Below are 576,716 nucleotides of genomic sequence, written 5' to 3' on the forward strand. Positions count from 1 at the left end.
ATTAAAATATTTGATTATGCATAGAATTTTTGAAGTGCAAGAAATAAGATGAAATTTGAGAGACATACAATAAAATAAAAATAAAAGCAGCGCACATTAAAATATTTGATTATGCATAGAATTTTTGAAGTGCAAGAAATAAGATGAAATTTGAAATACAATAAAATAAAAAATAAAAACAGAAATACAATAAAATAAAATAAAAATAAAAACCGCACATTCCTGGTTCCTGAATTGTGACCCCATTTTTATCTCCTTTCAAAGGCTGATGAGAATAAAAATGTTTTTAATTTGGTTTTAAATATATTCAGTGAACTGGCTTCTCTAATGTCTTTTGGAATTGTATTCCATAACTTTGGTGCATAGTTAGTAAAGGCTGCGTCCCCCATTTTCTTTGTAATATTTCTGGGAGTCGCTAGTAAACCTGCGTTTGATGACCTCAGTGTTCTAGTTTGTACATAATCGATCAGTGAGTTTGCAATGTAACTTGGTCCGGTTCCATTTAGAGCTTTATACGTGAGGAGTAGTATCTTAAAATCAATTCTGTAGGTTACCGGTAGCCAGTGCAGGGAAACCAACACTGGAGTAATGTGCTCTCTCTTCTTGGTTTTGGTTAATAACCTAGCTGCAGAGTTCTGAATCAGCTGAAGTCTGTCTGTGGTGCTTTTTGGGAGACCTGTAAGGAGTGCATTACAGTAGTCCAGTCTGCTGGAGATAAAAGCATGGACCAGTTTTTCAGCATCCTTTCGATTTATAACCAGCATTACTTTGGCTATGTTTCTGAGGTGGAAGAATGACGTTTTAGTGACTTTCTTTATGTGGGACTTAAAGTTTAAGTCTGAGTCTATAATGACTCCCAGACTTGTCACTTCTGGTTTGATCCAGGAAGTGAGTTTGCCCATCCTACTCATCAGCATTTCCCTTTTTGCTTTTGGGCCAACAAGCAGGATTTCAGTTTTTTCCTCATTCAGTTTCAGAAAGTTTCATTTCAGTTTCATTAGCCCGTATAAATCTATACTCGAGCTGCATCGCTGTATAAGCCGCAGGGTTCAAAACGAAAAAAAAGTAGCGGCTTATAGTCCGGAAAGTACAGTAGTTAGAATCACCTCTGAAGTTGGAGGTGGAAGTGCAGTGTGATGCGCCATGAACAAGGTAGTCTCCACGGCAAGATCTATGATTGCATCGTAGGACAAGTTGCTGGCGACAGACAGACCGAGCTGAGGTAGTGAACTGCTGAATGAAAGAGTGGCTGAGTAGGGTCGAGTTGCTGAATCGCTAAATCGTTCATGAATTGCTGACTCACTAGATCGTGAACGAATTGATGACTCGCTGAATTGTTCACGAATCGATGAATTGTTCACAATTTTTTTTTTTTTTTCTTCAATCCGTCCCCAAATGTTTTTGCAGGTTACCTATCGGGTATCCGGTGCAGGACTTGGGTGTTTTCTTCCCAGAAATGCCAGTTTTCAGGACACCTGTTACACACGAACATACTTCCTGATTACCTCTGCCAGGAGGTATTGTGATCACTTTGCTTTGTGCGTTTGTGTGCATGCGTGTTTGTTTGTTGTTAGCAAGATAACTCAAAAAGTTATGGACGGATTTTCAGGAAATGTTGATACTGGCACAAGGAAGAAGTGATAAAATTTTGGTGGTGATCGGGGGTGGGGGGGCAGATCTGTCTTGGCGGAGGTCTGCGCTCTCCAAGTGCTTTTCTTGTTAGATTCTAAAGTTTGGCCCCTCACCTCGATGAATTGTGACCACCCATTTCTTCTTTTCAACTAAATCTGAAGGAAAACCATGAAAACTTAAATATAGTTTCCTTTGTTTATTCGATGTACATTGGGACACACAGCAGAGACACTTCGATACGGCCTCAGCCACTGTTGACAAGTAAACCTGGAGGAAACAATACACAAAACAAGAAAACCGCCCCCTTACCCGATCACCACCAAAATTTAATCATTTCTTCCTTGTGCCAGTATCAACATTTTCTGAAAATTTAATGAAAATCCATCCATAACTTTTTGAGTTATCTTGCTAACAAACAAACAAAAACAAACACACAAAGTGATCACAATACCTCCTGGTGAAGGTAGTAAGTCATTTCAATCTGTTTCTGGGTCATGCGTGAAAAACCCCTATTAATTCAACTTTACTATCCTGTAAACATGGTACCTCAGAAATACCTTCAGGGTTTGTTTTTTTTTCTGTAATTTGGCACAAAGGTCAAGATTGCTGTGACTACAAAAAAAGAAAAAAAAAACAAACAAACATGTTTTTGACCATAAATGATGGGAACTGAGAGAACTACTACACAACTACAAACCTATTTTGATGGAAGGAGAATGAGTCTATAAGTCCATCTGGTATCACTGCGTGCTCTTGTTCATCTCAGACAAGCTGAAACCTAAACCCTGCCTGTATGTGCTTTATTTATTTTCTTGTTTTTTTTCTTTTCTTTTTTTTTCTTTTTACAGATCTACATATTTGAAAATAACATCTACTACCAATCTGATGTGAAGAGTAACTCCCTCAGACTAACGTCCTCGGGGAAGGATGGAGTCATCTTCAATGGTATTGCTGACTGGGTCTATGAAGGTACATCATCCTCCTCTCTCATCCTTTCTTCATTCCTTTCAGGCAGTTGTGGATGTATTCTGCTCTGTCACTTCAGCCATGCTACACTGCATAAGTATAGTGTCTGTAAAAACCCTCCCTTTAAAAATTTACTATATGAAAAAGTACAGACTGCAACCATGTAAGAATACAGGTACTCAAGTAGTCAGTTTACAAGCCCACTGCTTTTGAACTATGACTGCACTTATATTTGGATACCCTTTAAAACCAGCATAATCTCACTTTGTATGTCATAAATCAAATAAAAACAATAAAAGAAAGTGGGGTTTTTAAATAATGTAGTTTAATGTAAGATATTGCCTGATATTTTGTTAAATCTGGCTATAAAATGTAGAACTGCACACATATATTTTCATTAATCTTCTAACTTTGTCTTCATTGCTTAGAAAGCTGTTTATTCAGGATGTGAAAAAGGCTCAATATGCTAAGAACATTCCAAAAGTCTGTCTTCGAATCCCTTTTTAATAAATGATTCAAAACCACAAACCAAATGTTTTTGTTCATTAAAAAAGTAGTAAGGCTTTGTTCAAAGTGCCAAGCTAAATCTATGTTTTTTTATTTCCACATTGTATGCAAATAAAAAAAAAGAAAAGAAAAAGGAAAATGTCAAAAAACAGACTTTTTTCTTTTTTTTTTTTTTTTTTTTCCAAGTCCATATTTTGTGGTAGTTTGGATCCACTCTGTCCACTCAAATTACTTTTCAAAGTATTTTGTGTTATATGGTCTGTGTTTAATGATTTCAATCACATTTAATTTCCTAAATGTTTTTAACCCATGCAGAGGTTAACAATGTCTGGACACAAAAATCCAACCTGATCATTTATAAATAACAGTGTGGACAGTCAGCCTTAAAGATCTGGTTGGAGAAACCAGTCTGAATAAAGCCTATGTGCCTTATATTATACTTAAGTATTGTAGTTAAGTACATGTATCAGTGTTTTTAAGGATACATTTAGACTACGTTCAGACTGCAGGCAAATGTGGCCCAAGTCAGATTTTTTTGCCCATATGTGACCTGGATCTGATCTGTTAAAGACAGTTTGAACAGCACAAATCTGATTTTTTTTTTCAAATCTGACTGAGGCCACTTTGGCTACGTTCAGACAGCAGGTCTTAATGCACAATTCAGATTTTTTGGTGATATCTGGATTTTTTGTGTATGCTCATTCATATTCCACATTAAATGCGACTTCTATCACTTTTGAGTATGAACTGAATGCAAACCTGAAGTGACCCATATGCATAAAATAGGTCCTGACGTAATACATGACCACACCGTCATGCCCTGTGTTTACGGAAAGAAATGTTTTTTCTCACAGCTCCTCCTCCTGGGACGCAGAATTGTGACATTTGTTGCATTTCAATGACGTAAAGGTCAGATAAATGCGACCTGGCCATTCAGTCGCATTACAAAATATCAGATTCTTATCAGATTTAGGACCATACATGAAAATGGCCTGGGTCGGATTAGAAAAAATCGGATTTGTGCTGTTCAAACTGTCTTTAACAGATTGGATACAGGTCACATATAGGCAAAAAAATCGGATTTGGGACACATTTGACTGCAGTCTGTATGTAACCTTTCATATGTGGTCCTAAATCTGATACGTATGTGATAATTTGCAATGCAAGTTCAGTCTGTACGCCCAGCTTGCATTTATCCGTCCTTTACATCATTGAAATGCGACAAACGTCACAATTATGCATCCCACCATATTTACTTCCATAAACACAGTGCGTGCCTGCATGGTCATGTATCAGAACGTCTTTTGCGCATATGGGTCACTTCAGGGTCACATTCAGTTCATACTCAAAACTGGTAGAAATCGCATTTAATGTGTAATATGAACGAGCACACCAAAAAATTGGATTTCACCAAAAAAAATCAAGATTGTGCATTAAGACCTGCCATCTGAACATAGCCTTATATCATACTGAAGTATTGCAGTTATGTACATGTACCAGTTTTTTTAAGGGTACATTTAGGCTACGTTCAGACTGCAGGTAAATGTGGTCCAAATCCCATTTTTTTCCCCATATGTGACCTGGATCTGATCTGTTAAAGACAGTTTGAACAGCACAAATCTGATTTTTTCAAATGCAACCCAGGCCACTTTCATATATGGTCCTATATCCGATACATATCTGATATTTTGCAATGCGACTTCAGTCTGAATGGCCAGGTCGCATTTATTCGATATTTACGCCATTGAAATGCGACAAACATCACAATTCTGGGTCCTTCCATATTTCCTTCCGTAAACACAGTGCTTGCCTGCGTGGTCACTTATTATGTCAGGGCCACTTTTGCACATTTGGGTCACTTCAGGGTCGCATTCAGTTCATACTCAAAACTGACAGAAGTCGCATTTAATGTGTAATATGAACAAGCACAGGAAAAACATCAGATTTCACCAAAAAATCTCAATTGTGTGTTAAAACCTGCCATCTAAACATAGCTTTATATTATACTTAAGTATTGCAGTTATGTACATGTATCAGTTTTTTTAAGGGTACATTTAAACTACATTCAGACTGCAGGTAAATGTGGCCCAAATCTGATTTTTTTGCCCATATGTGACCTGGATCTGATCTGTTAAAGACAGTTTGTACAGCACAAATCTGATTTTTTCAAATCCAACCCAGGCCACTTTCATATATGGTCCTATATCCGTTACATATCTGATATTTTGCAATGCGACTTCAGTCTGAATGGCCAGGTCGCATTCATTCGATATTTACGCCATTGAAATGCGACAAACATCACAATTCTGGGTCCTTCCATATTTCCTTCTGTAAACACAGTGCTTGCCTGCGTGGTCACTTATTATGTCAGGGCCACTTTTGCACATTCGGGGACATTTCAGGGTCGTATTCAGTTCATACTCAAAACTGATAGAAGTCGCATTTAATGTGTAATATGAACGAGCACAGGAAAAAAATCAGATTTCACCAAAAAATCTCAATTGTGTGTTAAAACCTGCCATCTAAACATAGCTTTATATTATACTTAAGTATTGCAGTTATGTACATGTACCAGTTTTTTTTAAGGGTACATTTAGGCTACGTTCAGACTGCAGGTAAATGTGGTCCAAATCCCATTTTTTTCCCCATATGTGACCTGGATCTGATCTGTTAAAGACAGTTTGTACAGCACAAATCTGATTTTTTCAAATCTGACCCAGGCCACTTTCATATGTGGTCCTAAATCCGATACGTGTCTGATATTTTGCAATGCAACTTCAGTCTGAATGGCCAGGTCGCATTTATTCGATATTTACGTTATTGAAATGCGACAAACATCACAATTCTGCGTCCCTCCATATTTTCTTCCGTAAACACAGTGCATGCCTGTGTGGTCACTTATTATGTCAGGGTCACTTTTGCACATTCGGGTCACTTCAGGGTCGCATTCAGTTCATACTCAAAACCGATAGAGGTTGCATTTAATGTGTAATATGAACGAGCACACACAAAAAAATCAGATTTCACAAAAAAAAAAAAAAAAAATCCGAATTGTGCATTAAGACCTGCTGTCTGAACAAAGCCTTATATCATACTGAAGTATTGCAGTTATGTACATGTACCAGATTTTTTAAGGGTACATTTAGGCTACGTTCAGACTGCAGGTAAATGTGGTCCAAATCCCATTTTTTTCCCCATATGTGACCTGGATCTGATCTGTTAAAGACAGTTTGAACAGCACAAATCTGATTTTTTCAAATCCAACCAAGGCCACTTTCATATATGGTCCTAAATCCGATACGTATCTGATATTTTGCAATGCGACTTCAGTCTGAATGGCCAGGTCGCATTTATTCGATATTTACGTTATTGAAATATGACAAACATCACAATTCTGCATCCTTACATTTTTACTTCCGAAAAAACACAGTGCGTGTCTGCGTGGTCACGTATTACGTCAGGACCTCTTTTGCTCATGTGGGTCACTTCAGGGTCGCATTCAATTCATACTCAAAACAGATAGAAGTCACATTTAATGTGTAATATGAAGAAGCACAGGAAAAAATCGGATTTCACCCAAAAATCCGAATTGTGCATTAAGACCTGCTGTCTGAACGTAGTGTTGGTCATTTTGTGCAGTTTATGCCACCGCCTGTTAACTGTTCAAATGAATAATATTCAGCAAACACAGCGACCGAGAAGAACCTGAGGTGGATATTGAACCCAGCAGAGCTGATACACTTTCCTAATGCTCGTGTTCAGCAACACTGCTTAATAAAAGACAGTCTTTAAATATTCATAATGTTTGTTCTGCTACAGTTGTCTCCCTGCTGGGTTTCAACAGTCGTTTTATGCGCTTTAAGTAAACACTGCATTCACTTAGCAACTTTTGTTGACCTCTCAAGGGAAAAGAAAATTATGTAAATCTTCTGTATAATCAAGTATGTGTTGTAAATGCTCTTTGGATTTCATCCCATCTTAGCCTTAATTATCTTTGTAATGCACAGTAATGTTGACCCTTCAGTTACCCTGAAATGTATTTGCAACATTGACTTGTTTTGCCCACTTTTCTGACAAAAACAAAATGAAAACTTCTCTTTTTTTTTTTTTTTTTTTTTTAATTTAGACGTGTTTTACTTCCAAAAAATCTTGCCATTTTCTTTGGTAGTGTGGTAGGTCCAATGCTTCTTCCAGTGAGCAGGATGCAAAAGAATCAGCCATAATCTGGATTCACTTTTCCCATTTTTGTGAACAGACTCGAGGCCTGACGCTGGTCTTGTAAAAGGGCAGAGTGGCAACAAAGTCCACCACATACATTCAGAATATGACGACGACGTGTCTTGTATCAAATGACAGTGGACTTTTAAAGCCTAATCTGATCATGATAGATATATGCAAAATGTGAATGACTGTATCCTATATCTTGTAGTGATGAGTAAACCTGAAAACCAACTGGTGTCCAACCAACTGGAAGAATAGAAATCAGATATGAAATAATGAATAAAAGTTTAGAAAAACAAATACAACAAAAGACACAATAACAAGATAAAGGAGTAAAATAAATGCTTTCAATACTACCACCAGCAGCAACAGTTGATAAATAAAGCAATACAAGCACAAAAAAAACAATCTGACAAACAGACATTGGTTTTAGAAATAGAATAACTGTTGAGAGGAAAACTTAAATCAAATCTAAATCGAACAGGAAATATTTCTGATTCCAGTCACATATTAGCTCATGGTCATAAGTATCACCAGTACAACTACCAAATGTAAAATGTTGGGTAACACTTTATAATAAGTACACACAATGAAGTATTAGTTAAGCATTAACAAATACTGAATTCATCATTTATAAAGCATATTTCTGACATGAATACTCATTAATATATGGTTTATAAGCACAGTTATAAATGTTTTACTCATCATTCATAAGCTCATCTACAATGTGCTTAATGATTGTATTTTCATACTTTATAAATTATGGATTCAGCGTTTACAAATTTCGTATTGCATTACTTACAAACTAGTTATGATGTGTATTTATGCTCGCACACACACTATTCAGACATGTACTAATTGTTACTGAATATGTTAGTAGGTATTTTATACTAACTCGCACATTTATTTTCCAATAGATGTCTTATAAACAGTTATTAATACAGAAATGCATTATTTCAGGTAGTTATAAAGCACTTACTACTTAATTATTAAGTATATGGTGTGAGCTCATCTAAAGTGTGCACTATTTATGCCATCTAAAGCATTTACAAATGAGATTTTCTGAATCTGATTCTGAATCCATAATTTATAAAGTATGAAAATACACTCATTAAGCATTTTGCAGATGAGCTTATTAACCCTTTCATGCACGATTTATGAGAACCTTAATCAAGATTTTTTTTTTTTTCCTGAGTGTTTTTATTCCTCTTTAGGCATGGAAAAAAAACAAAAAAAAACAAACAGAAAACAATGTAATATAATCTTTTTCAGCAACCTATTTTTCATGGAGTTACAAAAATGTCCACTCAGCTGGACACCATGTGTTAAATTTTAAAGGCAAAGAAACATGCATTTACTGATATACTGTGTGAAAACTATTAAATAAAAACATTTTAATGCTGCTAATTTGATGCTTTCTCACATTTTATCATACTCTAATACTAGTTATTACTTACTTTACTGAAATAATATGCAAAAAAAAAAAAAACTTCTTGTTTAAAAATGAAAAAAAAAAAAAAATCCTGTTAACTGCATTCTAATGACAATTTGCATTTTTTTTTAACTCAGACATGTTACTGCAGATCAGGATTATCTAGAACAGTCAAATTACAGTAATGGTATGAATGTCAGTGAATGGGATGATGCATAAGTGGCCATTGTGTTGGCTGATATGGAACTAAAACAGCAAAACCCATGAATATACAAGAAAACAGCTGGAGAAGAACTGTCCACTGGAGTGACCACTGTGCATGAAAGGTTTAATGATAAGTAAAACCTTTATAACTGTGCTTATAAACCATATACTAATGAGTATTCATGTCACAAATATGCTTTATAAATGATGAATTCAGTACTTGTTAATCCATAACTAATGAGCTTATTAATGAGGAGTAAAACCTTTTATAACTGTGCTTATTAACCACATATTAATGAGTATTCATGTCAGAAATATGCTTTATAAATGATGAATTCAGTATTTTTTAATGCTTAAGTAATGCTTCATAGTGTGTACTCGTTATAAAGTGTTACCAAATGTACCAATTCCAAATAACTGGTTGATGTTTTGAAATGAGAATATTTAGTCTCTCATTTTGCTTGTTTTTCTATCCAGAGGAGATCCTCCAGACCCATGTGGCTCACTGGTGGTCCCCTGACGGAGAGCGGTTGGCCTTTCTGGTGCTTAATGACAGCCTGGTTCCCAACATGGCTGTACCACGCTTCACAGGCATGACATACCCCAAAGGCAAGCAGTACCCCTACCCCAAGGTAAAGGACATTTACATACAAGCACTGTAATATCACTGGACTGTTGATTCATGGGATACCTGTAGGGCTGCACAGATAATTGAATTTTAATCATGATCACGATTTTTGGCTGCCACCATTAAATTAAGCTGATCGTCGGTGATATTTACATTTAAAATGATAGACAGACAGACAGACGGACGGACAGACAGACAGACAGACAGACAGACAGACAGACAGACAGACAGACAGACAGACAGACAGACAGACAGACAGACAGACAGACAGACAGACAGACAGACAGATAGATAGATAGATAGATAGATAGATAGATAGATAGATAGATAGATAGATAGATAGACAAACTATACATAATAAATTAAAAGTAAATAGAGAGAGGGATAGATAGAGAGAGGGATAGATAGAGGGATGGAGGGATGGAATGGATAGATAAGAGAGAGAAGGAGGGAGGGAGGAAGGGATAGATAGATAGATAGATAGATAGATAGATAGATAGATAGATAGATAGATAGATAGATAGATAGATAGATAGATAGAAAGATAGATAGATAGATAGATAGATAGATAGATAGATAGATAGATAGATAGATAGATAGATAGATAGATAGATAGATAGATAGATAGATAGATAGATGTTTTCCCTAACATGATGAATAATTGTGATTACAATATTGATCCAAATAATCATGATTATCATTTTGGCAATAATTGTGCAGCCCTAGATACCTGAGCCATGTTTTCTGGAAAATATGAAGTTGAAGCGAACATCAAACAGTTAAACCAGTTTGGAGTTTCACATTATTCTCTGCTGGTGCATCTTTAAAACAGTCTTCACTTAATATTTTATTGTGAATAGAAAAAAAAATTGATGTCTGCAAGGCTTTGATTGACAGCTTATTCACCTGCTAAAAATTATTTTCACTGCTTTTTCATTTTGAATAAAACATTTTTCCCCTGACATCGCAGCTGTTGAATACCCTGCTAACCTTTGTACTTTGATTCCAGCTGCTGTTGTTTGTATTTGATAGACTTCTCCACGATCACTCAATATAGCCTCACTGTTGATTACTGTATACCTGATTTTCTTAATTTCTTCTATTCATGTATTTAAAATGCCACTTTATTCTTGTAATCTTCTGACTCTTTATTCGTGATTTTTTTTTTTTTTTTTTTCTGTCAGCATGGCTGTAATTCTCTGTCTGTATTGGGACTAACACAAAAGAATATTATGTAACAACCAAACAAGAAGGACTGATTGAACATTTTATATTGTAGCACTGATGCAGAACCTTTGTACGTCGAATACACTAAAACAAGTGCATTGACAGAATGCATGTGCTTGGCCTTAACAAAATAACTGATTTAGAAAAGTGCACGCATCATGCATAGATTTTGCATGACAACACATGCGTGGATGTGCACTTTAAAGGGGCTTTTAAAATTGCAGCGCCCAATAAATTATTCATTCTAATTCACTACATCAAGGTGTAGCACGTTATTAGTCACACTTGCCATTTTGGAGAGTGTTGTATAATGCATTTCCAGTGTTTGTGCGTCTAAAGTGTGGGCTGTTGTTGTGAATGCAGGCTGGTCAACCCAACCCGGCAGTGAAGCTTTATGTCGTCAATCTTTACGGGCCGACGCACACGCTGGAGCTGATGCCTCCTGAGAGTCTGAAGCTGCGGTGAGTAGTGCCGCTTTTGCACTTGTCAAACTTTTGCATCAGCCGACATGCCATTTAAACAGCTGCTTTGGATATTTTAAATTTTAGATGATAATTTCTTTTCCCTCACCTCACCAGACGCTTAGTACCTTTAAATTGGAAAGTCATGTATGCCACAGTTTACCGCTGCAGCTTTTAGCTTCAGCGCAGATAGTTCACAGGGACAGAGCCCGACCTGGTTCTGTTAAGGTGAAACATTATTCCATTATTGTTTTACGTTGAACACACATACACGTTTCACTCCTACATATTTTAGTGAATTATCCCAGTATATCCCAATATACCTGAAAAATTCATTATGTTTATGCATTTGGCAGACGCTTTCTTCCAAAGCGACTTACAGGGGAAAACCAATTAAATCACTCAATCAATCAAATTTTATTCATATAGCGCCAGATCACAAAAAAAAGTTCTCTCATGACACTTTATATATAGAGTTGGTCAAAACCAGACTCTAAGCCAATTTACAGAAACCCAACAGAATCCTCCAGGAGCAAACACTTGTGACTGGTGACAGTGGCGAGATAAAACTTCCCTTTAACAGCAGAAACCTCGAGCAGACCCAGACTCCTGGAGGATGGCTGTCTGCCTTGACCAGTTGGGGTTAAAGAGAGAGGGTAAAGAAAGAGAAAAAGAGAGAGCGATAGAGATAGAGACTGGGGGAGAAGGGGGGAGTAGGGGGAGACACATGGAGGCAGTTGAGGATAAGTGAGTGGTGATGATGAGGGCAGGAGAGAGGCAGGACCACCGCAGCAGGTCCAGAAATAATCCTGGAAGATTATGAAAAACTAGAAGCACTCGGAGAGCGCAGACCTCCGCCAAGGCTGATCAGTGCCCCCCCCCCCCGTGGGCCCCCCCACGCCAAGGAGGTTATGTTTTTGCCAGGGTTTGTTTGTCTGTCTGTCTGTTTGTCTGTCCGTTAGTGTGCAACATAACTCAAAAAGTTATGGACAGATTTTGATGAAATTTTCAGGGTTTGTTGGAAATGGGATAAGGAAGAAATGATTACATTTTGGTGGTGATCGGGGGTCACTGATCAGCCTTGGTCTGCGCCCCCCCCGTGGGCCCCCCCACCCCCGATCACCACCAAAATTTAATCATTTCTTCCTTATCCCATTTCCAACAAACCCTGAAAATTTCATCAAAATCTGTCCATAACTTTTTGAGTTATGTTGCACACTAACAGACAGACAAACAGACAAACAAACAAACCCTGGCAAAAACATAACCTCCTTGGCGGAGGTAACAAAAAGTATTCTGCAAGTTACAGTAATGATTTATTGACTCATAATAATAATAATGATATATTCCAGTGAATGAAACTTTCTTAAAGGTGCTGGAGACTTTTGTCACCAATTTTTCATCAGATCTGTAAAACCTCAGTCATATCCTCAGTATCGCTAATCTGTAAGTCTTTCTGTGATCACTCACTGGAATCTCTTGCATTACGGTGAACAATTTCGAAGTGCCATCCACTATAAACAGTCCATGTGTTTACAAACGAGCCGGGAGGAAACTCGACATCTTCAGAATTTTGTCGTGACATGCTTTGCAGGAAGTGAAGGCTTGTGCAGCCACCTTACAGCAGCAGCTGGAACAGACACGATCCTAAACGGCAGGAACTCCCTTCCTTCTATGCATATTCCTCCAGCCGTTTCCGCATTTCTGCATGTTTGTTCCATCCATATAATACCATATGGTTGTGCTGCCGCTGTCAGGTGGCTGTGTGAACCTCCGTTTCCCACAATGCACATCGCAACAAAATTCCCGTCCCGGGTTGGTTTGTAAACACACGGTTTGTTTATGGTGAATGGCACTAAGAAATTGTTCATTGTAATGCAAGAGATTTAAGTGAGTAATCACAGAAAGACTTACAGATTCGTGATACTTAGGCTATGACTGAGGTTTTACAGATTTGATAAAAAATTGGTCACAAAAGTCTCCAGCACCTTTAAACTAATGCCTTTGCATCTTGGATTAATTAGAAACTATATCAAAAGTACATAAATTATCAAAATGTTTCTTATCTCATCTAGCTCTCATTTTTGAGCAAGTATCTAATCATTATGAGAAATGAAGCCATTGTTATCAGATACTAAGTCATATCTAGCTCGGCATCAGCAGTGATCTGCCAGCCTCCTTCTAAAACCTCCCCTCTATCATGAACAAGACCCTGTGATACTTAAACTCCTCCACTAGGGGCAGCAGCTCATTGCTAATGTCATTGTTGGTTTCACAAAGACAGCGTGAAACAGTGGATCGTCTCAAAGAGGAAGGATTTATTTGGCATACGCAGGGTAAACAGGCACACTGACAGAGTATCGGCATCTGAATACAAGTTGCATATGGCGACAGGTGTTTTTATGGTTTCTTCAGAGTTGTTCCACGTATATGCTACGTAAGTTGCAGATAAGTCCATGGCTTAGTTGGCGCATCTGTATTCCAGAAGGGCCTCCACACAATATGCTCAGTACATGGTGTTATGTAGATGAGATGTGTGCAGAACCGAAGATTATTTCTCACAGCTTGTATGAACTTTATACACAGTATGAGTGTGTACAAAGGTCACATGTAGTATAACATGATTAAGTACAACATAATAAAAGTATCGATCTACACTAACATGAAACATGGGAAGTCTACTGTTTTCCAGCTCAGAGCCATGGCTTCAGACTTGGAGGTGTTGATCCTCATCCAAGCCTTTTCGCACTTTGTGGTAAACTGCCTAAGACGTTCATAGCTTGATGAAGCCAACAGGACCATATCATCTGCAAAAAGCAGAAGTGCAATCCTGAGGTCATTGAACCAGACACCCTCCATTCCCTGGATGCATCTAGAAATTTTGCCCATAAAAATAATGAACAGTGACAAAAACAGAGTTGAGCCCACATTGAAAATGCACCTGACTAACTGGCAGTAAAAAAATGTTAAAGAAGCTCTGTCTCACCATCCATACAGGCCCTGAGCAGCCCACAACATAAAACCAAAGCACCCCCCACATGAAATGTCCAGCAGGTTTCAGTAGGGCTGCTCGATTATAGAAAAAAAAATAATCACAATTATTTTAGCAATAATTGAAATCACGATTATTAAAAATGATTATTTGTTAACCTTAAAGTTGTTTATTTTTTTCTTGCAAAACAATGTAAAATATACTCTTTAAACATTAATAAAGCTTTTAACCACTAAAACAAAGTATGTTCACTTTTTTACGAAACAAAAAAATCTTTTAATGCAAATAAGTGTACTGTAAATTCAAGTATGTTTCCTTTTGTAAACAAATAGTGCACTGTAATTAAACTGCTATAGACTTGCCATAGAACTGTAGCAATAAAAAAAAAAAAAAAAAAAAAAACTCACGTAAAGTGCAAATTATAAATTTAAGTATGTTCAATGTAGTATGAAACAGTAAATTCAGTGGCGTGCCGTGAGGTTTCAGTTCAGACCTTCTGTATACATCAGCCATCTAGAAGACGCACGTTAGGGTTATATGGGTTAGGTTAGGTTAATACGGGAGTTGCAGCGTAAAGAGATTCGGAGACTGAAGATTGCATTGCGGACGAAGTTGTAGACGGAGTTGTTTTTATGTGTTTTAGTTTTTCATAAGATTATGATAAAGGTGGCGGTGGTTAAACTTTAGATGGTTAAAAAGGTTTGTTGTGTTACCGGTCGGTGTGGACACAACTACGAAACACTTTTTGCACGTGATGTGTTTTTGCTCTTCGTCTTCTTCATCAAACCCAAAGTGATTCCATACAATTGAATTTGACTTGCCTTTTTTGTTTACCAAGCACTTCTGCTGTGATTCTCTTGCCGTTTTTCCAGACCGCTAGGTACAACTTTCCTCTTGGGGTGGACCTGCCGGCTAGCAGGCAGCAGTAGCTTAGAGGGGGGCGGGGCAGAGCAGCTCATGGTAGCTTGCGTGCGCGTGAATTAAAAGGACTCAAAATTAATAATCGTTTTTTTCTCGATTACATAATTTTTGTAATCGTTGCGTGTAATAATCGAAATCGTAATTGAATTTCGATTAATTGCACAGCCCTAGGTCTCAGTCAAATTTCTTGTCAACCAGTTTGGCAAACTCCTGTGCAGCCTTAAGCTCACTGATATGGGTAAAGAGTTGGTCAAATATTGCATAACTAGGATGAAAACCACATTGTTTTGGGGTTAGACGGTTAGACGTTCAGCCAGACTCTGCTTCTACCACAGCAAAAGCCTTCCCTCGGAGACAAGGGGCGATTTCAGACTGACTATCTGGATCCGTGCTATACCTGGATACAACCATACCTTTCCTGCAGATGTTATGTTCACGAGCACATAGCTTGTGCCCAAGAACGAGTGGGGGTTACAGGGCTGAAACATTGGGTGACGGTGTGGAAGGAATTCTGTAGCTGTCTAACAAACACGGAAGTGACAAACCTTTACGTCATCAACTGAGCAACCGTTCTGTTCATTTGTTTACAATGGCGGCAAGACAGGCAATATTATTACCTCCGCCAAGGAGGTTATGTTTTTGCCAGGGTTTGTTTGTTTGTTTGTTTGTCTGTTTGTTTGTCTGTCCGTTAGTGTGCAACATAACTCAAAAAGTTATGGACAGATTTGGATGAAATTTTCAGGGTTTGTTGGAAATGGGATAAGGAAGAAATGATTAAATTTTGGAGGTGATCGGGGGTGGGGGGGCCCACTGATCAGCCTTGGCGGAGGTCTGCGCTCTCCGAGTGCTTCTAGTTCTATCTGTTAGCCTGTCTGAGGCAAAGAGAAGAAGAACTACCGTAGTTGTCCCTGATATATCACTGGGCGGTTCGGTTGATAAGGCGAGCCCGTGCCACATGAATCCGAGGCTGGTATGGTGGTTCGGTCACTTCTGGTCTTGGGTACAGATTGCTTTCACACAAGCAACATTCCGTACTGGAATCCACGCAGTCCGTACCCAGGATTACCTTCTCAGGTGGACTTGGGTACGGTACTCACACATGGAACATTTGCATTCACATTGATAACATTAAGTGGCCTTTGGGGTCCAGTGGACTCGGATACAGACTCGGATACCCAGTCTGAAAAGTGGGAGCCCCCTTTAGATGGAACACACCCATTGGCTTTTTTTCCTAAAAAAGGAAACATCTACCACAGTCTTGTGATGTATTTGTTTATTTCATTGTGTAGGACAGAGCTGCTGACCAAGGTTATAATAGTTTTGGATTTTTCATTCTAGTTTAGTTTTATTTAGTTTTGACTTTTTTTTTCTCTAATTCAGGTAGTTTTAATTCATTTTTAGAGCAGGTTTGCTAGTTTTTATTAGTTTTCATTTTCTTCTAAATGCTTAGTTTTAGTATAGTTTTAGGATTTTTTTTTTTTTTTATATATCTTTTGTCTTTTTCTCCATCGTATTCCAATAAATCCCATACAGGATTTTGCTGCTTTCTCCTTTACTTTAGTCTCCATGTTTCCAGGTAGAGTGGGGATGAGAAGATGACTCTAAATGACAAGTGATGACAAGTGACGGACCGTGAAGTGTCATATGGTGCCAGCAGCTAAAATTGCTAGAACGAAATAAATCGATTTCGAATCAATCCGACGTTGACAAAGACAAAAATGAAAGAAATTTTATCTGCAATTTTTATACGTTTTAGCTTTTGTAAGCACACAATACAGTTTCAGTTACGTTTTTTTTTTTTTTTTAATTATAGTTTTTATTTATTTCAGTTAATGAAAATGTTTCTTCAGTTCTGGTTTTCGTCATTTCGTTAGTTTTCGTTAACGATAATAACCTTGCTGCTGTCTTTAACAAAGCTTTGTAAAATAAGAGAGTCTGAACACAGAACCTCATTTCAGTGTTAAAAGACTGGAAACTTCTTCAACTCACTGACAGGACTTTGAGGGGGCAGCAGCTTGACACTGAAGTTATTCTAAACAGTTGTAAAACTTGAGGAAGTTGGCAACTTTAAGATGCATCCTTCACCCAAGTTCAGTTCCCAGCTCCAAAAATGTTTTGTACTCTGATTTCAGTAACAATATCCTTAAGTCATATCAAATATTTATATCATCAAATATATAACTACTGCTCACAAGGACTTGCTCTTAACCCTTCATATTTCACTCATAGAAATACTGTGAAATTCAAAATTTCAACCTCAATGTGTTATTGGACGACATAACAAAAACTTTATTACTTTTGTGAAATTTTTCAGTCTTTTTTATTGTCATGTAGAAAATCAAGGTCAATGAAATTACTATGTTTGGTTCTTTGCCCATAAAAAAAAATACAAGTATACATAATTGATTCTGTTGGGTTTCTGTAGAATTGACTTAGAGTCTGGTTTTGACCAACTCTATATATAAAATGTCAAGAGATAACTTTTTGTGATCTGGCACTATATAAATAAAATTTGATTGATTGAGTGATTTAATTGGTTTTCCCCTGTAAGTCGCTTTGGAAAAAAGCGTCTGCCAAATGCGTAAACATAAACATAAACACATAAACATAAAAAATACAAGAAAAACACATGTATTTTAGAACATTAGAACATTTTTAAAACATTAGACCAACATAAGTGCTGATCCAGACACCTGTCAACATCCACATTATCCCTTTGAACATTATTCCTTACATTAGTACCATTACTTCATGGTACCTCACAAAGCAGGTACACTCACTGTTAGGGATGGGAATCGTGAACCGGTTCTTTTTGAGAACCGGGTCCCAGTAGCTCGATTCCTAGGAATCATTTGCCTGCCTGCTTAACAATTCTGCTTATCGATTCCGCCTTTGTTGCGCATGTGCGATGACGTCACGCGTACGCTGCATTGTTTTGGTCAGAACGTAGCCAACATGGTGTTAAGGTAGAAACGGTCTAAAAAGACGACATCAGGTCCACTTGTAACACTTGAAAAGCTTCCACTTCTTCAAAAGGGTGGAATCCCTCCTATCTGCTAAAGCATTTGTCCACAGCATGTGATTCATTTACAGGAATGTCATGTATTCAATGCACTACTTAGTGGCAATTGTGAATGTAGTGGCAGAGTGAACGCTGGGCCCAGTTCCAGTCCCAGTGCGGGCAACAAACGTCGTACCCCCTCAAATACAAGTTTCCGAAGGTAGGGGAAAGGAAATGAGGTGCACAACAACGGGAGACGAGTCGAGCCGAGTTGAACTGGTTCCACCTTAAGTTGCACGCCCCCACCAACCAGGCTTGGTGTCATCTCTTATTATTATTTGTACATACTGTATATGGTATATTTTCTGTGCAGAGATGGAAATATAAAATAAAAGACACACCCGTTTGTACTCTTTTATTCCCTCACTCAATGAGAATCGATAAGAGAACACCCATTTATTGAAAGAAATTGAAATTTCGCACTATAGCGCCCCCTACAAATGTACATTTACAAAAATGACATCAGTTCGGACATACGAACACCGATTTGGCTTAAATTTGACTCAGACGTCTATCTCTCAGGCCTACACCCATTTATCAGAAAAATTTGAAATTCGGTGCTATAGCGTCCCCTACAATTTTACCTTTACGAAAATTACTTCACGTTAGACATACAAACACCAATTTTGCTCAAATTTGAATCAGTTGTCAATCTCCCAGGCCTACACCTATTTATCAAAAGAAAATGACATTTCACTAAATAGCGCCCCCTACAAATTTACCTTCACAAAAACTGCATTAATTCAAACATACGAACACCGATTTGGCTCAAACTTGACTCAGTGGTAAATCTCGCAGGTCTACACCCATTCAAAGGAAGAAATTCAATTTTAGCTGCATAGCACCCCCTACAGATTTATTTATACTAAAATTTCTTTAGTTTGGACATAAAACCAAAGATCTGCCTCAAATTTGAATCAGTTGTCAATCTCCCAGGCCTACACCCATTCGTCAGAAGACATTGAAATTTAGTGCTAGAGCGCCACCTGCTGAACGATGGACATACTTCTACTGGACGTGCCCGTGGTGAGGGCCTTCAGATGCCGCTTGCAGCTTTAATTCTCTTTCTTCTGTTATATAATTATACACAGAGTAACAACTGAACAGAATTTGTATCCCAGATAATTCACACATAAATGCAGAATGTGAAATAACCCGTGTAACTGTGATGTTTCCATAGAGAACATTATGTGACCATGGTCAAGTGGATCAGCAAGACAAAGACATCAGTTCGATGGTTGAACCGGGCGCAGAATATCTCCATTCTGACTGTGTGCGACACCACCACTGGAGCCTGTGTCACGGTGAGTGTTGACCCTCCTCCATCCACTGAATGATCCGAAAAGTACAGCAAAATCACACAGAAGCTGAGAGTAAAGACAGGTGGAATTCAGTGACATCTGCAGAGGACGATTAGGAGACACATCCAGATAAGGTCTGGTCTGTTTTCCCTTTGTACTGCATTATCACTAGTGTTGTGCAAGTTACTTGCAAACTGGAATCCATTACAGATTACTTGTTACTGTTATTTAAAAGCAGTTCCTTACCTTATGATTTTACTGTCTCAGAATTGTAATGCGTTACGTGACTCCTGTATTACTTTGAGTTACATAGAGACTCTTGTCATAACTAGAGTGTGCGCAGTAGAATCCCCCCCACCCCCCAAAGTCAAATAATAACACCCCCCCCCCCCAGTACAAGAAATAGGTGAGCTGCATAATATTTATTGCTAGTATGTTTCTTTTAACTATCTATGAGAGTCTTCTGCAGTATGTGTAGGTTATGTGATTGCATCTTTGTTCTAGTCCAGGGGTGTCAAACTCATTTGAGTTCAGGGGCCACATACAGACTAATATGTTATAAAGTGGGCTGGACCTGTAAAATAATATAAATAATAGGATAAGAACTGATAAATAATGTCAACACCAAAGTTTTCTCTATGTTTTTGAGTGAAAAAAAGTCAAATTCCATAATGAAAATGTTTACATCTACAAACTGTACTTGAACATAACATGAACAAATATGAACAACTCGAAAATTCTTAAGAAAAATTAGTGTAATTTTAGCAGTATTACACTGTAGTTTATCATTTATACATGTGCATCATAACTTATAGATCACAGTGGATCTACAAATACACAAAACATGTAGTAACAGGCAGAATATTGGTAAAATTCTACATACTTCTCTTACAACATTTCAGGATATTAAAATTTTTTGTAAAAGGCTAGTCTGTAAATGTAAACATTTTTGTGTAATTTTACCTTTTTTATATTAAAACAAAGACAGAAATTTGTAGTTTTCTTTATTTATAGGTTATTATGATAGTGTTTTGCTGGTCTGACCCATTTTAGATCGAAATGACCTAAAATGATTTTAACACCATTGATTGTTGATATCTTCAGTGTACTTTTTGCATTTCACAAATTCATCTCACGGGCCAGATTGGACCCTTTGATGGGCCGGATTTGGCCACATGTTTGACACCTGTGTTCTAGTCTAATACTTCTTTAAATATATTTTTATTTCACACAGGAGAATCCTCCAAATACCGTACAAACATAATCATACTGGGTCTCACTTTTTACAATTCTCCTCTGTGCATTCTTCCCACCTCCCATCCCTTAAGAAATAAATCAACTAAACACACACAAAAGTAACAAGCCAAAAATATACATATCTAAAGAAAGATAAATAAACAAATACATAATAATAATAATAATAATAATAATAATAATAATAAAAATCATAATAAAATAAAAATAATAATAATTAAAAAAAATAAATTCTCATCATCCTCACAAAAACATTAATAAGGGTAACAACATAAGCATGAACATAATTATGCATACTGTAACATAAATAGCAATAATAGGGCAGTATTTGTTATCTACAAACTCAAACTTTCTCCATACCAGAAAGTAGAGGCAACCAAAATTCATTAAAGAGATGGCCCCGATTGTATTTATCCAAAGTCAGTTTCTCTAAAGGTAAAAGAGAAGACAGTTGTTCATGGAAGATCTTAAAGGATGGAGGGGAGTCATTCTTCCAAAATAGAAGTAGGCATTTCTTTGCGAAGTAAGTGATCAGAATTAGTATCCTGCATTTTTTATGATCTAACTGTAACTTATATGTGTCATTTAACAAATACAGACTGCTGCTTAGTCTAATACTTCTGTTATTAACTGGCAGCTTCACCTGTGCAGCTTCTGGGGTCCAACAGAAATTTCCCTAAGGGGACAAAAAAGTGTATCATATTGTATCATATCGTTAAACACGCAGAAGTACATGTGGATGGATAGCTCAGTAAGTAATGCTATGGTCTGTGACTGTTTGTGAACCATGGGGTCGCCTGAAATTTCTAGTAATTGATAAAAATTTTAAAAAGGCTGCAGCAACGTGTCTAGACTCAGCTGTCCCATTAAATATGGTGAGTTGACAAAGACAATCCCAGTACATAAAGACATGACAAACTGTGAGTCTGAAACTGAAGCGCTGTGGTTCTGTTTATCTGTCAAATGTTCATTGTGGTCAGTTTCAGATGCTGCAGCTCTTTCATAATTCATAGTTTCAGTTCTTGTTTGTTCAGTATTAATCGTCAGCCTTGTAAATCCAAGCTGGACTGACTGTACATATCCTGACCAAGGAAAATAAAATTCTCACTTTGTGCAGTAATCTACACCTGGATTTTCTGCCTCCGTCCATTATAATATACATTATATAGACTAAATGTCGTCTAAAATTAACGATTATTTACAACATACACTGAACAAAAATATAAATGCTCCACTTTTGTTTTTGCTCCCATTTTTCAAGAGCTGAACTCAAAGATCTAAAACTTTTTCTGTGTACACACAAGGTTTATTTCTCTCAAATATTGTTCACAAATCTGTTTAAATTTGTGTTAGTGAACACTTCTCCTTTGCTGAGATAATCCATCCACCTCACAGGTGTGGCATATCAAGATGCTGATTAGACAGCAGGATTTTTGCACAGGTGTGCCTTAGGCTGGCCACAATAAAAAGCCACTCTAAAATGTGCAGTTTTATCACACAGCACAATACCACAGATGTCACAAGTTTTGAGGGAATATGAAATTGGCATGCTGACTTCAGGAATCTCCACCAGAGCTTTTGCCTGTGAATTGAATGTTCATTTCTCTACCATAAGCCATCTCCAAAGCTGTTTCAGAGAATTCATGAAGAAGACTGTGCGAGGAAAATGGTGGTCACACCAAATACTGACTGGTTTTCTGACCCCCCTGGACCACCCAATACAGTAAAAGTGCACATTTTAGAGTGGCCTTTTATTGTGGCCAGCCTAAGTCACACCTGTGCAATAATCCTGCTTTCTAATCAGCATCTTGATCTGCCACACCTGTGAGGTGGATGGATTATCTCAGCAAAGGACAAAGGAGAAGTGCTCACTAACACAGATTTAGACAAATTTATGAACAATATTTGAGAGAAATTGGCCTTTTGTGTACATAGAAAAAGTTTTAGATCTTTGAGTTCAGCTCATGAAAAATGGGAGCAAAAACAAAAGTGTGGCATTTATATTTTTGTTCAGTGTAGTATAGCAAACCATTACATGATCAAAAACAAATTAATTTTAGCAAAAAACAGTCTCCGTTTTGAATGTCTGGGGTCGCCAGAAATTTGTGATGTTGAAAAGGTTGGGAAGCAGTGGTCTATGATGTTTGAATCCCAGCAGGAACACTTGCATTTTTTCAACGTTTGACATGTTCTAACAGGGGGTGCTGAGGTCACCGGTAGATAAATCCGCAATCAATAAAGAATTCTAACTAGTCATAGAAACGTTATCTTACCTTGTCATTGCTGATCACAGGGATCATGCTAACTAGCTTCTGTAAAGCAGGGTTAGGGTTAGTAATGAGCATACGTACATGTGGACAATGGACTGTCTTCTGCTGTGTTCACCCATTGGCTGAACACCAACAGGAAATAGAACTTTACTGATGCATTTTTGATTCCTTAAGGCAGGGGTGTCAAACTCATTTTAGTTCAGTTCCACATTCAGCTAAATTTGATCTGAAGTGGGCCAAACCAGTAAAATAATAATATTATAATAACCCTAACAATGTCAATTCCAAACTTTTCTCTATGTTTTAGAGCGAAAAAAGTTGATTTACATTATGAAAAGTTTTACATCTACAAACTATCCTTTCAAAACATGGGAATAACATGAAAAAAACTGAAAAAATAAGTGTAATTATAACAATATTATGCCTCAGTTGTGCAGTACACATGTACATTATAACTTACAGATCACAGTGGATCTACAAATACACAAAACATTTAATAACAGACAGAATATTGTTAAAATAAAAATTAAAAAAAAAAAAAAAACAACTCTGAAGACATTTCAGGTTGTTTATATTTGTTCAGGTTATTCACATTTTTGCGAAATTATACTTTGTTTTAGTGTAAATACATGAAAATATTTACATTTACAAAGAGAAAAATTTGGAGTTTTCATTATTTATATGTTGTTATGATTGTATTTTACTGAATCCTGCCCACTTGAGATTGAATTTGTCTGAATGTGGAACCTGAACTAAAAGGATTGTTAATATCTTAGTGTAATTTTTGCATTTCACAAATTCATCCCATGGGCCAGACTGGACCCTTCAGCAGGCCGGATTTGACCCCCAGGCCGCATGTTTGACACCTGTGACTTAAGGTCTCATAGTCTTGCTTTTTTTTTTTCTTTTCCATTTGAGCAATTAAATTATAGGTGAAAAGTGTGTTGTAACGCAAGCGCTATTGAACATGTACCGAGTAAAATATTACTGAAAATTGATTAGTAATGCCTACAGTACTGCGTTACAGCTAAAAGTAATCTATTAGTGTAATGCATTGCTTTTGTAACATATTACTCGTAACACTGATTATCACCTTAAAGCTCAGTTTACACATATGCAGTATATGTATTTTCACCACATTACCTTTCCATAATACAGTCCTTTCTGACTGAAGACCTGAACTGCTCTGAAAACTGTTTAGATTCAGTCAACAGTAACAGTATTTTTACATCTGCCTCAATCATTCAGCCTTGTCTCACCTTGGGACTTTGCTGTTTTAACACATTAGACTATCACACATCCAGCCATGGTGGGTGTAAAACATTTATATCAGTTTTTTTTTTTTTTTTTTTTTTTTATTGATTGCATCCAAACAGCAACATAACAGCTCCAGATCATTGTCAGAAAACAAATGAGATTTTTTAAGACAAGTTTGACCATTTATATTGTGTTTATGTATTAAAACCACCATTAACCTTCTCAATATGTCATATAATTCAGTTTAAAGCTCATAATGTAGTAAGTATAATGTAAAATTAACAATGTTTTTTGTATTTTCTCATTGAAATTGAACTGACTTCTTGAGCAGCTTCACATTAAACCATCTCAGTCCATCTTATTTTTACACATCCATACAATTTGGAAACTTGGAACTACATTTAATGAGCTATGACACAATGTTCACTAGGTTACAAACAAGTTCTCGCCAGGCCCCACCATGTAATTTATCATTTTATTTGTCTATTGATGGTTAAATAAAGGGAGAAGAAATGGAAATGTAATTACCTGTTCAATGCTGCATAATGTTCCCAATTTTCTTCACTTAAGGCTAAAGTGTTTATCAAATTTCAGTCTGCCGCTTCTGCAAGATTTATATTTCATTAAGTCTTGTTACGGCTCATGAGTTGTTATATCTGATTAGATTTTCAAGGTAACATTTTTTTTTGTGTTTGCTGTCTCTTGTTTTTTTTTCCTAAACTTTTCTGTAAGCCTTTGTTATTTCGAAGCATCTTTATCTTTTAAAGTAATAAGTGCTTGTTGTGACCTGAGCTGATATTGGAGGTATGTTGAGTATTTTGTATGACACTCATGAAGCTTTTAACTGTTAAGCACAGGCAGGCAGACAGGCAGGCAGTAACAAAACATGTTAAATGGCTTTATTTTCAGAGTAGCTGCGATCTTAGAATCACAGGAAAATGTGAAGTTAGATGGATGAAAACTGGTGTAGAGAGGCCGAGTTTGTAGATTTATTTTCTTAAACTACCACCAGTAAAGTAGTGTTTCATAATGTGGACAATGTAGCTGAAACACTCATTTACACTTTTATCACTTCCAGACTCGACTATTGCAATAGCCTTCTCTATGGTTTACCCTCAAAACTCAAAACTCTGCCGCCCATCTCCTCACCCACACCCGATTACGTGAACACATCACCCTCGTCCTCCAACACCTCCACTGGCTCCCTGTCAAATATAGAATAACATTCAAGATCCTCCTCCTCACCCACAAAGCCCTCCAACACCAGCCCCCCCACCCCACCTCATCGACCTACTTCAGCCTCATGCCCCCTCCCGCACCCTCCGATTCTCTTCTGCTCACCTCCTCGCCCCAGCATTAAAAATAGGACCAATGGCCCTGTAGCTTACCGGCCAAATTAAAAGCTTTGGGAAATGTATCCAGATGCCATTTATTATCACCCAGTTCTGTGTATTTATTATATTACAGAAATAGCCCATGTTTTGGTCGTATTCTAATCAGATCTGTAAAAAATTCAAATTCCAACTTGATGTCATTTATATTTACTGAGTTATTGCATCAATCCACTTCGTATCGCTTATAATGGGGACATTTTTCAAAGTCACACCAAATCCAGAATCAGGGCCGGATCTAAATAATTTCACTAACTTTTGTTGACATCATCATAAAGAAGCTGTATACCAAGTTTGAAGTCAATCGGAATTGTAGTTTCAGAGAAGAATACGATTGAAATTTTTGTAACAGACGACAGACAACAACAGACGACGACAGACGCTGCATGATGACAATAGCTTACAGCCTGTCGGCTGGTAAGGTAACTAGCAAACCTGCTCTAAAACCTAATTAAAACTGACTGAATTAGAGAAAAAAAACAGTCAAAACTAAATAAAACTAAACTATAATGAAAAATCCAAAACTACTATGACCTCGCTGCATGAAAACAAATGGGCAGCCACAGAAAGTATGGAATGTATTATTATACAGTAGGAACTGCAGAACTGTACGGACTGAATATTAAATATGTTTTTAGCTGCTGTGGAACAAAGGTGTCAAACATAGACCTAAACCTCTACTGTATCCTTGTGAGTCTAATTTTAAATTATTTGGAATTCAATCCCATAACTGAGGCCAACCTTATTAAAGCCAACTCTGCTTTAGTTCCAGCAGTGGTCACATTAGTGAGGTTAAGCTGTATTCATTTTATTAGTGTATGATAATGACAATAATAATAATAATAATAATAATAATAACAATAGAAATAGTTTTATGTGATTTGAAGCATTTATAATGTTAATTTTGCTTCGCTTCACCCCCTTAAACCCCCACTGAGACTCCGACCCTGGACCCCACCATTCTCCTGGGGCCCCTAACATTTTTTTTCTGGATCCCTCACTGATTATATCTCTATTGCATTCAGGTTGTGACCAAGGTTATTATCGTTAACGAAAATTAACAAAATGACAAAAACTAGAATCGAAAAAAACATGTTTGTTAACTGAAATAAATAAAAACTATAATTAAAAGAAAAAATGATAACTAACTGAAACTGTATTGTTTGTTTACAAAACTAACTAAAATATATTTTAAAAAAATTATGGATAAAATTCCCTTTGTTTTAGTCTTTGTCAGCGTTGGATTGAAATGAAATTGATTTATTTCACTTGAGCAATTTTAGCTAGTGGCACCATACAGTACGTCACTTCTCATCACTTGTGGTTTAGAGTCGTCTTTTCTTCCCCAGTCTACCTGGAAACATGGAGACTAAAGTTGGGAGAAAGCAGCAGAGTCCTGTCTGGGATTTATTTGAACACGACAGCGAGGAAGATAAAAGTTATAAAAAAAAATAAATTAAAACTAATACTAGAACTAAACTAAAACTAAGCATTTAGGAAAAAATGAAAACCAATTAAAACTAGCAAACCTGCTCTAAAAACTAATTAAAACTAACTGAATTAGAGGGAAAAAAGGTCAAAACTAAATAAAACTAAACTATAATGAAAAATCCAAAACTATTATAACCTTGGTTGTGACCATGCTGAGGTTTGGTTCGGTTTTGTCACAAAGTCTTAGTTAGAGCTTTGAAAAGGCTGTTGTTAGGGTAAAAACAGACAGGTGTTTAATCCACAGGTGTCTTCATTCCATCCAACATCACTACTGAGCGAGTTCCTCATGTCACTTTACGTGGATCATAATGAGCAGGTTCTTCAAGTAACATGTCTTTTCAGTAGGAGAAAGCTTAAAAGATCTAATCACATCTGCTGGGATCAAATCCTTTCACTGCCCCTCCATTTTTGGATAATCCAGAGCAGCTAAGCTGTGCAGCTCAACAGGCCATTCTCTAGTTAAGCATGTGCTGATTTGGTGTGATTAGCACAAACAAACACATCAGCCCCAGCCAAAAGGTGGATCAGTTCAAGCCTGGAAACATGATCCAGTCTCCTCTGCCATATCTCCAGCTTCCAATTCTGTTCATGCGAATAAAAAGGGTTCAGATTGGGGATGGTGTATCTAGCGGCATGTTGAAGCCAAAAGCAAAATACTGTAATAAAGGGGTTCATAATAATCTCTCTGCAGAGTTAAAACAACCCTACCAAAGAGAGAGCAACATTTATTAAATATAACCATATTTTTTTGTATCATATCTTGTATAGGAAAGACCACATTATGATTTGTTTAACTTGAAATATTTTACAAAATATCCCAAATACCGCCACATTACATAGTAGTATAGGTGTGTGTATACCAAAGTATACCAATGCACACCATTAGGGATGGGAATCGAGAACCAGTTCTTTTTGAGAATCGGATCTCAGTCGTTCGATTCCTTGGAATCGTTTGCATACCTGATTAATGACTCTGCTTATCGATTCCACCTTTGTTGCACATACGTGATGACGTCACGCGAACGCTGCATTTTTTTGGTCAGAACGTAGCCAACATAGCATTGAGACAGAAACGGTCTAAAACGACGACACCAGGTCCACTGGAACAATTGCAAAAATTCCATTTCTTCAAAAGAGTGGAATCCCTCCAATCTACTCAAACATTTGTCCACAGCATGTGATTCATTTGATTCGCTACTTAGTGACACTTGTGAATCTACAGCAGAGTGAACACCATGCCCTCATCTGGGCCCAGTTCTGGTTCCAGTGTGGGCAACAAACATTGTACCCCCTCAAATACAAGTTTCTGAAGGTAGGGGAAAGGAAATGGGGTGCACAACAACGGGAAATGAGCCGAGTCAAACTGTCAAGCATTTTTTGTTTCACTTTCACTGTACCCCCCCCCACCACCACCACCAAACCGGGCCCAGCATCATCTGTTCTTATTATTTGTACATGCTGTATATGTAATATTTTCTGTGCATAGATGGAAATACAAAAGACAGTTAATGCAAACACCCGTTTGTACTCTTTTATTCCCTCACCCAATGAGAATCAATAAGAGGAATAAGGATAAGGAATTGGATCAATAACCAAAATCGATAATGGAATCAGAATAGTTAAATTCTTATCGATTCCCACTCTATACACCATATACCACAGGTCATACACCAATGTATGCACTTATATGACCTATATTTAACATTTCAGATGCATGGTCATTACACAAAGTAACAGCAGACGTGTGAATTGGGTGTGATGCAGGTTTTTAAACACATTGACTTGAGAAGGTGATATTTTCCTTAAATTGTATTGCAATTCCAGCGAAAAATATTTAAGACATGGTTTAATTTTTTTTAAAATAGAATGAGACCAACAGTTCTTTTATTACTTGAAATGAGGGATGTGCCAATCCTGATATTCAGGACCAATACCGATAGCTAAAATAACAATTGGACCGATAGCGGATGTTGGTACCATGGTGTTTTTATTCGTTGTATTGCATCAGTTTTCATTATAGACTGTATTTAACAATGGACACTATGATAGCCATCCAGAATCTAAGCCAAAACATCTCAGTCTCCTTCTGTGGCTGGCTTGGATCCTGGTCTCCTGTGTGTAGATTTATGGTTTTGATACTTAACTATGTCATCAGGCCCATGTTGACAATTTCCAGCATGTCAGGATTTACACCGATGCCATCTGACACCCTATTGAGATCCCCAGACATTGGAAATTGATGCCAAGGGGTCAAGCAGCAGTATGGGATGAATGGAGATTCAGGAAAGACGCTTTAATAAGTACTTGGTGGCATATTGAACTGGTCTTGGCATTACTGATACAGATCGGATTGGACTGTAGCTGCAGTCACACAGTGTGTCTGTAGCTGTAACCAGCAGACGACAGATGAACACTGGCCACCAGAATCAACGAGTGTCATCACTGCAAAAAAAGGTGTCTAAAAACAAGATAAAAACACTAAATCAGAGGAAAAAGGAACTCAAAACAAGTGAAATATCTGTCCATGCAGCAAGATAATTTCACTGGGCAAGATTTCCGAGTTAAGATAGTTAAATCGAGAAATAAGCATGTCTGCAGATGTATGAACACTTAAATAAGAAATTAACACTTAAAACAAGATAAGTTATCTAACACTTCTAAATCTAAGTTTTGTTTTGTTTTTTGTTTTTTTTTTATCTTAGTGAGAACCAAATCAGTGGAATCCTCTCTGAAATGTCTTTGCAATGTGAAGTGTTTTTAGCAACAATTACAAAATACAGTTTAGTAAATAGTCATACTTGGATTATATTAAGAAGATTCATTTTGGGAAAAAAAAAGAACTTGTTAAACTGGTTTACTGAGAACCTACCTGATTATTGGCTTTCTTATCTTTTTCAGAGACATGAAGAAAGCTCAGAACTGTGGCTTTCCAAGCAGGTAAGTCTCCTCTGTTTTTTAGTCTGGAGCTCTTTTCCTAACCCTAACCCTAACCCACAGGAAGTTTTCCAGGGATTTTGACTTTACCATTAACTTAGAAAAACCTCAGTTTGTTTCCACTAAAAATCCCCAGGCAAAAACCATTGTCTTGACCCCAAACTTTCCTTGAAAAAAGTTCCCGGTGGGATTTTTCAGATTGGCCAGAATTCTTGGGGGCGGGGCTGTGTGCTAAAGAACACTGATTGGTGGAACTTGTAGTGGTCATTATGTACGGCTGCAAACTTGTTCGTTCCATTTCTTCACTTTCCATATCAGCCAACACAGCGGACACTTATGCACCATCCCAAACACTGCAATTCATATCATAACTGTAACTTTGCTGTTCTTGATAAACCTGACTAAAACTTGATGATTGTTATAGATTGTTAACAGTTTTGTTTTGTTTTTTAACAAAGTGTTTTGGTTTTTTTTTGGCATATTATCTCCATGAAGTGAGTAATAACTAGTTTTAGAGTATGTTAAAATATGAGAAAACATCAGATTAGCCGCATTAAAAATGTTTTTATTTCATAGTTTTCACACAGTATATCAGTAAATACATGTTTCTTTGCTTCAAAAATTAAACTCATTGGTATCGACCTGAGTGGACACTTTTGCACCTCACAAATCTTGATTAATGTTCTCATAATTCATGCATGAAAGGGTTAATTGTGTTTTGATTATTTGGAAAATGGAGCAAACAAGAGAAGTTCTTATAAGTGGACGGATGACGAGGTCCATTTGCTGAATTCACTATTTGGCTCAAGCCCAGCTGAGTGTATTCATCTTGCTCCTATGAGTGCATTGCAATAATCAGTCTGTCCACCTCAGTATGCTCTGGATAATAAGCCTGGACCTCATCATATATTTGAATAGCCTATTCCATGTGCCTGTTAACCGGAAGCAGGGCCGGCCCTATTCATGTGGCGGTCCTAAGCAAGACAAGTTGGCGGGGGGGGGGGGGGGGTACCTTACATCTGTAAACACAAAATAATTTCACTCTGAATTACAACTCTAATTCATGTCAAAAGCTCACCGGCTATACAAACAGATGATTTATATTTTAACATAGTGACAATTAATACATTCAAAGTCATTTTAAGTCAGTGGGAAAAGGACAAATGTGGATGTAGATGTTTTTTTCTAACTGATTGAATTGGGTTCAGCTTTGAGATCCTTTTAAGAAACATTGTTCTTATACTTTTTGTACCTTTTAAAGTAATGGTGATGTTTTATATGTGTGTTCTTATCAGTTTTAAGTTTGTTTTTAGTACTGACTTTCATTGTGGTTATGTACAGTAGTGTGGAAGTATGGCTGTGATTTCCATTTTGTGTAACTTCTGCTGCTGCTGTCTTGGCCAGGACACCCCCCCCCCCCAACAAAAATGCGTTTGGCATAGCATAGTTTTTTAGTTGAAAGCGGTAGTGACAATGACTCAGGATGTCATGGGAACCGCATTAGATTGTCGCCGAACACTAAAAAGACAGCGCTCAAACACTCCGCCGAGTGTTACCATGAAGCATTTGTTGTCATTATGTGTTCATGGAAAAATGTATTTCACATTACCTTGAGAGACGTCTTTCTTTTTTTCTGCAACTTTTTTCTTCTTATGTTTATCGGCCTCTAGCTCCAACAAACTGACTAATCGCTTCATCCTGGGTTGCCAGGTTTTCATTGCTGTTTGGCGTTGCCAGATCATCAACAAATCAAATGACATGATATATAAGTTTGGGGCCCCCTGGTGGTTGTGGGGCCCTAAGCAGTCACTGGGTTCACTTATAGAGGGGGCCAGCTCTGACCGGAAGTCCTCTATGTACTGTATGTTTGTAAAACCAATTTAATCTTCCAAGTAATGTGGGTTTCTGTGTTTGACCTTCCACTGGTATCTTTACAGTGGGCTGTAATCTTTTCTGACATCCTGTATCTAATGATGCAAATACAGGCACAGCAGTAAGAGGGGGTTTGTTTGGGCCCATGTGGTTCACTGTAAACACAAATTAATAAAATGTACTGACCGTAAGATGGTGAAAAGTCAATTAATGACACAAATAAAATAGGCTCATTAACATCTTCTTGCAGCCTGTGAAAGTACAGAATGCTTTGGGCAGATTTTCACCATATACCCAGCCAGCATGTCCATGTGGGCCCAGAAGGGTTACATTTGGGCTGCATATAAGGGTTCCATTTGGATTTGTCTGCAGTTTCCATGGTGGCCCCACATGTGTTTGCCCAAATCAGAATCAGAGTCAGAGATCTGAATATATCTTTTTTTTTTTTTAATTCTTCACACTATTTATCCCACAATATTTATCTTTCATGTCATATGCACAACTTCACAGGCCATTTGCACTACCTAAATTCTATATTTTACAAATATCTTAGTTTGCAATACTTTTTATTTTTTAATGTAAATAACTGTGCCTTTTACTGATATTTGTTGTTGTTTTACTGATATTTGTTGTCTGTCTGTAAATTCTTGCACTGAACCTGAGAGCTTTACCTCAGTTTTGTTGTACTTGGTACAATGACAAGCAGAAAAGCACTCGGAGAGCGCAGACCTCCGCCAAGACAGATCTGCCCCCCCCCCCCCCCAATCACCACCAAAATTTAATTATTTGTTCCTTGTGCCAGTATCAACATTTTCTGAAACTTTCATGAAAATCCATCCATAACTTTTTGAATTATCTTGCTAACTAACCAACCAACCAACCAACCAACAAACAAACAAACAAACAAACAAACCCTGGCAAAAACATAACCTCCTTGGCAGAGGTAACCACATAGAAACATATATAAACCAGATAGAAACATATGTAAATGAAAAATGTGTCGTAAATGGGATTTTCAGTGTTAAATTGAAATGTCCACAGAGTTCACATTCCACAGTGGATGTGGACAATTTTGTGCCAGATTCAAGATATTGTTATAAGCTACGGGTGTATCAAATTGGAGGCTAATTGAAGTCGTTTTGAATTTTTTTATGAATTTTTGAAAATTGCTCAATGATTAGAGATAGGAAAATTTGAGATTTTGTGACCTTGCTGTGACCTTGAACTTTGGCCTACTTGGCCCAAAATTTAATGGGTTCATCTCAGGGCCTAGGCCTATCTGTGGGTAAAATTTGGTAAAGATGGTTGTAATAGTTTTCCCATAAAGTTGCTAACAAACAAACAAACAAACAAAGCAAAGTGATCACAACACCTCCTGGCGGAGGTAGTAAAGAGATTCTGATTCTGATATGGGCAAACACATGTGGGGTCACCATGGAAACTGCGGACAAACCCACATGAGACCCTTATATGCAATCCATTTGTAACCCTTCTGGGGCCCACATGAACATGCTGGCTAGGGGAAATGTACTTTTAAACATTGACGACAAGGTTGACACCTGCCGTTCATAACCATAAAATCTCCTGTTTCATTTACTGACCTTGTTTCTGTACTGACTTCTATATTTGCTTGATAATTGCAGGACTTTCATGAACATACTTGCATAAAAAAAATAAATAAATAAATCTGGTAACCTGATTTAAATGAAAGTGACCCAGTCCAAACCCAGACACTGCACCTGTGGTTAAAAAAAGAGGCATATGAACTGAAAAATGCTCCTTTTTGGCTCCATTTATTTTGTTTTTCAAAATTCCACTCAGCTTTTAGAGGTGTTATTTGCCCAGAGAGTTGGAAAGCACAAGGAGAAAAAGTTCTGGCAGGATTTGATCGTATAGCCCTGCAGCTGTACATGTTTGGCTGTACTGTTGGGTAATTAAACCATTTTGATAATCTTGGCATGCTCCATCACCGGTCTTTGTTAACTGTCTAATCTGCAAGATGCTCATTTACTGAGTGTGACGTTGTGTGAGTGCAGACAGAGGGCTTTCGCTAACAGAGTTTTATGTAAGAGTATCACATATGGGCATCAAAGATCTACTGCGCTTTATTGGAAACACCAAAAGCTTTCTGGGTAAATTCTCTCCATCTGAGGCAGAGTTAGTGTTGATGGGAGATATTTACTCTGCGTTCGTACTTTAAACTAATATACAGTACTGGCTGGAAAAAATATTTACAGTGTGTGAGTGTGTAGAGTGTTGGACAATTTGATGTACGTTTTTTTCTTTAAAACAGTTAAATGAAATTACTCTTTTAATTAATTTCATGTATTTACAGTCACAGAAAAAAGTATTAGACCACCCTTGTTTTCTTCAATTTCTTGTTCATTTTAATGCCTGGTACAACGAAAGGTACATTTGTTTGGATAAATATAATGATAACAACAAAAATAGCTCATAAGAATTTAATTTCAGAGCTGATATCTATCCATTTTCCATGTTTTCTTGATAATAACCAAAATCACTTCAGTTCTTCCATCAATATCTATGGCATTGTACTGACAAAAACAGTGTTTTTAGGCATTCCATGTTTTCTTTTCTGTCTGTTTTAGTCACATGATACACACAGGAGTTAGTACTTGATTGCATAACCATTGTTTTTGATGATTTTTGATGGTCTAATAAGAGAGAGAGTAGAGGCTGAGAAAAGACCGAGACCAAAGACAGTCGAGACCAAGACAACGAGAGTTGAGACTGAGACAAAACCGAGACCCAAGAGAGTCAAGACCAAGACAAGACTGAGACAAGACCAAGACAAGACCGAGACCAAAGAGAGTCGATACCAAGACAAGACCGCGACCAAAGAGAGTCGAGACCGAGACAAGACTGAGACCAAAGAGAGTGGAGACCGAGACCAAAGACAGTCAAGACTGAGACAAGACCGAGACCAAAGACAGTCAAGACCGAGACAAGACCAAGACAAGACCGAGACCAAAGACAGTCAAGACCAAGACAAGGCCGAGACCAAAGAGAGTCAAGACTGAGACAAGACCGAGACCAAAGACAGTCAAGACCGAGACAAGACCAAGACAAGACCGAGACCAAAGACAGTCAAGACTGAGACAAGACCGAGACCAAAGACAGTCAAGACCGAGACAAGACCAAGACAAGACCGAGACCAAAGACAGTCAAGACCAAGACAAGGCCGAGACCAAAGAGAGTCCAGACCGAGACAAAAGACAGTCAAGACTGAGACAAGACCAAGACCAAAGAGAGTCCAGACCAAGACAAGACCGAGACCAAACATAGTCCAACCTGAGACAAAAGACAGTCAAGACTGAGACAAGACCAAGACCAAAGACAGTCAAGACCAAGACAAGGCCGAGACCAAAGAGAGTCCAGACCGAGACAAAAGACAGTCAAGACTGAGACAAGACCAAGACCAAAGAGAGTCCAGACCAAGACAAGACCGAGACCAAACATAGTCCAACCTGAGACAAAAGACAGTCAAGACTGAGACAAGACCAAGACCAAAGAGAGTCGAGACCAAGACAAGACCAAGACCAAAGAGAGTTGAGACTGACACCAAAGAGAGTCGAGACTGAGACCAATGACAGTAGAGACCGAGACAAGACTGAGACCACAGAGAGTCGAGACTGAGACCAAAGAGAGTTGAGGCCGATATGAGACTGAGAAAAAAGAGAGTCGAGACTGAGACAAGACCGAGACCGAGACAAAGAGAGTCAAGACCGAGACAAGACCAAGACAAGACCGAGACCAAAGAGAGTCGATACCAAGACAAGACCGAGACCAAAGAAAGTCGAGACCGAGACAAGACCGAGACCAAAGAGAAGCAAGGCTGAGACCAGACTGAGACCACATGAGTTGAGTTCGTGACAAGACTGAGACCACAAAAAATTGAGACCACAACCAGTCTTGGGAACTACATCACTAAATAACAGTATGTATATCTATGAATATGAGCAATATTAACAGTGTGTGTATCTATGAGAGTCTATAAAAAAGCTCTCTAAAACGTTTACAGTGGTTGTTTCAGACCATGTGTCCGGTGTGTTCCCATCCAGCCTGGTTGATAGAACTTTGTGTCTGTTCTGCAGAACCAGGAACCTGTGTTCTCCAAGGACAGCAGCAGATTCTTCCTGACTGTACCGGTCAAACAAGGAGGACGTGGAGAGTTTCATCACATCGCCATGTTTACCACACAGGTGACGATAAAACTGAACAGTGAACTGTGTTTCTGTTTCTGTTAATCCAGTTTCCAGACCCATGGGATCGGTTTGAGCTCTCTGGCTCTGACAGGACAGATGCTGGGATGGTGTGTATTGCCACCACTTTAATAGAGTGGTTTTATTTATGATGCAGCCTTGTGTGCTCAAAGAGTTGAACAGAAAATTAAGGGAATTATTCACAGCTCCTCTTTGTCATGCTGCTGTTGAACTGTTAAATGAAGTGCTGTCATTGATTTTTTTTTTTTTTTTATTACTTATTTCAGCTTCCAGTGAGATTCACAAAGTACCTGAAAAATTATTTGTGTCTAGTAATAATTCAAGAACCTCACATGTATATGAAACCATACACTGAAATAAACCCAGAAAGACCCAGCAGCACTTTTATGGCAGTTCCTAAATTAATTTTTCTCTAGATTTAACCTTTCTTAAGTGGTTTATCTCCATTTATTATACTACTATCCTCTGTATTTTGTGTTTTTTCAGCCAAAACCATTTATTTTCCTGTACTTAATTGACTGATGATATAGCTGTTCATTAGGGGTGCAACAGTACAGGTATCACATGATTCAGTTCGTACCTCGGTTCTTGGCCATGGTTTCGGTTTGTGTTTTGGGCGTAAACAGAATAGAAGAAGAGACGAGAGGTTTTTTTCTCCCAAAATTCTATTTTTATTTTGGTTGTCAGCAAACTGAATTTCACACTAGGAATAAATAATAGCACTGCACTGAATTAAATAACACTTTCTGTTAGGGATGCACCGATACCAGTATCTGATATCGGGTCTGTTGAGCCGCATTATGTAATAAATTCCCATTATGTAATAAAAGTCCAAAATGTAATAAGAATGTCACGTCATCATGTAATAAAGCCACATTATGTAATAAACTGACACATTTTGTAATAAACTACCTCAATGCATTATGTAGTAAATTTTTTCGCATTATGTAGTAAGTTATTACAATATGAGAAGTTTATTACAAAATGCACTTGACACATTTTTATTTTCAGGAAAATGTAATGTGCTAAATTCATCTTTAAACTGTGCGGTTATAGTTCTGATTATATTACCTGTAGCTCCTGTGACTAATTTCTTCTAAATTGCTCTGAAATTATATTAATTTGGATTGTTATTACAAAATGAACCATGTTATTACTTTTTTTTTTTTTTTATATAAAAATGTGTCAAGTGCATTTTGTAATAAATTTCTCAAATTGTAATAACTGACTACATAATGTGAAAAAATGTACTACATAATGCGTTAGACGTAGTTTATTACACAATGCATCAGTTTAATACATAATGCGGCTTTATTACAAGATAACGTGACATTCTTATTACATTTTGAACTTTTATTACATAATGGGAATTTATTACAGAATGCGGCTCAACAGGGTCTGATACTCAGCGTGTGTACTTGTACTCATACTTGTAAAAGTACTGCAATACAACCGCAAAGATTTCATCAAAGATTTCATTAACTGAACATGAAAGCAAGTGTGATCCAACTCCATGGGTTTTACTGGTGAATCAATGTTTGAGAAGATTACGGTGTTTCCACAGTAACTACGGATGGGTCATGTCTTATGACCATGAAAAAACAATCAATTGTATTTTACACTAGTTATTTACATGTATTGATAGGATTAGTGGATCAACAGGTATTAAACAGTTTAGATCAGTAGATGGTTTTAATTGACTGTGGCTGTTTGGGTCTTTGTGGGTTAAGTGAAAGCACTACTGAACATGTTTATCTCTTACACCTTACTGATTTATGTCTTTATACACATTTCTGCCTTCATTCCCAATCTACAAGCATTTAGATCTAAACGTTGTTTTCCTTCCAGCTCGAACGTTTCCTAAAGATCGGCTGCTTTATTCCACAATGTTACAGGCCTCCAGCTGTGCCTCTGAACACATACACACACAGATACATAAAAGGAAGGACAAAAATACATCAAATAAATGAGCTTTTCTTTCTCCCTCTCTTTGGTTCATCTCAGTTCAGAGCAGATCAAAACGAAGTCCGACATCTAACGTCAGGAAACTGGGAGGTGACCAAGATCATAGCCTATGACGAGAACACTGACAACCTGTAAGTCTGACCTGCTTTTATTCAAACAGCATCTTAGAAAAAGTAAAACTAAACCCAAAATAAGGAGCTTTGCATGAGTCATTAAATAGCCCTATGAGGTGAAAAAAAAAAGCAGTGATATTAAAAATAACAAGTGTTTCAGGAGAAATTTAGCTCCATTCTTGCTGCAAACAAGTCTTCTGGTTTCCAACAGTTCAAGGTTTTTGCTGTTGTATTTTGTGTTTTTAGATGCTCCACACATTCTCTAGTGCAGGGCTCTCGAACTCATTTTCTCCCAGGGGCCACATTCAGCCCAATTTGATCTGCAGTGGGCCGGACCAATAAAATAATAGCATAATAACCTATAATTAATGACAACTCCAAATTTTTGTCTTTGTTTTAGTGCAAAAACCCCCCATTAAATTATGAAAATACTTACTTTTATAAACCATCCTAACAAAAAAGATGTGAATAACCTGAAAAAACTGACATTTGTTACGAAAAATAAGTGCAATTTTAACAATATTATGCCTCAACTTATTATTTCTACATGTGCGTTATGGATCGGATCTACAAAGACACTAAACACTTAGTAACAGGCAAAAAACTGTTAACATTGTGCTTAATTTTCTTTAGACATTTCAGGTTGTTCATATTTGTTCAGGTTATTCACATTTAATTGTTACAGGATAGTTTGAAATAGTAAATATTTTCATAATTTAATGTTATTTTTTGCACTAAAATAATGATAAAAATTTGAAGTTTTCATTATTTATATAATTATAATGTAGTTTTTTTTTTTTTTTTTTCACATCAAACCCAGAAGAAAATATGGAGTCATTATTTTTTGAGGTTAATATGCTGTTATTTTACTGTAGATCATATTGGTCTGTATGTGGAACCTGAACTAAAATGAGTTCCACAGCCTTGACTGTGGAATTTTTGCACTTTGCAAATTCATCCCATGGGCCAGATTGGAACCTTTGGCGGGCCGTATTTGGCATGTTTGAGTCCCCTGCTCTAGTGGGTCAAGTGGGAACACCATCAGGCCAGTCCAGAGCCTACACCTTCTTCTTCCTCAGTCAGTTGTTTTCTTGAAGGCAGCAGTGCAGCGGTGTTGCTGTAAAACAGGGGCGTTGAATGCATTTTCTTTCAGGGGCCACATTCAGTCCAGCCTCCAGTGGACCGGACCAGTAACATATTATCATAATACCTGATAAATAATGACCACTCCATAATTTTTCTTTTTGTTTTAGTGCAAAAAAAAATAACATGAAATTATGAAAATATTTTCAAATAATGCTTATAACGGTCTGGTACCAAAGTGTGTTCCAACACTACTTTTATGCAGACAGAGGGGGTTGGAAGGAATTTCAGAAACGCTGGGACAACTGTAGGAATTGGTAGCACCAACTTTGGAGGCTTGATCAACCTCCATTGCTTCAGAACTGCTTTAAGTTGTTAACCCATTTCTTGTTCACCTTTTTGTATAATTCTGAAATGTACATTATTTTTCAGTTTTGTTTAACCTTACCTTTTTTTTTTTTTTTTTTAACCTCTAGCAGTTCACCTTTTACCTTTGTACCATTTCAAGCTGTTCATTGAACTTGAACTTCTTGAATTTCAATACAAACTGGAAAACCTGGGGTGTTCTAAAACTTTTAACCGGTAGTGTATATACCAAATACCCTCTATTAAGACACAAAATTAGAACAGCAGTTTGTACAATATATACTAGACAATTTATTATCAATACGATAATTAAAGTACCCAGAATTAAAGCAGCCTAGGCCACAAGGATCCATCTTATGATGCCATATATTGATCTCCAACTCTCTAAACCTCCAGATGCTACAGCCGCAGCTGAACTCACTAGTTGCGTAAATCATGTCACTATTAATACAAACATGTGTTACACTGGTCTACAATTTTTTAGAAATGATTTGCTTCAGAGATTAAATGAGCTAAATGTTATGTATTTTAATAAGATTAATTGGAAAATAAATGATAAAAGTGCCGGTTTGCTGATGTTTTCAAGGTATATGATTAAGTGTTATTACACATATATATTGGTTTATGTACATTTATATCATAGTTTTATAAATCTTCCACCAAATAGAACCTGTAAAGTGAATGTATTCTCATGCAGACAGTGTTTTGAAGTAGATCTTGTAGCTCTGAGACAAATATTCCTTTTGAGTCAAACCCATTCTCTCGTTAATTCTTGAATTTCACATTTTGACCCAAGGCTGTATCTTGGAAAGTTCAGCCAACCAGCATTTTTTACTTGATTTTTCTTTATCAGTGACTCTCATGTGGTAAAATTTCATTACTTTTATTCTGGAAGCATTTTCCTTGTAGACCAGTGTTATCAGATGGATAAGCATTATCGATAAGTAGTAGTATTGTTAACATTTGGTTTCATTTTGGGTCAGTGAAGTTTAAAGTGTCATTTCAGCTGTGTTGGGCAAATTACTTGAAAAAACTAATTAGTTATAAGTACTAATGACTTTTCCCAAAAAGTAATTGAATTAGTAACAGAATTACTCCTTCATAAATGTGATTAGTTACCAGGGAAAGTAATTATTGCATTACTTTTTTGAAAAACCTTCAAATATGTAAAAGGAAACTAATTTTTGAGCGTGTTTCACAGCCCGTTGCATAGAGTAGAACAGCAGACAGGTACTGAATACCATAACTGTGGTGAGGCTGGGGTCCACCAGGGCCTGGCTTTTCCACCACATAAGTGCATATCTGCATTTATAGGAAGAAGATGCTCCTCCAGTTAATCCCACATCTCCACTTTTTTCAGTCACTCCTCCCTGATACAGCAGTAAATATCTTCAGTCCAGTCAGTCAGACTCTCATTGATAACTCCTCCTCTAAATTAGCTGCGTACGTAGCTGCATTCAAGTGCATGGGGTGTGCTGGGACAACTCAAACTCTGACATGTCATTAGTCGTTCAGGTGAAGGCAGCGTGGACAACTCAGAATCATGGACACACAGGTGAAGCATGAAGGCAGTGTGGGCAATTTGAATATAAGAACGGTATGTAAATGAACGGCTCGCAATGAATCGGTTCTTATCATTCACTGAAAAGAGCCATTCAGAAGACTCGACTCGTCCATGAACGTCACATCTGTCGTGCTTGGCTGAGCAAACCAGGATGGATAACAGCTGTTAGATATCAGTGCATAATAACGCACCACATTTCAGTGCCGGTAACAGTAACGGGGATGTAACGTTTGAAATAGTAATGAATTAGATTAGCCATTACTGGAAAACAATAACAGTGTTTGTGATGGCGCTAGTACAGGCACAGAATCCAAATGCAGAACTCAGACACGGATAATAAAGTTCAAGGGATTTATTAGCCACTGATTTCACAAACAAATGGATAATGAAAATGAGTGACAAAATCTTGAGGATAATAGATGGAGATCTCCTCTTTGGATACGTCCTCCGGGCCGAGGACGTTAATCCCTTTCTCCGTTCGGTTACCGGAGCCTTTTTGCCGACTAGGGAAAAGCAGAGGGAGGTCAGGGGCGGAAACAGGTCATACACAGGTAAGCTATCAAACAGGCGACAGGACATAAGGGTTAGACAAACTCATGTACCAAAAGTCAGGCTAGGCGATCAGAACCAGGGTAGCAGATGAGGCAGACAAAACCGACAGGGAGCAGGCAGTAGGCAAAAAACCGGGTAGGCAAAAACAGGTCAAAAACAGGGAATCAAACAGACAGACAAGATCAGAACGCTGGTAAGTACTACGAGAGATACAAACTGGCATCTGACCAGGGGAAGAGACTGGACTTAAATACACAAAAGGGAGGGAAGACAACGATACACAGGTGGCACAAATCAGGGCGGAGACAGGTAATCAGGGGAAAGGTGAACACGATCAAGGAAGGGAAGTAAAGACGACAGACAAGACACATGAGGGAAAAATTAACAAAATAAAACAGGAAGTGACAAACAAACATGAAAGACAGACAAAACCAGACTAGCGTCTGGCTGCAGGCATGACAGTGTTAGTAACGCCATTATTTTTAACGCCGTTATTCCCAACACTGCATTTCGGTCTCCATAACGTAGAGTTTGACCAAAGCTCTCTCAGTAATCCTGACCCATGTGGTTCTATCAGCAGTAGGCCACTTGAACCCTTGCCCTTTACACACTGAAGTACATCCAGACTCTTTGAATCTTTTCATTCTGCTCTGCACCATAAAGGTTGACATGTCTAAAACCCTTCCTTGAATATTTCAACAGTTTTTTCCACACATTTGTTGACAAACTGACAGTCCTGAGCCTCTCTTTGCTCCCAAAGCTCTAGGCCTTTCCTGGCTGCTGCCTCACCTGCAGCACCTGTTTTTGAATGACGTTGGTATTTCATTAGTTTAAACCAGTATTGGTCCTAAATGTTTCCTGTTTCTTGAATGTACTACAGCTGAATATAAGGAATGGATATAAATGTACACATGATGTGAAGTCGACCAGACAAAACTGGAAATATATGCCGTTGAAACTGTCTACAGTGTAATGCATGTCACAGTACATTTTTACATCACTTCATTCTTTAATTTGAATGATATGTACTGTTCCAAGTATTTATCATTTGGGGTTGTAGCGCAGAAAACAAGAACATGTAGCTGAAATTTTACCAAAACGAGATCAGTTTAAACATAGTAAAGTTCAGTCTGTAATTAAAGAATGCCATCTGCTTGTCTGTTTTTTTTTTTTTTGTCTTGACAGTTACTTCTTGAGTACAGAGGGTTCACCACGAAGACGGCAACTTTTCAGGTTTGTTTTGCATAAAAAAATACTCCTGTTGTTCAGTCACACAAAAGATTATTTTTACTGTCTCATTGAACCACCTCTCATGTGACAATATGTATTAACCTGACTCACATTGTACTGGCTCTTCTTTCTGACAACAACTATTATATTAATTGAGAATATGAGCACAATATATTTTTTAAACTGCAGTTACGTCAGTTATGACCAAAGACACATTAATGTGAGTATCTGCACTGGTATTCACTGTTGAAAATATGTTCAAATCACATGACACTTTTTACTCCATAACATATTACTATATACTAGGGTTGTACTGATCCGATATCAGGATTAGATATCGGCCCCAGTAGCTGGATTGGGGATCTGATCTGTAATAGCAACCGATCTGTAAGACCGATCTTTCCCCTTTAAATGTTTGCGACATGGGCTATGTAATGCATGCCAAATGTAATTCTAAAAGTAATGCGATGGATCTGTATGTGGAAGAAGTGGTCGGTTATGTAGCTCTGTAGATAAAGCTGTGAGAAAGTGAAAGTGAGCTTCCCTCACCTTAAAATTGACTACACTGCAAAAATCAAAATTTTACCAAGTGTATTTTTCTCATTTCTAGTCAAAATATCTCATCACACTTAAAATAAGACATAATCACCTGAAGAGTAACTTTTCAGTGAAATATAAGAACTTATTTTTAGTAGATCTGGAAAATCTTATTTCAAGAAAGATTACCAAGATAATTTTCACTGGTTCCATGGGCAATTTTTTTTTTAGCTTGAATTAAGCAAAATCTTGAAATAAGCAAAAAAAAAAAAAAAAATCTGGCAATGGAACAAGTGAAAATTATCCTGGTAAGATTTCTTGAAATAAGATTTTCAAGATCTACTGTCTAAAAATAATTTCTTATATCTCGCTGAAAACTTACTCTTTAGGTGATTTTGTCTTATTTTACATGTGATGAGATATTTGGACTCGAAATGAGAAAAATACACTTGGTAAGATTTTGATTTTTGCAGTGTACCTGTTGCCCCCCCCCCCCCCCCCCACCCCAAAAAAAAAAAAAAAAAAAAAATTTGCGAGCAGGGGGTGGCGGGGCATGATGTGCTGAACAATATGCCCCCCCCATGCTCACAAACCTGGGGGGGGGGGTATGTGCAGAGTGATTTATCCTGTTGTGATGAACAACAGTAGTCGCTAACGCACCATGTAGAAGCCAATAATGTAATAACAGCCGATAACGTAATAACGGCTGATAACGTAATAAATTTGCCATTTTTAAAATGTAATAAGCCAATAACGTAATATCTGGCCAATAACGTAATAAAAGTCCTGAACTGATAACGTAATAACTTTTGGCCAATAATGTTATAACTTATTTGCTGGTTATTACATTATTGGCCTCGTAAAAAAAAAAAAAAATAATTTGCAAATGTAATAACTGAGCCAATAACGTAATAAGTTATAACGTTATAACTTATTGGCTGGTTATTACATTATTGGCCTCGTAAAAAAAAAAAAAAAAAATTTGCAAATGTAATAACTAAGCCAATAACGTAATAAGTTATAACGTTATTGGCCAAAAGCTATTACGTTATCGGTTCAGGACTTTTATTACGTTATTGGCCAGATATTACGTTATTGGCCTATTACATTTTAAAAGTAGCAAATTATCGGCCGTTATTACATTATGGGTTGTTATTACCTTATTGGCTTCTACACACCACAACGTGAATGCACGATATTACTCGCAGCCCCCCATGTGCTCTTGCCCCCCCAGAGAGTGTCCCCACCAGTTGAAAACCTCTGCTCTAGATCAACAATGATATCGGATCAGTATCGACCGATACGCAAGGCCCCAGTATCTGCATCAGAACTGAAAAAGTCAGATTGGTGCATCCCTACTATACTATTACTATTACTATTACTATTACTGTCAGTATCAGTGCTGTGAAACCAGATAATCAGCCTGTGTAATTTCATATCAGACATCACTGAGCATGCTCAATAACATAGCCTCTGTTTACGCTGCTCTGAAGGGAATGAAGTGTTTATTTGTTTTACATGTTTGTGTTGTTTTAATAGCTTCTGAACATTTGGGCCACGGTGGTTTAGGCACAGAGGTTTTCCCTTAAACCACCCAGTCTGTATTTGTTAGCAGGATAAATTAATTGTTGGTTTTATGAAGCTTTGGGGGTGTCTTGACAGCTAAAACAGGGTTAGTTTCATCTTTTAAGTTTTTTTTTTGTTTTTTTTTTACTCAGAAAGCTTTGTACACTTTGTCTCACCTTCCCAATGCGCTGTGCTCTGTGTCTCCAGTGTTAAAACAGTGGGTCTGTTCCCCCGGCGATGTTTAACCTGTGAGTTAAATAAGGCTCACTGTCTATACTTCGATGCCGACATCAGTCCGACAAACCAGCACATCATCCTTCACTGTAAAGGTAGGCCATCACATATTCTCACTAGAATGTGAGTGTCAGAAAAGACATACTTTGCCTCAAGGCATGGTTCTAAAATACATGGGACCTAGAAACTATATTTAACTGTATTTAAATTTTAAAAGAAGTCATCCGTTCACATGACTTTCTTGCACACTGACCTGCCAAGACATTACAACACATTAAACTGACTGTCTATTAAAATGTAGACATAAAAACTGTCACATACAGAAGAATATTTTGAAGCCTTAACTTTGGCAGGTTGGTTGTCACCAGGATCTGTTGTTAGAGGCAGATGTTCCATATTTGGAAATAGAGAAGTCCATAAACTGTGTACAGTGGACAAAGGAACAATGATGTCACCCATTGGTTTCTGAACTGTCACTCTAAAGTTAGTAGTTTGTGATTTGGTTGTCACCTTGTTAGCTGTTTGGAGCTGGAAGTGACTATATTTGAACAAAAGGGGAGGAGTTTGCTCATGGTGAGTTTATGCTCAGTGCTAGCTTGTTGACTCTGTAAATCAGTTAATTTCATCAATCACTGTGCAGTGAAGTCATTTTACAGTCTTGTAAGTGGAACCTATTAATCATGAGTCACAGTTGAAAAGTCTGTGATGAAAATGTATTTTATTTAAAAAAAAAACTGTGGAAATCTAACTTAACAGGCGAGCAAGCTACCCTGTTGCGACAGACATCCAAGCCCTTATTTCACTTGAGATAGGATTTATCAGGGAAAAAGTTAAAAGATGGACCATTAAAGTTATTCTCCCTTGTTAATGAGCTGTCTGATATATATAAAAAAAAAGGTTTTATTCAATAAACAGAAGTTGCAAATGTGCAACTCAGTAAGCTCTGTTGATAAAAGTGTGTCATGGCAAAGTAGTATATAAAATGCGTGATGCCACATAGCAACATCTAAGCTATGTCACTTAATGTAACATAATGTAATCATTTGTAGTTTGTGAAAATTTGGTAGTTAAATAGTCTATAGTAACTAAGACTGCAGAGTCCCATCTGTTCTAAATGTGAATTCTTTAAGTAGAGGTGGGCGTATTGATTCTGTGGTATTGATATATTGATACTCACACACTACTCATTTGAGGATCGTTTACACTAATAAAGTACCAATATTAATTAATAAATGTGAAAATAAAAGCGCCTGTGTCACATCTGAATCTCATTGGGTAACTTACTTCAAGGTTTTGTACCGTCACCCCCCCCACACACACACAAATTCATTCAAATACATTCATATTTATTTGTTGCGTTTTATTTGTATATTTTAATTAACATTTATGTCAATTATCCTGTATTATAAAAGTGGACTCTGTGTCTCGGCCATCACACAAAATCCGGAAAGTGCTGACTAGAGCAGTTTGGCATAATTATGTATTTTTGGCCACGGAAGAGACTAGCAAAAACAGCAAGTTGATGGGACCCATATTTTGGGAGATATTAGTCATTTTGGAATACTATGGCCTCCCAATGGCCGGTCATGTTGCTATGCCTAGAATCATAGAATCATTGAAGTGGGTTACCTAGCAACAGATAAACAAAAAGGCCACCTTGCCATGGTGTCAAATTTCATGTGCAGAAACAGACATGCCAGCTGAGAGGTTATTCAACTGAAAATACCAGGGGAGTTTACCAAGAAAGTAAAGAAAGTAACGGAATGAACTGGATCAGAGGATCTAGAACCCCACAGGTCAACATGCTAGTTTATTATTTATGTGTTTTTCAAAATTTATTTCATTGCGTGAAAACATGGCCATCAAAGGTTATGCACATTAAAGCTGTTAAATGGACAGTATTTGTCATGTGAGGTGTCTTTTAAGTGTAAAAATCACTGAAAGTGTCGGTATCAGGTATCGTATATGTGCCAAAAAAGTAGTCGGAATCGTATCAGATTATAAAAGTGTAGTATCGCCCAGCACTATCTTTAAGATCTATGATGATAATTTTCGAAACAAAGTATTTCAACAGACTCTACTTTACCTTTATGTTCCAAATAAAGACAGCACATGTGCAGATTATTCCAGATAAAACTCTGCGATTACACTGCGTATCGTGATGCTAATATATTCAGTCATTTCAAAGTGAGCTGAGATCATTTGGCAGATGTCAGGATTTGTAATCTGTCACCCTCCAGCTATTCAATATTAAATTCATCAGGTCCAAATGAGAGGCATAAAATTAAAACAATTAGCCACTCTATTGTGTATAATTACTTTTAGGTAGCGCTATTGGGCGATGAGCAGCTTATTTAATAGAGGGGAACTCTGTATACTGTTTGTGGTGTCAGTTTATTTTGAACGTATGAGAGCACTCTGTGATCTGAAGCATTTGGGCTTTGGCTTTACTGATTTATTGAACAATAACACTGTTACCTTTCCCAAAAGCAATAAAAATAATGAGGAAAGCTTGTTTGTCTTCAGCTGGAAGGGTTCACATGACCCAGACACGTTTGTCCTGACACCTGTTTCCATCAAGAGCGATACAGCCTTTTAATTCTACTCAATACAGCCTTCTGATTGGTTTAGCTCATATAATGAACCTTTCCTCTGCGTGAAACAGTGAGTGAAGGTCAAAGCGAATGCACACTATCGGTAGATAAGTGTACAATGAGAAACAGCAGGATGAGAGATTTATGTTTTAGTGCAGAATGAGAAAAGTAAGCAGAGCAAGAATAATGTGATTGGTCCAATTTTACTACCGCTGAGTTATTGAGGAAACCTGCCATCCTATTAACCTCTTACCAGGCATTTTGCAAAACGCCACTGAAGAAGACCACATTTGACAGTCCCAGGCTATTAGAGAGACAGTGTGAATAACCTCTAACCCCTAACTGATGCAGGTGATCCAATACAAGCCTGCTGTCTGCATCCTCATTTGACGTTTTTTTTAGTAGCTTGAACTGGTCATAAATAAACACTATCATTTGTGTTTGGAATAGATTTGGGCTGAAGAACGTCACACTGAAGTTATCCTTCAGCAGTTATGCACAGCACACATAAGGATTACAGATTAACACACAAAGAAATGTGACTGAAGCAAGGTTATAGTAGTTTTGGATTTTTCATTATAGTTTAGTTTTATTTAGTTTTGTCTTTTTTTTTTTCTCTAATTCAGTTTTAATTAGTTTTTAGAGCAGGTTTGCTAGTTTTTGATTAGTTTTTTTTTTATTTTCTAAATGCTTAGTTACCTCCGCCAAGGAGGTTATGTTTTTGCCAGGGTTTGTTTGTTTGTCTGTTTGTTTGTTTGTTTGTTTGTTTGTCTGTCCGTTAGTGTGCAACATAACTCAAAAAGTTATGGACAGATTTGGATGAAATTTTCAGGGTTTGTTGGAAATGGGATAAGGAAGAAATTATTAAATTTTGGTGGTGATCGGGGGTGGGGGGGCCCACGGGGGGGGGGGGCCACTGATCAGCCTTGGCGGAGGTCTGCGCTCTCCGAGTGCTTCTAGTTTTAGTTTAGTTTTAGTTTTTTTATTATCTTTTATCTTCTTCGCTGTCGAATTCATATAAATCCCAGACAGGACTCTGCTGCGTTTTCCCAACTTTAGTCTCCATGTTTCCAGGTAGAGTGGGGACGAGAAGACGACTCTAAACCACAAAGTGACGAGAAGTGACAGACCGTTAAATATCATATGGTGCCAGCAGCTAAAATGGCTTGAGGGAAATAAATCGATTTCATATCAATCCGATGTTGACAAAGACAAAAACAAAGGGAACTTTATCTATAATTTTCATCCGTTTTAGTTAGTTTTGTAAGCACACAATACAGTTTCAGTTAGTTATCTTTTTTTTTCTTTTAATTATAGTTTTTTATTTATTTCAGTTAACGAAAATGTTTTTACAATTGTAGTTTTCATCATTTCGTTTGTTTTCATTAACGATAATAACCTTGGACTGAAGATGAGAACAAAGTTACACTCAGCTCTTCTCGGTTCAACTGGGCTGGTTTAGCTCTTTTGAAAATGTTTTGTTTCTCTTCCATGAGACTTCTTCAGTTCTAATAACTGGTGGGGGGAACTGCTCTTATAAACCTGTGGGAGGGGTGGTCTGTGTAGGTGTTAATCCATAATCACTGGTGAGTGTTGTGTGTGAGTTCAGGGTTGTTGATAGGGATGGGAATCAATAAGAATTTAACGATTCCGATTCCATTATCGATTTTGCTTATCGATCCGATTCCTTATTGATTCCCTTATCGAATCTCATTGGGTGAGGGAATAAAAGAGTACAAATGTTTCCATTAACTGTCTTTTATATTTCCATGTCTGTACAGAAAATATAACGCTGAGCCCAGTTCAGAAGGGGGGGTTGGGGGGGGCACCATATAGTAGAACCGAAACTTAAGATCCTTTACTAGTTCCTCTATGTCTCCCGTTGTTGTGCACCTCACTTCCTTTTCCCTACCTTCAGAAACTGTTATCTGAGGGGTCAGGATGTTTGTTGCCCCCACCAGAACCGGGCCCGGGTGATGCCCTGGTATTCGATTTGCCCCTAGATTCACAAGCGTCGCTAAGTAGAGTGTCAAACACGTGACATTCCTGCAAATTAATCACATGCAGTGTGGACAGATGTTTGAGTATATTGGAGGAATTTCCCCCCTTTGAAGAAGCTTTGCAAGTGTTACAAGTGGACCTGGTATCGTCTTTTTAGACCATTTCTGCCTCAGCGCCATGTTGGCTACGTTCTGACCCAAAACAATGCAGCGTGTGTGTGATGTCATCATGCATGTGCAACGAAGGCGAAATCGAAAAGCAGAATCGTTAAGCAGTTAGGCAAATGATTCCAAGTATTCTGTCCTTGCTACTTCCCCAGTGCAGCTGGACAGATAGCTAACTCCTCAATGATGACACCTGTTGATGATTTGTTCACATTTATTTGTGGAGATGACTCACAGGGGTGTAAAACTGAAATAAGAAACACATAGAAAATAATTCACATGCCTGCCAAGCACGAATAAAACCACCTTGTCCCTCTAAGATGACAAGCAACCATGACTAGTTAGCGCTAGCATGCTAATATTCGCGGCTAACGCGCTAATCACTAGCTTAAATGCTAATTAGAAACAAACGTCTTTTTAGCGTCTTTCATTACACAAATGCACAAATACAAACCCCACTAACTTTAACAAGACTACACATAACACAGAGAACGTGTACACACAGGTACAGGATGTGCTTGGCCCAGAACACAGAGCTGCAGTCATTTTTAGTTGGCACTTGGTCAAGACATTAAAACAGGAAGCGCCTTGTGCAACATCCGGTTTGCCTTTCACATTAAGAACATAAAACTTAAAACTCTTACACAGTAAAACACACAACTCTGAAAATATATAAGAACACAAAAATAAATCTTGGATGGCTCTTAAGGAGCCAGAACACCAAGGAATCAAGCTACTGGGAACTGGTTCTCGATTCCCATCCCTACTCGTTGACAACAGGGGCGGGTCACTGTCCAAATCCTTCAGGGAGGGTTGTTTGCTTTCAAGTGAGTCCAGAGCCCCTTTTACACAGCACTATTGTTCCGGGAATATTTCACCTTTATTCCGGAAGGATGTCCGTGTAAATAAAATGGTGGATCATTTGGTCCCACCTCCGTCACAGCTCTGTAACACCTCTGGAGGTAGTGACAGAGCCACAATAAAGGTGGAATCATGCTTCCGGACCGCTATGGAAAAGGAACACCTCTAGTTCCACAACCCAGGGGTGATGTTTTGATGATGTATTGCACGTGCGACCCCTGCACTGGGGGGATTTAAAAATGAATGCAGGCCGTGTACAGTAAACAAACATATCAACGCAACCAGAAAGATGTCGAACTGAGGAGATGCCGAGATCCACAAGCTGTTGTCACTTCGGACAGAGGCCTCTATCCATGCTAACATTTGTGGAACAGTGAAAGACAGGCCGATTCTGCTATCCTCAGGGTATTTCCAACACGCAAGTTACACGTCACACCATACGCTGCGCTGCGTCACCGCCCCTTTGATTCCAGAACACAGGTCCGCTGTGTAAAAGTCCAGCCTGTCTCACCTCTGTTACTCCTTTGGCTGTGGAAATCAGTCAATGGTGGCAAAAAGGTGGGATCACCATCTCACCTTTTTTCCAGGATCTCTGTATAAAAGTGGCTCAGGTGTTGAAGGTCGTTAGTCGAAAATTGTTTGAGAACGTTATTTAAAATGGTTTAATAGGTGTTGGATAAGTAGTGTCTCAGTCCACCACCTCTGTACAGGAAAGGATTTTCCACTTTCACAAAAATGGCTTCTCAACAGGTCCATAATTCCAATTTCACCCACCAGTTAATAGAACTGAAGAAGTCTGTTGGATAAGAGACAAAACCTTTTCAAAAGAGCTAAACCAGTCCAGTTGAACTGAGAAGAACTACCAAGAAGAATGATGACCTGTGCAAATGAGAACCTACATGGACAAAGTTACACTCAGCATCTTTTTTTCTCCTTTCAGGTCCCGGAGCACCGACTGTGATCCTGCACAGCCTTAATAATTCAAGTAAGTACTCCTTATAGTCTTACACGAATGCAAGGTGTGTGATGACCCTCTTTATCATTGTCAGCGGGGATGGCCTAGTTGTGAAGAATGGACCGAAGAGACAAGATACTGCAGCTCATCAGGAGCAAAATATCTGAAACTGTGAAGCCTCGAATTGCAAGTGCAACACTGGTCGTTTTTATCCCGTGTGGAAGATTTTATGGAGGTCTATTCACAGAAATATAATACTTAAAAGTATATTTTCATGATTTGATGTCTAGAAGACCCATCATTACCCAGTGGTACTTTTATGGCAGCTCCCAAATGAAATTTTCTCTCTATTTAACCTTTCTTAAGTGATTTATCATTATTTAATATAGAATCATCTTCTGTATTTTGCATTTTTTTCAGTGGAAATCTGGTATTTTCCTATATTTGATACACTGGTCATGTAGATGTTCATCAAAGCTCAGATTAAAGTTGAGGGTTATTAAATCTGAAACAGAGGAAATCTATCATTAACTGAACATAAACCCAGTGTGTCCATCCACTATCATTGATCCAACTCCATGGGTTTTACTGGTGAATCAATGTTATAGAAGATGATGGTGTTTCCACGGTAACTATGGAGCCTCGGAACATCCAAATGGGTCATATCTGATGACCATGAAAAGATGACAAACTGCATTTTACACCAATTATTTACATGTATTAATAGTATTAGTGGATCAACAGGTATTAAACCTTTTAGATCAGTAGATGGTTTTGGTTGATGATGGATGTTTGAGTCTTTATGGGTTAAACCATGTTTTTACTATTTCACAACTTACCATATAACTCCATTTTCATTATGTAATCGTAGTGTTTCAGTCATGTTGGTACCAGGTGACTGGAGTCATTTTGAGTACAGTTCAGTTTTATTGCCTGTTGGGAAACTCAGCCACTGCATTTAACCTATTCTACTACACAAACCAGGAGCAAAGGGCTACCACCTAAAGTCACCAAAGGCACCCAGGGAACATTCCCAGATTTACCACAATACCTACATCAAGATACTGACAGCAGAGTTGACCCAGCATACATGGTTATGAGAGAAAAACAGTTGTTTGTGCTTCAAATATTACTTTTAATGGACCAGAAATGTAAAGACCAACCAATGTAATAGTCAGAAGTTCATTCATTCACTTGTAACTAAATAACAATTGGAAATAGATTGGGTTATCAACATAATTCCATCTGCATTAGGATTCATTGCAACACAATAATTAACCATTCAACAAGTAATTGTAGGTTTGACATTAACATTTCAGCTCAAAATACCACACAGATCTTTCATTCTGCCAGTATGCCTGTAGGTATACTTAGTACTAACTCAGTATACTGGCATTTAATCCTGCACCAAACAGGTTATTTCAGTATCTGCTGGTGCTATGAATTCTATATTGTAGAAAGTCTGGTAAACACCAAGATGTCATGATGGTTCTGGTGTTTCTGAAAGGTTAACTGGGGTCTGTGACTGTGTAATTGGGACTTCATATTTATTAAAAAAAAAAAAAAAAAAACTCAAAATGCTTTGTATGCATTGTACTGTATTTCTCCATCATCTGTTCTAATAGTAACATTATTCTAGATCTGACTGTAAAAATTAGAATTGTGGAAAAACATAATTTAAAACTTTATCTTTGGCCACATGTTCCCTTAACCCTTTCATGCACTGTCCACTCCAGTGGACAGTTCTTCTCCAGCTGTTCTCTTATATATTAATGGGTTTTGTTGTTTTAGTTCCATATCAGCCAACACAGTGGACGCTTATGCACCATCCCATACACTGTAATTCAGATCATTACTGTAACTTTGCTGTTCTTGATAAACCTGATCTGCAGTAACATGATTGAGTCTAAATCAATTTTTATTTGTTAGACAAGAAGGTTTTTTTTTTTTTTTGCATATTATCTCCATGAAGTGAGTCATTACTAGCATTAGAATATGTTAAAATGTGAGAAGACATCAGATTAGCAGCATTAAAAATTTTTTTATTTCATTGTTTTCATATCCCTCTCTGATATTGGGTTTTAAACATGTTTCTTTACTTCAAAAATTAAATGCATGGATATTTTTGTAACTCCATAGAAAAAAAAAAACTTGATCGCATTGTGTTTTTCATGGCTAAACACTGAAGAAAAAAATCTTGACTAAGGTTCTCATAATTTGTGCATGAAAGGGTTAAAGGCAGATGCTACATGCAGTCCATACTCTACTTAACTTACTTTTGTGCACCTGAATATAAATCAAAAAGGCATTGTAACGTATACTTAATACTGTGATAATGTCTGTTTCGTATAAACCGTGACCTTTTCCTAAACCTAACCAAGTAGCTTTCTTGTTTAAACTTTTACTGTTTTGGTGCCAGTTTTATTGAATTATCATTTTAATACCCAGGATGCAGGGCGACATGGTTGTGCAGTGGTTAGCACTCGTGCCTCACAGCAAGAAGGTCCTGGGTTTGATTCTAACACCAGTCGACAGGGGGTGGGATTTTTCTTTGTGGAGTTTGCATGTTCTCCCCGTGTCTGCGTGGGTTCTCTCCGGGTACTCTGGCTTCCTCCCACCATCCAAAGACATGCACGGATAGGTTAATTGGTTAATCTAAATTGCCCATAGGTGTGAATGTGAGAGTGATTGTTTGTCTCTATATGTTCAGCCCCACGATGAACTGGTGACTTGTCCAGGGTGTACCCCACCTTTGCCCCTATGTAGCTGGGATAGGCTCCAAGCGACCCCCGTGACCCTGGTGAGGATAAAGCGGGTTCAGAAAATGAATGAATGAATACCCATGATGCAATGTTAACCCCTGTAATGGGTTCATTCACCATCCTTCGACCATAATGTCAACTTTCATCACACCAAATGAAGACAAGGGATATTTGCTCGCAAAATATAATGAAAGCTGCATCATATTTATGTCTTCTATTATGTGATAAAAACTTTGAGGTTTGAGCTGAGTTTTCTCTACTGCTCTGTAGAGAAAAGAATGTATGAAAACTCAGTAAACTTGAAGTGCAGTTTGTCTATTATTTATTAAACTGAAATTGTGTGCATACAGTATTAACAATCTATTTTCATTCATGTTTCTATGAACTGTTTCCTATAAATACTAATCAGAATGCTTTATGAATCCCAGGAGGAAATTATTGGGTGTTACAGTCACTTCATCCAAGTAGAATAAAAAACTAGCAGGAAAGAACTTATCAAAACAACAGAAAAATAACCAAATAAGCAATATTGAAAAAAATAAAAATAGAATTAAAAATAAATATCTATATATAGATATAGATATATATTCATTCATTATCTGAACCCCCTTTATCCTCACTAGGGTGACGGGGGTCGCTGGAGCCTATCCCAGCTACTTATTGGCAAAGGCGGGGTACACCCTGGACATGTAACCAGTTCATCACAGGGCTGAACATATAGAGACAAACAATCACTCTCACATTCACACCTATGGGCAATTTAGACTAACCAATAAACCTATCAGTGCATGTGTTTGGATGGTGGGAGGAAGCTGGAGTACCCGGAGAGAACCCACGTAGACACGAGGAGAACATGCAAACTCCCCACAGAAAGGTCCCGCCCCCATCGACTGATAAATATATATAATTTACCAAATGTTCATACACTGTAAATAAAATCTGTAATTTAACAGAATTTTGACTGTTTATTTTACAAGATTTTTCCTCTATTTTTAAGATACAGAAAAATATCAATGAAATGACAAAAATAGACTGTGATTTTACATGTCAAATGTAAAATAACATGAAAAAAAACTGTAACTGTGAGTAACCATGAAATTTCAATTTCTTAAAAGATTTTTTTTTCTTTTTTCACAGAAAAAATACAGTTAAAATACATTTGCAAATGTATCATAATTTCACCAATATTTATTTTCTATTCATGAGATAAAACTGTTAATTTAAAGTTTAATACTGTGAAAAAAAAATAAATAAATAAATAAATAAAATTAATGACAATTAACCATAAAAGAAGTATTTGTTCTGTAAGTCTGACAAGACTTGTTTGTTCATTGACAAATATCTTGTGTAATTACAGGAGGTTTCACAACAAAAATGTTGAATAAATGTATTTTTGTGAATGTATAACATGTATAAGCACTGATAAACTGTCCAAATACAGTTTTTATCAGTGGACTGGACAACTGAGTCTCACTGAAAATTATTTCTATATATATTTATAGGTAATTTGATTGTTTTAATACATGTAAATATTCTTTATTAAGCATTAAAAAGTCAAAAAAATATGCCAAATCTCATGTAAATTTTGGGCAAAAAACTGTATTTTAGTTATGGAAAATTACCATATTTTTATGAGATGGTTATTTTCTGTTATTTTACAGTATTTTTTTGGCACCCCTGCTGCCGGACTAATACTGTTTTTTTACTTTTTTTTTTTTTTTTTTTTTTTTTTTTTAGTGTATGAAAACACTATTTAAACACAAAACAGCAATTTGTACAATATGTACTAGAGAATATATCATCAATATGATGATTAAAGAACTAAATATATTGACACAAAGTGATGCAAAAAGGTAGAGTTTTTGTCAAATGGGTAAGTAGGAAAAACCCTGACAATGTAATTTGATTACCAGTTCAGTTATGTAGGAAGGTAACTTGCTAGAGGTTGAAATGGGAAGGCTTGACCATATACTGTACCCCCATCTGAAGGTAAAAGCATTCATTTGTGTTTCTCTAGAGCTCATCTGGGCTTGGAAACTCTGCTGTGTGATCCTTGTTAGTCTTAGATGGTAAAATTTTGATTGATGTGCTAGCTAAAGGCATGAGTCTGTTGAAATGTATTCAGTGTAACACCTGAATGGACTTGATGAGGTTTTCCTTTTGAGACTCCTTTTGAGTAATCTGGTTTACACATTACTCTCACTTTCTTTCCTACAGGCATGATTATAACTTTACAGGCTGCACACACATCCACAGTCCGCACATGCTTCCTCTTGTTATCTATTCCTCTATGCCTATCACTAGGTTTTTTTTTTTTTTTCCAGAGCAAAAAGTTAACAGCTGTGCTGCAGAAAAGCAAGCAATTTGCCTGGGGTTATTTGGATAGGCCCTCCATCCACAGCTGGGAACTCAAGGCCCCTGGCGGTTTCATAATGAGACGTCTATTGATTTTGGGTTTTCCATTAGAAATGCTGGACAAATTCCATTTCATTTAGCGGCTTCTCAGATGGGTTGAATGGAAAAAAATGACCAAATAAGAGAGTCATTGTTTGTTACATGTGGAGAAAATAGCAGGGATTCAAATTTGGAACACGGAACATGTAAGCTGGGGGTGTAAAAAATATATAATGCCTCTGGACTGTTTTTCTTATTATCCAAGTAAAGTTTTCACAATTGACCACATTGCGGTTTATGCAGTTTCCCCAGTGCTTAATTTGTAAAGTGGGAGGTGCCTGAATGCAGAGGGGGGGTGGAGGTAATGGGGACAGTCTAAAACGCTTAATGTAAAAAAAGTTTAATGTAGCTTAATGTCTGAAAACTGCGATCAGTCATCACCAAATTTATTTTATAAATTGTCTGTCTCTTTTTCTCTCCAGTTGTCAAGACTTAGTGAATGACTGGACTCAAACATGCAAGTGTTTTATTAACCGAAAAATAAGGCGTAACGCGAACTGTATCCATAATATTGGGGTTTTCATTTTGATTTTTGCAGAGGTGAAAGTGGACATGATTAGGGATGTCCATGCACTGATTTCAGACATTAAGCTACATTAAGCTTTTTTACATTAAGTGTTTTAGACTGTCCCTGTTACGTCCGAGTTTTCCTCAAAATTTCCCTTATTTTTATTTATTCATTTATTCATTTATTTATTTATTTCGTTTTTTTCTTTTTCTTTTTAATGGGCTCAGCTGGCTGACAGGCAGCTGTCTGTACCAATAAGGCAGCAGCCAACACCAATTGTAAAATTTCCCTTAAAATGCATCTAAACACAAGATGTTTGTGTAACTTCGATGGGGAATAAAGATTAACCAGACAGACAACAATACACTTTTTTTTTTTTTTTTTTTCATTTAGGCTATTTATTTTTTCATAGAGGTCCCAGATCCAATGAAATTGGCTCCTGATCCGCCTGGATCCAGCTCAAATTAAGCCCTGGGTTTCCTATTTAAGCTGCAAACTGTATTACAACAAGCTTTTTGTTAGCAAGGTGATTTTTCCTGGTAAAAAAAAAAAAAAGACAAATATACCTTTCCTTAAAAATAAACATTAATATGCATTATTCATCAGATGTTTGATTTATTTCCTGATTCATTAACTTAAAATAGAACCACAGTGGTGTATCATCTCTTATTTGTATGTACATTTAATTATATTCATATCCATTTAAATCCACCACTAAATCTGCCAAATAAAGAATAATGTTTACTCTAATCTCATTATATCACAGGATCAAAAAATAAATCCACAGGTTATTACAGGTTAGTTGTATGCAGCAGCTCTTAAATCATTTGTAGCAATTTTTGGATTTTTTGTTTTTTTTTACTTTTACAGATTATTACATCCTTGAGAACAACTCTCTCCTGAAGGCAGCCTTGAGGTACAAAAGGATCCAACTTTCTGACTTCAGGACTGTTCCAATTGAACATTTTGGTGAGAAATGATGATTGGTTTCTAAATTGTTACAACAGATATCAATTATAATGCATTTTGACTTTAAATTCACTTTCTTTCATGCTTATAGATTTACCTCTGAAGATCTCTTACCCACCGGACTTCTCAGATTCACGTCACTATGGACTACTGCTGGTGGTGTAAGTACCATATCACAATCAGAATCAGGTTTATTGCCATGTAAGTAAATAGGGTTCACATTAGTAGGAATTTCCCTCAGTGGTTTGGTGCATACATAGAATATGGAGTACGTAAGAAGCATGCAGTAAAAAATAAAATTTAATTAAAACCACAAGCGGTGTTAAGGCCCTCACCCTCCCGTTCGACAGTAAGACACCATATTGTGCCCTCGATCCGACATTCTGCGAGATACACACACTTTTATACGTCTGAAAATGGCCACTTCATTGCAAGCTGGTCACGGCCACGCCCAACATTTGGTCAAAAATGTAATTGATCACTTTTGCGTGTAGGTGATTTTCACCAAGTTTGGTCCAAATTGGATGTAAACTCTAGGAGGAGATGAAGAAAGTATGAGGGGTGGGACTGTATAGGTCCACACTTCCACCCAATATGGCCGACTTCCTGTTGGGTTTAGGACGGGGCTATAATGTCATTTTTTTCCTTTCCTACCATGGGATATGTGTATACCAAGTTTAATTTTTGTATGTGGAAAAAAAATTGGGAGGGTTTCCTTCCACATAATGTATTTTGATTTTTGAGGGGGTGTGGCCAAGTCATTTTGCGGAAATTTTTTTTTTAGCAACTTCAAATAAACTTAATTTTCACTGGGCTTGATTTTTTGGTCAAATAAAAATGATATTTTGTTAGGGTTCAGGGGGTCAAATTTGCATGCAAGGCAGTGACAGAATAATAATAATAATAAAAACTGAACTATGTGATTTGAATAGGCCCTCGCCAGCATGTGTGCCTGGGCTTGGACCTAATAAATAAACAGGTAAAACAGAGAATAAACAAGTAAGATAGAGTATAGTGGGCTATTACATTTTTAAAAATATACAATATACAATGCGGACAAAACCATTAGTTGTGAGTGAGGTAAAACACTTTTGTTTCACCAGTGGAAGCTGATTTTCAAAAGATACAATTCTGTTCAAAACAGGAGCAGGGAATGGGACAGGGGACTAGTGTATATGTACAATAACAAAATGTGGTTTGGCATTAAACATTAGAATAGATGGGAGAGGGGTATACTCAAATTTGGGATGTGCTTAAAATGCCAGTTAAAAGAGCATATGACAGTGTCTAGGGTTCACAGAGGTCTGGTTAGCTAATTTTTTAGCCATACTCAAAATGTGAGCTAAGTAAAACTCATATTACCCCCTGAAGAGTACTGGGCTGTGGAGGCGTAAATCACTAACACCAGACAAAATTATGCAACAACTGTAACAGTAAAATAATATTTACTTTCCCAATCAAAGAATTTTGAACCACCCTTTGACCCTTTATAGACATTACCTGGGATTTGCAGTACCCCTAATGGAACCTGTAATGGATTTAATAGCACTCTGAGACAAAAAAAAAAAAAACAAACAAAAAAAACACCACACTCTGATTTCAGGGATCACAAAAAATACTTTATTCTTGCAAGAATCAGAGTGAGACAATTCACAAGCACGCAGAGCAACCTTGTTAATCGTTTAAACTGGGCTGGCTGAAGTCCAACTTAAATACATTCTACAAAGGTTATGTGATGGTTACATGATGGTAGTAAATCTAGTTTGACCTTTAAAATGAGCACGGACAGATGCATTCTTCAGCATTCTTTTTCAGTCTTCAGCAGTACAGTGATTGACAGCCAGCAGCTGAAGGTTTAAAAATGATAACTACATCACCAGAGTGGTGTTTTACTTTTGAGTGACAGCACACGTTTGCTAGTGAACTGATTTTCCTTCACAAACCATATGTTGGAGATCATTTCAATCCCTCGTTGGAGGGTTTTGTCACTTATATTGAACTTTACATTGGTAGCACGTGGAGACCTGTGACGAAACACATGACAACTAAAGCCACAATGTAGAAATTCACAACCATCAATAAAAGCTCTTTTCATCTTAACTGCATGATATTCATGTATTAATAGTTCATAAAATGTCCATATTTTTACCTCCACCAAGGAGGTTATGTTTTTTGCTAGGGTTTGTTTGTCTGTTTGTTTGTCTGTCCGTTAGTGTGCAACAGAACTCAAAAAGTTATAGACAGATTTTGATGAAATTTTCAGGGTTTGTTGGAAATGGGATAAGGAAGAAATGATTAACTTTTGGGGGTGATCGGGGGTGGGGGGGCCCACGGGGGGGCCCACTGATCAGCCTTGGCGGAGGTCTGTGCTCTCCGAGTGCCTCTAGTTATTGATAAAACATTAACGGGTCTACAGCTAACTACTATTACAGGCCTTTAATGGTACCAATAAAGTAAATAATCCAACATTAAAATAACTTCCAAAGAGCCCATTCCTGCTAAACAGGGTTGCAACGGAATACAATATTCAAACAAGAACTTTGAAGGCCGAAGTGGAGATGGGTTCCATGTGAACAGCACTTGATCAATAATATCTAATTTCAAGAAATAGAAATAGAAAAATAATTGAATTAAGCCAAAATATCTTGAATTAAGCAGAAAAATAAAATCTGCCAATGGAGCAAGTGAAAATTATCTTGGTAAGATTTCTTGAAATAAGGTTTTCAAGATCTATTGTCTAAAAATAAGTTCTTCTATCTTACTGAACAGTTACTCTTTAGGTGATTATGTCTTATTTTAAGTGTGATGAGATATTTTGACTAGAAATGAGAAAAATACACTTGGTAAGATATTTGCAGTGTGGTGGTGTTGTTTTTACCTTCTTTTAAAATCTACAGTTGAAGTGTACAAAAGACAGTTGAAACAAAAGCTCCCAAGTCTGTTTTTCCAATATTCATTTTGTAGCATTTTTACCGTCATTAACACCAACTGTTTTTACATAATAAAAGCTCCCTGTAGTTTCTTAAATTTATTGGCGAGAGTGATTTTAAGCAACTCAAACCAGAGGCATTTTGACAGTGGAGAAGATGACTCCATGTACCGTTATACACCCGCATAAATATATTGAACTACCACTGCTTATAAAACAGACACTGTGTAAACAAACACTATATGGAAAATAAAATGCAAGTTACAATAAATATGTCGAAAAAGAGATACAATCCATACATGGGAAAAACCACCATCTTTTGAATAACTCTCCATTAATTCCTAGGGAAGATGAGCCAAAGTCTATTCACTTGTGGATATTCACTCAGTCAATTCAGCAACCAAGTTTTAGAAAGATCAATACATTCATTTTTGAGTTACCGTACACACATTTGTGGCGAAAACCAATACTCTGCTCGCCACTGAACAGGGTGATTCATCACTGGTACTGCACTTTGGGGCACTTCAATTTTTCAGACATTTTAATTAGAAGTACAGCTGAAAAGATGAAGTGGGATAAATGGGATAAGACTGAAACTGTATTCAAAGCCCCTGGAAATCTGACATGGTCTGATACTGTCACCATTTTGTGTGTTTTTTGTTTTTTTGGGAGGGGGGGACAAATTGTCTGTATTTGGATAAGTGGGTGGAACATCTTCCAAGCTAATGCTAAGTTGAAAAAGATATTGGACGATTCTCATTACGCGTTCTTGTCTGTTCTTCTGTTCTCGCGTTCTAGTGAAACGTCATCAGTCGCAGCCCAAGTACTGTCCCGATTGCAAGTTTGCATAGACTACTGCCGCGTTTTCACTACGTGGAACCGGCTCGGCTCGACTCGGGTACCAGGTCCTATTCCTGGAGACCGATTCCATTACAGGATACTATCAACTTAACAGTGCCTGGACGTCATAGCGATGCGGCACATTACTCCCGTGTAACCTCCTCAGGGAGTTGCTGATAAACTCGCTCGTTGTGTGTTGTCTCGTCAAGCTCACGCTGAATTTTTTTGTCGGAACCTCCTCGACAAACCATGGTGTAGTTTTACGGGCTGTCATCATATAAAATATAGCTGAAGAGTATGCATGGTTAGCAATAGTTATGGAAAAATAATGCTCTACTAATTCATCTTCAATAAAGAAGGATAAGTTCAAGCGATCAGTGTCAAAGAAATCACTTTATTTAGAGCTCCATAGAAAGAGATATCACTCAGACAAAAGACTGAGACGGTCTGAACCCAAAAACACAAATCACAATGAAGTCTTCTGTCTCCCATGAGAAAATTATGATGTGTTGAAAGTGTTTTGGTTAGTGTCAGGAACTTAGAGATAAGACCCCTGTGAGAAATATTGGTTTGGCCTTCTACTGTGGACACAACACAAAAGAGGTCAAAACTGCTCTATTATACACAATGACATGAATATATCTGAAATAGAGTTAGAAGCCTATATGATATATGAAATGTATGAAAATATATATGAATATAAATGGATATAAGTAATTTTGCCATTACACAATTTACATAATTCATAATTAATTATTCTGTATTCTTTGGCCAATGGGACCATGTAGTATGTGAAAGAGAGGATGAACAAACTACAGTGTCAATGAAGAATGAATTGTATTTGCAAGAACAAAACAGAAACAGAGAAATAATATATTATTTTCTGTTTGTTTCATTGTTGATATGTGTAGAAACAGGCATTGTGGGATAAAGAAAAGGCAAGGCAAGGCAAGGCAAGGCAACGCAAGTTTATTTGTATAGCACATTTCAGCAACAAGGCAATTCAAGGTGCTTCACACAGGACATTGAAATAAAAGAAACAAAAAGAAACACATTTAAAACATTATAAAAGAAACATATAAAAGGTGATTAAAAACAGCAAGTAAGAAAACAACACAAAATCAAAAAAATAAAATAAAATAAAATAGAATAAAATAAAATAAAAATAAACATAAAAACACGCACATATTAAAGTAAAAGTTGCAGTGCAGAGTTTCAAAGAGAATGTAAAATTTAAAAAGTCAAAAGCCTTTTAGTCAAAGGCAGCAGTGAACAGGTGAATCTTTAACCTGGACTTAAAAGAACTCAGACTCTCAGCAGACCTGATATTTTCTGGTAGTTTGTTCCAGATATATGGAGCATAGAAACTGAACGCTGATTCTCCATGTTTAGTTCTGACTTTGGGAACACAGAGAAAAGAAGGTTAGCTAATCTTATATAGCTATCCAGTAGCTAATGGGAGCTAATTTGGGTGGGATAACTAAGATTCTGTGTATACTGTTCTACACAAAGCATAAATTACACATTTAGAATGCTGGGTTATTGTATATTCAGCTTTCCAGAGGCTTCAGTTCACTAAAGGAAAACATCCGTGTATTGTGGCAGGGGAAAAAAAAAAAAAGAGGAAAAGCATCTGGACTTATGCAATATGTATTTAAAGTTCTTGTTCCGAAGCACAAAATGCTGAAGCGGGACTAGAAGTACCCTGAGCACCTGATTTACCACTGCAGCAGAGAAAAGTGCAGCTGATATTTAACGTCTGGGAAAAAGCAGGTCTGAAACTGCTGGTGACGCTGTCAGCACAGTGCCTTTAGTGAAACATAAACAAAAATAAGTACATTTACACAAACAGAACGGCTGTACTGTTGCATAGTTGGAGTCGGTTCACACATATATCCTTGTGTAGCTTTAGCTCTAAACAGTGGAAGCTGAAAACACTCTGCAGGAAATTCTGACACTACCCAGGACGACTACGGCCTTAACCCTTATGGGTCTGAGCCTATTTTGGCCGTTTTTGAGCAATTTTGATTTTGCCTTTATATACTCTATAAAGAAATGTTTATTATACCCATGTTTGGTATCTTTTTTTTTCATCAGCACAACTTCATCTATCTCATCTGTCTGTTATTTTTTCACTTTAACCTACTATATCAACACAAAAGGACAAAAAAAACACACAAAAAATATAAAATCAGATTTGAAAAATACATATAATTTGTTGCATAAATAACACTGGTCTGCAAGGAAAATGCTTCCAGAATAAAAGTAATGAAATTTTACCACATGAGAGTCACTGATAAAGAAAAATCAAGTAAAAAATGCTGGTTGGCTGAACTTTCCAAGATACAGCCTTGGGTCAAAATGTGAAATTCAAGAATTAACGAGAGAATGGGTTTGACTCAAAAGGAATATTTGTCTCAGAGCTACAAGATCTACTTCAAAACACTGTCTGCACATTAGAATACATTCACTTTACAGGTTCTATTTAGTGGAAGATTTATAAAACTATTATATAAATGTACATAAACCAATATATATGTGTAATAACACTTAATCATATACCTTGAAAACATCAGCAACTTTTGTCAATTTTGTCATTTATTTTCCAATTAATCTTATTAAAATACGTAACATTTAGCTCATTTAATCTCTGAAGCAAATCATTTAAAAAAAAAATTGCAGACCAGTGTAACACAAAGATGCTGAACGAACCTTTTCAAAGACTTTAAAAGTGAATATTGGTTTCACATGTTAGGTATATAAAATCAAAATTGCAATAAATTAAAACTATACTCAAATATTTCACATAAAAGCATATCTTTACATAGGTGCCCCCTACCCCCGCCCCACCCCTGGTCCTCTCTTTTTCTGCATGCGGTTCAGGTGGGGGTCATCCTCAGTATTACCTGTAATGCTAATGCAGTCTGTGGATTAGAATCAGCAGATTCGGCCATTTTTTCCATTTTGAAAAAGGACAAAAATGACAAAGATATGGTCAGAAATCTAACCCCCCACCCCTCCCACCTACCTCGTTTTCTTACTTTTACTCATGTTTGTTTGCACCGAGTTCAAAATGTCATATCTCTGGTTGTATTTGCTCTATCAACATCAAATAAAAAGTGGGAGAGTGTTTCAAGTACGCACTTTTGAATGCAATTGTCCCCAGTGGTCTACGTGACCGACTTCCAATACCATGACGTGTTGAAAATGTCATATGATTTAGTAATGGGGTGACCGTGGACCCCTAAGGGTTAAAAATACTCATTTCTTTTTATCCTCCTGAGACCCAAAAATGCATTTTTGTCCTCTGTAGTGGACAAGAGTTTCACAGCTTTAGTTTAACCCTTTCATGCATATTGGTCACTACAGTGGACAGTTATTCTACATCTGTTCTCTTATATTTTCATGGGTTTTGTTGTTTTAGTTCCATATCAGCCAACACAGTGGACGCTTATGCACCACCCCATAATATACACTGACATTCATACCATTACTATAATTTTGCTGTTCTTGAAAAACCTGATCTGCAGTGACATGTTTGAGTGTAAATCAATTGCTAATAAAAATTGGGAATATGACAAAATGCAAAAAAAAAAAAAAAAATCCATCAGATTAGCGGCATTAAAATGTTTTGACATTGTATATCACTTTCTGATATTCAAAAATTAAACACATGGTGTCCAGCGGAGTGGACAATTTTTGGAACTTCACAAAAAATTATGAAGGTAGATTTGTTTCTTATTTGCTTTAACCAAAAAAAAAAGAGAAAAAGAATCACCTCAATCAAGGAAAAAAAAGTGTTCAAATGCAATTTTTTGGATCGTAATTTTTTTTTCATTCAAACATTTTTTTTAATTGAATTTTTTTTGTTTAGTTAAAGCAATAAAGAAACAAATCTACCTTCATTAAAAAAAACAGGTTTATTAAAAAAAATCAATTGCATTGTTTTTTTCATACGTAAAGAGGCATAAAAACACTCAAGAAAAAAATCTCGACCTAGGTTCTCATAATTCATGCATGAAAGGGTTAAAATAAAAAAAAAATACATAATGTCCCCTGAAAAGGACATTATATTAAAAAGAAAAATAAAAAATGTATCTGAAAAAATTGTTGCATCATGCTGTTTCCAATTAAGGTAATTATTTAACCCTTTCATGCGCGAATTATGAGAACCTTTATCAAAATGTTTTCCTGAGTGTTTTTATTCCTCTTTAGGCATGAAAAAAAACAAGGCGATTGAAAATTTTCTTCTGAAAAATAAATACATTAAAGAATTAAAAAAACAAAACAAAAAAAACATTAAAAAAAAATAATAATGAAAAAAAAAAATTCTTATGAAGCTATTTTTCATGAAGTTGCAAAAATGTCCACTCAGCTGCACACCACACGTTTAATTTTTGATGCACAGAAACATGTATTTACTGATAAATTGTGTGAAAACTATGGGGAGGGCTTGTGATTCTGGGGGTTTATGCTCAGGAGAGATCTGCATAATGTTACCAATTCATGTCAGAAAAGATATGTAGTGTCTTAAAACTTTAATAAAGATATGTGTAAAACAAAAAAAAAAAAAAAAAAAAAAGAAATAAAAAAAACAACGAAAAGAACAACAAAATCCATGAATATACAAGAGAACAGCTGTAGAATAGCTGTCTACTGTGGTGACCAGTATGCATGAAAGGGTTAATTTTTGAAGCAAATAAACATGTATTTACTGATACACTATGTGAAAACCATGAAATAATTTCTTAAATGTTGTTAATCTGATTTTTTGTCACATTTTAACATACTCACTTTATGGAGATTATATGCAAAAAAAAAAAAAAAAAATTACAAAAAAAAAATAATAATAATATTAACCCTTTCATGCATACTGGTCACTACAGTGGACAGCTGTTCTACAGCTGTCATCTTCTATATTCATGGATTTTGTTGTTTTCGTTGTTTTGTTTGTTTGTTTGTTTTTCACACATATCTTTATTAAAGTGTTAAGACACTACATATCTTTTCTGACATGAATTGGTAACATTATGTAGATCTCTCCTGAGCATAAACCCCCAGAATCACAAGCCTTCCCCATAGTTTTCGCACAGTTTATCAGTAAATACATGTTTCTGTGCGTCAAAAATTAAACAGGTGGTGTCCAGCTGAATGAACATTTTTGCAACTTCATGAAAAATAGATTCATAAGAATTTTTTTTTCTTTCTTTTTTTTTTAATGTATTTTTTTTAATTATTTTTATTTTATTTTTTTAAATTTATTTTTCAGAAGAAAAATTTCAATCGCTTTGTTTTTTTCATGCCTAAAGAAGAATAAAAACACTCAGGAAAAAATTTTGATTAAGGTTCTCATAATTCGTGCATGAAAGGGTTAATGACAGTCTAACAACAATAACAGCCGCCTGATTTCCACTCAAACATGTTACTGCAGGTCAGGTTTATCAAGAACAGCAAACTTACTGTAATGGGATGAATTGGAGTGTATGAGATGATGCATAAGCTTCCACTGTGTTGGCGGATATGGAACTAAAACAACTAAATCCTTGAAAATACGATAAGAGAACAGCTGTACGATAGCTGTCCACTGTAGTGACCACTATGCATGAAAGGGTTAATGTAAAATGGTGAAAATGTTTACGTACTGGGTGTCAGGAGAATATGGTGGATTTCCAGAGCCTGTTTTTAAAGGTCTTCAGAAGCAGATTGCCAAGGAAAGGGAGAGAAAAGTGTCAAATCAAACGCACAACATTCCCCCTGATCTGGTTTGGTATTCTGAGTCTGACTCTGTTGTACTCTTCCTCTGTGTTCAGTGACGGCTTCCCCGGTGGTCAGGCTGTGAGTGACCGTTTTACTCTCAGCTGGGACTCTGTGCTGGTCAGCTCCGACAATGTCATCGTGGCTCGTCTGGACGGTCGGGGCAGCGGCTTCCAAGGCCAGAGGATCCTCCATGAGGTTCATCAGAGACTGGGGACGGTTGATGTTCAGGACCAGATCGCTGCAGTCGAGTAAGCTGCCGCAATTTTCCACCACATCAAACCTGTGAAATCCTTCCTTAACCCATAAAGACCCAGTGTGACTTCAGTGGCAGTTCCCAAATTAATTTTTCTCTCTATTTAACCTTTCCTAAAGTATTTTATCACCATTTATTATCATATTATCCTTGGTATTTTGCATTTTTTCAGTGAAAATCAAGCATTTTTCTGTATTTAATTTACTCATCATGTAGATGTTCATAAAAACTCAGAATAAATTTAAGAGTTATTAAAGTGACTTTTTCAGCAAAGATATTATTAACTGAACATAAACCCAGTGTCTCCATCCACTGTCATTGATCCAACTCCATGGGTTTTACTGGTGGATCAATGTTATAGAACACAGGTGTCAAACATGCGGCCCGGGGACCAAATCCGGCCCACTAAAGGGACCAATCTGGCCCCTGGGATGAATTTGTGAAATGCAAAAATTACACTGAAGATATTAACAATCAAGGATGTAAAATCATTTTAGGTCAATTCAGTCTAAAGTGGATCAGACCAGTAAAAGACTATCATGATAACCTATACAGGATGGGGAAGCAAAATTTACAATATTTTGAGGCAGGGATTGAAAGACAGTGTATGACCAATTAGTTTATTGAAAGTCATGAGAATTTATTTGCCACAAGAAAATGTACATAATAGAAAATGTTTTTATTCTATGTGTCCTCCTTCTTTCTCAATAACTGCCTTCACACGCTTCCTGAAACTTGCGCAAGTGTTCCTCAAATATTCGGGTGACAACTTCTCCCATTCTTCTTTAATAGTATCTTCCAGACTTTCTGGTAATAGTTTTGCTCATAGTCATTCTCTTCTTTCCATTATAAACAGTCTTTATGGACACTCCAACTATTTTTGAAATCTCCTTTGGTGTGACGAGCGCATTCAGCAAATCACACACTCTTTGACGTTTGCTTTCCTGATTACTCATATGGGCAAAAGTTTCTGAAAAAGTATGGATAATAGTGTTAGGTATGATTATGACATCAATATATGTTTGGTTTCAAAACAACTGACGTAGTGCCTGCTGAGAAAAAACAACTAAATGTTCATTGTAAATTTTGCTTCCCCACCCTGTAAATAATGAAAACTGTAAATGTGTCTCTTTGTTTTAGTGTAAAAAAAAAAAAGTAAAATTCCATAAAAATGTTCACATTTACAGACTACACTGTAACAAATTTTACCATTAAATAACAGTAAAATACTGGCAGCTAGAGTTGCCAGCATGCTCCTGTTATTCTACAGTATCTCTACTGTAATCTGCAACTACAGTTTCTTACTGTAAAAAGTATTACGGTACTGGGCTGTACATAATGTACCTTTTACAGTAAAATACTGTTAGCCACAATTGCTGCATTTTAATTAAATAATTGTTAACTACCGTATTCCAAGAAACAACATATTACTGTAAAACATATTTAATGTAATATTTACAGTATAACACAGCAAAAAGCTAGGATTTTAACATTTCAAGTTACATTTTAAAATATAAAATCATGAACATTGTTCGAAAAAGCTCAAACAAGAGATGACATTATTATATATAACCAGGTAAATTGACACGCTGTTTAGTTTAACGGCGTCCACTTCGCAGCTAGCAAGTATGCTTCAACTTAAATTAGCTGCATGTTTGCTACATACGGTTAGCACCCCGAAATATGAAGCAGTATTATCCAACGCAAGTTGCATCAGATTTGAACGCAGTTTATGGAGGCAATTTAATGTTTAATGAACCCAAAATGCCACAGTTACGTTGATAAAATCACAATTACCTTGATAAATGAACAACTGGAGCAGATGGAGTTATGACAGTGTTGGTAGAAGCATCAGGTGACCTCCGTTCCCGTTCTGTATGGGGTTAAGTCCAGGTGAAAACAGCCATCCTCAGTTGTTTTCTCTTTTTATTTTATCATTCTGCTTCAAAAAAGAACCACTTACCTTTGATGCAGCAAGTCTATAGTTAACATTCGTTGAATTGAATCTTTTCTAAATGAGCTGGTGGGATATGATGCCAGATGATTTTGTTCAGACCAGTTCTGGGCGGACAGCAGTGGAGGAACTGAAGAAAATACTGTAGAATACTGTACAATTTTGCAGTAGCTTACAGTTTTAAATTTGCACCTTAAAGACCTCATTATTTACAGCATTATATTGTATTTACAAATAACAGCATGATGCTGTACAAAATTTACTGTTTTTTTACAGTAATTTGTTACAGTGTAGTCTTTAAAAAAAATGTGAATATCTAAAATGTCTTAAGAGAAGTATGTGGAATTTTTTATAATATTCTCCCTGTTATTTAATGTTTTGTGTATTTGCAGATCCACTGTGATCTCTAAGTTGTGATTCACATGTATAAATGATAAACTAAGGCGTAATATTGTTAACACTGCACTTGTTTTACTAAAGAATTTTCAGGTCGTTCATATTTGTTCATGTTATGTTCAAGTACAATTCGTAGATGTAAACATTTTCATTATGGAATTTACTTTTTTCACTCAAAATTTCTTATCCTATTATTTATATTATTTTACTGCTCCGGCCCACTTCAGGCTGGATGTGGCCCCTGAACTAAAATGAGTTTGACACCCCTGTTGTAGAAGATGACAGTGTTTCCACGTTCACTATGGCTCCTCTAAACGTCCAAATGGCTCATATCAGATGACCATGAAAAGACAAGAAAATGCATTTTACACCAATTATTTACATGTATTGATAGTATTAGTGAGTCAGAAGTTATTAAGCATTTTATATTAGTCGATGATTTTGGTTGCCAGTAACTGTTTGGGTCTTTGTGGGTTAAAAACAAAGCTCTTACCCTTTTACATAAATGTTTTCAGCAGCGTATGACCTTCATATTAACATGAATGTGTTCTACTTCATATACAGGTACCAGTAAATATAATGTACATTTTCTGCACTGTGCTAACTTGGACAGAAGCAAAACTTTTAAACCTTCTTAGTTTGTCTTCAAATTGAACATCTTGCCCTCCTCATAGATTCTAAAGGTAGATATTTCTTAATATTAACAAACTTAATATTTTACGTATTTCAAGCAATAGAATCTACAAGGTGAAAACATGTTTGGTGATGTATTTTGGATGTATTATTGGTAATAATGTAAGAAAAAATGATAGATATTTGTTTAAAATACTATTAGCAGTAGGGCTGTGTATTGGCAAGAATCTGGCGACACGATACAAATCACAATACTGGGATCATGATACGATATATCACGATATATCATGATATTGTTAAAAAGGGAAATTTTTGTTTGTTTCTTTTTTTTAAATGATTATTTCCTGGAAGAACTGATTTACACCAGAAACCTGCACAAATACTAAACACATTTTTATTTGATCACAACAGGATCTAATGCTATATCACAAAATGTTCCTGTGTTAAAACTTAAATTATGTTTTACAGACATTACAGATTAAGATCCTGTTCAAATGTTCATATTCTATTAGTTCATAACTAACATCAGAACATTATTTTTCTGCAATCCCGACAAAGGATTATTTAATAAAAGAGGGTTAAATAATAATAAATAAGATATAAACAATAAAGAAAAATAAAAAAACAAATATGAACCGTCACAATATCTGCATTTGAATAAATACCTAAAAATATCGATACAGTACTTTTTAATATTGATACAGTATTGTGAAATGAAATATCACGATATATTGCAGAACTGATATTTTCTAACACCCCTAATTAGCAGCCTGTAAAAAGGCTATTACCAAAAAAATGGTGCAGATTAGAACCACCTACAACTAACGACTGGATACAAACTGTGATCGGAATATTTGAGATGGAGATTCTGACCCATAGACTGAGGACTGAAGAAGAACAGTGTCATGATAAATGGAAGAAATGGACAATTCTCATTTCAACGTTACACTACTAAAAACAATTGTTAGTCACAAGGTTTATTGTAGTCAGTGTATCCCATATGTCCCCTATATTTGTTTTGTTTGGTAATGTACATGAAATAAACAATAAAAATAAAAAAAAATAAAAAAAAAATAATCTACAAGGTGAGCAAGAATGTTATTTTAGGTTTTAAAAGTCGAACCTGATAATTTTGGTTTATTTTCCAACATGATATTCAAATGAGTTCAGGTCAAAGGTCATGTTTGGTCATTATATGGAACTGGATATGTATTAAAGGCACTATTTAAGTATCATATCATAATCTCTTTATTCAGTCAAAAACTATTAAAAATCCATGATCTTGTAAAATATTATACAGCAGTAATCTTATTTAAAGCGTTCAACAAATTACTACCAAATAAGATAAAAAAAAAAAAAAAACAAAAAAAAACTTCACAATTCGGGAGAGTACTCATAATTTGAGAGGCTTTGGAGATTTCGCATTACCCAAATTTCGAACCACTCGTGAACGTTTTTGTGTGTCTGTATGTGGAGTGAAACTTTGGAACAGTCTGGACATCCATCACAAGCAATGCCAAAATATCCACCGATTTAAACTGGTATACAAAACTATGGTCTGGTCCCAGTATAAAGATGGAGGGTCTTAATACTGATGTTACATCAGTATTCTGTCTTATATGTTCATGTGTGCTTGTTGTTCGTCATCTAGTTGGTCTGTGTTGTCCATTACCGTCTGCTATTGTTCTTACCATCACTGGTATGTGCTGCCCTTTACCCTTAGTGCTATTGTAGTTTTTTTGTTTTTTTTCTTACCATTGTTGGTATGTAATTATTGCTGTTCTTTACCACTTGTAGTTTTTTGAATTATGAATTATTTTATGAATTATTATCATGTAAACTGACTGTTAACTGTTACCCGTGGTAACACCACCAGGAATGTACTTTGTTTCTATATATATATTTTTTCTTTTTTTTTTGCACACATTTAGGTTCTATAATGTAAATGCTGTCAAATCAGTTCATTCTAATTTGGTTTAGGCCTATTTTGTTCATTGTTCTGGCTTGAATTCAAAGGACAGGAGTGAGTATTTAAAATGTTATTTATGTTTATGTTTATGCATTTGGCATTCGCTTTTTTCCAAAGCGACTTACAGGGGAAAACCAATTAAATCATTCAATCAATCAAATTTTATTTATATAGCGCCAGATCACAACAAAAAAGTTCTCTCATGACACTTTATATGTAGAGTTGGTCAAAAACCAGACTCTAAGCCAATTTACAGAAACCCAACAGAATCCTTATTATGATAAGTTATTTGATGATGAGAATGGGGGTGGGATTAAATAATTTTTTCTTCTTCCCAATCCTTTTCGAGTATAGATGAATGATTTTTTTTGGAATTTTAAATTTGCATATATTCTGCAAATGCTCAAAATAAGCAAACGAAATATGCATGAATGATGTAGAAGTTCTTCAGATTGCATACGAGCTTTGATGTGATTTTTGTGAAATGTAGCTGGTGCAAGTTGATGGCAGATGGGGGTGAGTTCAGCTGCTGCTGCTGTAGCATCTGGAGGTTTAGATAGTTGGAGAAGATCAATATATGGCATCATAACATGGATCCTTCTTGGATTCAAAAATTCAACTATTTCTGAGTAAGTCTATGAAAGTGGGTCAGGTATGGACAAAAAGGAGACAAAGCCTTACATTAAGTAGAAGTGAATGGTTCAATTCAACTATATTTTCATCTTGTCTATGAACACTTCATAGATAACTATAACTGTACTCATCCCATGTGTTTAACACTGCAGCTCTAAAACTACATGCTTTTTATTCCAGATACATGATGAAATTTCCATATATTGATCGGACGCGGATAGCAGTGTTTGGAAAGGTGAGTGTGTGGTCTTGGCTGTAATTAGGTGTCGATAAATTCAGTATCCAGGTTGATTTACTAACACACATACATGTTACATGGTACTGCTGGTGCTAGTGTATGCATTAATGATTGTGTTTACATGTGTACAAGTATCCCTGTTTTTTATCATATTCAATATATGGTGTTTACATGGAATGCAAATGTGTTTATGTATATTCTCGTATATACAGTATCCCAGTAGCTGACTATTTTGTACTGTTTGTTCAGGTGCCGGTGATGTTTACAGCATAATGCAGTCATTTAATCATTTCAGTGACATTCCTTTAATTATGAGCATCAGCTTGAATTAATTTGCAGAAACTCAATGAAAATTCAATGAAAGCCTGTCCCAGAAACCTGCTGATCATTTTAATCATGTCCAATTCAGCTTTATTTGTAAAGTACTTTAAAACAACCACTGTGGACCAAAGTACTGTACAGAAAAATAAATAAAAACCAAAATAACAGAGTAAAATACAGGAATAGATTAAAAGACATAGAACAACTGTAAAAAATAAATAATAATAATAAAATAAACAAATAAATAAAAATACAGAAGAATAGATAATACCTAAATAAAATAAAAAACAAAACCAATCACTGACCAAAGCTGCTCATTTCGGACCATTAACTAACCATGAATTTAAGATCAGTACAAGGGCATACAGTATGTGGTCTAAAATAAACATAAGTAAATAGCTGTGAGATTCATTTACAGCAGAAGCATACGTGTAGGAAGTAATGTCTGCTGACGATTACATTTACCTGTGGAATAATATACTGTAAGTTTGGTACACGATCAAGTTTGTGCATCTGCATAATAGTGCACGTTGGAATGGGTGGAAGATAAACTCCAGTGCACATGTTCATCATAATAAAGAAACATGTCAGTCAGTGCAAAAGCGAGGCTCACTGATATATCTGTAAAGTTTCAGTAAAACAAAGGAGTTTCGTTGCACAGCAGAATGGTAGGGTCCAGGGTCAGAGCCCCAGTGGGGGTTCAAAGTTACAAAACAAAACAACATGAATATTATAAATGCTTCGAATCACATAAAACTGTATTTTTTATTTGCATACACTAATAAAATGAGTACAATTGAACCTCACTAATATGACCAGTTCATGAACCACAGCAAATAGTTGACTTTAATAAGTTTGTCCTCAGTTATGGCATTGAATTCCATTAAAGTCCAAATAATATAAAATTAGAAACAACAGGATACAGTAGAGGTATAGGCCTATGTTTAACAACTGTGTGTGATTCAGTCAATTGCTGGCTGTGTTCCACGGCAACTCAAACATATTTAATATTCAGTCCATGCAGTTCTATAGTTCCACTGTATAATATACATTTCATACCTTCTGTGGCTGTTTTTCATACAGACCCAAATGCTGCTTGAATAGACAATTTCATGATTATACTTTAGTCTAGTTTAGATTTAACTCCCTTTAACCCTTTGATGCATGAATTATGAGAACCTTAGTCAAGATTTTTGTCCTGAGGGTTTTTATCCCTCTTTAGGCCTGAAAAAAAAACAAAAAAACAATGTGATTGAATTTTTTTTTTAATGAACCTATTTTTTATGGAGTTACAAAAATGTCCACTCAGCTGGACGCCTTGCATTTAATTTTTGAAGCAAAGAAACTAATTAAAACACAATATCAGAAAGTGATATACCGTGTGAAAACTATGAAATTAAAACATTTTTAATGCAGCTAATGTGATGTTTTCTCACATTTTAATATACTCTAATACTAGTTATTACTCACTTCATGGAGATAATATGCAAAAAATAAATAAATAAATAAATAAAAAAAATCTTTTAATTACAGTCTAATAACAACTAACAATTGATTTACACTCAAACATGTTACTGCAGATCAGGTTTATCAATAACAGCAAAGTTACAGAAATGGCATGAATTACAGTGTATGAGATGGTACATAAGTGTTCACTGTGTCGGCTGATATGGAACTAAAACAACAAAACCCATGAATATACAAGAGAACAGCTGGAGAATAACTGTCCACTGTAGTGACCAGTATGCATGAAAGGGTTAATTTACATTTAACTCCCTCCAATACAAAATATAGGAGAGGCTCGGCACGCATGATTAGCACCCAGAAGTACATGTGAACCAAGAGTAAGTAATGCTATAGTCTACGATGTGGGACCAGGGTTCGAATCCCTGCAAGAGCACTTATATTATTTTCAACATTTTACATGTTCAGACGGAAGGGGGGGGGGGTTAAGATATAATACCGCTGTTTTTTAGCCATGATCAAAGATATCCCTATGTTTTTTCATCCTTTATCTTTTTTTTTTTTTTTTGCCTCTTTATTTGGAATGAACTGGTAAATTCACCAGCAGATTGACGCTGGTAAAAAGAGACAAATGTCATTCCAGTTTTTGTTTTGAGTTCAGAAGATGCTCTTCACCAGCCCTTAAGGCAGTGGTATATAACCTTTGGGTTGGGACCCCACATAGAGTCGTCTGGAATTCAAATGGGGTCGCCTGAAATTTCTAGTAATTGATTATAAAAAAAAAAAAAAAAAAAAAAAAAAAAAAAAAAAAAAACTTTACTAATAAAAAAATATATGGTGAGTTGACAGAGACAATCCCAAAACTTAAAAGATATGAGAAACTGAAGCTGAAACTGAAGCACTGTGGTACTGTTTATCTGTCAAATGTTCATTGTGGTCGGTTTCAGATGCTGCAGCTCTTTCATAATCCATAGTTTGAGTTCTTGTTTGTTCAGTATTAATTATCAGCCTTGTAAATCCAAGCTGGACTGACTGTACATATTCTGACCAAGGAAAATAAAAGTTTCCCTTTGTGCAGTAATCTACACCTGGCTTTTCTGCCTCCGTCCATAATAATATACATTATATAGACTAAATGTCATCTAAAATTAATGTTTATTTGTAACATAGTACAGAAAACTATTACGTGATCAAAAACTAAATTAATTTTAGCTAAAAAATTTCTGGGGTCGCCAGAAATTTGTGATGTTAAAAGGGGGTTACGAGCCAAAAAAGGTTGGGAACCACTGCCTAAAGGCAAATGAGTCCCAAAAGTGAAAAGCCTCAGATCGTGGAACAAAGTTTGTTCGTCCTTGTAGTGACCATTCTCCTTCTCATCCTTTATCTTTCATCTGGTTTTCCACTCTATAAAGCTTTCCTCAGACTTTCCAATAGTTGCCATTGTCTTGCCGAGGCCAAACTAACTTTGACGTTTCTGTTTTGAGGATACAATGTGTACAAATACAAAAATGAAGCAAGGATACTTGAGTCCATGTAAACATTCAAAGTTGAGTTTTTCAGTGAAAAAGTGTCATCATTTAATGGTCAAATTTATGACACTGAATTTTTTTGTTACCTGTAAGACTAATGAAAGGCATATTTTAAAGTGTCAGGTGTGTCATGTGTTCCATTAATACAAGTGGTCTGTTAATACAATAACCACATGACAGATTTAGTAATTAACCTGTTGTGTAATTGCCTGTTTGCTCCTCAGGGTTACGGAGCGTACATAACGTTAATGATGCTGAAGTCTACGGACAGCCTCTTCAAATGTGCGTGTGCAATGTCACCCGTGACGGACTGGAAACTCTACGGTGAGAACAAAATCCCCCAACAAATCCTACTTTGTGCTGAATTTACATTTAGATCATTTATTACATCCATCTGTTTGTGTCTGCTTTCTACGATGTCAAAACAAAACTAGAGTGATGCATTTGACGACTACAGATGCTGTTTTTGTGTGTTTAGTCTTTGTGTAGGTGGTAAAGACATTACCTTTACTGCAGAATGTGAGATGAGTCTTTTACAGGGTGTATCAAAAAAAAAAAAAAACTATGCATTTTGAAACATTACCCCCAGCTCCGCATTTGATAATTTTTGGAATTTTCTTTTATGGACGTCAGTAGGTAGGGGATTGGTGGATATTTGTCCAAATTTACAGACCCAGGTTTTCATGCATGAGTGAGCAGCCGGGGCAAATTGTGCAATCCAAGTTAAAACTCGTTTATGCAAAGTAGCGGTGGGATTAATTCCAATCAAAGGTCATGGGAGGGGACAATGGGCATCCATCTTGTTTTCCATAAAATTGCCAGGTTACAGCATTAACACTAGGGATGGGTGTCACAAGGGGGGAAAAGAAAGGACTCAAATGCTCGGTACTGAAGGGAAAAAAAAAAAAAGTTTATTCAACAAAATCTGAAAACAGCACAACAAAACCTAACACAAAAACTAAATCAGAAAACAGAGTCCAAAAAAAAAACATACAAGACCTGGGTCAGAGTCCGTGGATGAATATGGGTAATTGTCCGGGCTATGAAAAGGAATGAGGAGAAATGGACCAGCGCTGCATGGCTGCAAACCTAATCCTTAAATAGGCCAATGGTAATTGGCTGCAGCCACGCAGCGCCAGCAGGTGAGTCTGATGATGATAATTATTATGACAAGGGAGGAGCTGAGGGTCACACAGGGACAGACCATGACCACAAGGGAGGAGCAAAGAGTCACACAGGCACAGATCCTGACAATGGGAATCGATAAGAATTTAACGATTCCGGACAGGGAGTACAGTGAAATTGAAACTAAAGACGCTTTACTAATTCCTCTATTGCTACATTTCCACTACGTGGAACCGGTTCAACTCGGCCCATCTCCTGTTGTTGTGCACCTCATTTCCGTTCCCTTATCTTCGGAAAGTTGTATTTGAGGGGTTACGATGTTTGTTGCCTGCACCAGAACTGGAACTGGGCCCGGATGACGTCCTACCACTAGATTCACAAGCGCCACTAAGTAGTGTATCAAATGAATCACATGCTGTGGACAAATGTTTGAGCATATTGGAGAGATTCCACCCTTTTGAAGAAATGGAAGCTTTGGAAGTGTTACAAGTGGACCTGGTGTCGTCTTTTTAGACCGTTTCTGCCTCAACGCCATGTTGGCTCCGTTCTGACCAAAACATATGTGTGACGTCATCACGCATGCGCAATGAAGGTGGAATCAATAAGCAGAATCATTAAGCAGGCAGGAAAACGATTCGAAGGAATTGAGCTACTGGGATCTGGTTCTCAAAAAGAACCGGTTCTCGATTCCCATCCCTAATTACCACTTTGGCCACCATGTCAATTTTATTTCTTTACCCATGGCAGCTGTTCCTGCCTTTCAAAGTTAATTCAAGGGTTAACCCTAACCCTAACCCCAACTTGGCCTGTCCTCAGTGACATTTTCAGGCCTAAACAAGTTGAATTAATTCTGAAAGGCAGGAACAGCTGCCATGGGTAAACAAATGAAACTGACATGGTGGCCAAAGTGTTAATGCTGTAACATGGCAATTTTGTGGAAAATAAGATGAATCTCCCTTGTCAATCAAATCAATCAATCAAATTTTATCTATATAGTGCCAAATCATAAGAAAAGTTATCTCATGACGCTTTACATATCGAGTTGGTCGAAACCAGACTCTAAGCCAATTTACAGAAACCCAACAGAATCCTTCAGGAGCAAAGACTTCTGACTGGTGACAGTGGAAGGAAAAAACTTCCCTTTAACAGCAGAAACCTCGAGCAGACCCAGACTCCTGGAGGACGGAAGTCTGCCTAATTGTCCCCTCCCTTGACCTTTGAGTGGATTTAAATCCCACCGCTACTTTGCACAAACCACTTTTAACTTGGATTGCACAATCTGCCCAGGCTTCTCACTCATGCATGAAAACCTGGGTCTGTAAATTTGGACAAATATCCACCAATCCCCTACCTACCGACGTCCATAAAAGAAAATTCCAAATATTATCAAATGCAGAACTGGGGGTAATTTTTCAAAATGTATAGTTTTTTTTTTGATACACCCTGCAATGTAAACCACGGTTCTCAAACTCATTTTCTTTCAGGGGCCACATTCCACCCGATTTGATCTCCAGTGGGCCTGACCAGTAAAATAATAACAGAAAAACCTATAAATAATGACGACTCCAAATTTTTGTCTTTGAGTGAAAAAAAAAAAAAAAAACATTAAATGACGAAAATACTTACTTTTATAAACTATCCAAACAAAAAAGATGTGAATAACCTGAAAAAAACTGAAGTTTCTTAAGAAAAATAAGTGCAATTTTAAAAATATTATACTTCAACTTATCATTTCTACATGTGCATTATGGATCGGATCTACAAAGACACTAAACACTGAGTAACAGGCAGAAAATTGTTAAAAATGTGCTTAATTTTCTTCAGACATTTCAGGTTGTTCATATTTGTTCAGGTTATTCACATTTTATTGCTACAGGATAGTTACCTCTGCCAAGGAGGTTATGTTTTTGTCAGCATTGGTTTGTCTGTTTGTCTGTGTGTGTGCAAGATAACTCAAAAAGTTATGGACAGATTTGGATGAAAATTTCAGGAAATGTTGATACTGGCACAAGGAACAAATGATTAAATTTTGGTGGTGATCGGGGGTGGGGGGGTGGGGGGGGTGGGGGGCACTGATCTGCCTTGGTGGAGGTCTGCGCTCTACGAGTGCTTTTCTAGAAAAGACAGCACACCTCTGCCAAGGCAGATCAGTAGCCCCCCACAACCCCGATCACCACCACAATTTAATCATTTGTTCCTTGTGCCAGTATCAACATTTCCTGAAAATGTCATCCAAATCCAGGGCACTGATATGCCTTGGCAGAGGTCTGCGCTCTCCAAGTGCTTCTAGTTTGTTGTAAACATTTTCATAATTTAATGTTATTTGTTGCCCTAAAACCAAGAAAAAATTGAAGTTGTTGTTATTTATAGACATAGTGTAATAATGTTTTTTTCACATTAAACCAAGGAGAAAATATAGTCATTCTTTTTTGTCGGTTATTGTGCTGTTATTATTTTATTGTAGATCATATTGGTCTGTACGTGGAACCTAAACTAAAATGAGTTCCACAGCCTTGACTGTGGAATTTTTGCACTTTGCAAATTCATCCCACGGGCCAGATTGGAACGTTTGGTGGGCTGCATTTGACCCCCGGGGCACATGTTTGAGACCCCTGGTGTAAACAAACCAGAATAAGTATCATATTTAGGAGCCTTTGAAGACAGTAAAAACCCACTGACATCTACAAAGTGCTGTTTCATTTTCACTGAAACCATTGTACTCGGGCTCAGGATGACAGGAATCCTGTGTTGTTTCAGTACTTAGCAGCTGAGGCACGGTCTGCCACATGCACTGCTCTCAATGTATCACTTCTCATTTGCACAGCATCAGCGTTCTCTGAGCGGTACCTTGGCATGCCATTACGGGATGACAGCAGATATCAGGTGCGTGTTTTCTACTTCCCCTCACTTGTTTGCTGTTGATCTTTGAAAGCGGCTTGCAGCAGCGTAACATCACCGACACACCTACAGTTAAGCTCCCACAGACGCCGAATGTCGTCGCTATCAAGGACAGAGGCAGCGACGCTTTACCTTTTTCTTGTGTTTTGTCATGCTCCATAGGATTTTGTCACTCATCTGTCTGTGTTTGGTAACTGTGAGCGACAGTGTGTCAGATCACATGCCAGAGTTTTTCTCCTCTTTTTTTTTTTTTAAGAGCTAGTGAAAAAGCATTTGCCCAGCTTTCTCAGGCCTCCCACACAGAGATGTTTAGCTATCTGTTTTGGGTTTTTTTTTCCTAGCAATTGGGAAGGAGCAGTGAGGGAGAACAAAACAGTTTTTTTTTATTTTTTTTTTATTTTTTATCAAGCACATTGTAAACAGCAAATCTGTCCTGAACAAGTATTTGCAGCTTACAGCACACTGGAGCTTTATATTACATCCTCAATATTTATGTACAAACAACAGTATTCCAAGGAGGGAGAGAAGAGTCTGAGCCTCTGTGTCCTCTTTGTTTGTCTATATGTGTTTGTGATAGTACATAACAGCAGAGTCTCTCATTAGAAACCTTATAGCGTTCACCGATTAGGGTGTTAGCATTAGAGTTGGTGGGGCCCGTACATAATTTTTATCCAATATTTTTTATTGAAGAAAAATAGAACACTTCCAATCACAGAGTTAGAATTTTTTCATTTCTTTCATTCATGGTTGTGCATTTCATCAGCAGACCTTCAACAAGAAAAGCACTCGGAGAGCGCAGACCTCCGCCAAGGCAGATCAGTGGGCCCCTGTGCCCCCCCCGATCACCACCAAAATTTAATTATTTCTTCCTTGTGCCAGTATCAACATTTCCTGAAAATTTCATGAAAATCTGTCCATAACTTTTTGAGTTATCTTGCTAACAAACAAAAAAACAAACAAACACATGCACACACTTAAAGCAAAGCGATCACAATACCTCCTGGCAGAGGTAATAATCATCAGGTGAACAAACATGTACACACCCATGCTCGAAAAGGAGCAGGATGAAGAAAATCTTATATTTCCTGCCCCCTTCTAAATAAGAATAGCCTTAATGGTTAGTGATACACAACTAGCTATAAAATCATACTGTATAAAGTCAGAAAAACCAAACAAAACACATCCAAAGATAATACAAAATGAATACAAAACCAAGTGCAAAAGTACATATCTAGGAAGTACAAAACAAACAAAACATAAGTAAATATACACCTGACGAAATGATGCAAAACAATTACAAGACCAGACCAAAATAAGTAAATAAATATGTCACAAGATGCATAAGAAATACAAAGCAAAATCTAAAAACTTGCACCTGTTCATATAAGCTCTTTGTTCTATCTTTATACACTTTTTTTCAGTTGGAATATATTTTTACAGTCCTTCAGCTCTTTATAAAGAGAATTCCAGAGTTTAACACCCACCACATCTGCTTTAAAGTTGTCCGTGCACACTGGTGCTTGAAATGACCTTTCCTTCAATGCTCTTCATTCTCTGAAGTGAATACAATTTTTTTTTTTTTTTTTTTTTTTTTAACTTTTGGCCTTAAACATAACAAGTAATGCCTGTAGCTTAACTAGCTCCTGCCATTTCAACAATCCAGAATTAATAAATGTTAGTGTGTTCCTGATAATCTGCTTTATGGATAATCCTGATAGCTCTCTATTTACCCTCCCTTTTTTTCCTCATGTATAAACATATACATTTCTGTGTGGAGTTTGCATGTTCTCCCCGTGTCTGCGTGGGTTCTCTCCGGGTACTCCGGCTTCCTCCCACAATCCAAACACATGCACTAATAGGTTAATTGGTTAATCTAAATTGCCCATAGGTGTGAATGTGAGAGTGATTGTTTGTCTCTATATGTTCAGCCCTGCGATGAACTGGCGAAATGTCCAGGGTGTACCCCGCCTTCGCCCCTATGTAGCTGGGATAGGCTCCAAGTGACCCCTGTGACCCTAGTGAGGATAAAGCGGGTTCAGATAATGAATGAATAAACATATATGTATATAGAAACACTATTACATTTATACGTATACATATACATATACACATGCATACAAAAACAACAAATTAAAGAGCACTCTTGTTAGAGTGTAGCAAAATTAATTAATTAATTAATTCAATATATAATAGAATAAACCAATTGCACCCCCCTCCCCCCACCCACCCACACACACACACACACACACACACACACTCCAAACCCTGACACACTCCAGCTCATCCTGACCGGTACAAAGTAATGGTTATTTATGTATTATAAAGTACAACAACAGGCACACATTCAGTACAGCAGTAAGATTGTAAAATAAGAAATAAAGAGTTGCCATTTGCGGAAAAATTTGTCAGTACATACTCTCAGTGTGAATTTCATTTTGGGTCAATATAAAATTGAGGGACTTTTGGGATATATCTTGCATACATCTTTATTAAAAGTAACAAAAAAATGTTTTTTATGTTAATTATGATCATGTCTTTAAAACTCCATAATTATTTAATTACGGAAACAATCACTTTATTAATAAATAATTAAAAAATGGCTAGATATACTAAAATGTAATCTAAATAACTGTCCGAATGTATTAACAACCACCGTCTAGTTAGCTAAACAATAATAAAATGAGCTTATTCAAAAATGGGTTTGATTGTGTTCTTCTTATTAAGTTGAAATAATCATGACATATATTTATTTTTTTGGCAGTATATCAAATTTTAAATGGAAAATAACAAATGGCCTCTGTGTCTGAGAAATCACTTTCAACTAAGTTACCCAGTACAAAAACACCTCTGAAGGAAGTGTGTTAATTCCAAATCACATGACCTGCTCCACATGATGTCATTTCCTCCTGAAGAAAACACTGGCAAGACTCCAACATATGTTCTTTCTCTTCTTTCTTAGTTATTTAGTATAAAGTAGTGTGTAGTGTGTGTTTATCGCACTCTTCTGTCAACAGTGTTACTACAATATCTTTAGAAATAACAATTTTAATTTTACTCTCTTGTATATATGATATTTAGAAGAATTTTTCTTCAAAACTGCCATGTGGTGTTCTGGTTATGTTGACTTTAGGCCTGAAAACAGCAAAAATCTAAACTACATCTGTCAACTCATAAAGTAACTCAATTATATATTGACCCAGAGGTTGTTTGCCTACATTTTTTTTATAAGCCGAACCCCAAAAACACCAACAATGTACAAAAAATCCATGAACCCCATAGGATTAAAGTTAGGCTTAGTCTTACATTTGTACCATTTCTGAAGTGATTTCCTCTGAAAATAGTCGTCTTCTGTTATAAGCCAATACTTTAACTCAATGAACTATAACTTAGTGTTAGAGCTGAGGTTAACTTTGCATCAAATATGAACTAATATCATTTAGACTGTGTTTTATGTACATACTAAACACATGAACTAGATGACGTTCACTTTTAGATGAAGTGCATTACTTCTATCCTGGGTGTTTCTGTGGGTTCTCCCCAGGTACTTCCTCCACCAAAACTTTTTCTCCACCAAAATTTAATCATTTGTTCCTTGTGCCAGTATCAACATTTCCTGAAAATTTCATCAAAATCTGTCCATATCTTTTTGAGTTATCTTGCCAACAGACAAACAAACAGACAAACCCCAATGAAAACACAAGTGTTCAGAGAACGCGAACCTCTGCCAAGCACCCGAACGGTATTTATGTGTGGATCGACTATTTCTTTTAAAATTAAACAGTTTCAAGGTTGTTCCATACAGCAGAAAAATTGTGGTCAAACATGGTAATACATTTTTATAGGTTTTAATTTTTTTATAATTATAGTTTGACTGAATTAAAAGATTTGAACTATAGGTCTTCAGTACAGGGGGTATGTAGTTTTTATTTATTTATTTAAATTTATGGAATTTTAATTTTAAGAGAAGACAAGATATTGTTATAAGCTACGGGTGTTTCAAATTGGAGGCTAATCAGAGTTGTTTTGAATTTTTTACAAATTTTTGAAAATTGCTCAATGATGAGAAATAGGAAAATTTGAGGTTTTGTGACCTTGCTGTGACCTTGAAGTTTGGCCTACTTGGCCCAAAATTTAATGGGTTGGTCCCAGGGCCTAAGCCTATCTGTGGGTAAAATTAGGTAAAGATGATAGGAATAGTTTTCCCGTAAAGTTGCTAACAAACAAACAAACAAACACACAAAGCAAAGTGATCACAATACCTCCTGGCAGAGGTAATAAAAAAAGAGTATGAGTACTTGACAGAAGAATCTGTTTAACGATAGGTGTCTTGGTGATTGTCATGTTGGTAGCGGGGATTGGCTTCAGCCTCCCTGCAATCCTCGAGAGGATTAAGTGGTTCAGAAAATGAATGAATAAATGAATGATTGAATAAATTTCTTCTGTTACAACCCTAACTCTAAGTGAAAATGTGTAAAAATGGTAGGGTGAAGAAAAGCATACAGGTTTAAAGGTTATTTGTATTTTAGTATTTGTTGGGGATAAGCATAAAAAGCTGTCTGTTTTATCAGTCATTTACCTGTCTTTGTGTTTTCTTTGCAGTTTTCCAGTGTGCTGCAGAATGTTCAAGCACTTAGAGAGCAGACACTAATGCTGGTGCATGGAACGGCAGATGGTAAGAAAAAAAATAAATCGTTATGGAAATGAAAACTATTTATCTGTATCTGCATCACTGCTGAGCACAAAAGACACATGCAATCCTGAAAGGTAACGAGCCAAATGGATTTTTAGCTAAAGATTAAAAAAAAAAAAAAAAAATACAAAGTGTCTTATCTGAAGTGATGCAGGGATTTGCTGATGAAGAGGGTTGAGTTTTGTAGAGGTGTTTCCACGCTGCCAAAATCTGATTGTCCCCTTTTCAGTTAGGATTCAGCCTGGATTGTGCTGACTTGTTTCATTTTGTTTTCGCAGCCAACATCCACTTCCAGCATACTGCTGAGCTGGTCAAGAACCTTGTGAAAGTTGGAGCAAACTACTCAATGCAGGTGTGTATCGCAGAGACGACAACACCGAGCCAAGCTGCTTAAAATGCATGTGTCATGTTTTTGGACTAGTGGTGCTAAATGTACATTCTGTAAACAGTACATTTGTAGTCATTCTACCCGGGGCCCCGATAAGGTAGGGGAAGGTAAACATGACAAATTCATGGGGCCCAGTATGTGTGTGGGGGGGCATAGAGCAGTGGAGGGGGACCAGTGGATATAGAAGTTGTGAAAATGTCGTGTAAGAGAGGTGTAGAAGTCGGGAGGCCAACACTGAAAGCATGTTAAGTTTCGTTTTAGTTTTCATGGTATCATAAGTGACATTGTTTATGGACCCCCCCCCACACATACACACACACACCCCCGGTCTGACAGATTAAGAAGATAGATAGAAGATAGGTCCACAATGATTATGCTTTCATGGGGCCCATAATTGGTAGCGGCACCACTGCATTCCACTACTATGCCTGTGATATTATGTGAATATTATCTAGATTTGATTTGGTTTAAGGCAGTGTTTTTCAACCTTAGGGTCAGGAATTCAAATGGGTTTGCCTGAAATTTGTAGTAATTGCTAAAAACTAAAATTAAAAACTTAGTAATAAAAAATATATGGTGAGTTGAGAGAGACAATCCCAATACATAAAAGACATGACAAACTGTGAAGCTGAAACTGAAGCACTGTGGTTCTGTTTATCTGTCAAATGTTCATTGTGGTCGGTTTAAGATGCTGCAGCTCTTTCATAATTCATAGTTTTTAGCTTACCGGCCGACAGGCCGTGAGCTATTGTCGTCATGCGGCCTCCGTCGTCTGTCGTCTTGTCCATTACAAAACTTTCAATCGTCTTCTTCTCCGAAACTACAATTCCGATTGACTTCAAACTTGGTATACAGCTTCTTTATGATGATGTCAACAAAAGTTAGTGAAATTATTTGGATCCAGATCTGATTCTGGATTTGGTGCAACTTTGAAAAATTTCCCCATTATAACAGATAGGAAGTGGATTGATGCAATAACTCAGTAAATATAAATGATATCAAGTTGAAATTTTTACAGTACAGCCCTGATGGGGAGATGACCAAAACATAATGGCCACATGCTGATCAGGATCTTCATCTGGATCCTGGAACTTATGGAAAATTTCACATGAGCTCTTATGGGGAAGAAATTTCAATCATCTTCTTCTCCGAAACTACAGTTCTGATTGACTTCAAACTTGGTATACAGCTTCTTTATGATGATGTCAACACAAGGTATTGAAATTATTTCAATCCGGATCTGATTCTAGATTTGGTGCAACTTTGAATAATTTTTCCCATTATAAGAGATAGGAAGTGGATTGATACAATAATTTGGCCGGTAAGCTACAGGGCCATTGGTCCTATTTTTTTTTTTTTTTTTTTTTTTTATTATTAGTGATAGTTAACAAGACATTGTGGACAGAGAAACAACAACAACACATAAACAAAGGGAAAATCAAACAAATAAACAAACCAAAAACAACAGCAATGACAGAGTAATGACAGACAACAGCAACGACAACATCATATTACAATGAAAAAGATCATAAATGTAAAGAGCAACTAAACAATATAGCTTGGTTAAGGGTGATAGGGAAAAGGGGAAGAGGGGAGTGTGGATGAAAGTGAGAAAGAGAGAGGGGGGAGTGAGGGGGAAAATAATAATTGCTGTAATAATACAAAAATATAATAATAATAATAATAATAATAATACCAGTAGCCTAATTTGCCAGTATTATTGTGGCGGCGATAGCAGCAGAGGCAGCCACAATACAACAGTGAGTTAAATAATTTACTTATACACTTGGGGGCGGCCATGGCTCAGGTGGTAGAGTGGGTTGTCCAATAACCGAAGGGGTTGGCGGTTCGAATCCCGATCTATCCTAGTCAGTTGGGACCTTGGGCAAGACACTTCACCCTCCTTGCCACTCACACTGGTGTATGAATGCGTATGAATGTTTGGTGGTGGTCGGAGGGGCCGAAGGCACAAATTGGCAGCCACGCTTCTGTCAGTCTGCCCCAGGGCAGCTACAGATGTAGTTTACCACCACTAGAGGGAGAATGTGAGAGTGAATGAATAATGGATCAATAATGTAAAGCGCTTTGGGTGTCTAGAAAAATGCTATATAAATTCTAAACTATTATTATAAACTTTACTTTATAAACTGTGAAGCTGAAACTGAAGCACTGTGGTTCTGTTTATCTTTCAAATGTTCATTGTGGTCGGTTTCAGATGCTGCAGCTCTTTCACAAATCATAATTTGAGTTCTTGTTTGTTCAGTATTAACTGTCAGCCTTGTAAATCCAAGCTGGACTGACTGTACATATCCTGACCAAGAAAAATCAAATTCTCCCTTTGTGCAGTAATCTACACCTGGCTTTTTTGCCTCCATCCACAATAATATGCATTATATAGACTAAATGTCATCTAAAATTAACATTTATTTGCAACATAGTATAGCAAACTATTACATGATCAAAACCAAATAAATTTTAGCAAAAAATGTCTATGTTTTGAATGTCTGGAGTCACTAGAAATTTGTTGGTCATGAGCCAAAAAAGGTTTGGGAACCGCTGGGTTAAGGACTAAACAACAGGTATTACTGATAATAACAGTGAAGTTTACTGAAAAGTTGAAGGATGGAAACCTGCTCCATTTCACTAGAGAATAAATCGATTAAATTAAATACATTGCAGTTTGTCCAAACAGTAAATCCATCATTTTTGCTCGCTGGCCTGACAAAAGAGATAAATGGATCATTATACTGAACACTTTCCTCAAATGTGCCCTTGCTTTACTAATTAGTTCCCTGGATGGCTGCTGGGAGCCTCTATGACAACTTGCCAACTTTTGCTGTCACTTTCTCTGAGCTCATGCATTTCCACAGTATAAATGTGTGCTGTGATGGTTCTACTGCTTATAGATCAATGGCGGTTTTTAATGCAGTGGTATATGATCGTAAATATTCAGCTCAGGCTTCCACCTTTGCCCTTTACACACAGACATACCTCCAGTTTATTTTATGTTCTATACTGTAGAGGCTCAAGTATCCAAATCCTGTTTTATCTGGCCTCGAAGAACACAGTTTTTAGCCTCTTAACCTCCACCGGCTCACTGGTGAATGAAGCAGGATCTATTACCGCCATGAGGCCTGAGCCTCAGTAGAACCTCCACAAATGTTTTCCTTATGGAGGGTTGGTTCCACGAATACAGAAGATGTTAACCCTTCAAACCTTAAGTCTAAAATGGTCCACTTGGACTTTTTTTTCTTATTTTGACTAACTCAAAGGTTAGGAAATATGCTGTGAGTTAGTTTGTGAGTTAGTCTAGTAATCATTTACAATTCACTGCAGGTTATAAAACTGCGAAAACGACTTCTTCTCCAGCGTCTTGTACAGGCACAAGTGAAATTGCAGTACAGTTTCTATCAATGACCCAATAAAACCTATAAAGCAACGCAGCGTTTCCGCTAGGAAGGTTGGCGCAACACCACGGCAAAATCCATGCCACCACACCAAACATTTCAAACAAAAAAAAATCATCCCCGTCGCATTAGACTTATTATACATATGTAAAATATGATAGTCCAGGACAAATGTCCTGCCAGCTTAAATGAAAGTTTGTGAAGGTTCAGGAGGTAGGGCAAAGATAAATGAGTATAAAGTCTCACTTTCACTTCTGCGGGGAAGGGGGGGGAGGCATGGACTGCATCGCCCCATACCCCCATAGTATTACAAATAGGATGGAATCCGACGTGCGCACGGTTACCAACCAAAATGCACATGCGTGCACCCCCCCAGCCAAAGTGCATGCTTGCAGCCAAGCCCACCCCCAGCGGAAATGCATGTGTGCACCCCCCCCAACCGAAATGTAAATGTGCAGCTGAGCCCCCCCCGACCCAACCCAAACCGTGCGCGTTACAGTCCGCCACACCAACAAATCAATTCCACAGGAAACACTGCAACATCTCAGGTTTCAGAAACCTGTTAGCGTGTTCTTTTCTTGGAAGCTCCAAGAATAAGTCCAAATTTGTCTCGGTCTCATTTTTATTAATTTAATTTGATTTGATCTGATCACTAACTAAGCAGTAGTTAGTACTAAGGATCCACACCAAGGAGGAAATGGATCCAGACATTCCAACGCACATCACTTTTATAATCCTTGTAATCTGATCTTCAAAGAATGGGCTGATCCTACAGGCTAGGTGGGTTGGGTCACCAAAAATGGGCTGAGTCTAAAGTCAAACAGATGTGATACCTCAACTCTACTTACTCCTATACTGACAGTGTGTTTACATCTTATCTAACTGTGATTTACAATCCTATGAGGAAATGTGTATTTAAAAGTGTGCCTAAGGTAAAACCTAAGTCCTGTGTTGACCAAGATGTGAACCATACCATCCTAAGAACTTTACCACTAACTAGTGAAACAAAGGAATCCTATCTTAAAACATTAACCACTAACTAATATGTGATTAAACTTAAGACTTCAATTGTCTAAATTAAAATGATATTTCAAACTGTTGGAATTTTTCCAATTGCACAAACAGTGAAAGAGTTATAACCATACAAACTGCATATGCACAGGGTGTGTCAGCGATGCAATGCGATGATATTGTAGCAAGCAGGTGTAATATCAGACATCAAGGATTTTAATCATTCTACTTACTAACCACTACAGAGTGTGATAAAACAAAGGAGCAACTTAGCTCTTGGTGCAAAAAAATGAACTCAATAAAAATAATCATTCCACAAGAAAACAACTAACAAAAAGGGTAAAACACCATAACTCTGCTATCTAAGAAGAACAACACTTTGTTTAAACCCAAAACACTGTAAACACATAAAACTATCCCAAACTACTTTGCCCCAATGCATGCTGGGAAATTTCCCCCAGCTGCTCCTCCAACACACCACAATATGTTTTGCACAGGAGGGGTTAAAGTATCTACATCCTGGCCAATCTTTGTAGAATATTGTTTTTAAATATTTAAATGATTTTCTCTCACATTCAAACATCTTTACTTCACTATAGCCATGAATTGAGCCCATGCTAACTTTTCTGGAATACAGTTAGGAGTTGTTCAAGGAAAACATGAAATATCTTGTCTTCACAGTATCTTCACTGAAATACAATTAGAAAGCCAACCTTTTTTTTTATTGGGGCATTTTTCATTCTGTCCCCAAATTTTTCTTACTTGGGGTTTAGAAAAAGTACCCTATAGTGTATTGTTTCTGCAGTTACAACTCCTATAATTATAATCCCTCGAGAGGCCTTGGAATTCATCATCACACCACTCTGTTTTGTCTACTTCTGAACACACTTCATATTGACGAATTTAGTATTTACCATAAAGACGATTTTCTGGCGAGTGAGATCGATGGCAGATAAATGTTCATTCTCTTGACCAATCATAAGTCGTGTTATTTAGGTCCAACCTATAAACTTCACTGTGGAGGTTGAGGTTCTGGTCTGTGCTTGAACAGACCTTGTGCGGCACCACGACGCCCTTGAGAGAGGAAACTATGCGTAAAGGTTCTAATCTGACATTTATCAAGGTCCATAAGTTTTGGAGGTTGTCTGTGTGGCACTACTAAAACAAGGAGACATGAAAGAGGGTTAATAAGCCATGTTTCCACTGGTGGGGCTTCCCTCTGAACAACAAACCTATGGAGGAGCTCAGTGAATTTCCTCCACAGGGACCACGGACTGTCTAACTTGTGCTCAAGGCTGCCGTGTCCTCATATCGGTCCTTTTTTGTCAACATTATGTCTGAGGAACACTTTGAGGGAACTTGTTACGATTTGTCCATGATTCAACTCTATACCTCTGAGAAGAAACCTTTGGAAATAATTCACTGGAGTCATATAAACCAAGAGAGGGAGAACCTGCTTTCCATACCTTCCATTTTAATAAAAAATCGAAGTGGCTATTGACACAGTACTGTGGCACGAAATATCGGTTTGTCTATTTCCACAGAGCCAATCTGCGCCCTCGTTATATCATGTCTAGACTGGTAACTCACGTCCCAAAAAGTACCAAGGCAATCATATAGCGAATAGGTCAACTTGAGACCTAGTGGGTGGTTAGCTCACTTGGTAAAGTATTGAACTCCAACATGAAAGACAGAGATTCAATTCCTAGTTAGAGTGACACTTGTTTTGTATTTTTTTTGGTAAAGATTTTCAAATGTGTGTGTGTGTGTGGGGGGGGTCACACTGCACATTACCACATCTATCTAACATGTAGCTCCGCCCACCTTATCCAGCCTCCAGAGCAAAGAACACCATAAAACAACATATAGAGTATTTACAACAATAATTCCTACTCTATACTATATATTATCACTAATTTGTTGTTTCTTCCATCAATTGCCACAGTACTGCGGTAGTAAAATGCACAAAAGAATGAACTGAAGTGCATGCCATATATGACCACAGTACTGTGACAACAAGAGGATAATGAGTTCATGGAACAGTATCCATGATTGGCTCTTCAGTTAAACAGAGAAAAAACTGAGGTAGTAATTTTTGGACCCAAGGAGGAATGTCTTAAAATCAGCATGCAGCTCCAGTCACTTCAGTTAAAAACTTCAGACCAGGCCAGGAATTTGGGTGTTGTCATGGATTCAGACCTGAATTTTAAAAACCACATACAAACAATTACAAAGTCAGCTTACTATCACCTCAAGAACATTTCTAGGATTAAAGGACTGATGTCGCAGCAAGACCTTGAAAAACTTGTCCATGCATTCATCTTTAGTCGAGTTGACTACTGTAACAGTATCTTCTCTGGTCTGCCTAAAAAGTCTATTCGATGACTGCAACTGATCCAGAATGCTGCTGCTCGAGTCCTCACTAAGACCAAGAGAGTGGACCACATCAGCCCGGTTCTGAGGTCTCTACACTGGCTCCCTGTCTCTCAGAGAATAGACTTCAAAATTCTCTTACTAGCATATAAAGCACTGAATGGTTTAGGCCCAAAATACATTAGAGACCTTCTAGTCCAGTCTGAACCATCCAGACCACTCAGGTCATCTGGTACAGGTCTGCTCTGTGTTCCCAAAGTCAGAACTAAACATGGAGAATCAGCGTTCAGTTTCTATGCTCCGTATATCTGGAACAAACTACCAGAAAATATCAGGTCTGCTGAGAGTCTGAGTTCTTTTAAGTCCAGGTTAAAGACTCACCTGTTCACTGCTGCCTTTGACTAAAAGGCTTTTGACTTTTTAAATTTTATATTCTCTTTGAAACTCTGCACTGCAACTTTTACTTTAATATGTGTGTGTTTTTATTTTTATTTTATTTCATTCTATTTTATTTTATTACCTCCGCCAAGGAGGTTATGTTTTTGCCAGGGTTTGTTTGTTTGTTTGTCTGTTTGTTTGTTTGTTTGTTTGTCTGTCCGTTAGTGTGCAACATAACTCAAAAAGTTATGGACAGATTTGGATGAAATTTTCAGGGTTTGTTGGAAATGGGATGAGGAAGAAATGATTAAATTGGTGGTGATCAGGGGTGGGGGGGCCCACGGGGGGGGCCACTGATCAGCCTTGGCGGAGGTCTGCACTCTCCGAGTGCTTCTAGTTTTATCTTATTTTATTTTGATTTTATGTGTTGTTTTCTTACTCGCTGTTTTTAATCACCTTTTATATGTTTCTTTTATAATGTTTTAAATGTGTTTCTTTTTGTTTCTTTTATTTCAATGTCCTGTGTGAAGCACCTTGAATTGCCTTGTTGCTGAAATGTGCTATACAAATAAACTTGCCTTGCCTTGCCTTGCCTTGTACAAATGCTAACATTTGATTGGTCTGTGGCAATAGACAAACCCCTATTTTGTGCCACAGTACTCCAGCAGTAGCCATTGCCATAAAAAAAAAACAAAAAAAAAAAACACTTAAGCTCCTGAGTCTGAATCACTGGGAAAAGTTCCATAATTACCTTTCAGTTTATTGAATGTCAAGCATTCTGACAGAAAATAAGACCTCTGCATCTCCTGCTCCTCTACCTTTACAGCCTGTAGAAAATATACACCATGATGGAGCCTTTTGGCCAATTGAAGGTGTTTTCAGATGGACAGGGGGTTAAATATGTCATAGACAGATTTAGAATGAGGGAGATGCAGAGGGAAGATATCTACAGTCAAATTCTGGTGTTTTCCACTGGAATTAGGTTTCCTGTGTCTTTAACCCATAAACACCCAGTGCTACATCTGAGGCAGTTTCCAAATGAATTTATCAGTCTATTTAATCATTCCTAGGTGATTTTTACCATTTCCTACAATATTATCCTCTGTATTTGGTGGTTTTCAGTGAAAATCAGGTATTTTTCAATATTTAATTGACTGATCATGTAGATGTTCATAAAAAGTCAGGTTAAATTTGAGGCTTATTAAGTCAGAAATAGAGAAAACTGAAGAAAAAGTGACTCTTTCAGCAAATATATCAATAACTCAGCATAAAAATAAGTGTGTCCATCCGCTGTCATTGATCCAACTCCATGGTTTTTACTGGTGAATCAGTGTTGTAGAAGATGACATTGTTTCCACGTTCTCTATGGAGACTCTGAACGTCCAAATGGGTCATATCTGATGACCATGAAAACATGACAAACTGTATTTTACATCAATTATTTACACATATCAATTAGGGATGTAAACAATTAATCGACTAATGAATAATTGTCGATAAGAATTTGCTCAATTAAATTATTAATTGTCGGTTAATTGGCCTTGTCTACCTGTCCGAAGGCTGCCGGTTTGCGACGCCGCGGCTGGAATAACCAGTCATCGAACCGGGTCATGGTGTTGATAACTTAGAATGTCTTTAGGGACATGGTGGAGCCAAACACAGACCAGCTGTCTGTTTGAGCACCCCCGACTAAATACACGCACAAATGCGGGATCGGTATTAGAGCGTTTTCCCTGGAGGTTGGTCTAGTCCACGGTCAGTGAGACACAAGTTGAAAACATCCTCTAGGCTTCTAATTTGGGCCACAGGTATGTCGAGCATCTGCGAAGCTTCAGGAGGTGGGGAAAAGATAAATGACCGAAAAGTTTCACTTTCACTTCTGCGGGGGCACGGACTGCACCACCCATAGCATTATAAGTAGGACGGAAAGTGACACGCGCGCTTGTTGGTTGGTAGCCGCATGCATGCGTGTGTGGCTGAGTATACCCCCCCCACTGACGAAACACATGTGCGTGCACCCCCCCATCACACACACCACAACAACAGATGAAATCCACAGCAAACACTGACTGTATCCAGTGGTTCAATAAATCAATCATTAAGGAATATGACATGCTTTTTTCATGAAGTATATAAACAGTATTTAGCTTTTCCTCTTATAGACTGTATTGAAAAAGAAATTCAGGTTCTCAGGAGAATCGCTGCTTATCAATTGATCATTAATCGATTGATAAGGTTAACCAACTAACGATTAATGAATTAATCGATAATTTGCATCCCTAATATCGATAGATTTAGTGGTTCAGATGTTATCACACATTTTACATCAGTAGATGATTTTGATTGCCAGTGGCTGTTTGGGTCCTTCAATGGCTTTATTATATACAGAGTGTGATTTGTCAAAAAACCAGAGGGAGGGATGTTTTTTTTTTTTTGGGGGGGGGGGGGGCAGTTATATACATGGGGTGCGGTCCATAACTAACATAACTAACACTGGTGTGAAACGAAAGTGAAACTTTACATACTTTCAATGTCCAACTCCCGGGTTCTATTCCTCTGCGAATCTTACACGAAATTTTCATAACTACTAGCCTGTATCCACTGGACAAACAAATGCTGGGCCCCATGAATTTGTCATGTTTACCCAACCCTTTATGGCATCCCAGTGCATGGGGACATCTGCGAATTCTGAGACTGCCGACAGTTCGGTTCAGGTGAACGTTCGTGCCAGTAATGTAGGATATAGGTGGAAGAAAACTGTCACAACCTGCCTGTTATTGTTGTCGTCGTCCCCCCCCCCCCCCCCCCCCCCCCCCCCCAAGGATAAAATTCATTGAGCAGAAGTAGGGATGTAAAAGCGGGGTGGGGGGTGATTCCCCCCATCAAATTGCACACACACATTTTACAACTCTGAACAGACAGATATAAAATGCAACTTGACTGGTTCATGGAATCATCCACTCACTGGGGCAGTTTAGACAACTAACAGTCTTAGGTGATGTATGCATGCTGTGATTCCTTCCTACCATTGAATATCACATGCCGACGCTGTGGTTCTTCTTTCAGTTTAACTTGTATATTTACAAGTGTCTGTCTTCTGATTTATGGCCTTTTCCCTCGCCAGATCTACCCAGACGAGGGCCACTTCCTGTCCAAACAAAGTCGCCAGCACCTCTACGCCACGCTGACCAGCTTCTACAGGGATTGTCTGAAGGAGGAGTTACTACCGTTGCCCGATGATGAGGAAGAGGAGGAAGAGTAGGAGGAAGGTTTAGGAGAGTCAGACCTTTGGCAGAGATTGAAGAATTTTGCTAAACTCCGTCAAAGCCTTTCGCATTTGGACCAAGTGTTTAGCCAGACATGGACAGTGGGTTAGAGCTGCTGATGCTCTACAGCGTGTGGATGTGTGTGTGTGTGTGTGTGTGTGTGTGTGTGTGTGTGTGTGTGAATATGTGTGTGACTGTGTATGCCAGTGTATAAATACCTAAAGGACACGTGTTGAATACAGTGTCACTAGCTAGGTCTTGAGGCGGGAGCTGCCCTTTAGCGTGAAGTCTTATCAGTTTCAGTGCTCCAGTTTTTGGCGAAGCACCCCCAAAAGGCTGCCTCCGTCTCCTGCAGGCTCTTTGGGCTGTAGTGACCCACACTTAACCAAGCGCATGGTTACTTTTTCCTCCCCCTCCTCTTTTGATTTGGTTTCACCCATTTTTGCCATGTTAGCCTCTTTCCTCGTAGCACTTGGGATGAAAAGATCACAGATGTAAACCCTTCTCACCTCTCCTTTAGTTGTTGTATTGTCGCACAAGGAAATGCTGTCATGCAGTCATCTACGAACACGTTGAGTCACATAAGCTCATCACGGCGACCAAGCTGACCCTGAACAAGTGCAATTCCTGCTGAAAACCCTCTGCCATCGCCCGCCCTAAATGAAACGGTCTTGATAAGTCACACTTCTATTGTACAGGGGTCTTGTGTAGACATGTACAATGCCTTATGAGCTTGGACATACTGTAGTATTACTTGCTAGCAGTGGTATAGTCATTCAGTAGCGGTGTCATGTTAACCTATGTCAACTCAGGTCCTCGAGACACAGCATTGGCGTTTGTCTAATATCTGAAACAGCTCCAACATAAAGTCAGCTGTACACTCATGGTTACATTTGGAATTCTGTATGAAGATAATGAGTATTGACCATTTATTCAATTTTTGGTCACACTGCAGAAGTTCTCCATCTTAATACGTCATTTTAATGTTTGGTTTTTTATAAGAACTTTTCAGTGCGGATCAGCCTGATTCCAGTGAGTCAGCTCGTCTCGGCGTATTCGATAAATTAATTTCTAGTGATAGAGGTTCACAGAAGATCACAGTGCTTTTCTATAACAACCATATTAAAAAAAGCAGAGGGGTGGAAACTACTGAAGCCCGTTTCTGTTACTGTGATGAACAAAGACAAGATCCTGTAAGTCGAAATAATGAGAAAAATCATTATGGTCATACCTTACCTCAGAGTAAAGACTTAGCATCTCAAAAAAACAAGATGCTTCCTGGAATGATGGTGTCAATTTGGTTCATTATTTTACCTTACAGGATTTTTTACTCTGATTCAAGACCTTTCTTGAACTTAGGAGAAAATCTATTTTAGATTCTCTCTTATTTCAAGAAACTATTATTTAATTTCAGTGTAAATTCACAAAAAGTGGCATACTAAGATGGACAATTGTACAGTGTACGTAAGGTGTTTGCATGTCTACAGGGAATGTGTCAAGTGTTGCCACATTTTGTACAGTACAATACAGCAGAGTGTGTATATAAATATATTTTTGAGATCTCAGATCTCATAGGAAGTTTAGTCTATGGGGATGGATTTATTTGAACTGGATGTCTTGTATTATTATTATTAATATTATTAATAATATTATAATTATTATTATTCATATTATTTTTCTGTTTTCCTTTCAGCTGTTGATTTTCTTCTTAGGATGGATTTTGTAATGCTTGTTCTTGTTCTTTTTTGCTGTTTTAAAGGGGAAAGGGCAAGGGTAAGGTTTTGGGGTTATTGTGATTGTCCTCTAGTGATGATTATAAAATAAAAACCATGGAAAACAAAGAGAATCCTGTGTAATCTCTTGTGCAGAGAACATGTACAGTTCCCGCATCTGTTCAGGACTGAGACTGACGGAGACGGAGACTGAGTCATTGGCTTCTCCAAAGGGTAACAATAAAACCTTGAAAATGAAGTCATAGCATAAGTATCTTAAATTATAATACTGCTCACAGCCACCAGGCACTCTTTCCAAAAGTGTTCAAAAAACTTACCTTGAACTTCTCTCTAAAGGTACTGAGTCAATAAGTTCTTCCCAAGAGTTACTCTGATCCCATCATTTTATTTAGACCCTTCAGTAAAGGATCTGGTGGTCCACACTGCTCCATTTATATCATTTGAGCGCAAATGAATGGCAGTGATTGACAGCTGTGACCATTGGAGCTTCTGAGTATTAAGTAAAATGGGTTTATTTACAGTAAGGAAACTTGTAAATTGTATCACCGTTTTGTAATCCATTACAAAACGGTGATAAAGTTTACAACTGTATCATGTCATTCAGTCTCCATAAACATCTGCATAAGAACAAACAAGGTAAAAAAAACATTAACTTTAGGTTTAAATATAGCAGGTTAATGATGCCATGATGGCTTTTGTGCCACATTTTGATCATTTGCTGGTGAGAAACTGGTCTAAATCAGTCATTTACTCCATGAAATGAATATTTTATTCCATTCTACACCTGAAGTGCAGAGAAGCCCTGGGTATACCTATACTAATGATTTATAGGGGAAACTCTGCTAGTTTTGAGTGATTAATGATTGAAAACCTTTGTATTAATCACTGTGTATTACTTCCTGGCCTGAATGAGCCATGGAAACATCAACTCTGAAAGACAGAAAAAGACTTTAATCAAAAGAACCACAAGTGCCACCGATAATTTGGGTTATTTTCTTTCAGTGCAGCTCATGTTCTAGACCAGGGGTCTGCAACCTTTATTATCAAAAGAGCCATTTTACCCCCTCATCCACTAAAAAAAAATAGTCTGGAGCCACAAAAAATAACAGCGCTTATAAACTTTTAAAAATGTTAACCTTTTTTTACCTTTTATCTGTTACAACCACTGAATACAACAAACAGAAGTGCAGTGTGGAATGGATTCTGGAGTATCATTACTCTAAAAGTACACAGTAAAAGTAGTTCATAGTATTTGTGCTAATAGTATGTGAAATACTAATACCAAAAATGCCAAATTCATGAGGTAGTTATTGGAAAAATTAATTTTATTCATCGAATTTAGTCTTAAAGCCTATTTCAGACGAAAAAACAAACACTTTTGGAGCTTGGAAGGGATTTTTGAGTATGATTACTCCAAAAGTACACAGTAAAAGTAGTTCATAGCATTTGTGCTAATATGAAGTACTAATACCAAAAATGCCAAATTCATGAGGTACTTATTGGAAAAAATAATTTTATTCTTCATTGAATTTAGTCTTAAAGCCGATTTCAGACGAAAAAAACACACTTTTGGAGCTTGGAAGGGAATCTGTTGTAGGATTACCCCAAAAGTACACAGTACTCATACTCATACAGGCGCTCTATGAAAAGTATTGCTATTTATGGAAATGATTCTCTTCAAAACTCAACACTTCCTCCACAGTTCCCAGTTGTGCTGCTCCATATTCTCCATCAGGGTTCACATCTGCAAGCTCCCGGAAAACGGACAGAATTCTGTGAGTTATATGCAAAGGACGGACAGAACCCTGTGTCCGTCTGCGTCTGAATCTTTAACGTAGAGCATAAATGAGCCCTTACTTTTGTTGTCCGGAAGGCACATTCGCTCCATGCAGCTCATCTACTGTAATTGTCGAATGAGTAGCGCACAAGAAAAACACTAGCGGCTGGCTTGACCGTGCAGAGGAGAATTGCAGCTGGCTTGACCGCAGTAATGTGAGGAGCCACTACAAGGAGGATGAAGAGACACATGAGGCTCTGGAGCCGCAGGTTGACCACCCCTGATCTAGACAAATCAGTGTTATATTTATGCATTCATGAGGTTCATGCTTTGGGTTGCATGTAGTGAAACACAGAATGGTCTACTCCAACTGTATCACTCTGGCACACAAACATATGGTGAAGATAGTGTCCCAGTTTGCTCCACTGCTGTCTCCTCCCTCACGTTGCCATACCTCATCGTCCATAATCAGTTGCACCTGTTGCTCCCTATTGTCAGAAGGCCCTTAAGTCAGAAAATGGTTAGGTTTAAATCAGGGGTCAGCTACCTTAAATACTCACAGAGCCATTTGGAGCTGTTTCCCACAGAAAAGAAAACCCCAGGAACCACAAAACCCTTTTGACAACTAAAATGAGCACAATTCTGCTATTTATTTATTTATTTATTTTTAATCCATAAAGCTATACTGTATGATGTGGCATTTTTACACTTTTCTTTTGTCATCTTAAAATGCTCCTAACAAGCATGTGTCAAACTAAAATGTAAAAGAAATCTACCAGGTATTAAAACTAAAAAAATGTTTAATTCTCATATATTTCTGATAAAAGTCTGACCAACCATTTTATTTGATCTGAATGGAATAATTGGCTGAGCCTGGCTGAGCCTCCTGTCAATCATCCATTACTGCGGTCCCGCAACCAATATGTGTACACTCTCAAAAATAGAGGTACCAGCTTGTACTTAAAAGGGTACAAATGCTTGTCACTGGGGGTGTACTTTTTTGAGACATTTCTGTACCCTTTCGAAATGGTTCATTTTTGTTGCTTAAGTACTTTACATAGAAAGAAAACTCTCATATAGTTGATAATGCCATGATGTTTAAAGTTTGAACCGGTGGCCTAATTGAAAAAAAAAAAAAAGAAAAAAATGGCATAGGCAAGCTACGACATCAAGACATGGAGGTGTGAATGAAAACTTGATAAAACAGAGATTATGGCAATAATCAGAGGTTCTAATAAGCTAAATAAATTATTAGGCTATTATCATTGAGCTAATTGGGCTATTAAATTAATACACAAATTATTATTAAATATAATGTAGAGTAATTACAGTACGATATATAATAAATAGTGCTGGGCAGCGATTAAAATTTTTAATCTAAATGAGTGTCGCGTGGATTTCTACGATTAATCACGATTAATCACATAGTTATATTTGGGGGGGGGGGGGGGGGGGGGTTGCTGGCATCAACAGCGTGTATTGCCTTTAAGTGATATTTCAGACTTGAAGTACTCCGGTGATAAAAATAATTCCACATTGCAGTGCTTCTAAACAACTTTGTCCTTCTCAACCCCACCACCTGAAGACATTTAAAATGAAAATGTCCATGGAAAAGATTGGTACTTTTCTCCATGTTTATGTCCCCACCAGTTTATTTCCGCTTGTGAGTGATTGACAGGAGTCTTAAGCCCACACATAAGTACTAATACTAATAAGCCCAATAATATGTGATGTTCAGTTGTTAAAAGTAAGCAAAGGGGGCCCTCTAGTGGTCGGAATAAGTTGCACTAACGTATGTTTTGTCCTTGCGGTGTTACCGTAGTCAGTTCAGATATAAGAAGGAACTAACAGACATGTTTCTTTCACTCTGTTTGTATGGCCCCAAAAACGTTTGCCTGTGAGTATTTTATGTTCAGTTGTTGTCAGAATGAATAGTATAAAATATCTCTGATGTGAACCTTTGTTGCTGGATAAACAGATGTTGTAAATCTTAAATTAATCTGTAAATGCTAATCGTTAGCGTGTCTATGGATTTTCCCATTCAAGTTAGCATCGAGCTAATTACATCGTAAATAAGTAAAGGTTAGTTCAGAGGCTGGCATATTATAACTAAACATAACCAATTAATTTACATAAACTTAACATGAGCCTGCATAAAGAATTAGACACCCATCTTCGACTGCTAGCTTAAACGAATTAGCTTAAACATGTTAATAACACATTGTAATAAACTCATCCGAAATAACGTCATAAACATGTTTCTAACGGCACGTTTGCATGTGAAATTATTTAGCAAACAACAGAATGATTGATACATACAGGCGTTGCTTCTGCAGGAGTTACACAAAGTTTGATTCAGCATTAATCGGAAAGTTCACTCACTTTTCTCCTCTCAGACACCGGCGCTTGGTTCTACAGTGCATGTGGAGTGCCAAAATAAAAGCATGAGTTTCAAAATAAGAGTCTGTATGGATAAATGAACTAAGACTTTCTTGAAAGGCAGAATGGCATTAATGGGAGATAAAAAAAAAAAAATGTTGGCGTTATTTAATGAATGCGTTAACGCAGTAATAATGCATTAACTTGCCCAGTCCTAATAATAAATAATGTGCTAAGCCTAATGTTTGAACTATAATTAGGCCTACTGTTCAGTTATCCTAGCCTGTAGCCTATTCTCATGGTCTACACACATTTTTTAATGCTGCAGGGTGCCTTATAGTACAAATTTGTACTTTACATAACTTTGGACCCTTTTTCATAGTCTAAAGGTGCAATTCTGGCCTTCTAAAGACCAATATTGTACTTTTGAGAGAACATTCTTAAAAAAATGTCCTTACAGGTACATAAATGTTCTGATCTCGTACCTCTATTTTTGAGAGTGTACCTCTGAATGTGACCACAGTCTCCTGTCTAGGGACGTGAATGGATAGGACTGAAATGCATGAGTGGAAGGAAAAAAAACAGAAATATTAACAGAAACAACAACTAGGGGAACAAACAGAAGAACCCAACTGCAGCAGTCAGAGTCTGATGAATGACGGATGGAGATAAAAGTCCAGTAGTCTGGTGGACTGGACTCCACAGACAGGTCTGCACAAAGGTCAGCTTTTATGACCACGGGACTCATACACGTACATGTACTTGGTGTCACACAATGTAGGATTATGTAGGATGATAAATGTATGGACTATGAAACCTCAAATGTCCACGGAAAATTTGCGAATTCTGCACGCTCACTGTCCGTGCACCCATCACCTGGATACCTCATCTCCCAGCTGATGGTACAATGTTGGCTACAGGCAATGAACCCCAAAAACTTCCAAAAATAAAAATAAAATTTCTTCAGATTATGTTTATTTAGTCCAGGGGTCACTACCCTTTTACACAATGTCGTTGCCATTGGGCTACTCTAATTGAGCAACATTTATTTACATAGCTTATTTTCATACATACACATATTTTTTATAATACGTTTGTAACATTGTGTTCTTTATTTAGTATTTTACTTTATCTATTTCTATTTCTTTGTTTTAACATTTACAATACTTAAAAAGATTTAATATCAAACTATTATTTTACTTTTATCAAGAAAATCAAAAGTAGAAATAAAACAAATACAAGAATTAGCATGCTGTATTCCTAAATATTTTAATACTATATCAAAAATGATGAAATGGAACAATCCTGCATATTTTTATAGAATTATTATAAACAAATAACACTGGTCTACAAGGAAAATGCTTCCAGAATAAAAGTAATGAAATTTTACCACATGAGAGTCACTGATAAAGAAAAATCAAGTAAAAAATGCTGGTTGGCTGAACTTTCCAAGATACAGCCGTGGGTCAAAATGTGAAATTCAAGAATTAACGAGAGAATGGGTTTGACTCAAAAGGAATGTTTGTCTCAGAGCTACAAGATCTACTTCAAAACACTGTCTGCACATTAGAATACATTCACTTTACAGGTTCTATCTAGTGGAAGATTTATAAAACTATTATATAAATGTACGTAAACCAATATATATGTGTAATAACACTTAATCATATACCTTGAAAACATCAGCAAACCGGCACTTTTGTCATTTATTTTCCAATTAATCTTATTAAAATATGTAACATTTAGCACATTTAATCTCAGAAGCAAATCATTTCTAAAAAATTGTAGACCAGTGTAATACACACCTGTCTGTGCATTTTTAATACTTTGAAATTGTGAAAAGGAACATTGTCACTCACACAATAAAACTTCACCAACATCTGCTGCTGTATTTCTGAAGGATTTGACCTTTTCTAAATTCACATATGCTGTCAACATATCCATAAAAAACAGAACTTTGTGCACATAAATCCACCATCATTTAGTCCGTGTCTGTTAGTGTTCGTAACGCCGGAGCACATGATGTTTGGGATACTTGGTTTTTCCTCTTTTTCTGTCATTTCTACAGAGTCATCACACTGGAGTCAAACGCAGAGGCACCTGTTCAGGTCTGACTGCAGCTGTCTGAGCGCATGCGCACATAGAACACATAGGTTTGCTTTTGTCCAGGATGTGAACCACTTTAAAGGTGGGGTCTGAGATGTCTTCCTGGAGCATTTTTTATTATATTCCGTAAAATCCCCTTCACACCCTGATTACAACTAATTAATTAAATGCTCTAACACAAAAATTTAAAAAATTGAGTGACCTGTGGAACGGGCAGGACTGAAAAAACCCCATCCAATCATTTTGAGCGCCCACTCGAAATGATTGAACGGTGATATGTCTATCAAACTCAACTGCCATTTACCCCTCCCACCTTCCCCCCTCTTCGCATTCCAAGAGGCTGGAGCCTCGTACAGGAAGCGTAGCCAGAACTTGGCTATATTAGTTATAATAGGATAGAAAGTTCACCTGCAAACGGATTAGTCACTAACATAAATCTCTAGGAAATGTAACGTTAGTCACATAGGTCTGAACTGGGGCTGTTCTGTAAGAGCGGGGGTGTTAGGGGAAACTGAATGAGGTATGCATGGATATGCGAGCCGGAGCCTCAGCTGGGGCCGTAGTCGGGGTAGGAGCCCGAGGCGTACGGGACCGGTGCAGGGGACGGAGCCTCAGCCGGTGTCGGAGACGGTTTGGCCCGACCGGACCGGACTGTAGACGGCGTCGGAGCCCAACCCGGGTATGGAGCAGAGCAGAGCCAGCAAATTGTTGCTGTGCAGTGCTCGTGAACCCTCAGGAACAGGCATTGCATGTGCCGCCACTCTGGAGGCGTGGCTTCAGAGGGACTTCTGAAGAAAGGGGTTTGGACTTTCGAATTGAGTATTTTCAAAATGTAGCTGCTCGAACCATTTTTCCAAGATCTCAGACCCCACCTTTAATGATGTCTCTGTTGAAGCGCTGGTCTTGGTCAGTTCAGTGAACATGGACTGTTGTTTTTGGACTTTAGTTTTCAGCTCTTTTACCTTCTCTTTAGAAAGGCTGATTCCTACCGGTACACCTCCAGAAAAGTTGCTGTGAACTTTGGTGAAATTCCACTCCACATTGCATCTTTTACCAACTGCCAGGCTCTGCCCACAGATCACACACACACACACACACACACACACACACACACACACACACACACACACACACACACTTGTCTTTCACATTTGTCAAACAGAAGTCCGTGTCTCATTGTTGGTGAAAATAACTCCTGACTAAACTCGGCCCACATTGTTGCGGGGCTAAACCCTCTTCCTGCCTGGCATCTGGCTCATCCTGCTCCTCCTGGGCCCCGCCCCTCTCCAATGACAGACAGCAAACCCAGCGCTAAAGTTTGATTGACAGCTAGTTGACCGTTTCATCTCTGGAGGGGGGCAGGACACTGGTAATTTTGATTGGGTGGAAATTTAGACCTGTTCAACCAAATGAAGAATCAGCTTTGTGTTCTTACATTAGTGACCCTTGGTGACCCACCGGCAGATCACGAGCAACGTGTTGGAGACACTTGGACTAGTTCTATTTTCAGAACAGGCCTGCGTGCGACTCACGTGGTCCTTTCGGGCGACCTGGTGCCTGCGAACACTGTGTTGGTGACCCCTGATTCACTGAGCTCTTCTCTGCTCCTCCTCCTCTCTGACCTCCTCTCTCTCCTCTCTCTCCCTGACCTTTTCTCTCCTAATTTTCTCTTCTATTTTTGCCCCAGTGAATACATGTTACTGACTTGACTTCTTCCCTGGAGTCTCTGTGCTTTATTGCCTCACAGGTTTTCCCTGGATCATCACAGGTTTTCCCTGGATCATCTCTGGACCTGCTGCTGTGGTCCTGCCTCTCTCCTGCCTTCATCGTCATCACTCACTTATCCATATAGTTATGATAGTGTTTATTACATAGTTCCACAGATGTTCTAGTGCAGTTATCTGTGCATCCATGTGTCTCCCCCTACTTCCCCCCCTCTCCCCCAATCTCTCTCTATCCCTATCGCTCTCTTTTCTCCTCCTTTACTCTCTCTCTTTAACCCCAACTGGTCCTGGCAGACATCCATCCTGCAGGAGTCTGGGTCTGCTCCAGGTTTCTGCTGTTAAAGGGAAGTTTTTCCTTCCACTGTCACCAGTCACAAGTGTTTGCTCCTGGAGGATTCTGTTGGGTTTCTGTAAATTGGCTTAGAGTCTGGTTTTGACCAACTCTATATGTAAAGTGTCATGAGATAACTTTTGTTATGATTTGGTGCTATATAAAGAAAATATGATTGATTGATTGATTGATTGATTGATTGATTGATTGACTGATTGATTTAGTCTATTTTGAGACATAAAAACACTCCAAACATTTCTTTTCTGTCACTGGGATCATAATGCGGACCATAGAGGGTTGAATGAAATACCCATTCATGTTCCAAAGCCACAGAACGCCGTAGCAGAGGGATGACAGAGGCACAGGTTGCCGACCCCTGGTTTAAACACAGGGCTTATTGAACATGAAATGTGTCCCCCTGTCACTGCTGGATCTGGTCCTTTAATGGTACTTTTAGGTAAATGCTGAATCATTTAAAGTACTCATATATACTGTAGCTTCTTTAAATGTTCACATTCATAAACAACTGAACAATCAACAGTCATGTTGGAGACTATCTAATCACATGGATCCAGATCACACACATGTTTTGGAAATGCTCAAATATCTAACCCTTCTGGGGGAAGGTTCACTCAGCTCTCTGTGATGTGTTGGGCTATGCAATCCCAAATTCTTGTCTTGTTCTGTACCTCAGACATTTGGAAGAATCAGTGCATAAAGAAGACAGATAACTTGTCAAGATTCTCCTGGTGGCCGGGAAGAAGGCTATAACAAACAACTGGCTTAAGACTGATGCTCCGTCTTATCAACAATGGATTTCAATCATAGATGATATACTTGTCATGGAACATCTGACATATAAACTGGAGTTAAAAGAAAATCTCTTTATGAAAAACTGGGGAAAATGGTTGACATTCAGAGACAAATATATCTGTTAAGGGACCTTAATATTCTGACACCAACACAGACTGTTCTTTTCATCTGTTTGTTTTTCTGTTTTTATTTATTTTTTATTTATTTATTTTTTCTCTTTTCCTGCTCCTCAACCCGAGGAGATTGTATTGTACTGTTAAAAATTGAGAAATAAAATTGTTAAAAAAAAAAAAAAAGTTCACATTCATGTTTTCGTGAAAATCCTTGGCCTGAACTCTGGGGTATAGTTGAAGTGATAGGGACAAAGTGGTTTGTTCTCAAAGGCAAAACTCTGTTCATAAAAATCAGTACTGTATTCATAAGGAGCTGCTTAATCATTTTTGGCCTTCAGTGCACTGTTAATTACAGAAAGAATGACTTTAGGATTCATTTATTTGAACAAACTGTGACAGTTTGAGTTTGAAGCTTTAATTTATTTATTTTATATTATTTTATTATATTGATTTTTTTGGGATGCCAGTCAGGTCTGTCTCCTGACATGATGTTATGTTAGTCAGTTTAAGTCAGTCTTTTGCTCGAGTCTCAAACCACACAAAGGATGTGAGTTTTAATTAAACCCACACCCCGCACATTAAATGACAAAACAAGAAAGCACACTTTCAAACCATTTAAAATTCAAAATCATGTATTAAACAATGATTATATAGAAAAAACACAAATTCAAGCCCACAGTTGCCCCCCCAAAGTCCAAACTCAACAAAATCCACCAACCAAGCAAAAATTCCACAGTTCATTTAAACAAAAAATTCCACTCTGGGTTTTCGATGTCAGTTGATCAAAAAGGAAAAAAATAATTCAGTTTGTTTCAGTTCGTTAGTAAAAAAAAAAACAAGAGCACAGTTCCATTCAAGTTTTTTTTCAAAAAAACAAGAGGGCAGAAAAAAAAAACAACTTAATTTACTCACACCGCTCCAATGTCCGGTGGCAGTAAGTCGTCTGTCTTTCAGTCCAGTCCAGTCAGTCGGTATTCCGGTCCAGGGTTTGCTGCTGGATTGCTGGTAAGTGAGGGAGACTGTCTTTGCTGCAGTGGGATGGAGGTGACGAGCCAAAAGGTGAACGGATGAAGATGACTGGAGTTGGTAAGAGGTATGGCGGACTCAGCGGACGTTGTGACGGGATTAACTACCGTACTGTTATTTTAGTTCTTTGAGCTGTAGCTCCGACGCTTCCAACTACATGCCAACTCGTCCACACGGAATGCGGATATGAGGGGGGTATTTAAAAACTGCCGCCAACTTCGGGTGAATGAGGTGACGGTGCGGATGTGACAATTTCCAGGGTGGATCCGGAAGCTAACAGGCATGTTATGGGGTGTGTGTGTGTGTTTGGGGCAACTTCCAGGTTGTCACAAAACAGCACATAGGACTTGAACCAAGGTAGTTTTCTAGTTCTTACACATTTGAATTGGCTGCTGGTCTGGTTAAGTGTGCTCCACTGTTTGCATGAGGAATGCTGTATTACCACTTAAAGGTTGCAGTCTCATCTTTAAAGGCCTTGTTTATGCACAAGTGACTCACTTATAATGGTTTGCAGACTCTCCTGACTTCGTAGCCTTTGGTTACGTCTGTAAATCTGCAGCATGTGGATGTGCAGGGCCTCGTAAGCTTTATCGGATAATCCATCCCATAACGGGACTCCTATTTTTGGAGGCATTCTGCATCAGGGGCGGGGTTACGTCCTGCATCACTGATGTGTTTGATGTGGGTTCTTGTGTCGGTGCGGTGTCATAATCCAGTATTCTCCTAACTCTAACTCTAACCCTAAACCATGTCCCTGGGTGAAGCACGTACAGTGAAATGCACAAGCAACAAGGCAACATTAGTCACTTTTCCATTGGACATATGCACAAAACTTTACCGATATTTACTAATGCCACGTTTCCACTATGTGGTATCAGCTCGACTCGACTCGACTTTTTTGCGTTTCCACTTCGAAAAAGGACCTGGAATCTTGTACCCGGTACTACTTTTTTGGTTTCACCTCCACCGAGGTTCCAGGACTGGGGACCAGACACTAAAACGTGACGTATAACACTGCAGACCACTGATTGGTCAGAGTCGTCTGTTTTACAAAAAACAGATGCGGAAGTTTACAGTAAATATAGCGGTAGGTTAATCTACATGATGACAGCCCAAAAACTACACCATGGCTTGTCGAGGAGGTTCCGACGTAAAATTTCAGCATAAGCTTGACGAGACAACACGACATAAGTAAGTTTATCAGCAACTCTGAGCAGATGACAAGGAAGTAATGTGCCGCATCACTACGACGTCCAGGTACGGTAAAGTTGGTAGTATCCTGTAATGGAAACGGTCTCCAGGAATAGCACCTGGTACCTGAGTTGAGCCCAGCCGAGCCAAGTCGAGCCGGTTCCACGTAGTGGAAACGCGGCATTAATGTAAAAAAAAACAGAAGTGTGTAAAGTTGTTTTTTCCATTAAGTCACAAATGCAATGATTTGTTAATTTATTATCTCGGGAAGTCATTCTATAAACATGGAAATGAACATAACTCAGTTGTTTTGAATCTAGAATGCTCATTACCTCTCTATCTCGTAATAAATTCAAAAATAATTCGGTTTCCTCATGTGTCCACGCAAAGCACACCATGTTTGTTTTAAAACTCTTGTAACATCCATCAACATCTGTTTTTTTGGGGGTTTTTTTGTTCACGTGACTCAAGTTGGGGCAAAAGGGTTTTTCCATTGCAATTTTGTGCAATATTCCAATTTCGCTAATTTAAAAAAAAAAAAAAAAACACCTCTTGCAACCACAAAAACTTCTCACTCAAAAACGAGAGTTTGGGTGAAATTGTCATTTTTCCATGTGGCAAATTTTTATGTGCAAGTTATATTTGTGCAATTTGAGAGTCAATGGAAAAGCGAATAGTGTGGTCATCAGTGCAAACACAGACACAATCCACCTGAGGCTTCCTGTTAATGTACACATACTCTAAGGTCCAGTGTGTTTACGTCTGGTGTTTTTCTGGTGAAATGCCAGATCGGTAGGTATAGCTTTAATGCTATGTATATAACATAACATGCTCGCACTTAAAAACCCTCTGCCTGATCATGAAAATCTTCAAAATATTGACTGTCACTGGTATGTTGATTTGTAATCACCTATACCCAGAGCCAGGCTGGACTCGAACATTGCATTATGAACATTTGCCTTAACATTAGGGTCATTTTCAAAGGCTTGAGCTAAATACTGGTGATACTTATTCTTGTTTAGTTCCATTACTCTCACCCATTCCTCCGCTCTATCGCATCTCCGATAGTCACTTTCCACTGGACAAATGCACAAAACTTTACCAATATTTTCTAAATGTCAAAAAAAAAGAAGTGCACAAGGTCAGTTTTTCCATTAAATCACAAATGTGATGATTTATTTATTATCGTGAGATGACACAAAAAGTCCTTCCATAAACATGCCGATGAACGTAAATGTCATGTTGATTTACAGATATAATCAATATTATTATATATTAGTCCTCTATCTCATACTAAATTAAAAAATATTTGGTTTCCTGGTGTGTCCACACATACCGTGCCATGTTTCTTTTAAAACTCTTCTTTACTCGTTGTAACGCCCGTCAACATCCTTTTTTATTTTTATTTTTTTAATATTCACCTGACTCTAGTTGCAAAAAAAGGTCTTTCCCTTGCAGTTTTGCATGATATACCAATTTCGCTAAGCTTGAAAAAAACACCTCTTGGAAGCACAAAAATTTCTTACTGAAAAACAAGAGTTTGGGTGAAATTGTCATTTTTCCATTAGGCAAATTTTTATGCACAAGTAATATTAGCACAATTTGAGAGTCAATGGAAAAGCGAATAGTGTGGTCATCAGTGCAAACACAGACACAACACACCTGATGCTTCCTGTTAATGTACACATACTCTAAGGTCCAGTGTGTTTTCTTCTGCTGTTTTTCTATTTCTTTAGAAATAAATAAACAGTGCAGCACATATGAGAGACAACACTATTCTGAAAACGCTGTCTCATTGCTTCTCGAAGCCGTCATTGGTGCAACATCAGCACTTTGAAATTAGATCTGGCTCGGACTGAGTTCCTCCTGTTATTGCTCTGTCTGGGAAGGCAAACAGGAAAAAACACAACACACACACACACACGTACGTTTGTCTACAGTATTTTAACACTTTATTTTGGCATACAAATTTGAACAAATATACAACTGTCATGTATTGAAGACATTAACCGATCATATACAGCTTATATGTGTCAAGGAAATGGTTGTATGTTGACAGAATCAAGCAAGTGCAGGAAGGTAGAAGCAGCAAAGGATCATGGTCAGGATAGTATGATTTGCTACATGTGATAATGAAGTTAGTTTATATGGGCAAAGCAAAATCAGCCATTTTAGTCCAAAGTTTGCTCATTAGAAACACTTCTAACCTTGTTCCGATACTTGGGCTGAATATATGGGAACATTTAAATGTAGATAACACTTTAATGTAAATTGCTCAGTTTAATGTATTCATCCTCATGCGGATAAGAGGTAATCGCTGTAAAGGATTCGGACAGATGAAAAATAGTTTCTGAGTTTAACATTTAAATGTGAAGTAACTGATAAGAAAACGACCATGTCTTTCTTCAAATACACACTGGCCCTCATTTATCAATTCATCCTGGAAACCAGAGTAGAATCATCCAATGACAGGGTCACGCGTAATTCATGAAGTGTTCAACAGCCAATCACAGCCTTCAAATGACCTGGTGCTGATAATGGGGTGGGTGAAAATAATCTGGATTTAAATGTCAGATCTGTATTATTTCACAGGTCTAAAGTTCTACACATGAAGTTTACACCAAGAAGATTCAGAAGACATAAAGAGAACCTCCAACCCTGAAATAGAAAAACAGTATAACGTCCATGTGAACCAATGAGTTCTGTTCGACAGCTTTAAAAGTGACACTGAAGAAATGAGAAAACAGCATGATAGAAAGAAACCACTGCACAGTTGAATGAACTCTAGGTGAGTTTGGAATAATCTATCTATCCAGGATACACAGCCATGACACTGGAAAGACTGACAGATGAAGTGGTAATGATACTGATGCAGTGGCGGCTGCTCGTCTTTCAGACAGGGGAAGCTCATTGTCGGCTTACATAAAAAAAAAAAAAAAGTTATTTAAACATAAATTCGGCCCTCCGTTCCTTTTTAAGAAAATGGTCAGTGACCTTATCGTACCAAGTAAACAAGAAAACGCTGAAATTATGTTCAATTGAAACAAGGAAGTACGAGTGTGTTTTATTTACAATGCAAGAAATGAACGAGTAATTTCGTAGTGGTTTCTCTCTCCATTTCACAGCAGAATGTGCAAATCGGTCTTAACCCTTTCATGCACAGTGGTCACTCCAGTGGACAGTTCTTCTCCAGCTGTTCTCTTGTTTATTCAGGGTTTTGGCTGTTTTAGTTCCATATCAGCCGACACAGTGGACACTTATAATACACAGACATTCAGACCATTACTGTAACTTTGCTGTTCTTGATAAACCTGATCTGCAGTGACATGTTTTAGTGTAAATCAATTGCTAATTATTATTAGACTGTAATAGACACATTTTTTTTTTTTTTTTTGCATATTATCTCCATGCAGTGAATAATAACTAGTATTAGAGTATGTTCAAATGTGACAAAACATCTGATTAGCAGCATTAAAAATGTTTTTATTGCATAGTTTAATATCATTTTTTGATATTAGATTTTAAATACATGTTTCTTTGCTTCAAAAATTAAATACATGGTGTCCAGCTGAGTGGAAATTTTTGTAACTTTTTTTTTTTAATTGATCGCATTGTTTTTTGTTTTTTTTTTATGTCTAAAGAGGAATAAAAACACTGCAGAAAAATATCTTGACTAAATTTCACATAATTAGTGCATGAAAGGGTTAAACTGAACTCTGTCAGTGAAGGAGTAGATCTCAAAACAGCTGTCAGTCAAACGGGATTCAGCCTTTCGACCGATACTCCAATCAGCATGTGAAAACCCAGCGTCCAGCCAGGCCGAGCTCCACCCACAGCTCCATTCACCCCTAGAGAAGCTGAGCGTCCGGGGGCGGGACAACATCATGGCATTTATCCAATTACCGTCCAGTTTTGAGGCAATGAAAAAAACTGTTCCACTCAGTCCCATTGAAGTGCATGGACGCCGAGCGTCTACGGGCAAATGCACTGAGCAGAGATCGAATGAGGAAACAGCGCAACGGGAATGTATGAGAAGTGAACAACATCGAGTCTGTTGATTTGTGATAAAGCTGATTCTGAACGAACTCGTCTGTGAGATGAACGTGTTCTAACACATTTGTAGTCAATGAAATGTCAACACAACCGTACATATTTAACCATTTAAGTTTCGTATGAGAAATCGCCTCTGTACTGATGGTCCGGTTCCAGTGGCCTTTTTTATGATGGTCGACAAGGGCCAAACACATTGCAACGGCCCAATGCATCTCATTTTGAGAAAACAGCTGCAAGTACAGAAAAGATGCAAATTCACAAACTCAAACACAAGTCTAAACGAGGTACAAAAAGAGGAAAGTGGTGCAAATGAAAAAATGCGCCACAAGAAATAAAAACACATGCATAATCATCAAATGCTCTGCAAATAAAGAAACGATGCAAACCAAGAAAACATCTGCAAACAAAAAACGCTGCAGAACCAGTCACTACAGCAGAAGTGCTCCAAACCTGTAGGGGGCAGCATTTATAGACAACAGACTAGTGTCAAATAGAAGTCACATGACCGCGTTAAGCCGTAACTTCAATTTGTTCTCACTGTAGTTTGAAACGCTGTCAGTCAGCTGCTCTCCGTCTCTCTCTCTCCATCCTGTGTGTCTGTGCATTGAGCTGTTCTGCTGACAGCGCCCCCTACAGGTTTGGAGCATGTCTGTTGTAGTGAATGGTTCTGCAGCGTTTTTCATTTGCAGATGTTTTCTTGATTTGCATCATTTCTTTATTTGCAGAGCATTTGATGATTATGCATTTGTTTTTGTTTCTTGCAGCGTATTTTTTCATTTGCACCACGTTCTTCTTTTTGTACCTCCTTTAAACTAAACTCTGCTTACTTTTTCATTTGTTTAGTTAATTGTTTTTCCAGGTTGCTCCCACATCCTCACTAGTTTCTTTGGCCATTGATTTAACTGGTTCACTGGAGTCCTGGGATGCTTTTGAAATATCACACCAAAATATGTTCTACTGAGGGAGTCACAAACTACAGATATTATTTCATAGCTGTGGTTTTCACGTGTGTGTGTGTGTGTGTGTGTGTGTGTGTGTGTGTACACTCACACACACTCATACACACACACACACACACACACACTGGGTGAGGCTGACAACCATCCACCCTGAACCTGGTTCCGTTGAAGGTTTTTTCCTTTAAATGGAGTTTTTCGTTTCCACTGTTGCCAAATTTTTTCTCACAGGGGGTTTGTTGGGGTTTTTCCATTAAATTCCTAGAAGCTTCCAGGGTTTTTAAGGACACCATGATCCTGGTGTATGCAAACCTTTGGGCCATCTGTGAAATTCCAAAATGGTAAAATTTCACACCATTTCAGCCTCATGACTAAAAATGAAATTGCCTCTACAAGTGAAATCTCAAAAAAGCTTTTCAGTGAGAAATGACTGATACCATCTCATAGACTCCCATTATGAACTCAAAAAAAGTAAAAAGAGAAAAAAAAAGTATAAAACTCAAACTGGTAGCCTGAAAAGTATAAAAATGGTTGAATAGAAGTTTAATAGTTTTATGTTTTGTGACTTCAAAGTTGACATGAAGTTAAAAGATGTCATTTAGTGTAAAGTATTCCAGACTTCCCTCTCCCCAGATACCTCCTCTAGTTCTTCTGGGGGGACCCCCAAGGCGTTCTCAGGCCAGCCGAGAGACATATGCCCTGTTTCCACTGTGTGGTATTGGCTCGGCTCGACTCACTTTTTTGTGTTTCCATTACGAAAAAGGACCTGGAATCTGGTACCCAGTACTACTTTTTTGGTATCGCCCCCGCCGAGGTTCCAGGCCTGGGGACCAGATCCTAAAACATGACGTATAACACTGCAGACCACTGACTGGTCAGAGAGTTTTCTCTGTGACCTGTCGTTTTACAAAAAACAGATGTGGAAGTGGACAGTTAATATAGCGGTACGTTAACCCACATGACAACAGCCCAAAACTACACCATGGTTGGTCGAGGAGATTCAGTCTTTCAGATGAGACAACACGCAATGAGCGAGTTTATCAGCAACTCTCAGAGCAGACGACACGGAAGTAACGCGCCGCATCGCTATGACGTCCAGGTACTGTACAGTCAGTAGTATCTTGTAATGGAAACGGTCTCCAGGAACACCGAGTCGAGCCGAGCCGAGCCGAGTCAAGCTGGTCCCACGTAATGGAAATGCGGCAAAAGTCTCTCTAGGGGGTCCTAGGTCTTCCCCAAGGTCTCCTCCCGGCGGGACATGCCCAGAACACCTCACCAGGGAGGCGCCCAGGAGGCAGATGCATGAGCCACCTCAGCTGGCCCTTCTCGATGTGGAGGAGCAGCGGCTCTACTCCGAGCTCCTCCTTGGTGACTGAGCTCCTCACCCTATCCCTAAGGGTGCACTCAGCCACCCTACGGAGGAAACTCATTTCGACCGCTTGTATCCAGGATCTTGTCCTTTCGGTCACGACCCAAAGCTCATGACCGTAGGTGAGGGTAGGAACGTAGATTGACCGGTAAATCAAGAGCTTTGCCTTTCAGCTCACTTCTTACCTTGTGTCTCCATTGTCTGTTGGGATGGGTCAGTGTGTTGTTACTGCTGTCGTAACCAAATAATTTCCTGCAAAGGATCAATAAAGTATCTATCTGTCTAAAAGGTGGGCCACCACCAGCAGAGTTTCCATACAGGACAGGTTTAGAGCGCTTTATGAGAAACCAAGAAGAATTAAGTGCATGGACAAAACCTGTGCACTATGTCATTGAGTGGATCATAACCCAATAATTAATACTATTTTTGTGATTAAATGTTCTTATTAAATTGTTAAATGCTAAATATATGGCTACATATCCTTAGATTCCAGTCAGAATAGTGACTGTAATAACAATCCTCCAACTCTGTCACTGCTGTACTATCTGCACCGACTTGAAAAAAATGGGAACATTGACACGTCGGTTGGACAGTTGGTTCCACCTTCTGCTCTTGTTCATATTGAATGAAATGCTTTGTCCAGAAATGATCATTCAGCTGGTTTTCCATTGTGCATTCATGTCATAAATGATGGCCAGTGTGTTTTATTTGAGAAGCCTTGCTCTGTCATCAGACCGGGTTCACAAAATAGAAAAATGAAAGCTGTTTGTTAAATGTGAGCATAATTCTCAGTAGAATACAGTTAAGTATCATGTGAATCATGTAAAGACTATTTTGTAGATGCTATAAACACTGTATTTGACTCAATGTTCGTGTCAATAAATAGAATTAGATAAAGGCACCTGCAAAACAGTTCTATGATATGATCTAATAAATGGAGGAACATCACTAAATACAAATATTCACAGTAGAGTAGAGCAGTCCAGGAAAAAAAAGCTATACTAAATTGTAAAAATACAAATTTCTTTGATTCCCTGACATTTGTATTTAGTAGTTTATACAAACGTAACAACCATGAATTCGAATCTGAAGTAATAGATTACACTCACAATTACAGAGGAGCATTAGGGCCACAGTGAGGATGAAAAAGGTCTGATATTTAAGAATATAGTCATAATATGAAGTAGAAAAAATGTCAAACTATGTCATGTCAAAATAAAGCTGTAATATTTCATGTAAAATGTCATAAAATTATATATTTAATTAATATTATATGTCACAGAATTAAAGTTGCAATATTCTGTGAGAGAAATCCTAGAACTATAAGAATAAATTAATATTTCAAGAAAAAAAAGTCCTTGTGTCATAATATTACAAGAATAAAGTTATAATATTACAATGAATGCATCTTATTGTTAGGAGTATAAAGTGTTATTTTGAGAAAAAAAAAAAAAGTTCGGGAGGAACTGCAATTTTGACCATTTTTGAGGTGTAATATTAGATGAAAAAAAGTTGGAATATTATGGAAAAATTAAAATAAAATAAAAATAAAAAAAATCCAGGGTGGGAAAACGGTTTGATATTATTAAAGTTGGCAATATTCCAAGCTGCCCTGAACGCAGCATTCTGACTCCAGCAGCTGCTTTTTTACATGTGATAAATTCTGTATTTGTTACTGATCTTAGTATTTCATTCATTAAACTTCATAATTTCTTAATTTCCTTTAAGAAACACTCATATAGAGTCTATGTTATGACTTTATTCTAGTAACATTATTTAATTCTTGTAATATTCTCACTGAAATAGCAGCTCCTCTTCCCTCAGTGTTTCCTTAATACCCTGTCATACATAATAACACTCCGTCACGTTCTAAACACTCTGACTGGATGGTGCTGCCTGTTCTCCCATGATGCTTATCTTACACATTTGTAGATCTGGAGGCGTTCTGAACTGATGCTCTTCCTGTTGCTTTCAGCCCCTTCACTCCGACACATTCAGCCTCTGTCTGTTGGCTCATAGATGCAGGGGGTTCGGGGGGGGGGGGGGCTCTCCACTCTACTCTTCTTCTTTAGAGGTCTGGGGGATGTCGGTGGGGTCCTCCTCAAAGCAGTGCTTGAAGAAGGTCAGCACTGAATTCAGCATGTAGTGTTGACTCTTAACTGCGACGATGTTGTGGCCTTCATCTGGGAATATCTAGGCAACAGGAAGTACAAGACAGTTTATATATTTAACCCTTTAACATGAACATAAAAGTCTAATTCATTCAAATAAGCCATCAGAATAAAATGTAGCGGTGGCTGATGGAATTATTTGTATGCTAGTCAGTTTTGTGCAGTGCATCCTGTGCAACATTACTGTCTGTAACCACATATCACCACTAGGGTAGGGATGGGAATCAATAAGAATTTAACGATTCTGATTCCATTATCAATTTTGCTTATCAATCCGATTCCTTATCGATTCTCTTATTGATTCTCATTCGGTGAGGGAATAAAAGAGTACAAAGGGGTGTTTGCATTAACTGTCTTTTATATTTCCATCTCTGCACAGAAAATATAACATATACATTGTGTACAAATAATAATAACAGATGATGCCGAGCACGGTTCGGGGGTGGGGGTGGGGGGGTGCATGCAGTGAAAGAGAAACTAAAGATGCTTTACTAATTCCTCTATTGCCACATTTCTACTACGTGGAACCGGTTCGACTCGATTCGTCCGCCGTTGTTGTGCACCTCATTTCCTTTTCCCTACCTTCGGAAACTTGTATTTGAGGGGGTACAATGTTTGTTGCCCGCACCGGAACCGGAACTGGGCCTGGTGTTCACTCTGCCGCTACATTCAAAAGCGTCGCTAAGTAGCGAATCAAATACGTGACATTCCTGTAAATGAATCATATGTTGTGGACAAATGTTTGAGTACACTGGAGGGATTCCATCCTTTTGAAGAAATGGAAGCTTTGACAGTGTTCCAGTGGACCTGGTGTCGTCTGTTTAGACAGTTTCTGCCTCAACACCATGTTGGCTACGTTCTGACCAAAACAGTGCAGCATATGCATGACGTCATCGGCATGTACGATGAAGGCGGAATCGATAAGCAGAATCGTTAAGCAGGCAGGCAAACGATTCCAAGGAATCGAGCTACTGGGATTCAGTTCTCAAAAAGAACTGGTTCTCGATTCCCATCCCTACACTGGGGTACACCAACACACATGCACTACAACTTCAACCCATAAAGACCCAGTGCTACTTTTGTGGCAGTTCCCAAATTAAGCCTTTAAAACCTGAACCATTAAATCACTGATAGAAAATTCCAGTTCTTTGAAACTGGAGCCTTTATTGGTCCATCTGAGCAACCCCCAAATTGTTTTTTTTTCAAATATTATTTCCCATGTATGAGTTTCAATTTTGCATCGTATCTGACACATCAGGTCTCAATGCTCAAATACTATTATTTTTGAACAAACAAAAACATAATACTAGAAAAGCACTCTGAGAGCGCAGACCTCCGCCAAGGCAGATCAGTCCCCACCCCCGATCACTACCAAAATGTAACAATTTGTTCCTTGTGCCAGTATCAACATTTCCTGAAAATTTCATCCGAATCTGTCCATAACTTTTTGAGTTATCTTGCTAACAGACAAACAAACAAACAGACAAACCCTAATGAAAACATAACCTCCGTCGTTCCTTGACGGAGGTAGTAACACAAACATGTCTAACAAATTGGTAATTCCTTTTCAAAACTGGCAAAGTTCTTCTTCCTTTGTCATTAATAACAGTCTTTTAGTGTCACTGGAAAGGCCCCTGGTGAATGAATTCTTCCCCCCTGGTGGATTATTTATGTATTGCATGTATCTAATTGTATACATCAGATTTTTGAAGGAAAAAAAAATCACACTGATCATGTAGAGGGCTTCAAAACCCATGTATCAAATATGATACATTTGGCTGATCTGCCTTGGTGGAGGTCTGCGCTCTCTGAGCGCTTTTCTAGTTTGTTTGTTTGTCTGTTAGCAAGATAACTAAAAAAACTAGAAAAGCACTCGGAGAACGCAGACCTCTGCAAAGGCAGATCATCCCCCCCCCCCATCACCACCAAAATGTAATCATTTGTTCCTTGTGCCAGTATCAACATTTCCTGAAAATTTAATGAAAATCCATCGATAACTTTTTTGAGTTATCGTGCTAACAGACAAACAGACAGACAAACCCAGATGAAAACATAACCTCCGCTGTTCCTTGGCGGAGGTAATTATGGATAGATTTTGATGAAATTTTCAGGAAATGTTGATACTGGCACAAGTAACAAATGATTACATTTTGGTGGTGATCGGGGGCTTTTCTCGTTTTTGATGACTTTTGATGATCTAATAATATTTTTCTGTGACTGTATTTCCTTCAGCGTTCCTACAGAGATGGAGTTGTCAGAGTTTAGCAGGTCTCCCAGTCTGACCTATTGTGTATGAAGCTGCTGCATCCTCAGCAGTAATTTAGATGCTCTCACCTCCGTTAGGATTGAACACATGAGAATAAAGATGAAGGGTGCCCGTTTAAGCCATAGACACAACATCAACGTCTCCTTATGCTGTAAAGGTTAAATGAATTGCCACTCAGAGCAGAAATGGAAGCAGTCACCTGGAGAGTGTAGTTAACATTTAAAGCAGACAGCAGCTTGACCAGCTCAGCAGAATGCTGGAAATGAACAGTGGCTGAAAGAGAGCACATAACTGTCAGTCACACTTTATCTGTACAGCACCTTTGACTGGTCTAATTCATAGGACTTTACAGAACGCTGCACACTGACAGGCAATCTGGACACGAAGGAAACTAATGCACACAAGAAACTAATGAAGACCGGAATTAAACACATAAAAGATATTAACCCATAAAGACCCAGAGCTACTTTTACGGCTGTTCCAAATATTTGTTTCTCTATATTAGGGGTGTGTATTGCCAAGAATCTGTCGATACGATACAAATCACAATACTAGGATCGCGATACGATATATCACGATATATCATGACACAGTTAAAAAGGCAATTTTTTTGTTTGTTTCTTTTTCTTTTAACTATTATTTCCTTGAAGAATTGAATTACACCAGAAATCTGCACAAATACTAAACACATTTTATTTGATCACAACAGGATCTAATGCTATATCATAAAATTTTCCTGTGTTAAAACTTAAATGATGTTTTATAGACATTACAGTTTAAGATCCTGTTCAAATGTTCATATTCTATGTGTTCATAATTAACACCAGAACATTTTTTTGTGCAATCCCAACAAAGAAACCAACATTATTTGATAAAAAGTGTTAAATAATAATAAATAAAATATAAAAAATAAAAAAAAACTAAAAAAAAAATTAAATAAAATGAACCTCTACATTATCTGCATTTCAATAAATACCTAAAAATATCGACACAGTACTTTTTAATATCGCTACAGTATTGTGAAATTAAATATCACGATATATTACAGAACTGATATTTTCTTACACCCCTACTCTGTATTGAACTTTTCTTAAGTGATTTATCACCATTTATTATCATATTATCCTCTGTATTTTGTGTTTTTTCAGTGAAGGTTAGGTGTTTTCCTATATTTAATTTACTGACCCTGTAGATGTTCATAAAAGCTCAGATTAAAGTTGAGGGTTATTGTATCAAAAACAGAGAAAACTGAAGAAAAGTGACTTTTCAGCAAAAATATCATTAACTGAACATACACCCAGTGTGTCCATCCACTGTCACTGATCCAACTCCATGGGTTTTACTGGTGAATCAATGTTGTAGAAGATGATAGTGTTTCCATGGTAACTACAGAGCCTCTGAACATCCAAATGTGTCATATCCAATGATTATGAAAAGATAACAAACTGCATTTTACACCAATTATTTCAATTATTTACATGTATTGGATCAACAAGTATTAAACATTTTAGATCAGTAGATGGTTTTGGTCATCGGTGGCTGTTCGGGTCTTTATGGGTTAAAACTAAAAGATAGGAAGAAGTGGAATATAGAAGAATATACAAGTACAAATACAGGCAATACTGGCAGAGTTACCTGATTAGAAATGTTTAAGCATCATCTTCATTGTGTTTTTTTTTTTTTTTTAAACAATTCAACAATTTCTGTAAAGCCCTGTGACATGACTTTGTTGTGATATTGGGCTCTATAAATAAAATTGAGTTGAATCTAAAAGCTTCAAAAGATCATGTTTAGATGATAATTATAATATGCAAACCATAACCAAGAGAACAAATTAGAAATATTATATTTTCTGTATTTTTTTTTTTTTTTTTTTAAATTTGCTGTATTTATTAATGTATGCATATATGTTTGTGTATATATGTATAAATTAATATTAATGTATATGATCAATCATTTATCAGGGTTTCTGCAGGTATCAGCAAATCTAATTTAATGCTTTTTAATGCCCTTTTTAATACCACTTTAAACAAATTTAAGGCCCATGTCCGACTGCAGATACAGTTTAATATATAGTTTTATTACAGTTTTCTGTTGACAGGCTTTAACCAGGTTTTAAATAGTTCAGCCTCCAATCACTCATGCTGAAACTTGCATTTTCCCATTTTTCCAACATTTGTTTGTTTGTTTATTTCAAATATAATAAGACCAAACCACAAAAAGAGTTATAGATAAACAAAAGAAAACATTTAAAAAGCGGCGGGATGAAGTTTAATTTATAATCTCCCACCCTCTTACCCGATCCTACTACCCACTAGGCCTGTAACGGTACACAAAATTTTTGGTTCGGTACGTTTTCGGTTTTGAAAGCCACAGTTCGGGTTTTTTTTTTTGTTTTTTTTTTCCGGTTCGGTACAGGAAGAAAGAAAACCCCTCAAAATGTCTTTTATACATTTATGAATTTTTGAAAATTTTACCCCCAATTTTTGGACACAGTAGAATATAGGAAAACAGGAATATAATTCTGCTGCTATAAATCAAATAGAAAATAAAATAAATTATTAATATTACTAAATGTATTTTAAACATTAGTATTGCACTTTTCCCAGAAAGGTAGTTTTGAACAAACAACAAAAATCTAATCACAGTTCTGTCAGTTCACATTCTGCATAAAAATACCAAAAAAAATTCCACATGAAGTGCAACATTAACAAGAGGACAAACTGGTATTCTGTTTAAACAAACTGAAGAGCAACACTGACGACAAAAAATTAACCAGATTATTTATTTTAGGACAGAGAACAAACTGTTTAGGACACTTTTTGTATGTGCGCACGCAATTTGGCGGGGGGGATGGTTTTTTTTTTTTTTTTTGTCGGAGCCGGGGGGGTGGGGTGGGTCCATAACTAACGTAACTAATGCTGGCGTGAAATGAAAGTGAAAGTTTATATACTGTCAAGATCCAACTCCGGGTTCTATTCCTCTATTATACAGCGTGCGTGACAGAGAGAGAGACAGACAGACAGACAGACCTAGTGTAAGTGTTTCAGAACTACCGCAGTTCCTAGGGGCCAAACAACATCTGTCTTATTAACGTCTCTTTCCTCATTGTTGTCTTTCACCGGGACCTGAACTGATCCAAACTGGACTGTACTGATGGTGGAGGGTCTTCAGTCTCTTCCTTCCAGGTTGACATCATATTTGTTTTTGTTTTTTTACCTTATATCAGCTGCTCTTTCATATTTTGGGTCAATATGTCCATGTGGAACTTGCGCGGATTTAAAGTTCCACATCAAACAACATCTTTCGTTCCTTTTTCTTTTTCTCAACATACTGTGCTTTTTCGGTACAGCTGTGTACCGAACTGAACAGGTGTGTACCGAAACAGTTTGGTTAGGTACATGTACCATTACAGGCCTACTACCTACCCTAAATTCCTATGTCACATCCCATAAGTAAGTCAAAAATCCTACACATATCAGACTAAATTCTGCTAATATTCCCTCCGCTCTTTCGCCACAGCATGAGCACGCTCACAGCACGTTGCATTCCAAGCATTCAGCGTTGATGACTTTGTGCAGCAGTCATAAACAAAAGCCAGTTAAAGGGTTCCACCTGTCAATCATCACACTATACTTCCAATCAAAATAATTAAATGTTTATATAATCAAAATAAATCATGAATAACAATGCCTTTTTTCCCATCAAGTCTATTTCATTTTTTAATGCCTCTGGACATTGAATGTAATGCTTTTTAATGCCATTTAAGGCCTTAAATTTCACAAAATATATTTAATGACTTTTAATGTTTTTTAATGACCCGCAGAAGCCCTGTTCATTTAAGTGAGAGTGAATGAATAATGGATCAATAATGTAAAGCGCTTGGGGTGCTTTGAAAAGTGCCATACCAATCCATTATTATTATTATTATTAGTAGTAGTAGTAGTAGTAGTAGTAGTAGTAGTAGTAGTGTTATTATCATTATTATTATTGTCGTTATTATTATTATTATTATTATTATTATTATTATTATTATTATTATTATTATTATTATTATCAGTATTATTACTATTATTATTATTATCAGTGGTAGTAGTAGTAGTAGTAGTAGTAGTAGTAGTAGTAGTAGTGGTGTAATTAGTATTAGTACTATTATTATTATTATTATTATTATTATTATTATTATTATTATTATTATTATTATCATCAGTACAGTATTATTATTATTATTATTATTATCAGTAGTAGTAGTAGTAGTAGTAGTAGTGGTATTATTATTATTATTATTATTATTATTATTATTATTATTATTATTATCAAAACAAATCTGGCTGAAAAGTCATCAACTTAAAAAGAGATGCTTACTATCTTGATCATGAGATGAAATAAATCAAAATAAGATGAGCTACGGTGATTGCAATTACTGATGACAACTATCAAATTACTGCATATTATGGGAATGTTGGCAGTGCGGATTATACATTGAAAAAAATGGAAATTAAAGAACAAATATGATCATTATACATCTGGAAACAATTAACACTATACACATTCTTATTATAACAAACAGATATACATTGTCACAAAATGTCTTCAGACCAATATATGCAAAGAATGGGAGTACTGGAAAATGTTTAAAAATAAACAAATCCATCCAATAATCAGTCTGTACATCTCTAAACAGTGTGTGCTTCCTCACCGTCTGCTGTGCTGTGGAGAATGAGAAAGCTGAGTGGACTGGGCTTTGTGATGTTACTGAGCAGACTGGAAATCTGTAATCACAAACACAACACGTTAACATACGATTAATATTTAAGGGTAAAATAAGGTTAATTCTGCACCTGTAACCAAAGTAAACACAGGTAAGTACAGCGGTAGAGTGATATTAAAGGTGATATTAAAGGTGATATTAAAGGTGATTAAAGGTGATCTGTGGACTTTGGACTTTTCTCTTTTTTTTCTTATAGTGGAAAACTTTTTGGTCTGTTCTCTTTTTTTTCTTATAGTGGATCATTTTTTGGACTGTTCTCTTTTTTTCTTATAGTGGAAAATTTTTTGGGCTGTTCTTTTTTTTTTTCTTGTAGTGGAAAATTTTTGGGGCTGTTCTCTTTTTTCTTATAGTGGATAACTTTTTGGGCTGTTCTCTTTTTTTCTTATAGTGGATAATTTTTGGGGCTGTTCTCTTTTTTTTCTTATAGTGGATAATTTTTGGGGCTGTTCTCTTTTTTTTCTTACAGTGGATAACTTTTTGGGCTGTTCTCTTTTCTTATAGTGGATCATTTTTGGGGCTGTTCTCTTTTTTTCTTATAGTGGATCATTTTTTGGGGCTGTTCTCTTTTTTTTCTTACAGTAGATAACTTTTTGGGCTGTTCCCTTTTTTTCTTATAGTGGATAATTTTTGGGGCTGTTCTCTTTTCTTCTTATAGTGGATAACTTTTTGGGCTGTTCTCTTTTTTTCTTATAGTGGATAATTTTTTGGGCTGTTCTCTTTTTTTCTTATAGTGGATAATTTTTTGGGCATTTCTCTTTTTTTCTTATAGTGGATAATTTTTTGGGCATTCCTCTTTTTTTCTTATAGTGGATAATTTTTTGGGCTGTTCTCTTTTTATTCTTATAGCGGAAAATTTTGGGGGCTGTTCTCTTTTTTTTCTTATAGTGGATAATTTTTTGGGCTGTTCTCTTTTATTCTTATTGTGGATAATGTTTTGGGCTGTTCTCTTTTTTTCTTATAGTGGATAATTTTTTGGGCTGTTCTCTTTTTTTTCTTGTATGGATAATTTTTTGGTCTGTTTCACCTCCGGGCCACCACACTTTCTGGACACCCTGTAAAATCAAACACTTTTGACAGATCGAAATATAATAGCTGTAGTCGCCATTTCTTTATCAAGTTTTATATCAACTCTTGTCTAAAAACTAAACCTGAGAAATTCCTGTATGTAAACATAAAGTCCTCAGATTTTACAAACAGAAGCTAAAAACAAACTGAAGCTAACAAGCTACCCAAGGTAAACACAGAAAAGAACCAAACCCTAGCGCATTCATGCCTTTAAAAGCCACTTAAACCAGACCTATCACATGGTTAAATGTACTGCTCTTTTTTTAACCTTCCACTCATTTTTCAGTCTTCTGTTGCTGTAAATAGATCCAACAGTGGCCCTGTGTAGTAAACATCCACATATACTGAAAAAAAAACAAAAAAACCCCAACATAAATAGAAAAAAAAAACAAAAACAAAACCCTGCTGGCCTTTCAATATCAATATGGACTGGATATAAAAAGCGATCTGCGTTCAATTCCACACTTGACTGACATTTGGAGAAGTTGTCTCCAGGCTTGAGTCATTTTTATGCGCTTGGTTGTGTTTCAGGGGTAGAAGGGTCAAAGAGGGCAGAAGAAATAGGAGTAGTTTAGGAAAATATGGTTGTAGCTCTCTTCATTTTCTACACTCCACTTCACCCAGTCCACATTGCACTGTAAAAAAAAAAAAATCTGTAATTTAACAGAATTTTCACTGTTTATTTTACAGATTTTTCCTGCATTTTTAAGATACAGGAACGTATTGATGAAATTACAAAAATAGACTGTGATTTTTTTTTTAGGGCGACACGGTGGTGCAGTGGTTAGCACTCGTGCCTCACAGCAAGAAGGTCCTGGGTTCGATTCCAACACCGGGGGGGTGGGACCTTTCTGTGTGGAGTTTGCATGTTCTCCCTGTGTCTGCGTGGGTTCTCTCCGGGTACTCCGGCTTCCTCCCACAATCCAAAAACATGCACTAATAGGTTAATTGGTTAATCTAAATTGCCCATAGGTGTGAATGTGAGAGTGATTGTTTGTCTCTATATGTCAGCCCTGCGATGAACTGGCGACTTGTCCAGGGTGTACCCCGCCTTCGCCCCTATGTAGCTGGGATAGGCTCCAAGCGACCCCCGTGACCCTAGTGAGGATAAAGCGGGTTCAGAAAATGAATGAAAAGACTGTGATTTTACAGGTCAAATGTAAAATAACATGAAAAAACTGTAACTGGGAATAACCATGAAATTTCCATTTTTTTAAAATAATTTTTTTCTTTTTTCACAAAAAAAATATAGTTAAAATACATTTGCAAATGTATCGTAATTTCACAAATATTTCTTTTGTATTTATGAGATTAAACTGCTAATTTAAAGTTTAATTCCGCAAAAAAAAAAAATTAAAACCAGATAAAATTACTGACAATTAACCGTAAAAGAAGTATTTGTTCTGTGAGTTTAACAAGACTTGTTTGTTCATTGACAAATATCTTGTGTAATTACGGGAGGTTTCACAACAAAAACATTGAATAAAGGTATTTTTGTGAATGTATAACATGTATAAGCACTGATAAACTGTCCAAATACAGTTTTTTCAGTGGATTGTACAACTTAGTCTCAATGAAAATTATTTATATATATATATATATATATATATATATATATATATATATATATATATATATATATAGGTAATTTGATTGTTTTAATACATGTAAATATTCTTTATTAAACATTAAAAAGTAAAAAAAAAAAGAAGCAAAATCTCATGTAAAGTTTGGGCAAAAAACTATATTTTAATTATGGAATATTTTTATGAGCTGGTTATTTTCTGTGATTTAACAGTATTTTTTTGGCACCCCAGCTGCCGGAATATTACCATTTATTTATTTATTTTTTAACAGTGTGTCTAACATCAGCCTCATACCATAACTGCCTAAGTCATCCACTATATAGGCTTGTGGAATCAGTGACATCTTTTAAATCACTTCTTAAAACACATTTTTATAGACTTACCTTTATGTGATGTTTGTCCCTTTTGTATTTTTTATTTTGTCCTGTTTGGTTACAGTCTACTCTCGTTATACCGCCAACTTCCGTTCACGGCCAAATTGGCGGTATAGCGAAAATGGCGTTACAACGGGTTGCGTCCATAATGTGCATGTCTTTACTATATGATGTCTATGCTGCCTCCGTTAACCCGTTCTAATTGCGTTTCTAAATAAATCTTGATTCTGTTATGTTGTAAGGGATCATTTAAAGTGGGGAAACATTTTAAGCATTATTATACCGTGTCGGGAAATGACACCCCATCATCTTCAGGCTTTGGCTTAATCCCACGTCCTCTTCCCGACATCCTGACCTACTGAGTGTTCTGCGATAAATGAACGGTGGCCATTCCGTAGACCTACTCGTAGCTTGTCGCGATCAGCGTCTGGCGCGTTTGTTTCAGTGCATTGTTAAAATTTATGTGTACTCGATGGCAATCACGCTGGCGGTATAACGGTCGGGAAATCAATGGTATAAGTGTTGTTTGTGCATGGAACTGGGCTGGCGGATGGCGGAAATGGCGGTAGCTAATGGAATAATGCATTGGGGATTTTTGTGCAATGGTTTTGGTCGGCGGTGAGAGAAAATGGTGGTATAACGGCGGGCGGTTTAACGAGAGTAGACTGTATTAATTTATATTCTCGTACATGATGTTGTTTTATCTCACTCCTTCATTTTTGCTTTAATTTGACAGCATCATGTTACGTTATCCCTGCCCTCTTTACTTCGATTCACTCAATTTATTCGAAGTGTCATGTTTTCGCATTTGCTGTACTAGGGATGTAACGATTACCGGTATAACAATGAATGTAAAATTGCAAAGGGTTAGTATTACCGTTTAAATTCTAATTATCGTGATAACCGTGTTTGATTACCACACTTTTCCAGAGAAAACACCTATGTAAAGATATGCTTTTATGTCAAATATTTGAGTATAGTTTTAATTTATTACAATTTTAATTTTAATGTTATATACCTAATGTTTGGAACCAATATTTATACTTTTAAGGTCTATGAAAAGGTTTGTTAAGCATCTTTGTGTTATTTATACAATAAATTATATACATTTACACTTTGTAAACTTTGTTTTTAAAGGTGCTATATAAATAAAGTTATTATTATTGTTATTATTATTATTATTATTATTATTATTATTATCGGCATTGTACCCGTGGTGCCATTGTACGATAGCGCCCTCCTGTGCTGCAACATCGGGACATCAATTGGACGGACACCGGGCAGATGCCAGACACAGAAACGTCCATTATATTATTATTGTTATTATTATTATTATTATTATTATTATTATTATTATTATTATTATTATTATTATTATTATTATTATTATATGCACAAAAGTATTGGGACATGTTGAATTCAGGTGTTTCTTTTCTAACAGGTCTGGGATACAAAACAATAATGACAAACAACATTTATATTGGTATAAATATCAGTGCTTTGAGTAGTTTGGTTTAAATGATCTTAGCTTCTAAAGTGCCACTTAATTTCTCTCAACATTGATTTTGCTTTTTTTTTTTAATCCATGACTATGATTTTAAATATTCTACATCTAAATTCTAAAAATATTTTTTTGCTCTGACTGTAAATAATAATTTTCTACCCCAACTAACCATCTACTTTCTTCACATCTAACTCAGAAAGAAAAATCTCGCATCAAATTATAAGGAAATATTGATGTGTAAAAACTGTATAGACAGGGGGCGTGAAGCTTTGTCTACATTCAGGTTACAAGTTGTGAAAAATATATTTGTGCATGTTAAAGAACAAATACCAATAAACCCAGTAAGATAATCAAAAGTGTGTATGGACCCACGCAAAACATGATTGGTCCACATTTAATAATATCAATATCAAGCTATGCAAGGCCAAGGTGACTGTTAGTTTATGTATGAACCGACTGACAGCGTAAATACCGCAAGGGAGAACTTGTTTATTGTTGTTACTGTTATTATTGTAATTACACATGCACATGAGTGAACATGCATCAGAACCTGTGTCACATGACCTGCATGTTAATATGCAACAGACTGTCCCTGTTTCAATAAACTATCTGAAGGAGATCACTAGTCGCTTTCCATTGGAAATCTGTGCAAAAGTTTACTGATATTTACTAAATGTTGAAAAAAACGAAGTGCGTAATGTCGGTTTTTCCATTAAATAACAAATGTGATGATTTGTTTATTTATTATCGCGAGATGACCAAGAAGTCATTCCATAAACATGGCAACAAACGTAAATATGGTGTTGATTTACAGATATATTCATTATTATTATATATTACCCCTCTATCCCGTACTAAATGAACCCTTTCATACATGGATTATGAGAACCTTAGTCAAGATATTTTTCCTGAGTGTTTTTCTTCCTCTTTAGGCATAAAAAAAAACAATGTGATCAAGTTTTTTTTTTTTTTTTTTTTTTTTAAGGAGTTGCAAAAAGGTCAACTCAGCCGGACACCATGCATTTAATTTTTAAAGCAAAGAAACATGTATTTAAAACCTAATATCAGTAAGTGATAAGGAAAACTATGCAAAAAAACAAAACAAAACAAAAAAAAAACATTTTTAATGCTGCTAATCAGATGTTCTCCCACATTTTAACAATCTCTAACACTAGATATTATTCACTTCATGGAGATACTATGCAAAAAAAACAAAAAAAAAAACAAAAAAAAAACTGTTTTGTTTGTTGATTTACACTAAAATATGTCAGTGCAGATCAGGTTTATCAAGAACAGCATAGTTACAGTAATGACATGAATTGCACTGTATGGGATGATGCATCAGTGTCCACTGTGTTGGCTGATATGGAACTAAAACAACAAAACCCATGAATATTCCAGACGCTTTAAATAGCTGTCCACCGTAGTGACCACTATGCATGAAAGGGTTAAAAATGATTGGGTTTCCTGGTGTGTCCGCACATACTGTGACATGTTTCTACTTCTTCTTCGCTTGTTGTAATGTACGTCAACATCCGTTTTTTTAATTCACCCGACTCTAGTTGCACAAAAAGGTCTTTCTTTTGCAGTTTTGCGTGATATACCATTTACGCTATGCCCAAAAAACCACCTCTTGCCAGTGCACAAACTTTTAATCGAAAAATGAGACTTTTGGTGAAATTGTCGTTTTTCCATAAGGTAAATTTTTATGCACAAGTTATATTTGCGCAATGTGAGGGTCAATGGAAAAGCGACTTATGACAGAGCTGTAAACTGCAATTTATGTTTATTTTGCAAGTAAAGATTTCAAAGGAATCACTTTATTCTTTTGGTGCATCCTGTACACAGGATTGGAGGGATCTAAGGAAAAAAGCTCAGAAACAAGGTTATTATCGTTAACAAAAACTAATGAAATGAAAAAAACTAGAATTGTAAAAACATTTTTGTTAACTGAAATAAATAAAAACCAGAATTAAAAGAAAAAAAACGATAACTAACTGAAACGGTATTGTGTGCTTACAAAACTAACTAAAATGTATAAAGATTATGGATAAAATTCCCTTCGTTTTTGTCTTTTTCAATGTCGGATTGATATAAAATCGATTTATTTGCCTCAAGCAATTTTAGCTAGCGGCACCATGTGATATTTAACGATCTGTCACTTCTTGTCACTTGTCGTTTACAGTCGTCTTCTCGTCCCCACTCTACCTGGAAACATGGAGACTAAAGTTGGGAGAAAGCAGCAGAGTCCTGTCTGGGATTTATTTGAATACGACAGCGAAGAAGAGAAAAGATATAAAGAAACTAAAACTAAACTAAAACTAAGCATTCATAAAATAACCAAAACTAATAAAAACTAGCAAACCTGCTCTAAAAACTAATTAAAACTAACTGAATTAGAGAAATAAAAGGTCAAAACTAAATAAAACTGAACTATAATGAAAAATCCAAAATTATTATAACCTTGGTCAGGAACCACTGACATAGGCACTTATGCTACGAGGCTAACAATATAGAGAAAAATCCAAGGTTTGCTAAGAGTCCATACTTCCTCTACTTCCCACTGGTCATTTTGCACTCACACATAAAAAAGGCATTCATCATGTTGAAAACCTCACAAGCTGCTGGACACGAGGTAAGATTGGACTGACACAGGTGTGCAAATTTCAAATTTCGTGGTAAATAAATTCTTTGGGAGCTCACAGGTTGTGCGGACCTTATTTCATTTTTTCATCAATTTTTTTTGGGATCCCGCACACCTTTCATTTTCTGGATGTGCGTGTCGATCACCTCTCTTCATGCAAATTTCAATCCAGGACCAGGAAACACATGTAGTTTCACAGTTTGACTTCAACAATCTTGTGCTTTATGTCGATTCTGCCAAACAGTAAGTGTTTCTTGTATGAACTAAGAAACCTTGAACACGTTAGTCATACTTGGTATTTGTGATCGTCGTTCACTGGAGGTCCAAAGTATTTCTCTGTGACGGCTGACCCTGTGTGAGGAAGAAAAAGAACACAGTGAATAGGAAAGAATGCATCCTTTCTTCTAATTTTCACTCCACTGCAGACTGTCGATAAAAGCTTCACAGTCTTAAAATTCATGTCTCGACTTCACATTGGTTTTGGAATGTAGAAAAGCGTGAACAGTTATTTCAACAATAACAGAAAATATGAAATAAAATTCAACAAGAAGAGACATGTGACCATTTTACCGTAGAGTCTCCAGTTCGTTATAGGAGCAACAGCAACGCCACACTTGAACATCGAGCTGTAGGAGAGGAGTAGAACGGAGCAGAGGAAGCCTCCGTAGGCCTGACGACAAGGAACAGGACAGGCTCACAGTGACGGGGGCAAAAAAATATACTTCTAAGGAAGTTATTATCGTATTAAGTACAGATTATAAGGTACCTTTCCATATACGCCAACTCTGTTGCCATCAATATACGGTAGTCTGATCAAGTGTCTGAAAAACATCAAATATTTCATTAGAAAAGTAAAAAATGGATGGGTGATCCTCAGTAATATAATGACTAATGACAATAGTGTTTGTATACTTTTAGTCCATTCAGATAAAATACACCCATGTCACATGTCCTACAGGACGAGGAGAAAAGACATAAAGGGGATTTTTTGTACGCACTTTGAGTTTGCATTCATAGAAAAGCGCTATATAAATCTGATCCATTACACTGGTCAACAACAAATTTATTCTTTAAGTTTTTTGAGCTGATTTAGGATAATTTTGGTGTGCTGAATCCAAAAATCACATTAATTTTGCTCAGTCAGGTCAACTTTCTGAACTATGCTACATATTGGCTTTTTAACTTTTTTGCTTAAATTTATGGGCGTTTTCACATCATATGATACAAAATTCTTCCATATTTCTTGCAATAAACGAGTTCTGAAGATTTTACTTTTGCCAATTTATGATTGTTTTTTTTAATATTACAGGTGAATGAAATGGCTTCGACTAGAAGATCTTGCAAAATAAGCCTGACGTATTCTGCTACATCTGTGGTGAATACACCATTGTACCAAACAGGAATCAAGTCACAAGTTTCATAAAGTGTGCTTACCAATCTTATTTTGGTATTAATTATTATATTGTGTGAGAAGATCAAATTTTTCAAAATCAAATTTGCAAAAAAACCTGACCTGATTTAGAATAACAGATGTCATTTTTGGATTTAGCGGTGCAAAATGGTCCTAATTCAGTTGAAAAAACCTTGACAACTTGCAAAAAACATTTTTTGTAACCCAGTGTTGTTGTTGTTATTATTATTATTATTATTATTATTATTATTATTATTATTATTATTATTATTATTATTATTATTTTCACAGTGCATATATTCATATTCAGATTTATTAACTGTCATTCAATAAAAACATCCCAGATGCTGTTACAGAATGAAATAGCAAAATGCACAGCACAAAATAAAAACACAGAAAAAAAATCCTAAAAACACCAACTAAAAACAACCCATATATATGATAAAATATTAAAAACTGCACTAAAATAAATAAATAAATAAGTTAGTAAAGGTAAAAAAAAAAAAAATCGCACGATGGAGGGGTCCCCATTGCACCTATTATTGCACGATTCTGTATAACCATATATAACCACATAATTTTAATAGCACAATATATTTATAACAATATTTTTTCACATTTATGTATATTTCTTTAATTATCACATGTATATATATTTTTTTGTTTGTTTGTTTTGTTGAATTGAGCATTTCTTTCCTGTTACTTTTTTATATACTTGAATGGACCAACTGTAACACACAATAATTTCCCCCTGGGATTGATAAAGTATTCTGATTGTGATATTTCTTACATCAAACTAACAAATCCAAAACCAAAACTGGATTTTTCCATTTAGCTCCAGGTCATAGTAAAAGAAAAGCAAACTCTTCAAAGCATCAAACTACTTGTTGCAGTAACACTAATGTCAGTTAAGTTACACACTGTACTGCTTAAAAAGAAATAATAATGATTAATTCATTCATTTTCTGAACCCACTTTATCCTTACTAGGGTCACTGGAGCCTATCCCAGCTACTTATGGGCGATGGCGGGGTACACCCTGGACATGTGACCAGTTGATCACAGGGCGGACATATAGAGACAAACAATCACTGTCACATTCACACCTATGGGCAATTTAGACCAACCCATTAACCTGTCACTGCATGTGTTTGGATGGTGGGAGGAAGCCAGAGTACCCACAGAAAACCCATAATAATAATAATAATAATAATAATAATAATAATAATAATAATAATAACAATAATAATAATAATAACTGACTCCAGAACTTTGATCTGGTCCTGAACATCAACCGTCCCCAGTCTCTGATGAACCTCATGGAGGATCCTCTGGCCCTGGAAGCCGCTGCCCCGCCCATCCAGACGAGCCACGATGACATTGTCGGAGCTGACCAGCACAGAGTCCCAGCTGAGAGTAAAACGGTCACTCACAGCCTGACCACCGGGGGCGCTATCGCTGCAGTAAGATCACAAAAGCAGAACCATGAGGAAGACGGATAGAACCATTTTACGTTCCAAAACATCCAAAACAATACATGAATGAATTAATATAACTGTACTTTAACCCATAAAGACCCAAACATCCACCGCTGACTAAAACCATCTACTGATCTAAACTGTTTAATACCTGTTGATCCACTAATCCCATCAATACATGTAAATAATTGGCTTAAAATGCAGTTTGTCATCTTTTCATGGTCATCAGATATCACCCATTTGGACGTTGGATCAATGACAGTGGATGGAGACACTTGTTTTTATGCTGAGTTATTTATATCGTAGATGTAAAAGTAACCTTTTCTTCACTTTTCTCTGTTTCGTCATAATAACCTTTGAATTTACTCAAGAACGTCTACATGATCTGTGAATTAAATATAGAAAAAGACAAGGCTTACACTGAAAAATGCAAAACATAGATTCACATATTATAAGAAATAGTGGTAAATCACGTATAAATAGTGAGAAAAATTCATTTGGGAACTGCCACCAAAGCGGCACTGGGTCTTTATGGGTTAATTATGTGCCAAAAAATACTGTTAAATAACGGAAAATAACCATCTCATAAACATACGGTAATTTTCCATAATTAAAATACAGTTCCTTGCCCAAACTTTACATAAGATTTGGCTTTTTTTTTTTTTTTTTTTTTTAAACTTTTGAATGTTTAATAAAGAATATTTACATGTATTAAAACAATCAAATTAAGTAAGTTAGTAAGTAAACTTTATTTATAGAGCACTTTTCACCGACAGAGTCACAAAGTGCTATAAAATTGCCTATAAATAAATAAATAAATAAAATGTTCAATGAGACTAAGTTGTACAATCCACTGATAAAAACTGTATTTGGACAGTTTATCAGTGCTTATACATGTTATACATTCACAAAAATACATTTATTTCAACATTTTTGTTGTGAAACCTCCTGTAATTACACAAGATATTTGTCAATTAACAAACAAGTCTTGTTAAACTGACAGAACAAATACTTCTTTTACGGTTAATTGTCAGTAATTTTATCTCATTTTATCATTATTATTATTTTTTACAGTATTAAACTTTAAATTAACAGTTTAATCTCATAAATAAAAAAGAAATATTTGTGAAATTATGATACATTTGCAAATGTATTTTAATTGTATTTTTCTGTGAAAAAAGAAAAAAATTCTTTTAAGAAATGGAAATTTTATGGTCATTCACAGTTACAGTTTTTTCGTGTTATTTTACATTTGACATGTAAAAATCAGTCTATTTTTGGAATGTCATTGATATTTTCCTGTATCTTAAAAATACAGGAAAAATCTGTAAAATAAACGGTAAAAATTCTGTTAAATTACAGATTTTTTTTTTTTTTTTACAGTGTACAATGTGTCCATATTTTGAAGGTTTGACTAAAATGTGCTTTTACAAATAGAAAATCTACTTAAATGGAACTTCATACAGGATCAGTAGAAGGGGATGCGCCTTTGTTTCATCCATATCCACTGGGACCGTTAATTCCAGTCGAAAAGCTGTAAAACAAGACAAATCACATCATGGATGACTTTTCTTGCAGTTGACCTGATCCAAAGGTGATCTGAGGGTAAGTCACAGAAGGATTTCTACAAATGATTTATATTCACATGGTCTATTCCATGGATTAACCAGCCCTGGTAAAGAAGAGACATGTTTATACAGATCAGGTAACAGACTTTAATCAGACAGCAAGTGGGTTCACTGTAAATGTACCCACAGACAGTTAAGATTAGAATATGAAAGGTAGTGGCAGCTGGAGAAAGGACTTTTAATGGGGTGCAGTATGTAAGTCAGTTTCCAGATGCACTATAACAACAGATGATTAAAACATGTGTTCTGTGTGGACAGTGCCTTCCACCTGTCGCCACAATGAGAGGAAACACAACTAATTTGTTTGACCATTTACGTCGACACCACAGCTATTGTATCCTCCTGAGTATTTTTTTCATATCGCAATATATATCACAGGGTTTAAAAAAATTGCAATATCATTTTTTTTTTTCCAATATCGTACAGCCCTACACAGTACTCACAGCTTTATCATGTACAGCTCATTTATTTAAATATTCATGGTTCTGTAAAATTATTTGAGGTGATTCCTAATGTTCCAAGTTCTCCAGTGGGTACAACTTTATTCTCGTAAATTATGATATTTTTCCCGCCTGTTTTTCAATTACGACTTTATTCTCGTAATATTATGGCTGTATTCTCAAAGTATGACAGCATTATTTTCATAATATTACCACTTCATTTTTGTAAAATTATGACTCTTTTTGTATTTGTCTTTATTTTCATAAAATGACGGGTTTTATCTCGATATTTTTTTGCTTTTTTCTCATAGTTACAAATGTTTTTATCTTCTTATGTAGTCCTAATACGCCATCGTAGATCGAAAATGTTTAATTAAAAAGCTGAAAGGCAAATATCTGAGATTTAAAATTTGTATCTCCAGTATGTGATATCGTCCCTTTAGAATCAGCTGGTTCTATGTCCACTTTTCCTCATTTTGAGAAAACAGTTTGAAAATGTCACCTGTCTTATCTCTGATATTTGGAGAGTTATCAATCATCTTTTGTGTGGAATAGTGTTGACTGAGGAAGATCCCCTAAACATATTATTAACATGTTCTAAATCTCCATAGGCTTAGAGACATAAGCAGTTAAAAATGGACATAGAACTTTCTGATTCCAAGGTCTGGAAGTTGGCCCTGGTCAACATGTTCTATGTCCAACAGAGGACCTGGTGCCTTTACAGGTTTCACTTATGATCCAAATCAGGAAGTTCTATGTCCACCAGAGTTGTTTTTTAAAAAGTTATGAACAAACTAAGAACGTTTTAGTCAGAGATTACATGTATTTCATACTGATGTCACTAAATGCAACATAAAAAAAATATCCTTTGCTAATGTTTTCTAATCCACATGTATTTAAGGTTGACAACTAAAATGAGCACATCCATTCTTTTTCATTAAAGGTAGAATGGTGAATAAACGTGTTAGGACACCTGGAGGACCTGAGTAAATTGTGTTAACTCAGTTTTCATGGCAAACAACCATTTTCCAGCCATATGTCAGTCCTCAAAGACAGGATAATTAGTTGTGGAATGTAAGCAAATGATGTGTAACACCATGAACCACCTTTTCAAGACTGAGGATTGTTGAAGATTGAAAATTCTTCGTACACTCATAGATAAAAGTTGATGAATGAGCCACATTCTCATTTGAACCTGACACCAGACAACATTGCCCACTTGACCAGAATCAAGAGCATAAAAAATAAAAATTAGAAAAAAAGTGTATAAAATACAAAAATTGCATCAAAATTAAATATACATTCACAGATAAAATGATTATATCAAATCAATGACAGGTCTGTAAATGACACAAATTCTCATTTGAACCTGAGGCTGGGACAATATTGGCCACTTGACCAAAATCTAGTATGAAAGAATGAAAGTATGAAAAATAAAACTTATCCAGAAATGACAAATTTTGCGTCAGAATGCCTCATACACTGAAATATAAAATGACTATCAAATACACATAATAAACAAAAGGGGGTTAAATTACTAGGACAAGATAAAGGTTTCACATAGATACACTTATGGAGAAAAAACGGGTATTACCATTGAATTTTTTGAGATACAATATTGCGTGCCTACAATGCACATGTTGGGCATTATTGAGCACTTAGACAACCTATGTGTTCAAAGTAATGTGCCTTTGCTGTTGTATACTATGACCTAAAAATCTAATTTTACACAACCCAAAGCAAAAAAAAAAAAAAAAAAAATTAAACAAAAGCCTAAAAGCCTATGATTTTTTTTAAATGACAGTGTTTTCCCAGCCGCCTGTCAAGTGTTTATCCACCGGCTTTAAGTATGTATCACTTTGTTGCTAATGACAAACACAGATTAGAGAGCAGAAGCCATATTGGGAGCCGCCTCCTCTAATTGAAGCTATATACCGCAGCGTTTCTGACTCCGACGCCGTTTCATAATTACCTCCAAAAGCTCTGCACCTGTTCGCTCAGACTTGTTTATCATGAATTCCTAATTCATTTAAATCACTGTCAGCCTGGCTCTCCTCACATACACACACTTACGTCTACATACAGGACGGTTCCATGTACTTCACTAAATGGCTTAGATCATGTTTGTCAACCTGTTTTAATTAACGCCACAGTCATTTGACTTTTTCTGTGTGTTTGTGTGTGTCATCTGTTGCTGTCATTACATCCTGTTTAGCAGATAATTACAGACTATTTTGCTAAAATCTGAATAAGTCTGGTAGGTACAAAACCACCTGCTCCTTATGAGGTGTTTAGTTTTGTGTAGTTCTTATCCTCCATTGTGTTGGTGTGTTACTGTATAACCATTAGCTGACTGAACCAGTTACTGGGCAGTGATGCCTTTTTTTTTTTCTTGCATTCAATGTGGAAAGTGTTTATAGTTATAGATGCAGTGATCAACCACATGTTTGAATCAAATAAATAAAACTGAAACAGAACGATTCCTAGATACTATTTCAACAATAGTAAGTAGTCCAGTTACGATAATCATTTTAGGTCTTTTTGTACACTTTTTTTTTTTTTTTTTACAAAAATGACTGTAAATGGAAAACTGGCTTATCAACACTGCCTATTAATGTAGTACACTAAGGGCCAGATCTACTATGGTCCCAGTTTGCATGTACTAATTTGCATGTACAATCTAGAATTTAGCATGTGGGGTTGAACCGCGGTTTGCAGGTGATTTACTAAGATTGCTTATACAAATGTCAACAGGTGCAAAGTCTTGGAGACCCCCCGATTTAAATGAAGATTTTGCGTGTGCTACTGGAGACAATGCGCTGTAAAAACTGCTGTGGGATACACCAGCACTAAAGGGAACACTGACTGTAATGATCCAGACACGAGGAAATGTAAAGTTGGAGGAGTTCTGCCATAGATGGTATTGCATGACCCATTCATTCATTCATTTATTTTTCATTTTGGGGAGGGGCTGTTGGATTGACCGTCAGGCGCACATAATTTTGTCACACTGTAGCCTAATGTCGGTGTGTGTTTTTTTTTTTTTTTTTTTCAAATCACAATCTTCAGATCAAGTCGAAAAGATGTGTGTGTGTGTGTGTGTGTGTGTGTGTGTGGGGGGGGGGGGGGGGGGGGGGCATATGTCTCAGTTATTTTTTTCTTCCATTATTCCAAAAATGTTCACACAAGGGTAGGGATGGGAATCGTTAAGAATTTAACGATTCCAATTCCATTATTGATATTGCTTATCGATCCGATTCCTTATCGATTCTCACTGGGTGAGGGAATAAAAGCGTACAAATGGATGTGTTTGCATTAACTGTCTTTTATATTTCCATCTCTGCACAGAAAATACAACATATACAGTTTGTACAAATAATAATAACAGATGACGCCAGGTCCGGTTTGGGGGGGGGGGGGGGTGTACAGTGAAAGTGAAACTACAGACACTTTACTAATTCCTCTATTACCGCATTTCTACTACGTGGAACCAGTTCGACTCGGCCCGGCTTCTCTCTCGTTGTTGTGCACCTCATTTCCTTTCCCTTCTTACCTTCGGAAACTTGTATTTGAGGAGTTACGACGTTTGTTGCCCGCACCGGAACCAGTCCAGCGTTCACTGTGCTGCTACATTCTCAAGCGCCGCTAAGTAGCGTATCAAATACATGACATTCCTGTAAAAGAGTCACATGCTGTGGACAAATGTTTGAGGATATTGGAGGGATTCCACCCTTTTGAAGACATGGAAGCTTTGCAAGTGTTCCAAGTAAGTGGACCTGGTGTCGTCTTTTTAGACCGTTTCTGCCTCAACGCCATGTTGGCTATGTTCTGACCAAAACAGTGCAGCGTACGTATGACGTCATCGCGCATGCACAACAAAGGCAGAATCGATAAACAGAATCATTAAGTAGGCAGGCAAACGATTTCAAGGAATCGAGCTACTGGGAACCGGTTCTCAAAAAGAGCCGGTTCTCGATTCCCATCCCTACACAAGGGTGAAAAATGTGTTCTCTGCATCTCGTTTCAACAGTTCAACTGCAGCCATGTATGTGCAATTACATATCCAACCCGTTTACACTTCCCTTTGAGACGTGGTAAATACAGATGCAGTTTGTATGAGCAAAATTGCTTTTGGGTTTGATAAATCACTTTGTGCTGAATTAATATATTTACATTTTCTCCTCCCAGCACATGCACAACTGTGTGTAAACACCCCATATTGCATAATTATTGCAGCAAAGGCACTAACTGGATGCGGACACTATTTTGCACCTTTGAAAGATGCAACCCTTAGTGCGCACTGTTAGTAAAACAGTTTGAGTGAGTTTGCACATGTTTTTATACACACAGACATTTAGTAGATCTGGCCCTAACTGTATTCTTATTGGTTATTTTGTAGGATTACAGTACAAAAACTGTTAACTTAAGAATTAAGAATTACTTTCTTTATTTTCTCATTTGTAGTGAAGGCCTTTTATACTCATATACTTCATATTCTTTGTTAAAGTGCAACAGCAGTGTTTTATACTAATCGCTATTACAGACTCGGATTTCCTCGTCATAGTAGTTTTAAACAGATGACATAAATGACCATTGGCTGCAGAAGAAACTGGACCCTTTGGTGGGCCAGTTTTGCCCCATGGGCCACATGTTTGACACATGTGGTTTAATGGGTGGGCCGGTCCTTTATTTCAGTCTGGAAACAGCTGTGTGCAAGAGAGAAAGAGGGAACTAGAAATAAATTGGCTGAGCCCCATAAGCTCTAACAGAGAGAAGAGCCAGCCCCGACAGACCAGTACAGACCTGGTCATGGTGAGTGGTTTCCACTATATTCTCAAAATGATGCTGCGTGACATTGAAACAGAAGGTAAATCCTGGTTCCTGTCTTTTGGAAAACCCTTTTTTCACTACAATAATTTGTTCTTAGGCTACATTTACACATAGCTGGGTATCTGGCAAAACAGAGTTTTTTCTGCGTTTGTGCCTATCATTTACATGACAACAATGGCCACGCACAATGAAAACAATAGTTTCTAAAAAAGTCCAAAGTGGAGATTTCAGCAATTCTCTGATTTTGTGTTTGTGTGTAAACAGAGGTAAATGGAGATCTCAGACTGACGTCACAGTTTTTGACGGAAATACATTTGTGTCAAATGTGCGAAGTAACATTTTGTTGTGATTCCTTTCAGGATTCTGATTGGTTAATTGGACTTGATCGTCTCACCACACTGCCATCTACAGGCCTGGCATACTTTTGATGGTGTAGATTTTTCTGAAAATGATCACATGTGCATGAGTTTTTTTTTTTGTTTTTTTTTTTTTGTAACGGAGAGGGGGAAATGTACGTTTTCCAAAATACCCAACTACATGTAAACACAGCCTTAACTTGCTATTATTTCATATTAATAATAATACAGTACTTACATCAAAATTCTTATCTTAAAATTAAACAGGTAATGATGAATGGCTAACTTAAGTACTAACAAATTATCAGTCAATCAAATTTTATTTATGTAGCGCCAAATCATAACAAAAGTTATCTCATGAAACTTTACATATAGAGTTGATCGAAACCAGACTCTGAAGCCAATTTACAGAAACCTAACAGAATCCTCCAAGAGCAAACACTTGTGACTGGTGACAGTGGAAGGAAAAACTTCCTTTTAACCGGAAGAAACCTGGAGCAAACCCAAAATCCTGGGGGATGGCCGTCTGCCTTGACCAGTTGGGGTTAGAGACAGAGGGTAAAGGAGGAGAAAAAGAGAGAGAGATAGAGAGAGACTGGGGGAGAGGGGGAGAAAGGGGGAAGTAGGGGGAGACACATGGATGCAGTTGATGCACAAATAACTGAACTAGAACTGTCTAAAGTAGATCAGCTGGTGTTACTATAAGTACTAGAAATCAGAACAAAAGTCCATGACTGTTAATACTACTACTATAAATATAAGTACTAACAGTGGACATACTATTACAACAGTTAGTACAAATAATAGAAACCTCTACCATCTATGGAACTATATAATAAACACTATCAAACACTATTAACGATACACTATCATAACTATATCGATAAGTGACTGATGTAATTTCTTTAACTCTTTCGGTGCCAGACAGTTAAGGGGCTAATAAGCCTTAAAAGTGCCACAGATTTTGGCCGTTTTTCAGTATTTCGCGTCGTTTTTATATTTGAAGAATCCTGCAGGAAACCGCTCGGTAACATCCGACCGATTGCTAATTAGATTCAAAACACACCGGACGCAGCCGATTCATTATTGATCGTAATTTGCATAATTCATAATAATAATAATCTTTATTTATATAGCACTTTTCATACATTAAAAACTGTAGCACAAAGTGCTTTACATATCAGTTTAAAAATCAGTACAGCCCCACACCCACCCACTCACCCGCACACACACACACACACACACACACACACACACACACACACACACACACATATACATGCAAACCCACAAGCTCACACATACTTAAGAAGACTGACTGAGCACGGGTAGACCAGAACAAAAATGTACAAGTAAAGTAAAACATCAATTTAGGAGGCGCTGTCTCAGGGAGCCTTCCACACCAGGAGGCAGCCGCCGACCCCGGCGACCAGGCACCAGCAACACAGCCCCGCATCCCAACTAGTGCGAGAGGTCCAACTGGGACCCCCACCCACCAGAAAGGAGCGGACCCCAGTGAGAGAAGGCGCCACAGCCCCCGGAGTCCACAGCCGCCCCCCGGCATGGAGGGCTCCCTCTGATGAAACACCGGAGAATAAGAAACATTAAAAAGATATAAAAATATTATTCGGTCGCGTGACCTCAAATTCCCGTCTGATTGGTCTCAAAAGAGGGACACAGAAAGAACGTCATCGAAATGTGAGAAAGAAATGGGGGTGGATGGTTCGTTTGTACACAAATGTGGCGTGTTCTCCAAAGCCGATCTGATCGGCCCGTGGCACTGAAAGAGTTAAGTCATGAGATGCTTCTCCTCCAACTGTCCAGCTGGTCCATATATCTTGACCAACTATTTGGGGAGACCCAATTAGTAGATCAAGTAGCTTTGTTTGTCATAATTTTTATTTCATTTTTTCAACCTTTATTCAACCAGGTTGGTCCCATCGAGATGGAGAATCTGTTTTAAGGGAGACCTGGCCAAGATGGCAGCGATACAGTCACATAATTACAGTTTTACAAAAATAAAAGCATGTACACAGAACACAGAAAACATATAAAATCAAAACATTCAATCAGTTGAAACATCAATGCAGTGTCTTACCAAAATTGTTGATCTGTATGGTTCTTCTTTCACTCTTGGGTACTGTCCTGTTAATGAGTGAATGTTTTAATTCTGCATTCTGGTCCAAAGTCTTGAGCTCTGTTTGTGCAAAGGGCAAGAAAAAGAGAAAAGAATCGTTCAGTTAGAGATCAATAAACAAACCCATCCTACTGCTACAGTTTAACTGCCAAAATAACTGTTTTATGAGCATATGTTCACTTACATAAGTAGAACAATTCAAATTGCAGTCATTAAAAACTGTGATGTAACAGTGGGTGAATCATGCCTCCATTTGTCAACTCTAAAATCTCCTTCCGTCCCCCGAGTTCTGCCCTGAGTGCTTCTGCTTTCCACATCATGCCACATCTAGTACTTAACACCTCAACCTTAACAGCATCCTAGTGTCCAGTGTGGAGGTCTCCTGAGTATAAATTTTGCCTAACGATGCTAAATCTTAGTGACTTAATCTCCACATAATCGATTAATGCACTTTCCATTTACTGTTCAGGCACTGCTGCTGTATTCATGCTCCAAAAAAAAAAAAAAAAAAAAGAAGAAAAAAGAAAAAGAAAAGAAGTTGACATAATGAATCCACATTTACCTGATGCAATTGAGTGAAAGAGTCTAAAGAGTAAATTGGTTCAAGATAATGAGTGCCAGTGTACTTACTGTTCATGTTATGAAGTTTGTGAAGAGTAGTTTGAGGTATTCCAGGACCTAAAACAAAGTTTAGGTAAAGATACTTTATATCACATACTGGAGATAGAAATGTTAAATCTCAGAAATTTGCCTTTCAGCTTTTTAATTGAACAGGACTTAAACATTTTTGATCTACAGCGGCGTATTAGGACTACATAAAAATACAAACATTTGTCACTACAGGAACAAAGTCACAAAATATCGAGATAAAACCCGTCATTTTATGAGAATAAAGTCAAAAATAGAGTCATAACTTTACAAGAATGAAGTCATAATATGAGAATAATGTCATCATACTTTGAAAATCAAGCCATAATATTACAAGAATAATGTATTTTAAAAATAGCATAATTTACGAGAATAAAGTCGTACCCACTCGTTGCACAATGGAGAACTTGGAACATTTTTGTGAGGTCATATTTTTATTTGCGATGTACACACAGCGAAATACGGAACCTATTAGCCCCGCCTACCATCAATACATTAGCGTTAGTCAAAGGACTTTGAAGCCACTTTCGTCATAAGAACCGAACAGATTTGGAGCAAATGTGGAGGAGGAACTAACTGGAAAAGGTCAGCTGCAGGGTTAACGGTGGAGACTTATAACCAGAAACTCTGTCATCAACAAGGCTTAAGGAGTATACAATTTCTAAATTAGGACTTTTTATCGCACTATTGCAAATTTATTTTCAAAATATTATGACTTCAGTCTCACAATAGTATTATTTTTGTATTATTTTCATTTTCATATAATTTTCATTACATTATGAGTTGTTTTTTTTTGTTTTCTTTTTAAACTGTAACTTTATTCTCATAATATTATGGCTTTATTCTAAAAATATCACGACTTTATTCTCATAGTGACAAGTCTTTTTATTTGTGTCCCTAATATGCTATCATACTGATCCTTTCAGAACTAGGAAGTAATTATCTCAAGAAAGTTATGACATGATTGTATTTGAAGGCTAATTTAAATGCATTTAGACCTGGTCTTCTGGTCCTAGTGTCATCACGTACCTCTGCAGTTGAGCAGGACATGGTCATAGTTTGGGCTGAGGAGAGCATCGTAGAAGGTACACTTGGATCTGAGTAGTGAACAGGTCAGGCATTCTTTATGAAATGGATCCACGGTGGAGACCCTGTTGGAGGAAGCAAAGTTATTATTGTTAATGAAAACTAACTAAATGACAAAAACTAGAATAGAAAAAACATTTTCGTTAACTGAAAACAATAAAAACTATAATTAAAAGAAAAAAACTATAAGTAACCAAAACTGTATTGTGTGCTTACAAAACTAACTAAAACGTATAAAAACGATGGATAAAATTCCCTTTGTTTTCATTTTTGTCAATGTCAGATCAATATGAAATCAATTTATTTCACTCCGGCAATTTTAGCTAGCGGCACCATATGGTACTTCATGGTCCATCACTTGTCGTCACTTGTTGTTTAGAGTCGTCTTCTCGTCCCCACTCTACCAGGAAACATGGAGACCAAAGTTGGGAGAAAGCAGCAGAGTCCTGTCTGGGATTTATTTGAATACGACGGCAAGGAAGATAAAAGATATTAAAAACTACGATTAAACTAAAACTAAGCATTTAGAAAAAAACGAAAACTAATAAAACGGTCGGTAGCTCAAACCCACTTCAAATAATCTTAACTAATGTGTCATAGAATAGAATAGAATAGAATAGAATAGAATAGAATAGAGTTGAATAGAATAAAGTGCAATAGAATAGAGTACAATGAACTACAATAGAATAGAATAGAGTTGAATAGAATAGAATAGAGTACAATGAACTAGAATAGAATAGAATAGAATAGAATAAAGTGAAATAGAATAGAATAGAATAGAATAGAATAGAATAGAATAGAATAGAATAGAGTTGAATAGAATAGAGTTGAATAGAATAGAGTTGAATAGAATAAAACAGAATAAAGTAGAATAGAATAGAGTACAATGAACTAGAATAGAATAGAATAGAATAGAATAGAATAGAATAGAATAGAATAGAATAGAATAGAATAGAATAAAGTGGAATAGAATAGAATAGAATAAAGTGGGATAGAATAGAATAGAATAGAATAGAATAGAATAGAATAGAATAGAATAGAATAAAGTGGAATAGAATAGAATAGAATAAAGTGGAATAGAATAGAATAGAATAGAATAGAATAGAATAGAATAGAATAGAATAGAATAGAATAGAATAGCCTTTATTGTCATTGTGCTGCTCCAGTCAGTGCAACATTAACAAAACAGCAGTAGTACAAACATAAGAATAGAGCAAATTTTCATTTCTATATATAGTAATTATTCTTTTATCTGTTTTTTTTTCTTTGTATTTTATGGATTGTGTTTTATCTTGTTGTACAGTGTCCTTGGGTGTCTTGAAAGGCGCTTATAAATAAAATTTACTACTACTACTACTACTACAAATATAAAATTACCAAAAAATAAAAATAAGATAAGAAAATAGAAAATCGATTTTACAATTTTACAAAGTAACATGTAACTAAAGATAAGCAATATGAATAGATGCAAATTTACATTAACAATATGTGACCATATGTATATTTATGAATGACATTAACAATATTCACAGTATGTATTAACCATGAAAACAGTATGTATACCTATAACCAGGGCCAGATTAACACTTCATTGTACCCTGGGCAACAATATTCAAGGGCCCCATCATCACAACCCCAGGATCCCTATAATCTGGCAAAAATACAGAATAAATTCCAGGAATATATGTAAATATACCCCATACTTCAATATCTAACTATCATCAAATGCATTTTGATGTACAAATGTGTAAATGCTCGTAGAACTACAAGTGCACCACTATAGCTTCTTGTCAAGGCCACTCACTTGTATATGATGATATGAAAACAAAACACATTAGCATCAGTATAATCTAAAATTGATCCACTACATTAGAAAGAGAGGGAAGTGTCCTCCATTTTCACAAAAAATAAATAAGAAACCATTTCCAAAGTATCCAGTATTTATTTAAGAACACTTTTTGCAGACAGTTTCGTTTATAAGCAAAAGAAAACCAGATATTTTCGTTATGCCCGAGCTACCCAGGGCCCTTCAGAGGTCGCGGGCCCCTGGGCAATTGCCCAGTTGCCCATATGGTTAATCCGGGCTTGCCTATAACAGTGTGTATACCTATGAACCAAGTCTATATAGAGATAGTACATTTATATTTAGATAAATATTGAAAAAAATATTGCATTGTTATTGCAGGATAGAAGATTACTGCACGACTTATTGCACATAATTTTACATTTGTAGGATTAATGCACATCATAGGAAGTGATTTTGAGAATACATTGGTTACCAGTGTGTTTTAGAGTTGATTTTAAAATTCTTCTATTTGTTTTTAAATGTTTGAATGGCCTGGCCCCCTCCTACCTGTCTGACCTGATCCAACCCTATGCCCCCCCCCTTGTGCTCTCAGGTCAGCAGATCATCTGCAGCTTGTGGTTCCAAAAACTAAAAAGAAGCTTTGTGGGGACCGTGCCTTTTCTGTTGTCGCCCCAAAGTTGTGGAGCCAGTTGCTCTTAGTTGTTAGACAGGCTCAGTCTGTACCTGTCTTTAAATCATGTCTAAAAACGCACTTATACTCATTGGCTTTTAATCATTGAGTGACATGTCTGGTTTTACCTCCGCCAAGGAGGTTATGTTTTTGCCAGGGTTTGTTTGTCTGTTTGTTTGTCTGTCCGTTAGTGTGCAACATAACTCAAAAAGTTAGGGACAGATTTGGATGAAATTTTCAGAGTTTGTTGGAAATGGGATAAGGAAGAAATTATTAACTTTTGGGGGTGATCTGGAAGACATCCTGGATTCTGGATCACTTTGAAATTTCCGTTAACATTGTGGTAAATGGGGCCAAAATTTTCGTTTCCCAATATCTCGCTTAATTATTGACCAAAACTCATGAAATTTAACTCAGGAATTGACAATGGGGTCCTCTATCACATTTCAAAGGCTGATCCAGATCTGATCCAGAAGGCGGATTTTATTTTAAAAAATAAATGTAGAATTTGTATCACCGATTATGTGGGGAATTTTTGCGCTTGGCGGAGGTCTGCGCTCTCTGAGTGCTTTTCTAGTTTTATGCTGTTTTTATCAGATTTTAATTTGTCTTTGTTTTTATGATGGTTGTATATTGTTGTTCTTAACCTGCTTTACACCCTGTGTTATCACTAGTTTTACTTACTTATTTACTTATTTAATCCCTTGTTTTATGTTTGGTGTACGGCACTTTGGCGAGCTGCAAAGTTCTTAAAGTGCATTATAAACTAGAAAAGCACTCGGAGAGCGCAGACCTCCGCCAAGGCTGATCAGTGGCCCCCCCTGTGGGCCCCCCCCACGCCAAGGAGGTTATGTTTTTGCCAGGGTTTGTTTGTTTGTTTGTCTGTCTGTTTGTCTGTCCGTTAGTGTGCAACATAACTCAAAAAATTACGGACAGATTTTGATGAAATTTTCAGGGTTTGTTGGATATGGGCCCCCCCGTGGGCCCCCCCCACCCCCGATCACCACCAAAATTTAATCATTTCTTCCTTATCCCATTTCCAACAAACCCTGAAAATTTCATCCAAATCTGTCCATAACTTTTTGAGTTATGTTGCACACTAACGGACAGACAAACAGACAGACAAACAAACAAACAGACAGACAAACAAACAAACCCTGGCAAAAACATAACCTCCTTGGCGGAGGCAATAAAGTTGGTATAGTATGGTATGGTATGGTATGGAAGTGGTTTAACAATGAATACTGAGTATTCAGATGGGTTTTTTTGTTTGTTTGTTTGCCGATATTTAATTAATGTTGTGAAGTAAGAGTAAAACACAATATTCAACACAATATCTAGAACTCCACATATTTAAATTGAAACAACAGGAAAATACATTAATAACTGTGCATTGCAGATCTGTCACTTCTATTAATACCTTTCAAAATAAAAATCCTAAACATAAGTATATATACACATATGCAAAATGATTGCTATCATTAATCCTGTTGGAAGTGAAATCCGTGGTTTACCTGTACAGCTGTCGTTGAGTCGAGCCGCTCTCTGTGCTCAGGAAATAACTAGAAAACAAAATTAACCAGTGAATTCAGAGTTATTATTTTACTTTGCCATCAGAGTGACGGTTGTTTATGCTCTTTTCTTACAGTGAGTGTGTGCTCTCATCGTAGGCTAGGATTTGAGTGACCTCCCAGCTCCCTGAGGTCAAATGGCGAAGGTTGACCTCTTCACCCTCTGACTGGAGAGACAACAAAACACAACAAAGTACAGAAGTGAGGTCAGTTTTAATTTAACCTAGAGCCTCTAATGCATTTAACCCATAAAGACCCAAACATCCACCAGCGACCAAAACCATCTACTGTTTAATCCCTGTTAATCCACTAATCCTATCAATACATGTAAATAACTGGTGTAAAATGCAGTTTGTCATCTTTTCATGGTCATCGGATATGACCCATTTGGATGTTCAGAGGCTCCGTAGTTAGAATTAAACATTTTTGAGTTTCAATACCTGGTGGATTTCTTTTACATTTAGTTTGACACACGCTTATTAGGAGCCTTTTAAGATGACAAAGTGTAAAAATGCCACATCATACGGTATAGCTTTAAGAAAACAAACAATTCAATGTGAACACCAAAAACACTAAAGGTTTAGAACAGGTTTACTTTGTTGGAGATCATAGTGATGTGGCTGAACGTCCCACGGTCTCCGTGTTTCAGGGGCATCGTGATGAAGAAAACTGTGCAGTCCTTGGAAAATACTGGCTCCTCATTCTAGAAACAAATGTAGAGGTCTTTAATTGGTATTCAAGAGCTGCTGCAGAAAACACAACCAAGTACAGGAGGTCCTCGGGTTACGAACGAGTTCCATTCCTACGCTGGTGGCGTAACCCGAATTTCCGCCTAAGTCAGAATTAACCCTTTAATACCCCCTAAATACCTAATACTAGGTGGCTGGAGAAGAAGGAGGGGAGGCTGTGAGAGCTGCTGCTGGGGAATCCGGATTATCTGGAGATGTAGCAGGTGCAGGATCTTCTGTAGACGTTGAAGGTTCGGGTTCTACTGGCCTCTCCACCTTGGTGAAGTACTTGGAGATGTCCGTCTGGAAGGAAATCTTCCTCTTTTCCTCCCAGATCTCACGGTAGCACCGTACACTGTCCATCATTCCCCTTGAAGCTTTCGAAAATCGTTCCATATTGGGATCCTCTGTGGACGAGACTCAGGCGTCGTAAAGTCGAAACAGCGTAGGTCAAGTACCGCGTAACCCGAGGACCTCCTGTAAGTTCTTAGAAAGTGTGTGTTGATGCAAAAAGAACTGAATGGAAGCATCGTTTGTAGATATCGGCATGGCTGCATTAAAGTCATTCACACTTCTTATGATTCCAGGTCTGGATTTTCATTTTTGACAATGTTTCAAGGGAAACAAATGTGGCTACAAACTGCAAACAATTTCTGAGCTTTTTCTACTGTTGGCAAATACTTATTGACTTACTGAGAAGCACAGAATGTCCCCCTTTATTTATTTTTTTTATTTTTTTTTAATCACTGAGCTACTGTAGTAGGATTGATTAACCCTTTCATGCACAGTGGTCACTACAGTGGACTGCTGTTCTGCAGCTGTTCTATTGTATATTTATGGGTTTTGTTGTTTTAGTTCCATATCAGCCAGTATAGTGGATGCTTATGTATCATCCCAAACACTGCAGTTCAGCCCATTACTCTAACGTTGCTGTTCTTGATAAACCTGATCTGCACTAACACATTTTAGTGTAAGTCAGTTGTTAATTGTTTTTAGACTCTGACAATTTTCTTAAGCAAAAGTTGTTGTTTTTTTGTTTTGTTTTTTTTTTTCCTCCATGAAGTGAGTAACAACTAGTATTAGAGTACGCTAAAATGTGAGAAAATGGAATTAGCGGCATTAAAAATGTTTTTATTTCATAGTTTTCATACAGTGTATCACTTTCTTTAAATAAATGTTTCTTTGCTTCAAAAAATAAATGTATGCTGTCCAGCTGAGGGGACCTTTTTATAACTTCATGAAAAATAGGTTCATAAAAAAATTCAGTTGCACTGTTTTTTTTCCACACCTAAAGAGGAATAAAATCACTCAAGAAAAAATATTGACTAAGGTTCTCATAATTCATGCATGAAAGGGTTAATTGTGTTCTAACTGAAATTCCCACAATAATTATTAAACAGCTACATTTCATCCAGAAAATCACTACTAACATTTTAACCAGGACAAAAAAAGAACCTAATGCTGCGTTTCCACTACATGGAACCGACTCGACTCGACTTGACTCGGCTCGACTCGACTCGGGTACCAGGTCCTATTCCTGGAGACCGTTTCCATTATAGCAGCATATTTTAGTTCAGGGGCCACGTACAGCCTAATATGATAGAAAGTGGGAAAAATAACCAGTAAAATAATATAAATCATTGGATAAGCACTTTTGAGTAAAAAAAGTAAATTCCCTAATGAAAATGTGAACATAACATGAACGACTATGAACAACCTGAAAATTCTTTAGTAAAATAAGTGCAATATTAACATTATTATGCTTTAATTTATCATTTATACATGCGAATCACAACTTAGAGATCACAGTGGATCTACAAATATACACAACATTAAATAACAGGGAGAATATTATTAACATTCTACATACTTCTCTTAAGACATTTCAAATATTCACATTTTTTGTAAAAGGCTAGTCTGTAAATGTAAACATTTTTGTGTAATTTTATTATTTTTTACACTAAAACAAAGAGACAAATTTACAGTTTTCATTATTTATAGGTTATTATGATAGTATTTACTGGTCTGATCCACTTTAGACTGAAATGACCTAAAATGATTTGAACATCCTTGATTTTTAATATCTTCAGTGTAATTTTTGCATTTCACAAATTCATCCCAGGGGCCGAATTGAACCCTTTGGCGGGCCGGATTTGGCTCCTGGGCCGCATGTTTGACACCTGTGCATTACAGGATACTACCGACTTTACAGTACCTGGACGTCACAGCGAGGCGGCGCGTTACTTCCATGTCGTCTGCTCAGAGAGTCGCTGATAAACTCTGTCGTTGCGTGTTGTCTCGTCAAACTCATGCTGAATTTTACGTCGGCCACCAAAGACTGAATCTCCTGACTGAATGGTGTAGTTTTTCAGGCTGTCATCATGTGGATTAACCTACCGTTATATTTACTGTAAACTTCCGCATCTGTTTTTTGTAAAACGGCGGGTCACAGAGAAAACTCTGACCAATCAGTGTTCTGCAGTGTTTACACGTCACGTTGTAGTATCTTTTCCCCAGTCTTGGAACCTCGGCGTAGGTGATACCAAAAAAGTCGTATCGGGTACCAGATTCCAGGTCCTTTTTCGTAATGGAAATGCAAAAAGGCCGAGTCAAGTCGAGTTGAGCTGAGTCGAGCCGAGCCGGTACCATGCAGTGGAAACGCAGCAATAGACTTGATCTAAAATCTTCCCACTGGCTTCCAGTCAGCTAAAACACCTGACTGTTCCACAAATCACTAAATGGTTGAGGGCCAGAATCCATCCCTGATACATTTCCAGTATATAAACTGAGTAGAGCCTTCCATTTGAGATCTATTGACCCAGGTCCGCTTGTACAGCCCAGAGTCCAGACTAAACACGGTGAAACTGTGAGTAAAGCAAAAAGTCCCCAAAGGCAGGGATCTTTTTCAAATCCAGGTTTAAAAGTTTCTCTTCTCATGTGTCAGTGTTTGAACTCTGTAACCCACACCCGATTCTTCTTGCTCTTTTTGTCTCAAAAGGTCAAACGTGTATAGATTTAGTTGGAATTAGGATCATTTAAATACTGAAATAGCCTATAGTATTCATAGTAGTCATATTCAGAGGAATGTTGGCTTATAATGTTTCTGGAGTGACTTAGAACAAACATCCTGGTACTTTTTGGTTTTTTGTTTTGCTTCCAAAAGAATGTCAAATAAAAACCAATTACCCACTTTACTTATTTATTGCTATTTTATTTTATTTTAATACCCTTTCTCTCAGTATTCCTGTCCAGTTGGCCTTAGATAACTCTCTCAATTTAAAACACTCACCTGACGATCAAGCCACTTCTCTGAAGTCATCACATGTTTCTAAATGAAAAAGATCAGGACAAGTTCACAAAATACCTGCGTATTTCCTATGGATGTCTATCGGCTAAAATTTGCTTAGAGGTCTTATTTCTGTCTTTGTGCATAAGAAATCAATATAAGTGAATCCCCAAAAGAACTTTGTGTTGGTAAATGTGTGTTATGCAAATTTACAGGATTTCAGTTCTGTTCAACATGTTGATGGTCATATGAACTATGTTTTCAGGTCAAAAATGTCCAATTTCATCACAATTAATGCTATATTTTCATGCCACAAATGGCCAAGTTATATTTGAACTGAATTTACCTGAAAAACAAATATTCTATTCTTTTAGATTCCCCAATTTTTCTTCCCAGATTCTCTCCTACATATCACATGTTTTATTTTTACAGGTTGCAATATGGAGTATGGTGCTGATCCATCCTGCTTATGTTACACCAATACATACATTAAGAATGTCACACGTCACTTTTTAAATCGACGGTTTTCTAATAATAAGCATTTTTATAAAGAAATAACAATTCTATATTGTTATTTCCTCTTCAGTATGATGATAAACTATACAATAAATAATTCTGATCCTAGTTTTTGCACAGGGATCATTAGTGTAAACGGTGACATGGCTGCCGAGCATCAGTATGATGGGATCCATAACGACCATGTCACATCCGTCCACTGCCACATTTTGTGTTTTTGTGTCAGCTGTTATTGTTTTAGATCCACAATACTAACATTTATGAATAAGAGGAGAATTAGCAATTGTAAGTCTATAAGTTTATTCCTAATAAAGTACTGGTACTGACCAGAGCATCATGGGTAATGTCACGTCCGTCCACCAGCAAAAGTTTTCACATGCATGTGCTATTCCAAATCCAATATTTCTGAAAATATAGCTTCCACTGTCAAATAATATCAGTTGTCTGTGCACAAATGTATTAGCATTATTTCAACACAGTTCTATGCATTTCTTACAACTTTTTTTTTTTGACAAAAATGGCCACTCATTTGACCCCCTAAGTAAATTTTAGCCGCTATGAAAATAGATGTTTCTGACCTTTATGCAATCCCCTGTGGTGGCATCACATAATGAAAGAATTGACATATTCTGAGCTCGGTTCACCCAACGCGCCGCCAGTTTCTCGTCTGTCACCCATTTCACCATGGTGATATAGAACTCACTGGGGGGAAAAGAGGTGGGAGGCAGTGTCAACAATAAAATCAGGCTGCTTTAATAGTCTGTTTCCTCCTGTTATTGAACATGTTTAAAACGTACTTCCTTTCAAAACTATCAGGCGGTCCCAGTTCAGTCGTCCGGAAGCTGCCGTCTAAAGTGACAACAGAGAGGGTGATGGTAGGATTCGCTTGTCCCATCTGGAGGGGCGAAAAAAAAAAAAAAAAATCACATGCTAAATGAAATTGGGTGTAATATCAGTGATGCAACATGAAACCTTGTATCATTCATTCATTGGTTTTTCAATTTAAAACCAAAAATCAAAAACAAAAAAAAAAGACTGATTTTTTGTTTTTCATTTTCAAAACCAGAATGAAAAATGGATAACTGTTTGTTTTTCTATTTCCCAATTTTGTGCTCAAATGAAAAGTGGAAAAAACGGATAACAACCGTTTCATCTGATTTTGCTATTTTCAGTATAGTTAAGTTGTCTGACTGGAAGTAGTCGTTACTAGGGAAAATATAAACAAACAGAATCATGGCCGGACTGGAAGAATATTAGAATAATAGAAAAATGAACCATTTTATACTGGTTTTTAAAATGAAAAACAAAAAAAAAATCCATGTATCATTCGTTCATTCGTTTTTCAATTTAAAACCAAAAATGAAAAACCAAAAAAAAAACGCCTTTTTTTTTTTGCTTTGTTTTTCATTTTCAAAACCGGAATGAAAAATGGATAACGGTTTGTTTTTCCATTTGCTGATTTTGTGCTCAAATGAAACATGGAAAAAACGGATAATGACCGTTTCATCCGATTTTGCTATTTTCAATATAGTTCAGTTGTCTGATCCGGAAGTAGTCGTAACTATGGAAAAAATAAATAAACGGAATCATGGCCAGACTGGAGGAATATTTTGCTATAATTAAGCAGCTGTTTATCTCGTTAATTCAGAAAAATAGAGCCGAATTAATTTTTTAGTATGAATGCAATACGCTTCCGAATCAAACAGCTGCTTAAGTATAGCAAAATATTCCTCCAGTCCGGCCATGATTCTGCTTGTGTATTTTTTCCCTAGTTACGACAACTTCCGGGTCAGACAACTTAACTATACTGAAAATAGCAAAATTGGATGAAACAGTCGTTATCCGTTTTTTCCATTTTTCATTTGAGCACAAAATCAGGAAATGTAAAAACGAACCGTTATCCATTTTTCATTCTGGTTTTGAAAATGAAAAAAAAAACAAATCTTTTTTTTTGTTTTTTGATTTTTGGTTTCAAATTGAAAAACAAATGAACGAATGACACATGGATCAACATGCCTTACTTGTTTTCTATTTTTATGTGCTGTCATATGAAGCTAAACCAGAAGGACTAAGGACAGAGAATATACTGAGAATATGTAGCAGTAAAGAACAAACAGTGTTGCTGTGCATCCTTCAGCCCCTGGGGCAAGTTAGCTGTTTTCCTAGACTTAGACCTCTTCCAAAAATAGATACTCATTAATCTATATGACAAGAGGAGCATAAAAAATCCAGCTTAACCTCTCACAGAGATGACAGCCTCCATTTGGCGTATAAGCCCTCTTATTTTACTTATCATTCCCATCTCCTTGAGGCCTTTGCCCTCTACTCTTGGATGTATAACGCTCATTCTGAATCAATATTTGCTCCTGCTTTTTTTTTTTTTTTTTTTTTTTTACTTATTTGTCTTCATTTAGTGCAGTGTTTCTCAACCTTTTTAGACCAAACACCCGCCCCCTCACACCATCCTGAGCCTTGTGCTGTCCCCCCACCCCCAGGGTTATATATTATGAGACTCCTGCCAGCAAATTAAGTGTGTGTGGGGGGGGTGACGCGACAGAACCTTAATGCAGAAGACTGGGGGGTTCACACATAAATTTGCCATTGAGATTACATGCAAGAACGGTACTGCTTGTTCTGATAAACATTGTGATGACTAACCGTGACTAACGCCCCCCCATTTCTGTCTAAGCGCCCCCCACTAAACTTTCTCGTTCCAAACGCCCCCTGACGTTGGCTCAACTCCCCCATTGAGAAACACTGAATGTAATGTTCGTATACACTATTGCTATTCTGGGTACTCTGAGATTAGCGTCATGTTTCTGACTTTGACCACTGTTTTGTGGTCAGAGGTGACTGAGGTTACATTTTTAAAGCACTTGATAAAAACATTTGTTTCGTATTCCATTGCTAATGAGTATACGACTGGTAAGAAAACAGATTTAACCTCCTAAGACTCAGGAAATGTCAGCAAAGTACAAGCTTTTTTTGTTTTTTATCAAATAAGTGCCTATTGGAAACATCATGAAGCAACTGTTTTTTCAGATGCAGTTTCTAAAATTTTTATGGAATGTCCTTTGTGGTGGACAGTTTTCTTTTTTTTGTATAATGTTATGAAACTCTTATCCACAAATGTGGACAGAAAACCCATAGCTGGGTCTTAGGAGGTTAAAAAAGCTGCAACTGTCGACTGATATGCAAGGACAGAGATTGTTTCTGTAATAACAAACTGGAAGTAAAAGTATTGCTGCAAGTAAATTCTCAGTTTCAATAAATAATTTAAAAAAACAGTATTTGTTTTACAGTGGTGGAAAGGAAAAACAAGTAATTTATAAAATGTCCATTTGTTACAGGTCCTGTTTGTTTTTCAAAATCCAATCAATCAATCAATCAATCAATCAATCAATCAATGAAATGTTATTTAAATAGCTCCAAATTTTAACAAATATTATCTCATGACACCTTACATATAGAACTGGTCAAAACCAGACTCTCAATCATGATACTGTTTTTAATTCTTTTCCAGAAAGAAAAACTTAAAAAAAAAAAACAACAACAATTATTGATTACACTTTTATTTGTCATCATTCATATAGTGAAAATGACTATCATCTGTAATGGCAGAGTATGAAATAATAATAATAATAATAATAATAATAATAATAATAATAATAATAATAATAATAATAATAATAATAATAATAAACAAAAATAATCACTATCAAAAATAGGTCACTATCACGACCATGGCCTACAGTTAAAAGGACCCTTTCTACATTTAGGCTACGTTCAGACTACAGGCAAATATGGCCCAAATCTGATTGTTTTTTGCCCAAATGTGACCTGTATCTGATCTGTTAAAGACATTTTGAACAGCACAAATCTGATTGCTATAGAGGACCAGAACAGAGGACTGAATTACTTTGGACTGTCTTCTACAGCCAAATCTGTGCACAGGTTGTAAGTGGGCGACTGAGACAAATTTTTGAAGCTAATGTCTTGGATAATCGGGTCTCCAGCGCAAAACAGACTCCAACACAAACTACATGAATGCAAACACAAATCTTAAAATGTCAACATTTAAACAGTAAAGCATTTCCCTGGTGAATGCACCACGAGGAGGATTCTCAGATTGCTCTGCCATTTGATAATTTCAGTTTAATTTGTAGAGTTCAATATCACAACAAGGTTGCCTCACTGGGCTTCACTGACTCAGACCTGAATTTTAACAACCATTTAAAGCTATTACTAAAGCTGCCTGTTACCACCTGAAGAACATCGCTAGAATCAAGGGTTTTCTGTCCAAACAAGACACAGAAAAACTGAATGGCCTTGGACCCACATTTGTTAGTTCCCTATGAAGCATCCAGACCCCTGAGGTCATCAGGGACAGGTTTACTGTGTGTTCCCAAAATCAGAACCAAACAAAGTGAAGCAGCATTCAATTCTTCTGCTCCTCACCTGTGGAACAAACTTCCTGAATACCTGAGGTCTGCTCCAACTGTCAGCTCATTTAAATCAGGCCTGAAAACATTATTATTTACTGCAGCTTCAAGGAAAAAACAGAAGCCTGTAGCCTAGCTTCCTGCAGGGCACGACGTGGTGATGTGGGAGTTGGAGTTGGCATTAATGAAGTCAAATAAAATGACATTTGCCAGCATTAAAGAAAATATAAACAGCAGAGGAATGTAAATGTGTATTCATTTATTTGTTGGACCTGATTACACAGAACTAGATCTGTGGAGGAGTGGCTTGGTCTGCCGGTTCACTGCGGTTTAGAACCCCTCCAAGCCCCACAAGAGCCGGGGCTTTGAGGGCGCTAAGTGGGGCTTGGAGGTCGGAGCACAGCTTGGTTCTGAGTTCTGTAAACCAAACTGGTTCCATGATCCTTAAACGGAACCGGTTACGAGAATGGAACCAACTTCATGCTCTCCTGAAGGGTTTTCAGCAGCACAGGTGGAAGGAGCTCCTGCCTGGATCAGCCACTACTGGCCCATTGACTGAGAAAGTCAGAGCCAATTTTTATTTTTTCATAAAACAGTATAAAATATGTTTTTAAAAAATTGGCTCTATTTTTCTGAATTAATGAGATACTGTATTCTGGAAAAAATTAAATTCGGCTGTTTTTCTGACATAATTTTCTCGTTAATTGAGAAAAACTGAGCCGAATTTATTTTTTTGTGTGAATGCAAAACGCTTCTGTACGTATCAAACAGCTGCTTAATTTTAGCAAAATATTCCTCCAGTTCGACCATGATTCCGTTTGTTTATTTTTTCTTTATTAACGACTACTTCCAGGTCAGACAACTTAACTATATTGAAAATAGCAAAATCGGATGAAACGGTCGTTATCCGTTTTTTCCATTTTTCATTTGAGCACAAAATCGGGAAATGGAAAAACAAAACATCTGTTTTTCATTCTGGTTTTGAAAATGAAAAAAAAAAAAAAAAAGAGTCATTTTTTTTTGTTTTTTGATTTTAAATTGAAAAATGAATGAATGAATGATACACGGATTGGAATACACGGTGCGAACTGGCAGCTATGCTTCTGTCAGCAGGGCAGCTGCTGGCTACAGATGTAGTTTACCATCACCAGAGGGGGAATGTGAGAGTGAATAAATTATGGGTTAACAATATAAAGCACTTTGGGTGTCTAGAAACGCACTATAGAAATTCAATCCATTATTATTAAACTCTTAAATAATGTGTCATAAATTAACTTTAAAATCACATTTTATTTCTGATGACTTTAATGTCTATTTTAATTTTAATGTTTTGTGTATTTTAACTTTCTCTCATCTTAAACGTATTTTTACGCCTCTCCTGTGATGCTTTTATGTTGTATGTAAAGCACTTTGAATTATCCTATACATGAAATGTGCTATACTAATGAACTTGCCTTGCCTTGCCTTACAGAATTTGTTGACTATAAAAATAAGCAACAGTCTAATAATTATATTGGTCAACAACAAATTTATTGTTTAAGTTTTTTGAGCTGATTTAGGATAATTTTGGTGTGCTGAATCCAAAAATCACATTAATTTTGCTCAATCAGGTCAACTTCCTGAACTATGCTACATATTGGCTTTTTAACATTTTTGCTTACATTTATGGGCATTTTGACATCATATGATACAAAATTCTTTCATATTTCTTGCAATAAACGAGTTCTGAAGATTTTACTTTTGCCAATTTATGATTAATGTTTTTTTTTTAATATTACAGGTGAATGAAATGGCTTCGACTAGAAGATCTTGCAAAAATAAGCCTGACGTATTCTGCTACATCTGCGGTGAATACACCATTGTACCTAACAGGAATCAAGTCACAAGTTTCATAAAGTGTGCTTACCAATCTTATTTTGATATTAATTATTATATTTTGTGAGAAGATCAAATTTCTCAAAATCAAATTAGCAAAAAAACCTGACCTGATTGAGAAAAACAGATGTCATTTTTTGATTTAGCGGTGCAAAATGGTCCTAATTCAGTTGAAAAAACCTAGACAACTTGCAAAAAATATTTTTTTTGTAACCCAGTGTTAGTTAGGTAAACAGTTGATGAAGCAAATGGATTACTGTCCTGGGCATCCCCTATCTTCAGACCCTCCTTCTCGGCAAGGAACCCAGTGGGAAAAGAGAAACCTCGAGGAGAACCACAATGAAGGTGATAGTAAAGGTAACAATGTGCATTTTATTGCTTTTATTCCACTTCTTCAGTTCTATGTGATTGTGAACTGGAGGAAACTTAACCCAAGCCCAACACTTAAAGTTCATCATTTAAGTGAAGAGGCAACATCATAGACCCATTCAGAAACATTACAGTCTACATCAAAAGGATTCAATGCAGTGTGTCATTAATTAGGTCCCTTCCTGGGAGTCCACCCACCCTTGTGTGTGGGTCTGAACTAACTAATGAGGTTGCCCTCTGTGTTGACCCTCATTCCACCAGTTCTCCACAACCCATCTTTCATCTATGAAGGATTGGATACGCTAAAATGTCCCATCAAGGGCTGAGAGGTGCGCTAACCTGCCTTACCAAAACATATTATGGCTCTTTCTCCTCTTTGCAGCTGCCCGTCTTCAAATGGAACAAGTCGACATTAACATGAATTAAACAAGAAACAGAATCGTTGAGATGCTTTAAAGAGCCGGATGCTGTATTATTTAAATTTATTTCATATGATAAAGCTTCAGATAAGACGCATATGTCCTTTAGAGCTTTCAGTTGACGTGCTTTGATGTTTTAAGCTCAGAATTATTGAACCTCGATGTAAGATATTACGAGTGGGCAGCTTTGTACTAGATTTATACTGGAGCTGATTATATGAGTGTTTAGCTCTTTAGGAGAGCAGAAAAGGTGATGACAAATGTTTTATCTTTTGTAGAACTCCAATAATCATGTCTGAGTTCTGATCATGCATGGGATTTAAGCTGTAATATTAAAATAGATGAAGTTAATGAAGTTTTAATGTTAAATTGTGATCTGAACATGTGTTTTATAACATTCTGAATTCAGAATTATTACTATTTTAATTCTGTATAGATGCTTCTATGAAACTGGGTACATTTTGGTACTTGTCAGCTTTTTTAGACCCAATAATAAAAGAGAAATTTAGACATATTTCCCCCCAGCATGGACCTAATGATCACCTCAGAAAAATGCAAAAAAAATATATATATATACTCTTGCTCTGAGCCATCTCAAAATTAATGAATTTTTAATACAATATTGGGACCAAAAATAGGACGAAAACTGGGACATGAAAAGCTACTATAGGTGTCAGTGTGTTTTATCTTGAAAACATGGCTGTAAATGGTCTTATATACCACTAAAAATAAAGACACTGTGTTAAATTTGATGATCCTAGTGTTTTTTTCTAATCCAGACATGTGGGTTTTTCATGACTCTCAGCCTTATTACAGGTTTTGATTGTAACCCATCGTGTCCACTTGTGTTACATACAGAACCTGCCCAGTTAAACACATATAAATCACGAATGATTTTACAATAGTAGTCATTTTTGTGAAACACTCTGTCTTGAATAATTAGTTCAATTCCCACAATGTACCTGTAAGAGAAAAAAGAGATATTTCAAAAAATAGTAGTGTGTAATTTTCATGTCGTTTTGACCGTGTTACAAACAGATTTTTGTATTAAATATAATGTAAAATAATATAAAAATGTGTTGTGTCTGAAAAATAGTTTCTCTCTTTTATTTCAGTATTTGTTTTTAAAATAGATCCAAAGTGATTCCAAACTTGCTTCATAACATTAGTCTGCATCTGGTTTGAATTTTTAGCCCCTCTGTCCTGTTTTTTAGACTAGTTTCATAGAAGCACCCATAGTTAAAATCTGTGAAGCATGTTTTATTATTGTTAAACAAGGATGGAATAAATTGTCTGTGCAGGCACTGCAGAGATGCTGGGAGTCTCACCTTTGGGTAAGGGTACTCCTTCCCCCGGGGGTAGAGAGAGCCTGTGAAGCGAGGCAGGAACATGTTGGGGACCTCTGAGCTGTTGATGGTCAGGTAGGCCAGTCTGGAGCCATCAGGTGACCACCAATGAGCCACCTGTGTGTGCAGCACCTCCTCTGTAAAACCAAGAGCACAGAGTGAGAAAAAAAGAAGCCCAGTTAAATATAATGTTCCTACTTATTTCACTTGTCTATATATCTAAAGCAGTGTTTTTCAACCTTGGGGTCAGGATCCCAAGTGGGGTCACCTGGAATTCAAATGGGGTCGCCTGAAATTTCTAGTAATTGATAAAAAAAAAAAAAAAAAATCTACAAAATATGTGGTGAGTTGACAGAGACAATCCCAATACATAAAAGACATGACAAACTGTGAAGCTGAAACTGAAGTTCTGTGGTGCTGTTTATCTGTCAAATGTTCATTGTGGTCAGTTTCAGATGCTGCAGCTCTTTCATAATTCATAGTTTGTTCATAGTTCTTGTTTGTTCAGTATTAATTGTCAGCCTTGTAAATCCAAGCTGGACTGACTGTACATATCCTGACCAAGGAAAATCAAATTCTCCTTTGTGCAGTAATCTACGCCTGGATTTTCTGCCTCTGTTCATAATAATGTACATTATATAGACTAAATGTCAACTAAAATTGACTTTTACTTGCGACATAGTATAGCAAATTATTACATGATCAAAAACAAATTAATTTTGGCAAAAAAAAAATGTCTGGGGTCGCCAGACATTTGTGATGTTAAAATGGGGTCAGGAGTGAAAAAAAGGTTGGGAACCACTGGTCTAAATGCAGGATCTAAAGTGTACCTGTACTGGTCATGCTTACAACATTAATTGTGCTTTGTGTATTAGGTGCAAATTCAGTAAAAAATGGCCATAAATGCACCACACTGGACCTTTTTATTTTGCAAATTATATCATAAGTGACCTACCATCACTGATTCTGGGTGATCGAGTACGAGTAAACAAGCAGCAGTCAGTGAGCAAGATCGAGTGGAAAGCACATGTTCTTCTTTTTTTTTTTTTTTTTTTTTTTTATTATTATTATTATTTTTTATTATTATTACTTTATTTAACCAGGGAGTCCCATTGAGATTAGGAATCTCTTTTGCAAGGGAGATCTGGCCAAGGTGGCAGCCATACAAAGTCCAAACAACAAAAAACACATACATGATACACATTGAAAAATAAAACACAATAACAACTATTCAACCATAAGGACATGAAGAAAAACAGTGACATTCCTCCTTTACAGAATTCTACATGATACTTTTAAAATATTGAACAGAAATTAATGTATGTAGTTTTACAGTTTTCGAAGATTATTCCATGACCATGGTGCATGCTAGGTAAATGCTGTTTTTCCAAAGTCTGTCAGAACTCGGGGAACTATTTATGTATGTATGTATGTACGTATGTATGTATGTATGTATGTATGTATGTATGTATGTATGTATGTATGTATGTATGTATGTACAGGGTGGGGAAGCAAAATTTACAATATTTTGAGGCAGGGATTGAAAGAGTGTATGACCAATTAGTTTATTGAAAGTCATGAGAATTTATTTGCCACAAGAAAATTGACATAATAGAAAATGTTTTTATTCTATGTGTCCTCCTTCTTTCTCAATAACTGCCTTCACACGCTTCCTGAAACTTGCGCAAGTGTTCCTCAAATATTCGGGTGACAACTTCTCCCATTCTTCTTTAATAGTATCTTCCAGACTTTCTCATAATAGTTTTGCTCATAGTCATTCTCTTCTTTCCATTATAAACAGTCTTTATGGACACTCCAACTATTGTTGAAATCTCCTTTGGTGTGACGAGTGCATTCAGCAAATCACACACTCTTTGACGTTTGCTTTCCTGATTACTCATATGGGCAAAAGTTTCTGAAAAGGTATGGATAATAGTGTTAGGTATGATTATGACATCAATATATGTTTGGTTTCAAAACAATTGACGTAGTGCCTGTGGAGAAAAAACAACTAAATGTTCATTGTAAATTTTGCTTCCCCACCCTGTATGTATGTATTTATTTATTTCAAACATTCAAAGAAACAAAATAAAAGAAAAAACAAAGCAAATTAAGACAAAAACAAAATAACAGTTGAATGAACAGAATCTATGTTCAAGTACAAGTCTGAGTTTTGCATGGTCGAAAAGGAGTAGGAAGAAGTACAAACTTATTTAATCCAACCCCTCAAGTGCTTTTACACCTTTATCACTAACTTAATACAACAATCAAATAATACATTTTTCCTAATTTTAGCATTGAACCACAACAAATACATAATGAAGTAACTGAATTATACACAACAATATGTTCATGGCAGTACACTCATACAAACAATCAAAAGCAACCACTTACAGGAACGTAGATGGAAACTACTGGAGCTAACAGGAAGAAAAGTACTGAGGTCTTCTGTTTTTTTTTTTTTGTTTTTTTTTATTGATTTATTTTGAATATGGATATGATACAAGCTTCCTGATTACTACTGTTTGACTTCTTTGCACAACATAATATAGAAATGAAAATTTAAGGAAGCATAAAATACACGAAAAAGAAAAGAAAAAAAGGTCATATTCGAAAAGGAGTGAGAAGAAGCATAGCTTATTAGCTCTCACCCTTTTGTCTAAACCAACAATATGTACATATATACATACATACATATACACCCATATACGTACACATCTATACACACACACACACACACACACACACACACATATATATATATATATATATATATATATATATATATATATATATATATATATATACATATATATATACAGGGGTTGGAAAAAATAATGGAAACACCTTAAAAAAATCAACAAAATATAATTTAATATGGTGTAGGTCCGCCTTTTGCGACAATTACAGCCTCAATTCTCCGAGGTATTGATTCATACAACTTGTGAATTGTTTCCAAAGGAATTTTAAGCCATTCTTCAGTTAGAAAACCCTCCAACTCTTTTAGAGACGATGGCGGTGGAAATCAACGTCTTACTTGAATCTCTAAAACTGACCATAAATGCTCAATAATGTTGAGGTCTGGGGACTGTGCCGGCCATACGAGATGCTCAACTGCATTAGAATGTTCCTCATGCCATTCTTTAACAGTTCTAGCTGTATGGATTGGGGCATTATCATCTTGAGGTGAAGGTGTTTCCATTATTTTGTCCAACCCCTGTATACACACACACACACACACACACACACATACATACACATATACATATTTATATATACATACATATACACATACACCTACATATACATACATACACATACAGGGTGGGGAAGCAAAATTTACAATGAACATTTAGTTGTTTTTTCTCAGCAGGCACTATGTCAATTGTTTTGAAACCAAACATATATTGATGTCATAATCATACCTAACACTATTATCCATACCTTTTCAGAAACTTTTGCCCATATGAGTAATCAGGAAAGCAAACGTCAAAGAGTGTGTGATTTGCTGAATGCACTCGTCACACCAAAGGAGATTTCAAAAATAGTTGGAGTGTCCATAAAGACTGTTTATAATGGAAAGAAGAGAATGACTATGAGTAAAACTATTGTGAGAAAGTCTGGAAGATACTATTAAAGAAAAATGGGAGAAGTTGTCACCCCAATATTTGAGGAACACTTGCGCAAGTTTCAGGAAGCGTGTGAAGGCAGTTATTGAGAAAGAAGGAGGACACATAGAATAAAAACATTTTCTATTATGTCAATTTTCTTGTGGCAAATAAATTCTCATGACTTTCAATAAACTAATTGGTCATACACTGTCTTTCAATCCCTGCCTCAAAATATTGTAAATTTTGCTTCCCCACCCTGTATATGCATATACACACATATACATACCCATGCTCATACACTTACATATACAAATTAATATATACACTGTTACATACATACACATATACATTCCCATAGGCTTGTCTGCCTCTAATCCCTATGCCATATCAATAGGTAAAGGAAAATAGTCAGAAATGATAATTATCAATTATAACTGCTAAACAAAATATTTTTGTACATTTTGTTAAACTGGATAATATTTGGACTTTGCTTGAATTCTTCACTTAGACTGTTCCACAGCTTAACACCACAAATTCATAAACAAAAGCTTTTTAAGATTGTTGTCCTGTTTTTGATGTTGAAGTTATGTTCCCATCTTAATTGATAACCTCCCTCCCAATTTCTAAAAATGTTTTGGATACATTTTTTGGATATTTTTGGGTAACTGTCTGTTTTTTGCCTTGTACATGATTATTGCTGTTCGGTAAGATACAATGTTTACCCAGTAGAGCTTTATAGATGAACATAAACCAGTGTTTTTGTCCATGGATGGTTAATGATGTCTAACCCACTAAAGACAGCCATACACTGTGCGAGTTTAGAGACGATTTCTCACTCGTGCGACTCTTCCTGGGATCGGGCCAGATGTGCCTCTAATCGTGTGTCGTGCTTCATGCAGTGTACATGGGGTAAGGAGAAGCGATTAGCACCTCACGACCAGCAATCGTGTGTTCGCAAGGAAAACGGAGCTGTTTGAAATCCTGCTCGCTCCTCATGAGTGTATCGCATTGTCAAAGCAGTGCCACGAACCGATGTGCCTCAAATTCTCACACTGTGCATGCGCAAACACAGACGCGTACAGTAGCGTACAAGCTAACAGTAGCTGGCTATTGTCCTAGTGCAGTTTGGCTGTTGCAGCTTACCTCTAGTTCCCTTTGCTGTAGGATTGACAGCCCATACTGTCCACGTCTGGACAACCAATTCCTGCACCAAACACGTCGTTGTCTTTTCTTCTTTTTTGATTCCTCACAGATAATGGCACATATTACCAAAGCAGCTTGTTGGTTTTTGTTTAGCACTACCATTTCGTGGCTCACGCCAATACACAATCGTCTATGCACTTTTACGGATTCCTTGGCATTTTAACGTTGTATTTCCGGATACAACACTCGAATGTGTCGTGCATCCTCTGGTGTATGGTCCTACAGTGTGAGCAGTCAGGTCGCATACGAGCGTCAGTCCGTGCAGTGTGAGAACATGAATCGTGAGCCTGACTGTACGACTGATTCGCACAGTTTGAGATGGAGCTGCGTGCAACGATCGAAATAATCGCACAGTGTATGGCCGCCTTAAGTCATAGAGAATGCAGTGGTGAGTGCTTGTTCTTTGTGCCACCATAAACTTTGTGCTCCTCTAGATGGGACCCAGCGCTGGATGATAATGTCATCTTACACTGGTGTCTTTTTTTCCAGCTTTGCTATCATTGTAGGTACTTTTGCAGTTCAAGAGCTTCAACCTTGACCAATCTAAGTGTACATTGAATGCAGAAGCAAAAAAAAAGTGGCCTTAACAGTAGACGTAAAGAATTGAACAAAACAACATGGATGAATGGACTGACAGTGAAGTCTAAAGTGAGGTATACACATAAGGATTTTCGAAATCTGAAGAAATGTTTTTATCTGTTACAGACCCCACACATGAAGACACAAAATCAGGCACTGACCAGTTTTGATCCTACTGTGTGTGGTGTGCTCCAATAATCTTAACACACCAGACACATAACGACTCTGTCCCACCACCGATCTAGAATCTAGTCCAAGCCAGAAATCTCGCGTGATCAAACGTGATCTAACAAAAACGAAGAAGAAGAAACATATCATGACTTGGTAAGCCCCCCCCCTCCCAAAATTTGGTAACAATGTGGCAAATGAATGTTTATGTCGAACCGCATGTTTTCAAAATTCAACCAAAATTCATGTAGTGTCCGTACACCAATATACTTCCATCAATAATATTGCGTATATGCCTTATAGATATATTGTTATAACTTGTTCACAAATGTTTATTTACTCCTGTTCCAGGAAGACTTAGTTACAGATCTAACAGAGATGCCACCATGTGGTAAGCCAGATTTCCATTCCAATCCTGTAGAGTCTGTACACCAAGTAGTGTCCGTTCACCATATTCAAAATATGTGGGTCTAATTTTATTGTTTCTGTCAATATATGGAATTTTTGGACACGACATCTATGCAATAAACAATGTGTGATTATCCTGAGTGCTGAAACATTTGTATATCTTTGTAGGCATTAAATATGGAGGCTATTAAGCTGGAGTGTCTGTACACCCAATAATTTCTGATTTGACAGGGGCAAGCCTGTGAAATTTTTAGTAGACACCATAATACAAAAATATTTTGGACTTTAAAAGAGAAATATCAGACAAATAAAATGGCCTGTCTGATTTTTTGACAGAGCATTATTATTTTTTATCTATATGTGCACCCTGTCTGGTACCCTTGAATGTGATCAGGCCGATAAGATAATCTGGGGTTTGCCATCCTTGGTCAGGGAGGGGGAAATCGGGACAAAAACAGTCCGATTATCTTTAAGTGTGTACCCCGCTTAAGGTGCATTACACCCATATGTAACAGTGGCATCCACCGCACAACAAATAACTATAGAGGGAAAATGTAGAAGCTGAAACAGAGTTACAAGAAAAGAAAAGATGACAACATTCATCACAGATTTTGTCCTATATCTAATCTCCCGTTCATAGGCAAAGTACTGGAAAAGATAGTCTCTGCTCAAATAAATGCCTTTGAAAGGAGATAAAAATGGGGTCACAATTCAGGAACCAGGAATGTGCGGGGTTTTTTTTTTTTTTTTTTTTTTTTATTTTATTTTATTGTATTTCTGTTTTTATTTTTTATTTTATTGTATTTCAAATTTCATCTTATTTCTTGCACTTCAAAAATTCTATGCATAATCAAATATTTTAATGTGCGCTGTTTTTATATTTATTTTTATTTTATTGTATTTCTAATCAAATCTTAATGTATTTTAATATTGTATTTTTTTCAATCAATGTGAAGCACTTTGGGCTACAATTTCTGTATGAAAGGTGCTATACAAATAAAGTTTATTTTTATTATTATTATCATCATCATCATCATCATCATCATTATTATTATTATTATTATTATTATTATTATTATTATTATTATCATTATTATTATTATTATTATTATTATTATTATTATCTGACCAACACTACAACATCTATAGGTGGGTTTGAATGTTAACGGGACAAAACAAAACAAAACAGAACAAAAACAACCCTTGATGGTGTAATTGTGAAGGGAGCTGCCCAGTGGGTAGACCCCCACAGTGTCTGAACCCTTTAGTGGGAACAGGCCTGTAGTCAGTATGTGAAGTGAGAGCTGGGTGACTAATAAAACAGTTTGGTGACAGCCCTGGGATTGGAAACGTCTACACCTTTTGTTGCCTTTGTGTTGTTGCCCTCGGTTTCACAAGGCTGATGAGTAGAGCTGAGACTTCAGTGATGAAACATGCCTGATCAAACTGGGCTCAGGAGGTTGTAAATTCAGCCGGCATCATTACTTGTGCCCTCTTTTCCCATGGCTGTCTGGTTGGTAGTACTACTTATTCACCTCCACACACTAACTCATGCACTCACCATGCACTAAAACACTGCACGTGTCCTTGTGTCACGTACATGAGCCAGGTCATAGCAGCAAAGGGGGATCCTGGACCAAGGTTATAATAGTTTTGTTTTCATTATAGTTTAGTTTTATTTCGTTTTTACTTTTTTTCTCTAATTCAGTTAGTTTTAATTAGTTTTTAGAGCAGGTTTGCTAGTTTTTATTAGTTTTTGTTATTTTCTAAATGCTTAGTTTTAGTTTAGTTTTTTTATGTCTTTTATCTTCTTCGCCGTCAAATTCAAATAAATCCCAGACAGGACTCTGCTGCTTTCTCCCAACTTTAGTCTCCATGTTTCCAGGTAGAGTGGGGATGAGAAGACGACGCTAAACGACAAGTGACGAGAAGTGATGGACCGTTAAATATCATATGGTGCCAGCAGCTAAAATTGCTTGAGGGAAATAAATTGATTTCATATCAATCTGACATTGACAAAGATGAAAACGAAGGGAATTTTATCCATAATTTTTAAACGTTTTAGTTAGTTTTTTAAGTACACAATACAGTTTCAGTTAGTTATCATTTTTTTTCTTTTAATCATAGTTTTTATTTATTTCAGTTAATGAAAATGTTTTTACAAGTCTAGTTTTCATAATGTCGTGAGTTTTTGTTAACAATAATAACCTGTCCCGGACGAGCCCCCACTACTTTATATTTATTCACTTGTTTATTAAATGAGGACAATGCGTAATGATGAATACTCAGTACAGATAAAAACTAGAAGCACTCGGAGAGCGCAGACCTCCGCCAAGGCTGATCAGTGGCCCCCCCTGTGGGCCCCCCCCACCCCCGATCACCACCAAAATTTAATAATTTCTTCCTTATCCCATTTCCAACAAACCCTGAAAATTTCATCCAAATCTGTCCATAACTTTTTGAGTTATGTTGCACACTAACGGACAGACAAACAAACACAGACAAACAAACAAACCCTGGCAAAAACACAACCTCCTTGGCGGAGGTAAACATTACTTTGTGTAAATATGCCGGATTTAGCTGGAAGCTATTGGTTGTTGGCTTAGTTAGCGGGCATTTAATTTAAGGAAATTAATTTAGGCTGAAATGTGAAATGTTCAGTTAAGATCTAAAAGTAACTCTGACTTCTGAATGTGTCAATAAAGGACAGAAATCAGAATTCCTTTCACTCTTTTCAGTAAACTCTGAGTTGTCATCACCTTACCTTCATAAAGCCAGTCTGTGATGCCATTAAAGACGACCCCCTCCTGTCCAGAAGATGTGAGCCTCCACGAACTGCTATGGACATCTGTTTGGTAATAAATGTTGTTCTCAAATATGTATAACTGTGGAGTAGAAAGAAAACGAAGGCTTAGATTTTCAGAAAAGTCAAAAAACTAACTGTACGTTACTTACTGTAAGTTGAAAGTAACTCTAAGTCACTTTTACATACTCTGATGTTGAACAAACATATTTCCACCTTTCACCTTATTGCATCATGTACAAAAAAATTTAAAACTAAAACTAAAACTTCCCATCTGGTTTCTTCAACTTTGAAGAAGTAATGCCATGATAATTATCATTAACGACTAATGCATTTTTTATGATTGCAAAATTTCTGGCCATGTCACCCAGTGCTACATTAAACTGTGATTTAACAAAAAAAAAAAATAAAAAAAAAATATATATATATATAAATATAAATATATATATATATATATATATATATATATATATATATATATATATATATATATATATATATATATTATATATATATATATGTATGTATACAGGGTGGGGAAGCAAAATTCAAAATTTACAATATTTTGAGGCAGGGATTGAAAGACAGTGTATGACCAATTAGTTTATTGAAAGTCATGAGAATTTACAGTATTTGCCACAAGAAAATTGACATAATAGAAAATGTTTTTATTCTATGTGTCCTCCTTCTTTCTCAATAACTGCCTTCACACACTTCCTGAAACTTGCACAAGTGTTCCTCAAATATTCGGGTGACAACTTCTCCCATTCTTCTTTAATAGTATCTTCCAGACTTTCTCGTAATAGTTTTGCTCATAGTCATTCTCTTCTTTCCATTATAAACAGTCTTTATGGACACTCCAACTAGTTTTGAGATCTCCTTTGGTGTGACGAGTGCATTCAGCAAATCACACACTCTGACGTTTGCTTTCCTGATTACTCATATGGGCAAAAGTTTCTGAAAAGGTATGGATAATAGTGTTAGGTATGATTATGACATCAATATATGTTTGGTTTCAAAACAATTGACGTAGTGCCTGCTGAGATAAAACAACTAAATGTTCATTGTAAATTTTGCTTCCCCACCCTGTATATATATATATATATATATATATATATATATATATATATATATATATATATATATATATATATATATAACTATATATATATATAACTTGTACATTGACCCGTGAGGAACCACAGGTTCTAGATGTGGTAGTTTTATGCTGGGGAGAACTGACTTTTGGGAAAAGATGTTAGTCTATATTTTATAAGAATATATGACTGTATAAATTATTTAATTAGTGAAGTTTGTTTTATAAATTTTTATTTCATGGAGTGATTTGTTGGATCTATGGACTTGATGGATCTGTGGATTGTGTTTGTTCTTCAGACTGAAATAAATAAATAAAAAAAAAAACCTAAAAATTTATTTAAAAAAAAAAGTACTGAAATAAAAATTGTTTGGTAAGTCATTCTTTAAAATTTAAATGACAATTAATATATTAATACCAATATCTAGGGACTGAAGTCAGTAAATGCTGTTTTTAACTTCATTTCCCATCATGCAGCGTGGAACTGCACTTCCCGCCAACTGCCATGGCCATAGCAATGAGATTGGAAGGCTAATGTATTTCATAATTACTAATATCTCCCAAAATACTGGTTCTATCAACTTGCTCTTTTCGTTAGTCTCTTTCTTGACCAAAAATACTTAAGTTTACCAAACTGCACCAGTCAGCTTTTTCCAGATTTTATGTGATGCCCGAGACACACACACACACACACAAACACATACATACAAACAGAGTCCATTTCCCTTTTATAAAATAAGATGATTTAATATTTATCATGATCATTATATATATCAGCCACTTTATCATGAAATGTTTTCAAAATATTTTGGCCATATCCCCCAGTCCAAATACACTACATGATAAAAAAAAAAACACACAAGTAAGTGGAATATGTAGAAATTTTATGCAGGGGATAGACTAAAGAAATCAACATTTTATTTGATGGTTTATACATATCTCTGTACTTTATGATAGTACATACCTTAACATTTTCAAATAGCTTCATTCCTATAAAAGTTACATTTAAAAATTGTATTTTGCCTCCAAGGATTGAGATTATAGAAGTTTTCTGAGCAAATTGGGTGAACTGACTCATGGCATGGGGGGAAAACTTTCACTGGTGCAAAAAAAAAAAAAAACAACCCAGATCCACTGCGGGGCTCCTCTGTAGTGATAACACAGACAAATGTTCTAGTTGCGCTCATGAGTAATGAAAACTACTTTGTCATTAGTGGTGTGACACAGTGCCGTAGGGCTTACAGAGAACAGGTATAAATGCTGTGGAAACTAGATAAATATGTTATCAAATGGTTAATTACTTTCCCTGTCTGCTCTGACGAAAAGAATGGACTGATTATTCAGCACATACGTAATCCTCAGCAGCAGTATTACTCACACCTGGAGCTTTGGAAGTGCACCAGGATGTCTTAAAGCAACAGCTTGATTAGTATGACTGTCACAGGTTTCTTCTTTTTGGAATAATTGTTTAGTTTAAGGAGCGTTTGTTTGTTCTCTTTCATTAAATGCAATGTTTCCTTAGAGGAGAGGGCCCTCGACATACAATGAACTGTACAAACGATATTACACACAATGTCTGATTAACTCATACGGACCCAAACATCCACCAAAACCGTCTACTGATCTAAACTGTTTAACCCTATAACGCCAAACATATCATATTTGATACATGAGTTTTGAAGCCCTCTACATGATCAGTGTGAATTTTTTTTTTCTTGAAAAACCTGATGTATACAATTAGATACATACAATACACAGATAAGCCACCAAGGGGGAGGAATTTGTTCACCAGAGGCCTTTCCAGTGACACTACAAGACTGTCATTAATGAGTAGGGATGGGAATCGTTAAGAATTTAACCATTCCGATTCCATTATCGATATTGCTTATTGATCTGATTCCTTATCAGTTCTCTTATTGGTTCTCATTGGGTGAGGGAATAAAAGAGTACAAACGGGTGTGTTTGCATTAACTGTCTTTTATATTTCCATCTCTGCACAGAAAATATAACATAAACAGTATGTACAAACAATAAGAACAGATGACGCTGGGCCGGTTCGGGGGGTGAAACTAAAGACGCTTTACTAATTCCTCTATTGCCGCATTTCTACTACGTCGAACCGGTTCGACTCAGCTCGGCTTGTCTCCTGTTGTTGTGCACCTCATTTCCTTTCCCTTCTTACCTTTGGAAACTTCTATTTGAGGAGTTACGATGTTTGTTGCCCACACCGGAACCGACCCGGTGTTCACTCTGTTGCTATGTTCACAAGCTAACATGCTAAGTAGCGTATCAAATATCTGACATTCCTGTAAATGATTCACATGCTGTGGACAAATGTTTGAGGATATTGGAGGGATTCCACCCTTTTGAAGACATGGAAGCTTTGACAGTGTTCCAGTAGACCTGGTGTCATCTTTTTAGACCATTTCTGCCTCAACGCCATGTTGGCTACGTTCTGACCAAAACAATGCAGCGTACGTGTGGCATCATCGCGCATGTACAACGAAGACGGAATCGATAAGCAGAATCGTTAAGCAGGCAGGCAAACGATTCCAAGGAATCGAGCTACTGGGAACTGGTTCTCAAAAAGAACCGGTTCTCGATTCCTATCCCTATTAATGAGGAAGGAGGCAGAACTTTGGCAGTTTTGAAAAGGAATTAACAATTTGTTAGACATATTTGTGTCATATTATGTTTGTTCAAAAATAATAATTTGAGCACTGAGACCCAATGTATCAAATATGATACAAAATTGAAATTCATACATGAAAACTGATATTTGAAAAAAAATAAATAAATAAAAAAAAATGTGTGTGTGTGTGGGGGGGGGGGGGTCAGAAGGACCAATACAGGTTCCAGTTTCAAAGAACTGGAATTTTCTGTCAGTGATTTAATGGTTCAGGCTTTACAGGGTTAATACCTCTTAATCCACTAATCCTATCAATACATGTAAATAATTGGTGTAAAATGCAGTTTATCATCTTTTTATGGTCATCAGATATGACCCATTTGGACGTTCAGAGGCTCCATAGTTACCATGGAAACACCATCATCTTCTACAACATTGATTCACCAGTAAACCTATGGAGTGCATGTTTTTATGTTCAGTTGTTATTATCTTTGCTGAAAAACTTGTTTTTTCTTCAGTTTTCTCTGTTTCAGATATACTAACCCTCAACTGTAATCTGAGCTTTTATGAACATCTACCTGATCAGTGAATTAAATATAAGAAAATACTTGATTTTCATTAAAAATTCACAAATTACAAAATACCATTTATTACAATAAATGGTGATAAACCCACTTTTATTGGTCTTTGGTTCATTTATTTTTGTATTTGGACCCTAATAGTTCATAAAATTAGAATTTGAACCCTCCAGGTGCTGCAAAACTATCTTTATATTCATTTTGGCAAAAATTGAGTGGATTTCTACAATCTGTTCCTTCTTAATTTGTTATGTCTATAACTACTTATGTCACGACGTTTGCACAAGACTTCCGACAAAAATTTCTCATAATTGTTTGTCAGCAGCAGCAGTTGTAGTCCATACTGAAAATATGCCCAAACTTCAAGTTGGTTGAAGGGGACAGAGCAGCACAGCCAACAACCTGGAGGGGGTGGGGCCTAAAGTGGCTCTATGCATTTAAAGGGCCAGCACTCAAAACCACCTTTCTGGTGTCATTACTCAGAAATAGGGTTGAAGATGGACCTGTGGAGTTGAATTAATGAAAAATTCAGACCCAAGCAGAGCATTTACAGTTTATGTAGACCACAGGGAAATGTTTTAAAAGGCATAATTCCATTGAAAAAAAAAAAAAAAAAGCCAAATTTACAAAATGTTAAATAGAACTACCATAAAGGTCACACTGGGTCTTTCTGGGTTACACATGAATGGACCGAGACAAAATAGGACTGAAAGGTTTATAAAGATTCTGTGAGTAACGCTAGATCCATTACTATTCAGCTGTTTTTATTTGCATTTTCAATCTGCACATGAAGAACCTGAGTGAAAATGCTGAAAATTCAAAAAACCTTGAAATATATTCAGAGAGGTGGAAAAGCTGCCGTATCAATGAAAGACAAATGCAAATACATGAGACAGGAAAACTTTAGCAGTCACTTGTAATGGAAATACCATATTTGATGCAAAACAGCAATGAAACAGCACCATGTAAGAGGAGCTGCAGATAAAAACAACACTGCTTTAGAATCATACGACCATGATGAACAGATAGAAAACAGGCTCTGGAAAACTTTGTAATAGTGGACATAGTCTACAGGAGACGTTTAAGAGGAGGCAAAGTAATTCTAATTTAAGGGGAACTGAAAAAAAAAAGTCAGTGTAAATCTGTTGGAGGGGTACATCTGTGGAATCATCTGGAGCAAAACTTATAAATGTCTTCTTCAATTTGTGTATATAAAAGGATGTACAAATCCAGTTTAAATAACAAAATATACACTGTAAAAAAAGTATGTAATTTAACAGAATTTTCACTGTTTATTTTACAGATTTTCCTTTATTTTCAAGAGACAGGAAAATATCAATGAAATGACAATAATAGAATGTGATTTTACATGTCAAATGTATAACAACATAAAAAACTGAAACTGTGAATAACCATAAAATTTCCATTTTTTAAAAGATTTTTTTTCTTTTTTCACAGAAAAATGCAGTTAAAATACATTTGCAAGTGTATCACAATTTCACAAATATTTCTTTTCTATTATGAGATTAAACTGTTAATTTAAAGTTTAATATTGTAAATAATAATAATAATAATAATAATAATAATAATAATAATAATAATAATAATAAAACGAGATAAAAAAAAATTACTGACAATTAAAGAAGAATTTGTTCTTTAAGTTTAACAAGACTTGTTTGTTAATTAACAAATATCTTGTGTAATTACAGGAGGTTTCACAACAAAAATGTTGAATAAATGTATTTTTATGGATGTATAACATGTAGAAGCACTGATAAACTGTCCAAATACAGTTTTTATCAGTGGATTGTACAACTGAGTCTCATCGAAAATCATATATATATATATATATATATATATATATATATATATATATATATATATATATATATATATTTTTTTTTTTTTTTTTTTTTTTTTATAGGTAATTTGATGGTTTTAATACGTGAAAATAGTCTTTATTAAGCATTAAAATGTCAAAAAATCTGTAAAATCTCATGTAAAGTTAGGGCAAAAAACTATATTTTAATTATGGAAAATTACCATATTTTTAAGAGATGGTTATTTTCCATTATTTAACAGTATTTTTTCGACACCCCGCTGCTGGAATAATACCTTTTTTTTTTTTCTTTTCTTTTTTTTTTTTTTTTTTTTACAGTGTAGTACATTACCTGAATAAGTAAATATGTAGTTATAATATAGAAGAATGCATAAAATAAGATGTTATTGCATATTACCAATTTACAATTAACCCAGTGTGACTTTTGTGGCAGTTCACTATTGAATTTTTTCTCTCTATTTAACCTTTCCTAAGTGATTTATCATAATTTATTATAAAAGTATCCTCTGAATTTTGCATTTTTTCCAGTGAAAATAATATATTTCCTATGTTTAACTGACTGATCATGAAGAGGTTCCTAAAAGCTCAGAGTAAAAACAAAGGTTATTTTATCAAAACAGAATAAAATGACGAAAAGGTGACGTTTTCAGCAAAATATAGCATTAACTGAACATAAACCCAGTGTCTCCATCCACTGTCATTGATCCAACTCCATGGGTTTTACTGGTGAATCAATGTTGTAGAAGATGACGGTGTTTCCACGTTCACTACAAAGCCTCTGAACGTCCAAATGGGTCATATCTGATGACCACGAAAAGACGATAAACTGTATTTTACAGTAATTATTTACATGTATTGATAGAATTAGTGGATCAACAGTTTAGATCAGTAGATACTTTTGGTTGACAGTGGATGTTTGGGTCTTTATGGGTTAATTAACACAGACTGTCATGATTAGGAGATATTCTCACATTCATTACTTCCGCCAAGGAGGTTATGTTTTTGCTGGCATTGGTTTGTCTGTCTGTCTGTCTGTGTGCAAGATAACTCAAAAAGTTATGGATGGATTTGGATGAAAATTTCAGGAAATGTTGATACTGGCACAAGGAACAAATGATTAATTTTTGGTGGGGATCGAGGTGGGGGGCACTCAGCCTTGGCAGAAGTCTGCACTCTCCAAGTGCTTTTCTAGTTAATAAATGTATTTGTAGTAAATAATTAAAGTGCATATAAATATTATAAGTTATATTAAAAATGTTGAATATGCAAATATGATTGTGTGTGAGGTGAGTAAAAAATGTATAATGAATGGTTTGCATGGATGTTTTGTGTTGTAAAAATGTAGAAAAAGTAATTTAAACTAGAACAGCACTCGGAGAGCACGGACCTCTGCCAAGGCAGATCAGTGCCCCCCCCCCCGACCCCCCCCCCCCCCCCCCCCCCCCCCCCGATCACCACCAAAATTTAATCATTTCTTCCTTGTGCCAGTAGCAACATTTCCTGAATTTTTTATCCAAATCCATCCATAACTTTTTGAATTATCTTGCACATGGACAGACAGACAGACAAAGCAAACAAAATAAAGCAAGCAGAATCAATTTAATTATTAGTTTGTAAAAAGGGAGTAGGAGAGAGACTATAAGTTATACTTCTTCCCACTCCTTTTCAAGCGCCAAATTTTTTTTGTTTGTTCGTGTCAAATAATAAAAAAACATTTGTTGCACTTTTGTTAGTTGAATTTTCAATGTATTTTACAAAATGTCCAAACATTTCTTAAAAGGGTTTGTAGTAGTACAGATACTTATGCATAAAAACTCTACCATGAATAAGAGAAACTGACTCAACATCTTTATTGCAGTAAAAATAAAAAGTACAGGCTCTGGAGTGTGCTTCTAGTAAAAGGTAGCAGTCAGAACCAGACGCCTCTGCCTGACAGTAAAGGGACCAGACTGGCACTGGTTCAGTTCAAACTGGTTTTGTGTCAGATGACTGGATCAAACAGTCCCAGTGGTTGTTCTGGTAAATGGATGGTTTTCAGTTCATTTGTGTGGGACCACCCACCAGGAGCTCCTTCCCCAGTAGTTAATGAGCTGAGGCTGTTTGAACAATGCCAATGCTAAAAAGAGGTTTATTGAGGAACATTTTAAACAGATGTCTTTGTGGAAACCTAAAAGTCTCAATATGTGAATATGTGAACCACCTACTTCGAAAAATAAAATAACATCTACTGAAAAAAAAAAAAAGTACCAAGGTTCCACTATATCAGGTTCATGGTCATTATAATCTATCACAATAATAAAAAATAACCCAACACAACATCAGTAAGTCACAATAACACTGATGTTCACTGCAGTTAACCTCATTATATCCTATAACATGTGCAGTATCTGTTAAATGTTCACAGTCTCCCAAATTATTTTATCTTTCACACTATTTATCCCATAAGATTTATTTCTCATGTCATTTGCACTACTCATGTTATTTGCACTATTTAATTCTATTTTTTTTTACAAATATACCTAGTTTTTATTTTTATTTTTCTATGTAAATAAGTGTGCCTTTTTACTGTTATTTGTTGTTGCCTTGTAATTCTTGCACTAAACCCAAGAGCTCTACCTGCTCTACCTCCCAGTACTTTTAATCCTTTCATGCATACTGGTCACTACAGTGGACAGGTATTCTACAGCTGTTCTCTTGTATGTTCATGCACTGTAAAAAATGACTGTAGAATTAACACCAAAAAGTTGTAAAATTGCAACATAAAAAAACTGTAAGTGACAATATAATGCAAAGTTGTTTATTTGAAAAGATTTTTGTGTTAATGATTGAAACAGATATAGCTGTAGTTTTTGCAGGAAGAGTATGTGAACAAAACCAGATTCGTAAGTAGAAATTATGTATTTCTATTGTTTTTAGAAAATAAAACTGTAAATTGAAAAACAATGTGGTGCCGTTTAAATTGCAAAGATCATAATGTTGAAATAACGGCATTTTAAACTTGTAAATTAATGGTTTGGTAGAGTTGGTAGAGTGGCTCATTCAGTAACCAAAGGGTTGGTGGTTTGAATCCTGGCTCCAACTGTCCATATGTCAAAGTGTCAATGGAAGACACTGAACCCTCAATTGCTTCCAGTTGGACCTGGTGGTTTTGGAAAGTGCTTTGGACACCATGAAGGTGGAGAAAATGTACTAAATAAGTGCAGTCCATTTACCATTTAAATCCAATGTTAAATCTACATGGTTAAAATGTTAAATCTACATGTTGAAAATGTTAAATCTACATGTTACTCCATAAATATATTTACAGTTGGATGTGTTTTTTATAGTATCATTCTGGAAATCACAGCTGCCAGTTTTTGTTTTTTTTTCCGTAAAAAAACAGGATTTTTTTTACAGTGTGGATTTTGTTGTTTTAGTTCCATATCAACCAACACAGTGGACGCTAATGCAGGATCCCATAAACTGCAATTCATACCATTACTGTAACTTTGCTGTTCTTAATAAACCTAAGCTGCAGTAACATGTTTTAGTGTAAATCCATTGCTAATTGTTATTAAACTGTAACAGTTTTCTTATTCAAAACTTTTTTTGTTGTACATTATCTCCATGAAGTGAGTAATAACTAGTATTAGAGAATGTTAAAACGTTACAAAACATCAGATTAGCTGAATGAAATATATTTTTATTTCATAGTTTTCACACAGTATATCACTTTTGATAAATAATTAAAAACATGCATGTCACTACATTTAAAAGGATGTTTTAAACTAAGGTATTCAATGAATATAAAATATTAGGATAAACTAAGCCAATTATTCGTATGAATCTAAAATTTAGCTTAGATTATATTATTTGTTTTATTTTATTATTGTTTAAAATGGTGCCATCTTGTTATCTTTTTTTTTTTGTTTCTGCAGCTCTCTTTCTTGTAAATAGGCAAAAATAAGCTGTTGTTTCAGCCTACGCCTTTTTACCCATGTTTAATATAGACATCCAAACTGTATGTATGTATATATCATGTTTTGTTAAATGGATGAATAAATTACTACTACTACTACTACTACTACTTTCTGATGATGGTTTCTTTACTTCAAAAATTTAAAGCATGGCGTCCAGCTGAGTGGACATTTTTGTAACTCCCTACAAATAGGGTCATAAAATAATTGAAATTGCATTGTTTTTTTTCATGCATAAAGAGGAATAAAAACATTCAGGAAAAAAATCTCGACTAAGGTTCTGATAATTCATCCATGAAAGGGTTAATTCAAACGTGCAATAACTTGTTTTTACCTTTCAGTACTATTATTATTATTATTATTATTATTATTATTATTATTATTATTATTATTATTATTATTATTCCTTTTTTTCTGATCAGTACCCTATTTTACAAATGTGTATTTGTGTTTGCCTGTGCAATAACTGTTTTTATATGTTTTAGCTGTGTTCATGTTTTGTTTCTGTTTTTATTCATGTCTTTTTCTAACTCCATGACTCAGGAAAAACGCACAAGCACAAGAATGTACCCATACTGTGATGTAGCTGTGCAAATGGCAAATAAGTTTAAATAATTCTATTCTATTCTATTCTATTCTTTTCTATTCTATTCTTTGTACAATGACAATAAAGAGATTCTGATATTTTAAGTCTTTTGTTTGTGTTATTGTCTATTCATTTGTATTGGGAGGATTGCAATGATGTGAAATAAAATAATCAATAATTGTTATCAAATGCATAAAAACTAAAGGAGGAAGCTTATTTAAAAACTGTACGGAGGACAAATTCATGATATTTAGGTTCAAATGTAAAGAGTTCAGTGTGTGATATTTAGTGATATCCACTGGTGACATTAGAGGTTCCAACTCACTGAATACCAGCCACAAACACTCATTTATGGTGGCAAAGAAATGTGGAAGTTCCTCATTAGAATCACTCTTAGCCTTCTAAGACCCAGCTATGGGTTTTCTGCCCGCATTTATGGACAAGAGTTTCACAACTTTATACAAAAAAAAAAAAGAAAGACAAGAAAAGAACAGAAAAGAAAAGAAAAGAAAAGAAAAGAAAAGAAAAGAAAAGAAAAGAAAACTGTCCACCACAAAGGACATTCCATAAAAATTTTAAAAACTGCATCTGAAAAAAACTGTTGCATCATGATGTTTCCAATATAGGCACTTATTTAATAAAAAAACAAGAAAAGCTTTTACTTTGCTGACATTTCCTGGGTCTTAGGAGGTTTTAATTTTATCTAAGACTTAGCTTAGTTAGAGAAACTGTGGAAAAATGGTGGACTCTAAAGGTGACCTGCACCTTCTAGATCAGGGATGTTAAACTCATTTTAGTTCAGGGGCCACATTCAGCCCAATTTAATCTAAAGTGGTCCGGACCAGTAAAATAATAACATAATGACCTATAAATAATAACTTACTTTGTGCAAAAATGTAACATTAAATGTTGATGTTTATTTTTACAAACTATCCAAACAAAAAAGATGTGAATAATCTGAAAAAAAAAAAAAAAAATCTGAGGAAAAATAAGTGTAATTTTAACAATATTATGCCTTAACTTATCATTTTTGCATATGTACATTATGAATCTGAGCACAAAACATTTAGTAACAGGCAGAATATTGTTAAAATTGCATTTAATTTTCTTCAGACAATTCAGATTATTGATATTTGTTTAGGTTATTCACATTTAATTTTTAAAGGATGGTTTGTTAATGTAAATATTTTCATTATTTAATGGTTTATTATTTATTTATTATAATTTAATAGACCTTAAGGTCTATATATGACCATGCCATGAGAATAAAGGCATTTTAATCCTTAAAGAGAGTGCCTTGGAGTTTTCTTCTGGATTATCATCTACTTTATGAATCCCTTTTTCCAAAGAGCACCTCGAACAAACTCTTCTTTGGGTCCTAGAAGCATTCCTTCCCATGACTTTTTTATTATTTGTTTCACTTTAAACCAAGAAGAAAATTTGGAGTTATTATTTATAGATTATTATGCTATTATTTTACTTGAGATCACAATTGGTTTGAACTAAAACAAGTTCGACATCCTTGACCTTAATTCAGTGTAATTTTTGCACTTTGCAAATCCACCCCGGAGGCCGGATTGGAACCTTTGGCAGGTCGGTTTTGGCCCATGGGCCACATGTTTGACATCTAATTTTAAAGTACCAAAACCATGAAAGTGCTCATTTTTGTATTATTATGCACTAATGAAACCATGATTCTGATTCTATGCCTTTTCTGCTGTTCCTTTCTTCTAAATCCCCTAAACCTTCCACACTGAACCTTCAAATTCTGCAAATGAACTGTGCTCTCTCCACGTGTGGGTTTAAATGAAAGTAAAGCTGCATCCAAATCTTTTATTCAATGAAGACATTTAACAGAAAAGCTCACATCTGAATAGCAAATGATATTTTATATTAGTCAAGCATTTCTGCAGCACTGTTTGTTCATTTTCACTCATTAAGAAGAACGCAACTGTTTATGCTCACGTAATGATATCCATAGATGAGATTCAAGATCAGAGTTCCAATAGTAATTGGATTTTTATTCTGCTGACTGTGGTACACAGGTTGTGTTTTGTTTGTTTGTTTGTTTGTTTGTTTTTTACTGACTTGCTTGTGAAATTAAGGGAAACCAAAAACATCTTATTTTCCAAAACCCTTCTTTCTAGGATTGAATTTGTCATTGAGTAAATGGTGTAAAGTGATGGAAGCGCATTACATTAAAAACAGAAAAGAAACATCTCATCATGTCAATACATGAAATGAAATAATACAATAAATAGAATTCTCATGTGTGAAAGACCTTTCACGTAACTCACAATCAATTCCCATTGACTGCTGCTGCCTTTGCAACATACACTCTATTGTGTTTGGATTCCATAGCACTATTTTTCAGATCCGTTCCACTTTATACTGTCTGACAATGGATTCAATCCTATCTAACAGAAACTACGTTCACATGGAAATTGAGTTCGATTTTTTGTTACATTTTAGAGTTGACTCCAAACATGGTCTTTGCTTTTACTTCGGCAAGAAAACATTTTTCATTTGAAGTTCCACTACATTTTGTATTTTACTGTATTTTACATTTCTTTACATTGTAATGTGTGTGTAAACTAATGCTGTGTAATGTGTGGGTGTAGCCTTAATTTTTAAAATGTTTATAATTTTATGAATGCTGGTATTTTACATCTTACCCAGGGACAAAAGCTGAAAAACAGCTTTTTTGCTAATACTGACACATTTACAGAAATGTTCATTAATATGTACTGTCCCTGCTAAATAAACAAATAAATAAAAAATGAAAACATAGTCTTGATACACTAATTCTTTAGTGTCTCTCATATTGATATATATATATCCTTGAGTGTTATTACATCACACACTGCAAAAATCAAAATCTTACCAAGTGTATTTTTCTCGTTTCTAGTCAAAATATTTCATCGCACTTAAAATAAGACATAATCACCTAAAGAGTAACTTTTCAGTGAGATATAAGATCTTATTTTTAGACAATAGATCTTGAAAATCTTATTTCAAGAAATCTTACCAGGAAAATTTTCACTTGTTCCATTGGCTGATTTTTTTTTTGCTTGAATGAAGAAAAAAATCTATCTATCTATCTATCTATCTATCTATCTATCTATCTATCTATCTATCTATCTATCTATCTATCTATCTATCTATCTATCTATCTATCTATCTATCTATCTATCTATCTATCTATCTATCTACATGCAAAGGGTGGGCCGACATCATATTGAACCCCATAGACTAGGAATGGGATGTCACTTAAATTCATATGTGAGTCAAGGCAGGTGAGCAAATACTTTTGGCAATATAGTATATAAATATATATATATATATATATATATATATATATATATATATATATATATATATATATATATATATATTGAATTAAGCAAAAAAAAACCTGTAATCTCTAATTAAATGTACTCACACTGCAAAAAAAGGCCTGTACAAAAATAAGAAAATTAAACTCATTATTGGGTTAAAATGTTTTATTTCATGTAAAATGATCTGCTAGGGCAGTAAGAAAATTGCACTTATCATGTTTTCTTAAAATAAGAAAATATTATCAAAGTATTATAAAATGCTACAATTCTTATTTAAAGCAGAATATATTTGTGTCAAGTCTTCAAAGTAAGATTTTTTTTTAAACTATATTACAGAATTTTGAATATTAAAGTTAATCCAGGATTTTAAATGGTAAATGTAAATTTACCCGGTAAAGTAAAAGACAAGCAGTCCAAATACTGAAAATGTTGCCTACATCACAAACTTCAAATACAGGTTGCAGAAACCTATAAAGGAGTAGACTACTTCTGGTATTAGAAATGTCAGAATTTTGGAAAAAAAAAAAAGAAAACTATGAAGCTTATGTGGCACCACAAAACACTTCATAAACATGGAATCCAAAGTCTAAACCATTTAAACCCAATGACAAATCATCTTCCTGACTTTGTTGCAGTCACCGGTAATCTCAGTGATGAAAACCCCAAATTTCCTTTAAATCATTTTTTGTAACGATACTGTGTATTAAATGTACGAGAGTAGAAGTATGCAGCTGAGTCAGGAATACAGTGAAGTAAAAGTGAAAGTAAACTGAATCAAAAATACTCAGTAAAGTACAAATTCTGCCAAAGCATACTTGAGTACAGTAGTGAAGTATTATTACTTTATTACTATACAATACTGCTTCTTACCCCACAGAAATGACTGAAATCTTCTAATATTTGAATTAACTGGGTGGTAATAGTTTATCTTTCAGCTACTGAAGTCCATAACATAAGGTTAGATTTCTGTAACAGGAATGATAGTTGGGTGGTGAATAATATATTAGGATATTTTCATGCAATGTCTTCACCTAAACACAAGATTAAGAAATTGTAACAAGATCTTACAATAGTAACTTAAATTGTGATAAGGTGTTTTGTTGTATGTTTTGTGAATGTAGTGTGCTTCAGTGGACCAGCCTTTCATTGCTGAGGCTCAGTCACCTTCATTCGTCTCTGTAAAGTACTCACCAGCTGCTGTCCGTGAACGCCCCATGAGGCAAACTGGAGGACTGAATCAGACACCTCTGGAGGATTCAGCTCCCGCACCTCTCTGACACAAGGACATTCAACACATACACATGAAACCTCGAACACAAGTGGAGAGGATACACAGCATAATGTCTCATACAGCGGTCACTTCAAGTTTGAGTTTATGAACGTACGCCTCAACCTTTACTGTGATCGGCAAAGGATGAGCTGCACATTTAGTTTCCAGATCAATAATACATTTAACCCATAAAGACCCAGCGCTATTTTTATGGTAGTTCCCAAATGAATGTTTTCTCTATATTTAACCTTTCTAAAGTGATTTATCACCATTTATTAAAAGTTATCCTCCATATTTTGCATTTTTTTTGGTGAAAATCAGCTATTTTTCCAGATTTCATTTACTGACCATGTAGATGTTCATAGAAACTCAGATTAAAGTTGAGAGTTACTATATTAGAAACAGAAAAAAAATAAGAAAATTTGACTTTTTCAATCAAATTTATTGTTAAATGAACATAAACCAAGCATCTCCATCCACTGTCATTGTTCCAACTCCATGGGTTTTACTGGTGAATCAGTAGTGGCTTTTCCATTGCACATCTGCGCAAAACTGCTGATTTTTACAAAATGTTGAGAAAACAGAGGTGCATAATGTCAGTTTTTCCCTTCAATCACAAATGCGATGATTTGTTTATTTATTATTGCAAGATGACACGAGAAGTCATTCCATGAACATGGTGACAAATGTAACTAGAAGCACTCGGAGAGCGCAGACCTCCGCCAAGGCTGATCAGTGCCCCCCCACCCCCGATCACCACCAAAATTTAATCATTTCTTCCTTATCCCATTTCCAACAAACCCTGAAAATTTCATCCAAATCTGTCCATAACTTTTTGAGTTATGTTGCAGACTAACGGACAGACAAACAAACAAACAAACAAACAAACCCTGGCAAAAACATAACCTCCTTGGCGGAGGTAAATATCGTGTTGATTTATAGATATATTAGATATACAGATATATTCATTATCATTATACATTACCCCTCTATCCCGTAATAAATTTAAAAAATATTCAGTTTCCTGATGTGTCCACACATATCCCAACACGCTTCTTTTAAAACTCTTCTTCACTTGTTGCAACGTCCGTCAACATCTGTGTTTTTTTTATTCATGTGACTAGTTGCGGAAAAAGGTCTTTCCATTGCAGTTTTGCGCTATGCCCAAAAAAACACCTCTTGCCAGCATAAAAACTTCTACTTGAAAAACGAGACTTTGGGCAACATTGTTGTTTTTCCATTAGGTAAATTTTTATGTGCAAGGTCTATTCGCGCAATTTGAGGGTCAACAGAAAAGCAACTAATGTTGTAGAAGATGAGGGTGTTTCCATGGTAACTACGGAGCCTCTGAACATCCAAATGGGTCATATCTGATGACCATGAAAAGATGACAAACTCTATTTTACACCAATTATTGACATGGATTGATAGGACTAGTGTATCCACAGGTATGAAACAGTTTAGATCAGTAGATGGTTTTGGTCAACGGTGGATGTTTGGGTCTTTATGGGTTAAGTGAGAACATTTGATCATTGAAGGTGTGTATTGCTGAGGCTTTTGTTTCTTACCTTGTGTACAGGTTATAGATCAAGTATGATGCCAGGAAAGAGTGCTGGTACACCTACAGCCGCAAAGAAAATAAAAAACACAAGAAAACAAGAGTATTTGTTTAAGGAGAGAGAAAAAAAAATATTTGGGTGACAATGCATCTGTGACCATGTTGATACTGTGCCATTTATTTTCAGTACATGCATGATTCAACAATGACACGACCTGATGCCTCATTTCTTAAGTTACTTAACCTTATAACGCCAAACGTATCATATTTGATGCATGAGTTTTGAAGCCCTCTACACGATCAATGTGATTTTTTTTTTTCTTTAAAAACCTGATGTATACAATTAGATACATGTGATACACAGATAATCCACCAGGGGGAGGAATTCATTCACCATAGGCCTTTCCAGTGACACTACAAGACTGTCATTAATGAGGAAGGAGGCACAACTTTGCCAATGTTGAAAAGGAATTACCAATTTGTTAGACATGTTTATGTTATATTTTAAAGGTTTATTTCTTTGAGTTCTAGAAAAACATCTCGAACTACTCAATCAACAGCACGTAGCGAGTGCAGGATTCCAAGACACAAAACAGCATTTGCAAATTCAGCATTCTCATGTGTGGCCATGCGACAGTGGAACACATTACAAACAGAACTACTAACAATTACAAACTATCACACATTCTCCCGCATGATGAAAAAACAGCTACTGTCAAACCAAACCTGGAGATATAATGTAATGTAAACATGTTTAGAGTGTGTGTGACAGACTGCAGTGGGACATAAGAGTGAATGGTTGGATTGGAATGAATATTTTATATAGATGGAGTTATAAATATGCATTTTTTTACTGTTTTTGTAATGTTTTAGTTTTAATTAATGTCTGGTTTTATATGATAACATCAGCCTGCCCAGGGACTACAGGTGGAAATTAGCACTAGTGCTAGAACCTGGCACACTACATCTCTCCTTTTTAAGGTTAATGTATATTGTGCATTGTCCCTGTCTAAATAAATAAAATGAAAATGAAATGAAAACATTATGTTTTTGTTTGTTCAAAAATAATAATATTTGAGCATTGAGACTCGATGGATCAAATATGATACAAAATTGAAACTCATACATGGAAATTTATTAAAAAAAAAAAAAAAAAATTTGTTCAGAAGGACCAATAAAGGCTTCAGTTTCAAAGAATTGGAATTTTCTGTCAATGATTCAACGGTTCAAGGTTTACAGGGTTAAATATGTTTGTGCAGATTGAGGTTTATTGTGCGGCAGCTGGAACAGTTTACTTTTTCTCTACAGACGACATAAGAGTAAAGTATGAACTATTCTTTGTTGTGCTCTTTTGTTCAAGCTGCACAAAAGCATCCAATGCACCTGCAGAATTTCACATGGCACCGCTAACAGCAGAAGGCCACAAGCTGTGGTTGTTCATTATGGCAGTACAATCATTCTCACTGAACTCTTAACCCATAAAGACCCAGCGCTACTTTTGTGGCAGTTCCAAAATATTTTTTTTTGTCTATATCTAACTTTTCTTATGTGATTTATTACCATTTTTATGACATTATTTTCTGTATTTTTCATTTTTTCAGGGAACATCAGGTATTTTCCAATAGTCTATTTACTGATCATGTAGAAGAAGAGTCTTTATTTTGTCAGTGTCACACACGTAAACATGCATCACACCGAAATTTGTCCTTTGCCTTTAACCCATCACTAGATCATGCATGCATCACAGTAGGATCATCAGTCACACACCGACTCTCCAACTGACTCTCCAGCCATCTAGGCCATGGTTGCCCCCAATTTTCCTCTCTATTTAAAGCTGCAGTATGTAGGAATTATGTTCTAAGTAATTGTAAAATTGCCTTGACTGTCACCAGACATTAAGGAATCATGTTCATTTCAAATACTGATCTCACTGACAGTAGGAGTCCAGCCAGAATATGTGCAGTTGAAAAGCTCAGTGTCAGCCCTGAAATGATGTTTATGTTGACATTGTGTGTTTTGGTCTGATGCCCCGCCCATCACCTGTCTGCTAATCACAGAGTCAGAAGCCTTTCAGCATCCAGGTTGCCAGTTCCCAGTGGGCTGCAGCTGGAACATTTCTGATCACAAATGTCTGACGTTATTAAACCTAAAAGGACTCTTATTATTCCCAAATACATCGTGACAAAGTGAGAAATAAAACAAGGAGATGTAGGAGATGATTTAGAAACATGGAGACGGCTGAAAGAGAAGAAGGATTTGAAGACTGATGCTGGCCCTGCCTTAGTCTGACCACCAGTAAGAGCCACTCAGAGCCGGGGTCGCGGCCTCTTCACCTGGTCCCTTCTTCCGGGGCCGGGCAGCAGTCTCTTCTCCTGGCCCCGGTGAAGAGACTGCCGGTCCGGGACTGGTGAACAGACCAGGTACCGGTGTAGGACTTGTCTCTTGCCATGGTAGCTCCTTGTAGTTCAGTGTTTTCTGTGGAAGTGACCTGTTCATTTAGCGGTGTGTAATCCGAACGGGGGGGGGGGGGGATGTTTGGTCCATGGTTCGGTCGCGGGGGGTCCGTAGCTCGGTGTCCGTGGTTCGGTCGGGGGGTTCGGTTGGTAGTTCGGCGTCTGTGGTTCAGTGTGTGTGTGGGGGATCAGTAGTCCGGAAAGTGTGTGTGTGTGTGTGTGTGTGGGGGGGGGGGTTTCGGTAGTTCGGCGTCCGTGGTTCGGTCGGGGGGGGGGGGGTAGTCCGGTGTCGGTGGTGGGGGTGTCGGTAGTTCTGCGTCCGTGGTTCGGTGGTGGTGGTGGGGGGGTTAGAGCTCCTGAATCTTCGCAAATTTTCATTTGACTGTGCAGGACGTTTGTTCTGGCCTGTTATATATTAGACTTATGTAAAGTAAGTCTGGTGATGATTTTTTTGTATGAAATTTATGGTGTGGTGGCAAGGATTAGAGGAAACGCTAGTAGTGGATGCTCATGCGGGATCTGGCAACCCCTAGCCTGGGCGGAGGAGGAGAGGATACCACGTTCTACAGTATTTTGAATGTAATTGCAGTACCAGTTTTGGCCGCAATCCTACATACTGCAGCTTTAATCTTTCTAAAGTGATTTATCACCATTTATTACAAGGTTATCCTCCATATTTTGCATTTTTTAAAAGTGAAAATCGCATATTTTCTCATATTCAATTCACTGATCATGCAGATGTTCATACAAGCTCAGATTAAAGTTGAGTGTTATTTTATCAAAAACAAGAGAAAACTGAAGAAAAAGCAACTTTTTCAGCAAAGATGTCAATAACTGAATATAAAATGAAGCATCTCCATCCACTGACATTGATCCAACTCCATGGATATTTCTGATGAATCACTGTTGTAGAACAGGGAAGTCAAACTCATTGTAGTTCAGGGGCCACATTCAGACCAATAAAATAATAGCATAAAAGCCAACTAATGACAACTCCAAACTTTTGTCTTAGTTTTAGTGCAAAAAAAAACACACATTAAATTATGAAAATCTTCATATTTACAAACAATCAGAACAAAAAAGATGTGAATAACCTGACAAAACTGAAATTTCTTAAGGAAAAAAAAGAGCAATTTTGAAAATATTAGGCTAAACTTCTCATTTATACTACATGTCTGTTACGGATCAGATCTACAAAGGCACAAAACATTTAGTAACAGGCAGAATATTGTTAAAATTACACTTAATTTTCTTTAGACATTTCAAGTTGTTCATATTTGTTCAGGTTATTCACAATTTTTCGTTAAAGGATAGTTTGTAAATGTAAATTAATGTTATTTTTTGCCCTAAAACAAAGACAAAAAAATGAAGTTGTCATTATTCATAGTCATAACATAATATTAGTTTTTCACATAAAACCAAGAAAGAACATTTGGAGTCATTATTTTTATGCTATTATTTTACTTGTAAATTCATCCTATGGGCTGGATTGGAACCTTTGGCGAGCTGGTTTTGGCCCCCGGTCCAGATGTTTGACCCCTGTGTCGTAGAGGATGACAGTGTTTCCATGGTAACTACGGAGCCTCTGAATGTTCAAATGGGTCATATCTGATTACCATGAAAAGATGACAAACTGTATTTTACACCAATTATTTACATGTATTAATAGGATTAATGGATCAACAGGTATTAAACAGTTTAGATCAGTGGATGTTTGGGTCTTTATGGGTAAAACTCTCCATTTACTGTGTTAAATAAATGATATCTCTTTGTTTGTTGATATATATAGTTTGGTACATTCAAGGTCTTTTCACATTCTTCTGCTGGAAGGGGAGGGTTCTCCATTCAGTAGGTTTACCTCAAATCAGAGTTTAAGGTGAATGAGTTAAAAATTAAAGGAAAAAACACAATACTACAGCATTGATTCTATAGTCTGCATTCTCTACTGGAGGGATGATATCACTGTTATTCCAACAAATACTCCTCATTCAGTATTTGGGTATGGGGGACACCTGTCTCCCATAGGTGTTCAAGTCGGTTGACATATGCTGAGTACCAACTATTGACAGACTGTTCCCCCTGATAGTCTGATCACGTCCCATCTTCCACCAACATGAAACAGCTGTACTCATCTAAAATACATCAGCTGAGAACTCAGAGAGTTGATTCCCAGTTGACTTGGTTGTCTCCTGATTTTCAGGAAAAGCAAGAAAGGCTGGTTTCACTCACCATCTGATACTAAAAGTAGAAAACTTGAGTGAATTTTGTCTGAATTTTATTGTGTTATGGCCAAAAAATGGATTTGGAATGTTTGTGTAGGTCAGTGGTTCCCAACCTTTTTTGACTTGTGACCCCATTTTAACATCACAAATTTCTGGCGGCCCCAGACATTCAAAACGGATAATTTTTTTTTTTGCTAAAATTAATTTGTTTTTGATCATGTAATAGTTTGCTATAATATGCTGCAAATAAACATTAGTTTTAGAGGACATTTACGCTTTATTTTTAAATTTAAATTTTTATAAGGAAAGGTGTGTGGTGTTTTAATTATAATGACATATATACTGAATCATTACAACATATTATTTATCAGTATTTTTTTTTTTTTAATCAATTACTAGACATTTCAGGCGACCCCATTTGAATTCAAGGCGACCCCACATGGGGTCCCGACCCCAAGGCTGAAAAACACTGGTGTAGGTTCTCATTTGCCCAGGTCAACATTCTTCTTGGTAGTTCTTCTAGGTTCAACTGGACTGGTTTAGCTCTTTTGAAAATGTTTCGTCTGTCTTCCAAGGGACTTCAGCTCTAATAACTGGTGGGAGAAACTGGATTCATAAACCTGTGGGGGGAGTGGTCTGTGTAGGTGTTAATCCATATGCTAATGAACTTAAATGTTTAGGTGAAAACACACCAACCCGGTTTTTGGAGGTCGGACATCATCAGGCAGTCTGGCGAGGTCAGTGACATGAGTCTGTTTGGTGTGTTCTCTGCGAACACCCATCGTTAATGCCGTCACCAGTCTTTTCATCTGATTCAACATGTGTCATTGGCCATTACCAATATATAAATGCCTAATTTGTCTATTTCTTTTATATTTCATTTCTCACTTGTTTGTGTTTTTTTTATACCAGTCTTTTTCTTTGTACTTGTTTGTTTTATGGTGCTGCTGTTTAACTGTGAAATTTCTCCATGGGGGGGGTCAATAAAGTCCTATCTATCTATCTATCTATGATGATGAGTGTTATGTTGACAAATGTGGAATTTGTTTTAAAGTAGAAAATAAGAAACAACATTAATGCCATTTGTACTTGTTTTACTAAATATATTATAATCAATATTGATGTGATTAATTTGATTTGATGTGTAAGTAAAAGAAGATACTTGCAGTTCAATCTGCTTCAGTCAGAACACAAGCAGCAGATGTGAATATTGAGTAGTAATGGCAACAGACAGAGTTAGCCCCAGGATATGACTGGGTGTTTAACCCATTTATAATATGAAAAAGGTAACATCTATCTATCTATCTATCTATCTATCTATCTATCTATCTATCTATCTATCTATCTATCTATCTATCTATCTATCTATCTATCTATCCATCCATCCATCCATCCATCCATCCATCCATCCATCCATCCATCCATCCATCCATCCATCCATCCATCCATCCATCCATCCATCCATCCATCATTGGGCAAATTTTAAGAAACTCCCTCCAAACATTGCATTCCTAACACTACAAAGACATGAGGCTGGATCTTGGTGTCCATGACCTCTGTTTTTAACTCATGTCATTTGATCCTTGACTTTAAATGAGTGTTTGGACAAAAATGTGCCGACACCATGTCAATCTGTTCTCAAAATATTCCATTTCACAAGTAACGACTAACCAGATGAATGAACAAACCTACCGCTATTAAAATCTCTTTTTTTTTTTTTTTTTTTTTTACATTTTCATTAGTTTTTAACAGCCACCTGTAAATAAGCACATTTCATTATGAGGTAATAATATTCTCATTTCCAGATCCACTTCTATAACCAAACAACTTGCTTCATCACTTTCAAGCTGTCAGTAATTTTCCCTGTGCAATGTGGCTAATAAGAGTAGATGCACTCACACAGCTTTTGTTTTAGGATTCATTTAGATAATGGTTCAATACTTGAGTCTCCCTGCATGCTAATTAGCTGATGCATTAGCATAACAATATTACAGTAAGCAGCTCACCTCAGAGCAGCGTGATAAATACTGTAGAGCTGCAGCGTTTCCACAGCTAAAGATCAATTGTGCATGAAACACAGTCTGCTCTGCTGATCTCATTGCCACCCAACCTTTGTTCCTAATTTTACTTTCCAGCCTCTCCGGCACACATGAGAGACTTTTTTTGGAGAAATCAAATCTACTTGATTGCTAACGACTCCATTTCTATATTCTTCTAAAAGAGTCTCAAGCAAATGTTGAGCAAAATCTCCTATTGGATGACAGCTGTGCGATGACTCATTGATAAGGCTGTTGGCAATGGGTGACACGCAGAAGGGGGGATGTTCAGAGGCGTTGGGAGGCTGGTTTAGACAGCAGTTGGTGTTCACTGGTGATTTGTGTGGAGGTTGTAGCAGAATTATCTCAATTCACTATTACATTGTAAGGTGTTCAGTTTAGATGACTGCCTACTCTAAATTGCCAGATCTATTACAGTCCTCCCCTTTTTTAAAGCTTAAATAGACAGAAATCAGAAAAAAAAACATTACTAGAGTTTTTCGTTTAGCTGTGTCTGGTTTAATTAGCAACCATGACCTTTGGACACCAATTTTAGATTCAGAGCATGTTTAGATCCAAGTAATGTTTCTGACAAATTCCTAATGACATAGTGGATTCATTACAGTGGGCCATCAGTATATTTTCACTACAGCGTCACTCAGGTTAACATTTGTGCCAATCAGGACATTTTGGACGGCATTTCAAGAAGGACACTCAATCGCCCAAACTGGAGTATAAAGACAATAAATTCTGAATTATAATGAAAAAAAAAAAAAAAACGAGAAATTATGTACAACACTTTAATTACTTTTGCTAAACAATTTATCCACAGATGTAGATTTATGAAGAACCACCCTCTGTTCTCAATTTATATAAATGAAATAAAAAAACTTCAAAAAACACTGAAACATGTAAAAACCAAACAAGCCTTGATTGTGTATGAAAATTTAAATGTTTAATACCTGACTTGACCTCTGTCTTTTATTTTATTTATTTTATTTTGTTTTTATTTATTTATTTATTTATTTTTTTTTTTACAATGTTCTTTACAAATACTGTTTCAGCATAAGGCTGATATATCGATGCTCAGTCTGGAAAAAAAAAAAGTGTTTTCTGTAATTCTTTAGAATGTATGTCCAGATTTTGATTAAAAAAGTTGAAGGATTAAAAAAAAAAAAAAAAAAATCATTTGTGCCAATTTGAATTGCTGCATATATAGAAAATGCTAATGGAAATGGAAATGTTTGAAAAAAAATAATTTCACAAATAAGACAGTGCTCTTGGACCAGAAACCCAACAGCTCACATCATTGTGCCATCCTACACAAACACAAGCTTCTGAGTTGGGACGATATAATAAAATACAGGAACATCTGTCTGGTCTTCAAAATCCTACACACTATAAGACTGGATAAATTCAGTTTACTTTAAAAATCTGTTGTAACTCGTTGCCTTCAAAAATTTAAGTAATGAGTAATGAAAACTTGAGTGTATTAAATTTAAATGCTTGATTTGAATGGAATTGCTATTTTAAGTAGAACACATTAAATGCCAAGTCAATTTAATTTCAAATTTGTTGCAATGTCAATTGCTTTATGTAATCATTAGGCTTAATATGATCACTTCATTTAACTTGATTCCTAGTAGATTTAAAATTAAACATATTACAAAACAAACTGCTATGTAAAGTTATTCAACTTATTATTTTACAGCATGAATCAATGCTATAACAGTGTTAGCTCACTGTAATTTATCAATGCAGACAGTGCGTTTAATTTGTTAGAGCTTAAAATTTTATATTATACTAAAACATTGCTGAACAGTAAAACCATTGTTGGGCCTATGGTTCTGACTCATGGTGCTACTCTACGAAAATACAAAAACAAAATCAAAAAGACCAATAAACATTACCACACACACATTAAGTCCAAATTAACACTAACACCACAACTCCGCTGAACCCCTGCACAGAAAAATAACACATTTTCAACAACATGCCCAATACCCACAATGCAATGCAGAGATAAAAAGGTTTGGTCATGACTAAAACTTAGTGATTTAAATCCATTCAACTTAAACTTTTTCGTACTTTCAACTATGTCTACAAATTAGTAGAATATATGTAACATTTTATAGTAATGGAATAAAACTTAAATCCTTTAAGTACATTGTAATTAAAGCATTTTAGTAAATACAAAGTCCGGGCTTACAGTGCACAGTTTAGCTCCTCCTCCACTTAATTCATTCATAAACCAACATAATAACACTGGTCAGATCACCAGAAGCACCACACAGGGTGACTTATCAGTCCCATTCAGGAAAAAACACATTTGGTTAGTTATCATTCTCTGTTAAAGCAACACAAAACTGGAACTCACTTCCCACCCACATTAAAGATTCGCATGCATACTCCACTTTTACAGCCAAATTAAAAACATGGTTTGCTGATCGAAAATGTCCAAGCAATAACCAAGGAAAATAACAAATGTGGTCTCCACTACTGAAGAGCGCTGCTGAGAGCGATCAAACTCACCCGTATGTTTCCGATTTTTTACGAATTCACACTGCACACGTCACTTGTGGGAAGTTACTGCTCGTTCATTTCATCATCATGTACAACATCTATTGAAAGCACGGAGCAGTGCAGACCACCACCAGCGGAAGTGAAAACAAAACTTACGGCTCATTTCTCTTTTCTCTCCCTGCTGAAGCTTCACTTTTAAACCTTACCAGCGAAAACACTGCAATATTAGTACAGTCTACTCTCGTTAAACCGCCCGCCGTTATACCGCCATTTCCGCCTATCGCCATCCGCCAGCCCAGTTCCATGCACAAACAACACTTATACCATTGATTTCCCGACCGTTATACCGCCAGCGTGATTGCCATCGAGTACACATAAATTTTAACAATGCACTGAAACAAACGCGCCAGACGCTGATCGCGACAAGCTACGAGTAGGTCTACGGAACGGCCACCGTTCATTTATCGCAGAACACTCAGTAGGTCAGGATGTCGGGAAGAGGACGTGGGATTAAGCCAAAGCCTCAAGATGATGGGGTGTCATTTCCCGACACGGTATAATAATGCTTAAAATGTTTCCCCACTTTAAATGATCCCTTACAACATAACAGAATCAAGATTTATTTAGAAACGCAATTAGAACGGGTTAACGGAGGCAGCATAGACATCATATAGTAAAGACATGCACATTATGGACGCAACCCGTTGTAACGCCATTTTCGCTATACCGCCAATTTGGCCGTGAACGGAAGTTGGCGGTATAACGAGAGTAGACTGTATCACATTAGTGTTGCTTCTGTCGTCTCCATGTTTGTTATTACTGACTTTTTTCTTCTCAAAAAATGTTCCTCTTCTTTGTGGTATTTGTCCAGTATGGTTAATTAAGAGCACCGCCCCCTGGTGGATTAATTGAGAAACGCTCATTCCAACACATTAAATGTCAGTAGCAGCACTTTGTTCCAGTCAGACTAATGACAACGACAATAAAGCACATTTACAAAAGGAACTAACAACTGGAATGGGATTATTAAGTACTTGTATTATCTGAGATATCTAAGTTTAAAATAGTAATCAGTCCATGTACATTCTAGTCTGGGCAGGAGTACTTTCTAGTCTAAATAAAATAATTTCAAGAGTCCATATCTGTCCATATTTAATTACCAAATGACTGTATGATAAATCATGTCTCACTGGTAAATTTATTTTATATTGAATCTCATATTGAATCTCATGAACATCAGTGGTCAGAATAATTGTATTTATAAGTCTATCATTTACTGTTTTGTTAAACATTAGATTAGAAATAAAAATAGTTTAGAAGAAAATGTTGACTTAAGTTAATTTTTATGATTTTTTTCTGTATGAGACTGAAGCCAGATTGAACATATTTTTAAGCTCAAAATGCACCAGAATGCAGGAAAAAGACTTCCTTTTTCCCAAAATTTCCTGGGGGAGCTACGCTTGTCACCACAGTCTGCTATGCACTCCGCTGCAGGGACCCAGACTGGACCCAGACTGGACCCAGACTGGCTGTGGCTTTTTGTGGCTACACTCATTTCTACTAATGTAGCCACAGTGGCTGTATCTTTCATTCTCCTAGCGCAAGCACAGTGTCTGTAAATTCTTGCACTGAATCTGAGAGCTTTACCTCAGTTTCATTGTATTTGGTACAATGACAATAAAGAGATTCTGATTTTGATTCTGATATGGGCAAACACATGTGGGGCCACCATGGAAACTGCAGACAAACCCACATGGAACCCTTATTCATTCATTCATTCATTCATTGTCTGAACTCTCTTTATCCTCACTAGGGTCACGGGGGTCACTTGGAGCCTATCCCAGCTCTTTATGGGCGAAGGTGGGGTACACCCTGGACAAGTCACCAGTTCATCGCAGGGCTGGGACCCTTATATGCAATCCAATTGTAACCCTTCTGGGGCCCACATGGACACGCTGGCTGGGATATGTCATGTGAATGTTTCATTAACCACACTAGGCCTCGACCAAAAAAGGTTTTGACATAAGTTTGTTTGAAAGCTATTGTTTCACTGAAACATCATTGCACAACAACAAACTACTTCTTCAACATCTCCAACTTAAAGCTATTTCACCAAAATTTCACATATTTGTTTCTAAACCCCATGACTTTACTACTACCAGTTTATAATTCAACATGGATTCTTAGTTACAGCCATTTCTGTTCTTTTTGTCTCTGGTAGCAGCTGATTAGCAGTTCTATTTATTCTTTTTATCATGCTAATGTTGACCATATTCACGAGAGGAAAGCTGTTACTCCGGCAATTTGTGTCAATTCTTGTGTCCAGCGACATGATTAGCCGTAGTGTTAAATCATGCACTTTAAGTGTTTATAGAGTACAGAGATGTATTGCATTGAGAAGTGATTAATTTTACATTTAACGTTCAAAATAAGAGTGTTAATGAAGAAAAATTAAATTAATTAAATCTTTTAGTCTCAGAGATGAACTCTCCTGAATGATTTTGCAAGTGTCAACTGGGTTAATTATCACCATTTGCTTTTTTCACTCATTAAATTCTATTTCCTAATGAAGACAAATGAATACAGCAGCAGCATCAACAGCTAAAACCAGTCGTGGGGGGGGGGGGGGGGGGTGCCCTTTAAAATCTGCATAAAAGGCTGCTGACCACAGAAAAACAAAATAAGATCTATGGAAACCTTTGATGCAGCTTTACAGTTGAGCAGAAACCCTGGCGTGATTATGATAAATTCAAAAGACAACTGGAGACAGTGGTGCAGGCAGAGGATATTACTCTCCATAGTCAGGCTGTCACTTTGATGAACAGATCTGCTCCGTCCATCTCAGGGACACACAGCACCTCCAGACGAAGCCCCCTCCTAACCCCTTCAGCCACAGAGCTTATTATATAGGTTGTGGACACTAGTTCCATGACACCAAGATGTCCCTGTGACCGTCTTATATCACAGAAGAGAACAACAAGCAAGAGACTAAATATGGACAATGGGTACGGTTACATGATGTTTTTTTTAAATCCGATTTATTTTTCCGGAAGAAATTAATCCGGAACTAAAGTACTGTCTCTTCTGTTTACATGGAAATGTTAAACCCGAATAAAGGTTTACATGAGAAACGTTTGGTTCTCGCAACCCTTCTGTTAGCTTAGCTTAGCATAGTCTTTGCAATTCCTTGGTCACACGTAGCCGGGTTTTTTAAAGTGATTTGTTTTCTTTTGTAAGTGATTTTGTGAAATCCGAGTCTCCCTAATTATTTTTTTAGATCCGCGACTTACTGCACTCATACAATCTTGGGACTGTTGTATTGACGGAAGTTGGAAAATCTTTTTGTTGGAAGGGGTGAATGCGCTAAATTAGCTTTGCCTTACCGTTTTAGCTTTGCATCAGTTTTTACTTCCCAAGATTTTATCAGTGCAGTAAGTCACATTGCCATGATTTGAGCCTCAATTTGTGATCATATTGACCCCACCGGACTAAAATAATGATTAGGGAGAACTGAATTTCACAAAATCACTCACAAAATACTACAACTCACATATAAAAGCCTGGCTACGTCTGACCATAGGAATGAAGCGATTATGCTAAGCTAGGCTAAGCTAAGCTAACGGAAGGGCTGCGAGAACAAGGCAATTGGTGCACTGCAGTGCAAACTGTTTTGCCGACTTATCAAACTCATTAGTGCATGACAAATGAATAAATAAAAAACAAGTGGTGAACTCTTCCTTCAGGGTATTAGAGGCTGGTAGATCCCATCAAAATAATCCACTGGAACAGTTTGGGTTGACTATATTGCATTGCATATTCTTCCGCCAGCGCAGAATGTAGGCGTCATCGCGACAGGACAAGACAACGTGCATGCGCAGAATGGAAGGAATACAGTCCAAACGGAATAAAGGGTTTACATGTCTGAGGAAGAATTTAGCCTGGATTCAAAAGGGGATTAAACCAGTGACTTTAATCAGGTTTAAATTTAATCCAAACTTTTCTTTTTCAACTGGAATAAGGTGTTTACATGGACATCTTAAATAGGCTCTAACCTTTAATCAGTTTAAACCAGGAATAAAAGTTGTCATGGAAATGCACGGAATGTCCCTATTCTACTGTTAGTCTGACTGACAGTGTTTCAAACTACAGTGGGAACATATTGAAGTTACGGCGTAGCACGGTCATGTGACTTTTATTTGATTCTATCTGACACTAGTCTGTTGTCTATAAATGCTGCCCCCTGCAGGTTTGGAGCCCTTCTGTTGTAGTGACTGGTTCTGCCGTGTTTTTCATTTGCAGATATTTTCTTGGTTTGCATCATTTCTTTATTTGCAGAGCATTTGATGATTATAAATGTGTTTTTATTTCTTGCGGCGCATTTTTTCATTTACACTACGTTCCTCTTTTTCTACCTTGTTTAGACTTGTGTTTGAGTTTGCGAATTTGCATTGTTTCTGTACTTGCAGCTGTTTTCTCGAAGTGAGACGCATTGGGCCGGTGCAATGTGTTTGTCCCATGTCGGCCACCGTAGATTTGCGTGTCACAGGTGATCAACTTTGTCTGTGCAAATGACAGCAGGCGCCAAGTCTTGGAGACTGCCCTGTTTAAATGAGGATTTTGTGTGGGCTACTTGTTGTCATGGAGACAGTACGCTGGAAAAACTGCTCTGGGATATGCCAGCACTAATGGCAACAGTGCGCTGCGATGATCCGGACGCACAGAAATGTAACATTAGAGTTTTGTCATAGAAGGTATTACATGACTCCTCCTGGTGACTGGCCCCAAATCATCCCCTAGTTCATGTACAAGTTCTAAAATGACATTGCTGGGTAGACCATACATCTCAATTATTTTTTCTTCCATCATTCCAATAACGTTGATGTAAGCAGAAAAGATTCTTTCTCTGTGTTGCCTTTGGTTGTTGCTGCCTCCTCACCACAACAGCTGCAGCCAGTTTTGCACGAAGCTGTGTCAGTTAAAACCTGCCTTTCAGACTGGCTAAATATAGATGCAAAATCAGCCACCACAATCAGTTTCAGGTTTGGGAAATCACATTTCAGCCGCTAAATATTTGCATCTACTCTGAATAATTTTACTTGTTCTGGCAGATACACCCATATTGCACATTCATCAAGGCAAACACATAAAATGGGTTCCGTGAGCTATTTTGCCCATTTGAGAAACACGACCCTCGGTACATCCTGTTATTAGTGTAAGAGTGAAAATGGGAAATGCTAACAATAAGCAAATATTCTGGGGTAAACATAAGCACAGTAATAGTAAAGACATGTTTATGTCGATGTTATACAGACATGGTTTTAGTATGTTCTTACATAATTACTGTATGTTTATATATATGAGTTCACAGTAATGCTAAGTTGATGTTCTGTTTTGAGGGATTCTGCCTGGGGGGGCCGCTGTTCGGGAGGACAGGAGAAGGAGCTAGACAGAGAGTTGAGTTGGACTGTACTGTGTGTTGGAGCTCACTGAAAGTCATGAGAAAGACCCTGTACCTGTTTTGACTGATTTATTCCTTCATACACTCACCCACATCACTTACACCACGATAAGCTTCAACATGTTTTTATGTGCACAGTCAAGTTTGCGTGTGTTTTTACACGCGAAAACCTTTAGTAAATCAGGCCCATGATGTCTTATGCTGCTTTTTCACTGACGATAACAGCTGAACTCACTTTGACTCTGCATGAAATTACATTTCCATCAAATGAGAGCAGCGACCATCAGTTATTATTTCTAGTATCAAGGTTCCAACCAAGCTACAGTCATGCTAAACATGAAATAAGACCATGCAAATCACACACTGGTCAGTCCAGAATTGTCAATGTGTCGACAGATATCTGATCTGCATCATTGTATTGCAACACTGGGCGACACAGTAAGAAGGTCCTGGGTTCGATTCCAACACCAGTCGACGGGGGGTGGGACCTTTCTGTGTGGAGTTTGCATGTTCTCCCCGTGTCTGCATGGGTTCTCTCCGGGTACGCCGGCTTCCTCCCACCATCCAAAGACATGCACTGATAGGTTAATTGGTTAATCTAAATTGCCCATAGGTTTGAATGTGAGAGTGATTGTTTGTCTCTATATGTTCAGCCCTGTGATGAACTGGCGACTTGTCCAGGGTGTACCCCGCCTTCGCCCCTATGTAGCTGGCATAGGCTCCAAGCGACCCCCGTGAGGATAGAGCCCCTAGTGAGGATAAAGCAGGTTCAGAAAATGAATGAATGAATGTATTGCAACATGGGACAACAAGTCATTCCAGCAGGAAATCTCCAAAAATGCCAGAGCTATTAACTATATAAGGCAACTATAGTCTCACCTTGAAAAAAAATTTAAATCATGTTCCATCTTATAAATTCTTTTTAGTTTTTAGTTTCCTCCTCTGTCATTGTTTCAGTCATGGTCACACTGAAGAAAACACAGCACTGCTATGTTGACCAACCAGACTGAGGGAGTACTATACCTGCAGTGGAAATGCACCAAACTGGTGCCAGAACAGAGACATTTCAAGTAAAGTCAAAACAACTTGAGCTGATATAAACAATGGGAATGCAGCATTATTTCTTCTTTTGCTTGATGTTCACTTACCCATTTAGTCAGCCTTAAATTGTAAAGCTGAAGTTGGGGAACCTCATATACACCTGATAATTCCATGCAGTCTATATCTGGAACAACACTTTCTGAGCACCACCATAACAAAGGCATAAAATGTGAAAAAATGTCAGACACCATCAGCTGTAATGACCAAAATAAACATTCTGCTCATCGCTGCCTGTCATTATTTGGTCAAATTTACTGCATTCAGGGTCATATTTCGTCACCACACACTTTCAATCTTACATGTTTTCATTTTTTCCCCCCATTTCTAAAACCAATACTTCTTGTCTCACTGCCTCCAAGGGAACATTTATTAGACAACAGTGGAAAAATCTGATAATGGGATGAACCATGAAGTGCTCTTATTGCTACACAGTGACATACACATGAAATCATCTTTTAAAGTCAAATATCTAATTAGAGGACAAGGTGATATCATGCAAATTGAGCACATTTCTTTACAAAAATAACTGGGATTGTAATTCACCCCAAAAAAATGCAGCCGTTTGGCGGCAGCAGCACTGTGAGTGCCGCTGTTTCTGCTGTTTTTTACATGTAGCTCAAATATTATTTTTACGGAGCTTAATTTACTGAAAATACATCACCTTGTTGAGCTTAAGTAGTGATGTACAAGGCACACAATAATCTTCTCCCTCCGTACATCCAGTAGATGTTTGAATGTAGGAAAAGTCAGTACAGCCTCAGAGGAACCAGCATTTTTTAAAAAGCAAAGGCAAGAACAAATTTAAAAAAAAAAAAAAAAAGATGTATTTCTGTTAGATGGGTTAATCATTGGAATGGCCTGGAAGATCAATTCAAACAGACTAAAACAATTAAAACTTTTAAAAAGAAGTGCAAATTAACTTGTTCAAAGATATAGAGCTCAGGATTGACTAAAGAAAATACTTGTTTAGAAGACTAGGATCAATATTGGTAGTTTTATAAGGACATGATTTACCTGAGTTAAATTAAATTTGTATTCTATTCTGTTGTATATTTAGCAATGATTACACTGATTTTTTTTTGTTTTTTTTGTTTTCATGTGGAAACTCTGTGTTTATTACCTGCGCCAAGGAGGTTATGTTTTTGTTGGCATCGGTTTGTTTGTCTGTTTGTCTGTGTGCAAGATAACTCAAAAAGTTATGGACGGATTTGGATGAAAATTTCAGGAAATGTTGATACTGGCACAAGGAACAAATGATTAAATTTTGGTGGTGATCGGGGGTGGGGGGGCCATGGGGGCCCACTGATCTGCCTTGGCGGAGGTCTGCGCTGTCTCTTCTAGAAAAGCACTCGGAGAGCGCAGACCTCCGCCAAGGAAGATCAGTGGGCCCCCCTGGCCCCCCCATCCCTGATTGTTCTGTAGTTGAAACACGTGCTAAAATATAATTATGAATGTCTGGCTTTTACAACTTAAGGTTTGCAGCACCTTTTGGACTTAATCACTTCAGAGCTAAATAAAACTAAGTTATGGTTTGGCAAAAATAATTTGTCAATAAATCTGTGTAAAACGAAATTCATGATTTTCAGTAAATGTAAAACAAGTAATGAGGTAAAGGTACAAATAGAGGGTGTAGATATAGAAAGGGTGAATCAAAACAAGTTTCTTGGAGTGATAATTGATGATAAAATTTACTGGAAACCTCACATAAAACATGTACAAAACAAACTATCCAGTAGCATCTCAGTCCTGGTCAGAGCAAAGGGGATCTTCGATTAAAAATCATTTCAGATTCTGTATAATTCATTGATCCTATCCCAATTAAGTTACTGTTTGGAGGTATGGGGAAACACATATGTAAGTTCATTACAAAGACTTTTTCTACTGCAAAAAAGAGCAATAAGAATTGTACACAATGTTGTTTTTTGTGAACATACAAATCCACTATTTTTACAATCTAAAACTTTAAAACTCATTGACCTTGTGGAATTCAAAACTATTCAAATAATGTATAAAGCAAAGAAGAACTTATTGCCGGGCAATATTCAAGAAATGTTTTGTGAAAGAGAGGGAGGCCATGATTTACGGGGAAGATAAATTTAAAGATTCATGAAGTGTGCACTACGTTAAAAAGTTTCTGTATCTGTGGAGTAAAACTGTGGAACAAATTGTGTGTGGAGGTAAAACAAATATCTAACATAATTCAGTTTAAAAAGAGATATAAAGAATGGATTCTTGAGAGGTCCAGTATTTAATAATGACAGTGAGGCCTGTTTGTTTATGGATGTTGTACTGATAAATCTGGTGTAATTATAGAAGAAAATGGTTGAATTGTTGAGTCTGTTTGTATGACTGTGCTGCCATGAGCTTTTTGTTGTGTATAATTCAGTTACTGCATTATATATTTGTTGTGGTTCGATGCTAAAATGAGGAAAATAGTATTGTTTGATTCTTGCATTAAGTTAGTGATAAAGGTGTAAAAGCACTGAGGGGTTGGATTAAATGAGTTTATACTTCTTCCTATTTCTTTTCAGCCATGCAAAATTCAGACTCGTATGTGCTTGAAGAAAGATTCTGTCCATTTAGGTGCACTGATAAAAGCTTATGTTGCCCCACGACCACTCCGCTCATCTGGGGAACGTAGTCTGGTGGTCCCCAGACCTTGCACAAGACAATCCAGGCTCTTTTCATGGGTTGTTCCACGTTGGTGGAACGCTCTACCAAGTGCTACAAGAACACTTGCCTATCTTCAAGAAGCTCCTGAAGACCCAGCTCTTCCGAGAGCACCTCCTATCCTAACACTTTCGAACATTCCATTTTAAATATGCTAATAGGGTTTTTCCCAGGATTATCACAGATTCTTCCAGGATTATCTCTGGACCTGCTGCGGTGGTCCCGCCTCTTCCCTGCCCTCATCATCACCACTCACTTATCCTCAACTGCCTCCATGTGTCTCCCCCTACTCCCCCCTTCTCCCCCAGTCTCTATCTCTATCGCTCTCTCCTTTTCTCTTTCTTTACCCTCTGTCTTTAACCCCAACTGGTCAAGGCAGACGGCCATCCTCCAGGAGTCTGGGTCTGCTCGAGGTTTCTGCTGTTAAAGGGAAGTTTTTCCTTCCACTGTCACCAGTCACAAGTGTTTGCTCCTGGAGGATTCTGTTGGGTTTCTGTAAATTGGCTTAGAGTCTGGTTTTGACCAACTCTATATATAAAGTGTCATGAGAGAACTTTTTTTGTGATCTGGCGCTATATAAATAAAATTTGATTGATTGAGTGATTTAATTGGTTTTCCCCTGTAAGTCGCTTTGGAAAAAAGCGTCTGCCAAATGCATAAACATAAACACATAAACATAAACATTTAAATGTTTTATTTTTTCACCTCTGCCAGGAGGTATTGTGATCGCTTTGCTTTTTGTGTTTGCGTGCGTATGTTTGTGTGTTTGTTTGTTAGTTAGCAAGATAACTCAAAAAGTTTTGGATGGATTTTCATGAAATTTTCAGGAAATGTTGATACTGACACAAGGAAGAAATTATTAAATTTTGGTGGTGATTGGGGGTGGGGGCCATGGGGGCCCACTGATCTGCCTTGGCGGAGGTCTGCGCTCTCCGAGTGCTTTTCTAGAAAAGACAGTGTAGACCTCCGCCAAGGCAGATCAGTGGGCCCCTGTGACCCCCCCATCCCCGATCACCACCCAAATTTAATCATTTGTTTCTTGTGCCAGTATCAACATTTCCTGAAATTTTCATCCAAATCTGGGGCACTGATCTGCCTTGGTGGAGGTCTGCGCTCTCCCAGTGCTTCTAGTTGTAAATAGGGTTAGGCAAAATAAGTCTTAACTTCAGCCTAAACCGTTTCGGTCGCATTGTATATGGAACAATGGATATGTTGGGTTTTTTTTGTTTGTTGTTTGAAGCGATTGACGACCGAATAAACTACTACTACTACACTACTACTTGCATAATGACATCCAATTTAATGTCTTTGCATTTACACCTGATTTTTACATGAATTACCATTTTCTGAAAGAGGTCTGCATTAGGGCTGCACGAAATTGGAAAAAAATGACATTGTGATTTTTTTAAACCCTGCAATATATATTGCGATATGAAAAAATACTCAGGAGGATATATTAGCTGTGTGGTGCCGACGTAAATGGTCAAACAAATTAGTTGTGTTTCCTGTTGTTGTGGCAACTGGTGCAAGGCACAATCGACACAGAACATGTGTTTCAATATCATCCTTCTTGTAGCTAAAATAATTGCAGATAACTGACATTGCTTTTCTTTTTGGCACCAAGTCTTCATTTATGGTGATTTTCTCTTATTCGTTGCTCATTTTTTAACGTTGTTACCAGCGACTCACTCCAAACTGATTAAGAATGATTGTGACTGGTGGATCGCTGCATGCAGTGTGTGTCAAGAACCCTTAAAATTAGATGAGGACAGGTTGAGTTAATTTGCTTCCTGCATTGCAGGACCTGCGATGTCAGTATTGCACACATGTACATTGCGATGACAATGCTCAGATGATATATTGTGCAGCTCTAGTCTGCATTATGATCATGTCTGAGCAGGCAGGAGTTGAAACAATGTCGACAGCTCTCACGTCAGGGCAGGTAGGGTCATATGAGCAGCCAAAGGAACTGTCTTTGACAAATGTCTGCAATAAGATAAATAGGAGATGACAAAAAATGTATATTTGAAGGGATGGGGACCATTTGCACAAGTAAGAGGAGCATATTGTGCCCATTACTCCCACCCACGTTAGCTCCATACTAATATAAACTCTGATATGATTGTGACACATCACATCCATCTGTCACCACCAGAGGTCAATTACCAGCCTGTCTAAAAAAAACTCTACTGTATATAAATGCATGAAATTTACAGACACATAATACTGTTGGTGTGTGAAAAGGGTTTGACAAGAGGTTTTGGGGAAAAAAAAAAAAAAAAAACTATGGTAACAAACAGTATGGTTTTCCATTTGTGGACAAATTAACCCTTTCATGCATGAATTATGAGAATCTTATTCAAGATTTTTTTTTTTTTCCTGAGTATTTTTATTCCTCTTTATGCATAAAAAAAACAATGTGATTGAAATTTTTTCTATAAACCTATTTTTCATGGAGTTACAAAAATGTCCATTCAGCTGGACGCCCTGCATTTCATTCTTGAAGCAAAAAAAACATGCATTTACTGACTGAAACCATGAAATAATTTTTTTTAATGCTGCTAATCTGGTATTTTCTCACATTTTTAACATACAGGGTGGGGAAGCAAAATTTACGATATTTTGAGGTAGGGATTGAAAGACAGTGTATGACCAATGAGTTTATTGAAAGTCATGAGAATTTATTTGCCACAAGAAAATGTACATAATAGAAAATGTTTTATTCTATGTGTCCTCCTTCTTTCTCAATAACTGCCTTCACACGCTTCCTGAAACTTGCGCAAGTGTTCCTCAAATATTCGGGTGACAACTTCTCCCATTCTTCTTCAATAGTATCTTCCAGACTTTCTCGTAATAGTTTTGCTCATAGTCATTCTCTTCTTTCCATTATAAACAGTCTTTATGGACACTCCAACTATTTTTGAAATCTCCTTTGGTGTGACGAGTGCATTCAGCAAATCACACACTCTTTGACATTTGCTTTCCTGATTACTCATATGGGCAAAAGTTTCTGAAAAGGTATGGATAATAGTGTTAGGTATGATTATGACATCAATATATGTTTGGTTTCAAAACAATTGACGTAGTGCCTGCTGAGAAAAAACAACTAAATGTTCATTATAAATTTTGCTTCCCCACCCTGTATTATACTACTAGTTATTACTCACAAAGATAATATGCAACAACAACAAAAAAACAAAAAAAAAAAACTTTTTGTTTAAAAAAAAATACAGTCTAATAGCAATTAGCAATTTATTTGCACTCAAACATGTTTCTGCAGATTAGGTTTACTGAGAACAGGAAAGTTATAGTAATGGTATGAATTACAGTGTATGGGATGATGCATAAGGGTCAAAACACAGTATTCGAAATCTCTCTGACAGGACATTTTAGATACAATTTGACAGATTAGTGTTGCTAAATGACCCACAGTTTTATTTTTAAATTCATTTTTGCTTTAGTTGGGCCATAAGGGATTATCCAAAACAAGGAGCTACTTTATGTTGAAATAAATGTTGGAATGGCAATCAATTAAAGTTCACTCTCTGACGAGACATTACTGTGTTTGGACCAATAAGTATCCACTGTGTTGGCTGATATGCAAGTAAAACAACAAAATCCAAGAATATACAAAAGAACAGCTATAGAATAACAGTCCACTATAGTGACCATTATGCATGAAAGGGTTAATTTGTTTCATCAACAATGGAATCCTTTTTTTTCTACTGTCAACAAGAGTGTCCTGCTGTCTACTATGGCCTCTTGATGGAGAAATTCGTTGTTAGTATACATTATATTAACCCTCAATCAGCCCTGAGCATCGTAAAGAGAAGTTAATAATATTATTTATTTGTTTAGTGGCTGTATTTTCTATTATTTTGCCTTGTTTTCTTTTGTTTAATAGGTTTGTTGGTTTGTTGTGTAATTTGTTTTTTTGTATTGTGTTTGTCTGGGTTTTTTTTGTCTACGTATGTGCTTATGTAAATGTATAAATACATAAAATACCATTTAAAAAATAAATAAAAAACAAACAGTACTGAAATATTTTAATTTAGATATTGAATTTTTAAGATGAATTGTTTTATTAGTAGGTAACTAGGATTTATGTAGCACCCTGTTTTAGTTCAAATATCTTGTCGGTATGTTAAGATTGTTAAGATAGGAAGCATCTGTACAGTGCATAGGATTTAATTATCTTCTGTTCTTTCTTTAGATACATTTCTAAACACACACATATTCACACACATAATGTTGTCAAACATAGGTAATAAGTAAACTTATTGTTGGCATAAGTTTACTTAGAGTTGAGGCCCCACATCTGTTTGACCTATTTACATAATGCTAAGTTAACCCTTTCATGCACGAATTATGAGAACCTTAGTCAAGATTTTTTTCTTCAGTGTTTAGCCATGAAAAAAACAATGCAATCGAGTTTTTTTTTTCATATGGAGTTACAAAAATATCCATGCATTTAATTTTTGAAGTAAATAAATGTGTTTAAAACCCAATATCAGAAAGTGATATGAAAACAATGAAATAAAAACATTTTTAATGCTGCTAATCCGATGTCTTCTCACATTTTAACATATTCTAATGCTAGTAATTACTCACTGCACGGAGATAATATGCAAAAAAAAAAAAAAAACCTTCTTGTCTAACAAATAATTGATTTACACTCAAACATGTTACTGCAGATCAGGTTAATCAAGAACAGTAAAGTTACAGTAATGGTCTGAATTACAGTGTATGGGATGGTACATAAGCATCCACTGTGTTGGCTGATTATGGAACTAAAACAACAAAACCCATTAATATACAAGAGAACAGCTGGAGAAGAACTGTCCACTGGAGTGGACAGTGCATGAAAGGGTTAAAGACCAACCCATTTGTATGGGTGCGCCAAACTATAGGGAAATAAATGTACAATTCATCTGATGTTCAGGGCTCATTGTTTCTTGAATCCTCAGTGCTGAGTTTCCATCTTATTTGTGATCTGAATAAATTTTGCCAACTTTGAATCCAGACTCATCCCTGGAGCTTCCAATAAAAGAACACGTTAACAGTATGGTGGTTAGGTTTAGTCACAAAAAAATGTTGTTAAAGAAATGGGTCTAAGAAAGGACAATAAAACTAACTGGTCTCCTGTGTTTGAGTCCATAGACTTTAGTTATTCTGTCATATCTGTACCAACCACTTCATTCTACACTGTAAAAAAAAAAAAAAAAAAAAAAAAAAAAAAACGTAAAAAAAACCTGTATTATTCTGGCAGCAGGGGTGCCGAAAAAATACTGTTAAATAACGGAAAATAACCATCTCATAAAAATACGGTAATTTTCCATAATTAAAATACAGTTTTTGCCCTAAATTTACATGATATTTTGCATATTTTTTTGACTTTTTAATGTTTAATAAAGAATATTTACATGTATTAAAACAATCAAATTACCTATATATATATATATATATATATATATATATATATATATATATATATATATATATATATATACAATTTTCAATGATACTAAATTTTATAATCCACTGATAAAAACTGTATTTGACAGTTTATCAGTGCTTATACATGTTATACATTCACAAAAATACATTTTGTCAACATTTTTGTTGTGAAACCTCCCATAATTACACAAGATATTTGTCAATTAACAAACAAGTCTTGTTAAACTTACAGGACAAATACTTCTTTTACGGTTAATTGTCAGTAATTTTATCTAGTTTTATTATATTTTTACAGTATTAAACTTTAAAGTAACAGTTTAATCTCATAAATAGAAAATAAATATTTGTGAAATTACAATACATTTGCAAATGTATTTTAACTGTATTTTTCTGTGAAAAGTAAACAATTTTCTTTTAAAAAATGGAAATTTTATGGTTATTCACAGTTACAGTTTTTTTCGTGTTATTTTACATTTGACATCTAAAATCACCGTCTATTTTTGTCATTTCATTGATATTTTCCTGTATCTTAAAAATACAGGAAAAATCTGTAAAATAAATTGTAAAAATTCTGTTAAATTACAGATTTTTTTTTTCTTTTTACAGTGTAAGGACCGTCTCCATTTAACCGATGTTGTTGTTGTTGTTTTTTTTTTTTTTTTTTCTGTATTTATTCATATGACCTCAACAAGTCTCCAGAGAGCCATTAGGAGTCTATTAATGTTCATTGTTTTGAGCCCTTTCACATATTGACCCATATTATTGTCTTTGTGGTCATGAATCATTCACTTCAGTCAAAGTACAATGAACTACTACTAGAGCTTGGATATTAGCAAGTTCTCTTGGTGGTGAACAAGGAGAAATGATTAAGTAATACCGTCAGTTACTATGATGTGTTCAGTAAACCTCTGCTTTGAATTGTTCAGAGCCTTCTATCGATGACTGGGATAATCAACAAAAAGTTAATTGTTCTGTAGTTGAAGCATGTGCTAAAATATAATTATGAATGTCTGGCTTTTACAACTTAAGGTTTGCAGCACCTTTGGACTTAATCACTTCAGAGCTAAATAAAACTAAGTTATGGTTTGACAAAAATAATTTGTCAATAAATCTGTGTAAAACGAAATTCATGATTTTCAGTAAATGTAAAACAAGTAATGAGGTAAAGGTACAAATAGAGGGTGTAGATATAGAAAGGGTGAATCAAAACAAGTTTCTTGGAGTGATAATTGATGATAAAATTTGCTGGAAACCTCACATAAAACATGTACAAAACAAACTATCCAGAAGCATCTCAGTCCTAGCCAGAGCAAAGGGGATCTTTGATCAAAAATCACTTCAGATTCTGTATAATTCATTGATCTTACCCTAATTAAGTTACTGTTTGGAGGTATGGGGAAATACATTTACAAATTCATTACAAAGACTTTTTCTACTGCAAAAAAGAGCAATAAGAATCGTTCACAATGTTGGTTTTCGTGAACACACAAATCCACTATTTTTACAATCTAAAACTTTAAAACTCATTGACCTTGTGGAATTCAAAACTATTCAAATAATGTATAAAGCAAAGAAGTTACTCCCGTGCAATATTAAAGAAATGTTTTGTGAAAGAGAGGGAGGCTAAGATTTAAGGGGAAAGTTAAATTTAAAGATTCATAAAGTACGCATTACGTTAAAAAGTTTCTGTATCTGTGGAGTAAAATTGTGGAACAAATTGTGTGTGGAGATAAAACAAATATCTAACATAATTCAGTTTAAAAAGAGATATAAAGAATTAATTCTTGAGAGGTCCAGTATTTAATAATGACAAAGAGGCCTGTTTGTTTATGGATGTTGTACTGATAAATCTGCTGTAATTATAGAAGAAAATGGTTGAATTGTTGAGTCTGTTTGTATGACTGTGCTGCCATGAGCTTTTTGTTGTGTATAATTCAGTTATTGCATTATATATTTGTTGTGGTTCGATGCTAAAATGAGGAAAATAGTATTGTTTGATTCTTGTATCAAGTTAGTGATAAAGGTGTAAAAGCACTGAGGGGTTGGATTAAATGAGTTTATACTTCTTCCTATTTCTTTTCAACCATGCAAAATTCAGACTCGTATGTGCTTGAAGAAAGATTCTGTCCATTTAAATGTTTTATTTTGTTACCTCCACCAGGAAGTATTGTGATCGCTTTGCTTTGTGTGTTTGTGTGCGTGTGTGTTTGCGTGTTTGTTTGTTAGTTAGCAAGATAACTCAAAAAGTTCTGGACGGATTTTCATGAAATTTTCAGAAAATGTTAATATTGGCACAAGGAAGAAGTTATTACATTTTGGTGGTGATTGGGGGTGGGGGTTGGGGGCCACGGGGGCCCACTGATCTGCCTTGGTGGAAGTCTGCGCTCTCCAAGTGCTTTTCTTGTTTTATTTTGTTTTGTATTATTTTGTTTCTTTGCATGTTTGAAATAAATAAATAATAAAAAAAAAAAAAAAAAGGAAAAGGTTTTTCAGATCATTTACTTGAAAGTGATAAATGGTGTCCATAGTACAAATAGGGATGTCCCGATCTGATCTAAAGATTGGTATCGGCTGCTGATCTGGTATTTTTTAGAAGACTGCATTGAATTTAGTCACGAGATCAGGCCGATCTTGGCCTGGTTCTGGGAGGGGCAAACAAACATCCTGTCCGCTCAAATTACAGTTTCCGTACGTAGGGAAAAGCTGCACAACAGCGGGAGGCTAAGAGGAATTAGTAAAACGTCAATAAGTTTCACTTTCACTTTAAGGTCTGCGTGTACTCATTATGAGGTATGTACGGTAGTGATGTGCGAGTCAGATTTTTTTCAAGCCGTGGGGCTAGTGTGGAATTATTTGACCCGACCCAACCCGCCCTGCAAATAAACTGACATTCTTTTGACCAACCCGATCCTATGGAATGCACCCCCATATAATACCCGGATGGACCTGTTCATAGATGCGCAACAGCAGTGGTAAACTTATGGTCCGTGGGCCAAAACTGGCCTGCTAAAGGTTCTAATTTAGCCCATAGTATGAATTTGTAAAGTGTGAAAATTATACTAAAGTTATTAAGAGTCAAAGGTGTCATGGTTGTTTTAGTTCAGGTTCCACATTCAGCCCATTGTGATCTCAAGTAAAATTAAAGCTGCAAGCAGCATTGGGCGGGACCTCACACCGGGCGATCCGCCTCCCCCGCGATTCGCCCCCCGCGTGATCCACCTCCCCCACGATCCGCCTCCCGTGATCGTCGAAACCTCAGCTCCACTCACACCTCTCCGTCCCGATACCAGTTCCCACCCTAAACTGTCTGTCCTCCTTACATCTGTACAGAACACCAGCGACCCTCTGCTGAAACACCATCATCTTTAAAATGAGACTTTTATTTTGGAAACCCTACTGTGTGTATGTGCATTTGTTTTATATGTGAGAGAAAGAATCAGTTTGAAAAATGATTTGAAATTGTATGAATAAGTGAGTATAAAAGTGATGATTTATCACATTTAAGGCTTTTATTTTGGAAAAACCCTATTGTGTGAGCATGTGTGTCTGTGAGAAAGAGTACTTTTGAATGAAGAAACATTGTACAAACAGTTGAGCATTTGGTCATAAAAATGAAAAGAAGTTATGTAATAGACATTTTGTATTTTTTTTTTTTAATTGGGGTTTTATTTTGAAAAAATGTACTCCGTGTACTTTTGAATGTGTGCAAAATTTCCAATATCCACAATACAATGCAGTAAAACCTGTTTTAAAATTTAAAAAAAATAATAAAAAAAAATTTTGGATTACCTGGGTCTTAAACCAGGGTCATCTTGTTCCACAGGCAGCAACATGAACCACTGCACTACAGACAGACACTTCCAAGTGTGCACCAGGAAGAGTTTTATAGGGATTTTGTCATTGTTAAAAGTGAAACCAAACATAGTCTTCAAAAAATCACCATTATTCCATAATCGTAGGTCATATCTGAAAAATTCTTTCACTTTTGGATTCTGCAGACTTGTGGGAATTTAAAGAGGTATAACTGTTTTATCAAAAGTCTGAAATGAATAAGCAGTAATTGCAGAAACGTAGAGTAACTTTCAAAGGCAGATTGCCAGCTTCCTGTTGGAGTTAGCTCATGAGTGTCAGTGTATGATTTGTCGGCTCAATCAGACCAACATTTTGGCATTTGTTTCATGTTTCTGTGACATTCCTACTGGCCGCTAGGGCAGATTTTGTGTGTTTTTTAGTACATAGGTGGCGCTACAGAGTCCATTTTGGAACCCATGGGGTTAATTTTGATATTGAATGAAAGTGTTCACCAGCCATGACATACATGGCAAATTTGGTGAGTTTTGGAGCATGTTAAGGGGGTCAAATGGCAGTCTAAAGTAGAAAAAGTATGAAAACAAAACAAATTGCTATAAATCAATAACCGTACATCGTATCTCAAATTTTTTTGCATGTGAGCGTTGTGGTGAGTCCCGTGAACGCGTAGATATGTCACATGTGGGGAAAAACTCCAAAGTGAAAAATGAGTTCCAAACATCACAACTTTGCGGGCTTGTAAAACAAAAACTAAGACAGTTATGGAAAAGGTGTGAAATTGTTTTATTAAAGAGGGTTCACTCTATCTTTTGGTGCTATTTAGAAGTCAATACCACAAACGGTGTAATCGGAGTTAGTTTTAAAAATTTTATTTTGAAAGGCATATTGCGAACTTCCTGTTAGAGATAGCTCATAGGTTTCAGCACGTGATTTGTTGGACTCGATTAAATGAAGGTTTTGGCATTGGTTTCGTGTGTCTATGACATTCCTACTGGAAGTTTGCAATTTGAGCATTTTACTTTGAAAGGCAAATTCTGAACTTCCTGTCGGAGTTAGGTCATGAGTGTCAGCATGTGATTTGTCGGGCTCGATGAGACGAAAACTTTGGCGTTGGTTTCATGTTTCTATGACATTCCTACTGGCCGCTAGGGCCGTTTTTGTGTATCTAGGGGGGCGCTAGAGAGCTCATTTTGGCACCTATGGGGTTAATTTTTACATTTTATCAAATTTTTCGCCAGACCTGACATGTGTGCCAAATTTGGTGAGTTTTCGAGCATGTTTAGGGGGTCAAAATCCAGGTCAAAGTGGTGTCTGAATAATAATAATAATATCATAACGAACGAATAACAATAGGGCCTTGCTTGCAGGCAAGGCCTCTCACTGTGTGAGAGGGCCTTACTTTTCGGCTCGGTCCCTAATAATAGCATAATAACCTAGAAATAATGACTCCAAATTTAAATCAAAATTTCATCGTAAAAAGTCAGTATTGGATCAGTATTGGATGGGGTGTAAGAAAATATCGGTTCTGCAATATATCACAATATTTCATTTCACAATATTGTATCAATATTAAAAAGTACTGAATCGACATTTTAAGGTATTTATTCAAATGCAGATATTGTGGAGGTTCATTTGTGTTTTTCTTTTTTGTTTATATTTTATTTATTATTGTTTAACACTCTTTTATTAAATAATGTTAGTTCCTTTGTTGGGATTGCAAATAAATAATTTTATGATGTTAGTTAGGAACTAATAGAATATGAACATTTGAACAGGATCTTAAACTGTAACGTCTGTAAAATCTAATTGAAGTTTTAATACAGGAAAATTTTGTGATATAACATTAGATCCTGTTCTGATCAAATTAAAATGTGTTTAGTATTTGTGCATATTCCTGGTGTAATTCAATTCTTCAAAGAAATAATCATAAAAAAAAAAAAAAAAAAAGGCCTTTTTTAACAGTATTGTGATATATCGTATCATGATCCTAGTATTGTGATTTGTATCATATCACCAGATTCTTGCCAATATACACCCCTAGTATTCAGTTTGTATTGGCAAAACTAATCCCCAAAAAATTTTTGGATCGGATCAGGAAGAAAAAATCCATATCGGGACATCAGTAAGTACAAATGCACTCTGTTTAGGCCTATATATAACTAGTATTATCATAAGTCATATTAAATTGTGTTTTTCCTATGAATGAAGTATGATAAATGAAGATGAAGAATTTAGGTCAAAAGATACTAATAGATACACAGATATCTAAAAGTACAGATGGCATGAAGAAGATCAGTCAAGCCATCAGTTGAGTCGTTCACAAATGTTTGTATCTATGTTTAGGTATGTTTGCGTCCAGACATGTTTCTCTATATCTGTAAAAAAAACTGTCAGCCTTTAGTTTTTACAGCCTTTAGTAATGAGAGAAACAGTTGCTATCTCCTTTTTGAGGTAGGTACAAGCCCTGTGCGGTATGCCAAGGGTTGGTCTCTGCAAGATCCAAGTAAATCAGGACCCTGCTGATGCAATGATGATTCAATTATTGAATACTTTACACCGATGTCTTCACCTGATTTTTCAAAAGAACAAGTTTTATGTTGGAGGATAAATGTGATGGTAACAGATACAGTTTACTTGTCTGTTTAGAGTTGAATGTGATGTCTCTGTTAATGTCTCCTGTCTCACAGTCAATGTTGGGAGTGTCATGTTACAAAAGTAATGCATCACAGTAATGGATTACTTTTTGCTGTAACGCAGTAGTGTAAGGCATTACTAATCAATTTTCAGTAATATTTTACTCGGTACATGTTCAATAGTGCTTGCATTGCCCATAATTTACTTGCTCAAATGAAAAAACAAAACAAAACAGCGAGACCTTAACAAAACGAAAATGTGGCAGGACAGTTCTATTTCCTGTTTGATGGGTGAAGATAGCAGAAGATGGATGTATGCCCATTAGTTCGAGTTTGTCAGAGATAAGGACAAGAATAATGTAATAGAGCCTGTTTTCATGACCATAAAAATCCGATAACTGGGAGTAATCCAATAATTGCTGTTAGCAGATGCGACGTGTTTACATGCACTCAGAAATGCGATAATTGAAAAATCATGGTTTACATGTTTCAGTCCATTACTTGATTTCTTTCAGGGTACATATGTACGTTGAAGTGTATTTTCCAAAGGGACAACACAATATGCGCCAATATGTACAATTATAGCCAAGGCTAATTTCCATCTTTAGTCCCTTCATAAAACAACATAGTTCACATAAAAACTGTACAATCCAGTGTACTCATTAAACTGACAAAACACATTAGACATTTATGCTACTCTGTACACACATACATACATGCCCACACAGTTTCAGAGTGCCAGATAACTTTATATGAGATTGTGAAGGCAGGTTTGATTGTCCAATAACCATGATTTTAAATGTTTAGTAGATGAACTGAGGGTGGGCAGGTAATGGACAACGGTTGGTAATGTGTTAAAAGTTTAACAGGCATGGTATGAAGTTATGATTTAAGACATACACTTCCTGCACTTCCTGTCATTTTCAAAACATCCAGTCATGTCTTGTTGACCATGACAATGCCTATGGTGTCAGTGTTAGCTGTCCTAATGTGGGAGTGAATAAGATGACAAAATAGGTCACATGTTGCTGCTATCCTTCATTTCATTTCATTGTTTGTTTACCTTTTTCCTCAGGCTTACGTTGTTGCTGTATTACTTTGTTTATATAGTTTTTTTTTTTTTTTTTTTTTTTTTTTTTTTTTTTTTTTACAAATGCTACAGAAAAAAAAAAAAAAAAGAAACTAAAGAAATCAGATTAACCTGTATACATGTGTGAAGACATCGGAGTATTGGGGAGAAACCCAAGTGTGTTAATCCGATTTCTTATAATCAGATAACTGCTGTTATCGGATAAAGCCTATTAGATTATCCTGTTTACATGATCACTGGAATAATCTGATAACTCCAGAAATCGGACAATGAGTGCACTGCCAAATGCAACCTTTGTCCAAAACCAGTGGTGTAGTCCAGGGTATGTATTTCAGTCATCATTGCCTATACCCACTTCTAAATCCCCCTGCACCATTCAGTAGTATATGCTGTCAAATTGCTCATGTTTTCCCCTAGGATGGTGAAGCCATGACCCGCCCTACTCTGCCTCTAATTGGCTAGTACTTGGTACCTTCATTGGTTAGATTGGTTAACTTTAGGCATGAGGACTGATGAGCCAATCAGAGGCAGAGTAGGGCGGGTCATGCTGAGGAAAATATTGCTAATTTAGCACCAGAGCCAAGGCTCTGCTTAGTGCTGTTCATCTCTGGAACCTGATTGGACACCTCAGGTGCCAGTTCCACCCAAGTTGATTGACAGGTCACTGCAAGTTGCATTGAAAGATGCAAGATTATTGGAAATGCGAACAAGAAAGGCAGAATAAACGTCTTTCAAATGACTGACACATATTGAGAGAACCTACTTTCATGGAATACATAATTCTGAGGTAAGTTTAAGGTGGTTTCAGAATGAGTCTTTTTTTTTTTTTTTTTTTATTTGAACAATTAACATTGAACAGTAAATATACATAACAGTATACAACAACAAGGGTAGAAAGTTCCATAATTCACAAAATCTTTTACATTATATAGAGAAGTACATGTAAGTAAAAACATTAGGAAAAAAATAAATAAATACAAATATGTTAAAAAAAAATAATAATAATTGCTTGAGGAATAAATAGAGATTATACAAATTGAATAAGATTATACATTTGACATATTTTTTTGTTTTATTTGCTTTAGAATTTATACTGTTTCTCAAATTGTCCACGTAATTGGAAAAAAGGGCTTTGAAAACAGTGATGTTTGGACGTTGGTGTGCAAATTTGGAGCAATGAATGTGAAATTTCGCAAAAATAATCAAAAGGTCGATAATATATCTTTTTTTCTGGAGTTATTTTTTCAATGTGTGATAGATTTCAGAATGAGTCACTGTTTTAAACTACTGACCAAATGACTGCACATTTAGAGAAGAGGTGTTGTCGACAATAAACTGTGTGAGTAGGCTAATGTTATGAAAGGCTAACGTTATCCGGTTTGCTTCATATTGAATACATTTCCATTCATGCAGCTACTTGTGCGACCAGTAAAACCTACAAACTGCTCCTGATCAAGTCATGATCATTTTATAGCAGTGAATAAATACTACTGAAGGATTTTTGGGTAAACTAAATAGAATAGTCTTATATGTCGCTGTTTCTAAAACAGGGTGTTTTTCTTGACTTCTTACAAAAAGGGCAAAAATTTAGAGTATAGCCACTTTTATATAACCACTATATATAGCCACTCCAGGAACCAAAAGAACTATCAACGTCGAGAAATAGCACTAGCAATTTAAAAAAAACATCTCGAACAGTGCCATGTTACCACTTACTGAGAAGAGAAAGAAAACAGAATGAAAATTAAGTTTGGTTGTCATCCTTTCTTGCATTGCCTTGAGCCTTCACTTTGCAATAATCAACTATATTGTCAGTACCTGAATAGCCCACAGTCGTTATGCTACACCATTTTAGCCCTCTACTTGATGGAAATCCTCTGAAGTGCATTTTGTCATTTTAGAATGTTATGGTCTGCTTCTGTAGTAGTTTTTTGTGGAAGTAACTCAAAAGTAGTGCAGGAGTCATTACAATTCTGAGGCAGTAATACTATAAGGTAAAGAATTACTTCTAAATAACAGTAAGAAGTAATCACCTCTGCCAGGAGGTATTGTGATCACTTTGCTTTGTGTGTTTGTTTGTTTGTTTGTTAGCAACTTTACAGGAAAACTATTCCAACCATCTTTACCAAATTGTCCCCACAGATAGGCCTAGGCCCTGAGATGAACCCATTAAATTTTGGGCCAAGTAGGCCAAAGTTCAAGGTCACAGCAAGGTCACAAAATCTCAAATTTTCCTATCTCTCATCATTGAGCAATTTTCGAAAATTCATAAAAAATTCAAAACGACTCCGATTAGCCTCCAATTTCATACACCCATAGCTTAGAACAATATCTTGTATCTGGCACAAAATTGTCCACATCCACTGTGGAATGTGGACTCTGTGGACATTTCAATTTAACACTGAAAATCCCATTTACCACACATTTTTCATTATAACGCAACAAATATTGGTTGGAATTTAATATAATTTGACATAAACATGACTGGTACTGAGGTTAAACTTTTTCTGCTGTATGGAACAACCTTGAAACTGTTTAATTTAAAAAGAAATAGTGGATCCACACATGCACACCGTTCAGGGTGCTTGGCGGAGGTTTGCGTTCTTTGAACACTTGTTTGTAAGGTATTACAGTTTGGAAGTAAGTTGCATAACTCTGTTCACAGTAGGTCAGCATGAAGGGTCATTTAAATATTGAAACCAACATAAAGACTTCCAGGGGTTTCACTGAAATCCCAAACCACCTCCTGCACTCTGATCTCTGCACATGCCTCTTTTCTTTACTCACTCTACCTACCAAATGTCCTCTGTATGCTGCAATGTTAATGAGGTTTCCAGAACTGTGTGCAGAGCTAGTTTCTATCTTTAGATACATACTATATAGAGGCCACAGTCCCTTATATCTGCTGCATGGCTGGATCACATGTCTTATACAGGACAGGAAGAGTCACTGATAGGCTTGATGTTGGATTTCAGGTAGAGATTATTCTGTAAGATAAGATGTTGTGCTGCCACCAGCCACTGTCTTCATAAAGGATACGATTTATTATTATCCACCCATTTGAGAAACTTACATTTCGAGATTAAAAACATAATTAAGGGCTCTGTTGTCCATTTAAACAAAAGGCCTGGTTTTAAGGGAGTTAGCCCTATGTTCCTTTGTACCTGTGTTCCCCAGTTCAATGTACATGATAGGAATGTAGTTCCATATGTAAGGATGAAGGCCTCCAAACCACAGTGCAGGCAGTGTGGTTGCACGAGTTTCACCAAGGGTTAAGGTCAACCCTAACCCTAACCTTACATCGGCACTGAGGAACAGAGGTACTGGGGAACCAAGGTAATAGGGACCAAAGTACCAGGGGACATAGGTAATGGGGAACAGAGGTACCAGGGAACATACTGTAGGTAATGGGGAACAGAGGTACCAGGGAACATACTGTAGGTAATGGGGAAAAGAGGTACTAGAGAACATAAGTAATGGGGAACATAGGTACCAGGGAACATACTGTAGGTAATAGGGACCATAGGTACCAGGGAAAATACTGTAGGTAATGGGGAACAGAGGTACTAGAGAACATAAGTAATGGGGAACATAGGTACCAGGGAACATACTGTAGGTAATAGGGACCATAGGTACCAGGGACTGGTGGACAGACGTTTCGGACTTGGATGTTTCGGCCTAGGACGTAAGTAGGACTTTTCGGGTTAGGGTTAGGGTTAAGGTTAGGGACTGCAAAAAGTGCAGTCCGAAACATCCTAGTCCGGAACGTCCTAGGCCGAAACGTCCTACATTCACCAGGGACCATAGGTAATGAGAAACAGAGGTACCAGGGAACATACTGTAGGTAATGGGGAACATAGGTACTAGAGAACATAAGTAATGGGGAACATAGGTACCAGGGAACATACTGTAGGCAATAGGGAACATAGGTACCAGGGACCATAGGTAATGAGAAACAGAGGTACCAGGGAACATACTGTAGGTAATGGGGAACATAGGTACTAGAGAACATAAGTAATGGGGAACATAGGTACCAGGGAACATATTGTAGGTAAAAGGGAAGATAGGTACCAGGGAACATACTGTAGGTAATGGGGAACATAGGTACTAGAGAACATAAGTAATGGGGAACATAGGTACCGGGGAACAAAGGTAATGACAAACATAGGTACCAGGGAACATAATGTAGATAATGGGGAACATAGGTACCAGGGAACATACTGTAGGTAAAAGGGAACATAGGTACCAGGGACTATAGGTAATGGGGAACAGAGGTACCAGGGAACATACTGTAGGTAAAAGGGAATATAGGCACCAGCGAACATAGGTACCAGGGAACATACTGTAGGTAATGGGGAACATAGGTACTAGGGAACATAAGTAATGGGGAACATATTGTAGGTAAAGGGGAATATAGGTACCAGGGAACATAGGCACCAGGAAATATAGGTACCAGGAGGCATACTGTAATTAATGGGGAACATAGGCAAAGGGGAACATAGGTACCGGGGAACATACTGAAGGTAATGGGGAACATGGCTACCAGGGAACATACTTTAGGTAATGGAGAACATATGTACCAGGGAACATACTGTAGGTAAAAGGGAACATAGGTACCAGGGACCATAGGTAATGGGGAACAGAGGTACCAGGGAACATACTGTAGGTAAAAGGGAATATAGGCACCCAGGGAACATAGGTACCAGGGAACATACTGTATGTAACGGGGAACATAGGCACTAGGGTACATAGGTACCCGGGAACATACTGTAGGTAATGGGGAACATAGGTACTGGGGAACATACTGTAGGTAATGGGGAACATTGGTACTAGGGAACATAAGTAATGGGGAACATAGGTCCCACGGAACATATTGTAAGTAAAGGGGAATATAGGTACCAGGGAACATAGGTACTGGGGGACATAGGCACTGGGGGACATAGGTACCAGGGAACATACTGAAGGTAATGGGGAACATAGGCACTAGGGAACATAGGTAATGGGGAACATAGGTACCGGGGAACATAGGTAATGGGGAACATAGGTACCAGGGAACATACTGTAGGTAATGGGGAACATAGGTAATGAGGAAAGTAGGTACCAGAGAATATAGATACCAGGGAACATACTGTAGATTAAGGGGAGCATAGGTACCAGGGAACATACTATAGGTAATGGGGAACATAGGTATCGGGGAACATGCCATAAGTAATGGGGAACATAGGTAGTGGGGAACGTAGGTATTGGGGAACATCTGTACCAGGGAACATAGGTAATGGGGAACATTTGTACCAGGGAACATAGGTAGTGGGGAACATCTGTATACAGGGAACATAGATATTGGGGAACATCTGTACCAGGGAACATAGGTAGTGGGGAACATCTGGACCAGGGAACATAGGTATTGGGGAACATCTGGACCAGGGAACATAGGTAGTGGGGAACATCTGTACCAGGGAACATAGGTATTGGGGAACATCTGTACCAGGGAACATAGGTATTGAGGAACATCTCTACCAGGGAACATAGGCAATGGGTAACATAGGTACCATGGAACATAAGTACCAGGGAACATAGATTATGGGGAACATAGGTACATTTGAACATAGGTACCGGGGAACATACGTACTGGGGAACACATATATACTTCCAAGTTAAGAAGCCAAAAACTCAGACGGAGGTGAAAGGGGTTGTTATCACAGAACACCAAAGTTGTCAGACTTCCACACTGGAAACCAGGGTTCATGCTCCATTTCATGCTGAATTTATGTTTGTATTGCCTTTCTTATTTTAGCTTTTCCCCCAACCTCTTTTTCTAGCCCTAACAAAGTTGTTTTTATGCCTCAACCTGAGCAAACCAAAGCCATGGCATCATCTAGACATCTTTTGACACGTACCATGAGATGCTCTACAGCACAGGTATCAAACATGCGGCCCGGGGCCAAATCCGGCCCGCCAAAGGGTCCAGTCTGGCCCCTGGAATGAATTTGTGAAATGCAAAAATTATACTGAAGGCATTAATCATTTTTGTTCAGGTTCCACAAACAGACCAATTTAATCTCCAGTAGGTCGGATCAGTCCAATACTATCATAATGACCTATAAACGATCACAACTCCAAATTTTTGTCCTTGTAAACGTAAACATTTTCATGTCATTTTATTGTATTTACACTAAAACTAACATTTCACAAAAACACGAATAACCTCAACAAATATGAACATTTTAAAAGGTCTGAAGTGTAATTTTAACAATATTCTGCCTGTTATTAAATCTTTTGTGTATTTGTTGATCCACTGTGATCTGTAAGTTGTAAATTACACATTTAAATGATAAACTGAGACATAATATTGTTAAAATTGCACTTAGTTTTCTTAAGAAATTTCAGTTTGTTCATGTTATTCACATTGTTTTAAAGGCTAGTTGGTACATGTAAACATTTTTATCACATAATTTTACTTTTTTCACTCTAAAACATAGAGGAAATTTTGGAGATGACATTATTTTTACATTATTATGTTATTATTTCACTGGTCCGATCCACTGCAGATCAAATTTGGCTTAATGTGGCCCCTGAACTAAAATGAGTTTGCTCTACAGGCATCGTCCTGACCACATGTTACTATGTCACAAGAAACACAATGTGTAGTATATGCACACAACTTTGGTTAAAAAGTGACTGAGAGCCAATAGAGGAAGACTGGAGGAGAACTAATGAGCTACAGGTTCAGGGTGACACACTGCAGTACTAACACAATCTGAATACTTCATCATGAAATTTAAATACCACATAATTCATTTGAATAAAATGTGACTTAAGACACCTTTCTGAATTTATGCAGTCTGACTTTTTCACTGTACAGTATACATTTATATTCCAAAAGACTTTATTTTGACTTTATTTTCATTTCACAGTTCATGTTGCCATCTGTCGTGTTAACACATGCATTTTGGCATTATTGAACGACCGGTTTTTGAACTGATTTCAAGAGGATATGAATATAACAGACAAATGTGTAAGAGCCACATTTATGATGCATCAGTTAAATGAAATTGAGTGTATGTTGACATGTCATGTTTGACTAGACACTGCCTGCATTTTAGTGTTTTTGGCAGACATAAAAAAAACACGTAAAAATGCTAAATTCATGTAACTTGTGAGAAAAAAACTTCAACCTCCATTTAACTACAGGTTTGATGCTTCAAGGGGGCATTACATTACCTATGTAGCTGAAAAGCCAAGTGATGGATCTGACATGCCTTATGTGGCACCATGAGCATCTCATTCATAGTTTTATATATATATATATATATATATATATATATATATATATATACACACAGGGTGGGGAAGCAAAATTTAGTTGTTTTTTCTCAGCAGGCACTACGTCAGTTGTTTTGAAACCAAACACATATTGATGTCATAATCATACCTAACACTATTATCCATACGTTTTCAGAAACTTTTGCCCATATGAGTAATCAGGAAAGCAAACGTCAAAGAGTGTGTGATTTGCTGAATGCACTCGTCACACCAAAGGAGATTTCAAAAATAGTTGGAGTGTCCATAAAGACTGTTTATAATGGAAAGAAGAGAATGACTATGAGCAAAACTATTACGAGAAAGTCTGGAAGATACTATTAAAGAAGAATGGGAGAAGTTGTCACCCCAATATTTGAGGAACACTTGCGCAAGTTTCAGGAAGCGTGTGAAGGCAGTTATTGAGAAAGAAGGAGGACACATAGAATAAAAACATTTTCTATTATGTCAATTTTCTTGTGGCAAATAAATTCTCATGACTTTCAATAAACTAATTGGTCATACACTGTCTTTCAATCCCTGCCTCAAAATATTGTAAATTTTGCTTCCCCACCCTGTATATATATATATATATATATATATATATATATATATATATATATATATATATATATATATATATATATATATATATATATATATATATATACACACACACACACACACACTAGGCCTGTAATGGTACACAACATTTTTGGTTCGATACGTTTTTGGTTTTGAAAGCCATGGTTCATATTTTTTTGGTTCGGTACAGGAAGACAGAAAACCCCTCAAAATGTCTTTAATGTATTTATTATGATTTTTTGAACATTTTCCCCCCAATACATGGAGACAATAGAATATAGAAAAACAGGAATAAAATGATTCTGCTGCAATAAATTAAATTGAAAATAAAATATTACTAAATGTATTTTAAAGTAAGTAAAGTAAAGTAAATTTTATTTATAGAGCACTTTTCACAGACAGAGTCACAAAGTGCTTTATCAATTCAAATCAGAATCAAATTAAGTTTACAGAGACCCAACAGAATCCTTCAGGGGCAAACACTTGTGATTGGTGACAGTGGTGAGGAAAAACTTCCCTTTAACAGCAGAAACCTCGAGCAGACCCAGACTCCTGAAGGATGGCTGTCTGCCTTGACCAGTTGGGGTTAAAGAGAGAGAGAGAGAGTAAAGGAGGAGAAAAGAGAGAGCGATAGAGATATAGAGAGACTGGGGGGGGGGATGACACATGGAGTACGTTATGATGAATACATAGAGTGTAATCAGTCTGTGGTGGTCCTGGGTCAGGTGGGAGACTAAAAAGCCTTTTTGAACAGGAGGGTTTTGAGGTGTTTCTTAAAGCTCTCTACAGAGTCCATGGACCGTAGGTGTAGAGGCAGGTCATTCCATAGACGTGGTCCACAGCTTTAAAAGACCTGTCACCGCGTGTGCTAAAACAGGTCCGTGGAACCATCAGCAGGTGCTGTCCTGAAGACCTCAAGCTACGAGTCGAGCTGTAGGGCTGGATCAGGGAAGCAATGTATGCAGGGGCCTGGCCATGTAGGGCCCAGAAAGTTAGCACAAGAATTTTGAAATGAAGACGATATAGAACAGGAGCCAGTGGAGAGATTTAAGGATGGGAGTGATGTGGGAGTTTTAAACATTAGTATTGCACTTTTCCCTGAAAGGTAGTTTTGAACAAACAACAAAAATCTACTCACAGTTCTGTCAGTTCACATTCTGCATAAAAATAACAAAAAAAAAATCCACATGGGGGGGGGGGGGGGGGGGGGGGGGCATAACTAACACTGGCGTGAAACAAAATGGAAACTTTACATACTTTCAATGTCCAACTTCCAGGTTCTATTCCTCTATTATATGGCGTGTGTGTAAGAGAGACAGAGCTAGTGTAAGTGTTTGAGAACTACCAGACATAGGCAACAAATAACATTTGTCTTATCATCGTTTCTTTCCCTGTTGTTGTCTTTCACCTGAACCTGAACTGATCCCAAAAGTGACTGTAATGATGGCAGAGGGTCTTCATTCCCTTCCTTCCAGATTGGCATCATATTTGTTGTTTTTTTTAACCGTATGGCAGCTGCTATTTCATATTTTGGGTCAATGTGTGCTCCTTTAATATGTCTGTGTGAAACTTGCGCGGATTTAAAGTTCCGACGTCTTCCGTTCCTTTTTCTCAACATACCGTGCCATTTGGGTCCAGCTGTGTACCAAACTGAACAGGTGTGTACCAAAACGGTTTGGTTCGGTATGTGTACCGTTACAGGCCTAATATAAACTGGGGTGCTGATAAGGGGGGGTAAACATGACAAATTCATGGGGCCCAGTATTTGTGGGGGGCCCATAGAGCAGTGGAGGGGGTCCTGTAGACACAGGCTAGAAGTTGTGAAAATTTCGTGTAAGAGCCGCTGTATAAGAGGGGCGTAGAAGTCGAAAGTTGGACGTTGAAAGCATGTTTCAGTTTCGTTGTCACGCTAGCGTAAGTGACATTACGTATGGACCGCAACACCCCCCCCCCCCCCCCCCCCCCCCCCCCCCCCCCCCCCCCCCCCCCCCCCCCCCACCCCCCCCCCCCCCCCCCCCCCCCCCCCCCCCCCCCCCCCCTGCTCCGAGAGATCGACAAAATACTGAATTTTATGAAAGGGTCCACAATGTTTACCTTCATGGGGCCCACAATTGGTAGCAGCACCCCTGTTTATAAAGGGTCAGCCAAAATAATGTATACACACATCAGGAAAAGAAAAACTTGCACAAATATTTAATTTGTATAAGTACTTCTACACATATAGATACCTCTTTCGAAGTTTGATCAAAATTACGATAACACTGTGTAGTGTTGTAAGATGTTTTCCCAACAGATGGCGTTACCCTCATGAATGTAGCATCAACAAGTGACGTCTACAACATGGCGGCGTTGGCGGTACGGTTGTCAATTGAGGAAGGTAAGATCATTTTAAGGTGGTACTTCAAATTTGAGAATGTTGTTGATGTCCAAAGACAATGGAGGTGTGAGTTTGGTTCAGAACCTCCTACACGTCTGACAATTTCACGGATTTGTGATAAGTTCGGTGCAGTCGAGTTCCCCGCATGTTCTCCTGATTTAACACCTGCAGATTTTTACCTATGGGGGACCCTAAAGGATGTTGTGTATCGCAAGAAATTGAAAATGCATGTGCAGCAGTCCCATTGGACACTTTGGCCAATGTTACCCAAGCAGTAGTTCGTCGTACACATAAATGTCTGGAAGCCAATGGCCACCCCTTTGAGCACCTCTTGTAATTGTAGAGGCCAAAGGTAACTTGTAATAATCTCGTGATGTCTGGATAAATTTGGTACTGAAATATTAATGAAAGTTTTTCTTCTCCTGATGTGTGTATACATTATTTTGGCTGATCCTGTATATACAACTCAATCACAGTATTTGTAGATTTTAAGGCAGGAAGTGTGCTCAGTGAAAGTTTATAAGATTTACTTTTTACTAAGGATGTCAACTTTAATGAGTTAATGCAGATTAATCCATCATCATGATTAATCTGATTAAAAATTTGAACGCAATTAACCCATCTGCAGTGGAATGACTCTGAACGTCTCTGCCAACGCATCTGGGGCAGTTTGTCCAAGTAGAGTTAGCGCGAATGCAAATGGGCAGTTGATCCGGTAGTGACAGGCAGCAGAACCAACTGATAAAGATGGAAGACACTAAACAGTACGTTGGCCCTCTAGATGGAAATATGAGGACAAAAAAAAAACAAAAAACAAGACGGAACAGTCGACTGACATAAAGTATTATGCACACTCTCTAGGAGGGAGTTTTTCTTTTCACCAAAACACTCCCATCTTAACCCTTTCATGCATACTGATCACTACAGTGGACAGCTATTCTACAGCTGTTCTCTTGTATATTCATGGGTTTTCTTTCAGTTCCGTATCAGCCAACACAGTGGACACTTTTGCATCAACCCAAACACTGCAATTCATACCATTACTGTAACTTTGTTGTTCTAGATAAACCTGATCTGCAGTAACATGTTTGAGTGTAAATCAATTGCTAATTATTAGGCTATTAGACCATAATTAACAGTTTTCTTGAACAAAAAGGTTTTTTTGCATATTATCTCCATGAATTGAGTAACAACTAGTATTAGAGTATGTTAAAATGTGAGAAAATGACATTAGCGGCATTAAAAATGCTTTTATTTCATATTTTTCACACAGTATATCACTTTCTGATGATGAATTTTAACCCTTTCATGCATACTTGTCACTCCAGTGGACAGCTATATTCTACAGCTGTTCTCTTATATATTCATGGATTTTGTTGTTCTTTTCATTGTTTTTTTTTTTTTTACACATATCTTTATTAAAGTTTTAAGACACTACATATCTTTTATGACATGAATTGTAAACATTATGCAGATCTCTCCTGAGCATAAACCCCAAGAATCACAAGCCCTCCCCATAGTTTTCACACAGTTTATCAGTAAATGCATGTTTCTGTGCGTCAAAAATTAAACGTATGGTGTCCAGCTGAGTGGACATTTTTGTAACTCCATGAAAAACAGTGTCGTAAAAAAAATTCAATTGCATTATTTTTTTCATGCCTAAAGAGGGAAAAAAAATAATTCAAGAAAAAAATATTGACCAAGGTTCTCATAATTCATGCATGAAAGGGTTAAAATACGACATTAATGTGAAGCATACGTTAGTTGGGGATTCTGCTAGCACTTCAGCTAACGCATCACCCAGCTGGCGACAAACATATTGAGTGCATATATATTCCCTTCTGTCTTGAGTCTGTTTACTCATGCAAAATAAAGCACGATTAATATAGATTTAAAAAGAATGATATTTAAATGTGATTAATCAAAGTTAATCCACAACAACCCTGTGATTAATCTGATTAAAAAATTTAATCATTTGAGAGCACATCTATCTATCTATCTATCTATCTATCTATCTATCTATCTATCTATCTATCTATCTATCTATCTATCTATCTATCTATCTATCTATCTATCTATCTATTTTTATTTTTACATTTTGTCCATTTTTTTTCACTTTTTTTTTCTTGTATTCATGTATTAATGTGTGACTTTATATGTATTAATATGTGTGACTGTGTATTTGAAAAGATATGGGAAAGGAAAAGGAGATAGCTATAGTGTATTGTGTTTTGCACAGCCCCTCCCAGTCAAACACTATCTGTCCAAAATATTGCTTTAGCAAATACAGATCCTCCCACTTGACCTTTTGTGGCCAGTTGGAGATACGGTTATTTACACAGTTTGGAATATGTGCTAATTACATTTGGAGGAGATGCCAAAAAAAACATTAACCCATTTAAATTTTTCATCTCTCCACTGGAGTGTGAATCAGCATTTACACTTTTTTTTTCTTTCCTCTGTGAAAATAGGTTTATTACAATTGCCATGAGGCCTTGAGGCAGATTTATTTTGTGGGTTAGCATAATCATATATTAAGTACCCAGTGTGGCTGACCGCACAAAAACAGCAAAGGATTATATTTTTATAAGAACCACAGCCACTGCACAAATATCAAATGTGGTCCATAATGTCAACCTCCCCATTCATTCAACCTTTGTGTAATCTCAGAATATATTGAGGAAGAAGCTTGGTTTATACAATAGAGCTCAGCAGTACTAACTGTGGTGTACCCTGCCTCTGGGAATGAATTATTTCTGCAGTGATGACTTTCAGAATCTGTACAACAGCAGCAGGTTTGGGATTCCAGAAAAACAATGTTACTGTTGCATATATGTGCAAACCACACAATCTCTAAATAATGTCACAGATGGAGGCGTTATTTTTTTTCCCTCCCTTAACAGGACTTTGACACCAGAAGATGCAGTTCCTTATTTTAATTAATATTTATGTTAGTTATCTATTATTTATGTGTTTTTCTAAATTTACTTAATTAAATAAATTAGAAAAATACATAAAACATAAAAATCAAAATCTTACCAAGTGTATTTTTCTCATTTCTAGTCAAAATATCTCATCACACTTAAAATAAGACATAATCACCTAAAGAGTAACTTTTCAGTGAGAACTAATTTTTAGACAATTTTTAGACAATAGATCTTAATATTATTTCAAGAAATCTTGCCAAGATAGTTTTCACTTGTTCCACTGAATTAAGCAAAAAAATAAATAAATAAATAAATAAAAATAAAACAAATCTGCCATTAAAACAAGTGAAAATTATCTTGGTAAGATTTCTTGAAATAAAATTTTCAAGATCAATTGTGTAATAAAAATAAGTTCTTACATCTCACTGAAAAGTTACTCTTTAGGTGATTTTGTCTTATTTTAAGTGTGATGAGATATTTTGACAAGAAATGAGAAGAATACACTTGATAAGATTTAGATTTTTGCAGTGCAGCGACCCCCATGACCCTGGTGAGGATAAAGCGGGTTAAGAAAATGAATGAATGAATGAATGAATGCTTAAAAAAACATTACTACCAAAGGTTATGCACATTAAATATGTTAAATGGACAGTGTTTGTCATGTGAGATGTGTTTTAAATGTTTATTTATTTTTATTTATTTATTTATTTAAAATCACTGAAAGTATCGGTATTGGGTATTGAATATATTTACCAAAAAAGTAATTGGTATCATATCGAATGATAAAAGTATGGTATCACCCAACACTATTCTATACGACACTAAGATAACCTGGAGGCATGGCAAGAAGCACATCATAAATAAACACAAAAGCAGTGCAATAAAAACATTTTGGTTAATGTTGGTTTGAAATATTACAATTATATCTATCTATCTATCTATCTATCTATCTATCTATCTATCTATCTATCTATATATATATATATATATATATATATATATATATATATATATATATTTTTTTTTTTTTTTATCACTTATTTACAGCCATTTTCTGTTTTAACAGAAACCTTCTGAAACAAGCAACAAATCCCTCTGCATTTTTTGTCAACCAGTGTGCTTTGCAAAAACAGGAGAAAAAAAAAGATTACTTTCAGTACTCAGAAATAACATAAGGAAATATAATGGAGGGAATCTCAAATAGTTCTAATAGGGGTTAGATATAATTGTGCATCAAAGACAAAGGAAGGAAAAGACCCAGGAAAAACCCAGAGGCATAACAAAAGTCATAAAGATGGCAGTCTTAATATTAGCTTCAGAGCTTTATGGTTTGGTGGTAAAAAAAAAAAAAAAAAAAAAAAAAAAAAAACATTTTCTTTTCCTATAACCATCAAGAGGTATGAAAGTGCCTCTGGGTTAAGATGAAGATAACTTCTGAGAAATAAAAAAAAAAAAAAAAACTAATCACATTTCAAAGCTATTTTACCATGACAGTTTGCACATGGCTTGTGCTTTAATTTATTTAGTGAATGGCTGTGGTAGTTGAATTAAATGTTATTTAGAATTCTGAAATGCAAGCGGCGGTCATAAAAATGTCTAATTCAAAAAACAAACCATTCACCGCAGACATCTGAATTCTATCTGGCACGATCGGATCACAACAGGGGAAAAGCTGAAATAGGGAAAATGTGAAATGCTGTGGATCAGCAGTTCAGCACAAGCCTCAGTAGATAGAGGTGATCATTGTGATAATCATGTCTGAACACCCCCACCACCACCACCACCATCACCCCCACTTCCCCCTCAATGCACAAACAAACCCCATGCCTACTGCAGCGCTGTGTAAACACCATGTTAAATGATGAAGCAAACCTTTAGTGGCTGGACCACAACACAAAGCTCAGTGTTTGTTTTGCCATATTGCCATTTTATCTTAAGATCCTCTGGGACCTGCTGGGGTCTGAGTGCTGATCCCCAACTGGGCCACCACGGAAATTGTTATTGGAAACCAATTGCAGAAGAGCTTATGGATTAATGTGTTTTTTCCATATTGGGGAAAATAGAATAAACAGTGTTTGGTGCATACAACCATAGACTGTGTAGAAAAAACTGGACAAAGCCTCTGGTTTTGGTATTTTGTTTATTTGGAGACAGAAATGCTCATATTTGGACAATAAGGAGGTCTTGTTAGTGTAGCTTTTCAACAACTGTAATCCAGCTGTCTGTAGGTAGGACTGGGCACCTTTTATTGTTCCAAACCAACTACAGGTTTTCCTCTAGTTTGCTCTGGTTTCTGCACATCGGTGTGTGATTCTGTTTTTGTGTCTGATGAGGAGGTCATTCTACTGAGCACATGAACATGAACATAAAAATCTGATAACTGGGAGAAATCTGATAATCGCCGTAATCAGATGCAACGTGTTTTACATGCACTTCAGAAATGCGATAATTGCATGCCTCTCTGAACACTGTGACACTTCTATTTATTTTATCTTATGTATATGTATATATGTGTACAGTGATCTCTTATTTTTCGCGGTTAATGGGGACCGGCGCCCCCCGCGAAAATCGAAAATCCGCGAACTGGAGCCGGAGCCCCCCGAGCCTATCCTAGACCTAGGTACATGTATGTATGTATCTATAAATAGTATATAAGTACTGCTAATGTAATAATTATGAAATAAATGAGATATATATATAAAAGAAAACAATGATTAGTACATGTATACATGCATATATATATAGATCGGATACATGTACATGTACGTACTGTAAAACATCTGAAAGAAAAGAATGTAGAAAGTAAACAAAACACACACACGTGCATACGTACTAACAGCTGATACGTACTCTCTCCTCTCCTCATTCGTGACGCTTATCCATTGTATACGTACACACGAACACACGCACATCTACTCCCAGCTCTCTTTTCCTCTCATACGCACAAGAAACAAATCAGTTCTCTCTCTCTCTCTCTTTGGTCTCGAGCATCAACACACACAAACACACGTACATGGGCGTGCATGAACTGACATTTCTACATTTTCTCTCTTTCTCTCTCTCGCTCGGGGTAAGCGGTTGCTGGGCCGTGTGCGTTTCTCGTGTTGCTTACAGGAGGCTGTGAGTCATCGTTGGATGTTTTGCTGGCAGCTGCGGCCTCTCGTCTGCTGTGGGGTGGATTTTCGCAGAATTTCCGCGATTTTTTCTTGATTTTTTATTTTGTGATGAATATTTCTGAAAAATCCGCGAATAACTAAAACCGCGGAACTTAAAACGCGAATTGGCAAGGGATCACTGTATGTATGTATATTGTGTATATACTGTATGTATGTGTGTATCTGTCTGTCTGTCTGTCTGTGTATATGTGTGTGTATATGTATGTATGTGTATATGTGTGTGCAATGAGTTTGAACACATTTTAATACACGCAAACCTATAGTAGAGCTGGCCCTGAATGTCTTATTGACATTTGGTCAGATGCCCATCTTACAAAAATGGCACTGAATGAGCTGTTCTTGACAGTTAACATTATTTTCACAAATTTGTCTGTAAAAATAGAATACATATTCTGAAAACGATAACTGCACGTAGGACTTTCATGTTTGTTTCCATCAACACCGGCCGTCTCTGATTCACCCCATCCCCGACTTCTCTGTCCAATGCCAGCGCAGTTCGTCACATGCACGCCTCTGTTTACAAATTTTGAAAAAGTGCAATGAGAATGTGATCTGACCCAAAGGAAAAAAAAAAAAAGTCAACATTCAAATCAAATAAACGAACCAAAAATTTTTTTCAGGTGTGAATACACCCTTTGTCACTTTCTTTGACCCTCAAAGTTGTTTCTTTGTGGTTCTCATCCTATCTGCAAATGCATATTTAGTGCTCAAATTTGATGTGTTGGAAGGAGGAAAATGAGCCTTGTAAGGATCTGAGTAACTTTGACCAGACCACCAGGCCAGAGCATCTCCAAAATTGAAGATCTTTTTGATCCTGATGATCCTGGTCTACAGTGACTAGACCTTACAAAAATCGGTCTAAATCAGATTGCAGACGAGCCTACAACCCTGGTATGACCTGCCATTGCCTGGTCTCAACAGCAACCAAGTCAAACCAGTTACACTGTCAACAACGCAACAATAGCAGTAAAAAAGACAAACAAAAAAAAGCACAATACCCCAAAACACACAACAAAAAATTAGTCCAGAACTTTGCGATCAGTATGTCACTAATAATCTGTCTAATCTAACTGGGAGCCACCCTTAAAGAGGCAGTTTTATTCTTCTTGCACAAACGATTATTTTGTTTTATATACGTAGGGCTGCACAATTTCATGAAAACGTCGTATCATCATTGGGATTCTTATTGCGATTTAAGTCTACTTGCTTGCTATAAAAAAAATAAAATTAAATTTAAAAAAAAGTCTACTTGCTTGACCATGGAGGAAAGTGTACAGATAATTTAATTGGAAATGCAAAGCAAAACAGAGAAAATTAAACTTGCATTAAGACACAGAAGCTTCACATGCTTACACTTTAATAATTCATTCATTAATAATGCTATCTTCATTGTGCATGTTTTACACAGTACCTTTCTCTGCTGAATGTCACTAAATGTTGTGATTATTTGTTTTATCCATTTCTCTCAGCTCACCCTATGTCTGGACATTTCAATTGTAGCCTGTTGGGATTGTGACAGAATGTTTTATTTCACCACCCTGGTTTTACAGACGATACAAATATATACAGTTTAGGATGGGTTACTGGACACATAAGCAACTTCTCACAGTCAAATCTCACTGCGGTGTTTTTTTACAAATTCAATTACCATGTGAAGTAAAGAATACATTACATTTAAAGCTACTGCTGATTCCATTTCCACAGTGGAAGTAAACCACCTGCAGAGGAATATGTCCAAACCATTAATGGCATTTTTCCCTGAAAACCTTACATTAGTGCAGCTGTTTCCAGGTGCTGGTCTTAGCAGGTGGTCTAAATCATCAGCATACACTGAATTACCTCTGCTATAATTACCCTGAAAAGCAAAGGGGTCCTTTTTATTTATAACATGTCATACATTCTCCATATTTCTATCCATTTTGCTCTCCTTTATGAATAGATCATTGACATATTGTGAATTGACTGTGTCCTTCAGGTTTGATGGTGTACCATGGTTACTGTATTGATCTGATTTAAAATCAACCACATTTGTATATGGAATAACCTGAGTTTAACGTTAAATATAAATAGAAAACATAGGCTTTAGAAAAACAGACGACCACATTCATTTGGACTGATTTTGAATTCTGAATTCTGGATTTTGAAAATACTCAATTCAAAAGTCCAAACCCCTTTCTTCCGACGTCCCTCCGAAGCCACACCTCCAGAGTCTGGCACGCGCAATGCTTGTTCCTGAGAGTTCACGAGCACTGCACAGCAACAATTCACCGGCTGAGGCTAAGGCTAAGGCTAAGGCTAAGGCTCTGCTCTGTCCCGGTCCCGGTTTGGGCTCCGACGCTGTCTACGGTCCGGCCCGGCCCCGGCCCCGGCCCCGGCCCCGGCCTCGGCCCCAGCCCCGGCCCCAGCCCGGCTTCGACATCGCCTGGGGCTCCGATGCTGACTATGGCTCCGGCTCGCATATCCATGCATACCTCATTCAGTCTCCTCCAACACCCCCGCTCTTACAGAACAGCCCCAGTTCAGACCTATGTGACTCATGTTACATTTCCTAGTGATATATTTTAGTGATAAAACAGTTTGCTGGTGAACTTTCCATCCTAATATAACTAATATTGCCAGGTTCTGGCTTCGCTTCCTGTACAAGCACTTCCAGCCTCTGGGAACGCGCAATTCATGCTTGAAGAGGGGTACACGCAGAGGGGGGAAGGGGGGAAGGGGGGAAGGGGGGAAGGGGGGAAGGGGGGAAGGGTGATAGCAGTTGAGTTTGATAGACATATCACCGTTCAATCATTTCGAGTGGGCGCTCAAAATGATTGGATGGTGTTTTTTCATTCCTGTCCATTCCAGAGGTGACTAATTTTTTTAATTTTTGTATTAGAGCATTTAATTAATTAGTTGTAATCGAGGTGTGAAGGGGATTTAAAGGAATATAGTAAAAAATGCTCCAGAAAAACATCTCAGACCCCACCTTTAAAGGTGGCTTCGGAGGGACATCTGAAGAAAAGGGTTTGGACTTTTGAATTGAGTATTTTCAAAATGTAGCTTGCTCGAACGTTTTTTCTAAGATCTCAGACCCCACCTTTAATTGAATGAAACCAAGGTAAAGAACATACAGGATTAAATGCGTAGACTGCTGTAATAGCAGGAACAGGATGTTGTGTTAGACATGTCTTTGTTTCAGTGTTTTATGAAAGTCAGTGTCACCCTGCTGTGTAGCTTTTTGTTTTACAAATAGAATGTATATAAGTTCATTTAGATTTGAATTACAATTAATACTGGAAAAGAGTTTAAAAAGAGTGTTTTTGTGTTGCACTGTTGATGCTGAAATGTGGAAGACAAACACTGATTTCAGTTTCCTATTTAAGTGCATAATAATGAACTATAGAGGTGTATATGGTATGTTTATGTGATGTAAGTGAAGTAGTTTGAGCCTGATGTGAGTTGACCTTGTAGCCATATTTCACACACTACAGTGAAGCAAAATTACATTATAGACCTCCAACAGTGGCAGCGAGTGATGACACTGACTGAATACAGCAGCTCATGTTTCAATACTGTAGCAAAATCTGCATATTGCACGACTTTCTTTCAAATCATCCAAGTCCATGAAGAGTGGAATGCAAGGAATAATTCCAGATTTAAGCCAGTACCTTGGTCAAAAGGACATACAGAATTACATACAGTGTTGGGAATAATGGTGTTGGAAATAACAGCATTAAAAATAACAGTGTTGCTAATGTCGTTATTTTTTTCCAGTAATGGGTAATCTAATTAATTACTATTTGAAACGTTACAATGTTGTTACCGGCAGTGAAATGTGGCGCATTACTATGCACTGATATCGAAAAGCTGTTATCCATCCTGGCTCGCTCAGCCGGGCATGAGAGGTGTGACGTTTGCGAATGAGTCGAGTCTTTTAAACGGCTCTTTTCAGGGAACGATAAGACCCAATTTGTTATGAGCCATTCTTTTTTTTTTTTTTTTTTTTAATTCTCTTTTTATTGAAAGAATTCAGATTTTTTTTCACACATTGATAAAACAAACAATTACACAAACTATACACATCCAGAGAGTGGGTGTAAAAAAACCAAAACAAAATCTTTTACAGCAGCTCATAATGGTCCTGGCATACAGGATCTCAAAGTAAAGAATCAATGTATAAATAAAGATAAATAAAAACACAAAAACATATTTCCTTCAGAGGATTTCAGGTTCATATTCATGCATTCATCTCAGCAAAATCAGATCTCAAAGGCTTTACATATCTCACCCATCCCTCCCAGTGTTGCACAAAAAAAAAAAAATCCATCTTCAAATTTACAGTAAAGCTTATTCTTTCCATCCTATAAATTCCCATGGTTATGTCTATCCAATTATTTATTGGCGGTTCTTCTTGTGTCATCCATCGTTTAGTTATTGTTTTTTTTCCTGCAGCTTGTAATATGCTGAATAAGTATCAGTTTATGTTTTTGACCTCTGGAGAAATGCATCCCAAATACATGGTTTGGATATCAAAAGGTAAGTAGGTATTAAGAATGATTGCTATGGCTTTATGTATTTCTTTCCAATAATGGTTAATTTTTGGCCATTCCCAGAATATGTGGAAATGATGTTGAGTGTGGCAGCTCCAATCCCTCCAGCACTGTGAATTCCCATTTGTATAGTGTGACTTATGGCTAGGGCTAATAAAGAAATGAGTTACGGTTTTCCGACAGAATTCTTTCCATAAGGGAGACTTTGTACTTTTCCATTGAAATTGGCAGATGTTTTGCCATTCTTCGTCGGCTATTGTTAGGCCTCCCTCTTTCTCCCATTTATCTTTTATATACCTTGTTGTGTGATTGTTAAAGTTACGGAGACTTTTGTACAGTTGTGATATAATGTTTCTTTTCATATCTGATTTGTATGCTTTTATGAATAGCTGGATGAAAGGTTTGCTGTCTTCTCTGATACTCTCCTTTTTGATGTTTTGGTTGTGATAGTTCCTTAACTGAAGATATCTATAGAAATCTTCCTTTTCCAAAGAGAACTTTTCTTTTAATATTTGAAAACTCATCATTTTATTTTTCTGTGATACCACTCAATGTTTTACCCTTTTTAATCCACAATTTAAATCTGGAGTCTAATTTATTTGGTAGAAAGTCAGAGTCGTATGCGCACCGAGAATTTTAATATCTTTGCTATGAGCTGTTCTTATTTTCAAATTGCCCACACTGCTTTCATGCTTCACCTCTGTGCCCCATGAGTCCGAGTTGTCCACACTGCCTTCACCTGAACGATTAATGACATCTGTGAGTTTGAGTTGTCCGCCGCACACCCCATTCACTTGAACGCATCTATGTGCACAGCTAACTTAGGGGAGGAGTTATCAGTGAGAGTCGACTGACTGGATTGAAGACATTTACCTTTGTATCAGGGAGGAGGAGATATTAACAACTGAAAAAAGATGTAGGATTAACTGGAGGAGCATTTTCTTCCTATAAATGCAGACCCCCTTATGTGGTGGAAAATCCAGGCCCTGGTGGATCCCAGCTTTACCAAAGTCATGGTGTAGAAGCTCTGTTTAGTGGGAACATCAGTTCCATCTGAATGAGTATTTTCTTTAAGACGGGACTAATATTATCTGAGAGAAGTCACCTCAAGACGACAAAAGTGACATCACTTGTCTTCCTTAACCCTTAGGGGTCCACGGTCACGGCCCCGTGACTGAATCACATGACATTTTCAACACGTCATTTTTCAACACTGTGACATCCGTCTGAGAATCTCTGTTTTCACGTTTCCCTCTGTTTACATGCAAACACAAAAACAGAGATTTGCCTAAATCTCCACTTGGGCTGGAATTTTTTAGAAATCGTCATTTTCAGTGCATGTGCCCGTCATTGTCGTGAAAAAACAATAGGCACAAACGCAGAGAAAAGTCTGTTTTCAAAAATATCTGGCTACATGTAAACGTAGCATCAGTCGAGCAAGAGCAGAAAAGGTACCACCTCTCAATCAGGGTCTCATTAACACATTAACACAAATCAACGTAGTATTTAGTAGAAAACAACTACAAGGTGGTGATAATGAAGACAAAGCTACATTAATCTTTCTGTTAGAACTGAAATATTTTCATTTAAAAGTGCCATTTTAAAGTGAAAATGGTCACCATCCACAAACATTTCATCAAAGTTGCAGAAAAAATAATGTGTGTCATACACAAATCACTGACTGATAAATGTCACCGGTTACAGGAACTGGTGCAAATTGCTGAAGTAACAGCTTATGCTACTATGAATGTAATCAGTGGCAGGGCGGTAAAAAGCAGAACAATAAAGTTACAAAAATATCTGTAATTCACTATCCGATTTGCATATTTTAAAACATATATATGCAAATGTGACCTTGGTCTTACTTGAAGAAAAATGATTAAAATTAGGATGTCAAAAAATTCAAACACTAGCCTAATAGTGACACCATTTTACAGAACCTCAGCAGTTTGGGATGGTTGGACATGAAACACTGAAGGAACGCTGGCATGAAACATGTTTACCTCACATAATAAACATGACTGACTAGTTTTGTAACACTTGAGCTACAACTGCGCTGGGTGGGCGGACCTAAAGACCACATTGTATGATGATCTTCTGAGGTAGTACAGCAATTCACAATCTGTATCACAGTTTTGTCACTTCTTTCAAAATGCAGGTGAGAAAATTACATGTAGCCATAATACATTTTCCTGTGGTTTCTGTTGGACTTAGGTTGGATGTGATGGTTTTTTGCTGTTATCTGACATGATACTCATGGATTTAGGGTAATTCTTCATCATTTCATCAGTGAGTATTTCTTCATCTGCAGGTTAGCCAAACCAAACTAAAACCAAATTTGGACTGCACTATTATCTAATGACACAATCTGTACAATTGGTATGCCAAATAAATATCGATCATGACCTAACCTCATAAGATCGGCTAGCCTGCTAACCCTAGCTACAACTGTAGCTGTTGATTATCAGTTACAGCTACAGGACGAAAAATATGCCACGTTTATGTTTGCTGCCTCATTACAAACCTTAGAGTAGAGCAGTAGAGTCACATCTGTTAGCATCATAACAGTGATAAGTAATTACAAGACACTTTCACACCTTTATTCCAGAACAACGTCTGTGTAAACGAAATGATGGGATCATTTGGTCCCACCTCTGTCACAACTTTGTAATGGCTCTGGAGGTCGTCATAATTCCAGAGCACTATGTAAAAGGAACACTTCTTATCCCACAACCAAGATGGGATGTTTTGATGATGTATTGTGTGTGCGACAGTAAACATTCCAACATATCAACGCGACCAGAAAGATGTTGAACTGAGGAGATGCTGAGATCCGTGACCTGTTGTCACTTTGGGCGGAGGACTCTGTCCATGCTAACATTTGTGAAATGGTGAAAGACCAGCCCACTCTGCTCAGGGTATTTCCGACGAATAAGTTATAAATCACACTATACTAGTGTTTTTCAACCTTGGGGTTGGGACCCCACGTGGGGTCATCTGGAATTTCTAGTAACTGACAAAAATTAAGAAAAACTTACTAATAAAAAATATATGGTGAGTTGACAGAGACAATCCCAATACATAAAAGACATGACAAACTGTGAAGCTGAAACTGAAGCACAGTGGTACTGTTTATCTGTCAAATGTTCATTGTGGTCGGTTTCAGATGCTGCAGCTCTTTCATAATTCATAGTTTGAGTTATTTGTTCAGTATTAATTGTCAGCCCTGTAAATACAAGCTGGACTGACTGTACAAAATCAAATTCTCACTTTGTGCAGTAATCTACACCTGGCTGTTCTGCCTCCGTCCATAATAATATACATTAAATAGATTAAATGTCATCTAAAATTAACGTTTATTTGCAACATACTATAGCAAACTATTACATGATCAAAAACAAATTAATTTTAGCAAAAATATGTCTCCGTTCTGGGGTCGCCAGAAATTTGTGATGTTAAAAAAGGTTGGGAACCACTGGACTATACACTGCATTGCGTCATTGCCCCTTTGATTCCGGAACACAGGTCCGCTGTGTAAAAGCCCAGCCTGTCTCACCTCTGTTACTCCTTTGGCGGTGGAAATCGGTCAATGGTGGAAAAAAAGGTGGGACCACCATCTCACCTTTTTTCCAGGATCTCTGTGTAAAAGTGGCTACAGTTTTCAATCTATACCCAGCCAAAGTGTTTTGACTCACAAACTTATAGAACTCACAGAAACTTAACAGAGACGTTATTCATTCAATCATACACTGCAAAAATCAAAATTCTCATTTCTAGTCAAAATATCTCATCACATTTAAAATAAAACGTAATCATGTAAAGAGTAACTTTTCAGCAAGATATAAGAACTTATTTTTAGACAACAGATCTTAAAAAAATCTTATTTCAAGAAATCTTACCAAGATAATTTTCACTTGTTCCACTGGCAGATTTTTTTTGCTTGAATTAAACAAAAAAATCTTGAATTAAGCAAAACAATCTGCCAGTGGAACAAGTGAAAATTATCTTGGTAAGACTTCTTGAAGTAAGATTTTCAGATCTATTGTCTAAAAATAAGTACTTACATCTCACTGAAAGTTACTCTTTCGGTGATTATGTCTGATTTTAAGTGTGATGAGGTATTTTGACTAGAAATGAGAAAAATACACTTGGTAAGATTTAGATTTTTGCAGTGTATGGGCGAAGGACATGTCACCAGTTCATCCCGGTGCTGACATATAGAAACAAACAACCGGTCACTGTCACATTCACACCTGTGGGTAATTTATAGCTAATGAACCAATTAGTGCATGTCTTTGGATGGTGGGAGGAAGCGAAAACCCAAACACTAAAAGAACATGCAAACTGGTGTTGGAATCGAACCCAGGACCTTCTTGCTGTGACAGTATAAACCACTGCACCACCGTGTTGCCCAGACATGTCCATGCTAGTCTATGCTTATTTTAGTTATTTTACTGGTTTATTTAATACGGACCATGCACATTTATGAACACTGCTGTATGAAAAATACACCCATATAAATATGCCAGAATTTGTAAAAAGTAACTACTTTTCTGCAGGCCTTAGGCAGGTGTTTTCACATTTCATTCTCTCAATCAACATCAGAAAACATGCAAACAGAATAGAAAGAGGTTCTCACCTGCTTGATGTCATATCCCAGAAGAACAAAGTTCAGATCTGGAGAAACAGCAAACTTTGAAGCTTTAAAAGTTGCCTGTGGGTTTGACAAAATGTAGACAGATGAGATCCTTTATTTTCATTCAACCCTGGCATAGAACTCTTCTTTCATTTCTACACTTTAAAGTACAGTATACAGGCATTTTATCCATCTTTATATCATCTTTTTTTGTAATCTTATTTATCATGTTATAAATTGAAAAAATGCAAACCAGTTTTTAAAAAAGCTACAAGGTTTGACACATTCAGGAAATGCCAATGTAATATCCTCTGTTTTTGTGGTCGATCAGTCACCAGTGGACACAAACGTCCATAGAGCTGGGATCATTACTGTCTTACTGCCCTTGTTTGTCATTGTACCGTCGCTGTTATGGCTCGGAAAAAAGTCACAGATTTGACTTATTCTGAATCATTTTAATACACAGGTGTCAAACATGCGGCCCGGGGGCCAAATCCAGCCTGCTGAATGGTCCACTTTGGCCCCTGGGATGAATTTGTGAAATGCAAAAATTACACTGACGATATTAACAATCAAGGATGTTAGAATCATTGTAGGTCAATTCAATCTCAAGTGGGTCAGACCAGTAAAATACTATCAAAAGAACCTATAAATAATGAAAACTACATTTTTTTCTTTTTGTTTTAGTGTTGTTGTGGAAATGTTCAACTGATAACCCACACAAAGAGGAGAGAAAGTTAGAGTTAAAATAATAAATGCATTTATTGAGAAGTCAATCACAGAGAAACTCTGTAAGTGAAGTCTGATTAAACAGGAGAAAAACTAAAGGTTATATAGAACCAAATCCAACCCCCTCAAACCATGATGTCATCCCTTACGTACATCGTACCACTCCATACTACTCCTTCTCTGCTCCGTGAAGAGGTCATGATGACCTCTTCACTCTAACCTTGCATGGATCCTATCTGGAGTGCAGGCGCCATCCTCTATCTACACATTCAGACATTTAGGTGTTTGGGTTTTAACTCAAGGCAAGAAAGAACTCCCTTCCTGGGTCGGGGGTGTTACAGAGTGGTAAACATCACACATAATGAATAATGACTCAGCATTAAAAGAAGATGTACTAACAGTATAGAATATAAAGAGTATAAAATATAAAAAGTAATTTTTTCCACCACAGTGTCAAAAAAGTAAAATCACATAAAAATGTTTATATTTACAGACTACCCTTTCACAAAAATATGAACAACCTGAAATGTCTTAAGAGAAATATGTAGTATTTTAACAACATTCTGCCTATTATTAAATGTTTTGCGTATTTGTAGATCCACTGTGATCTGTCAGTTGTGATGTACATGTATAAATGATAAACTGAGGTGTAGTATTGTTAAAATTACACTTATTTTTCTTAAGAATTTTCAGGTTGTTACTGTTTGTTCATGTTATGTTCAAGTACAGTTCGTAGATGTAAACATTTTCATTACGGAATTTTACTTTTTTCATTCAAAAACATAGAGAAAACTTTGGAGTGGATATTATTCATAAGTTCTGATCCTATTATTTATATTACTTTACTGGTCCAGCCCACTTTATTACATATTAGGCTGAATGTGGCCCCTGAACTAAAATGAGTTTGACACCCCTGCTTTAATATCTATGTGTATCTATGAATCTGTGTGTCAGCAGCAGCACATTTCAGCGAGACCTTCAGATTTGAGCCATGGGTGAACTGAAACACAAAAACTTGAAGATATTCCATTAAAGTTAAGTCTCATGAATGCGCTGTGGCCTCACACTTTAACACTTTAACACCCAATTTAAGCCTGACTGTAACACTAAGCAAACACAGGTTTAGGATTACATTAAAAAGATGAATGATAAACGGTTAAAACTTGTCTTTGTTGGATTGGAACACCAGCCATTGTTTATTACCCCACCTCCCGCTTTGTTTCTTTGTTTGTTTGTTAACACTTTAGCAGCAAAACTATTGATTGAATTCATACCAGCTTGGGTTTACAGACTGCCACTGACCAAGAATAGATGTGATTAGATTTTGGAAAAAGTATGTCAAAGTTCACTTTTTTTTTTTTTTATTATTTTTTTTTTTTATGAATTTTAACACCCTCCCCATTTACCTATAATGGCGGATTTTTTTTTTTCCCAACTTTATTGAAAATATATAGGTATACAAGGCATAAATTTTGAGCAAACATCAAGATGTCAAAAGGAAAAAAGATCTAAACAAATAAATTAAAATAATGCAAAGACTTAGAGACACAAATAATAATAAAAACTTAAAATATACAGATCTGAGAAAAATAAATAAATAAATACATCAGAGAGTAAGTTCAGTCCATTTTAAAGAATTCTTTATAAATTGTCAGGGTGTTAGTGCTTTTTTTGTTGAAGATAAATTCCAATATTTTAATATATTTTACAAATTCCATCAGAAAGACTTTAAAATTTGGGTGTGTTTTGGTATATTTATTTTTGTGTATATGAAATTTTCCAAATAAAATAATCAGATTAACAATAAATTCTAAATTATGAATGTCATGTTGTAATGGCGGAAATTTGTCTATGCTGTCTGTCTGTGCTGATATCAGCTGGATCGATGCCAAAATAAGCTACAATAAACAAGAGGTTCGGGGTTTGTTGTGTCTAGCACCACTTGTTATAAGATAAGATAAGACAAAATAAGATAAGATAAGATAAGGCCTAATTACAGAACAGACAATATACACTTGTAAAACAAAAATATAAAGAGGAAAAAAAAATAGTATTTATATAAATTTTGATTTGAATTTAAATATTATATAGATATTTGCAATGTATTTGCACATGCACATGGTGTGATGGGGGTGGGGGGGTGGGGGCTGTTATAGAGTCTGATGACTGTGGGTTGGAATGCCCTACGGCAGGGGTGTCAAACTCATTTTAGTTCAGGGGCCACATTAAGCCAAATTTGATCTGAAGTTGGGCGGACTGCTGAAATAATAACATAAAATATAAGAATGTCAACTCCAAATTTTCTTCTATGTTTAGGGTGAAAAAAATAAAATTATGCAATGACAATGTTTGCATATACCAACTATCCTTTAAAACTATGTGAATAACATGAACAAATTGAAATTCTTAAGAAAACTAAGTGCAATTTCAACAATATTATGTCTCAGTTTATCATTTACACATGTAAATTACAACTTACAGATCACAGTGGATCAACAAACACACAAAACATTTAATAAAGAGGCAGAATATTGGTAAACTTACACTTCAGATATTTCAAATTTTTCATATTTGTTCAGGTTATTTTTGGTTTTTTTGTGAAATTATTGTTTATTTTAGTGTAAATACAGTAAAATGACATAAAAAATGTTTACATTTAGAAGAGAAACATTTGGAGTTGTGAGTATTTATAGATTATTATGATATTATTTTACTGCTCTGACCCACTTGAGATTAAATTGGTCTGTATGTGGAACCTGAACTAAAAGGATTAACATCTTCAGTGCAATTTTTACATTTCACAAATTCATCCCACGGGCTGAACTGGACCCTTTGGTGGGCTGGATTTGGCCCCTGGACCGCATGTTTGATACCTGTGCCCTACGGTATCGCTCCTTCTTGCACTGGGGGTAAATATAACATGCATAATTTTTATGCACATATGAACACTGGATGAAAATGCACATAAACACAATGTCTTGTCAAATTCATTAAATATCTGTCAAGTTTTGCATCTCATTTTGATGGAAGGAGGATGTAAGTATTATTGTAACATACAAAGCATTCTGATGCAAAAGATATATATATATATATATATATATATATATATATATATATATATATATAACATGGATTACAGTAATAAAAAATATAGTGTTCGCAATAACAAATGTCTGTTTCAGCAATTAATTTCCCCGAATCTCTTAAAGTTGTATTTAGGTTGATATAGCCATGGTGCTTTTTGTAAACCAACTTTGTTCAATGCATTATCAGAATTTCTAAGTTATTTTAAAGAAAAATACCACTTACAAAAGTCTTGTTTTCAGCAGAAGACTGGTCTCGTTGCTGTGTGAGTTGATTTTCAAAATGTCTCCATCCCAGTTCTTAAAATGATTTCCTCCTCTAGAACACAAGCAGAAATGGTTAAGGTACTTTATGGCGATAAAACAAAATGTATGTACTGACAAAATGTACATGGAATGGGACGTTTATTAGCAGATGTCACGGTAATTACAGTCCTACATCAGAGAAACAGACGGAAATGACATAATACAACAACTGTAAAACAACTGTATTCTTTACGTTTCCATTGTATTCTGTGTAACAGAAAATAGATAAATATGCCAAAAAATCAAATAAAAAAGGTTTTTCCCCCCGCCCCTCCTCCTGGGACGCAGAATTATGACATTTGTCACATTTCAGTGATGTAAAGGTTGGAGAAATCCAACCTGGTCGTTCAGTCTGATGTCACATTGCAAAATATCAGATTATGTATCAAAGTTAGGACGACATTTGAAAGTGGCCTGGATCAGATTTGAAAAATTCTGATTTGTGCTGTTCAAATTGTCTTTAACGGATCAGATACAGGTCACATATGGACAAAAAAAAATCAGATTTGGGCCACATTTGCCTGCAGTCTGAACGTAGCCTATGAAAGAAACTTTTTTTCATACTTTATTAAGTCTTTCACACAAAATTCCAGACTTTTTAAGACTTTCAAGACCTGCACAAGCACCCTATGTCTAATACACTGCAAAAATCAAAATCTTACCAAGTGCATTTTTCTCATTTCTAGTCAAAATATCTCATCACACTTAAAATAAGACATAATCACCTAAAGAGTAACTTTTCAGTGAGATATAAGAACTTCTTTTTAGACAATAGATCTTGAAAATGTTATTTCAATAAATCTTCCCAAGAAAAATTTCACTTGTTCCACTGGCAGATTTTTTTTTTTTTTTTTTGCTTGAATTAAGCAAAAAACAATCTTGAATTAAGCAAAAGAACTTATTTTTAGACAATAGATCTTGAAAATCTTATATCAAGAAATCTTACCAAGAAATTGTCACTTGTTCCATTGGCAGATTTTTTTTCTTTTTCTTTTCTTTTTTTTTTTTTTCGCTTGAATTAAGCAAAAAATCTGTGAAATGGAACAAGTAAAAATTATCTTAGTCTGATTTTTTTCCTTAATTCAAGATTTTTTTCGTGGACCTGAACACCAAGAATGCACTGGAAAAAATCTAAATCTTACCAAGTGTATTTTTCTCATTTCTAGTCAAAATATCTCATCACATTTAAAATAAGACATCATCACCTAAAGTGTAACTTGTGAGATGATAAGAACTTATTTTTAGACAATAGATCTTGAAAATCTTATTTCAAGAAATCTTACCAAGATAATTTTCACTTGTTCCACTGGCAGATTGTTTTGCTTAATTCAAGATTTTTTTTTTTTTTTTTTTTTTTTTTTGCTTAATTTAAGATTTTTTTGGCTTAATTAAAAAAAAAAAAAAAAAACAGCCAATGGAACACATGAAAATTATCTTGGTCAGATTTTTTTCCTTAATTCAACATTTTTTTCATAGACCTAAACACCAAGAATACACTGGAAAAAATCTAAATCTTACCAAGTGTATTTTTCTCATTTCTAGTCAAAATATCTCATCACATTTAAAATAAGACATAATCACCTAAAGTGTAACTTTTCAGTGAGATATAACAACTTATTTTTAGACAATAGATCCTGAAAATCTTATTTCAAGAAATCTTACCAAGAAAATTGTCACTTGTTCCACTGGCAGGTTGTTTTGCTTAATTCAAGATTTTTTCTTGCTTAATTCAAGATTTTTTTTGCTTAATTCACGCAAAAAAAAAAAAAAAAAAAACAGCCAATGGAACACATGAAAATTATCTTGGTAAGATTTCTTGAAATAAGATTTTCAAGATCTATTGTCTAAAAGTAAATTCTGATATCTCACTGAAAAGTTACTCTTTAGGTGATTATGTCTTATTTTAAGTGGGATGGGATATTTAGACTAGAAATGAGAAAAACACACTCGGTAAGATTTAGATTTTTTCCAGTGTATTCTTGGTGTTTAGGTGTACGATAAAGATATCCTTCTGTATGAGCTCAAATTGCATCAAAAATTAAACCTTATAGAATGAGCGGGCAAATAAGTAATTAAAGGATAAATCGCAGCCCTGAGGAAAAGTGAAAACAAAGAGGAAAACAATAAAAAAAAAGAAAAGAAAGCTTCATTTAGTCGTATCTGTCACACAGTGTGGCTCCGTGAGATTCCTTTTCAACTTTGGATGAGTAAAAACAATGGCAGAAGGGCCTGAAATAATGCTCATCTAATCCCAAACCAAACGCTTACAGTCCAGGGAGGCCTGAATTCCATTAATGCATCTGACAGGTCTAAATCATTTCAGGGTCCCTGTCTCATGTAAATGTCAACGAATAAGCTCTGAGGCATCAATCTCAGACAAGAGGGCTATAGACTGGCAAACACTCCAACTACCTTAGAGTATAATGACAGGAAAATAAATATGAAAGACAGATGGATGCTTGTGTTTAACTGGTTTGGAAATCCTCAGAAGGACTCTTGTCATTTAGATGCATGTACTCACAATAAACCAGGCTGATTATTTTAGCCTACTTTATATGCTACACATGTTATCGCACTAATAGAGAGAAGAATTTTCTGCAAAAACAACTGGGAAAGGGACCAGTGTCTTCAGTCGACAACAGCTGCTGGATTTGGGATCTTTTTTTTTTTGTTTTTTTTTTAAACTCTTTTTATTGAAACTAGAACAATGACAATATAAAAAAGTCATATATAGTATCCAATATATGTGTGTCAGAACAAGAACACTACACCTGCACTCACATGTACAACGGCGTATTAGGGCCACATAAGAAAATAAAAACACTTGTCACTACGGGAATAAAGTCATCATATTTTGAGCATGAAGTGATTATTTAATGAGAATAAAGTAGTTATATTTCGAGATTAAAATCATTATTTAACGAGAATAAAGTCGTAGTTTAAAAAATAAACTCATTATTTAACGAGAATAAAGTCGTTATATTTCGAGAATAAAGTCATTATCTAACGAGAATAAAGTCATACCCTCTCATCGAATAATGGAGAAGTTGGAACATTTTATGAAGTTCTGCTTTCATTTGGGGTTTACGCATCCCCATCAACACAGTGCTGCTTTGCTTGTTGCCTTTGCTGTAAAACTGGAAACTCTGTCGAATTTTCAAAACTTTGCAACTTTAATCTCATAAAAGTATGACTTTACTCTTGTTAAATAATGAGTTTTATAAAACTACGTCTTTATTCTCATTAAATAATGAGTTTTTTAATATGTTCTTTATTATCGTGGTGTGAAGGACGGTTTGATCATCCTTTCAGCTCCATCCTGATGTTAAATAGGAACTCCTGGATCTCACCATGTTCCTTGTGCTCCTCCTAAACTGGTCTTTTCTGCTCCTGCTTGAATCTATTTTCTCCTCAAAATGATCCAAAATCAGACTGAAACTTTACAGACTTTGTCTAAGAGTTTGAAGAGACAGATCCTTCCAGACCCAATAACGATAATGTTGGGTGTGGAACCAACAGGAGTGGACCTTAGTACAAAACAGAATGTTGGTTTGATTTTTGTGACACTATTGGCCAGACGCCTTATCCTGTTAAACTGGAAGAACAAAAATCCTCCCACTCATCAGGCTCTGCTGAAAGACATTAAGCAACACTTACGTTTGGAGAAAATCCAATTTTCACTAAAAGATCATGTAAAGTTATTTTATTCAATTTGGCAGCCCTTTATAGATTTCTTTAATATTAAGTAAGTAGACGGACCTCTTTTCCCCTCCTTTTTTTTTTCGTGTATGTGTACATGTGTACGACGGTGGATTAGGGCCACATGAGAAAAAAAAAAACAAAAAAAAACCGCTTGTCACTACGAGAATAAAGTCGCTATATTTACCTCCGCCAAGGAGGTTATGTTTTTGCCAGGGTTTGTTTGTTTGTTTGTCTGTTTGTCTGTCCGTTAGTGTGCAACATAACTCAAAAAGTTATAGACAGATTTTGATGAAATTTTCAGGGTTTGTTGAAAATGGGATAAGGAAGAAATGATTCAATTTTGGTGGTGATCGGGGGTGGGGGGGCCCACAGGGGGGGCGCAGACCACAAAATTTCATCAAAATCTGTCCATAACTTTTTGAGTTATGTTGCACACTAACGGACAGACAAACAGACAAACAAACAAACAAACCCTGGCAAAAACATAACCTCCTTGGCGTGGGGGGGCCCACGGGGGGGGCCACTGATCAGCCTTGGCGGAGGTCTGCGCTCTCCGAGTGCTTCTAGTTCGAGAATAAAGTCATTATTTAATGAGAATAAAGTCATAATTTTAATTAGCTCTCGTTTACCTGGATTTTCTGTTTTTAAAGATGGTTTACCGTCTGATGTCTTCGTTTACTAAATAGATAGCAGATCAAAATGTATAAAAGCACCAACAACTGAACAATAAGTTATCCTAGAAGATTCCATGTACAATGGTGCATGGATTGAAAAATAGAAAGAAAGAAAGAAAGAAAGACAGAAAGAAAAAGAAATACGAGTTGCAGACCATCTTGTTTGACCTTCCTTATTCTACATATATTAGTCTTCAGTGGAGTTACTTCTACTTGTCAGTTGCTGTTAATGGTTTAAAGCCTGTTTAACATCAGGATGGAGCTGAAAGGATGAGGCTCAGATTGTCTTTGATCTCCTGATAATACGGTTCATCTTAATACTGTGTTCATTTAACTGAACAAACTGGTATAATTAGTCCGATCCACTGGTGCTGTAATGATGTCCTCTTGATAGGGATACTTTTCCACAACTCATACTGGTTCATGTGACAAATACAGTGTACAGCTGCAGACCTGTCACTGTTTGGGATTGGTCCGTTCATGTGAATGTGCTCCTAACTAGAGTCTGAAACCCTGGGCTGACAGTGAGTTGTGATTCTACTTAGTGTGATTGTAATTGTTAGGTTTTGGCATGAAACGGAAAGAGCACCACGGTAGAATGTGTTTCATGGGACTGGTTTCTGGTCAGTGATGTTGGAAAATGAGTTAAATCCAAGCTGTTTTTTTTTACTTCTCATATATGATTTGTTGTCTGTGGGATTGGCAGTGAGTTCCACCATTTGTTCTTGTGTTATTATTACACTGGTCTACAAGTAGTGAAATTTTACCACGTGTGAGTCACTGATAAAGAAAAATCAAGTCCTAAATGTTGGTTGGCTGAAGCTTCCAAGATATGAGTTAAATGAGTCAAAATGCATAATTCGAGATTTAATGAGAGAATGGGTTTTACTCCAGAGGAATATTTGTATCAGATCTACTTCAAAACACAGTCTGCACATGACAATACATTCACTTTACAGGTTCTATTTAGTGCAGGGGTCTGCAACCTTTAGTATCAAAAGAGTCATTTTGCCCCCTCTTCCACCAAAAAAATAGTCTGGAGCCGCAAAAAATAACAGAACTTATAAACTTTTAAACATTTTAAACTTTTTTTTTTTACATTTTATGTGTTACATCCACTGAATACAACAAACAGAAGTGCAGTGTGGAATGGATTCTGGAGTATGATTACTCTAAAAGTACACAGTAAAAGTATTTCATAGTATTTGTGCTAATAGTATATGAAGTACTAATACCAAATATACCAAATTCACAAGGTACTTATTGGAAAAAATAATTTTATTCATCATTGAATTTAGTCTTAAAGCCTATTTCAGAGGAAAACAAACACTTTTGAAGCTTGGAAGGGAATCTGGAGTATGATTACTTCAAAAGTACACAGTAAAAGTAGTTCATAGTATTTGTGCTAATATTATATAAAGTACTAATACCAAATATACCAAATTCATGAGGTACTTATTGGAAAAAATAATTTTATTCATCACTGAATTTAGTCTTAAGCCTATTTCAGATGAAAAAACACACTTCTGTAGATTGGAAGGGAATCTGTTGTAGGATTACCCCAAAAGTACACAGTACTCATACTCATACTCATACAGTCACTCTATGAAAAGTATCACTGTTTATGGAAATGATTCTCTTCAAAACTCAACACTTCCTCTGCAGTTCCCAGTTGTACTGCTCCATATTCTCCGTCTGGGTTCACATCTGCAAACTTCTGGAAAATGGCCAGAATTACGTGAGTAATAAACAAAGGACGGACAGAACCCTCCGTCCGTCTGCGTCTTTAACGTAGAGCATAAATGAGCCCTTACTTTTGTTGTTGAAGGCACATTCGCTCCATGCAGCTCATCTACTGTAACTGTCGAATGAGTAGCACACAAGACAAACGCTAGCAGCTAGCTTGACTATACAGAGGAGAACGGTGGCTAGTTTGACCGCAGTAAAGGGAGGAGCCACTACAAGGAGGATGAAGAGACGCATGAGGCTCTGGAGTCGCAGGTTGACCACCCCTGATCTAGTGGAACACTTATAAATCTATTATATAAATGTATATAAACCAACGTGCAATAACACTTTATCATATACCTTGAAATAATCAGCAAACCAGCACTTCTGTCATTTGTTTCCCAATTAATCTAATTAAAATACGTAACATTTAACACATTTGAAATAAAAGGGTCCAATCAATTACGGTAGATGAACTGCTTGGATAAATTTGTGAAATGCAAAAATTATACTTTGTTCTTGTGTTATTACACTGGTCTACAAGTAACATGCTTCCAGAATAAAATTTGTGAAATTTTACCACGAGTCACTGATAAAGAAAAATCCAGTCCTAAATGCTGGTTGGCTGAAGTTTCCAAGATACAGTCTTGGATTAAAATGTGAAATTTGAGAATTAATGATAGAATGGGTTTTACTCTGTAGGATTGACAGCAAGTTCTGTCATTTGCTATTGTGTTGTTATTATTAGCCTTTTTGTTTTGTTCATGCATATTGTTAGCCTCGTAGCATAATTGCTTAAGTCATACACTATATGGACAAAAGTATTGGGACACGTTGAATTCAGGTGTTTATTTTTTAAAGCTATACCTACCGATGTGGCATTTCTCAGTGCACTTAGTAAAAGTTTGAACATGAACAACCCGCCTCCCTCCAAAGCCCCGCCCACTTCCATCTGCCTGAGCTCTGAGGCTCCTCCTCCTCTCTCCTCCTCTCACCTGATGTGCACGGAGGAAGCAGAGGCGGAGGTCCGGTCCGCTTCAGTGTGTCCGCAGACCCCTGCCTCAGTAATCAGATACATCATCCACCGGCCGCAGGCCTGTGGCCCCTGTTTCATCAGTAGACCCTGTATTTAAGGGTCTGGTCTGTGCAGCGCTGGGTCAGGGTCTTCATTGCAAGACGGAGATGAGATGCCCAGGCAACGCGCACGCGCACTGTGAACGCGTGGCCTCCACGAATTTTTTCATGGACATTTGAAGTTTCATAGTCCATACATTTATCATCCTACATAATCCTACACTGTGTGACACCAAGTACATGCACCTGTATGAGTCCCATGGTCATAAAAGCTGAGCTTTGTGCAGACCTGTCTGTTTAGTCCAGTACAGCTGACTTCTGGACTTTTATCTCCATCCTTCATTCATCTGACTCCTGTTTGTTCCCCTTGGTTGTTGTTTCTTTTCATAAATCAGTTTTTCCCTTCCACATGTGCATTTCAGTTCTATCCATACACATCCTAGACAGTAGACTGTGGTCAGTGACAGGAGGGGCAGTGCGAGTGAAGCGTCAGATTCAGAGGGACACATATCGGATGCGTGGACGGTGATAATGGATCGGATGTTGGACGGCCGTAATGGATGATTGACAGGAGGCTCAGTCAGGTTCGGCCAATTATTTCATTCGGACCGACTAAAATGATTGGTCAGACTTTTATCAGAAATATGAGAATTAAACATTTTTGAGTTTCAATACCTGGTGGATTTCTTTTATATTTTAGTTTGACACATGCTTATTAGGAGCATTTTAAGATGACAAAAGAAAAGTGTAAAAATGCCACATCATACAGTATAGCTTTAACAGGAGTCTTGGCTACAAAACAATGACAAATGAGAAAAACATTGTAATATGATTTCAAATGAAAAAAAGCTGTAGCAGATGAATTAACACGTCCAAAACTGTTTTACCCAAGTAGCAGGTCATGATAAATTGTGGATCAGCCATTTTTCATTTTGCTACAACAACAAAAGCACTTGAACACAACACACTGATAATTTCAAATTCACAAGTGGAAAGGATCATCTTCCTGATAGCACATGAAGGCAACATAACAGCTTCAAAAAACCACATGTACATTTTATTCTGGCTATTGTCTGTTTCAGTGGGTCTCAGCTGGTCTGGCTTTAGGACCCACTATCACCCTTCAATGACCAGCTGAGACCCAAACTGATAAAAGGTGAAATTCTCAAATTTATTTAATGAAAACATGGTGTGTTTTGAACCTGAGATAATACAGAGTATCACAGTATGAAAACACAGAAGACAAGTTTAATGATAAACCAAAATACACAGCAAGTGGTGATGTTAAATATGGAAATATCCCCTTTAAATTGGGTACATTTTAACCAAAATTAAAAGTGCATTCAGTCACTTATTTAAGAATTAAACACACTGAGGTTTTTGTCATCAATGCAGGTAAAATCATATCTAAGTCATCGTCATACCTGAGTTTCACCATGACATGAATAGAAACTTTTGGGTCTTCTTTTACACTGTGAAATGTCTGGTGTTAATCTGCATTACAGCGCATTACCGCCACCTACTGTTGGGGAGAGTGAATGGGCGGCACTCAGCTCCACAAAAAATAAAGCATTTGTTGTTGATTTGTTTTGTAACATTATTTTTTGCCCAGACAACGGCTGCGACCCACTGAAAATGGGTTTGCGACCTACTTTTGTGTTGTGACCCACCAGTTGAAAATCACAGGACTATTTAATAGGACACCTGATTTACTCCAGCTTCCTGAAATAAAGTGTGAGTAAAAACTTGGATGTGTTTTTGTGCACCGCCCCTGCAGACCCTGAGAACAGCTGATCCCTTTGATAAGGATACTTTTCCACACCTCATACTGGTTCATGTGACAAATACAGTGTACAGCTGCAGACCTGTCACTGTGTGTGATTGGTCCGTTCATGTGAATGTGCTCCTAACTAGAGTCTGAAACCCTGGGTTGACAGTGAGTTGTGATTCTACTTAGTGTGATTGTAATTGTTAGGTTTTGGCATGAAAGAGCACCACGGTAGAGCTAGTTTCATGGGACTGGTTTCTGGTCAGTGATGTTAGAAAATGAGTGAAATCCAAGCTGTTTTTTTTACTTCTCATATATGATTTGTTGTCTGTAGGTATTGGCACTGAGTTCCATTTTTTTGTTCTTCTGTTATTATTACACTGGTCTACAAGTAAATACTTCCAGAATAAAAGTAGTGAAATTTTACCACATGCGAATCACTGATGAAGAAAAATCCAGTCCTAAATGCTGGTTGGCTGAAGTTTCCAAGATACAGTCTTGAGTCAAAATGTGAAATTTGAGAATTAATGATAGGATGGGTTTTACGCTGTAGGACTGGCAGCGAGTTCCGACATTTGCTATTGTGTTGTTATTATTAGCCTTTTTGTTTTGTTCATTGCATATTGTTAGCCTCATAGCATAATTGCCTAAGTCATAAGCTATATGGACAAAAGTATTGGGACACGTTGAATTCAGGTGTTTCTTTTTTTAACAGGAGTCTTGGCTACAAAACAATGACAAATGACAAAAACATTGTAAAATTATTTCAGATGAAGAAAAAAAGCCGTAGCAGATGAATTAACACGTCCAAAACTGTTTTACCCAAGTAGCAGGTCATGATAAATTGTGGATCAGCCATTTTTCATTTTGCTACAAAAACAAAAGCGCTTGAGCACAACGCACTGGTCATTTCGAATTCACAAGTGGAAGGGATCATCTTGCCGACAGCACATGAAGGCAACATAACAGCTTCAAAACAACCACACATACATTTTATTCTGGCCATTGTCTATCTCAGTGGCTCTCAAATGGTCTGGCTTCAGGACCCTTTCTATAGGTATTGGCACCGAGATCCATTTTTTGTGCTTGTGTTATTATTACACTGGTCTACAAGTAAAATGCTTCCAGAATAAAATTAGTGAAATTTTACCACATGTGAATCACTGATAAAGAAAAAATCCATTCCAAAATGTTGGTTGGCTGAAGTTTCCAAGATACAGTCTTGGGTCAAAATCTGAAATTTGAGAATTAATGAGAGAATGGGCTTTACTCCAAAGGAATATTTGTATCAGAGCTACCAGATCTACTTCAAAACACAGTCTGCGCATGACAGTACATTCACTTTACAGGTTCTATCTAGTGGTTGCAAGTCTTGGATTCATCTATACCAGAGGTCACCAATCCTGGTCCTCGAGGGCCGGAATCCTGCATGTTTTAGATGCATCCCTCTTCCAACACACCTGATTCAAATGATAAGCCTATCATCAAGCTCTGCAGAAGCCTGATAATGACCGTCAGGTGTGCTGGAAGAGGGAAACATCTAAAACATGCAGGATACTGGCCCCCGAGGACCAGGACTGGTGACCCCTGATCTATACTGTTTCCTTTTATCTGTTTTTCTTTTGTTCTGTTTGGTTTTGTCTTTGTTTTTGTCTGTTGAGGCCAGGTCATCGTTGTAAATGATAATGATGTGATGTTCACGAATGAATCGAATCTTTTGAACGGCTCTTTGAAATGAACAATGGGAACCAAGTCTTTGTAAAGAGCTGTTCATTTTTTTTTATTTTTTTTTTATTAATAACAGTGATTAATGACTGTTGTGTTTTGAGCAATTTTTTCCGTATGTTTACACATATTTAGTGTTCTTGTTCTGAGGGAAAATGCACTCCAGTTGTTAAGGTATTTAAGTAATTGCAATGATAAATCGCTTTTGTGTTTGGTGCATTTTTTCTGTAGATTTACCAACATACTGTTCTTGTTCTGAGAATTGCACTATAGTTCAGGTATTTTAGTAATTGCAGGAGTTAATCACTGTTGTGTTTTGTGCAGTTTTTCCGTATGTTTACACACATTTATTGTTCTTGTTTTGAGGAGAATAAAATGTTATTTCATAAGAAAATGTTTTATTTTCTTCTTCATTTTTAGGCTACAGACTAGTCCACATAATGTACCGTGATGTTTTTTGTCCAATTCCAGCATTTGCCAAATGTCACCTCTCATGTCATGCATTTAGCCCACACATTTTAACAAACTGTTTTTTTTTTTTTTTTTTTTTATGGAAAGATAAAATTTACTGCCACGCCAATTAAACACCTTTAAAATGTAATGTCAATCATCACATGTAGCCTATTTAATCATTAAAACATTGGTGTTTCAAAATAATGCAAAAAAAACATAAAAGAGCCAGTCTTTTGAACGGCTCTTTTCAGTGAATGGCTCCTGATTGAACGGCTCCCTTCAAAGAGCCAAAAGTCCCATCACTAGTAAATGAGAAACTGTTCTAAATTGATTTTACTTGGTAAAATAAACTACTACTACTAATAATAATAATAAATGAATCTATTGTATAAATGTACATAAACCATATATATATGTAATAATACTTTATCATATACCTTGAAAACTTCAGCAAACCAGCACTTTTGTCATTTATTTTCCAATTAATCTTATTAAATTCCGTAACATTTAGCACATTTAGTCTCTGAGGCAGATCATTTTTTAAAAAAAATGTAGTAGACCACTGTTATTAGCCTTTTTGTTTTATTTACTGTATACGTTATTTGAGGTTGGAGACCTGTTCCAATTATTACATAAGCACCATATTTTAATAACTGAGTGACCACAATTGTCTTTTAAGTGGTTATATGTAGTACTGATAATTCAAACTCTCACCAGCAGGGGGAAGTCTCATACTAGAACACATTTAAAGCCACCAATAAATCCAAGCTATGTCTCCACAGACTTTATTGCTTAGTGAATGAAGTGGAAACTTTGTGGCTTTCACACATCTGTATTATAGTATCATCAGGTTCTCTTCTTCAAACTAAAACTCCTGGCGGTTTATCCTCAGCAGCTGGTCAACATAACCGTGTCATAACATAACATGGGTGTCAAACATCAAAATGGCAGCCAAAGGGTCCAATCTGGCTCCTTGGATAAATGTATAAAATGCAAAAATCACACTGAAGACATTATCAATCATTTTAGTTCAGGTTCTACATTCAGCCCAATTCAATCTCAACTGGGTCTGACCAGTAAAATATTATCATACTAACCTATACATACTGAAAAATCACATTTTTTTCTCTTTATCATAGTGTAAAAAAAAAAAAAGTACAATTACATGAAAATGTTTACATTTGCAAACTATCCTTTCACAAAAAAATGTGACTAACAAGTGATTATGAACAACCTGAAATGTCTTAAGAAAAATAATCGCAATTTTTACAATATTCTGCCTGTCACTAAATATTTTGTGGGTTTGTAGATCCATTGTGATCTGTATGTTGTAATGCGCTATTAGCCTAGCTCTGTTTTAAAGGAGTGATATTTGGCTGCTTTTTAAATGGAATTATGCCTTTTAAAACATTTCCCTGTGGTCGACATAAACTGTAAATGCTCTGCTTGGGTCTGAATTCTTCATTAATTCAACTCAACAGGTCCATCTTCAATCTTATTTCTGAGTAATGATACGAAAAAAGGGCGTTTTGAGCGCTGGCCCTTTAAATGCACATGAGCCACTTCAGGCCCCGCCCTCTCCAGGTTGTTGGCTGTGCTGCTCTGTTCTATTCAACCAACAACTGAACATTTTAGGTAATTGGCTCGAAGTTTGGACATGTTTTTTAGTTTTTACTACAACCACTGCTGCTGATAAACTCAGAGAACTGTTCGTCGGAAGTCTAGACCTTATACGTGCAAATGTCGCAACGTTAACTAGTAATAGATGCAACAAATTTAGCAAGAATTAAAACAGGTTGTAGAAATCCACTCGATTTTTGCCAAAATTAATATAAACAGTTTTGCAGCACCTGGAGGGTTCAAATTCAAACTTTATGAACTATTAGGGTCCAAATACACAAATAAATGAACCCAAGACTAATAAAAGTGGGTTTAGCAAAATATGAGCCCTTTAAGACAGAAAACAGTCACAGAAAAACTACAAATCACCTTATTTTTCTGTACAATTTAGAGTCCCTTTGTCACTTTCTTTGTGGTTTTCATTCCATCTGGTCACTATACGACACTTTGTTCAAACGCCCCATGGTGTTAGTTTTCCTCACCATGGGAGAGCAGCAGAGTGACTCTCTACTCCCTCTGGTGGTCACATAATCCACCAGTCTGTCACTGTGTAAATCAGGGGTCTCAAACATGTGGTCCGGGGGCCAAAACCGGCCTGCCACAAGGTCCAATCTGGCCTGTGGGATGAATTTGGGAAGTGCAAAAATTACACTGAAGAAATTAACAATCCAGGGTGTCGAAGTCATTTTTAGTTCAGGTTCCACATTCAGATCCATATGAGCAAAAGTAAAATAATAGTATAATAACCTATAAACAGTGACAACTTCATTTTTTGAGGTTTTAGGTTCAACTGGACTGGTTTTGATTTTTTGAAGCAAAACTAGTCCAGTTGAACCTCGAAGAACCACTAAGAAGAACAATGACCCGGGCAAATGAGAAATTGGATGAGAAATTGTTCTTATTTTAGCTCCAAACTCTAATTTTTTTTTCAATTTTATGCTTGTGACCAAGTGTTTGTGTAACATTGTGTGTAATGCACTTGTATAAATGATAAGTTGAGGCATAATATTGTTAAAACTGCACTTTTTTTTCTTACAAATTTCAGTTTTTTCAGGTTATTTACATTTTATATTAAAGGATAGTTTGTAAATATAAATATTTTCATAATTTAATTGTTTTTTATTGCACTAAAACAAAGAGAAAAAGTTGTCAATATTTATAGGTTATTATGCTTTTACTTTACTGGTCTGGCCCACTTGAGATCAAAGTGGGCTGAATGCGGCCCCTGGAAGAAATGAGTTTGACACTCCTGGTGTAAATAGATTCGGTTTATGTCTCTTCGATCCAATACATTTGCATCTTTAGCAAAACTTCAGAGCTCTTTATTTGAAATACTAATGAAAGTTTTAGTTTTTTTCTTAATATTTTGAAAATAAAAAGCAAGTTAAAATGTATGTATTAGACCACAGGTGTCAAACATGCGGCCCGGGGGCCAAAACTGGCCCGCCGAAGGGTCCAGTCCGGCCCGTGGGATGAATGTGTGAAATGCAAAAATGATACTGAATATATTAACAATCAACGTTGTAAAAAATCATTTTAGGTCAATTCAACCTAAATTGGGTCAGACCAGTAAAATACTATCATAATAACCTATAAATAATGAAAAACAAATTTTTTTCCCTCTTTGTTTCAGTGTAAAAAAAAGTCAAATACACAAAAAGGTTTACATTTAGACTAGCCCTTTTACAAAAAATGTGAACAACCAGAACAAATATGAACAACCTGAAATATCTCAAGAGAAGTATGTAGAATTTTAACAATATTCTATTTGTTATTAAATATTTGGTGCATTTGTAGATCCACTGTGATCTGTAAGTTATAATTTACATGTGTAAATGATAAACTGAGGCAGAATATTGTTAAAATTGCACTTATTTTTCTTTGAATTTTCAGGTTGTTCATATTTGTTCATGTCATGTTCGAGTACAGATCGTAGATGTAAACATTTTCATTACAGAATTTGACTTTTTGTTTTACTCAAAAACAGAATACTTTGGAGTTTAAATTATTTATAAGTTTTTATCCTGTTATTTATATTATTTTACTGGTCCGGCCCACTTTAGATCATATTAGGCTGAATATGGCCCCTGAACTAAAATGAGTTTGACACCCCTGTATTAGACTTAATTTAAAGTTTCTAAAGCTTAAAAAGTAAATAGAAATGTGATTGTTTTATATGTAATCCAGTGTTCAACACCAATAAATGGCTCTACTTCTTCATTAGGTGTGCTTGTCTAAATATACCACGGTACATACAGTATAAATAAACTAGCGTCTATAAAATGAGCAGAAAACCCTGAGTTGTCTTGGCCCCCACAGACTGCTGTATATGCTAGCTGTATATCATGATGGACGAACGCTGACATAATATATAATAAAGTTGCCAGTCACAAAGTGATATTGGTGTCTGCCCCAGATAAGCTGTTATAACGCAGCAATAAATCAGTCCAGTGATGCTGCTGAGCCCTGGGCACCAGAGTGAGTCAGCATTTCATTGTGGATCAGCTGTCCTCAGGGTCAGAAGGAATGACGCAAAATACAAGTGTTTGGATGCCCTTTACTTCAAGAACCTTGAATAAGCCAGGTACCCCATTAATCAGACCACCGCGTCACCAGAATAAAATGATGCCACTGTATTTTTCTACAAACCACAGATGAATGTGTTCTCAGCATCATTGTGACTGAAGGATCTTTGCTTTGGGATAAACTGTGGATTTGCTGGACAAAATTCAGAACATGGATGTCAGAAAGTCCTGGAACTTTTTTAAGTTGTGACAATAAAAGTGCTTTAGTTAGGGTTTTGAAAAGACTGTGGTTTACTTTAAGAATTAATAAATTAGGAAATAATAGGGATGCACCGATACCACTTTATTCCAGACCGAGTACAACAGGGATGTCAAACTCATTTTAGTTCAGGGGCCACATTCAACTAAATTAGATCTGCAGTGGGCCAAACCAGTACAATAATACATATATAAAATGTCAACTCTGAACTTTTCTCTATGTTTAATAGTGAAAAAAGTTAATATGAAAAGGTTTACATCTACAAACTATCCTTTCAAACAATGTGAGTAACATTACAAAACTGAAAAAAAAAGGAATTTTAACAATATTCTGCCTTACTTTATCATTTACACATTTACATTATAACTTACAGATCACAGTGGATCTACAAATACACAAAACATTTAGTAACTGGCAGAATCTTCGTAAAATTGTACTTCTCTTGAGACAGTTCAGGTTATTCATATTTGTTCAGGTTATTTACATTTTTTGTGAAATTATACTTTGTTTTAGTGTAAATACATGAAAATATTTACATTTACAAAAAGAAAAATTTGGAGTTGTCATTATTCTTATGTTATTATGATTGTATTTGACTGGTCCTGCCCAGTTGAGGTTGTATTGGTCTGAATGTGGAACCTGAACTAAAAGGATTGTTAACATCTTAGTGTAATTTTTGCATTTCACAAATTCATCCCAGGGGCCAGACTGGACCCTTTGGTGGGCCGGATTTGGCCCCCGGGCCGCATGTTTGACACCTGTGGAGTACAAGTACTTACATTTGAGTACTTCCCAATACCGAGTACCGATATGAGTACTTAATAATACCATTACAGTTCTTAGTAGGGATGCACCGATACCACTTTTTTCCAGACCGAGTATGAGTACGAGTACTTACATTTGAGTACTTGCTGATACCAAGTACCGATATGAGTACTTAATAATCTCATTCCAGTTCTTAGTTCCTTTTGTAAATGTGCTTTATTGTCGTTGTCATTAGTCTGACTGGAACAAAGTGCTGCTACTGACATTTAATGTGTTGGAATGAGCGTTTCTCAATTAATCCACCAGGGGGCGCCACTCTGAATTAACCATACTGGACAAATACCACGAAGAAGAGTAAAGTTTTTTGAGAAGAAGAAGAAAGTCAGTAATAACAAACATGGAGACAACAGTGGTAACACTAATGTGATACTAATATTGCAGCGTTTTCACTGGTAAGGTTTAACAGCTTAGCTTCAGCAGGAAGAGAAAAGAGAAATGAGCCATAAGTTTGGTTTTCACTTCTGTTGGCGGCGGTCTGTACCGCTCCGTACACCTGCTGGCATTCTCATTCTGTTTACGCATCCACGAGCACCTGGAAAACGGATGGAATGTACGCAGAGGACGGACAGAACGCTGCGTCCATATCTGTCTGTGTCTTTAACAGTACTTGCAGTCAGCGTTACTTTTATCACCGTCATTTATTTTGAAAAATCTCCACACTCTTCACACTCCACACTCATTATTCCACCGCCGCGTACCTGCTGCACTGAACTGTTAATGTCACACGGCCGTAAGTGGTATCGGTGCATTTGTATCAGATTACTTTTACGAGTACAAGTACGAGTACACACACTGAGTATCGGAGCTGATGCCGATACTCGTATTGGTATCAGTACATCCCTAGTTCTTAGTTACTTTAGTAAATGTGCTTTATTGTTGTTGTCATTAGTCTGACTGGAATAAAGTGCTGCTACTACATTTAATGTGTTGGAATGAGCGTTTCTCAATCAATCCACCAGGGGGCGCAGCTCTTAATTAACCATACTGGCTGAATACCACGAAGAAAAGTAACGTTTTTTGAGAAGAAGAAAGTCGGTAACAATAACCATGGAGACAACAGAGGTAATACTAATGTGGATACTAATGTTGATATTGATGAGGGTAGCTGTCATAAATGTCTCAGTAGTTTTTCTCTAACTCACATAGTCGGTCTTTGAACAGATCCTCTACCTCCACGGTTCCCGGTGGTATTCTCCATCTGGCTACGCATCCACAAGCACCTGGAAAATGGATGGAATGTACGCAGAGGACGGACAGAATGCTCCGTCCATATCTGTCTGTGTCGTTAACGTTACTTGCAGTTAGCGCTGCTTTACACTTATTTTGAAAAATCTCCACACTGCTGACATTACTCCTCCGCCACATACCTGCTGCACTTAACTGCCAATGTCACGCTGCCTCAAGTGGTATCGGTGCAGCTGTATCGGTGTACTTTTACAAGTACCAGTACAAGTACACATGCTGAGTATCGGACCCAATACCCAATACTGGTATCGGTGCATCCCTAAATAATAGTTTTTGACTCATTGGTAAACTTTGCATATTGAACCAAGCCTCTGTACCGTTCCTTAACCCTTTCATGGATGAATTATAAGAATCTTAGTCAATATTTTTTTCTTGAGTGTTTTTATTCCTCTTTAGACATGAAAAAAACAATGCAAATTATTATTTTTTTTTTTATGAACCTATTTTTCGTGGAGTCACAAAAATGTTCACTCAGCTGGACACCATACATTTAATTTTTGAAACAAAGAAACATGTATTTAAAACTCATCATCAGAAAGTCATACACTGTGTGAAAACTATGAAATCAAAACATTTTTAATGCCACTAATTGCTCAATCGCTAATATTTTCTCACATTTTATCACACTCTAATATTAATTATTACTCATTTCATGGAGATAATATCCTCCTGAGACCCAGGAATTTGACAGTTTTAGCTTTTTTACATTAAAAAATTGTCATGATTGGAAACTGCATAATGCAACAGTTTTTTCAGATACATTTTTTAAAATAATTTTTATTTATTGATTGATTTTTTAATGGAATGTCCTTTGTAATGGACAGCATTTTTAAGGTAGAACTGTCAAACTTTTGTCCCCTATAGAGGACAAAATGCATTACTGGGTCTCAGGAGAATATGCAAAAAAAAACAAAAAAAAAAAAAGAAAGAAAAAAGAAAAATGTTTGTTTCAGAAAACTGTTAATTACAGTCTAATAATAATTAGCAACTGATTTACACTCAAACATGTTAGTGCAGATCAGGTTTATCATGAGCAGCAAAGTTACAATAATCGTATGAACTGCAGTGTATGGGATGATGCATAAGCGTCAACTGTGTTGGCTCATATGGAACTAAAACAACAAAATCCATGAATATACAAGAGAACAGCTGGAGAAGAACTGTCCACTGTAGTGACCACTATGCATGAAAGGGTTAAAGTGTACCTGTACTAGTTATGTTTATAGAATTAACTGTGCACTGTTCATCACTTTTAAGCCAGGGAGGCACAAATTCAGTAAAAAAAAAAAACAAAAAACAAAAAAAAAACCATAAATGCGCCACAATGGACCTTTTTATTACGTGAATTTGAGCAGAACCTATGGGGAGCAGCCATTGCTGACCATGAGTGACATACCCACATTAATTCCGGGTGATTGAGTGCAAGTAAACAAGCAGCAGTCAGCGAGCAAAATCTAAAAATGTATTCAATCTGTCACATTTAAAAAAGACTATCTGTGAACTTTTACTGAGAAATTACTCTTTATTTGTAATTTACCTGTATCAGTGTGGACCACCATAAGTTGTAAATAACACTGTGTTCATATTAAATACATAAAGTAAAGCATTGTGATTATATCTAGCTTGTTGTTTAAAAAAATAAGTCAACATTTTGGGTGATGCATTCAATGGTAAGGAGTCGCCCACATGTTACTGTTGCAACCTGTCCACGTGTTACCACATTCTCATGTCAATAAAACAAAGACTTTTCAATATTTTACTCCAAAATGTATTTTCATCATAGTTGAACATAATATCTAAAAGGTTTTGTTCTACTTGATATCAGTTTCTGTTGAGAACTGCGTGTTTTGAATGTTTGCGTAAAGCTTAAAAAATTGCTGTCGGTTTCAAGTCCACATGTCACCGAACAGTAATTTGACATTTTTCACCCAAAAATTTTATCTCCCCAAATTTTGTTATACATAATGTTAAAGTGCTTGTAAATACCTACTCAAATATGTATAATACATGCATATAAGTTACTCTGCCTACATGACAGACTGTTGAACAGACGTGTTACTGCTTGATCGGACCCTTCTATAATAATTCGCTGGTGCTTTGTCATATTCCCTTTTTGTTACTAAACCACAAATTAATTCTAAGAACAACAGAAGTCTCTTTTAAGTGACAGAATTCTGGATTATGTGTTATCGCTGAAGGTTTTCAGCGCTGTTAATTTAGATTAAGGACGATTTAACATTAAAGACATGCTTTTTTTGACTAACTCTATTTGTCCTAGAGGATTATTGTACTTCAGTAACTGATAAGAACCTCAAGAATAGAAAAGAAAACATTGTAAAAAAAAATAACTTGAGTATTTTGGTTTGTGTTTTTGTTCTGCCGAGACAGAAAGGCAGCATTTGAGATGAATAGGTAGACCCACAGGGTGAATTTTCAGAAGAGAGAAACTAAGTGTGACAGAGAGAAGCAACAGCAACAGTCCTGTCAGAAGTTGAGACAGTTTGACAGCGACGCCAGACTTTGACTGTTCACCAGAGAAGCTCCAAAGAAAAGGACAATTCCATTACAAAAAGTGGTCTACTTCAAATGATGCTCACAGCATCTGCACACCAAGTATCTCCTGGAGAACCTCTTCAAGTGGAAACAAAGAAAACAGAATCCATCTCTGCAGGCATAACTGTTGAGTTTGACCCAACCGCCGCTCACTGTGCACCTTCTTTTAATTATGTTGTCAATATTCAACACTTCACTTATTCTCTTATTTAAAATCCTAACTAAAAGAAAACCATCATATTTAGTCCTTTAGGTCAATTTAAAATCAAACTTTTCAGGTAAAACCAACTGGACATACAGTACACATTCATCAGAGTGCAGGATCTGAATTTCGGTACATACAAGGGCTGGGCGACACGAAAAAAATCATACCACTATAATTGTTTTCAGGCGAATTCAGGCGATATTGATATGTATCACGATAGAAATCAAATCACTATTTTTGTCAAACTTAAAGTTTCCGTTGCACAAAAGTTAATTGTGAAGACATCAGAAGGTTATTTTTGATTTAAATAGGATTTATTTTCTGTCAGAAGTTGAACATGATGGATGTGCTGAAGAACATTATACAACTGTTACAGATAAATAAAACAGGTACATATATTTAAAACTAAAGTGTGTACGTGTACATGAGTGTGTGTGTATATATATATTTATATGTATAGGTATGTATGTGTGTATATATATATAATATAAATGTATTTTATTATTCTTATTTATTTATTTAGTTCTAGGAGTATCTAGTAGCTAGGCCTATGTACATATGTATATATGTATGTGTGCTTACATGTACATATGTTCATGGGGGATATATATCCATCATGATGCACTTCATATGTATGTGTGTATACATTTGTATTTGTGTATGTGTATGTATGGACATATAGGTATATATGTATGCATGTATGTATTTAAGTATATGCATATATACCTCCCTTTTTTTTCTCCTCTTCTCTTGGTGATATTTTGTACCATGTTTAAATGTAAGTTTACGTCTCACAAACTGTTACATTTGTTCAGAATGACAGGTGGCTTGCTTTGTGATGTTTTTTTTTGTTTGTTTGTTTGTTTGTTGTATGTGTGTTTTGTATATGGTCTGTATAAAAACTACAATTCCTGTTATTTAGATTTTTTTTTTTTTGTGCTACTGCTGTAAAGAACTAAAAAAAAAAAAAAAAAAAAAAAAAAAAAACTAAATTAAAAAAAAAAAAGTTTTAAAAGAGAGCTCAAATAAAACAGACCATCTTCATGAAACAATACTGGGGGTATACACATGGGGGAGTGTGCCTTAACTGCTGTAACTGGCATAAACCAAAACTGAAACTTAACACACTCTGAATGTCCGACTCCTGGCTTCTATGCCACACCCTACTTTTCAGTAACCCGGTGCCCAGTTCTCGGTCACATGTTCTCCTGAGGGAACACTCATTACCTCCCTCTGCAGTCCAAACATTAGTGTGTGTCTGCCGCTGCTCTTGTACCTGTACTGTGGACGTCAACCCTAACTTACCATGGCTCTAGCGTGACTGGTTCGATGCGGTGCTACTTAATTATGATTGGCTGTTCTTATGTCTGTCAAAACATGAGCAAATGAATTCTATCAAAATTGTATCGAGCACATCTCATATTTCTATTGAGGAAAACTTATATCGTGATATACATCGTTGTCGTTTTATCGCCCAGCCCTAGTGCATAGCCTCTTTGTCTCATTCAGGATGCCATGTTTGTTTATTCACGCTGCTTAGCCTATAACCACACCACCTCCTCTCCTAGTCACCCCCATCCCAGCCTTTTCCTGCTGCATCTGACTTGATCAGTGTCATGCTGACATGACTGCAGTCTGCTCTGGTCTGTTCCCGAAGGGGGTCTTGTTGGTGCCTTACATGTATGCAGGTGAAAGGGTGGAGAGGTCCCACAACAGAACTATGCCACTGAATATAAATGAGCACAGATGAAATGCTTTTCTTTGACAGTGGTCTTGAGTGAAATAAAATATGTGCCCTTCATCTAATTTTGTGCTAATTTAGTAAATGAAGTTTGTTTAGCATTTATAATAAGGCTGTCCTCAGTTATGGCATTGAATTCCAAATGATTTAAAATGAGAAACAACAGGATACAGTAGAGGTATAGGCCTATGTTTGACACCTTTGTGTGATTCACTCAACCACTGGCTGTGTTCAAAGGTATTTAATGTTCAGCCCATGCAGTTCTATAGTTCCATCTGTATAATAGTGCATTCCATACCTTCTGTGGCTGCCCATTTGTTTTTCATGCAGACCCAAATGCTACTTTAATGTTGTCTCTTCATGGTTAGACTTTAGTTTAGGTTTAACTCCCTTTACCCTATAGGCTCTCATCATAAATGACACATGCACAGTAGACCCCCCCTCCAATACAAGAGATAGAACAGCCTTCAGCCACATAAATTTGCACCTTGGCATATAGTACAGGCCAAAAGTTTGGACACACCTTCTCATTCTTCGCATTTTCTTTATTTTCATGACTATTTACATTGTAGATTCTCACTGAAGGCATCAAAACTATGAATGAACACATGTGGAATTATGTACTTTACAAAAAAGTGTGAAATAACTGAAAACATCTCTTATATTCTAGTTTCTTCAAAGTAGCCACCCTTAGCTCTGATGACTGCCTTGCACACCCTTGGCATTCTCTTGATGAGCATCAAGAGGTAGTCACCTGAAATGGTTTCCACTTCATAGCTGCGCCTTGTCAGGGTTACTTAGTGGAATTTCTTGCCTTATTGATGGGGTTGGGACCATCAGTTGTGTTGTGCAGAAGTCAGGTTGATGCACAGCTGACAGCCCTATTGGACAACTGTTAGAATACATATTATGGCGAGAACCAATCAGCTAAGTAAAGACAAACGAGTGGCCATCATTACTTTAAGAAATGAAGGTCAGTCAGTCTAGAAAATTTCAAAAACTTTGAATGTGTCCCCAAGTGCAGTCGCAAAAAACCATCAAGCGCTCCAACGAAACTGGCTCACATGAGGACCCGCCCCAGGAAAGGAAGACCAAGAGTCACCTCTGATGCTGAAGATAAGTTCATCTGAGTCACCAGCCTCAGAAATCGCAAATTAACAGCAGCTCAGATTAGAGACCAGATGAATACCACACAGAGCTCTAGCAGCAGACACATCTCTACAACAACTGTTAAGAGGAGACTGCGTGAATCAGGCCTTCATGGTCAAATAGCTGCTAGGAAACCACTGCTCAGGAGAGGCAACAAACACAAGAGATTTATTTGGGCCAAGAAACCCAAGGAATGGACATTAGACCAGTGGAAATCTGTGCTTTGGTCTGATGAGTCCAAATTTGAAATCTTTGGATCCAACCGCCGTGTCTTTGTGCGACACAGAAAAGGTGAACGGATGGATGCTACATGCCTGGTTCCTACCGTGAAGCATGGAGGGGGAGGTGTGATGGTGTGGGGGTGCTTTGCTGGTGACGCTGTTGGGGATTTATTCAAGATTGAAGGCAACCTGAATCAGCATGGCTACCACAGCATCCTGAAGTGACATGCCATTCCATCCGGTTTGCGTTTAGTTGGACCATCATTTATGTTTCAACAGGACAATGACCCCAAACACACCTCCAGGCTGTGTGAGGGATATCTGACCAAGAAGGAGAGTGATGGAGTGCTGCGCCAGATGACCTGGCCTCCACAGTCACCGGACCTGAACCCAATCGAGATGGTTTGGGGTGAGCTGGACCGCAGAGTGAAGGCAAAAGGGCCAACAAGTGCAAAGCATCTCTGGGAACTTCTTCAAGACTGTTAGGAAACCATTTCAGGTGACTACCTCTTGAAGCTCATCAAGAGAATGCCAAGAGTGTGCAAAACAGTCATCAGAGCTAAGGGTGGCTACTTTGAAGAAACTAGAATATAAGATATGTTTTCAGTTATTTCACACCTTTTTGTTAAGTACATAATTCCACATGTGTTCATTCATAGTTTTGATGCCTTCAGTGAGAATCTACAATGTAAATAGTCATGAAAATAAAGAAAATGCAAAGAATGAGAAGGTGTGTCCAAACTTTTGGCCTGTACTGTATATGATGACAGTTCAATAGGTAATGCTAAAGGCCCAATCCCAATTCACCCCTTGGCCCTCCCCCTTACCCCTACCCCTCCATTTTGCGTGTTCATGTGTTGGGGTAGTGTTGTCCCGATTCTCGATGAGTCGGGCTGTTTGGCCCTTGAAATGGAGATTTTTCAGGACCATACTACAAAAGGAGGGGTAGGAGAAATCTTCCATAATTCTGTTCAAATCACTGGCAAGATGGAGGTAGACACAGCCAAAAAGTGCACCAGTGTGATGAAAGGAACACACAAACCTAGGTATTTTCTCCGTAAACAATTTAATCATTTGATCGTACGTTTAAAACCATTTCAATGTGCTATAGACAGTGTTGGGAATAACGGTGTTACAAATAGCGGCATTACTAACACCGTTTTTGTTTTCTAGTAATGGGTAATCTAATTAATCACTAACTAAAACGTTACAACGCCATTGCCGTTACCGGCAGTGAAATGTGGCACGTTACTATATATTATCCGTCCAGGCTCGCTCAGGCAGGCACAAGAGATGTGATGTTCACGGACGAGATGAGCCTTTTGAACGGCTCTTTTAAGTGAACGATAAGAACCGATTCGTTGTGAGCCGTTTGTTTACGAGCCGTTCTCATATTCAAATTGCCCACACTGCCTTCATGCTTCACCTGTGTGCCACATGAGTCTGAGTTGTCCACGCTGCCTTCACCTGAACGACTAATGACATCTGTGAGTTTGAGTTGTCCGCAGCACAGCCCATTCACTTGAACTACGCAGCTATGTGCACAGCTAATTTAGGGGAGGAGTTATCAGTGAGAGTCCGACTGACTGGACTGAAGACATTTACTGCTGTACCAGGGAGGAGCGACTGAAGAAAGTGGAGATGTGGGATTAACTGGAGGGGCATCTTCTTCCTATAAATGCAGATATGCACTTATGTGGTGGAAAAGCCGGGCCCTGGTGGACCCCAGCCTCACCACAGTTATGGTAAAGTACCTGTCTTCTCTTCTATTCTATGCAGCGGGCCGTGAAACACGCTCAAAAATCTATTTCCTTTTACATATTTGAAGGTTTTTCAATTATTAAGTTTTTCAACACAATAATTACTTTCCCAGGTAACTAATTACATTTATGAAGGAGTAATTCCGTAACTAATTAATTTGCTTTTTTGGGAAAGTAATTAGTAACTATACCTAATTACTTTTTAAAAGTAATTTGCCCAACACTGGTTATAGATCGCATTTCTGCGGTTTATAGTTGATAGCTGCAAAAACATGACCAAAGTCCATGGAACAGAGATGGTTACAGCTACTGACAGCATGGGGAATACTTGAGGAAACAAACATCTGTTAATAGTGGCATTGATGACTGCTGATGCCGTAAGAGGTCTGGAGGGGTTGTCTCATTTCATAGGGGAATGTTTCAACCCCTACCCTTTGCAACTCTGTTTCAAGGGGTAATGTCAAGTGCAAGGGCCAAGGGGGAGGGGTAAAGGGGAGGGCCAAGGGGTGAATTGGGATTGGGCCAAAGTCTACGATGCGGGAGACCAGGGTTTGAATCCCAGCAAGAGCGCTTGTATTATTTTCAACATTTTACATGGGGGCGCAGTGCAGAGGCCGCCAGTACGACATTGACTCTAGGGGCAGCAACTGGTTTATTATAATAATAATAAATAATAATAATACATCAGTTTTATATAGCGCTTTTCTAAGTACTCAAAGACGCTTTACAAAAAAAAAAACAACCAAGGGACAAACATACATCCAACGGGTAAACAGATACAAAGTAAATGCTAAATGGCAATCGAAGAACAAATACAGAGACAAATACTGATTAAAGAAAAACACACAAAAGAAGGTATGTGAGAGTGGAGGAGGTTGAGCGGGCGGTCAGTTTTCGAATGATGATCTGAAGAGGTGGGATTTGAGTTGGCTTTTGAATGAGGTGACTGTGTCAGAGTTCCGGATGTGAATGGGTAGAGAGTTCCAGAGGGTGGGGGCGGCGATGGCAAAAGCCCTGTCACCCAGGGTACGGAACTTAGTCTTGGTGATGGGGGTGAGAAGGTTAGCATCTGCAGAGCGGAGGCGGCGAGTAGGGGAGTGGCGGTGAAGTAAATCAGTCAGATAAGGGGGGGCAAGGTTGTGTAGGGCTTTGTAGGTGATGAGGAGGATCTTGAAGTTAATGCGTTGTTGAACAGGGAGCCAATGAAGTTGACGGAGGATGGGTGTGATGTGATTTCTGGAGCGGGAGTGGGTGAGTAACCGGGCCGCTGAGTTCTGAACATACTGTAATTTTTGGAGGGCAGTGGAAGGAAGACCATAAAGAATGCTATTACAATAATCTAGTCTGGAGGTGATGAAGGCATGGATGAGTGTTTCGGCAGCTGAGGGGGAGAGGGTGGGGCGGAGGCGTGCGATGTTGTGGAGATGAAGGAAGGAAGTTTTGGTGACATGATTGATGTGTGATTTGAAGGAAAGGGTGGGGTCCATAATGATGCCGAGGTTTCTGGCCAGGGGAGAGGGGGTGACTGAGTGACCATCGATGGAGAGTGAGAAGTTCTGGGAGGAGGGGAGAAGAGATTTTGGTCCAAAAATTATGATTTCAGTTTTATTGCTGTTGAGTTTGAGAAAGTTGTTGGTCATCCAGGTTTTAATGTCGGTGAGGCAGTTGGTGATGGTGGAGAGAATGACAGGGGTGATGGCTTTAGTAGAGATGTATAGCTGGGTGTCGTCAGCATAACAGTGAAAGTGGAGACCATGGTGACGGATGATATGACCGAGCGGAAGTATGTACAAGATGAAGAGTATGGGGCCAAGCACAGAGCCTTGAGGGACACCATGTGATACCGGGGTGGTGTGTGATTTGTGGTTGTTGATGGAGATGAAGTGCAATCTGTCGGACAGGTAAGAGGTGAACCAGGAGAGGGCAGAGTCAGTGATTCCAATGGAGTGCAGACGGCGGAGGAGGATTGAGTGATTGATGGTGTCGAAAGCTGCACTGAGGTCGAGGAGAAGGAGGATGGTGAGGGAACCGGAGTCAGAGGAGAGTAAGATGTCATTGGTAACTTTGAGAAGGGCGGTTTCAGTGCTGTGATGTGAACGGAAACCAGATTGAAATGTTTCATACAGTTTGTTGGAGAGGAGATATTGCTTGAGTTGAGCTGCGACAACTCTTTCCAGTATTTTTGACAGAAATGGGAGGTTGGAGATTGGTCTGAAGTTATTGGGGTCATTGGAATCTAGGCCAGGTTTCTTAAGGAGGGGAGTGATGGCAGCAGTCTTGAGAGGTAGGGGGACTGTACCAGTGGTTAGGGAAGAGTTGATGGTCTCAGTGATGAGTGGGGCGAGAGGGGTGAGACAGGCTTTGATAAGGGGGGAGGGGATGGGATCCAGAGGGCTAGTGGGTGATTTCATGCTGGAGAGTAATTCAGGGAGTTCGTCAGTAGTAATGGCAGAGAAGAGGGAGAGCCGTTTGTCTGTGGGTGGGGGAAGAATGGGTTCCGGGTCAGAGGTGATGGCGGAGGAAGAGGCAAGCTGGTCGTGAATATTGTCAATTTTGGAGTGAAAAAATGATAGAAAGTTATTGCATTTTTCAGGGGTGAAAGATGATGGGATGTTGTCATGAGGCTTGAGGAGTTTGTTGATGGTGGAAAACAGAGAGCGGGGGTTGGAGGATCCAGTGTGAATGATGCCGGAGTAATAGGCGGAGCGGGCTTTGTTAAGTGAGGTTTGGTACATGTGCATGTGTTCTTTATAGGCGAGGGTGTGTACGGTTAGTCCTGTTTTGTTGTGAAGGCGTTCAAGCTGTCTGAGTTGTTTTTTGAGTTTGTGAAGTTCCGTGGTGTACCAGGGGGCTGAGTGAGTGAAAGTAACAGTTTTTGTTTTCCTGGGGGCCAGTTGGTTGAGGGAAGTGGACAGTGTGTTATTGTAGATGTTGACGAGGTCTGTGGGAGTTTGGTTGACAGGGAGGGTGGAGTCAGAAAGAGCATTAGATATGCAGGTGGAGAGAGAGGCTGAGCAGATGGACTTAAGATTTCGGAAGGTTATTGTGCGGTCTTGTTTGGGCTGGGGGATGGGTGTGTTGATATCCAATGTGATGGCCAGGTGATCGGAGATGGTGAGGTCTGTGCTGGAGATGTTATGGATGTGAAGGCCAGTGGAGCAAACCAGGTCAAGGATATGTCCGCGGCTGTGGGTGGGGAAGGTTATGTGTTGGGTGAAGTTGAGGCACTTGAGTAAATCCAGGAAATCATTTGCATTTTTACAGTCAGGGGAATCAATGTGGAGGTTGAAATCGCCAAGCAGTAGGACAGATGGTGAGGTTGATGACAGTACTGTGATAAGTTCTGAAAGATCTGATAGGAAGGATGGGTTGGGTTTGGGGGGGCGGTAGATGATGGCGATGAGGAGAGGTTTAGGGCCAGGCAGTTTAAAAGCCAGGTGTTCAAAAGAAGACGCAGTGGGTATGGAGAGAGGCCGTGGAGTGAGGTCATGATGGTAGATAGCAGCAATACCTCCTCCACGGCCCTCAGGGCGTGGGTTGTCCAGGTATGAATATCCAGCGGGGGTGGTTTGGTTTAGTGCAAGGTAATCCAGGGGTTTTTGCCAGGTTTCGGTGAGACAGAGGAGATCCAGTTTATTGTCAATGATGAATTCATTAAGAATGAGACTTTTATTGTTGAGGGACCGTGTGTTGAAGAGGGCGAGCTTCAGGTGCTTTTGTTTTGAAATCGATGATGCGGAAGTAGGGATAGGGCGGAGGTTGAAAGAGTTAGCGCTGAAGTTGTTCTGATGACGTAATGCGGAAGTGCGGAAGCCGGTGTACAAGCTGCGGTCGGACCAGAGAGAGGGAATACTGTTTATCGTGGTGAAATGGTAATTAAACTTGCGACGTGAGCCTCGGTGGATGTAGCGGGGACGGAGAAGAAGTTTGGAGCTTTTTAGTGAGGCTTTGAGTTCCATGGAAGGAGGCGTCTGGTGGTTTAACTGGTGGAGTTGCATGGATGTGTAGCGTAGTACCATGGCTGGGGCTGTGACGGTGCCGGAGGTGGATGATGGAGGTCTGGATTTGTTTAGGGGGTTAACACCAGGGGTGGTTGCTGGTTTGAGTCGGCGGGGTTGCAGGACGGAGAAACTGAACGTGCTGACCACGGATGGATGTTTCCAAGCCCCTATGACTGCTAGCCAAGCAGTGCTAGCACCAGGCAGCAGCCGGCTAGCCGTTGACCTGCTAGCTTGTAGCCGGCCACCCGGCAGCCAGCTAGTTGATGGCCCAACACTGCTGGCAGGGGGTCCCGGACAGCTGACAGCAGAGGCACGGACAGGTAGCAGCCAGCTGGCCGTCAACTGGCTGGCTAGCAGCCAGTTTCCCACTAGCCCGCTTTCCTGCGGGCCAGAGCCGCCAGTGAATCTCGGGCAGATGTTCCAGAGATGGAGAGTAGAGAGGCAAATGAAGACAATCCAAACCATGACAGGACGACAGAAACAGTTTGTGGTTGGGGTGATATTTCGGTCGGCAACCCGGCAATGGTGGTAGATTCCAGAATCCTTTTCATGGTGGGTGAAGTTGACAGGTAAAGGTCGCCTTGCAGGTAAGCGCCTCTCCACCGGTAAAAATGATGTAAAAAATAGTGGTATCCGAAGTCCAGAAAGGTGTAGAAGCAGAGGTACTAATGTGAACTATGAATACAGCGAATAGCTAAACAAAAGAAACACAGGAAAACTATAAAGTTTAAAGAAAATTTCGAAAATCTCGAAAGGGGAAGCGGCGAACAGCGCAACGCCAGCGTCCTCCCCCCTCCTAATGCTAATAATAATAATATTATGCCTCTTGGTTGGTTAAAGACACCCATGGCCTGAATGAATTTGGAAATAACTTCATTTATCCTTCAACTTTGAGTGGTCATGTTTAAAGTTCAATATGCAATATGTTTGTGTTCTTATATGAAATGTGTTGGGGGGGGGGGGGGGGGGGTTCAAAGAGGCAATGATCTCAGAGCTCAGAGATGAAGCTTATGTTGAAGTATCTTAAAGTTGTATTGTGAAATCAAAGATAGGTGGATACACTTTCAGCAAATGCAGGAACATGCCCCCACCCCTCCCCCCCCAACAACCACTACCATCCTTGAAATAATGTGTATAGCGACTGCATCTTTGTATCTTGTTTAGTTTATAAGAGTCTTTAACCACTAGTGCAGCCAAAGACTTAAAACCCAAATCCTTTAAACATCTTTTTGATTGTTTATTGTGTACAAGTTTCCAGTAGAACCTTCAAACATCAACAGTCTGGGGTGTATTTAAAGTACACCACAGTAAAGTTGGTTCAACTTTTCAGTGTTCTCCATGGAGTCAATAAACTGCATTTGAACCTTTTCAACAAATTTTTCCTTTCTCTGAAAGTCTGGCAGACACTTGAGGGATGACTAGAAGGAATACAAAAGACTTTTAGGTAAAAAAAAAAAAAAAGAAAAAAAGACACTTGGAGAGACTCAAAATATTCTTTGTCATCACTTTCCTTTTCTTCCCTTTTTTTTTTAAAGTCCTTTCTTCTCAGTCTCTGCTCATTGGTCATTCTCACATCATTATCAAACTGTCCATCAGATAATAGTCATTTCAGTTTCTGTTTAAAAACTGTTTTTAAAAACTGCATCTTCATAAATGCTGGCATTGAGATGGCAGCCGCCTCATACTTTATCACAGCAACAATGGATCAAATTATTTTCTAGATATAATTATGATGGAGAGGTCAGTGGCCTGGATGCATGCAACCAGTCGAAAAAATCCTCAGTATGTGGGATACTGTTTAAGTTATGGTTAAAGAAAGTGCGACATAATTATCTATGACTATCCCGATCATCTATCTGTTTATATCTGTAAATTATACTCATTTTCATTTATATACATGTATTTGTATGTAATAGTTTTTGCATTTTGAGATCCAGGTTGGGTTGGTATGGGGGTTGCCATCGGTTCTGGGGGGGGGGGGGGGGGGGTTATACTTTGTGTCACAAAATCTTCATAAATCATAAATTGTGAATTTCTTTTCTTCTTTTTTTCTTTTTTTGTATTGTACTTTTGGAGATGCACAATGAAAATAAATAAAAAATTGATTAAAAAAAACAAAAAAAAACAAAAAAAAAACAAAAACAACTGCATCTTCATAATAGCTGTCTGGCCTTTTTTGTTACATTTTCATGCAACAATAAAAAAAAACATTTTTGCATTAAATTTTTAGGCGAATATGGAGAAAATACTAGCTGTGTGCTCACTTTCAGTCTTGGATGTGATGATTTGTTGGTTGAGACTGAGGAAGAATTTGATATTCTCAATCCATCCTTTCTGTTGTCACTCACTGATATCTTTTAAGGATTAACTTTAGATTTTTTTGATCCCAGTATTTTGTAATTTTTTCAGATGAAAAGACAACAATGGATTGATATGTTTTGGAATTGGAAATACACTGCAAAAATCCAAATCTTACCTAGTGTATTTTTCTCATTTCTAGTCAAAATATCTCATCACACTTAAAATAAGACATAATCACCTAAAGAGTAACTTTTCAGTGAGATATAAGTACTTATTTTTGAACAATAGATCTTGAAAATCTTATTTCAAGAAATCTTACCAAGATAATTTTCACTTGTTCCTTTGTCAGATTTTTTTGGTTTAAATTAAGCAAAAAATCTTGAATTAAGCAAAACAATAAAAATAAAAATCTGCCAATGGAACAAGTGAAAATTATCTTGGTACAATTTCTTGAAATAAGATTTTCAACATCTACTGTCTAAAAATTACTTCTTATATCTCACTGAAAAGTTATTCTTTAGGTGATTATGTCTTATTTTAAGTGTGATGAGATATTTTGACTAGAAATGAGAAAAATACACTTGGTAAGATTTAGATTTTTGCTGACCCTGGTGCTAAAAGTGCTGAAGTCGCCAAAAAAGTCTGTTAAAAATATTCATAGGGTGGACTTAGCTAAACAAATACAACATGTTTATATGCTCAACTTGAATTGTCCCAAAATGTGACTTCAGTACTTTTAGCACCAGGGTCTTCAAACTGAGATTTATCATAGAGACAGGGAGAGAGTCACACACCTGCTTTAAACAGTGGTGGAATGTAACAAAGTAAAAGTACTTTGTTACTAGGGATGGGAATCGATAAGAATTTAATGATTCCAATTCCATTATCGATTTTGCTTATCGATCTGATTCCTTATTGATTCTCTCATTAATTCTCATTGGGTGAGGGAATAAAAGAGTACAAATGGGTGTGTTTGCATTAACTGTCTTTTATATTTCCATCTCTACACAGAAAATATAACATATACAGTATGTACAAATAATAATAACAGATTATGCCGGGCCCGGTTCGGGGGGTGGGGGTGGGGGGGTGTTTACAGTGAAAGTGAAACTAAAGGTGCTTTACTAATTCCTCTATTGCCGCATTTCCACTACGTGGAAACGGTTCGACTCGGCCCGTCTCCTGTTTTGCACCTCATTTCCTTTCCCCTACCTGTGGAAACTTGTTTTTGAGGGGGTACAATGTTTGTTGCCTGCACCAGAACCGGAACTGGGCCCGGATGACGGCCTGGTGTTCACTCTGCCGCAAGATTCACAAGCGCCACAAAGTAGCAAATCAAATGATTCACATGCTGTGGACAAATGTTTGAGGATATTGGAGGGATTCCACCCTTTTGAAGACATGGAAGCTTTGACAGTGTTCCAGTGGACCTGGTGTCATCTTTTTAGACCGTTTCTGCCTCAACACCATGTTGGCTACGTTCTGACCAAAACAATGCAGCGTATGCATGACGTCATCGCACATGCACAATGAAGGCGGAATCGAAAAGCAGAATCGTTAAGCATGCAGGCAAACGATTCCAAGGAATCGAGCTACTGGGATCTTAAAAAGAACCGGATCTCGATTCCCCTCACTATTTGTTACTGTACTTAAGTATATTTTTTGTGTATCTGTACTTTACTTAAGTAAATTTATGGAGTGGTACTTTTTACTTTTACTTCACTACATTCTAGAGCAGGTATCTGTACTTTTTACTCCACTACTTTTCAAACTGTGTTTGCATTACACACTACTTTTGTTTTCTTTTTGTAAATTGAAGCACTGTGCAACCGTACTCATCACGGTAATCACGCAGTAGAGGTACAGCTGGATTGATCTAAAATTTCTCCACATCATTATTTATAGCAGTATACTACAAAAAGGCCTGTACAAAAATAAGAAAATTAAACTCATTACTGGGGTAAATGTCTTACTTCAAGTAAAATTATCTGCCAGTGCTGTAAGAAAATTGCACTAATCAAGTTTTCCTAAAATAAGAAAATAGAAAAATCATTGCTGTATAATTCACAACTCTTTCTTCCATTTGCAAGAATAAAGCAACTGATTTTGGTTCACAGCCTGTTTTGAGTGATATTTTCTTAACAATCATTATATGCTCTCTAGAGTTATCAGAATATTCAAGTGATTGTGTAAACAGTGTAATGTGATATCAGATAACAGCAGTAACCTGATTATGAGAAACACCTGGATTTCTCCCCAGTACTCCAATGTCTTTGCGCATGTATACCCGTTAATCTGATTTATTTAGTTCTTTTACTTCTATGTATGTGTAAAAACAAAAGAAATGGAAAAACGAAGTGACGTAGTCAAACGTAAGTGGAAGACTACCGTCAGTACATGCATATGTACTCCAAAAGCAGTCCAACAATGGAATGAAACGTCTAAATCAGGGTTTTTCGATTATCTCATTTCTGAAGTGCATGTGAACGGGTCACAGCCGCTTATTAAAATTATCCGATTACTCCCAACTGTTGGATTTTTATAAAACTGAGTGCCTCTATGAAACTGGTCCTAAAAGCAGGACATGGGGGCTAAAAATTCAAAGCAGATGTAGACTAATGTCATGAAGCAGGTTTGGAAGCACTTTGGGTCTATTTTAAAAATAAATATTTCATGAGATAAAAGAGAAACTTTTTTTTTCAGATGAAACACATTTTTATATTATTTTACATAATATTTAATACAAAAATCTGCATGTAACACCGTCAAAAGGACACGAAAATGATGCACTACTGTTTTCTTGAATATCTCTATTCTCTCACAGGTACATTTTGGGAATTAATGTAATTGTGCGAGGCAGAGTGTTTCACAAAAATGGCCGCTGTTGCAAAGTCATATTCGATTTAAATGCGTTTAAATGGGCAGGTTCTGTATGTAACACAAGTGGACACAATGGGTTACATACAAAACCTGGAATGAGACTGAGATTCATGAAAGACCCACATGTCTGGATTAGATAACCCACTGGATCATCAAATTTAACACATAGTGTCCTTATTTAGTCTGTATAACACCATTTCAAGCTATGTTTTCTAGATCAAATGCACTCACACTTAAAATAGTTTTTCATGTCCCAATTTTAGTCCTATTTTTGGCCCCAATATTTTATTAAAAATACATTAATTTTGGGATGGCTCAGAACAAGAGTGTATTTTTTTTTTTTTTTGCATTTATCAGAGGCCATCATTAGGTACACCCTGGGGGGAAATATGTCTACATTTGTCTTTTATTATTGGGTCTAAAAACCTGGCAAAGTACCAAATACCAAGTTTCATAGAAGCACTCAACTATATTTATAGCCTTATAGAACTGTACATGTGCTTTAGACAGAACCAGGTTTGCTGTTACTCCCTGAATCCAGTCTTAAACCCAAACTGAGCACCAGTATTTACTGCACGTATGTGGATGGTGTCACATCTCTTATATCTCTCATTGTAAAAAAAAACAAACAAAAAAAAAACCCTACATAACAAATAAGTATATATCCAAAGTGTTGAGGTACCTATTAAAGATAATGTGATAGAAAATGCCCTTACCACTGATCCACTTTGCATCTGGATCGTGTATTTGAAAGTTTCTGTCAAAGAGATCATCCACTGTCAACTGCAATAGAGAGGTTTTCCCACCATCATCTACAGAAAAAGAGAGAAAAAAACTTGTTAATATCTATAATTTAATAAAGACTTGCACAGTGGTGTAGTGGTCCCAGGAGAAGTGGGTGTACTCCAAACCCCCCCCCCCCCCCCTTTTTTTTTTTTTTTTTTTTTTTTTTAAAGTAGTCCAGAAAAACATTTTAGAAACAGTGACATGTAAGACTACTTTATTTAGTTTACCCAAAAATCCATCAGTAGTATTTGCTCACTATTATGAAATGATAATGACTTGATCAGGAGCAGTTTGGAGGTTTTACTGGTCACACAAGCAGCTGCATGAATGTAAATGTATTCAACATGAGGCAAACAGAGGATAACGTTAGCCTTTCATAACGTTAGCCTTTTATAACATTGGCCTACTCACATAGTTGAACTACTGGTGACAAAATCTCTCTAAATGTACAGTCATTTGGTCAGTAGTTAAAAACAGTGACTCATTCTGAAACCACCTTAAAACTTACCTCAGAATTATCTATTCCATGAAAGTAGGTTCTCTCAATATGTGTCACTCATTTGAAAGACATTTATTCTGCCTTTCTTGTTCACATTTCCAATAATCGTACATCTTCCAATGTGATGTGCAGTGACCTGTCAATCAACTGGGGTGCCACTGGCACCTGAGGTGGCCAATCAGGTTCCAGAAGCGGCCAGCACTAAGCAGAGCCCTGGGCTCTGGCGCTAAATTAGTAACAGTTTTCTCAGCATGACCCGCCCTACTCTGCCTCTGATTGGCTCATTAGTCCTCATGCCTAAAGTTAACCAATCTAATCAGTGAAGGTACCAAATACTAGCCAATTAGAGGCAGAGTAGGGCGGGTCATGGCTTCACCATCCTAGGGGAAAACATGGGCAATCTGTCTCAGATACTACTGAATGGTGCACACCAGGGGGAATTTAGAAGTGGGTATACGCAGTGATGATCGAAATATAAGTAGGTATGCTCTGTAGACCCCGTATAACCTGGACTACACCACTGGTCTTGCATTATGCCCTCAGCTTTTCTTGAATAGTACAGCATCAGTGATAACCCCTGTGCTAACTGTATATAGCACACATAACAGGGAAAGGGCATTATGCAGATTATGGAGACATACTATAGGTCATGCTGCACAATTAAACAACAGTCAAACATTAAAATGCACTTTGCAACCTTATTAAAAGTGGGCTATTAAGAGTGAAAATTAAACAGAATGTTTGCCAAGAAATATATACAATAAAGTGCAATGTAAAATTTGGGACCCTCAGCTCAGATTGCTCCATATGAATAAAGACAGATAGTTTGATGACATCTGGAATAAAAGTTAGTTATGAACATACTGTAGGAGAAAAGGGCCTGATTTAAAGCAAGATCTGACCATGCATATAGGCATGTTTATAAGTGCCCATGAACAGAAAAGACTCAAATGGTTTCATGATTTAGATTCAAGATGAAGTCCACTTTCCATTTTATTGTTCACTATATGATGAGATGAGAATAAACCTGTTTCATAAAATGTCTTTCATTTCTGATGATCTCCTCTGGTTGATCACAAATGTAATACATGTAGAGTCATCTATTAAAAACATAATCTTCAACTTGATTTTTTTTGCAATGAAGGATGCGTCATTGAAAGAAACTGAAAGTAAATTCTTGGTGTTGGCGACAAAAGGTGAATGTTGGACATATGATGTGGGAGTTCTGTTTAGTTTTAGTTTTCAGGATTCACTACTGCCCCTGCTGTTGGTGGTGGATGTTCATTTTTGAATTAACAGGGGGCTTCTGTAGACTCGCATTGAACTCCAAAAATATGAAGTCAGTTTTAATTTGAGGCATAGCGGTCTGATCCATTTTATTTGGACCAGGTTTTGATATCTGCCATTTTGGGCTTTGATTGACAGGTCTGTATGACAGCTCCCTTACTTGTCAGGTTTGTCTGAATTTCTTTTATTTACTAAAGCACATTTTTCAGCTCCACTGTGGTTGGTTGATAAGTTACACAAACATGACTGACTTTACTTACGGTGCTTGATAAAGTTTCAGCCTTAGTTAGTCATTAAGTCATTACTTTAATGCAGTGGCTACTGCTACAGTACTGTGGCATGAAATATCAGTTTGTCTCTTGCCACAGAGTCAATCAAATGTTAGCATTTGTACTGTGATAATAAGCAGTAAGGACATTTTGTTATCCCTGAGCCAGTCATAGATACTGTTCATGAACTCATTAGCCTCTTGTTGCCACAGTACTGTGGTGAAATATTGTACACACCACAACCGCAAATGTCATTGTCAGTCCACAAAAGTTTGATATCAGTTCGGCCTTTTGTCCACATGACACCAGCATTGTCGGTGCCCTGAAATGGTTTTGGAGAGCGGGTCCCGGAGCTGAAAAATCCCACAACGCTGCTCTGGCATTGTCATATGGATAAGCAAAACACCACTGTATGGAAACGATGACGCCATAGTACCACATGACCAGAGGAAGAACCCCCCAGACACAACCTCATGCGCATGCATTTTAGTGTATCCTGTCTATATTTGTGTACAGCACCACATATAGGTGTGGCATATATATTACAACGTTTTAACCCAGTTTTCCCATTTACACCTGGACACAGATACTTCTTGACATGATACGTGTATGGACGTAAAACTTGCAAAAGAAAAATACCACTAGCATTGTCATCTGGACGTAGCTGGTACCCTAGCCTTTTCCTGTAACCGATTAAGGCACATGGCACGTGTGATGATTATTGCCATAGTACTGTGGCAGCAGGATGACAGGTTATAAGTCAACATAGGATATATTAGGGCACTAATTGGCTCTGTGGGAATAGACAACTGAGAAGGTTAGGTCCACAGTACTGGGGCAATAGCCACTTCCTTCTTTTATACAGATGGCATATTGACTTATGTTATGGTTAGTTTATCTTTGATGTTTATCTTAATGCTTTGCAAGTTTGGTCTGCCCTGATACTGCCCTCTTGTGGCAGAAGTTGTATATTGTTTACTGTGAAAACTGTCATGAAGAGCAGCCATCTGTGTCGTCTTGGCCCACATAAGGCTGTAAGTTTTGTAGATTTAGAAATAGTGATACGATATTGATCTGTAAGTTAGATATAAATGGGTTTGTTGTAAAATTTTGAGTATGAAAATGTATTTCTAAGTGAAATATTCAAATGTTAGTATACAGCAGCGGTGCTAGCATACAGCAGCAGGTTAGTGTACGGCAGCATTTAGCATGAAGCTAGCGGACTTTTCATATGCTAATTAGGCAATTCGGACGGCTTTATTTACAAGTCAGTTCAAAGTACAAGCAATTTAAATACCAATTAACGCTAATGTTTTGTAAAGTTTCTCATTAAGGCTGTAAACTACTGTTAGTTCAGTGTAAAGAAGATATTGTTATAATGAACTAATTGCTGTATTATGTCTGTGTGTTACAGTTTTACAAAAAAGATGATGAGTAAAAGTTTCAGTCAAATGAAGACTCGTCTGTTCACTGTCTGTCATAGCTAGATAGCTATACATGTAGTGAAGACAGAAGAATTTATTTTAAGTATACAAGCATCCAAACACAACTCACCCTTATAGTCAAGATCGTATTTTTGTATGCCATTTCTACATTATTATAGAGTTCTCTATTGATTCACTTACATCAAATCATGCTGTTCATAGAGGCATAGAAGCAAATTTGTGCAGTCCTAAATTTACCAAGAATATGGATACTATTTACCTAAATAAACAAAATATCTCAGAGTAGATTTTTGCACATCTCCAGTGGTTCGTATGGCATCATCTGTGCACAGTTTTCTCCCACAGTCCAAAGACATCCATGTTACTTTGATTGTAAAGTGGAAACTGCCTGGGGATGGCTTCCTGCCTGTGTCTTAGATCTGAACATTCTTTTAAGGATATTCTGCAATTTCCCAATTACTAGTGAAATATGGAGAGTTTTCTGCATCGAGAAAATCCGGTCTAAGTTCTGAGCATGACCATAGTGTATTCGTGAACAGAGGAACCACATGCTCATCCACAGATTACTGCATGGATTTTGACCTCTATGTTGGCTTTTTGAAGATAAAAGGGACTGTATTTGGGGAAAAAGGGGTGGAGCTGTGGGAGTGTAAGGGGTCAGGGCCATCTGTGAGGTGTCAGGTCATGTGAGCTAAAGTTAACACCATATTAGTAGGTTGGTAAAAATTGTTAACTTCTTCAAGGACTGAGTAGCAAGGTCATTTTACAGTCCTGTTAGTGGAATTTATTCACCACAACTACAGTGGAGCTGTAGCTGGAGAAAAACAAACAAAAAAACAACATTTTATTTACAGAAATTAAGAAAATCTAAATCAAAGCCCAATACCAGACATGAAATCCATCTATTTAACCTAAGATCACATTAGTAGAGAAATAATTTAAATGATAAAACATGTATTAGACAAGCAGATAACGAACAAGACCAAAAGGAGTCTTGGGGGGGGGAATATTTTGACTCACTATTTTCAGAGAGAACTTCAATGCAAGTCTAAGGAAGCCAGTGCTTTGTGGAGCAGTACCTAGTGGCTATCAGCAGTATTACAACTCCTACAAAAAAAGGAATTGGCTTGATTTTGGAACCAAAATCCTTGACCTTTACCCCTGGAATGAAACAATGTGAAGCCTTTGAGGGGTTGAGAACAGGTCCAGACCAGGGCTGGATGAGACTGAGACCAGATAAACAACAAGGACCAATGGTCTACCTGTTTCATCACTGTTATCAGCAAATATGTAATTAAAAACAGCAATCTGTCACAAGTTCTGTCCTTTCAATGTCTCACAAAGCTAGCATTGCTTTATCTACATCCTTCAATACATACATACTAAGCTAGTTAGCGTGCACACCCACTTAAGATGCAAAACATTGACTGTAACTGTAACAGTAGATATACACATGGATAATATGTATAGGTAGTATTTGTTAAAGATTAGATTTGGAGGGATCTCTGGTGCAGATTCAGAATGCAAAACTGCTAATGTTAGCTAGCCTGCTTTGCTAGTGTCATTTACACCATCTTTCTGTATGATTAACCTTATAATGGCACATGTATCATATTTGATACATGAGTTTTGAAGCCCTCTACATGATCATTGTGATGTTTTTTGTTTTGTTTTTTTTTCTTGAAAAACCTGATGTATACAATTAGATACATGCAAAACACAGATAATCCACTAGGGGGAGAAAGTCATTCACCAGAGGCCTTTCCAGTGACACTACAAGACTGTCAATAATGAGGAAGGAGGCAGAACTGTGGCAATTTTGAAAAGGAATTACCAATTTGCCAGACATGTTTGTTTTATATTATGTTTTTGTTTGTTCAAAAATAATATTTGAACATTGAGACCCGGTGTATCAAATATGATACAAAATTGAGACTCACACACGGAAATTGATATTTGAAAGAAAAAAGAAGTGGTCATTCAGAAGGACTGATAAAGGCTCCAGTTTCAAAGAATTGGAATTTTCTGTCAATGATTTAATGCTTCAGGCTTTACAGGGTTAAGAAACATGACATGGGCCAGGTTACAATATGAGCTCCAAGTCATGGTATTTTTTTAAGCAGAATTAGTTGGATGTGTGTAGTACTATTTCTTACGGGCCTGTGTTTAACCTCTTCCAAACACACCTTAAACCAGTTTTCTTAAATAACAGTATGATGTTGCATCACATGTACGGATGGGAATCAATCAGAATTTAACGATTCCGATTTCATTATCGATTTTGCTTATCGGTCCGATTCCTTATCGATTCTCATTGGGTGAGGGAATAAAAGAGTACAAACGGGTGTGTATGCATTAACTGTCTTTTATATTTCCATCTCTGCACAGAAAATATAACATATATAGTATGTACAAATAATAATAACAGATGACACCAGGCCCGGTTCGGGGGTGGGGGTGGGGTGTACAGTGAAAGTGAAATTAAAGATGCTTTACTAATTCCTCTGGAACCGGTTCGACTCTGCCCGTCTCCCATCGTTGTGCACCTCATTTCCTTTACCCTACTTTTGGAAATTTATATCTGAAGGGGTACAATGTTTGTTGCCCTCACCGGAACCGGAACTGGGCCCGGATGACGGCCTGGTGTTCACTCTACTGCTAGATTCACAGGCGCCACTAAGTAGCGAATCAAATGAATCACATGCTGTGGACAAATGCTTGAGCAGATTGGAGGGATTCCACCCTTTTGAAGAAATGGAAGCTTTGACAGTGTTCCAGTGGACCTGGTGTCGTCTTTTTAGACCGTTTCTGCCTCAATGCCATGTTGGCTACGTTCTGACCAAAGCAATGCAGCGTATGCGTGACATCATCGCGCATGCATAACGAAGGCGGAATCAATAAGCAGGCAGGCAAACAAATCCAAGGAATTGAGCTACTGGGATCTGGTTCTCGATTCCCATCCCTCATCATATGGCAGGGAGTTGAACTGGTGACTCTTTGGTCTCAAAATATTCCTGCCGTGGCTTGATAGGCCCCAGTGAGAATTGAACTCACGACCCCTGGTTTACAAGACCAGTGCTCTAACCACTGAGCTACAGAGCCCTGTTTTTTCACCAACTGGTCTTGAGGTAAAATCCGTTATTAAGTTTATTTGAGCCCAGGACAAAACAAATCCATGTACTGTCAGTCTTCAGTGGTCCTTAGAGCCGCCTCAGGACAAAAACCGATCCTAAGTACAACATCATTAACAGCACAGCATGTATATGCTGAGGAGGAGTTCAAGACAATTAACTTGATAATTTAGGAAAATATATACAGTATATGTCGAGGTAATCTGTCAATACATCCTTTTTTATTGTCTCTGCACAGATTTGTGGTGAAGCTCACCTTTGGACAGAAGAACAATGGACAGTCCGATGAGCGAGAGCACCACTAGGATCACCAGCAGAGAGATACCGATCCCCTTCCAGTTCCTGTCCCCCCCGATAGGTCCAATGTCCTGCAAACCATTAAAGAGGACATTAAACTGTGAGAAACAGCTATTTCTCTTCTTTAGATCCATCCACTTTTACACAGAAGTAAAACAATCAAATCAAGAAATCTAGCTGATTTATATTCATACTCATAAAAATTAATAATGAACACCAGGAGTATATGCAGTATATGCAGTCATACCACAATTATGTAAACACAGGCCATCTGGGAAAAAGAGCTGAATTTCAATGAATTATTCTGAGATGATTACATGTAAATACAAATATTATAATGAAAACGTCAATACACCTACGGGGATGTCTGACCCAGTCAAGTTATACAGTAAATTTAAAAACAGCTACTGTGTTAAAGAGAATAATTAATATACAAGTCAAAATGAAAATGCATGAATAGTTATGCATGTTTTGGATAAATTACACAAGGCTTTGAAATATATAGAACTGCAAAAATACACATAAATTACAAATCAGTATTTCAGGTTTGATATTTGACCAGGGCAAAGGCATTATTATTATTATTATTATTATTATTATTATTATTATTATTATTATTTGTCTGAATAACTAATCACTGTTTTGACTGACTACGGACATAATTAAAACAAAAGCAAAAAACCCTTAAAAGTTTGTAGTTTGGTTTAAAGTGTGAAAAAGTCATTAAATAGCATCCCGCAAAAAATATTTTATATATTTAAAGATCATTCACCTTAATGTACCAAATTTGATCAGATTTACCAAAAGCTTATCAGACCAATTTCCTACACCAAACAGGAAGTACACTAGTTTGATTTAAATATACAATTCTTCCCCCAGCTTTGGCCATTTGTAGCAGTTTCACCTGTGGAAAAAAAAATGAAAAAATAGGACTAAGGGTCCTGTAGTACAACGGCATATTTAAAAACATTAATTGACATTTGTTTGACCTTTCAAGGTCACTCAAGGTCAAGATACCAAATGAAAGCCCATATGTGACATCCTATCTAATTCCAATAGTAATTATATCAATATATTCAACTGTTTGGAAGTTATAATACTTCAAAATTGCTTCTGGCTGATGGTATTAGAGAACAAGATTGTTGAAAAACTGTTTACGGACAGGCGGACGGACGATGGATGACAAGTGATACCAAGGGTCCATCGGATCCAAGGGTCCATTGGACTAAAAACTAAAATGTTATCAAATTGATGACTTTTGGTTGATCATCACCTGTGTGGTGACAGGGCACATTTCAGTGTTTTACTAGAAATGGCTCAATAGCACCCCTAAAAAAATGATGCAGAGCAACATCCATGTGGAGAATTAACGTGACATTAACTTTAGATATTGCTAGTGCCTTCAAAATGCTAACTTTCTGTTACAGGTGGTACTGATGAGATGCAGCAAAATTTTATGTTTCGCCACAAAAGAGGAAGTCGTTGGGACTCAAATGCACATTGTCTGTAGCAGGTCTAGTTTTTAGCAGTCCATGTGTGCCTCCCCATTTCCCCCCTTCCCCCAGTCTCTCTCTCTCTTTCTGTTCTTTTCCTTTAACCCTCTCTCTTTAACCTCTACTGCTCAAGACAGACGACCGTCCTTTAAGACGATGCCTTCCTGTTTTAGGAAGTTTTTCCTCCCACTCTCACCAAGTGTTTGCTCCTGGAGGATTTTGTTGGTGTCTGTGAATTGGCTTAAGAGTCTGGTTTAGACCAGTTCTATATGTAAAATGTCATGAGATAACTTTTGTTATGATGTGGTGCTATATAAATAAAATTTGATTGATTGATTGACTGATTGATTGATTGATTTGCCACAACTGACCAAAGGCCACGCATGGAAACATCAGGTCACATTATATCTGTAATAAAACTTTTCAGCTGTGGCTGGCCCCAACAGTCAATCAATCAAATTTTATCTATAGAGCGCCAAATAATAACAAAAGTTATCTCATGACACTTTACATATCGAGCCCATCGAAACCAGACTGGTCATGGAGGAGTGGGGGCCAATCAATGCAAAGAGGCAAATTTAGTTGCACCATCCCACCTGAGGCCTTCTGAATTCTTGACTATTAACAACTCATTTGCACACACACAACAACAACAACAACAAAAAAAAAAAAAAACAGGATTTTTATTGCCTTTATTTTCAAGGTACGCCTGCTTTTTGAAGAAAAACACAGAGGGTTGTTAAGTCATAACTCATTTCACTGCAGTTGAAGAAAACTTCAAGGTGTAGATAGGAAAGAACAATACTCTGAAGACTAGGCCCAATTCGGGACTTATCTCAACCTCTTTGTTTTCCCTACATCAATTATGCAGCCTTATTTCATTTCCACTGACAGCAGCGTTATAAATAAATCTATCTAGCTTACAGAGCCCCAAGCTACTGAAAACACATCTGTGTATTTATGGATCTGTTAGCTTTCCAAGTCTCTTAATTGGCACTATGATTCAAAGATAAATATCCTGGAGCTTTGCCAAGTCTTACATCTCCTAAAGTTCTTCTCTACAACTCCAGCCTTACTCCTCGTCCCTGTAGTCGTCAAGTTATTAACATTCTGGATCAGCCACAGGAGGAAAGTAATTTTCCGCAGTGAAGATGTTTTTTTTTTTTTTTCCCTCCAGTCTAGATTTGCCTTGGTTTTGTTTGTGTTGCCGATGTTTTCTCTGTTTTGTTTAGCATCATTAACCGGAGCAACCCTCATTACATGTCAGGGAACATTATTTGCTAATGTGATTTCTCCACCAGATCATTATTCATAGACCTCCAACATACTGCCACACTGAGCTGTATCCTTTTTCTTATGGTGGAATTGGATCTTGTCATCCCCTGCTGTGAGAATGTACCATGGGGACTGGTTTAAACCAACATGGATCTACTTTAAGAGTAAATCCACATTAAGTATCCATTAAATGTCATTACATTATATGAAGGAGCTGAGAGTGAACCGACCAACCAAAGACAAACTGGATGCATTCAAGGTTCCAGGACTGGGGACCAGATACTAAAACATGACGTGTAAACACTGCAGACCACTGACTGGTCAGAGAGTCATCTCTGTGTGCCCGCCATTTTACAAAAAACAGATGCGGAAGTTGATAGTAAATAGAGCGGTAGGTTAATCCACATGATGACAGCCCATAAAACTACACCATGATTTGTCGAGGAGGTTCAGACGTAAAAATTCGCATGAGCTTGACGAGACAACACGCAACGAGTGAGGTGATCAGCAACTCTGAGCAGACAACACGGAAGTAACGCGCCACAACACTATGACATCCAGGTACAGTAAAGTCGGTAGTATCCTGTAACGGAAACGGTCTCCAGAAATAGGACCCGGTACTCGAGTCGAGTTGAGTCGAGTCAAGCCGAGCCGAGTTGAGCTGGTTCTACGCAGTGGAAACGCGGCATTACTGATGCGGCATTTTTGTATTTTAATCTCTAGCACCTTAGGCAGAGAGGATGGTTATCAGATAACCAGATACTTGTGTTATAAAAAGTGAAATCACTTTGGAACAAATGTAGCCAAATGTGAATGATCAATGAAGGCATATGTCAGAAATAAACATAATGTGCATGCACTTGAAACCCCTTGGCCTTCAGTCCACACCAAAGTTTTTACACATACAGATGGACGGAAGGACAGACGGACAGACGGACAATGTGCCGGACACCCCCAGACAGACGTCATTGTTAGGAGAACCACTGTCACGCTCCATCACCAAGGAAACACTAAGAACCCTCTGTGTTCAAACTCCTCATCTGTCAAATCTAACGCCACAACAATGTTACTAAACTGAGCATTTTACTAAAAAATTTATGACAGGCTCATGAATCACCAATACAAAGGTCGTCTAGTATACAGTAATGTCCTCCTACGTCTACAAACACGCACACAACAGCCTTTGTGGTTCAGACCTTAGACATGTGAAGGACTCTAGAAACAGCCTCAAACATGGGGGGGTAACCTATAAATAATGACAACTCCAGATTTGTCTCTTTGTTTTAGTGTCAAAAAAGTAAAATTACATGAAAATGTTTACATTTACAAACTATTCTTTCACAAAATAAATGTGAATAACTTGAATAAATATGAACAAACTGAAATGTCTTAAGAGAATAAAGAATAAAGTGTAATTTTACCAATATTCTGCCTGTTTTGTGTTGCAAATGTTTTGTGTATTTGCAGATCTACTGTGATCTGTAAGTTCTAAAGCACATGTGTAAATGATCAACTGAGGCATAATATTGTTAAAATTGCACTTATTTTTATTAAGAAATTTCAGTTTTTTCATAGTTTTTCATGCAATTCACATTTTTTGAAAGGATATTTATTGTGTTGTTATTTTTACTGCAGATCACATTGGTCTGTATGTGGAACCTGAACCAAAATGATTTTGACAACCTCGACTGTTCAGGTTAATTTTTGCACTTTCATCCTGCGGGCTGGAATGGAGCCTTTGGCGGGCCACATGTTTGACACTTGTGATCTAATCCATAGATTTGAGAAGAAAGCAGCAACAAAACTTCAACAAAGAGCCGCAGCCATAATTATAAAGAGTCTGCCCTCTCTGGACTTGGTTGACCATGATGATGTGACCCTTCCTAGACAGACTTCAAATTAACCCTCTATGGGTTCTTCGTGTACAACTTCCTCATTGATATATCTGTTGTGAGTAGTGTGTTGATTTGTATGCATAAGACTGTGTACAGATGGGTTTAAGTATAAATTATGGACATAGACTGTGTAGGTATATGAATGAAAGGAAACTGAGAGACATACATGGGAGGAAGGTGGGGGGTGGGATGGGAAAAGTTCTTGTAATATTTTTGTTTTGTTTAGATTTAAATTTTTTATCATTTTTGGCTATTTAGTTCTTCTTTTTTCTTTTGATGTATACAAATTATGCGTTGTGTATCTGTAAGCTTATACATTTATGTGTGTTCCTTCTTCCTGCTACGTCCGACGTACTGCGGTAAGCATCTTACATTCATAGTTTTAGAATCACTGCTCATATCTGGTGCCGTTCTAGATTGCCAGTGCCTTAGAAAGTTGCCAGGTATTAGAGAATGCTCTTAGTTCTGCTGCTATAGGCTTAGACTGCTTGGAGACTCATCTGGATACACTGAGCTCTCTTCTCTGCTCCTCCTCCTCTCTGACCTCCTCTCTCTCCTCTTTCTCCCTGACCTTTTTTCTCCTAATTTCACTTCTATTTTCGCCCCAGTGAATACATTTTACGGACTTGACTTCTTCCCCGGAGTCTCTGTGCTTTATCGCCTCACAGGTTTTCCCTGGATCATCACAGGTTTTTCCTGGATCATCTCTGGACCTGCTGCTGTGGTCCTGCCTCTCTCCTGCCTTCATTGTCATCACTCACTTATCCATATAGTTATGATAGTGTTTATTATACAGGGTGGGGAAGCAAAATTTACAATGAACATTTAGTTGTTTTTTCTCAGCAGGCACTACGTCAATTGTTTTGAAACCAAACATATATTGATGTCATAATCATACCTAACACTATTATCCATACCTTTTCAGAAACTTTTGTCCATATGAGTAATCAGGAAAGCAAACATCAAAGAGTGTGTGATTTGCTGAATGCACTCGTCACACCAAAGGAGATTTCAAAAATAGTTGGAGTGTCCATAAAGACTGTTTATAATGGAAAGAAGAGAATGACTATGAGCAAAACTATTACGAGAAAGTCTGGAAGATACTATTGAAGAAGAATGGGAGAAGTTGTCACCCGAATATTTGAGGAACACTTGCGCAAGTTTCAGGAAGCGTGTGAAGGCAGTTATTGAGAAAGAAGGAGAACACATAGAATAAAAACATTTTCTATTATGTACATTTTCTTGTGGCAAATAAATTCTCATGACTTTCAATAAACTAATTGGTCATACACTGTCTTTCAATCCCTGCCTCAAAATATTGTAAATTTTGCTTCCTCACCCTGTATAGTTCCATAGATGGTAGAGGTTTCTATTATTTATACTAACTGTTGTAATTGTAGTACATCCACTGTTAGTATTTGTAGTAGTAGTATTACCAGTCATGGACCTTTGTTCTGGTTTCTAGTAATTATACTAACACCAGCTGATCTACTTTCGACAGTTCTAGTTCAGTTATCTGTGCATCAACTGCATCCATGTGTCTCCCCCTACTTCCCCCCCTTCTCCCCCAGCCTCTCTCTATCTCTATCACTCTCTCTTTTCTTCTCCTTTATTCTCTCTCTTTAACCCCAACTAGTCAAGGCTGACGGCCATCCTCCAGGACTCAGGGTCTGCTCCAGGTTTCTGCTGTTAAAGGGAAGTTTTTCCTTCCACTGTCACCAGTTACAAGTGTTTGCTCCTGGAGGATTCTGTTGGGTTTCTGTAAATTGGCTTCAGAGTCTGTTTTTGACCAACTCGATATGTAAAGCGTCATGAGATAACTTTTGTTATGATTTGGCGCTATGTAAATAAAATTTGATTGACTGATTGATTGTGGAATGTGCCTTAACTTACTGTAAAAGCTTCTGTTAATAAAAACAAATTAAAAAAATAAAATAAAATAAATAAAGAGACTGACTGCCATATTTTGTCCAAGGTTAAACGTAAATTAACTACTCGTATTGCTCAGCATTTCATCTCCACTTTAAAAACAGCTGTTTAAACTGACTTTGGAGAACTTCTAGCTGTATGTGACTTCATTCATCCCCAAATCCTACACCTGATGATGCAAACTGAGGCCAAGCAGCACCGGAGAAGACACAACCTAAGACAGATAATCACTCTACTCACCAGTCAAACCATGAAAAAGCAGGAAACCTCACTGCTGTCTGGAGGATAGAAGACATTTCCAGCTGCATACCAGCTTTATGGGCTGCCTTGTCAGGGTTCGAAACTGGAATGATGAAGCACTAATACGTTATGCATATAAGCTTGTCACTCTATGTGAAGTGCAGACAGTTTTGGCTGGAAATATGAAGAATATTGGGGGGATTTTGAGCCTATACATATTGAAGTTACTTAACCTGACTGCATACTCATCTGTTGACAGTGATGAGCTTAGAGAGCGGACCGCATGCTGTGCCTCATTTCAATATTGTGCTGAGGACTTTGGCGGATGGGAACAATATTTACATGATGAATTGGCAGAAGGAAGTATTCTAATAAATATCCCAAAGGCTGAATTTGAGAGATAATATATCACCTAGCTTTGAGAGTGGAGCCGGGACCACTTGACATTTCTGTCATAAAAGCAGGGAGGAATGCTGTGCTTCAGCGGTTATTCAGGACACTGAATATTATGAGGAAGAAGGAGGGGGGAGATGTCCTTTGCTTGCATGAAACAGCTCACTTGGGATATCTACGAACAAAGTAATCGTGAACAAACCTAAAAACACAAAGCAGTCCAATGTAGTTGAAGAAACAGACACTGGATAACTCATCTACGACAGAAACTTCAAACAAACTTCAAATATTTTGTTTTGTTTTTGTAATTGCACAAAATCTAAATGCATTCACACTGAAAAAAAAAAAAAGATTTTTTGGTGTAGTGATATTTATTAGGCCAACTGTAACAATTTTTATTTTCTAATTGTAAGTGTAAAGTAGTCAAAAAATCAAATTAAATTTTATTTACATAGCGCCAAATCATAACTAAAGTTATCTCATGATGCTTTACATATAGAGTTGGTCGAAGCCACACTCTAAGGTAGTGTATATGTTACGCTGATAAACTCCCATTTCAGTAGCGCCATGTTTTCTTTAGTACGCTGTATCATCCTACAGGTAAGCTACGTTACTCGCACTGACTGTTTAAAATATAAAATTGTCGAAGCTTTTGGCACTTTAGAGTACATTTTGTGAGTTATTTTGTAAGTTGAAGTGCAAGAGAATTTATATCTGAATGATTTGTGAAGTTAATACCTTTATAATTGAAGTGAATTCAACTTTTACAGGAGGTGTGTGTAACAGGGTCAATTATTTAGCAGCAATGTGGGATGTATATTATATTGTGTATTGTTATAATTACACAAAATCTGTTCATTTTATTTCAATTTCTTTTGGTTGGTACCTGACATTGTGGGCCTCCGGATCAGTGTGCGGAACTTTTGGTTTTGGTCTGTTCCCCTGCGAACAATTTATGGTGTGACACTGTGCACTATAACCGAAGTTTCCGCGCCTTTGCCTCTTCCCTTTTGTTCCGGATTTCTGTGGGAGAGGTAAGCAGCCGTGTAGTTCGTAAAAATTTTTGGTTTAACCTCTGTTAATTTTTTTTTTTTACATGAACCAACTAGTTTAGGCTGTATTAGGCGCTTATAATGTATTTAAACATATTTCTTTATCATTTGGTTTGTGCAGGAGTGTGTTTTATGTGGGATACTGACCGGAGGTTTTTATGTTTTCTGTCACTTTTGTTAGGTATGTTGTATTTTGTTTTAATGATTTAATGTACGCCCTTTTGTTCCGGATTTCTGTGGGAGAGGAGTGTGTTTTATGTGGGATACTGACCGGAGGTTTTTATGTTTTCTGTCACTTTTGTCAGAACAATAAACAGAGACTGCCTCCAAGGACACTCGTGCGGGTCTTGTCATTTTAAAAAAAAGAACACAACGCAGAGTCCGACACCACCGGTGACATGTGTTTACCCCCGCCCGAGTACCGGGTCCGGATCGGCCTGATCTTGTGACTAAATCTGATCCGATCTTCTAAAAAATGCCAGATCGGCAGCTGATACCAATCTGTAGATTGGATCGGGAAATCCCTAATGATGACAGACAAATTAAAGTCAGCTGCATATGGTACTTTTGAAACCTAGAACTTTGGCTAGCTAGTAGTTCCCAACCAATAACTTAATTCTTATGTTTCATCATGTAAGCACTCACTAATCATGTTGCTGCTCAAGCACAAGAGAAAAAAACGAGAGAACAGAGAAGCAGCCACAGTCAACAGAAATGACAAGAGAAAGGATAAGCACTAATGTGAGTTAAAGGCTCACTGCAGGTACACACCAAACCCGATGGAAACTGAGAATAGGAAGAGCATGTTCTTCTGATCTTAGAGCCAGTGACTGTTGAAGAGATCAGGGCTAAGAGTGAGATCAAACAGAGGAAGGAAGAAAACCCTTAGAAACTGGAAGAAAAGGGGCAACACAGCACAGGGCAAAGCTCTGTGAAATTGTCATTGTCCAGCTCTGAAGGTCAGAGGAAAAGGCCTCTTGTTGTAATAAACACAGTCACATTTTTCCCCAGTTAGAGACAGAAGTGATTTTTTATCAGTTTTGGTCAGCGGCAGATGTGGCAAGACAAACTGACTTTATCATCAACCACACAGCGATTTCAGCAATGGAAAAGAGATAGGAAGTCAAAGCAGGAGAATGCTAAACAAGGAAAACAATTTTGAGAATGCAGAGATTTCTGTTTGACAACACTTGACATCTTGGAGAAATGTGCAAAGACCGCAGGCATTGGTCACTGAAGTAATCTATGGCTGTCACTCGGAAACCAAGATGGAAAACATGCACTGGCAAGCAAACTTGCATCAGACATAACTTCAAGTCTTTCCACCCAGTCGACTCATAGTACTGCAGGAGGCACACAATCTGGTAACACCTTGAGGAATATCTGACTGTAACAAAGATATAGGATATCTCTGTAAAGAAGCATTACTCAACTGACGCACAGCTTTACAGCATAAGTCTTTAAATACACTGTAAAAAAAAAAAAAAACAGTAAAAAAAAAAAAAAGGTATTATTCTGGCAGCAGGGGTGCCAAAAAATACTGTAAAATAACAGAAAATAACCATCTCATAAAAATACAGTAATTTTCCATAATTAAAATACAGTTTTTTGCCCTAACTTTACATGAGATTTTGCCTATTTTTTTTTAGACTTTTTAATGTTTAATAAAGAATATTTACATGTATTAAAACAATCAAATTACCTAGAAATATATATTAAAAAAAAATAATATTCAATGAGACTAACTTGTACAATCCACTGATAAAAACTGTATTTTGACACTTTATCAGTGCTGATACATGTTCTACATTCACAAAAATACATTTATTCAACATTTTTGTTGTGAAACCTCCCGTAATTACACAAGATATTTGTCAATTAACAAACAAGTCTTGTTAAACTTAAAGAACAAACACTTCTTTTACAGTTAATTGTCAGTAATTTTATCATTTTATTTTTTGTTTTTACAGTACTAAACTTTAAATTAACAGTTTAGTCTCATAAATAGAAAATAAATATTTGTGAAATTATGATACATTTGCAAATGTATTTTAACTGTATTTTTCTGTGAAAAAAGAAAAAAAAATATTTAAAAAAATTGACATTTTTTTGGTTATTCAGTTTTTTATTTAGTTTTTTCATGTTATTTTACATTTCACATGTAAAATCACAGTCTATTTTTGTCATTTCATTTATATTTTCCTGTATCTTAAAAATAAAGAAAAATCTGTAAAATAAACAGCAAAAATTCTGTTAAATTACCGTTTTTTTTTTGTTGTTTTTTTTTTTACAGTGTACCACTGACTAACAAATCTACGTGAAAACATAAGCCCATTCCCACCACAACTGGACAAAACACAGGTCAGAGAACATAAAGAGCAGAGAATGGTCCAAGAATAGTCCTTCCAATGTAGGACAAAACACGTCTTTGATTTTGGGCACTTGCTGTTGCCATCCATAAAGTCATGTGACCAACACTGTGGAAGATTCTTGTGTGCTCTTGTGCTTAAAAGATGATATTCTGAAACGAGTGTGCACTTTGGCTATTACCATGTTGGCTTTTTGGATCAGAAGTGCCAACATTTGGACAGAGCTGGGGGGGTGCAAAGGGACGAGAGCCAAGGTTTTTCAGAGCCAACCATAGCTATTAGTGGTATTAGAACTTAAACGATGTTTCCAATTGGCTTCATTTTGGAGCCAAAGTCCCTGCCTCTTGGTTTTATTCTGTTTCTGGTGAGAACAAGTCATTTCTGAACGTCAGTTACCAAGCAACAGCAATCTCAGTTGACATGCATGACAGCCACAATACACCAATTTGTACGTCAAGGTTTCGGTTTTAACCATTCACCACTGTACTAGTTGTCACTCTCATGTTCTTCAGTGGTTCCTTTTTGCTCCTCTCCTGCTGTCAAACTGCAGAAATGCCACATACCATTAGTATTGAGGTTTCGCACACACGTCACATAATCACATGGTTTTCTGTTTACGACGCATATTGGTAGGCAAGCTTTCCTTGGATCGTACAATTGCCTATTGTTGGTGATATTTATCTTCCTCCTGTGTAGATCTACAATAACATAAAGCTTTAAGCAGTGGGATCACGGTGGTAACCACATGTGTTGCAGTTGGTTGCAATAGATGAGTTTCATTTGATGGATGCATACATTCAGTCTTGAAGGAGAAAGTCACGCCAAGTTCGTAGCGTGTTAAACGATGGACCTGCTAAACTCCTGTGTGCCATTTATTACTTAGTTTTCACCAATTATAAGTTCGGCAGAAAGACCGCTCGGTTCCATTGGTGGCAGCGGTGGTTCTGTTCTGCCGACCGCTGTTTATAGTTATTACCACGGTTAGCGTAGCTTCTCAGTATAGTTAGCCTGCGTGTCTGTTGCGCTTAGCGGCGTGGAAAAAAAGAATTGTCATCATGTGGTACGGTGATGAAGACCCCTTTAAACCTACCAGGAGGGCTTCCCCTGGACTATCACCCTATAGAGACAGAGTGATTGTGGATCTACCTGCTCCCTTTGCCGGCGATGGCAGCCAGAGTTTCCTCAGCTGGAAGTGGCAGGCGGAGCTATGGTGGGTGACAATGGTGAGTTCAGCAGGGAGCTGGTGAGAATACTCCCCACCCGTCTGTGACAGTCTGCTTTTCTACTATGGGACAGCCTTCCTGGTGCGGTCAAATTATGCGGTTGTGAAAGAGAAGATGGGATCAGATTTTGGACAGAGACAGTTAATGGACCGTTTTAGAGCTAACATATCGGCTCGTTCACGAGTTCCGGGGCAGAGCCTGGAGGTGAGCTGGCTGGTAGCTGGTGTTTTTACCTCCGAGTTACGCGTGCATCATTGTTGTTAGTAAACATTGAAACTCATCTATGGTGCCTTTATCACAAGCAGACATACTCGCAAATAACAAAACACGCAAACACGAGTCCAAAGAAAAACACGATATAAAGCAACAGTTCTGACTTTCTGGATCCAGATAGCGTGCCTACCGATATGGCGGTGTAAACAACAATCATATGACCACTGACGTCAGCTGCAAGTCCTCAATAGAAGTTCACTCAATTTATATGAAGAAGTCCAGCTTCCAGTAGATCAACATATTCTTCACACATTACTTAGAGGACTGTCCAGAGGTTCAAACCAGTCCACAAAGTCAAATAATACAAGGGTGATTTTTGGTTTTAGTGAAGCCTCACTTTGTTTCTAAACCCTTTCCTGGTGCAATAGGCCAAGGTATACTCCCAGCTGGAGTATACTCAGGGTATAAACTGTTTTAGGCCAGAATATAAGCCCCTGGACCAGATTATACCCCTATGATATCAGTAGTGTTGAGTGAATTACTTAATTTTTCAAAAATTTCTTGGGGGTTCAGCTTTATCAGGTGAGTTCAGTGTGAAGGCCACAGTTCTTTTTTTTTTTTTTTTTTTTTTTTTTTTTCGGTTCGGTACGGGAAGAAGGAAAACCCCTCAAAATGTCTTGAATGCATTTATGAAATTTTGAACATTTTCCCTCAATTATTGGAGACAACAGAATTCACAAAAAACAGGAATATAATTCAGCTGCTATCAATCAAATAGAAAATAAAATAAATTATTGATATTACTAAATGTATTTTAAACATTAGGATTGCACTTTTGCCTGAAAGGTTGTTTTGAACAAACAACAAAAATCAAATCACAGTTCTGTTAGTTCACATTCTGCATTAAAATAACAATAATTTAAAAAAAAAAAAAAAATCCACATGAAGTGCAACATTAACAGAGGGCAAACTGGTATTCTCTTTTAACAAACTTAATAGCATCATTGACAATAACATTAACCAAATTATTTATTTTAGGACAGAGAACAAACTGTTTAGGCCATTTTGTGTACTTGTGTGTGTGTATGTGAGTGTGATTTGTCAAAAACACAGAGGGGGGATTTTTCTTTGTTTTTTTTGTCGGAGCCGTCCAACTCCCAGGTTCTATTCCCCTATTATACAGCGTGCGTGAGAGAGAGAGACAGACAGAGCTAGTGTAAGTGTTAGAACTACTGGACAGAGGCGTCAAACTTCATTTGTCTTATTAACGTCTCTTTCCCCGTTGTTGTCTTTCACTGGGACCTGATGTGATCCCAAACAGGACTGTAATGATGGCGAAGGGTCTCCAGTCTCTTCCTTCCAGGTTCACATTATATTTGTTTTTTTTTTGTTTGTTTTTTTTAACCTTATATCAGCTGCTATTTCGTATTTCAGGTCAGTGTGCGCTCCTTCATTATGTCTGTGTGGAACTTGTGCGGATTAAAAGTTCCTGCATCAAACAACGCCTTTTGTTCCTTTTTCTTTTTCTCAACATACTGTGCCGTTTCGGTACAGCTGTGTACTGAACCGAACAGGTGCGTACCGAAACGGTTCAGTTCGGTATGTGTACCGTTACAGGCCTAGTAATTATTCTCTGTAATTTGCTCTTGTAACATAAAGTTTCCTGTTACCAATAATATTCCATCCAAATGTTTATTAACGTGAAAATGCACTTACTGAGTATTGCATGCTGATTCAAGCTTGTTTTATAAAAATGGTTTAATTAAAAAAGTATAGTAAAGAAAAATGCTATGAAACAAACACAGGTGTCTTTTTTTTAATTTGTCTTTTTTTATAGTGTATTTAAGTACAGTCTACTCTGCCATTACTTTGTGAACAAAGTTTAATCCCATGTGTTGATAAGGCCAAAGTCCTAAGGTGTTCTAGTCTAATGATATGGTCTATCTGAGACATTTCCTCACTGACTGCATCCACCTACTTTAGAGATACAGTACAGGAGGCTCTAGCAATGCATCACATTAGCACTGCAGGCTCTGGTTGAAGTGATGTTCACCCTTAATGTTTCTGTGTGTGTTATCGAACAGACACAGCTTGCATGTTGTGTGTGTGTGTGTGTGTGTGTGTGCGTGCGTGTGTAGATCCATATGTAAACTGCTTATATTTCATCACCCTGTCCTTCTCCTGTCGCTGACGTGGAGGTTGTTGAATAAATCTGTAGTTTCAGTACATGTACGTATCTCATCTAAGTTTATTCAAATGCCAAGGCCTGCGTCAATTCTACAGTCTGATTTAAATTGTCAAGGGGCCTGAAATCCTCACTAAAAGCTTCACTGTTAACCTTCACCTGTAACATCTTGTCGCTGGCATGGTAGCGCTCAGCAAGGCAACCATAGATAGTACAGTGGTACAGGGTGCGATTTGTCAAAAAAACAGAGGGAGGATGTTGTTTTGTTTTTTTTTTGTTGGAGCTGGGGGGAGTTATGTACATGGGGGTGCCGTCCATAACTAACATAACTAATGCTGGCGTGAAACGAAAGTGAAACTTTATATACTTTCAACGTCCAATTCTTGGGTTCTATTCCTCTCTTATACAGCAGATCTTACATGAAACTTTCACAGCTTCTAACCTGTTTCCTCTGGACCACTTCCACTGCTCTATGCCCCCCCCACAAATGCTGGGCCCCATGAATTTGTCACGTTTGTCAGTGCATGGGGACGTTTGCAAATTCTGAGACTGCCGACAGTTCGGTTCAGGTGAACGTTAGTACCAGTAATGTGGGATATAGGTGGAAGAAAACTGTCACAACCTGCCTGTTATTTCAGTGGGTTGGTTATCCCCCCGAGGATGATATTCTTTGAGCAGAAGTAGGGATGTAAAAACCAGAGGGGAGGTTGATCCCACCCCCCCATCCCCTCCAACAAATTGCACCCTGCAGTGGTGGATCCAAACACCCTGGCTACCGCCCGTCTGCGCCGTCCAGCTTGGATCATACCAGTGGCCCCATCTCTCTGTGGTTGTGACAGTTGTAGCATCATGGATAAATGTGCTTTTTATTCCATTTTGGTGTCTTTTTATTGGGAACAGTTGTGTACAGTGGAGGAGTGAGCGAACATGAGTACAAAATCCAAAAATACACTTTTTTATTGATCAGCAAAATCATTCAACTTGAACCAAGAAAAGAAACATTTTTATTTGACTCAAAATTGCTCGGAACTCATTGCAGCTTGCAATTTGGCACCAATAATTATATTTTCTTTTTTCCTTGAGTGTACTTTGATGCCTTTCTTTTGTTCCTCTACATCAGCAAAAGTGTTCATCATTAAATATGCTCAGTTTAGAAATGAAGTCGATCAATGTCAAAAATGTCAGGCTCTTAGTTGTTCAACACAAACTTCAACTCAAATCCATGCATGTGCAGTCTTACATAAACTCTGACATGCTTGTCGGCTCCATCACATAAATATTACCATTACAGTTGTCCCTCACTATAATGCGGTTCACCTTTCGCGGCCTCGCTGTTTCGCGGCCTCGCTGTTTTGCAGATTTTTTTTTGTGCAATTTTGCATGCTTTTTTTTTTTTTTTTTTTTTACAGCGTATGAACGCGCATTATGTTCTGCATCCTGATTGGTTAAGGGAGAACCCGCACATTGTGTTCTGCGTCCTGATTGGCTAAGGGACTGTAGACCATTGTCAATCAATCTCCTCCGTGCCGTGTCTCCTGTACAATAAAGATTGCGTTCGGCTTGCCAAATTTACATAAACGTTCGATCGCTAGCAGTGTGACTCTGAAGTGCTGTATGTTTGCAAGTTTTCTCCCCGACAAAACCCACACCCCCGATGAAACATTCTGCCCCGACAAAGGCACCTGCGGTCGCACCCAAAAAGCAGAGGAAGATGCTAACCATTGTGCAAAAAGTTGGACTTCTGGACATGCTGGAGGAAGGTAGAAGTTACGCGGCTGTAGGGCGCCATTACAGAATAAATTAATCTTCGGTTCGTTACATAAAGAAGGAGGAAAATAACTTAAGGATGACAGCAGTAAAAAAAAGAAAAAAAAGAAAAGACTACAGCGGAGCGGTTCCAGGACGAAGAGGCACAGTCAGAGGAACTGTGAAATACGTGTGAGTTACTATTAGTAATTTCTTACGTGTCGAACCTCGTGGGTTGATCATTAAAATTTAATTTATTTCTAAAAGCTATCATATTTATTTATAGGGAAACGTTTACATTTTTATTTCTCAAACAAATGTTTGGACCTGAAAACAGGTTTTGATCTTTGGTTTCATTCTATAACACTGTACTTATTTTTTAAAATCTACGAAGGTTTGAACTTTGAGAGTGTTTAAACACGAGAGAAATGTGAGAAAATGTTAATGCCTGTCTGAGAAAAGTATATAAAGTGTGTGGTGAGGAGTTTTACAACCTTAAAACATATATAATAATTGTAAAAAATCAAGCTGATTACTTTGTGGATTTCGCCTATCGCGGTTCTTTTTTAGAACGTAACCCCTGTGATAAACGAGGGATCACTGTATACACTACTTTATATTAATGCTACAAAATTTAGATGGAAATATTTGCACTCCATTACAACCACCTGACAGCCATATTGTATCTTACACACAAAACCAGTGATGAGATTGTAGCAGAGTGCAATGTGGCAGTTTGTGATATAGAAAAGAGCACAATACCTACAGGAACAATTCCTATTTTCACTTCAGGTCAAGGATCTGAATATTTCCTCCACCGCAGCTGCTGCACTCAGGCTCCACCGTGAACAATTCAGAACATTAAGGAAAGAAAACTCTCAGGCAGCTTTAATGAATTAATCTGACAGGTTATAACAAAGTGAGTTTTCATGCACAGACAGGTTCTCCAGACTCATTTGCAGAGGTGAGCGGAGCCAAATTGAGGTCAGGAAAAAGGTAGTGATGTTATCGGCCAAACCCATCTCCTTTCAATGAGCTTTTTAATTAAAAGAAAGAAAAGTCTGTTGAAGGCAGTCTTCCCACACCGACTGAAACCGCCAAAGACTGCCATTTTAGCAAGGAGCAATAAACTGATTTATCAGCAGCACTGCAATTAGTCCAATTTGCTTTATGAAAATAAGGTCAAGCATTCTTATCTTTAATCAGGAGTTTGACAGATAGGATTCATTTGCTGCTTGCCCAGTCCTTTTTGTTTGCATCACCTTGGCAACGCATGGTTTACAAATTCTTCATCCTATGGTGGAAAAGAGTTTTAAAATGAGGTATTAAGGTTTACATAAGATTGGAATTTCTGTTGGAGCTGTAGGGTTTTTCAAATCACTAAAAAGTCTATGCTTTTTTTAAATTAACAGTTACTTTATAGAGTTCTGTCTGTCCTTGAGGTCTAATCATACATGTATTTCCTTCCTCACGAACTAATATTTACACTTCTGATTTCTTCTTTTAATCTGTCCTTGAGCAAACTCTCTTTGAATTGAAACTTCCAAACTCCAGCTTTGAGGTGTTGACCATCAATATATTATGAATTATGTGTAAGATAGAGTTGTTTTGCCCAAATATTAAAGGTCAGTTTTTTCTAAATGTTTTAGTTGTGAGCTTTCCTAATGTTATTTTGCTAAAAAAAAAAAAGAAAAAAACTCTCAAATTTTCCTCACAGCTACATGAGCGTTTTTATTCTACTGTGAAATTTCTGCACTAAGAGAGTTTAAGAGTTTACTGCAGTCACACTGGATTGGACAGATCATAAGTCAGGGTTTATGCAGGTCATTAAAAGTCATTAAAAAGATTTTGTGAAAATTTAGGCCTTAAATGGCATTAAAAAGCATTACATCCGATGTCTAGAAGTATTAAAAAATTAAATACAGTTGATGGGAAAAAAAAACAAAAACATTGTTATTCAGGATTCATGTTGATTATATAAACATTTAATAATTTTGATTGGATGTATAGTGTGATGATTGACAGGCGGAACCCTTTAATTGGCTATTGTTTATGGCCGAAGCATGAAATCACAACACCAGATGCTTGGAATGCAATGTGCTGTGAGTGTGCTCATGCCGTGGCGAAAGAGCAGAGGGAATATGAGCAAATGTCGGAAAAATGGGAAAATGCTACTTTCAGCAGAAGTGGTTGGAGGAGGAACTATTTAGAACCTGGTTAAAGTCCGTCGACGGTAAACCCGCAGAGGCATTTTGCCGCATGTGCAAAAAAATCTTCAAACTTTGCACAATGGGCACCAATGCAATGAAATCACACATGCTGTCAGATAGTCACAAGGCAGCGACTAAAGGCAGGCAGCAGTTAACTGTGCCAAATGTCTTTCCGTGACCAGCAACGCAACTTCTGCTGTTGCTGCCACACCTGCCACTACAGTGACCGCCTCCAGCAGAGCCACGACAAGGGCAGTGTATGTATCTATGTATACATACACAGTGTACCATATGTCCCAGAAAAAATTACAATCAGACTTTCTGAAATGATAGCTTTAAAAATAGTGAATCAATCAAAATGCAATTTCAGGGTATGAAACTAGAACTTATTACCTACGTCTTGCAGAAAACCCCATTTAATTTGCTTCAGTGTTCACAGAGAAATGGGGATCTTTGTCAAGCATGTCAGAAGTCCCTTCCCTCCGAATTTTGTAAGGAGACGTGTTGTCCATTGTGTTCACGCCGTACAAATACGAAGTTGTTCATTGTGTTTTCGCCCAAAAATATTTCTTTTGAAAAAGTGACTGCTTGTTTCTTTTAATTTTCAACTAACAAAATGAATAATGAATTACATCAAAAAGGAATCAGATTTCTGAGTTTTGCGAACATTGGTAAGGTGCGAAAATGAATGATTAAAGAGAGATATTAAATTATTCACTCATGGAAGACTGGATTGAGCTTCTGTTTTCTTTTTTCTCTTGTCATCAAGATGATCATGAACAATGATATTTACATATTTACACTGAACTCTTCCCTTAAAAACTAAAAAAAAAATGGTTCTTGGTTAAAACAAAAAAATTTACATGCTCAACTTAGCACATTAATTAAAGTTAATCTTAATACTTGACAAAACTAAATTATTCCCTGGCAGACCTGCCCTCAACCTGATGGCCATCGAGCCAGAGCATCCAAGTGCCAAATTTGGAAGAAACAAACCCATGACATGTTTTACAAAGATCCTAATTTCTCCATGACCACTGAACCAAATTAAATGGGATTTTCTGCAAGATGGAGGTAACAAGTTATAGCATTTAGACTGTACAATTATTTTGAAAGTTATCAATGTGGAAAGTCTGAATGTAATATATGTATATATATATATATATATATATATATATGTATATATACATATATATATGACTGTATCTGCAGTTGGACATGGGCATTAAATTGGTCTAAATTGGCATTAAAAAGGGCATTAAAAAGCATGACATTACATTTGCTGATTGCTGATACCTGCAGAAACCCTGTAAGTACAATTAGTTATGACATGTATGCAATATTTACACCAACTGGAATGTATACCTTCTCAGGCTATGACACGGTACAGATATGTTTATCTGTGCTGCTACACTTATAAACAGTGAGGCTTAGCTAAGGATTTCACTTATACTGTAGAGTGGACTTAATGTGTATGGGAACAAAAATCCCAAGGAAAAAAAGCGGAGAATGTGAACTAAAAACAATTAATAGATCAAGCTGAAATACCAACACAAAAAGATAAAAATTAGTAACAAATATAAATGCACATCATGTTGACAGTTGCGTTATTTCATGCTGGATTCCTTTTGGTTGTTTAGTAGAGTTTGGTCATAGCAGGGGCAACGACTGCAAAACCAATACTGGAGTATCTTAACATGTAATACTACTGTCCGCCACTAGATGGTGGCTCTAAAAAGCACAGGCTCCCACAGGCTTACACTGAACTTCTCTCTAAAAAATATTTAAGCCAATATCTGTTGCTCAGGAAACAATCTGGTCTCATTAGTTCATTTTGGACCCTTTATTTAGGGATCCTTCTAAACATTGCCACTAGATTTTAGGTAAATGGAAGGTTTTGATGTCTCACTTTGATGTTGCTGACTGTAGTTGTGGTTAATGAGTTGGACTAACAAGACAATGAAAGGACTTGGTTACTTCATATTTTACCATAACAGTCACATTGATTTGATCACTCATCACCCTCCACATTCACCCTTTTATCCAAATATCTTCACTTTGTCTCCAAAGAGCCAACACCGAGGGGGCAAAAATGCAGATTCTTTGCTTCAAAACAGCTGTTCAGAGACCAGTGGGTGACATGATGGTAGCTCTGTACATTTGTTATATACCATCTATGAGTCATACAAACCTGAATCTGTCAGGTTTGTGTCCCAGACTGTCTTTGGTTGTAAGACTAGGACAGCATCCGTTTATGGATCTGGCTCAATGTGTAAAGTAGGACCATTATTTTTACCCTCAACCAAAAGACCAAAGATAGCACACTTTCACCTGGGACAACCCATAATAGGACAGCATACACTGGTTCAAGACCTCATGAGCAGTTGAGACTGAATTAAGACCAGGAAATAGTTACACAAGAAGTTATGGCCGATGTGTTACGATACGATCAAACCGAATTCATTTACCGTAAATGTCAAATAACACCACTTTTAAGGTCAGATCCAGTGCTCTCACTGAGGTGGGAGGCGCTATGACAGTGGTTCCCAACAGTGGCGGCTGCTCATCTTTCAGAGAGGGGAAGCTCATTGTTGGCTTACATCAAAAAAAAAAAAAAAAGTCAAGTTATTTAAACATAAATTCGGCCCTCCATTCCTTTTTAAGAAAATGGTCATATCGTATCAACTAAACAAGAAAACGTTGAAATTATGTTAAATTGAAACAAGGAAGTACAATGAGTGTGTTTTATTTACAGTGCAAGAAATGAACAAGTAATTTCGTAGTGGTTTCTCTCTTGATTTCACAGCAGAATGTGCGACGGTATTAAACTGAACTGTCAGTGAAGGAGTAGATCTCAAACTAGCTGTCAATCAAACGGGATTCAGCCTTTCGACTGATCCTCCAATCAGCATGTGAAATCCTGGCATCCAGCCAGGCCGAGCTCCGCCCACAGCTCCATTCACCCCCAGAGACGCCCGGCGTCTGGGGGCTGGACAACATCGTGGCATTTATCCAATTACTGTCCAGTTTTGAGGCAATGAAACAAACTGTTCCACTCAGTCCCATTGAAGCCCAGAGACGCCCGCAGTCTACGGACAAATGCACTGAGCAGAGATCGAATGAGAAAACAGTGCAACGGGAATGTATGAGAAGTGAACAACATCGAGTCCGCTGATTCGTGATAAAGCTGATTCTGAATGAACTTGTCCTTGAGATGAACATGTTCTAACACATTTGTAGTCAATGAAATGTCAACACAACCGTACATATTTAAACCATTAAATTTTCGTAATTTTTGGGGAAGCCAAGCTTCCCTTGCAGTCTATGAGAAATCGCCACTGGTTCCCAACCTTTCTTGGCTCGTGACCCCATTTTAACATTACAAATTTCTGGCAACCCCAGACATTTAAAACAGAGACTTTTTTTTTTTTTTTTTGCTACAATTAATTTGTTTTTGATCATGTAATAGTTTGTTATACTATGTTGCAAATAAATGTTAATTTTAAACGGCATTCAGTCTATATAATGTATATTATTCTGGACAGAGGCAGAAAAGCCAGGTGTAGATTACTGCACAAAGTCAGAATATTCTTTTCCTTAGTCAGGATATGTACAGTCAGTCCAGCTTGGATTTACAAGGCTGATGATTAATACTGAACAAACAAGAACTCAAACTATGAATTATGAAAGAGCTGCGACATCTGAAACCGACCACAATGAACATTTGACAGATAAACAGAACCACAGTGCTTCAGTTTCAGACTCACAGTTTGTCATGTCTTTTATATGTTGTGATTGTCTCTCTCAACTCATCATATATTTTTTCTTAGTAAGTTTTTCTTTATTTTAATCCATCACTAGAAATTTCAGGCGACCCCACGTGGGGTCCCAACCCCAAGGTTGAAAAACACTGCGCTATGAGTTTGTAGTGTTTGAGTCAGAACTCATTTTAGCAGATGTTGATGTAACTTAATTTTACATTCATTAGCTCCATAGCTTCATTTGGCCTGTCTGTCTCATCAATGCTCATCACAAGCGAAAATACAACTTAAGAACAGCTTTATCGCCACATGGTTTATCCTCTCCATCTACACAGTAACTCTGCTTCTTAACATACTTTGTGCTGACAGAAACCAGTATCTTATACACATCAGTCAAATGAAAATAGTTGCAAATCACCTGAACAGAACATACTGTATATAGTATATAACATTTATGGGAAAAAAGAGGAAAAGATTTCTGAAAACAGACTAAGTTTTCTAATGTTAACTTTGTAGTTTTGCTGGTGTCACACAGACATAATCTAACCCATCTAAGGCACAATCCCAATTCACCCCTTACCCCTCCCCCTTTGGAGGGGTAAGGGGTAAGGGGTATAGATATATATATATATATATATATATATATATATATATATATATATATATATATATATATATATATATATATATACAGTCTACTCTCGTTAAACCGCCCGCCGTTATACCGCCATTTCCGCTTATCGCCATCCACCAGCCCAGTTCCATGCACAAACAACACTTATACCATTGATTTCCCGACCGTTATACCGCCAGCGGCGCGGCGCGGCACCTCCGAGGTGCGCCGCCGTGGCACCTCCGAGGTGCGGCTCCCAGTGTTGTCTTCTCCGTGGAAACCGGGTCGAAATGGCTCTTTGAGTGTTAAAGGTTGCCGATCCCTGCCTTACAACATAACAGAATCAAGATTTATTTAGAAACGCAATTAGAACGGGTTAACGGAGGCAGCATAGACATCATATAGTAAAGACATGCACATTATGGACGCAACCCGTTGTAACGCCATTTTCGCTATACCGCCAATTTGGCCGTGAACGGAAGTTGGCGGTATAACGAGAGTAGACTGTATATATATATATATATATATATATATATATATATATATATATATGTGTGTGTGTGTGTGTGTGTGTGTGTATAAATTATTATTATTATTATTATTATTATTATTATTAGGGAATTTGATTGTTTTAATAATGTAAATATTCTTTATTAGACATTAAAAAGTCAAAAAATACGCAAAATGCCATGTAAACTTAAGGCAAAAAAACTGTATTTTAATTATTATTATCCACATTATTATTATCCGCAGTTAGCTGTTAGCTAACTCCGTCCACAGCTAGTCACACGCAGCTAACTTACTGAGTTTGCCGTCTATGTTTTTTTAACGCTGGACTTCTAGCCGAAGTACTGTTAAAACACAGAGTCTCTCACCATTAAAGTCACTTTTAGTGATCTGTCCGACCACTTTCATGAACTAAAACTGGTGTTCTTTTCTTATTGAATACACTGTCCGTGTCATTCCATGCTCTCACTCACGCACGCTCCTGTCATCTTCACCACGTTTTTCTCTTCTACTTCCTACTTCCTATTTCCTGTTACCCTTGACCCTGAACTACATTCTCCAAGCTCATAATACACATAACATAAAATACACATTTTCATTACTTTTTAACAAACCATAAAACATTTGCACAACTTTTCCATATTATTAATATTATTATTTTTAACTAAGCATTTTAACAACCACTTTGCATTTAACATCCTGTAAACAATACAATGCATGAACTCACAGCAAAATGACATACTTTTTCACAAAGACATTACAGTTTTAATAGTACCACACTGAAATGGTTTTAATTTTTAACCCCTTGTATTCCACTTATGAACTTATGGTATGTATACTATTTATTATTTTAACTTTTAAACACACACCCATCACCTTATTTCCATTGGGCTACAGAAAATTACCATATTTTTATGAGATGGTTATTTTCCATTATTTTACAGTATTTTTTTGGTGCCCCTGCTGCCAGAATATTACTGATTTTTTTTTTACTGTTTTTTTTTTTTTTTTTTACAGTACAGACATGCATACAGATTATACATATGAGTATCAAATCCCTTTCAGTCCAATACTGAGATGAGTCCAAGCAAATATATGGTCTTGAAACCAGTTTCCCAATAATACTACAATACTAAATCACTCCACATAAAACACTGCAGTCTACATTTTTATGCAAGACTTAGTTTCAGGGATCTCTGCATGGATGTTAGTATTATTTTCTTGGTTCAGGGTTCATGATTTTGACTTATTTATTTGTTTTACCTTTTATTCATTGGGAAAGCAACAAAGTGCAATGCATTAGTAGATGAATATCATTAATATGTCTAATAAGGTCATTAATATGCAAAAATCCAGGGTCGGTGGACTATTGCAGTAAACAGGGTAGAGGTAGAACAAATAGAAATGGGAAAACACTGTATCAAGTAGTTAATTTATAATGTAAGATTTAATTTAATCCAAGCTTTGAGTGTTAAAGTAAAGCATTTTTCTGTAATTATTTGATTTATACATTTGTTTAAAAAAAAACAAAAAACAAATATAAACCTCTTGAGGTGAACCCATTTTCCTGTGCTGTTTACAAAGAGGACTGTGGTCTACTGGCTCTGCTCTGATGTGTCAGGTAAATGTCCTTCCTCCAGATGTTCCAGGGAATCATTATTACCACAGAGACATTCAGGTCTCAACTCTGAAAATGTCACACAGGGCAGACACACAATTTATCAAGCTTGCCAACAACAGAACTGTCAATTCAACCTTGAGAAATCACCACATAACCCAGCATGAAACATTTTGGGATGTTTTAGGTTGGACTCGCAAATAATGATCAATGTCTTCCCTGAGTAATGTTGCAATTATTTTGATTAACCTATAACATTTTTCAGGTACAGAAGGTGACCACTTCAGAAGGTTTATTCAACAGGCGGATTATAACCCAGTGATGATACATTTACTAAGGCATTAAAATAAGGTCTTGGATTTAACGGGGTCGTATGTGCTAATGTTTGCTCGAATTAAGCAAAAAAAAAAAAAAATTGCCAATAGACCAGTGAAAATTATCTTGGTAAGATAAAATATTATAATGATTTGTAAGAAGAAATAAGATTTTCAAGATCTATTGTCTAAAATTAAGTTCTTATATCTCTCTGAAAAGTTACTCTTTAGGTGATTATGTCTTATTTTAAGTGTGATGAGATATTTTGACTAGAAATGAGAAAAATACAAGTGGTAAGATTTTGATTTTTTGTAGTGTTGGTATTTTATGAGAGACACACAACAATAATCTCAATAATCTCTGAGTACCCCCCCCCCCTTTTTTTTTAATTTTAAAATATTTTATAAATACATTTAAATGTATTAGGTATTATTTTTTATGTTATTTATTTTCTTTTCCCTTGCTCTTTTTTCTATTGTCTTTTTTTAATGCTGCACTTATTAATGCTGTTTAAACATGGTTGTTGTTATTATTATTATTATTATTTTTTTTAATAATTTTCATTCTGTCTCTTCATAATTTTTTTCAGGGGTTGTTTGTATCTGTTCATGTCTGGATAGGGTTATGTGCTGTGTCATGGGTGGATGCTGTTTAGAAAATCAAAAATCTCCTTCCTGTGTAGTGAATGTCTTATTCATGTTCTGTTATTTAAAAAAGACCTTTGAAAGAATGATTTTTTGCAGTGTTGTGATGTTGTTTTTACCTACTTTTGAAATCTACATTTGTACACAGGTGAAGTGTACAAAATACAGTTGAAACAAAAAGCTCCCAAGTCTTTTTTCCAGTGTTCATTTTCTAGCATTTTCCCCTTCATTAAAACCAACTGTTCTTAAAAAATAAAAGCTCCCTGTAGTTTCTTAAATGTATTGACGAGGGTGATGTTAAGCAACTCAAACCAGAGGCATTTTGACAGTGGAGAAAATGAGTCCATGTACCATTATACACCAGATTTTTTGTTGTTTTTTTTTTTTTGCTTAATTCAAGATTTTTTTTCTTAATTCAAGCAAAATAAATCTGCCAATGGAACAAGTGAAAATAATCTTGGTAAGATTTCTTGAAATAAGATTTTCAAGATCTGTTGTCTAAAAATAAGTTCTTATATCTTACATAAAAGTTACTCTTTAGGTCATTATATCTCATTTTAAATGTGATGAGATATGTGGACTAGAAAAAGAGAAAAATACACTTGGTGAGATTTGGATTTTTGCAGTGCAATCATTTAGATTGGAAGGAAATACACAAACAAAATGAAATATTTTAGAAGAAATCACTAGGTGGAAATATTTTTTAATATTATATTTCTGTGATTTACTGTGAGTGAGAGAGTGTTTTGGTAAAAATAAAGGAATGGCAGATGTGAAGCTGATTAGAGCATTAAGGAAAGGTGCAGGGATACAGAATGGACAATGATCTTGTTATAACGAGAGCTTTTAAAAGAGTCTAGAGCAGTGGTTTCCAACCTTTTTTGGCTCGTGACCCCATTTTAACATTACAAATTTCTGGCGACCCCAGACATTCAAAACTGAGACATTTTTTTGCTAAAACTAATTTGTTTTTGATTAGGAAATAGTTTGCTATGTTGCAAATAAACGTTAATTTCAGATGACATTTAGTCTATATAATGTATATTATTATAGACAGAGGCAGAAAAGCCAGGTGTAGATTACTGCACAAAGGGAGAATTTGATTTTCCTTGGTCAGGATATGTACAGTCAGTCCAGCTTGGATTTACAAGGCTGACAATGAATTATCAAATGAATTATCGAACAATTAAGGAATTTTGAATCAATAAATACATACTGGCCACAATGAACATTTGAAAGATAAACAGTACCACAGTGCTTCAGTTTCAGCTTCAGAATTTGCCATGACTTATATGTATTGTGTCTGTCTCTCTCAACTCACCATATATTTTATTAGTAAGCTTTTATTTTTTTATTTTTATCAATTACTAGAAATTTCAGGCGACCCCATTTGAATTCCAGGCGACCCCAAGGTTGAAAAACACTGATCTAGAGGATGAAAATACGTATGAAAAATGACCAAAACCAAGAAGAAGAAGCACATAACGGTGGTGCACCTGCAGCTTTAAGCTCTTAAAGTAATGGTTTGAAAAGATAAAGGTATAGTGGAAGAATGAGGACACACTGGCTGTTATGATGGAGCTGTTTAAAGGCTGTGTTTAGAAATGTGGGGGCTTCAAAAGATTTGGAAAGAAACGCATTAATACTGTTACCTTTCATCTCCTTACCAAACTTCACTGTGAGTAAAATACCTTATTTAATACTCCCTTTCAAGGCAGACGCAGGCACTGAGTGATGGTCCACCGTCACGTAGAATGTGAGGCTTGACTTTCTGCAAAGAGCCCCTGGTATAGGAAACGGTACTGTTGCTGACAAGGAGGGAAAACTATACACCTCACACTTCTCATTACCCTAGGCACACAGACAACAACAGGATCATAATTAATCTTCATTGAGCCACTGGGCTGTCGCACTGACAGGCTAAATGATGTGGGCTGTAGAAGGGGTGGATAACAATGTCCTCCAATGTGGTGTTAAAGTGGGATGGAATGGAGTTTAATGGCATGGTGAGGAAACATTTCTAGCTGTGGCTTAAGGCTGCTGTTAACTCTTAAAGAAGGCACGGCACAGATCAACAATAAATGGCCTGGATTCAGTTTTGTAGGCATTACATAAGTGTTACAATTGAAATGATATACAGCCAGCAGAAGTATGTGTGTCTACTGGGATACCATTAAGTAGGGGCGTAGAATTGCATAGGGACGCTAAGGACACGTCCTTACCAATGTCCAGCCATTACTGTATAGTCACTATCAATACAACCCCTGTCTGTAGTGTTTAGTCCAGTGTTTTTCAACCTTGGGGTTGGGACCCCACGTGGGGTCGCCCGGAATTCAAATGGGGTCGCCTGAAATTTTTAGTAATTGATAAAAAAAGAAACAAACAAAAAAAACCAAACATTAATAAAAAATATATGGTGAGTTGAGAGAGACAATCCCAATACATAAAAGACATGACAAATTCTGAAGCTGAAACTGAAGCATTGTGGTTCTGTTTATCTTTCAAATGTTCATTGTTGTCGGTTTCAGATGCTGCAGCTCTTTCATAATTCATAGTTTGAGTTCTTGTTTGTTCAGTATTAATTGTCAGCCTTGTAAATCCAAGCTGGACTGACTGTACATATCCTGACCAAGGAAAATCAAATTCTCACTTTGTGCAGTAATCTACACCTGGCTTTTCTGCCTCTGTCCATAATGATATACATTATATAGCCTAAATGTCGTCTAAAGTTAACGTTTATTTGCAACATAGTATAGCAAACTATTACATGATGAAAAACAAATTAATTTTAGTAAAAAAAAAAAAAAAAAAGTCTCCGTTTTGGAATGTCTTGGGTCGCCAGAAATTTGTGATGCTAAAATGGGGTCACGAACCAAAAAAGGTTGGGAACCACTGGTTTAGTCAAGGATTATGGCACACAAAGGGTTAACAGTCGGTCTCTGCTGGAAGTCCCGCCTCTAACCTAAATGTTGCTCTCCGATTGGCTCTGGGGTTTTGCTAACGTACATGTGATTGGCCATCCCCGCTGTCACTCCATCTACTTGTAAAAGGAACCTGCTAATTGGGCAGTTGGCTGCCTTTGGGCACTTTTGTGTCCCCACCAATGTCTAAATCAAACCTACTCCTTTGCCATTAAATAGTCGTCTGTGTGCAACAACAATTTGTATATATGCTTTTATTTGTAGACTTGTGGGTGGATGTATGTCCTTAATTACATGTAATAGCAAAATGTATGAAAGTCCTTAATGAATACAAAGTGATGTCACAGAGGAACCATTTCGCACACCTAGACATGATCTGATGCAACATGAGAATATATCTTGAAGAATAATTATAGAATAATTACAGTATTGCGCTGAACTGCTCTAAAATGTCACATATTTCCTGACTGATGAAGCTTGTCTCCCAGTAAACTCATGGGCACCAGTACTGATAAGATTCAGGGTCAGTTCTACTCACTGAAGAAGATGTTATGGCTGCAGAAGGTAGGACCTCGCATTCCAATAGATACACGTCTAAAACAACAGTCATGAAACTTTGCGTAGCACATCCCAGCAACAAGATGTGAACTGACGTTTGGCAAGTCACGTCAATAGGTGAGGTCCAGTCAGAAGACGGAGTCAGATGACATTGCAAAGTCTAACCTATTGTTCGGGGTGGAGTCACCCAAGAAGATAATTGTCAACCACAGCTGGTATTCGGGGCTCTTTGACTCGAGTTCCTGCAGGAGCTCTTGTCCAGAGAGACCAGTGCTGGCTTTTATATTTCACATGTGATCAGAATAAATTCTTAAACTGAGAGCAAGTGCATCCTGAACACGTCTTTGGAGTTTCCACTCAACGAACACGAAAAATCTGAACAATCTGAATGATCTGACATGGACTGAAACAAGACAATACCCAAGCTAACTCATCCCTCGTATCGTGATGGGATGATATTGTGACTCACTGACCCACTGCTTCACTGTTGTACTTTAAGTTTTGATACTGCCCCTCTGCTTGTTGAGGTCTGTTGCTTCTTATGTTTTTACATTTCTGTTTTATTGTCTGTTAAAAAATGGAAAATCTGTCAAAAATAAAGTATAAAAAAAAAAAAAAATAGAAATGATATACAGCACAGGATCTGGATCATGGTACCTGTATTCACTTATGTTTGTCTCTAGTGACTTGCCACTGTGGTGCTGTTGAGAAATTTTCAAAGAAAGGTTGGCGTAGCAACCTACTCATTTGATTTAATTATCAAATAATTTATTTCAGCCTCAATCTCCTCAGAGAAAAAGACTTGGGGATTTGTTTACATCCTGGCAGTAGCCAGAGGGTGATCAATTCACCAAATCGATGGTAACTCCTTTTGAGCTCATCAGTTTATTGCATTGCAAAACAGCCCGGAGACAGAAAAAAAAAGATATTTATTCCACCAGTAATGGCATGCACATAATGTGAGTTCTGCACACACAACTGTTATCCTCTGACGTTATTCCTCAGACAGTGGAAAAATGGTTGCTGAATGGTTTAAGTCACAATTTCCTTCAGGGTTCCAGATGCATGAAAATCTGTCCGGACTATCTGTCTGTGGTTGCAACACAGACATGGTGTGTCTACAAACACTATGCAGACTAGACCTGCACAATATATTGTTTGAGCATCATCATCGCAATGTACATGTGTGCAATAGTCACTTCGCAGGTCCTGCAATGTAGGAGGCAAAGAAACTCAATGTATTCTCATCTACTGCCGTGTTTCCACTACGTGGAACCGGCTCAACTCGGCTCAGCTTGACACGACTCAGGTACCGGGTCCTATTCCTGGAGACCGTTTCCATTACAGGATACTACCGACTTTACAGTATCTGGACGTCATATGTGGCGCATTACTTCTGTGTCGTCTGCTCAGAGAGTTACTGATAAACTCGCTTGTTGCATGTTGTCTCATCAAGCTCATACCAAATTTTTACGTCTGAACCTCCTCGACAAACCATGGTGTAGTTTTGCAGGCTGTCATCATGTGGATTAACCTACCGCTATGTTTACTGTAAACTTCTGCATCTGTTTTTTGTAAAATGGCGGGTCAAAGAGACGACTCTCTGACCAATCAGTGTTCTGCAGTGATTACATGTCACGTTTTAGTATCTGGTGCCCAGTCCTGGAACCTCGGTGGAGGTGATACCAAAAAACTAGTACCAGGTACCAGATTCCAGGTCCTTTTTCATAATGGAAATGCAAAAAGGCTGAGCCGAGTTAAGTCGAGTTGAGCCAATACAACGTAGTGGAAACGTGGCATAATTTCAACCTGACACACACTGTGCACAGTGATCCACCAATCACAAGTGTTCTTCATCAGTTTGCCAAACCACGCCCCCTGCACATGGAGTGACCCGCTGGTAACAACATTGAAAAATGAGCAACGAACAAGAGAAAATCACTGAAAACAAAGACTTTGTGCTAAAACGAAAATCAGTGTCAGTTATTTGGAATTATTTCAAGAAGGATGATATTGAAACACATGTTCTGTGTCGACAGTGTCTTGCACTTGTTGCCACAACGAGAGGAAACACAACTAATATCTTTGATCATTTACATCAGCACCACACAGCTACTATATTCTCCTGAGTATTTTTTCATATTGCAATATATTTCGCAGGGTTTAAAAAAATTGCAGTGTCAGTTTTTTCCAACATCATGCAGCCCTAACACAGACGTTGTGTAACACTCCGTTGTCTGTGCCTGGTTTTCTTTCATTAACCCTTAGGGGTCCATGACTCAATCACATGACATTTTCAAAACATTGTAGCTTTGGAAGTCGGTCACGTAGACCACTGTTGCATTTGAAAGTGTGGACTTGAAAAACTCTCCCACATTTTATTTGATGTTAATAGAGCAAATATAACCAGAGATATGACGGTTTGAAACCAGAGCGAACAAACGTGAGTAAAAGTATGAAAATGAAGTGGTGGTGGGGGGGGGTATATTTCTTACCGTATCTTTGTCATTTTTTGTCCTTTTTCAAAATGGAAAAAACTGACCGAATCTGTGGATTCTAATCCACAGACTGCATTAGCATTACAGGTAAGGGTGAGAATGACCCCACCTGAACTGGATGTGGAAACCAGGAGGACCAGGAGTGGGGGGAGGGGGGAGAAAATGCCTCTGTAAAGATATGCTTTTATGTCAAATACTTGAGCATAGTTTTAATTTATTACCGTTTTGATTTCATATACCTAATATTTGGAACCAATATTCACTTTTAAAGTCTTTGAAATAGTTCATTAAGCATTTTTGTGTTATTTATGCAATAAATTGTATATATTTTTCAAATCAGATTTTATTTGTTTTGTGTATTTTTTGTCCTTTTGTGTTGATGTAGTAGGTTAAAGTGAAAAAATAATACACAGATGAGATAAATGAAGTTTTGCTGAAAAAAAAAGATACCAAATATGGGTATAGTAAACATTTCTTTATATAGTATATAAAGGTAAAATCAATAGTACTCAACAATGGCCAAAATAGACTCAGACCCCTAAGGGTTAACCCATATAGACCCAAACAGCCACTGGTGACACAAACCATCTACTGATCTGAAATGTTTAATACCTACTGATCCATTAATCCTATCAATACATCTAAATAATTGTTGTAAATACAGTTTGTTGTAGAAACATCATCATCTTCTACAACACTGATTCACCAGTAAAATGCATGGAGTTGGATCAATGACAGTGGATGGACACACTTGTTTTTACATTCAGTTAGCAATATCTTTGCTGAAAAAGTATTATTTCTTCATTTTTCTCTGTTTTGATGTACAATATTTGTATCATTTCCTGTTTCAGATTATCCTTAATGATATAACCATTTCTCAAAGTCAAGGACCTGTTCTCATTAGTCACTTCTTCCAAGCTGGTTCCTTTATCAACCGCACAAAAGTCCCTCCTTTCAGGCAATACATTGGAACAGTAATGCACTGGCAATACAACTAAATACATTTACCAGTGCAATACTAAAGAGGGAGCAGTGTTTATCTGCTCTGCTGAAAAATGAAACAATCATAATTTGACTTTACCCACAATCAGGGTTTCATTAACCCTGTAATGCCGAACGTATCATATTTGATACATGAGTTTCCAAGCCCTCTACATGATCAGTGTGATATTTTTTTTCTTGAAAACCCTGATGTATGCAATTAAATACATGCAAAACACAGAAAATCCACCAGGGGGGAGGAATTCATTCACCAGAGGCCTTTCCAGTGACACTACAAGACTGTCATTAAAGAGGAAGGAGGCAGAACTTTGCCAATTTTGAAAAGGAATTACCAATTTGTTAGACATGTGTGTGTGTATTATGTTATTGTTTGTTCAAAAATAATATTTAAGCATCGAGACCCGATGTATCAAATATGATACAAAATTGAAACTCATACATGAAAATTGATATTTGAAAAAAAATGTGGGGGTTGTTCAGAAGGATCAATGAAGGCTCCAGTTTCAAAGAACTGGAATTTTCTGTCAATAATTTAATGGTTCAGGCTTTACAGGGTTAAAAAGCAGTAAAAAATCATTAAATAGATTTTGTGAAAAATTAAGGCCTTAAATGACATTATAAAGTATTAAATTCAATATCCAGAGGCATTAAAAAATCAAATACACTTGGTGGAAACCCCGCCCCCCCCCCCCCCCCATTGTTATTCATGATTTATTTTGATTATGTAAACATTTAATAATTTTGATGGGAAGTATAGTGTGATGATTGACAGGCGGAACCCTTTAATTGGCTGTTGTTTACAGCACAAAGTCACAACACTGGATGCTTGGAATGCAACGTGCTGTGAGCGTGTTCATGCTTTGGCAAAGCGTGTTGCTTGTATTTATCTTTAAGCACACTGATGCCTTTGTGTATGGAATATATTATATAATATGAATAAACTTCACTGCTTTGTACCAGTGAAGCTGCATTTTTGAAAGACTTGCAAAAAGGTCTGTGGGTACTTAAATATTTACAAGAACCAGTGAGGATCCATACAAGCATTGTGCAAAGGAAGAACTCAGTCCTTGGAGGATCGTGGACATTGGAACAGTCCTCTGGTCGCCTTCAAGGATCCCTCTTTGAGTTACAGAAACACAAGTGTCTTGTAGCATAACATTTCTGTTTTGTTTTTGTTTTTTTTCCACTGTTATAAACAATGCAATTTTAACCTATTCATTTCCCCCTACATGAACTGAAAACGAAACAAGATACAAAAGTACACTTTCTTTAATAAAACTATCTGTCATAGAATAGAATAGAATAGAATAGAATAGAATAGAATAGATCTGTACTCTCACAGTAACAATGAAATTTCATTTAGCAGCCGTGTTCTTTTTCGCAGTAAAAACAATAACTTTAAAAAACATCACATGAAATACTGAAAAATGTAGACAATGTACAAAAGCTAAGATAAAATATTAAATATACATATACCACTAAAGTACTACTAAAACTACTGAAATATGTAAAAAGCTAATTCTATACTACAGGTGAGAAATATACACAACAAATACACAGGCAGTATAGGATATACAAGATTATTTATTTATTTATTTATTAATATGTCAGGAGAAACCCACTTATAATTAATGTTTCCACAGGAATAATCTTAAATTTTGCAATTTAATTTTTTTTTAATGATTTTATTTTTTTGTGATTATCAGTTACATGTTCTTATTGTTTCTTCTTCTTCGTATCATTATTATTATTATTATTATTATTATTATTATTATTATTATTATTATTACATACTTATATTACTTATTATTTACATATTGTTACAACAACTATTACTTTTATTGATTTATTATAAATTTTCCCCTTTCATTACTGTTTTTATACCTAATGTATTACTACTTCCCTGTAATATTTCTTATATGTGTATTGATGTTGTGTTGTTATCAGATACCTCAATTTCCTGAGGGCTCTGTCCAAAAGATCAATAATAGTCTAATCGAATCTAATCAAATCAAATCTAATCTAATCTAATCTAATATAATATAATATAATATAATATAATATATAATATAATATAGGCTTGTCTAATCTAAACTAATCTAATGTAGGCTGATCTAATCTAATTAATCTGAACTAATCTAATCTAGGATCATCTACTCTAATCTAGGCTAATATAATTTAATCTGAACTAATCTAATCTAGGATCATCTACTCTAATCTAGGCTAATATAATTTAATCTGAACTAATCTAATCTAATCTCAGCTATCCTAATTTAATATGAATTAATCTAATCTAGGCTGATCTAATCTAATCTAGGATAACCTAATCTGATCTAATCTAATTTAGACTAATCTAATCTAATCAGAACTAATGTAATGTAATGTAATCTAATCTAATTTATCAAAACTGCAGTCTTTAGTTATTTGGCCCCGGGGCCATTTAGTACCAGGTTTTCATACCCATCGTCATGGATCTAAAGAAGAAAATTGCAGTAATGTAGCGCAAAACACACACCTTTTACAAATATACATGGTGCCTTTTTAACAGTCATGTGGTCAAACACAAGTAAGATGAAAAAGATCAGCTGACAGCATAAATCAAGGGGATTAGATTTGTTTGATCATCTTGTGTTATTGACGAGGCTTTGTTTTCATACTGTGAACACCTGCATATTTCTAATCAGTTTCACATAGTGAGCTGCATATCCAAGCAGGTCCAATTATGCACAATGCACATGTTAATTTATCCAGTAAATGGAAGGAAGGTCTTTGGGAATCTTTTCAAGCAGTCAGACATCATCAAGCTAAAACACAAACATTTCTCACCAAAAATAAGTCAACCTAATAATCCATCACCGCAGCACAATGTTCTGCCTCTTTGGATCTGAGAGACTAAACCAAATGAATTATCTGCTTGTTTTTTCTATTAACTGTCACCCACATGGCTCCTCTACCAGAGCTCAGTACATTTTAATCAGATCATGCAGGCAGCTGTGCAAATACCACATCACTGACACACTGGAGTATTTTGCTTATATTAAATGCACCCATGAACTCATGTCACCTTCTATTCTATCCTGTTGCTCATTATAAGGATGACTAATATTTAAAAGGTTGAATGATTTAAGAGAATAAAATGCGATACTTCATGGGTTAATGTAATCTTCAGTACGTGAACACTCACTGTTAGAAAGCAATAGTAACATGTAATATGTAACAAAATGAATAACAGACTATTACAGCATACTGCCAACATGTGGAAAAAGTAGTAAGAAGTATATTTACACCAGCCATCACAGAGAATCGAACTGAATCAAAGGTAATCGAATCGAATTACCTTTATTGTCATTGAAAATATTGACTATTTATGTATTTATTTTACTAGCTGCATTGTACCCATGGTGCCATTGTACGATAGCATGAGAGGCTAAAATCACCCAGCATACCTCACAACCAGGGTCAGATTAACACTTCATTGTACCCTGGGCAACAATATTCAAGGGCCCTTTCATCACAACCCCAGGATCCCTATAATCTGGCAAAATACACAATAAATTCCAGGAATATATGTAAATATACCCCATACTTCAATATCTAACTATCATCAAATGCATTTTGATGTACAAATGTGTAAATGCTCGTAGAACTACAAGTGCACCACCATAACCTCTTGTCAAGGCCACTCACTTGCATATGATGATATGAAAACAAAACACATTAGCATCAGTATAATCTAAAATTGATCCACTACATTAGAAAGAGAGGGAAGTGTCCTCCATTTTCACAAAAAATAAATAAGAAACCATTTCCAAAGTATCCAGTATTTATTTAAGAACACTTTTTGCCAACACAAATGTATTGAATCATCAGAAAAAGCCCACAGACAAAACACAAACATAATCTGATAGAATCAGATATGAATTTTAAACAGAAATCCCCTTGTCACCTCAGAATTCAACAAGAGTTAAAGTAAGTGCAATGTAAACATCTTGATATCTGCTTTCTCTCAACAATAAACATATCTCAACATTTTCATGGAGCCACCACAAGGAAAACAATAAATATAATACAGTATAATCTGCTAAAATAAACATTTTGGTCCCAGTTTAACTTTTAAACAGAAAACACATCACAATTCAAGGCATGTCAAGGCAAGGGTTAAACATTTTAATACTAAATACTGTAAACATCTGGAAAACCGTCAATTTCTCTCAAAGAAATACTTATCTGACCAATACAAAATTTGTATTCTAAATGATGGGGAAGTGCATGTTTAAATTTCTAATTTTTAATGTCCCTCTCCTTTTTTAATTTTCGTTTGGCGCTCCCACTTAGCTACTCTCAAATCCAAAATCAAACCAAAACACTTGCTGTCAACAAGTGTTTTGGTGTTCTTGTGTAAGATTTTAACTTCAAATCATATTTTACTGCATTTCTAACGGTCTTGTCGTCTACCTCAAGTTCAATTGCCATTTTTCTCATGGATTTGGTTGGATCCTTTAGGATTTTGGATTTCAGAGCTTTAATAAAAGCTTTGGTACGTTTTTTGTTGCTTCCTCCACTTCCAGACTTTCTCGTAATAGTTTTGTTCATGGTCATTCTCTTCTTTCCATTATAAACAGTCTTTATGGACACTCCAACTATTTTTGAAATCTCCTTTGGTGTGACGAGTGCATTCAGCAAATCACACACTCTTTGACGTTTGCTTTCCTGATTACTCATATGGGTAAAAGTTTCTGAAAAGGTATGGATAATAGTGTTAGGTATGATTATGACATCAATATATGTTTGGTTTCAAAACAATTGACGTAGTGCCTGCTGAGAAAAAACAACTAAATGTTCATTGTAAATTTTGCTTCCCCACCCTGTACATAAGACCAGTCGAAGTCCCCGATATGTTTCCTGAAACGTTTTTCCAATGATTTAAACCCACCGTGGTACCAGCTGTATCATTGTGAACTTGAAAAGTAGCTTTAGAAAGATCGCTAACCGAGCTAGCGGGAAGCTAACATTAACTGAGGTTAGCACTACTAGGCTAATTTAGGTATTGTCTGCAATACGAATGCTAATGGTGTGGCTTGTTAAGCTAAAATGCCATTACTGCAGCGTATGAGAGAGAAAGAGACAGCATATGATGCATAATTATGTGGATATGATGCCAGTTCTGATAGAGGAAGTGTTTGTTGATAAATGTAATGTGCATTATGTGTTTTACTGCACTGAAGATGTTAAAATATTCATGTTGTTTAAAAAGAAGAGTTAAAAAGATATACAATCTATGGTTTAAAAGATAAATATTGATTTGTAGAGCTGTTTTAAAATATAAATAGTGCTTTATTAAAATGAATAAGTGCATTTATAGTAAGATGTAAGTTCATGATAGGTCATTGTCATGATTGAAATACTGAAGTTGTACTGTAAATCTCATTTATAATGCTTTGATTGCTGTATCCTGTATCTCGGTATTGAGTGGAATAGAGTGAGAAGTAGAAATAGAAAGATGTCATGATTTGAATAGAGAGTAATGATTATTTGTTCTGCACTCTATGTGTAGACTGGTTTTTCGTTTTGCTGGATTTGGACTTGATTCAGATTCCGAACCGAGGTGGTTTGGTGGCGAGCCAGAAAGGACAACGACTCAGACGGAACGGTGCACGGTCTGGTCAACTGTGGGATCCACTCCGAGGAACTAAAGACATCGCTTCACTTCATTTGTGATACAGATAAGAACATTACATACACAAAATCTACCCGGGTAGTAACCATTTGAATGGAACATTACACACACAAGACACAGAACTGAACTGAGTACTTACCTTCTAAGAAAGAAGGACGGACAATTTATTTTGAGTTTTTATTTATTTTATTTTATTATTTTTCAATTCTTTGAGGAAGAACTCTATTTTATTTTGTTGTTTTTTTGGTACCTTTTATTTTCATACACTGTAAAGTAATATTGTTGTGGCAATAAATTGCCAACTGTTAACTTCATGGTATCATTGCGTGACTATTACCAGTTTTCCGAACCTAGAGAGAATGTATGTGTGGTAGTGTGTTCTTTCAAATCAGGCTACAGGCACTACATAAACATACTAATAAAAAGAAATATATGGTGAATTGAGAGAGACAATCCCAATACAAAAAGACATGACAAACTGTAAAGCTGAAACTCAAGCACTGTAGTACTGTTTATCTGTCAAATATTCATTGTGGTTGGTTTAAGACGCTGCAGCTCTTTCATAATTCATTAATGTTTATTTGCAACATAATATAACAAAATATTACATGATCAAAAACAAATTACCAAAAATTTTGGAAAAAAAACAATCTCTATTTTGAGTGTCTGGGGTTGCCAGAAATTTGTGATGTTAAAATGGGGTCATGAGCCAAAAAAGGTTGGAAACCACTGCTTCGAGCAATTTTTTTTTTAAATGACGTAACAAAGGAATTTATTGCTCTAAAGGCCCAAATTAAGAAGTCAAACCCACCCATCCACTTCTACTGCTACCTTGCTAAGATGCTTAGCAGGCATTTATGCCAAAACCAAGGAAGTATCTCTGGTATGTGCAGCAGTATTCAATACAGTTGATCTAGTAAAAAGTACTCGTTCAGAAACCACATGTCGTCACCTCCCTTCTAAGTCTGTCAGGTTCACATACAGACATTACAGTATTCATCCACGGCGCTCATACCACAGTGAATCCATGAAGCTCATATTGTCATGTAGGGCTGCACGATTAATCGATTTTAAATCGAAATCGGATTTTTTAATTAGGACGATTTTTAAAAAAGGGAAATCGTAAAATCGATTTCATCTCTCTCGTGCCTGCGGGCCGCACGCTTGCGGGCTCCCGTAGGCTCCTCCTCCTATCAGTGACAGCGGTCTGTCACAGAAGTCTGTGTAATGACCGGACTTTAAACGTGTTCATGAGCCCACAGTACTTATAGCAATGTAAGACGTGGCTTCACGCACGGATCCCGCAACTGAACTAGAACTGCATGCGGATCATTCATCTTACGTTGTCCCGGATCCGTACCGTACTGTCTTCTTCCGATCCGGGTCCGGGTCACGGGGTCATTAGCCTCAGCAGAGGAGCCCAGACAGCCCTGTGCCCACACACATCCACCAGCTCCAGGGATAGAATCCCTCCAGCGTGTCCTGGGTCGGTCTGTTCCACGCACAGATCCCTCAATTTAAATAGAACCGCATGTGGATCACTCATATTAACGTGGTCCATGCACACACGCACGCACGACTGATGCCTGTCACTGACTTACATTGGTATCACTTCTGTGAGCCAGATACCCAGAAAGAAAAAATAAAAAATTATATATATGTATATATATATATATATACATATATATAATTTTTTTTTTTTTTTTTTTTTTTTTTTACTAATTAATTTAGTTGTCTTACTTGCTAAATTTTTCATTCACAAATGTAAGTTCTGGAACACAAAACCAAATATTATTTATTTTTTGAAAGATGTTGAACTTTATTTAAAGGTGTTAAATAAATCTGGAAACAAAAAGGCAGGTATAAAAAAGGCTATAAAAAACATAAGTATTTGCTCTGATTTGGACATTTTATTATAGTGTATTCCCCCTGGCAAACTTATGTTATTTTCTTGTTGTATACATTGTTTGTATACTCTACTTCATTCAATAAAGATTTAATTAAGAAAAAATAAACTTCTGTGGGTTCATCACATGATACCATCACAGATTTGAGGTCAGAGCAGTGCCTTGCATTGTGGGCTGCTCACAAAAACAACATGCTGACTTCTGTTGTCTTTTGTAGTTTTACCCAAAAATCAAAATCGAAAATCGAGTTTTTAGAGGAAAAAATCGGGATTTTTTTTTTTGCCAAAATCGTGCAGCCCTATTGTCATGTACAGTATAAACATCTGCGAATCAGCAGTGCACGTTAATGTGGGTCTGAAGAAAATAAAAACTTTACCCAAATAAATAGTAGCACTTTTAAATGCAAGTAAAATATATATTCGATTGAACGGATCGAATTTTCTCAATACAAATATTCAATAACCAATGTATCGCGATATCATTCCAAACTTTTCATTCACCCGCAGCTTCTCTGTTGGTGCACTCAGATTGTGCAGGCGCGTGTCAGTGTATCGATACATATCGGACAATCATCCCATCCCTAGTAAAGCTATATACAGTATTTGGCTCAAGGCTCCTACAGACTGTGCAATTTCTTATGTATTATAAGTAGGGCTGGGAAAGTTAACGCATTATTACCGCATTAATGCATTCATTAAATAACGCCAATAATTTTTTTAATCTCACATTAATGCCGTTTTATTATTGTTCTGCCTTTCAAGCAAGTCTTAGTTCATTTATACATACGAACTCTTATTTTGAAACTCATGCTTTTATTTTGGTGCTCCACACGCACCAAGCGCCGGTGCCGGTGTAGCTGAGAGGAGAAAAGTGAGCGAACTTTCCGAGTAATGCTGAATCAAACTTTGTGCAACTCCTGCAGAAGCAACGCCTGTAAGTATCAATCATTCTGTTTTTTGCTAAATAATTTCACATGCAAACGTGCCATTAGAAACATGTGTATGACGTTATTTTGGATGTGTTTATTACAATGTGTTATTAACATGTTTAGGCTAATTTGTTTATGCTAGCAGTCAGAGATGGGTTGCTAATTCTTTATGCAGGCTCATGCTAAGTTTATGTAAATTCATTAGTTGTGTTCAGGTATAATATGCCAGCCTTTGAACTAACCTTTCCTTATTTACGATGTGATTGATGTATTAGCAGTCGATTGAAGTTTATAATAATTACATCTATGCATTCTCAGTAAATATGCATATCATTAATAGACATAACTAATTGATTTATTTTGTCTTTATTTTATAGTTTCACTCTGTCAGAAATCCACACGATTAATTGTGATTAAAATTTTTAATCGCTGCCCAGCACTAATTATAACTAGAAAAGCACTCGGAGAGCGCAGACCTCCGCCAAGGCTGATCAGTGGCCCCCCCCCCGTGGGCCCCCCCACGCCAAGGAGGTTATGTTTTTGCCAGGGTTTGTTTGTTTGTCTGTCTGTTTGTCTGTCCGTTAGTGTGCACCATTACTCAAAAAGTTATGGACAGATTTTGATGAAATTTTCAGGGTTTGTTGGAAATGGGCCCCCCCGTGGGCCCCCCCACCCCCGATCACCACCAAAATTTAATCATTTCTTCCTTATCCCATTTCCAACAAACCCTGAAAATTTCATCAAAATCTGTCCATAACTTTTTGAGTTATGTTGCACACTAACTGACAGACAAACAGACAAACAAACAAACAAACAAACCCTGGCAAAAACATAACCTCCTTGGCGGAGGTAAATATGATAAGTTTATCAGCAGCCTTACTGTATGACAGGGGTATGATTAACATGGGTACAACACATATACAGACCATGTGATAATAAAATGTACTTAATCTCAGGCTACAACTCAAGTAAAAATACAAACAGCATCTACCTGCAGCTCCATAGTTATAAACAATGAAGCTAAACTAATGATTGCACTGTTACAAAACAGGTGTTTATGCGGACAGAAAAGTTGCAAAGTAGAAAGGAAGGAAGAAAAAGGAAAAAAAAAATCAAGAAAAGAAGACGTTGACAATTTTTCAGAAACTGAGGTTAGTAGTATGAGTAAACAAAAACACACTCCTTGCATTGGCGTAGGATTCTGTGGGCCTTCGCCAATCAACAGCTGAATAAGTCAGTCGATAAATGAGGTTTGCAGATTCAGTTAGACTTAAAAATAATGCATGGATTCGTGAGTCAGGCCTCTGAGACACCAGACAGCACCCTGCACCCCTTGTGATGCCCCTTTTCCACCAACATGGAATGAGCACTATTACAGTTTCTGCACCTAATTTGGAATAGTTCTGGACATTTTGACCAAAAATAAATCAAGGTGTAACTTGGAAAGTTGGTTTCCAGCTGGAACTGAAAAATAATAGGTTTTCCCTTCCCAAAGTAAGAACTACTGTGGGCCTGTCATGTTATTTATGTAGGTGGGAAAGAGAATGCAGAAGACAATGGCAATGAAGAAGTCTGAGAAACACAGAACAAAAACAGAGTGTAGTTGTGACAAGTAAAACCCCACTTGTACTTATGTACTCAGATATTCAGGAAAAGTAACAAACACAATGCAAAAATCCAAATCTTACCAAGTATGTTTTTCTCGTTTTTAGTCCAAATATCTCATCACACTTAAAATAAGACATAATCACCTAAAGAGTAACTTTTCAGTGAGATATAAGAACTTATTTGTAGACAATAGATCTGGAAAATCTTATTTCAAGAAATCTTACCAAGATAATTTTCCCTTGTATCTTTGGCAGATTTTTTTTAGCTTAAATTAAGAAAAAAAAAAAAAAAATTGAATCTTGAAAAGGAATTTTGAAAAGAAATTACCAATTTGTTAGACGTGTTTGTGTTATATTGTGTTTTTGTTTGTTCAAAAATAATAGTATTTCAGCAGTGAGACCCGATGTATCAAATATGATACAAAATTGAAACTCATTCATAGAAATCGATATTTGAAAAAATACTTTTTTGGTTCTTCAGAAGGACCAATAAAGGCTCCAGTTTCAAAGAACTGGAATTTTCTGTCAATGATTTAATGGTTCAGGCTTTACAAGGTTAAAGGGTCAAACTCAAGGTCACCAATGTCTAGGTTTCAAAAATCTTTTTATCTGAAACTACTGGTTGGATTCATTTCAGTTTTTTTATGCAGCTTCCTTAGGACAATATTCATAAAGTTTGTTCTCAGTTTTGAGATTTATTTATTTATTCATTTAAACTTTTGATGAATTTTTGAAATATTCAGTGTTTGGCTTGATGGCTTATAACATGGACATGGTTATAAATATCAGTATCGTTACTATTGAACATTGATATGAAGTAATATATGGATTTTCATTTAATTAGTCGAGTTCTCTTCCAGTTAAAGTACCACCCACTTCTGTTGGAAGATTGATCTCGTGCATCCAGACCACAGGACTAACACAGAGACAGGACCTGACAACCTCACAAATTCAACTTTTTATAGATTGTTGAACATGCTACAAGCCATTGGTCCTAGTTTTTCACTTCTGTAACTCATGAACACCACTAATAGACATTGAGTTCAGCTGTAACACACTTTGGTTTATTTGTACTTATCTGTGTGCACTCACTCTTACAGTCACATTCACTGCCCATCCATCAACATCGGTGCCTGTCCTTAAGCCCTGTGCTGCTGTTTGTCCTTTACATTTCTGCCTGACCTCATTTCCTCATTTCCATCACCCACAAATCTCCTTTAATGGTGTTTAAATTCATTACCACAAACGCTGTTCACTCTATCATCTATTGCTTGTATGAGTTGGAGATGATGGACTCCAGGTCTATATCATCCATTTATTCATTCTTAAATTATTAATTCTATGTTATTCTGTGCTTTTTGCCCATTATTTGTGCTATGACTTTCTCTAAATATGTTTTATTCCTTCACCTAATTCACCACCTTCACTTAAAACCGCTTGCACAGTTTTACAAAAGAAATCCCCATTAATAAAATACAACTGCCAAGGAAATACACAGCAACTATATCCTGATGCAGAATAATGTATGTGCTGAGAAAGCCTAATTGATACAGAATGAATTATGTGATGATGTAAACTGAGATGATAAAGACCCATTAAGAGCAGAAAGTGGGTTATTGAGCATTTGTCTATTTCTGTAATTAAACTGATCATTTAGAGGAGCTAAGGCTATATACATGGATATTCTGCTGGAGAAAAAAAAAAAAAAAAGCAAGAACTTACAACGGCGTATTAGAGCCACATAAGAAAAAAAAAACGTCACTACGAGAATAAAGTAATTATTTATGAGAATAAAGTCATTATTTAATGAGAATAAAGTCGTTATTTAATCAGAATAAAGTCGTTATTTAATGAGAATAAAGTCGTACTTTTAAAAAACTCATTATTTAACGAGAATAAAGTTGTTATTTAACGAGAATAAAGTTGATTTGTTTCTAGAATAAAGTCATAATATAATGAGAAGTTGTACCTACTCATCGACGTAGAACTTGGAACATTTAGTGCAGTTCTCCTTTCATTTGGGGGTTAGGCACAAAGGCCAAATACTGAGTCAATCCTCCCATCAACACATTAGTCTAAGGACTTTGAAGAGAGTTTGCACACATTTGGGTTTGTTGTAAAAACCGAACTGATTTGCAGCAAATTGCCTCTTTTCTGGAGGAGAAACTGATGAAGTGGTCATCTGCAGGACTATCGCTGGAAACACCAGAGAACTATACAGAGAGGGTTTGTGTTTCTGAACAAACTGTGGGGATTCTACTCCGAGTTTTTGAGTCCAACAGAAGGGAAAGTTGCTGCTTCGCTTGTTGCCTTCCCTGTAAAACCGGAAACTCTGTTGAATTTTCAAAATATTACAAGTTTAATCTCATAGAAGTATGACTTTATTCTCATTAAATAATGACTTTATCCTTGTTAATCAATGACTTTATTCTCCATAATTAACGACTTTATTCTCGTTAAATAAGGACTTTTTTAAAACTATGACTTTAATCTCAATTAACGACTTTATTCTTGTTAAATAATGACTTTTTTTAAAACTACGACTTTATTCTCGTTAAATAATGACTTTTGTAAAACTACAACTTTATTCTCATTAATTAACGACTTTATTCTCATTAATTAATGACTTTATTCTCGTCAAATAGTGACTTTTTTAAAACTATGACCTTATTCTCATTAATTAGTGACTTTATTCTCGTAGTGACAAGCGGTTCTTTTTTCTTATGTGGCCCTAATACGCTGTTGTAAGAATTTCCTTTGCACATTTCAATTAAAGCTGCGTAGTTGAGTGAAATGCTGAATACATATGTTTAAGAACTGCCCTTATCTCCCTTTAACTGGATGGATGGATGGATGGATGGATAGACAGACAGATAGATAGATAGATAGATAGATAGATAGATAGATAGATAGATAGATAGATGAAAAGGAATTGGCAGAAGTATAAACTTACATATCCCTACATAGTAAAAAACAGTATCAATTTAACTCTTAGAGAGTTGAATTTAACTCTGTTTGGTCCCACTCAAAATCAGAGTTACATTTACTCCATGGCCAGTGTCAGATTTTCAGAGTGAATTCTACTCAATTCAGTAACAATCAACATTTCCTTAACAATGAAATGTGTAAAAATATTTAGCACTGTGGTGTTTTCACACTGTTAGAGTAATATGGTTACACTTTATACAGTTATTTTTACTCCAAATTTAGTTTAAAAATGACTCTAATGTGTTAATATTGAAACAAAGTAGAATTGCAGGCATTTCCAAGGAGGGGGTTGTGAGATGATTTTCAGAAAGTTCTTGACATGGTTATTTGATTTGTAATAAGAGAGTAAGTGTATAATTGTTACACTTAAAGTTTGAAGAGAGACCAATTGCTCTATGGGTTTCAAACGTCCTGGAAATTACTCTTATTTTGATTGAACAAAGTTTTCTCGTCAGTTATAAAATTATGGCTTTACAGTGACAATCAGGTTTGGCATTATTCTGTCTACAGGTTTGACTAATGGTATCACATTATTACCAAAAAAAAAAACCCAAAACAAAACAAAAACATATAAAGGCCAATAAACATTGTAAAACAGATTCATTACCCTAAATAAACATTAACATAAATCCCCCTTGAACTCCTGCACATAAAATAGAACACAATGGGTAAAATGTCCAGTACCCACAATGCAATGTGGCAGACTGGCACTAATCATCACTCTGTAGAGTTGAATTTTACACTGCATCTGTGCAGAACTTTACACTGACTTTTAACTCAACTGTTAGAGCTGGTTTACTCTCCATAGAGCTAGAAATACTCTATCTAGGTTACAATAGTTAGACTGAAAAATTGATTTAGTGGGAAAAAACAGGAAAACAAATTTAGTGGAAAAAAATGAAGAAAAAAATTAGTGGGAGAAAAAAAATAAGGAAAAAAAATAGTGGGAAAAAAGTAAGGAAAAAAGGTAGTGGGGGGGGAAAATAAGGAAAATATATAGAGAAAAAAAACTAAGGATAAAAAAATAGTGGGAAAAAAATAGGAGAAAAATGTACTGGGAAAAAAAACAGAAACAAAATTTAGTGGGAAAAATAAAAGAACAGGAAAAACGCTTAGTCAGTTTGAAACAGTCCTAAATACCTCACATATCACTAATTGATGCCTTTGGTATTATTTCGAACCATCTTCTTCCCTGGAGTCTCTGTGCTTTATCACCTCACAGGTTTTCCCTGGATCATCTGTGGACCTGCTGCTGTGGTCCTTCATCTCTCCTGCCTTCATCATCCTTATCACTCACTTAGCCAAATAGGGGGTGTGTTCCATAAGTACCTTAACTGGCATGAAACTGAAAGTGAAACTTACCTTTGGACATCCAACTCCCGGCTTCTATGCCTCTTTTACGCCTGAGCTTACCGGAAATTTTCACAACTTTTAACCTATATCCACTGGGCCCCCTGGGAATGCTGGGCCCCATGAATCTGTCATGTTTACCCCCCCTTTAGGGCACCCCTGATACCAGGTAATGCCACACTAATGTGCTGACAGATGGGTTTGCTTTGCAGGCCGTACAGAAAACCTAGTCTACACCGTGAAAGTGTTCCAAAACACATGGATTTCACATCTGCACAAATTAGGGATGCCGCTTTTTTCCAGACCGAGTACAAGTACAACTTACATTTCAGTACTTGGTGATACCAAGGACCGATATGAGTACTTAATAATACCATTACAGTTCTTAGTTCGTTTTGAAAATGTGCTTTATTATTTCCGCCAGGAGCACTAGCGGAACAAGTCAGTACCGGGCCGGGGGCGGCGCAAATGACCGGGCCCTTTAAACCCATTAAAGCTTGTGATTACATCGCTTTACAACATACACATGCCCGCAAAAGTGGTACTTACAAGCGGTGCCACATTTTTGACACACCGGTCAAAGAATTTAATAGTAAAAATTCAGCACCACGGACAACAACTGTGTTCAGCACCACGGACAGCAACCGTGTCATTTTGACATCAATCAAACGGACACGAAGTCCAACAAACCAAGAGAACAACAAAAACATAAGGCTTCCTGGCCCCTAATAATAACAACACAAAATCAAAGCAGTTCAACCCCAATGACAGCGACCACATCAATCTGACACCCACTTTAACGAACCAATTCAGCTACTTGAGAGCACAGTAGGCTACTGAATCAATAGCTAGAACGTTTTGTAAAGTTGGCACGGCGGCCCACAAGTTCATACAGTCACAAATCTAATAATAAAAAGTATTAGACCTACTCACCGCTATTTAAAGGGCACATGGCGAGCCTTGCGCTCCGCGAACTCGTCCACAACGCACCGTATGTACATCTTCCCGGCTCGCTCATTTTCAATGGACAAAATTGCTAGTCCACTCAGTCTCTCCTGTCCCATCGTGCTCCTCAAGTGGTTTTTAATTAGCTTTAATTTTGAGAATGAGCGCTCAGAGGTTGCAACGGTGACTGGGAGGGTCAAAAATAAAAGGAGGGCCGTGCAAACCTCGCTAAATGTTGTTGTCACTGCTGGGTGGCTGACAATAAGCAGTTTTGCCAAATCCACCACAGATTTTTGTTTTGTGATCTGGTCCCTGAAGCAGGCTCTAAAAGAAAGCAGCTGGGCAGGGAAGCTAGGGGCGATGTCCCGGCTGTAGTGGTCAATGATCCGCTGGGCAGCTTGGACTAGCTCATCATCCTGTGCTCGCTGCAATGTGTTGGGGTGAATTGCCTCAAACAATGCCGCAGTTCCGTTTAAGCTGACGAATCGTTGGGACAGTTGCTGGATGATTATATCAAGACAGGCATTGAAAACGTTCACCCGAAAGTTGCGCTCTGCGTCAGTGAAGCGTCTGTCTTCAGAAAGTTCATCAAAGTGACGCTTAACTTTTCTGGCCCTGGTTGCCTCAAACTGTGTTTGGCTTCCCCATTTAATAGCTAGAGCAAGGGTGGCAGACTTAGCCTCATCAAATTGCTCCCTATACTCCATCAAAACACTGATGGCGTTTTGCAGTAGAGTTGATGCTTTGAGAATATCCACGTCCTTTGCTTGCAATAACTGTGAGGCAGCATTTATACATTCCAGAGTCTTGGTTTGCATGTTGACCAAAAAAATAAAGGAAAATTTGCTTATGGAATTCTTGAGCGCGCTTGCTTCATCACGCTCCTCTTTTTTGTCACTGGTGAGGGATATCTTGACAAGGCCTTTCATAATGTCTCCATATCTGTGCCTTAACGCAAAAAGCGCATCATGTCGAGAAGACCAACGAGTGGGACATAGGCGTTTTAATGTGATATTTCTGCTCTCTGGCGTCATAAACTCACTGAGGAGTGCCCATCGTTTGATACTGTGGCCGAAAAAGTTGAAAAGCATCTCTACAGTGTCATAGAACTGCCTCACTCCAGGAACGTTTTTTACAGAGTCATTGAGAGCTAAATTGAGATTATGGGCAGCGCAATGAACATAACGGGCCAGGGGCTCCTTTTCTGTTATTCTTGCCTGTACACCTGAATACTCACCGCTCATATTCGCGGCCCCATCATAACCCTGTCCGCGGCATTTTGACAAATCTATTTTGTTTTTCTCTATAGAGCCCAGGATTTTGTTTTCAAGTTCGGACGCTGATGAACCCGCAGTTGCCTCAAAACCCAAAAACACTTCATTAATCTGTATATCTGTTGCAATATTCATATCATTCTTAACGACAGTTACATAACAGTAAACCTGGCTCAACTGGTCTATCTTTGACACATCTTGTGTTGTGTCCGTGATAATGGAATAAAATGGGGCATCGTTTATTTCATCAATTATGTCAGATTTCACACGTTGAGATAATATGTAAATAATCTCGTCCTGAATCTGGTGACTTAGATATTTCACTGACCCTCCCGGTCTGTTGATTAGCTCTTTCAAAACAGGGTCATAGCGAGCTAATAATTCGATTATTGACAGAAAGTTGCCAGCATTTCCATGACCTAGAATCTCCCTATGCCCCCTGAAGGCCAAGTTACACGAAGCCAGAGTGAGAGTTACATTTACAATGCGCTCCAAGACCTGTCTCCAAAACAAAGCCGCATCACGTACATTCCTCTCCATTTCAGCGTCTATTGTGCCATTGAGCTTCCACTGCTCGTAGACTATGCATGCACCAAGATGTATTTGAGTAGATTCATGCCTCTCAATTTTGGTGGAAAGATGTTTCCAGTCTTTTATTCCGTTAACCCATGCATTGTTGTAGTAGGGCGCATTTCGGCTGGCAAAAAGCCAACAAGGCTCACAGTAACAGCAGTCTAATTTTGGGGAATAGCACATCCAACTGCGGGCAATTTTCATCCCAACTTTAGTGGTAGATGTGTAATAACTTTCAGAAAAACACCGATTGTCTTCATCGGTGGGAAATGGACCTTTAGGTCTGCACGGGCCCACCTTAAGGATATATCTTTTAATGTTGGCGTCCTGGATGTTTTCAGCAAAATTGGCCCGATCTGTAGGAAAACATTCCAGAGAAGGGTTTTCATCATCCGCGGACTGCATCTCATCCGAAGCATGAGGCGGAGACCTGCTGCTGTCATTTTCAGGGTCTGACAGGACCAACACGTCCCTTTGCAGCACGGGTGAGGAGAGGGTCTGCTGGTCAAGCACCAGGACTGGGTCTTCCCTGGAGCAGCTAGCACCTGTCCTAACATCACCGCTGTACAGCCAAGAGACAAACAAGGGAATATAAGCTAAGCGGTGGGACAACTCCGTTCACAACCATAGAAACAGTTTACAAGTAACTCACACATCACTTACTATTCACTGTCAGTGACTGTTAGAATTGTACCTGAAAACTTGGCTCCCTGATGGTGTTGCCAGTATTGGCGGGCTTGAATCAGTGCTAGCGGTTGCTACTTCATTTCCAGGAGGATTCGGACGGACAAAAAAAGTGTCCAGCTTCTGTAACTTTGCTTTCTCTTGCTCCCTCTTCTCCTTTTCTTTACGTTTTGTCGCTCCGCTTTTGTGTCTATATGTACTGCCACTCATGGTTACAGAGCTGTATGCTTACTCTCAGTTGAAAAGTGGTTGATGATAACAGTGATAGACGGCTGTTGATGACGATTTTACCCAAAAATGCATTTGGAGACGATATCAGCGATCTATTTTTAAATTTGCAAATTCTAAAGTTAATTGCAAGAGTGACTATAAGCCAGTCATGCAACACACGCTTGTATGCAATGTTTTGAATAAATCTTAAAGAGCATTGGCAATCTTTTAAAATTATTACTGACCATGATTCAACCATGCTGTGCCAACTTATATAACCACAAGCACCGCTTGTTCGGATCTGCTACAGATATGGGCCCTTTGACCTGTCGTGAGAAGCAATGAATGTGAGTAAAGTTATTTCTTGTAAGAGTTTGGTTTTGAGTTTGCCCCTTCTCACTGGGCCCCCTGAGGGACCCGGGCCGGAGGACTACCGCCCCCCCAGCCCCCTCCCAAGCTCCGCCCCTGGCCAGGAGGTAATGTGATCACATTGCTTTGTGTGTTTGCGTGTTTGTTTTTTAGCAAGATAACTCAAAAAGTTATGGACAGATTTTCATAAAACTTTCAGGAAATGTTGATTCTGGCACAAAGAACAACTGATTACATTTTGGTGGTGAGTGGGTGGGGGTGGGGGGGCACAGATCTGTCTAGGCAGAGGTCTGCGCTCTCCGAGTGCTTTTCTTGTTGTCGTCATTAGTCTGACTGGAACAAAGTGCTGCGTTGGAATGAGCATTTCTCAATCAATTCGCCAGGGGGTGCCACTCTGAATTATCCATACTGGACAAATACCATGAATAAGAGTAAAGTTTTTTGAGACAAAGAAGAAGAAAGTCAATAATAAGAAACATGGTGAAGACAGAGGTAACACTAATGTGGATAGTAATGTTGATATTGATAGAGTAGTTGTCATAAATATGTCAGTAGTTTTTCATTAACTCACACATTTGCTCTTTGAGCAGATCTGCTACCTTCATGGTTGCCGGTGGTATTCTCTGTCTGGGAACGCATCTGTGAGCACCTGGAAAACGGATGGAATGTACGCAGAGGACGGATCGTCTGTGTTTTTAATGTTACATTTGTCACCGTCATTTATTTTAAAAAATCTCCACATTTCTGTCATTACTCCTCTGCCGCGTACCTGCTGCACTAAACTGTGAATGTCATGCTGCAGTAAGTGGTATCGGTGCTGTTGTATTGGAGTACTTTTAGGAGTATGAGTACAAGTACACACTCTGAGTATCAGACCCAACACCCGATACTGGTATCGATGCATCCCTAGCAGAAATATATGATTACATTTGCAGAAAACATTTTAAAAATGTGTGTGTGTGTGTGTGTGTGTGTGTAGGATAGTTTGTTTAGACCTTGAATTATTTATCATGCAGACACTTTACCTGAAAGTCTTTATCGTTGTTAGACACTAGCAGTACACTGTTCTGTTTACCTGTGTCATTCAGGAGGAGTTAACGTCTCAGTTTCTCACACACTTACTGTTCATCACACACTTACTTGTTGCATTATTAAACTCCATGCAAATATTTACCCCGTACAATCTGACCCACTCCTCACCCTCAACAACTCTATTGTGCATCAGCCTGATGAGGGGTATTCATGACCTCAAGATTCTGTGAAACTGCTCTATACCTTCCTATATTCTGTCAATCGTGTCTCTTTGACATTACAGGCACTTCTCCCCTTCTCTTTCTAGAACTCTAATCTCAGGAATTTAAAGATTCCTTCAGAACATTGGTTGTCTGTGTCTTCACTGAAGTCTGTTAGTTTACCAGCATAATAAAAAGCAAAGGATTTTACAAATACACTGCAAAAGTCAAAATCTTACCAAGTATATTTTTCTCATTTCTAGTCAAAATATCTCATCACACTTAAAATAAGATATAATCACCTAAAGAGTAACTTTTCAGTGAGATATAAGAACTTATTTTTAGACAATAGACCTTGAAAATCTTATTTCTTGAAATCCTTCCAAGATAATTTTCACTTGTTCCATTGGCAGATTTTTTATTTGTATTTTTTTAACTGTATTCAAGATCGATTTATTTATTTATTTATTTATCTTAATTATCCTAATTCAAGCAAAAAAAAAAAAAAAATCTGTCTTAAAACATGAGAAAAATGATAAGACAGTTTAACATGACCCTGGACTAATTTGAAAAATGACTGGAAAATTCTTACGGCCAGGATAGGAATGCATAAAACCAAAGCCACATTCTTTCTCTCATCCACTCCCATGTTACATTTCTGTCACTAATTCCCAATTGAAGTGGTTGTTTTCATCTCAATCAAGAGAATCAAATGCTTATTTTAACTTTTTTTTCCTACTTGTTCCTCTTATTTTAAGACTTAAATTCTTATAGCCAGCTCAGTCACAGACTAAAATTCCTCAGTTAAAGTAGTTCTGTCTAAATGAGTGTGATTTTATTTCTTGTACTTTCGCACTGTTTGCGAAAATTCTAGCATTTTTTGTCTAGTTTTAAGGCACATTATGGCTTCTTTTTTTTCCTTGAAGTGGCTACTGATACAGTACTGTAGCACAAAATATTGGTTTGTCTATTACCACAGAGCCAATCAGTGCCCTCGTTATATCATGTCTAGACTGGTAACCTGTTACATCCCAAAAAGTACCAAGATAATCAGATAGCAAATAGGTCAGACTTAACAATGGAGATTTAGCTCATTTGGTAATGTATTAGACGGTAACATGGAAGATGCAGGTTTGATTCCTGGTCAAAGTAGTTGTTTTTTGTTTTTTTCTGCAGATTTTCAAACCGGGGGGGCACCACCGATAGGTAAATCCAACAATGGTATACATCAGCCACTGGGACAACATTCAGAGTGCAGAATTTGGATCGCAGCACTCAATACCCTGAACTGACACAAAACTGAAGTCACATGACATCTACCAACATATATAGTATTTAGAATAATTCCTATTCCATATCATATACTATCACAAATTTGTCATTTCTTCCATCAGTTGTCACTACTGTGGTAGCAAAATGCACAAAAGAGTGAACTGAAGTATATGCCATATATCACCACAGTACTGTGGCAACATGAGTTCATGTAACAGTATCTGTGATTGGCTTTAGTACAAATGCTAACATTTGATTGGTCTGTGTCAATAGACAAACCCATATTTCATGCCACAGTACTGTGGCAGTAGCCATTGCCTTTTTTTTTAGTTGACAGACTTTTTGGTTTGTTTTAAGAATCCTCACCAAGAATTTTTTTTTACCCTATTGGCAGATTTTTTTTTTTTTTTTTGCTCAATATATGCCAATTTGACCAGATTTAGAAATATTAGGCTTGAATGAATGAATGAATGAATGAGTGAATGAATGAAGTCTTTATTTCGAACATGTAGACAGTGAAATCAAAACCAAAATCAACTAACAAAATATAAGTACTGGTACATAAATGGTTGATGGGCAAACAAACAACCAAAAAAAAAAAAAAAAAAAAAAAAAAAAAAAAAAAAAATATATATATATATATATATATATATATATATATATATATATATATATATATATATATATATAATTATTATTATTGTTATTATTATTAACACATGAAATTAAAATTATATACTTAATTATACGCTTTTTTCTAGCATGACATTTTTTGCAGTGTATTGCAAATGAGTGGTAAGCATCTACCACTTCCACGCCAACATGAAGGCCACAGTTAACTTGTACACTTCAGCATTATCTGTGGTATTTTGTGTCAGTTCTCCTGCCCACACAAATACAGTTTTTTTTTTTTTGGATGCTACTACAGATTGTATCAGAAGTTAAAGGGGAAAAGGACTGCAGACTATCAGCTCAGGGTACTTGTTCATTTATACATTGCAAATACCAAAACATAATATCATACATATTACTTTTTTTTAATCTAATCTGCAGTTTTCACTGTAGTGGGGCTGATGAAAAATGTAAATCAGGATATTTATATTAATAACTAGTTTTAACTTCCAGACTCAATTGAAATTTATTGGTGGATCAGCAAAAATTACTGACCATGTAATATTAAAACCACTCTACCTACCTCTACTACGGAAATAAATCCCTTCCAATTGGAGCTTTAGAGCAGTGTGAAAAAGCAAGAAGCTGCATGTGAAAAGGAGGAACCAATATGAGTCTGGACTTTTAAATTAGCTAGTTGATGATTAAGTATAAGTGTGTTCATGGTTTAATACTCACTATACCCCATGTTCCATGTAATTATTGGTTTTCAGTTGTGTTTGCGTCAGCCAGAGCAGTAATCCTACAGCCATAAAATGTATCCCAAGTTATTGATGCAGCCGAATGAAATAACTGTCCGTGTAATAGTGAACGCCTGTATTCTGAAAGTGTTAGAGGCCAGAAGAAGACCACCGCAGAGCTGTGGTTCATGACAAAATACATTTAGATCTGCTTTAACCCAATAACACCAAACGTATCATATTTGATACATGAGTTTTGAAGCCCTCTACATGATCAGTGTGATATTTTTTATCTTGAACAACTTGATGTATACAATTAGATACATGCAGTACACAGATAATCCACCAGAGGCCTTTCCAGTGACACTACAAGATTGTCATTAATGAGGAAGGAGGCAGAACTTTGCCAATTTTGAAAAGGATTTACCAATTTGTTAGACATGTTTGTGTTATATTATGTTTTTGTTTGTTCAAAAATAATATTTGAGCATTGAGACCTGATGTATCAAATATGATATAAAATTGAAACTCTTACATGGAAATTGATATTTGAAAAAAAAAAAAAAAAAAATTGGGGGATTGTTCAGAAGGACCAATAAAGGCTCCAGTTTCAAAGAACTGGAGTTTTCTATCAATGATTTAATGGTTCAGGCTTTACAGGGTTAAAGACCCAAACATCCAACACTGACCAAAAGCATCTACTGATCTAAACTGTTTAATACCTGTTGATCCACTAGTTCTATCAATCCATGTAAATAATCGGTGTAAAATGCAGTTTGTCATCTTTTCATGCTCATCAGATATGACCCATTTGTATGTTCAGAGGCTCTGTAGTTACCATGGAAATACCGTCATCTTCTACAACATTAATTCACCAGTAAAACCCATGGAGTTGGATCAATGACAGTGGATGGAGACACTTGGTTTATGTTCAGTTAATGATAAATTTGCTGAAAAAGTAACTTTTTCTTCAGTTTTCTCTGTTTCAGATATAATAACCCTGAACTTTAATCTGAGCTTTTATGGACATCTACATCATCAGTGAATTAAATATAGGAAAATACCTGATTTTCACTGAAAAAACACAGAATACAGAAGATAATATTACAATAAATGGTGATAAATCACATACACTGGAAAAAAATCCATATCTTACCAAGTGTATTTTTCTTATTTCTAGTCAAAATATATCATCACGCTTAAGATAAGACATAATCACCTAAAGAGTAACTTTTCAGTGAAATATAAACAACTTATTTTTAGAAAATAGATCTTGAAAATCTTATTTCAAGAAATCTTACCAAGATAATTTTCACTTGTTCCATTGGCAGATTTTTCTGCTTGAATTAAAAAAAAAAAAAAAAAACTTGAATTAAGCAAAAAAAATCTGCACACACACAACACAATGTAACACAAACACATCTAACAAATTGGCAGTTCCTTTTCAAAATTCCTTCTCAAGATCAAGATTTTTTTTTTGCTTAATTCAAGCAAATAAATCTGCCAGTGGAACAAGTGAAATTTATCTTGGTAAGATTTCTTGAAATAAGATTTTCAAGATCTATTGTCTAAAAATAACTTCTTATATCTCACTGAAAAGTTACTCTTTTGGTGATTATGTCTTATTTTAAGTGTAATGAGATATTTTGACTAGAAATGAGAAAAATATACTCGGTAACGTTTAGATTTTTTGCAGTGTATGTTACACTAAAGGAGACAATGAAGGCAGCACAGAGGCTTCTTTCCTCTGCATTTAGAGAAGTAAAACAGCTCTTATCAAGGCTTACACTCCGATCCTTCCAGGTCATTTCACTCAGTCAGGAACCCTCCTGAACAAAACAGACTATTCAGACAAACCCTTAACTTCAGAACAAATATTAAAGGCAGTCAATGGGAAGAGACAAAGGATTTTGTTTTTATCCCCTTTGAATTATGACACTATTTACACATATATTTGTCAATTTAAATGATAATTTTACAGCCAAGAAAGTTGCATTTTTTTGGTGTATCGGACTGTGCACCAGTGACAGGTGCAGTATGCAAGTCCGTTTTCGGATGCAGTGTAACCACATGTCACCACTAGGGTATGCCAAAGCACATGTAACACTATTTTCAAATATTGATTTGAATTAAAATAAGAAATACAGTATGTGTTTTCAGTCAGTAATTTTTTATATGTAAATTTCATCCGTCTATCCTTCAAACATGCACAGTTTTCTGACTATTGGTAAAGTCAGACATGTCCCTGATAAGTGTCTTTTCCACTGATAATATGGACAATGCATTTAGAACAGGGCTGAAGGTAAATCGCATGGCATAAAAAAAAAAAAAAAACACAAATTAGCCTATGGGCGTTATATTTCTGACCATATCTACGTCATTTTTTGTACTTTTTCAAAAGGGAAATAAACTGGCCAAATCTGCGGATTCCACAGACTGCTTTAGCATTATAGGTAACAGTGAGAATGACCCCACCTGAACCAGATGCAGGACTTGGGGGGGGGGGGGGACTGGAGAAAACACCTATGTGAAGATGTGCTTTTATATCAAATATTTGAGTATAGTTTTAAGTTATTACAATTTTAATTTTATATACCTAATATTTGGAACCAATATTTACTTTTAAAGTCTTTGAAAAGGTTTGTTAAGCATCTTTGTGTTATTTATGCAATAAATTATATGTATTTTTCAAATCAGATTTTATATTTTTTGTGTGTTTTTTGGTCTTTTGTGTTGATATAGTAGGTTAAAGTGAAAAAAATAATAGGCAGATGAGATAGATGGAGTTGTGCTGAAAAAAAAAAAAAGCCAAACATGGGTATAATAAACATTTCTTTATATTGTACACAAAGGCAAAATCAAAAGTACTCAAAAACAGCCAAAGTATGCTCAGACCCCTAAGGGTTAAGCATAGAGGGGTATGTTTTTTTTTGTGTGTGTGTGTGTGTGTGTGTGTGTTTTGTAATGCTTTGTAAAATCGCCTTCAATTAAATAAAGGTTATTAAAAAAAAAAAAAAAAAAGATAGGGATACGGTTTATTGCACGATTTATTGCAAGAACATGATTAAAAAGTTTTAAACAATGTTTCCTTCATTCTATGGTATAGCTTTAAACCTCTGGGGTGAATTACAGAGGGTGGATGTCCCTATGATGACAATAATGGTGAACTTTATTAGACAAATACTTCAAGTCCAAATGGCTGAAAGGATGCTCTGTTCGCCAAAGTTCTTGGATTGTGTTGCATTCGTTTACGGTCTTTCAGTTTGCCTGCTTTATTGGCTTTATTTATCCTTCAGTTAGTGTGTTTATAGTATCGGTGATGTTGACAGTGCTGATAACACAAAACTTTATGCTGATAGTTTGTGGTGTTTAACATGTCAGTGTCTTTTTGCAACTTTGACCTCTCATTCTTCTACTCCGCTCTCTTACCCCAATATGCTCACTTTGTGTCTCTATAAAAACAGCCAGTGATGGTTAATGTGCCAAATTCTAGGCTTCAAAACATCAGTCAACAAACAAACAGGTGTCATTGCAGTGACTAAACCTGCTAAACCTGCTCTATGCTTGTTAACAAACTCTGCAGGACAGTTCAGTCAGCATGCAGCTCTTCCACAAACTGAAAATCCAAAACATAAAACAGAAACACCGATTTGCATCACTGTATGATTTAAAATAATAGAGATAAAACATAAATCTCCCTCTTTCTTTTTAAAGGAGTGATATTTTGCTTTTCTAAATGGAATTATGCATTTTAAAACATTTCCGTGTGGTCTACATGAACTGTAAATGCTATACTGGAGTCTGAATTCTTCATTAATTCAACTCCACAGGTCCATCTCCAACCCTATTTCTGAGTCATGACCAAGGTTATAATGGTTTTGGATTTTTCATTATAGTTTAGTTCTATTTATTTAGTTTTGACTTTTTTTTCTTCAATTCAGTTTTAATTAGTTTTTAGAGCAGGTTTGCTAGTTTGTATTAGTTTTCGTTATTTTCTAAATGCTTAGTTTTAGTTTAATTCTAGTTTCTTTATATGTTTTATCTTCTTCACCGTCATATTCAAATAAATCCCAGACAGGACTCTGCTGCTTTCTCCCAACTTTAGTCTCCATGTTTCCAGGTAGAGTGGGGACGAGAAGACGACTGTAAACCACAAGTGACAAGAAGTGACAGACTGTTAAATATCATATGGTGCCATCAGCTAAAATTGCTTGAGGGAAATAAATCGATTTTATATCAATCTGACATTGACAAAGACAAAAACAAAGGGAATTTTATCCAGAATTTTTATACGTTTTAGTTAGTTTTGTAAGCACACAATACCGTTTCAGTCAGTTATCGTTTTTTCTTTTAATTATAGTTTTTATTTATTTCAGTTAACAAAAATGTTTTTACAATTCTAGTTTTTACCATTTTGTTAGTTTTCATTAACAACTAGAAGCACTCAGAGAGCGCAGACCTCCGCCAAGGCTGATCAGTGGCCCCCCCCATGGGCCCCCCCACGCCAAGGAGGTTATGTTTTTGCCAGGGTTTGTTTGTTTGTTTGTCTGTCTGTCTGTTTGTCTGTTTGTCTGTCCGTTAGTGTGCAACATAACTCAAAAAGTTATGGACAGATTTTGATGAAATTTTGTGGTCTGCGCCCCCCCCCCCCCCGTGGGCCCCCCCACCCCCGATCACCACCAAAATTGAATCATTTCTTCCTTATCCCATTTCCAACAAACCCTGAAAATTTCATCAAAATCTGTCCATAACTTTTTGAGTTATGTTGCACACTAACGGACAGACAAACAAACAGACAGACAAACAAACAAACAAACAAACAAACCCTGGCAAAAACATAACCTCCTTGGTGGAGGTAATAATAACCTTGGTAATGACACAAAAAAAGGTCATTTTGGGCGCTGGCCCTTTAAATGCACATGACCCCGCCCCCTCCAGGTTGTTGGTTGTGCTGCTCTGTCCTGTTCAACCAACAACTGAACATTTTAGGTGATCGGCTCAAAGTTTGCATATATTTTCAGTATGGACTACAACCGTTGCTGCTGACAAACAATTATGGCGTACTCAGAGAAATGTTCGTCGGAAGTCTTGACCTTATATGTGCAAATGTCGTGACGTAACTAGTTATAGACGTAACAAATTAAGAAGGAATTAAAACAGGTTGTAGAAATCCACTCAATTTTTGCTGGAATGAATATAAAGATAGCTTTGCAGCACCTGGAGGGTTCAAATTCAAACTGGATGAACTATTAGGGTCCAAATACATAAATAAATGAACCAAAGACTAATAAAAGCGGGTTTAGTAAAATATGACCCCTTTAAGACAGGAAACAGTCACATTAAAACTACAAATCACCTTTGTTTTCTGTACAGTTTAGAGTCCTTTTGTCACTTTCTTTGCCTCTAAAATCTGTGTCTTTGTGGTTTTCATTCCATCTGGTCACTATATTACACTTACACAAATGGTGTTAGTTTTCCTCACCATGGGAGACCGGCAGAGTGACTCACTACTCCCTCTAGTGGTCACATAATCCACCAGCCTGTCACTGTGTAAATAGATTCGGTTCATGTCTCTTCGATCCAATACATTTGCATCTTTAGCAGAACTTCAGAGCTCTTTGTTTGAAACACTGTAATGAAGGTTTTCGATTTTTTCTTACTATTTGAAAATAAAAAGAAAGTCAAAATGTATTATACTTTATTTCAAGTTTCTAAAGCCTGAAAGGTAAACGGACGTGATTGTTATCTATGTGATCCAGTGTTCAACACCAATACATGGCTCTACTTCAATTATGTCGTACTCAGGCAAAATGTTCGTCGGATATGTGCAAATGTCGTGACGTAACTAGTTATAGACGTAACAAATTAAGAAGGAATTAAAACAGGTTGTAGAAATCCACTCAATTTTTGCTGGAATGAATATAAAGATAGCTTTGCAGCACCTGGAGGGTTCAAATTCAAACTGGATGAACTATTAGGGTCCAAATACATAAAAAAATGAACCAAAGACTAATAAAAGTGGGTTTGGATAAATATGAGCCCTTTAACCTCCTTAGACCCAGCTGTGGGTTTTCTGTCCGCATTTGTGGACAAGAGTTACACAACTTTATACAAAAAAAAAAAAAAAAAAAGAAAAGAAAACTGTCCACCACATAGGACATTCAATAAAAATTTTAAAAACTGCATCTGAAAAAACTGTTGCATCATGTTTCCAATATAGGCACTTATTTAATAAAAAAACAAAAAAAGCTTGTACTTTGCTGACATTTCATGGGTCTTAGGAGGTTAAGTTAAACACATGACATCTGTTTTAACCCTTTCATGCACAGTGGTCTCTACAGTGGACAGTTATTCTATAGCTGTTCTCTTATATATTCATGGATTTTGTTGAATTAGTTCCATATCAGCCAACACAGTGGGCACTCATGCATCATCCTATACGAGGGCTGTTCAATAAGTTCATGGCCTCACCCAGAACAGAACAACACAGACTGATAATTTATATTTTATTTTTCAACATAATCTCCATTTACAGCAATGCACTTGGTCCATCGATGTTCAAGCATCACTATCCCATCATGAAAGAATGTAACATCCTGTATTATAACAACCAGTATTTCTGGTTGAGGCCATGAACTTATTGAACAGTCCTCGTACACTGCAATTGATACCATTATTGTAACTTTGCTATTCTTGATCAAATGGATCTGCAGTAACATGTCGGAGCATAAAGTAATTGCTTATTGTTTTTATTAGACTTGTAATTAACACGAAAAAGTTTTGTTTTTTGTTTTTTTTTCCCAAAATTATCTCCATGAAGTGAGTAATGACTAATATTAGGGTATGTTAAAATGTGACAAAACATCAGATTAGTAGCTTGAAAAATGTTTTTATTTCATAGTTTTCACACAGCATATTAGTAAATACAGTCTACTCTTGTTATACCGCCAACTTCCGTTCACGGCCAAATTGGCGGTATAGCGAAAATGGCGTTACAACGGGTTGCGTCCATAATGTGCATGTCTTTACTATATGTCTATGCTGCCTCCGTTAACCCGTTCTAATTGCGTTTCTAAATAAATCTTGATTCTGTTATGTTGTAAGGGATCATTTAAAGTGGGGAAACATTTTAAGCATTATTATACCGTGTCGGGAAATGACACCCTATCATCTTGAGGCTTTGGCTTAATCCCACGTCCTCTTCCCGACATCCTGACCTACTGAGTGTTCTGCGATAAATGAACGGTGGCCGTTCCGTAGACCTACTCGTAGCTTGTCGCGATCAGCGTCTGGCGCGTTTGTTTCAGTGCATTGTTAAAATTTATGTGTACTCGATGGCAATCACGCTGGCAGTATAACGGTCGGGAAATCAATGGTATAAATGTTGTTTGTGCATGGAATTGGGCTGGCGGATGGCGATAGGCGGAAATGGCGGTATAACGGCGGGCGGTTTAACGAGAGTAGACTGTACATGTTTCTTTGCTTCAAAAATTGGATGCATGGTGTCCAGCTGAGTGGACTTTTTTGCAACTCCATGAAAAATAGGTTCATAAAAAAAAAAAAAAAAAAAAAATTCAAATGCATTGTTTTTTTAATCCAATCCAATCCATCTTTATTTGTAAAGCACAGTGGATTAAAGTACTGTACAGAAAAATAAATAAAAACCAAAATAACAGAGTAAAATAAAAGAATAGATTAAAAGACATAGAACTGCAAAAAAAAAAAGAAATAAAATAAAATAGATACAAATACAGAAGAATAGACAAAACCTAAATTAAAGAATAAAATACAAGAATAGATTAAAAACATAAAAAAGCTGTACAATAAATGCCAAATTTAAGAAGAATAAAAACACTCAGTAAAAAAATCTTAATTAAGGCTCTCATAATTCATGCATGAAAGGGTTAATAATGCTGACCCTCTCTGTAATGCATTAGCATCTTTCTGCCGGTGTTGAGGTAGAATCATCGTTATCACCGCTGTATTTTCTGCAGAAAAACTGTCACGTGTTTCATCACTGCAAAGAAAACTCAATTACAATAAGCAAACTGCTGCGCAACAATAAAATGTGTCATGAAAACAGTCTCATTTGCTTAGTTTGGCATCAGCGTTTTACACGGAGCAAATTGTTTTGGGATGGCAGTTAATAGAATGTACCGTTGCTTGCAAAACACAGCTTGTTAAATGATGCAAATGGAAAAAACGTCATTTGTCTACACATAAAAGGGGGTGTGTATGCCAGCAATAGAACTGCTGTGGGAAATAAACTTTTTTAATAATGAGACTAAACTGCTAAAGCCGTCTTTAGGTTCAGCGACGGCTCAGACATGGCAGATTAAGAACTGCACAGACTCCTTCGATGCCTTAATACCACGGATAATCTAGTTTTCTGTCTGCACCTTATACTTTGATGTGTAATTCTGGTAAAATAGCATGGGACCAATTTACTAGGTGCTTGGAACAGCATTACATTCCGTGACTTCATTTATCTTTGAGGATATTGCTCTGATACATGTCTGGGTGGGTGATACAATTAAGTGTGAGGGAGAACGTGTTGGGAGATTCGTGCTACAATTCTGTAATTCTTTTTCAATGTGATAATATAGCCAGAATTACTGCATGGAGAGAATGTCTGCAACGTCTTTAAAGAGTGCGATGCATATGATCAAGGAAGCTAATCAGACTGGATAAAGGCACAAAAGACAGAAATAAGATAACAAAAGCAGGGCAGACCAGGGAGCCAGGCAGAGCTCAGTTTGTCTTCATCAGACATGTGCTGCCCTGAAAATTTGTGATGTCTGGGCATTTAGTCTAAAATATTGGCTATTGGGCGAAGTCAAAGGAAGGTTAACATCTGCTCAAAAATAATTAAATCACAATAATCTGCACCAAACTTATATTTCTGGGTAGATAATTACCTCCACCAGGAGGTATTGTGATCACTTTGCTTTGTTTGTTTGTTTGCATGTTTGTTGGTTTGTTTGTTAGCAACTTCACAGGAAAACTATTCCAACCATCTTTACCAAATTGTACCCACAGATAGGCCTAGGCCCTGGGACCAACCCATTCAATTTTGGGCCAAGTAGGCCAAAGTTCAAGGTCACAGCAAGGTCACAAAGTCTCAAATTTTCCTATCTCTTATCATTGAGCAATTTTCGAAAATTCATTTAAAAAAATTCAAAACGACTCTGATTAGCCTCCAATTTGATCCACCTGTAGCTTATAACAATATCTTGTATCTGGCACAAAAATTGTCCACATCCACTGTGGAATGTGGACTCTGTGGACATTTACATTTAACATTGAAAATCCCATTTACAACACATTTTTCATTATAACTCAACAAATATTGATTGGAATTTAATATAATTTGACATACACATGACTGGTACCAAACTTCAACGTTTTCTGCTGTATGGAACAACCTTGAAACTGTTTAATTGAAAAAGAAATAGTCGATCCACACATGCACACCGTTCAGGGTGCTTGGCGGAGGTTTGCGTTTTTTGAACACTTGTTACTTATATTTTCAGGAAAATGTATTTTGAAATGACAAAAAATTTGAGAAGTTTTATGATTGTGAATGTTTGGAAAATGACAGTTTTCTGCTTTTTGTTTTCATTCTGGGTTCATTTCATAAACTCATAAATAAACTAAATTGATTCCAAAGACATTGGTATTTGACTGTAATATTATTTATGTCATATTCTAAACACAGTGTTTAAAATTAATAAATGCATATATCTATGCAAAATACATTTGAATATAATGTTAATATTATTTGTATGTTGTAAATATTGTAAAAAAAAAAAAAAAAAAAAAAGTATATGATATTGATAATTGAAATAAAAAATGTTTAATTTGATATTTACTTTTGTTGTCCATCTGGGAAGTTGCCAATTTTTGAAACTCTTGCTATTTAGTTATGATCACATAGTTTTTTCCTCTAACCAATTATCAGGTTGCAAAATACGGTATACACTGAATACATTTTACACTTCACTTTTGACAACTTTGTATTTCTTACAAAAAAGAGACGTTAATTTTTTTGTCCATCTGTGATGCAGTAGTTTTGATGTTTTTCATTTGAAAATATTTGACACTGAATTTTGCTCTTTGCGTTAGTTTAACATGGCATTTAGACCTTTCAAATTATATGTAATATTTGTCTTAAACTTGTCTGGTTCAAAAGCAATCAATCAAGAAGTAGTGGGATGTCCATTTACTGCTATTTTTTGTGTGCAGTTTTGTATATTTTCATCATGTTGGATCATGTGTTAAAATACATTATTATTGACTAATATGATTATATAATATGGTTATTACTAAAAGCAATTAATGAGACTAAAGTGACTCAAGATAACAGTGTTGTGAGAAATACAAATACATATAAATATATATAATTCAAATATAGGATAATTGATTGATTGGTTACATTGCAGTACAGTATATGTGATTATATCGAAGTTGAGGCGATTATACTAAACAGTGCATTTTTTTCCAGCCTGGATAATAATTATGATTATAATAATTTTTCTGCAGGTTTAAATTGCAGTAGTCCAACTGGTTCCCAGAGATAAAAAGGATGAAAAAGGGATGTCAGTAGATTTAAAAGTAACTTCTCATTCCAAAACTCCTTGACGACTAATAATAGGTATTGGTATCAACCCTGAAAAAACCATATCGGTCGATCTCTTGGACATACACAAACCACAGTTATGGTCAGCCCGTATTATTCTTACAAACACTATGCTTTACCCGAAGTGCATAAATTAAATAGCTGGCGGACAGTAGATGGAAAAAAAAAAAAAAGATTTGGATATGAAAAGGGAATGAAGGTGAGAGTTCACCTTATCTTAGCATGAAAACTGGAATGATTACTCAGAAAAGACAGGAAGGGAAGCCATCTTGTTGTCGATAAAGTAACAACTGTCTTCCAGTAATGCTTAAAATCACAAGGTAACAAGTTGTTTGCTTCGACAATAACAACGCTGTTTCAACGAGAAGTGTTGGTTATATACAGTCAGGAATCTCTGATGATTAATTTGCAAAGATAACCTAAGCTAACATAAGATGAGAAAAGATAAGATATGATAAAACAAGAAAAGATAAGCTAATATAAGATTAGAAAAGATAAGCTAAAATGAGATTAGAAAAGATAAGATAATATAAGATTAGAAAAGATAAGATAAGCTAAAATAACCTAAGATAAGACAAGAAAAGATAAGCTAAAATAAGTTTAGAAAAGATAAGATAACCTAAGCTAAGATAAGACAAAACAAGACAAGACAAAACAAGATAAGATAAGACAAGAAAAGATAAGCTAAAATAAGATTAGAAAAGATAAGATAAGCTAAAATAACCTAAGGTAAGATAAGATAAGATAAGATAAGATAAGATAAGATAAGAAAAGATAAAATAAGATTAGAAAAGATAAGCTAAGATAAGAAAGGAGAAGAAAACAGAAGCTAAACTAAGATTAGAAAAGATAAGATAAAATAACCTAAGGTAAGATAAGATAAGAAAAGATAAGATAAGACAAGAAAAGATAAACGAAGATTAGAAAAGATCAGATAAGATACGATTAGAAAAGATAAGATAAGAAAGGAGAAGAAAAGAGAAGCTAAACTAAGATTAGAAAAGATAAACTAAAATAAGATTAGAAAAGATAAGATAAGATAACCTAAGCTAAGATAAGATAAGACAAGACAAGATAAGATAAGACAAGAAAAGATAAGCTAAGATAAGATTAGAAAAGATAAGATAAGACAAGAAAAGATAAGATAAACTAAGATTAGAAAAAATAAACTAAGATTAGAAAAGATAAGCTAAGATAAGAAAGGAGAAGAAAAGAGAAGCTAAACTAAGATTAGAAAAGATAAGATAAAATAACCTAAGGTAAGGTAAGATAAGATAAGAAAAGATAAGATAAGGTAAGATAAGATAAGAAAAGATAAGATAAGATAAGAAAAGATAAGATAAGGTAAGATAAGATAAGATAAGACAAGAAAAGATAAGCTAAAATAAGATTAGAAAAGGTACGCTAAGATAAGAAAGGAGAAGAAAAGAGAAGCTAAACTAAGATTAGAAAAGATAAGTTAAGATAAGATGAGCGAAGATAACCTTAGCTAAGTTACGATAAGAAAAGATAACCTAAGCTAAGATGTGATAAGAAAAGATAAGAAAAGATAAGCTAAGATAAGATAAACTAAGGTAACCTAAGCTAAGATACGATAAGAAAAGATAAGCTAAGATTAGAAAAGAAAAGATAAGACATGAAAAGATAAGATAAGAAAATATAAGTTAAGATAAGATAAGAAAAGATAAACTAAGAGAAGATTATAAATAGTCATTCATGTTCTCACCTCAGTGTATAGCCAGTGTTGAGGCAAATCTTAGTGTTGCTTTTGGTTTCTTAATTCTTGCTTTTTACTTCTTCTAAAATAAACAGATGTCAAAGAATGTTTTTACACGCTGGCCAACATCGTCGCCGCACACGGCGGTAAAACGACTGTGTTGCTCCAACATCCATCTTCTTTTTTAGCAAAGTCAAAGAGAACAACAGAACAGGTATTCTTCAAACAAATCATACTCACATAGCAGGACTATGACCCCTTGTGTCCAAACATAAATTATTCCTTACGGTTCCCTAAACAACCATATAATATATTTGCTACTGTTAAGCAAACATACAAACATGAAATAATACAGAATAAACACAATAATGAAATTATTGTTAGCTTAATAAAAATGGCACTTACAGCCAGAATAAGATAACCAAGATAAAAAATTTTAAAACGTCTATCTATCCATCCATCCATCCATCCATCCATCCATCCATCTATCCATCTATCTATCTAGCTATCTAGCTATCTATCTTTACCCTTTACACGTTCAGGTACATATGTGATGTTTTGATGCTAGACAGATGTTTTCAATCCTAACAGCAGCTTTATCTACTAATGTTTCAGGTAGGAGAATCTTTTTTTTTTTTTTTTAAATGAAACCAAGAGCTGCAAAGTCCAGACTGTTCTGTATCAACTGACCTCAGATGGTTTCCGCTGCTGTCAGAGGAGCACCTGTGGCTTCAGACTGATCTATCACAGACCTGCATGAACAGATGGGCTCCACTACCTCGTTAGTACCCACAATCCACACGGGCACTTATAGCATCATCAGTCTGTTCAGCATAGCTCATGAATATTCATGTTTGGCCTTTTTTTCCCAGACAGTGTGATGAAAGCTAAGGCCAAAGTTCCATGGAGCATATGTGGTTGGATCTGGCTCAAATTATTATCCAAGCCATCATTTATCACAGGATATTTTTGGAGGTATAACCATATGATGGTGATTTGGAGGGTGACCACCTTAAGTTAAAAAAAAAATGAATAAAAATTCGGCAACATAGGCAACAGGTATGACTTTTTTTTTTGTTTTTAGTTTTCTCCTACACTTTAAAAAAAATCTGTAATTGGAATTTTCACTGTTTATTTTACAGATTTTTCATGTATTTTTAAGATACAGGAAAATATCAATGAAATGACAAAAATAGACTGATTTTACATGTCAAATGTAAAATAACATGAAAAAACTGTAACTGTGAATAACCATAAAAATTCCTTTTTTTAAGACATTTTTTTTCTTTTTTCACAGAAAATAGTTAAAATACATTTGCAAATGTATCGTAATTTCACAAATATTTCTTTTCTATTTATGAGATTAAACTGTTAATTTAAAGTTTAATACTGTAAAAAAAAAATTATAATAAAATGAGATAAAATTACTGACAATTAACCGTAAAAGAAGTATTTGTTTTGTAAGTTTAAGAAGACTTGTTTGTTAATTGACAAATATCTTGCGTAATTACAGCAGGTTTCACACAAAAATGTTGAATAAATGTATTTTCGTGAATGTATAACATGTATAAGCACTGATAAACTGTCCAAATACAGTTTTTATCAGTGGATTGTACAACTTAGTGTCATTGAAAATTATATATATATATATATATATATATATATATATATATATATATATATATATATATATTGGTAATGTGATTGTTTTCATGCATGTAAATATTCTTTATTAAACGTTAAAAAGTAAAAAAAAAAAAAAAAGAAAAATGTCATGTAAAGTTAGGGCAAAAAACTGTACTTTAATTTTGGGAAATTACTGTATTTTTACGAGATGGTTATTTTCCATTATTTAACAGTATTATTTTGGCACCCTAGCTGCCAGAATTACTTTTTTTTTTTTTTTTTACTTTTTTTTTTACAGTGTATATGTTGTGACTATATCCTTTTGAGACCCAGGAAAGGAAAAGTTCAGGCTTTTTTTTTTTTTTTTTTCATTAAATTACTGTCTCAATTGAAAAATGATGCAACCATTTTTTCAGATAGATTTTTTTTTTTTTTTTATGGAATGTTCTTTGCAGTCTTTTTTTTATTTTTATTTTTTTTTCTTTAATAAATAAAGCTGTAAAACTTTTGTCCCCTACAGGGGACAAAAATGCATTACTGGGTCTCAGGAGGATATAGATGATCTTATCTATTGCCAAAATGCAGACATTTTGAGAGCCAGTCTACTTTTTAAATATGTACTATATAATTCATGTTGGCCCCCAACAATCCTGTGTTGAATATTAGTGTTCTAACTGTATTAGCACATAGTTCAGTGTAGTAGCCAAGGAACCAATTAGAGCCACAGAAATCAAATATATTGATGAGAATTCAATGTTTTGTTTGTTTGTTTGTTTTTTTTTAATTATATAAATAGGGTGGCCTGGTTTCAAACCCAGTGACACTCAGTATGCCCCCCCCACCCCATCTGTGTGGGTTCTGTCCAGGTACTTTCCCCCACTGTCCACATTCTTGTGTCTTAAAGGAGTGATATTTTGCTTTAAAAAAAAAAAAAATGGACTTATGCATTATAAAACATTTCCCTGTGGTCTCCATAAACTGTAAATGCTATACTTGGGTCTGAATTCATCATTAATTCAACTTCACAGGTCCATCTTCAACCCTATTTCTGAGTAATGACACCAGAAAAGTCATTTTGAGCGCTGGCCGTTTAAATGCACATGAGCCACTTCAGGCCCCACCCCCTCCAGGTTGTTGGCTGTGCTGCTCTGTCAAATTTAGCCAACAACTGAACATTTTAGGTAATCGGCTCAAAGTTTGGACATATTTGCAGTAGAGACTACAACTGCTGCTGCTGATGAGCAATTATGAGAAATTTTTGCCAGAAGTCTTGTTCTTATATGTGCACATGTCATGACGTAACTCGTTATAGATGTAACCAAAGGTTTAGCAAAATATGACCCCTTTAATAGGTTAGTTGGACAGTCTAAATCACCATAGGTAGAGTGAATGGGTTTTCATTTGTGTGGAAATATGTTGTTTATATATATATAGTCTGTAGAGATTATTATTCTTATTATTATTTTATAGTGTTTGCTTTTTTACTTGTTTTTTGCACTATCCTTATGCATGTACACTTTTAATAATGTAATCTGATCCAATCTAATCTAATCTAATTTAATGTGTCAGCCCTATGATGAACTGAACTGGTGTTTTATACATGGCACCCTGGACGTGCCCCCCATGACCCTCAAAAGGATGAAGTAGTTTGTAAAATACATGATCCATTATATAAACACTTTTTTGGTGCAGGAATGGCTTCTGGAGTTCCAGCCACAAATGTTTTTCTCATACACCCAAAATCTTTTGGGTCTTTAACATAACTTCGTGGTATTTATTGTCAGTCTCTACTGATAAGATGATTTAGCTCCTAGCTAATATTTGCAACTAACGTTAGCTTTTGTTAGCTCACTGGTTAAATTTAGCGCTGTGTCTTAAGATAAATACTTCTGTTGGTACATTTACATGCAGTACATTATATCTGTGGTGTACAAAAGGACAGCAAGTTAGTTTTACCACTAATAAAACCAGCTATTTTGCACTTAATAGATGGCAATTGGCAAGGCATTTCTATTTAAGGGTACACGTCACACACAAATGTAATTCACTGTACAGAAGCAGAAAAGGCAACATGTTCATCTCTGCTTTTTAAGAATAATCAGCAAAACATTACTGCTGAACACAATATCTGCCGTTGAGCTTAACAGTCTATTTGTTAGTTGTTCTGCTGCATTATTTAGTAGCTAATAAAGTTGATATTCATGATCGTGATTTCTAATAGAGTAATGTCGGCCACGAACACCATTATCGCCGCTTTTTTCACCCTCATTTCTATTCCCTGTCATTCAACTAAACATCCAAGATGGCACATTCAGCATGTTGATTGTTTTGAGAGTCCATCCTGATATTTACAGCTCACAAAAGCCCCTTTTTGATGGCACAAATCATTATTTTATTTACTAAAATTACCCGGGTATGGAGGTGAAGGGAACATTATGCCATTGTGTGTGGCAGTGCAGTAAGATCAAATCTTTTTGGGAGGAGGACGTTAAAATGGCAATAGAAAAAATGACTTTGAAAATCATCCAATGGATCCTGCACTTTTTTTCAGGACTTTACCCAAAAGGTCATAAATACAACAAAAGTCAACAAATATTAATAGATACGTGTCTTTTACATGCCAAAAGATCCATTGCAGTGTCTTGGAAAAAGACCAGCAGGCCGAGTATTACATACTGGGTGAAGCAAATGTTGACAACTTTTCCTTTGGAGAGACTGACGTACATATGAAAAGGAAGACAGGATATGATTGAAAAGATATGGGAACCTTTTAAGATATTTGTTAAAAATGTTGATTTAGCAAATGAAAATGAAGAGGACTAAATATTCAGTTGTGTAAACCTTACAACAGGGTTAAGGAGTTCAAATACCTGTAATTGTCACAGGGCATTAAATTATGTACAGATGTTTATGGCTGAGAAGTTTGTGATGTGTATGTGTGTTGTTTATTTGTTGTTGTTTTTTTTTTGTTTGTTTGTTTTTACTTGTAACACTTGTAATGTTGCAGGTGCCTTTGTTAGTGAGGTACAGGTCTACATGTGTTTATATTTACAAGTGTATGTGTGTATATATAGAAAATGTGTTAATAAATATATTGTTAAAAAAAAAAAAAAAATTACCTGTGTAGAAACTTTTCCCTAGACTCCAAAATTTCTGTGACAGTTTCTGTGAATTCTTGAGGGGTGGCGCTATGTGCTGAAGAGTGCTGATTGGTAGAACACACTTGCAGTCTCCCACGTTTACATTTACTACAATGTTTAATCCAATATGTGGCTGCAAAATTGTTTATTCCATTTGTACAAGCTTCACTTCATTTGTGTTTTGATCATTGGAAAAGGGAACAAAAGTCTAGCTATGAGAAGTGGGTGGATGATGAGGTCCATTTACCTAAGAAGCTCTTTTGAGCGTATTGAATCACTTGTAAAAGTGCATTGCCATAATTTGTCCATTTCATCTGAATACGCTAAAGAACGTATTTGGTAAATATGCACAAAAGAGCCTGGATGTTGACAAACATACGCCAAATACGCTCAAAAGAAATTCAATGGGACTTTGAGTTGATGACTCAAAACAACTAAGCCTGATTTGAAAACATTTTCAGGAACTTTGAGGTGCGGTGGAAATCCAAACCACACAGATTACCAGAAATAATTTTTCTCAGGTAATATAATTCCTGGTAACAAAAGTTCCTGTGTTCCAGAGTTGATAGAAAAGAGACTAATGAATGACTCACAACATAGTGGGTATAATTATGTGCAATACTACACATAATACTGTAATTACCTCCGCCAAGGAGGTTATGTTTTTGCCAGGGTTTGTTTGTTTGTCTGTTTGTTTGTTTGTTTGTTTGTCTGTCCGTTAGTGTGCAACATAACTCAAAAAGTTATGGACAGATTTGGATGAAATTTTCAGGGTTTGTTGGAAATGGGATAAGGAAGAAATTATGAAATTTTGGTGGTGATCGGGGGTGGGGGGGCCCATGGGGGGGGGGGGGGGGGGGGGGGGGGGGGCACTGATCAGCCTTGGCGGAGGTCTGCGCTCTCCGAGTGCTTCTAGTTAGGGATGCAGTGATACCACTTTTTTCTAGACTGAGTACGGGTACTTACATTTGAGTACTTGCCGATACCGAGTACCGATATGAGTACTTAATAATCCCATTCCAGTTCTTAGTTCCTTTTGTAAATGTGCTTTATTGTCGTTGTCATTAGTCTGACTGGAACAAAGTGTTGCTACTGACAATTAATGTGTTGGAATGAGCGTTTCTCAATTAATCCACCAGGGGGCGCCACTCTGAATTAACCATACTGGACAAATACCATGAAGAAAAGTAAAGTTTTATGAACAAGAAGAAAGTCAGTAATAACAAACATGGAGATGACAGAGGCAACACTAATGTGACACTAGTATTGCAGCGTTTTCGCTGGTAAGGTTTAAAAGCTTAGCTTCAGCAGCTAGAGAAAAGAGAAATGAGCGATAAGTTTGGTTTTCACTTCACTGGCGGTGGTCCACACCACTTCTTACCCCCATAGTACTATCAGTAGGATGTAAACCAGCCCAGCCCTGGGTAGCTGTCATAAATCTGTCAGTAGTTTTTCTGTAACTCACACAGATCCTCTACCTCCACAGTTCCTGGTGGTATTCTCCATCTGTTTACGCATCCGCCATCACCTGGAAAACGGATGGAGTGTACGCAGAGGACGGACGGAACACTGCGTCCGTATCTGTCTGTGTCTTTAACGTTACTTGCAGTCAGCGTTACTTTTATCACCGTCATTTATTTGGAAAAATCTCCACACTCTTCACACTCCCCACACATGATTCCTCCTCCTTGTACCTGCTGCACTGAACTGTGAATGTCACACAGCTGTAAGTGGTATCGGTGCATTTGTATTGGATTATATTTATGAGTATGAATGCGAGTACACACACTGAGTATCAGAGCCAATGCCCAATCTGATACTGGTATCAGATTGGTGCATCCCGAACTGTAATACTACACTGTAGCAGTGTTTTGCCAATTTTCAGCTAATGTTAGCTGAATTACCCAAGTATAGATTGTGCAATCCATTGAAAGTCTATTCAAATGCAGTAAACCCGATACAATATGAAATCGTGGAAATTGTTGTATATTGTGTAGAACTACTGGTGACAGGAACTGACCACTTTTTCACACACGTTTAGAACAGCTTGGTTTCCAAAAAGCAAAAGCAGCACTAACCCTTATTTTGATGTCAGACTGAGAGAGTACCTATAGTATGTGTTGTATGTGTGCAGAGGTACACATTGGTAAAACGGTGTTTGCATGCTAACTACTGTAGATATCTCAACAGTACAATACATTGATGTTGTTGATGTCGCCCCACACCTGCTATTTCCTTACACTTCAACATATTTATTTTATCATTTTTGAATGCTCTAAAGTAGAAATGTCTCAAATTGCACCTTTAAAAAGGCCCCTGATTGTGGGTTTCCTCAAATGCTATCATCCCAGCCAGTGGAATCAACTCCAACAGCTAAGTGCAGTTATCGGCAAGTAGGGCTGGGACGAGGAGGTGATGGACTCCTCTATTAACCAACTTGTCACTCATCATCTTTTGACCCATCCTTTGCAAAGAGTCGAACATTTTCGCTTTCACCGTTGTGGTAGTCTGCCCCTTCCTCATTTTGTTTGCTGTCGCACATTTTAATCTGCTCCGCTGATTGCTTTTTGCCTGCCTTGGCTGACAGCCCTACAGAGCCTAATCACAGGGCCAGAGTTTTCTGTCACCACTGCCCAAACATAATCAACTGGACAGATTATGCTAATGTGTTCACATCCCAAGAGCAGTGTGAGCCTCAGCTCAAAGACAGGACTACAGTCCCAGTCAAAGGCATGTGACGGACAATTCATTTTCTCTGGGGATTTGTTATCTTAGCTCCATCATTTAGTAGTTTGGCAAACTTTTTTTTTTCAGTGTTTCCCTTAATTCACTGTGATTTGGAGGTCAGGTGATTGTAAATTCCACAAAGCAGGAAATATTTTCTGCACTCCACAACTTGGTAAAATGAATTAGAGGTATTTTTCTTGATCTATGACTGTGATAAAAATTCATCAAGAAATGCTTCAAGTGCATATTTTCTCAAAACTCTAACAAAGCAGCATAGATGTAGATGGAATAAGTTGACCTGAGAAGAATCAAATAGAGAATTCATTTGAATACATATCTTTCCCTTTCACTGTTTCACTCTGAGATTTATCTCTTACTTTTTCATTGAACAAAAGAAAAAATGTCCTTGGTTTGATTGAAGATTGCAAACTGGCATGTGTCCACATAAACATACACAAAGACAAGTGAAAATATTTCTTTTTTAGCATCAGAAGAGAAAACCGCATGCTCTACATTTGCTTGTTGGCTAGTTGTTTGGGTTTAGGCCAGGCACCATGTCATTCTGTGTAATGAATTAGCAGCTGATTAAAAGTGTAGAGCAAAGAAGAATATTCATGGGTGTCCTGAATATTTCAATAACCTGAAAATCTGAGGACAATCTTACATTTTCTAAGTATTTTGCATAAGAACCGATGGTTTAAGAAGCCATGCTGCCACAGATCCCACTGTAAAAATTCTGTGTAAAATGCAAATGCAAAGGAGCAGTATGAGCCTGGAGCAAAACCTAAATTATTCTAATCCCCAAAGTCAAACCTTTATTATTGTTACCTTAGAAGTTTCTTTGGCTGATATCACTAATATAAGTGTTTTAATACAGACCTAAGACCAGTGCTGGGAGTAACACATTACAAATCTAATGCGTTACAGTAACAGATTACTTTTTGCTGTAACACAGTAGTGTAAGACACTACTAATCAATTTTCAGTAATATTTCACTTGGTACATGTTCAATATTGCATTACAACACCCATAATTTAATTGCTCAAATGAAAAAAAAAAAGAGCAAGACCTTAAGGCAGTGTTTTTCAACCTTGGGGTCGGGACCCCACGTGAGGTTGCCTAAAATTCAAATGGAGTCACCTGAAATGTCTAGTAATTGATAAAAATAATAAAAAAAAAAAAAAAAAAAAACCTACTCATAAAAAATCTATGGTGAGTTGACAGAGACAATCCCAATACATAAAAGATATGAAAAACTGTGAAGCTAAAACTGTAGCACTGTGGTACTGGTTATTTTTCAAATATTCATTGTAGTCGGTTTCAGATGCTGCAGCTCTTTCATAATTTGCAGTTTGAGTTATTGTTGGTTCAGTATTAATTGTCAGCCTTGTAAATCCAAGCTGGACTGACTGCATATCCTGACCAAGGAAAATCAAATTCTCACTTTGTGCAGTAATCTACACCTGACTTTTCTGCCAATAATATACATTATATAGACTAAATGTCATCTTAAATTAATGTTTATTTGCAACATAGTATATCAAACTATTAAATGATCAAAAACTAATTAACTGTAGCAAAAAAACAGTCTCTGTTTTGTGTGTCTGGGGTCGCCAGAAATTTGTGACATTAAAATGGGGTCACAAGCCAACAAAGGTTGGGAACTACTTCCTTAAGGAATTAAAAATGCGGCAGGAAAGTTCTATTTCCTGTTGGTGTTCAGCCAGTGGGTGAAGATGGGAGAAGACAGTCCATTGTCCACATGTACGTATGCTCATTACTAACCCTAAGCCTGCTTTACAGAAGCTAGTTAGCATGATTCCTGTGATCAGCAATGACAAGGTAAGCTAATGTTTCTATGACTAGTTAGAATTCTTTATCAGTTGTGGATTTATCTACTCGTGTCCTCTGTGCCACGCCCCCTGTTTGAACATATAAAATGTTTAAAAAAATGCAAGTGTTCATCTTAGGAGTCAAACATCATAGACTGTAGCATAGCATAGACTGTGTGTGTGTGTGTGTGTGTGTGTGTGTGTGTGTGTGTGTGTGTGTGTGAGTGGGGGGGTGTTATTTGACTTTGGGGGGTTGTACTGCACACACACCCCATTTATGATGAGAGTCCGTATGTAACTCAAAAGTAATACAGCAGTCATGTAACGCATTACAATTCTGAGACAAATATTCTAAGGCAAGGAATTACTTTTAAATAACAGTAACAAGTAATCTGTAACGGATTACAGTTTAGAAGCAACTTGCACAACAGTGGCTTAAGCATTAAGATACATGGGAAATGTGTAGTCTTGAAAATAGAGGAAAACCATCACAAATCTGACTTATCTGCACTAATTCCAAACTATTTAAAGACACCAAATAATGAGTGACTGGTTTCACCAAAATACTGCTGAATGTTGCTAATGAGGCTAAGGGACTGGACAGCGAGGCATCCGTCTTCAAACAGCATGTGGTGAGTGTGCAAATGACTGGCAAAAAGATGAAAATAGACTGTCAAAAGGAAACACATCTACACCTTCTGTAAGACCAACTCAGCCATTCGACAAATGCAGCAAAAATGTGCATTTAGCTGCAGTTCAGGGAATTTTATTCAACAGATTTGGGATTTGCGAGATGTCTAATGAAATCATTTGTAAGTGACTAGATATGTATTGCCTCCTTTGTATAATGATATGATTAGGTATGGGAGGGAAAAGACCAATTGTAACTAAAAGCATAAGCAATAAGTAAGAGCAACTGAAGCAATTTGCAGCCACAGCAACTTTAGATAAAACAATTATGTTCAACATTTTAGAATAGACCTCTAAATTTCAGCTCTGAATAATTGTTATTATGGATTATTTTGAAAGGCAGCTATGAAGTTTTTGTTTTACCTCTAAGGACTTGTTTTTCCTTTTTTTTTAACCTCAGTATCTAACACAATCTAATACCTAAACAACAGAATACATCAAGTTATCAGTGACTCTAAAATTACATTTAAGTGTTTGGAAATGTCCAGGTTGAGGAAGATTGATTGGCTGCTTATGAAATTGCACAGATTAACAGATGCAAACAGCCACACAAATTAGATCAAATGTAACAATGGTACTTACATATACAACGTATTCGTTGCATGTTTGCTTTGACATTATTGCAGTTCAGGTTTGGGTAGGTTTAGGAATAAATGCAACTTGGTTAGGGTTAGGAAAAGACTGAGGTTGGGTTAAGTGTCTACTGTCATCATGGATACAACAGCAAAGACACAGATTAGTGACATGTTTGGTGAGTTTGTTCATTGTCACATACAGTTTTGCATTTATAAAGAAAAAAAAGAGATGAATTTGATACATGGTTTGATTATAGAGGTGGGGAAAATGGGCCTTGCCTGCTGCAACACCCCAAACTTTTATTTGTCTCACACAATGATCATTTAGTTCATTTAAGATCTTATGAGGTTAAAAATTATCATAGAGGTCATTTGATGCTACTGGATTTTTCACCACATAGTCATTTATTGTAGGAATTCACCCATTCAAACTGAATAGACTGTGGTCTTTTGAGTACCCTAGATTGGAACATGTTTACAACTGGAGACTGGAATTTTTAAAAAATCTTTACAGTTTGAATATTTTTGACACATGCCACTAGCAACAGCATTTCTAGCAAATTTTAACAATATCAATATATATTATGTAATGCTGTCCTTTGCACATACAAACACCATAGTGATAGCACACAAATAGTTGATAATAGTTGAACTACATGTCTCAATAAAAAGATGTTAATTAAATTTCTCTATTCATCGCAGTTACATTTTCCATGCAATCCTGAACAAGGCTAAAGCAGAGTACATTTTGTGAAATGAAAAATGCCACTGACGTGTACAGATGCATTTGAGCAGGTGGAACGCTACATTGACAATAAATGTCAAGGACTAATCATTGAGTCAGAATGGGAGAGAAGGGGAAAACAAAGTTGGAGGTAAAATAATGGAGACATGACCGAACCCTGACCCAGACGGAAAATTCACAAATAACAAGAACAACAGAGAAAGACCTTACTGCATGAATCCCAACAACAAGTCATCACCAGTTAACTAAATACACGTTTTCACTGTCAGTCTCAAAGCAGCATTGGAATAGAATTAATTGTGACTAGAAGAGTGAAATACAACATGAAATGAAATTACAAAGTCTTACAAGAATATGACTGATATGGTTGAAGCAGATTTTCTTATCATAAACCTGAAGTATCAGGCAGTTATCTGACACCCAATGTGAGATGGATTTCCACAGCTTCCTCTCCATGGGTCAAATCATCATTTACACCAGGGGTTCCCGAAGTGAGGGTCGCGGGATGCTGGCGGAGGGTCGCAAGATGATTTTCAGAAACCTTTTGATGTGATTCCTGAGGTGGTTTCAACTGATTAAGGGCAGTATTGTTGCGCTTGTACTTTGAAGGAAGGATATTGAGAGTTTCAAGGTGAGCATGAAGTGGTTTTACTTGGAATGAGCAAAGGGTTTATAATTATGGCACTAGTAGCAGGTTGATAACGACAAACAGGTAAGGCATGGTTCGGCCAAAAGGTTTGACTAATGGTGTCACATTAATAAACAAGTGTTCAGAGAACGCAAACCTCTGCCAAGCACCCCGAATGGCGTACATGTGTAGATCAACTATTTCTTTTTAAATTAAGCAGTTTCAAGGTTGTTCCATACAGCAGAAAAAGTTGAAGCTTGTTACCAGTCATGTGTATGTCCAATTATATTAATCCCAATCAATATTTGTTGAGTTATAATGAATAATGTGTAATAAATGGTATTTTGTATGTTAAATTGAAATGTCCACAGAGTCCACATTCCACAGTGGATGTGAACAATTTTGTGCCAGATACAAGATATTGTTATAAGCTACAAGTGGATCAAATTGGAGGCTAATCAGAGTTGTTTTTAATTTTTTATTTGTTAGTTTTTTTATTTTTTAGAAAATTGCTCAATGATGACAGACAGGAAAATTTGAGATTTTGTGATCTTGCTGTGACCTTGAACTTTGGTCTACTTGGCCCAAAATCTAGTTGGTTTGTCCCAGGGCCTAGGCCTATCTGTGGGTAAAATTTGGTAAAGATGGTTGGAATAGTTTTCCCATAAAGTTGCTAACAAACAAACAAAAAAAACACGCAAACAAACACACAAAGCAAAGTGATCACAATACCTCCTGGCAGAGGAAATAAAAATAAACATAAAAAGGCCAATAAAAGTTGTAAAACAGACACATTAACCTAAATAACCATTGCCATAAACCACCCTTTGAACCCCTGCACTTAAAAAAGGAGTAAAATGTCAAGTACCCACAATGCAATTTGGTAAATATGCCACAGTATTATTGCATTGACTCCTGTGTGCAAATTGTTTGTAATGTTTCAGTCATTTCGAGGATAGTGGGGGTCACCAGTCTCTGGCACCCTTAATTTGGGGGTCACAAGTTTAAAAGTTTGGGAACCCCTGATTTACACTCCATCATGACCAGAGTTCACATTAACTGAAAATATTCCGTCATTGACAAATGTTTTTTTAAAGATGACAAAAAATTCTGAAAGCTGTAGGGTAATCTTACCAAAGAAAGTTTCCACACAACACTGTGAACCGAACCTGCTGGCAGGATCACTGGTCTGTCCGTCTCTTCACAAGGCTATCTCTTAACAGTCCATAACGTCATCCTACCTGTATATATAGAACCCTACAGCGCCACCATTCACGACTGCACTGAATACAACACAGCAGAGTCCTCCACCGAGTCGGGTACCAGACGGGTGGTTGATCCACAGCTGGTTTGTTTTATTTTGAAGTGAACTTCACCTCCGTTTACATCTGGCCAAAGATGTCATTGAGCTGCACGTATTAGTGATTTATTGATGGCGTGCGTTTTAGCCAAAAATAAAGCCCTTAAAAGTGGGTTACAGTGTGTTTAATCAGAGGTTGGGTTGGGTTGTGGGTCTAATGTACGTGGGTACAGGCAGGTGCGAGATTAAACACCGTTAATTCTTTTAAATGACTCTGTTTGTTCACCTGTAGTAGACCCCTGTCCAGTTGGTGCCAGTGTGCCTACTAATAATAATAATAATAAAATAATAATAATACATCAGTTTTATATAGCGCTTTTCTAAGTACTCAAAGATGCTTTACAAAAAAACAACCAAGGGACAAACATACATCCAACGGGTAAACAGATACAAAGTAAATGCTAAATGGCAATCGAAGAACAAATACAGAGACAAATACTGATTAAAGAAAAACACACAAAAGAAGGTATGTGAGAGTGGAGGAGGTTAATCACTCATTGTCAAGTCTTGTCTCATTGTTTAGCTGACTTTAGCCAAAATTATAAGCTACTTTGCTAATGTCAAGACAGCCAAGTCTGCTTAGTTATTTTAAAAAGCCCAGTAAATGTGATGGCATTCATAAATGTGGTGAAAAAAGAGAGACTGATGCAGTGGAGGATGAAGGACAAGTAATAATGATAATGTTTATCAGCCAGCAGCAACTACAGTTACTGCATCATTTAGATGTTTTTGAACATTAAATACTACTAAATATGTCTCATTATCATTAAAAATGTCATTTGAAATGACAGATAATAATGTGTTATACCGGAATTTTTACAACCCTGTTTGTCAAAATGATGGACAATGAAAATGTCTAGTGCTACCTCTGATCATGACACTACATACATCACTGGCAATTTAGAAATTAATTCCATTGTTGTGATCTTGAGATAAACTTCAAACCCCTCCTTATCTAACATTGATTCAAGACCAAGTAAAAATATGTTAGAGCCCAAAAGTGAGATTTTTTTTAAAAAGCAGTTTTGGGACCGGGCCTGAGATGAAGACTGATATCAAGTATTACAACTATGTCATAGATATCTGTAAATGCCACAGCTTATAATATTTGTCTGACTGAATCACTACACTTAGTATTTCATACTTTTGGCAGCTGTTGCCAACTCCTCACTACAACTCCATCCCATCCTCAGCACTGCGTTGACTTTTTAAAGTATTTGGGCTCTGGGCTTTAGCTCTGTATTGGAATTCCACTCCTGTACAGACAGACAAGCTTTGAAGTAACTTCACAATTTCATGGCCTGTGCAGATCCATATTATTCACTTAAACTTTTTAATTGTATTTTACTGTGTTCCTCCTCCTGTAGCAAAGCCTGAACTAAAAAAAAAAAAAAAAAAAAAAAAAAAATCACACTAGCATGCATTCAGTTGGAAAGCTCAAGGTAATAATATTATTATTATTATTATTATTTTTTTTTTACTGGTCAGGTTTTCATTTTAAGCAAGTTGACGATAAATGTTTATCAACATTTTTGCCACATTATTGACAGTGCAGACTATGCATTCAGTACTCGAGAGTTTAAATGTTCTTGTACTGTATACATCTAATCACCTCACTGTGTTGTCTTATATCTTGTAATGTGCTACTTCCTGGCTGATTATACTATGCTTTTGGGGGGTGTCTTGAAGGGAGCTGTGCAACCCAAAACCTTATTTGAATTAGTATCCAGGCCACGTCCATGAACGGACAAAAAAAATAGGGAGGCAGAGACCTTGAGGAGGTAGAAAGGAGGCCTTGCAACTCCTCCTCATTAGAAACATGAAGGGAAGAGGTGGGACAATACTCTGCCAGCACTCAACTGTACGTGCCTCCCGCCCTCCCTCAAACAGCAAATGCACACACATAGTACAGGCTGTGAAATGAATAATAGATTCCTACATCAAAGTAGGGCTCACTCTGCAGTTCTCTGTGCCCACGGCTTCGGCAGACCAGTCCTGCTAATTTCTCCCTTTCAGTCCCTGACCAGCCAAGGCTCTCAACCCCTTCTAGTGTATTTGCGCTCAGTATTGTCAGGCCAATGAGGAAATGCATGTCTGCATGAATTTTTCATAAGCCCCACACATATGAAACATGAATATGAAGATTACACTTTTGACTGCACATGAATATATTGGTGTATAATAATTACCTGCCTTTAAATGCACATGAGGCTGTTTACAAGAGTACTGACACTGAGTGTCTTGCATGTGCATTCCCACAGCAGCTCCGTTTTCCATTATCACAACAATGCCTGGCAATTTCCTTCAAGACTGAGATTACATATGCTGTAAAATGCTAAGCAGACACTTATTTTCCCTCCAGAATTTCACCAGTCTCTCTTGGACACAAAATACTCTGAGTCCAAAGGAGTCCTCTCTGCTTTCACGCTTCGTCCGGTTCACAGCTGAGCCAAGTTACTGTGGGACATCATGCATATCTAAAAATGCAGACCTGGCAAGTTCAGATGTCGGACTTGGCTACTGAATCCACCTTAGATCACAGCATGTGTCAAAGTGACTGTAAATGAATACGGACCATGCCATTGCATGTTCTCGTGGGCAAGGGGTTGACTCAACTAAGGCCCTGTCCATACGAAGACAGTTTCGGTCATGTCTGCAAAAGTTTTGTATCAGATAGGCCTTTTGTCCACACAAAACCAGCATTGTCAGTCACTGAAACTGCAACTTTTCAAAGAATGGATACATTTGAAAACACTGGTTTTGCTGCTTTGTCTGTACGACCATTTTACAACTTTTCTAAAACAATGATGTCATAGCCCCACCTCTCTAACCTTACAACCCGGAAGCTAGATACCACTTCACAACAACAATAACAATGGCGGACTACAGAATAGTGCCCGTGCTACAACAGCTATTGAGCTTATTGGAAATATTGAATCAAAATCTTTGGCTAGTTTTCATTACAGTGAGCAACAAACAACCATAGCTAACAATATTCACTACATGTTCTTGGATCTACCATAGAGAGGGGCAACTGGAAAGAAATACTGGGTCAGACCTGGTCGAACCAAGTAAGCTTTATGCACATGCTCTTCTTTGTTTTTTACGAGAGCATTACAATGCCACATACAGGCCTGGCATTTGTACTACATTGTTTTCAGTGGTTTTCAGTGGTTTCGTATGGACGCAGGTATTTCCTGAAAGGACTTTGTGTTTACAAAGCACTTTTTTGAAAACGAAAAAAAAAAAAAGATTGGATAGGAAAAGATGTGGTTTCATGTGGACATGGCCAAAGGTCTATGCTCTAAAAGATTTTAGTAGACCAAGCTTAAAACCAATCAGTATTTTTACATCAGAAAAAGTTAATACACATTCTGCAGGAATGGAAATTTTTGTTTATTGTCTTGAGGTGTCATGAACACGATCAGACTTTGTTATGGCCAGGACATTTTGTACTTCATGAGAAACTGAAGTGCAGAACTCATGGGAAGTCCTCCGCTTTTCAACTTTTCCCAGTCAGACCAGAGCCTTTCTGTGTTGAATTTCCATTTTCTCTCTGCACTGTGTGGGTTTCCTCCAGATTCTCCAGTCCCCCCCATCAAAAACAGGTACATATATGCTAATTCTGCTGTTGCTGCCCCTGACCACAGTACTAATGAGGATCTGTAGTTGGTCCCTGAGTGTGTTCAATGGCAGCACACTGCTCCTAAAGTGTGCTACATGCTAATCGTTAATGCTAAAGCTATGTACTGTGCATGTATTAGGATGCAGAGACCAAATTTCTCTCTGGATATAGTAAAGCGAGTTCGGCTAATCTTAACTGTACCTTTAACCTTGAACTTAAATCCTGTGCTAATCATTGTAAAAAATCAGAAATTCAACCTATTTGTCTTTGTGCCTAAATTTGACAAAACATTGCATTGTCATGACACAAAAGCAACAGTAGTTTAGGACACTTTAATGTCATCTGTGGCATTTCCTCTGCTGTAAATAGGGATGATAGTCTTTTTCCTCTGCTTGGCTAGTGCACTATTCATTGGTGTTTTGGCCAGTTTTGGTCCACTGACTCCACAGGAAAATATCTTGGTCTGTTCAGTGCTAGTTTCGACCATTTTGACTCTACCTGCTGACTTGTTTACTTTCACCGGTGTGAAGTAGTACAGAGCCGAAGAGGCACACAGTACATCCGGCTTATGTGAGCTTGTGTGCTGCTGTCCACAGTTGTAGAGGAGTGAGTGGATGGAGTTAGTGAGAGCCTCTGGGACCTAATCATACTGACCAGCAATCCAAAACAATGAGCTGAGAGCAGCTTAGAGTTACAGAGGGCTTGAGAGTGGAGTGTTAGAGGGGCACTGTTTTCACTTGATTTGTTTATTTGGCTTGAAATGCAATGCTTAATGTGGATTTAACAGTAAACAATAAAGTGCTTTGAGTTATTAATGCCATATGGAGCTATATTTTCTGACGCTTTCTAATGACAGTCTCAGATTTAAAGCAATAATAGAACAGGAAGAAGCAGGATATATGAGGTTGTTCTTAATTCCCCTTTTTTCACCTTCTTGACTCCTCAAAGCTGGACCGGAAATTGATCTCTGCAAAATCTTGATGGATGTCACAGTTCCATAAAATGCACTTAAAGGACTGAAGATTGAGTACTGAGGAGGCTGGTTGAAGGGACTATGACTTAGAATACACCTATACACCTTGGTCATTGCTTTGTTGAGACTCTTATGCAAGTCTTTTAAGCGATCAAACCTGGGATGACTAAAGGATTAATTTTCTACATCTGAGGATGAGGATGTCACGTTGCCTCGCCTTGACTCCCCCAAGAAGTCAAGGTTGTCTAACACCTGATTTAAGTGCAACCTTGACCATTAACCTTTAAAGGCTGGGTAGGAGACCCTGGGTAAAACGGTTCGAGCAATCTACATTTTGAAAATACACAATTCAAAATTCCAAACCCCTTTCTTCAGACATCCCCCCGAAGCCACACCCGAGTACCAGAGTACTGGCATCAGAGTTCATGAGCACTGCACAGCATCAATTCGCCTGGATTCGGCCCTGACTCCGCCACCGGTCCCCGCCTCCAACACCCCCCTGGTTGTCAGCAGAACAGCCCCAATTCATACCTAGCTGGCTAACATTACATTCCCTATTGATTTATGTTAGTGGCAAATCAGTTTGACACTAAACTTTCCATCCTAATTTAGCTAATATAACTAGCCAAGCTCTGGCTCTGTCTTCATTTCCTATATCAGTGCTCCAAGCCTCTGAGAATGCACAATTCATGCCCAAAGAGAGGTATGGGTGGAGGGGGGAAGGGGCAAAGGCTGGGGCTTGCAAATGGCAGTTGAGTTTGATAGGTCGATGGGCCGGTTAAAATGATTGTATGATGTATTTTCAGCCCTGTCTGTTCCACAGGGGACTACTTTTTTTTTTTTTTTTTTGTCTTAGAGCATTTAATTAATTGGTTGTGTTTGGGGTGTGAAGGGGATTTTAAGCAATGTAGTAAAAAATACGCCAGGAAAACATCTCATACCCCACCTTTAATAGACTAACATTAATGTAGGTAACAATAGATTAGACAATGCCAACACAGTGTACCGTTCAACAATACATCTAAAATCTTAGGAGTTTGGAAATAGAAGACTTTTTTTTTTCCAGCCAAAACTTTGCCACAACTTAGCAAGGTCCATGGACTCTGAGGACTTAAGACCCCACAGTGGAGGTGAAAGTGAGGCTCTTATGAGATGTTAAATAGTTTAGAGCTGAGGTACAAGCTACCAAGTAGACAGCATTTCTCTGACAAGTGCCTGTCAAAGATGAATTAAAATGTAAAGGATGAAGCAAGTGGATGAAGAGGTGTTAAAAACAACCAGACCCTGAAGGTCACACCACACTAATCTACATTGTACTTCACTTAGCTCAGTTTTCAACCTATTACGTTTTTGTGTTCATACTGTAGTGCCAGTAGCTACATGAGTGATCTGTTTTGAATTGTTCACACAAGATCAGAACTACAATAAAGTTGTATAAAGAACTATAAATGCTGGTCCAAGACAGTTCAGTGCATATCTTACATTTCATATATTAAAAACAGGCACATATGGTGTAATTTTCCTGGCAGTGCCCCTGACCACGGTGCTGATGAAGATGTGGAGTTGGTCCATGAAAGCCTTCAATGGCAGCTCACAACTCCAAATGTATGCTATGTGCTAATGCTAATGCTAATCCCAGGTACTGTGCATGTATGAGTGAAATGCAGAGACAGAATTCTCCTATGAAGATAGTAAAGCCAGTTACTGCAACCTTGACCTTGTATACCAACTAAGGATGTAAACAATTAATCGACTAACAATTAATTGTCGATAAGAGTTTGCTCGATTAAATTATTAATTGTCGGTTAATTGCCCTTGTACTTCCGTCCACACCTGTCCAAGGCTGCCAGTTTGTCCGCGCTGCGATGCTGCGGCTGGGATAGCCGTCCATCGAACCAGATCATGGTGTTGATGAGTTAGAATGTCTTTATGGACATGGTGGAGCCAAACACAGACCGGCTGGTCTGTTTGTGGGAGCAGTGCACCCCCTAACAAATACACGCACAAATGTGGGGTCAGTATCGGATCGGAGCGTTTTCCCTGGAGGTTGGTCTAGTCTATGGTCAGAGAGACAGAAGTTAAAAACATCCTCCAGGCTCCTGAATCGGGCCACAGGTGTGTAATGCATTTGTGAAGCTTCAGGGGGTGGGGTAAAGATCAATGAGTGAAAAGTTTCACTTTCACTTCTGTGGGGGGCACGGACTGCACCGTCCTGTTCCCCAGTATTATAAGTAGGACGGAAAGTGATGCACGCACGCGCACAGTTACCAACCAACACGCACGCATCCCCTGGCCGTACTGTGTGTGTGCAGCCCAGTAACCCCCACCACCACCACCACGGATGAAACACACATGCGTGCACCCACCCCCACCCACCGGTGAAGCACAGGCGCGTGCACACCGCCATATCAATAGATGAATTCCACAGGAAACACTGAATGTATCCAACGGTTCAATAAATCAATCATTAAGGAATATGACATGTTTTTTTCATGAAGTATATCAACAATATTTAGCTTTTATTCTAATAGACCAGGGGTCAGCAGCCCTGGTCCTAGACAGCCACTATCCTGCATGTTTTAGATGTTTCCCTCTTCCAGCACACCTGATGGTCATTATCAGGCTTCTGCAGAGCTTGATGATAGGCTTATCATTTGAATCAGGTGTGTTGGAAGAGGGATACATCTAAAACATGCAGGATAGTGGCTCTCTAGGACCAGGGTTGCTGACCACTGTTATAAACCATATTGAAAGAGAAATTCAGGTTCTCAGGAACCGCTTATCAATTAATCATTAATCGATCGATAAGGTCCACCAACTAATGATTAATGAATTAATTGATAATTTGCATCCCTAATACTGATTGTTTCTATTTCTTACATGCACAAATGTTCCTTCAGAGTATGTGCCTGTGGATTCCCTTCCCCAAAAATCACCAGGTTTGCCCATGCTGTTTTTGTGCATTTTGAAGTGCCATCCTTTCAAATATCCAATGGTGAGATGAGACACACTCACATCCTCTGTCCTTTCCATCACAAACACTTTTCCATTTGGGAAAAAAACACAGTGTTACAGGGGCAGTGTACGTGTGGTTTTGGTTTACTTCCCTGTTTCCATGAAATAGCATAGCATTCTAGCTCCCACACACCCAATAGTTAACACAATCATTACATCACTTCTAAATTAAAGTGCTGAATAATTCACTTTGGTGCAAATACTTATATTTATCTCAGTAAGTTACCGCCAAATGATTTGTTAATGATACCATGGATAGGCAGGTAAGATAGTCAAAGTATACTAAATCTCAGCATTTAGTATCAAAAATGTACAAGTATATGTTTACTGTAAAATTGTATGTTATTATTACTTACAGAGGGGTTTTACATAATTTTAAGACCACCTCTCTGTATTGAAGACTGTAGTCAATTACTGAAGCACAATATTGTTTCCACACATAGATAGATAGATAGATAGATAGATAGATAGATAGATAGATAGATAGATAGATAGATAGATAGATAGATAGATAGATAGATAGATAGATAGATAGATTTAAATGAGCCCTGAGGCTGATTTTACATGTTCCTTAATAAATGTCACTGCACAACCGTTTATGAAAACCAGTTGGAATGTTTTGCCATTGTTTGGGTTATCATTCTCTGCACTACAAATCAGATTTTGATCATGCAAACAGGGTCAGTACACCTGGTTCATTTGCTAAATAAATTGTCTGAACCAGAGGCAAGGAGTGCAGCTACAGTGACACCACTGCCCAAGCATCTTAAAGAGTAATACCGCTTACGGGCATAAATTCTGTGACAAACTTCATGCCTTCATTTGCCAAAAGGTGAAGTGATTCCACTGACAACATTTGCCACTAAATATGGAGTGGGAGTCTGTGGTGGTAACGTATGCCTGAAGCAAGAGCTTCAATCATCAGTGTGTTTACTGTTGCATTTATTGCTCCTCTCAGAGACTATATGACCTTCCATATGACAAAAGGATAGAATACACCCACTTGGCAGCATTACTCCTTCACATTTTGGACTGAGGACAGCCTAGATGCTACAGTGACTCAGTTGAGGTGTGCAGGTAATACCAGACAGGAGCTGGTTACCATGCAAACGTCAGAAGATACCTCTGCAAAATACATCACTGAGGTCTTGAAAATATATGTGTTTACAAAACATCAAGAAATTTTGAACAAACATCAAGATGTCAAAAGGAAAAATCTTCCAAACAAATAAATTAACATAATGCATAGGCTTACAGACACAAAGAAGAAAAGACAAATAATAATAATAATAATAATAATAATAATAATAATAATAATAACTTAAAATCTAAATATCTAAGAAAATGTCAAAATGTCCAAATTCTCATTTCATCCCACAAAACTGTTTGGAATGCACTGGTAGAGTCTTCTACTGCTGCACAGAGTAGGTCACAGATAGTTGTGGTTCGTGTTATTCTGATCTAAATTACTATGTCGAGTGCAATAATAGTGGAACACAATTCATACACATAAAATTAATAAACTGTGTCCAGGTTTAATTTATTTATTTTTTAATCAAAACTACTCACACAAACATCTCTTGGTATGTTTCAAACACGTTTGATTGCTTTTACTTCCTTATCAGTATTAACTTGAACTTTCCATATATGCACAATACATGTAACATTAATGTGCAGTACAGGTTAATGGTCCTACAATACCCCCTAGAGGCAGCATCATGTAAATTTCCTACTTTGGTCTGAGGTTTCACAGAAATCAGTTTGTCGACAGTAGTGAAGTAATACATTTCTCCAAAGGTCTGACTAAGATATTTAACGACACAAGATTCCACTTGGGATATCTGAAGAGAGATGTGAGAACCCAGTTAGAGAAGTGGTTCAGTTTCTTAACCCATAAAGACCCAGTACGACTTTGGTGTCACTTCCCCAATGTATTTTTTCCTCAATTTTAACCTTTCTTAAGTGATTTATCACCATTTATTCTCATATTATCCTCTGTATTTTTCTGTTTTTCTATATTTAATTCACTGATAATGTAGATGATCATAAAAAGCTCAAATTAAGAGAAAACTGAAGAAAAATGGACTTTTTCAGCAATATATATCATTAACTGAACATAAACCTTTCTAAAGTGATTTATCACTATTTGTGGTACTATTATGGTCTGTATTTGGTATTTTTAAGTGGAAATCTGGTATTTTCTTAAATTTAATTTGTTGATCATGCAGATGTTCATAAAAGCTCAGATTAAAGTTGAAAGTTATTAGAAAACTGAAAAATAAATGGACTTTTTCAGTAAAATATATCACTTATTGAACATAAACCCATTGTGTCCATCCACTGTCATTGATGCAACTCCATGGGTTTTACTGGTGAATCAATGTTGTAGAAGATGACTGTTTTCATGTTCACTACGGAGCCTCTGAACGTCCAAATGGGTCATATCTGATGACCATGACAAGATGACAAACTGCATTTTACACCAATTATTTACATGCATTGATAGGATTAGTGGATCAACAGTTATTAAATATTTTAGACCAGTAGATGGTTTTAGTCGCTGGCAGCTGTTTGGGTCTTTATAGGTTGAATAAACAACTGTTTTTTGAGAATTGTTGGTTCCGTAACAAGAACTTAACATCTGTGATGATCTTCAATATCATATCCATAGACCACTGAATTACATTGGCGCAGGATAAACGCTGACATTAACACTGATCATTTTATGAGACAAAAGACAGTCTGGGGTATTGTGATATACACAGCAGCTCTACAGTTTGTCATGTTGCAAAACTGGCCCAAACAAATATGCATTTTCCTGGCTTTTAACCCCGACCCCCGAAGGGGAAGCAAGGGATATTGTTTTTGGTTTGGTTTGTTTGTGTCTTTGATTGTTAACACTCTAGCAGCACAACTATTAGGTGAATTCATACCAAACTGGGTTTATAAATTGCTAGTGACCCAGAATAGATCCTATTACATTTTGGGAAAAGTAGGTCAAAGTTAAATTTTTTTGTATGAATTTTTCAAAATTTTTTTCCCCATTTACTTATAATAGACGGAATTTGAAATGTCTGTAGCAGCAAAACTATTGGTTGAATTCATACCAAATTGGGTTTATAGATTGCCAGTGATCCATCTATTATGCCATTACATTTTGGGAAAAGTAGGTCAAAGTTCAAATTTTTATGAATTTTTTAAAATAGTTTTTTTCTCCCAGTTACTTACAATGGGTGAAATTTCAAATGTCTATAAAAAACATCAATTTTGTTTCAATTTACTTCAAACTTGGCACATACAGTTGTGGAAAAAATGATTAGACCATCAAAAGTCATCAAAAACAATGGTTATGCAATCCAGTCCTAACTCCTGTGTGTATCATGTGACTAAAACAGACAGAAAAGAAAACATTGAATGCCTAAAAGCACTGTTTTTGTCAGTACAATGCCATAGATATTAATGTAAGAACTGAAGTGATTTTGGTTATTATCAAGAAAACAAGGAAAATGGATAGATATCAGCTCTGAAATTAAACTCCTATGAGCTATTCTTTTTTTGTTATCATTATAGTTGTCCAAATAAATGTACCTTTAGTTATACCAGGCATTAAAATGAACAAGAAACGGAAGAAAACAAGGGGTGGTCTAATAGTTTTTTCCATGACTGTACATAGAAGTAATTGATATACTGATATCAGCACACACATAGGCATGACATCAGCTGGATTGATGCCAAAATAAGATACAATGCATGCGAGGGGTGGGGTTTGTTGTGCCTGGCACCACTTGTTCTTTCTTTGTTGCCATAAAGTAAAAATAAAAAAAAAAATCACCAACCATGTCACTAATCTGTTCAACACAACCAAGAAATACACTCTGCTGAGTCATATGACCGATTATTGTAAAGTTTAAGTGAACATTTGCTAATGTCAAGGAACTGATCCAATTGGCTCACAGCGCTGTTACATTTACATCTATAGTGTAATCTTTCATCTATAGCAGTGGTTCCCAACCTTTTTTGGCTCATGACCCCATTTTAACATCGCAAATTTCTGGTGACCCCAGACATTCAAAATGGAGACATTTTTTTCTACAAAATTAATTTGTTTTTGATCATATAATAATTTGCTGTACTATGTTGCAAATAAACGTTAATTTTAGATGACATTTAGTCTATATAATGTGTATTATTATGGACGGAGGCCAGGTGTAGATTACTGTACAAAGGGAGAATTTGATTTTCCTTGGTCAGGATATGTACAGTCAGTCCAGCTTGGATTTACAAGGCTGACAATTAATACTGAACAAACAAGAACTCAAACTATGAATTATGAAAGAGCTGCAGCATCTGAAACCGAGCACAATGAGCATTTGAAAGATAAACAGAACCACAGTGCTTCAGTTTCAGCTTCACAGTTTTTCATGTCTTTTATGGATTGGGATTGTCTTTGTCAACTCACCATGAATTTTTTATTTGTATGTAATTTTTTTTTTTTTTAATTTGTATGTTTTTTTTTTTTTTGCTTTTTTTTTTTGTTTTTTTTAATCAATTATTAAAAATTTCAGGCGACCCCATTGGAATTCCAGGCAACCCCACATGGGGTCCCGACCCTAAGGTTGAAAAACACTGATCTATAGTCTAAGTATCTCTGCGCCCAGTGTCTGAGTGTTGTGCATCGGTAGTTGTGTTCATTCACTACAGTACAGGGTCAACTGAAAAACTTGGTACCTGGTAAAGTGCGTCAGGACAGATGGACAGAAATAGACCCCAAATTGTATAAAAGCTGTGACTTGTGTGCCTCTGAGTTTAACGCTATTTCTACTCAAAGAGGAGAAAGGAAAAAAGTTACATGGGCTATTTTTCCTTCAAAAACATAAAAGGAACACAGTCAGCTGTGTGACTTACAGAGGAGACAGAGGATGAAGCAGTGTCAGAGACCCTGACTGCTGAAAACATGCATTTCCATACATATGAGACTACGCCCTGGTACAGCCTTTGATATTTCACGGAGCATTTCTTTGCCCATTTGATTTTGATAAGGTTAGAGACAGTGTACCAGATGGAGCAGCAGCCCAGTAAATATGCCTCCGCCAGCCAGGGATTCAATTATGGGCAGCAGATGACTGACCTCATATGCAAGCTGGAAATAAATGTGTCGGGGATCATCCAGATGAGGTCTGAATAATGGACTGGTGAAATAAATGGTAAATAATGTCCCAAAAGACAGATGGAAACAACTGGTGCTCCTCTGACGTCCCCTTGTGCAGAGCCCTGGTCTCTGAAACAGGTCGACACCCTCCGTGGTCCACCTGAAGAACCCTTAGATCACAGATCAGGATCCAGGTACAGGTCAGGGTCCCGAGGCCATTAGGGGGAGTTGACCCCACGCACGCCAATACTCCGATCATGTAATCACGATAATCTGATATGTTTTATCAGATAATGGCAGTAATCTGATTATAAAAAAAATCAGATTAACACACCTGGATTTCTCCCTAATCCTCTGAAGCCTTCCTGCATTAATCAGATTTATTTTGTTCTTTTACGTCTGCACATGTGTAAACACAATTTAAAAATCATAGAAAATGGAAGTTACATAGTCAAACGTGACCGGAAGACAACAGGAAGTTTGAATACTCTGAAAGACTGGAGCGTCTAAACCAGGGTTTTCGATTATCGCATTTCTCAAGTGCATGTAAATCAGATCTGATTATTACAGTTATCAGATTACACCCACTTATTGCTTTTATATGTTCAGGAAAACCGGCTCAATGTGACAACCGCTGTGTGTTTCAAGCAGCTCTCATCTTGTTTCACCTTTGTTTTCAGTTTGTTAAATTATTTTATCATGTTTTCCTCAAATCTTTTGTTAATTTTGTTTTTTTTTTAGGTCTTATTTAGTTTTTGTGCTGTGCTATTTGAGTCGTTTTCAGGTTTTTAAGACATATTTTTTTTTGTTACGACTATTATGTTGTTTTTGGTCTTTTAGGTTGTGTTTATTGTGAATCTTCCTGGTCTTTGTCATCTTATAACAACTTTGTTTTCATCTTGTCACTTTTTTTACATCAGTCATTTGAAATTGTACTTAGTGTTAATGTTAGGAATTCACTGATGTCAAATTAATAAGGACTTCTCTCCACAGGCAGCTGTTATTGATGTATTTATTTATTTACTTTTACTATTTTACATACACTTCCTAAACTGTAAAATATAATTTTACATCTGCATATGTGTAAACACAATTAACGAATCATAGAAAATGGAAGTTACGTAGTCAAACGTGACCGGAAGACAACAGGAAGTTTGAATACTCCAAAAGACTGGAGCGTCTAAACCAGAGTTTTCGATTATTGCATTTCTCAAGTGCATGTAAATCAGATCTGATTATTACAGTTATCAGATTACACCCACTTATTGCTTTTATATGTTCATAAAAACAGGCTCAGTGTGACAACCGCTGTGTGTTTCAAGTGGCTCTCATCTTGTTTCAGCTTTCTTTTCAGTTAAAGTATTTTATCATGTTTTCCTCAAATCTTTTAATTTTTTTTTTTTTTAGGTTTTATTTAGTTTTTGTGCAGTGCTATTTAAGTCGTTTTCAGGTTTTTAAGACATATTTTTTTTGTTACGACTATTATGTTGTTTTTGGTCTTTTAGGTTGTGTTTATTGTGAATCTTCCTGGTCTTTGTCATCTTATAACAACGTTGTTTTCATCTTGTCACTTTTTTTACATCAGTCATTTGAAATTGTACTTAGTGTTAATGTTAGGAATTCACTGATGTCAAATTAATAAGGACTTCTCTCCACAGGCAGCTGCTATTGATGTATTTATTTATTTACTTTTACTATTTTACATACACTTCCTAAACTGTAAAATATAATTTTACATCTGCATATGTGTAAACACAATTAACGAATCATAGAAAATGGAAGTTACATAGTCAAACGTGACCGGAAGACAACAGGAAGTTTGAATACTCCGAAAGACTGGAGCGTCTAAACCAGGGTTTTCGATTATTGCATTTCTCAAGTGCATGTAAATCAGATCTGATTATTACAGTTATCAGATTACACCCACTTATTGCTTTTATATGTTCAGGAAAACAGGCTCAGTGTGACAACCGCTGTGTGTTTCAAGCAGCTCTCATCTTGTTTCACCTTTGTTTTCAGTTTGTTAAAGTATTTTATCATGTTTTCCTCAAATCTTTTGTTAATTTTGTTTTTTTTTTAGGTCTTATTTAGTTTTTGTGCTGTGCTATTTCAGTCGTTTTCAGGTTTTTAAGACATATTTTTTTTGTTATGACTATTATGTTGTTTTTGGTCTTTTAGGTTGTGTTTATTGTGAATCTTCCTGGTCTTTGTCATCTTATAACAACTTTGTTTTCATCTTGTCACTTTTTTACATCAATCATTTTAAATTGCACTTGGTCTTAATCAGGGTTATTATCATCACGAAATGACAAAAAATAGAATTGTAAAAACATTTTCATTAACTGGAATAAATAAAATCTGTAATTAAAAGAAAAAAACGATAAGTAACCGAAACTGTATTGTGTGCTTATAAAACTAACTAAAACGTATAAAAACCATGGATAAAATTCCCTTCATTTTCGTCTTTGTCAACGTTGGATTGACATGAAATCAATATATTTCCCTCAAGCAATTTTAGCTACTGGGGCCATAAGATATTTAACGGTCCGTCACTTCTCGTCACTTGTCGTGTAGGCATCTTCTCGTCCCCACTCTACCTGGAAACATGAAGACTAAAGTTGGGAGAAAGCAGCAGAGTCCTGTATGGGATTTATTTGAATTTGACGGCAAAGAAGAAAAAAGATATTAAAAAAAACTAAAACTAAACTAAAACTAAGAACTTAGAAAATAACAAAAACTAATAAAAACTAGCAAAACTGCTCTAAAAACTAATTAAAACTAACTGAATTAGAGAAAGAAAAGTCAAAACTTAATAAAACTAAACTATAATGAAAAATCCAAAACTATTATAACCTTGGTCTTAATGTTAGGAATTCACTGATGTCAAATTAATAAGAACTTCTCTCCACAGGCAGCTGTTATTGATGTATTTATTTTGTACTGTTTTCCATACACTTCCTCCACTGTAAAATAGCAAGGCCCTTACTAAGCACCAAGTGTGCATTTTCGCACACTTGCGGAATAATGTAAAAAAAAAAAAAAAAAAAACATACAGTTTGTTTTTAATTCTTTTACACTTTTTTCTATTTCATCAACTTGAGCTGTAAATAAAAATACCAAATACAATAATAATTGTCACATTTTTAACCCTTTAAATGCCATGTTTGTAACGTAAACAAACCATTTTTTGGATGCAAAAAACACACACACACCAAAAAAAAAAAAAAAAAAAAAAATCAGTATACTACATAAAAAGTGGATTACATATTGTTTGATTTTTGCAGCCTGGCATATGTCAATGATTAACTCCAACACTGGTTAATTTTCATTATTATTTTTGGGGCTAGATCAAATGTTCAAAAATACTGGCATCTGTCACCAAGTGTGCCAAAAAGGCACACCTATAAATCAAATGATTAAGTATTATATACTGATTTATTTTTCTGCTCTAATTTTATTTTATTTTTGTAAATCAAGGTCAGCCCTAATCATACAGATCAAATGGAAGAAATAGTGCGTTTTAGGCACACTTGGGAGACAGATGCTAGTCTTGTAATTTTCTTTTGTTTAGAATGTGTAAATTTTAGTTGGTGGCTAGAATTTTAAAGATCATGCAAAAATGAAAAACTTTTGAATTCTAACCTGATTTAAACTGTAAAAAATAATATGAAGTTTTTTAACACAAAGTGCAACGTGTGCCTAAAAGGCGCACCCTGATACCGGAGGGTTATAAATGTGAGGGACTGCCTAAAATGTTTATGTCACATGAAAAAACACAACTCCTTCTATTAACATCAACAAAAACAAAAATAAGGAATTACAGATTACATTCTATAATCTTAAATTTTGCTGACAAAAGCGTCACGTCCATCCTATCTGTGACTGGTTTACCAGGTGCCTGTTAGTCCCGCCTTCATATTTGGATTCAAGCCCTGTGACTCCAGACAGATTTCTCATTGAGACAGACGGATGGCTGGTCAGGTTAACATAACCCTGAGGAATTAGTATGAACTTATGAATGAACAGAATTTCCTCGACATCCATCACATTTTGGTAACTTTACGACATGAACCCTGATCCTATCTATAAATCTCTCTGATGCAGCCACAGATTAAACACACCCCTGATTCAACTACATGATCTGCTCTGTGTTCACAGTTAATTGAATTGCTATTAACAATTAACCTACAAGGGCCTCATCTGTCATTAAATTTAAAGAGAACTCCGCAAGATTATTCTGATCTCTGCACAGTATCATGAGGATCGATCATATGTTCGTGTTGATGATCGGTGAAGTAACGGCCAAGGTTATTATTGTTAAGGAAAACTAAACAAAATAATGAAAATTAGAATTGAAAAAACATTTTCGTTTACTGAAATAAATAAAAACTATAATTAACAGAAAAATGCTAACTGAAACTGTATTGTGTATTTACTTACCTAACTAAAATGTTTAAAAATGGATAAAATTCTCTTCGTTTTCGTCTTTGTCAGTGTTGGATTGATATGAAATCGATTCAATCTGCTTGAACAATTTTAGCTGGCGGCACCATACGGCGCTTCACGGTCCATCGCTTGTCATTCAGAGTGTCCCCACTCTACCTGGCAACACAGAGACTGTATGGAATTTCTTTGAATACGACGGCGAGGAAAATAAAAGATATGGAAAAACTAAAACTAACACTAACTAATCTAAAACTAAGCATTTAGAAAAAAAAAACAAACAAACAAAAAAAAACTAATAAAACCTAGCAAACCTGCTCTAAAAAGTAGTTAAAATTAACTGAATTAGAGAAAAAAAAAGTTAAAACTGAATAAAGCTAAACTATAATGAAAAATTCAAAACTATTATAACTAGGGATGGGAATCGAGAACCAGTTCTTTTTGAGAACCGGTTCCCAGTAGCTTGATTCCTTGGAATCGTTTGCCTTCCTGCTTAACGATTCTGCTTATCGATTCCGCCTTCGTTACGCATGTGCGATGACATCACATGTACGTTTCATTGTTTTGCTCAGAACGTAGTCAACATGGTGTTGAGGCAGAAACGGTCTAAACAGACGACACCGGGTCCACTTACTTAGAACACTGTCAAAGCTTCTGTGTCTACAAAAGGGTGGAATCCCTCCAATATGCTCAAACATTTGTCCACAGCATGTGATTCATTTACAGCACAGGTGTCAAACATGTGGCTCGGGGGCCAAAACTGGCCCACCAAAGGTTCCAATCCGGCCCACGGGATGAATTTCCAAATTGCAAAAATTACCCTGAAGATATTAACAGTCAAGGGCATCAAACTCGGAAATAATAGCATAGTAACCTATAAATAATTACTCCAAATTTTCTTCTTTAATGTGAAAAAAAGAATAATAATATAACATTATTCCTATAAAAAATGGCAACATCATCTTTTTCTCTTTGATTTATTGCAAAGAACATTAAATTCTGATATCCTTTAACAATAAAATGTCAGTCAACGGAACAAATATGAACAACCTGAAATATCTAAAGGAAAAAAAGTGCAATTTTAACAAATGTTTTATGCCTTGGTAGAGCTGATCTGTACTGCACATGTATATCCATTAAATAAATCATAAGTTGAGGCATAATATTGATAAAATTGTGCTTATTTTTCTTCAGAAATTTCTTCTTTTTTTTTTTTTTAGATTATTCACATCTTTTTTGTTTTGGATAGTTTGTAAAATGTAAAAAAAAAAATCAGAATTTAAGTTATTTAAGTTATTTTTGCACTGAAAAATTTGGAGTTGTCATAGGTTTTTATGGTATTATTTTATTGGTTTGGCCCGCTTGAGATCAAATTGGGCTGAACGTGGCCCCTGAACTAAAATGAGTTTGACACCCCTGATTTACAGGAATGTCACATATTTGGTACGCTACTTAGCGGTGCTTTTGAATGTAGCGGCAGAGTGAACGCCGGGCCCAGTTCCAGTTCCGGTGCGGGCAACAAACGTCGTACCCAAATTCAAGTTTCTGAAGGTAGGGGAAAGGAAATGAGGTGCACAACAATGGGAGACAAGCTGAGCCTAGTCGAACCGGTTCCACGTAGTAGAAATGCGGCAATAGAGGAATTAGTAAAGCGTCTGAAGTTTCGCTTTCACTGCATGCCGCCGCCCCCCCACCCCCCAAACCAGGCCATGCGTCATCTGTTACTATTATTTGTACATGCTGTATATGTTATATTTTCTGTGCAGAGATGGAAATATAAAAGACAGTTAATGCAAACTCACCCGTTTGTACTCTTTTATTCCCTCACCCAATGAGAATCGATAAGGAATTTGATTGATAAGCAAAATCAATAATGGAATCGTTAAATTCTTAATGATTCCCATCCCTAATTATAACCTTGGTGAAGGCTACTGATTATCAGAGCAAATTTAATCTTGATAAAGCAAACATTAAGTCTACACAACAGTCTTTTCTGACAAAAATCTTAAAGCGACCTCCTGTGAATCAACAACAGTAGTATTACACAAATTATAACTATAAGTAAAGGGAAAGTGACCATGCAATTGCATTTTTATTATTCTTTTATAGGCTTATAAGAGGTTGAATACTGTTTGAGGAATTGATCACACTAAATAAGTAGTCTATATACAATGAAAAGGTGTGTAATATGCCAAATATTGGTATAAATGATAAAGAACATTTTAACCCATAAAGACCCAGTGCTAGTTTTGTGGCAGTTCCCATATGAATATTTCTCTTTTTTTAACCTTTCTTACATGATTTATCACCATTTGTGCTACTATTATGGTCTGTATTTTGTATTTTTAAGTGAAAATCAGGTATTTTCTTAAATTGAATTCATTGATCATGTAGATGTTCATAAAAGCTCAGATTGAAGTTGAAGGTTATTAGAAAACTGAAAAAAGTGTGACTTTTTCAGTAAAATATATCAATAACTGAACATCCACTGTCATTGATCCAACTCCATGGGTTTTACTGGTGAATCAATGTTGTAGAAGATGATGGTATTTCCATGTTCACTACGGAGCCTCTGAGCGTCCAATGGGTCATATCTGATGACCATGAAAAGATGACAGACTGCATTTTGCACCAATTATTTACTTATATTGCAAGGAATAGTGGATCAACATGTCATGCCTGCAGCCAGACGTTAGTCTGGTTTTGTCTGTCTTTTGTGTTTTGTTTGTCACTTCCTGTTTTATTTTGTTAAGTTTCCCCTCATGTGTCTTGTCTGTCGTCTTTACTTCCCTTTCCTTGATCGTGCTCACCTTTCACCTGATTACCTGTCTCCGCCCTAATCTGTTCCACCTGTGTCTAGTTGTCTTCCCTCCCTTTTGTGTATTTAAACTCTGTCTCTTCCCTCTGTCAGTCGCCAGTTTGTTACTCTTGCAGTACTTACCAGTGTTCTGAACTTGTCTGTCTGTTTTTGGATTCCTGTTTTTGACCCGTTTTTGCTTACCCGGTTTTGCCTACTGCCTGCTCCCTGTTGGTTTTTCTGCCTCATCTGATTCCCGGTTCTGATCGCCTTGCCTGACTGTTGGTACGTGAGTTTTTGCCTTTCCCTTATGTCCTGTCGCCTGATTAATAGCTTGCCTGTGTATGACCTGTTTCCATCCCTGACTTCCCTTTGCTTTTCCCCAGTCGGGAAAAAGACCCCGCTAACCACACGGGGAGACGGGTTGTCGTTCTCGGTCCGGAGGACTGATTCGAAGAGGAAATTACCACCTATTATCCTCAAGATTTTGTCATTTATATTTTACTTACACCTGTGTGTGACTAATAAATCTTTTGAACTTTACATTTTGACTCTGAGTTCTGCATTTGGATTCTGTGCCTGTACTAGCGCCATTACACAACAGGTATTAAACATCAATAAATGATTTTGGTCACCGGTCTGAATTAAGAATCTTTTTTTGTCAGTAGGGGTTCACACACGTAAACATGTACATGCACCACACACCCAAATTTCTTTTCTGCCTTTAACCCATCACTAGATCCCATCACTAGATCATCCATGCATCATACACTGCATATTAGGAACAGTAGACTGGCCATTTCAGGCGCCTGGGGAGCAAATGGGGGGGTTAAGTGCCTTGCTCAAGGGCATAACAGCTAGAGCTGTTCAGTATATCAATTGACCATTGTCATCGCGATGTACATATGCACAATAGTCACATCGCAGGTCCTACAATGTAGGAGGCAAATGCACTCAATGCGTTCTCATCTGATTTCAAGGGTACCTGACACACACTGGGCACAGTGATCCACCAATCACAATCGTTCTTAATCAGTTTGGAGTGAGTCACTGGTAACAATATTGAAAAATGAGCAACGATCAAGAGAAAATCACCGTAAATGAAGACTTGGAGCAAAAACAAAAGCAACGTCGTTATCTGGAATTATGTCGGTTACAAGAAGGATGATACTGAAACGCGTGTTCTGTGTCGACAGTGCCTTACACCTGTTGCCACAATGAGAAGAAACACAACTAGTTTGACCACTTATGTCGGCACCACACAGCTATTGTATCCTCCTGAGCAGTTTTTCATATAGCAAGGTTAAAAAAAAAATTGCAGTGTTAGTTTTTTCCAATATCGTGCAGCCCTAACATCAGCCAACAACTCTCCACCAGTCCAGGGAATCAAACTGGTGACCCATCAGTCACAAGCCAACTCTCCAGCCATCTAAGCCATAGCTTCATTATGGGTTAAAGTAAGAATTTAAGTCCTTCATTCTAAATATGTGGCTTATTTCAGAGACAAAATGTAAGTAAAACATGGGAACGTAAATTAATCTTTTGAAGAAAAATGACATAGTTCAAAACAGTTAGATAATGTCCTTCTCTTACTTGAAATAATGCACCATCTCAGTGCTGCAGGAGTATCAAGCACACACTGTCATCATTCTGCAGGTCCTGCACTACAGACATGGATGGTCAGGCATTTCTGAGCAGTGCAGTAAATAGATAAATAAATCGGGCATGGACAAGCCTCCAAGTGTCAGAGATGTGCTCAGAAAAACAGCAGCCCGTGAAAGGCTAGACAGATGCAAACCTGCAAGACAATCCCCTGGTAGTCCTCTGGAAAAAAGCTTCTAGTAGGGAACTTTTTTTTATAAAAGATGTCCTGCTCTCTGGGTTCGCAGCAGGACTTCTGCTTCAATCTAAGCCTGAACCCAGGGTGCAAACTGAGCTTTCCTGAAACAATATGACAAATGTATGGTGTTTTTTGTAAAATGTTATTTTCTTCTAGGCTTTTTTATTTTTTGGGTCTTGATCATCATAGATCATGGGGAAGCTCATGGTATTATTGATGAATGACGCACACATGAGTAGGACTGGATTAGTAGAGGGGACAGGATAGTAGGACAGTCTGTCTCTGTCTCTACATATATACTGTATGTATATACAGGACAAATTAGAAAATAAATGGAAATATTTATAGTGACATACAAAGAAGGAGATTAAGTATCTTGGGGTCTTGTTCACGAGTGAGGGAAGGATGGAGCGTGAGATTGACAGACGGATCGGTGCAGCGTCTGCAGTGATGCAGTCGTTGTATCGGTCAGTTGTGGTGAAGAAGGAGCTGAGCCGAGAGGTGAAGCTCTCGATTTACTGGTCAGTCTACGTTCCTACCCTCACCTATGGTCATGAGCTTTGGGTCATGACCGAAAGGACAAGAAGATACAAGCGGTCGAAATGAGTTTCCTCCGCAGGGTGGCTGGGCGCACCCTTAGGGATAGGGGGAGGAGCTCAGTCACCAGGGAGGAGCTCAGAGTAGAACCACTGCTCCTCCACATCGAGAGGGGCCAGCTGAGGTGGCTCAGGCATCTGTTTTGGATGCCTCCTGGACGCCTCCCTGGGGAGGTGTTCCGGACATGTCCCACCAGGAGGAGACCTCGGGGAAGACCCAGGACACATTGGAGAGACTATGTCTCTCGGCTGGCCTGGGAACGCCTCGGGGTCCCCCCGGAAGAGCTGGAGGAGGAGTCTGGGGAGAGGGAAGTCTGGGCATCCCTACTTAGACTGTTACCCCCGCGACCCGGCCCCAGATAAAGCGGAAGATATGGATGGATGGATACAAAGACCCTCTGCTAGGGCCAAACAGCGACCCCCCCCCCCCCACAATTTTTTTGTATGAAATTTATGGTGTGGTGACAAAGATTAGAGAAAATGCTGGTAGTAGACACTCATGCTGGATCTGGCAACCCCTAGTCTGGGGGAAGGCAGAGAGGGTACCACGCTCTACAGTATTTTGAATGTGATTGCAGTACCAGTTTTGGCCACAATCCTACATACGGCACCTTTAACCCTTTCAAGCATGAATTATGAGAACCTTAAATACAATTTTTCGCCCTGTTTCTTTTTTTTTTTATTCGCCACCACCCCCCTCTTTGTAGGACAACTTTATTTTTAATTATACAGGGGTTATTTTCTTTTGTTCAGAACAAAAGAAAATAACCCCTGTATCATTAAGGTAAGAAGACAAGATGAAAATTCTTGAACTATTTATTTTTAATTACAGCTTGTATTTAAGTAACAGTCTCAAACTTTATATTCTCATATCCATCCATTCCTTGCTTGTATACTGTACATATACATAGAGGGAGGGCTCATATAAACGAAAGTGTGACAGGACGAGACAAGACAGTGGTTCCTCTTTAGGTATGAAAAAAGCAATGCAATTGACTTTTTTTTTTTTTTTTATGAACCTATTTTTCATGGAGTTGCAAAAATGCCCTCTCAGATGGATACCATGCATTTAATATTTGAAGCCAAGAAACATGTATGTACTGATATACTGTGTAAAAACTATGAAATAAAAATGTTTTTAATGCTGCTAATCTGATGTTTTCTCATAAACATACTCTAATATTAGTTATTACTCACTTCATGTAGATAATATACAAAAACAAACAAACATGTTAAAGAAAAATTATAATTACAGTGTAATAACAATCAGCAATTTTTTACACTCAGTCATGTTACTGCAGATCAGGTTTATCAAGAAAAGTAAAGTTACAGTAATGGCATGAATGTCAGTGTATGGGATGGTGCATAAGAGTCCACTGTGTTGGCTGATATGGAACTAAAACAACAAACCCATGAATATACAAGAGAACAGCTGCAGAATAACTGTCCACTGTAGTGACCACTATACATGAAAGGGTTAACACATGTATCTGCCATCACCAATCATATTTTCCGACTAAAGGAATGAAAATATTCCTTCATCTTCTGAACCTGCTTTATCCTCACTAGGGTCATGTGGGGGTGGGGGGGGCTGAAGCCTATCCCAGCCACCTATGGGTGAAGGCAGGGCACACTCTGGTCGAGTCGCCAGTTCATTGCAGGATTGACATATACAGGGTGTATCAGAAAAAAGTAGACTCTTAGAAAAAACAACATTAAACCAAAAAAACGAAGAGATTTTGAAAATCTGGTCATATGTGTTTATTAACGATGTAATTCTGCCTTGATTGACACCAGTGTCCTGGGTCAGTTTTCATGCTTCAGTGAATAATTTGAATTGTGCAGAATAAAAATCTTCATCAGCAAAATGTGTGTCATAAATGTTTATCACTGAGCTTATTTTCTGCAATAGTCCTAAAGCCAATAGATACATCCCATATTTTCCATCCAGGGTACGGAAGCGTATTGCATTCACAAAAAAAAATAATTTCGGCTGTTTTTCTCAATTAATGAGATAATTATCTCATAATTACGAGAAAAAATAAGTAAAAAAAAAAAATTGGCGCTGTTTTTCTGAGTTTATGAGATACTGTTTCCTGAAAAAAAAAAAAAAAGCTCTGTTTTTCTGAGTTTATGAGATACTGTTTCCTGAAAAAAAAAAAAAGCTCTGTTTTTATGAGTTTACGAGATACTGTTTTCCGGAAAAAAAAAAAAAAAAAGCTCTGTTTTTATGAGTTTACGAGATACTGTTTTCCGAAAAAAAAAAAAAAAAAAAAAGCTCTGTTTTTATGAGTTTACGAGATACTGTTTTCCGGAAAAAAAAAAAAAAAAGCTCTGTTTTTATGAGTTTACGAGATACTGTTTTCCGGAAAAAAAAAAAAAGCTCTGTTTTTATGAGTTTATGAGATACTGTTTTCCGGAAAAAAAAAAAAAAAAAGCTCTGTTTTTATGAGTTTATGAGATACTGTTTTCCGGAAAAAAAAAAGCTCTGTTTTTATGAGTTTACGAGATACTGTTTTCCGGAAAAAAAAAAAAAAAAAGCTCTGTTTTTATGAGTTTACGAGATACTGTTTTCCGGAAAAAAAAAAAAAAAAAAAGCTCTGTTTTTATGAGTTTACGAGATACTGTTTTCTGAAAAAAAATAAAATGTGTCTGTGTTTCTCTGTCAGTGGGACAGTGGTCCCTGGTCCAGGCAGGAGCTCCTTCTATCTGTGCTGCTGAAAGCCTCGCGGGGGAGCGTGAAGTTGTTTCCGTTCTCGTAACCGGTTCCGATTACAGATCATGGAACTAGTTTCGTTCACAGAAATCAGAACCAAGCCCCGCTTCGTGCACAGATCAAGCCCTTCAAGCACACCGGCGCTCGGAGCCTGTAGCCCGGCTTCCTGACAGGGCACGACCGCGGTGATGGGAGCTGGCATTAATGAAGTCAAATAAAATGACATTCACCAGCATTAAAGAAAATATACACAGCAGAAGAGTGCAAATGTGGATTCATTTATTTGTCGGACCTGATGGAAAGCATTAGTCAGAACTAGATCCATGGAGGAGCGGCTTGGTGTACCGGTTCGTCCCCCCTCCAATAACTTTCCATCAGGTCCAGGTGGACAGCTATCCGCTCCCCGGTGTGTAAGCCGGACTGGAGCGGGTGGACGGAGCAGCTCAACTCGACAGAACCCCGGCGCTCGGAGCCTGTAGCCCGGCTTCCTGACAGGACAGGACGCGGTGATGGGAGTTGGCATTAATGACTACCACTACTACTAGGACTCCTACCATGGGGCGGGTGTCCTGTCCCGGTGCATTGGGCCGACGATTCATGCTCGAAGAGGGGTACACACAGAGGGGGGAGGGACAAACGGCAGTTGAGTTTGATAGACATATCACTGTTCAATCATTTCAAGTGGGCGCTCAAAATGATTGGATGGTGTTTCTTCAGTCCCGTCCACTCCACTGGTGACAAATTTTTTTTATTTTGTGTTAGAGCATTTAATTAATTAGTTTTAATCGGGGTGTGAAGGGAATTTTAAGCAATATACTAAAAAATGCTCCTGGAAAACATCTCGGACCCCACCTTTAACAAGAACTATATACAATTAGGGAAGAAAAAAAGGGCTCAGCTCCTGCTCATTAAGTAGATGACCTAACGTAAAAAGGGAGGGAGGAAAAAATAATAGAGGACTGTTTCAGTAATTCCTGGATGTCTATTCACAACCATAAAATGCCATCTGTGTGTATTCTTAGTGAGTGAAGTGTCTAATGCTGCTACAGCTTCTCAAATAAAGGAAAACAAAAGAGTCCAAACACAGTTGACTTATCCTATCTTGCCTGTATATATTGTCTTCCATCCCTGCAAAGCGTACACAGTCTATGCTTTGCATTCCTATCAGATTTTGCAGTATTATGATATGCATGCAGGCAGTGTGTTGTAGAGCTGGAGAATTCCCCGCGTCCCCTTGGGATAGATGGTCAGGGTGGGGGTGGGACTGGATGAATTTATAGATAGGCTATCTCCTGAATGCAGCCTTTGATATCTCTGCCAAAGCTCTCCTGAAAAGAGATATGAGAGAGCCGGGCCCAAATGCACAAACACGTTCTTGCAGCTGACAAGATGCTGATATCCTTCTCTAAGCGCACCACGCGTCATGTGGGAGCTGATAGCTGATAAAAAAAAAAAGGGGGTCCATTTCCTTCCCTTTTTCTGTTAGCTTATTTCAAAACAGCATAAGGATTTTCAGAACAGCTTGTGTTCTGTCCTCTTTAAAACTACAGCTGTGAGGTTAGGAAGCAGGATCAGCAGATAAACCACGAGGCCGGTGAAAGGTCTAGCCTATTGCATTGTGGGAAACCACATAGGGTATATTTTTATGGGCAAGAAACTACAAGGTTGAAAGGAAATCTACCCCCATGGCTATACTGACACCTTATCATGGGACATCATTTGTTTTTGTTTTGTTTTTTTTTTCTGTTTTTTTTCACTTTATCTTGCAGTATTATTATCCACCAGGAGGTATTGTGATCTCTTTGCTTTGTGTTTGTGCGTGCGTGTTTGTTTGTTAGCAAGATAACTCAAAAAGTTATGGACGGATTTTCATGAAATTTTCAGGAAATGTTGATACTGGCACGAGGAAGACATAATATAATTTTGGAGGTGATTGGGGGTAGGGGGGCACACAGGGGGGCCCCACTGATCGGCCTTGGCGGAGGTCTGCGCTGTCTTTTCTAGAAAAGCACTTTGAAAGTGCAGACCTCTGCCAAGGCTGATCAGTGAGGGCCCCCCCATCCCCAGTCACCACCAAAATTGAATCATTTCTTCCTTGTGCCAGTATCAACATTTCCTGAAAATTTCCTGAAAATCTGTCCATAACTTTTTGAGTTATCTTGCTAACAAACAAACAAACAAACATGGGGGGGGGGATCTGTCTTGGTGGAGGTATGCGCTCTCTGAGTGCTTTTCTTGTTATTATTGTTAATATTGTTTTGTTTGAGTGTTGAGTGTACTTAAGAAGGTAATATAAGGGTGAATCACATTGTTTTTATGCTTGTAAATGGATACTGTATGTGTGTTTGGAATGGGAGTACCCCAGAGAGAGTAGCTGATGTCCTGCATCAGCGAATGGGGATCCAAATAAATAAATACATACATACATACATACATACATACATACATACATACATACATACATACATACATACATACATACTTTACTGTTCAGTGTCAAAAGAAAAGTGTCTAAATTTGGTCCAACGCCACGTCAGCAGGACCCTCAAGAGTCAACACCGTATACATCTTTATCAGACGGTCCTTAGTACCATTAGTACCATTAGTACTATTAGTACCATTAGTATATATGTGTTATGTATATACAGTACACAGTAAAAAATGCAGTGTCAATATTTCAGAGTCAAGCTATTTTAACCTAGATAGAGTATTTATAGCTCTATGGAGAGTAAACCAGCTCTAACAGTAGAGTTAAAAGTCAGTGTAAAGTTCTGCACAGATGCAGTGTAAAATTCAACTCTACAGAGTAATGATTAGTGCCAGTCGCATTGCATTGTGGGTGCTGGACATTTTACTCATTGTGTTCTATTCTATGTGCAGGGGTTCAAGGGGGGGTTTGTGCTAATGTTTATTTAGGTTAATGTGTCTGTTTTACAACATTTATTGTAAGCACCATGAGAGTTACTTAGAGAAATTTCTGAAAATCAACTCATGACCCCCACCTTGGGGACCCCTGCAATTCTACATTGTTTCAGTGTTAACATAGGGTGCAAACTGATGAAGAAAATAACACTGCACAGACAACATATTATAGAGTCAACTAAATTTGGAGTAAAAATAGCTCTATGAAGTGTAACTATATTACTCTAACAGTGTGCAAACACCACAGTGTTAAATATTTTTTACACCTTTCATTGTTAATTTTAACACTCAATTGAAGGAGTAGAATTAACTCTGAAAATTTGATACGGGTCATAGAGTAAATTTTACTCTAATTCTGAATGGGACCAAATGTTATCTGAAACAGAGTTAAATTGAACTCTATAAGAGTTAAATTTACACTGTTTTTTACTGTGTACTCATACCATATTACAATAACCGTATTTTTCTCTAAAGGATTTAGAAATAATTTATAGTTGGTTTTAATTTCATTGTGAACACACTAGGGTGGTGTGGTGGAGTAAGTAACACTTTTGCCTCACAGCTAAAGTGTTAAAAACAGGTAAACATAGGTTCATTCCCTTGTCAATGCCCTTAACTCATAAAGACCCAAACCTCCACCAGCGACCAAAAGCATCCACTGATCTAAAGTTCTTAATACTCGTTGATCCACTAATCCTGTCAATACATGTAAATAACTGGTGTAAAATGCAGTTTGTCATCTTTTCATGGTCATCAGATATGACCCATTCGGACGTTCTGAGGCTCCGTAGTTACCGTGGAAACACCGTCATCTTCTACAACATTGATTCACCAGTAAAACCCATGGAGTTGGATTAATGAGAGTGGATGGATACACTGGGTTTATGTTTAGTCACTGATATATTTGGCTGAAAACTCACTTTGTCTTCAGTTTTCTCTGTTTTAAATATAATAACCTTTGAATTAACTGAGTTTCCATGGATATCTAAATGAAATATAGGAAATTAAATAAAGGAAAATACATGGTTTACAATGAAAAATGCAAAATATGGAGTATAATATGATAATAAATGGTGATAAAGCACTTGAAAAAGGTTAAAGAGAGAGAAAAAATTGTCTGGGAACTGCCCCAAAAGTAGCACTGGGTCTTTATGGGTTAAACCTTTTTTGGCTCGTGACCCCATTTTAACATCACACATTTCTGGCGACCCCAGACATTCAAAACTGAGACTTTTTTTTTTTTTTTTTTTTTTTACTAAAATTAATTTATTTTTGATCATGTAATACTTTGCTATACTATGTTGCAAATAAATGTTAATTTTAGACGACATTTAGTCTATATAATGTATATTATTATGGACTGAGGCCACAGTGCTTCAGTTTCAGCTTCACAGTTTGTCGTGTCTCTTATGGATTGGGATTGTCTCTGTCAACTCCCCATATATATTTTTTATTAGTAAGTTTTTTTTTGTTTTTTTTTTTTTAATCAATTAATAGAAATTTCAGATGACCCCATGTGGGGTCCTGACCCCAAGGTTGAACAACACTGGGTTAAAGGGTAACTGTGGCAGATTTTTTTTTGCTGGCTATTTAAAAAGATTACGTACGATACTAGATATTCCGGCCAACCCTGGTCCTGGAGAGCCACTGTCCTGCAGGTTTTAGATGTTTCCCTCTTCCAGCACACCTGACAGTCGTTATCAGTCTTCTCCAGAGCTTGGCTGACAGGCTTATCATTTGAATCAGGTGTGTTGGAAAAGGGATACATCTAAAACATGCAGGGGACCAGGGTTGGCCACCCCTGATCTGGAAGGTCTTCTTATTCTCAGTGTTTGTTCCTCAGCTCAACAGAAAATTCCCTTAAGTAATGACCTTTTTTTAAAACAGTACTACGCACCCTAAAGGTGATGCACTGAAAACCAAATCTGTAAATGGTACAAATGTGTCTTTTACATGGAGACTTCCCCATGTGATGAATACTTGGGACCTCATCTCTTGAGTGACACTCCACTCCACAAACTGACACTGAACCCTTACACATGAAGTAAACCTAAACAGAAACAGGTTTAACAGTGACGCCTCCAGGGTACGCCATCAGAGAAGGGCCCTAATGATGTGCAGCTGAACATGAAGAACTAACAGGTGTTGAAGTAAATACTGTGATAAAGAAACAAAGTGCTGATATGAAACAGGAGGCATTTGACATCTGAGCCTGTATAATTGGAGTCTTTTGCAGCTCTAATGCACCAAATCCCCCCCACACTTCCACAGGGACTAGACAGTTCCCATTATTTTATCCCCTTTATTATAGTGATTTGCATGTGGCGGTGGCTCCGTGCAGCCTTTGCTCAGTGTGACACTGCCCCTTGCTGGTTATGAAAAGTCATCACAATAGTACTTCCTCCTGCAGCTCTGAATCACAGCCAACAGTGTCAGTGTGCGCCGACGCTGCAGCAGGCGTGGATGGGACACGCCTGAGGCTGTATGACAGCAGCATAAATCTGATAGTTCAGCTATTTTTGCAGGGATTGTGTCAGTGTATCATACTGTATGTGCAGTACCAATGACAGGTATATCATAATCAGGAGGGAGAGGGGTAGTAGTGGATCAGTCTGCCTTCGGAAAATGACAGGAAGACTTTATGAATGATGTAGAAAAAATGTCTCTACTAACCAGACCACATGAGGGCACAGTTAGAACAAATGTTTAAGGAAAAAAATGTTATTTTCCTCCTATAGAATTAAGAATCTATATTTGTCCATATGTATTTTACATGCAACCCACAGTGAAATTGATTCTCTGCATTAGGGATGCAAATTATCGATTAATCCATTAATCATTAGTTGGTTGACCTTATCGATCAATTAACGATTAATTGAGAAGCAGCAGATTTCCTGAGAGCCTGAATTTCTCTTTCAAAAGGGTCTATAACACAGGTGTCAAACATACGGCCCGGGGGCCAAAACCGGTCCGCCAAAGGGTCCAATCCAGGCTGTAGGATGAATTTGTGAAATGCAAAAATTACACTCAAGATATTAACAGTCAATCCTTTTACTTTAGGGGCCATATAAAGCCCTACTTTAGTTTCAAGTGGGTCAGATCTAGGGCTGTGTATCGGCAAGAATCTGGCGATACGATACAAATCACAATTCTAGGATCACGATACGATATATCACAATATATCATGATACTGTTAAAAAGGGAATTTTTCTGTTTGTTTTCTTTTTTTTTTTTTTTTTTAAAGATTATTTCCTGGAAGAATTGAATTACACCAGAAATATGCACAAATGCTAAACACATTTTTATTTGATCAGAACAGGATCTAATACTATATCACAAATTTTTCTAATTCTCCTAGTTTCCAAAGGGACAAACATCTGCCACTCTCAGTAAAAACAGTAAGAAGTGCTTTGAGGATGCGTCAAATAACCATTATTTAATTAAACAGGGTTAAATATTAATAAATAAGATATAAACAATAAAGAAAAATAAAAAAACAAAAATGAAAATCCACCATATCTGCATTTGAATAAATACCTAAAAATATTGATACAGTACTTTTTAATATTGATACAGTATTGTGACATGAAATATCGCAATATATTGCAGAACCGATATTTTCTAACCCCCCTGGTCAGATCAGTAAAATACTATCATATAAACCTACAAATATTGACAATTCCAAATTTTTCCTCTGTTTTAGTGTAAAATAAATTATAATTCCATGAAAATGGGTAAATTTACAAACTAGCCTTTCACAAAAAATATGAAACACTAGAAATGTCCTGAGAAGTAAGTGCAATTTTACTGTTCTGCCATTTACTAAAATATTTTGTGTACTTGCAGATCCATTGTGATCTGTAAGTTGTAATGCACATTTACAAAGAATAAGCAGAATATAGTTAAAATTGCACTATTTTTCTGAATAAATTCCATTTTTTTCATGGTTGTTCATGTTATTCACATTTTTTAAAAGGACAGTTTATAAATGTAAACGTTTCCATAATGTAATTTTACTATTTTCACTATACAACACATTGAAATGTTTGGAGTTGGCATTATTTATATATTATTATGTTATTAATTTACTGGTCTTTAGATCACTTCAGATCATATTGGAAGGATATGGCCCCTGAACTAAAATGAGTTTGACACCCCTGGTCTATAAGAATAAAAGCTAAATATTGTTTATAAACTTCATGAAAAAAGCATGTCATATTCTTTCATGATTGATTTCTTGTACCATTGGATACAGTACAGGCAATGACATTTATGGAGCAGAACTAAAGAAATTCTGCAGAGAAATTCAATAAAATAAATGGATCCGAAGAGGGGCAGTTTAGAAGAAATGGGCATTTCTGACTTTGCATCAGTACCTGACATGATGGAGTGAGATTTCAGCAGAGATGCAGACGGGCTGGTCTGTGTTTCGCTCCACCATGTCCCTAAAGCAATTCTAACTCATCAACGCCATGATCCGGTTCGATGACCGGCTATCCCAGCCACTGCATTGCAGCAGTAAAGCCTAGTTTGGGCAGTGGTGCCCCCTACTGTCGACATCGCAAATCCTGCCGTAGAAAAGGGCAATTAATCGACAATTAATAATTTAATCGAGCAAATTCTTCTCGACAGTTAATTGATAGTCAGGTAATTGTTTACGTCCCTACTCTGCATTTAACCCATGACATGCTGAACATGCCGGAACACACCACACACTTCAGAATAGGAGCAGTGGGACCATGTCAGGCTTATTAATTGACAATAATTTCAATGCCAGTCCGGCATGATAACCACTACACTATGGAACCAGCAAAAAACATGCATTATGTATGATATATATGTAGCCTATATATCCGTATTACATGCATATGTTTTAACCTTTCAACACTCATGGTTCCTGCAGCCCCAGGGTTAGAGTTACAGAGTTATAATAGAACTGTGAGGCCAAACTGCATATAAAAGCCTTCATTTGGAAGAGAACATCATCTGGTTTCTGTGTTTAACCCATAAAGACCCAGTGCTATTTTAATGACAGTTCCCAAATGATTATTTCTCTGTATTTAACCTTTATTCAGTGATTATATCACCATTCATTGTAATATTATCTTCTTTACTTTGCGTTTTTTTCCTGTGAAAATCAGGTATTTTCCTATATTCAATGTACTGATTATGTAGATCTTCATAAAAGCTCAGATTAAAGTTAACCCAGTAAAGCCAGAATCATTAAATCATTGACAGAAAATTCCAGTTCTTTGAAACTGGAGCCTTTATTAGTCCTTCTGATCAACCCCATTTTTTTTTATTTTTATTTTTTTTTTCAAATATCAATTTCCATGTATGAGTTTCAATTTTGTATCATATTTGATACATTGGGTCTTAATGTTCAAATATTATTATTTTTGAACAAACAAAAACATAATATAACACAAACATGTCTAACAAATTGGCAATTCCTTGCCAAACTTCTTCCTCCTTCCTCATTAATGACAGTCTTGTAGTGTCACTGGAAAGGCCTCCGGTGAAGAATTCCTCCTCCCTGGTGGATTATTTATGTATTGCATGTAGCTAGTTGTATACATCAGGTTTTTCAAGAAAAAAAAAACAAAAAAACAACACACTGATCATGTAGAGGGCATCAAAACTCATGTATCAAATATTATATGTTTGCCGTTATAGGGTTAAGGGTTATTATATCAGAAGCAGAGAAAACTGAAGAAAAAGTGACTTTTTCCACAAATACATAAATAGCTGAATATAAAACAAGTGTGTTCATCCACTGTCATTGATCCAACTTCATTGGTTTTAATGGTGAATCAATGTTGTAGAAGATGATGGTATTTATTATTCTATCTATTGGAGTGCAATATTTTTTTGAAAGAAGTAGAAATAATTTAAGCCATAAAGACCCAGTGCTCCTTTTGTGGCAGTTCCCAAAAAATTATTCCTATTTATTTAACCTTTCTTAAGTGATTAATCACAATTTATGATCATATTATCAGTAGTTTTGCAGTTTTTCAGTGAAAATCAGGTATTTTTCTTTATTTATTGTAGTGATCATATGGATGCTCATTTCAAAACAGAGAAAACTGAAGAAAAAAAAAAATGTCTTTTTCAGTAAAATATATCATTAACTGAACATAAACTAAGTGTGTCCATCCACTGTCATTGATCCAACTCCATGGGTTTTACTGGTAAATCAATGTTGTAGAAGATGACAGTGTTTCCATGGTAACTACGGAGCCTCTGAACATCCAAATGGGTCATATCTGATAACCATGAAAAGATGACAAATTTGTATTTTTCACCTTTTTTTTTAACACCACTATTTACATGTATTGATATGATTAATTAATTGGAAGTTATTAAACATTTTATGTCAGTAGATGGTTTTGGACACCAGTGGATGTTTGATACCTGTTGGTCCACTAATCATCTCAATCCATGTCCTACTCTTAAAGAAAATACTGAAATGAAATAAGATCACGTGTGTCCATATTATTTTATAAGTTTATTGTGTTTTGTATTTCAGCATTTATTCTCATTATTCATTTTGTATTCAGTACATGATGACTTATTCAATGTATCTTTCTCAAAAAAATTTAAAGTATCCCCTGGGTGTCTTTCAAGCACCCCTGGGCGTACACATACCCCCATTTGAGAAAGACTTGTGTAAACAACAGTTCAAGTCATCCCACACTGTTTCACAACATAAACTTTCGACTGAGAGTTCCAGAGTGGTAGAAATGACATACTGCACATTTATACTAGAAACAGCCAACTGAAAAACATACAAATACACAAAATCCCTGAAAGGGGTCTATAGAGATATATTTTTACCTTTCATGTAACTCTGAGTGTTATTTCTAAGAAAGACTGAGCTGAAACTGAAAATAGATAAATGACCAACGGTTCTTTCTGTTCAGTTATTTGCTTCTTGCTCCTCAGGGTCCTCATTTGGAGGACACGGAAATCATTCCCTTCCTCCGCCTCGAAGGTCACCCTGAGGCTGTTAATTCTGCTCTGAGGATTTGAGGAGTGTATGTTCACAAGGCCAACCTTTGTTAAAGTCTTTTACTAGACCAATATCTTTCTTGGATATACAGTATGACTCAATTCCAATTCACCCCTTGGCTCCGCCCCTTTACCCCTACCCCTCAGTTTTGTGCGTACATTTGAAGGGGTAGTGTTGTCCCGATTCTCAATTACTCGGAGGGGAAGGGCTAAGGCGGAGGGCTGTTCAAAACGGAGATTTTTCAGGACCACACTACGAACAGAGAGGTAGGAGAAATTTCCCATAATTCAGTTCGAATCATTGGCAAGATGGAGGTAAACACAGCCAAAAAAGTGCAGCAGTGTGATGAAAGGAACACACAAATGTACGTATTTTCTTCGTAAACTACTTAATAATTTGATCAACCGTTTAATGCCGTTTCAGTGGGTTATAGATCGCATTTCTGCAGTTTATAGTTGATAGCTGCAAAAAGATGACCAAAGCCCAAAGAACAGAGACGGTTACAGCTGCTGACGGCATGGGGAATACTTTAGGAAACAAAGTTGTCGCGTCTGTTTATAGCGGCATCAATGGCTGCTCATGAAGTAACAGGTCTCGAAGGGTCGTCCCATTTTTTAAGGGAATGTTTCAACCCCTACCCCATGCAGCTACATTTCAAGGGGTATTGCCAAGTGCAAGGGCCAAGGGGGAGGGGTAAGGGGTGAATTAGGCCTATATGTGCTGTACTAGAGACCCGGACACTAATTAAATTGATGTGAGACCAAAGAGCCACACCATGTTAGTTTGATATCAAAGTGGATGAATGAAGAACTGTTTTATAAATCACTGTCCAGCAAAAAAATAAAAATTAGATCTGGTTTCAAAACCATAAATGACTCTTTTGCACTTACATCACCAGAACAGCCTCAATCCTCTGCGGCATCAAAGTATTTTCTCATTTGATGTTTTGATGGTGATGGTAGTGAGGGAGTCTGATTTCGTACACAGTCATCCATAATCTCCCATAAATGTTCCCCTGCAGATTTGTCAGACTCCTCAAACCATTCAGTGATCAGCTGTGGCCTATGGATGTGGATACCACCATGCAGGAAAAACCATAACTCTCATTAGGTCTGTACTTTCATTTACCACGTCTGCATATTTTACCTTATTAACCCATAAAGACCCAAACATCCACCACTGACCAAAAGCAACTACTGACCTACAATGTTTAACACCCATTACTCCACTAATCCTATCAATCCATGTAAATGTAACATAATTATACTATTAAATCCTGATAAATTGGGAGGTAGCACCCCCTTGTGGTGCAGGATGTTTGTTAAGTATATTGATCTGAATAATGTTACTTTTGTAATAATTCTGATTATTCTTTTAATTTAAGTGTTACCTGGCATTGTTTTAGTCGTAGTCCTGTGTTTTGTTTAGTCCTCCGCCCTGTTCTTCGTTGATTTATGTCCGGTGTTTTTTATTTACTTCCAGGAGTGCCCCAATATAAAGTCGGGGTCCTCCCCTTCCTCTTCCTTTTTGTAATGTCTCATTGCGGGAAGAGGTAGGTCATCTGTTTTTATCTATTGTCATAGTGCATTATTAAGTGATTTTATGTTCCTTTTTGGCATTTAATTTTATCTATATTGTTGTCTGTGTGGTGTTCGAGTGGATTGTGTGTCAGTACTGGTTGAGTGTGTATATGTTTGACGGGTGAATGGAGTGCGTGTGTTGAGAGCATGCTAACCGGTGTCTTCTCCTTATAGTTTAGGGCTGGACCGTAGTTGGACTGACTGTATTTTAATTTAAATGTTGTCAGGAAATAAACGGAGTGCGAGTGTCCATTACTCCTCCAATCTCAACGTTGTGTCCTGCTGGTCCATCTTGCATCGCAACACAAAGAAACACAACGCAGAGAAAATACCACCAGTCACATAAACAAGTGGTGTAAAATACAGTTTGTCATCTGCATGGTCATCAGATATGACCCATTTGGACGTTCAGAGGCTCCGTAGTGAACATGGAAACATTGTCATCTTCTACAACATTGATTCACCAGCAGCGTTGGGCAAATTAACTTAAAAAAGTAATTAGTTATCATTACAAATGACTTTTCCCAAAAAGTAATTGAATTAGTAACGGAATTACTCCTTCATAAATGTAATTAATTATCAGGGAAAGAAATGTAATTAGTTACCAGGGAAAGTAATTATTGTGTTACTTTTTTGAAAAACCTTCAAATATGTAAAAGGAAACTGATTTTTGAGCGTGTTTCACGGCCTGCTGCATAGAGTAGAAGAGCAGACAGGTACTTCATACCATAACTGTGGTGAGGCTGGGGTCCACCAGGGCCTGGCTTTTCCACCACATAAGTGCATATCTGCATTTATAGGAAGAAGATGCTCCTCCAGTTAATCCCACATCTCCACTTTTTTCTGTCGCTCCTCCCTGATACAGCAGTAAATATCTTCAGTCCAATCAGTTGGACTCTCACTGATAACTCCTCCCCTTAATTAGCTGTGCTGCGTTCAAGTGAATGGGGTGTGCTGTGGACAACTCAAACTCAAACATGTCATTGGTCGTTCAGGTGAAGGCAGCGTGGACAACTCAGACTCATGTGGCACACAGGTGAAGCATGAAGGCAGTGTGGGCAATTTGAATATAAGAACAGCTCGCAACGAATCGGTTGTTGTCATTCACTTAAAAGACTCGACTCGTCCATGAACGTCACACCTCTTGTGCCTGGCTGAGCGAGCCAGGACGGATGACAGCTGTTAGAGATCAGTGCATAGTAAGGTGCCACATTTCACTGCCGGTAACAGCGTTGTAACGTTTCAAATAGTGATTAATTAGATTACCCATTACTGGAAAACAATGACGGTGTTAGTAACATCGTTATTTTGAACACCGTTATTCTCAACACTGTTCATCAGTTAAATCCGTGGAGTTGGATAAATGACAGTGGATGGAGAGACAGGATTCATGTTCAGTTAATGATAGATTTTACTGAGAGTCAACTTTTCTTCAGTTTTCTTCAAAATTATCAGCCCCCTTATGAAATTAGACAAAACTCTTGATTTCTCCATGGTGCCCGTGAACATTTAAAAGGTAAAGATGTGTTTTGGAAGTCTGTGCTTTGATCTGATGAGACTAAACTGGAACTGTTTGGGCACATGGATGTTATTTATGTTTGGTGAAGAAAGGGAGAAGCCTTCAACCTTAAGAACACAGTTCCCACAGTTAAACATGGTGGTGGGAGTATCATGCTGGGGGGGCTGTTTTGTAGCCTCAGGTACAGGGAGCCTTGTTTGGGTGCGTGGCATCATGAACAAGGAACAGAATTTTGAAATTTTGAGGGATAATATGCAGAAATTTGCTTGTAGTCTAGCCTTAGGTTGTTGCTGGGTCTTCCAACAAGACAATGACCCAAAGCATACATCGAAATTGGTCCAACAGTTCCTGAAGAATACCAAAACCAAGGTCCTGGAGTGGCCCGCACAGAGCCCAGACTTCAATCCTATTGAGAATCCGTGGGGGTGCTCAAAGGGAATGTCCATACTCGGAAACCACACAATTTGGACCAGCTGGAAGAATTTGCAATGGAAGAATGGGCCAAAATCCCTCAGGAGACCTGTGCCAACCTAGTGAAGAACTACTCTAAGAGGCTGTTGTCTGTTGTGGCTCAGAAAGGGTTCACTGTTTATTAATGACCAGGGGGCTAATAATTTTGAACGTCTCTCTTTCGCCTTTTCTTGTTTCAACTCAGTGTATCTATAAAATATCCTAATAAAACTTAGTGGACATTTTGTCTTTGTTACTACTTGTGACAAACAGCTGTGTCACTTAAGTACCAAATACCGACACCTGTGTTCACTTAAGCACTTTAACTTGCACGTGTAGTTTACAGCACAGCACTTTAAACATATTTGCACAAACAGTAATTGCACGCAATTGGTTTTTTAAAGTAGTTTATTGATTTTATTGTCTTTCCTTTTCAGTTTTACATCCAGTGGTGCTTGTATTTTAATTGATTGATGATTGCTTGGCCCTGGAGAAAAGGAGACACAAATTACGACACAAAGATAAAGTGCAATATAAATGTGCAGTATTTAAGTTTAGTTTGTTTAGAGTCTGTGTGAGTGGATTTTAAAGTGTTTTAGTGAATGGTGTGTTAGTGTTTGTGCTTACCCTGTCCTTGTGTCCAGGTCCGTCAGCAAAAAGAGTCCCAGTGTGAACAACAGCCCTTAAGAAGGTTCCGGCCTGGACCAAGCCAGGGAAATGTGTGGGGGAGTCTGGAGATGTATTTTATTGGTTTATGGGTTTTTATTTAACTTTGGTGTTTAGATTTAGAGTTTTAGATATTTAGCTTGGGTTTTAGATAGGTTATGGTTGTGGGTTTTAGTTATGGAGGTTTTAGATTAGTTTTAGCAATTTATATTGAGTTGTAACTTCCCTATGGAGTTGTAGTGGTTTTAGCCAGTTAAGTTGAACAATATAAAAGGCGCCCATTTTCATCAGTTGGGTTCGACTGCTGGAGAAGACACTGCTGCTCCAACCTCCGCATGCACTTGCACTTTTTTTTGGCATTTGCACTTTTTTTTACCTTTGCACTTTCAGCACTTGCACTTTGTGTGAGATAGAGATTATTGAAAATATTTTTAAAAAATTGTGGACCACACCATCTCCTGCCTCTGCCTCATCTCCTCATTTCACGGACCTCCACCTGCTAAACGGCCAGCCAACGTCACACTACTACAAATAAACAAACAAAAAAAAAAAGGCAGGAAAGGGGGAAGGAGGAATACCCTTTGGCTGGTCTGGTCCCTGGGCTGTGGCTGTGTTGCTGGAGGTCTTGTTAATGGTGTGGTCCCCTCCTTGGGTCTGTGTGCTTGGCTCCACCCCCCATAGCCATATTAATTTAAATTAATTAATATAAACTCAAACTGATAGTAATTGATGTAAATAAATTATTATAAATATTAATTTATGAAACCCATTTTTGCATTGTGTCTGCCTCCGCCACTACAATATTACTAGCAAATTAGACTACTGGTATTACGACTATATATTGTTGTGTTGTTGGTATTATCATTATCATTATTATAATACTTACTCCCCCCCCCCCCCATTCTCCCTTTCATTCACACTCCCCTCTTCCCCTTTTCCTTATCGTACCTAATCAGTCTATATTGTTTAGTCGCTCTTTACGTTCATTGTCTTTTTCATTGTAATATGATGTCATTGTTGTTGTATGTCATTATTTTGCTGTTGTTGTTTTTGGTTTGTTTATTTGCTTGATTTTTCTTTTGTTTATGTGTTGTTGTTTTTCTTTCCGCTATGTCTTGTTAACTATATCAATCATTAAAAAAAAAAAAAAAGAAAGAAAAGAAAAGAAATCAAGAGTTTTGTCTAATTTCATAAGGGGTGTTAATAATTTTGGCCTCAACTGTAATAACCCTCAACTTTAATCTGAGCTTTCATGAGTATCTGTATAATCAGTACAATAAATAAAGGAAAATACCTGAAAAACTGCAAAAATAAAGAGGATAATATGATAATAAATGGTGATAAGTCACTTAAGACAGGTTAAATAGAGAGAAAAAATTATTTGGGAACTGCCACAAATGTAACACTGGGTCTTTATGGGTTAAATTATTTCCCCTTCTTTAAAAAACATTGCATTCAAATGAATATTTAAATAATAACATAAAGAATGATTTTTTTTTAAGATATGGCTGCCAGGAGAAACAATTCACTTAGGGCCTGATTTACTAAAGGTTTGCGCGTGTAAAAACGTGTGCAAACTTGACACACAAAAGCACGTTGAAGTTTATCTACTAACAGGACGCACCGAGGGTTGCGCCTCTCAAATGGGCAAAATAGCTTGTGCAACCCATTTAGTGTGTTTGCCTTGATAAATATACAATATGGGCGTTTCTGCCAGAATGTGCAAAATTATTGGGAGTAAATGCAAATATTTGTTTGACGTGCGGAATGTGGTTTATCAAACCTGAAACAGATTGCAGTGGCTGGTTTTGTGTCCATATTAAGCACGTCTGACAGGTGGGTTTTAACTGGCACAGCCTCACACAAAACTGGTCGCAGTTGTGGCGAGGAGGCAGCATAGGCCCAACCAAAGGCAACGCACAGAACCAATCTGTTCTGATTACACACTGTAAGCCCGGACTTTGTATTTACTAAAATGCTTTAATTACAATGTACTTAAATGATTTAAGTTTTATTACATTACTATAAAATGTTAAGTATATTCTACTAATTTGTAGACGTAGTCGAAAGTACGAAAAAGTTTAAGTTGAATGGAATTAAATCACTAACTTTTAGTCATGACAACACCACTTATCTCCCCATTGCATTGTGGGTATTGGGCATGTTGTTGAAAATGTGTTCTTTTTCTGTGCAGGGGTTCAGTGGGGTTGTAGTATTAGAATTAATTTGGACTTAATGTGTGTATGTCGGTGTTTATTGGCCTTTTTGTGTTTGTTTTTGTATTTTTGTAGAGCTGCACCATTAGTCAGAGCCAGAGGAAGAACTATGGCTTTACTGTTCATCTATGATAGTTGTAGTTTGATGAAAGTCATTACGCCTCACCAAAATAAAAGCATTTTCTGTTCTGGTAAGTTACACTGAGCTATCTTCCTGCTTAATTTCCATCCATGCTGCAATACACTAAGTTGAATAATTTCATAAAGCAATTTATATTGCAAAAGATTTTAGTTTAAATCAACTCGGAAAGAGTCCAACGCACTGATGATATTAAGTTAGTGATTATCCGAAGCAACTGACATTGCAACAAATTTTAAGTTAAATTAACTTGGCATTTAGTGTGTTGTACTTAAAATAGCATTTCCATTCAAATCAAGCATTTAAGTTTAATACACTCAAGTTTTCATTATTCATTACTTAAATTTTTTAAGGTAACCGGTTTACTCAATTTTTTTAAGTAAACTCAACTTATCCGGTATTACAGTGCATCAACATTTTTGGAATGATGGAAGAAAAAATAAATGAGATGGATCACCTATCCAGCCATGCCATTTTAGAACTTCTTCATGAACAAGGGGATGATTTGGGGCCAGTCACAAAGAGGAGTCATGTAATACCTTCTATGACAAAACTTCTCGAAACGTTACATTTCCTTGTGTCTGGATCATTCCAGTGCACTGTTGTGATTAGTGCTGGCATATCCTGGAGCAGTTTTTCCAATGTATTGTGTCCATGACGACAACCAGTAGCGCACACAAAATCCTCATTTAAATAGGGTGGTCTCCAAGACTTTGCACCTGTTGTCATTTACGCAGGCAATCTTAGTTGATCACCCATGACACACAAATCAATAGCACAAACATTTTTAGCGCGAGCAGGCACATTTGCACCCATTATTAGTGATCTTAGTAAATCAGGCCCTAAGTGTCAAAGCAGTGATGAAAGTACGCGAACACTCCACACAGTGAAAGATCTGTCAGCAGTATGAAGAAAGACTCTGGGGTTTAATAAATGTGCAGATGTTTATAGAACATAACGCTGAATCATCAATCTTTGGATGGTTACTTTTGTAACGTCAGCCATGCATTTATGGAATACTGTTCTGAAGCCTTGAATATGCCATTTTGGTCATCACTCTTGGAGATTTCCAATGATGTTCTGACTAAAGATGTCAATATGGGGGTGTAACCACATCATGACCTTGGAGTCTTCAAAGGGAAACCAGAGGCTGATCTGTTTGAATGGAGTGGCTCATGTCACTGAATAAACATCGATTTTGTGTAAATTGTTAGATCCATAACACTAAGATGACCTTTGTGATGATCTTTAACATCTTACCCATAGACGGGCAAATTACACCTAATTAGATCTGCTATTTAAAAAAAAAAAATCATCATTTTGTGAGACAGTGGAATATTAGAGTTTAAACAGGTGATACCCATTTACAGCAACATATTCATTCATTCATTCATTTTCTGAACCCGCTTTATCCTCACTAGGGTCATGGGGGTCGCTTGGAGCCTATCCCAGTTACTTACGGGTGAAGGCGGGGTACACCCTGGACATTTCGCCAGTTCATTGCAGGGAGCAACATATTTACATTGTTTATTTATTTCGAGTTTAAAACCAGAAACATCAAAGAAAAACTAAGGAAGAAAAAAAAAAAAAATTGAAAAGGAGCAGGATGAAGTGCAACTTATATACTTCTGCCCCCTTACCCCATCTGCCTCTGCTGACCACTAAGTCCCATACAAGCTCCACAAAATAATTCCAAAATATTATCAAAAATAAACTCTGTCCAAGCCTAAGTACATGATTCACATTGTATATCATATTACATTATTCATAATCACTTAATATGATACACATTATATACATTGCAAAATCATACATTATACTTTAACCAGTGCGTTGACCTGTGGGGAACCACGGGTTCTAGATCCTGGACTTCATCATTATCAATACAGAGGGTGGGATGCAAAATGGGGGGTGTTTTTAAAATCCACATCTTGACCCTGAGGGGCAACATCCCGGTCCCCCATTATGGATATTTGTTGTATATTCACGCATGCTGTGGGGCATTTGTCCAGCAGTCACTGCCAAAACGTTCACATGATTCTGGGCATAGCAATGTGATTGTAAGGCTATTGTATTCCAAAATTACTATCTCCCAAAGTATTGGTCCTATCAGCTTGCTGTTTTTGCTAGTCTCTTCCTTGACCAAAAATACATAAATATGCCAAACTGCATCAGTCAGCTCTTTCCAGACTTTGTGTGATGCCCAAGACACACACACAAACGAATCCACTTCCATTTTATAATAATAGATACATTATACAATGAAATAACAGGAGAGTTCTCACTAGGAATTTTTCACAGCGTAGGGGCACCATGTACCATGTACACCATGTATGCGTGCCTGCATACATGGTGCGAGTTTTGTAGGGGGGTCCGGGGCATCCTCCCCCAGAAAATTTTGAAATTTATAACTCTCTGAAACACAGGCTCACCATTGTCAGGGCCATCGGCGTGAATATCCCATGACTATCTTTTCGACGCTGGCTCAAAAAAACGATGCAATATTACCCTTGCATTTGGCGCTGCTCCCGTGCTTCGACGCAGACATGATAGTAGAAAAATATTCACTTGCATGAAATTAGGGATAATCGGAGTGGCACTCACACTGCACGAATGCACAGGCTAAATTTTAGATATAATTTTCCACGGGTGATCGGTCCGTTTAAATCAGATAAATTGATTGAAGTCTCATTGTCAGCCAATGAGCATAAGGCAAGTGATGTTGCCGGGCGGGCGTCAGACAATACCAAGGTACACAAAGGGGTGTTAATTATATTGTTCTCATTTCCTGTCTGCAGCACTTTGCACCAAGACAAAGGAATATATTTTTTTCAAATTCAAATCTTGTTATCATTACGATGGATGATCACACACACACACACAAAAAACACCACTACGCTGGTTGAAAGACAGCGTCGCGGGTCAAATCTCAGCATTGGGGCCCCCCAGGGACAGCGTCGGGGGCCCCGATGTTCAATGACGCTAGCGAGAACCCTGAATAGCATTGTAAACTAATTATGTTTACATTGTACAATAAGGTACATTATAATACATTATTTAATATTTCTAATCATGTTTATTAATGTGGTCAAACATACTTTGACATAGTCTCTGGTGCCCCAAAATCAAAGAACAGCAGTTGTTGGCCCTTCCTGGTTTTTCTACCATTTTTCAGTTCTAGGGATTTTGTTTGCATGTTATTCCAACTAATAATACTTCTACCAACATGGTCAGTATTTCCAAAAGAGTACAAAGCAGATTTATTTTGGACCAGAGGTACTTAATGATGCCTCCAATGCTGTTTTCAAAATCAGATGCAATGAAACTGAGGCCAACAGAATGCGCTGGCCTATTTTCTGACGCACACATTTAAACAGGAAGGGAAATTCAACCCCTGTAGATTCATTCCACAAGAATTTTCTCTTCTTCAAAGCTGTTACCAGCTCATGCGTGTCTGCATGCTATGGAGGCATTCTTTAGTAAAGATTAGCATAATTGGGGAGCGCTGCAGTACATTAAACAGCTTCTTCTCCCCCGCTTCTTCAGCTGCACCGTAGAACTTCACATTCACAAGGCTGGATGACCGCCACCATCATCACTCTCTGGCTAGACATCTAAAGGCAGCCAAAGATAACATGGGAAGGTTTCAGGGGGTTATTCTGACATTGGATGTGTAGAGTAAACCATGGTGTAATCACATCTAGATATGGAGAAGCTGCAAGGTTTAAGAGTGTCTAAATGGAGGTGCAATGAAGGACAAAAAGGTAGATAGTAAATGGAGAACATGGGCGGTATGTGGAGCGGCACTGAGCTCCTAACAGGGGCTTAAGACAATCAATATTGTTTATGAGAAGGTGTGTGTCTCTGAGTGTGTGTTAGAAGAAGATAAGGAATGTGTGCACAGCTTAAGAACAACTATATCCACAAGAAATTGCAGCCACCTGAAGGTGAACAAAGGCAGAAAACCTCAGTTTAGCCTGGATCTACAAACAATTCACAGGATTTGCTTGCTTGTCCTTCCTAAATGTGTACAGATAGACCAATGAAGTACCACTGAATGTACATTGTGTGACTCTAATGTAACAGAAAAAGCACTCGAGCCCATACCTTCACCACCCCTGCGGCTGTTAATCACTCACATTGGTTTGAGTAGGTTGCATAAATCGAGGCCAATCAAACTGACGTATATAGCCTGATTAAACAGAATATTTAAGTTGTTAAAGCATTCGATTTTAAAGCTAGTTTCATTTTCAGTTTCTGGTCTTTTTCCTTTTAATGGGGAAAGCATTTTCTATGTGCATTCCCAAGAGGATCCAAAAATACACTGTAAAATGCCACAAGGAATGGAGCCTAATCTCTTTCATACTTTGTCTTCCAGTCATTTTCCTCACTTTTTTTCATTTGTTTTATGGGCTTGTTTGTTGCTTGAGCACATTTCACAGGCATTTGCTTCCAACAGCACCTCCCATTGCCATGTTGCCATGGAAGCCATCCACACAATTTCCCCCGTTGGCTGAAAACAGCAGCTATGTTCCCATGAAAACCTTTCATGGGATGACAATTGGAGAGGAAGCACCTTCGTTCCAGTGGTTGACTTATTCAAATCAGCACCAAAAAAATCAGTACTGAACAACTGGGGTGATTATATGTGGATCTTGGGTTTAATTATTATTGACGGGTATCCAAAAAAAGCTACAGTGCAGGTGGGTTTATGTGTTTAAACACCCATAAATATCTGTGTCTCCTCTGGTTTGTTGCAGCATGATATTGCTCAGTCAACAGGAAACAAATGTGGTGAGAGAAAACATCATCTGAAACCCAGTACAGCACAGCAGAAGAAAACAGAAACTAACAGACAAATGATTAAAATCACAACCTTGCTGTGTTTAAAGTAAAAAACTGTGGTGCTGTTTTGTATTAACGGATGATTTTGTATATAAGTAATGTAAGAGCGCCTGTTTAGGACTTGATGTTATGGCACTTGGACTGTGTTTGTAATGGATTCTCTGAAAGACTTTACAACCACTTTGTCAGTTTTACCCAAATAGAGTCAGATGGGCTTTACTAAGCCTGGGCTTAACTGCTGAGCCTGTTTTCAGATCGGTCTTTACAGTTATCATGTTCTCACTCCCAATACTTTGAGTACAGGGTTTGTTTGGTGAGTGGTGGTCGTCATTTATCGACATGCAGGGTAGTCCCAAAGACACGATGAGGAGTAGGCCCACTAACAGCCAGCATTGGGAGTAACACGTTATAAAAGTAATGCATTACAGTAACTGATTACTTTTTGCTGTAATGCAGAAGTGTAAGGCATTACTAATCAGTTTTCAGTAATATTTTACTCAGTACATGTTCAATAACGCTTGCATTATAGCACACTTTTCAGCCATAATTTAATTGCTCAAATGAAAACAAAACAAAAAAACAGCAATACCGTGAGACCTTAAGGCAGTGTTTTTCAGTCTTGGGGTTGGGACAACACATGGGGTCACCTGGAATTTCTAGTATTTGATAAAAAACAAATGAAAAAAAAAAATACTAATAAAAAAAAATGCGGTGAGTTGACACAGACAATCCCAATACATAAAAGACATGACAAACTGAAGCTGAAACTGAAGCACTGTGGTTCTGTTTATCTTTCAAATGTTCATTGTGGTCGGTTTCAGATGCTGCAGCTCTTTCATAATTCACAGTTTGAGTTATTATTTTTTCAGCATTAATTGTCAGCCTTGTAAATCCAAGCTGGACTGACTGCATATCCTGACCAAGGAAAATCAAATTCTCACTTTGTGCAGTAATCTACACCTGGCTTTTCTGCCTCCGTCCATAATAATGTACATTATATAGACTAAATGTCATCTAAAATTAATGTTTATTTGCAACAACTACTACATGATGAAAAACAAATTATTTTAGCAAAAAAATGTCTCCGTTTTGAATGTCTGGGGTCTCCAGAAATTTGTGAAAAAGGTTGGGAACCACTGCCTTAAGGAATCAAAAATGTGTCAGTAAAGTTCCATTTCCTGTTGGTGTTCAGCCAGTGGGTGAAGATGGCAGAAGACAGTCCACTGTCCACATGTACGTATGCTCATTACTAACCCTAACCCTGCTTTACAGAAGCTAGTTAGCATGATCCATGTGATCAGCAATGACAAGGTAAGATAACGTTTCTATGACTAGTTAGAATTCTTTATCATTATTGCGGATTTATCTACCAGCATTCACGGTGCCATGCCCCCTGTTTGAACATGTAAAATGTTGAAAAAAATGCAAGCATTCCTGCTGGGAAATGAACATCGTAGACCATAGTGTTACTGAGCTATCCATCCACATGTACTTTAGGGTGCAAATTTATGCATCCCAAGGCTCTCCCACACTTCCAAAAAAAAAAAAAAAAAAAAAAAAAGGTGTGTAAAAACAAGATAAAAACACTAAATCTGAGTTAAAAGGTACTCAGAACAAGTGAAATATCTGTCCATGCATCAAGATAATTTCACTTGATAAGATTTGTTGAATTAAGATTGTTAAATCTAGAAATAAGCATGTCTACAGATATATGAACACTTAAAAGAAGAAATTAACTCTTAAAACACTATAAAATATCTAACACTTCTAAATCAAAGTTTGTTTTTTACCTTGGTAAGAACCAAACAATTTGCAGTGTATGTCTTGTATAAGGGGGGAATATTTTTTGACGTGGGGGGGGGGGGGGGGGGGTTGCACTGTGCATGTCCCACTTATGATGAGAATCTGTATGTAACTCAAAAGTAATACAGGAGTCATGTAACACATTACAATTCTGAGACAATAATATTATAATGTAAGTAATTATGTAATGTAATCTGTAATGTATTAAACACTGCAAAAATCAAAACCTTACCAAGTGAATTTTTCTCATTTCTAGTCAAAATATCTCATCACACTTAAAATAAGACATAATCACCTAAAGAGTAACTTTACAATGTGATATAAGGAATTTCTTTTTAGACAATAGATTTTGAAAATCTTATTCCAAGAAATCTTATAAAGATAATTTTCACTTGTTCCACTGGCAGATTTATTTTTGCTTAATTCAAGCAAAAACAAAAAAAAAAATCTGCCAATGGAACAAGTGAAAATTATCTTGGTAAGATTTCTGGAAATAGGATTTTCAAGAACTATTGTCTAAAAATAAGTTCTTTTATCTTACTGAAAAGTTACTCGTTAGGTGATTATGTCTTATTTTAAGTGCGATGAGGTATTTTGACTAGAAATGAGAAAAAATAAACTTGGTAAGATTTGGATTTTTACAGTGCAGTTTGGAAGTAACTTGGACAACACTGCTAACAGCTGGGTTGAGGTTTGGAAAAAGGTTATGATTAGGAATAGGGAAAAGAGTCGAAGAAGGGCTCAAACATGAAAGACAAAGAGAAAAGATGCAAATGTACAGACAGCAGCTTTACTTGAACCCATTTACAACCACCTCCATCTAAGGTTTTTGTCTCTTAAACATCACCTGACAATTACAGATGTCGATGGAGTTACAATGAAAACTACCGGACTACGCTGCAAATCCAAACACAGCAGAATAGGGGTAGCTGAAAACTGAAAGAGCGTCAATATATGACAACTAGAGAGCATAGACTATGGATAGACACCATGACAGGCTTCAGAAAATGAAGTCAGAATATTTTAATTATGCCCTTGTGTATCTTTCTGCTAAGTTTCTTTTTTAGAAGATATTTGATAACACACTAAATGACAGCTGTAATCACCAGTTGGAGCCCAAATCCGTCACACACAAGGCCACGAAGCACTCTGGCAGCCAGTCTCTGCTAGATCCCTTTAGAGGAATAACATGTAAAAGCTCCTGATCACTGATTAGTGCAGTGGATTCTGACTTCTATCACTAGCTGCTAAAACCCACATATTGTAATATTCATATTCCAGGATTTTTAGTGTTGTAACCTACATTGTCTAAAGTTGTTCCAACAGAACCAGCCTCTAAGAGATGCTAGTCATACTGCTGATGTTACTGTACCTCATGAACTGTCTAGTGCAGTGTTTCCCAACCTTTTTGAGCTGCATGACATATTTTACATTAGAAAAACCATAAGGCACACCAAACAAAAATCTCACAAAAAGTATATTTATTAAAATATAATGCAAATCTAGTCTCAGTTTACTTCGTGTGAACCCTGGGCCTGTTTAGTTGAACACAAAGCTGATATTCTTGCAGGAACTGAAGAAAGACATGGGGCGTTTGGAACGAGAAAGCTGAGAGGGGTGTATCAGTGACCCCTCGGACAGATTGAGGCCCGTATAATAGAGGCATATCCCCCCGCTTCAACACAGTCCGCAGGTCCCATGGGTATCCCGCTGATCCACGTGTCACTAATGAGGGGGCCTTTATCAACAGAACACACCTCATCAGGGCGGGTTCACTTTCATTTTCACTTTGCAAAGGGAAACAGGAGACTGTTGTTGTAGAGTGGATCATTTGCGCATGCAGTCGTACATACTGTATATCACAGCGCTCGCTTAGAGTACCAATCAGGTGAAATTGGAAAAATTTCCACAGCACACCTGATGATTTCTCATGGCACACTTCTGTGCTGCAGCACAGTGGGAAACACTGGTCTAGTGACATCCCTGGCTCTTTCAAATCCATCCTGTTTGGTTCCTCAAAAATCTAGGTTCATTCTATTAGTTCTCTTGACCAATATAGTGCTTGATATACATATATACACTGTATATGTTTTTTTTTATACAATATAAAGTTGCAGCCAACCTCATTGTGTCATTTAAAAGATGATTGTTGAGTTAAAATCATCGTAAGCACAGTGTGGTTTGCAAATACTAAACATGTTTAATGATTGAATACACTGTTTTAGGTATAGAATGTACTTCCATAGTAAATACAATACACACATCATACATTGGAAATGCAGCATGATAAATACCAACACATGCAGAATTTCCATCAGGTTTTCTTACACATTTCTTTCAGCATGTGACACTCAAAAACATTACTTGTTTCTCGCCACTGACTAAAAGACATTGTTTTTACTTTGTTTCTTAAATACAATCCCATCAACAGGATGAAGAAGATGACTTTTCCTCTCATATTTTAAGCTGGTTTAGCATAACGCAAACGTCACTGTTTTCACGTTACTTGTTTTTGTCTTTGTAGACTGCTTGCTTTATCACTGTTTTATGTCTTTAGTCTTTGTACAAATTTCCACTTTTATCTTGTTGAGATTAGAAACAGGAATCATTACATGGGAAAGTCTGAGTACCATAAAGGGCTGTGGGGTACAAGCTGCCTTTGGTTCTGCTCATTAATTCATATGAATTGTTTCAGCGCTGTTATACTGGATTCATTTTCACCTCTGTTATAGAGCCCTGCTCTTGCTCGGTGAGTCACACCTGGTAGGTGCATTGGAGACTCAGTTCTCAGAGCCTCAGTTCTCAGTTCTCTTATGCAGTCAGAAGTAATTTTCATTTGCTGCCACCATCTGGTGTTCCTAATGAGTTCATGATGACTCATTACCTGCTTTAGTTACACTCTTCATGTCAGAATGTATAAAGCCCCAAAAGTGTCTCTAGTAGGAAAACTGCATTTGAGCATCTGTTGTATTTTGCATTGAGTTTCTGTGCAGTTACAGATTGTATAAAGACAAGAGCTGTACTTGTTAGCAATGGATTTAAAATAGGATGAAAGACTGAGGAACTTTATTAGGAAAACAGTTGGTCTAATAATAGAGACAGCAGCTTTTATCAGAAGACTGGAAAATACTTAATATGATGTTATGTCATACTTTGAGGCAGGCAGCAGTGCTACATAATGTACCAGTTTATCATTTGCTCAACTGCACTGAGTCCACAGGGTCTGGATTCCACAGATGGTGCTCTTATATATTGCAGTTGATGCCTAATCGACTCATCCAGGGTGTACCCTGCCTTCGCTCATAGGTTGCTGGGATAGGCTCCAGCACCCCCCACAACCCTAATGAGGATAAAGCGGGTTCAGAAGATGAATGTATGAATGATGTCGCCTAATAAGCCAAGTCTATTTTGTTATAATTTAATAACCAGGAAAACATGATCATACAGTGTTCACCATGTTTTCTACTTAACGTATTTATCGTGTACCTGAATACTAATTTTTTAATGGCATTTCAGTCCAAAACACAACATCGAACAAATCACCCTGCTGCCACAAAACCACTCCCCCTGACCCAGATTCAACGCTGTAAAAAGTGATATTTTAGGCAGCAAAGTCTTGCATAACTAATAATGCTAGTTTGTCCATTCAGATGTAGCATAAAGAGAAGGAGGCACCTGTACATCAGGACCAGAATCTGGAGCTTCAGAAGCACAGCTTCCCAGAGTCTGATCCCCCTCCCCTGGGTGAAATGTGCACACAGCCCACACTCTGCTTCCAAGAGTTGTTATAGTTTGGATGAATTTTACTGCTTCCAGACTCAGCTTTGTTCTATTTTGATCCACTGATAGCACCCTTTTCCATTCCTCAATTTGAAGTGTTCATCTTGTTAGAAGCTATTTTCAAAGAGCTCTGCAAACCACATTTCAATCTCGATTTATCTTGTTAAACAAATGCATGTTAAATAGGGATGTAAACAATTAATCAATCAGTAATTGTCAAGAATTTGCAGGATTAAATTACAATAATTGTCGGGTAATTGCCCTTTTCCATGGTGGTATTTGTGGTGTTGACAGTAGGGGGCGCCACTGTCTGAACTAGGCTTCATTGCTGAGGTTGAATATCGGGGGAGTCACCCTGTCCACCTGTCCCACACCTGTCTGAAGGCTGTTGGCTGGTCTGCACTGTGACCAGAACCGGATTGTGCTGTTGATGAGTTGGAATCACTTTAGGACATGGTGAAGTGAAACACAGATCACATGCTGCTGGGTGCCTATTTGTGGGAGCGGTACGTCCCTGCCAGCAGGAGGAGGCCCAAATATGTGCACATATCTGGGGTCAGTATTGGTCCGGTCCGGGATGGAGCGGGGGGGGGTTCATGGCATGTCCCAGCTCCTTGAGATCCGTCCACAATGTGAACCTTTCTCCTAAACTACCGCTCTTCAGAACCATTTATTTTATTGAATTTCTCTGCAGAATTTATGTAGTTCTGCTCCTTAAATGTCATTGCCTGTACTGTATCCCTAATGGTGCAATAAATCAATCATTAAGGAATATGACATGCTTTTTTCATGAAGTATATAAAAATATTTGGCTTTTATTTTTATAGACCTTATTGAAAGAGAAATTCACATTCACAGGAAAATCATCGCTTATCAATTAATCGTTAATCGATTGACAAGGTCAACCAACTAGTGATTAATGAATTAACTGATCATTTGCATCCCTAATGTTAAACCTTTCATATGTGAGGTTAGCATGTGAGCTAGTATTAGGATGTTCGTTTCTAGTCTGTCTTGATGAGAGCCAGTCATTTATTGTCATAATATAACTCCATGCCTAAACTAACAGCTGGTTTGTTTGTCTGTATCAGTGATAGCAGCCTGTAGACTGATATCTATGTAGAGGACTCAAGTTTTTTTTCTCTTTAGTTCCAAAATGACATTATGCTGTGTCTGTAAAGCTTCAACAGCCTACTGTTGACTCAAATGCCTGGCTTCGAGCACAAAACTGACTCCAACACAAATTTGACATGAGCACACACATTTTCTTACAAAGTGATCCCTTAAAAGTACTCTGCGATGATTACAGAAGTCAGTTCTTCACAAACTCCTGCAAACTTTCTGTAACTGATGTTAAGATTTTTTTTTCTACCCATATCTTCTTCCATTTTTCAGTTGGAAATGTTCACCTTAATATAAGTTACTCTTAAACAGCTCATAAAAATGAACATTTTGATTTAAATTTCTTATTTTATGCAAACGTTATTGGTTCAGTTTGAAAGTTGCATGCCATAGTGCATAAATGTAGTGTTTAGTTGTTAGATAACTCAATGCCCAAGTGCTGACTCCATTCATAATGAAGCTACACTTATTTCTATGTAGAGGTCTCATTCATTCATTCATTCATTTTCCAGGTCACTTCATCCTCTAGACCACAGGTGTCAAACTCCAGTCCTCGAGGGCCGGTATCCTGCATGTTTTAGATATTTCCCTCTTCCAGCCCACCTGGTTCAATTAATGATCAGCACATCATCCAGCTCTGCAGAAACCTGATGATGATGTAATGGCTTCCAGGTGTGATGGAAGAGGGAAATATCTAAAACATGCAGAATACTGGCCCTCGAGGACCGGAGTTTGAAACCCCTGCTCTAGACCTTAACCTGAGGTGCGTGCCCCCCACAAAGGAGTGCTAGAGATCCTGGGCGGGCGCGAGGCATTGTCTACAATGAGGTTACAAGTTGTGAAAATTACATCGTGGATGTTAAAGAAAAAACACTTATGCACCCAATAAGATAGTCAAAAATATGTCTGAACACCCCAAAAAATATCAAGCTATTTAGTAGCCACACCCTCTTGACCTCTGAAACTTTATGACTAGGTATGGGAATCGAGAACCGGTTCTTTTTGAGAACCATATCCCAGTAGCTCGATTCCTTGGAATCGTTTACCTGCCTGCTTAATGATTCTGCTTATCAATTCCACCTTTGTTGCACACGATGACATCACGCGTACACTGCATTGTTTTGGTCAGAACGTAGCCAACATGGCGTTGAGGCAGAAACGGTCTAAAAAGACGACACCAGGTCCGCTGGAACACCTGCAAAGCTTCCATTTCTTCAGAAAGGTGGAATCCCTCCGACATGTTCAAACATTTGTCCACAGCATGTGATTCATTTGATTCACTAGTTAGCAGCGCTTCTGAATCTAGCGGCAGAGTGAACACCAGGACGTCATCCGGGCCTGGTTCTGGTTCCGGTGCGGGCAACATTGTACCCCCTCAAATACAAGTTTCTGAAGGTAGGGGAAAGGAAATGAGGTACACAATAACAGGAAATGGGCAGAGTTGAACCAGTTCCATGTATTAGAAATGCAGCAATAGAGGAATTAATAAAGCGTCTTTAGTTTCACTTTCACTGTACCCCCCCATCCCAAACTGGGCCTGGCATCATCTGTTATTATTATTTGTACATGATGTATATGGTATATTTTCTGTGCAGAGAGTTAATGCAAACACACCCGTTTGTACTCTTTTATTCCCTCACCCAATGAGAATTGATAAGAGAATCGATAATGGAATTGGAATTGTTAAATTTTTAGCGATTCCCATCCCTATTTATGACTCCCCAACTAGAGTAACAGTCTCGTCAGGTCAGATAGATAATTCATCTGAGTTTTTTTTTTTCCCTGTTGTCAGTGTATCATCATATTTATAAAACGGCATGTCTGAGAAACGAAAAAATGCATCAGTATCACTAAGTAACTTTGGTTTTGTTGATGGACAGGACAGTTTTGGATTGTGGGGTGGGCTGGTTTGTCTTGCTTGGACACAAGTGGGGTGGGGCTTCAAGGAAAAAAGGTTAGGAACCACTGCTCTAGATGGTCACAGGGATGCTGGAGCCTGTCCTGGCCAGCAGGTGGTTTACACTCTGGACACATCGTCAATTCATCGCAGGGCTGACATGTACAGACACAGAATTTAGACACAGATATAACTATTAACCTATTAAGGCGCATGTTTTTGGACAGTGGGAGGAAGCTGGAGTACTCAGAGAAAACCCACATAGACATAGAGAAAACAACCTCAACAGAGGAAAGACCCCCTGTGGACACTGCTGCAATCAAACCCAGGACCTTCACCGTATCATCCAATGTTCTTCTATAACATCTGTATTCTCACTTCTTAGTTCTTCATGTCATTCCCATCCTCTTCTGCAGTGGTAGAAGTGTACAACACTAGTTGCCATGAGCTTAGAAATGGAGCTAGCAAATGTCAACAGGTTACTCCTTGCACAAAAAATGAGGTACCAAATGATTTTTTTATGACAGATTCAGGTTTTTAAAATGCTGTTAGATCAAAACATTTGTTTTTGAAAATCAGCTTAAAAGTACTGTATTTCCGGTATGGAGAAAGTTTGAGTTTGTAGATCATGAATGCTGCCCTATTATTGCTATTTGTGTTACAGCATGCATCATTATGCTCATGCTTATGTTGTTACCCTTATTAATGTTATTGTGATGATGGTGATGATGATGATGATGATGATGATGATGATGATTTTTATTTATCTTTTTATTTTATTTATTTTTTTTCTATTATTATAATTTTTTTTTTTTTTCTTTAGACATGTATATGTTTGGCCTGTTACTTTTGAGTGTGTTTAGTTGGTTTATTCCTTTAGGGATGGGAGGTGGGAAGAATGCACAAAGGAGAATTATAAAAAGTAAGACCCAGTATCACTATTTACATACTGTATCTGCAGGATTTTCTTTTGTGAAATAAAAAGATATTGAAAAAAAAAAAAATAAATACTGTATTAGTATATGTTTGATACCAGCAAAAACGTCCCATAAGCCCACAAATGTGCAAATCTTATGTAGTAAACATAAAAAAAAAAAGAAAAATAAATACATACTCACATAAAAGTTGCATCACAAAACAAAAACACTTTTCTAGTTCATATGTTCAGATAATATATATTCTCAAAACCTATACTATCAATTGAGTCTGTTCAGATCACACCAGCTCATTTCATCAGTATGCAGCCTCTCACATGCTATATTATTTTATTATATTTAGTCAGTGGCTTGTACAAAGATGAAATGAAGACCTAGAACTTTGAAGCAAGTTATGAAAAGGGAAAAGTGTCATAATTATAGTTTGAATCTGCATATCACAAAACATAATTGCAGCTGAGAATAATTAATTTGTTTTGGGAAAAGTTGGTTTGCCCCAGTTGTGGAAGTTGTCTGATTTCTTTGAGATGGACTTTTAAGGGCTTTTAAAAGAATGTCTGTGCTTCACTGAGTGTGAGCTTTCACCCATTTGAAAGCAAAGAAAGGTCAAATAGCTGCCGTAATATAAACTCCAAAGTCGCAGATGTAAAAGTCTAACAATAAAATGTAATATTTGAAGTAAAGTATTAGAAAATATGGCTCACCTTCACCACTTTCAGACAAAAGGTGAAGACAAATCAAGACTTATAAATGAAATACAAAGAGTTTCCACTTCGAAGGCTGAGCAGGGGCGCCGAAGAAATTGAAAGAATCAGAGATATCGTGATGAGATGGTGTTAACTAAAAATGTATTTTGTTTGAGAACTGACTAAAAAGCAGCTTTAGCGAACAGTACATCTCACTCAACATTTTTTTTTTGTATTTGCTGCTGAAAAAAAGGTGAAAGGTTGAAGAATTCCATTTCTATTCTGTGATTTAAGACCTGAGGTGCATTGCCTTCATGCGTGTTCCTGCTTTATTTCATGTATTCATTTCATGTGTCAGAACCTTCCATCTGTCCTCGCTGACATGAAAGTGATCCATGTCAGTGTATTATTGACTGGAGTTTTAAGTCCATTACACACCTGCTGAATGCTGGGCAGCCACGGTCCACTCATATCTTCACACTATCTCTTATGTAGGGTGTAGACCATTAAAACATGCAAATGAGGATGCAAAAATGAGCTAGATGTGCCTGTGGTTTCTATCTTGAAAACTTAAAAGTAATAAAATACAAAGAGCCTCTTTTTGTAGGCGTGCTATAATCAGCAGCATGGTTTTTCCCTCTGCTCCACAACAGTTTAATATCACTTTATGATGTAAATGCGCTGGTTATTAGTCGTCTCCCAAATTATAAAGTGCTTCCAGAACTCTGCTGGTCTATGGAGAGGGGTGAACTCTGATAGAAAGACTTGGTGCAACTGTTAGATTTGCCTCAAGTGATAAAATGGTCAGCTATTTTAAGCACTCGATTTGCAGATCGTGTGATTGAAGGCTTGACCGTGTGGAAAGGATTGAGATTGTAAGGGAAGTCTTTCTTTTTTAATGTTTTTTACTGTTTTTGATGGAAATAATATTCTTAAAATATGAATAGAATAGTCTAGGTAAATCAATTTCTTACTGACAGTTCTTGTAAAGATAGAAATACACTAATAGACTGGACTGAACAACTAATAGAGGTACATTTAAATGCATTTCTTGAAATAATGCAATTAATTCTAACCGTGTCTGAGAGTATATTTAGAGCTCTCAAACATAGAGTCATTACTCTTAAATCATCCCACAGTGATGTCTGGTCACACCTCCATGGCGTCAGCCTTTGACACATTATGTCCTTTAAAAGCATTTGACGTGCAGGGTTGTTCCCAAGTCCATTTGATAAATGGACTTGCATTTTTAGAGCACTTTTCTACCTTAATGGTACTCAAAACGCTTTACAATGTGTTACATTCACCCATTCATGCACATGTTCACACCAGTGAGACAGAAGCAACTTGGGGTTCAGTGTCTTGCTCAAGGACACTTGAACATGTGGAGAGGGCCAGGAATTGAAATATCAACCTTGTGGTACATGGACAACCAACTCTACGTGAGCAAAAAACACCCTTACAGATAGATAGATAGATAGATAGATAGATAGATAGATAGATAGATAGATAGATAGACAGGTGGGTGGATGAATGGATCAGAATATGCTGTGTGTTTGAAAATTGTGTCTTGGTGAGGTGGTTAGGTAACCAATCGGTGTGACATTCTTTATTCTCTAAAAGAATCTATACTTCCTTATGTCAGTCTGTCAACTGCTTCTACATCCTGCTGTATGTACTTGACTCCTTGCTGCAAGTAAAATAGATAGATAGATAGATAGATAGATAGATAGATAGATAGATAGAGAGAGAGAGAGAGAGAGAGAGAGAGAGAGAGAGAGAGAGAGAGAGAATAAGAGAGAGAGTAAGAGAGAGAGAGAGGGAGGGACGGATGGATGGATAGATTAGAATATGCTGTGTGTTTGAAGGTTGTGTCATGGTGACACATCTCTAAAGATGGTTAACAGCCACAGTATTTTGTGTTCTTGGAGATATCTGTGGTTCCTTCTCCCTTGGAGGTGCCAACGCCACCTCCTGACCCTGGCGGTATCTGTAGGGCCCCCTCAACATGTCAACATTTTGTCTTGCCATGGGGAGTGTGAAACAACTGGACAAACTGTCCAACAACAAGACGCACTGACGCCAACTGGAGACAGCCCCTGTCGAAGGAGGGGGACATGAACTTTGACACCAGACACATACATCACAATATTTAGAGATGCAAAAATGGTTTGGTCACCAATGGGTGTGACATCCTTTATTCTGTATAAGAATCTATACTTCCTTATTTCGGTCACTCAGCTCTGCTACATCCTGCTGTATGTACTTGACTTCTTGCTGCAAGTACAATCTTTTGATTCCAGAATCCAACGACTCTGTCTCTTGTCTCAAAAGTTTTCTATCAGATAGATAGTTTCCTCTTCTGTGCTGGGATTGTCCACAGCCCAGAGTGACTCGATAGCTTTTGTACACTATTGGCCTGCTGCATGATTCTCTTCAAGTGGGAGGAACCTCTGCCACCCACCTTTGGGCAACGGGTGCATGATTTACTTTTCTTTTTAAAGTTGGAAAAGATTAGATTTTCTGTTCATGGACAAATTAATTTGTTTTATCAACAATGGAATCCTTTTTTCTCTACTGTTAACAAGAGTGTCCTGCTGTCTCCTATGTCCTTTTGAGGGAGAAATGTGTTGTTGGTATACATTATATTGACTCTTAATCAGCCCTGAGCATTGTAAAGAGGAGTTGATAATATAATTTATTTTGCTTTTGTTGTGTTTTGGGTTTTTTCCCTCTTTTTTGTGTTTAATAGGTCTGTAGGGTGTTGTATTATTTTTTTTGGTTTTGTGTCTGAGAGTTTCCTTTTGTCTAAGTACATGTGTCTGTAAATGTTTCATTAAAAAAAAAAAAAAAAAAAAAAATAATAATAATAATTAAAATACTTGATGTAACTTTGTGAAGTAATTAGTGATTGCATTTTCCATAGTGTGCGTGTATTCTCAGCCCACTATAAACCTGTCATTTCAGAACACTTACTGTAAGTCAGTGAACAGACATTATAGCCATCATATCATCCTACTGTAGCACATTATCTTCTTGCATTGAGGAAAAACACATCACACATGCACTTTAAACACTGATACAATCTCTGAGAATTGCATGTGTGGCCTCCACCTGTCGTCTTAGCTGCACACACCTCACAGAGCCAGGCAGGGGAGAGCTGCTGGAAACTGTAATCACAATCATCTCCTTTCAGACCAACACTCAGATTGGCTCTGCAGCTGTGCACTCCACCCCCACCTCCTCCACGAAGGCCACTAACACTAAAAGATCTGAAACGAATACAAAGCATTTCTGCCTATCCGCTTTTCACTCAGCACACTGAATGAAAAGTGGAATTTATGGAAATGTATATATATATATTTTTTTTTACAGTTTCATGCTTTTAGGGCAACGTTCGAAGGAGACAAAGAAGATCTGATTCATGAGATGACAACAGCTGTACTTTACTCCTGTCTTTGTTGTTTGTTTTCCAATTACAACAGCCACCGTGAAATCTAAGAGGCTTATTCACAACAAACTGACTATACAGCTGGCAGTGGTTGAGTAAGAGTTGAACCCATTTCAAGGATTTCAGTGCTGACTTCATCATGTGGATGACTGCCAACGCCATTCAGAAAGCTGACAGCTGAAATCATCCTGATGTCTGTAAACAGTGTGTCTGCAGTCTTTCAACAGCAATTCAAATCCTGTTGTGGACTTTGTCACAGCAACCTAGAAGCACACATATATTAAAATAAAGAAACACCACCTGTCAAACCATATAAAAGCTGATGAATAGGATATAAACTGTAGTTTCTGGCTGTTTCACATGATTACCACAAAGTACTGTATCATAATCAAATAAACTGATCAGCCATAACATTGGGACCACTGACAGATGAAGTGGTAACAGTGTTGATTATCCCATTACAGATGCACATTTCAGTGTCTGTGTAGGAGATAATTACCAAGGAGACAAGGTATAGTGATGTGTTCTTTAATGCTTTTACAGAGTTCTGGGTTCACACAAAACAGCATAAACAAGCTTCCATTCAACTCGGGTAACATATACAGGACAAACTCATCTAAACCATTCCATATCTGCCAATAATTATCTAACAAATCACTCTGTCATGTTCTCTCTTTGCCTTCAGCCAAACATGCTAAGGCCTTTTCCTCAAAAACAAATAAGATCACACAACAGCTCACTCTTTTGCAATGTTGTATAAAGTACTGTAAAGTCACAGTTGAGTTGAAGTACAGGTACCCCACCCATGAGCATCGCTACCAATTGTGGGCCCCATGAAAGGTAAATGTTGTGGACCCTTTCATTAAATTCAGTCTCTTGTCGATCTATCTTGGGGGGGGGGGGGGGGGGGGGGGGGGGCGTGGTCCATACATAACGTCACTTGCCCTAGTGTGAACACGAAACTGACATTTAACATTCTTTCAACGTCCAACTTGGCTTCTATGCATCTCTCATACAGCGGTTCTTACACAAATTTTTCACAACTTCCTGTATTCACTGCACCCCTTCCACTGCTCCGTGGGCCCCCCCACAAATGCTGGGCCCCATGAATTTGTCATGTTTACACCCCCTTATCTGCGCCCCAGTCCCTACCAAAAAAATGACTTTGGTAGAAGTTCAAATCACCAACTGAAATGTTACTCAATTTGAAGTCTTTAAGTGTCTAGTATTTTCTGTACTTAAATATGTCAAGTAATCTACAATGAAAACCAAAGTACAAGTAAATGTTAATAACAGTCAAAGGCAGTCAGAATTTGGAATATTACGCTTCTGCTCACATCAACAGAACAACAGGTTGCGAGTGGACCATCGTTTCTGTCATTGTGCATTACGTGATTAGGCCCAATGACAAATCAACTTCCTGACTTTGTTGCAGTCACCGGTAATCTCAGTGGTGAAAACACCAAATTTACTTTTATTTCTTCTATGTTATGAGTAATGATACTGTGCATTTAAAATGTATTGGAGTAGAAGTATGCAATTGTGTTACGAAATGTAGTGAAGTAAAAGTGAAAGTAAACAGAATAAAAAATACACGGTAAAGTAGGGGGGACTGGGGACAGTTGAAAGAGTGACACCCCCCTGTCAGTCTTTCTCTTCTGGGACCTAGGCATGTTAAAAATGAAAAAATAAATAAAGGAATAAAGAAAAAAATAAAGAAAAAACAATTGCAGGGTTCCCATGGTCATGAAATCCAGGAAAAATAATTGACTTTTAGCTTGGGGCAAGTTGTAACATTTTAGAAACTGTTACAATCTAGTCATCAATCCAGCAAGTTTGTCACAACTGTCCCTGAGTGCATTAGTGATGAGCTAGCTTGCCTTACAGCTAGCTGCTAAAACATTACCACATTTAACCTGAATGAAAGATAGCTAAACAGACACATAGCATACCTTTGAGTCTAACTACAAAGCAAGCTATGAAATCACAAAAGTAATCTGAGCAAAAAAAAAACAAAACTTTCTATCCACAAAATTATGTTTTCCCTCATAAATTTTGATGTGTCTGCTTCACGGCACTACAACTTCCCATATGGACTAAGGACTAAACTGAGCATGAGCAGGGTGAATCAGGTGAGTCCTAACTTGTTCCTGATTGGAGCAATTGCAAGTGTTACAACTGACCCATGTTACAACTGTTCCCGGTCTCCCCTATAAATTCTCTTAAAACATACCTCAGTGCAGTAGTGAGGTGTTATTACTTTGTTACTATACAACATTGGTCTTTTGCCAGGAAAACAAAACCTTTAAATAGCCTGGGGTACATTTTGTTGTAGTTGGCGTGTCTGTTTCCTGTCAGTCTATAATAAATGTTGTTATATATTAGCGACATGTGAATAGTTAGTCCTCAAAGCTGAGGTGCAAGAAACAGCAATTCAGCAAGTTTAAGAATTTGAGTGGTCTTGACAAGGGCCGAGTCCTGATAGTGAAGACTGCTTTAGAGAATTGTCCTGAATTGAAAAATCTTTAATGTCCCTGATGGGCAATTTGATGTGCAACATAAGTGTAAGTATCTCACATATCACCAAGACAATCAATCTCATAATACAATAAATACAGGAAATAAGTCATCATAGTTAATGGTTGCATTGTTCCCAACAAGTTCGCCTACAAGCTATTTAAAAACTAAACGGCAATGGGACAAATGATTTGAGATATCGGTTTGATATCTTGCCTGATCATGGACTGTAAGTAACTGGTCAATAACTCACAAAAACAACAACCAGATCTGAACAAAAACAGCTCTGATCCGAGGCATGGACTCCACAAGACTTATGAAGGTCCACTGTGGTATCTGGTCCTGTAAGTTCTGATATGAGGCCCCGGGGATCAGATTTGTTTGTCCAGCATATAACACAGATGCATAGACCATTTATGGTAGATATTAATGTACATGGTGAAGAAGGGTCACCCAACAAGACCTGCACTTGTGGAGAAGCTTTGACCCAAACATTTCACAAGTTGGTCCTTGTCAAAGTCACTCAGATCTTTCCACTGCAGATTTTGCTGCTGGAACACATCAACTTCAAGGACTAAAAGTTCACAGACTTTATCCCACTCACTGAAAAGTACAACTATAACAACTTAATCTATGTCATTGTCACCAGAGAACTTTTCATTTCATACAACATCCTGCTGTCATCATCTACATTTGCTACCTTGTGTTGACATTTGATTGGTTCATAGATGGCTGAGGATCTGATATCAGTATGTCACCCTCTTGTCTAGTTGCAATGATAGCCCTGCATTAACTTACTGTAATTGATCAGAAAGTTCAGTTTGATGCAGATCGAGACCACATTGTTCGGTTGGGCCAAAATCCAGCTGTTTAGTCCAAACCAGGGTCAGGGGGGAGGTTTCACCCCTGCAATTTTTGTTCAGATCTAACAACCAATTCCAGACCAAAGGAGGCAGGTGTGAATGTGCCCTTCACCTTCTACCCTTGCTGCCTCCTCTGCAAGCCACTTAACAACCAGCCTCCACCACAGCTCCTGCTTTTCATGCTGTGTCTGACTTAATCAATGTCATGTCATTGTCACTGATGTCTGCTCCATTCTGATCCCTGTGGGGGTTCCTGTCTTAGACCTTCTATGTACGCACATGGAGAGGCAGGAAGCCGTACCGTCAGATATGAACTACAAGAAGAAATACCTTGAGAAAAGTGGTGAATTCTCTCAGTCATAAGAAAATAAATTAATATCCAAAATGAAATAAGTGACAGAGCAAAAATAGCTCCACCTGATTTCTTTAAAGGGGTCATATTTTGCTAAAACCCACTTTTATTAGTCTTTGGTTCATTTATTTGTGTATTTGGACCCTAATAGTTCATAAAGTTTGAATTTGAACCCTCCAGGTGCTGCAAAGCTATCTTTATAATCATTCTGGCAAAAATTGAGTGGATTTCTACAATGTGTTTTAATTCCTGCTTAATTTAGTACATCTATAACTAGTTACGTCATGACATTTGCACATATAAGGTCAAGACTTCTGACGAACATTTCACCGAGTACGACATAATTGTTTGTCAGCAGCAGCGGTTGTAGTCCATACTGAAAATATGTCCAAACTTCAAACCAATTACCTAAAATGTTCAGTTGTTGGTTGTATTAAAGCTCTACCGTATGATGTGGCATTTTTACACTTTTCTTTTGTCATCTTAAAATGCTCCTAATAAGTGTGTGTCGAAATAAAATGGAAAAGAAATCCACCAGGTATTGAAACTCAAAAATGTTTAATTCTTATATATTTCTGATAAAAGTCTGACCAATCATTTTAGTCGGTCCAAATAAAATAATTGGGCGAACCTGGCTGAGCCTCCTGTCAATCATCCATTACGGCCGTCCAGCATCCGATCCATTATCGCCGTCTCACATCCGATATGTGTACCACTGAATCTGACGCTTCATTCGCGCTGCTTCTCCTGTCACTGACCACAGTCTCCTGTCTAGGATGTGTTTGGATAGAACTGACATGCACATGTGGAAGGGATTAAACGGATTTATGAACAGAAACGACAACTGAGGGGCACAAACGGGAGTCTGATTAGTGAAAGATGGAGATAAAAGTCCGGAAGTCAGCTGTGCTGGACTGAACAGGTCTGCATAAAGCTCAGCTTTTCTGACGGTGGGACTCATACAGGTACATGTACATGGTGTCACACATGTAAGATGATGTAGGATGATAATTGTATGGACTATGGAACTTCAAATGTCCACGGAAAATTCGCGGAGGCCGTGCATTCACAGTGCAGCACCCATCCCCTGGGCACTGCAGTGAAGACACTGACCCAGTACTGCACAGACCAGGTCTACTGATGGAACAGGAGCTGCGGGCCCGCGGCAGGTGGATGATGCATCTGATTACTGAGGGAGGGGTCTGCGGACAGCCCAAAACGGACCGGACCTCCACCTCTGCTTCCTCCTCCGTTTCCATCGCGCATCAGGTGAGAGGAGGAGACAGGAGGAGGAGCCTCAGAGCTCAGGCAGAGGGAAGGGGGCGGGGCTTTGGAGGGAGGCGGGTTGTTCATGTTCAAACTTTTACTAAGTGCTGTGAGAAATGCCACATCGGTAGGTATAGCTTTAATGAACATAAGTGGCTTAACGGGACGGAGCAGCACAGTCAACAACCTGGAGGGGGCGGGGCCTGAAGTGGTTCATTTGCATTTAACGGGCCAGTGCTCAAAATGAACTTTCTGGTGTCATTGCTCAGAAATAGGGTTGAAGATGGACCTGTGGAGTTGAATTAATGAAGAATTCAGACCCAAGCATAGCATTTACAGTTTATGTAGACCACAGGGAAGTGTTTTGAAATGCATAATTCCATTTTAAAAAGCCAAATATCACTCCTTTAAATCTGAAAGTAAATGGATGTGAGATTTATGGCTCTATTACTTGAAATCATCCATCCCAAAAACTGGGTTTTGGCTCACAGATTTGATCAGCAAATAATTTCTTTTTTTTTTTTTTTTTTTGTAAATTAAAATACTATCAGTAAAAGTGCAAAAATAAAACTTCCCTCATCCTGGCCATCAAGGGACATAATCCCTCCAATATGTCCTGGGTCTGCCCCATGGTTTTCTGTCTGAAACACCTCATCCATGAACAACCTTAACTGGCTCCTGTAGATTTTGAGGAACAGTAGTTCTACTGAAAAACTGTTTGAGCAAGCTACATTTTGAAAATACAAGTCCAAACCCCTTTCTTCAGACATCCCACTGAGGCCACACCTCCAGAGTACTGGCACACGCAATGCTTGTTCCCGAGGGTTCATGAGCGCTGCACAGCAACAGTTCACCAGCTCCGACCCCAGTTCTGACCCCCACTCCACCTCTGCCCCCGATCCATGCATACCTCATTCAGTCTCCTCCAACACCCCCGCTCTTACAGAACAGCCCCAGTTCATACCTATCTGGCTAACGTTACATTTCCTACTGATTGATGTTAGTGACAAAACAGCTTCCATCCTAATATAGCTAATATAACCAAGCTCTGGCTCTGGTTTCATTTCCTGTAAAAGTGTTCCAAACCTCTGAGAACGCACGATTCATGCACGAAGAGAGGAACACGCAGAGGGGGGAGGGACAAACGGCAGTTGAGTTTGATAGACATATCACCGTTCAATCATTTCAAGTGGGCGCTCAAAATGATTGGATGGTGTTTTTTCAGTCAAGTCCGTTCCACAGGTGTCTAAATTTTTTTTAAATTTTGGTGTTAGAGCATTTAGTTAATTGGTTGTAATCGGGGTGTGAAGGGGATTTTCAGCAATATAGTAAAAAATGCTCCAGGAAAACATCTCCCACCCCACCTTTAAGTTGGGTTGGGTTTAAACACAAAAACAACAGGGTTAGGGTTGGGAAAAGTTAAGACTAAGTTAGAAAATGGACATTATATATATAAAAAAGGACTAAACACAGCATTTGGTTTAAACAGTGGTCTCCTGTGTTTATGTCCACATGGTTTGTTTTTCACCACATCCGTTTGTTCCCCCAACCATCTCCCACAAGAGGCAACGTGATTTTGTAGATCAGTGTCAAACTGACTCAAAATAAAGTTGAATGAACTGTCCACAAATGTGACACCATGCATAAATTAGTGTAATTCTACTCTCAGATATGTTTAAAATGTAAGAGAATGGTCCCTGTGGATTTGCACCCTTTGATCTGTTTTTGTACTGTCCATTTTACTCAACCTAATTTGGTTTTTCATTAAATTAAGTCCTGCTTTTCCTACAATACCTTCCTATAATCCTCACAGAAAGCAGTGTTTTGTAGCTTTTTGGACACAGTTGAAGGATTTGTAAATTGCTAAGTCAGACAGTGACTTCTTTTTCCACTTTGTTGGTTTTATTTGCTTATGCTGAGAATGAAGTGACAACAGTCCAATTTTTGACCATCTGTCCCACATTTGGAGCTCCTTGTGATGTCTCGCTCTGTCTATGTCTCTGGTGACTCCCGTTGTGTCGAGGGGATTTCCCTTCAAATTCCACTAAAGGATGCCTCCGAGGACAGTGCCGTTGCGTGCCTCGTCAGTTAAGCCAACTCTGTTTGTTCAGTGCATGAAAAATGGAAAAAAACATCCCAAATCAGGTCGATTCAGTTAGGCGTGGCTAAAGCAAGTCAACCGGGACAGGTCTGAATAACCCAGACTTTAATCCAATGATGACCATAGAATCAGATATATTTATTGATAATATTCATAAATTATTGAAACAAATACATGTAAAAGTACAATATTAAATAGTATAAATAATGAATGTATTTAGTTTGTAAGAGCATAGCAAAGCAAAATCGTGGCAGAAAGCATGTGGGATGGTAGTTAGAATCTAGTTTTGGATCTTGTATAAAGGAGTTAAATACTGTATTACTAGGGTGACCATATTGTGATTTCCAAAAAAGAGAACACTCCGCTCTGCCTCGAGATACTTGATCACACGCCATGTAAGTTTTGAAGTATTCTGTGCAAAGCGCTGATAACCCCGGAGAAATAATTTCAGTCGAACAGGCTGCCTGAAATTATTTTATTATTCTAGCTGTGGAAGTGTCATTAAAGCTGCTGTGTGTGTGTGTGCTGTGTCCTTTTTTTCCAGTTCATTTGTTCAGGTTATTCACATTTTATTGTTAAAGGATCGTTTGTTAATGTAAATATTCTAGTAATTCAATGCCTTTTCTTTGCATTATTTAAAGGCGTAATACAATTTTTTTTTCTTCAAATTAAACCTAGAAGAAAATTTGAAGTCATCATTTATAGGTTATTATACTGTTATTTTACTTGAGATCATATTGGTCTGAATGTGGTACTTGAACCAAAACAAGTTGACACTGTGGACTCTTAATAACTTCAGTGTAATTTTGCACTTTGCAAATTCATACTGTGGACCAGGTTGAACCCTTAGGTGGGCCAGTTTTGGCCCATGGACCGCATGTTTGACCCCCCTGCTATAGTGCGTCTATGGACAGGTCCATCCATCCCCACATCCACAGGCTGGTGTGGATCAGTGCCTTTCACTGCCATAATTTCCCATATGTCACTGGAAAGACCAAAGTCTTTTCCTCCGGAACTTTTCCAACTGCACAAACAGTGACATTGCGCTTCCACCTATACATACACATTTAAAGAGTTTTTCCTGTGAAAAACATGGAGAAAATGTTTGCTAATTTATAAAAAAAATAAATTAAAAAATGCCCGGACAGGATGTGAAAAGAGGACATGTACAGGCAAAAGAAGACGTTTGGTCACCCTGTTATGACTCAAAATTGCAGTTTCTACAATAAAAGTTTTCTTCATCCCACACAGATCACGAACTCTTGATTAGAAACTTGAATCATTTAAGATGGTTGTGAAACGGAGATATAACAGTGCTTTAATGTTTATGTTTATGCACTAGGCAGCCATGGCTCAGGAGGTAGAGTGGGTCGTCCAATAATCGAAGGGTTGGCGGTTTGAATTCCTCTCTGTCCTCGGACCCATTGTGTCCATGAGCAAGACACTTCACCCCCCTCTCTTCGAGTGTCACTCACACTGGTGTATGAAAGCGTATGTTTGGTGGTGGTCGGAGGGGCCATTTGGCGCAAACTGGCAGCCTGCCCCTGGATACAGATTAGTTTACCACCACCAGAGTGTGAATGTGAGAACCAATGAATAATGGGTCAATAATGTAAGGCGCTTTGGGTGCCTTGAAAAGCACTATAGAAATCTAATCCATTATTATTACCTCCACCAAGTGTAACGACTGAAGTTCTGTTTTCATCGGGCTTTGTCAGTCTGTCTGTCTGTCTGTTAGCAAGATAATTCAAAAAGTTTTGAATGGATTTTCAGGAAATTTTCAGGAAATTTTGATACTGGCACAAGGAACAAATGATTAAATTTTGGTGGTGGTGGGGAGACTGATCTGTCTTGGCCGAGGTCTGCGAGTGCTTTTCTAGTTATTATTATTATTATTATTATTATTATTATTATTATTATTATTATTATTATTATTATTATCAACAAGCATTTCCTGATCTGTCCAAAATGTCAGTGATATTGAAGTTCAATGCGGCGTCTACTTATAGACATCAATTTTAGAGCCTGTTCTCACTCCCCTGTTATCACATACTGGCTCCTGGCCTCCATTTGCCACCCTTGGTTACCCCTATAGCATCATTTTTCAAATCACAGGGTGCCAGAGGGAAATTAGTGTAAGTACGTAAATGTTCAAAATTGACAACTTGGCCCAGATGATGTTGTTGAGCAGAAAACACTGTAGCAATAGGATGATTGGGTACATTTGTGGACTTGAAAACAAGTGACCAGATTTTGCGTCCTATTTAATGGTGTTTATTTGGCATTTTCTCTCTTTGTCTTCCTGATTTTAGCTCTTTCCCTAATGCTAACAAAATTGATTTTATGCCACAGCCTATCCACACCATGTCCATGTCTTTATCTACACGTCTGTCAGTTGATGCTTCAGGGTTATCCTAAGTCCTCCTGAGACTCAGAAAGTGAAAGTTTTGGCTTTTTTTACATTAAACAATTGTCTTGATTGGAAACTGCATAATGCAACTGTTTTGTTTTTTTTTTGTTTTTGTTTTTTTTTCAGATACATTTTTAAAATATTTATTTATTTATTTATTTATGGAATGTTCTTTGCAATGGACATAATTTTTTAAGTAAAATTGTTAAACTGCATGCATTGCTGGGTCTCAGGAGGATATGAAAAATATGACATACTGACCAAGCATCAGTGACAAGTTTAGAGTGAGAATATGTCGGTAAAGGGGCTTAGTTTGGTAAATGCTTTAACCATCTAACAACTTTGGGAGCTAAACTATCAAACTAACATGTTCTTAATCTTCAGGAGTTAAGTGTTTCTTATATTTATCAGTATGCTAATAGAAAAAAATACAAAAATAAAACATTTTTCTTTTATCTGCTCTTTGCTGACATGTACACTGCAAAAATCAAAATCTTACCAAGTGTATTTTTCTCATTTCTAGTCAAAATATCTCATCACATTTTATGGTGGATGCCTTACCCACCACAACCTTGTGTCAGTAGTTTTTGTTATTTCATGAGTTTTTGTTTCTTAAGTTACAATTAAACGTTACATCACATGGTTTAGTTTAAGTATTTTATTTAAACCTTTAAATTTGGGTGTGCATGTATTAGTTATGTTTGAATTATTTACTTATGTTTGTTCTTGAGTTCCCAGACAAAAGACCAGACTAATGGGCTTGGCCGTCATTTAAGAAGTGGGAAGGAACTATTACCACAAGCCTGGGGGGGGGGGGGGGGCACTGTGTGTTTCTTTGTGTTAATTTAGTTGCTTGAATTCTTGGTTTAAATCACATTTATTTCACACAGTTAGTATTTTTTGTCTAGTTATGATTATTGGCTTTTTATGTTATTTTGACAAAGTTAGTGGTTGGTTTTAATTTCTTAGTGTAATGCCTCCTCCTTTTGTTTAATTTGGGTTGGTCCTTTTCTATTTAAACCCACCTTTGTTCATTATCTGGTTAGGTCAGTTTTTTGTTCTGTTGCAGTTTGGTTTAGTTGACCTCAGTTTTAATTGATATTTTTTGGAGCTTTTGTTGAGCATTTTCTAACTTTATTAAATTATCATTTTTCCTAATTTTACCACCTTTGTCCTGGTCCTTCTGTTTGGTCCCCTTCACACTTAAAATAAGACAGAATCACCAAAAGAGTAGATTTTCAGTGAGATATAAGAACTTACTTTTAGACAATGGATCTTGAAAATCTTATTCCAAGAAATCTTACCAAGATAATTTTCACTTGTTCCAGTGGCAGATTTAATTTTGCCTGTTTCAAGATTATTTTGTGCTTAATTCAAACAAAAAAAAAATCTGTCAGTGGAACAAGTGAAAATTATCTTGAAATAAGATTTTCAAGATCTATTGTCGAAAAGTAAGTTCTTATATCTGACTGAAAAGTTACTATTTTAAGTGTGATGAGATATTTTGACAAGACTTGGTAAGATTTAGATTTTTCCAGTGTACAGGTTACAGATGCGACAGCTGAAGACTCTGCCATAAAAATGGTTTATTTAGGCGTACCAAATGTCTACTGGTTTGGATGGAAGGCATGGATATAATACTATTATTTTCCCCCCTGAAATTCAAGCATTAGGAGGATTTTTAAAATGCCTGACAAAAACTGTCGTTTAGAGACAGCAGCAGACAAAAAGGTGTCACAATACAACAAAAGCTTCATGCCAAACCTTAACCAAACATGCTATGAGCACCAAACAAACACCCACTGTTTCAAAGCACCGCATGGGCTTTTTATCTGCACTCTTCCCCACAATGGATGCCGTCCAACTCCGACGCACTATTATATCCTGGTGACATATTGCTTTTGATAACACCGCTCCTGCTGTGGAATCCAAACAAAGTACGATGATGGCAATCTACTGTTCAAGTGTGATCGTACCTGTGGGTATGACTAGAAGAGTACAGCACAAACAAATAAATCATCTTTATGAAACTTAATCTGTCAATCTTGGCTCAAATACCAGTGGTGGAGAGTAACTTAGCAACATCTGCAGAGCTTGTGCTTTCCATTTTCTGCCACTCAAAGGAAAATGGTGCACTTCAAAATCCATTACATTTATGTGACACTTCACAGATATGTGTTATGTTTACATAAAAATATGCTTACGTTTATATGATGTGATGCAGTACTACAGGCCTTCAGCAAATCTACCTGGCCTCTACACTACTATTTGTTAATGATGAAAAACACTTTAAAAGAATCTTTTGCACCAAATACATTTTGATAGTGACAATAGAGGGAGACTGGTAAGTACTGGACAGAACCAGAGCAGTGTACTGTTATAGATGGGTCTGGACATTTACTGGTCTTTCAGTCACTTAAAACTGAATCCATAACATTTTACATGTATGGTATATATGGAATATTTTCAGTTTTAATTTCCATCAAACAAACCCTCATGCACAGGATGGTGTGTGTTTTATAGATTATTTTGCTGAAGACAGTCATTTCCTTTGCTGAAGTGGCTACTGACACAGTACTGTGGCACAAAATATTGGATTGTCTCTTACCACAGAGCCTATCAGTATCCTCATTATATCATGTGTAGACTGGTAACTTGTCACAGCCCAAAAAAGTACCACAGTACAAGATAGCAAATAAGAGTGCAGAATTCAAACACAGCACTCAATACACAGAACTGACACAGAACTGAAGTCACACAGCACACTGCTGCATCTAACATGTAGCTCCGCCCACCTTCTCCAGCCTCACTGACTGCACAGAGCAAAGAACACCATAAAACACCATATAGAGCATTCAGAACAATAATTCCTGTTCTATACTATCACTAATGTGTCGTTTCTTCCATCAATTGCCACAGTACTGTGGTAGCAAAATGCACAATAGAATGCACTGACGTATAGGCCATATATCACCACAGTACTGTGACAACAAGAGGATAATGAGTTCATGGAACAGTATCTATGATTGGCTGTAGTAAAAATGCTAACATTTGATTGGTCTGTGTCAATAGGCAACCCCATATTTTGTATCTCAGTACTGTGGCAGTGGCCATTGCCTAATTTTACTGAAGACCCACTACTACAGTAAAGTAGTGGGTCATGTCAGCCAGATGTATGTAGTTTAATATAATGATGTTTTTCTTGCTTCATTTCAGCTACCCACTGTGTGGCCTATTATCTCCTGGAAGTCAGTATGACCTAGAAAAATAGTTCCCCACCCCTCCATTAGATAATCTGTGTAACTTAATCTCTCCATTTTTGCATTTTGGTCCAGTCTAAGATGGTTAGCATGCAGTTGTAATGTCCTTTCCGGGAAAAAAAAAAAAAAGTAATCTGTTGTTAAGATTTGTCTGACATAATAGTGCTGTAAAAGTTATTTCAGTGTCCAAACAGTCAGTAAGTCTGTGTGCTTGTTTACTGTCATTTTTGTTTGTAGTCAAACACCAGTTCTGGTTCAGAAGGGGCAAAGTTTGTTTTTTAAAATCAAATACTTATCACAGTCATTTCCCATAATTAGTGTTTTACCTGCAGTAGATCCCAACTTGAATGGAAACATTTAGGAGACAGACATCACTTTCCAGTTTAAAAAAAAAAAAAAAAAGTATTACAAAAGCAACTGATGAGATGCGTTAATCAGATTAGTTCTATGCACTCAGAGGTGATCACAGTTTTTAATCACATTGTGGGATCATGTGTAATCCAATCACTGATCCATTTTTCTTCAGTGACAGATAAATTACTGCAAATGTTGACCCTGACCTTTGGACTGAATATGTGTCACCACAAATAGATGACCTTCAACTAACCATCATTTTCCAGGTAGATGGTGCACCACCGCATTGGGGACTGCATGTTGGTGGGTTCTAAATCAAACATTTCCAGACCGGTGGATTGGAAGTGATGGTCCAATTCCCTGGACACCTCCTTCACCAGATATCTCAACCCTGGATTTCTTTCTATGAGGTTATGTTAAAGATATCGTGTATCAAACAAAGATATCAATGACCTGAAGCAAAAGATCATTGATGTCACTGACACCATTGATGAGGTTATGATATAGCCAACATGGAAACAAATCCAGTACCTTCTTAATGTGTTTCACGCAACTAATGGTGTCCACATAGAGGAGTATTAAATGAAAAAACTTCTATATCTACTTTTCATTTTGTAATAATTTTCACAGATTTGTTTATTCATTTGCTTTTGTAATACATTTGTTAAATTGCAAAGAGACTTTATGGACACCCTGTACTTTTTTGGGTTTGTTTTTGTTTTGTTTTTGTCTTTAAGCCATAAAGACCCAAACCACCACTGGTGACCAAAAGTCAGTAGCGATTTCTCATAGACTGTAAGGGAAGCCCGGCTTCCCCTAAAATTACGAAAATTAAATGGTTAAATATGTACGGTTGTGTTGACATTTCATTGACTACAAATATGTTAAAACACGTTCATCTCAAGGACAAGTTCGTTCAGAATCAGCTTTATCACAAATCAGCGGACTCGATGTTGTTTACTTCTCATACATTCCCGTTGCGCTGTTTTCTCACACGATCTGTGCTCAGTGCATTTGCCCATAGGCGCTCAGTGTCCATGCACTTCAATGGGACTGATTGGAACAGTTTTTTTCATTGCCTCAAAACTGGACGGTAATTGGATAAAAGCCACAATGTTGTCCTACCCCCAAACGCCCGGCGTCTCCGGGGGTGAATGGAGCTGTGGGCAGAGCTCGGCTGGGCTGGACGCCAGGCTTCCTCGTGCTGATTAGAGGATCAGTCGAAAGGCTGAATCCCGTTTGATTGACAGCTGTTTTGAGATCTACTCCTTCACTTGACAGAGTTCAGTTTAATACCATCGCATATTCTGCTGTGAAATCGAGACCACTATGAAATTACCTGTTCATTTCTTGTACTGTAAATATAACACACTCATTGTACTTCCTTGTTTCAATTTAACATAATTTCAGCGTTTTCTTGTTTACTTGGTACGATAAGGTCACTGACCATTTTCTTAAAAAGGAGCGGAGGGCCGAATTTATGTTTAAATAACTTGACTTTTTTTTTTTTATATAAGTCGACAATGAGCTTCCCCTCTCTGAAAGACGAGCAGCCGCCACTGCCAAAAGTATATGCTGATCTATGGACCTCCTCACTCTCACCTATCTCATTTGACTAGATGGACCCCCTCATGTGCCCCCACCCTACTGCATCTTGACAGACAGAAACTACATCTGCAAATGGACGTCCATCAGTCCTGGTTTCATATTGAACCCCAAAGACGAGGAATGGGATGTCACTTAAATTCGTATGCGAGTCAAGGCAGGTGAGCAAATACTTTTGGCAATATAGTGTATAATTAATTGGTATAAAATGCAGTTTGTCAGCTTTTCAGGGTCATCAGATATGACCCATTTGGACGTTCAGAGGCTCTGTAGTGAATGAGGAATCGCCATCATCTTCTACAACATTAATTCACCAGTAAAACCCATGGAGTTTGGCAAATGACAGTGGATGGAGACACTTGGTTTATGTCTAGTTAATGATAGATTTTGCTGAAAAACTCACTTTTTCTTCAGTTTTCAGTTTTGATATATATATATATATAATAACCTTTGAATTAACTCTGAGTTTTTGTGAACATCTAAATTAAATATAGGAAAATACATGATTTACAGTGGAAAAAATGCTAAATACAGAGGATAATATTATGATAAATGGTGATAAATAAATTAAGAAAGATTAAATCGAGACAAAAATTCATTTGTGAACTGCCATAAAAGTAGCGCTGGGTCTTTATGGGTTAAACTCCTGGACCGTCTACAGTAATGTGTCGCTTCATTTCCTGCTCAGCTCGGTCTGTGCCCTAAATGAGGCCAAGTTGACATAAATTGTTTAATTATTTACCCTCCCCTGAACTGGACAACACAGATAAAGGGCTGACAAATCACAAAACACTAAGTGTAAAGATGTGAAACGCATTATCAAAGTCTTGTTCTATATGAAAATATGGATCCATATTTTCTCATTTATTTCAGAATTCTTACTTTTCTTATCACTTCCATCCACTTCTTCAGCTCTTTATCGTCACATGTGAAGTGGTAGAATGACAAATGCATATGTTTTATGGACTCAGAGACAGAGACTACTGCAGCAGATTGAAAACAGAGGCATGAACAGAAGCGAACCCACAAACAGAAAGTGGCATCACAGCTTAACAAGCTGACTGAGGTTTGCAGATATTAAGGCAGGCATAGAAGTCAGATTTAGTCCCAATCCCCTTTTTCCTGTCCAGTCATTCATGACCTCAGTCTGTCCCATCCCACCCAGCTCTCTTAAGACCAAAGAGTTCACTCCTCCAGTCTGTCCTGCACTCTACGCTGTGAAAAATCCCCTCCCCCCTTCCAATTAAAGAAAAATATTCCTTATGCATACATGTGTACTTGCCCTTACTACACAAATACTTAATTATTCATTCAGACTTGCGAATCTACGGATCTGTGAGGGTTTATGATCTCAGAGACTGTCTACATCATCGGGATGCAGACACCGGTGAACACAAGTAGCATTCATAAATGGTTAAAGCTGACATAGTTCCCCTGCCTGAATTACATAAACAGTCACCAAAAATCCCAATCCTTGGGCAGCCAGGTGGCTTAGAGGTTTAGGGCGTCGAGCGTGTAAATGTAATGTCCATGGATGGATTCTGATAGGCTTAGTTCTAAATCCTTTACTCTCTCATTTGCTCCAGAATATTTCCTAGTGAGAAATGAAATGAAAAAGTATTTGAAAAACTCTGTCTTTACAAACCACCGAAGATATTAACATGTTCTTTAAAATAGAGGAAAAATAACATTGGAAACAGACAAACTGCATTGACAGAGTGTTTCCTGGAATGAAATTAGACACGGTAAAAAAACTAAGAGGCATTCATTATAGACATGTATATTCAGAACACCACTCCAAATGTGTCATTAGGTAAAGTGACAGTCTCAAAGGAGAGATTCTACTGTTCACATCCAGAGTTTAATGGATCGACTGGAGGAGGCAAGAGAGGAAACAACTGGATAGCCCCCAGCAATGCAAGCACATTTATTTTCTCTCGCGCAAAGCCCATGGGGAGCAATGTCACACTTGTCCTCATTTTCATTTTCTGCAGCTGGATTTAATGGTGACAGAGCACCATATGCAAGACTAGAGCCAACGCTACTATATATACTACGTTGTGAATAACACAACAGGGTGAGTGAAAAGTAACTAGGCATTAGAAATTGCTTATAGAATTTTTAGTATCACTGAAGTCAAGATGAAAACATTTTTTAAACAAACACTAATGGGGATTTCTTATTTTCTTATTGTCTTATTTCTTATTCACAGATTCCAGAGGTTCTCAAGAAGATCCCAGATGACGTCCTTCAGAAGGTTGTTCATTCCATCCCTGGCTGTTTGAGGAAACTGGTTGACGCCACCGCTGCTTACGCTGAAATTTGAAGATTTACTTTCATTTCCCCATGTCCTAAAGAACATGTATCATTTGTTTGAATAAATTTGTAATAGGAATAGTGATTTTCTTACCAATTTTTAATGCCTAGTTACACTGTAAAAAAAAAAGAAAATAAAAAAACGGTATTATTCCGGCAGCAGGGGTGCCGAAAAAATAGTGTAAAATAACAGAAAATAACAATCTCATAAAAATATGGTAATTGTCCATAATTAAAATACAGTTTTTTGCCCTAACTTTACATGATATTTTCCTTTTTTTTCCTTTTTAATTTTTAATAAAGAATATTTTCAAATTACCTGTAAATATTTATATAAATAATTTTCAATGAGACTAAGTTGTACAATCCATTGATAAAAACTGTATTTTGACAGTTTATTAGTGCTTATACATGTTATACATTCACAAAAACACATTTATTCAACATTTTTGTGTGAAACCTCCCATAATTACACAAGATATCTGTCAATTAACAAACAAGTCTTGTTAAACTTATAGAACAAATACTTCTTTAACGGTTAATTGTCAGTAATTTTATCTCATTTTATTTTGTTTATTTTTTTTTTTTTTACAGTATTAAACTGTAAATCAACAGTTTAATCTCATAAATAGAAAAAAAGTGAAATTCTGATACATTTGCAAATGTATTTTAACTGCATTTTTCTGTGAAAAAAGAAAAAAAAAATATTTTAAAAATGTTTAATTTTTTGGTTATTCACAGTTACAGTTTTTTCATGCTATTTTACATTTGACATGTAAAATCACAGTCTATTTTTTTTAATTCCATTGACATTTTCCTGTATCTTAAAAATACAGGAAAAATCTGTAAAATAAACAGCAAAAATTCTGTTAAATTACAGATTTTTTTTACAGTGTACTTTTCACCCACGCTGTATGTTTGTTCGGAGGAACCTTATCAGGTATCAGCCACAAAACAAGCTGTATCACAGTAATGTTAGGTGATTGACTGGACTCCCGATCAATCAGTTTGTCAGTCTTACACTGTTGGGAGGTGATTAGATATGCTGCTGTTATATTTAGAACAGATAAAGGGTGGGAACAAAGTTGATCCATTGACTTGCCATGGACAGGGTGAAAATTCGACTTTTCTCCTTGCAGCGTTAACCTTCACAACAGGGTAACTACACCATCAGCAACCTCACACTTCTGCTTTATGATAGCTGTTACAGTGTAATATCCCAATCTGCATCCTGTTAATATGTCTCTAAGCCAGTGGTTCCCAACCTTTTTTGGCTTGTGACCCCATTTTAACGTCACAAATTTCTGGCGACCCCAGACATTCAAAACAGAGCCTTTTTTTTTGGCAAAATTACTTTGTTTTTGATCATCTAATGGTTTTCTATACTATGTTGCAAATAAACGCTAATTTTAGATGACATTTAGTCTATATAATGTATATTATTATGGACAGAGGCAGAAAAGCCAGAGGTAGATTACAGCACAAAGGGATAATTTGATTTTCCTTGGTCAGGATATGTACAGTCAGTCCAACTTGGATTTACAAGGCTGACAATTAATACTGAAAAAATAATAACTCAAACTATGAATTATGAAAGAACTGCAGCATCTGAAACTGACCACAATGAACATTTGACACATAAACAGTACCACAGTGTTTCAGTTTCAGCTTCAGAGTTTGTCATGTCTTTTATATATTGTGATTGTCTCTGTCAACTCACCATATATTTTTTTATTAGTAAGTTGTTGTTTATTTTTTAAATTTTTATCAATTGCTAGAAATTTCAGGTAACCCCATTTGAATTCCAGGCGACCCTACGTGGGTTCCCGACCCCAAGGTTGAAAAACACTGCTCTAGGTTTAAACGCAACTTCCGCCAAGGAGTCTTAAGGCAAAGCTCAGGAATTGTGCAAATACTGTATAATCTAAAATGGTTGGGTGGTGGTTGCAGAAGGTCCTGGCTCTAAAAGACTTATATTGAACTTCTCATTAAAAATACTAAATAAACATTTTTTATTCATATTTATTTCACTTGGACCCTCCTAAAGGTCTTCTCATGGTCCATCTGCCTGCCAAGTTGGACTTTCAGAACTTCTGTTTAGTCAAATTGCAGACTGATCTCAATAAGTGGCGTTGTATGTCATGCCAGTTCTTAGGGCATTTGGCGTGCTATAGCTATGTATTTTCAACCTTTCGCATGTTATTCAATGCCATTTGATTGTGTGTCAATTTATACCAAGATCTCTGGTTCATATAGTATTGACCCTAACCCCGGGGGCGCTGCTACCAAGCATGGGCCCCACGAAAACATAACTGTTGTGGACCCTACATAAATTGACCAGGGCTTGGGGGGTGTATGTACATGGGGGTGCACTATATAAACATCATCACTTATACTGACAAAACGAAAACAAAAGTTAACATGCATTCACCGTTTACCTCCCGACTTCTACACCTCTCTTCTACAGCGGATCTTACACAAAATTTTCACAAGTTCTATATCCACTGGGCCCCCTCCACTGCTCTATGGATCCCCCACAAAGACTGGGCCCCATGAATTTGTCATGTTAACCCCCCCTTATTGGCACCCCAGCCTAACCCTAACCCTCAGTGCGTGGTATTTGACACACTGATTCAGGTTGGACAGGGGGCTAATAACGGTGTGAACATATACACGGAAAGCTTAAAATGCGTACAGCTAACACACCACTTTTACACGAGTCATGATATCACATTGCAAATTGAATTTTTTTCCCCATAACAGACATCTTGACTGTGGTTGTGATGAATTATCTACACTAACCTGACCCCAACAAGCTGAACATTTCACAGTATCAAGTCAGCTGAAACTACTAGCTAGTGCAGTGTTTTTTAACCTTGGGGTCGGGACCTCATGTGGGGTTGCCTGGAATTCAAATGGGGTCACCTGAAATTTTTAGTAATTGATTAAAAACAAAAAACAAACAAAAAAAAAAAAAATTACAAATAAATAACATATGGTGAGTTGAGAGAGACAATCCCAATCCATAAAAGAAACATAACATAAAACAGAAACAGAAACATAAAACATGACAAACTCTGAGTCTGAAAATGGAGCACTGTGGTTCTGTTTATGTGTCAAATATTCATTGTGGTCAGTTTCAGATGCTGCAGCTCTTTCATAATTCATAGTTTGAGTTCTTGTTTGTCCAGTATTAATTGTCAGTCTGGTAAATCCAAGCTGGACTGACTGTACATATCCTGACCAAGGAAAATCAAATTCTCCCTTTGTGCAGTAATCTACACCTGGCTTTTCTGCCTCTGTCCATAATAATATACATTATATAGACTAAATGTCTAAAATTAACGTTTATTTGCAACATAGTATAGTAAACTATTGTGAAAACAAAAACAAATGAATTTTAGCAAAAAAGAAAAAAGAAAAAGAAAAAAGGCTCAGTTTTGTATGTCTGGGGTCACCAGAAATCTGTGATGTTAAAATGGGGTCACGAGCCAAAAAAGGTTGGGAACCACTGAGCTAGTGTGTGTTATTGTAATACCAAATAGACCCACACGGTGGTACTTCCCTTTGTTTTACTATGATGTACCAGAGTTCAGAGCTCACTTCCTGAGAGTGCAGTGCTGTGTCCACATGGGTACTCTAGTCCTGAGTGGGTGGAGGTTGTGGTTTTCAGACTCTGGTGTTTATATATGGCATATAGATAGAACTATGGATATTTGATATTGTGTGTGTTGTATTACAGTGAAGTCCTGTGGAATAAAGAGTCAATGTGGAATCCACTATTTCATTATCTATTGACTCTCTGAGGTCCAAGATAATTATCTGCCTGCTACTCACCTCTTTCACATAAATTCACACCAAATTGCAGAGCGTTTAGCCTAGATTCACCCATGACCCTTCCACCATACAATCACATCAACAAAGGTCATGCTCCATTATCAGAGCTTAATCAAATGCTAATCATGTCTCTGACCCTTAGTGTGGTGCACCTCATAATATGGATTGTAAAGAGTATTTTTCCTGCAGGTTTACTTAACATTTAAGTGCTTGTAATAACTACGGGCCTTTCTTAAATCAGACAGTTGTAGCTGATACAGAACACTACTGCTGCTACTGAGTCCTTGTTCAGAATGAGACAAATCCACTTTTCAGATCATTGCACTTACTTCCTATGAGTCTAATGACTGACCAAAAAATAACCCTTTTTGTCCACAACATGCCGAACAAATCAGTTCATTTTGCATTGCCTCCTTCCTTCCTCCCTTCCTTGACTTAACCCTATAAATGCCAAACATATCATATTTGATACATGAGTCTTGAAGCCCTCTTACATGATCAGTGTGATATTTTTTTTCTTCATAATCCTGATGTATACAATTAGACACATGCAATACACAAATAATCCACTAGAGGCCTTTCCAGTCACACTAATGATTGTCATTAATGAGGAAGGAGGCAGAACTTTGACAATTTTGACAAGGAATTACCAATATGTTAGACATGTTTGTGTTATATTGTGTTTTTGTTTGTTCAAAAATAATAACATTTGAGCATTCAGACCCGATGTATCAAATATGATACAAAACTGAAACTCATACATGGAAATTGATATTTGAAAAAAAAAAAAAAAAAAGGGGGGGTTGTTCAGAGGGACCAATAAAGGCTCAAGTTTTAAAAAATTGGAATTTTCTGTCAATGATTTAATGGTTCGGACTTTACAGGGTTAATAGTTCAGTGTGTGGTATTTATTGTCATCAAGTGACTAAGTTGCAGTTTCCATCCAACTGAATACTACCATCCTCTAAGGTGGCTGCAAAATCAATGTTTGATTGGTCAATTTTAGACTTTAGTGAAGTATATTGATGTGCCTTAATGCTGGACTTCACCTAATGTCAAATAAACTAAGGAAGGAAGTCAGTTATGAGCTACTACAGAATCACAGTGTAAACAATGGTTTTTACATGAACAGTGTCTGTTCCGTCTATAAATATAAATGATTCTGAGGTAACACACACACAACACTTATTTTTATGTGATTATACATAATTGTGAATATATTCCATTTCTGTAATTAGACCCCTCTCACACACTGCACCTTTAAATGAACTGTAAACCTACATTATGTTTTCTTCTGCTATATGTATATTTTATTTAAGTCAGTATATATATTTAATTCAGCATATCCTGTTTTCACTGGACGCTGGGCATGATCAGGAACATCTCCTTGTCTGATGTAAGTTAGGTCAAGTCTTAAAATAGCAAAGAAAATGTTACTGAGTCTGTTAAGGAACAACATAGTGGAGTTGTTTTTTCGCTGATGTGACAGTTTTGTTGGTAATACAGCTTTCCTGATCGAACCATTAGGACCATATTACCTGAAGGATTTCTTACTGTTAAGCATACCCAAACATCATTGATGGTATAAAAAAAAAAAAAAAAAAAAAAGTCGATGGGATGTGCGTGTCTTAATTCAGATGGTCAAACAACGTTATGAAATGTTAATATTTGCTCTGCCATGTTTTTTCAGCTGCGTTAAAAGTCCCATAAATCATTTAATCAAGTGGAGAAAAGAGACCATCCTGAAACGGGAGCACCACTTGTCCTGCTTTTCATCATTTATCTAACATCACGCCTGCTCTTAAGAAACACAACTAAACATCTACTACCGCTCTGGGGCAAACACCTACAAACGCAATTCCCACAACTTCCTCCACGTGTTTTGGTAGTTTCGGCAAACTTCGTTCCCTCAGGTGAAAGTTTAGGATCTGAGGAAAAGGAGACACTTCCAGACCACTGGGGTTCAGATGGGGCAGATGAGCCTCCAGACATGCCCCTCTGTTCTGTGCTGTCAGTTCTTACCTTTACATCTGATGAGTATCTCCGTGTGTGCTGCGCTGCTCCTGCGCTTTGGTTCATGTTTCAGCACCGCGGACAGCTCCAGCCGGTAAACACAGAAGACGAGAAAAAAAAAAAAAAAAGAGAGAGAGAAACCAACGAATTCAGACCCAGGATCAGTCCAAAAGAGGCAGTTGGAAGTGATCAGACCGCAGCCGACGACAGCGAGTCACTGACACTAGTTTAAGTGTTCGATCAGCTGTTTACTGGTTCGCCGTCTTCCCCGCGACACGCATGATTTCTCAGCCAATGGTGCTCTGTGCGTAAAGACTTGCCCTGCTGGTGCGCCATCTGGGCAGTGAATCCATCCGTTACTAACATTCAGTTTGTAGTCACACAACCAAGTTACCTCTTACTAACCCACATTTTAGGGTTACTTTCTATTAAAAACCGATTATTTAAGTTAAACAAACAAACAAACAAAAAAAAAAACAAAAAACGAGCAGTTCGGATCATACATAAGGTTGGATTTCTAGAACACACTCATAATCTCTTTATTCAGTCAAAACTATTAAAAATCCATGATCTTGTAAAATATTATACAGCAATAATCGTATTTAACCCTCCGGTATCCCGTCCAACAAGGCCCTTACTAAGCACCAAGTGTGCCTTTTTGGCACACGTGGAATAATGTCAAAAAAAATTTTCATACAGTTTGGTTTTAATTGTTTTACATTTCTTTCTATTTCATCAACTTGAGCCGTAAATAAAAATACCAAATACTCAATAATAGCCACATTTTTAACCCTTTAAATGCCGTGTTTGTAATGTAAACAAACAATTTTTATTTTTTTTTTGGATGCAAAAAACACTTTTTTTTTTTTTTTTTTTTTTTCAGTATACTACATAAAAAGTGGATCACATATTATTTGATTTTTGCAGCCTGGCGTATGTCAATGATTAACTCCAACACTGGTTAATTTGCATCATTATTTTTGGCGCTAGGTCAAATGTACAAAAATACCGGCATCTGTCACCAAGTGTGCATAAAATGCACACCTTTAAATCAAACTATTAAATATTATGTATTGATTTATTTTTCTGCTCTAATTTGATTTTATTTTTGCAAATCAAGGTCAGCCCTAATCAGACATGTCAAATGGAAGAAATAGTGCATTTTAGGCACACTTGGGAGACAGATGCTTGTCTTGTAATTTTCTTTCGTTTACAATGTGCAAATTTTAGTTGGTGGCCAGAATTTTAAAGATCATGCAAAAATGAACAACTTTGGGATTCTAACCTTATTTAAATTGTGAAAAATAATATGAAGTTTTTCAAAACGAAGTGCAAAGTGTGAATAAAAGGCGCACCCAGATACCAGAGGGTTAAAGCATTCAACAAATTACTACCAAGTAATATACAGAAAAACTTCACAATTCGGGAGAGTACTCATAATTTGAGAGGCTTTGGAGATTTCACATTACCCAAATTTCAAACCACTCGTAAACATTTTTGTGTGTCTGTATGTGGAGTGAAACTTTGGAACAGTCTGGACATCCAACACAAGCAATGCCAAAATATCCACCGATTTAAACTGTTATACAAAACTATGGTCTGGTCCCAGTATAAAGATGGAGGGTCTTAATACTGATGTTACATCAGTATTCTGTCTTATATGTTCATGTGTGCTTGTTGTTCCTCATCTAGTTGGTCTGTGTTGTCCATTACCATCTGATATTGTTCTTACCATTGCTGGTATGTGCTGCCCTTTACCATTCGTGCTGTTGTAGTTTTTTGGGGGTTTTTTCTTACCATTGTTGGTATGTAATTATTGCTGTTCTTTACCACTTGTGGTATTTCAGTTTTTTTGTTTTTACCATTGTTGGTATGTAATTATTATCATGTAAGTTAACGGTTAACTGTTACCTGTGGTAACACCACCAGGAATGTACTTTGTTTCTATTTTTTTTACACACATTTTGGTTATGCAGTGTAAATACTGTCAAATGAGTTCATTCTAATTTGGTTTAGGCCTGTTTTGTTCATTGTTCTGGCTTGAATTCAAAGGACAGGAGTGAGTATTTAAAATGTTATTATGTTAAGTTATTTGATGATGAGAATGGGGGTGGGATTAAATAAGTTTTTCTTCTTACCACTCCTTTTTGAGTATAGATGATTTTTTTTTGTTTGTTTTTTTTTTAATTTTGAATTTGCATGTATTCTGTAAATGCTCGAAATAAACAAACAAACGAATGAATGAATGAATGAATGAATAAAAAACAGGTTCGTTTTTGGTAAAATTCCAGGTCCATTTTGCAAAGCTCAATGGCTCAATGAAAAAGTCTCTTGGATTTCTGATCTCTAATTTGATTTTCTGTCACTCTCAGAAGCTGTCACCACATTTAGAAATTCAGTGTCTTATTCACTGTGAGATGTGCTCAGTTGACTAAAAACATGAAATTGCTGAGACTTAAAGCTCAGTTTAGTGTCAGCAAAGTGTTCAGAGAACGCAAACCTCCGCCAAGCACCCTGAACGGTGTGCATGTGTGGATTGACTATTTCTTTTTAAATTAAACAGTTTCAAGGTTGTTCCATACAGCAGAAAATGTTGAAGCCAATCATGTCTATGTCAAATTATTATAAATTCCAATCAATATTTGTTGAGTTATAATGAAAAATGTGTGGTAAATGGGATTTTCAATGTTAAACTGAAATGTCCACAGAGTCCACATTCCACAGTGGATGTGGACAATTTTGTGCCAGATACAAGATATTGTTATAAGCTACGGGTGGATCAAATTGGAGGCTAATTGGAATCGTTTTGAATTTTTTATGAATTTTCAAAAATTGCTCAATGATGAGAGAAAGGGAAATTTGATATTTTGTGACCTTGCTGTGACCTTGAACTTTGGCCTACTTGGCCCAAAATTTAAAGGGTTTGTCCCAGGGCCTAGGCCTATCTGTGGGTAAAATTTGGTAAAGATGATTGTAATAGTTTTCCCATAAAGTTGCTAACAAACAAACATGCAAACAAACAAACACGCAAACAAACACACAAAGCAAAGTGATCACAATACCTCCTGGCAGAGGTAAAAATGTCAGTAGATCACCATCCCATCATCAACATCTTCAATTTTTCACACTCACTGCACACAAATTGTAAATGCAGCAACACTAAGAGATGGCAAATTATAAGTATCACGATGCATTACAATAGCAATGTATCATATTATATATCACATTACTTTTATTATTATATCACTTACTAAACTAATTCTTCTATGTAATGACACTTATTAAGTATTTTTGGTTGGGTTTCATAGTGAATAGGTCTTCCTGCAATGAGTATATTTAATTCATGAGCACTATTCAACTATTCTAGCGTTGTTCCTGATATCTGCCAGAGCCATCCGCCCAGCTTGGGGGTTAGTGCCTCCAGTGCCCCGATCAGTGCTGGAACCGCTGTTGCCTTCACACAACACATTTTCTTTATCTCCTCTTTCAGCCCTTGGTATTTCTTGAGCTTCTTGTGTTCTTTCCTCCTAATGTTGCTGTTCCTATCACTTGGGATCTTCCTGATGTTGCTATCACTTGGGATATATATCATCATGATTAATCTGACTTAAACTTTTAATGCCATTAACTCATCTGAAGCACAAAATGACTTTGAACGTCTCTGTCAATGCATTTCAGGCAGTTTGTCCAAATAGAGTTTCCATCACACATGTGCGAATGGGCACTTGATCCGGTAGTGACAGGCAGCAGAACCAGCCCATAAAGACTGAAGACACCAAACAACACATTGGTCCTCTCAATGGGAAATTTGAGTAAAAAAAAAAACAAGATGGAAAAGTCGACGAACAAAGTATTATGCACACTCTGCAGGAAGGAGCCTTCTTTTCACCGAAGCACTTCCAGCTTAAAATAGTACATATCTCACCACTCCTGCAACCACTGTTCTGTGTGAGAGACTGTTCTCAGTTGCAAGCAACATTGTAAATAAGAAGCGGTCAACTCTCCTCTCAGACAATGTCATCAAGTTAGTTTGTCTTAGTAGCAGCTGAAAGAAGAGTAACAGGGCCACATTAATTGTTTCAAGTTGTTTGTTGAAACTTTTGAAGGTGTTTATTGAAAACATTAAGTTCATATATTTTCCCTTCTTTCTTGAGTCTGTTTGCTCATGCAAAAGGAAATGTGATTAACATAGATTAAAAATGAATATTTAATCATGATTAATTAAAATTAATCCACAGCAACTCTGTAGCTAATCTGATTAAGAATATATATATATATATATATATACATATATATATATATATATGTGTGTGTGTGTGTGTGTGCGTGCGTGCGTGCATGTGTGTGTGTCCTTCCACATCATGTCCGTGTCCTTTCATCCTGATAAGACATTCTGGATACATAGGACTAAAGAATAAAGTTTCCAATCTAAGTCTTTTAACTTTCCATGACAATGTAATGTCAGACTTGTGGATATTTAGCTCAAGTGTCAATCATGTGTGTCATTGTGAACCAGTGGTGTCAGTCCCCTGTTGTTGTCATGTCTGCTCCCGGACTGTGTCTGGATTTGTCTGTCTTTTCTGTTTTGTCTGTCATTTCCTGTTTTATTTTGTTAAGTTTCCCTCATGTGTCATGTATGATGTCTTTACTTCCCCTCCCTCATTGTTTTACCTGCTCTGATTACCTGACTCCACCCTGATGTGTTCCACCTGTGTCTAATTGTCTTCCCGCCCTCTTGTGTATTTAAACCCTGTGTCTTCCCCTGTTTCTCTGCCAGTTTGTGTTCTACACTTGTGTGTTCACTTACCAGTGTTTTGTATCCTGTCAGTCTTTCTGCCTGTTTTGACTCGTTTCGTCCTTCGACCACCGATTCTGCCCGTTCCTGTTCTGCCTACTCCCTTCGATACCTCAGCCTCCACCGATTACCTGTGCTTCGACCCTACGCCTGGATTACTGACCGTGAGTTTTTGCCTGTCCCCCATGTACCGTTGCCTTATGATCTGCTTCTCCGTGTATGACCTGGCCTGTTTTTTGACCTCCCTTTGTTTGTCCCTAGTTGGGGTTCCGTTGGGGTTTTCCTGGCTCGGCCACGCTGGTCGCCAGCTGATTCTACTCGCGACCCAGACGTCAACCCCCGGACTCAGTGGCATCACAGATTTATTAAGTATTCTGTGTTGTGTTTTTCCCATTGTTGGTGTTTAATAAACACACTCGACTTGACGTCTGTTTTGTGGTCTTGCTTTTGGGTTCAGCCTTTGTACTCAGCCTGTTACAGTTGTCACCAAACATTCTTCTAATGTTTACAACAGTTAAACTAGTGGTTCAGAAGGGTAGATTTTTTAGCTTTGACGGACAGATTAGTGACATGGTTGGTGAGTTTGGTTAATTTGACCTTTGGTGTTGATAATATAAAGAAGAAAAGAGAAAAAAAAAAAAAGTTTTCACAAAATGTTTATGTACATTTTTTTTGTATGGATGTGTGGATTAAATCTCTATTGTCTGTTGCTTTTGCTGCTGCTCTCTTTGCTAGGACACTCGTGCAAAAAATGTTTAATCTCAACGAGGTTTTTTTTTTTTTTTTTTTTAACTGGTTAAATTATGGTTAAAAAACATACAAATAAAATCATTCCTGCTTTTGGTATTTTTGGTTTAAATGTGTGATGTTAAAAATTCCTGCTTATAGTTTTAACCATCTTCCACCACCAGATCAATTTCTGTTCAAATCGCTCCAATTTTTAATTCTGAGGATTCTTGTCTTGTTTCAAACTCCAGCCTAACATCCACAACTTCCAATAATATCAAGATTATTAAGAAAAAAAATGTTCTAAACAGTCAACAATCAAAGCAATAACTTCCTCAGTTACTGTCTGTACGGTTTCCTTTCTACCTTATCAGTCTGCACTATTAATATTTACAGATCAAATGCGTTCTTCAATAAAGGTCATGTAACTGTAGCCATTTTTATTGATTTTGTTGAGCCTTTGGGACTGAGGATATCAGTTTCTGCTGTATTAACTCATTTCCACTGTCCTCTTCTCTGGTCAGGAGGTTCTCTTCATATCTAACCAGCCCCAGTCATCTAAAACCATGCACTAAAGATCTTTTCACTTAAGCTGAAATTTAGGCATTCCACAAGGTAGCATTTTGGGTCCTTTGGCTTTCTCTTGTGTATATTAATGATATTCAGAATATGTGGATATGTTCTCTTTATCTACTGTATGCCAATGACGCTGCTATTTTTCTTAGTTATTCAAACCTTTATGTCATAAACTCAAAAGTTGTCTCAGAGTTTCACTGCTTACATGACGGGTTAACATCTAGTTATCATTGTAAAGAAAACTCAATCTGCCAAATTCAAGAATGGATTGCGTATATTAATATTGCTGAGAATTGCAGTTATTTTACTTCACATGCTCTGTTTTAAGGGCCCTTCCACAACAGAATGTGCACCAATGATACACGAGCTGCCAATAGGCCCATAAGTGTTTGCACTGTAGTGTGATAGACCTTAAAACTGCATCTGATAAGGAGGGATTTTCTCCACGTAAACATTCAAATTACATGTCTTTACTTAGAAGAGATTCACACACACCTCAGTATGATCAAAAGCTAATGTCTTGTATTTCTCACCTTTTGCTTCTTAAGCATTTTACAAAATCCATGACACAATCTGCTGAAATTTTCATCAGGATATGGTACAAAAATTTAACTCAGGTTAGTCTGATATGTACTTTTTAATGCAGGGGTGTCAAACTCATTTTAGTTCAAGGGCCATATTCGGCCCAATATGATCTGAAGTGGGCCGGACCAGAAACATAATAACAGTGAAAAAAGTATAATTCCATTAAGAAAATATTTACATCTATAAAGTTTCCTTTAAAGTGTGAATAACATGAACATGAATTACAAATGACAGATCTGTTGTGTAGGACTAGATGTTACTATCCCTTCTTGCACAGTGGATCTACAAATACAAGTAACAGGCAGAATATACACTACAAACAATAAGTTAAGGGTATTTCTTCTCTTCCTTACTTTTTTTTTTGTTGTCATTTTTGCCATTTGTAAATAAAACTATGTCTGGTCACTAAAAGAATATGTTTCAATTCAATTCACGCACAAAAAAGTAAAAAGCACTGTGCAAGAATCCCAACTGAAAAAAACAGCCCTAAAATTAAAAATATCCTTAACTCTTTGTTTTATAGTGTAGTTAAAATTGCACTTCTTTTAAGACATTTCAGGTTGTTCATATTTGCTCAGGTTATTCTCATTTTTTGTTAAAGAATAGTTTGTAAAGGTAAACATTTTTTTATGGAATTTTACTTTTTTTGCACTGAAACAAAAGACCATTTTACACAGAGATTCCGGAAAAAGTGAGACAGTGATCCCGCCTTTTTCCACAACTGACTGATTTCCACAGCCAAACCAAAGGAGTAACAGAGGTGAGACAGGCTGGACTTTTACACAGCAGATCTGCGTTCAGGAATCAAAGGGGCGGTGATGCAGTACAGTGTATAGTGTAACGTATAACTTGAGCGTTGGAAATACCCCTAACATAGCGGTGTTGCTAACCTCTCCAGAGTCTTTCACCATTCCACAAATGTTAGCATGGATAGAATCCTCCGCCCGAAGTGACAACAGCTTGTGGATCTCGGCGTTTCCCCAGTTCCACATCTTTCTGGTCACATTGATATGTTTGTTTACTGTACACGGCTCACCCTCATTTTAAAATCACGCCGGCGGGTGGGGTCGCACATGCAATATGTCAACAAAACGTCACACTTTGGTTGCAAAACAAGAGGTGTTTCTTTTACATAGCATTCCGGAATCATGATTCCACCATTATCACGGCTCTGTTAGTACCTCCAGAGGTGTTACAGAGCTGTGACAGAGGTGGGACCAAATGATCCACCCATTTCATTTACACAGACGTCATTCCAGATTAAAGGTGAGATATTCCTGGAACAAAAGTGCTGTGTAAAAGGGCCTAAAGAGAAAAATTTGGAGGTATCATAATTTACAGGTTATTATGATAGTATTTTACTGGTCCAATCCACTTGAGATCATATTGGTCTGTATGTGGCCCCTGAACTAAAATGATTTGAAATCCTTGATTGTTAATATGTTCTGTGTAATCTTTGCATTTTACAAATTCATCCCACAGGCTGGGTTGGACCCTCTGACTGGGCGGTTTTGGCCCCCGGGCCGTATGTTTGACGTAATGTTGTTCAGATGTCACTGAATGTGTTGAATTAAACATTAGCAGCAGTGTTCTTTTTGGTGCTCACAGCTGTCAGCAGCATCACAGCAGCTGAAGTCTCTAAAGTGCAGAGCAGCAGTAATTCAAAAAGAGAAAAATATTTTCACACTCAAATTCTAGGTTTGACAATGGGAACTCTTTTCAGTACAGCAGCATGACCTCCATTAGCACTGTGTGGACACTTTTATATGGATGATTCACCCCCCTAATCTATGACTAAAGATATCAACTTTGACATCTATCTATCTATCTATCTATCTATCTATCTATCTATCTATCTATCTATCTATCTATCTATCTATCTATCTATCTATCTATCTATCTATCTATCTATCTATCTATCTATCTATCTATCTATCTATCTATCTATCTATCTATCTATCTGTACATTGTCCAACATTGGGCAAATTTTAAGAAAGTCCCTCCCAACATTGCATTCCTAACACTAGAAAGAGATGAGACTGGGTCTTGGTGTCCATGACCTCTGGTTTTACCTCATGTCATTTGATCCTTGAGTTTAAACAAGTGTTTGGGCAAAAATGTGCCGACACCATGTCAGTCTGTTCTTGTAATATTCCATTTCACAAGTAACAACTAACCAGATGAATGAGCAAACCTTCCTCTATTTTTTTTTTACATTTTTATTAGTTTTTAACTGTCGCCTGTAAATGTCACAACGGGGGAAATGAGAGGACTCAAATGCACAGTACTGAAGGGAAAAAAAATACAAGTTTATTTAACAAAAAATGAAAACTAAACAATGGAAAACACAGAACCGGGGACAGAGTCCGTAGAGGAAGATGGCAGAAATGTCCGGGTTATGGAGTGGAATGAAGAGGAATGGACCAGCGCTGCATGGCTGCAAACCTAATCCTTAAATACACTCAAAAACTGAAACGTTGACTTTAATTAAATTTATTTTGTCAACAGGTTCCACGTAAATGTATTATGTTAGTTGAAAGAAAAAATGTTAAGTTCATCTAACTTAATTTTAGATGAACTTAACATTTTTGCTTTCAACTAACATAATACATTTACGTGGAACCTGTTGACAAAATAAATTTAATTAAAGTCAACGTTTCAGTTTTTTGAATGTAGGCTGGAGGTAATTGGCTGCAGCCACGCAGCGCCAGCAGGTGAGTCAGATACTGATTAACTGAGGAGATGAGGAGAGGGAGGAGCTGATGGCCACACAGGTACAGATCCTGACAGTAAATAAGGTCAGTTGATTGATCGGTCTGTCTATCTATCTATCTATCTATCTATCTATCTATCTATCTATCTATCTATCTATCTATCTATCTATCTATCTATCTATCTATCTATCTATCTATCTATAAAAAAGAGTGAAAAGGAGGACTCCAGCTCCTTGAGTCAGTATGTGCTGGTCCTCTATGAATTCAGTCATTTCTCCAATGACAGTTACTTGCACATAAAAAGGGCCTGATTCCTTAATTTCAGTATACAATGTATTATATCAGTATCAATGCAAATCATGTATCCTATTTTCTAGACAGCTCGAGCAGTGTGGGTGTGTTATTCATTACATTTTATATTTTGGTCTCACACCACTTTAGAAGCCATTGTAAGCTACACAGTGCTTTTGTGGATCTGTCCTTGTGTTTGTATTTCCATTGATAAATACGGTGAGGAATGAACCATATGAATATACCGCATTCATTAAATCATATGAATCAATTTGAGTCATTCTTATCAAAGCACTACTTCAGCGACTCAGCTCAACCTGAATTTTTCTTTCTAACATCAGCCCATTTCTTACACCCATACAGTCTATCAACAGTTTCCAGCTGTCTACCAATTTAGTTCTTCCCTAAATAGAAACCACTGTGCCATTAGGAAAACTTTACAATGGTGGCTGTAAAATCCATGGCAACAGTTCCTCTTAGAATCACACTGTACCATGTAGTCACATTCCTGCCTTTTCAGAACCACTGAATATTCTAGCTGTTCCATTCCACTTTTGGATCCAACACAATAATTCATCTCTAAAGCACAATTTCCAGATGTTTCTGAAATGGAAATTAGGCACCAAGGGGTTTCAACACAATCATGATGATTATTACACTGGTCTACAAGTAAAAGGCTTCCAGAATAAAAGTAATGAAATTTTACCACGTGTGAGTCACTGATAAAAAAAAAAAAAAATCCAGTCCTAAATGCTGGTTGGCTGAAGTTTCTAAGATACAGTCTTGGGTCAAAATGTGACATTTGAGAATTAACAAGAGAATGGGAGTTACTCAAAAGGAATATGAGTCTCAGAGCTACCAGATCTACTTCAAAAGACTGTCTGTACATGACAATACATTTACTTTACAGGTTCTATCTTGTGCAGGGGTGTCAAACTCATTTTAGTTCAGGGGCCACATTAAGCCAAATTTGATCTGAAGTGGACTGGACCAGTGAAATAATAACATAATAATATATAAATAATGTCAACTCCAAACTTTCCTCTATGTTGTAGAGCGAAAAAAGTAAAATTATGAGGTGAAAATGTTTAAATTTACCAACTATCCTTTAAAACAATGCAAATAACATAAACAAAATGAAATTTCTTAAGAAAACTAAGTGCACTTTTTACAATATTATGTGTCAGTTTATCATTTACACATGTAAACTTACAGATCACAGTGGATAAACAAATACACAAAACATTTAATAACAAAATGTTCATATTTGTTCAGGTTATTTGAGTTTTTGTGAAATGATTGTTTTAGTGTAAATACAGTAAAATGACATGAAAATGTTTACATTTACAGAAAGATAAAATTGGAGTTGTGAGTATTTAGAGGTTATTATGATAGTATTTAACTGATTCGACCCACTTGAGATTAAATTGGTCTATATGTGGAACCTGAACTAAAATGATTAATATCTGCAGTGTAATTTTTGCATTTCACAAATTCATCCCACGGGTCAGACAGGACCCTTTGAAGGGCCAGATTTGGTCCCCAGGCCACATGTTTGAGACCTCTGACCTAGTGGAATGTTAAGGGTTAGTGATATTCTGTTGTATTTTTGTAGTTTTTCTTTTCTCTTCTATGTATGGGTTTGTTTTTCTCTGTCCCTCTCTCTCCCTGCAGATTGTGTTTTGAGTGAGGATGAGTTGCAGGTGTGGTGCTGGAGGGCTCTGTGCTGTTTGGTTCCTCAGCGGTGAGCGGGAAAATATAAAGCTGAATCACCCTCCTTCCTGTGGACTCCTCTCTTCCCATCCCCCTCATTTGCCCAGAAACCTGTCATTTTGTTTGGATAGCTTCTTTTTGTGGTAAAAGTCAAAAGGCAGGACTCTTTCCTTTGTTTAAGTTTTCTCCTGTTCCTTGGTTCCTGTTCCTTTCTTTTTAAGAACCGGATCCCAGTATCTTGATTCTTTGGAATCCTTGGCCTGCCTGCTTAATGATTCTGCTTATCGATTCCTCCTTTGTTGCGCACGCACGATGACGTCACGCAAACGCTGCATACTTTTGGTCAGAACGTAGCCAACATGGCGTTGAGGCAGAAGCGGTCTAAAAAGACGACACCAGGTCCACTGGAACACTGGCAAAGCTTCCATGTCTTCAAAAGGGTGGAATCCCTCCAATCTGCTCAAACATTTGTCCACAGCATGTGATTCATTTGATTTGCTAATTAGTGGCACTTGTGAATCTAGTGGCAAAGTGAACGCCGGGCCCAGTTCTGATTCTGGTGCAGGCAACAAACATCGTATCCCCTCAAATACAACTTTCTGAAGGTAGGGGAAAGGAAATGAGGTGCATAACAAAGGGAGACGGGAAGAGTCGAACTGGTTCCATGTAGTGGAAATGCAGCAATAGAGGAATTAGTAAAGCACCTTTAGTTTCACTTTCACTGTACGCCCCCCCTCCGAACTGGGCCTGGCATCATCTATTATTTGTACATACTGTATATGTTATATTTTCTATGCAGAGATGGAAATATACAAGACCGTTAATGCAAACACACCTGTTTGTACTCTTTTATTCCCTCACCCGATGAGAATCGATAAGAGAATCAATAAGGAATCGGATCGATAAGCAAAACTGATAATGGAATCGGAATCGTTAAATTCTTATCGATTCCCATGCCTAGTTAGGAGTCTAAGTAAGATTATTGTAATTTGTTTTTTTTTGGTTATGTTCGTAGGTAAGCACAGTGGGCTTAAAGTATTATTCTGTTTGTTATTTTCATTACTTTGATTCCCTTCCTGATTTCACTTTTTTATGTTCTTGTATAAATACATTTCTCAAATTGCAGTTTGGTTGATTGCAGGTCATTTCTTTTGTAACGTGCTCCTTTTTGTTAAGGGACATGGAAGTAGGGGAGTCTCATATCATGTTTGTGTCTCGGTAACCCCTAGACCAAGCGTAACATGGAAGATTTATAAATCTATTGTATAAATACACATAAACCAATATATATGTGAAATCACACTTTATCATATACATTGAAAACATCAGCAAACCATCACTTTTGTCATTTATTTTCCAATTAATCTTATTAAAATACATAACATTTAGCATATTTAATCTCTGAGGCAGATAATTTCTAAAAAATATTTGTAGACCAGTGTCATTGTTGGTTTCTACAGTTATCTATTACAGCCACAGGAGCAAGAGACACTGTTTGAAACATTTTTGGAACAATTTAGAGTAGAGCTGCACAATATATATCGTTTGAGCATCGTCATCACAATGTACATGTGCGCAATAGTCACATTGCAGGTCCTGCAATGTAGGAGGCAAATGAACTCAATGTGTTCTCATCTAATTTCAGCCTGGGTACCTGACACACACTGAGCACAGCGATCCACCAATCGCAATCGTTTTTAATCAGTTTGCTGAAGCAGACCACGCCCCCTGCACATGGAGTGAGTCGCTGGTAACAACATGAAAAATGAGCAACGAACAAGAGAAAATCACCAAAAACGAAGATTTGGTGCATAAAAGAAAAGCAACGTCATTTATCTGGAATTATTTCAGCAACAAGAAGGATGACACTGAAACACGTGTCTTCCACCTGTCCCCACAACGAAACGAAATGCAGCTAATTTGTTTGACCATTTACGTCGGCACCACACAGTTGTTATATCCTCCTGAGTAGTTTTTCATATTGCAATATATATCGCACAGTTAAAAAAAAAATCGTAATATCAGTTTTTTCCAATATCGTGCAGCCCTAATTTAGAGCCAAACTGACAGGCTCTGCTGCAGAGGTTTATTCTTCGATAAGCTTCATGTTTGAATCTGGAAGTCAATTAGCATACTTAGCATATATCTGTAGGCGTTTATGTTGTGAAGACACAAGAAAAGGTGCTGACCTGATGTCATTTCTGATTTAGTCAACATTTTCGTAGCATGCATTTTTCTGTGTCTCTCTTTCTTTCCTTTTTTTTTTTTTTTAATGAGCCATAAAACAATGGGGTCACTAAGTTTGCCCTGTTCCTGCTTACCTCTGCAGGTGCTCAGTTCCCTCATCTCTTCATCATATACATCAAATACTAAGATAATAAGTGTCTTTGGACTCAGTATCTGCTTGACTCTCCCTCAGCTCTCATTCATCATTGCACACAGAGGCACCCATGACGTATTGAAAGATTCATTATCTTTAACCGTCCTGTTCTGTTCATTCCCCCTAGGAACATCATCGATCTGGTGCAGGTTTAATCATCTGACCAAAATCCTAATGAACATTGTTTGTACCTCATTACTTAATCCCATTAATAATCATTCAATCCACATTAATGCAGTGTCAAATGTTTGGTCCCATTTCTTTCTTATGAACATTGCACACAGTTATAAAATAGCATAGTTGCTTTAGTTAATAACTTCTATTTTAGATTTTTTTTTTTTGACATTGTTAACCCTTTCATGAATACTGGCCACTACAGTGGACAGCTACTCTACAGCTGTTCTCTTGTATATTCACAGGTTTTGTTGTTTTAGTTTCACATCATCCAACACAGTGAACATTTATCCATCATCCCATACACTGCAATTCATACCATTACAGTAACTTTGCTGTTTTTGATGAACCTGATCTGCAGTAACATGTTTTAGTGTTAATCAATTGCTAATTGTTATTAGACTGTAATGTAAAAGTTTTCTTATTCAAAAAAAAAAAAAAACATTTTTTTGCACATTATTTCCATGAAGTAATAACTAGTATTAGAGTATGTTAAAATGTTAGAAAACATCAGATTAGCTGCATGAAAAACGTTATTATTTTATAGTTTTCACACAATTTATCACTTTCTGATGATGGGTTTTAAATACATGTTTTTTTGCTTCAGAAATTAAACCACGCTGTCCAGCTGAGTTTACATTTTTGTAACCCTGTGAAAAATAGAATCATGAAAAAGTGTTCAATCGCATTGCTTTTTTCATGCTTAAAGAGGAATAAAAACACTCAGGAAAAAAAAAAAAAAACCTCGACTAAGGTTCTCATAATTCATGCATGGAAGGGTTAATTTTGATGTTTTTGTATAGAGATAAACAGTAAAAAGAGACACATCTTTTGTTATGGGTCACCTTAAGCCATTAAGCATTTTGCTGAAAGTAAAACATGTAACACATGAAATATAAATGTAATTTGTTCTTGATGGATTTTAAGCTTTTTGCCTTTACACTGATGGACCAGAAACAGCGGGGACAGAGAGCGGATTTATTAAATCCATGACTTATACCTGAGAATCAAAGTCCAATCCTGACTCCCCTATATTTTTAGCCTTAGACAATCACAGTGCTTTGGGTAGGGTTAGAAAAAAAGGTGGTTTTAAAAATGCATAAATGAGTCTTTCTATGTAAATCTAAAAATCTTCTTGGACTTTTTCTGCATTAAACTAAGCTGTGGTATTTTTTAAACAAAATCAAGTGTTATCATTGACTACACAATAAACATAAAAATCAATAAATACACACACACACACGTATATATATATATATATATATATATATATATATATATATATATATATATGAATATAATTTCTGTTAGAGCTGGCTGAAAATCAGCATTAGCCCTTAAAAAACTATAATGAATGTGATATTTGGGTGGAGTATGGTGTAAAGGAGTTGGAGGTACCATGTGTCATACATTTGCAAAGAAATAAAACGGCTTAATTTAACACTTCAGGCAAGTTAACCAGACCACAAACTGTGGAGCACAGACATGAAGGAGGGTGTTGCAAAAACAATGACTAATTTCACTACACAGAAGAAATGTAGTCTTCTTCTGATGTATTATGTTTAAAAAAATAATGGTTAAAATAAAGCACACTCCTTTTATTCACAACCTGGTCAAAAAAGTCCTACATTGTAGTATTTCATAAAATCCCATTTTCTTATGTCATTTTAATGTCATTTTCCACATTTGGACACAACGTTGCTGATCCTAGATGGGACCAACTAAAGTAACCCCAGATGATAACACTGTCCACTGTTGGCCCTAGGCATGATGGGTAATCACTTCATCCACCTCTCTTTTCACCCTTCTCACTCTGGAGTCAATCTGGACTCATCAGACCACATGACCTTTTTCCATTGGAGCACAGTCCAATCCTTATGCTCTCCATCAAACTGATGGTTGTTTAACAGATAAGAAGCTACTCCCTCCATCAGTTAAAGGTAAACTTGTTGCTGCTGAAACATATTAATCACTGCAGTAATTATCCAGTGAAAGGATCTGAACTGTTTACTGAATGAAATCCAAGAGGTGACCTTTGTTGGCCGGGCTGTGTATATCAAAATAATGAGTATAGAGCTAATTGTTGATAGAGATAAATGAGTCCAATAAACTGAGAGTAAGTCATGATCAAGACAAGTGAGTAGCAAGACCATGACAAGACAAAGGCCCAAACCCAACTCACCCTTTGGCCCTACCCCTCCATTTTGCACATTCACAAGAAGGGGTAGGAGTGTCCCGATTCTCGATGAGTCAGAGGGGAAGGGCTAAGGGGGAGGGCTGTTTGGCCCTCCAAATGGAGATTTTTCAGGACCACACTACAAACGGAGGGAAATGAGAAATTTCCCTTAATTCTGTTCAAATTATTGGCAAGATGGAAGTAAACACAGCAAAAAACTGCAGCAGTGTGATGAAAGAAACACACAAATGTAGGTATTTTCTTCATAAATAACTTTCCATTTAATGCAGTTTCAATGTGTTATAGATCGCATTTGTGTGGTTTGCGGTTGATAGCCGCAAAAAGATGCCCAAAGCCCATGGAACAGAGACAGTTACAGCTGGTGCTGATGACTGCTGATGACGTAACAGGTCTTGAAGGGTTGTCTCATTTCATACAGGAATATTTCAACCCCTACCCCTTGCAACTCCATATCAAGGGTAGTGCCAAGTGCAAGGGCCAAGGGGAAGGGGTAAGGGGTAGGGGTGAAATTGAGAATTAAGATTGGGCCCAAGACTTTAAGGGGTCAAGACCAGGTTTAGACCAAGATCAGCCTTGATCCACAGTAAAGGGATCATAACTGTCTAGGTTTTAAACATTGCAGATTGATATGGGCGACATGGGTGGTGCAGTGGTTAGCACTCATGCCTCACAGCAAGAAGGTCCTGGGTTCAATTCCAACACCAGTTGACGGGGGTGGGACCTTTCTGTGTGGAGTTTGCATGTTCTCCCCATGTCTGCTTCCTCCCACCATTCAAAGACACGCACTGATAGGTTAATTGGTTGATTTAAATTGTCCATAGGTGGGAATGTGAGAGTGATTGTTTGTCTCTAGATGTCGGCCCTGTGATGAACTGGCGACTTGTCCAGGGTGCACCCCGCCTTCGCCCTTATGTAGCTGGGATAGGCTCCAAGCGACCCCCATGACCCTATTGAGGATAAAATAGCAGGTTCAGAAAATTAATGAATGAAGATTGATATGGTATAGGGGGTGACATGCCTCTGCTTGAAAATGAGTAGAAGAATGAAGCACACAAGGAAGCCAGAGGGGCGACAAATCAAGAAAGGTAATGATGTCAACAAATAACTCCGAAAATCCGAAAATTGCCATCCTTATATCTATGGTCTTGTTTGGTCTTGAAATAAAATCCATAGTCTTCTTTATCCAAATGTGCTCAGGACTGATGCAACCAGTGGTGTTGGACTTTGCGTTGTGTTTTTTTAAGGATGAGACCTGCATGTATGACTTTGGAGGCAGTCTCCGTTTATTGTTTTGCGGCTCCTGACAAAAGTGACAAAGATTCAAAAACCTCCGGTCAGCGACCCCCGTAAAACCTGCCCCTCTTCAATAGAGATCCAGAACAAAAGGGCTAATACATTAAATTATGAAAACAAAATACAGCATACCTGACAAAAGTGACAAAGATTCAAAAACCTCCAGTCAGCGACCGTCGTAAAACCTGCCCCTACAAAAACCAAATGATACAGAAATGTGTTTCAGTACATCATAAGCACCTCATACAGTTTGAACTAGTCAGTTCATTAAAAATTTAATTAGCAGAGGCTAAACCAAAAATTTTCTCTGACTGCACGCCTGCTTACCTCTCCCACAGAGATCCGGAATAAAAGGGAAGAGGTAAAGGCGCCAAAACTCTAGTTATAGCGGGCAGTGTCACCCTGTAAATTACTCGTTGGGGAACAGACTCAAATTAAAAGTTCCACATACTGACTCGGAGGCACATAATGTCAGGTATTAATCAAAAGAAATGAAAATAAAATGAACAGATTTTGTGAAATTACAACAAACAATACACAATATCATCTACATACCCACATTGCTGCGAAATAATTGACCCTGTTACACTGAGATTGAGACCATGACTTTAAAAAAGTGGACTTCTGAGCAGTCTGAAGCCCCTGGCTGGTCTCTAATTACAACACTTGTAGATTCTAAAAATCCCCTATCGGAACACTCCCAGTCAGTGATTAATTTCACCTGTACAATCTTCATTATTGTACTCAAGATCTGTCCACTGTAGATATGTACATGGGGTCACATTTTGAGGTCACTTAGTGGCAAAAAAGCCAACCTCACATTTGATGCTGTAAAAACAGAAAACAAAATACCAATGAAACAGAACTGTTATGTGATAGCATGGAAACACATCTGTCTAGTTCATCATGTGGCTGAAATTAAAAATATTCTTTCTATTGTTACTTATAGCACAGGTGTTGATTTATTTAAGCCAATGACTAACATTCTTATATGTTTATTTAAACCTACCTGGACAGATCAGTGCTGCTACCTGTGCAGTAAGTATTGTAAATGTGCAAAAATGTCGCCCTCTGTACAACGTACAACCAACAGTGTCAAATGTACATTAATTTCAGTACTTTCTGACACCCAGTCTGAGTAGTTTTAATTAATCCACACTTAACCCTATAATGCCAAACATATTATATTTGATACATGAGTTTTGAAACTCTACATGATTTGTGTGATATTTTTTTTTCTTGAAAAACCTGATGTATACAATTAGATACATGCAATACACAGATAATCCACCAGGGGGGAGGAATTCATTCACCAGAGGCCTTTCCAGTGACACTACAAGACTGTCATTAATGAGGAAGGAGGCAGAACTTTGACAATTTTGAAAAGGAATTACCAATTTGTTAGACATGTTTGTGTTATATTATGTTTTTGTTTGTTCAAAAATAATAATATTTGAACATTGAGACCCAATGTATCAAATATGATACAAAGTTGAAAGTCAAACATGGAAATTGATATTTCAAAACATTTTTTTTTTTTTGGTTGTTCAGAAGGACCAATAAAGGCTCCAGTTTCAAAGAACTGGAATTTTATTTTATTTTATTTAATGGTTTGGGCTTTACAGGGTTAAATTCATGACCCAACAGGATAAGGGTAGTCATCTGTTGATTCCGACGTCTGTAAGTGTATGACATCCCTCCACAGAATCGTTCTTATTATAATGATGAATGCAGCTCAGAAGTACGCCTATTAACTTAGCTACTCCTGGGTAGGATATGAAAGAATGTATGAAAGGAAATGTAAAAGATATTTTCCTATATAATAAAACTAAACTGAAATGAAAGCAAAAGATGATACATTTTTGATGTATATTCTGAAAATGTCTACATCTAATGTTGAATGTCTGCATATAATTTTAGAACAGGCAGTCTCAATACTGTATTTAGCATCATGCATTTGAACGCTGACGATAACAATGGGCAGGTTCAGGAAAAAAGAAAACTGCAATCAATAATAAAATGGTTCTATAAAAATGTCTGTAGCTCCATCCTCAGAGGTCACAAGCAATTTCCTGTCTTTTTTTCCACTCATGTACGAGGGCCCCAGTCTTGGTATTTATAATAAAAGTCATGGCAACGTACTCAACCTATTACTTAAAGCAGTCTCATGCATAGAAAAATACATTTCCACTACAAGATTTGCTGTCGCCTACTGAATCAAAGCATCAGTGTTTGTGTCGTGTGCAGGCAGCCTGAACCATCGACAAAACTCAAATTACCTGCAAGCTGTGTCTGACTGCTGTGACATTTAAGAGAAATTAACTCGAAACGTGTTCAGATTTCACACTGGCAGTTTGAGCAAAGTGAAGAATGTGTGACAAAGGGCTCTGCGGGTGTCGGGGAACTTGTATCTAGTTCAGATCTGTTACAGAACGATAATACAGCTGTAAACTATCCAACAGCATGCTTTGGCAGCAGCTTTTCCAAACCTCCTGTCCACATTTTCTGGTGAATCTTACCATCAATAAGTAAATACCTCCCCTTCTGTTTGCTTGTCACACAGCACTTTGAAGAGCTCGCTTGTCTCCTACTTGAAAGCATGTATCCACTTTTAGAGACTGAGCGACGCGACCTTTTGATGCATAAAAGGTCGATGTGTAATAGGAAATGTGTCACTGTCTGACACCTAAATATCACCATAAAGAACAGCTTCGTACAGCTGTAGACAGCATACACAGGGCTGAAGGAGTGTGAAGTCATTGTGGATTTAGTACAGTAAAATGTTTTCATGTTTGAATGCATGTTGATGCAGAATGTGAACAAAGACCGCATAAAAAAAGTGGACATACAGGTCCGGCATCCAAATGTGGTTCAACAAAACTCATAATAAAGACAGTAGAATATTAAGGGGAGACTCATATACTTTATGAAGTTTCATTTGGCAAAGCAAAGGGCAGTCAGACTACTGTTCTGCTGTTATGATGCTGGACAAGACAAGTTAAAAAGAAAAAAAAAAAAAGTGGACGTAGCCATTATCACACCACCATTTATTTGTGGACATTACTGTTATGAGGCTTTACATTTTGGCATGTTTACCATCACTGGCTTGTTTCTGGAGGCTAGATGTGACCAAATAGATCACTTTGAAGTCATTGTCATCGTCTATGTCACTGCACTTGCGCACGCAATCTGGTGGCAGAAAAACACTGTATATCAACTAAGGTAAACAGAGAGATCAGACAGAATAGAAAGAAAACATATAAGTAACATACAAAGGTTTTCTGCGTTTTTCGAGAGAGTACTTATAGTGTTTCCCAACCTTTTTTGGCTCGTGACCCCATTGTAACATCACAAATTTCTGGTGACCCCAGACATTCAAAATGGAGATTTTTTTTTTTGCTAAAATTAATTTGTTTTTGATCCTGTAATAGCTATGCTATGTTGCAAATAAACATTAATTTTAGATGACATTTAGGCTATATAATGCATATTATTATGGACGGAGGCAGTAAATCCAGCTGTAGATTACTGCACAAAGTGAGGATTTTATTTTCCTTGGTCAGGATATGTACAGTCAGTCCAGCTTGGATTTACAAAGCTGACAATTAATACTGAACAAACAATTACTCAAGCTATGAATTATGAAAGAGCTGCAGCATCTGAAACCGACCACAATGAACATTTGACAGATAAACAGAACCACAGTGCCTCAGTTTCAGCTTCAGTTTGTCATGTCTTTTAAGTATTGGGATTCTCTCTCTCAACTCTCTCTCAACTCACCATATATTTTTTTAGTATCTTTTTTTTTTTTTTTTTTTTTTTTAACTCAATTTCTAGAAATTTCAGGCAACCCCATTTAAATTCCTAGCAACCCCACATGGGGTCCCGACCCCAAGGTTGAAAAACACTGAATTATAGCATAAGAGGCTTTGGAAATTTTACACTTCCTGAGGTTTGAACCAGGAGGAGCTTTTGTCTGTCTGTATGTGGGGTCAAACTGTGGAACAGTCTGGATCTTCACCACTAGCAACGGCAAAATATCCACAGTTTTAAAACACTTTACAAACGGATGGTCTGGTCACAGTACAGGGAGGGCGGGGCTTATCGTTCATTGCTGGGCCATGCCATCCTTGGCTCTTTCTTACCTTTGTTGGTATGTGCTTGTCGTTGTTTACCACTGTTGGTATGTGATTATTGTTGAATGTATTGTATTATAAGTTATGCAGACTATCATTTAGTTACTAAGTGTAATACACATCAGTTTTCCTAATCTGTTTTTACTATCTGTTATTTACATTATTAGGACTCTAAACAGATGTAACTACATCATTAAGGAAGCAAAAGTAATGTGTTATGTTGTATAAATGTGAGATGGGGGTGGGATTTAATAAGTTTTCTTCTTCCCACTCCTTTTTGAGCAGTACATATTGATTTTTTTTGTTATTACTAGTGTACATGACAGTTGCTATTATGTCTTGATCACCTTTGTTTATTAATGTTTTTGCCATTAGTTCCTTGTACACAAAAGACGTTTGATTTTTTCTTCTGCTCAAAACAAATAAATGAATGAATGAATGAAAAGAGGAGGACAAATGTTTTGTTGTGCTGTAGGTTGTCAGAAAAGAAATGCTAAAAAAAAGCAACCTTCATTTTTACCAAATACTGTCGTTAAAGACGCCATTTGAGGCAAACAGTAGACACTTATGTTTGAAGCCGTTAAGTGGACAGACTGGACCGATGAAACTGAGTAAATCACCAGTGATTGACATGGTTTTCATGTACATTAAACAACACTTTCCCAGCTATGCAAGGGCAGTTGGTCTGTCAGTATATAGTTGGTCAACTTGTTGATGATTGCCCATGTCTGGTAAAACTGTGTATTAGATCCTTGTCACTGACTAGGCAGCACATCGGTCCTCAGCACATGAATCACAACACATCAACACACATCAGACAAATCTCTGTGTTATGTATTCCAACCTGTTATGCGTTTTTTGCACTCAAACTGAAGGGTCAAACAGGATGTTCACCAAGAAAAAGTGGCACAAGCTCAGTGAGCTCCGGTCCAATGTTACCAATTAATGACTGTGTATGGGATTTTTCTCCTGTGAATTGTACGAGTTACCACGGTATTCCTACCCTTAAAACGTCCAGTGCAACACTTGGTATTCAATATCCTGCACATGACCGCAAAGCACAAAGTAATAGTCATGGAAGGATTTGTCTACCTAGAGCTTTTCTTTTGTGTAAATGCTGGGATTTTCAACAAGATGTAAACAGATGTCCATTCACTGTAGCTTCAGCCATTTGATTGGCTCTGTGACCCACTGAGCCGACAGTGAGTATGGATCAGGAAACTTCACCCCGCTGCTAATGGTCAACTTACCTTTGGAAGACACCTTGTCTCTCGTTGACAGACCATTAAAATAATCGGAGAAGGCCTCTGTATCTTCCATTACTCTGTTTCTGTATTGATTTTAGCACTCCTGACACCAGCTTCCACATACTGTTGACACCATAGCTATCTTTTTCTGCTACCAGTTAGGCCCCGCCCACAAAATACACCATCACTGTTTACCAACATAATCTATAAAGCCAACAATAAGACTGCCGATAAGTAATTGAAAAGGCTAACTGCACAGCTAACCCTGTTATATTTACTGCCACCACATATTAGCAGCTATTTTCTAGTCATAGAATGTTATTCCAGCTGTTTTGTTTTAATGTCACTGACTTTTCCAGCCTTTTAAGGTATTGCCCTTTAACCCCTGACGGATCTGTGGTGAGCGTTCTGAATGTGTGATTCATTTTAAATATTCATAAAAAGTCAACTGTTTGCTCAATAGAAAACATTTCATGCTCAGTGCACCTCCCTGCACCTGTGGAATGGGTGGGGTAAAACAGAGCAGGGAGTGAGACCGACTCACTATAAAACTAGACAATTTGATCTTCTTTTTTGTTTTTTTGTTTTTTTTTTTTTTACACCATTTTCCTTGTCATTTTTACTGTTGTTTGCAGTGTTGTGATGATTTTCATTTAATTATTTTTTTTTTGTGTTTTTACTGAGTTTTGACCGTGTAACTGCTTTTTCGAGTTCAACCAGGTGTCAAAAAGCAGCTGGACTGATTTAGAAAAAAGAGCCTAAAACAAAAACTACTGGGACAAAATTGAAATACTTGTTGTTGTTCAGTGTGTTCCAGTTCATGTTCATGTTCAGCATCCTAAATCTCTTATTGATGTACATTCTGAGCGCCTTATTTCATAAAAACTTGCAAAACTTAAATTCATTTCTGTCTTTTTCTATTATTCCACCCCGTTTTGACCCTAAAACACACAGTAAAGCAAAACCACTGAAGAAAAAGAGCACAAGCATGTACTCACAGCAGCTTAAATTCACAGAAGCATGTTTACTTGAAATAATGTCTCAGGGATTAAAGGGTTAACTCACTAGTAATTAAATATTGCATCAGCACTAGAAGCAATGAGCTGCCATTGGACGCATTTGAGGACCAACTCTACATCTTCCTCAGTATCATGGTCAATAGTACTAACCATGAAATTACTTTAAGGCTGGTTTATTTTTGAGTAGCCAAATTGACATAAGTGAATTGTAAATTTTCTAAAAGAAGACCATCTTCTGTTTATGCCCTTCCTCAGAGTACATAATTCTAGAAATCACCATAATTTAACAGGAAGATTTCCAGTAGCCATGTTTATTCGTGTAACCGCCTCCAATTCTGGCATTTTTCAGGAATGTAGTTCCCTTCAAGGAACGTACATGGTCCTTCGCCACCACAGCACGAAGCAGCAACAAATCTCGTAAAAGAGATCAGTTCCCATGTCGGACATGCTTACAGAAAAAGCTCTGCGTTCTTACAGAAAGCTGATTCAGTGTATTCAGAGCTGCCACACTGTCCCTGCCCACATGGGTGCCAAACACTCTAATCCCTCTGACTCTTTTATAATCTGTGGCCCGTGGATAATGCATCTGATGTTACATAACACTTTTCTTCTTCTTTATCTTCTTCAAAACCTGTTCTTATTTTAGTGGATCTATTTTTGATTCTTCTGATAGAACTATATTAATACATCCTCTATCTCTTCACAGTCTAGATTTTTTTTTTTTTTTTTTCCTTCAACTTGGGTTTGATCACTTTCTAAAGACCAAACAAAGCCTAAATTTGTATGCAGAAAGACATCAACGCAGGTCTGAAGATGGCGACAGCAACTACCACTTTGACTCAGTCCACTTAGAAATTCCTTTTAATCTCTCTTTGCTCTTCCTCTGAGCTCACATTTATATGCACCACGTGTATTCTTTTCCGGTATGATGATCGATTTCACTTTGATCTAGTGTCAGGATCGTTCCATGCTGATGCGGAGCTGTGCCGTCAAAGGCCTCCGTCCGAGTGCTGCGTCAGTTCAGTCCTGACCTCCTGAAGCCACAGCCTGTCCATCAGTCCACCACCGGTCACAGCTGCGTATTATTGCTATTTTCTTCAGTGACAGGAAATGGAAGAGTGATGAAAAGCATCTGCCCTTCAATTCTCCTTCGATCATCACTCATCTTCCTTCCTATTCCCAGAGAGAGTCGGCGTGTTTATTTCTCTGCTCTGCAACTGTCACAGCTTCATTTTTTTTTTTTTTTTTTTTTTTTTTTATTCTCAGCATCTCAATCCCTCGCTGAGGAAATGCTATTTACACACACGTCTGAAGTGTTGCACTTGAGTCTGCCTGGCTCGACAGCTGCTCACAATCATTACATAAAACACCTTCACTCCCCGCGATGCGAGGCTCCGTTGTACGTGCTTAGTGCTTTCATTAGCGGTGACCATACCGACCAATGTGATGTCTCGTTACCTCCCGTGCAGAGATGGGATATTAGCGTGAAGGGACCCAATTGTCCTCCCAAACAGATGAGATAAAGCCTTCATTTTCTTTCTTTTGATGGATTCTTGAAACTGTCAGGGCTCCTGGTGTTAGCTTGGGGAAATTTAATCATTGGACTTTTATTTATCCATTATTGTTGTAATAGGAAATTATTATTTTGCAGAATAGAAAAACATTCCCACATGAAGGGTATAATGATTTGCATTTCGACGACCTAATTTATTTACCCAGACTATTTTCTGACCAACCGTGTCTGAAATTGCAGAATATGACAAGCACATGAAAGAAATATAATACCTCCTGGATTGGTTTTCTGTCGATTTAATGAGGAAATGCTGAGATGTAAAAACCCTCATCTCTTGAAAATGTGTAAATATGTCATATATAACAGTAGCATTATTAAACTTACTATGTTATGTTGAAGCATTAGCCACATAAAATCAAGGCTTAGTTTAATATGGATCAAGTCAACATTAACCTTTTTTTTTTTTTCATATTTGATGTTGATCATGTGTATTTCTGTTGTTCAATACCTTGTCCGTAGTGATGCAGATATTTTACACCATATTACAACAGATATTTTTATCAACGTTTGGGCCTCTCATTCACATGTGCAAAGATTTTCAATATTGCTTTCTTTTTTTTCCAACTCTCTTTATGGGATTTTCACTCTTTTAGAACACATTCAACAAATAATGTAAACATCACTTAAACCAAAACCTTACCAAGTGTATTTCTCTCATTTCTAGTTAAAATAACTCATCACACTTAAAATAAGACATAATCGATAATATATACATAATAGATATAAGAACTTATATTTAGACAATAGATCTTGAAGATCTTATTTCAAGAAATCTTCCCAAGATAATTTTCATTTGTTCCATTGGCAGATTTTTTTTTTTTTTTTTCTTAATTCAAGCAAAAAAAAAAAAAAAAAAATCTCTCAAATAGGGGTACGTGTACCCCCAGGGGTACTTGGAAGAAGCCCAGGGGGTACTTGAATTAAAACAAAAAAAAAAATCAAAAACAAAAACATTAAATAAGTCATTATTTACTGAATACAAAGTAAAGAATTAATGCTGAAGTATAAAACACAATACATACATTCATATATTAAAAACGACACTCCTAGTTTTATTGTCAGTCACCTAATGTAAGCATTGGTAACATTTTAAGAAAATTTGTATTTTATATTATTCAAGATGAGTTTATTTGAGCAATCCTGTATTTTTTTGTTTTTTGTTTTGTTTTGTTTTTGACAGGTTCATTTATTGATTAATGACCAATTTATTTATTTTTCTTATCAGTGAAAGAGAGTGCTTTTCAGTTTATGTGTTGCACATAAAATTTACTTATAAAGATTTATTAAAGTTCAAAATATATTGTTTATTTACAAAGTTTTGAAAATAAAAACAGACACCTTTGGCACAGGAACAAATTTTGCCTAATTTTTTCCAACAAAAATGCTAAAGTGAGAGTTGGGGTTACATGGCTAAAAAAGTATATTTCAGGGGGTACTCCTCTGTAAAAAGTTTATTTCGGGGGGTACTCCAATATAAAAAGTTTATTTCAGGGGGTATTCTACTGTAAAAAATTTATTTCAGGGGGTACTCCTCTAAAAAATATATATATATATATTTCAGGGGGTACTCCACTGTAAAAAGTTTATTTCAGTTGGTACTCCACTGTAAAAAGTTTGAGAACCAATACTGTAGAAAAACTAATATGCCCTTGTCCATCAAAATAGGCCATGTAATTCAGTCAGGTCTGAAATGTATTTGATCTACTATTGTTATCTGACACTGAATTAATGTAGGATTTCACAAACATATTTGTATCAATGTTGTGTTTAGTGTCACAGTATCTCTGGACTCCAAAATAGCCATGTCCACATTTAGGCGCACGACATACAGTACAGGCCAAAAGTTTGGACACACCTTCTCATTCTTCGCATTTTCTTTATTTTCATGACTATTTACATTGTAGATTCTCACTGAAGGCATCAAAACTATGAATGAACACATGTGGAATTATGTACTTAACAAAAAAGTGTGAAATAACTGAAAACATATCTTATATTCTAGTTTCTTCAAAGTAGCCACCCTTAGCTCTGATGGCTGCCTTGCACACCCTTGGCATTCTCTTGATGAGCATCAAGAGGTAGTCACCTGAAATGGTTTTCACTTCATAGCTGCGCCTTGTCAGGGTTACTTAGTGGAATTTCTTGCCTTATTGATGGGGTTGGGACCATCAGTTGTGTTGTGCAGAAGTCAGGTTGATGCACAGCTGACAGCCCTATTGGACAACTGTTAGAATGCATATTATGGCGAGAACCAATCAGCTAAGTAAAGACAAACGAGCGGCCATCATTACTTTAAGAAATGAAGGTCAGTCAGTCTAGAAAATTTCAAAAACTTTGAATGTGTCCCCAAGTGCAGTCGCAAAAACCATCAAGCGCTCCAGTGAAACTGGCTCAAATGAGGACCGCCCCAGGAAAGGAAGACCAAGAGTCACCTCTGATGCTGAAGATAAGTTCATCTGAGTCACCAGCCTCAGAAATCGCAAATTAACAGCAGCTCAGATTAGAGACCAGATGAATACCACACAGAGCTCTAGCAGCAGACACATCTCTACAACAACTGTTAAGAGGAGACTGCGTGAATCAGGCCTTCATGGTCAAATAGCTGCTAGGAAACCACTGCTCAGGAGAGGCAACAAACAGAAGAGATTTATTTGGGCCAAGAAACCCAAGGAATGGACATTAGACCGGTGGAAATCTGTGCTTTGGTCTGATGAGTCCAAATTTGAGATCTTTGGATCCAACCGCCGTGTCTTTGTGCGACGCAGAAAAGGTGAACGGATGGATGCTACATGCCTGGTTCCCACCGTGAAGCATGGAGGAGGGGGTGTGATGGTGTGGGGGTGCTTTGCTGGTGACGCTGTTGGGGATTTATTCAAGATTGAAGGCAACCTGAATCAGCATGGCTACCACAGCATCCTGAAGTGACATGCCATTCCATCCGGTTTGCGTTTAGTTGGACCATCATTTATGTTTCAACAGGACAATGACCCCAAACACACCTCCAGGCTGTGTGAGGGATATTTGACCAAGAAGGAGAGTGATGGAGTGCTGCGCCAGATGACCTGGCCTCCACAGTCACCGGACCTGAACCCAATCGAGATGGTTTGGGGTGAGCTGGACCGCAGAGTGAAGGCAAAAGGGCCAACAAGTGCTAAGCATCTGTGGGAACTTCTTCAAGACTGTTAGGAAACCATTTCAGGTGACTACCTCTTGATGCTCATCAAGAGAATGCCAAGGGTGTGCAAAGCAGTCATCAGAGCTAAGGGTGGCTACTTTGAAGAAACTAGAATATAAGAGATGTTTTCAGTTATTTCACACTTTTTTGTTAAGTACATAATTCCACATGTGTTCATTCATAGTTTTGATGCCTTCAGTGAGAATCTACAATGTAAATAGTCATGAAAATAAAGAAAATGCGAAGAATGAGAAGGTGTGTCCAAACTTTTGGCCTGTACTGTAGATGATGCAACTTTATGAATCAAATCAAATTCAGATCAAATCAAATATTATATAGCATCAAATCATAGCAAAAGCTATGTCATAACACCTTACACTAGATGTGGTCTAAATCAGACTCTTAAACCAATTTACAGACACCAACAGAATCCACCAGGAGCAAAGACTTGGTGACAGTGGACGATAAAACTTCCTGCAGAGCAAAAGAGCTCTAGAGGATAATCATCTGCTTTGACCAGATGGGGTTAAAGAGAAAGGATTAAAGGAAGAGAGAGAGAGAGAGAGAGAGAGAGAGAGAGAGAGATGGGAGGGATACACATTATGCACACACTAAACTGAACCATAACTGTTAAAAAACCGCTATTACTAGTAGAACTACCAATAACTAGAACAACTCCCCATGACTGCTTATACTACTACTACAAGTACTAACAGGCAAGGCAAGGCAGATTTATTTGTATAGCACAATTCATACACAGGGCATTTCACAGTGCTTTACAGAAATGGAAAAGAGACAGGTTAAAAACACGCAGTTACAATTAAAACATAATCAATAAAACAAATAATAATCAATTAAAACAAAGTAAAAGGTCAGAGTGCAGATAGAACCCTTTCAGTTGTTCTATGCACAGTTGAACAGAGCTGTTTTTAGCCTGGACTTAAACATTGTCACAGTAGAGGCCTGTCTCACATCATCAGGAAGACTTTTCTAGAGTTTAGCTGCATAGAACTGAAATGCAGCTTCACCGTGTTTAGTCCTGACTCTGGGCACCAGCAGAAGACCAGTCCCTGAGGTTCTCAGGGTCCGAGATGGTTCATATGAGGCCAACATGTCACAGATGTACTTTGGTGCTAGACCACGGACAGACTTATACATGAGCAGAGCTGTTTTAAAGTCTATTCTCTGAGTGACAGGAAGCCAGTGCAGAGATCTGAGCACAGGACTAATATGGTCATACTTCCTGGTTCTAGTCAGGATCTGAGCGGCAGCGTTCTGGATGTACTGCAGCTGTCTTACAGCTGGTTTAGAGAATCCAGTGAGAAGGCCATTACAGTCGTCTAACCTGCTAGAGATAAATGCATGGATAAGTCTGTCTAAGTCTGGTTTAGACAGTAAACCTTTGGTTCTGGCAATGTTTTTGAGATGGTAAAAGGCTGATGATGTTAATGCTTTAAAGTTTAGGTCTGAGTCCATTATTAGCCCTAAATTTCTAACCTGATGTTTAGCTTTTAAAGTAAGAAATGACTGCGGACACTTTCTCTGGGTTTTTGTGTGCCAAAGACAATAACTTCAGTCTCGTTCGAGTTTAGCTGGAGAAAATTGTTTTGCATCCACACAGTGATCTGTTGGAGGCAGTCACAGAGTGAGTCCACAGGCCCATGTTCACCTGCTGTCAGCGAGATAATAGATATACAGTAGATCTACTACTACTGCAGCTGTTAGTACAACAACAGAAACCCCTACCATCCACGTAGCTATATAATAAACACTATCACAACCAGGGTGTGATTTGTTTTGGGGGATGGGGGGATAAACCCCCCCTCTGGTTTTTAGATCCCTACTTCTGCTCAATGTATTTCATCCTCGGGGGGGGGGGGGGCAGGGCAACCAACCAACTGAAATAACAGCAGGTTGTAACTCAGTTTTCTTCCACCTATATCCTACATTACTGGCACTAACGTTCACCTGAACCAAACTGTTGACAGTCTTAGAATTTGTGAACGTCCCCATGCACTGGGGTACTGTAAAGGGGGGGGTTAAATGTGACAAATTCATGGGGCCCAGCATTTGTGTGTCCAGTGGATACTGGTTAGAAGTTGTAAAAATTGTATGTAAGAATAGAGGAATAGAACACAGGAGTTGGACGTTGTTAGTATGTAAAGTTTCACTTTTGTTTCACGCCAGTGTTAGTTACGTTAGTTATGGACTGCACCCCCACATGCGGGGGTGCACACGTGTATAACTGCCCTCCCCGTTCTGACAAAAAAAAAAAAAAAATCCCCCCCTCTGTTTTTGACCAATCACACCCTGACCACAACTATATGGATAAATGAATAATGATGATCGAGGCAGAACAGAAGCAGGGCCACAGGAACAGGTCCAGAGACGATCCAGGGAAAAGCCATGTCAGTCACCTGGAGAGCAAGAAAATGTAGGGTCAAGTGCCTTGCTCAAAGGCACATCAGCCGACAACTCTCCAACCAGTCTCCAATCAATCCGGGAACCAAGTAGATTCCCCAAAACTTCTAGGCCACGGCTGCCCCAGAGTACCATTCCACCCAAACCCACAACCCTGAGATTAAGGCTACATTCAGACAGCACGTCTAAATGCGCAATTTGTATTTTTGGCCGAAATCTGATTTTTTTGTGTGCGCCTTCATATTACACATTAAATACGACTTCTATCAGTTTTAAGTATGAACTGAATGCGACCCTGAAGTGACCTGCATGCATAAAAGAGGTCCTGATGTAATATGTGACCACGTAGGAATGCACTCTGTTCATGGAAGTAAATATGTATTTCCTGCTGCTCCTCCTCCTGGGACACAGAATTGTATTTCAATGACCTATGGGCCCTGTGGAAGCATAATAATTGGGGCGGGGGGTACCTGGGGGTGCGGTCCATAAACACCGTCACTTATGATACTGTGAAAAGGACGACGGAATTTAACATGCTTTAAATGTTCTCCTGTGGACATCTACACCTCTCTTATACAGCGGATCTTATACGAAATTTTCACAACTTCCATTTCAATTGGGCCCCCTCCACTGCTCTATGGACCCCCCACAAATACGGGGCCCCATGAATTTGTCATGTTTACCCCCCTTATTGGCGCCCCAGCATATAGGCAAAAAAATCTGATTTGGGTCACATTTGTCTGCACTCTGAACATAATGTAAGAGTCTCATGTTCTACTGACTGAGCTAGCCGGGTGTGGGAACTTAACTGCAGCTTCTATGAAAAAATGACGCAGGACTTCTCACTGTCTTTGAGTTTTACTGACAAAAAATACTAGTACAGTACAATTAAACAATGACTAACAGTACACAAAACAATCTCTCTTCTAATCTCAGCTGATACTTCGTTCTTTCTTCTTCAATTCGAACCTTGACCTCCTCTCAACTGAATTGTAAAACAAGAAATGCCCCCTTGTGGTCAAATGTGAACACCACATACAAGGAACAAATGATCATGTATAGAAGTGACTTACTTTTAACTGTATTTTTAATACTATCTAATACAAGGGTCTCAAACATGAGGCCGAGGGGCCAAATGCAGCCCGCCAAAGGTTCCAATTCGGCCCGCAGGATGAATTTGCAAAGTGCAAAAATTCCACAGTCAAGACCGTTGAACTCCTTTTAGTTTAGGCTCCAAATACAGACCAGTATGATCTACAGTAAAATAATAACATAATAACCTACAAAAAATAATGTCCCCATATTTTCTTCTCGGTTTGATGTGAAAAAAATTATTACACTATGCCTATAAATAATGACAACTTCAAAATTTTGTCTGTTTTTGTGCAAAAAATAACATTAAATTGTGAAAATACAAATGTAAAACATTTAAAAACTATCCTGTAACAATAAAATGTGAATAACCTTAACAAATATGAACAACCTGAAATGTCTAAAGAAAATTAAGCCCAATTTTAACAATTTTCTGCCTGTTACTAAGTGTTTAGTGTCTTTGTAGATCTGATCCATAATAAACATGTAGAAATTATAAAGTTGAGGCATAATATTGCTAAAATTGCACTTATTTTTCTTGAGAAATTTCAGTTTTTTCAGGTTATTTACATTTTTTTTTTGTTTGGATAGTTTATAAAAGTAAGTACTTTCATAATTTAATGGGGGTTTTTTGCACTAAAAAACAGACAAAAATGTGGAGTTGTCATTATTTATAGGTTCTTATGCTATTGTTTTACTGGTTCGGCCCACTTTAGATCAAATCGGGCTTAATGTGGCCCCTGAAAGGAAATGAGTTTGAGACCCCTGATCTAATATATTTAAACTATCTGAATGTAAACCATAAAATATAACCTATAAATAAATAATAATGAACAAAGGATACAACATCAGGCGCTAATTGCAGAGGTGTCAACTACGGAGTTGATAAGTTTGTCCTCATTAACTCACATGTCTGGAGTAGAACAGATGCAGAACATACAACATTAATACTGATACAGTCAGTTATCAGTGCTAATTATATTCAAGTATATGCACATGCTCATGCGCTTTTGTTGAGTTTGTGTTGGAGTCTGGAATGTGCTGGAACATTGGCTGACATTTTACCTCACTGTGTCTTCAGACAACTTCCTGTCCAAATATGGACACTTCTGGCTCCAAACCATGTCATACAGAAATGTGTGAGCTTAATGTGTATAATGTTTTAGATGTTCTTTTCTTCACCCAAACACAAAGTAGTGATTTCTTTTAGAGTAGAGATAGGACATTTTAACTCTAGCTTGACAAACACAAACTGCATTTCCATAGTAGAGAAAAAAATAATAAGTGCATTTATGTGACTTTTGGTTAAGTAATCATCAGAAGCACTTCCTACAAATGAAAGCATTCATCTGTTCTCCTAGGATGGAACCAGCCCTCACAGAATCATCATGTCCTCAGGTCTACACAACAGCATAGGTCAAGTTTCAGTCCAGGAGGCATCCGAAACAGATACCCAAGCCACCTTAGCAACCTCAGCTGGATGTGGAGGAGCAGCAGCTCTACTCCAAGCTCCTCACCCTGTCCTTAAGGATGCACCCAGACACCCTATGGAGGAATCTCATTTTGACCACTTGTATCTTGTACTTGATCTTGTCATTTCAGTCATGACCCAAAGCTCATGACCATAGGTGAGAGTAGGAACATAGATTGACCGGTAAAATCAAGAGCTTCACCTTTTGGCTCAGCTCCTTCTTCACCACAACAGACCGATATAGCACCCACATCACTGCAGACGCTGCACCGATCCGTCTGTCAATCTCGTGCTCCATCCTTCCCTCACTTATGAACAAGACCCCGAGATACTTAAACTCCTCCAAGAACTCTTCTCTAAATGCGAAATCACATGGCCAGTAGTTTAAAACAGCAACTCGTTTGGAAAACACTTTAAAACTGACCTCAGAATTATGTATTCCATGAAAGTAGATTCTCTCAATATGTGTCAATCACTTGAAATATGTTTATTCTGCCTTTCTTGTTCGCATTTCCAATAATCGTACATCTTTAAATGATATGTACAGTGGTCTGTCAATCAACTGGGGTGGCACTGGCACCTGAGGTGTCCAATCAAGTTCTAGAGGTGGCCGGCGCTAGTTACCAATATTTTCCTCAGCATGACCTGCCCTACTCTACCTCTGATTGGCTCATCATTCCTCATGCCTAAAGTTAACCAATCTAATCAGTGAAAGCAGTGAATACTAGCCAATTAGAGGCAGAGTAGGGCGGGCCATGGCTTCCTGACCATCCTAGAGAAAAAATGAGCAATGTAGCTGCAGATACTACTGGTGCACACTGGGGGGATTTAGAAGTGGGTATATGCAATGATGACTGAAAAATAAGTAGGTACACGCTGTATACCTACTTATACCCTTAACTTATACCCTGGACTACATCACTGTTTATATTAATTTTGGCAAAAATTGAATGGATTTCTACAACCCATTTTAATTACTGCTTAATTTGTTAGGCCTATATCTAGTTATGTCACAACATTTGCACATATAAGGTCAAGACTTCCAACAAACATTTCTCCGAGTATGACATAATTGTTTGTCAGCAGCAGCGGTTGTAGTCCATACAGAAATATGTCCAAATTTTGAGTCAGTTGCAACACAGCACAACCAACAACCTAGAGGGGGTGGGGCATGAAGTGGCTCATTTGCATTTAAAGGGCCAGTGGTAAAAACGATCTTTCTGGGTTGAAGATGGACCTGTGGAGTTGAATTAATGAAGAATTCAGACCCAAGCATAGCATTTACAGTTTATGCAGACCACAGGGAAATGTTTGAAAATGCATAATTCCATTTTAAAAAGCAAAATATCACTCCTTTAATGTCAACAAACGATAATACTCCCAGTATAAAGCAGGTTCTTTTCATGTGCACACAAATCTTACATGTTGATCATATTCAACATCTTTCACTTGGAAGCACTGGTGGGACTGTTCCCTCGATGTTCACAGTGGATGAGAACTTCTTTTAGAAGTTGAAATCTAAACTTAATCGGGCTCATGCAGCGTCACATTCTGATTCTGTTTTTACACCTTTCTCACATTATCATTCTATTTGAACGTGCAACTCTTCAAGCCTGTTTTTAAGCTTGCACTCCAGGGATACTTCCTCTTACCTTTTTATATGTCATCCATTAATAATGAATGAGACAGAGGAGAAGAGACTTGGAGGAGCAGTGATGGTGTAGGACCAAGCATAGGCTGGGATTCACTGGGGATTGTGCACTTTTTTAAAAAAAGAACCAGAAAGGGGGTCCTGCAGCACTGCATATTAAAGTACTCTTCCAAACTGGAGATGAGCATACAACTATGTGATAAATTCCTCAGGAAGCGCCTCAGTATGTAATTATCATAGTTGGAAGTGAAATGCCAGTGTTACATTTTAACCCCATTAGTGGGTTACATGTCACAGTTGGTCCACATTCAACCTTGAACTGGTTTTCACAGGGGATCTGAATCACTATTCTACTTTTCTGTCTTTGGAGAGTCTGCTTCGTGCAGGACTGGCCTTCTGACGTCGTCTACTGTATGGCTGACAGAAGATGATTAATGCATGGGTCTATTTAAGACTTTTTGTAATTACACAGAGAAAAGAGGAAGAGAAAGAAAAGCCACATAGGGAATAAGAGCCTCTGTGATGAATGGAGAACTGAGCCTGTGACACATGTACTATAAAGAAATGTTATAATATTTTAATGATGTTTGACCTGAATGTTGTAAGTAGAACAATGGAAATGGGATAACATGGTGATTAAATGACAATATAAGGACCGTGCTGGGGGCTAAAGCTTGAAAATCTGCTCTTTTTATACTGATAAGTATACTTTCTCTTGAGATGCCATTGTTAGAGGAAATGTCCATGTACTAATGAAATGACTTTCAAAGCTGTCAAAATATAACAGCATACTTATTGAAGGATTTAAAGATGATTGTTTTTAGCACTTTAGCACTTACAAGGAGCAAACTTAGCACTTGAGATCTTTTTTTAAACCTGTTTAATACAGTGGGCCATAACCACCAAAGGATTGCTCAACTTCTGGCAGAAAAGTGGTGCAAACAAGTCAGAAATCTATAGAATTATATTTGTGCAAGTTCCTTGAGCGAGCAATGATAGATTCTGAGCTCACAATTAGAGATTTTGAGCACATAAAAATATACTGAACAAAAATATAAATGCACGACTTTTGTTTTTGCTCCCGTTTTTCATGAGCTGAATTGAAAGATCTAAAACTTTTTCTGTGTACACACAAGGTTTATTTCTCTCAAATATTGTTCACAAATCTGTCTAAATTTGTGTTAGTGAACACTTCTTCTTTGCTGAGATAATCCATCCACCTCACAGGTGTGGCATATCAAGATGCTGATTAGACAGCAGGATTTTTGCACAGGTGTGCCTTAGGCTGGCCACAATAAAAAGCCACTCTAAAATATGCAGTTTTATCACACAGCACAATACCACAGATGTCACAAGTTTTGAGAGAATATGCAATTGGCATGCTGACTTCAGGAATCTCCACCAGAGCTTTTGCCTGTGAATTGAATGTTCATTTCTCTACCATAAGTCATCTTCAAAGGTGTTTCAGAGAATTCATGAAGAAGACTGTGCGAGGAAAATGGTGGTGACACCAAATACTGACTGGTTTTCTGACCCCCCTGGACCACCCAATACAGTAAAAGTGCACATTTTAGAGTGGCCTTTTATTGTGGCCAGCCTAAATTACACCTGTGCAATAATCCTGCTGTCTAATCAGCATCTTGATATGCCACACCTGTGAGGTGGATGGATTATCTCAGCAAAGGACAAAGGAGAAGTGCTCACTAACACAGATTTAGACAAATTTATGAACAATATTTGAGAGAAATAGGCCTTTTGTGTACATAGAAAAAGTTTTAGATCTTTGCGTTCAGCTCATGAAAAATGGGAGCAAAAACAAAAGTCGTGCATTTATATTTTTGTTCAGTATATATTTTGCAAGCAATCAATTATATTTCAAAAAGAAATTACGCTTGAGCAAACAAAAATCGATATTGTGCTCCATAAATGCGTTTGCATGTTAGTTTTACTCATAATGTTCTCTCACAAATTCTTTCCATGGCGCACAAACAGACCGCTGCGCTCGCTCACTTTCCCCTTCCCTCTCTCGCTCAACCTCCCTCTCCCTGCGCGCTCAGGTTGTCGTGTCCGCACGCTCAACTTGACACACACGTTACAATTGCGCCACAAAACCAACCAATCGGAGAGCTTGCAGAAGTACACTCTGATTGGCTGTTCGCTCTCCAATTAGCTCACTAGTTACATTTACCCGAAACAAAAGCGCTCGATGAGACAGACACGGATCGGAAGAGGAGGAATTGATTCTACACAAACTTCGGTCAGTATTTATTATTATTAGGATTATTGTAAATTTTTATGTGCTCAAAATCTCTAATTGTGTGCTCAGAATCTATCATTGCTCGCTCAAGAAACTGGCACAAATATAATTCCATAGAAATCATGGGTGTAACTCACAAACCACCTGCAAAGGTTGGATACTGCAGACGGCACCAATGTTATGCCTTCATCACTGTATACTGGGGTTGGGAATCTTAGTTGTAAGGCCGATACGATACCCATCTCAATACAGCATCTCTAATCCGATATGTTAAAGATACATGTGTGGCATTTCATGATGTGATATAATACGATTTACACCGAAATCACAAAACAGAGCGATTAAGCACATTCTGATTCAACACATTCATTCTGTAAAAAAAAATATGCAGTGCAATCCAGTGAGCTTGATTATTTATTTATCAAATAAGACCGTGATTTTTCACTGTCATGTCTCGTCAGATTTGTTTAGTGTTTCATGTCTCGTCTTTCGTTTTCAGTGTTTTGTCTTTGTTTTATTAGTCATTTTATGTTAAGTTAGAGTTTCATATTTGGTCCTGTTTTGCTCTTCCTGTTTTATTTTGTACATATCTCTTCCCTCTCGTTTCAGACCCTGACTTCCTCTCTTTGTGTGTTTTCCCATCAGTGTAATTGTTAGCCCCACCCCTGATTGTTGTCACCTGTGTTCCCCTACCTCATGTATAAATAGTCCTGTCTCCCTTTGTCTTGTGTCAGTCATGGTGTAAGTCAACACTGTCATGGTGGTTCATCTCAAGCTGTCTACCAGGTTCTTCCATGATTGTCAGTTTTATGTTTCAATTTTTTTGTAAAGAGTTTTTCATAGAGATTTGTTTGTAGTTTTTTTGTATCCTTGTGAGCACTTTTTGTTAATCACATTTTATTATTAAAATACTTTTGATAAAATCTGAAATTTTTGTGAGTCGTGCAGCTGAGTCCTCCATTTTCATATGTCAAGGAGTTCTAACATTCACCAAGTGGCTTTTGTGCAATTTCAGAAGACATGCCTCACATACAGTCACGTGAAATAGTTAGGACTTTGTTTCCAAAGTCGTTTCTCTGTATGTTTCTAACACTCAACTTCTTGCTCCCTCGCCGAATCAATTTGTAATGTGTATTTGTAATGTAGGTAATACAGAAAAAGGTTCTGACACTTTAAGAGACACCTGCGCAAGGTATTCTGGGATACGCTGTTGGATATGTATGACACAGTTTAAGGAAGTATCTCTGGTATGAACGGCAGTATTCAGTACAGTTGATCTACTAAAAAGTACACGTTCAGAAACCACATGTAGTCACCTCCTTCTGTGTCTGTCAGATTCACATGCAGATATTACAGTATTCATCGGCGGTGCTCATACCACAGTCCATCCATGGAGCTCATACTGTCATGTACAGTGTGCACATTTGTGACTCCATGGTGTACATTAATGTGGATCTGAAGAAAAGAAAAACTTTACCCAAATAAAGAGTAACACTTTTAATGCCAGTAAAAATGTATTCTGTTGAACAGATTGAATTTTATCAAAGCAAACGTTCAATAACCGATGCATTGTGTTATCATTCCAAACTTTTCATTCACTCGCAGCTTCTCAACTGGTGCACCTGGATCCTGCACATATTGGCATATTGATATGTATCAATAATTTCCCCATCTCTACTGTATACATGATGGGATAGTCAAACATTCGAGGCAAAATCATCTCAAAAGCGAAACAACTCAAAACTTTATGGATGTGTTTGTTCCACATATCATAAACACAAAATATTTTGTGAAAATATCCTTAATTTTGAGCCTATTGTTGGTACAAACATTGCACAATTCCCTGTGCAAACAGCATTCACAATCAACTCTTTGTGGAAGCAGTCCTTTTACCCTTTAACCACATTACTCCAGGTAAACGTTCTGCTGTGAATTGTCGTCTGTTTCAGTGTCATTAAAGCTGCTGTGAGTATGTGTTTGTGTTCCTTTTCCTCAGTGGTTTTGTTTTAGGGTCAAAACGGGGTGGAATAACAGAAAAAGACAAAGAGAGGAACTGAAGTTTGACAGGTTTTTACTAAATAAGGCACTCAGAATGTACATCCATAAGAGCTTTAGGATGTTGAACATGAACTGTGAACTGGAACACACTGAACAACAAGGATTTGAATTTTGTTCCAGTAGTTTTAGTTTTAGGCTCTTTTTCCTAAATCAGTCCAGCTGCTTTTTGGCACCTGGTTGAACTCCAAAAACCAGATACACGGTAAAAACTCAGTAAAAACACATAGTAAAAACAAAAAACAACAATGAAAATGGTGTAAAAAAAAGTCTGTTTTTATAGTGAGTCAGTCTCACTCACTGCTTTGTGTTTTGGCTCCAATTACACAGGTGGTGGTGGTGAGGGGGTGCACTGAGCATGCTCAGATGTCAATGGAAAGCGTAAGGTCTATTCTACCAGCACGTTTTAATTTTTTTTTCTATTGAGCAAACAGTTGAATGAATATTTAAAATAAGTCACACATTCAGAACACTCACCACAGACACGTCAGGGGCTAAAGGGTTAACAAACACACCTGACCTGAGACTCAAGCTGCAATAAGTTGGATGTTTGTACATTATCTGAAATGTCTGCTGCAAATGAAAGCAAACCAAGTTACATCGCAGACTCTTCGATGACTTGTTTATTTCCATATGAGCCATGGAACTGAGGTCCACACAGACACATGTGCTTATACACTTATAATCAGATCACAAACAACGCATGTTAAAGTAGGTGTGAACGCTGCTGATGTCTGTGCTGCGATGCTTGTCTTTCACTTACTGAACATCTAATCTAAGCAAATGTCAATTAAGCAGGAACATGATTCTGTATTTTATTCCCCCGGCGCTCCTCACTGCGGTTGATTATTAAATATGGATTTAAAACCTCCCCCTCAGGCACTGGCCTCCTGCTGTTGGTGATGCATTCCTTGCTGACAAGTCAGCCTTTTTAATATCTTATCTGCACTCCTCTAGGACTTTACACATCTCACTTAATTTTTCCTGTGATTGAAACTTATTTGCATACATTTTAAAGTAAAGTAATGATTGAAAGTGAGATGAAATAGAACTATATAAAAAGACACATGCTGCTCCACATAATGCTGAAATTAAAGGACAAAGATAGCAGTAAGAGGAACTACTGAATCCTTAAGATCACTTACATTGGCAACGGCAGATAAGTATGCATAATGGGGAGCTTTTACACGCACACAATATATTTATTTCTACAGCACAGTCCTGGAAGCAAATGTTAAAAACAGACAGCAGATTAAATACAAATACACACAGAAACTAGTAAACTGACAAGACAAAACGTATGTATTTATTCATTACTATATAAATATATATATATATATATATATATATATGTATATATATATATATATATATATATATATATATATATATATATATATATATATATACAGGGTGGGGAAGCAACATTTACAATATTTTGAGGCAGGGATTGAAAGACAGTGTATGACCAATTAGTTTATTGAAAGTCATGAGAATTTATTTGCCACAAGAAAATTTACATAATAGAAAATGTTTTTATTCTATGTGTCCTCCTTCTTTCTCAATAACTGCCTTCACATGCTTCCTGAAACTTGCGCAAGTGTTCCTCAAATATTGGGGTGACAACTTCTCCCATTCTTCTTTAATAGTATCTTCCAGACTTTCTCATAATAGTTTTGCTCATAGTCATTCTCTTCTTTCCATTATAAACAGTCTTTATGGACACTCCAACTATTTCTGAAATCTCCTTTGGTGTGACAAGTGCATTCAGCAAATCACACACTCTTTGACGTTTGCTTTCCTGATTACTCATATGGGCAAAAGTTTCTGAAATGGTATGGATAATAGTGTTAGGTATGATTATGACATCAATATATGTTTGGTTTCAAAACAATTGACGTAGTGCCTGCTGAGAAAAAACAACTAAATGTTCATTGTAAATTTTGCTTCCCCACCCTGTATATATATATATATATATATATATATATATATATATATATATATATATATATATATATATATATATATATATATATATATATTTTTTTTTTTTTTTTTTTTTTTTTTTAAATTTGTATTTGTATTTCTATCCATCCATCCATCCATTATCCACCGCTTATCCAGAGCCGGGTCGCAGGGGCAACAGTCTAAGTAGGGATGCCCAGACTTCCCTCTCCTCAGACTCCTCCTCCAGCTCTTCCGGGGGGACCCCAAGGCGTTCCCAGGCCAGCCGAGAGACATAGTCTCTCCAACATGTCCTAGGTCTTCCCCGAGGCCTCGTCCCGGCGGGACATGCCCGGAACACCTCCCCAGGGAGGCGTCCAGGAGGCATCCGAAACAGATGCCCGAGCCACCTCAGCTGGCCCCTCTCGATGTGGAGGAGCAGCGGCTCTACTCTGAGCTCCTCCCTGGTGGCTGAGCTCCTCACCCTATCCCTAAGGGTGCGCCCAGCCACCCTACAGAGGAAACTCATTTCGATTGCTTGTATCCGGGATCTTGTCCTTTCTAAAAAAAATTATATATATATACATATATATATATATATATATATACATATATATATATATATATATATATATATATATATATATATATATATATGTATATATATATATATATATATATTTTTTTTTTTTTTAATTTCTTTATTTTTTCCTTCCCCCTCAAACCTCCCTCCTTCAGTTCATTAAAGTGATTGTGTGGAAGTGTGTAACTCACTGGTGAAAAAAGCCCTGATGAAGACCAGAGGTGACAAGGCATTAGCTGTATTTTAAATGATTGCCATGGAGTAATAAAGGCATTTTATTTTTACACAAGTCCTACAGCATGCCTTGAAATATTTTTTGAAATCTTGCATGTTATTATTGCAGATTTTTTTCAGCTCCAAATAGCAAGACACATCACAACTTTCCAAAGAGCACCTGTGGATAATCACCAAGAAGACCCAGCAGCACTTCCACTTTGTTGGTTTAGAGAAAACTTATATTCCTGGTGAAAGCTTAGCTGTTGTGCTTAAACAGCTCAATTCAACCATTATTAACCCATTATGTACTTTTGAACAATAGATTTTTACATTTTTTTGTAAAATAGCTGATATCACTGGAGACTGCTTCTTACTGAAACAGAGAGAGCTCACAGTGCTATATATTGAAGCGGTCTCTTCCCTCTGAACTGGAGGTGAATACACCTCTACATGATAAACCTGTGAAAATGTGTCTGGAAGTGGCTCCGTATGCAATTATCAAGTCTGAAGTGAAATGCAGGTGTTACATTTATAACCCTGTTATTGACATACATGTCACAGTAGGTCCACATTCTATTCCATTTTCTCACAGACGAGTTAGATCACATTTCCGTTATTCTGAGGAGTTTGGTTAATGTGGTACTGGCATCGTGGTGTATTCTGTGTGATATTCATCTTTTACATATAAAAACTTAAAATTTTCATGATTAGGAAATATAGTGCAAGTAAAGTACTGTATAAATGGCTCTAAGCTGCACTCAGAGTAGTTTAGCAAATGCTGTGAGATACTTTCCACCTTTGCCTTTGCAGTCGTGAAATAGATCTGACAGAACCACATTTGTGCAGACACATACTCTAACACACATACACTTACATGATGCATTCCCAAACCTTTAACATCCCAACAGAATATTATCCACAGTGACTGCACTATTGTAACATCATGCTAACTGCAGAGGATGTCAAGCTACTGCACTGGTCACAGTTTTTGTTTTTTTATGACCATATTTAACCAGCATAGTTTAAAGGAGTGATATTTTGCTTTTTTAAATGGAATTATGCATTTTCAAACGTTTCCCTGTGGTCTACATAAACTGTAAAGGCTCTGCTTGGGTCTTAATTCTTCATTAATTCAACTCCACAGGTACATCTTCAACCCTATTTCTGACTAATGACACCAGAAAGGTCATTTTGAGCGCTGGCCCTTTAAATGCAAAGGAGCCACTTCAGGCCCTGCCCCCTCCAGGTTGTTAGCTGTGCTGCTCTGTCTCGTTCAACCAACAACTGAACATTTTAGGTAATCGGCTCGAAGTTTGGACATATTTTCAGTATGAACTACAACCGCTGCTGCTGACAAACAATTATATCGTACTCGGAGAAATGTTCATCAGAAGTCTTGACCTTATATGTGCAAATGTCGTGACGTAACTAGTTATAGACGTAACAAATTAAGCAGGAATTAAAACAGGTTGTAGAAATCCTCTCAATTTTTACCAAATTAATATAATGATAGCTTTGCAGCACCTGGAGGGTTCAAATTCAAACTTTTTGTGATATCAGGGTCCAAATACACAAATAAATGAACTAAAGACTAATAAAAATGGGTTTAGCAAAATATGAACCCTTTAACACAAAAAAAATAATAAGATAAGATGTTGAGTGCATTGAATACATGTTGACTGCATGAATGTTGGGGGTAGGGGAATGTGGGGTAATTACTTTTGATGGTTGGGTTGTAGGCTGTGATAAGATAAGACAAGACAAGACAAGACAAGACAAGATAAGACTTTATTTATCCCACCATGGGGTAAGAGACTGGTAGAAAAGAGAGACAGGTAGAAAAGCCACAAGAGCTGAAATGAAAAGTATAAGGGAAAAAAAATAAAATTGTTTTTTTTATATAAAGAATTTGAATTAAAAATTAAATATTATTTACATATTTGCATCATCGTGGGTGTACATGTACATGGTGTGATATGGGGGAGGGGTTACTGGGAGCTGTTACACAGTCTGATGGCTGTGGAGAGGAATGACCTGTAGAATCACACCTTCTTTCACAGGGGATGGAAGAGTCTGGTGCAGAAGGAACTGCTCAGGGCCTCTACAGCAGTGGCAATTTCTCATAGACTGCAAGGGAAGCCCGGCTTCCCCTAAAATTACGAAAATTAAATGGTTAAATATGTACGGTTGTGTTGACATTTCATTGACTACAAATGTGTTAGAACACGTTCATCTCAAAGATGAGTTCGTTCAGAATCAGCTTTATCACAAATCAACGGATGCGATGTTGTTCACTTCTCATACATTCCTGTTGCGCTGTTTTCTCCTCCATCTCTGCTCAGTGCATTTGTCCATAGACTGTGGGCGTCTCTGGGCTTCAATGGGACTGAGTGGAACAGTTTTTTTCATTGCCTGAAAACTGGACGGTAATTGGACAAACGCCACGGTGTTGTCCTTCCCCCGGACACCGGACGTCTCTGGGGGTGAATGGAGCTGTGGGCGGAGCTCGGCTGGGCTGGACGCCAGAATCCCACGTGCTGATTGGAGGATCGGTCAAAAGGCTGAATCCTGTTTGATTGACAGCTAGTTTCAGATCTACTCCTTCACTGACACAGTTCAGTTTAATACCGCCTCACATTCTGCTGTGAAATCAAGAGAGAAACTACTACAGAATTACTTGTTCATTTCTTGCACTGTAAATAAAACACACTCATTGTACTTCCTTGTTTCAATTTAACATAATTTCAGCGTTTTCTTGTTTCAGTTACATAATTTAATCATTTCTTGTTCGAGTTTAATATCGTTTTGTAGATAATTAAATCAATCAAACTGTTGGCTAGGTCGGAGTGAAAGGAGCATCTGTAGTTTAAAAAGGCTGAAATCTTACACCTGCAACACACAGGGCCAAGGTAATCTAAGCAGACCAGCTCTGCTGGACATTCAGAGGACACTGGTCCAGTTCCTGGAAAAGACACCGACTTGGTATGATAAGGTCACTGAGCATTTTCTTAATTCTGTTTTTTTTTTTTTTTTTTTTTTTTTTTAATGTAAGCCGACAATGAGCTTCCCCTGTCTGAAAGACGAGCAGGCACCACTGCTCTACAGTGTGGTTCAGGGGGTGGGAGGGGTTATACATGATGGATGTCAGCTTTACTAACATCCGTCTGTCCACCGCTCCCTTGATGAAGTCCAGCAGGGCAGCCTAGGACAGAGCCGGCTGTTAAAGCTATACTGTATGATGTGGCATTTTTACACTTTTCTTTTGTCATCTTAAAATGCTCCTAATAAGCGTGTGTCAAACTAAAATGTAAAAGAAATCCACCAGGTATTGAAACCCAAAAATGTTTAATTCTCATATATTGCTCATATTTCTGATAAAATTCTGACCAATCATTTTATTCGGTCCGAATGAAATAATTAGCCCAACCTGGTTGAGCCTCCTGTCAATCATCCATTACGGCCATCCAGCATTTGATCCATTATCGCCGTCTCCGCATCCAATATGGGTCCCTCTGAATCTGACGCTTCACTTGCGCTGCTTCTCCTGTCACGGATCACAGTCTCCTGTCTAGAATGTGAGTGGATAGAACTCAAATGCACATGTGGAAGGAGAAAAATGGATTTATTAACAGAAACAACAACTAAGGGGAACAGACAGGAGTCCGATGAATGAAGGATGGAAATAAAAGTCCGGAGGTCAGATGTACTGGACTAAACAGACAGGTCTGCTCAAAGCTCAGCTTTTATGACCATGGGACTCATACACGTTCATGTACTTGGTGTCACACAATGTAGGATGGTGAATGTATGGACTACGAAACCTCAAATGTCCACGGAAAATTTGCGGAGGCCACGCGTTCACAGTGCACGCACCCATCGCCTGGGCACCTCATCGCTGTGGTGCAGTGAAGACACTGACCCAGAGCTGCACAGACCACACCCTTAAATACAGGAGCTACTGATTAAAGAGGAGGCCAGCAGGTGGATGATGTATCTGATTACTGAGGGAGGGGTCCGTGGACACGCCGAAGCGGACCGGACCTCCACCTCTGCTTCCACCGTGCGCATCAGGGGGTACGAGGAAAGTGTTAGAGCTCAGGCAGGGGGATGTGGGCGGGGCTTTGGAGGGAGGCGGGTTGTTCATGTTCAACTTTTACCAAGTGCTGTGAGAAATGCCACATCGGTAGGTATAGCTTTAATCAGTTTACTGAGTCTCTTCCTGTCTCTGTATATTCAGCCCACTCCCCAGCACACAATACCAAAGAGGACTGCAGAGGCCCCCGCAGTGTCAAAAAAAATCCAGAGGAGAGCCCTGTTCACTCCAAAGGACCTCAGTCTCCTCAGCAGGTGGAGGCAACTCTGGCCCCTCTTGAACAGGATGTCTGTGCTGTCTGAAATATTATGTTGATATTGTCACACAATCTGGTTTTCAGAGGGTAAATATAAATAAACAAATAATGGCTCTGTCCATGCATTGAGTTGTAGGGCAAATAGGTTGTTAGCATTAATGTTGCTGTGTTACCGAATGTATCTTAGGTGTTTTACAGTAGTCACTTTGACCCTCAAATTGTGCAAACATAACTTGCGCATAAAAATTTACCTAATGGGAAAATGACTTTTTTTTTTTTTTTTTTTTGTGCCAGTAAGCGGAGGTTTTTCAGGGGTAGTGCAATTGGTATATCACACAAAACTGCAATAGAAAGACCTTTTTCTGCAACTAAAGTCACATGAACCAAAAAAATGGATGTCGACAGATGTTACAACAAGAGAAGAAGAAGAGTTTTAAAACAGACATGGCATGGTATGTTGCGCTCTTCACCCGGACGTTCGAGGAAGATGGCTGCATTGTGTGTGTTACTGAAAAGACCACGAACTTGCTACATGTCCTCACTCATCCGTGATATATTCAACGGCAGCCATTACAATACTAATCTCAATGATGCACATGCGTACAACAACTTCCTCTTAGACAATATCAATCGATCAGACATGAACCATCAAAACAAAACAGTACATTGCTTGTTTTAAATAAAACCTTCATAAATGCATTTGGTTTTTAAACAAAATAGGTAAATATTTTAATAACAACCATTTTAAATGTAATATTAAATTTATATAAACTTGTATTTTTCCTCATTAATTAAATATAAATGTAATTATACTGTACCCATGTACTTCAATACCAATATATTTAAAGCTACAATAATATCTGAGAACAAATAGACTTATTAATAACCCATGAAGAACATTTAAAAGAAATAATGTGCTTTTTAAGATACAAAAAAAATAAGGCATTTTAGCCTGTCACAGGTGCATGTGGACACACTAGGAAACCAAATCATTTTTTCATTTATTATGGGATAGAAGAGTAATCTGTAATAATAATGAATATATCTGTAAATTAACATGATATTTATGTTCATCACCATGTTTATGAAATAATTTCTCATGTCATCTTGTGATTATAAATATGCAAATGATTGCATTAGTGACTTAATGGAAAAACATTACGCACTTCTGTTTTTTTTCTGCATTTAGTAAATATCGGTGAAGTTTTGCGCATACGTCCAATGGAAAAGTGACTATTAATTATCTAGTATCTGTCTGCTCTAACCTGTTCAGAGTACTCCATAGAGTCTGTTTAATGTGTTGTTTTGCTGCTGCTGGGGGAATACTGTCCTGATTCTGAACTCAGACATGCAGTGACTCTGATTTATTATTGCTGAAGCAACAGCGGAAAACATAATTTTAGAGAGCAAGAAGATTTTTGGTATGATTCTTTAGAGTCTGTTAACAGTTAAAGTGTCAGGGAGATAATAATATGTTCAGTTTGTCTCTGAGAGCTACTGTTACGGACATCCTACTGTGCAGGAAATCTGGGTTTACACAGATAAGCTACAGGGCAAAACACAATGTAGAGATTCTTAATAGGATTGTGAGAATAGTGACTATGGGGAGCCACTACTGCACAGCCACCCAAACAAAGAGGGAATTTCCTCACCATAACAGCCCTAACTCTAGCTTCATTTCAGTATGAACCCAAAAATTGTGCACTGAAGGTCCAGGTGAAGATTCAAACCTGTCAAAATGTCTTCACAGTGATGCTGAAGAAACAAAATGAGTCCATATAAACACAAAGACACACATGTAGACTGCAGACAGAAAATCACTCAGAACATAAAAAATACATCAGATGTGTAGGGATGAGAGCAGGACTGTGCTTGGCTTGTTCTGCTCTGTCTTAATCTTTAATTTTGTTATGCTGTATTTTGACCCTCGTGTCATCTATAATTGAATTACTTGGATTTTGAGATAACACAGGCAGATAATGACAGATGTAACTGTCAGTTTATCATTCAGAATAGCAGATCAGGAGGAGAATGTTAGAATGGCAACGCCTACAGGAAGCTACATTTTTCAGTATTTTTGGCCAGTATTGTCGAGTGTCATCGACATATTGTGTGACTGAAAGTGTATGTGCCTTTGTGTTGTTTTCATTCATCACTGCCTCTACAATTCATGGATGCCCCCGGTGAGATTATGCTCAACTACAGAAAATTTAGGCAGCCTGTTCAAAATGGTTCACTTTCAGTCACTGGAGGCATAAACATGCTGCGTTTTTACAGATAACAAAGCTAGATCAGAGAAATACTCATATCAATAGGACTCATTCAGAGTTTAGCAGAAAGCTTTTGCAGTTTTGTTTGTATTTGCAGCCTTGTTAACACCCATTCAAATGTGATCATACACACTTTGAAATGTGCATATATATCTCGTTTATGTCCCTTTACTTACCCAGAGGAGATCGTAAGTCTCTTTTTCAAGGAAGACCTGGCCAAGGTAGCAGCCGTACAAAATCAACACATATACGGTACACAAATGTAAAATAAAACAGAATAACAGCTTTTCAAGCACAACAGCATCTCAAGAAAAACAACATTCCTCGATCACTGCATTCTTTATGATACACTTAAAATCATTTATTGATGTGAAAGTTTAAAAAGGTTTTAGAGATTATTCCATAACCTTGGTTCATGGTGGGAAAAAGCTAAGTCTGTCCAAGCCTGGGCAACATTCAAGAGCAACCACTTGGAGGCATAAAAGAGAGGGTACTGAGGTACTTTGGGAATTTATTCAGCAAAGCTTTGTAGATGAACATATACCAGTGTTGTCTACAAATATGTAATGATGTCCATGTTGAGTGAGAAATGTGACATTTGAAATGAACCAAAGACAAGTATAATACACTGAATCAAGACCTTGTACAGTAGAGGAGGTCACATGCATGTACAGGATATCACCATAATCCATCACAAACAGAAAGGTGGCTTCCAACAGCTTTTTGTTGGCAGAGAATGTAAAAACATTATTTATCCCTAAAACTAAAGCCAACCTTCATCTTTTGAGTTTGTAAACTAGATTTGAAGTATGTCTATAAATTGACAGCTTATCATCAAACCATATTCCCAATGTATTTATAAGAGGTCATCCTTTCAATGCATCACCATGTAAAAATTCCAAGGCTGTCAAAGTTTTGAAAGCAAGCTTTTGATAAAATCCTAAACTTTGTTTTCTGGGCATTTAAAACCAATTTCAGGCCCTTTGAAGCTCTTTGTACTGACTGAGATATGGTATGAAGTTCTTTTATGGCCTGTGGTGTAGAGGGAGCAGATGTATGGATGCAGAGTACAATTTGTTGAGGGGGATCAACCACACCCCACTGGTTTTTACATCCCTACTTCTGCTGAATTAATTTCATCCTCGGGGGGGACAACCAACCAATTGAAATAACAGACAGGTTAGGACTGAGTTTTCCTACACCTATAGCCTACATTACTGGCACTAACTTTCACTCGGCAGTCTCGGAATTTGTGAATGTCTCCATGCACATAAATACATTGTATACCTTACCTATCTCTCTCTCTGTATATAAGCGTACCTGCAGACCTGCTTTCAGAGTTATGCATGGGGGGGGGGGTCCATTCTGTACGAGTACACACAGACCATGCGGCCGCTTATAAGACGGGAGGATCAATAAATCGTAAGACTGGGGGCTGCGGGGATATAAAATAAAACGGAGGAATAATACGTAAGAGCAGGTGAAGGGAGTTCTCCATAAGTACCTTGACGTACCTCTCTCTCTCTCTCTCTCTCTCAGGTGTGCTCAACTCTACAGGACGTACGCCTGCAGGCACCAATGTAACATGTTCAACTGTATCTTTAGGTTTTATGTTCTGTTTTACAGTCTGATTGAGTTGTCCATTGGCCATAAATCATCTCCCATGTTCGTCTGATTGGCCCTCATCCCTGGTCCTGAAACTTAATTAGGCCACTCCCACATTGCAGGTGTGGTCGTCGCAGAAAATTAAATGTTTTGTGTATTTTTAGTTTGCATTAAAAATTAATGTTCAACTGTTCGACATGTAATAGGGCCTACCGTTAACTTCAAAAAGAATTAGGCCAGTTGATTGCTTGTTTTTTCATGATTAAACCCCCCCCCGTTTTTTTGACAAACCAGAGGAGGGTTGTATAGACAGTTGTGTCATTCGTCTACAAATGCTATAGCTAGAATGTCTTTTTTTTGCCACAATATTTTTATTGTTATTTAAGTTTTACATTGAAAGGTACACAAAGTAAATAATAATATACACAACGAACATGAATCAAAACAACATAAACACTCATACACACACCCATTCACACCATGTAGACTTGCACCAAATGATATATAAATATAAATAAATAAATATGTATGTATATATATATATATATATATATATATATATATATATGTATATATGAACATGTGTACATATATGTTAAAAAAAATATTAAAATACAGTAGTCATGTCAATTTTAAAAAATTTAATAAAATTAAACAGTGATAATTTGTATGTCCTTCCTGTCCTCTGTCGAGAGCAGACGTGTTTCTGAGCTGTCCTTGCCTTCCTCTTTTTTCTCCTGCTTTTGCCTCTGCGTCTTGTCTGTTTTTGTCTTTGGATCCCCTGCTTGTTGTACTCCCAAACAACTAAATTATGGAATTGATCAACTGGAAATTCAGCACAATTGACAAGGTTCTTTTCACCCAGGAACAAAGGCATCTAGAGGAGCCCGCCTGCCCTGACAGAACTTTTACAGAATGCGATCGACGCTTGAAACAAGTGGAGGTAGTATGGCTGTGGGTTCTGTCGGTGGAGGATTGATATTTACCTGATTGGATTTTTGATAACAGGACACCTTCTAATTGGTCTTGGAGTTGCCCTGGTTTATCGCAAATTTGGAAAGACAGCAGCACACATAGAGACCCCGCTGCTGTCAATCGAAATTAAGGAGCACTTCAGAGCGATTAGTGACGACGTGAAGGTATTACAGCAGATGGTGACACAGTCGGAGGATTGCATGAGCTGTGGACTCACACAAAAGTTGGATTACATCGCTGGACAGACGGTGGTTGCGCTCTGGCAAATCGCGGGACTGAGGGTAAAAAGATGAACTGTGCAGGAGGATCTACCTGCTCTGAAGTGATGAGTAATGCAGAGGCCCAGTTATAACAAAAATTAAGTTGTAACTAAATTAAGCATAAATCAAATCATTTTTCCCCGTTTAATTCTGTTTCTCCTGGGAGCCGGTAAAGCAGTTGGAGCCACTCTGGTCTAATCTGTTCCTTTGCAGTCAATACATCCTTCCAAGGCCAAGATACAGGACTGAATGAACTGATAAAGGACAGAAGTCTGAGTCTCTTATTTTTCATACACAAACAGACTTTCAAGGACTCACCACATACACGCATTTAATCCCCCCCCCACCCCCACCCCCATCTCCGTCTGCCGCACAACATTCTTCTTCTCTTCCTTTCCCCCTCCCACAACCAAATCCATTGAAAAAGTTCCATCACGTGACCACGTGTACTGTGTTTATAATGTCTTATGTCTTATGAATGTGCTTGCATTATCTCCACTGTAATTCTTTCGAAGGATTCGTGTTGGGCACTTGCGTACGCAGCGACCGGCAGTAAGCGAAAGCTTGCTGCAAAACAAATCTACCCACGGGTATAAATAAAGTCACCTTGAACCTTGGATGACATGTCCCTACTTTCCAGATACCATAATGTTCATATAAGGTTCCTATAACTGTACAAACTCCTCCAGTTTTCCTTTGGTAATATAAGTCAGTCTTTCCAGTCCGATGCACTCTGATGGTTCTTTTATCCATTGCTTCATGGAAGGAGCTTCCATGCTCCTCCAGTTCAAAGCGATAACTCTCCTGGCATGTAACAGTCCAAAATCCAACGCTTTAGTTTGTTTCTTAGTATGTGTGAAATCCTCAGGATAAACTCCTAGTATACAAAGTTTAGAACAAAATGGAATCTTGATGTTAAATACCTCAGACATATAATTAATGACCTCCTTCCCGAATCTTTGTATCTTTGAACATTCCCATAGACAGTGAATGAGAGTTCCTTAATTATCTTATTTAGTACATGTATCAGGAATATGACTGGACATATGATGGAGATTCTCAGGGGTTATATAAACCCTTGTTAACCATTTATATTGTAGTAACTTAAGTTGTGTATTTATAGTTTGTGCTTGGGCCTTCAAACCGTTTCAGTTGAATGAACCAGGTCGTTCCTTTCTGGTTCATCTATGTCTTCTTGTATATCATTTCTCCATGCTTCCAGTATACCTATTGCTGAATCTTTACAATTTGACCGAAACAGATTATAATATTTAGACAATAGGACTTTCTCTCCTGTTTTCCCATTTGCTCAATTAATGATAATTTAAGTATACACATAATTTCTTTAGACCTAGATGACAAAAAAACTTTTTACCTGTAAATATTCTTAAAAATGTTTTGGTGGAATTTAATATTTTTCAGACAGATCACTGAGTGTAAGCAGTTTTCCATTGCTATATAGATCTTTAATTGCCTGGATGCCCTTAATTTTCCATAATTTAAATCCTCCATCTTTTAGCTAGAATGTCTTTACTTAGATTATTTAAAAATAAATAAAAAATCGAGAATAATATAGGAGCCAAACTGGACCCTTGGGGCACACCTTTATCTCAAGAAAGTCTGATTTGTGGCCCTGTGCCTGGACCCACTGAGTCATACCTGTTAAATATTTTTTAAACCCTTTAAGAGTCGTGGAACTAAAGCCAGAGTTCGTCTACAAGTAGTTCATGATCCACTGACTGAAACGCTTATAAAAGATCTACAATAATGCGGCACAATGCTGCTTTTTGTCAAAGGCCCCAATGAGATCATTTGCAGCAGTGATAGTGCTGTAAACCACTTCTAAAACCAGACTGAAACTCACATAAAATGTTATTAGCAGATAAATTTACGTGTTTCAACACCATCAGCTCAGACATCCTCCACCACAAACTCACCCAGCTCACTGTCCCAGCCTCCACCTGCCAGTGGATTACAAACTTCCTAATAGATAGGAGACAGCAGGTGAGGTGAGGAAAATTCACATCCAGCACCCAGACAACCAGCACAGGCGCCCCCCAGGGATGTGTGCTCTCCCCACTGCTCTTCTCCCTCTACACCAATGACTGCACCTCAGTAGATCCATCTGTCAAACTCCTGAAGTTTGCAGACAACACAACGGTCATCAGCCTCATCGGTGGAGATGACAGTGGACTTCAAGAGTAGCCCCCCTAAACTTGAACCCCATCACAATCCATGATAACATGGTGACTACTGTGGAAACATTCAGGTTCCTGGGATCCACCATCTCCCAGGATTGAAGTGGACTTCCAACATAGCCACTATTGCCAAGAAAGTCCAGCAGAGGATGTACTTCCTGCATCAACTCAGGAAGTTCAACCTGCCCCAGGAGCGGCTGATCCAGTTCTACACTGCAGTAATCCAGTCTGTTCTCTGCACGTCCATCACTGTCTGGTTTGGATCAGCCATCAAACTGGACAGGAACAGACTGAAACATACAATCAGGACTGCAGAGAAGATCATTGGTGCTGATCTGCCCACCATTCGGGACTTATACATATCCAGACTCAGGAAACGGGCAGGAAACATCGCTGCAGACCCCTCACACCCCGGTCACAACCTGTTTGAACTTCTTCCCTCCAGCAGGCGATACAGAACACTGTACGCCAAAACAGCCAGACACAAGAACAGTTTTTTGCCCCAGGCCGTCACTCTGATGAACACTTCACACTTCATGACCCATCCAGTGTCAGTACCCCCCGGACTCCAGTTCACCAACTCACAAACTTATATTTTGCACTCGTTATAAAACTGTCTAATTGCACTACGTAAAAAACAAAACAAAAACAAAAAAAAACTGTATTTGCACTACAATAATTTATACATATACATAAACATATATTTTTACAGACTGTATTCCTGTACATATCCACTCACTGTATATATACTTCAATTTGCACTTTCTGTGCATATTACAATGTAAAACCCACTGTAAATAATACATACATAAACATATATTTTTAATAGACCAGACCCAGACACCCACTCACTGTATAAAAACTCCAATTGCACTCTGTACATATCACATTGTAAATCCACTGTAAATCTCAACCCATTGTTGTCTCTGTCTCTAGTGGACTGTTTGTCTCTATTGTGTCTAGGTCCACATGTTGTCTAGGTTCATGTTGGAACTGTATGTCTTGAACAATGTAAAAACCGAAGGCAAATTCCTTGTATGTGTTTGCATACTTGGCCAATAAAGCTGATTCTGATCCTGATCTTAGCCAGGACTGAAAGTTTGGAAATGGGATGATAATTGTTAATAATTGCTCAGACAGGTCTCACCAAGTAAAGATAAAGTAGAAAAGAGTGAGAACTAGAAGCACTCGGAGAGCGCAGACCTCCGCCAAGGCAGATCAGTGGGCCCCCGTGGCCCCCCCACCCCCCCCGATCACCACCAAAATGTAATCATTTGTTCCTTGTGCCACTATCAACATTTCCTGAAATTCATCCAAATTCATCCATAACTTTTCAGTTATCTTGCACACGGACAGACAGACAAACCAACGCCGACAAAAACATAACCTCCTTGGCGGAGGTAACCAGGAACTCACTGCACCACTGGAAGGATATGCAGTGTTCCTCTTTCTCCCTGGTTACTGTAGTCCAACAGGGACAGGGATCAGCCTCAAGGCCTCAAGCCTCAGCAGAATGTTGTAGGACTCTGGAGACATCTGATCAAAATGTATCAACCAAAACTCCCAGATTGGCTGGAAAATCTTCTTGAGAAGGATCAGTCATTCATAGTAAACAACATAGTAAATAACACGTCATACATAAAAACAGACAAACTCAGACATCAGGCAATGACACATGAACAGTAGACTGTCTTGGAGTTTATGTAAAATATAGACAGATTTTGAAGTTTTTCCAGTGTTACTGGCATATAAATAAGTCACAGGCTATTGGTGAGAGAGTAAAATTCATTTGCTGTCAGCAGGAAAAACAAAAGATCCAAAGTTTCTGTCTTGAAATATTTGTGGATGATGGTCAGGGCAGAGGCAGAGAGTTATACAACTTTGTAGAATTGTCAATTTGGATTCTTTAGTGTACACTCGCACTGATAGATAGATAGATAGATAGATAGATAGATAGATAGATAGATAGATAGATAGATAGATAGATAGATAGATAGATAGATAGATAGATAGATAGATAGATAGATAGATAGATAGATACTTTATTAATCCCAAGGGAAATTCAAGTATTCAGCAGCTTTGCATACAGCACAAGAATTCAAAAAACAGACAGACCAAAACAAAACAGCTGGGTTAGTAACCAGGCTGACATTAAGGTTAGTATATATCCTCTAAAAAACTTGCTCAAGAACTTACTCTAAAAAAACTTCCTGTACAATACTGTAAACAAAGACATCTGATTGTACTTACACATTTCATTTATGTCGTCTATGCTCTATGCAGTTCCATAGGTAGAATGACCAAACACCACTTCGCTATAGCACACCAATACTCCGATCATTATCCAATTTCTGGAGTTGTCCGATTATTCAAGTGACCATGTAAACAGGAAAATCTGATATGCTTTATCAGATAACATGTCATAATGGAGAGAATGAATGGACTCACATGCATGGTGCTGAAGGGAGTAAACGGGTTTGTTAACGTACAAATAAACATATGGAGGGAAACACAAAACCTGGAGTTAAAAACAGCAGAGTCCGCAGATGAATAATCGTGGTGAGAGTCCAGGTTATGGTGTTAGTGTGTTCTTTTGTTGGACGCTCTAAGAATCAGTCTGGATTCATCTCGGTCTCATTTTTATAAATTTATTTTGACTTGATCTGATCACAAACAAAGCATTACTTAGAACTAAGGATCCACCTCAAGAAGGAAATGGATCCAGACATTCCAACACACATCACTTTTATAATCCTTGTAATGTGATCTTCAAAGAATGGGCTGATCCTACAGGCTAGGTGGGTTGGGTCACCAAAAATAGGCTGGTGTTACCTGAGTCTAAAGTCAAACAGATGTGATACCTCAACTCTATTCAATCCTATACTGACAGTGTGTTTACATCTTATCTAACTGTGATTTACAATCCTATGTGGGAATGTGTGTTTAAAAGTGTGCCTAAGGTAAAACCTAAGTCCTGTGTTGACCAAGAGGTGACCCATACTATCCTAAGAACTTTACCACTAACTAGTGAAACAAAGGAATCCTATCTTAAAACATTAACTACTAACCACCGTATTTTCCGGACTATAGAGCACACCTCAATATAATCTGCACCTGAATATTAGCCGCACCTTAATATAAGCTGCACCTACCAAATTTTAAAAGAAAAAAATATTTGTACATATATTGGCCACACCTGACTATAAGCCGCAGGTGTCCACATCGTAAAATGAGATATTTACACAGAAACATGGTAAGGCAAGGCAAGTTTATTTGTATAGCACATTTCAGCAACATGGCGCTTCACACAGGACATTGAAATACAACGACAGGGAAAAAGAAACACATTTAAAACATTATAAAAGAAACACGTGAAAGGTGATTAAAAACAGCAAGTAAGAAAACAACACATAAAACCCAAAAATATAAAAACACACATATTAAAGTAAGAGTTGCAGTGCAGAGTTTCGAAGGAGAATATAAAATTTAAAAAGTCAAAAGCCTTTTAGTCAAAGGCAGCAGTGAACAGGTGAGTCTTTAACCTTGACTTAAAGAACTCAGACTCTCAGCAGACCTGATATTTTCTGGTAGTTTGTTCCAGATATACGGAGCATAGAAACTCAACGCTGATTCTCCATGTTTAGTTCTGACTTTTGGAACACAGAGCAGAAAGATTATTTAAATATTATATATTTCCATACCTTAACTGCTTTTTTCCAAACAGTGCCTATAACACGGCAGTAAAACGGTAGTAATATGGCTGGTTCAAAAACCCAGAAAAGTCATTGATCGCTATCTTCATCTTCCTTCTGCTCATTGAAACCACTGCAGTCGTCTTCTTCAGTGTCGGAGTTGAACAGCCTCAGAAAGGCTCCGTCACACACCTTCTACGTCTCTCTTCTGTTGTCTCTCACTGTCACTTCCGTGCTGCAGCTCTATTTCCTTCTTGGACAGACACATCGATTGCTTTTAACTTAAAAGCTGCATCATATGCATTTCTTCGCGTTTTCCATGATGAGGGTTTGTGCATGACACGTAAAATGATTGTTAAAAATTAAGCGTAAAACTTCTCTTCACATCGCCTCTTCCACCTGTCTGTCTTATTTTTGTGCTTCCTGCTAGAGTGCCCCCTGGAGGCCGTTAGCCCGTAAAAATCTGTACTTGAGCCGCATTGTTGCATAAGCCGCAGGGTTCAAAGAGTGAGCAAAAAGTAGCGGTTTATAGTCCGGAAATTATGGTAATATGTGATTAAACTTAGGGGGGGGGTCGGTCCGTACATAATGTCACTCTTGTTAGCATGAAAACAAAACTGAAACTTCACATACTTTCAACATCCAACTCCCAACTTCTATGCCTCTCTTATACGGCTGATCTGACATGAAATTTTTACAACTTCTAGCCTGTATTCACGGGGCCCCCTCCACTGCTCTATGGGCCCCCACGAATGCTGGGCCCCATGAATTTGACATGTTCACCCCCCCACTTATCGGCGCCCCAGATCTGATTTATGTAGTTCTCTTACATCTGCCAATGTGTAAACACAAATAAAAATACAATACGGAAGTGATGTAGTCAAATTAATCGTCTGCCATCACTACATATGTACATTCTCCAAAAGAAATACAATAATGGACTGGAGCATCTAAACCAGGGTTTATGATGATCACATTTCTTAAGTGCATGTAAATGCATCAGATCTGATTATTACAATTATCTGATTACTCCCTGTTATTGGACTGTTATGGTCATGTCAAAATTTTCTTGACAATTTTTAAAAAAAGAAAAGCTGAAAAATACATCATAAGAAAGCAGAAAAAAACTGTGGAGGGGTTCATTTACTGAAGATTGTGCCTTTGTGTTTCTGTTGTTTAACCCATACAGACCCAAACATCCACCAGTGACCAAAAGCATCTATTGATCTAAACTGTTTAATACCTGTTGATCCACTAATCCTATCAATACATGTAAGTAATTGGTGTAAAATGCAGTTTGTCATCTTTTCATGGTCATCAGATACGACCCATTTGGACGTTCAGAAGCTCCGTAGTGAACGTGGAAACACCGTCATCTTCTACAGCATTGATACACCAGTAAAACCCATGGAGTTGGATCAGTGACAGTGGATAGAGACACTTGTTTTAGCATTCAGTTATTGATATCTTTGCTGAAAAAGTAATTTTTTCTTCAGTTATCTGTTTTGATATAATAACCTTTGAATTTACTCTGAGTTCTTGTAAGCATCTGAATTAAGTATAAGAAATTAAATGTAGGAAAATACACAATTTATAGTGAAAAATGCAAAATACAGAGGATAATATTATAATAAACGGTGATAAAGCATGTAAAGGGGTCCTATTTTGCAAAAAACCTATTTTTATTAGTCTTTGATTCATTTATTTGTGTATTTGGACCCTAATAGTTCATAAAGTTTGAATTTGAGCTGTCCAGGTGCTGCAAAGCTATCTTTATATACATTTTCGCAAAAATCGAGTGGATTTCTACAACCCGTTTTAATTACTGCTTAATTTGTTACGTCTATAACTAGTTACGTCATGACATTTGCTCATTTAAGGTCCAGACTTCCTACAAATGTTTCTCCGAGTCCGACATAATTGTTTATCAGCAGCAGCGGTTGTAGTCCATACTGAAAATATGTCCAAACTTCGAGCCGATTACCTAAAATGTTCAGTTGTTGGTTGAAGGGGACAGAGCAGCACAGTCAACAACCTGGAGGGGGCGGGGCTTGAAGTGGCTCATTTGCATTTAAAGGGCCAGTGCTCAAAATGATGTTTCTGGTGTCATTACTCAGAAATAGGGTTGAAGATGGACCTGTGGAGTTAAATTAATGAAGAATTCAGATCCAAGCAGAGTATTTGCAGTTTATGTAGACCACAGGGAAATGTTTTATGATGCATAATTCCATTTAAAAAAGCAAAATATTCCATTAGAAAGAAAAATTCATTTGGGAACTGCCACAAAATTAGCACTGGGTCTTTGTGGGTTAACCCCAACCCTCTGAGAAAAGAGACCCGAGCTAATGAAAGTGGACTTTTATTGTATGTTTTCTAATGCTTTTAAAATATATTGTTCTATTAACTGAGGTTCACATACATCATCTGGCCAACAGTTTCATTTCCCCCCAGCCCAACAATCCTTTCCTACCAACTGATTAGCGTCGTGCCTGTAAATGGATCATTCATAAAAATGTCTGCCGCCTGCTTTGACATACTTTCTTGTCGAGTGCAATATGCTGAGCGGGATCAGCACTAATGGAGCTCACAAACATAAAGAAAGTCATTGAATGATGACTGTTCCAATGTGGTGTGATGTGTAGCTTTGTGTGTAAAAAAGACAATCCACAGGGACAGGATGTGATGCATGTTAACAGGCTGTGTGCTTGTCTTTCCCATCGGGATTCATTAAGTCACTTCATGTGTGTAAAGCACTGAGCTGTGTTCAGCCACGAGCGGGTGTCTTTATGCATGTCGAATATGTCAGTTGTATATTATCCCACTCAACAACAGCAGGCCTTCTGCACAGATTCATTTTGGCAGCGTTTTTCTTTGTATTTGACGTTTCCTCAGACATGATAGTGAAAAGCTGAATTGTTCACAGGCCATCACCGTTGCGTGCCAAACATCTCACTTCATTTTTCTTTGTCAACACATTTGAAATGAATCTGACTGAGTTTTCTGAGCTTGTTAGAGGATATCTGGACCATTCTGAAATGGCTCTAATGCTTCAAATTCCCAATGTTGTCAGTCTCCCCTGCAGCCACCACCGCCACAACTGCTGCTGCTACTGTTGTTGTTACTCTGAATTCTTGCAGCTATTTCTGTTTTCCATGTTATGTTTATTTCAACTATTTTCCCCCACAGGAATGGCTCATACATAAATTAGTAATATGCACCTGCAATGAATTTACATACATTTGAATTACATAAATTCATGCAGTGCTAATATACATTTGTGTTTCTATTCTGGTCAAGTCAGTCTTCATATTTTACCAAAAACAAGCTCAGAGCCATAAAAACAGCATGTCTGGAGGATAACTCTTCCATGGATATAATGAGTCAAATGGATGGAGCTCTGCCAGTTTACACATGTTAATCTTAATATTTACAACTCGGGTCTGTTTCATCCAGTTTGTGTGGGATATTCTACTTATTAAAATGACTAGCACGGGCCAAGACATGGTGCAATAAATCATTTCTGGTAGGCAAGTAAGTCCTACACATTTTTTCATGTTACACATAACACCTTATAAAAGTAGTCAGCAGTTCAGTGGGTACGTGTTTTTAAATCCTTCTTCTTCTCATTTACACTGTTTCATATAGTTTTTCCTGTATTTCTATGATAATTAACTGACAACGAATAGGCATAAGTTATCATAATTTTCCACTTTCAGTGCCTTTGCCATTTTTGCAGTTGCAGGGTTGGGTGTTTCTGGCCTTTCTGTGTGGAGTTTGCATGTTCTTCTTGTGTCTGCGTAGATTCTCACTGGGTGTTCCAGTTTCATCCCACTGCCCACCACCCATAGGTGTGAATATGACAGTAGATGTCCATCTGTACATGTCAGCCTGTGATGAGCTGGATGTAGTCCATTTTCATTCATTGGTAGCTAGAGCAGGCTCCAACATCCCTGTGACCATCTAAAGCACAGATGTCAAACATGCGGCCCGGGGTCCAAAACCGGCCTACCAAAGGTTCCAATCTGGCCCGTGAGCTGAATTTGCAAAGTGCAAGTTAGGGCATCAAACTCAAAAAAATAATATCATAATAACCTATAAATAATGACAACACCCATTTTTTCTCCTAGATTTAGTGCAAAAAACATTAAATTATGAAAATGTTGACATTAACAAACTATCCTTTAACAATAAGATGTGAATAACTTGAACAAAATGAAGAAATGAAGAAAATTAAGTGCAATTTTAACAATTTTCTGCCTGTTTTTAAATGTTTTGTGCATATGAATAAATGATAAGTCGAAGCATAATATTGATAAAATTGTACTTACATTTCTTAACAAATTCCGTGTTTTTTCAGGTTATTCACATCCTTTTTGTTTGGATAGTTTGTAAATGTAAATATTGGCATAATTGAACGTTATTTTTTGCACTAAAACAATTTGGAGTTGTCATTTTTTATTGGTTATCATACTATTATTGTACTGGTCCGGCCCACTTTAGATTAAATTGGGCTGAATGTGGCCCCCGGAAGAAAATGAGTTCGACACCCCTGGTCTAAAGCATGGTACACACCTAAGGATTTTCTCAGTCTGAAGAGATTTTTTATCTGGTACAGACCCCACATATGAAGACAAAAAAATCAGGCATTGAACAGTTTTGATCGTACTGTGTGTGTTGTGGCCCGATGATCACAACACAGCACACCACACACATAACGACTCTGTCCCACCACCGATCTAGAATCTTGTCCTCCAAGCCAGAAATCTTCCGTGATCAAACAAAAACGAAGAAGAAACATAGCATGACCCGGGAGCAGAAAAAAAAAAAAAAATGAGAAGAATTTTCGCAGTCACAGGCCCAGGTAAAATTAAATGAAATGCGGGTGGGTAGTGGGCAATAAAGTGAAAAAATAAAAATTTGTGGATGAAAATAATTTGCAGGACATTTAATGATGATGATCATCTAATTTGACCCCGGTTGATCCACATCCAGTTTTATTTTGAAGTGAGCTTCACGTCTGTTTACAGATGCCACAGATGTCATTGAGCAGTGCATATCAGAGATTTAATGACGACGTGTGTTTTATTCAAAAATGAAGCCCTTAAAAGTGAGTTATGTGTAGACAATGTGTTTAATAGCAGGTTGGGTCAGGGGGGTGTAGGTTTGGAAACGTGGACCTGTGCTGGACTCTGCTCAGGAGTCGTCAGCTTTCCCCACACACAAAGATTTGGTGTAGTAAATATTGAACAAGTTTAATATTTATGATTATTGGCCCGACCCGTTTCAGAGCAGATTACTGGGACAAATTCATTCTTAACACACCTCAGACCACAGGATAATCTTATAGGATAATCCTATAAAACATAAAATAATCTGGCGTTTGCCATCGTTGGTCGGGAAGGGGGGAAAAAAAAATCGGGACAAAAACAGCCCGATTATCTTTAAATGTGCACCTGTAATGGCGTTAGTACAAACACAGAATCCAAATGCAGAACTCAAACACCAAAAATATAGTTCAAAAGGTTTATTGATCACACACACAGGTGAAAAATAATGATCAGTGACAGAATCTTGAGGATAATAGTTGGTGATATCCTCCTCTGATTCGTCCTCCGGATCGAGGGCGAAAGCCCGTCTCCCCGAGCGGTGTTAGGGGTGTTTTTCCCGACTAGGGAAAAGCAAAGGGAGGTCAGGGTCGGAAACAGGTCATACACCGGCAGGCAAACAATCAGGCAACAGGACATAAGGACAAGGCAAAAACTCACGTACCGGTAGTCAAGGCGAGAAGGTCAAAACCAGGTATCAGAAGAGGCAGACAAAACCGACAGGGAGCAGGCAGAAGACGAGAAAACCGAGGAATCCAAAACAGGTCAAAAACAGGCAGGCAAACGAGGTCAAAACACTGGTAAGAACTACAGGAGTTACAAACTGGCGTCTGACAGGGGGGAAAAGACAGGGTTTAAATACACAAAAGGGAGGGAAGACAACTAGACACAGGTGGAGCAAATCAGGGTGGAGACAGGTAATCAGGTAAGAGGTCAGAATGAACAGGGAACAGGAAGTAAAGACGACAGACAAGACACATGAGGGGAAACTTAACAAAATAAAACAGGAAGTGACAAACAAAACATAAAAGACAGACAAAACCAGACTAACGTCTGGCTGCAGGTGTGACAGCACCCCGCCTTAGACTACATTCAGACTGCAGGCAAATGTGACCCAAATCCGATTTGTTTTGCCTATATGTGACCTGTTTTTGATTTGTTAAAGACAGTTTGAACAGTACAAATCCAATTTTTTCAAATCCGACTCAGGCCAATTTCATATGTGGTCCTAAATCCGATGTGACTTCAGTCTGAATGGCCTTTATGTCATTGAAATGCGACAAACGTCATAATTCTGCATCTCAGGAGGAGCGGCAGGAAAACATATTTCCTTCCGTAAACACAGTGCATGCCTGCATGGTCACGTATTTCGTCAGGACCTGAACTTCTGTCATGTGTCACTTCAGGATCGCATACAGTTCACACTCAAAACTGATAGAAGTCGCATTTAATGTGAACAAGCACATAAAAAAAAATCAGATTTCACCAAAAAAATCCAAATTGCGCATTAAGACCTGCTGTCTGAATGTAGCCAAAGTGGTTCAGAAAATGAATGAATGAATGAATGAATGAATGAATGTACACTTAAATGACTCATGGGGTTAGTAAGTTAAGCTTAAAATCAAGAGCTTTCTCTGCTTAAAAAAATTAAGTTTGTTACACGTACACATTTTAATCAGCTGATAAGTTATTTTATTAAGTTGGTCTAAATGAAAAACAAGGAAAACAATCTTAACTTATTATCATATTGATTTTGAACAGACATTTCTGCCTTTAACTTAACAAAGAAGTATATTAAGTTAGTACAACTTAAAAATCTTGAAGCTTCCTCTAAAAGCTGAGTACAAATCTGACATGCCCGGACATGTTTTGCTGACAGACCACGCCTACCACAAGAAACGGAGGGAAGCACAGAAAAAAAAAGGGAGAAACACAATTTTGCACAGAACTTTACCAAACTTTAAGGCTTGATAGAATTTTGCTTTGTTTCTGCAACAGTAGTTTCAATTATTCAAGGACTGAATAATACACATTTTGCTCCTTTCTAATTTAAAATTGTAATAGATATTGTGGCGTGTTTGCTGCATTGCATTGTGGGTATTGGTTATATTGTTGAAAATGTGTTATTTTATGTGTAGGGGTTCAGCAGGGTTGTGGTGTTGGTGTTAATTTTGAGTTAATGTGTGCATGCTAATGTTTATTGGCCTTTTTGTGTTTATTTTTGTATTTTTATAGAACTGCACCATGAGTCAGAGCCATAGGCCAAACGATGCCTTTCCTGTTTATCGTAAATAACAATTATGTTGTTCAACACAACTTTGTATTGTTTTACAACTAATATTAACTGAAGTTGAACGGGGATAACAACATTGTGTATAAAAGATTAACATGCAGATGGATCTAGTAATTAAGATGCATTAAGGAAAAAGCAGTTCGATCAAATATTTAGAATTTCTCTGTGGAATTTGTTCTTATGTACAGAAATAAATTAGGCTAACTCAATAAATTAAGGTAACTACTGTATGTACATTTTTGATTAGAATAAAAGTAAAATAATAAGTCAGTATAACTAAATGGAATAGTTTTTACACAATTAAAATTAAGTTGGTTTGACTTGATTAAGTTTGTGGAGTAAAAAGCGAATCATGTTGTTTGTACTAAAGTAATAGAGTTTACCTAACTAGAGAAGTCTTGTGGCATTTAAGCAATCTGTCAAGTTGAAATAACTTAAAAAGATTAATGGAAATTGTTGCCTCATTTTTTTTTTACATTGAGCCAACTTATCATTTTTTAGAGTGTATTTACAGTATTATCACTCTTCTGTAACTGTTAAAGTTATGACATTGTAGGTGTTTTGTACACTCAACTTTTTTTCTTTTCACTCTCCTGGTTAACACAGTGTCTCTTCTGCTGCTTTTTATCAATGTAAAGCATCTTTGAATGCCTTTAAATGACTATTAGTGTTGGTCAATTAATTTCATAAACAGTTAAATGCAAAAACAACAAACAAAAACTCCCATTTTCAGTCGACTAAAATGTGGATTTTTTTTTTTTTTTTTTTTAACTTGAAAAAACACATTTACACACATTTAGAGCAGCACGTATCTGTTCATTAATCCACAGGTTGAAAACTGAAACATAAGCAGAAACATTGTAGCTGTTTAACATGGTATGGAAGCCATCACATGAAGGAAAAAACTGTTATTCCTAGTGCATATTTTGATTCAAAGCACAGTGCCTGATTTTAAATTGAATAATCAACAGAGAACATGCAGCTCCGGGAAACAAACCACTCAACTGGAATATTATTTTTTGCTACCAGTACGTGCGAGTATGTTTGTGCAGGTACCTTCAGAAAGAATCTCCAGTTTTCATCAATTCCCCTCACTACACTTATCTCTAGACAGCTGGAGAAGACCTCAGATAAGACTTTGCATTATTGATGCACTCTGCTAGATTGACATCAATAGGCAGCGGCCGTCATCACTGCCGGAGAGGCCGCTTACTGTAAAGTCTGAACCGATGCACACAAACTTTGATTTTAATTGACACATGCTGAGCTGCAGCGCTGACTGGCAAGCAGCCAAAGAAGCTTCTGTCTCCAATGCCGCTGGGACGTAAAAAATAAATCAGCTGGGAAAGAAACAGCGGTGACACATATAGATTTTATTTCCGCACTGATGCCTTGTGGCTGAGTGTGCATGTGTTCAGTATGTGTACCAGGGATGGGAACTCCAGTTTGAGACTTGGACCTGAGCGGCAACCACAGGCTCTTGAGACTTGACTTGACATTGAACTCGAACTCAATATCTGTGAATTTTTTTTTTCCTAGCACATGATTATTAAACCTTCTGTGTGTAATATTTAGTGACATCTTATGGGTAGGGATGGGAATTGAGGACTGGATCTTTATGAGAATGTGATCCCAGTAGCTCGATTCCTAGGAATCGTTTGCCTGCCTGCTAAACGATTCTGCTTATTGATTCCACCTTCTTTGCGCATATGTGATGACGTCACATGTACTTTGCATTGTTTTGGTCAGAACGTAGCCAACATGGCGTTGAGGCAGAAATGGTCTAAAAAGACGACACCAGTTCCACTTGTAATACTGTCAAAGCTTCCATTTCTTCAAAAGGTTGGAATCCCTCCAATCTGCTCAAGCATTTGTCCGCAGCATGTGATTCATTTGATACGCTACTTAGCGACGCTTGTGAATCTTGCGGCAGAGTGAACACCAGGCCGTCATCCAGGCCCAGTTCTGGTTCCGGTGCAGGCAACAAACGCTGTAACTCCTCAAATACAAGTTTCCGAAGGTAGGGGAAAGGAAATAAGGTGCACAACAATGGGAGACGGGCAGAGTCGAACCGGTTCCACATAGTGGAAATGCGGCAATAGAGGAATTAGTAAAGTGTCTTTAGTTTCACTTTAACTGTAAGCCCCCCCCCTCCCCCCAAACCGGGCCCGGCATCATCTGTTATTATTATTTGAACATACTGTATATGTTATATGTTATATTTTCTGTGCAGAGATGGAAATATAAAAGACCGTTAATGTAAACATACCCGTTTGTACTCTTTTATTCCCTCACCCAATGAAAATCGATAAGAGAATCAATAAGGAATCAGATCGATAAGCAAAATCAACGATGGAATCAGAATTGTTAAATTCTTATCAATTCCCATCCCTACTTATGGGCATGTAAATGAAACTATTGTGCTGTTCTTCTGTCTAAGATTGTCTTGATTGTTGATATTTTTTATTATTATTTATGCTTTGCTTGTTCATATAGTTAAATTTCATTGCATGTTGGGAATAAATCAATCTATAGTGAAGGTGCAAACTGCTATCAAGTGAATACCCTTCACCTATAGTTAAAGCTTTAATATCAAAAACTTTCAGTAGTCAGTGTTTGTTTTGTCCATTCTGGGAAATGATCTTTGGTCCACACATGGGGCCTTATTCACTAAGATCACAAATAATGTGACTGGTTAATGCCTTAATTTTTTGTAGGTTAAAAAGTGCATTATTTCATTGAAATGTTCTTCATGGGTCATTAAGAAGTCTATGTGTTCTCAGGTATTATTATAGCTTTATATATATTGGTACTGAAGTACACAGGTACAATATAATTACATTTATATTTAGTTAATGAGGGAAAATACAGGTTTATATAAATGTAATATTACATTTAAAATCGTTGTTATTAAAATCATTACATATTTTGTTTAAAAAGCTACTGCATTTACAAAGGTTTTATTTAAAATAAACAATGCACTGTTCTGTTTGATGTTTCATGCCTGATCAATTGATACTGTCTTAGAGTAAGTTGTTGTACGCATGTGTGTCATTGGGGCCATTATTACTGTAATAGCTGTCGCTGAATAAACTACGGACGAGTGAGGACACGTGGCTAGTTCGTGGTCTTTTCAAAAAGTCACACAACATAGCCATCTTCCTTGAACGTCCGGGCAGAGAGCGCAACAATAACAGGCGCCAATTTGCCTGCTCGCGCTAAAGATGCACATGCTATTGAATTGTGTGTCACAGGTGATCAATTAAGATTGTCTGTGCAAATGACAACAGGTGCAAAGTCTTGAAGACTGTATTTAAATGAGGATTTTATGTGTGCTACTAGTTGTTGTCATGGAGACAATACGCTGGAAAAACTGCTCTGGGATACATCAGCACTAATGGTAACAGTGACTGGAATGATCCAGAAGCACAGAAATGTAACGTTGGAGGAGGTTTGTCATAGAGCAGGGGTGGGAAATCCTGGTCCTCAAGGTCCGCTATCCTGTATGTTTTAGATGTTTCCCTCTTCCAACACATCTGGTTCACCTGATGAGTCTATCATCAAACTCTGCAGAAGCCTGATAATGACCTTCAGGTGTACTGGAACTGGACATCTAAAACATGCAGGATACCGGCCCTCGAGGACCAGGATCGCCCACCCCTGTCATAGAGGGTATTACATGACTCCTCCTTGTGACTGGTTCTAAATCATCCCCTAGTTCATCGAGAAGTTCTAAAATGACATTGCTGGGTAGACCATAGGTCTCAATTATTTTTTCTTCCATCATTCCAAAGTAGCCAAAGTAATGCCGGTTATAAATCGAAAGGATGCTGAAAAACTGGTCCATGTTTTTATCTCCAGCAGACTGGACTACTGTAATGCACTCCTTACAGGTCTCCCAAAAAGCACCACAGACAGACTTCAGCTGATTCAGAACTCTGCAGCTAGGTTATTAACCAAAACCAAGAAGAGAGAGCACATTACTCCAGTGTTGGTTTCCCTGCACTGGCTACCGGTAACCTACAGAATTGATTTTAAGATACTACTCCTCACATATAAAGCTCTAAATGGAACCGGACCAAGTTACATTGCAAACTCACTGATCAATTATGTACAAACTAGAACACTGAGGTCATCAAACGCAGGGTTACTAGCGACTCCCAGAAATATTACAAAGAAAATGGGGGACGCAGCCTTTACTAACTATGCACCAAAGTTATGGAATACAATTCCAAAAGACATTAGAGAAGCCAGTTCACTGAATATATTTAAAACCAAATTAAAAACATTTTTATTCTCATTAGCCTTTGAAAGGAGATAAAAATGGGGTCACAATTCAGCAACCAGGAATGTGCAGTTTTTATTTTTATTTTATTTTATTGTATTTCTGTTTTTATTTTTTATTTTATTGTATTTCAAATTTCATCTTATTTCTTGCACTTCAAAAATTCTATGCATAATCAAATATTTTAATGTGCGCTGCTTTTATTTTTATTTTTATTTTATTGTATTTCTCTCAAATTTCATCTTATTTCTTGCACTTCAAAATTCTATGCATAATGTGCGCTGTTTTTATATTTATTTTTATTTTATTGTATTTCTAATCAAATCTTAATGTATTTTAATATTGTATTTTTTCAATCAATGTGAAGCACTTTGGGCTACAATTTCTCTATGAAAGGTGCTATACAAATAAAGTTTATTATTATATTATTATTATTATTATTATTATTCCAAAAATGGTGTTGTGAGCAGAACAGATTGGTTCTGTGCATTGCCTTTGGTTGGGCCTATGCCGCCTCCTCGCCACAACAACTGCAGCCAGTTTTGCATGAAGCTGTTCCAGTTAAAACCTGCCTTTCAGATGTGCTAAATATAGACGCAAAATCAGCCACCGCAATCAGTTTCAGGTTTGGTAAATCACATTTAGCACGCTAAATAAATATTTGCATCCACTCCGCCTGATAATTTATCCCATTCTGGCAGAAACTCCCATGATTCTTATTTATCACAGCAAACACGCTAAATGGATTGCGCGAGGCTATTTTTCCCATTTGAGAGACACAACCTAAGATAAACTTCAACGTGTGTTTGCATGCACAGTCAAGTTTGTGCACATTTTTACACATGCAGACCTTTAGTAGATCCGACCCTAAGTGAATTCACCCAGTATTAGAGAATGACACTTTCCCTGTCCCAGTAAGATCCAAGAATGTGGTTTGATACTGTTGTTTCTCAAGTACTTTACAAATATTTTACTGGAAAAATATCAAATGGTTTGCTAGTTCTGCTCCATCAACAGAATGACTACAAACAGCATGATAGACAGCATGGATGACAAACAGACTCAAACACACGGCAGCAAATCTGCAGAAAAAATATTGAACTGATTTGTAGCTCTGTTCCATAAATTCTAGATGGACAGACATGCTGATCACAATTTCCGTCTGAATTATATGCTGAGGGGATAAAAAAAACAAAAAAGAAAAAAAACAAGACGGCATCTGTTGTAAGCTGTTAGAGACATGGCAGTAAAACATGAATCAGACAGACTTTGAAAAGTGACCCACTCCCTCTGTAGAAAAAGAAAACAGCATAGTTCATAGTTTTTGTGATTATACACCAGTGAAAATGTAATTATATATCATATTCCATTTGTGTAATTAGATCTTCCTGAGTGTTGGACAATTTTTTTAAATTTTTTTTTACACATTTATTTATTTTGTGTTATGCAGAGTACAATGGAAACATAAAAAGTACAATACAATATTAATATAACAACATGAACAGAACAGAACATAGCCAGGGGACAAAATATACAGACAGAAATAATATCTCATAGATCAGTGGTTTTGATAGCTTTTTTTATTTTCAGAATACTGAATACTTGAAATACAGGGTGGGGAAGCAAAATTTACAATATTTTGAGGCAGGGATTGAAAGACAGTGTATGACCAATTAGTTTATTGAAAGTCATGAAAATTTATTTGCCACAAGAAAATGTCCATAATAGAAAATGTTTTTATTCTATGTGTCCTCCTTCTTTCTCAATAACTGCCTTCACACGCTTCCTGAAACTTGCGCAAGTGTTCCTCAAATACTGGGGTGACAACTTCTCCCAGTCTTCTTTAATAGTATCTTCCAGACTTTCTCGTAATAGTTTTGCTCATAGTCATTCTCTTCTTTCCATTATAAACAGTCTTTATGGACACTCCAACTATTTTTGAAATCTCCTTTGGTGTGACGAGTGCATTCAGCAAATCACACACTCTTTGACGTTTGCTTTCCTGATTACTCATATGGGCAAAAGTTTCTGAAAAGGTATGGATAATAGTGTTAAGTATGATTATGACATCAATGTTTGGTTTCAAAACAATTGACGTAGTGCCTGCTGAGAAAAAACAACTAAATGTTCATTGTAAATTTTGCTTCCCCACCCTGTATATTGAGTAAGCTCAATTTTAAAGATTAAAAAGTAAGGTTTGTGATTGGAGAATTTGAATTTATGATTGTGGTATTTTGCTAAAAATAGAAGTAGATTGATGATGTAACATTGATCTGATTTGTTAGCAGGATATGAGAAAATACCAAACAATGTTGAGTGTTGGATTATTATGAAAACATATTACGAGGTGGCATCATCATATCATTGATGCAGAGTTAGTTTGAGCTTTTCAGTTATTGAGGATAAAGCCTTTATCTCTGAAAAGAAAGAAAGAAAGAAAGAAAGAAAGAGAAAGAAAGAAAGAAAGAAAGAAAGAAAGAAAGAAAGAAAGAAAGAAAGAAAGAAAGAAAGAACGAACGAACGAACGAATAGAATCTTTATTTTGTCAGTAGTAGTTTGCCACATGTAAACATGCACCACAAACTGAAATTTGTCTTCTACCTTTAACCCATCACTAGATCATGCATCACACACACTGCATGCTAGGAGCAGTGGGCTCTCCATGTCAGGCACCCGGGGAGACAATGGGGGGGTTAAGTGCCTTGCTCAAGGACACATCAGCCAACAACTGTCTGCCAGTCCAGGGAATCGAATTGGTAACCCTTCGGTCACAAACTGACTCTCCAGCCAACTCTTCAGCCATCTAAGCCATGGCTGCCCCCTACAAAGACAGACAGAAAGACAGAAAGAAAGAAAGAAAGAAAGAAAGAAAGAAAGGAAGAAAGAAAGAAAGAAAGAAAGGAAGAAAGAAAGAAAGAAAGAAAGAAAGAAAGAAAGAAAGAAAGAAAGAATATTCCAGGATGAAAATTAATGAGGATTCAGGAAACATGAGACTTTATTTTCACACACAGGTTGTCCACCACAGTCCAGACCTGAAACCCATGGAGAAGACTTTAACACGGCCTTCACACAGCAGTCTGACCCTCCTTACAGATATACAGGGCAGAAAGTGTGTTATATTAGAGTCTTACCCAAGATTAAATCCCAAATTAAAGCCGCAAGCGGCATCTAAAGGCCCTCGCCAAGGGCACGTCCAGTGGAAGTATGCTCATCGTTCAGCAGGTGGCGCTGTAGCCCCAAATTTTGTGTCTTCTAATGAATGGGTTTAGGCCTGGGACATTGACAATTGATTTGAGACAAATCAGTGTTCGTATGTCCGAACTGAACAAAATTTTGTATATATAAATCTGTAGGGGGCGCTATGAGCAAAAATTCAATTTGTTCCACTGAATGGGTGTAGGCCTGTGAGATGTACCACTGAGTCAAATTTGAGCCAAATCGGTGTTCGTATGTCTGAACTGATGCAATTTTCGTGAAGGTAAATTTGTAGGGGGCGCTACTGAGCGAAGTGGCAATTTCTTTTGATAAATGGGTGTAGGCCTGTGAGATTGACAACTGATTCAAATTTGAGCCAAATTGGTGTTCGCATGTCTAACGTGAAGTAATTTTCGTAAAGGTAACATTGTAGGGGGCGCTATGGTGCCGAATTTAAAATTTTTCTGATAAATGGGTGTAGGCCTGGGAGATAGACGTCTGACTCAAATTTGAGCCAAATTGGTGTTCGTATGTCCGAACTGAAGCAGTTTTAATAAAAAATATTAAAAATTTTTGTAGGGGGTGCTGTAGTGCAAAATTTCAGTTTCTTTTGATAAATAGGTGTAGGCCTTTGAGACAGATGTCTGAGTCAAATTTGAGCCAAATCGGTGTTTGTATGTCCGAACTGATGTCATTTTTGTAAATGTACATTTGTAGGGGGCGCTATAGTGCGAAATTTCAATTTCTTTTAATAAAATAAATGGGTGTAGGAGATGGACGTCTGAGTCAAATTTCAGCCAAATTGCTGTTCGTATGTCTTAGCTGAAGCAATTTTTATGATGGTAAATTTTCGAAAAAACTTTGCAAAGTTTGCAACCTTGTCACACAAAAACGGTGATGCCGATTCAAAAAATTCGGCTAACTTTTGATGCCCCACTTCTCTAGATACTGTACACCGATTTTGAGCTCATTCGGCCAAACGGCTTAGTAGGAGATAGTTAAAATACAACTTCAGCGAAAACGCTGACTCAGCATTTTGGAAATTTCAATCCAATATGGCCGACTAAAGGTTGGTTTAGGGGCGTGGCCATAATAATATTTTTTGTTTGTCTCCTCATGATGAATCTGTCTACCGATTTTCGTGCCTCTACCACAAACTTTATGTTGGACGCGCTCCCATTGGCGCAATGCATTTCCACTTTTCAAGGGGGCGCTGCCGCAACATTTCTTTACCGACATCTACGAAACCTATATGTAAATTCAATTTCTCACACTTCTGAATTTTAGGCAAAATTTGGTGAGTTTTCGTAAATGTTCAGAGGGTCAAAATTGAGCTCAAAGTGCAGGAGAAAGAAAAATAAGAAAAAAAAAAAATAATAATAATAATCTGAGCAAGAACAATATAGCCGTTTCTATGGCAACCACGTATTTGCCCTTTTTTGAAAGTTCTCGAGGTCCCCCACATGTGTGTGGGGTCAGATGTCACCTGTCGTGCACTTACACACATGTGACTGACCCCGAGTGGGCGTGTCCCATTGACTCCCATTCATTCTGAGCAGGTGTAAATATGCGATTTGTGCACATGTCATATACATCGTCGGAAAGGTCTCAGTGCCGTGAATGTGAATATGTGTGAGAGTGGCGACAGTGGCGAAAGGCGACCGCGTCACTGGTGATTTCGTCCCCATGCACCCACTGCAGACTCAATAGGCCCTGCGCCGGCTTTACTCGGCTCGGGCCTAACAAGTGGTGCCAGGAACAACAAACCCTGCCTCTCACACATATTGTAGCTTATTTTGGCATCGATCCAGCTGATGTCATCATGTCTATGCGTGTGCTGATGTGAGCATAAACAAATTTGATCCATTGTAAGTAAATGGGGAAAAAAAAGATTTTAAAAATTCATCAAAATTTTGAACTTTGACCTACTTTTTCCAAAATGTAATGCGGCTAAAATTTACTTAGGGGGTCAAATGAGTGGCCATTTATGTCAAAAAAAAAAAAAAAGTTATAAGAAATGCATAGAACTGTGTTGAAATAATACTAATCCATTTGTGCACAGACTACTGATATTATTTGACAGTGGAAGCTATATTTTCAGAAATATTGGATTTTGAATAGCACGTGTATGTGAAAACTTTTGCTGGTGGACAGACGTGACATTACCCATGATGCTCTGGTCAGTACCAGTACTTTATTAGGAATAAACTTATAGACTTACAATTGCTAATTCTCCTCTTATTCATAAATGTTAGTATTGTGGATCTAAAACAATAACAGCTGACACAAAAACACAAAATGTGGCAGTGGACGGATGTGACATGGTTGTTACGGATCCCATCATACTGATGCTCGGCAGCCATGTTACCGTTTCCAGAAATGATCCCTGTGCAAAAACTAGTATCAGAATTATGTGTAGCCGGATGACGGTGGAGTGAGTGAACAGACTCAAAAACAGAAGTATAAATTATATTATCTTCCTCTCCGTGTCAAACCAAATTCCTGAACAACCATGCTGATTGGTCCGTCACCAGGTCAGTACTGGGACATCCTCTACAAGCGACATTTATAATGACAGATGATCTTAAAGAATGAGCCTAATGGACTCGGTTTTGACACTAAGCTGACCTTTTGCCTCTCAACATCTGTGTCCCATTATTCTTGCTTATCCAGAGGTGAAGATGAACCCAGAAATGAACAAAGGACTGAATGATAAAATCCCTATATGTGCCATGTTAATAATGTATTACATTATGTGTTAATGTTGATTAACTCAGCACGTTAACTCTTGTATGCATGTAATACTTAAGCCATTTGCCTGACCTGTGGTTTCACATATGTGTATCCTGATCATGTTCACGGTGAATTATGTGAAAGTAAGAGTATCACTGCTTATAGCATGTCTGAATAATCATGCTATTATTTTACTGATGCTTAAGTGAGGTTACAGGTGATGTACAAAGTTTAAGAGGATCTTATTTGAGGATGCAAAGTTTTCTTACAAGGCTAAGCCACAGTCCTCTCCCCCTCTGTCTTCCCAAGAGGGAAGAGAAACGTGATATTTTTGAATATTCACGAGGAGGCGTTTTCCCGCCGAAAACAGACAAAGAAGGCAACGCCCCAAGGCATCGATAACTCATCTATATGTACGAGGAAGGCGTGGCAAGCTGGTTTTTGGACAGAACTATAAAAATGAATGAAACCAACTTCTCAGAGGAGTCTTTTCCATCTCGAGAGCTTTTTCCACCCTTGCTGCTCTCACCTACGCAAAGAGAAGAGCTTTTTCCACCCTCACTGCTCTCACCTACGCAAGGAGCTTTTTCCACCCTTGCTGCTCTCACCTACAAGAAGAGCTTTTTCCACCCTCGCTGCTCTCACCTACGCAAAGAGCTATCTCCACCATCTTCTGAGCTCTCACCTAAGAGCAAAGAGCTTTCTCCAAGGAGTCTTGACCATCTCCTTGGCTCTCAGAGCTGTTCTATCCTCTAAGCTCTCCAAAGAGCTTTATCATCTTCGCTGTTCTCCATCTTCTCCTGGTGAGCTTTCCAGAACCAGCCACCAGAGCCAGCTGTGAACCTCCTCCAGCCAGCAGAACTTCAGAACTCCAGACCTTCAGGCCTCCAGCGCAAGCACGTCGCTTCACAGCCTGGTCCTGCTTCGAACTACGTCAGAAGACTTCATCCATCCGCCGTCAAGGCCGTGCCAGTTGCTGCATCCGCACCACAACAACTTGTAAGAAAACTTGCTCCTGATTTATCTGAGTTGGTGTTATTCCAATTTAAGGAGGTTTACCTCAACGTAACCTCACTAACATTATAATATCTTGAATATAGCTGTCTGCCAGCTTAATCTACATATTCTCCTGTCCATAATCTCCTGCTCCTTTGGTTGTATTTGTCTCTTGTCTTTATGTTATTTGTGTGTCTTAGTTTAGTTAATAAAGTATTTATATGTATATAAATCCATTGCCTCAGTTGTGCTTTGTGTACTGTTATTCACACATGGGTTCATCTGTGCAGTCAACGAACTATCAACCTATGCAAGATTTCCAAATTATTGTTTTGAGTTGATTTAAGTTTAAGTTTGGTTATAAATCGATAATTAAATTAATCAATAAATCAACACTCAATTAATAAATAATTTGGTATCCTATTCTTGTTACATATGTATTGTATAGTTTATCATCAAACTAAAGAGTAAATAACAAAATAGAATTGTTATTTCTTTATAAAAATGCTTATTATTAGAAAACTGTTGATTTAAAAAGTGACGTGTGACATTCTTAATGTATGTATTGGTGTAACATAAGCAGGATGGATTAGCACCATACTCCATATTGCAACCTGTAAAAATAAAACATGTGATATGTAGGATAGAATCTGGTAAGAAAAATTGGGGAATCTAAAAGAATTGTATTTTTTTTTTTTTTTTTTTTCAGGTAAATTCAGTTCAAATATAACTTGGCCATTTGTGACATGAAAATATAGCATTAATTGTGATGAAATTGGACATTTTTGACCTGAAAACATAGTTCATATGACCATCAACATGTTGAACAGAACTGAAATCCTGTAAATTTGCATAACACACATTTACCAACACAAAGTTCCTTTGGGGATTCACTTATATTGATTTCTTATGCACAAAGACAGAAATAAGACCTCTAAGCAAATTTTAGCCAAATGACATGTATTCTGGGTCACTGGCATCTATAAACCCAATCTGGTTTGAATTCAACCAACAGTTTTGCTGCTAAAATTTTAACAATGAAACAAACTAAACCAAAAACAATACCCCTTGCCTCTCCTTCGGGGGGTGGGGTGGGGTAAGACATCATTTGAGAGTGTCAGAGGAAATTCCTCCTTAAACTTCACTTTTATGATGTAAGACAGGGGTGTCCAAACTTTTTTTAAAGAGGGCCAGATCTGATAATGTGGACATTGCCAGGGGCCAGTGGTCCCTTCGGACATTTTTTAAACAGTAAAAATTACATATAAATGTGCCGTTCTACAATAATTTTATTTTCATTGTCACAACATAATTTTTTAAAATGGCAATGTAACCAAATCTACGCCACTCAGGTGTGAACAAATTTAAAAAAAAAAAAATTCTGCCTTCCTTTCACATCTGGAGTCAGATAACATAGAACAAACTGTATGGAGTATCTTAAACTTCCAAAAAGTTGATAAAAATCTTAACCCCACATTCATTTTAAACATGACTTATATGAGTAATCATTACTCATATATTACTCAGTAATGCAAAGTCTGTTAACGTTTAAGATGAAAACATATGACTCTTACTCTTGTCTTTCACAAAATCATTCAGAAAGTAATATTTGTGTCACATCTACAAGTACATAACACCAGCAGTTATAGGCAACTAACCTGGCAACTTGGTATCCTGCCTTGGTGGTGAATTCATTTAACTCACAGGTTCACATGAAGAGTCACTGTTGTGAGTTTAAAGCAGCTTGAATTTGCTTCACTTTTTCGGAACGCTCACTCCCTGCTAGCTTGTCGTATGCGTTAGCATGTTTTGTCTGCTAGCGTCTCTTTACATTGAATTCCTTAAACAAGGCAACAGTCTCTCGACAAATTAGGCAAACACAATCACCTCGATTTTCAGTGAAAAAAAATTGTAATTCCCATCTCTCCTGGAAGCGGCGGCCCTCACTGTCAACTTTCCTTTTTTTATTTGCAGGCGTCATAGGTTAGAAATTAGTGAAAATGGTTCACGGCAAAGTCGCAGAGCCAGATAGAGTTAGAGTGGTGCTGCCACCATGAGGTGAAAGGAGAAACTGCATTTTGAACCTTTTATGATTCATGTACTCGGTTCAACAGTCCAAGCGGGCCATAAATAATATAATATAAAACCCAAGCTGTGGGCCGTATAAAATCTGACCGCGGGCCGTGATTGGCCCCCGGGCCGGACTTTGGACATGCCTGATGTAAGAGGTGTATTATTTATTCAAGGGTTCATATTGTGCATAAAACTCTATCATGCAAATAACTTTATTAAGCCAAACCATTTTCACTCTATAACCTTATTATTAGGATTTTTTTTTTTTTTTTTTTTTTTTAGGAAACCAATTGAGAAGGGAAACCTGAGCTGATGTATATTTTTTTGTTATCCCTGCAGTACCACATTTTATTTTTCATTGTGTTCTCATGTTACACCACAACAGTCTGTTTAAAGATCTAGTCAGTGTTTACTCACCTGCGTATACAACAGCTATGATGATAAACTAATACATGCTGTTTATTCCTTTAGATTTATGATTAGCAAAGCAGTGTTGTGAACAGATCAGATGACATGCAGCTGATAGAGGGTTCATAACAGTCATATGACATTTGAGACATGACTTGGACTTGATCCACACTAAGCAGTTTGTCAGAGTACGGAGCGAGAAAAACAAACATATAAAATGTTTGTCATGTTTGACCTTTGTGTATTATTTTGTTGTCAAAGGAAACTTGAAGTCTGCTCATAAAAACAGTAAAGGTCTGCTCATTCTAAAATCTACAATATGGGTTAGTTTGTCTCTCTGTATATGTGTGAATCAGGGTGCTTACGCAGGTCTTGAAAGTCTTAAAAAGTAAGGAATTTTAAAATGCTGTTTTCCAGACCTTGAAAAGTCTGGAATTTTGTGTGAAAGTCTTAACCCTTTATAGGACACCCATAGAAATACACTGAAATTCTAAATTTCAACCTTAGGGTGTTATTGGAGGACATAAAAAGACTTAATTTTCCAATTTTTTTAGCGTTATGTAGAAAATCAAGGTTAATGAAGTTACCTTATTTGGTTCCTTACTCATAAATGGTGAAACAAAAAAATCCAACAACTAAATATTAAAAAAATGCAAGGTAAACACATGTAAGGTGAAAGGAACATGTATTTTAGAACATTAAAACATCACTTTAAAACATTAGACCAACATTAGTGCTGGTCCAGACCCCTGTCCACATCCACATGATCCCTTTGAACATCATTCCTTACATTAGTACCATTACTTCATGGTAGCTAACAAAGCAGGTACACTCACTGTTCATGCAGAGGTGGACCTTACAACCCTGTAGACCACATTGAACCTGAGATTGTTGACTCACTGTCCTCACTGGAACTGTTGCTGTCTTGTAATGTATGTGGAAATGACCAAAAATAGTCACTTGCCTGATTAAGGGTAAATAAAGTATGGAAAAAAGTTTCTCTCATAGTTGAATTTTAGAGTATGTTCAAAAGCACATAATCTTGTAAGATAAGAAATCCATGAGGAAAACATTAAAAACTTCATTTAATTTCACTTACTGGTCAGTACTGGAATGATTCTAGTGAAACTTGTTTGTGTGATATCCAGGCACTTTTGTGATTTTATTTACAAAATGTTTCTACCAGTAAAACATAATTTACTGTGAATTATGCATTCATACATTTATTAAAATTACACACAAGTACGATCTCAACCAAAAAAGTAGGAACATAAGTATAAAAGTTCATAAAGTCAAGGTCTTGGGGGAAAAAATAGCAGCTTTGAAAAAGTCTGGAATTTTTATTTGGATAAAGAGCAAAAACCCTGTTGAATTCATTATTTCTCATTCGAACAAATACAGGAGAATAAACTGAGAAAACAAAACCAGGGTAGAAAATCACCACTGACCTACCTACTGACAAGATGTTTTTGTTGTTGTTGTTGTTTTTAACCCTGTGTCACAAACTGGCTCTGAGGCTGGACAAAAACAGAGATGAACGAGGTGGTAAAAATGCAACAGTGATTTATTAAGTCAAACTAAGAATAATCAAGATACAATGTGCTACAGAAACTCCAGTTGAGAGGAGCATGTGGACCAGAGCAGGCACAGACCAGACCAGGTGGACCAGACCAGATCAGACCAGGGCAGAGAGACCTGAAACCTGAGAGAGAGTGAACATTCATGTCGAACAGCTTAAAGCTATACCGTATGATGTGGCATTTTTACACTTTTCTTTTGCCATTTTAAAATGCTCCTAATAAGCGTGTCAAACTAAAATGTAAAAGAAATCCACCAGGTTTTGAAACTCAAAAATGTTTAATTCTCATATATTCCTGATAAAAGTCTGACTAATTATTTTATTCAGTCCGAATGAAATAATTGGCCGAACCTGGCTGAGCCTCCTGTCAATCATCCATTATGACCGTCCAGCATCCGATCTGTTATTGCCGTCTCCGCATCCGATATGTGTCCCTCTGAATCTGACGCTTGACTCGCGCTGCTTCTCCTGTCACTGACCACAGTCTACTGTCTAAGGATGTGTTTGGATAGAACTTAAATGCACATGTGGAAGGAAAAAACTGATTTATGAACAGAAACAACAGATAAGGGGAACAAACAGGAGTCCAATGAAGGATGGAGATAAAAGTCCGGAAGTCAGGTGTACTGGACTAAACAGACAGGTCTACACAAAGCTCAGCATTTATGACCGCAGGACTCACACACATACATGTACTTGGTGTCACACAATGTAGGATTATGTAGGATGATAAATGTATGGACTATGAAACTTCAAATGTCCACGGAAAAATTGCGGAGGCCACGCGTTCACAGGGACCTCATCAGCTGAAAACACTGACCCAGCGCTGCACAGACCAGACCCTTAAATGCAAAGTCTACTGTTGAAACAGGAGCCGCAGCAAGTGGATGATGTATCTGATTAATGAGGGAGGGGTCCATGGACACACCAAAGTGGACCAGACCCCCACCTCCACCTCCGCTCCCACCACGCGTATCAGGTAAGAGGAACGCGTCAGAGCTCAACAACACTGAGGGATTTACATGCAGTTCTATCAGACTGCCCTCCGTTTCGATTTCTGATGACTTGGGAAGCAGGCGGGGCTTTGGAGGGAGGCAGGTTGTTCATGTTCAAACTTTTACTAAGTGCTGTGAGACATGCTACATCGGTAGGTATAGCTTTAAATAGACGTGTCACACCTGTCACACGTGTGACTGATCAGGATGTCTCCATCTGAAAGAGAAAACTGACAGTGCCCCTAGTGCCCAAAAGGTGCACGGCCGTCACACCTGTAAAGCCTGAACCATTAAATCACTGACAGAAAATTCCAGTTCTTTGAAAATGGAGCTTTTATTGGTCCTTCTGAACATCCCAAAAAATTGTTTTTGGGTATCAGTTTTGTATCATATTTGATACTTCGGGTTTCAATGCTCAAATCTTATTATTATTGAACAAGCAAAAACATAATGTAACACAAATATGTCTAACAAATTGGTAATTCCTAACGAACAGAACAGATTTGAGAGAATTTGGGGACCTTTTCTAGCTCAGTGTCAGGTGTGATGTCAGACTCAACTTTTCACATGGTACTTGCTTTACTTTTATTACTGCAACTATGTTATTTCTGTAAGTCTATTTATGTAGTTTATGACTGTCTGGCAGCCTTTATGTTTATGTGTTTTGTTTTGTTTTTTTGTGGCACGTTTTTTTTTTTTTTTTGTGGCTTTTTTTTGTGGCTTTTTTTTTTGTGGCTTTTTTTTTGTGGCTTTTGGGTTTTTTTGTGTTTTTGTTTTTTTTTTTTACAGTTTTTGTAAAGTTAAAAACTGTAAATTATTAAAAACTAGAAAAACACTTGGAGAGCACAGACCCCCGCCAAGGCTGATCACCCCCCCCCCCCCCCAATCACCACCAAAATGCAATCATTTGTTCCTTGTGCCAATATCAACATTTCCTGAAAATTTCATCAAAATCCATCCATAACTTTTTGAGTTATCTTGCTAACAGACAAATAAACAAACAGACAAACCCTAATGAAAACATAACCCCCACTGTTCCTTGGTGGAGGTAAAAATAAAAATTGGTAATTCCTTTTCAAAATTGGCAAAGTTCTGCCTCCTTCCTCATTAATGACAATCTTGTAGTGTCACTGAAAAGGCCTCTGGTAAAAAAATTCCTCCCCCGGTGGATTATCCATGTATTGCATGTATCTAATTGTATACATCAGGTTTTTCAAGAAGAAAAAGAAATCACACTGATCATGTAGAGTGCTTCAAAACTCATGTATCAAATATGATACATTTGGTGTTATAGGGTTAATTATTTATGCTCTGTCTTGAGAAATGTATCGAGTAGAAAACTACCAAAAACTTAAGGATATTACCAGTTCTTTTACAAAGTAGAGATAAGCTGTTATTTACACCGTCTACATTAGGCAAAAATGTGGGTCAGTTGCAAATCTGTTCTAAGCTCAGGATGATCTGGAGGCTTGTTGAGGGTGGTGTTGTCCTAAATCCAGGCAGTAAATCCAGCTGCCACAGCCAGTCTGGAATGTCAACACATGCCTGTGGAGTGGTCAGGCAGCCGGCCACAGTCGGACTTCATGCCGTGAATGCCTGACATTGTCAGAACAGACACTGCATCTGTAAAAACACACACACAATCAAACAAACAAACACTGAAAACTATTTAAAATGGACACTACAGGAAGAAGTCAAAACACTGAGGTACCATTATGAATTAAATAACATTATCTCATCTTGTTATTCTAATATTAGGAGCTTTTTAGTGTAAAATCCAGTTCCAGAACTCCACTTCTGTTATAAAATGCTGCTGTATGAAAAAATAACAGGTGTTGCTCTCATGTAAGTGTTGAGGGGATTCACAGGATTCACACTAGACAGATGTTGTGAACACTGTGTAAATATCTGAGAGTTGCAGTTGTTTTGGTGATAGTTATACAACAGGATTAAATCACTTTACTATTAAAGCTGCAGGGTTTTTTATCATTGGGCAGAAATTCCCCAATTCCCTTTTTTTTTTAGTTTATTTCGAATATCCAAGACCTTAGTCCTTAGAAATAAAACAGGTAGTAAGAAGTCATGGGGAAAAAAAGCAAAAAGTCTCTCTCTCTCTCTCTCTCTCTCTCTCTCTCTCTCTCTATATATATATATATATATATATATATATATATATATATATATATATATATATATTTCATCCTCACATACACATACATACCCACCCATATTGACATACCAGAAAAGTAAATAAATAAATGCATACTAGGCCTGTAACAGTACACAAATTTTTTGGTTCAGTGCTTCTTCGCCACAGTTTTTTTTTTTTTTTTTTTTTTTTTTTCGGTTCAGTACGGGAAGAAAGAAAACCCCTCAAAATGTCTTTAATTCATTTATTATGAATTTTTGATCGTTTTTTCCCCCAGTTTTAGGAGGCAATAGAATATCGAAAAACAAGAATAATATATTTCTGCTGCTATAATTAAAATAGAAAATAAAATAAATAAAATATTACTAAATGTATTTTAAACATTAGTATTGCACTTTTCCCTGAAAGGTAGTTTTGAACAAACAACAAAAATCAAATCACAGTTCTGTTCACAGTTCACATTCTGCATAAAAAATATCAAAGAAATTCCACATGAACTGCAACATTATCAAGAGGGTAAACAGGTAATTTGCAGCTGTATACTGAACCGGTTCGGTATGTGTGCCGTTACAGGCCTAATACATACTTACATAAATCCTTGAAAGCAACACAAATGAATACACAATAAAGTAAACAATAACACAAAGTAAACAACAACAGCAGTCAAACAAAACATAACAATCAGCAAACACACAAAATACAAGGAACAAACAAAATAAGACAAGACAGAATATTAATGTAACAAAAGTATTAGGACTCTATCTTTGTACTGGGAGCAGACCATCTGTTTATATACCAGTTTAAATGGGTGGATATTTTGGCATTTCAGTGTATTATAATTCGAATGGTCTCAAGTGACATGAGACTTCTGCATCTGTTCCTTCTCTGTGTTTTCAGACAGGTAGGAGGGTTAAATACGTGACTGACAGCTGCAGTCACCAATCACTGGACAAACACCTGGATTTGACTCGACTGTTCTACTCTGTGACCTGATCCAAGTTTGGAATAGAGGGTGTGCATTTACGCGAAAATGATTCCATGACTGATGAAAATGAATGTTCCCATTGACATAGTCATGCACATCCCATTTTCCACTGTGCAGATGTTCCACTGTGTGAACTCTATGGAGAGAACTTTGTTTCTTTATTCACCATCAAAAAGAATGGATTTGCAATTAAAAAGAATAGATTTGCAAAAAAAAAAAAGAGAGATTTAAGCACAAAAGACAGTAAAGAAAAAAAAAAATCATTTTGCTTATAAGTCACTCCTCTTTGATAGCGACTTCAAAAGTTTTGCTTGTGAATTAAACTGCACTTAATGGGCGGGGATGGATGAGAGAAGAGTTTCTATTGGTTGGTTTGACCTGGCTCCAGCTTCTGCGTTAAACCCACTTCTTCCTTGTGTTATGTCACTGGGAGGAAAGTTGAGTCTATTGCTATTTCAAATTTAAATGTATCTCATGAGTAATGAATTACACTAAATAGCGTCTGCTGCAGCCTGTACATTCACAGCCTGAGCAGAATACGGAATGAGGGATGGGCTGGGATTTAAAAATAGTGATGCACAGCACCCACGGTATCATAACATCACGGTTCCTACTATACCAGAAAACACACCCGGAGCAACTGAATGATGCTTTTTTTCTTGCCGGTGTTATAACACACACACGCTGCTGCACCTGTGAATGTACAGCAGGCTGTAGCTGATGCTATTTAGTGAAATTCATTACTTATGGGATACATTTCAATTTCAAAGAGCAACAGACTATCACCTTACCTCCCAGTAACACAGTGGTTCCCAACCTTTTTTGGGTCGTGACCCCATTTTAACCTCACATATTTGTGACGATCTCAGACATTCAAAACAGAGACTTTTTTTACTAAAATTAATTTGTTTTTGATCATGTAATAGTTTGCTATACTAGGTTGCAAATAAATGTTAATTTTAGAAAACATTTAGTCTATATAATGTATATTATTATGCACAAAGGAAGAAAAGCCAGTTGCAGATTACTGCACAAAGTAAGAATTTTATTATCCTTGGTAAGGATATGTACAGTCAGTCCAGCTTGTATTTACAAGGCTGACAATTAATACTGAACAAACAAGAACTCAAACTATGAATTATGAAAGAGCTGCAGCATCTGAAACTGACCACAATGAACATTTGAAACATAAACAGTACCACAGTGCTGCAGTTTCAGCTTCACACTTTGTCATGTCTTTTATGTATTGGGATTGTCTCTCAACTCACCATATATATTTTTATTGGTAAGTTTTTATTTTATTTTATTGTATTTTATTTCTTATCAATTACTAGAAATGTCAGGTGTCTCCATTTGAATTCCAGGTGACCCCATGTGGGGTCCTGACCCCAAGGTTGAAAAACACTGCAGTAACAAAACACAAGTAAGAAGTAGGTTTAACGCAGAAGCTGGAGCCAGGTCAAACCCACCAATAGAAACTCTTCTCTCCTCCATCAGCGTAGGCCCCGCCCATTAACTATTTAATTTGCAAGCAAAACTTTTGAAGTCACAAGCAAAGAGCAGTGATTCATAAGCAAAATGATCTTTTTTTATTGCCACTTACTGTCTTTTGGTTGCAAATCTATTCTATTTGACTGATGAATAAAAGAATAAATGTCTTTCCATAGAACACACCCTCTTTCTTCAGACACTTTCTGGGTACGGTCTGCTGTTCAATATTTGATTATATCCATAAACATATTTATATCTTCTATCATGATATTTAACAGTAGGTGAGTTTCTCCTTCCTAGCAGAAATGTGGATTTCTTTTTACAGCATCCATCTCTAGCAGATAGCATCTCTGTCTCCGCAACCAAAGGCCATGTTTTGCAGCCTGCAGTGAAACTCACAAATTAGATTCAGTTTCCAAATGTACTGTATACATGTCCAAATAATCCTCATCATTCCAGAATAATATCAGCATTTCCCATATTTCTGAATCAGGGTGGCTGACTCCAGCTTCTGCAGTTTTAATATGATGTAAAATGAACTCCCTGCAGTTTTCTGCCTCTGCTGCTCAACCAAAAGTCTATTTACAGTCAATTCTGTCCACACTCACACATGCAATAAGAACTTTGAAACAATTTAAAACAAGGTATTAGGAATATTTTTTTGATTGTATTTTTCTTATTATTTTGGGTGTAATCATAGGCTGTATATAACAGGAAGACAGAGCTAGTACTGGGCGATACCACGCGTTAATGATTTGATATGATACCGATTACTTTTTTAGCATATATATTCGATTCCTGGCTACTCTACCAGTATGGACATCCTATTTCTAGTGTGAAGGTCAAGTATTAGGGAATATTTCAGAACTCATTAACACTAATACATTTATATATCTGAAGAAAGAGCAGCCATGAACACATTTGTTTTCTCCTTTTGCTTGTTTCTCAATAGACATTTTGTATGCAATTTATAAAAGGTCTCTGTGTTGCCTGATGTTGTTTAATGTAGGATTTTATGTGCTGAGGTGAATAAATGTGATGTTTTCTTCTTTGCATAAATTAGAGTGAGGTGTCTTGAAGGCCCACTCATGCTCACTTTACGTACAGCAATAGGTTTGTTCATATCAAACCGTGTCAAGCGTCACTACATAGTCAGATGTGTTGGAATCAACATGTATCAATCCACTTGAGGGTGCTGCTCTTATTTAACCTAGTGGCTGAATACCATGAAGAAGAGTTAAGCTTTTTGAGAAGAAGAAGAATGTAGTACTGGGCGATACCACACTTTTATGATTCAATACAATACTGATTACTTTTTGGCATATATGTTACCGAGTATTGGTATATTAGTATATTAGTATTGGTAATACTGATACCGATACTTTCAGTGATTTTTAAAAATCAAAATGGAATACTTAAAAGACATCTCACATGACAAATACTGTCCACTTAACAGCTTTAATGTGCATAACCTTTGGTAGCCATTTTTTTTAGCAATAAAATAAATTTAGAAAAACACAACTACATAATTAACATAAATATTAATTAAAACATAAAAATAAAACTCAAACAATAAATATAAATATGAATTAAATAAAAATGTCAACATAAAACACAAATAATAAATAATTAACACATATGAATTACATTTTAAAAAATAATAATAATACACATAATTTGAATGTGTTCATTGAATACAATGAAATGGTCACAACTCCAAAGACCTACACGTTTCATATTTTTATAACAAACTCAGGTTATAACATACCATAGAGAACAAAACAGCACAAAATTCCTTCTTCAAACACTTCCATTACCGTCCTGGGTTAAAGTGCTTTTCCTCATCCTTATATTTCTTTAAAAATTGTATTGTATATATTCCTTTAAACTGATATATGTCTCTACTTGCTTTAAATCCTGTTCCATAATTTAACCCATGTGATTGAAACATACATCATTTTTACAGTTATTCTGACACAATGCATTTTTAAATTCAGTTTCCCTCTTAGATTATACCCCCTTCACTCTGAGACCAAAGTCCGCAGTTTATTTGGAAGTAATTTATGCCTCTGGTATAAATTTAGTTGGGGTAAAGTTTATTAAAATCTGTGTAGTCGCACATATCTGAGTTCATCATACAGCAGAAAAAAGTGTTATTAACCACTCAATCAAATGTGGATGATTAAAAATTACAATTTGGGAAAAAAATATGTAAAACCTTCATGGTGCTCAATTGTAGCCTATATGTATGAGAAAAAATAATCAAATTCAGACTCAAGAATCAGGCTCCCTCTTTCGTTCATTTGCATCTAGAATATTTTTAGCAAGGCAAAAAGATCTGTGCACTTCTTAAAATACGCTACTTTAATGTTAAAGTCTTATTCAGACTAAGAAACGTCTTCTCATCTGAAGAGGAGAGGAAGGAGTAAATGTTATTTTTAGAATGCTTTGTGATCACAGACCCACGGGGCTGTTTTAAGAGCCTTTGACCATGTGCAATATTTTTAGAAACATTTTATTTGTACAAATGACTCTGCAGACAAACCCTGGCAGTTCCTGTGTGTGTGTTTGTGCAGTTTTCAGGTCACTATCACATTTTATCAGAAAACGCATGATCAGCCTTCTGTGAGATCTGGAAGCCTTTACACAAAAGAAGAAATGAAGACAGAGACAGAGTCAGCTGAAATGTAGCAAAAAATCTTCATCTTCATATTTAAGTCATTAAATAAACATCTGCAGGGCATTCAGGGGTTGATTAATCTTCAGTCATGATCAGCATATGATGGTTAAATGAAGCATACACACTGGTTTAAAACTACACCCACTCTAATATGTTTATGTCTGTTGATGTCTTCAGTCCACGCAGTCATTTTAGCAGTAGTTTTAGTTTCGGAGTTAATCCGTCCATAATCCACCAAGTGACATCAAGTGGCACATGTCACTTAAGCATGGGAGCTGAACACAGAAACTGACCACAAATCAGTGGATGTAGTGATGAATGCATTGAGCTTGATAAGATGAAGAACTAGAAAAACAATCGGAGATTGAAGACCTCTGCCAAGGCAAATCTGTCCATCCCCCGCCCCATGCATGTGTGGATTGATTATTTCTTTTTAAATTAAACAGTTTCAAGGTTGTTCCATACAGCAGAAAAAGTTGAAGCTTGGTACCAGTCATGTGTATGTCAAATTATATTAAATTCCAATCAATATTTGTTGAGTTATAATGAAAAATGGGTCATAAATGGGATTTTTTGTGTTTAATTGAAATGTCCACAGAGTCCACATTCCACAGTGGATGTGGACAATTTTGTGCCAGATACAAGATATTGTTATAAGCTACGGGTGGATCAAACTGGAGGCTAATCGGAGTCATTTTGAATTTTTTATGAATTTTTGAAAATTGCTCAATGATGAGAGATAGGAAAATTAGATATTTTGTGACCTTGACCTTTGGCCTACTTGGCCCAAAATTTAATGGGTTCATCCCAAGGCCTAGGCCTATCTGTGGGTAAAATTTGGTAAAGATGGTTGTAACAGTTTTCCCATAAAGTTGCTAACAAACAAACAAGCACGCAAACAAACAAACACAAAGCAAAGTGATCACAATACCTCCTGGCAGTAATAATAACTAGAAAAGCACTCGGAAAGCGCACACCTCCGCCAATGCAGATCAGTCCCCCCCACCCACCCCCCCACCCCCGATCACCACCAAAATTTTATCATTTGTTCCTTGTGTTGTGCCAGTATCAACATTTCCTGAAAATTTCATTAAAATCTGCCCCCGCTCCCCCCACCCCCCTGATCACCACCAAAATTTCACAATTTGTTCCTTGTGCCAGTATCAACATTTCCTGAAAATTTTATCCAAATCCGTTCATAACTTTTTGAGTTATCTTGCTAACAGACAGACAAACAGACAGACAAACCCAGATGAAAACATAACCTCCGCCCTTACACTTAGCAGGGGTAATAATAATTAACAGCACAACATCTGCTAATAGGAACAGAATCATTATTAAGTATCCACATTTACACTAACCTCAGGATGGAATGAAAAGGGGTTTAGTGTAGAAAAGAAAGTAAACAGACAAGGGAGCTGATGAAGTCAAGTCCATTTAACTGAGTCTGGCATCTGCATTCACATGTAGAGCCCCTCTGGGTAATGTCTAGAAAAATCCAGGATAGCAATGGTGTCATTGTGTGACAGAGGTTTCTGTGGTGTCCTGAAATGCTTTTGACCATTACACATCCATGTAGGTCAATGATGCTTCATAGACACAAGGAAGTTAAGAGCATGTACTCATGTATATGGGTGCTTCTATGAAACAGGACATGGGGCTAAAAATTCAAACCAGATGTAGACTGATGTTATGAAGCAAGTTTGGAAGCACTTTGGGTCTATTTTAAAAAGAAACATTTACTGATAAAAGAGAAACTATTTTTCAGATAAAACACATTTTTATATTATTTTAGATTATATCCAATACATAAATCTGCATGTAACACAGTCAAAAGGACAAAAAAAAATTACGTGCTACTACTTGTTAAATATCTCTTTATTCTCTCACAGGTACATTTTGGGAATTGAACTAATTATGCAAGGCAGAGTGTTTCACAGAAATGTCCACTGTTGCAAAATCATTCACAATTTACATGTATATGCGTTTAACGGGGCAGGTTCTGTATGTAACACAAGTGGACACAATGGGTTACATACAAAACCTGGAATAAGACTGACATTCATGAAAAACCCACATGTCTGGATTAGAAAAAAACCCTTGGATCGACACATTTAACACAGTGTCCTTTTTTTTATAGTGGTATTATAAGACCATTGACCATAAGGCCATGTTTCCCAGATCAAATGTACTGACACCTAGGTAGTTTTTCATGTCCCAGTTTTGGTCCCATTTTTGGCCCCAATATTTTATTAAAAATTCATTAATTTTGGGATGGCTCAGAGCAAGAGTATATATATATATATATATATATATATATATATATATATATATATATATATATATATTTTTTTTTTTTTTTTTTTTTTTTTTTTTTTTTTGCACTTACCTGAGGTCATCATTAGGTACATCCAGGGGGGAAATATGTCTAAATGTATCTATTATTATTGGGTCTGAAAAGCTGGCAAAGTACCAGGTACCAAAATGTACCCAGTTTCATAGAAGCATCCATATACATATAACATCAGTGAAGATGGATGGATGGATGGATGGATGGATGGATGGATGGATGGATGGATGGATGGATGGATGGATGGATAGATAGATAGATAGATAGATAGATAGATAGATAGATAGATAGATAGATAGATAGATAGATAGATAGATAGATAGATAGATAGATAGATAGATAGATAGATAGATAGGTCCCAAACTGTGAAATTGTAGTGCAGCAGCATAACAAACAATAAAAATAGAATTTAAGAATAAAAACAGAGCCAACACATTATAAGCAATAAATTAAAAGAATAATAAAAAAAGAACTGTAGAAAATCTGGACAAACAGGATCAAACAGTAAGGTGCTGTAATGTACAAAGTAACATGTAATTTTTCAGTGTGTGATGGAGGTGGATACGTATCAGCAAAGTGCAGAGTGGAAATCTGTTTATGACCAGGTTTAAATGTCAGGCAGAGGTGAGTTTATTGTACAGTGAGATGGAATGTGGCAGGAGAGATTGCCTGTACCTGTCCTTGCGACAGCAGAGGTGTAATAGTCTGTTGGAGAAGGTGCTCTGCTGACTGTCCAGTGTGTGCTGGAGGGGGTGCTCATCATTGTCCAAGATTGATATCAGTTTTTTGAGCGTCCTCCTCTCCACCACGGTCACAGAGCCATCCTTCTTAATCATTTTATCCAGTCTGGCTCTGATGCTGCTGCCCCAACAAACAGCTGCAAAGAAGATGGCACTGGCCACAGCAGACTGGTAGAATATCTCCAACATCTTGGTGCATATGCTGAAGGATCTAAGGCTACATTTAAATGGTAATGATCTGAACCGAAAAACGTAAAGTGGTGTTGTGGTCACTTTTAATTCCGTGTTCAGACGTGTTTTTTTGGGGGGGAAATCTGCAAATCTGGAAGGTGGTTCCACTTTTTCACGTTTACAACCCCCAAGAACACTGTTGCTGTCTAAACAAAGGCACATTTGATCAAATACTTTGTCGTTTCCAAACGAGAGTGCTGTCATGTAGACTGGGCCTAAGCTTCCTCAGAAGGTAGAGTCTGCTGATCCCCTTCTTGTACACAGCATCAGTGTTGGATTTCCAGTCCAGTCTGTTGCTGATCACCATCTCCAGGTATTTATACTCCTCCACCTCCTCCACAGCCTCCCCCCGGTCCACAGGGGCTGTGAAGCCGTCCTCTTCTTCCTGAAGTCAACCACCATCTCCTTTGTCTTGTTGATGTTCAGCCTCAGGTGATTCTGTACTCCCCCTCCTCTCCCTCTGTTATGCACCCCACAACAGCTGAATCATCAGAACACTTCTGCAGATGACGTGACTCAGAGTAGTGAAAGTCTGTGGTGTATAAGGTGAGGAGGAAAGGGGAAAGCACAGTCCCCTGTGGAGCTCCTGTACCACTGACCACCACATCAGACAGGACACTGCCCAGACGGACAAACTGTGACCTGCCTGTGAGGTAGTCACTAATCCAGGAGATCCCTGAGCTGCTGACACCCATCACCTGCAGCTTCTCACCCACTAGCAGAGGATGGATGGTGTTAAAAACACTGGAGAACTCAAAGAATGCGACCCTCACAGTGCGTAATCCACCATCCAGGTGCATATGAGCTTGCTGCAGCAGGTAAATGATAGTGTCATCAACTCCCAAATGAGGCTGATAAGCAAACTGCAGAGGGTCTAGAAACATCTTCACCTGAGGCCTCAGCAGGACTAAGACCAGTCGCTTCAGGACCTTCATGACATGAGAGAGGAGAGCTACTGATCTGTAGTCCACCAGGTCAGATGGAGCTGACTTCTTGGGAACAGGAACCAAGCAGGACATCTTCCACAGCACGGGGACTCTCTCCAGACTCAGGCTCAGGTTGTTCCTGTTGTTGTAACTGTTAAAAGTATACATCAAGAAACATAGAAGATGACTTATACAAAGGATGCATAGTGTGAGAAAAAAAAAAAGACAAGCTGCAAAAAATGGCAAAAAGGGGAAACGTCAGCATATATATAATGTATGGCATCAGTGAATGCCCTTTTTATAAGTGGTACCATATGTGTGTTAAATTCACTTATTAAATGCAGTCATGCATGTAAAATGCTCCAAGATGCATACATGAACTCTGAAAACAGTGTTTACAGTGTGGAAATTGTCTCTTTATATCATGAGTACCGGTGAAATTAACCCATAAAGATCTAGTGCTACTTTTGTGGCACTTCCTAGTTGAATGTTTCTCTCTATTTAACCTTTAAGTGATTTATCAACTTTTATTGCAATATTATCCTTTTTAATTTGCTTTTTTCTTTTTTTGTGAAAATCAAGTATTTTCCTATATTTAATTCATTTATCATGTAGATATTCATTAAAGCTGAGATTAAAGTTGAAGGTTGTCGTATCAGAAACAAAGAAAAGTGAAGAAAAAGTGATTTTTTTCTGGAAAGATATCATTAACTGAACATATAACAAGTGTCTCCTTCTACTGTCATTTGTCAAACTCCACTGGTGAATCAATGTTGTATAAGATGACAGTGTTTCCACGTTCACTATGGAGCCTCTGAACATCCAAATGGGTCATATCTGATGACCATGAAAAGATGACAAACTGCATTTTACAACAACTATTTTCATGAATTGATAGGATTAGTGGATCAACAGTTATTAAACATTTTAGATCAGTAGATGATTTTGGTTGCCAGTGGCTGTTTGGGTCTTTGAGGGTTAAATTTCCTTTGTGCAGCTCTAAAAGATTGGTCCTGATTTTTCTAATGAAGTAACAATTATTTAAATTTCAGGAAACAAAAGTATGTGACATGTTTTTTGCACAACTGTCTGTCTGTTCTGTCATCTGCCCTGGCTCAGGCAGGGCCTGTCCAGGTGTAACAGCACAGCGGCATACTGAGCCACGGGCTAGAAGTGCTTTGTAGATGCATCACCTCCCCACAGAGAGGCCAGGAGGTGCTATCGAAGACGGGTTTCAGTTTCATCAGTCTTTGCTAAGACACTGCTTTCAGGATCCCTATGCTCATATAAAATGCACATGATGCCTTTAAGACTAAAGCTGTTGATATTCTGTTTCCCGCAGCCTGGCACAGCTCATTCACCAAGCGCATGCAGTGTGATCATAAATGTTGTATGCTTCTATCCAATATAGGACATCAGAAACATCTTGACATTGCATCTTGAATGGTGTTTTTGGCAAGAGCTTGTAATACTAGAAGATCAAAGGGGTTTGGGCTCTTGTCAAAATGAACTATGATATGGACGGAAGGAAAGGAGACTCATGCTGAAAGGAATCTCTGATTGGATGTTACTCAAGACAAGCAGATGAAACTCTACTGCAGTTATTAAGCAATATGGATAAAAGGAAATACACTGCAGTTATTCCAGCGCAGTGGTTCTCAAACTTTTTACAGTGGAATACCCCCTTAAATATGTTTTTTTAGCAAAGTACCCCCAACGCTTGCTTCAGCATTTTTGATTGGAAAAAAATTAGGCAATATTTGTTCCTGTGCCAAAGGTGTCTGTTTATGTTTTCACAACTTTGTAAACAAACAACAAATATTTAACTGTAATATATTTAAAAAAAACACATTTTTTTAGTAAATTTTGTTTACAAAGCATAAACTGAAAAGTGTCCTCTTTCATTCATAAGAAAAATAAATAAATTGGTCATTAATTAAAAAATGAACCTTTCATCAACAAAAAATAATTACTTAGCAACTCAAATAATCTTATTTTGAATAATATAAAATAGAAATGTTCTTAAAATGTTACCAAAGCTTAAACAAGATGATTGACAATAAAACTATCATATGAATGTATTTATTGTGGTTTATATTTCAGCATTAATTTTCATTATTACCCCACCCCCTGAAGGGGAGGCAAGGGATATTGTTTTTAGTTTGGTTTGTTTGTTTGTTTGTTTGTTAACACTCTGGCAGCAAAACTATTTGGTTTGAATTCATACAAAATTTGGTTTATAGATTTCCAATTACCCAGAATAGATCTGATTACATTTTGGGAAAGTAGGTCAAAGTTACAATTTTTTAGGAATTAAAAAAATAAAAATAAAAAAAATTCCCATTTACTTATAATGGGCCAAATTTCAAATGTCTGTAGCAGCAAAACTATTGAGTGACTTCATACCAAATTAAGTTTATAGATTGCCAGGGACCCAGAAGTGATCTCATTACACTGGAGAAAAAAAAACAAAAAACGGTATTATTCTGGCAGCTGGGGTGCCAAAAAAAAATACTGTTAAATGATGGAAAATAAAAATACGGTAATTTTCCATAATTAAAAATACAGTTTTTTGCCCTAACTTTACATGAAATTTTACTTTTTTTTTGTTTGTGACTTTTTAATGTTTAATAAAGAATATTTACATGTATTAAAACAAGCACATTACATATAAATATGGATGAATGTTGTTATACAACAAATAATAGGGCTTACATGTTATACATTCACAAAAACACACTTATTCAACATTTTTGTTTTGACACCTCCCGTAATTACCCAAGATATTTGTCAGTTAACAAACAAGCCTTGTTAAACTTACAGAACAAATACTTATTTTATGGTTAACTTTTTTAAGTATTAAACTTTAAATGAACAGTTTAATCTCATAAATAGAAAATGAATATTTGTGAAATTATGATACATTTGCAAATGCATTTTAACTGTATTTTTCTGTGAAAAAAGCAAAAAAAAAATCTTTTAAAAAATGGAAATTTTATGGTTATTCACAGTTACAGTTTTTCATGTCATTTTACATTTGACATGTAAAATCACAGTCTGTTTCTGTAATTTCATTGATATTTTCCTGTACCTTAAAAATACAGAAAAAATCTGTAAAATAAACGGCAAAAATTCTGTTAAATTACAGATTTGTTTTTACAGTGTACATTTTGGGAACAGTAGGTCAAAGTTCAAATTTTCTATGATTTCTAAAAATCTTCCCATTTACATATCATGGGCCAAATATGTGTGAGAGGCGGGGTTTGTTGTTCCTGGCACCACTTGTTATTTTGTATTCAGTACATGATGACTTTTTTCAAGTACCCCCTGGGCTTCTTCCAAGTACCCCTGGGGGTACTCGTACCCTACATTGGGAACCCCTGTTCTAGCACAAGGCTCAAGGAGATGGACGTCAAGGAAACAAGACACTTTAAATTCAGTCAGGTGTGTCCGCTACTGCATGGATAAAAGCTTGTTGTCTAAGGTCACATTGACCTTTGGCCAGCAAAATCCATTACGTTATTTTTGTTTTGTTTTTTTTTAGTACAAATGAATGTCTGTGCCACATTTCAAGGCATTCAATCTAGCAGTTTCAAAATGTAATTGGGGCCAATTATCCTTACAGACAAACATTACAGAGATGCATAGAGAAGAAATGGAAAGTAACACAGCTTCGTCTCTGCTCAAATCAAAAAGAAAATCTACAATAAAATTAAAGGTGCTGCTATACTGCATCTGTGAAAAGCCATCAAGAACAGTGTGAATATGTTTGCTGTGATTTGTAATTTAAGCTGTGTATTACTTATTTAATTCCTCATACCTCTATAGATTTTTCCTCTCAGACCATTTCAACTAGGATATGCTAAAAGGTCTGTATGAAAATTAGTCCAATGATTCCCCAAACTATTGTGCACTGAAGCTTTTAGAATGGCATATGTTTGAGGAAAAAAAAAAAAAAAAAAAACCTCAAAGTTTGCTTGGCTGGGAGAGACTTTGCCAAAGTTGTCACTGTCATTGGTTGTTTTAATTAGTCTGGATCCAGCCATGACCACCACCAGTGATTTTGTACATACATGCATCCATCATCTGAGGCTGGAAAATGAAGCCCAGCATAGTGCCAGGAAGAGAGAACCCATGCAGACACTGGCAGAACAAGAAAATTTGATACAGGAAAGGCCGATGCTAGGATCCAGCCCAGGACCTTATTGATGCGAGACCACAGTGCTAACAATTGCATCACTGTCCACACTTATGAATGTAATTGAATTTTTCCCAGATTTTTCTTGGCACTCACCTGCACTTGGATTCAGTCATTCATTCAGAAATAAGAGTTTGGTTTCCGAAATTCAAGGCAAAGGTCAAATTATGTAACAATTTTTGGCTAAAACTCTTAGTACTTCAGAAAATTACATGACCAGATTGCGATGGCGAGAAACTTTTAACTTATGGTTCTTTTTTTCTCACAGACATAGTTGTCTCTACTGTGGTTACGGTTAAAAATTTACATGAAGGGCACTTTCACACTGCGTACCCAAGTCCATATATGTGACTGTATGTGTGTATGTGACTGTATGTGTGTGTGTATATGTGTGTGACTGTATGTGTGTGTGTATATGTGTGTGTACGTATAGGTGTGTGTGACTGTGTGTGGATGTGTATGTGACTGTATGTGTGTATGTATATGTGTGTGTGACTGTATGTGTGTGTGTATATGTGTGTGTACATATATGTGTGTGTGACTGTGTGTGGATGTGTATGTGACTGTATGTGTGTATGTATATGTGTGTGTGACTGTATGTGTGTGTGTATATGTGTGTGTACATATATGTGTGTGTGACTGTGTGTGTGTGTGTGTAGGTGTGTGTGTGTATGTGTATTTGACTGTATGTGTGTATGTATTTGTGTATACACGTGTACATGCACATGTACAATTACATGCACATTTGTGTGCACACACACAGTCACATACGTGTGTGTGTGTGTGTGAGACTAGGTGTGTATGTATATGTGTATGGGACTGTATGGGGGTACAGGTTTGTAGGGGTGTGTTTATGGATAATCATAATCTTATGTTGTATATCAAGTGATTAAGCGCTAACAGTCTTAAGAACTGGAATTGGGGGGTAGGACTGGATAAGCAGTGGTTTCTTCCTACCCCCTTTCAGGCACAACAGTTGTTCTTTTTTCTATTATTTGATTTTGTATTTGTGTATTGTTTATTATTTTTATTATTATTTTTGTTTTTCTTCCATATGTTTTGTATTATGTCTGTATCTGAAATAAACTAAACTAAATTAAACCCCAAAGTCCGCTTAATTTTATCCATGTGAATATAACCATTCCGTCCTCAAGTACCGAACCCGAGTCCAGTTGAGAAGGTAGTCCTGGGTATGGACTACGTGGACTCCAGTACGGTACGTTACCGTGTGAAAGCGATCTGTGCCCAAAGACGGACATGACATAATCACCACTTCGACAACGGATGTGACTTAATCACCACAAGACCATAGACAGCGCTCCTGTCGTCTCCTGAAAAAGCCTCGGATCCATGCGGCACTGGCTCACCTTACTGACTGAACCACTTGGTGATATATCAGGGACAATGAAGGTCGCTCTGCTTCACTTTGCCTTAAACAAGCTAAGAAATAGAAAAGTATTGCCTGTGAACAAAACAGTTGCTCGTTTTTTGATGATGTAAGGGTTTGTCTTCTTCTGACTTCCACGATTGTTGGATAGCGACAGAATTCCTTCCACACCACCACCTACTGTTTCGTCCCTGTAACATCCACTCTTACTTGGGCATGGGCCGTGGTATGTGCTTGTGAACGCAACATCTGCGGGAAAGGTGTGAACGTATTCAAGTACAGCATGGACTTGGGTACGAAGTATGAAAGCACCCTAAAGTTTCTGCTATTTTACTGCTATGTACTGCTATACTGAGCCTTGTCTCATGCAGCTGGAAGAAGACTCTCAGACAGACCAGGACCATGGACTGTATAAGACAAGTGCACATAGAAACCATAATGTTACACAATAATTTGTGGATTTGACATTTTGAAACCTTGACTTCCATGTTCAACCAGCCACAGTTTTCTGTTGGATTTGACTGATCATGTTGACAAATATCCAAACTTCCATTCCACCAAATCACTGACTGGCTTATGTATGCATTTTCAGGTTTGTGACAAAGAGTGATGTGGTTGATTGACTTTGGTTTCATATACTTTTATATTCTTCAGTCTGGGCCTAAGTTACTGAAGTTATGACAAATGGTACACCAATAGGGGTGTGTATTGGCAAGAATCTGGCGATACGATACAAATCACAATCCTAGGGTTTGTGATATATACGATATATCATGATATATCACAATATATCATGATACTGATTTTTTTGTTTGTTTTGTTTCTTTTTTTAAAAGATAATTTCCTAGAAAAATTGAATCACCTCAGAAATACATGCATCACCTGTGAACATCACAGTACTACTTTTTTAGCATACAAACAACAAAGCAAAATACTCACATGAATATATAAATAAAGGAAGAATTCCCAAAAAATATAAACAAAGAAGAAAAATCAAAAACGGACTAATGCCATGTCGGTATACTGAGCCAGTAAATGTAATTTAGCTACTTTATCCAATGTTAGCATTAATTTGCCAGATAGCCTGGTAATTAAGCCACTTACAACTAATAAGTGTATTTATAAATCACACACAGCTGGCATTTTTGTCAACACTTTATATGTTTAGCTGACATTACTTGCTGTCTTTTAATATAATTGTATTAGCTGGGGTTGGTTAGCTTGGGAAGTCCTCAAGCCCTTCAACCCTCAAAATTAAAATGCCATACTTCAAAATGCAATTTCGCATCACAAATGTAAACTCTCACAAAGGCTATCTGTTTTTATGTGTATGAGACTAATGAATGTTACGCTGTATTTATAAAAAAGCTGTTGATGGTGAAGGCCAGTCAGTAAGGACATCTAACTCACATCAGACAGCCATCACACTTTAGAACAGTTCTCTGTAACCCCCCCCACCCCCATCCACAAATGGGCATCCATCAGTCCTGGTTACATCTACAGCCTGTCCGTCCATGGGAGTGGATCTGTCCTTCATTGTAGTTTTCCCCAAGGTTTCTCTTTTCCTACTGTGTTACTGGAGTTTCTCCTTGCCAAGAAGGAGGGTTTAAGGATGGGGGATGCCCGGAACATTAATCCATCTCCTTCGACTGTTTATTTGACTGTTGTTTATTTTCATATTCAACAAATTCTGTAAAACCCTGTGAGGCAACCTCGTTGTGATATTGGGTCCACAAATAAAATTGAAATTGATATCACACCATGTGCATGTGCAACCACAATGTAAATATGTAAACACTATTTACATTTTAATTCTAATTCTCAATTTATATAAATATTTATATAAATACCAAATTTCTCATTTTCTTTTATATTTAATTTCTCACTTGTTTGTGGGGTTTTTATACCTGTCTTTTTCTTTGCACTTGCTTGTTGTATGTTGCTACTGTTAACTGTGAAATTTCCCCATGGTGGGATCAATAACATCTTATCTTATTTTATCTAATCTTATTCTATCTAATCTAATCTAATCTAATCTAACCTTTTCTTTTCTTTTATCACAACCTACAACAATCTGACCCCAACCATCAAAAGTAATTGCCCCTTACATTCATGCATTCAACATGTATTCAATGTATTCAATAAACACTCCTTCCTCACAATGCATGCTATTTAAGATGATCAATAAGGACAATCCAAAGGCTTTCAACTATAAATTATGGAGGGAATGGAAAGAGATGAGTTTTTTAATTGACTGTTAAATGCAGCAGTGGCATTGGCTGACAACACTGAGCTGTCAATATAAATGTACGCCTGGTTCTAGAGGGACAAACGAGAAAAGTGTATTTTTCAGTTTTATGTTGAAGGTTATTCCTTAAACTTTCCAACCATTCCTATTGAATTTAAAGTTGACTTTTCAGATGAGTTGTTACGCCCTAGTCTAGGGGTAAAATAAGGCATAACATAAAATGACTCCCCACTCGATTCCCACTCCCAAGGAAGACCGTGACAGATAAGGTTAAATTAAATCCGAGCAGCAGTTTATTTAATGTAGGGTGAGCAGTGATAAAAATAACAAACAAAACCAACTCAAACACTCTGTACTTGCCTAGTAAAAATAAAAGAACAAAAATACACAGGACTAACCTGGCCTCCTAACTCAAAAACAGGAGAAAACATGATGAAAAATAAAATTCACTTCTCACCCTAAACAAGTGCTGCGGTGTCCAATAAATTATTTACAATGTGCATAAATACTGAATTCAAAAATGTCGAAAATCTCTCTCTCTAATACGACGAACTGGCAGCGTTAGTTGGGAGCAGGACGAGGACGAGGAGCGGGGCTGGGCTGTCCACAGGCGGTTTTAAAGGCGGGCTCCGTCCTCCTCCACCAATTAGTGGTCTGTGCGCTCCAGGCTGGCCAACCCTCAGGATGCACGTCCCACCAATCCAATAAAGCCACCTGGACTGCAACACACATACATAACAGAAAAATACACCACTGGCCCTCTACAGGCCAGGGTGGGGTAACAGGACAAATTACAAACATATATATGACCTCAGGGTTGTAACATGATTCCACGTCACATCTTTGTAAGAAGGGGTGTCCATCTGTTGGTCTCTCCCCACTGCATTTAAAGCAGCATAGCTCAACAACAACTTGACAGAAGGATGTCAGATTTGGCTCAAATGTTCACTGGGATGAACTAAGACATTTTAGTAGCCAAAGGTCATGGTCACTATGACCTCTGGCCTCTCCATTATTAAGAAATATCTCTGATCACCTTCAGAGAATTTTTTGACACATCAATATTCACTTGGACTCAAAAATACATTGAGTAATTTTTGGTGGGAGGACCTCAAAGGTGAAAACTATAGGTTATAAAACTATATATAAAACTATATAAAACTTAAAAGTAGCCCATATACTGTACACAGTATTCCTAAAAATGAAATTATTTGTCATACAGTATTGTGAAAACATCTTGGGCCACTGTGTTAGTGAAGTTATAATAGTCATACATGTACAGCATTATAAACAAAACTTTCAAAAAAAAAAAACAGCTTCTACAGCTACATCTTCTGGTGTGACCTTCATTTTCACTTTCCGTGTTTTTAGCCCTTTTGTTCAGACAATAGAAGTTCAAAGTACAAGTCTTCTAATACTTCACAACAGGTTTCATTTTAAATGTTTCTTATACTTTACACAAGTTTTTTCATTGGAAAAGAGATTAGGATTTTTTGTGTGTCTTAATATTGTGCTCATATCTCCTGTATTTTCTTGTAGACTACATGGATGTGACCCTCACACTGGGTAGATATAAACAACTTAGTCACTTAATCTTACAAATTGAACCTTTAAAGGTGTGGGAGACTTTTGTCACCAATTTTTCATCAAATCTGTCAAACCCCAGTCATAGTCTAAGTATCATGAATCCATAAGTCTTTCTGTGATTACTCACCTGAATCTCTTCCCTCACGGTGAACAATTTTGAAGTGTACTCCACCATAAACAGTCCATTTGTTTACAAACAGAGCCGGTAGGCACCTTTGGAATTTTGACGCGCCATGCATTGTGGGAAGCGGAGGTGTGCGCAGCTGCCTGGCAGCAGCAGCACAACCTAATGATATCATATGGCTGCAACAAACACGACACGTAAACGGCTGGAGCTCTGCTTCCCTCCAGCCGTTTCTGCGTTTCAGCCGTTTCTGCGTCGTGTTTGTTGCAGCCATATGATATCAAATGGTGGTGCTGCAGCTGTCACTGCCAGGCGGCTGTGTGAACCTCCGCTTCCCACAATGCACGTCGCAACAAAACTCCAAAAATGCCTGAGTTACCTACCGGCTCTGTTTGTAAACAAATGGTTTGTTTATGGTGGAGTACACTCAGAAATTGTTCACTGTGAGGGAAGAGATTCAGGTGAGTAATCACAGAAAGACTTACGGATTTGTGATACTGAGGATATGACTGGGGTTTGACAGATTTGATTTGGTTTGGTTTGATGAAAAATTGGTGACAAAAGTCTCCCGCGGCTTTAAGGTGAAGTCCATACATGGTATATAGATATACCAGGAATTCTGTCTGTCCTTCCGGTCATCCTTCCATCCATCCATATGAGATTTATGTTCAACCCATTTCTCAAACACTATTCACTATGCGCTATTCATGATAGCTAAATTCTATTTTTGAATTTTATACATATTTTTGAAAATTTCAACTTAATTTCTCTAACACTATTCATCCAAATCTTTTCACATCTCACTCACATGTTCTTTACATGAACTCTACTCCTAGTTTTGGCTTTTTTTTTTTTTTTTTTTTTTTTTTTTTACAAATTTTTCAAAAGTTTTTGGAAAGACTGAAAGTTAAGACAACCTGCGATGAACTGGCGACTTGTCCAGGGTGTACCCTGCCTTCGCCCCTATGTAGCTGGGATAGGCTCCAAGCGACCCCCGTGACCCTAGTGAGGATAAAGTGGGTTCAGAAAATGAATGAATGAATGAAAGTTAAGACTCAACATTAATCCTTGGCTTGGCAGGGTATCAGTGAGCAGGATGGGTAAAGTGTAGTGCGACCAGGCAGGGTATTACTAAGCTCTTACTTTTTCACTTGTTATTTTATGGTTTAAATACTTTCTTGAAAGGTATTTCTGAAAAGACCTATTTGTGAAATGACCATGTGTTTTTATATATATATATATATATATATATATATATATATATTTTTTTTTTTTTTTTTTTTATATATATATATATGTATATATACTTCATAAATTAAATAGTTACAGATTAAGTCGGACTAATAGAGCAACAAGTATGTAAAAAAAAAAGGTTTTCTTTCTTCTTGAGGACCAAAGAAATAAAAATCTAACTATCAGTACCATACTTTGCATAGCAATGACATTGCGTTTAATCAAACCATGTTTCACACTACATTGCATTAAGGGTAAATAATATTTTACTAAATTGTTTGACTTTCATTTACATTTTTAATGCATCAGCCATTGGTCATGCATCACATATGACACATCAGCCTGAGTATAAGAGATACGTATCCTTAGTGCAAAAAGTACAGAAAAAAACTAGCTGTTCAGATGAGATCTGGTGAAGTGTGCAGAAGTCATAGGTGGGTGAAGGCTGTTGCTCTAAGTCAAAGGGCTCAAGGACTTGAGGTTAATCCATGTGGAAAATGGATGACAAGATGAATGTTGGGAGCTGTTGTATGTGCTCTCCATGAGAACCCATGTATTGTCCTGAACATGTGTCGGAGGTGAACCTGAGGGCAACGCTCTCCGTTAACAAGTGCATTATCATCCAATCATCACCTCTAACCATGAACTGTGTAGAAAGCTATGGTGATGATACTGTGATGAAATGAACTTTTCCAACAGGATGTTTAGGCTTACCTACGTGAGAGGCTGTTGTCTGATGAAGAAACATTGAAGGATTTTGCTGTAATGCACTTTATTGAGATGCTGGTTTTTTGGCTCCATGTCTCATGCAGCTGGAAGAAGACTGTCAGACAGACCAGGACCATAGACTGTATAAGACAAGTGCACATAGAAACCATAATGTTACACAATAATTTGCGGACCAACATTTTGAAACCTTGACTTCCATGTTCAACCAGCCACAGTTTTGTGTTGGATTTCACTGATCATGTTGACAAATATCCAAACTTCCATCCTACCAAATCACTGACTGGTTTATGTATGCATTTTCAGGTTTGTGACAAGGATTGATGTGGTTGATTGACTTTGTTTTTATATACTTTTACATTCTTCAGTGTGGGCCTAAGTTACTGAAGTTATGACAAATGGTACACCAACAGGGGTGTGTATTGGCAAGAATCTGGCGATACGATACAAATCACAATCCCAGGGTTTGTGATATATACAATATATTACGATTTTTCACAATATATCATGATACTGATTTTTTGGTTTGTTTTGTTTCTTTTTTTAGAAGCTCATTTCCTGGAAAAATTTAATCACACCAGAAATACATGCGTAATCTGTGAGCATCACAGTACTACTTTTTTAGTATACAAACAACAAAGCAAAATAGTCACATGAATATATAAATAAAGGAAGAATTCCCAAAAAACATAAACAAAAAAGAAAAACAAAAAACTAAAATGGACTTACGCCATGTCTGCTTTTGAATAAATACCCAAAAATATCGATACAGTACTTTTCAATATTGATACAACATCATGAAATGAAATATTGCGATATATTACAGAACCAATATTTTCTTACCCCCCTATACACCAATGGCACGTCTCTTCGGGTCGCCTGGTTGACGACAATAAAATGAACCAGGTCATGTAAAACAGCTTGACTCGTTAATAGATAAGTGAATTTATTATATGGGTACTGGACAATATTTTGCAAGTAGAACTTTTCAGCAAGCATCAGTGTGTGTACAGGATTACAAACCTCCAACAATCCGACAGGTAGTCTCCTTATTTTCTTTGATGCATGACAACATAAATTTTTGTGACAGCCAGAGGCAATCTTTGTATTTGGCAAAAGTAGGTAAAGGTCCTGAAAAAGAGAGAAGGTGAAAAATAGATTTATATTTTCACTCAGTGTAAAGGAAACAAATGACTCAATTTTTATGATCAATTTCTATATATATGTTTAGGTTTAAGGCTGATTTAACAGAGGTGAAGCGATCATTCAAGTATGGCCCCATCGTTACACACTCCTCCGTGAGCAGTAAATAATAATAGCAGCAGAGAATACTGACATCAAAAAGAACAAAACTTCCTGCTTGCATTTCATTATAAATAAAAAAGAATAAAAAATTAAGTCCTTGCGGTGTGGTGTATTGGCCCCCCTTCCTCTGCTGTTTCGCTCCATCTGCAGACCCAACAGGCATTTTCTCTATTAAATATATTAAACACTGGAAGTAAATACAGATGCAATGGAGCCTTGGAACCGTCTAAAGGGAAGAACAGCGATCTTATTCCCGACAAAAATGAGATAACCTCAATGAGGAGGGGGATGCAAAGTAACATCACTGGACTTGACCTGATTCCACACAAACAAATGTCTCACTTTGTTGGAACATGGAGCAGCTTTCTTCTCTGCTGGGACCAGGAGTCAGGTTGAATGATTTATATAGCTGTAGCAGCGTTACAGCTGAATGAGTTAAAGGAAGACCCAATTCAGCAGCTGAATCAATATTATCTGTTAACACAGCTTCCAAACAAGGTATTTGTATTAAAAAAAAAAAAAAAAAAAAGAAAAAACAGATGGAAGTTGGTGATCAATCTAAATTATGCGGAAGAAAGAAAAGGGTAACAAGGGCTATGCAAGTGATGATAGATGGATGAACTGGAATACGGTGTTTTCTCTCAGTGTTCTGAGAGTATTTTATCAGTTTCAAATGCAGTGGTTTGGCCAAGAAAAATACAAGCAACCATAAAACTGTCACGTCATTTAATAATTAGAGAACAGAAATTAAAGGAGTACAGAATAAATATAACATTCATTCATTCATTCATTTTCCAAACTGCTTAATCCCCAAGAGGGTCATGGGGGTGATGGAGTCTATCTCAGCTACCAGTGGGTGAAGGTAGAGTATATCCTGGACGAGCCCCCAGTTTATCACAGGGCTGACATGTACGAACAACCAACCATTCATCCCCACATTCACACCTATGGATGTTTTAGAATGAAAAATCAATGAACATGTGGGATATTTTCAAGTGTCACAAAAGAAACAGGACAACGCCCGCATGCATATAAACAATATATTTACAGTAAAAATGTTCTGACTTTGAGATCTACGATTAACAACAACAGCAGAGTGTGTCCATCCACTGTCATTGATCCAACTCCATGTATTTTACTGGTGAATCAATGCTGCAGAAGATGACGGTGTTTCCATGTTCACTATGGACCCACTGAACGTCCAAATGGGTCATATCTGATGACCATGAAAAGATGAAGAACTACATTTTACACCAATTATGTACATGTATGGATAGGATTAGTGGAACAACAGGTATTAAACATTTACATCAGTGGATTATTTTGGTCATCAGTGGATGTTCAGGCCTTTATGGGTAAAAGTCCAGACTCTAATTTAGGATGTGATGAAGACTTGATGCAGCGGTCTGATTCTCCATCATCAGTAATCAAAAATTAATGCAACTATGGATGGAAAAAATATTATGAACCTTACTGTGACACTACATAAGCATTATGTGGCAAAAAAAATGTGACAGTGAATGTCTTCTGTATTCAAAACCAAAGGTGGTGCAGTCAAATATTGCATGTGCAACTATTTTTTTGGCCTGGCAGTGTATATGTAAATGATGAAATGATTAGTTTTTCAACAGTGACCGCTGTTCATATTCTTTCTGAAATTACATCCCATGGAGCACAGTGAAAAGGGGTGGGACTTTGACTCTCTATTGTAAAGTGTCAACTATGATCTGTATGACTACACATATGATCTATGTAGACGCTTCACTGTAGAGGTTCACATTATAGTGCATTTTTGAATTTTAAGTTTTTAAGAATAAGAATATGATACAAATAAATAGTATAAAACAAAAATACTAGTGTGCTGCAAACTGGATCTGTGGACATATTGAACAAACTGAATGGAGGTTTGTAAGCCTAATGTGAACAGGAATTCACTTTGTTCCATCTAATATAATAATGACTGTTCTCAGACAACATGGAGCTCAGCGGTAAACTCATTTGCTCTCTTTTCTTGCTGTCAAACATGAAGTACCTCCTCAGGACTTCAGGTGTAATTTGAATTTCTCACATTTTCCATAACTCCTTCCACTTTCTTAATGCTAATGTTTCTCCAGGAACAATCAACTGCCATGCACATGCTGGGGGATGGAGATGTGTTACAGTTGCCTTTGTCAAAATTATGCTGAAAATCTGCTTGGTTTCCTGCATAGATTTTAAACAGGCCCATTAAATATGTGCCTTAGACCACTGTGCACTCAGAACATCATCAGTTTTTTATCAAGATTTATTTTACAAGGTGTATCAGAAAGAAGTAGACTCTACGAAAAAACAACATAAAACCAAAATGCGAAGACATTTTGAAAATCTGGTCGTATGTGTTTATTAACCATGTAATTCTCCCTTGATTGACATCAGTGTCCTGGGTCAGTTTTCGTGCTTCAGTGAACAATGCTAATTTGAATTGTGCAAAATAAAAGTCTTTTGCGCATGGAAGTGTAAGGGTTAATATGAGATCTGTTGCCATGGATGACGAATTCCACTGGTCTTTTACTTGCAACTCCACTTATCCGGTCTTACAGTGCATAAGTTGGTTTGTATGTTGGTCAGTCTGTTTTATGTTTATAATCACCATATGTCAGGAAATGTCCCCCTGGACTTAAGGATGATCTGGGGGCCAAAGGTCATGTCACTGTGATTTCACAAACCACACTCAAGGCCATACGTCACAATTTCAGGTTATGATGCAAAGATTGTGGATGCCTTTGATTTACTGTACAATACATGTTGTCCTAAAATGAGGTTTTATGTAGAATTTTGTTTTTCTGTCACTTGTCTCATAAATTAGACAAGCAATACACACACAGGTAAACAAATATAGGATATACAGGGTGTATCAGAAAGAAGTAGACTCTCAGAAAAAGCAACATTAAACCAAAATGCGAAGACATTTTGAAAATCTGGTCATATGTGTTTATTAACCATGTAATTCTGCCTTGATTGACATCAGCATCCTGGGTCTGTTTTCATGCTTCAGTGAACAACGCTAATTGGAATTATGCAAAATAAAAGTCTTTTGCGCATGGAAAGGTAAGGGTTAATATGAGCTCTGTTGCTATGGATGACAAGTTCCATTGGTCTTTTACTTGCATACATAAGACTGGAAAAAAACAGAGTGACATGTTTACCCGCCTACCATCGATACGAAGATTTCACACATCGATGTGAAACTGAAAATTAATAGCAAAATTTGCTCAGTGAGTCAAGATTTGGGTTTTACACTTCAGGATTTTAATTGAACGCACACACTTCTATTAAGGCAGCCTTACACTGTGCGATTTTAGAGACGATTTCTCACTCGTGCGACTATTTCTAGGATCAGGCCAGATGTGCCTCTAATTGTGTGTCGTGCTTTGTGCTATGTACATGGGGTAAGGAGAAGCGATTAACACCTCGTGACCACCTCATGACCAGCAATCGTGTGTTCGCAAGGAAAACGAAGCTGTTTGAAATCCTGCTCACTCCTTGTGAGGGTATCGCACTGTCAAAGCAATGCCACGAGCCAATGTGCCTCAAATTCTCACACTGTGCATGCGCGAATACAATAATAGCCAGCTACTGTAAGCTAATTCTAAGCTTACAGTGGCTGGCTATTGGCCTAGTGCAATTTAGCTTTAGCAGTTTACCTCGAGTTCCCGCTGTGGGATTGACAGCCCATACTGTCCACATCTAGCCAACCAATTCCTGCACCAAACACGTCGTCGTCTTTTCTTCTTTTTTGATTCCCCGCAGATAATGGCACATATTGCCAAAGCAGCTTGTTGGTTTTTGTTTAGCACTACCATTTCGTGACTCACGCCAATACACAATCGTCTATGCACTTCCAGATTCCTTGGTATTTTAACGTTGTATTTCCAGATACAACACTCGAACATGTCGTGCATCCTCTGGTGTATGGTCCTACAGTGTGAGCAGTCAGGTCGCATACGAGCATCGGGCCGTACAGTGTGAGAACATGAATCGCGAGCCTGACTTTACGATTGATTTGCACAGTTTGAGATGGAGCTGTGTGCAACGATCGAAATAATCGCACTGTGTATGGCCGCCTTTAGTCTGTCTGGATCCTTGAGTTTTCTCTTGTGTTCCCCCTCTCTTTTGTGGGCGTGTCTTGTTTGTTCTTTCCCTGTCTTGTACGTGTTGTCTGGTGCTGGAGTTGACATCTCACCTATATACCTGCACACCATCAGCCATCCTCAATCAAACCACCTGCCAACAATCAGCCACTTCCACTCCCCTCTGCATATAAGCCCGGGTGACTGCACCACTCATCGCCAGATTGTCCGCTTACCTCAGTGGTGGTGTATGAACCTTGGCTCTGTAGTTTTGTTTTGCTACTTTCTGATTTTTTGCTAATCCTGTTTGCACTCTTTGTTCCCAGTGTTCCTGCTTTCGCCTGCTTTCCCTCCCCGAACTCAACAGCCACGTTTGCTCTGCTCCAGCTCATTTTCGGACCAATCATTAAAGATTTTTGTCATTTTACAAGTTTTTCTCTGGTCTGTTTATCTGCATTGTGGGTCCATCTCTCACCTAACCTTTACATAGTCGCAGGATTCCGGCTTGTTTACTCTTCCACATGGGCCCCATTCCTTACCATGCAAATTTGTGCCCTCCTCGACATATCTGTGACGGCACGCCTAATGATGCCCCTGTCCTGCCTCAAGAGTTCAACTTCAGCTGTGATGATGCAATGAATTTTATATGCTGACTGAAATGTTTAAAATTTCAAATGGTCAGCTCAAAACAAGCTTAAAGAATCCTCACTAACAGCATTAACCCCTTGTGTTTGGCATGATAGACTCAAACCTGTCGTTAATGTGAAGACTTTGTAGCGATGGTGGGGGATTAACATGTCACTATTTTTTTCCTTTTTTATGTATGGAAGGAAAAGACCAGTGGAACTTGTCATCCATGGCATCAGATCTCATATTAACCCTTACACTTCCATGCACAAAAGACTTTTATTTTGTACAGTTCAAATTAACATTGTTCACTGAAGCATGAAAACAGACCCAAGACACTGATGTCAATCAAGGCAGAATTACATGGTCAATAAACACATATGACCAGGGCCCATATTCCTAAAGATTCTTAGTGCAAAGAGTTGCTCCTAGTGCCCAAATTCTAAAAAAATTCTTAGAATCATGATGTTTTCTTAGAATTTCCCCTAAAAATTAAGAGTAGATCCTAGTAAAAATAAAAGCTATTCCTAAAGAATCCTAGCCTTTAAGAGAGCTCCTAAGGTGAGATCTGTTAAGAGCGGGGAAGAGGACTTTTAAGGGGCTTAGGAGTTCTCTAAGCAGAGGACAAAATGGCCAACGGAAGAGGCAAGAGGGATATTCTCCAAACACTGGATGACAGTGAATTAATTAAACGCTACAGACTGCACTGTAAAAAAAAAAAACAAAAAAAAAACGTAAAAAAGTTTTATTATTCTGGCAGCAGGGGTGCCAAAAAAAATACTGTTAAATAATGGAAAATAACCATCTCATAAAAATACAGTAATTTTCCATAATTAAAATACAGTTTTTTGCCCTAACTTTACATGGGATTTTGCATATTTTTTTGACTTTTTAATGTTTAATAAAGAATATTAACATGTATTAAAACAATCAAATTACATATATATAATTTTTAATGAGACTAACTTGTACAATCCACTGATAAAAACTGTATTTGGACAGTTTATCAGTGTTTATACATGTTATACATTCACAAAAATACATTTATTCAACATTTTTGTTGTGAAACCTCCTGTAATTACACAAGATATTTGTCAATTAACAAACAAGTTTTGTTAAACATACAGAACAAATACTTCTTTTACTGTTAATTATCAGGAATTTTATCTCATTTTATTTCTTTTTTTTTTTTTTTACAGTATTAAACTTTAAATTAACAGTTTAATCTCACGAATAGAAAATAAATATTTGTGAAATTATGATACATTTGCAAATGTATTTTAACTTATTTTTCTGTGGAAAAAAAAATCTTCCAAAAAATGGAAATTTTATAGTTATTCACAGTTACAGTTTTTTTGTGTTTTATATTTGACATGTGAAATCACAGTCTGTTTTTATCATTTCATAGATATTTTCCTGTATCTTAAAAATACAGGAAAAATCTGTAAAATAAACAGTAAAAATTCTGTTAAATGACAGATTTTTTTTACGGTGTGCCAATTAATGAGTAAATATAACTATCACTATGTGAATACGGTGCAAGTGGGCCTGAGTTTTTTCACACATTTTGTAGGATTTTAATTTTAAAGTATAGCTTTCTATTCATTGAAGAGATATTTTCTTTTATGTGAAATATTATTTACAATTACACAGTCTTCATAAGATTAGATTCGAAAGTTATGGACAGATTTTGATGAAATTTTCAGGGTTTGTTGGAAATGGGATAAGGAAGAAATGATTAAATTTTGGTGGTGATCGGGGGTGGGGGGGCCCACAGAGGGGCCCATTTCCAAAAAACCCTGAAAATTTCATCAAAATCTGTCCATAACTTTTTGAGTTATGTTGCACACTAACGGACAGACAGACAGACAGACAAACAAACAAACAAACCCTGGCAAAAACATAACCTCCTTGGCGTGGAGGGGCCCACGGGGGGGGCCACTGATCAGCCTTGGCGGAGGTCTGCGCTCTCCGAGTGCTTTTCTAGTTGGATTTTTACTTCATATTCCAAGATGGTAATACTATCATTCATCAGGCTCAAATTGTTCTGGACTGTTTCAGAAACATGAGATGTCATTCCCACACATGGATTGGCCAACACAGAGTCCAGACCTGAACCCTACTGAGAATCTCTGGGATGTGAATGAGAAGATGTTACAGTCTGACTCTTCATCATCAATGCAAGATCTTAGTCAAAACCTAAGGATGGAAGTGAATATTTTAACATTGCATAAGCTTACTGAAATGTTGCCTCTACAAATACAAACTGTGATCAAAGGCAAAAGCAGCCCCCTGAAATACAGTTAATAGTGTTGACTTTATTTTGGCCAGACTGTATTTTTATGTGTAGTTTTTTAGATCTCTATAAGTAGGTTTGTGTGTCCGCTGGTCCACAGAATGCTTAAAACATGATATCTCAAACATGGATTGACATCAAATCTGTCAGAAATGGACTCAAGGATGAACTGATTTCAGTCGTCTAAGGTCAGGGTTATGGTGAACTCCAAATGTCAGATGATGATGCAAAGCTGGTGGACGCATCTGATGGAACATACATGTCTTGTTTCTCTGTAAAAGAAAATCTTATTAAATGTAAAACAGGACTGTGTCACATGAAAAATCTTAATTTTACTCTAATTACCAATTCTTATTCATCTAGAGCAAATTAGTGCTGTATTAACTGAATTAGAAATGTGTCAACTTACAAATAAAAGATCAAAGCAGTAATTTCTTGGATTTTTTGTGATAGTGCTTGGCTTAACATTCCTCACCACCATCTTAAAAGAATCTTTTTTTTTTTTTTTTTTGGTTCTGGTTCCTGTGTTTCATTTTTTTTGTTTAGTATTCTAATTAGCTTGAAAAAGTGAATGCTTTTTTCTGTTCTTTCTATTTTCATCCATCCCTGAAATGCACTCAGAGAAGTGTACAAAATTAACCACAAGGGCACAGTAAACTTTCCTCCCCAGTGGGGGAACACAGCAGTGGCCTGTTTCATATAAAGAATTAGAAACACCTAAAGTCATTATGAATTCTATTGAAGCTTCAAACTGTGAGGCTGCTTTACAAGATACAGTAAGCAGCCCCTCTGTGCTAGCATATTGCAACACTGTTTGTTACTCTTTAAAGGGGTTTGATGTCATCCTTGAATTTACCTTTAATTTTCTTCACGGGATAAACATATTAGACCAAAGAAAGCCTCCTTTTTCTCTTTGTTTCTAGTTTATACCGGTGAACGTATATTCTGCCTGTCTGACAATAACTGGGGGGGGGGGGCTGTTCTGTTTTTTCCTCATGGTGATGTTTGATTCATGTGTATCTGAGGGACTCTGTTTCAGGATCTGTAAACTGTTAAAGGACTGCTTTGCATTGCTCTGATCCTCTCCATTAGCCTATATCTCGATAGGGAATCTGGGCTGAAAATACCTGAATTATTGAAGATGTGACAAGAGCATCGAGGTAGTATCTTACATAACAAAGACCAGTTCCAGTATGAGGTGAAGGTTTTTACCTATGGCACAGTCATTTAGAATAAAAAGGTAGAATTATGGGGTTTACTGTATACCAGTATAAGCGTTCAACTGATCCTGCCTTGGATCCACCTTTACCCCTGGTCATTAAAAGGGAATGTGCCTCTGTAGAATTCAAAACCAGGCAGGTGTATTTTTTAAAAACAGCACAAATACAGTGTCGAAAGGAGCTGTGGTTTTGTTTGGTTTTTGTTTTGTTTTTTAAGAAAATATCCACATTTTTTTTATCTCTCCACTGAGAGCTCATCCCTCTAATGATGATGAGTGAACATCATAACGAGCAAGTCCAGCTGACTTTTATGAAAATTAATAAATGCCATCAGACCTTTAACTGTGTAATTGTGTAAAGCCTGTTAAATGGGCTATATTTAGGCCCAGTCCCAATTCACCCCTTGGCCCTCCCCCTTGGCCCTTGCACTTGGCACTGCCCCTTGAAACGGAGCTGCAAGGGGTAGGGGTTGAAACATTCCCCTATGAAATGGGACAACCCTTTGAGACCTGTTACGTCATCAGCAGTCACTGATGCCGCTATTAACAGATGTGACAACTTTATTTCCGAAAAAATTCACCATACTGTCAGCAGCTGTAACCGTCTTTGTTCCATGGGCTTTGGTCATCTTTTTGCGGCTATCAACCGCAAAGCACAGAAATGCGATCTATAACACATTGAAACGGCATTAAACACACAAAACAGAGGGGGAGGGGTAAGGGGGAGCAGCCAATAGGTAAATTGGGATTGGGCCTTACAGTTGTGGAAGCTGAATAATGTTTGACTTCAGATGTTTTTGTGCACTGGACTTCACTCTACAAACGACAATGTAAAATCAGCTTCATACATGTCTGTCATCTATTTATATATACACATGTATAGGCAAAGAACACATCATCACTCTACAAGAAGGGCCAAAGCTGTCTGTACTTCCTGAGGCGGCTGAGATCATTCAACATCTGCCGGACAATGGTCAGGATCTTCTACCAGTCTGTCGTGGCCAGTGCCGTCCTTTATGCTGTTGCATGCTGGGGCAGCAGGCTAAGGGTTGCCAGTGCCAACAAACTCAGCAAAACCAGTAACGTGGTGGGGATGAAGATGGACTCTCTGATGATCAAGACAATACGGGACAACTCCACTCACCCACTCCATGACATACTGGTTGGTCACAGGAGGATGTTCAGCGATAGACTGATTCCACCCAGATGCACCACTGAACCACACTGGAAATCATTCCTGCCTGTGGCCATCAGACTGTTTAATTCCATATTATGACCTCATAATTACAATTACACACAGCTATATTTTTTTACACTATTTATTTAGGCTATCTTTTATTTTATTTATTTTATGTATCATATTGATAATATATTGTCTAGTACACTCTTTCTCAAATGGGTGTATGTGTGCCCCCACGCATACTTGGAAGAAGCCCAGGGGATACTACATTAAACAATTCATCATGTACTGATTACAAAATAAATACTGAGAATTTATGCTGAAATATAAAACACAATAAATACATTCATGTAATAAAATTGACACTCCTAGTTTTATTGCCAGTCATGTTGTTTAAGCTTTGACGACATTTTAACAACATTTGTGTTTTATATTATTCAAGATAAGGTTACTTGAGTAATTCAGTAATTATTTTGCGTTAATGGAAGGTTCATATATTCATTAATGGCTAGTTAATTTATTTTTTTAATTAGTGAAAGAGGGCACTTTTCAGTTTTTATTTTGCACACAAAACTTACTTATAAAGATTTGTTATTTTTAGTAAATTAAAGTTAAATATATGTTGTTTGATTACAATGTTTTGAAAATAAAACAGACATCTTTGGCACAGGAGCAAAGTTTGACAATTTTTTTTTTTTAAATCAAAAATGCTGCAGCGAGAATTTGAGGTACTTGGCTAAAAAAGTATATTTCAGGGGGTACTCCACTATAAAAAAGTATGAGAACCACTGGTCTTGTACAAACTACCTTAACAGAGTGTTTTAACATGCATATTTGGTGTGTGTGTGTGTGTTTATATATATATATATATATATATATATATATATATATATGTGTGTGTGTGTGTGTGTGTATATATATATATATATATATATATATATATATACATACATACAGGGTGGGGAAGCAAAATTTACAATATTTTGAGGCAGGGATTGAAAGGGATTGAAAGACAGTGTATGACCAATTAGTTTATTGAAAGTCATGAGAATTTATTTGCCACAAGAAAATGTACATAATAGAAAATGTTTTTATTCTATGTGTCCTCCTTCTTTCTCAATAACTGCCTTCACACGCTTCCTGAAACTTGCGCAAGTGTTCCTCAAATATTGGGGTGACAACTTTTCCCATTCTTCTTTAATAGTATCTTCCAGACTTTCTCGTAATAGTTTTGCTCATAGTCATTCTCTTCTTTCCATTATAAACAGTCTTTATGGACACTCCAACTAGTTTTGAAATCTCCTTTGGTGTGACAAGTGCATTCAGCAAATCACACACTCTTTGACGTTTGCTTTCCTGATTACTCATATGGGCAAAAGTTTCTGAAAAGGTATGGATAATAGTGTTAGGTATGATTATGACATCAATATATGTTTGGTTTCAAAACAATTGACGTAGTGCCTGCTGAGAAAAAACAACTAAATGTTCATTGTAAATTTTGCTTCCCCACCCTGTATATATATATATATATATATATATATATATATATATATATACCTTTTCACTGGGACTGTCACAACTGAAGGGGTTGATCCACCTGAAGGGAACATTGCAGATGTGCAGGACAGTTATAAATACCTGGGGATCCCACAGGGAAATGGTAATCATGAGGAGGCAGCTCAGAGGTCAGCCACAGCCAAATACCTACAGAGGGTAAGGCAGCTCCTGAAATGTCAGCCGAATGGCAAAAATAAGATCCAGACCATTAACACCTATGCCCTGCCAGTAATCAGATACCCCGCTGGCGTAATATCCTGGCCACTGGAAGAGATACAAGCCACTGATATCAAGACAAAGAAGCTCCTTACCATGCATGGAGGGTTTCACCCTAAGTCCAACATCCTGAGGCTGTACACAAAGCGAAAGGAGGGAGGCCAAGGACTGGTAAGTGTCAGAACTACTGTCCAGGAGGAAACGGTAAACCTCCAGGAATATATCAAGAAGATGGCCCCCAATGACCAACTGCTAAGTGAATGCCTCAAGTAACAAAAGCCCAGTGAGGAGGAGGATCCTGAGGGGCTATCATGGAAGGACAAGCCCCTGCATGGCATGTACCACCAGGAAAATGAGGAAGTGGCTGATATCGAGAAAACATACCAGTGGCTGGAAAAGGCTGGACTGAAAGACAGCACACAGGCATTACTCATGGACAAGAACAGGCCCTGAACACCAGAGCAATAGAGGCCGGGGTCTACCACACCAGACAAGACCCCAGGTGTAGGCTGTGTAGAGAAACCCCTGGGACAGTCCAGCACATCACAGCAGGGTGTAAGATACTAAGGCATACATGGAACAGCATAACCAGGTAGCGGACATAGTGTACAGGAACATCTGTACTGAGCAGTGGCGGCTGCTCGTCTTTCAGACAGGGGAAGCTCATTGTCGGCTTACATCAAAACAAAACAAAAAAAAAAAGTCAAGTTATTTAAACATACATTCGGCCCTCCGTTCCTTTTTAAGAAAATGCTCAGTGACCTTATTGTACCAAGTAGGCGTCTTTTCCAGGGACTGGACCAGTGTCCTCTCTGCTTAGATTGCCTTGGCCCAGTGTGTTGTGGGTGTAAGACTTCAGCCTTTTTAAACAAGTGATACTCCTTTCACTCTGACCTAGCCGACAGTTTGATTGATTTAACTATCTACAAAACGATATTGAACTCGAACAAGAAATTATTAAATTATGGAACTGAATCAAGAAAACGCTGAAATTATGTTAAATTGAAACAAGGAAGTACAATGAGTGTGTTTTATTTACAGTGCAAGAAATGAACGAGTAATTTCGTAGTGGTTTCTCTCTTGATTTCACAGCAGAATGTGTGACGGTATGAAACTGAACTGTGTCAGTGAAGGAGGAGATCTGAAAACAGCTGTCAATCAAACGGGATTCAGCCTTTCGACTGATCCTCCAATCAGCACATGGGATTCTGGCGTCCAGCCCGGCCAAGCTCTGCCCACAGCTCCATTCACCCCCAGAGACGCCCGGCGTCCGGGGGCGGGACAACATCGTGGCATTTATCCAATAACCGTCCAGTTTTCAGGCAATGAAAAAAACTGTTCCACTCAGTCCCATTGAAGCCCAGAGACGCCTGCAGTCTACGGACAAATGCACTGAGCAGAGATGGAGGAGAAAACAGAGACATGGGAATGGAGGAGAAGTGAACAACACCGCGTCCGTTGATTTGTGATAAAGCTGATTTGAACGAACTCATCTTTAAGATGAACGTGTTCTAACACATTTATAGTCAATAAAATGTCAACACAACCGTACATATTTAACCATTTAATTTTCGTAATTTTAGGAGAAGCCGGGCCTCCCTTGCAGTCTATGAGAAATCGCCACTGGTACTGAGTATGGACTGGAGGTCCCAGGGTCCAGATGGGAGTCACCTCTGAAGGTGACAGAGAACAAACCAAGATCCTGTGGGACTTCCAGATCCAGACTGACAAGATGGTGATGGCCAATCAGCCTGACATAGTGGTGGTTAATAAATGTCAGAAGACAGTGGTAGTGATGGATGGAGCAATCCCATGTAGATAGCAACATCAGAAAGAAAGAGCACTAGAAGCTGGAGAAATACCAAGGGCTGAAAGAGGAGATAGAGAAAATGTGGGGTGTGAAGGCAACAGTGGTACCAGTGGTGATGGGGGCAGTGGCCCCCAAACTGAGTGGATGGCTCCAGCAGATACCAGGAACAACATCAGAGATCTTTGTCCAAAAGAGCGCAATCCTGGGAACAGCTAAGATCCTGCGCAGAACCCTCAGGCTCCCAGAGCTTTTTTTTTTTTTTCTTTTATTGATAATTTCTTTCCTGCTACTTTTTATTTTACTTGAATGGATCAACTGTGACACCCAATCATTTCCCCCTGTGATTAATAAAGTATTCTGATTCTGATGTAACTATGCATTGTTCAACACATTCAGAATAAGTCCTGCTTTTAGGATGTGACCCATCACTCAAAAAACATGGCTGTATTTTTTCATCTTCATAGTTTTCAACATGATTAAGGTGAATTTATTCATCTTAACATATTTAAACAACAATTTGAAGTGATGATCCTTTGTAGACGACTAGTGTCTGTAAATCCCAAAACTAAGCAATGCTGCCCATAAGTGGTGATGTGAGACATTGCAGAGGTACAGTATGATGTGTGTCTTCATGTAACATACACTTTCATGAATATAGAAACCCATCCATCCATCCATCCATCCATCCATCCAGTCAAGAGTAGAGACAAAATAGTGTTTATATGAGGACAAAAACAGTTTAATACTTGCTAAAAACTACAGCACAATCAGACAACATATGTATTTAATTTATCTGAATATACAGATACTGCTGAGAAAATTCTACACCAGAAAGAATATGACCATAGGTCACCTAAAACATACAGTCGGGAAGTGACATGGAATAGGATTGAGTTGTAAAATATTAAACTGTGGTAAAAAAGTTAATCAAAAGTACTTAATGCAACCTGAATATTTAATATAACCAGATTCATTTAAAAAGGAAAGTAGTCAAACTGGTGAAGTATTAGTCTAATTTTTAGTTTTTTGTTTTGTTTTGTTTTTTTCTGCTTGTCTATTTTCCAAATATATGCAGATAAATTCCACAAAATGAGAAAAACGAACAACAAAAAAGCCATTTACTTACTTTTATACTGACAAAATCAATGCACTGATCTGCTAATGCACTAGACACTAAACTTACTTTATTTACTAATTTTATAAATTTAGCACATTGTCATACTTTTATGA

General features: G+C 37.2%; 2 protein-coding genes, 1 long non-coding RNA gene and 1 other non-coding gene across 5 annotated transcripts in view; 1 reads left to right on the forward strand and 3 right to left on the reverse strand.

Moving 5' to 3' along the window:
• dpp10 (dipeptidyl peptidase like 10) overlaps nt 1–99,037 on the forward strand; it is a 618,779-nt gene extending 519,742 nt beyond the window's left edge. For both annotated transcript variants that reach the window (XM_030124182.1, XM_030124183.1), the window contains exons 8-26: nt 2,481–2,601; nt 9,440–9,594; nt 11,181–11,278; nt 19,433–19,556; nt 30,115–30,153; nt 36,138–36,245; nt 38,271–38,362; nt 43,095–43,142; nt 45,450–45,571; nt 52,037–52,081; nt 58,646–58,744; nt 58,836–58,905; nt 68,324–68,518; nt 74,289–74,343; nt 77,885–77,984; nt 81,610–81,668; nt 86,283–86,355; nt 86,652–86,725; nt 97,055–99,037. In XM_030124182.1, the coding sequence (XP_029980042.1) occupies nt 2,481–2,601; nt 9,440–9,594; nt 11,181–11,278; nt 19,433–19,556; nt 30,115–30,153; nt 36,138–36,245; nt 38,271–38,362; nt 43,095–43,142; nt 45,450–45,571; nt 52,037–52,081; nt 58,646–58,744; nt 58,836–58,905; nt 68,324–68,518; nt 74,289–74,343; nt 77,885–77,984; nt 81,610–81,668; nt 86,283–86,355; nt 86,652–86,725; nt 97,055–97,192 (1,815 nt within the window). In that variant the 3' untranslated portion in view covers nt 97,193–99,037. The remainder of the gene's footprint in view (nt 1–2,480; nt 2,602–9,439; nt 9,595–11,180; nt 11,279–19,432; nt 19,557–30,114; nt 30,154–36,137; nt 36,246–38,270; nt 38,363–43,094; nt 43,143–45,449; nt 45,572–52,036; nt 52,082–58,645; nt 58,745–58,835; nt 58,906–68,323; nt 68,519–74,288; nt 74,344–77,884; nt 77,985–81,609; nt 81,669–86,282; nt 86,356–86,651; nt 86,726–97,054) is intronic.
• Nucleotides 99,038–117,516: 18,479 nt separating this feature from the next.
• On the reverse strand, nt 117,517–457,122 carry LOC115411906 (inactive dipeptidyl peptidase 10-like). Its single transcript, XM_030124184.1, has 27 exons — nt 456,827–457,122; nt 292,999–293,110; nt 286,042–286,137; nt 250,837–250,927; nt 250,475; nt 246,802–246,876; nt 189,824–189,876; nt 188,177–188,258; nt 172,924–173,044; nt 164,173–164,327; nt 156,537–156,634; nt 156,318–156,441; nt 155,227–155,265; nt 151,805–151,912; nt 151,285–151,376; nt 151,153–151,200; nt 147,105–147,226; nt 146,058–146,105; nt 145,389–145,487; nt 137,501–137,570; nt 135,822–136,016; nt 133,915–133,969; nt 133,719–133,818; nt 133,441–133,499; nt 125,904–125,976; nt 121,404–121,477; nt 117,517–118,960 (listed from the first exon to the last, which is right to left on the reverse strand). Exons 1-27 carry the CDS (start codon nt 456,881–456,883, stop codon nt 118,823–118,825), a joined length of 2,385 nt encoding a protein of 794 aa, XP_029980044.1. The 5' UTR covers nt 456,884–457,122; the 3' UTR covers nt 117,517–118,822.
• On the reverse strand, nt 292,641–292,713 carry trnat-ugu (transfer RNA threonine (anticodon UGU)). Its single transcript has one exon. It is a non-coding gene; the product is annotated as a tRNA-Thr (tRNA).
• LOC115411908 (uncharacterized) lies at nt 370,104–385,428 on the reverse strand. Its single transcript, XR_003934283.1, has 3 exons — nt 385,419–385,428; nt 385,204–385,207; nt 370,104–370,182 (listed from the first exon to the last, which is right to left on the reverse strand). It is a non-coding gene; the product is annotated as an uncharacterized LOC115411908 (long non-coding RNA).
• Nucleotides 457,123–576,716: the final 119,594 nt, after the last annotated feature.

This window comes from Sphaeramia orbicularis, chromosome 21, assembly GCF_902148855.1.
Source record: "Sphaeramia orbicularis chromosome 21, fSphaOr1.1, whole genome shotgun sequence".
In the NCBI taxonomy this organism is placed as follows: Eukaryota; Metazoa; Chordata; class Actinopteri; order Kurtiformes; family Apogonidae; genus Sphaeramia; species Sphaeramia orbicularis.

Bases quoted from the DNA above. Each gene is read 5' to 3' on its own strand.
- LOC115411906 (XM_030124184.1), bottom strand. From the start codon at position 456,883: ATGAACCAAAGCGCAGGAGCAGCGCAGCACACACGGAGATACTCATCA. The intron at 151,201-151,284 runs GTAAGAAAAGAG...TTTGTTTTCTAG, and splicing joins GATGAGAGCACACACTCACT to TTATTTCCTGAGCACAGAGA. The intron at 125,977-133,440 runs GTATGACTAACG...TTGTGATTACAG, and splicing joins ACGACGATCACAAATACCAA to ATTTCCAGTCTGCTCAGTAA.